This window comes from Equus caballus, chromosome 9 (assembly GCF_041296265.1).
Source record: "Equus caballus isolate H_3958 breed thoroughbred chromosome 9, TB-T2T, whole genome shotgun sequence".
Classification (NCBI taxonomy): Eukaryota; Metazoa; Chordata; class Mammalia; order Perissodactyla; family Equidae; genus Equus; species Equus caballus.
The window spans coordinates 91,868,827-92,445,542 of record NC_091692.1 but is presented as its reverse complement, the minus strand read 5'-3'; positions in this window follow the sequence as shown (position 1 = coordinate 92,445,542).

Genomic DNA, 576,716 nt, shown 5'->3' with positions numbered 1-576,716 from the left:
TTACCTTGAGAAAATGTACTTCATTCATGGGCTTTGAAGTTCTTTGATTCCACAGGCACTAAACATTTTGCGGTAGACTCTTTTGTGATTTTTAACAAATGTTTCATATCAGAGAAAGAGTAGTTGTTAACACTGTTTAATGCTTATCAATGAACCAGGGATTCGACTCATAAATTCTCAGCCCTAAAATTAAAGATGCCTCTCAAACAGATAAGAAGAGAGAATAGAATTCAAATAGAATCCCTCATCCATGTGCTGATTCATTAATTCTAATAGAAGATGCCTCTTTCGATTAGGCAAGCCATTCTTAGACAACCCAGGCGGCGTCACCTGAAAGCTTTGAGGATCCATCTGTAGGGAACTAACATGTGTTATGTTTTGCATGTTTCTTTGGGGCTTGCAGTGACAGAGTTTAAAGTAATAACACATTTTGACAGATGCAGTCTTCCTTTTAGTTGTCCAGCTGTTAATTTCATCTGTTTGATCATTTCCTCCATTCAAATATCCATTCTTTCATTCATCTTTGATAAGGTATGTTCAAATATTATACTGAGTTTTTCGTTTAGAAAACACATAAATATTGCATAATCCCTGTCTGCAAAGACTTAAAGTCTAGTGGGAGTGTTAATAAATGACAGCCCGCTGTGGTACACAACAGCAGTAAGTACAAAATGAGGAAAAAAAAGAGTGAGTGACGGCATGGAAGCACGAATCATTCCTATACATGGATGCTGTGATAGGATTCACATAAGAGCTGGTCTCTGACACACGGTAAAGCATCGTCAAAGTTTTAAAGAAAAACATGGCATATATATGTCTACTTATTTTAAATACAACAGATAATAGGAAATACATTTCATGATAATCTAACTGATGAAAATCAGTTCTTGGGGCTTTGGGGTGGCAGGAAGGAAGAGCTCACTATTCCTGTTTTCAGGGGGCTCACCATCCTGGAATCGTGTCCACACATGTGCTGAGTGCCCCTCTGTCATGACCACCCCATGCCATGATATGTATTGAGCATTTCCTGTATATCAAGTGCTATAAATGCAGGCTTTGGTTTAGCCTCTAATTTTTTAACTGGCACTCTGAAATTTTATTGTTCTTTGCCAGACCTCTTAAGAAAACTTTTTATTTTAGAACAATTTCAGCTTTAGAGATAGTTTTGAGATAGTACAGAAAGCTCCCATATACTCTGCACAGTTTCCCCTATTACGTAATCTTACATTAGGACGGTACAATTGTTGCAATTGGTAAAATGATATGGGTAAATTATTATTATCTAAAGTTCGTAGCTTGTTCAGATTTCCTTAGTTTTTACCTAATGTCTATTTTCTGTTCCAGGATCTCATCCAGGATATCAAATTACATTTAGCCCCCAAGCCTCCTTAGGCTCCCTTGACTATCACAGTTTCTCAGACTTTCCTTATTTTTGACGACCTTGACAGCTTTGAGAAGTACTTATCAAGTATTTTGTAGATTGTCCCTTAGTTGGGATTTGTCTGATGATTTTCTGGTAATTAGTTATGGGTGTTGGGGAGAAAGACCACAGAAGTAAAATGTTGTTTTCTTTACATCATATCAAGGGCACATATTATCAACACGATTTACCAACATGTTGGTGTTCACCGTGATCCCTTGGTGGAGGTATCTTTTATGAGATTTCGCCATATAAAGTTAGTCTTTTTTGTTTCTCTTTCATACTACACTCTTTGGGAGAAAGTCACTAGGCACAGCCTGCATGTAAGGAGTTGGGGGTGATGCTCTCCCTCCTTGAGAGTAAAGTGTCTGCATAAATTATTTGGACTTTGTCTGCACGGGAGACTTGCCAACTCTCCTCCATTTATTTATTTATTGAATCATTTATTTATATCAGCATGGACTCCAGGATATTGATTTTATACTTTGGGTTATAATCTAATAGTACTTTATTTCTTTTGGTGCTGAAACTGTTATTGTTTGGGCCACTGTGAACTCTTTCATTCAGCTCCTACCACTGCCTTCTGAAAGGGCATGCTCAAGTGTTTATGCCAGTCCTTAGAAGCTTCTAGATCAGTGGTTCTCATTTGGAGTCATTTTGCTCCCAGAAGGGACATAAGCAAAATCTGCACACGGTTTTAATTGTCACAACTAGGAGTGCTACTGGCATTTAGTGAAGAGAAAAGGAATGCTGCAAAACATCCTACATTAAACAGGACATCCCAACACAACAGAGAATTATCAAGTCCCAAAGTTAAGGAGTTCCAAGGATGAGAAACACTGATTTAGTCAAGCAGGTAGTGGCAGGAAAAGAGAATAAAATAAAGCTATAATTGTTACGATGGTAGGATGCAGAACTTGCAGAAGGAAAAAAATTATTTGATTGGCCTGAGTAGTAATATTTGAGATGAGATATAAAGGATGTATAAAATTCCTATTAAACCAACTGTGGGAGGATATTACAAAGAAGTGAGGGCAGGTGTGTAAATCTGTCATAGAAGAGCGTGGTGTGTCCTGTGAATCTCCAGGAGCTTGAGTATTGCTTGGGTGTAAACTAAGTGATGGGTGAAAAGTGTTTGAGAGATGTTGTTTTAGATCCAGTGGTTGCTGGACCATGGAGAGTGTGTGCTGTGGTAGACAGTGTCCCAGGGTAGTGGGAAACCTCCGAGGCTTTAATAAATGCAGTGATTTTAAAGTAGAGCTTAGAGTAATGCTTAAAATTATTTCTTCTTTCTTAAGCATAAGCCATATCAAACATTCTGGGTGTATCAATAAATTATTTTTGTAGACAAGTAACTGGATCTTGGAATTTTCCAAGATAGCCTAGAGACTATCTAAGCTAGCGCCCTCAATTTTACAGCTGTCTGACATATTTCAGAAAATAAAGCTATTCTGCATCCTTTACGTCATACTTGTGAGCTATGCAGAGGTGAGATTGTTTCCTCCATTTTACAGAGGGAAAAACAGATTTAGCGCTTATGTGATTTATTGCAATTTGTTACGTTATCCTCTCAGGTGCTATGGAGGCGCCCCCTTTGCACAGTGGTTGTGAATCATTTACAGAATAGTAAGAATGAGTTTCAGAAATCTTGTGGGAAGCAGCTCACAATGAGAGAGGCAGAAAAATACAAGACATGGTAGTCTGTAGTCCTGCCTTCAAGTTTCCATGTGGCTGTTTATTTCCCTGTGGTGTTGGCCAAGGAATAGCTCTCTCTCCTACAAATGAGCTTCTGCAAAAAGTACTGTCTTTACCTCTTCCACACAATATTTGTCATTGTGGAGATTCAATGGAATAACGTAAACTTATTTATTCTTTCGAAATTTCCTGTGCTGTAATGTGCCAAGCAGCATTTTTCCCTTTGGAAATTAAAAACTGAACAAAATCTTGTCCATGCCTTTCAGAGGTCACAATTTAACTGGGGAAACATATTAAAAACCAAGTCATTTTAAACTATTGTCCACCATGGTGACTGTGACCGTTCTGTGCTGGGTTTTGTGGGGACACGGAGGGAGCCCACATAACCCCCAAGGCTTCCTGGAGGAGGGGAGGCTGGGCGGAGTCTTCCAGATGTGAAAACATGCTGTCATATACAACAGCGAGTTATTATTAATGAGGAAATGGGGAATAGGCTCTTTGTAGGGGAAGGGTGTAGAAACTGTATTAGCTTTCTAGGGTTACTATAACAAAATACCATAAACTAGGGCCATCAAGGTGCTGGAAAATCCAGTTTGGGATGAGAGGTCTCTTCCTGGCTTGCAGAGGGACACATTATTGCTGTATCCTCACATGGCCTCTCTTCTGTGTGTGCATGGAGAGAGAGCGATCTGTTGTATCTTCCTCTTCTTATGTGACACCAACCCTATTGGATTAAGGCCCCTCCCTTATGACCTCAGTTAACCTTAATTACCTCCTTAAAGGCCCAATCTCCCAATATAGTCACATTGGGGGTTAGGCTTCAACATATAAGACTTGAGGGCACACAAGTCAGTTCATAACAGACACTTAGGTTTGGAAAATAGACCTAAACTCAGGGCCTGAATAACCAGAGGCCTCAGCTACCTTAGAGTTTTGCAAAGAACCAGAGAAGAGTTGAGTAAAATTGACTTGTCACCAGTTGGAAGTGCAGTTGGGTTGGCTGTTAAGGCCTGAGGAAGCTGTGCCCACAGCCTCCGAGCAGGGCACAGAGCCTGAGAAGTCTACCACAGTTCATCAAAATTCCAATGAAATCAGAGCCCAAACAAATTAGCTTGCTCATACATCCCGCAGGGCGACAGATGATGCCCAAGGCACAGTACGCATGAAACAAACTCTAGGAGAGAAAAAAAAACATGAATACCAACAGCATTTTAATTACCCTTCCTTACACTTAATGCTATAAATGTCTTCTGCTGTGACTGTGTTGGTAATGTGTTATAAGACCTGTCCTTTGAGGAAAGCAATCTGAATATGGCCTAGATTCTTTAGAACAAAGGCTGTATCTTGGAGATGGCATAATTGTCCTTGAATTTAGTCAACTTTCTTCTTTCAGGCAAAATTTTTTTGAAAAATCACCATGAGTAACAAACAGCCTTTTCCAAAATCTTTAATAATACTACCTCCCTGACCCGGTGCCGTGAAGCCATAGGATGGGAGCAGAATAGCATTGGAAACAGCAATATTAAACGAAGTTCAGCAACCTCCTCTGGCTGATTCTCAGGAAAGCTCTTTGAACCTCAGTCTCTTCATCTATAAACTGGAAATAGCAGTGTCCAACTTACCAGTCTGTGCCGGCAATTCTACGAGATTGCGTACACCAAGTTCTTAGCAAAGCTCTAGTCATGTGTAAAGCAAGAATCCCAAAATATCCTTCGAAGACAAACACCACTTTCTTTGAACTTGGCCACGCTGAAGAAGTATAAGGACTCTGAGCCTCGGGACAGAGCTCTCTACTAGGAGAAGTGCAGGATTGCGATCAGACACAGATTTCAGTCTTTAGTCCTTTTTTACTGGCGATATGATTGGCATTTTTCCTAATCTCACTCAGCTTTAATCTATTTAAAATAAATTTTCTTTACATTAGAGTATGAATACATTCTCCTCTGGTTAATATGAGAATTGGATGGGAATATATACAGCACTAGGACATAGTGACTTCAACAAATAGTAGTTTCCTTACTCTGTTTTACATGTGGCTCAGCCATGGCATAAAAGATACCATAACTTTGGGATGATAGATATATTCCTGTTCTCGTCATCAGCTCTTGGTATTCTTTGCACCAGGGCCGGGAACTCAGATGAGCCCAAACCTACGGGTGAGGCCCCATTGGTCTATACAATTAGGGGATCTAGGAAAGTCCAGGGTAGAAGTGAGGCAGGGAATTGCATTTTCTACGTGAAATTTAGATTTGTATTCCCAGGGAGAGTGCTCACATGTGTTATCTTTCACATATCCATGGACAGGCAGACAAAATAAAAGTACCAAGCTCAAGAATAGGCCTTTGGCCAACATGACACAGATTGCAAGGGATCCAGGGTAACCTCCCTGGAGAGCACCTGCCAGCTCTGACATATTGTCTGACTGTGAAAGGCATTTATTTCCAATCTACCGCCGACCTGGCTGTAATTAAAACCCAGCACAGTTTATAAAAGGAATCATTGCATTGGACTGGCCACAGTGATACAAAGAAAAGATTTATTGAGACTGTTTGAGAAGCCCTAAGCTCTGAAGACATGCTCATATTATACTTTCTGACATAAAACTAGCAGAGTAATTGTCCTTTTTTATACTTTTATTATTACTATCTACAAAAATATGGGTAGATCGATGATAGATATTTATGGCTTTAAATTTATTGATTGACTTTATTAGCCATATAAATCCCTGTGGATCTTATTGGAAAATTTGGAATAGCTGATAAGGATAATGGACACCAGATTGATATAAGAGCAAGGGTTTCATCTAGGTCAACTCCAAGTCTCTTTGTAAGCTCCATACATTCTCTCAGGTGGGCGTTGGAAGGGCCTGCTGGAAACAACTTTAAACATCCAAGAGCATGAGTGAACCTATGGTGACTTTCAAATAAAATACAGAATGAGAGAGAAAGGGGGAGAGAGAGACAGAGAGGAAAAGAAAAAGAGAAACAGTCTTAATATATTCCGTTTTGCAATAGATTTTCAAATATCCATGTTTCTCCCCAAATAAAATCTCTTCCTAGTTCCAGAATTGGTATTCATTAGGTGAGAGAACAGAGACATGGCTATGTGGCTTAGGGATCTTGACCAAAAGAAAACTTATCATGGACGCCAGGACTCCAAGGAAGAAAGACCTAGGTCAGAGAGAGAGACACAGGCAGAATTCTAATTCAAGAGACTGGAACCACATGTGATGGAGAGAAAGAGAGAGAGAGGCACATCAAATTCAGGAGTGTTGGATATGGCGTTTAGATATGGATAGGGCTGGAGGCAAAGGGGCTGAGCAGAGGAATCTTCTGGGAATCCTGCCGTTATGACCCATCCAACAGATCCTGGGTCTTAGATGGAGTCCACTTCAAATCTCATCTCGTATTTGCATACTACCTTTTATCTGGACAGGGTTAGGAACCAAAATGGCATGATCCTAACAATGTAGACTACCTGCAGAGCCTGTCACCGGGAAAGCAGCACATTGAAACGAAGTTAGGGCTGGTTTCCAGTTATGTCAGATAGCTCATCATTTTTTCAACAAATCAAACATTATCATCGCCTGTACCTTTTCACATGCTATTATTTCAGTGGGGAATTCTTTTTCTCCCCTTCTCAGGATGAGTAAGACATTTCTTTTATTTCTATCTCCAATATTAATTTCTCTTCCCTGGTCTTTCTTGAACCTCCCCCTTTCACAATTACAGACAGAATGAACTTCTTTCTGCTCTTGGCCTCCATGGCACCTTGCACCTTCCATGAGGACTGAACTTATCTCATGATGCCATAGTTATTTGTTCACTTGAGTTTTCTGAACCAGTCTTTGCATTAACCAAAGGCATCCAGCACAGTTGCAAAGATACTACAAACAATCAAAAGAGATTTGCTTTTTTTATTGGCTTATTGGGAAATCTGGCATGTAGAACCTGAAATTGTTTGGAAATTCAAAAGTTTATTAGTGTAGGGCCGGCCTGGTAGCACAGTGGTTAAGTACGCACTTTCTGCTTCGGTGGTCTGGGGTTCACCAGTTCAGATCCCAGATGCGGACGTGGCACCACTTGGCAAGCCATGCTGTGGCAGGCATCCCACATATAAAGTAGAGGAAGATGGGCATGGATGTTAGCTCAGGGCCAGTCTTCCTCAGCAAAAAGAGGAGGATTGGCAGGGATGTTAGCTCAGGGCTAATCTTCCTCAAAAAATAAATGAATAAATTTAAAAAAATTTATTAGTGTAGCAGCATCTCTCAGCAGGAAGCAGGAGCCATGTCACTGGCTTGTGATTTAATTCCTGAACTTTGATCTCTCATGGGTTCATAGAAGAAGAAGCAGAATGTGGAGAAATGGAAGCAGCATGCTAGTCTTGATGTAAGCAGAGTTCTAGCAGTCTCCGTAATATATGAACATCCACAGGAAACATTCTACCTCAGACTCAAAGTCTTAAATCAAAGGCTTGAAGTACCAAAACCTGGGAATGAAGAGCAAAACTGCAGGCTTATGTTCAAGCTTAATCCTAAAGTACTGTGAGGATCTCGTTTACCCTAATGAGCCATGGGGTGGCACATCGTATCTTTGGGGAGGGTGAGTCTCTCTGTAGCAGATCAAGTGGGCACGGTTGTGGACAAAGCGGGCCTGAACGGTGTGAAGTGAACCATGAAGAAAGGAGAAGAGACAGTTTGGAAAGGTATTGTCAAGAATGGGGTCCACAGACTTATGCACCATCTGCTGTGTACCAGCTTTGAACATTACATGTGTTAGAACACGTTAATTTAGGCAAACCTATTTAATGATTTCATGATCAAGAAATGGGCATCTCAGTTTTGCACCTGAGGGAGTTGAGGCCTGAGATTGCTGAAGTGTCTTGTTCAAAATCGCATATCAGCCGTCCTTGCCATGTGCCTTTCTCTCAGGTCTATTCCATTCTCCTGTTTTGCTCTGCTCTATTTGGCAGGAATCTGATCCCTGCAAACTACATTTCCCAGAAATCCTTGCCCACTAATTTCCCATTGGGTTCAATGAATGGGAGGCATTGAGGTGAGAGTGATAACAGCTAGAGGAGAGGAGAAACCAGGTTCTTCTCTCCTTCTCTCTCTTCTTTCGTGGTTCTTTGAGTAGTTGCTGGGTCTATGTGATTCCAGCTCCTGCTGTTCAACTTCATTCTAGGGTCCCAGCTCCCAGGCAGTGACCCCTTGTGCTGTGTTCCTGTCCCTTCTGTTCGCTCTGGCTCTTGGCTCTGGTAAAACCAACTCTTCCCTTTGTCCCTCTAGTCGTAGGGGTTGTAGCCTGTATTAACATGTTCTGAGTTTTATCATCATATGTATAATGAGCTTTCTCTATTAAATCTCCTCAGATGAACTAGCTGGTATGAGTTCTTATTTCCTGCCTGCACCCTGACTCTTAAGGCGACTAAACTGGATAAGAAAACTCAGGTGTCCTGACTCCCTGGTGGACTGCCAGTCTAATATGAAATGGCAAGAGTGGTAACAAGGTTATAACCCAGGGTGGCAAGCTTTTCCAGTAAAGGGCCAGCTCCACCTTTTATAGCACAAACGCAGCCATAGACAATACATAAAAAGAACACAAGCATGACTGTGTTCCAAGAAAACTTTATTTACAAACATAAGTAGTGAGGCCTATTTGGCCCTTGGCCTTTAGTTTGCTGGCCCTTGTGATAAACAGAACAAGTCACTACGGGAAACCACATGGTAACATTGGATGGGAAAGTATCTGCTGAAGATTCAGGTGACTTGATTCTTTTTCCTTTTTGCCAGAGAGATTCCAAGAAGAATTCTGCATGAACAGTAACAGCTCCTGATTATAAAGCTCTAGGAACCCATCTGGATGGTGGAATGCTAATCACAAACAATGAGAGAAGCTGGGGGCTGAATCAGATGTTTTGCCCCATTTCCTCAAACTTGTCAATGAGAATGGAATCTGGCATTTGCAGTAATTAGATCCTTTTTATTGAGAAGAGAGGAAAAGAGAGGGAGGGAGAAAAAGAGAGAGAGAGTCAATTAGGAATTAATTTCTCTGGCTGGCAAATACCAGTAGCTTTCAGCTTTCTTCGGTGGAACAATCATGGGAGTGTCCAGCTAAATGAGTAGAGAGCTACCTTTTAATTCTTGCCTGAAAGGAAACTGGTTTTTCTACACAAGCATATTTGCAGACTTCAAAAGAAATAACTCCAAAAAGCAGCTTGCTAGCGATTCAGGAATGAGAAGCCCAGGTCCTTGAAATCAATTTAACCATATGAACTTGGGAGTGTTCTCCCCTCTCTAGGCTTTCTCCTGATTCTTTTAAGGTCCTGCCATTCATCACGTCACATTGAACTTCTTTATAGGGCACCTCCTGACCCTTTGGGTGTCTGAGTTCAATTTTCAGGGCCAGAGTGAAGAGGCAAGTATTCAAGTCATGGGGCTTGTGCCAGAGAATAGGATGCTGGAAGTGAGATTGAAGCCAGGTCCCTGAGGCGTACTGTAGATATTACACCAATTTGCTGTTTTTCCTGTTTAACTTGAATGGTGACTCAGGGGTCTCAAGTATTCCTGAGCTCGTTTTGCAGAAGAAAGACAATGCCTCGGGGAGGTTGTGATCACCAAATAGCCAGCCCTCTGCAGCCACTGAAGCCCAGGAATCAGATTGCCCAGGGATTTATCAGGAGTGACTCCTTTGTTTCCCCGAAGCTTCTCCTGCCAAGCCCCTTAGCTCCATAAACCCTCCTGCTTTCTGTTCTCGGGGAGGTGGATTTGAAGGAACCCAGGCTCCCATCTACTCGTTTTGGCCAATTTGAATAAACCTTTCTCCATCTCCAAGCACCCGTGTCTCAGTGTTTGGCTTACTGTACATCGGGCACATGAACTTGAGATTAAGAGGTTTGGTATCAAGGTGAATCAGAAGATGTATTGACCTGGAGAAGCATAATGTAGCTTAATGGAAAATTGAAGTGTGTATCATGTTCAAAAAGGGAAAACTGAAGTTGGACCTAAAAGAGATTAATTTGTGGAACATCCAGAAGTGAAGTGTTAGATAACCTGAAGTGTGGAGGGTAATAGGCAACAAAAAGCCAGGGCCCATTCGCGTGGAAGACTGCCATACCTATATTCCTTGCTCACTGAGAACCGAACTGCATCCCTCTGTGACAAGATACCCAGTGACTTAAGTAGACAAATGTTATAGACTCACACGGCTCTGCACGTTGTATTGGAAACGTCCTGAACTGGGAATTGAAAGCCCTTTATTGAGGCCCTGTCTTGGCACTTACAACCACTCAGACATCAACACAAATATCTCTGCAGGTGAAGCCTGAACATTAATTCAGAGTGAATGATTATTTGTCTGTTCAAAAATTATTTTAACACATCATGTGCTCTTCAATCTAAAAGGATAATGGGCTGTGGATATACGTAAGTGAAGGTCAGATGCCAGCCTGTTGGCTTGTGTGTATGTGAGTGTGTGTGTGTATGTGTGTGTGATTGTGAGTGTGTGTGTGAGCGACAGTGCGCATGCTCAAGTGCATATGCCTTCTAATGCTTTCAGTGTGTGAGCTCTCAATGTTTGATGCATTAATTTCTGTCTTGATTAGAAGCTAAAGTGGCCTATTTAAATAAATAGCAGGGAACAAAGCATACATTTGTCTTTTAAGCATTCATTAATCATTTCTCATGGCTTTCTAAGAAATGTCAGATAGGTATTGAATAAAAGATTTATTGTAACATGGATCGGTTAATCTGGCCTTTTCCTTACCTAACCAGAGATAGACATGCTGGGGAGTTAAATCATTACACATGCACACACACACATACTCACACATGGCTACACTCACACAGAAGCATATCTAAATATAAATATATGTCCATGCATATATTTATATCTATTTATCAAATATTTATTGAGTGGTCATCATGCACAAGGCATTGTGCTAGCTTATGCGTATATGCACGTGTACAGAAATTGACAGAGTGTGAATGACAACTCTTAAACATGAAAGAATGTAATTCAAATATTCATACCAGTGGTTTAAGTGATATATAATTCACACACTAAAACATTCTCTGACAATATGAAGCCAAACATAAGAAACATTTCCAAATCAAGTGTGAATGATTTTGGGGTCATCTGCAATTTATGTAATTAAATTCACTGGGATTCTTTCTTGTATGTTTTGATCACCTGTCACACGATCAGCACTGGGCACACATGGGTGGATGGCCTCATGAGGGCTTACAATCTACTGAGGCATATCTTTAGGCCTAGAACTGACTTCATCTGTGCATTCTAATTTATATTGTAGAACAGAATAGCTGGAAGAAACCATAGAGGTCATACGTAATATGCTTATTCTTAAATGTTAAACTTAGCTTCAGCAAAGTGACTTCATCTGTGAAAAGCGACTCTAGACAGAGTGGAACATAGACTCGCTCTCTCCTAGACCTCAGGCGCCCAGTCTCCTTGCTCTGTCTTCTCCCTATACACACCTGGAATTTGAAGCCCTGGAAGCTTCCTCTTGTGCTTCTCAGAGTTGTAAACACTCCAGAAGATGGCCCCAGCAGCCACCTCAGGGTGTGTGTTGGGGATCAGTTACAACTGGAGGAGCTCCACTTTTATCTGTCTTATTCAAAGATCCTTTTTGAAGGCATAGCTCCACTCTTTGCTAAAATATATCTTCAAAACCCACAGTTCTGAAGAAGGATGAAAAGATGAGTTGGGAGTTCAAACTAACTCAAACTTCTCGTCTAGATTCTCCTGGCCCCATAGATAACCATCTTCCATTCACACAGGATTCTCCTGTGCTCTGAGGTGAAGTAACTTTTCCAAAATAAGAGACAGACCAGAATAGAACCCCGCTTGTCTTGTCTTCATTTCCTGTGTACTTCCAGCTCAAACCTCAGATACTTGTACCTACTATGCACCTGCAATCATGATAGAAACAAATAAGCAAAATGCCACATTTTTTTCTCCTTTAAGGAGCTCAGAGGGTGATAGGAGTGGACTATTTTTACACAAGCTCAAAACTTAGGTGAGAGTATATAATGCAATGCCGGACAGTGGTAAATATAAGACAGGAACAAGCCTAATGAAACAGGGCCATCTGCAAGGCCCCTGGCCTAACAAGATAAGGCCCCTAACCAATTGTCAAGCTAGGAGAATCAGAGAGAAGCCACCAAGATCAACATTCCACAGCCTCTGGACTTTCCCAGGCTTATGCATATACCCTAGCACTCAGGAGTCCACTGAAGTCCACCATTACCGTAGTAAAAATCACAACCAAGAGTAGAGAGGTAGCATGCTAATGATACATGCATCTCACGTAGTAGCATGCTATGTGACGGTGAAGGCACAAGCACAACCCACTTCTACATGCCGCAACAAGGCGCTTCTCTCCAGCCTTAGCCCAACAAGAGTCCCACAGTCCTGTTGCCTAATAAGCCAGTCACCTTCCCCCTTTCTTTCCACACCAACTCTTTTGTTCTTTTCCTGTGTACAAGCTAATAAAGTTTTACTTTTCTACTCCCGTTTGTTGTCTCTCTTGATTTCCATCCTGGAGGACAATAAGAAACCAATGTGCCAGTAACAAATAGAGTTATGAGTCTGGGGAAATTCTTAAGAGAACTGATGGAAGTAGCAAGGATTTCTGAAGCTAGAATCATGCATTTGAATTCTGGAATAGACACTAATCCAACTGCTGACACTACAAAAGGCATTATGGATTTAGTTTCATCATCTATAAACTAGGAGGCAGTAGACAGAGAAATAGGACTGGGGTTAGGAGACACAGCTTTACAGTACAGCTGCGCACTCTTGAGATGTATTTCTCTGGGATTGTCTTTTAACCTCTCAAGTTTCCTTGTACATGAAATATTGGTAAAATGGCCTTGATAAATAAATGACAAGCAATAGGACATACTGGAGTATATGAGGAAGCCATTTGAGTTAAAACTAATTTGGCTTGACCTTCTTTTTCCAAAAGGGACTGACATGGCCCGTTGAGCATACATTTCATGTTTGCTTTAACTATTTACTATGTTCCAAAGACAAGAATGAGACCCTTAAAGATGGGGATGTAACTTCCCCCCACATCGGCATTTCCTTAAGGATAAGCAACTCTTCCTGGGAACTAAGGATCAATTACTGACCTGCTATGCTCACCTTGTGACCACCAACCTCCTGATTACTGATCTGTTGTGCCAGAAAAATGATCTTTTGACTATTGTAAAAGGGACATTCCTGTCATACGTGATGTGTACTCTTTGTTCCAAGAGAACATACAAGAGTATACAACCACTCTGTATATCCCACTCCTTTGGTACCCTTCCTTCCTTGAGGAAGGCAGGCCCCAGGCTAGTCCTCAGATCTGGCTTATAATAAACTCACCCCAATTTTGATTTATAGATTGACTATGGATTGTGTTGACAGTTCTTGTAAGTATCAATTTCAATAAGTGGAGGGAAAAGCAGAATTTCTCTGAATTTGATCTGTGTGGATTTGATTCTTATTCTATTAGAATAACCTCAGCACTTATTACAATGAATGCCCTGGTACTTTTCCTGGGCACAGAACCAGAGTCTTCATTTTTAATAGACACAGAACCTCAGATAAAAATTCAAAAAGGAAATTTTATGTTTTTCTTTATTAGTTGAAGTCTGTTAAGAAAAATAAAGATTGTGATCCTGAATAGCACCAATATTTGGTTCTGAAGAGTACATACCTTATTATGCTAAAATTGAATTACTCAAGTTCTTTTAGGGGCTTTTAGCTCCCATTATAGGCATCCTCCAGAAATGTCACTATAGTTGCTAAAGATCCTCCGTTCTTTTCTCGGTTGCTCCTGCTGCCTTTGACTCTCCTTCTCCTTTATAGAGCTCCTCATGCAGGTTAGGAACCACTAAGATTGCTCTGCTCTGTTTTTTATAGCCCCATGAAATGGTCAATACTGGTTTTACTCGAAATTGCAAGTTCAAAGTTAAGCAAGGGTTCAATGAGATGGGAGGCATGATACTTACTAGAGGAAGGGGATTAAAAACAAGAGCTATTCTCAGAACCCTTGAGACCCTATAGGATGTGTTAGTTTTTTATTGGGCAAAGGAGAAGATTTTAATGAAATTTAAATGCTTCCTGTAGTCTGGCCCAACAGAGATCTGTGTGTTTCTGGTCTTCTCCCACTTCTTATCTAGGCTTGTTGGACTTGGCTTCCAACTCTCTGCTTTGCGCACTTTACCACCATACTCAGATACTCCCAAGCCTCTCTACTGCTTACTGCATACACTCCCGACACCTAGTCCTGTCATTCAAAGCCTCTCATTCTGTGGTCCTTACTCATCATTCAAATTTGGTCTTACAATATTCTTCCATATTCACACTTTATTACAGTGCAGTGGGTCATGTCAACATCTCCATATATACCATGCTCTTTCCTACCACTAGGCCTTTGCTTACCCTTTTTCACAAACCTGTAATATTTTCACTGCTCATATATATAGTTTGGTTATAATCTTATTTCAAGTATAATTTAGTCCTATATGTTTAATCAGATTTTTTCAATTTTTGAAGCCTCAATGATCTCTTGTTACCTCTGTGTTCTCATCAAGGTTATTGTCTGTGCTTCTCATTTGGTACATGTTTCATTTTTCATTATAATATTCACCTTTATTATTACTAATGACCTTTGCCTAGATTTCAGAGCAAGCCCCATAGTATGTCTTCCTAATTCTGTTCTAACCTACCCTTAAACTGTGAAATTAAGATTTCCTAGAGGTTGAGTTGTTATAAAGGGAATTATCATTATGGAGGAAAAGATTATTATTTGAATACAGGATATTTCATAAGAGTTAAGGTTATATCAAGGAAAGGGAGAGAAATGATCACTGCTGGTGGAGTTTCAGACACAACAAAGTACTCAGTGATGGTGGTGCACACAGGTGACTATGCAGAAAACTTTCTCTAGCAAAGACCTCTGATGGGAGAATGCGGCTTCTGGAACACAGCCCAACATGAGCCCAAGCTTGCAGATATTGCATGAGAAATGAATACCCCACTTCCTCCTATTGACCTTGAATGAATATAAAATAAACTACTTGGACTCTCATAGACTGAACCGATAGACATCCTAGTTTAAATGCAAAGAGATTAATTTGACTGGCACCAATTGAAAATACACATCCTTGTCATAAGGGGTTGAACTTGTGAGCCTAGATTGAATGGTTATAAATCAGATGTTCCTGCTAAAAAGCAAATCATTCAAGTTAGGGGACACCAATGCTGTCGCTTATACCAGATGGCATTCATGCTTCTTTCCTGTCATACTCAGTATCTGACTAAACAGTTAACACAAGAAGAGAGACACTTTCTAATTTTTCCATCACTGTCTGCATATCCTAGGGAAAGTCATCCATATTTGAGTTTTACTTTTCTCTTATTATCTTTACCTGTTGATTGGATAAATTGTTACCCACCCTGTCAGCCTCATAAGACTGTGGAGTTCATATAAGATCAAGACTGTGGCCACAGTTTGTAAATATCCTGATGCTACCCCCACCCCCACTCCCATGAGTATATTGTACTTTTGTGGAGATGTTATTGCAGACACTAGTATTTCCATTGTCAAGCCCATCATCACAGTCTGGTCCAAGGGTGGTTAGGTTCTTTCAAGCAGAGGCAGAATAATCTTCATCTCAAGGTTGAGTCATTTGTGCAAAGAGAAGTACATCTTTTACCAGCTAGTGATGCTTTTAGCTACATGTAACGAAGTCTCCTTGTCTGGCCTAGGAGACTGCCTGGCACATAGAAGGCACCCAAAATTTTACCTAAGCAAAGACTTAATCTCCTCACAAGCCAACAAATCTGATGGCAGAGGGATACTGGTAGAGATTCTGTGCTTTGACAAAATCAGGACGTTTGTGTCAGGGACTTTCAGGAGATTTCCGTCACTGACATAAGCTGTTCTGCATATCTCAGTCTTCATGTCTATGTAAAAGCAGAAAGAGGATGGGTTGATTAAGGCTCTAGACATCCCATAGTGAATTCTACTTATGTCTCTTTCCCCAAAGTTGTACCACATGCTACCCCAATCTGACAAAGGAGGATGTGTCTATCTCTACCACTAAAGTGGAGGAGAGAGAGGGAAAAGTCAATCTGAACAGGCACAGGGTTGTAGAGACACCAGTATCAGGCACAGAGTCCTCCTTCAGACAACAAGATCCTGAACTAGGTCATGAGGACTGAGATAAACAAGGTCTAGTCCCAGCTGCAAAGGACTTGTGGGAAGGTATGAAAAGGGCAGCCACAAAAAGAAGATGAGAAGGAGGAAGAGGAGGAGAAGACAGAGCTGCCTGCATTAGTTGCCAACAGTCGGGCAAAATTATCAAGGAGCTGTGTACCAACACTGAGAAATCTTGCAGCTTAGCTGGCAACGCCCTTCAACATCCACATCACCCATTCTCTGGGTTTGTTTCCCATGCCAATTTTCCTTATTTACTGGAAATTAGTATCTGTGCTACCACACCCTTCATATGCACGTATTACCTTTCTATAGAAAATTACCCGTGACCCTTTCTTAGATAAATGCTACTTAAAATCCTAGAGGGTATTTCTTTATTGAAAATCTACTAAAATTTGTTATAGAAAGATCTACAACATACAAGGGAGGGGAACTTAAAAGAAAGAAAGAAATAGCAAAAAAAAAAGAAAAGAAAACAGCAATAATGACAATAAACTAACCAATCACAATACTTGGCAGATGATCTAAAGATTAAGGCAATGCTGTCCACATGCAGGGACAGCGCAGTTTCTGAGTTGTCCTTGGTGGCTGAAAGTAGAGGGGAAGAAAAGGCAGTTTCTGATGTAATCTCACATGGCTGGGGAAATAGAGACGCCTAGAGGATGCTGATAGTTTAGAAAGAAAACTAAATTGAGTGTGGGAGGAACGTCAGCAGAAGTGTTATAAATCCTTCTAGCTCTTCTTTAGAGAGGTAGGTGGTGGGAGGTGGAAATAACCTTGCCAGAAATGAAGATAAGCAATTGATGTCTTCATTTAAGCCTGTGCTCTATGATATATATGTATTGGTGACTAAACATCCAAGTGGGCAGATGTTGTGACAATAAATTCTGGGGACACGCTATTATCTCTACCACCTCTGACCGCCCCTAGAGTCTCTTATGTGAAATAAGAATCTAGAGGGAAATGCATGGAGCTGGCCATCAGGAGCTCTGGCTTAGAGTTCTGCCTTTTTCTGTATGATGTTCTATGTGTCTATGGGGAATTATTTTCTCTTTCTGTGCCTCAGTTTTCTCATCTGTAAAATGAGAGATTGGGATCCAAGAGCCTCTAACGTCCTTTGGAGTTCTCTTCTCCCATTGTTGTAATAGGATATTGACTCCCTGTTGTTTCCATTACCGATATCCAATCAATTCCTTGCTTCAGGGATAAGTTGGTGGCAGAAGTTCCATTTGGGTGCAACCATCCTCAGCTGGCTCAGAGAGATTGGTTTAGAGGTGAAGAAAAAGAATTCAGTTGTGGTCCATCTCAAGCAAGGGAAGTAAGAAAAGAAATGCAGATCAGGATTCAGATTGTCCTGGAGAGATCATTAGCTGTGAGTCTTTCACCCTCTAGGGAGATGGAAAGGTGTTCTAGAAGGAGCAGTCTTCTGTGTGAGAAGACCCGGGTTTGACTCCTTCCTTCACCTGCCAAATATGTAAAGTTATCATGTCCGAAGCTCTGTAAATGGAAATGATAAATGAAATGTGGTATATACATACAATGTGGTATTATTCAGCCTTAAAATGGAAGATCACAAGATCTCTGTTGCAACTTCTCAACTCTACAGTTGTAGCTCAAACACAGCTAGGGACAGTGAGTAGAGGAATGAGGTGGCTGTGTTCAAATAAAACTTGATTTATGGAAAGACACTAAAATTTAAATTTCATATAATTTTCACATCATGAAATATCCTTCTTTTTCTTTTGATGCATTTTTTAACCATTTTAAAATGTAAAAGCCATCCTTAGCTCTCAGGTCATACAAAAACAGGCAGTAGGTCAGATTTGCTCCATGGGCCAAAGTCTGCCTACTCTCTGTATAGAAGGAGTACAGAGTTATTCAAAACCAGGTTCAAATTCTGGTTGTGCTTCACAGACAGCTCTGCGATCTTAGCAAAGAGGGTTTATTTCCCAACTTGATCTTGTTTTTCTCAGCAAATATAGATGCTGAGATGATTAGGGGATTAAAGACGAAAAGGACCTAGAAGTGACTGCAACCTGTTATTTTCTGATTGAAGTGAACATTCTTCCCTCCTTTTTCCACTTTCCTCCCTCCATAGCATTGTATAAAATTGGGGTTAGAACAGTAACTGATTTAAGGTTTGCTCTAAGAATAAGATGTAATTCCTTTGAAAGCTCTAAAATACAATGCAAATTGTAAGATATTTTAAAGAAATCAATGTTTACTAAATGCTTATATATGACTTAGTACATGGTATACTATACTCTGTGCAGACACTGTAGTAAGATTTTAACCTGTATAAACTCCCAGAATCCTCACACCATTTCTAGTAGGCAAGACTGATAAATCCATCTGACGGATTGAGAACTGAGATCTAGGATGTCCGGGAACTTGCACAAGGCCAGTTGTTGGTATGCACTTAGCCAGATTTCAAAACCAGGAAATCTGACTTGAAGACCTTTGTCTTTAACCACTTTGCTCTTTTATTATCTGAACTTAGATGGATATGGATTGGAACTCTGGATCTGCTGGAAAATGGTATATAATGTTATTATGACTATTTAATCTTCCTGATCCTCATTCTCAAAGTGCAAACTAGGAACAATTATCTCCTGTACCTGTTTAGACAGGATCAGGCCCAGAGTCAAATGTCATCATAAAAGGTTGTGCTTTCAACTTTCACCATGGCGATGCATTATGCAGCTAATCTGTTATTATGCACTGCTCCAAGCCAGTTCAGTGAGAAGGAGCAGTAGAGTTAATAAATAAATGTTGTGTGGAAATGGATTTGATCAATACCTCGTAAGGCACCTGGAACTGCACTTTTCTTAGCTTAGCAGAACCAAGCATTGAATGTGTTTAGATCAAGCAACCAGTTGATAAGAACAAAATGGTTACAGGCTCATTACTTGAAGAAACTTGAAAATGTTACACATTGCTATTTATGGATATGGAATGCATATATTCAAAGAGGAAGTTAGGTGAATTCACAGCTAGATAGAGCAAATGACTGAATGAGGCACAGCCAGCTAATCACACATTCAAAGTCTTTTATTTTTGAAATCACACCATTTAGCCACTTCACTTGAGGACATCTGCTAAGTTGGTTCTTTTAAGCCTCAAAGCTGGTTTACATAAGTACTAGGATAAAGCTAAAATGGCTTCCATTCACAAGACAACTCTCCAAAAATAATTGGCTCCTTTAAGTGGACAATTTCATTTCTCCTTTTGTTTATAATAGACATCTCCAGAAGGATAAAATTGGTACTCAGTTGGCTTTAATTCCAACGGTGTTTTCTCGTACATTAATGGGGAGAGATTGTTGAGGATTAGTGACCCTGAATGAAATTGGATTTAATGAAAAAATTTCAGCTCCCTTTTATATTTCTGTACACATGTTTTGTATTTCTTTTACTCTATTGCAAGATATAGCTGCACAAATCCAGAGCATTACTTTGGTCATGCAAGACGACATCATAATCATAAAGAATAGATAAATAATTTATGGATCAAAGTATTCTTTCCCAGAGAAGAAGGAGAGTTGATTTCACTCTAAATTGTTGTGATAATGTCATTATTATTATTTAAGAATTCATGTCTCCCATTTCTAACTGTTGCAAGTTAAAGAAGGGCTGTTCTCTAAGCAACATAACCTACAAGTCTGATCTAGAATCTAAGAATACACTAGTTGTTAGCTTATATGTATGTGTATATATATATATATATATATATATATATGCATTTTTGAAAGATGAAAAGACAATGATTTCTCTTCATCTGAGGCCTCCTGCATCATGAGGCTTTCATTGGCTATTCAGTGATGGGTTTTCAAGCCTTAATCATAGGCACATTCATTCCATTGTTTCCATGTGGTACAGGACAAGGAAACACAATTAGTTGTATATTGTAATTAACCTTCCTGGTCTGCATGCTTTTGTAGATTTGAAGGACTAGCTGGAGACCATGAAATCCTTTGTACTGCAAGGAGCGAGTCCTGGAATTCATCAGCATGAATAATCAAGGTAATTTATTCTGACAAGGAAAGCATATTGCTTTCCACATGCAGATGACCCAGATGGGGAGGAATTTAGATATGAAATATAAACTACAGAGAAATAATATTTATGTATTAATTCACTTCTTTCTTTCTTTATGCCTTTGTTTTTCTTTCTCCATCTTCTTCCTTTGCCCACTCCATCTCTTCTTCCCCACAATGAAACTTTGTGATAGACACCAGATAGCAAGATGACTTCCACTTGGTAGTTCTTGGATTTATTATTTTCAAACTACCAGAGCAAGAGCAACTCACTCTTGAAACACCAGTCACAAAGTTAAACCCAAAAATTATCTTCTCATCCACAAAATTTATTTTAAAAAGAGATTTCTCTTATAGAGAGTTGTGTGTTAATTGCTGACAATCTGAATAAAATTGTGTGTATCTAAGCCACTATGGAGTAGAGTTACAGACTATAGTTGAAATTCTGACTTCACCAGGTCATAAACGTACGAATATGGACGAACTGGATAAAACTGCAGAACTCTTTGTGGAGGCTTTGCTTCTTCAACTGGAAACATGGGTTTACAGACTCATCTCATGGAGTTTAACTAAACGTTAAGCTGCTTATGTAAAAAACCTCAGGCATTGTAGGGATTCAAAACTTATTTGGTACTGCTCATTTTTCCCTTTCCTGACTCCATTCCTGGGCTGAGAACTGAGCTGGGTGTTTGATTGCTGTCCAGGAGAGCAGGGGAGTTAAGCATGAAATTCCATTAGTTAGACTCAAAGCGACATATTCAAACTCATCGTTTTGAGTCAAGGAGGTTTTTATAAATATTTGCTGCTGAACAAAAGAATGTATTGTTGAATAAATAATGAACTATAGTCAGTTCTGTTATAATGAAATATCTGTGTTCCCAAAAACATCACGCTAGAGAAAACTGTACAGTAAATGCCATTAGAACTTATAGGACAAATGGTGTTGGGAGCACAAGACTCAAAAACTTCATCAGAGACTCGTAAAAACAATAAAAAGATAGGAATCTAGTAAAAATGGTAACATAGTTTTACACGTTAAATGGCTAAGAACAACATAAATACCACAATAAATATGGCACTTTCTCTTGAAAAAGACCTGGAGCTTACTTAAGTACTTGGGTTTCAGAACAGTTCTAGCTTGCGACTTATTGTGAAGTGGTGGAAGGAGGACTACCTGAAATCAGACAGAAAATTCTACCACTACCTTTGGACAGGTGTGGCTCACATCAGGGGTGATGAAATGAAGTCGCCCATAGATGTTTGAAGTGTGCACATTTTCTATATTCCTATGGGGCTGAATTCAGCTAATGTTTTTTATGTAAATTGTGTTTAATCAGTAAGGAAGTTAGTGTTAAGATCAATTTTTTTTCCTAAAATAGCAATAGTGTTGGAACAAATTCCGGTTTCACAACGAGGGCCCTAGCTGAACAGATCAAGTCTCATATAAAATATTGGTAATGAAGCTAATAATATTTATCTACAAAAAGAATAATATTGTTAGAATGACTTTGTAATTTATCTTCCAAACTCTATAGTGAAGGGGCACTGTTAATAGTAACCATGAGATAACAAGATAAGGCTATCCCTGGCAAACTAGCAGTTAGGGTCTCCTAACCAAGCGGTATATGAAAAGAGACATTTTCCTAAATGTAAACCACTTTGAGGAAACATCTGCAACGTGCCTTATCCAACCAACTCTCAAAGTACAACCCTATATATCGGAAAATTTGGGAAATACCTTCCCCAAATAATATTATTTACAATACATTATACATCTTTATGATATTCTCTTCCTCCATTAGAATAAAAGTTACATGAGAGTAGGAAACTTGACATTTGTGTTCAATGACACAGAGCCTACAACAGAGCCTGGTATTTTTTTTGACAAATAATAATAATTGTTGAATGATAGAAGAATGAATCAATCTATCGGTTGTTAGCAAAAGTAGAGAATGCTGACGTATGTCCACTTGGCTTGAGTTACACAAGTCAAATTTAGAGAGAAGAGACAGTGTGACGCCATCTAGCAAAGCTACTCAAATTGCTTTATCCTGGTAGCCTAAGCAATACCAAGCAACGCTATGGAATGGGAAAACACAAAGCAACATTCAGTGGCTTCAGTAAAATACCTCTAACAAATATTTTGAAAAAATTTAGATCCAAAATAGCCAATATAATATTAAAGGAGAAGAACAACGTCAGAGGACTGACACCACCTCACTTCAAGACTTACTGTAAAGCTACAGGAATCAAGATAGGGTGGCATTGATGAAAGAACAGGCAAATAGATCAATGGAACAGAACAGAGAGCCCAGAAATAGAACCACATAGATACAGTCAACGAGTCTTTGACAAAGGAGCAAAAACAGTACAATGAAGTACAGGTAGTTTTTCAACAAACAGTGCTGGAACAACTGGGCATTCACATGCAAAAAAAAAAAAAAAAAAAACGAATCTAGGCACAGATCTTACGTCCTTCACAAAAACTAACTCAAAACAGTACACAGACCTAAATGTAAAATGCAAAAGTACAAAATTCCTAGAAGATAACATACAAGAAAATGTAGATGACCTAGGGTACAACGATAACTTTTTAGAAATAACGCCATGAAAAAAATAATGGATAAGCTAGACTTTATTAAAATCAAAAACTTCTGTGAAGGATAATCTTAATAAAAATGGAAGACAAGCCACAGCCTGGGAGAAAATATTTGCCAAAGACACATCTGATAAAGGACTGTTATCTGAGATATAGACAGAACTCTTAAAACTTTACAATAAGAAAGTAAACAATGCAATTTAAAGACAAAGATCTTAGACATCTCAGCAAAAAAGATATACAGATGACAAATAAACATATGAAGAAATGTTCCACATCATATGTCATCAGAGAAATGTAAACTAAAACAACAATGAGATGCCCCTACATACCTATTAGAATGACAAAAATCTGGAACACTGACAACACCAAATGCTGCTGAGGATGTGGAGCAACAGGAACTCTCATTCGTTTCTGGTGGGAATACAAAATGGTACAGCCACTTTGGAAGGCAGTTTGATGGTTTCTTATGAACTAAGAATACTCTTACCATATTATCCATCAATGCATTCCTTGGTATTTACCCAAATAAATTGAAAACATTTCCACACAAAAATCTGCACACAGATGTTTAAGAAACTTTATTCATAATTGCCAAAACTTGGAATCAACCAAGATGTCCTTGAGTATATGAATGGATAAACAAACTGTGGTACATCCAGAGAATGGAATATCATTCAGCACTAAGAAGAAATGAGCTATCAAGCCATGAAAAGACATTGAGGATGCATGTTAATAGTGAAAGAAGACAGTCTGACATGGCTACATCCTGTATGATTTAAACTGTATGACATTCTGGAAAAGAGAAAACTATGGAAACAATAAAAAGATCAGTGACTACCAAAGTTTGGGAGGCAAGAGAGGGGTGGAGTACAGGGAACTTTTAGAGCAGCGAAAATACTCTGCCTACTACTATAATGGTGGATGCATGCCATTATACATTTGCCCAAATCCGTAGAATGTACAACACCAAGAGTGAGCTGTACTGTAAACTATGGACTTTGAATGATTATGATGTGTCAATGCAGGTTCATCAACCATAACAAACATACCACTCTGGAGGGAGATGCTTTTAAGGAAGCAGGCTACGCCCAGATGAGGGCAGATGATATAGGGGGAATCTCTGTACTTTCTGCTCAGTTTTACTGCAAACCTAAAACTTCTCTAAAAGAAATAAAGTCATAATAGAAAATAATAATATACTTGAGGAGATCCTGGACTCCTCAGTGTAGCCAGAATCACCATACTTACCCTTCTATTGATGGTCTTAAGCTAGCTGGGAGAAAGGCACAGGAAAGTGGAGTCCCAACAGTTGTTTGTGAAGACTAAACTAGAAAATATTGATTTGTGATGGTGATCAGGTTGTATCTTGTCATGGTTATAATGATGTTATTTTTCCTCCAAGCTGGAGTTGCTAAGAAGAAACACTGGGGACCTTAATTCCCATTACATTGAACATGTACACACTGTTTAGCATTCGCAAGCATTTGATTTTTTTTTTTCTCTTTTAAGCCCATAGAAAAAGCACACTATGAATTATAATTACCTTCCACAGCTGCCAAAAAAGGCTCAGGTAAACTAAAATATATATTATATATACATAGACATATATCTATATCTCATCACGAAGCCAGTAATTGCAAAAGGTTAGACTTGAAATCCAGCCTCCCGGCTATTGTCGCCATTCATTGTACCAGCTTCCTTTCCAAAAAGAAAATGTTGAGGCAACTTACAATTAGAGTCATAAAGTATTTTCACAGAGATTGAAGCACAGTAAGTGATTACTCTGTGATGCTGGAGCCCACATTTCCGTGGATAATCCAGAGAGCCAGGCCCTCTGCTTCAGAGTCTCTGCTCTTTCTCACAACTTCACTCACTCTGTCCACCTACTGGGCTCTTTGCTGCTCCCCCAAACGCACTAAGTCCTGCTTTTTTCTTTCCTGTGCCTGGAATTCCTTTCCTCCATGTATCTGTAAGACTCCCTTGCTCAATGAAGTCAGGTCTTAGATCAAATATCTCCCGTATAGAGAGGCCTTCCTCGACACCCCGCACACTGATTTAAGGTCATACTCCATACTTTGTGTTTCTCTTTATCATTTTTCTTCAAAACACTTGAAATTTACTTGATATTATTAGCTGATTTGCATATCCATCACCTGAAAGTTTAAAACTGTGTAATCCATTGCTTTCGTCTCTAATAACAAAATCTGTGGTCTGATCCATACAGTTAGGGATGAGCTTCTGGGTTGTCACTATGTGGAATCAGCACCTCCCCATGGAAGACTGTCAAGAAAGAAATTGTTCTGCAAAAGCAACACTTCTCAAGTGGTTGACTCTAAAAATGTCAGCGATTTCCCTCCTCACACACTGTGTTCCAAGTAAGGATGCTAGTTGTTGCTGTACTTTAAAGAGAAGGCAGGGGGAGTGAGTAGGAAAATAATATTTTGGTGGAACATTTGGGATGGGAAGCTTTACGAATGTGATGTCATCCCTACATCCCTATGAGACAGGACCTTACTCTCACGCATGCAGCGTTTATATAGATAAGGGACATTCAGATGCAGAGAAGCTATTGGCCGACGTTTAAGAAAGCCAGAATTCAAAACCAGATCTATATAATTCCAGATTCTTTAAACAGCTCAGTAATTAATTATAAATGAACACTTGTGTAATTACCCCTAAGGTCAAGGCATAGACTATTGCCAGTACTTGTAAAACATTCCATTTCCAAAATTATCCTTCCCTTCCTTTTTCAAAGTTACCATGACATTTATAAGCCCCTCATTTATTTTCTTTATAGATCTATCACCTAAGCACATAACCCATAGAGAGAGAGTTCCTAAACTCTCTCTCAATAGAATTGTAACATATAAGTTCTTGTATGTATGCCTTCTTTTGCTTCCTATTATGCTTGTGAAATTTAGCCATATACTTTTGGGATGGCTGAATTGATTCATTTCCACTGCCACATACAATTTCTTTGTGTAAATTTCCTGAAATATGTGTATATATTCTACTATTGATGGGTATTTAGATTGTTTATAGTATGCAGGTATTACAATTAACATGGCCATGAAACGTCTTGTGCACGTGTTCTAGTGTTTACATTTATGCTTATCTGTTGAGTATATACCTAATAGCAGGTACAAGGACTTTCCCTATGTTTATCTTCTCAGAGTGCACAACCCTACACTAATTTACGAAGCAGTTGTGCCACGTACACTTCCACCAGCACTCTACAAGCATTCTCATTTATCCACATCTCCACCTTCACTTGGTGTTTCCAGTTGTCTTAATTTTAAACATTGAGATTTTAATTTTCATCATCCAGAGTATTAACAAACTGAGCTTCTCTATATTAACCATTGTTAAGTGTCTGTACATGTTTTTTGCCATTTTTACTCTTTTCAAGTCATTTTCTTATTGATTTGTGTTTCTTTTCATATTCTAAAACACTGGTTATGTGTGATAACAATACCTTCTCCCATTCAGTGGCTTGCTTTTTGCCATGGCTAATTCTGTGTGTCCACCTCATTGGGTCATAGTGCCCATATGATTGGTCAAACGTTATCCTGGATGCTTCTGTGAGGGTGTTTTTTGGATGAGATTAATATTTAAATCAGTGGGCTCTGAGTAAAGCAAATTATCTTCCACACTGTGGGTGGTCCTCATTGAATAAGTTAAGGTCTTTATAGACTGAAGACTGATATCCCCTAAACCAGAAGGGATTCTGCCAGCAGATAACCTTTGGAACTGAACTGCCACCCTTCCCTTGGTCTCCATCCTGACAGCCTCCTCCATCAGATTTTGGACTCACCAAGCCTCTACAATCCTGTGAAGTGAGTTCCTTAAAATCTCTCTCTTTCTCTCTGTCTTTATATATATATATAAAGCATACTTTATATATATATATATACATCTATATATATAGATAGATGTATATATATATGTAAACCAACACACCGTTGGTTCTGTTTCTCTGGAGAAGCTTAATACAAATTTCCAGAAGTTCTTAATTTCAATGTGGTCAAATTTATCAATATATATTTCTATTTTTAGTGCTTTATGTGTCTTGTTTATAAATTATTTTGCTACTTTGATGTATTAAAGACATTATTCTATACAATATAGAAATATTATTATTTTGTTTTTAGCATTTTAATTTACAATACACTTGGAAAATAATGTGGCTTATGGAGTGAGGTTGAAGCAAATTTTCAATTGTTTCCCTATATTGATAACCCACTTTCCCAGTAATATTCATTGAAAACAACATTTCTTACCTATTGTTCTCAAGTGACATATTTGCCATAAATCAAGTGTCCAAATATGCCTGAGTTTCTACCTGAGTTCCTACCTGAGTTCTTTCTATGGTCTATTTGTCTTTCATTGCACAGATGGTGTAGTATCTTCATCATGGCTTTTATATTAAGTATTGATATCTGGGAGAGCAAATCTCCATACTATGTTTTCCTCCAAACAGTATTTTACTATTCTTAACCCCTTTTTTCCCATGTAAGTTTTAGGATCAGCTTATTAACGTCCATACAAATATATTGGTATTTGGACAGAAACTGTATCGAAACTATAGATATATTTAGGGAGAAAGACTACATTTACAATATTTGGCCCTCCAATTTTAAAATATAGCATGTCAACATTTATTTGGATATTCTTTAATTTCTCTTAGAAGTGTTTTACAACTATCTGAATAAATGCCAGCAATTTTATTATGTTCATTCCTTTGTATTTGATATTTTCAATATGATGGTAAATGTGGGTTTTTTAAATTCAATTTCTAACTGTTTGGTGCTGGCATAAAAAATATTGATTTTTGTGTATTGGTATTGTATCCAATAATTTTGCAAAATTCACTTATTCGTTCTAATAATTTATGTGTAAATCCATTTAGATTTTCTACGTGTGCAATTCCTCATCTGGGACTAATGTAAGTGTCCTTTCTTTTGCATTTTACATCTTTCTTTTTTTTTTCCCTTACTCTGAACTTCTTGGGACTTTCAGTAAAAATTTGGATGGAAATTGTGATAATGGGCATGCTTGTCTCATTCTCAGTTTTAGAAAGATTTCCAGTTTTTACCATCAAGAGAACTGTTTGCTTAATTTTCAAATTAAGAGAAACTCACTTCTAGTTTTAGTTTATTAATATTACTTTTTATTGCAAACGGTTGCTGAATTTTTATCCAAAAAATTTTATCCAAAAATACTCATTCTAAATCTAGGAATATAATTATATGTTTTTATCCTATATTTTTCTATGTGATGAAAATGAATATCAATTGTTAAGCCAACTCTGCCTTCTCAGAATAAACTCAATTGTAATAGATGTAATTGATAGAGAGAGAGAGGGAGAGAGAGAGAGAGGGAGAGAAATTTTTGACTCTGATTACAGGGAAGATGGGCCTGAAATTTTCCTTTTAAGGTACCTCTGGGTTTTGTTGTTAGCATTATACTGCCTTTATAAAATGAGTTGGGAATTTTTCCTCTAATTCTCTAAACGAGTTTGTGTAAATCTTCCTCAAAGCACTATTTAAACATATACATGTGGTTTATTGTTGCTGCTGCTGTTTGCTTCTTTGCTTTCTAACATAGTGACTGTACCTTGGGGAAAGAAATATGCCCAGGGTTTTGACAGTTTATTAGATACTGGCTCTGATTTTATGGCAGTCAAAGCAGCGAAGCTATATGGTTATCAGGTGATAAATGGAGTTTGGTCCAAGTCCTTCTGTCAGTAGGTGCAGTGTAGCTGAAGACCCAGCCAATAATCTGCAATTGTCATAATCCCCCATAGGCTTCCTGACCTGTTGAGTCAAGGTAATTCTGCAAAAAGAGACAAATGGAAATACTGCGGATTTGCTCTCCTTACCAAGATAGGAAATGGAAAGCAACCCCAAATCCCTGAGGAAATTATGGCCACCATCAGAGCTTTGAAAAATGTAGGGTTGTTTATTTCTGTTATATCCACATTTAATTCTATTTAGCCTGTACATAGGGCAGATGAATCTTGGAGTATGGCTGTAGATTGTCACAAGCTTAATCAGTGGTGACATCAATTACAGTAGCTAATCCAGATGTTGTGTATTACTAGAATGAGTCAACACAGCCCCTGGTACCTGGTATGCTGCTACTGATCCTAAAAATGTATTTTCCTCTAAGTCAATTTGCAAAACTATCCAAAGGAATCACGTTCACCTGGTAGAAAGAAGAGGACCCCATTACTATCTTATCCAGAATTATGCCAATTTTCTTGCTCCTTTTCATAATTGTCTGTAGGAATCTTGGTAACCTTGACATTCTATGAAACATTTCACTGGTATACTGTATTGAATCATTATGATGGTTAGACCGGATGAGTAGGAACTAGTAAGAAACTTATGTGCCTTAGTAAGATGCATGTGATCTGTAAAGAGGGTGATAAACCACATGAAAATTCAATGACCCTCATCTCACTGAAGATCTTGGGAATCCAATGGATTGGAGGATGTTGGCACAAATTTCTCTGAAGTCAAAGAAAACTTATTGCACAACATACTGCCTACCCCTAAAACAAAACCTAGCACACTGCTGAGTGGGTCTCCTTGGATTTTGGAGATAACATACAGCTTGTTGAATCTGCCATTCTAACTCACTTTCTAAGTAATCCACAAGACTGCCAGTTTTTATTAGAATATTGATAAAGAAAAGAATTTGTATCAGGACCAGGCTGCACTTCAAGCAGGTTTTCCACTTGGGCACTATCATACAGTAGGTCCAATGAAACTCAAATTATCTCTGTAAAATTGCCCTTTTGATATGCTCCAATCAGAAGATCATAGAACACACAGAGGTTTTCAGCACGAAGTCATACCCTCTGCTTGAAGATAGCTATTCTCTTTTTGAAAGAAGAATTTTTGACTTGCTATTATATCCTGAAGAGAGAGAATTTCTGACCATGGGATATCAATGGCTGTGTGAACTGATCTGCGCTTAGCTGGATACCACTGGCCCATTAAGTTAGAGCATGCTCGGCAGCAATTCTTTGTCAACTGGTATATAAGAGATCACATTCAAGACAGTTTAGAAGTCAAAAGTAAGTTGCATGGTTGCATGAGCAGTTGGCTCAGCAGCCTACTGACATCCATCCTATTACATTGCTTTCTTTCATTCAATTCACTTTTGAGACATTATGAAAGCTCTTTATGACAAATTAGTTAAAAGAGTTAATTAATGAACAACAAAATATCTCCCAGGTCTACTTTACAGGTGACTCTGCTAGATATGTGGACATCCACCAAAAGAAGAATGCTACAGTCTCAGAGACCCAATCAGGAGTGTTCTTGAAAAACTGGCATGATGAAAAATGCTCACAGTGGGCAGAACTTTGAGCACCATGATTCTCTACTTTGTTGGACTTAAAGTTGGTCTGATATACAGATCTTCATTGGTTCATGTGTAGTTGATAATGATTTGGTCAGATAGTTATGGACTTGGAAGTAACAAATTGGAATTTTGATGCAAGGAGGTCTAAAGAAAAGGTATGTGGATGGACCTATTGGAGGAGACACAGGGATTAAAGACATTTGTATTTGATATGACTTCTCACCAAACTCAGAAGGCTCTCAATGAGCAGGTATACAAGGTGGTCTGTTCTGAGATAGCAAGCAAGCTCTTTCCTAGCCATCATTATGCTTGTTCAGTAGGAACATGTATAAAGAGGCCCTGGTGGCAGACTTACCACCATGGGTTTAACAACATGGACTTTGACCTCCAAGGTCGGTTTGGCTCCATCACAACTGAGTACCTAACCTGCCAACATCATAGACAAATGGTAAGTCCTCTATATGGCAGCATCCCTGTACCAAGCTGATTACTTTGCACCTTTTTTGTCATAATGAAGGCAGCAAATTCTCTCACTGGAAGAAACATAAATTATTTATGTATAGCTGCCTTCTTTGCCTGCAATGCTCCTTCCAGGACTACAGTCTATTTGACTTACTGATAGCCATGAGTGTGCTTGTTATTAAATGCATATAATAATGATAGTCATTTAAAAAGTTATTAATTAAAGATTATCTCATTATTATGTTAATACACTGAGAATTATTTGTTTAAAAATAATTAGAATAAATGAAAATATGATTATGTGTGAATTACGTGTATGTAAAAGTTACTGATTCTTTTCTGTGACCATGAGACTTTCTAAGACCGAAAACCAGCCTGAGGGGATTTTGTTCAGAATCGTCTGATACATTCTGAGAGTGGGAAGCCAATGAGGAACAACCATCATAATGTTGAAGGAAGTCAAGAGAGATCTGGGAATCTTCTAAACTCTGATAAGCAGCACTGAGAAGCATTAGTTGGACAAGAGAGATGATCAGGGCTTATCCTCATAAACTTAGAACCTATGGCTCAGACCCTTTATAAACTACAAGAAATCCATTTTCACCTGACCTAGTCCTCCCTGCCCCCCCATCCCCACACACACACAAAGGACAGTTGTCCCTCTCTAACCTGCACAGTGGAAGAGATGCCCACATAAAGGTTGGAGCTCCCTCTGTTCCACCAATCCACCATCCTCCCGAATTGTTGTGGACCTGTTCAGAGTACTTATCATCAAATTTCAAGGTTTTTTTTTTTTTTCCATTTCTGCAGCAGTTATATTACAACAATTTTATCTCTTGTATAAACTTTCAATCATTCATTTCATCAACCTATCAATATATATATAACTAAATGCTCAAAAAGTGATTTCATCTTTTACATTTTTTAAATCAATAACAAATTTGTAATTCATCTATATAGATTTAATTAATGTGTTAAGCTTTTAAACTATACTGAAAACAACATGTCACATGTCTCAGATCTAGGAGAACCCACAATTGGGAATAGTAAGAGGTTGTGCGTCCAGGTGTAGGGAGGGACCACTATGTTTAGGCATCAAATAATTCCCCTCATTTACGTGAGGCACTTCGCATAGTAAATGCAATTAAATCCCCATCTCTTCACAATATATGAGCTGTTTTTTCACTTTTTGCAGGTGAAGAAGTTGAACCTACAAAAAGTCAATTAATTTTATTCAGATTACAAAGTTTGTACTCTACAAGTACTGTAAGTGTCCAGTATAAACATGGGCTATATGTTAACTTTTGTTGATGATTTTATTCCCAATACTTTGAATATTGCCTAGAGTATGGCACAGAAATAAAAAAAAAAAGGTCAAGTGAATTTCTGGAAAATAAAAAAGATTGTGTAAAAACGCAAACCTACCTGTCTCCAACATCTCAGCATTTCCATTATATAGAAAATTTGATAAACAAAATTAATAGTAAGGTTGAAAGTTTGGCTCTTAGAGGAATTCTCAATTTGTTTCAAACTGAAATTTCTTTTTTGACAAAGATGCTCACTCCAATTCGAGGCATCAATATTAGAATTTCTAGGTCAACGACATGTCTGGATCCCCCATCCTTTGGATCTCACTCATTTTCCCATTAGCAGTAGTGGACCTCTATGTTGTCCTTAGAGTCTCAGTGATGCTCACAATCTGACAGGAAGTTAAAAAAAAAAAAAAGGAAAAGCTTGTACTTGGACTAAAACCTCTGGGGATTCATCCTGCCACCTCAATCTTTTCTGAATTCAGATCCTTGAATTAATTTTCATGTCATAAGGGAAGATTCCTAAATTGGCATTTTTAATTGGGCCATTTGTTATAGTTTAAGGTAGAGTTTGGCAAATTACCACCAGCAGTTCATGTACGTGTATTTCTATTGGAATGCCACTCATTCATTACGTGTGTTGAGCACAACAGCAGACTGGAGGGGCTGCAGCAGAGACTGAATGGCCACAAAGCCTAAAACATTTGCTATCTACTCTTTTATGGGAAAGGTCTGCCAATTCTGATCTAGGGTGTGTAGACACTCTCAGAAACATTAGAGTACCAGCTGAGTGAGAATTCCCAAACTTCTCAGAGAAACATATAGACATAGACCTGGACCGTGTGTCCAGAAAACAGAATTTAATTCCACCTACTTGGCTTGCACACTGGGCACCTGAAATAGAACAGTGGAATATAAGTCTGGAAAATGTGGTCTGGGCACTATTGGAAGACCATGAACACTTGCATTAGCGTTACAAACTTTAGAATTGTTCTAAATATTTTCATGATCAAATCTGTGCCTTAGTAAAGAGATATCTATCAAAAGATAAACGAGCAATTCATCTATGTTAAGGCTATTAAATTGTTTTAGTGACTTTTTTTGTTTAAAAAATAGGTAGCATCTATCAACACCCTCCTACCAATAGGCACCATGTTATGTGATTTGCAGGCTCATTTAATCTTTATAACAATACAAATATGGCAGGTCTTGTTATTATCTCCTTTCTAGAGATGAGACAATCTTGCTGGCATCCTCTAGATTTCTTGCACCTAGGCCTAGTGATCACAAAGGTAGATTTTACAGAGATGCTTAGAGGTTGAATACATAGTGATCAGTGAAATCACAGATATTAAAGTTGGGCACATTTGCTGGGTCAAATACACCAGCCTCATTATTTCATCTTGCTTAGTTGGCCCTCTTAAAAAAATGCAGCCTTGTACAATTCTAGAGCCAATCTTGCCTGAGGCTGACCACAATTTAGGTGTCAGGCCCATCAGCAGGATCTTAATTTACTATTAGGGCCTGGTACTTGTACCGGATTTTTTTTCTTGAGGAATGAGGGTTTATGCCTCCTGTACTCTCCATTACAACTTGCAGGTTCATTTTGGTCCCATGTCCAAAGCTCTAGTTCTACCTTATGGTAAAATATTGTGCTTGAAATAGACTCAAGACTAAATGAGTGGATTTTCCCATGGACATTGCCCATCTGTACCATGTTCGTATGAGCAAACCTAGGATTTGCTTTCCTGAGTATATCTCCATTGCCCCATCTCCATATTTCTTGGATATCCTCTGGAAAACTTGTCTGGTTCTTTCTCGTTTTCTTCACCCCAAAAGCTGAGCCATGTTCCTTACAGCCTCAGCATGCCCAATTTTAACTAAGTGGCTGCCATCCTTCTACCTGTGGTTCCTGACTAGAATCTCCTGTTGGTTTGCCCTGCCCTCCATCTTACCAGGTAGTCTTCTTCATTCATCAGTGTCTGGCCATCCTGAGTCTTCTTGGATATAGCAAAATGCAGTTGGTCACCCTTTGAGGCTCACTGTGTTGACTGTACTCATCCCTGAGTCCTCTATGCTGGTTCCTGGTACTTTCCCCACCCTCGTTAAATCACTGCTGAAGATCCAATATGCCATCTGGAAGAATCTATCCAGGGCCTTTATCCAGACCCATGACTCCTACAGATCATGTGAATAAACATTACACCATTACATCAAGAGAATATGCTTTCTTTTTGTTACCTAGCAAGGCTGTAGATAAGCAAGGAAAATACTTCAAGGAGGCAGATTCTGTGATGATAATGATCACAGATTGATGGTAGCATCTAGAAGTTAATTTGAGCTGTTGCTTGGAGATTCATGATGGATATTTCATTCAATATTCAATGACTCTTTATTGATCACCTATTCTACTCCCTAGTGTAATAATGTTGAAACAAACATAGCTCCTGTGCTCAAGGAGATTACAATATGCCAGGACAGACTGTTGGTGCTGCATGTCTGTGTTTCTATGCAATGTGTCATAGTTTTTTCAAGAACATTCAGGGAGATAGTCTTCCTAACAAAGGGAAAACAGAGGCAAAGACCATCCTAAGAAAGGCAAAAATATAGAGTCCTCTGAGCCAATGGAGATGAAACTGAAACAAATTCAGGCACAACAAATCTTCCCGACCCCAGGACAGAGAGACAAAGGGTTCCAAGTTCTTGTTACCCAGCCCAGAGATTGCCAACAATTTCCAGAGGGTATTTGAGGGGATGAACCCACTTTTAGAAACCTATTGATAAAATACAATTTATAAAGACTTACTTTATATAAGAGTGTAAACAAGACAAATGTCCAGTTAATAGGACCCGAAAGATGTAGATATCACAGAGGGGTCTTCAGGAGGCAAATGAAACCCAGAATTCACATGCAAGGAAGCAGATTGGCACAGAAACATTTTCTTACCATCCTGGTAGTAGAATCTGATGTTAAACTTACCTAGTTTGAATTAGAAAGTATGCTTCCTAGATACAGGTTCAGCTCCATCATTCACCCACCCATGAGGTCACTCTTCTTCCCTGTGCCTCATTTTCCAAATACTTCTAATGAGAAACACAATAACACCTTCCTTGTAGGACCTGTCAGCAGATTTGATGAGAATGTTCTAAAGTCCTTAGAAAAGTAGGCAGCACATGGTAGTCACTCAATTCATGTTAACTCTTATTACTGTATTCTTGATAGTCCATTTTCTATAAGCACATAGACTACAATATACATTTTTAATTTCTTCTATATCATGGGCTTAACAAGACAAAAATATTGTAACGATTATCAGAAGTGATTTTAATAATAGATCCATTTAGGTGTTTTTCAATATAGACTTTGGGGTGATAGTGTTAGAAAGGAACATTTTTTTCCTGATTTATCCAGTGTCTATTTTAAGGGATTTCCCATAACCTCTCTTTACATTTTGAACCATCAAAAGCCTCTCTGTAGAAATGGAGAGAGTTACCTACATGGCTGGTGGTCCACAGCCACTAGTCCATATGTTCTGCCTGGATGGAGCGAAATCTATCACACCTTAATTGCAGGCATTTTATTTGCTATCCTTATCCCCATGCACCTGAACCAGTGGGAGGCATACCTGATTAAGCATGACTTTGTAGATTCAAGTGTTCACTTGGGTGGGCTTTCCCTCATCTAGAAGGATGGTGGGGGAATTGGATGGGGAGAGAGCCAGCTCATCTTAATTTACCAGATATGCTGTACCCTCCAACTTATGCTTTTATTGGTAATAAATGTAGTATGCTAATTTTGTTTGTTGAGTATTTTCTTAGTGTTATCTCTCATTTCAGAATATAGACAGAGAAAAGATATGTTATTTACTGTACCCTTTCAAGCACCCCAACAAATAGAACGGCCCTAAATATATAAATCATGGTTCTGATGGGCAGAAAGTGTACAACCAGGCAAGTAGCAACTGTTTCAAGGTGACATTAAGAAGCTATATTTCTGTCTGCATCGCTGTTCATGGCCAGATAATTTCCAAACATTCTAAATCATTTAGTCAGCATAGATTTTAATATTTTCCAAACCTAAACTCCAAAAGAAGTGTTTTATTCATTGGGAAAAAACTGTTTATGATTGTAGAAGTAATGAGTGTCAATTTAAATTAATCAGGGGCCAGCCCAGTGGCATAGTGGTCAAAGTTCATGCACTCCACTTCAGCAGCCTGAGGTTCGCAGGTTCAGAGCCCATGTGCAGACCGACACACCATTCACCAAGCCATGCTGTGGCAGCATCCCACATACAAAATAGAGGAACATTGGCACAGATGTTAGCTCAGGGACAATCTTTTTCAAGAAAAAATAAAAGGGGAAGATCAGCAACAGGTGTTAGCTCAGGACCAATCTTCCTCACAAAATAAAATAAAATAAAATAAACAAAATAAAATAAAATAAATTAACTGCAACTTTTCCTTCATTGGCTCTATGTAGGAATAACCAGACTGTGACTTCAGAAATAAAGACACGCTTCTTGTTTTGATACTTTATTAATTTCCAGTTATAGCCAGAATTCTATCCCAATAAGATGAAAGCAGATTTTTTTCTGACTTACCTCTGGACTTGAGAAATCTGACACCAGCCTTTTGAAGGCCAGAAGGGACGCAGACTTCATTCTGCATTTAACCAGTGCTCATGTTGTCTGGTGTAGAAATCCAATGAGCCTTTCTCTTTAAAGAGAAGTTATTTACAGTGAGTTTTTTCCCTCAAGGGGACACGTTTACTGATTCTATGTCAATAATTCTGTGGAGAAAACACAGTGATTACATCTGGAAAAAATTGGCAAAAGATGGAATTAAATAAGATTGTGAGTTTGGGTTTTCTTACCCATGCTGGGGGTAAAATTGCCAACCACAGGGTGGATGTGCTTCCATAATTTAGTTGTTGTGAGACACATGTGGAATGGTATACATGACAAAGTTGTGTATAAAATAGAGAAGAATTTGCAAATAAAGTTATTATTATTACTCTTGTTAGATCATATGCAGTCCACAAAGGTAAAGAAAAGGGCAAAACAGATGTAAATATGCCCATTAGGTTAAATTTCAATATACAGTTATATAGATATGGGTATAAATAGATATATAGATGTAGGTGGATATACACACTGGCACAGATATATGGATACTGTCTGGAGATGCCTTTTTTTCCCATTTACAATTGACTAGTATATGGGAGATTTCTTGTAGGTAGAGATCTTCTAAAATCTAAATCCAGTTGCATAGCTTCACATCTTAGAGTAAACTGGATTTAGAGTCTATAAAATCATGTTAGAGTGTTTTAGCCGTGGTATCATTTGGAATTGAACTATCTATTCTCTACTCCACTTTTAGGAATCCACGTCTAAGTGGTCAAAATGGCTCCTAGATTGAGCAATGTTACAGACCTCTTTCATTAGATATTTCTTTATGTCTTAAACAAATTTACTACAAAGCTACAATAATCTAAACAACATGGTGCCAGCATAAGTGTAAACATATAGATCATGGGAATAGAATTGAGTTTCCATGAATAAACATATACATCTATGGTTATGTATGGGAGGGAATATGTGCAAATAACATGTTTTATAGGGGCCTAGTGTCCAGAATACACACATACACACACACATATATATACACAAAAGAAAAACTCATAACTCAGTAACAAAAAGGCAAACAATCCAATTAAAATGAACAAAAGATTTGAATAGATACTTCTCCAAAGAAGACATACAAAGGGCCAACAAGAATTTGCAAACATGCTTTTTGTCGTTAGCAATTAGGGAAATGAAATTAAGAACATATGCAATTGTTAATTAAATTTAAAGCACATTGAAAGTGATGCTGTGTCATACCTACTAGGATGGCTATGGTAAAACAACAAATGTTAGTGGGGATGTGGAGAAATTGTCATTCTGATCATGTGTGGTGGAAAAGTAAAATGGTACAGCAACTGTGGAAAAGAGTTTGGCTCAAATTTCCGATCACAGATTACTATACAACCTATCAATTCCATTCCTTGGTATGTATCCAAATGAATAGAAACAAAAATTCAAATAAATATTGTGCACTTATGTACAAAGCAACAATAATCACAGTAGCAAGAATGTGTCAATATTTCAAATTTATATCTACAAATGAATGGAAAATTGAACTATGCGTATCTACACAGTGGAAAATTATTCAGCCATAAAAAGAAATGGAGTTACAATATACTTTCTGTGGATGAACTTAGAAAACATTCATTATGTTAAGTGAAAGAAATTAGACACAAAAAGTCGCATATTATATGACTCAACTTATATAAAATGCCTGGATTATTTAATTAAATAGTTGATAATTAAATCTATAGAGAGTCAAAGAAGATTAGTGATTACCAGGGGCCAGAGGAGAGATGAGTGGAGAGTGATAGTTTAATGGATATGAGGGTCTCCTTTTCGGGTGAGAGAAATGTGTTGGGACTGGATAGAGGAATTGTTTACATCATATTGTTAATGAATTACATGTTACTGAATTGTACATTTCAAAATAGTTAATTTATGCTATGCAGATTTCACCTCAATAGAAATAAATAGATATGTTCTTTCAAATAAAACAAGCATTGGTCTTACCTCCTGATGAGTGCAAGATAGAATTTTTCTCGTACTGAGTTCTTACATCACATAAATAACTACGTTTTTCAGTTATGCCTAAATGCAATAAATAGTCAGAAACTAAGTTAATCATAAGTCCCAGTTTCACTGAGAAAGTCCCAGTATAATAATTAGTAAAAGCACCACTCTTTCATTCTGAAAATTGTCCTTATTTGGACAACATGTTGTATGGTCAGCCTACTGTTGATAATATAGGCTGAAAATGTCTTCCAAAAATATTACTTTTTGCATTATTTGATAAATGGTCATGTGGAATGGCTCTGCAAAGTGTTGATTTCCAGTTGTAAAATCTTTGCAAGTCTTTAAATTTCAAAAAGAATTTCTGACTTCTTCTAGTTTACCTGTTTTGACGTCATTAAGTACTAAACAGATTCCTCAGCTTCCGCACCCCCCATATCAGGGAAGTCTCTGTCTCTACGTCAGCCTCTTCTATCTCCTGATGGTTCCAACTCTCAGAATGCTCTGAGCTCGGGCTGAATTCAGTATCTCTTTCTCTCTCACACATTGGTCCTGGTTCTACATCTTGAGGGAAGTATTAGTACTGATACTTTTACACATGGACTATTTACCAGACATGTGCTAGATGTTTTACAGGTAGAAATTCATGCAATCCTCACATTAAGAGTATGACATTGATATTAAAATTATTCCCATTATAGACAGGAAAACTAGACTCAGAGAAATTAAATGATTAAGCAAGTAGGAGAAAGAGCTGGTATCCAACCTCAGCCAATTGGGCTCCACAGTCCATGATCATAACCACTAACTGGATTAATGAATTTTAAAACTCCTCCGTCCAAGTATCTTCAGCCCATCTGAAGACAAGTCATCATGTTTCCCATTCTTAGAGTCTTTTCTTCCCTGGCTGAGCAGCCCCAGTTCCTTCTATACTTTTTCATGTTACTTGTTTCCCATCTTATCCTACCTAACCACTCTTGGCAGACTGCAATTCCGTTTTCCTATATTCTTCCATAAGCCTTGCAAGCAATTCAAGGCGTTATAATGCAAACAGGAGTCGACTGGGAGACAAGGACCTGATTCTTCTAACTCTGCTGTAAGTTTATGGGAATCATTCATCATTCTATTAAACATTATCTTGTTTCTTTCTTTAAGAGATTTTTAGAAGAGTTTATGAACTTGTTGGAAAGTATTCAAATCACATTTCTAGTGCCATCCTGTGTGGCTTAGGCATTACTTCCCAACTCTAAGGATCAGTGCTCTCACATGATGAGTTCCAATGATGAGCATTTAGGTAGTTATCACCCTTTCTATCCTTCCAAAAGGATAAGAGTGATTGCCACTGACTTTGGTGTTTTCTTCCCTAAGCAGTTCTGTGCACAAGAACTGAGAGAGGGGAAGCCCAAATATGCTTGCTCTAAATTCAAGCCTTCTTTTCTACCTTCCTGAGATAAAAGAGAATGGTGTCCCATGAAGAAATATAGAAATTTTCCTTTTCATATTTCTGAGCTTTTCTATCACGGTCAATCTTAGGCAATTCTTTTTGGCTGCCTCATTCCTCATTCCTTCCTCAACCCTTTATTGGCCACAAAGATTAAAAAAAATAGGGAAAACCAGGAATCCCAAGGAGCACCCAAGCCTCTCAGGAAACATAAGCTATAGTACAGACCGCTCAAAACATAGCTCCAGAAAAGAAGCAAAGAAACTAAGCTGCGTCACATTACCCCTTCCATATTTATAATGTCTTTACTCATCCACCAAAGGGTTGCATTCTCAACTGTTGTGACTTTCTTACTTTGTCAGCAGTTATGTAGCTCCTTTTAATCTTCTCTAGCTTGGCAATATCTCTTGGCATTTCTGTGTGCTCTGAACCAGAACTCAGAAAACATCAGCTCACCCATGGCTAAGCATTGTCACAGAACATTGGAAATTGCCATTGTCCCAGAAAACCTGATCTTATGGCCGTTGCATCTTGTCCTTGATTCAAATAGACATGTATCATATGTCACACATTGTGGCCACCTGGCTTTGTTCTGTGATTACCTCATGCCCAACCTCCATTAACTGTTTCTGAACTGCTGGGTCACTACCCTGTAACAGGTATCTCCCCTCTCCTCAACCGTCAACTCCGCAAGGAAAGGCAGTTGATCTTTTAGCTCCATACACTTAACATGAAGGACTTTGCACAAAGTAGGTCTAGTGAATGAAGGGAAGCATATCTCACTCTGTTCCTGGAATGTAAACTCCTTATGGATGTTCATCTTCTCTTTTTCTTGGGATCTGCGTGGCAGCCAGCATAGGCAAGAATGTGTCTTTGTGAAGATTCTTACTACATACTTAGTTGTGAATGAGTCACATAATTTTTCTGAGACTTTGAATAATAGTGGTTAATAATAAGCTGTTCTGTAATTTAAAGCAAAAGGTGGATATACTGTGTAAACAGGTGGAAATCTCAGCAGAGAAATGGAAACTATAAAAAAAGAACCAAATGGAAATTGCAAAAAAAAAAAAATAATAATAAGCTCTTCTGTTCTTACAGGTTTATTTTGAGGGTTATATGATAAAATGGGCTTGGCAGAGTATTTCAAACTGTAGAGAGTTGCATTAATAATAATAACATCACAATAACCATTATATGGTGTTTTGTAGTATAAGAGGTATTGGGAATCCAGAGAACAAGCCTTCCCAGCAGTGAATGGTAGAAAGAACATGGGTGGTTGACTTTGAATTAGGGCACTATGTGCCAAGTCATCCTGTACTTACATTATGCCCAAAAGGTAAGATCTGTGAAAACCAATGGGCCAGTCGGACTTTGTACCTACTGCATAACCAATGCTTTACGCCTCATTGAGGTCCCTCCAGTGACCACCTCACTGGAGGTAGTTGGAAATATCAAAACAGTCATTATTGTTGTAATGAGCTTTCAGGTTTAATAGCTCCAAGCATGAAGGATAGCTGGTTTTTCGGAGAGCCATCTATCCAACAATATGGTTCACCACCCCTGAGGTAACCCAAATCCCACAAACTTTGTCACTGCCATGGCCTCAGATTGAATTGGGCACAGTGTGTGGGAGCGATTTTAATCAGAGCAGACATGCTGACCAAACCACTACCTAACAAATGGCTTCTTCTCCTTGATACCTGGAGTCCTTCAGCAAGGGCATCTGAAAGTCACTGGGCTTAGTAGTAACAAAAATAGCAATAATAATAAATAGTAAGAATAGTAAGAAAAACAGAAAGCATTTATGTCTCTCAGGCACTCTGCTAGGTTTTCCATGTTTATTATTTTTAATCCTTAAAACTATGATTTTATTATGCATAGGTTATACATTAAGAAAAAATATGTCATTATTTATAGTTTACAGAGCACAGTCCTATAGTTTAAATCACTGCTTTTGGTGAAAATCTCTGAGTTTGATGGAGGGACCTGTATGTCCCACCATTGAGCAAATAAGGAAATAACCCCTGAGAGAAGAGGTCAGAGTATATGGATGTCAGTTGAGGTAGAGGCAGAGTTGGAAACTTGCTTTCCTTTAGCTCCAGCTCTCTTTATTTTCTCTTTCTTTTTTTAAACTGTTCCATACTCCGTATTTTTTGTTGTTGTTTTTTGTTTTGTTTTGTTTTTTTCTGCGGAAGATTATCCCTGAGCTAACATCTGCTGCCATTCTTCCTCTTTTTGCTTGAGGAAGATTCGTGCTGAGCTAACATCCATGCGAATCTTCTTCTATTTTGTATGTGGGTCGCCACCACAGCTTGGCTGCTGATGAATGATGTAGGTCTGTACCCAAGAATGGAATCCAGGTCGCCAAAGTGGAGTGCGCTGAACTTAACCACTAGCCCACGAGGCCAGTGCCAACATTCCTGTATTTTTAACATTGCTTCTTATTTTCTTTATGAAGCATGATTTTTTTTTCTTTCTAAATGATACATTTGGAATCCTTTAAGTAGATGCTCCGATATTTTTTTTGTATGATGAAGTCTGCTCCCCCATGCCACACCTGCTCTGCAGAATTATCTGCTCTCCCACATTCTAGACTCCAAGGATGCATTCAAGCCTTCTGCACCGGTTTTCTCCATTGATTGCCAAGGCCACCTGGGAGATCCAGTATTCCTTGCAACTCCCTCTCTCTTCTTAAAAAAAAAAAATACCAAGACATATTTTTGTTTCTTCAAGGATTTTACTGCTTTACTACACAGCCTAACAGAAACTTAGAAACATTATAAATATAGAGACGTGACCAGAGACTCAGAAATTTGTGGATTTCTTTCATTGCTTGTCCTGAGTTAGAGTCCTCATTTCTCAGACGAAACTCATCCTCTGCTTGAGAAAGGGGTTCACCAAAAGTCCACAATTCAGCTCAACTGAATGCAAGTTTATTAGTCAAATGCTACATTTGAGGGATGGCACACGAAGTTGCACCTTGTATCACAACTCCTATGGCAGGAGGGGAGTGGCTTTCAATAAAAATGCAATGACAAGATATCATAATGATCACAAGGATGGGAGATTTTAAGGAAGCAATGGAAAGAAAATTCATCTTTGTTCAATGTAGGTAGCCTTCATCACTAGGGGTCTGCAGAAGGATGACCACCTCAGACACCTCTCCACCCAAACGGGAACATTCGTGAGCCATTCTACTAACATGTACTGAAAACAGACAGGTTTATTCTGAGGCCCTTACAAACAGATTTGTGTTAAGAGACATGAAGGGGCATCCAGTATAACAGCAGCAACACGTGTTTCCCATTTGACTTCCCAGGAACGTGTGTGCCTGAGCTCTGGTGACCTAGAGGCGATAAGGAGACATAATAGGAATAGAGAGATTGGCTCTTGTAATTGGTGGGCACTCTCTGCTTGTTCTCTACTCAGAAATGCCTTATCAAACTCCCTCAGAACCTGTAATTGAGGTAATTAATCTTCTTCTCTTTTCAGCACATGATCCCATTTGCAAGCTTTAACAGCATTTTAATAATTGAAGCTTTTTCATAATTATCAGGAGTTAATCACTACATTTTAGGCAAAACATCCCATATCAGACATCATTCAGAGTTGGGAAGAGGTTGAATATATGGGAAAATAATGGCGAGAAAGACTCCTGCTCAGCAGACAAGTAGCTCAGGAATTGCCATGCTGACGAGCACGAATCATACACTAATTTCCCCCAAAGGCCTATTCTAATAATTAACATATGTTGAGGCCAGAGAAGCTTAGTGCTAAAATATCTTAATGTTTGCACAGCATTAACTTTCTTCTCCCATTTATTGCCCACAAAGGACTTCGTATTATCTTAAGGTAGAATAGCCTTAAGGCCTGGTTTCAGTATAAACACTCCCTAACAAATTCTTCCATTTCCTAGCTATCTGTAATAAATTTAAAGACCTTCTCTCCATATTTATTTTATTTTATGGCTCTCCAATAGAAAGTCTCATACTCCTGGTTTATGCATATTGGCTAACTGTGACCTTCCAAAACGAAATGCCTATCTGAATTCTAAAAAGCCAAGGGAATTATGGATTATGTAAAATAAAGATGGCAGTGCTACAGAGACAAAATGGATGCTGGAAAAAATATGAGGTCCTAAAGAAGATAAACATCAAAGGTCTCTGCCCCAATCTGCATTTTGAAGAACAGGTACATGCAATCAACTTTTAAAAGAGTTACAATGTGATTCTTCGAGGCGAACTTTCTATTCTGGTTTATCCTGTGGAGTCCATTGGCTTCTTGAGAATAATGGAATATTTTAATGCAATTTATATTTGTGATCTCCTTTCCAATGTTTCCCCAGGACCTGAGGATGACCACAGCTGCTGGAGAAAGACCCTTGAATCCAATAACAATGAGTGTCATTTGAGTGGCACATGATACTTCTCAGGCCATCTCACAATCATTCATGTCTCTGATGCTCACAACATCCTCCAGGCAACTTCTATTTCCGTATCTGACTGCATCCAGGTAGTCTGAAGGAGTTGCTTTTATACTGGTTATCGGTGGTCGATCATGACCAAACCCTAGATCTTCTAAACTCAGAATCTAGGTGCCTCTAACTTGATTGTCCCTTCAACATGAATAGATTATCTCATCTAAGAGACAGTGAATAATGGTAACTATTCTAAGATACTCGATTACCTCACTAAACAAGTATGAACTAGTGATCCCTTTCATGGGTTTCCCTAGCACCACATACTTCTCATGCCATAGCAGCTATCTCCTCGTCATTGCAGCCTAATTGTACACTTTCCTTGAAAGAATGTGGCACCACTGTGGGCAGAGCCCATGCCTGCCTTGCAGTCCTAGAGCTTACACTCTACTTTGGGCAAACACTCACAAAATAAAAAATATAAAATGGTGATCAATGCTAATGGGAAAATAAAGTGGGAAAGGGAGAGAGAGTGTTGAGAAAGGCAGAAACTCTAAATTGGAGAGTCAAGGGCAGGTTCACTGGGAGTGTGACACTTTGGTCAAAGCCTGAAGGAGGTGAGGGAGCAAGCCCTGAGGGACCTGAAGGAAGAAGAAAGTGCAGGAGCAAAGACCTGGAAGCAGGGGCTGGAACGTGTGAGCCAAGGGGAGTCAGGACACGTGGGAGTGACAGCAAGGGTTCTGTGGGGAGACCTGAGGCACAGCTAGTAGCTCCATGGTGTAGCCCTTTGCAGGGGGCCAGACTCATTTCTGATGGATCGAAAGCCATTGGAGGATTTTCAACAGAAGAAAAATATGGCCTGATGTGATGGTTAATTTTATCTGTCAACTTGACTGGGCCCCATGATTCCCAGATATTTGGTTAAACATTATTCTGGGTACTGCTGTGAGGGTGTTTCCAGATGACATTAGCTTTGAATTGATAGACTGAGTAGAGCAGATGGCCCTCCCCAGTGTCTGTGGGCATCTTCCAACCTGTTTAGAAGGGTCTGAATACAACAGTGAGGTGGAGGAAGGGATAATTTGCTTCCTGCCCAACTTGTTGAGCTGGGACATTGATCTTCTCTTGCCCTCAGACTGGGACTCACACCATCGGGGCTCCTGGTTCTCAGGCCTTTGGACTTGAACTGGAGCTGCAACCACTGGGGCTTTCCAGGGTTTCCAGCTTGCAGACAGCAGATCATGTGACTCCTCAGTCTCCATAGTCCCGTGAGCCATTTCCTCATAATAAATCTCTTTATATGTCAGTTCTATTTCTCCAAAGAATCCTGACTAACACACCTGACTAATGACTTAAAGGATCTTGCTAGCTGTTCTATTGAGAACAGATGAGAGCTAAATGCCTGTTAAACATATGATCCTTCCAAGGGATGATCTGAATATGATTGGGGAGGTTACTTCATATTTTTTGAATGAATGAATCTGATAAACAACTTTAAGCTGATAAAATCTTATTGTTCCCCTTTCCTCACTAAAAAACATTTCATTTGGGTAAAAGTCACACGACTTTCATAACAGGTAGGAGGAATCTAATGGGAGGGTGGACTTTCTAGATAACTTCTAAATATTGCCACATAATAACCACATTTACCATATTTATACATAATTTTACAATGAATACATTTTGAACAAAACTTTTACACGGATTATTCCTAAGATTTTCTGGGTTTACTCTTTTCTACATCTTTCACCTATGTCATAAAGAAATCATTCCAAATATTTGGTTCGGTAAAATAAGGATAAGAAGGCTTACCTCCTGGAACTCTTGGGAGGATTAACTGAGAGGAAGTAAGGAAAAAAGCCAGCACAAATTTTAGCACACAACAAAGGACCCTATAACATTTGAGGGGTTTTGTTTGTTTGTTTGTTTTTTTGTCTTAAGCAGGATCTAGAATGTATACTGGGAAAGCTAAATGGAATTCTGTGCTCAAACAGGAAAGCCTAACTTCCTACATATTAAATTATTTGATTTAAAATATCTTCAATCTTCTGTCACCTCCATCATTGGAAACTGAATAAAAAGAAACTCAAGGTAAATCCAAAGCTTTAAAGAGTCTCAAAATGTCCATAAAGTAGATGAATTATAAAATGTCACCTCTGTGGGAAAAGGGGGAGGGAATCAATATAAAAAAGAGAAATCTGAGAGACTGAGTTTCTTTTTCAAAGACACCGTGGTCACTTTGACCCTGAACAATAGATTTTTTTATTTATATTTTTGAAACAGGGTGGATTTTTCTCTTTCCTTGAGTTGAAATATAAACAACAAAGACAGAAACAAATGAACAGTGTCACTATTTCATCTTTGAAAATTTCAGGTGTTATGTCAGTTTTTCTTATTCCTCTTTTGAAATTTTGAGGTTATTTACCTATGTGGCATTTTATGACTTTTTTCTTCATTTTACTGTACACTGTGAATAATATCTTTCAAGATGTAGCTCCAATGCCACTGCCGTGATTCACAGGATCATAGAATTACAAACAGAGAGAGTATCTGCGAGGTTTACTACCCATGCAATCATTTTCCTTCCAGGTTTTTGTTCTGGTTTGGGGGCAGATTTATATCTAAAATTATGCCTGTGTTTGTTTTCTCAGTCTTTCAGTTCCTGTCTGCTCCTGCTGTCTTTTCACAGGTTCTCTGGGGGCACTGTCTGAGCCCCTTTGAGCAGAAACAAAATTGCAGAGAAATGGGGAGAAAGATGCTGATTTTTGCTTGCTGATCAAATTATATTGATCCCACTGGTTAGATAAAGTTGGAGAGGAGAGTAAGGAAGAGACGAAGCAGGACTGTGGAAGAGAGGAAAATACAGGGAGAGCAGAGACCTCTAGATAGAAGAGATACTAGAAAGGGAAAAAGGGCAGAGACTCAGCATCAAGCTCTTTGCAAACTTGGACCACCCACACCACTGAGCCAAACATAGATAACCCAGAGTCGTGGGCGCTTAGCTCCTGGGAGAGAATCTGAGAATGTGGTCATTGTTTTTAGTGATGGGGCATTAAGGAACAATTCGGACCCTCGATTAGGATTGAACTGTGAGAGGTATCTGGGAATCGTCTCTACATGTGATGTCCTTATACGGTGGATCAGCCATCAGTATTTTTACTTTGTTTGTTTTTAGGTTGTTGTAACTTGCTTTTTACAATGAAATAAATATGTGCTCAATTTAGGAAATTAGAGAAATATATAAAAAACAGAAAGCAGCAAAAAAATATGGATATAGCTCATAAACTTTGCCTGTTAGTCTAAAAATCAAATCCTGTGATTCAATTTTGATAGCCTTATCCAAAATTGTTTTGGCTGCTCCAGATATTTGGAATTGTCATAAACATGTTAAATAAGCTTGTCTTTTCCGCAAGAAGGGCTGCTGGTGTTTTGATTGGGATTGATTTGAATCTATAAATTAATAAGAGAAAATTGGTAGGTTGAACTTTTGGGTCTTCCAATCCATAAACATTGTACACATCTTGACTTAAATTTTCCTTTTTATTTTCTCTCTGTAGTATTTTGTGGTTTTCAGAGTACAGGTCCTGCACTTTTTTTTTTTAAATTTATCCCTACATATTTCACTTCTTCACATACAATTAGACCTGGTGACTTTTTTTTTAATTTCTTTTTAAAATTGCTTGTTACTAATATATAGAAATACAATTGCTTTTTCTTCTTCGAATTTGTATGTCACAACCTGGTGAAATTCTCTTATAAGTTCTATGAGCTTTTTTGTAGTTTCCTTATGATTTTCTATCTATACTGTAATGTTCTGTGAAGATAAAATCAATTTTCTCTCCTTCTTTTGAATATTTATAACCTTTATTTATTTTGCTTGCCTATTGAAATACCTGGAACCTCCAATACAATATTAAATGGAAGTAGTAAAAGCAGAAATCTTGCCTTATTCTCAGTCTTACGGGAAAAGTATCTAAAGTTTTCACCCTTAAATATGATGTCATATATATGTTTTCTATAAATGTATTTACGTATTTCAAGATTTCTTAACTTCAGGGCTATTCATGAGCCAGGCAATTCTTTTATTGTGAGAGAAAGTAGTATGAGGGAACGCTCTGGAATAAAGAAAATATTATCTGTTTTGGGGGGTAGTGGTTTCAACGGTGAATAAAACTGTCAAAATTCAGTGAATTGAATATTTTAGATTTGTGTAATTTATTTTATGTGAAATTGTCCTAAAACATAATAAATCCATGCCAAAACTAAAGAAAAAAATGAAATGAACAGATAAATCTCAGAAATGAAAAAACCATGTTACTACAGATCAATTAGATATCAATAAAAATATTAGATAATATGATGAGTAACTTTATGTAAAGAAATGTGGATATTTAGGTAAAATAGACATTCACAGAAAACATACAAACACTGATAGAAAAAAAGAGAGTTTAAATAGTCTTATACCTCTTAAAGAAATGTTAATCTCTAGTATAAAATCTCTCCACAAAAAAATCCCATGTCCAGATGTCTTTGCTACTAAATTTTAGAATGTATGTGGAAATGCAAAAGCTAAGAACAGCCCAGACAAAATTGAAGAATGACAGAAGGGGAGGTTTTATTCTTCTCAGTATGAAGACTCATGAGGAGGCTATAGTAAATAGGATGGTGTGGTATCAGCACACACATAGAATGCTAAATAAAGGTAACAGATGAGAAAACTGAAAATTAGTCCCACTTAGAATGCGTGGGGTTACAGAAGAGTGGGAAAGGACAGCTCTTTCCACACTTTTTGTGGAACCAACTGCATGTAGACATTGAAAAGTATTACAATAGACCCTACCTCATACTAAAAATAATTATGAATTTTAGCCTGATTCTAGATATAACTGTGAAAGATAATGTAGCATATCTTTTAGACAATAACATCAGAAAAGATTTAAGCCATAGAGAAAATTATTAACCACAAGAAAAACATTAATAAAGTAGCTCTACTAAAATAAAGAACTTCTATTCACCAAATATGTTATTAAAGAAGTGAAGAGTAAAGCCACAAAGTGGGGATGGACACATACAGAAAGCAAAAGTCTCATAACCAGAATGCATATAAGGAACGCCTACAAATTAATAAGAAAAACAACCTTGAACCCAATTAAAAATGGGAAGAAGGTGCAGGGCCAGTCCTGGTGGCCTGGTGGTTAAGTTCGATGTGCTCTGCTTTGGCAGCCTGGGTTCAGTTCCTGGGCGTGGACCTACACTACTCATCTGTCAGTGGCCATCCTTTGGTGTCAGCTCATGTACAAAAAAAGATTGGCAAAAGATGTTTGCTCAGGGTGAATCTTCCTCAGCAAAAAAAGAAAAAAGGGGGGGAAGGTGAAGACATAAACAAGTACTTATCAAAAGAGGATATCCAAAGGGCCAGCAAACATTGCATCTTCAAGAAAATGTAAATTAAAACCACAGAGATTTGCCACAAAACACTCAAAAAATAGCTGAAATTAAAAATATACATATACAATGGCAATACAAAGTGATGTGCAATTCCATTTACATAAAGGTAAAAAAAAACGCAACACTAATTTTGGTGTTAAAATTCAAGATAATGGTTATCTTGAGGAGGAGAGAAAAGCTAGTTATTGGGAGAAAGCATGAGACAATCTCCTGGGTGTTGGTAATGCTCCATTTTTCAATTCAATGCCAGTCACCAGGTGTGTTGACTTTGTGATAATCTTACTGAACACAAATAAAGGTTTATTTACCTGCTGCACAGGAAGGCCAGGAACTGGAACACCAAGCTTGCGGCAAGGAAAGAGATTTATTATCGAAAGGCACCAGACGAGGAGATGGGAGTTAAAACTGAGATCCACCTCCTCGAACGGACAAACATAGGGGTTTTTATCTGGGGTTTTAGGTAGAGGAGGGAGAGTATGTGGCCTTGAGGGCTGAAGTTTTAAAAGTCTTCTGTGCAGGCATGACTGAGTTTCATATTTCTTCAAGGATCACATGTGCAAATTCGGGGGGATTCTATGTGTCTTATGTGATGCATTTTTAGTCTGACTTGTAAAGTTTACAGTCAGTCATTTTAGCTTCTCAGTGCTCCTGCGTGAAGCTTAGTCAGGTGAGGGAGGGGGGTCAGCAAGCTGCTCTCTTATCAGCATCCGCCTGCTGTTCTGCAAGGCGAGCTCAGAAACTTTGGTTACTTCGTTTCCCATATTAAGCTTGTGGGTACAAGGCATGGTTTCACCCTAACCCAGGGAAATTTTAACTCCTTCGTTCTCAATTTCAATAATGCTTTGAGGTCTATATTTGAACATCTTTTTGTTTTCTTTATGTATGTTTCAATAAACCCTTAATAACACATATTAGGAATAAAGAAAAGGAAATAATTATTTGTAGAATTGAAATTTAAACCAATAAAAGAATTCCATGAAAATATCCTGACAATATATTTGACAACTTAGATAGAATAAGAATTATCCTAAAAAGGTAGAAATTTGACTGAAGGAAAAATTAAAATCCTGAGTTAACAAACTACTCATTAAAGAGAGTGAAATTTTAGAAATAGCAAATTCACACAATTCAGACAGTATCCTCAATCCTGATTTACTGACTTGATAGACATTTCTTAAGCATGTTTTTACAGCCGTTAATTTAAAATTCATTTTCTAATTGGCATTCCCTATATCTGTATCTATTTAGCAGATGGTCTAGCGAATGACAGCATCTAGTTGGAGGGGCCTGGCTTCCTGAGGACCCTCCAAGTTTCTGATCTTCTTAAATTTGGAACAGTACAGTTCGTCTAAGCCACACAGCTGAATGCACATTTGGCCTGGTTGTGTTGCTATTTACCCTCCCCATCAAACAACACAACACTGTTGGAAAAGTGCATATATAGTGTTGTAAATAGAATATGAGCACAGGAATGAGATCGACCCGGGTTCAAATCCCAGCTCTGTCACACGTAAACGTTGAGGCCTTTAGCAAGTTTTACGATAACAATAACTGGCATTAGAGTGCTGACTCAGCACCAGGACTCTTCTGAGAAAAGGCGTAAATCTACTCGTCTTGTGCTTGTAGCACTTCCGTGAGTGATGTGTCATTTTTATTGAGATTTAGCCGGTGACATAACTGAAGCACAGGGAAGCCAAAATCCTGCCTAAAGTAATACAGACAAGTTTTGGAGCTAAGATTGTCCTGTTTGTCTCCTCTTTGCAGAGAATGTAATCATAAACACTAAGTTACATTGCTTTCTGTCTAGTTTTAACAACTTAAGATTTAGTCTTCTAAGTTTAGAATGAGGGATAACTTACTTCTAATATTGTCGTGTGGACAACATTAAAAAGGTAACACATGCAAACTCATTTCATCCATGCCAGGCATGTAGACATGTGCAACTAACAGAATTTTTTCAAAAGAAATAATGGCACTGATGAAAATAAACCATTTTACTTTCCAGTTTAAGGGAAAAATATTAGAGAAATTCAAATTGATTAAATATAATACCTCTAGTGTGGTTTTATATTCTCTCATAACAATCATCAAAGTCAGTTATTACATTCTGGTTACCAAAAGCTAATATTCCCTGTGACTGTCATGGTTCCAAGCAATTTTACACACAGTAAATTACCTAGTTCTCCCACAAACCTGGAACAGTGGGTATTATTATTATTATTATTATCCTCATTTTATAGATGGAGAAACTGAGGTAGACAAAGATTAATTAACTTGCTTAGGCCACATAGCTACTAAGTAGACATTTGGTCTGTGCATCCATATTCTGTCTGTTTAACTACTATATGCCATCTCCTCATTGGACTGTGAATTTCTTCAGGGCAGAAGCTTTATTTATTTTTAAAACTCTTGCCCCTGGAATAGTTTGTGGGTCATCATAATGGACGAAATATTGAAATTGTAGACCTCTCCTTTAAGGAGAAATCTCTGGAATCGATATAGAGAATATATTGTCTAGTAAGATCTCATTTTCTGTACTAAATTGTCTAATTTTTAATTAGTAACCAAGTAAATGCATAGAACAAGCCAGGTACAAACTTAGATATGTCAGAAGGTATCTAAGACATGAGCATTTCAAAAGAGAGTCAGAAGGACTTGCTGACAGACTTATGACTTCAGGCAATGGACAGAATGTCAGAGCAGTCTGAGATATCACCTCTGGGTTCTCAATTATGATGTCTGTTTGGACTCTTGGTGCCCGAAGGCATCCTGCCACCTCGTTGGTCACAGCTCATGGTGGCAGGACTTCAGAGCTGGGTAAGACTTACCATGAAAACTTCCTCTAGTCTAGACATCATCTGCAGGTGGAAATCTAAGCAGATGATATAAGCGTGGTGGCTGTATCACCCCAGGTTTTCATGAGGGCTTATCATATGTTTGTTAGAAGGTGTGGTTTTCATTTCCCTCCTTATGCTTTAATTTCTAGAATGCTAAATTAACATAAATGCCTTTTTAAATCCAAAAAAGTCAGTTGGATTTTTTTTATGCCCATTTCCCAACCTTGCTTAGTAGTCATAAAGAGACTGTGGCTTCCAACTTTAAAGTTTCTGACTACATATATGTGTGTTGTGATCATCCCTTCTGGGTAGCAAAGCCACTAACCAGAAAAAGAAAAGCAAATACTTGTGGGCCAAGAATATCTCTACATGGATAAACTGAGACTGGTTTGATTGTGAGGTTTTTCTACCCCAAATATCTTTCTGCTCTGTCACGATAATTGAGAGCTCCCACAGTGCTAGTTTATTGGATGTTGTCAATGTTATGTGTGTCTGTAGGCTAGAAGATGAGTTCCTTCTCTACCAATTACTAGATGAATAACTCTAGGTATGGACATCGGATATGGTCAATTGACATTCAGCATCCACTCTCCCATCTTCCTCTGTGGTTCTTTGTATAACAAGGCTGGAAAGCAAAGGTCAGCATTTCTTGGTTCAATAGTAACTAGGCTTCTGGATGCAAATTTGGTTCTGCCAATTACACGCACTTACGTGATTTAGAAGAGAGGAGGGAGGAGGAGGCCATCTTCCTGCGACTGTTTCTGCTGACCCGTCAAGTCATGGTCATGTGATTGTCAAGAAACAGTTGCAGTAGTGGCAATGGCAGCTGTGTGTCAGCACTCTCCGATTCCCCAGTCCCCCATACCCTGTGATGGAGTGGATGCTAACCTCAGCAGTTGCTAGTCCCTGACTCTTGCTCCTCTAGTCCTTCCAAGATTCCATAAGCATTTAATTCCTTGTATTAATTCACGTTCTGTTTAAAATACTTGAGTGGTTTCTTTCCTGCAGTGAGCCCAAACTACTCAAGCAAGTCTCTCTCGGAGACCTCAGTTAATTTATCTCTTTAGTTAGACTAATGAAATGATTAAATGCAGGGACCTGGAACAAATTATTCCTTGACTTTCAGAGTATTTTTGTTAAAAAGCCAGGTTGGGAAAATCAAAACTTATAGACAAATTATCCCTCAGTATGAAATCCAAATACTGTCAAATTAGAAGTGAAATGTATCATAAAAACATTCAATTAAATACTATCTATTTTTTAATATCCATTATATTCCAAGTAGTATACCAGGTGGTGATTATATAATAATGAGCCAGACAATTTCATTGCCTTCAAGGAGCTCACCCTTTATCAGCAGAAACAGACATAAAATCAGGCAATTTCAGCACAACATCATAAGGGGTACAGTGATGACAAGCACAGAGCATGATGAAAGCAAAGGTGAGTGGCATGAGTCCCACCTGGGAAACGGGGTATCATGGAGAGTTCAGAGGTGATAATATCTGATTAGAACCTTGAGTGACCAGAAAAAGCTTAAGAATATCTGAGATGGCTTTGTTGGCTGACAACTCAACAGGTTTCTCCTATTCCTCCATATCTGCAGTTCTCACCTCCCACCATAGGGTTGAAATGCTATATGTTTGCCTTACTAGCCTCCCTTGCAGCTAGTTCACAGGTATGTGACACATGTCTGACAGACACTTGAGGAAATGCCTGAGGAGTGGTTCTGGAGAATGTTTCTCTCCTAATAAAAAGGAATTAACCTTGTCATCTCTTCTTACACTTAGATGCTGTTGTCTAAGAATGTGATATTTGATGCTGTGGTAACCACCTATTGACAATGAGGGGAAAGAAAAAGGAATTTCAAAGATGTTAACCTACAGTGCTGGCATCATCCCTGAACTGTTGAATTTACTGGTCCTAAAATTTCAGACATCCCTGTCATGTGAGATAAAAATGCACTATTATTTAAACCATGTTAAGTCAAGTATTCTATTTCTTGAACAAAAAGATATACTACCTAATACCATGTGAAGGGTGTGTGGGAATGGATATGTGTTCTAGGATGGGGATTTATATATGCAGTAGACAGGAGGCAAAGATTTTCACATGAGAAGGATTAGAAATTGACCAGGAATTGCCCACAAGGAAAAAGTCGTGACTGAGAAAACTAGAGATACAAAATTTGCTGGATAATAATCCTCTATGCAATCCCTTCTAGAAGTGTGAAAGAAGGTAAAACAGAACAGAGGCCCATCTGGAATGTGCATTTGCTTAGCAAGTGCATTGATGTTTTTGTAACATCTGTTTGGGATGGTTTCGGGTAGAGTTGATGGAGGCCTGGTTGGCAAAGTCTTTTTAATCCTAGAGGCAGGGAGTGTCGTCATTAAGTTCTACTTTCTAACTATAGTGTAGATAGTTGTTCAGAGGAGAACACAAGTATGCACCTGTGCTGTCTAGCAGGACTCATATAACTAGTAGTCTTTTGTGGCCATCGAGTTCTTGAAATGCGTCCAGTCTGAACTGATGTACTGTAAGCATAAAATATATACCAAATTTTAAAGACTTGGTACAAAAATATAAATTGTCTCATGAATATCTTTATATTGATTAAAGATTGAAATAATATTTTATATATAAGGGGTAAAATAAAATATATTATTTAAATTAATTTTACTTTTTTACTTTTTAAAAACTATGAGTACTACAAAATTTAAAATCTATGTGGTTTACATTACATCCTTATCGGACAGTGCTTCTGTGGACAATGATGCCAGTTAGGAGACTATTGAAATAATCTAGAGAAGATATGATAGTAAAATAAATTGATAAGTGAAATGGAAAGAGAAAGTGAATGGATGTTACAGAGCTAAGAGAATTAATTAAATGTCGAGGGTTAAGAAAAGACAGAATCTGAGAGTAACTTTCAATTCTTCAATTGAACATGCAGTTCCCATTTATACTATGTATTAAGTGTGCTAACTGTTGGAACAATGAACTCCTAAAACTGTAGACTTAACAAAAGATAAGCTTCACTTTTTCGCACTACAACATGAAGGATTGGGGGCTGCTTTCCAATACGGTGATTGAGAGTCCAGGTTCACTGCATCGTGTGGCTCCACGGTCCCCAGGGGCCTCGGGATCCTCTGTGAATCTTCTGCATTTTGATCAATGCTTGGTAGAAGAGAGAAGGTAGAGAATTATGCAGTTTTTGCTGTCATTGTTTTTTAATAAGCCGGGCATGGAAGCAGAGTATATCACTTCTGGGCACATTTCACTAGCCAGAATCGTTACATATTCACACGAAACTGTGAGGGAGTTTGGCAATGGTAGTCAAACTGTACTCAGGAAGAAAGAAAAATAGAATTGATGAACAATTAGCCTCTTTCTTCCTATACTGACATGTGATCATACGTGTCATCACTTCAATGGGAATATAGGTGATACCTTAGGCATGACCATGTTGAGATGGAGGGGTGTGTGGCATATAAGTGGACATGTCCATGAGGTGTCTGGCAGGGAAGAATTAAGTTTCAGGAGGGAGATCTCATTGGACATACAGATATAGACATCATCAACTCGTGCATAATCATGAAGACATAGGAGTGCACGAGTTGACCATTTGCCTCAAAAGCCATCTGAGAAATGAACACTGGGGCTTTGGACAGCAGAGGGACTCTGTGCTCCATTTGCATTGCTTTGGGGAAAAGCGACTCCCTGCCACTTGGAAGAGTCCTTGTGTCTCAGCAAGGACACTACCACCTTTGTGTGACCATGGCATGATTTTTCTGGGAAGTTGCTCTGTGCCTGTCTTAAAACAGAAAGACAGACACTTGCTTCAGCCCAATAGTTGGGGCAGATGAGGGAGAAAACAGCTCTGCCACTTTTCTTAGGGCGGTAGAACTTAGGGTGCAATGGTAGCCTAAGTTATGCGATGTTATGAAAGTGACTCCTCATTTTGATTTTCTGGTGATCTTGCAGATCCCTTTGCCTCAATTGCCTCATCTTTTCCTTTAAACCTCAAGACCTCTCAAAAATGTAACCTACACTGTATGGTCCTATTTCTCCAATCCCTTCCATTGATACCTAAGCCTCTGAAGTCTTGCTTTTGTCCCCTCTTCTCTACTGAAAATGTTCTTGCTGGAGTCAAAAATGAGCCAGCTTAGTGGCATGGTTGGGAGGACAGTGAGATGAGGGAGGATCTTGCCTCAGGTGCAAAGTTTAAGGGGAAGCCAAAAACCAGCAGTCAAGATAAATATGCTAGAATGCAATATTTTTAAAAATTAAAATTAATGGAAAAAAATGCATGAGGAACAAAATATCAAAATTTTAAACAAAGATAGAATCAGTCCTGGATATCTCGAATGTCTTTCATTGTAAATCCTTCTGCTCAGGCCTACTCTGCCACCTATGGGCATCCATTTTGCCGTAAAGCGAAAGGATGCAACAGTACAAAAGGAGGTCATATGCAATGTCCCTTTCCCCTACTTCTTTCCAGTTTTGTCCTCAGACTAAATAAAGTGACCAGTAGAAAGTGTTTTACCTACTATAGTAACCTTTTGCCTCTAGCTTTTTCTATCATATACCTCCCAATAACTTTGGTGGAATTTGTCTTTTTCAGGAAATAAATCATTAATTAATTGTGGATTCAAACTCAGGAAATCCTAGGAATTCCAAGAGGAATCATCATGTCAAGACTCTATTCTTTGTGATTTCCAAATAAGGGACTTGGGAAGACATGTTTAGAGCTTCTTGGGGTAGGGGGCAGAAATAATCTTTGCTATGGGGCTTATCAGCTTTTATAAAGTTGTGAGGCGATCAGAGAGTGGGATGGCCGTGTTTTTTCATTGTTGACTTCAGCTGATTCTGGGTGTTATAGGGGAACCACCCTGTAGGGTTGTACCCTGAATTGAGGCTTGACTTGGTCCAATTGCGTGTCATTAACACATTTAAAGAGTTTGTCCTATAGCAAAGAGAAGGGTGGGTAAAAGGAGGCAACACATTGTGAGAATTAAGAGGCAGGAGGCTGATGTATTGGTCTGTCTTTTTTGCATTAAAATAGAAATAGTTTCTCACCAAAATACCTGCCTGGTGTGTGTGTATTTATCATAAAAACCCAGAGGGGGTTTTGATGGCTCCATTTACAATACCTATGCCAGGCAGGTATTTTTTCTTTCTTTCAATTTTTTTTCCTCTTCTATTGACAAGAGAGTTTAGGGAGAAGGTGCTTTTTAGTCATTACTTTTCTTGAGCAGTCAGTAGTGCCCTAAGTAAAAAAAGAGCTGTGAATATAACAAATAAGGTTTCATAGTGGGATTGTGACAGTTCCGGCAGCAGGGACAGAAAGCAGAATTGCATGGGCCTTGAAATAGCTGCTGATGGATTTCCTGCCCTGTAAAATTAGAACAAAGTCAGAGAGGTTGAGCACGATGTGGGAGTCCAACTGGACACACCATTCGGGCCCCTCTTCAGACCTCATTCCAGTTCGGATAAAGCCTTCTACCTCCCTGTCCATCCCTGCTTCTCCACTCACGTTGTAGCTGCGGATCAAGCTGTCTCATGCAATAACAACCTCCTCCAGTTCCTTGTAGCTTCCATATAATTTCCTGGCTTGGCACTCAGGGTTTCCTGCCTCAGATGTGTGTTCCCAGAATTGAACACCTACCTTTCTCTGCTCAAGTAATTCCAACTCTCCTTTTAAAATTCTTTTATCACCACTTCTGGAAACACAACTTGACCCCTCAGCTGGCTTTGGATGACCCTCCTCCATATTTTTGGTGCTTTCTCATCATAGAAAGTGCTAAACATCCCTTTGATTTCTCTCCCCTCTGCCAACTCCTCCAGTGCCCATGCTCCCCCAACACATCTCCAATAGCCTACACCCCTGTAAAGACATCAATGAATTTTGCTTCCTATCCAGTCGTCCCATGTGTAATCTTGTTACTCATCCCCTTTCCTTTTTACAAAAGAACAATGCAATTGTTTTTTAAAAATGTAAGTATGTGTATGGTTGATAATAAATATCTAATAAATGTTAAGTAATATCTTTAGTTGGTGGTCTGGTGGTTAAGATTCAGTACACTCATCGCCACGGCCTGGGTTCATGTCCTGGTCAGGGAACCACACCATCCGTTTGTTGCTTGTCATACTATGGTGGCTGTGTGCTGTGATGCTGAAAGCTGTGCCACCATATTTCAAACACCAGCAGGGTCACCCATGCTGGACAGGTTTCAGCGGAGCTTCCAGATTAAGACAGACTAGAAAGAAGGACCTGGCCACCCTCTTCCGAAAAAATTGGCCATGAAAACCCTGTGAACATCAGTGGAGAGTTGTCTGATATTAGAGCCAAAGGGGAAAGGATGGTGCAAAAAAAGACCAGGCAGGGCTCCACTGTGCTGTACACAGGGGAGCTAGGTGTTGGAACTGACTCTAGAGCACCACCAACAACAACAGTATCTTCAGTATTAAAAGGATCTTTTATGGAGAATGCATTAGGTATGTGTTAGGTATCTCAAATATTTATGCAGAAATTTGTAAACTTCACCAATTAGGTTCACGTACTTTTCCTTTAAGTTTTGCAATGCCATCAGAAAATAGAGGGGATGGGACGCATGCCCATAGTGTATAGGCCAGGAAGTGAAGGTCTAGAAGTCGTGCCCGGGATAGGGTCAGAATGCAGTCACACAAGCCACATGTTCTTTCCCAAAAGACGCGGTAGCCTCCCCAGGCAAAGTATTGCCAATATACTTGTCTAATTGATTTGGCACATGCCATCAGGATGCTTATGCAGTTGAAATATCATTAATGAATGCCCTTGACTTGCTTTTCAGGATAAGCCCACAATTAGCAACTTGAACACGGAAAAGATGTTCACTGGGAATAATTTTCAGAAGTGTACTTAGTATGCTGAGAGAAGTTGACAAGAACCTTGCATGGAAATTGCCAGCTTCCTTAAGCCCCTGATTTCTATGCCAGACCAGGTACTTGTGAAAAGGCAGCGTTAATTTTGTAGATGTTACAAGAGGGGGCAAGTGAATAGCTCTTGTTAGTGACTTCTCATAATCATTCCTTTATCCATCCCTATAACATTGTCCATGTATTACTAGGAAAAGCAAAGGGAAGACAAAACATTCTGTGGACCAGGACTTGTGCTTTATGCAATTCTACAGCAATCTTAAGGGATAGGTATTACTGTAGTGTTGGCATGAAGCTCAGAGAGGTTAAGAACTGCTCAGAGTCACTCAGCTTGGAGGGCTCGAGGGTCTGATTTCATGTAGGTCTATATCACTTCCTTGAAATATATTGAATATTCCATACTCAATGCCGGTCTCTCTTCTGATCCCAGTTCCTTTTCTCCTGTTGCTGTCTGATATACTCTCCTCTGGGGCTGTGTAGAGCCTTCAAACCACCACCAATCCAGATCTTAGCCTTTTCTTCAAAATAACAAGTCTTGCCTCCACCAAAATACTATCCTGATAATGTTGAACCATTCATTTTTTTTTCCAGGTTTCATTTACCCCCCAAAGAGTATAATGATTATATAATTTTTCAAATTCAGCCTGATTAAATTTATTTCCCAAATGTTAGGAGATGTTTTGTTTAGAAAGGAAAAGAAAAAGAAAAATTGACATTTCCCAACCCCAGGGAATAGAGTGATGGGGAAAAGAGACACAGGAGAGCAAGAAATTCAGCGGCTGGGATCTTCACCCCTTCCCTTCCTCCACCTGCTTTCCTTGATGTCCTCTGGGAGAATTCCCAGCTTTACCTGGGCATCGTGCCCAGTGGGGTGTGGGAACAATGGCATGAAGGGGAAGACTGCAGGAATCCAGCTGACGCCACTTGCTGGATATCTGGCATGACTCCAAAATGTGCACATAAATCAGGGTCCTGCACACTGCTGGGAGGAATGGGGAGGTGCCAGAAGGCTGATAGCCAGCAGAGGCCCAAGGTTAAAGTGAAGAGGCTGCAGTGTAAAGCGACTTCAAGACCAGCAAAAGGGTGGTGTCACGGACTCCAGTCCTAGGTGTTAGAACATTGCTGCAAAGGGCCAAGAAGAATAGCTCTCCTACCACCAGTCCAGAAAGAAGATCAGGCCAGGTATTGCCGATGAGACGACAGCTGGATCCAGAGGAGGCATGATGGATGAGAAACCTTCTTCTTTCTTGGATCCATTAGGGCACACAACCATCAGGAGAAGGAGAAAGATGGGCATGGAAATCTGAGAGACTATTACTAAAAGAATGCTTAGATGATTCACTTTGATACATTTTAGCAAAAAAGACACAATCTGAGTTTTTCTCTACCACTAAGAAGGATGAGGATTTTGAAGAAAATCAGATTACAGAAAAGATAAAAAGACTTTGGGGCCGGCCCCGTGGCCAAGTGGTTAAGTTCGTGTGCTCCACTGCGGCCGCCCAGGGTTTCACTGGTTCGGATCCTGGGCGCGGACATGGCACCACTCATCAGGCCACACTGAGGCGGTGTCCCATGTGCCACAACTAGAAGGACCCACAACTAAAATATACAACTATGTACTTGGGGGATTTGGGGAGAAAAAGCAGAAAGGAGAAAAAAAAGATTGGCAACAGTTGTTAGCTCAGGTGTCAATCAAAACAAAAAAAGAAAAAAAAGAAAGAGCAGGAGAGAGATGAAATGATCTTTAAAAAAAAATAAAATAAATAAACTTTGCACATTTGAGTATATTGTGGGTAAATGTGTGACCCTGGTAAATAAATCTAACATTATTTAGCTTTGAAATGTTTTTAAATTATTTATGTGGCAATTGCAGCCTTCGGCCTCCCCCGGCCCTGATCTACCCTGACAGATTGGAAACGTTTTGAGAACAGGGGCCTCTCCCTCAGGGTCCATAGGCCAGCGTGGATTAACCACGTTTCAGGCGCGATACAGACCTAGGGCAGTGCCCATCTCCCTGTAAAGGCTCAGTAATCACACAGAGGCTGATTAGCCTCATCATTGCCCACTCCCACCCAGGGGATGAGAGGAGCCAAGCCGCCAGCTGGGCCGTTCGGGTTAGAGAGAAGGCCCTCCCCTCTGTCTGGAGCAGACTCTGCTGGGGGTAAGGATGGCAGTCAGTACTGATGACCTCTTCCCTAATTACCTGCAGAGTTGAACTGATCCCAGGTTCCCGCAGCACTTTTCCCACAATTAACCTCCCCCTACTCACTCATGCTGCAGCCCCTGAAAATGCACACTTATGCTCATACACTACGTGATTCAGTCCCTCCCCACAGCACCAGCAACTGGGAATTAGATACTACACTATAGAGACAGTCTTCATACTTACATCTGATTTTATCCTTATCATGTCTCTGTAAGATATAAACAGCAGCTAATTTTATCCCTTCTTATCCCATTTTAAAGATAAGGAATCTGTGATACACAGAGGTTAAGTGATTTATATTTATGTGGCTAATTAAACTCAGAGTCCGGTGTAGAATCCTAAGCAAAAGAGCTGGGAGCTCTAAGAGAGCAAGGACTTAATTTTGTTCACCACTGTTAGCAAAGCATTTACTATAATGCACACACTAGGAATTTATATCACTGCCTTATGAGTGAATGCACTGAATGAAGGCAATGCACTGTAAAAAAATTCTTGCTTTTTCATATTAACTTGGCGACTGGAGTTGGTCAACACGTGAAAGAAGCTCCAACTCTGAGCTCCCACAAGAAATACAGTTACATTAGATATTTAATGATATTTGCTGTTTCCTGAAAGTTTGAGATGCCAAAGAGAGAGGTCTTGTGCTCTCTGATTCTCCACCGTAACTCTGCTCTAACACATCTTCCCTGGGAAGTGTCATCTAGCATCCTCTCCTCACTGTTCTGTTTCTTGGGGTTCAATCCCTGAGCCAATCTGCCTTTCCATCCTCCAAGATTCTGTGATAATTATGTTTCCCCACCTTGTTACCAAAACCAAGGGAGACTAGATCACAGGAAACTAAAGCCAAGTAAAGCAGGAGAGCATGCTGGAGTCAGGGGCGGTAGTCATGTCTGTGCACACATGTGAGATGTGTCCATACGACCTGGGGATTGCAGGGGCAGGGGTCCAAGTAGGTCACTAGTTTCATTTTGAGACTCAGCCTGCACTTCAAGCCTTGCCTCTTGGCCCTTTATTCATCCCAATGGCTCTATTGAATCCCAATTAATAATTCTAATTAGAAGTGATACTGTTAGCAAGACTGCACAGCAAAGGAGAGGACTGTCAACATGGCCACTGACAAACTGACACAGGGCATCCTCAAACAGAGGGGGGTCCTCACTCCCCTGGGCAGGTGAAGGACACAGGAACACTCAGAAGTGGACAGGAAAAAGACAGGCAGCGTGGTAGCTTTGTGAGATGGAGAAGTGCCTCTTGTAAGCACAGGGCATCAGTTCCCCGGATCAGAAAGAGCTCAAATGAAAAATGAGAGGGTCTTTTCTCCCCTTTGGTTTAATTTATCTGTGTTATTCTCATTCTATGACAAAAGATATTGATGAAAGTGCTATAAAACTGACTCCCCGTACTTTATTTTAGCATGACAAACCAATGGGTTATGCATATGAAACTGAAAGTGTTGATAAAAATTGGAACAGACAGAGGCGTTTTCTGTCCTAAAGTTGCACTTTCAATGTTGATTTATCAGATAGAATGTAACGTGGACAAGACAGCCGTCTCCTATCTAGGATTTTCACATTGTAAGTGAATTGGCATCATGATTTATCAATTTATTCAGTGTATAGCTTGCACATTGAGTCCCTACTATGTGCCAGGTACTTTGGACACTAGCACATGAGACGCCTTGAAAATTATTTATGTGATGAACAAATAAATGACTACTCCCATGGTTCATGGCACTTCTGTGTGATATGAATCATCAAACAACTTATAGGTACCTCTGTGTGTGTGTCTGCACCCTCCACCAGGGTATATGTTCTTCAAGGGCAGGGACTTTTCCTGTTCATTTCTATATATTATGTTTCTATCGCTGACTCAATGCTATGTACATTGCAGAAAATACATTTAATCATGAGCTTCCTGATAATTAAGGTGAAAGAGAATCAACACAAATAGTGATAGTATTATAACAGTCTAGACATTTATTGAATCCTAACCATGTACCAGGAATTCCTGAAACCACCTTATGTCTATTGTTACCACTATTTCCCACATTAGAAAACTGAGTCTTTGAGTATCCGTGTAACGTGTCTCTGATAACAGAGCTAATAAGTGATAGCACTAGGATCAAATCATGGGGATTCATACACAAGGAATATTCTCTACATAATGAGCCATTTTGACACTGCCATTTTAGGGAAGAAGTTTCACCTTCTGGATGAAACTATGACTTTAAATATGAGGGAAAAACAAACAACACACAAAGCAAAAAGTGCATGCGCAGCAGTAGGTAAACAAAAGGGTCAAAGAATCACCCTTGTCCTAAATTAAACTTTTTTCTGGTACATCCCACTACAGGCATTCAAGGTGAGAGCTTTTTCTTGAGTTATTTCAGTCATCAATCTGGAGAATTCTTTTGTGTCTGTCTGCTCCATCAGTGGCAGCTCTTTGCAAGAAATTTACAGTGATGTCAGTTTGTTTAAATTGATGATTGCAAATGGTAGATGGATCTCAAGTTCCCAGACAATATCTGATGACCTAAATTAACTGTCACCTGATTCTGCATTATGGATGAGAACCTAGTCTGACCCAGAGATGTGGCCGATAGGAGTTGGGTCAAAGTCTGTCTGGGGAGTTGGCGGCCCCTGACCCACACATGTCTAGAAGCTGATGGATGTGGGTACGTCTTTCTTGTGATTTCTCAATCCTGCGTTAGTGTTCACAGAGTTTGTTCCAATGGGAGCAGTTTTTTCCTCTTCCCAAATTCCCACTCACTCCCATTTCTGTATTTCTAAATGTTGTTCAAATTCTCACTTACACCGTTGCTCCCCCAGTCTCCCCAGCTGGAATGTATATCCCCTTCCCACTGCTCATCTGTCTCTTTAGCTACATTTTTCTCTCCGCATGAATTCTTTTGTTGGAGTCAGTCAAGCCTCTGGACTCTGTTCTGACTCTTCTTTTCTTTTATCTTTTCACTATCTTTTAAAGTCAGTATCTTTCAATCATGGCTGTGCATTCAAATCACATTGTGAACTTTAAAAAGACTTGTTCCCAGGCCTCACTGAAAATCAATTAAATAAAAATCTCTAGAGGTGGAGCCTAACATTTGCCATTTTGTATCAGTCCCCTCAGGGGACCCAAAAGTACAGCCCAAGGTGATTTCACTCATTCCCACATCTCCAAATTCCTACTCTGAGCTGATAACTCATCTCTGTATTTCTATTCCTTTTTCCTAAGGTCTAAGAACATATATCCAACTACTTGAAGTTTTCAACTGTACATCCAATAGGCATCTAAAACTCCATATGTCCAAAACTGAACACTTACTGTATCCTCCAATCCTAATGAGGAATCAAAGCAAGGAAAGTGGAAGTCTCCTTTGTCTCCAGACTGTCTTTGAGCAAGTTGCTTACACTTTAGTCTCTTCAACAACAAGATGCACTATCTACCTGATAGTGAGTTGAATATGATAATGCATGTGGAGTTCTTAGCATAAAGCACAGCCTACGTTGACATCCAGAAATGGCTGTTGTTCCTGTTAACAGATTACAAGCCCCACAAGGAAATGCCGAGTATCTATCATCTTCAGCCCTGTATGCCCAGTGATCGGCATCTGGCATGGCACATTATAAGCACTCAATAAATATCTGTTTAATGATTATACCTCTATTTTTAAGGGTGTTAAGAGTTTGAGGAAGGAAACAATGATTACAAGAGCCAAGAAAGAAAGTACAAGAGATAGCATGTCACAGCAGATAAACGGAGCGGAGCCTGGGCTGTTGCTCTCCTTAGCCCTTTCTACTCCTGGCACTATGGCCTCTAAATAAGTTGCTCCTATTATTAGCACATTTTCAGCATGCTTATCAGGTCCAATGTTTACTAGGAAGCTCCTACGGGTATGTGTGTGGATTCAGTGCGAAATCTTTTCCATGCATATTTGATTCATTTTTCCCACCAACATTATAAATTGTACCATTATTGCCATATTTCAGATGAGAAACTAAAGCTCAGAAAGATTAAATAATCTACCTGGAGTGACCATCCGGATTGCAATCAGGAAATGTAACAATTCCAACCCCCTGATCTGAATTACCATAATATAGTAGGTGGAGAATAAGAGCTACTTTTGTGAGACACTCCTGGGGATTAATTGGGAGGACTGAAGTCCAATCTCATTTAAATCTAATCTGTGGTCATAAACGGATTCAAGGTACAGCACTGGCCCATTTTCCATGCCTACAGGGCGCTGATAACAAAGTTATTGAAGGTATATTTTCTCACTATGTTTTGAAGAAAACACACTGAAATGCTTCTTTCCTCCTAGACAATGTTTAATTAGCAGCCAGATCATCTGGACAAAACAGGCAAGGAGGATGGGCACCACTTGTTCTTTAAAGCACAGGCCCTCTTTGTACTGTTGGCAGTCTCTTGAATGCTCTTCATCTTCTGATCAAGTCTTTGTTTGCACAGATGAGATTCAAAATTGGACGTTTTTAAAGCAGTGGCGCGTTAAACCTGAGCAATCATTTGGATACTACTAATGTCCCGAGTTTGCCTTTCTTTGTTTAGGAGACTGTATTATGCACGTGGAATCCCAGTTCAAGGATTTATCTAAATTGGCTGTGTTATACTAGATGACAGCAAAGGGATTTGTTCAAAATTAGCTTATGCCTTCTGAGGTGGAGTAAATTATGCACAACTCCCAGGAAATCATTTACTGCAATCTCCACTACCACTCACGCTGCAGCCATCCACAGCCAGAGTCCATCTATGTAGTCAGAAAGCGGAATGACGGGACCCTGATTTCAACTGATGACCCCATTCCAACCCCTTATCTCCTGAACATCGAGGGAGGAGGCGGCTGTGGCCTTAGATAATTGCACCTCTTTTTATATGATAGTGATCAAGGACTTAACATCTTCCTGGCTCCTTCTTCCCTGCCAAGCCCACCCACCATACCGTACCACTTGCCTGAGTATACCCCGTCTGTCTTCCTGGACTCTTCTCCTCAACCAGTGTGTCCAGCTTTTCTCATCGTAGTTGCCTGGATTACGTCCCACTCAAGATATAAACCCCCTTAGCCTTTGTAACCATGTTCCCCTGGAAGACTCTTTACTGCTCTCGATTGATTGAGGTTTTCAGAATAGCTTTTCAACATCTGAACCAAATGGAGAGCAAGAGCATTTATAAGCATGAAAATACGTGACATTTCAGGATTCATACCTTAAAAGGAATCATCAGAAAAATTCATCCTCTTGTCAATGTAACTGTTATATCTAAAATGACGTGCTCTGATTCTTGAAGCATCCAGTTCAGAAAAGGGGGCTATAAAATGTGTGAGTTCTTCTTCCTTTTTGACTCTTTCTGTTAATGACAAAACCATTTTACTATTTTACCCCAGACTCAAAGCCTTGGAGTCTTTTTTTTTTTTTTTTGTGAGGAAGATTGTCCCTGAGCTAACATCTGTTTCTAATCTTCATCTATTTTGTGTGTTGGATGCCGCCACAGCACGGCTTGATGAGCAGTGTATAGGTCTGTGCTTGGGATCCAAACCTGTGAACCTCAGGCTGCCAAAGTGGAGTGCGAATTTAACCACTACATCACTGGGCCAGACCTGATTGGAATCATTTTTCTTTTTTAATTAGTCAGCATCATTTTCATTTATTTATTTTTGAGGAAGATTAGCCCTGAGCTAACATCTGCTGCCAATCTTCCTCTTTTTGCTGAGGAAGACTGGCCCTGAGCTAACATCCATGCCCGTCTTCCTCTACTTTATATGTGGGACGCCCGCCACATCGTGGCTTGACAACAGTGTGGAAGTTCACACCCAGGATTCAAACTGCCGAACCCAGGGCAGCAGAAGCAGAAGGTGCAAGCTTAACCACTGCACCACCAGGCTGGTCCCAGTTGGCATCATTTTTTTAGAACAGTTTCTGATTTACAGAAAAACTGAACAGATTGTATACAAGCCCCTACAAACAGTTTCACCTGTTAGTAACCGCTTCCATTAGTTACTTTGTTGCTGTCACATGCCGTCAAGTGGGTTCCGTCTCCTGGGGACTTTATGAATGCATGATGTCCACAATGTCCTGTGCTCAACAGTCCTCCTCAGGTCCTGTAGACTCGTGCCTATGGCTTCCTGTCCTGAGCCAATCCATCTCATATTTGATCTTCCTCTTTCTGCTGCCTTCTACTTTTCCCAGAATTGTTGTCTTTTCCAAAGAATCCTGCCTTCTCATGATGTGCCCAAAGGAGAACAGCCTCAGTTTTATTACTTTTGTCTCCAGCAGTAGTTCAGGTTCCATTTGCTCCAGGACCCACTAGTTAGTCTTTCTAGTAGTCCAGGGTATCCATACAGCTCTCCTCCAACACTGTATTTCGAATGAATCAGTTTTTTCTCTGTTAGCCTTCTTCATTGTCCTGCTTTCACACCCGTACATAGTAATCGGGAATGCGAGGGTGTGGATAGTCTTGGCCTTGATCTTGAATGACTCTTCCTTACACTTGATGGTCTTTCCTAATCCTTTCATTGCTGCCCTTTTGAGTCTCAGACTTTTCTCGATTTCTTGGTGGCGGTCTCCATTTAAACTGATGACCGCACAAGGAGACAAAATCTTTCACAATTTCAATGTCTTCATTGTCTATGTTAAAGCTGTGTTATTTCTTCTATAGTCATGATTTTTGTCTTCTTGATGTTTCAGTGCAGTCCTGCTTTGACACTTTCTTCTTTTGCTTTCATCAGAAACCCTTTCAAGTCATTGCTGCTTTCTGCCCGTAAGATGAGGTCATCTGCATGTCCCAGATTATTGATATTTCTCCCATCAATTTTCAGTCCTCCTTCATCTGAATCTAGCCCAGCTTTTCAGTGATATCTTCTGGGTGCATACTAAACAGGGAGATAAAACGCACCCATGTCTGACACCTTTCCCTACAGGAAACCATTCTGTCTCTCCACACTGTCCTGACAGTGGCTTCTTGTCCACAGTACAGGTAACACATCAGGACAGTCAAGTGCTGAGGCATGCCCATTTCTTTCAGAGCAGCCACACATTTTCATGCTCCATGCAGTCAAAGGCTTTACTGTAGTCTATAAAACAGACTTTCTTCTGAAATTCTTTGGAGCACTCCAATAGCCAATGAATAGTGACGATTAGATCTCGTGTAACTCGCCCTTTTCAAAATGCAGCTTGGATGTCAGGCATTTCTTGCTCCATAGGAGGTAAAGGGCTTTACTGCAGCACCTTGAGCATCACTTCACTTGCACAGGAGGTTAGAGCGATGGTGCTATAGTTACTGCCCTGCTCGGCCCCTCCTTTCTTGGCGATTGGGATGTATATTAAATGTTTCCAGTCTGTAGCCCTTTGTTTTGTTTTCCATGCTTTTTGGCATATTCTTGTTAGGATTGTGACAGATTCAATCTCTGGCTTGAAATAATTCTATTGATACCCCATCTAACCCTGGTGACTTATTTCTTTCCAGTACTTTCCGGGCAGCTTTCATTTCACTTTCTAAAATCATAGGTTCTTCCTCATAGGAATCTTCTTCAAAGGAATCTATCACCCCTTTGTCTCTTCTGTGTTGATCTTCAGTGTACTGTTTCCACCTTCCCTTTATTTTCTCCTGATCAGACAGTGCACTTCCCTGTTGGCCATTCAGCATTCCTAATCTACGTTTAAATTTCCCTTTGATTTCTTGAATCTTCTGGAAGAGAAATGTGCTACATTTTTTATACGTAGTGGACCAATGTTGATACATTATTATTAACTAAATTATGTAGTTTACATTAAGGACCACTGTGTGTTGTAAATTTCATGGGTTTTGACAAATGTCTAATGGCATGTATCCTTCATTACACTGTCAAGCACAACAGTTTTCCTGCCTTAGAAATCCTCTGTGCTCTACCTACAGATCCCTCCCTCCCTCCCCCCAAACCACAGGTCTTTTACTTGGCTCTATAGTTTTCCCTTTTCCAGAATGTCATATAGTTGGAATCACAGAGTATGCATCCTTTTCCGACTTGCTTCTTTTACTTAGTAATATGTAATTAAGATTTATTCATATCTCTTTGTGTCTTGATAGCTCATTTCATTCTTATCATTTTGTTGTACGGATTTACCATGGTTTGTATATTTATTCACCTATTGAAAGACATCTTCTTTGTTTCTAGTTTTTAGTGATTATGAATAAAGCTGCTTTAACATTTGTGTGCAGCTGTTTGTGTGGTCATACATTTTCAAAGATCTAGGAGTATAACTGCTGGATCATATAGTAGGATTAAGTTTGGCTTTGAGAAAAACTGCCAGAGAGTTTCCCAAAGTGGCTGTACCATTTTGCATCCCCATCAGCAAGTAATAAGAGTTCCTCATCCTCACTAGCCTATGGTCTTGTCAATTTGGATTTTAGCCATTCTGATAGATGTGTAGTGATGCCTCCTGTTTTAATTTGTAACTTCCTAATGTCAAATAATGTTGAATTCCTTTTCATACACTAATTTGTCATCTGTATATCTTCTTACTGAGATCTCTGTTCAAACCTTTTGACCATTTTTTAATTGGGTTGTTTTCTTATTGTTGAGTTTCAAGTGTTCTTTGTATACTTTGGATACAAATCCTTTATCAGCTACATGTTTTGTAAATATTTTCTTCCAGTCTTTGACTTGTCATTTCACCTTCTTAACAATACCTTTTGTGGATCAGAAGTTTCTAATTTTAATAAAGCAGAATTGATGAATTTTTTTCTTGGATGTAGCATACTTTTGGTATTGTATCCAAAAACATCTCCAAAATCAAGGTCATCTAGATTTTCTCCCATGTTATCTTCTAGGAGTTGTATAATTTTGAAATTACATCTATGACCCATTTTGAGTTCACTTTTGTGAAAAGTTTAAAGTTTGTGTCTAATTTTGTTTTACATATTGATATCCAATTATTCCAACACCATTTATTGAAAGGATTATCCATTCTCCAGTAAATTATCTTTTAAAATTGTACTTTAGTTCTTTGATGTTCTGTTCTCCTCCTTCCTCATCTTTTTTTAAGGTTTATGTTTCAGTTCAAGAAGTGTCTATAGACCTCTCTCCAAGCTCATCGATTCTTTCCTGGGTGGTGTTAATCAACGGCATTCTTCATATCTGTTGCAACGTTTTTGATTTCTAACATTTCCTCTAAATACTTTCTTAGAGTTTCCATCTCTGCTTACACTACTATTCCTGCATGCTGTCTGCTTTTTCCTTTAGAACTCTTAGCACAGTAGTCATAGTTATTTTAAATTCCCTACCTGATAATTACAAAAACATGTGTCATATCTGAGTCTGGTTCTGTCACTTGTGTTGTCTCTTCAGACTCTGTTTTTGGCCTATTAGTATGCCTTGGAATATTTTATTGAAAGCTGGACATAATGTATTGGGTAACAAGAATTAAGTCAATTAGACTTTTAGTGTAAGCGCCATTTTAATTTGGCTAGCGGTTAGGCTGTGTTTAATGTTTGCTGTAGCTACGAGTACCAGAGGCTTCAGTTTCCTTTAGGTTCTTTGGGGTTTACTGTTTGTTTTTTTCTTTCTTCTTTGTCCCCTTTCCCAAGACAGGAGGAGTCTTTTCTCTGATCTTTACCAGGAAAATCTTGTAAAGCTTCTGGAAGTAAAATGTATAAAGACGTGTGGACTTCCGTAAGACTGGGCCCCTGGGAATTTTGAACTCTCAAACTAGACCACACTCAGTTCCAGAAATCCACCAAAATTGCCACTTATGTGTTCCTACCAGTTAGTGGCTCCAGTGGCTTCTGCTTCAGGTGGGCTGACCTTGGCTCTTATTCTCTGTATGCATCTGAAAAATTGTGAGCTACAGGACAATCTATAGGAAGAAGCCTCCAGGAGGAGTCAATCCTAGATATAAGGGCCCCAGAGTTGGAACATGTTTGATGATTTAAAAAAACACAGAAAATAGCATCATGGTTGAAATGTATCGAGCGTAATGGGGTCTGCCATGACATGTATCAGAAAAGGAGACAAGTAGGGTGGAGATTAGGTCAAGCCTTGAAGATCATGACATATTTCAAACTTTATTATAAGTCCTTTGGAATGGCATTGGAGTAGACTGACATTGTAAAATGTGTGTTTCTTTTCGTGTCTAAGATTGGACATTTTAAAGTATGGAGAATAACAAAAAGGCTATGGTAGCAGTTTAGAGGTAATGGCAAGAGGTAATGGTGGCCTGGATCAGGGTTGTAGCCGTGAAAAGTGAGGAGGTGGATGGAGATGCCTAATTGTCATATCTCTGAAGACAGAATATTCAGAACACAGATTTTGATGGGGTGGAGGTAAGGGAGGGAATATAGCATCAAGACAGGTTGTTGCTCAGATGTATTGAATATTGATCATATTCCAGATACATTATGAAAGCAGAAACAAGAGGATTGGTGAAGAATTGAATGGGGGGGGGGGGGGCATCTGACAAAGAGAGGAGGAAAATGACTGGAATGAAGATGTCATCAAGTGAAGTGGGGCAAATTGTTGGTGGCTTTTCCTTTCCTCTTTTAAGATTAAAAATGTTGATAATAATTTGCCAATTCCTTTATACTGTATTTGCATTCAGAAACCTGGAATGCATGGAATATAGTCAAAGTAGAGAATGGGTATGATTTGGAATGGCGACTTGTCTCTATCTAAAAGTCAAAACTATCACATCTTGTGCTGATCTTAGAAATGTTTCATGAATGTTTTGATTAATTAGAGTTCACTACTTGTAGAACAGAGCTCTTCCTGTAGGAATCTTGGCTTGCCAATTGATAAGAAGCTTATCATTCACCAGGCATCCTAAATGAATTCAAAATTATCTATCTGCAAATCTGAGTGTTGTCTGTTTTCTGCCAAAATGTCAAATAATAATATTAATTATTTTTAATTTTTTTCACCTTAATACATTTAAGGGTAAAATTGTATATGAAAACATGGATCATAGAAAGTAATCTTTGACTATACAGTAATCAAGCTCTCAATCCTTCTTCAATAAAACCACAAAAACTTCTCCATATTTATTGCTGTACTTACTACATTATACTGAAAAGAACAGTTTACGTGTCTGCCTCTGACTATAAAAGTGATTCTTAAGCATTTGGAGAAGTAGACCATGACCTGGAGTACCTAATGGAAGTTTTGAATCTAATTTCCAAATATACATGCTTACACTCATAAATATCCAATTTAGCAAATGATTGCATGGCTGGCCATTATGGGCCTCCCAAAGACCATCCATGAAACTCTGATGGGATCATTTGAAACACTGCAGGACTAGGCTGCTTCTTCAAAAGGCTAAAATACTACTTGTGGAGCTTGCATCCATGCTTACTAAACTCTGTTTTGGAGTGTGGGGCATCGACTTCTCTGGGGTAGGGCTATTGTGTCTTCAGGTCCTCTATAGCCTCTGGTCCTAGTAAAGGGTTTAGTGCAGGGTTTCTGAGGCCTGCTGGAAGAAGAAATGTAACACATTGAAAGACTCCTGGCCTATAAAGCTGACTTTTCTCTTAATAGCAAAAAGTTGTGATGGAATTTCCTAAATAGCAGAGACCATAAAGTTCTGCTCTGCTCCTTCTTCCTCTTTCGCAGTCCTGAAAGGATTCTGGTCATGTTCTAACATTTGGATGCTCTTAGTGAAAGGACACACAAATTTTAGTGTATTTGCTATCCAAGGAATTTTTACTATAGTGTACATAGCTTGGACCAAGTTTTTGTATAATATAATGGGGAAAATAGACAGGCAAAGAATGAATTAGGACACTCAGAATGAAATAAGTGCTGAAGAGGAAGCCAGTTAGATTCTTGGGGCACAGAAAAAGAAGGATTAATTCTTATTAAGGAATTAAAGAAGAGTTCATTTGAGTGTTACGTGATATGCCAATTGCCTTACTCTCTGGGTCCAATTCTCACCACATCCTCAGTATTATCCAGGAGAGGGTGAGCTTATGCTGTAGTAACAAACAATACCCCAGTTTCAATGGCTTACCACAAAGAACCACTCAACACCCCTCATGTGAAACCTGCCATAGGCTGGATGACTCTCCATGCAGCTATCTTCCATGTGAGTGATCCAGCAAACCAACCTGCTTGAACCCTTTTGCACCTTATTCTCAAAGGCTCCCATGCTTAGTGCTTCAGGAGAAGAGATGCATTGGACAATCACATACTGAAAAGGGAACCCAAAGCATGGTCCCTGCCACACCACCTGTCATCATCTGAAAGACTTAGCATGCCTCTCAGATTCCTTGAACAGGTCCAGGGCTTATGGTGCTTTGTGAACCACTCTGCACATTTCCTGAGAATTCTCAGAAGATACTTTTGGTGGGTTATCCTGTCCCCTCAGATGGTTGGTCACCCTTTAAGACACTTGCTCCAATGCTACCCTTCGTAAATCCTTCCCTTACTGCCTTGGAAAAGCTGGCTGTTCCCTCTTTTGTGACTCTCCAGCAGTTTCACACAATTGATTAGACCATGTAACCCATGGTATTTGTATTCTTCCCTTCTTGTCTTATGTGGCTTTCTAACTAACCATATTAGTTAATGTGTTTTGGGTGGGTGGGTAGAGACAACTTTTGGTTGTTTTCTTGCTTGTTTGTATTTGCCTGTTTTTTTTTTTTTTTTTCTCAGCACTTGTAGAATATCTCACACATAACAATGCCTAATCAAAGATTGTTCAAAGAGCTGAATTTGTATCTGAAACTTAAAGAATGAGAACATATTTCATTTTTTAAAAATTCCATTCATCTTCTTCTTTAAGAATAGGTCAACAAGGGTCATAATTACCATCATTCCACACATATTGGAAGTGCCTAATCCTCTCCAGAACAAGAAAACATTTATGGTCATTTTCCACTTGACCAATATCTCACTCTAACAGTTATTAATGGGAGTGAGATAGGGAAACTCAATTAGGACAAGAATGAGATGATATCTCTAGCTGGAGAGAAACATCAAGAATAACTCAATTGGGTTAAACTTTTATTCTCACATCTCTAAGCTATAAAGAGCTCCACTCAAGACGTTTTTTCCCCTATTCTTAGCTTGAGAAATTGCACTTAATTTCAATACCTAATTTAGTTTCATTTCAAATTTTCATTAAAACGCTGCAGATTTTCTTCCTCTGCTAATGCAAATAGTAAGTCTGGACCCAAAATTATCCCCACCAGCACCTACTTGCTGCCAGACATTCTTTTAAACTATTTAAATAGGCATTTTATAACAAATCACCTAATAGGAATATATGATTTACGTAGGCAGAACCTAGTGTTTCATTAAAATAAATTAGAAAAGTTTAGACCCTGAGTTCAAACTGGAGTAATTACTTTGTCATTACCTTGCCTACAGTTCTTTCATTTCCAATTGTATATTGATTGGTTAATTCTCTGTTCTGTTTTCTTTGAAGAAATTTATAATGGTTCATAAAATAGGCTTTGTCTCTCTTTTGCATGTGTGTTACATATCCTTCACTTGAATACCATACTGGCACCATTTTGAAAGTGAAAAAGACACTCTTAAGAATTATTCCAGGATAAGAGGCAGAACTGCTCCAAGCGTATTGAGACATATGAGACCCTCTATATAGTCTGCTACTCTGAGCTTTGTATTTTTGTTTTTATTTCTATTTTTCTCTTGTTTCTCTGAATTGGGCATCTGGGTCAATCATCATAGTGACAACCCTTATAATGTGTGGTGGGCAATCAAAGACATTTGCTGCTTCTTTATTTCCCATTTTTCTTGTGAGTGGAGTTTTTACCAAGTCAGGTCAAATCAAACAGCTCTGTTTAAAAGGTAGTCTTAAAAAGGCATCAATAAGAGGCCAATTGCAGTGTTCAGAAAAACAGTTCATGAAAGAAGGTGGTGTGGATTCAGACAATCAGCTTGTGAAGTCAGCTTATCTCACAAAGGATTGTGGCATAGAAATTAAATAAAATAAACCACTGGATTGGATGGTACAGAATCCTGAGAAATTGACAACTTTGCCGAAAGTTAAAGGTCAATACCTTTTGTCTCCGTATCACCCAACATTTTGACACTCAAGATAATCAACTGCTGTTCATTGACAGTTTTTAGATCCTGATTCTTTTACAGGACCATGGCTAATGGAATCAGCACAGGACATGAAGATGGATGAAAGGCATAGGTCAAAGTGCAGCCCCACCTTTTTCTTTCTTGCTATATGACTTGGAAATTTACTTCATTTCTTGTCCTTTTCCCTAAATAGGAATAATAATCTCACTCCTGTCTATCTCATAGGTATAAAGTATGGATTTCTAGTAATAGCAACAACTAGTAAGATAAAACTAATAATTGTTCTCATTCCTTGAGGGTTTACTGTAAGTGGGCTCTGTGCTAAGTACTTTGCTCATTCAGTCCTTACAACAGCCTTGTGAAATAGGTAGCATTTATTTGTGGATTTACAGGCAAGGAAAATCAATCTTAAAAAGTTAATCTAGGTTTTCCAAATCCACCTAGAAATTAAGACAAAGAAGCAGGAATCAAATCCCAATTTTTCAGACTCCAGAGCTCATGTTCTAGCTGTTGATGAAAGGGCTTTAAAAAACATCACCTGGACTATTATTAACAGGGACGTGTTGTTACATTCATTATTTTTCCCAGGGATCTGATGATTCATGGCTAACAAATGTCTATGACATTGCTAGTCCTTAGATGTCCCCTGTACCACTTAAAGAGGTGCCCAGTTCACTCTTATATACAAACAAATGTAAACTTTACATTATTCTGAAGCAGATATTTTCTATATTAACTTATAGTTCAATTAATAGAAACTCAGAGAGTTTGTGATATGCCTGGGGTCTCCAAATCAGTAAAGGACAGTGATGCAGGACAGCCCAACTTGAGTTTCTTCATTTTAGCCGAGTGTTTCCTACATAATGAGCCCTCATTAAATCCTAAATTTTATGATTAGCCTATTAAAAAGTGAAAGGATGAAATCAGCATGAGGGGAAGGGTTAAGGATGATACCAATATTTCTGATGTCCATATATAAAGATATAAGCATTTGGGGACACAGAAGTGCAAATGTTCTCTAGAGAGTTGAAAAAGTAAGACAGAAACAAATTTGTGACACAGAGAAGCTTTGTTAACGGAGATTTAGGTGATATCTGTCACTGAGTGGGTTTCCTGGGGAAGAAAGACAAAGAGACGTGCATTAGTGAGGCTTTTATTAGGGAATTCTTGTGATCATGGAATCAATGGCTGTGAAAGGAAAGGTAAAAAAGTATGGTGAGGCAGAAGGAGAAGTTGAGCCCCAATGTAGTCTCAATGGAGTCCTCAGCTGACTCAATGGGAATTTTAAACCCAGGATGACTCTTCAGAATTTTACCAAGATGGGGTGAGGGTGCTCAGCCTTTACACTCTCATGTCTATGAGTCACTGTCAGCTGGAGGTCAGGTGCTCCAGCTCCAAATCTCATCCCAGCATCAGCTTCCTCAGATCATTTCCAACACCTGGGTTTCCCAGGAAGATGACAGCGACAGATTAACCTGCAGAAGGGTTAATAGAAAGTGGTTCCTGAGATCAACATTCATGGAAGCTAAGTGAGGTAGCAAGATTGGGCAGAGGTATATTGGAGATGTGATGTAAGCTCATTGGAAATCTCAGCAGAAGAGGAATTTTAATGTTTGGATGACCCTTCAGATTTCTTCCAGTTTGTGGTGAGGTGGGCTGCCCATTGTTTTTTCCCCCCATCAGTCATTGGTGTGGACTGCCCAAGGGAGATGACATGACTTTGAGCAATCTTGTATTTCTCAGCTGTGACACTTCCTATAAGGGACTAACAGCAGAGGGCTTTCCACTGACAGCACTCCCAGCAGCTAGGGAACCAATTCAGTCATTCTTGAAAGAGGGATCTGGGTGGCACATCACTGGGTCTATTGCAACATCCCAGCTGAAGTCAAAACTGTAGCTCAGTGCTAGGCCTTTCCTAAGGTTGTACAATGACTAATTTAAAATGACTCTCTTCTTCAGGTAAGAAATCATCAAATGGTGCCAAAAATATTCATTTTGTACTACATAAATAAATTATTTTTTTTGATGAGGAAGATTTGCCCTGAGCTAACATCTGTTGCCAATCTTCCTCTTTTTGCTTGAGGAAGATTAGCCCTGAGCTAACATCTGTGCCAATCTTCCTCTATTTTGTATGTGGGATGCCTCCACAGCATGGCTTGATGAGTGATGTGTAGGTCTTCACCCAGGATCTGAACCTGAGAACCCCAGGCCACCAAAGCAGAGCAAGCGAACTTAACCACTACATCAGAACACCAGCCCCCTATAAATGAACTCTTTTCTTTTTAATTTTCTTTTGTATTTTAGCAAGACATCTGCTCAATTTCCAATTACACGGAATTTTCAACAATGAGCTAATAAAATCCATCATCACACTGTGATGACATTTATGGAAAGATTTTACCTTCTATCACTGCCTCTTCCCCCAACTTTGTTGGTGCATCAGGGAAAACCGTTGAGTCATTATTGTAGGGGCTAAAGCATCTACAGGTTGTATGTTCCCAACTATGTAGATTTAAAAAAACACAAAACTTTTCTTCTTCCTAAAGGATGAAATACTTTCTTAAATAACTGACCCAGATTGATATAATTAAATGCTTTGGGATCACTTATATTTAAATATGCCATCTGATTTTCCTCACAACTTCTTGATGTAAGCATTTTATAGATGAGAATTTGTCTCCGAGAGAGGTGATCTTTTCAAAGGTCACACAGTAACTAAATGGGGATTTGAAGGAGATGGAGATTAAAAGAGAGCAAATGTTTTTAGCGTTTAGTCTGCACGAGACATTATAACACTTTGGAGACACAACATGTCTTCAAGCCTTTTCAACAGCATCGGTGATATCTCACTTTCTCAGAGAAGAGAGATGATGGCTCAGAGTCAGGCTCGGTGGCACAGTGGTTAAGTTAGTGTATTCTGCTTTGGTGGCCTGGGGTTGGCATGTTTGGATCCTGGGAGTGGACCTACAACACTCATCAATCCATGCCGTGGCAGTGACCCACATACAAAATAGAGTAAGATTATCACAGATGTTAGCTCAGGGACAATCTTCCTCACATAAAAATTTTTTAAAATATGGGAGAGCCAAGATTTAAACCATATTCTCTCAGCTTTCAAAACCTATGTGCATCCCACTCTATCATGATCCTTTCATTTTGATAATATTTGAGAAAACGGCTAACTTTCAATTCCTCAAATATAGTTTTACTTATCATCATAACCATAATTACAGCTAAAATCTGTTGTGAGTTTACCATGTGCCATGAGATGTGTGGGTAAGAGAATTCCAGAGAGAATGAATGGGAAGAAGAACATCTCCCTTCCTGTTTCTTGAATGTGGATGGATTAAAAATGTCTTTTCTCTTAGTAATTGATGATTATCCATGGGATAGATTATGTAACACTGCTGTAGCACACCCCAAGAAGTCTAGTTCCTAAACCATTGAATTCCGGCATGTATAGAAGGCCCCTTAACTAACAGCCACATTGCCAAGGGGCAACACGGTGATGAGAGGTTCCAATTAATGTTCATGACCCTCAGCCACCTTTCTTGACTTGTAACCACTAGATGTTTCTCCAAGAACACAGCTACTCTGAAGACTCTTTAATGACCCAGGACTCTCATCCACGAAGGTGGACTTTAAGGACTGTAGGCAGCTGGGAAGGACAAAAGTTTTGTCTTTCTTGTGCCTCATTGTCTTATACAAACTAGAGGTATACATTTCCTGTAATATCCACAGGATGCTCCTTAACTTACTGTGAGAAAAAGCAAAGTCTGTATAATTTTTCTGTAATGTATCATCGTCTTTCAGTTTTTGTGCCTGTGGCGCTGTTTCTGGGGATTTTAACCTAGCTCTTGCTCTATCAGTAGTTACCTGGCATGTCCTGAGATCACTTAGTCAAACTCCTTTCTATTCCTCACCTGCCCTGCTGCCAGGACAGGCCCATGTTGTAGTCACTGCTTTACCTCCAGGGCTGAACTCAATGCCCAGTGAACTGACATGAATCAAGTCATTTCTCTGTTCAAAATTCTTCTGTGGCTTCTGATAACTCACCTTCTAAAATTGTCTCCCTCTCCCATGTATGCTTGACATTGCTGCAGATTCCTTTCATTGATACATAAGCTAGTCATCCCTATCAATTAGTGATCATCCAGAGAAGCAGAACCAGCACACACACACACACACTTATTTGTTATAAGGAATTGGGCTTTACCATCATGGAGCTGGTTAAGCAGTTTCTGTAGGTGTTTTTATTCTTCACCTTGACGTCTACAGGCAGGCAGGAACAGAATATGGCGAGCAGGCTGAGCTCCCTTGAGCACAGACTGGACCCCAAGTGGACAGACTGAAACCTGTGTCCGTTTTTGTTGCCTGTGAGTAGAGGTCGAATGGAAACAAAGCTGGAAGTGAAACCCAGCCTGCTCAGTGATCCTGATAACATTGAGTTTGTTTCATCTTCCGGGAGCTTTCAATATCAGACCGACCACTGCAAGAGGGCAGAAGCCAGATTCAAATCCATGCCTTCCTGCTTGATTTCAAGGCTTGTATTTCCAGAGCCCATAACACACTATTTTATAAATTACCACATGACGTTATTGTCTGTTCTTGCTGCCGCTCTGCTTTCTGTCGCTCTTCCTCCATCTAGCTCCTCTCAACATATCATTGGGTTTTATCTGAGTTTCCTTCAGTGAACAATTTCTCCTATTGGTGCCAAGTCTTCACCTTTGGCACTTTTATTAAAAACAGAATTTCCTCATTCTTAGATTTTTGGCTCAGTGTACAATTTTCCTCTGTCCTTGAGATGATGAATTCTGGGAGAAATTGCTTCCCAAATCCTAAGCCACTCTCCATTCCAAACTGTAGAGTGCCTTTAATCTAATTATCTTATCTTGGCATCATGCCCTCATGGAATACAATACCTTCAGCATCCGTGTTCCCAATATAATTTGTTTTCCAAATAACTCTTTATTTTATTAATTCAAAATAAAGACTGTCAATATTTAATATTCCATTCTTGGTTAACAAAAATATATAAAATACTGTATAAGCATTTCCTCAGCTTGGTAGGTTCTTTATCTCTTACTGTAGCCTATGGTTTCCTATTCCACGTTGGAGCACATGCTATCCAAAACGCCAGCATGTGTGTGCTCTTCCGAGAGCTTGCAGGTGAGATTTTAGTGCACTATGAAGACATTTCTGTCTAGCACCGGGATTTTAAAGGCAAGCTCTGAAAACTGTGTCACTGCTGATGTCTTCTCCCCTCAGGCAAGAGAACAGGGGACTTTAACAGGGGAAAGCAAAGGAGGCCTCAATCTTATTAACCTTATGCTTCCTTGCCCCCGGAAGCTGCCTCCAGGCCTGGCTCCCACTGGATGCCCTAGCAGCTTTGGCAGGCAGGAGACAACACTTCTTTAACACAGGATGAATTACATAACTGCCTTCCGGGATCTGAGGAGGCTAGATGTACAGACTGGGTTAGGCTTGTCCTGGTTTCTGAACAGCTGTTCCCAACGGGCAGGATTTAAGGAGATCTTCCAGGCAGGGTATGTTACAAAGTCAGTCCAACGGGACAGGCCAGTATGGCATGGATGAGGGCTTCCCAAACTTGAGAAATCTGTGTACATTCTTTATGATACCATCTCAATTACATTTTTCCTTATTTAACTCAAATCTTAGTTAAATGTATTTATTAAAAGAGTAAACTTTATGTTGTCACTATAAATGGAAAATCAGCATGACCTGCCATAAAATATTTCACTGTAATATCATTAATAAACATAGTGAAAACAATAACTACTTTCATTTAAAGAGATTCTAATATAGTTGGAATAATATCAACCATATTTGAAACTGTCTTCTATTCATTACTTAAAGAAAGTAGCGTTGTCGAGATATAAGTCATATCCCACACAATTCCAACATATATGGAGCTTGGAACTCATCACTCCTATCCTTACCAAAAAAGCTAAAAACCTGATATTAAGCAATTTTTCTTGAATCTATCTGAGAATGTGGGTTATATGACAATCTGCCACTCTGAAATGTGTAGAGACAGTGAATCCAGAGTCACAGATGAGATTTTCTTACCTGGAGCAGAAGCTGCTGGAACTATAAGTTGTTAGGAACAATTAAATGGAAATTTTGAAGAACTGTTGGAGGCTCCGTTCTGAGTAGTGTGAGAATGAGAAACTCTTGAGGGTCTGTCTTAGTTGGGGACAACCGATTTTCATGAGTTTTAGCAACAGGAACCTTGCCAGGTCCTCATGGTGAAGACACCAGAAAGATTCCCTGGTGACTGTAATGGGAGGAGGGGAAGAATAACCTTTATGAAATCTGCCCAGTGTGTTCTCTGTAACAAATGCCTACTCTCCAGGATAAAAGACTTTACCAGAACCTTATCCTACACGGACAAAGAGCATTTCTCCCACTTCATCCCCTTCAGGAATTTCTGTCTCCTGTAAGGATGGAAAAAAAGGTTAAGAAACACATATGAAGGTCAGAGCCCAGGGACACAGGCCCGCTAAAACAATAAGATTTAATCAAAAGATACAGAGCACTTCCCCTCCTCTGGACCTTATCACCACACCAAGAGGACTTGAGTATATTCACAAGGGCTTGCAAAGAGAAAGAGCTGCAAGACACAGACTCTCCCTGAGGAGGAGTACTTAGGGAAACATGACATCAAAAAGGAATACAGAAACGAGAACACTAGGGTAATTTGGTGCCTCTGACACCACAATTACAATAAAAATTAAATACAGTCCAATTCCTAGCCAGAATAACATAAAACTCACACTAAAGGCCTATGACTTGGGTTCCTAATATCCAATATATCATGTTTGGCTTTCAACAAAAAATAGAAGTGATGCCAAAAGGCAAGAAAAACCACATCTGAAGTGACAAAGTAATCATCAGAACCAGACTCAGGTATGACACAGATGTTGGAATTATCAGATAGGTGATTTAAAATAACTATGATTTATCTGCTAAGTGCTTTAATGGAAAAGATAAACAACATGCAGGGACAGATGGGTAATGTAAGCGGAGATGGAAACTCTAAGATGGTATTCAGAGGAAATGTTAGAATTAAAGAACACTGTAACCTAAATAAAGAATGCCTCTGATGAATTTAAATAAAAAATGACTTTGATGAGCTTGTCAGTAGACTGAACACGGCCAAGGGAAGAATCAGCTTGAAGACAGGTTGATAGAAAATTCCCAAACTAAGAGGCAAAGAATGAAAAGAAAATACGAAAACACAGCATAACATCCAGGACCTGTGGATAAATTTCAAGAGATATAACATATACCTAATTGGAACATCAGAAGGAGAGGAAAGATAATGGAACAGAAGATTTGAAGTAATAATGTCCAAAATCTCTCTAAAATTAATGAAAAAACTAAACCATAGATCCAGGAAGTTGAGAGAATACCATGCATAACAATTATCAGAAAACAAACCCTACACATAGACATATCATATTTAAACTGTAGAAAGGCAAAGACAGAGAGAAAATCTTGAAAAAAGCCAGAGGGGGAGAAATACCTTACTTATAGAGGAACAAGGACAAGCAGTACACATTGATTCTTGTCACAAACTATGCAAAGAGGAAGAGAGTGGATTAAAATATTTAAATTGTTGAAAGACAAACAAAACAAAACATCTATAATTTTATGCCCAGTGAAATTATCCTTGAAAAATGAATGAGAAATAAAGACTTTCTCTGGCAAACAAAAACTAAGAGAACTAACTACTAGCAGATCTCCCCCGCAAGAAAGGCAAGAAGATGTTCTGTAGGGAGAAGGAAAATTATATAGAGCAGAAACTCAGATCCACATAGAGAGACAAACAATGTCAGAGAAGGAAAGAATGAAGGGAAGATATTTTATTTTTTTTATTCTTAGTTGATCTAAAAGATACCTACTTGTGTTTAAAGTAATAACAATAACGTAATTGGTAATTACAGCATATATGTATATGAAATAAATGGCAGCAATGTCATAAGGGACGGGAGGGAGGAACTGAGAATGCTCTGTGATGCGGTAACTGCACTAACGTGAAGTAGAATAGTGATATTTGATGGTAGAGTTGGATTAGCGTAAAACATATATTGAAAATTTCAGGGCAATCCCTAAATTTTTAAAAAAATAATTATTATTAATATGCTAAGAGAGGAGATCAAATGAAATCATATAAAATGCTCAATTAAAACCAGAGAAATCAGAAAAAAGAGAGAGGCAAAGAGAAATACAATAAAGTGAGAATAGTTACAAACATGGTACATAGTAATCCAACTATACCAATAATCATTTTAGTTGAAAATTATACTAATTAAAAATAGAGGTTGTCAGAGTGGATAAAACAAACAAGACTCAACTATATGTTGTCTACAAGAAATCCATGTTAAATATAAAGATGCAGATCAATTAAAAATAAAGAGGTGAATAAAGATATGCCAGGCTAATGCTAATCAAAAGGAATCCAGGGGCTGGCCCAGCGGTGTGGTGGTTAAGTTCCTGCGCTCCGCTTTGGCAGCCTGAGGTTCACAGATTCAGATCCCAGGCGTGGACCTATGGCCCACTCATCACAGCATGCTGTGGCGGCATCCCACATACAAAATAGAGGAAGACTGGCACAGATTTTAGCTCAGTGACAATCTTCCTCAAGCAAAAAGAAGATTGGCAACAGGTGTTGTCTCAAGGATAATCTTCCTCAACAAAAAAAACAAAAAACAAAAAACAGAAAAGGAATCCATAGTAACCATATTAATCTCAAATAAACTTCAGAAGAAGAAAAATGATCAAAAATAAAGAGAGGTATTACATAATGATAATGGAGTCAGTTCTCCAAGAAGAAACAAAAATCTCATTAAGCGTGGGATACCAGGGAAAAAATTACCACCCACGAGCACATTAGTAACACAAATTTCTTTGGTTCACAAAGCATTTTTGCATATATAAACTTGGTTTATTTTCTGTCTGAGTTTTTTTTAAGTATACTCAGTCTGAGTTTATTTACTCTGCAGATTACCTAATATAGGCTCAATGAGTTAAAACACCAGGGCAGGCCTTCCAGCCAGGGCTCCAGTCTCCAAGTCCTCATTTTCCACTCCCACATCTTGGGCTCTTTTTGTTACTTTTTTTACATAAGATGGACAATTCCCCTTCTCTATCCATACAATGACAACAACAACATAAGAATAATAATTATCATCATCATCATATCAATCTTTATTTGGTCTTATCTCTTAGCCCATGCTACTTGGAAGAAGATTGAATGAGCAATGTTTGTACATATTTTCTCTCCGTGAAGTAGTGTTAAATTTATATATTAACTTGTTTTCCAATAAGATATATTTCTTCAGTTAGTTTCTTACTGGAGTCATAAGAAAAATAGGAAGGAATAGTACTGAGAGGTTCTGATGTTTTTTAGGTCCCTTTCCCTTAGGAAAAAAATGTAATAAATCCCAGATGAATAAACAGAACCAGACATGAAATTCCTGCTGTCAATCAGAAAAAGTGGAACTGGGGTTTATTCATATTTTCAGAAATTTTCATTTTCCTTCCAAGAAATGGTGTTAATGGCTCATAATGTGACAGATGAATATGATGAATATTATAATTGCCAGTGCTAACATGAAACCTCTCAAGGTCCTTAAAAAAAGACTAAATTGTACATTGTCTTTAGGGTATCACTGGGGGTATTGAAGTGATTTATTGAAATTATGCATTTTCAAGATTAAGAACAAAATATAGTATCACATATTTATTCGTCAGTATTTATTCAGTGCCTACAATGTGTCAGGAACTGTGCTAAGGGCAGTGGGTGAGGAAATAGTGCATTCAAACCACTATCAGATATTCTCTATCAGGTTGTGGGATGAAAAAAAATAGGTCTGCCTTTGAGGCCACAACAATAATAATTGGCATTGACTTGGCGTCAACGTTAGTCTGAGCTCTTTTGCAATATGTTATTTCATTAAGTCTTTTCATCAATGTGTCACATGAAGACATTAAGATAAAAGGAGTTTGAGTAAACTACTTCAAACCACAGAGCACAAAAAGGACATTTTTGGCCTGTTTTTTTTTTCCCCCTCATGCCAGAGCAAGCAATCGTAAAGAGTATGCCACTCTAGAATAGACGAAAGTAATGCTGCAGACACACCACACACCAACTACCAAGGCCAAAGCCAAACCATGGCTGCCACTATTTCTACCCAGCTCTGCATCTGCGCATCCACAGTCCACCCGACAGACCACCCTCATGAGCAGCAGTGACGGCCTCTGTGCCCACCTGGCAAGCTGGCCAATACCTCAGGCCTTCAAGTAATGGGTTATGTAGCCACAAAAAGAGAAACACAGTGATAGAGTGATCCATTGTGATAGATTCAATGGTCCTACCCCAAAATAGCATTTATTCGGCAGTGTTATACTCAAGGCACTACGTAGAGTGCTTTACGTGCATTGTCCTGAATCTTCACCTGCCGCCCACAGCCTGCAAGCAGTCATCATTGTTTCTGCCTGACAGGTGGTAACACCGAGAATCAGGGAGGATAAATAATTTTAAGTCCACACAGCTAAGGAGCATATATAAGTTTCAGCAAGTTCATACTATTTCTAGAATGATGTTCTTTCCACTTATTCTGGCACCAACTAGTATTTTGCTATTCAATTCTGACACTAGCTATTCAGAGTTGGCATCATATTCCACGGGTTTAAGGGTACGGCACCCAACAAAACTGTCCCCACTTGAGAAGTGAGCCACAGGTGGGATTCCCAGGCCAGCTGCACTTCTGACCAATTGGATATAAACCTGGGAGGCTCCTACAATGCTGCCCATGCTCAATAATTCTCTGGGAGGAAAAAGTAGCAGGGAAAGAAAGAGACGACATATTCTTGATTCAGTATCCTATGTTGGGAGGAAAAAGGACAAGGTCCTGGGCAAATGGTACAAAAGATGCATGTGTGCCCACTGCACTAAGCTGAACAGTCACATTGGGCCAGGTAGTAGACATGATGCCTGAGAGGGAAGCTGCGTGTCAGTGTGGCGAGAGAGGACTGACTTAGGAAGGAGATAACTTTGTCCGCAGGGCACCAACTGAAGGCTGAGAAAATGAATTATTGAATAAAATCATCCAAATTGAAACTGAACCTGTCTCCTGGATGCCTGGGAGCAGCAGTACTGGACATCATAGGTGGAATGCCCAGTGTGAGGTTAGCGGTGTTTTAGATAAGGTTTACAAATTCTTAGGTGGCTAAGATTTCTGGGCCGATCTCAGCAGAGTGAAAGAACACGTGAAAACCCTTTGCTATCATAATAACAACAGCCTTTTTTTCCTGAACAAGAGTATTATGCCAGTCACTGCTGGGCTCCCATATCTAAAAATTCTCGAGAGCACCCTCAAGGTAGTTTTACGCTTCTCATTTTACAAGTAATCTGAGGCTCAGAGAGGTTAAACTAATTTGTCCAATGTCACAGAACTCCTAGCTGCAGAAGGCAGTGTTCTAACCCAGGCCCTGCTGGCTTCTAAGCCCCCACTTTTTCATTTTATCACGCTGCCTCGTCTACGGTATGAATGCTGGATTTTATCATCACACTCCCGACTTCCCAGTCTGCTCCAAACTTATCATCTCCCTCCTAATGATCCCTCTGGAAACCAAGCTGCTCAGCTTAATGAAACACAGGCCACTGTGACAGGAGCCAGACCCAGAGGGGCCCTCAGGATGGGACGAGGCCCAAATCTCTCCAACAGAGGATGTGAAAAATCGGCCTTCCTCGTTAATCACGCGGTGTCAACGATTCCACAACCACGTGTACTTCTCAGCCAAATGAATTCCAAACACAGCCATCTCCACCAAGTGCAATTAGCAAGCCACAGATTTAATACTGGGGAAGTAAGTCAGTGTCAGGGGTGAGCAGTCCGAGTGGCTTTGTTCCTTCCCTGCCCTTGGACATGTGGAGGCGAGGCCTGTCCTCCCACAGCGCCCTGGAAAGATACAGATTTTATTTCTCCCGAGGTTCTGTAGTCTTCCTTTGCAATTGGCCTGCTGCCAGGAACACTAATCTGATTTCTCAGGCAAACTAATCCTATTTCTCCCTCAGGTGCAAATTTCCCCTCTCTAATCATTCCCCTCTTTGCACCTTTAATTAACAAGCTGCTGTGATCAAGCCATCAAACCTTTTAAGCCCACATTATTATTACATTTTAAATATCTGAACTTATACAGTAAGGTGTTAGCATTCTTCTCCCTCTGCACAGGCTTCACTTCGTTAATACGGGGGGTGGGGAAGCAACTTTGCTCAGGGGGGACATGCACATGGCTTTTGTGAATTTTCATGATTTCTTGCCAGTTCAGTCTTTCCTTCTGGTTCCAGTAACTCACTTTCTAAATGACAGAGAGTGAAAAATCCCAATATTCTTTGTAATGCCAGGGAACGATAACCATACATACATTTTATTAGCACTTTGCAGGTTACAAAGCTCTCTCAACTTAATCAACTCCAGATTCTGGTTGATGCCTCTCTCTCCAGGCTGCTCTCCCCATCCCCTACGTTGCTCTCTGTGCATCGACCCAGCCCCACAGACCGTCTTTCAGGTCCTTGAATGAGCCTGCTCTCTCCGCCACAGGACTCATGCTGTTTCTTCCAAGTGGGATGCCCTCTGCCTCTCCCCCCACCCACATTTCTTTCTTCACATCCCACTTCATCCAGGCACCTCCTACTCACTCTACATATTTTTGTTCCAACTTCACTTCCTCCAGGAAGCCTTCCCTGACTCGATTCCAAGTGAAGATACTTTCTCTGTATTGAATCTTGAGCTTGGGGTTTTCCGCCATAGCAATCAGCTCAGCTGCAATCTTGTATGCTATATTTATTCTATACGTACACTTTTTGTGGTTGTTTCATTAACGCCTGCTGCCCCACTAGATTCTAACCTCTGGAGAGAGCGACCTTGGATGTGTATCATTTTATTCCCAGTGGACAGCACAGTGTTCTGCATATTGTGGCTGCTCAATACTTATTTACTGAATGATCTAATCTTATTATATAGAAAACCCATTATGTGCATCTGCAGGTGCAGAAAGTGAGGCTTAGAAAGGTAATGTAACTTGCTAAAATTCTGTTAGTCAGTACTTGATACTATCAACAAATACAAACCCTAGTTTTCTAATTTCCACTCCATTGTTGTATCCACTGCCCCACAGACACACACATACACCCACACACATACACAAGGACACACACCACTTTTCCTGATGTTGAAGGAGGGTGAGGAATGGTCTAACAGTCTGGCACTGTCTCTGGAGAAGAAAGACAGAAATCCAAGTCTATGCTATATACTCTACTGATTGGACGCTTATGGGAAAATTCTAGATGAGCCTCTCTTACCTTCAGTGCTCTGGCGTATAAAATGAGTGTGCCAGTCATAATGCTATTGTTTCTAGGCAGCAAACCCACCCTTTTATACTCTGCTTTCTGGTGCAGAGCTATGACTCAGCCAACAAAATTTCTGCTTTGAAAACTGACTCCGTTTTATCACGGGCCAATAGGGAGTGCTAGAGGAAGACTGGAAAACTGGAGGAGAAAGCAGGAGTGCATTCCTTCCTGCTCCTGTTCCTTCTGTCCTTCTGGTTTTGCTCCGTGTGTTTGTGAGCTTCACGGAAACAATGGTTCATTGAAATAAGTAGTTTATTCCAGTCTGCAGTCTTTGCAACACTGACAGAACCAGCCTCATCATCCCTCCAGATGCCAGCACGAGCTGACCAGCGCTCAGAAGTCTAAATCCCAACTCTGCAGAGTTCCTCCTCTGAACTTTTAAGTTTTAATAATTCCAACTTTTCCTCTTCGTTCCTGTTTTGTCTTTCCAGGTCTTCAAGACCTGGTTAACCATTACTATATTAATTTTTCTCTTTTAAAATAACCAGCATGGTTTCTATCCCCTAATTGAACCCTGACTGGTAATATGGACATGAATAAAATCTATCACATAAAGTTACTGTGGCAATGAGATGATAATATGTGAAAAAAATGTTTCCTGAATTGTAAAGGGTAACATAGTTGTCAATTTTTATCTTGTAGGATAATATATGGTGATTTCATATAACCCCGGCAGAACTACAATCATTTTGTAAATGCTACTGGGAGTTGTACTTTGTTCCAGTGTAAAAAGACCAGTTGCAATGGCTATAGCTATTCATAAATGGGGATGATTTATTATGAGGTGATAATTTTTCTCTCAGTGAAGAAATTCTAACCAAGGCTTCTTATAACTTCTATAACTTCTATACATATGATATGAGAATTGACACACACATATATATTATGCATAGATATTTATATGTATACATTTAATATAATATAGACAAATAATATATGTATACATAAAATATATTTTATATTTACATATCTGTATTCATTAATTAAAACAACAATTCATTTTTTTAATATCGATATGTGTACATTACTTTGTAAAGCACTTAAAACAGTGAACAGAACATACTCTATAAGCAGCTTACATTTTAGTGGTGGAGATAGAACAAAACGCCAGGGAAACACGGTGCAGTGGGATAAGGGACACTGTGGAGATCAACACACATTGTTATGGGACCATGTAGGGTGGACTAGCCCCAGAGATGTGTACAAGTCAGCCAGAGAACTGGCTTAAACATCCCTTAAGAATAAGGGATAATTTGTTGCTGTGGGTGGATTGGAGGAGGTGAGTGGGGCCAAGAGAGGAAATGAGTGATGAGAGATGAGTTTGAATGAGAAATAGAGAAAGAACTGTGCTCTGTACTCTCTATATTTCTCTCCCTCTTTCTGGTGAGCAAGGTTGGGTTCCAACATGCCCGATGGCTAAGCGTGCCCAGGTTGTGCCAATGAGAATAATGTGCATATCAGAGTTTGATTTGCACTTGGGCAGAAAAGAACCAGTCTAATCTTTCTATTTCTGCGTTTTCCTCTTACTGGAGGAATTAGGGAAAAATTACTTAATCAGAGATGCCAAAGCATAAGAACTTGTCTCATACAGTCTCTATTTTGAGAAAAGGTATCTATGATTATTCGAAATTTATAGCTGAGGCAACTGAAGTTTGGAGAGGTTTCTGGATGGCCTTGGGTTAGACAGACGGTGAATTTGTCAAGGAGGAGACCCCCTTTAAATCCTTTCACAATTCCGCACTGCTAGAATTGTATTCTTGTTTTTTGAAACATTTTTAAATTATTTTGTAAGGATTTCAAACTTTCATTTCAATGCAGAGTCTTAGTGTTTCTTATCTTGCTTCTGTTATTATGAATTCATTTTATTTTCTGATTTGGCTATAAAGCCCAGGGGAATTCCAGAGTCGGGAAAAGTGGCTTGGCTATCACTTGAGCTAATCACCAGCAGCACGCGTAGACCCCTGAGAGTAAAATGAAATAGTCACATTTCAGGATCTGGTAGGACTTTCTGAAGCAGGGTAACCCCTTGCAGTGTGGCAGGCTTTTGCAGGTATGGCTGGGAGGAAGCCTTTTAAGCAGTGTAATAAGGAGCCTGAAGGAATATGCGAGCTACAATACAGACATTTCTATAACAACAGAAATGTAAAATCTTTACATATTCAGTATCATTGAGACATCCAAGTATACACATACTCAACACCTTCCGCCTATACTTTGGGCATTCTCCATCTCTGAATCCTACCTAATTTTTCATCCTTTTTCTCTTTTGAGTAACCCAAGAATGACAATGATCTACACAGTGATAACTGCTCACCTCGGTGTACTGTGGGTCAGGGCAGCCACGCCAAAGACAATTTCACGCCTCTTGCTGTGGTTTACCATTTTTAAAATGTCTTAAAATTCCTCCCCGGGAGGCAAACAGATAGTTATGTTTTTGACCATTGTTATCTGAAGGATTAAATAATCGATTACGTCAGTATCAAGAACATTCGGTGTCAAACTGTGAAGTGTTCCAACAGACAGGAGGAGATCGTCAGGAACCCCTGAGCTGGTAATATTCAGCCATAAAGGCAATTGGTGAGGGTGTGGTTCTTATGCAAGGGCTAGCCTCCAGCCACAGGTAGATGTTGGGCTGGCAAGAGTGAAAATTCTGATGTTAGAGAGAATTGAAGATTTAAAAATATGTGGTGAGAAGGCAGAAAGCCGGAGACAGTAAGTGGGGAATGGGATTGCTCAAGTGTCATGAGTAACATCAAATGCTCTGTCTTAGAGCGGAGTACTTTAAAAGTCCTCACGCCCTTCACCAGGACTTGTCTTAGGAACTGGGGCAGCGTTGTGTCTCAGTGTGGGAATCATGCAGTTCCACCTCTGGAAAGAAAAAATATACAGGGAGAAGAACCCAAGAAATGGACAGACATGTTCTAACGTGGGTCAGGGTGAGGTTAAATGGGGATGTAATTATCGTTCAGCAAGGAAAGGTCCAATATGCAGTCAAATTTGTGACATACACATACCCACAAACAAATATAAGCACATGCGCATATAGATATACAAATATGCACATAATCATTTGCATATGCATATATATACATATACATATACAACATATATACATAGTCAAGCATACACACATATGTACATATATATATGCACCCATCCACAGCTATATGCATGTACATGCATGCATACAAGTACTCACATACATAGATTTAGTAAAGTCAGAGCAGGTTTTACAAATGAAATAACACTTAACTAATTCCCTACAGTTCACAAATGTTCTCAGATACATTATCTCATTTACACAGACAATCTGGATTCGCTCCCTCAGTGTTGTAGTCACCAAATCCTCTTTCCTAGGGTTATGGAATACCTGGCGTGAAGCTTGCCAAGCTGAACAGTGCCAGGGGCAATTTCCATTACAAGGTTTAAGCAGTCAGAGTAATTTCCTGTGGTGATTAGGAAAACAAACCTGGGCCCGGGACAAAGACCATACGATCATGCCAGAAAAGCCAGATATGTCCTTGGGTTCAAAGAATGAACGTATTATCTGGGAATGGAGGTCATGAGAGAGATAAACAAAGAATGGAAGAAAGGAATAGGTAAAAAAGGCAGACTGAGGGAAGATCATTCACTCCATATTCTACCCTGAACTGGAGCCCTATTGGCCACATACGACCCCAATTTATCAGTTGCCAGCTACACAATTTGCGTGCACATTGATCTGAGTTAAAGGCCCAGGGTTTGAAATGTAGAGTGTTTGTCATCATTCATCCTAAGTTGGAATGAGGTTTAGTGATCTCAGTTTCACATTGGAAGAAGTTTTATGAGACAAAAGTGGCATACAGTTACAAATACCTCTAATATTGAACCAATTTCTACCAGAATTTGAGAGTTAAGAAATTTTGCTGTAAATGAAAAGTGGTGGACCACCTCATTTTTAAGTGAAGTTAAATTACAGCAGGGTGCTGTCATTGAAGCTATGGAAAGACGAAGATACATCGCCCTTAGAAACAGCCGTGGCTCATTAACTATTGAAACTTATATTGCTGGTAAAATGCATACTCATATCATCGGACTGAAATAAATACTCTTTTTGGGAACTGGTTTGGATAAATCACTTGCTGGGAAAAATGAGTCAGTTTAAAGAAAAAGAAGTCAGTTCTCAGCTAACAGTTAATACAGCTCATTGGCTCAATGCAACAATGGAATCATATAAGTTGAACGTTGAGCAGACAGTGGGAGGGCAGCTCCCCCAATTTATCATTTTTAACAAACAAGAAAACTCAGTTCTAGAAAGTTCAGGTAATTTACCTAAGGTAGGGCATAAGGTTAGTAGAGTGTCTCAGACTAGAGTCAAATTATTCTAAGTTTAAGCCAACTGCTTCCCACAATTAATGTGAGGAAAAGAGAATGTCTTTGCAATTTTTCTCAAAATTCAGTCTATTGACTTACTTCAGTCCTATAAAAATTAATAGTAGAAAATGTCTTCATCAGTAATTTAAACATAGATCAGGTTCTTTTCGAGACCAAAATGTAACAATGGTTGAAAAATATCCTGCGCGAGGCTGCATTATTTTTATTGGTAATAAACCTCCCACTTTCTTCTAGTTACTTCCACGCCTCAGCCGGCTACATTTGTGACATTTTATGTCATTAGACATTGCTTGCCTCCATGCTCACTTCTCACTAGCCATGTGACCATCAGTAAGTTCATCTCTCAGAAATTCTGTTTTCTTCTCTATAAAGTGGAATTTCTCTCCCACCTTCTTCAAAGGATTGTTGTAAAAAGGAAACGTGATGATGAGCAAATGTTATACATTTAAAATTTGCTAACAGGTTGAATCTTATGTTAAGTATTTTCCTCACAGGGTAATAGATGGAGAGAGCTGGAGGAAGCTATTGGAGGTGATAGGTAAGTTTATGGCATATATTGTGGTGATGGTTTCATGGGTACATACTTATCTCCAAATTCTTCAAGTTGTAGATATTAAATATGTACAGCTTTTTATATGTCAAATAAAAAAGAAGCAAACAGGAGAGTTAGAAAAAAGCCAAGAGGAGAGGAGTGTCTTCAGCTGCATCAATGGCTAAAAGTCCGATACTCCAGCCTCTTCCTGCCCCATCTCTCACCACACCAATTCCCCCATTGGAACTGATTTGGTCAAAATGTCTCACTTATGGCCAGCCCGGTGGCACAGCAGTTAAGTGCACACGTTCTGCTTTGGCGGCCAGGGTTTTGCCAGTTCTGATCCCTGGTGCAGACATGGCACCGCTTGGCAAGCCGTGCTGTAATAGGTGTCCCACATAGAAAGTAGAGGAAGATGGGCATGGATGTTAGCTCGGGGCCAGTCTTCCTCAGCAAAAAGAGGAGGATTGGCAGCAGTTAGCTCAGAGCCAACCTTCCTCAAAAAAAAAAGAAGAAGAAGTCTAACTTTAAAAAGTGAGTGCACATAAAATAAATAATTATGCAGAAAAAACCCAAATACCACAAATCTGCTCTGGAAAGCCATTAATTCAGTAAATAGTTATGGAGATTTTACTCTGTGCAAATCTCTAAGATGGGTGCTGCTGAGCTGTGAGAGGAATCCCAGAGAGTTCTTTGTTTTTTGTTCTGTTTTGTCTTTTGCATTTTTTAAAATGCTTGGTTTTCATCTATAAGTTTTTAAATCTAGTAGAACAAAGTCGGTTAAGGCATAGTGAAATAAGAACGTAACCTAAGTATAAGCAAAATACTTGTAAGTGCCCGAAAGGAGTTAATTCTAACAAAAGATCAAAGAAGTCTTCCACGGAAGGTGTCATTTCAAATGTCTTGAAGATGCTGGACAATAAAAAAAGGAAGATCTTTCAAGCCTGTGTGAACAGATGGTATAAAAAGCAGAGAGACATAAAAATTTACTGGCAATCAGTCTGTTATGTCTAGAGTCTCGGATGCTGGAACAGAAGCAGTGCGCAAGGAGACTAAACAGATATGTGGGGTCTTATGCATTGATTTGAATATTACGCCAAGACGCTTAACTTTATTCCTTAGGCAGAATGAAAGAAAGCAATTTCTTCTCTCAACTTGGATCCGATGTGCTTATTAGTGTCTAAGTTTGTATTTATCATTTGGCAGTCAACTCATGACTCATTCCTGAGCATATTGTCCATTAAATAGGACTATGTCCCATTTATCATGTCCTGCGCTATTTCAGCCGTTTAACAAGACTAGGCCCCTCAGTCACACATTCTCTCCATTTCCTGTGCACCTGCTCTGTGACAGGCACGGTTTGGGGTTTTAGGCATATAGGACTAAATATGAAAATGACAGTGTTGCTGCATACATGTCCAGTCATGCAGAGGAGGCAGCTATGGAAACAAATAAACACGGCAAGTATTTGCAATCTAGGAAGGAGGGTTGTCAGTTGTCTTCTCAGGTAGAAGAAGGAAGCCAGATGGGTCAGCAGGGGGAGGAATGCTGGGAGAATCTAAACAGGATAGCAATGATGCTCACTTGAGGTTGAGCCCCTTACCAGGTTAGTGCAGGAAAGGAAAAAAGCTAAGCGGATCAAGTGCCAGAGGCAATGTATGTGAGTAAAATGTCGCAGTGGTAAATGTTTCATAAGTCAAGAAGAAGGTGAATTTTGGAGTTACAGAGGACATGGACTTGATATAAAATGATTCTTGCAGATGTGCTGTGATGAGATCTCCTTTGAAGCCCGGAAGCTGGCTGAGTCTCTGAGCCTCTAGTGTTCTAAAGATATGTTCCTCTGAGTTTGGCATCTGACAAGCACTCTTTATGAAATGTCTTTATAATTAGGTGCCAAGAAAATTTTTAGGTAGGTGTCTTCCTTCCTGATAATCATTTTTAGCTTACTGTGTTTTACTCTTTGCCATGGTAACCGGGAAGTGCAGAGACTAATTTGGTACTTGACTAGTCCTCTTGGTTAGCATATTTCATTCTTTCTGTTTTCCATAATTATGATTTCTGTCAGTACTTGCTTTAAATTGTTTTGTATATCATATTAGAGCATGCCAGCTATTCTTTTTGTCCCCTTTCTGCTGTGTGCACACACACACACATACACACACACCCCTGTAAGGCTCTCCCCCATACCTCCATGCAAGATGCCTTATTAATACTCAATAAAACTTATGAGAAGTGATTGAAATAGAAAAGGGCATTCCATTCATAGCTTTACTTACTCACGCACTCAAATATTTATTGATTGTTTGCTAAATTCCTCAATTTCAGACATTGAATTAGAATGGGTGGGGGGAGCACAAAGATTAATGAGAAAAGTTACTTGCCATCTTAATATGCAGTTGGCCAGACCAGAAAAGAAAAAGACCTGTTAACAGACAATTGAAGCACAATGAGCGAGCACAAAGGGAAGTGTGAAATGTTGCAGAAGAATGCATGATGGGGAAAGGAGCTCGCCATTTTCCAGCGCTAAGAGTTCGCCGTTGTTGCAGTTGTCCTACAACTGATATTTCATACAAGATGCAACCTAAGCTAATTAGGAAAAAACTATTGGCTTCACTTTATATATAAGGGCCCTAAGAGTTTAAGCAAATGGTCCCATAGATAGAAATTGTGTGTGTGTATGATGTGTGTGGTATTTGTGTGTGTGACAGAGAGAGGGATAATATTCCAATTTGAATCTTTTTGACTCCTAAGATGATTTCCTTTATCTGTCTGATTGAGTCAGCCCCCGAGGAGGAAGAGATCACCAACCATTTTTCTGGAGAGAATGATGGCTTTACATGTCAGCAACTGGCTTGTAGAGGGTCTTTGACCTTGGCCAAGTTACGTAAGCTTTCAAATCTTGATTTCCTTGTCTTTACCATGGAAGCAACGCCCAGAGTTTTGTTGGAAGGACGAATGTGGTTATGTATGAAAACGTTGAGTATTGTCCTTAATGCATAGGAAGTGCTGAATATATAATACTGTAAATAATAATTTATGGAATAAAGTGAACTCCATGGGCAAAGGAAGATAAAGTTATCAGAAAAATAACTGCAGAAGAGCTGCAAGAAAGATATGTTCTAGAAACACCTTAAAAAGATACACCAAAATTTTTGAGGAGGTCACATGAATTATAGAGTCAATAATAAGTTTACCATATTTTTTTTCAAGTTAAGCTAAATCAGAAATCAAAATTACGTCTATAAGAAAAGAGATTTTGTAACATATGTTAGGACGCATATTTGACTTCAGGAAGAGGCTATTTTCTTAGGGAGATTGATCTTTTTAAGCTATCTTCATCACTGGCTTCCCTGTCTGTAATCTTTCCAACCACTAATGTATAGCTTCCACACTGAAATAAAACTCATCTCCTGAAATCCTAAGTTATTTCACGACCTTCATTAGAAATATTATTCATTCTCTGTTATTTCCCACATAAAATCCAAAACTCGTTTTATTCATCCAAGGCCTTCAAAATGTGGGATCAATGTACTCTTCCAATCTTGTCTTATCACACTGTTTACCATGGACCATAGCCACCAGACCTCCAGAGGTTAAATGGCATTTTCTGAACTTCAGACACATACTTCAAGGCTAACATTTATATAGTAGGAACGTAAAAGATGACCCATAAATGAGAAAACATTCTTATACTTTGAACCACTGCACATTTGCACATGATGCTCCCAAGACAGTAGTCAGACCCAGTCTCTGACATCACCTCCTCCTCTGTGCAGCCTTGCCCAGGGCACTGTGTACAAGAGGCAACGCGGGCTGTAAGGAAGAGTTGCAGACTCTGTGCTCCCAGGGCATGTTGCAGGTCCTTAGTTTATAGTACTCTTGCATTTCATGATGCTAATTATTTTCATCTCCCTTAACTCCTGTTGACTATCATAGCTTTCTAATACATTTTAATGCACATTTTCTATTGTAATACAAGGCAGATTAAAAAGAATCATACCAAGTTTTGTAAATTAAATTAAGATAAATAAAACGTGAGATTTGAGCTAGAAAAAATTTGAAAACATATTCTAGTCCAATCCTTCCTTCTTTCAGCGGATGAAAAAAAAAAAAAAAACTTAAAGAAACCAAACCAAAATGAAGCAAAAACTGAGTCCGAGAGAGAGAGAGTGATTTTGTCAAGATTATTGGTTGAGTTTTATAATTGAAGATTTTTGACTCAAAACAGTTTCTTCAGTGATTCTCCATGGTGCAGTTGGGACCTGCTTCCAGATACTTCACCTTTTAACTACAGGTTGGTATAGATGCCTTTAGTGCTTGTTTCTCTCCCTCCTTCCCACGTCTTGAATCTGTTCTCCTCTATCCAACACCCCCACACACCCACACCTCCAGGGCCCGCATTGGCTCCCATTGGCCTTTGAAAAAATAGGAGAAATTCACATGCCTCATATTGGCCAAGCAGTGATCCGGAGACTTTCATTCGTGGTGGAGTTTGTGCGTATGTGTGTATTTTGTAATTAGAATAAGTACCTTAGTTCAGGTGAGAAAACTAGAGTTGGACATGGTTAAGTTAACACTATTTTAGCATTCCGTGATGGAGATGAAATGGCTGTTGAGGTAGCCTTAGTCCTGAAAAGATCTCAGGACTTCTAGTCCGCTCATTCACGTCTCATTCCTTCAACAAGTATCCTTTGAGTCTCTAAAAAGTGCGCAGGAGTTGTTCACAGTTCTGAGGATCTCCAGGAGGAAAGACACACAGATATTTAATCATGTTATCCTGAGAAGACACAATGACGATATGCACAGGGAGTGCTTGTCACCAAGAGGAAGAAAGACTGACGTCAATGCATCGTTCTTCAAGGTTCTCTCCTTGAAAAACCTCACAAGGTCCCACATTCTCAAACTGCTCAGCCAGCCCCTCTCATCCTCAGGATGGTCAAGCAGTAGGAATCGATGCCTTCTAAGGCTGGATTTACAAAGTTGTCTGCTTTCCCCACTGATATTATTCAGCTGAAGCATCATCCTATGTGTTTTCTCTATGTCTTCCCAGACAATAGCCGTGCATTTGTAAATTACCGTTCTTTTAATAACAAATCATGACTAGATATTCTTCTCTCTCAGAAATATCGGCTATTTTCATAATGTTTAATGCCACACATCAAGGATTTAATCTATGTCTTTCTCAGAGCATGTCAAACGCAACTAAATTATAATGTCCTCAGAACACCATGTATTGGATTTCAAGATAAAGCAGATTACAGTAAATATTAATCTTTTGAAATTGATAGAATGAAATATTAAACTATTTCAAACAAGAATTTTAATGTGGAAATTCAATCTTTGTTAATATTTCTAGCATTCAAGCAGAGAGGAGCCAGGTGACAGGGTGATTATTCAAAGGTTACAGCTTATCTCATCGAGTTGCTGATATGTTAAATTGTTAGTTTTTTCTGCAGAATTATCTCAAGAGAGCATTTCTCCGTGTGAAACAAGAAAAGCCAATTGATCACCCGAGATGGATGACTCTAGTTCATCAGTCTGCTTATTTTTCTTTTTCTGAAATGGAGTTCTCTTTTTGATTGTTCTGTGATGCTTGCAGCTTCATAGTTGCTCAATCTATGATCTTAGGAAAAACATGGAGGTTATCTAATTAAATAAATGCTACTTTTCAGTAGTTCATTATGGTCACCATGGTTTCTAATGCAAAACTGTAACTTCAAGCATGGATATGCCTAGAAAATTTAAGTAAGAACAGTGACACAGACCACATAAATGTTCTAAAAAGTCTAGAGTACATGCTATGGTGTCACACAAAGTGTAAAGGAGTTAGGGGGGGAATATCCATAGGGTTGTAAGATTAATGCTCTGCCACCTCCATGCTATGTTAACCTTGTATAAGTCAGTTTCTTGTAAAATGAGGGCAAAGATACTTTCTGATCAGCCTCACAAGGTTGTTATAAAAATCAGATAATATCATATATAGAGAAAGATTGCATCAACTCAACAAAAGAACAACATCTAGGAGAATATCAGATACCAGATATTCCTTGTGGGAAGACTGCTTATGAATCGAAATATCCCGGAAGATTTTTTAAAAAGGGGTGTATTTTATGGTCCGGTCCTCTGGGGTAGTGGTTAAGTTTGGCACATTCCGAACTCAGCAGCCCGGGTTCACAGGTTCAGATTCTGGGGGGCAGACCTACACCACTCATCAGCCATGCTGTTGCAGCGACCTACACACAAAATAAAGGAAGACTGGCACAGATGTCAGCTCAAGGCTAATCTTCCCCAAGCAAACAAAGAGGAACATTGGCAACAGATGTTAGCTCAGGGCAAATCTTCTTCAGCAAAAAAAAAAATAAATAAAAAAAGGTGTGTTTTAATAAATTTGTTTCCTGACTGCAAGCTTATATATTTTATCACTAGAAGAGTAATAGCATGTTCCATTTACGTTTTCTATTTAAAATTCAAAGTCATCTTTCTAAAGCCAGTCCATTTTTACACAGATGCACTTGCATTGGTTTTAATTAAAATTAAGTTTGTATTTGTCTGTCTCTGCACTGAGTGACTAATTATTTTTAATTGAAAAATGAAGAAATGCAATGTATTTTAAATGTGTGTTGTCTCTTTCAGATTTGGCTAGTGTGCTGATGCTTAATTAATGCAGATGATAATTTTAGCAGACCCTAAACAACTTATTAAAGCAAATAATAATTTACTCTGTGCTTGTTTTGTACCATGCTGGCCTTTATTTTAGATGCTTCATGGAGGCTCAGAGTTGAGTACCACAAAAATTCTGCCCACAGAAATTTCAGTGCGGACTTTGATTCAGTATTTATCTTCTTGATAAATTATTTGTATGACATTTTTGAAATGAAATAATATAACATTAAAAAAGGAAATACACGGATTAAACATTGCCAGAACCAGTAATAAGTAAATGCATGTATATAAATGTGTTTGTGTGTATTTGACATCTGCATAGAGACAACCTGTAACTACAAAGATAAGACAATATCCGAGGGGACACTGTCAAACTAGTCATGGCTTCAGAGGGTTCCTGAATGCCCGCACATTGGAGGTGGGGGGCCTAGAAACGCTATGGGAGGGCAGGGTTGAAAGCCACCCCACTCAGCAAACTGTGATGCTGACGTCCATGCCTGTTGCTAACCACTCCAAGAGCATGCCAAATGCTGAATCAGCACCAACTATAGGGGGTCAGTGTGGACAGAGGTACTCAAGAGGACTCTTTGCTAGGTACTTATTAGATGATCATGTTTGTGTACAGAAATAGAAAGCAGACTGCAAGTACTGTATTTTTTTTTCTTTTTTGAGGAAGGTTGACCCTGAGCTAACATCCATGCCCATCTTCCTCTACTTTATGTGTAGGATGCCTAAGACAGCATGGCTTGCCAAGCAGTGCATAGGTCTGCACCAGGATCCGAGGCTGTGAACCTCGGCCCACCCAGGCAGAATGTGTGAACTTAACGACTGTGCCACAGGGCCAGCCCCAGACCGTATATTAAATTCAGTGTTTATGTGGTAGACATGAAACTTTGCACAATGTCTCCATGCTGTGACAACGCCTAGCAAACAATAAGCTCTGGAAAAGATTGAATCTCCTTACCCCTTCTCAAAGTCTCTTACATGTGGAAGAGACAAATCAGTGGACATGGGCAAATGGGAAAAAATGCGATCACAGTTCCAAGAGATGGCCATGTCATTCAGCACAGAAAGGTGTGAAGTCCTCAAGAAATGGCTTATAAGAAAAATTGTCACTGCTTTGAGAAACTTGGGATGGGGTTGCACAGACTGTCAGCTGAAAAAGAAATAGGAAGAAATATAAAGGGCTGTGAGTCAAGCACTGCACTATCACCTCTGGACCATCAGCTTTGCAATAAGGCTTGAAGCAAACTGGGGAAGATAGGGGCACGTCTCAGAATGGACAGATTCCTCTTGTGTTGCCTTGGTCAAAACACGGTGGGCTGGGAGACTGAAGTGCTCCCAGTTAGGAGACCTCTGCTTCAGCACGAGCGCACTCTCTGACCATGAGTCTCTCAACTTATGCACATTCTTATTCTTTCCCATGGAAACAACACAGAAAGAAATTAATATCATAGAACTTAAAAACAATGAGACGGCTTCGAGCTCATTGCCCTCAATCTGAAAGGAAAAGATACAAACAACAAGAAAGGAAACGAATGGCTGTAGAGTTCCCTTTACCAGCTCAGGAGGTATGCTGAAGCGTATATATATTTTTGGCATTTAATCCTCAGAATACAATGAGACATATATTCTTATCTGCGTTTTTCAGATAAAAAAGCCAGAGGCTCCAGTCATTTAGGTATAAATCTGCCTGGTGGTAAATTAGACCCACCAGGATTCCAAAACAGGCCTCATAGAACCTAAAAGCCCACAACATATATTACATACTTGAAAGGCATAGTGCCAGGTGCTGAGGGTTCCTCAAAATGATGAAAATCATGGAGAAATAAGGAACCATGGAGAGAGCACTGCACTTAGAGTCAAAAGACCTGGTTTTGAATCTGGTTGTCATTCACTAGTTGCCATTTTGTGTAAATCACAGAACTTCTCTGAGACTACATTCTCATTTCAAAAAAAAATGGAGATAATGGTAGTCTTTCTACAATGTGAGAATCCCACATCCAAAACCAATTGAAGTGTTTTATAAAAGTGAAAAACGTAATATGTAAATAGAGTCTATTTTTAGTGTAAGGAATAAACATTGGCATAATAGTAAATCAATACTTTGTTATGCTTCTCTTGTATTAATGATCTAGCTATATTTGTAATATCTATTTTTAAGTCTTGTTTTCATCCTACCCATGAGGACATGGAGAATCAAAATTTTAATTTTTTTAAGCTAAGATATTAACACAAGGCCCAACAAACCACATATGCTAGTAAATATTTGTTGAATGTATGACAAACATCAGGAAAAAAAAAACTTACAGGGAGCAGAGAGAGGCTAAGAAATCGTTTTTGGGGGTCCTCAAAAGGCTTCATGGAGCAGGTCACCATTCAGTTACAGACAGAAGATTGAAAGCAAAGGTCTGCTAACAGCCAGGTCGCATCAACTTCCAAGCCAACTGTGTTTCCTCCTGCAGAGGGCTTATTGTTTTATTCTTGGCTTGGCCTTGAGATCACTGGGACCATTCCACTTGTCTGAGCACATTGGTCTGGATTCCACTAGATTTGTAAGCTTCAGCAAGAGATTTCTAATAGCAGAGAAATCATGAGAGGGCAGTTTCCAGCTGGGTGCAAAATGGGGACAGATGTAATGTGGACTCTGCTCAAGTCAGTACCAAGCCTGAGTAATGAAGCCAGAGCAAATTACGGGAAGAAGGTCACGTGCTCATTCTTGGGAATTTTGCAAAGTCTAGAGACCCACTGAATCTTGCCCTAACCAAACCTTCTCTCCCAACTATCACAAGAGTGCACCATTTCTTAGAAAAGCTGTTAGTTAATTCAGACACTTTGCTCTTCACCTACTTATCCATCCAACCATCTGTCCATGCATCTATGCACTGATTTATTCATTTAGCAAGTGTGTATTTTGTGCCTGCTGGATTAAGATCTGGAAATAAAAAATGGGAAACAAGCACAAAACCAAACATAGTAGAAGCACGTGGCTCCTTCTCAGTACCCTGAAGTGGCTGCTTTCTCTGTGTTCAACCAAGTGCTTTATATACATTGCCAAATTTAATTCTTACAAAACACCTGAGTGGATTAAGCTTCCGAATGCAAATTTAGATTTCCCAAAAAAGACAAATTTGAAATCTAATGATGTTCCTATAGGATAAATTAGTCTTGATCTGGTGTTGAACACAATTAAATGGCTCTGCTTCTCTTGCAAACTCTATGGTCTGTTCTCAATCCTCTTTTGCCCATGGCTCACAGCTGCCTGTCTTAATCTTACTGTTTTAGGCACCGGAAGAAGCTCAGCGACCTTGTAAACCCTAGTTCATCTGAAGAAACCTTAGACACTCCTAGTCATTTCTTCTAAACCACTGAGAGCCCACTCTACTGCATTTATTCAATCAATCAACATTTATAGATGCCAGCTCTATGGCAGACACTGCTAAGCCCTGAAGAGACGAATAGAGATGAATAGAATGGTTACGGTTTGTGTCCTTACTTAGCTTTATCATTTATTGGGAAAGACATTATTCTAAGTAATTACTTTATTAATCACAAGTGTGCAGAGAGCTGTGATACCAAAGATAGTATGAAGAAACATATGTTGTTATGCTCTGGTTTCTTCCAGACTCTAAATCTTGACTCTGTCACCTATTTATTTAATCCAACTCCTCCACTTTGAGCTTTGACTCTAAACTATTTTTCTAGGATTGAGGCCTACATTACCACTTGGGGATTCCTATTTTTGGAAACTTCTAGAATATCCCAGGCCTAGCCTGCTGGGTCAGCTTCTTCCGGAGACATGGTCCCTCCCACTGGTGGAGGGCTTCAGCACTCCTTGTCACAGAATCTGAGAGCTACTAGAAACTTTACAGTCAAATTGGTCTAATGGTACATAGCCTGGGTGCTCAGATTTCCAGGGATCATAAAAACAGGAAAATTTATATTAAGATCGTTTAAAAAATAATGGCTATAAAAATGATAATAATAACAATAACAACTAACATTGACTTAGCACTTTCTCTTTGCCTGGCACTGTCACATGCTCTTTGCCTGTTTTTCTCGTTTGGCCTTCCTATCAACTTTATGAAGTGGGCACTATTAGAATGCTGCTCCTATGGCTGAGTAAACTGAGGCCCGGGGATGGCAAAGACATGGCAAAGGTCACACAGCCACAGAATAAAACTTAAAAACAAGATATCTGACCCCAGATGCCATAGCTGAACTTTATGCTATATCACGTACCAGATTTATTCTGAACAGGTGACTCAAATACGTAATAATTACGTTTTTTGAATGGAATTAGATCAACATGGCATAGTGGCACACTTATTCAGGCAGAGCAGAGTGCTCACTGGCAGGGATATATATTTTTAGTTAAATTTAGAGAAAATTATTCCTCTGCTTACTAAACTATAGGGCCCCAGGGGGGTAGACATTTGAGAAGAAATAATCATTTCCCTTTTTTGGAGTTAGAAAGTGAGGCTTAAAGAATCTACACAAACTACCCAGCTGATCATGGGAATCCAGAATGAAGTCTCGTTTTTCAGATTCTCATTCCACAGATTAAGTCCATAGTTGGACCTTAAAACAGAATTGAAATGCTGCTTTAAAGGGGATCTAATTCAATAACCATTGGTTTAGTTGCGGGAAACCTCACATTTTTAATTAGGAAAGATTTCATGAAAGAAGTAGTAGTTTAAATGAGTTAAAAATTTTGTAACATTTCACTATGTAATAGATGGGAAGAAGGCATTCTCAGCCCAGGGAGAATGAAGTAAATTGTTGTGGGCTTGTTTTTTTTGAGGAAGATTATCCCTGAGCTAACTACTGCCAGTACTCCTCCTTTTGCTGAGGAAGACTGGCCCTGAGCTAACATCCATGCCCATCTTCCTCCACTTTATATGTGGGATGCCTACGACAGCATGGTGTGCCAAGCTGTGCTATGTCCACACCTAGGATCTGAACCAGCAAACCCCGGGCCACCAAGAAGCAGAACGTGGGCACTTAACTGCTGCAGCCACCGGACTGTGCCACTGGGTCGCCCCCCTGCTCTGGATTTCTAATGCAGATTGCGCAAATTTTGCTTTTTTGAAGCATTCAAAACTTCTCAATGGGTTTCTAACCCTCTCCCTCTATGTCAATTACTGGAAATTAGGTATTTTCTTTCTTCACAGAGCAGAGAGACCATTGGATCCTCTGAAGGCAATTTATTATCATAGACATAACAATTTGTCCTCCAGGTTTCTCTGAGAAGAAAGGCCACACTTACTTGTACAGAGAAATTTCTTTTCAATGTGAACATTACACAGCTATAGACTAATGGTACTAACTGTCCTGAGTCTACCATATGCTCAGGGCCAGACATTGTATCACATATTTTATGTTATTTAATTCTCAAAAAGTACACGGATAAAACAAAACAAAACCAAAAACACATCAACTGCAACAACATCATCAGCAATAAAACACTTTATGTGTGGTCATCATCCTCATTTCAGACAGAAAAATTGAGCCTCTTAAATTAACAAACAATTAAATAAGTGTTCCAAATCTATGTAGATAATAAGCGACTTGACTGTGATTCTCCACTCAAAATCAGGAAAATACACATTCTTCTCAAGAGCACATGAAACATTCTTCAAGATAGACCATGTGCTAGGCCATAAAACAAGTGTTAATAAATTTATAAGGATTGAAGTCAAAATACTTTCTCTGACATGAATGGAATAAAGTCAGAAATCATAATACCATAAAATATTTGGAGTATTTTCAAATCAATTCAATATCATAAAAATATTTGGAAAATTGAAAAATATGTGGAAATTAAACAATACATTCCTAAATAAGCAATGGGTCAAACAAGAAACCACAGGGAAAATTATAAAATACTTTGAAGTTAGTGAAAATGAAGACACCATATACCAAAACTTACAGGATGCACCTAAGCTTCCAGGATGCAATGCTTAAGAGGTAATTTATACCTGTCAATAGCTATATTTAAAAATAAATATCTCTAAACGATAAATGTCCACTTTAAGAAATGAAAACAATAACAATAATAGAAAAAACCAAGCTAAGCTTATAACACCCAGAAGTAATCTCTATCAAAATACCAGGTGACTTTTTTGCAGAAATTGACAAACTAGCCCTAAAATTTACATCGAAATTCAAGAGTCCGGATCCAGCCAGGTGGCGCAGCAAAGTTCGCACGTTCCGCTTCCTGGGCCCAGGGTTCCCATCCTGGGTGCAGACCTCTACACCGCTTGTCAATCCATGCTGAGGTAGGTGTCCTACATATGAAGTAGAGGAAGATGGGCACAGATGTTAGCTCGGAGAGAGTCTTCCTCAGCAAAAGGAAGAGGATTGGTGGCAGATGTTAGCTCGGGGCTAATCTTCCTTAAAATAAAATCAATAAAAATAAAAAATGTGAAAAAAAATTCAAGAGTGCTAGGATAGCTAAAACAATCTTAAAAAGAAGAAATTTGAAGTACTTATACTTCCTGATTTCAAAACTTATTGTAAAGCTACTGTAATCATGACAGTGTAATGTTGTCATAAAGATAGACGTATAGATGAATGGAATCGAGTGTCCAAAAACAAACCCTTACATTGATGGTCAATTGATTTTCAGGAAGAGTACCAAGACAAGTCAATGGGAAAATAATAGTCTTTTCAACAAATCACGCTGGGACAATAGGATATCCACAGGCAAAACAATGATCTTGGGCTCCTACCTCACACTACGCATAACAATTAATTCAAAAGGAGTCATAGACCTAAAACTGTAAGATCTAAAAGTATAAAACTCTTAGAAGGCAACGTAGGAGTAAATCTTCATGACGTTGTATCAGGCAATACAGATCTTTCTTAACTTCCGATGGGATTACACCCAGATAAAATCATCATAATTTGAAAATACCATTAAGTTGAAAGTGTATTTAATACACCTGACCTGCAGACCATCACAACTTAGCTTAGCCTACCTACCTCAGCACACTTACATTAGCCTACAGATGAGCACAATCATCTAACACAAAGCCTATTTTATAATACAGTGTTGGATATCTCATGCAATTTATTGAATACTGTACTGAAAGTGAAAAATATCATGGTTGTCTGGGTACAGGATGGCTGCACATGTACTGGTTGTTTACCCTCGTGATCACGGGGCTCACTGGGAGCTGTGGCTGCTGCTACAGCCTGACTTCAAGAGAGACTATTGTACCTCATATTGTTAGCCTGGGAAAAGATCAAAATTAAAAATTCAAGGTGGGTTTGTACTGAATGCATATTGATTTCACACAATTGTAGAGTTGAAAAGTTGTAAGTCAAACTATCGTAAGTGGAGGACCATCTGTGGTTTCTTAGACATCACACGGAAAGCACAAGCAATTAAGAAAAAATAGATAAATCGAATTTCATAAAATTTAAAAAAAATTTGTCCTTCAAAATAAACCACCAATACAGAAAAAAATCAACCCAAAGATGGGAGAAACATTTTCAAGTTACATGTCTAATAAGGGACTTGTCTCCAGAATATACAAAGAACACTTTCAACTTAATAATAAAAACATAGTCAATCTAATTAAAATGATCAAAGAATTTAAATAGACATTTCTTCAAAGAAGATATACCAATGGTTAATAAAGACATGTAAAGATACTTAAAATCATTATTCATTAGGGAGCTGCATATCAGCATACAATGAGATATGGCTTCACACTGACTAGAGTAGTTAAAATCAAGAAGAGAGACAAGAATATGTTGGGAAGATGTAGAGAAATTGGAACTCTCTTATACTCCTGATGGGAATATAAAATGTTGTAGCCTCCATAGAAATAATTTGGCAGTTTTTTTAAATGTTAAATCTAGAGTTACAATATGATTCAGCAATTTCATTCTTAGGTATACCCAAGAAAATTTAAAATATATGTCCTCACAAAGAGCTTTACACAAATACTTATAGCAGCATTGTTCATAATAATCAAAAGTCAAAACAACCCACCTGTCTATCACCTGGTGAATGAATAAACAAACTGTGACGTTATCTATGCAAGAGAATATTGTTCATCAATAAAACGGGATAAAGTACTGGTACATGCTATAAAGGGATGAATGTTGAAAATGTTACGCTCAGAGAAAGAAGCTAGCTACACAGGCCACATATTGTATAACCCCATTTGTATGAAAATTCCAGAAAAAGCAAACTCATAGAGAGAAAGTATATTAATGTTTTCCAGAGGATGGAAGAAGGGGGCAATGGAGAGTGAGCGCTAGTGGGTATCTTTTTTGGGGTGTTGCAAAAGAATTCTAAAATTAGATAAGGGTGATGCTTACACAACTCTCTAAATATACGAAAAATCACTAAGTGGTACACATTAAAGGTGTGAATTCAGTGTCATCAATTATATATCAATAAAGCTGCTATTAAACGAATGAATCTCATTTAAGACTACACGACTGTACTGTTGCCATCTTGCTGAACTGTGAGATCCCTCCATCCTAAGTCTTACTGGAGCTTATACATCTTTGGGTGCTACTAACCTTGGAGACTTCTTTGCAAGGGCCAGATTCTATACTCCTATCTGTTTCCCCAAACTAGTGGAACCCCCTCTCACTCCAGGTCTTTACTGTTGCCCAGTGTGCTGAGTACACACCCCCTAGAAAGTCCCTGTGATGTCAAGGCCACCTGATCACCAGCGTGGAGGGCAAGAGAGAGCCAACTTGGTAAGGCACTCATAGGTAGAGGTGTTAGCTGAGTTCTGTTGAACTGTACTGCTGAAGAAGATTATAAGATTATAAGATGATTAGGTTTTGAGCGAGAAAATGGAGAAAGTTGCCAAAAATAAATTGAAACCCAGTGAGTTTTATGATCATTTATCAGAGAACTTTTGGTTTGTGTTTGCAACCAGGTGAAACAACAACAAATACTGTGGAATAAAGTTAATGTGTATTCAGAGCAGCTTATTAGATAAAAATGGGAGAAAAAAACAATACTGCAAGCTCTGTTTGTTTTAGTCAAAGTGTGTTTATGATAGCAGTTAATTTTGCAGTGTTATATTAGGAGATACTTTAAAAAAACGAATGAGATAAATTTTTACAGCAGGAAAAACAATGATGCTGTTAAATTTTAAAGGAAACTGAGATTCTGAATGAGAAAGCAGGAGAAACTTTTGCCAAAGTAGTCTGTGATTTTGGCTGTATTCTGAGATCTTTCCTTGATGAAAACACTGAGTTAAGAAGAAAGAAATTCAATTTTATGAGTATGGAAGATCTTCCATGAAAGAATGAACTTCCAGAGAATAATTTACTAATTCATTTTGTTTAACAGCTATTTACTGAGCATTTTTTTATTTGGCCTTGCGCTGTCTTAACCATTAAATTATAGGAAAAAACAAGATACAAATTCAAATTCTCCTTTTGGGTCCCAACAGCCCACCCTCCACTCTGCTGACAGGGTGAACTTTAAAGAACATAAATCCAATCAGATTTAAAATATAATCCAAATTTCTTACTTGGACTCGAAAAGCTCAACTTGGTCTTAGAGGTTTCCCTTACTGGCTTTAAACTAGGAGAATCTGGTCTCTTTGCAAAGAATGTCCTTTCCCCAGATCCTCCATCATTTACGTCTCAGCTACTTCTCGGAGGGCTAACTCAGTCATCCAGTGCCTGGTGGTCCACCAGACACTCCACAATTGTATTCCCTTTCTATGATTACTCACTTTATGAATTTCTCATGTTTATTTTTCATTTTGAAAAACAGGTTCTGTCTCCCGCTGATAAAATGTAGGTGCTCAAACATCTTCTCTGCTTCCTCACTTCTACATCCTTTGTGCCACATTGTACCACATCAAAAGGAACTCAGTAAATATTTGATGTGTGAACGATTTCTGGCCTCAGTGGGGTTTATAAACATTGAAGCAAATTAATGCCATTAAATGTAGGGAGTGTCACATGTAAAGATCTTCAACATCACTAATTATTAGGGAAATGCAAATTAACACCACAGTGAGATAGCACCTTATGCCTGTCAGAATGGTTATCATTAAAAAGACAAGAAATAAGCACTGGAGAAGATGTGGAGAAAAGGGAAACTTCGTATACTGCTGATTCCTCAAAAAATTAAAAATAGAACTACCATCTGATTCAGCTATTCCAAAGAACACAAAAACACCAATTTGAAAAGATATGTGCACCCGTATGTTCATCGCAGCATTATTCATAATAGCTAAGACTTGGAAACAACTTAGGTGTACATCAGTGGTTGAATGGATAAATAAGATGTGGTATATACACATATATATACAATAAAGTACTACTCAGACATAAAAAAAAGGTAACATCTTGCCATTTGCAACAACATGGATGGACCCTGAGTGTACTATGTTAAGTGAAGCAAGTCAGACAGAGGAAGACAGATGCTGTATTATTTCACTCATATGTGGAAGATAAACAAACAAACACACAGATATGGAGGATAAAGTGGTGGTTACCAGAGGGGAAGGAGTGTGGGGAAGGGAAAAAGGGGTAAAGGGGCACATGTGTATGGTGACAGGTGGTAACTAGACCTTTGGGGTGAACTCAATATAATCTACATAGGAGTCAAATTTTAATGATGTACACTTGAAATTTATGTAATGTTATTAACCAATGTTACCTCAAAAAAAAATGTAAGGAGTGCTATGAAGGGATGGTTTACTATAAGATGAGAATATAAAATGGTGGAGTGGGAGACCTACCCTGGAGAGTCCGAAAGTTCCTTGGTTAAACAAAAGCTAAGGAGGTGGCCATAATAAGAGCTGTAGTGCAGAGCTGTGGACCAGGAGTGGTGGAGAGAATGTTGGAGCCTTGTTAATATTTGAAGAAAGCTTATGATTGTTAAATATAAATTTGCTCACTCACTAATTAATTAACGAAACCAGAAATACTTGGGTATCTACTCTAGGTAGCGACGTAACTCAGAAATGAGAATGTCCTGGTAAATAAAAGAGACAGAGACCCAAGCTCTCTAGGAAATCCCTGTCCAGGGTTCTGGGCATTCGGCTTACTTGGTTTCCAGCACCTTCTTATGTAGGACACTGTTCTTCCCTGATCTGACCAACAGCTTCAGCTACCATTCAGCTTGACTCCACTTCAGTCCCCAAAAAGCCTACCAGCTTTGCCTTAGAGACTTTTTGCTTAGGCAGAATACTTCTCAACCTATGAAGGAGAAAGAAAGTGAATTAGGAAGACATATCATGTGATGGCTAATTTTATGTGTTATCGTCTGGGCCATGGCATCTGCAGATATTTGGTCAAATGTTATTCTCGATGTTTTTGTGTGAGTGTTTTTGGATGAGATTAACATTTAAATTAGTAGGCTGAGTAAAGCAGACTGCTCTCCATAATGTAGGTGGACCTCATTTAATCAGTTGAAAGCCTGAAAAGAACAAAGAGACTGACCCCTCCCCCGAGTAAGAGAGAATTCTCCTGCCTAACAGCCTTTGAATCAGGACATCAGCTTTTTTCTTGTCTTCAGACTTGAACCGAAACCTCAGCTCTTCCTGGGTCGCAAGCCTTGGATGAGAACTATACCACTGGCTCTCCTGGTTCTTAGTTCTTCAGAGTTGGACTAGAACTATACCATTGGCTGTCCTGAGTCTCCAGTTTGCTGACTCATTCCACAGATCTTGGGACTTGCCTGGTACCATTATTGCGTGAGCCTATTCCTTATAATAAATCATACATATATATACACATATATGTATTTATACAGATACACATACAGACACATCCTATTGATTTTGTTTCTCTAGAGAACCCTAATATACATAATAAAAATAACATGTAAACATCAAAACTATCTACCAACTCATTAAATAATGAAAACTTATTTTATTGACTACCACATTGGAACAAACTGATAACCCTTAACACTGCCTCTAACATTAGAGTGGTGATTGGCCAGTCAACAGCAGACTCGAGAGGCCTCCTGAAAGCTTTACACACTTGACAGCAAACTTGCAGCTCTCTTTCATCCGATGTCGAATCACAGGGTAAACTCAACATATTTGAGTTATCAATTTCCCTTTGGAACCGCACTTATTTTTCTCCCATCAATGCATCTATTCATCCAACCATCCATTTGTCTGTGTATCCACCTGTCTATTTGTCTATCCATCCACACATATATTCATTGTTTTTATCAATTTATTCCACAAATGCTTCCCGCTTACATTCTGTATGCTGATGCTGATCTAAGCTCTGAAATATCCCAAAAGAAATACATGGAATCCACCCCAAAACAGCTCACAGTTTCTCAGAGAGACACATCAGTGGAAAGTGGAAAAATAGCAATTCTCCCTCAGGAAAAATGACCCCAAAACTCCAAGGACACAGTTATTCATAGACTCTATGATAGAGATCTGAATGGCAAGTTTTTGGAGCAAAAAGAAAAGAAAAGAAGCTAATGAAAGAACCGTGGCGTACAGATGACCCAGCAAAGTAGAAATGCTTGTCTACTGCAGCAAACTGCACACCGTATCCAGGACAGGCAGAGAGCAAAGGGCACGGGCTCCATGTTTGACCCTGCCACTTCCTAGCTCAACCTCAGTAGGAAAGACGGTGATTTGCTCTGAATCTGTTTCCTCATCTGTAACATGGAAACAATAGTCTCTCCCTTACCACGTTGCTATGCTGATTAAATAAGATAAAAATGCATATCGATTTCCTGTTCCAGTGCTGAAAATCAATGGATAGCCCATGGTCTATTCTAGAGCATGGCAGAGGATTCAATGTTATTCTCTGAGTGTGTAAGCCCAGACCTTGCTTGAAACATATCTCCCACTGTTATTTGATTTGGTCTATTACATCTTTATGAAAATGTCACAAGTCATGTTATTGTGATTTTTTGCAAAGGAACAGAGGCTATATTTTAACACACATTGGTTATAGCATAATCAATCTAGCATTGGTAAAAATCAATGTTTTTTTGTGATTCGTGTCATGTTAGATTACTTGCATATGTGCGTACTTTTCCTTCTCAAATCTAATATTTCAATTTATTAATCAAGTCGCAGTGAGCCACATACTAGAAGCCTTGCGTTCAATATGGGACTTTGTTTCTTAGAAACTTGGTAATGTACGACCCATCACTGAAGGCTGAAACACCGCAGCTCTTTCTCTATAAGCGGGGGAGGCCCCCTCCCCAAATCCATTTCTAACAACTCAGGCATAGTTGATTAAATCGCACACCTCCCCTCCCTCTTCCTGTCCAAGAAATGCAAGATGCTGAAACTGAAGAGATGTTGATTAAGATGATGTTGGACAATTAATTATGCACCATGATAACCTCTGACCTGTGCAAGTTCTTTCTATTTTAATCAGTTAAGACTCCCAATTAGCAGATAATTACATTCTTGTGTTTTAATCAAGCCGTGGGCATCAGGGAAAGCTGGTGAAGTACAACTCAAGTAAAGAATTCATTTTGAGGTAACTTTTTTTAACTAAGAGTTTGAAAAGGATAATTATTTCAATTATTTTACTTCTGTTACCTGGAGTTCTCTTCAAACAGGATTTTTTTGTGTTAAAGCACAATCTCTCAGACAGGACATGTGTTTGGGTATAAAAACTACCAAATGTGAATCAGAGAGCAGGAAGTACAGCTTGTGTGTGCAGTCTGATCAAGGGGAAAATGTAAGGTCTGCCAGACACATATCCCCAAGGGGCCAACTCTACTCTTTTGAAGCACAAGCTATAAGAAAAGAGAGAATGACCTGAGAATTTTTTAAATCAACAACCTGGAATAATATTCATATACAAGAAAAGAAAAAAGCCTAGCATAAATATGTTATTTCCAGTATTATTATTAAGAGTAAAAATTAAATAATTAACAAGAAAATTTTGGTGGGAAAAGCTCACATGGAAAATGTTTAATTAACCTGTGATATATCTACTTTATTGAGTAGTATGCACGCATTTTAAAAAAGACAAAAAATGTAATTTATCAGAACACAAAAGTTTGTATATTACCTAATCAAATCTATGCAAATATACATATGCATATTTAAAGCCCATGCAGAAGCTAATGACTAATAGGAAAAATCTACAAAGTCTTTGTTTTTGCATAATGAGATTATAAATATTATGTTTTTCCTTTTGTTTTATGTTCTGCCAATTTATGCTTCTCATAGAATTCATTTTAAAGTAATTTTAGAAACACTTGACTATAGTATTTTTCGAGGAAGACTGACATGTAAGTTTTTGGGCCTAAATAGAAACCATAGCCATGAAAGCATCAGCTTCACATTGCAAACCAAACCTGATGGATCGATGGCCAGTGAATTTCCTGATACTTTGCATTGAGAAGAAATGTGAGTGCATATGCAGGCTGGGCAGGAAACAATGCCGAGTGTGATGTTAATGTGTGCTGTAAACAAGAAGGAACCCTGACAGTCTTCTGCGTGTGTGTTTGCTGCGCCTGATGGTGGTCAATGGGAGTGATCTGGAGTCACAAATGCTGGCCTGGCCTCTGAACTAGCTAGGGGGCTGGAATTTCTCAAAGTCATTGCGCCTCAAAGTGTTCATCATTGGCATCACCTAGGAGCCTGTCGGAAGTGCAGAATCTCGGGCTCTACCCAGGTATATGAGTCAAAATCGGCATTTAATTAAGATCTCAAGGTGACTTGAAGGTATACCAATGTTTAAGAAGCTGTGCTCCAGCTCAGTAGTTTATCATCTGTAAAAGGGATTCATAGCATCAAACTAGTGTGGTTTTTAGAACAAACGTAATAATGCAAGTGAAATGCTTATTTCAATTCCTGATACATACTAAATAGTAAATAATAGCACATATATTATTATCACGTTTCTCCAATATTTTCTGAACCTCAGCTATTTTATAAATATATTGAGATTCTACCAAAATCATACAGGTTCATGGATATTTGCAGTCTAAACTCAGAAGAAAACTAACTCAACCTCCTAGAACATTCATATCAACATCAAATTGCACATAGTGAACACTGATGAGGCCAGGATCTGGAAGAACTCAGAGTCATTGAGCAAAGATGCAATCATTTTAGATCGATGAAGGAAAAGTGGGGGCTTAAATATTTGCAATCATTGTGATAAAAACTGAAATATAAAAGTTCACCCACAGAAAATCCAGTTCTCCAGAGTGCAAATTCCCTGAACATTCCAGTAAATTGAAGTTCTTATTCAAATATGCAGACTTTGCCCCCCACCTTCTCCAGTCACTTCAGTCCCATCCTTTCTTTTTATTCTCAGCCCAAGCCATTTAACCTATAGAATTTTGGCAACTTTTGAATCAGGGCTTTATCAGAGAAACAATACAGGACAAAAATAAAGAGGAGTAGAGTCAGTTATAGCTATGTAATTTATGCATGCACTTCTTAATTTCACTCACATGTATTTCACATATATTATTTCATTATTTACACAATATCTATAATACTCCCCTAAGGTGAGAAAAAATAAATGTTTTCTTTCTCTCTTTCTCTTTTTTTTTTGGTGAGGAAGATTGGCCCTGAGATAACAACATCTGTTGCCAATCTTCCTTCTTTTTTTTTTCCTCCCTGAAGCCCCAGCACATAGTTGTATATTCTAGTTGTAAGTCATTCCTGCCTCGCCATGTGGGATGCCTCCACAGCATGGCTTGATGAGCAGTATGTAAGTCTGCGCCCAGGATCTGAACCGGCGAACCCCAGGCCACCAAAGCAGAGCATGAGAACCCAACCACTTGGCCACAGGGCCCACCCCCTCTCTCCCTTTCTTTCTTTTTTAATTTTTAAGATGAGCTATCTGAGGATGAAGGAGGCTAGGAAACAGAAAAAATAGTCATACGATTTTAGTGCACAAAGAAACTTTAGAGTTGTTCTAGTCATGGAATGTGAACCAGTGATATCAAAATATGCAACTGAATCTTTAAGCCTTTTCTTTATTTTACGTTTTCCATTCATTCATTCCTTCCTCATGTAACAGTTCACGTATGGACTCTCTTTTGCACTGCAAAGACCAAAGTGGAATATGACAGAGCCTTGCTGCCAGAATACTTACAGTTAGTGTCATGTGTGTGTTTGTGTGTGTGTTGGGACAGGGAGGGGCAGTGCCACCAAGTAAGCCAGCACTCATGGTGCACTATCATAAGGGATTCTTCCCTAATTCTTTCCTTCACTCCCTCACCTTCTGCAGTGTACATGCACAAATAGTTTTGAGTGTCGATCCTGAGACACACTATTTTAAAGGAAGCAGTCCCTTCTATAAAGATGAATTATTGCCTCTTGGAATGGGAAGCGAGAGAGGAGAAAAAGTTGGGTTAATTAATTAATAGATCTAGTTGCAATGTAATTAGTGCTTTTATAAAAAGAAGTGACCTCCCAGTACAGTGAATGGAGTAGGTAAGAGCACCCTTTGAAGAGAAAACTTCTGTCATTTGGGAAACATTATGATCATGATTTTAATTTTTGGCAAATTAATTAAAGCTTCAAGGGTATTCACTTGCCGAATTTTCTCTCTCCTTAACATGCCACACAAAATAATCTCTCTCCTCATCTGTGGTCAACTACTGCATCTCCTTCCATGTTGTTCTGTGCATCACTTTCCCCTCTGCAAGTGGGATGCTGACCTAATGCATTCAGAGGGGACAGGAGGGCAGCAGGGAGATGTATTGCTGTCTGTGCCATGATATCCTGGCTGAACACACACTGTTAGGTAGGCAGCCACGCGTTTTGGTTGACAGAGCTGCCTGTGACCCGTGTGACAGGGATTAATGGGCTTCTATTCTTGGCATCTTACCTTACTGAACCTGAGGTCACCTTTGTTGTTTGGAGATACTCCCAGACTTTCCTGCCTGCCCTTGACAACTCCCATCTTTGCCTTTGGATCCACTGATTTAGCCTGACTGTCCTTCCTCTGAAGTGAATAGTCAGAGAGAAGACAGAGCCATAATAAATACAGAGGAGGCCTGACTTTCTGAAAAGCAAGAAATGTCAAGCTTGTGTTAAATTTGAGTTAAGATCTTTATTATGAAAGCTAGTGTTTTTGTATTCCAGGATACAAGAATCACTCTGTCCCTCTGGCCATTGGTTTTTCCTTCCATTAAGAGAGAGAATTGAAATAATCACTCATTTGAATAAATGCATATCCAATCAGACTCAAGAGCCTCTAGTTGACATCTACGTTATAATCCAGAAGGTGTTTTGATTTGATTGTGGTGTGTTTGCTTTTGTTTCTTGAGTACCGAATGATGACTTTAAGATTCCCTATAGCAAATTCAAAAATTTATATTTTGTTTTCTAAACGTAACTTCAAGCTAGCAAGAAACTATCTGTAGAAATTGTCACGCTATCCCTTAATTCCTCAGGTCCTGCAAACTCACTGATGTCATCATTTTCTGGTTGTGCTTCTGTTTCAGGGCTGATTATTCTTATAAGTCCCATTCTTGCCTTTGGCAATCGTTTAACGTGGCACTAAATAATTGGTAGTTATAACAACCGTGACATTTTCTATTACAAGTAAAAGAAGATCTGATAAAAATTGTCTTATATAAAATAAAATAGAATGTATTGGTTCTCATTATTGAGGAGTGACTAAATAGACTTAGTTTCAGGAAAGACTGAAAACAGGTGCTCAATACATGTTATGTAGATTTCATTAATTTTCTCCGTTTTTGTTATGGATTGAATTATGTCCCTCCAAAATCCACATGTTAAAGCCCGACCCTCCAATGTGACTGGATTTGGAGACAGCGTCTTTAAGGAGGTGATTAAGGTTAAATGAAGTCATAAGAGTTGGGTCCTAATCGGATAAGACTGGTGTCCTAAGAAGAGGAAGAGAGATCTCTCATTCTCTCTCCACGCACACACACCAGAGAAAGACCATGCGAGGACACCATGAGAAGGCAGCCATCTGCAAGCAGCAAGAGAGATCTCACCAGAACCTGACCATACTGGCAGTCTGATATCAGACTTCCAGCCTCCAGAACTGTGAAAAAAATAAATTTCTGTTGTTAAAGCCATGCAGGCTATGGTATTTTGTTACAGCAGCCTCAGCTGACTAATACAGTTTTTTGTTGCGTGTTCACTCCTTGTGATAGGTTAAAGATGGCTACACATTCTTTGTTACCACTCCCACTGAAAGTAGGAAAATAGTTTCCAACGACTTGAGCCTGGGCTTGCCGCAGTGACTTGTTTGGCCAACAGAATGCAAGAGAAGTGATATTTTGGGACTTGTCAAGCTGGGTCATAAGAAGCCTTGTAGTCTTCTTCTAGTTTCTTCTAGAATACTCACCCTGGGGGGAACTGGTCACCATGTAATAAAAACACGTGGAATTAGGGGTATAGACAGTAGAGAGAATTAGGTTAGATATTGTGAGAAAGTGTTAAGAATTTTGTGGTACTTAATAAATAATAATAATGGTACTATCTAATATTGAGTGAAGGCTGAATGTGTGTCAGGCCTTGGATTAAGTGATTCATACAGACTTTTTAACAAAATTTACACAGATTTAAAAAACATATATCCTTGTTTAAAATCTATGAGATGAAAAGTTTTACTGTGCCCAGTTCAAAGACAGGGAAACTGAAGCCTAAAGATTAAGTAGCTTGACTGACATCATTCAGCTGTTAACTGGCAAAAGTAAGATTTGACTGACTCAATAATCCTAGCTCTCAACCACCATGCAATTCTCCTTGTTCTTTCCCTGGTTCATGGTTTTGTTGGTACAGCATTGCCCATCATATTGGACTTGGTACCTTGATTTGTCTAATTCAGCCCGAATTGGCACTTTGTTGTGGCTCTCATTATGTAACATAATATAACGCAAATACGTATTACCTAATATAATGATAATGTTATTTACCACTTGTCATCTACAATAATGTTAACTGCAGTTCGTTTATTAAGCTAGACATTTTAAAACAATTATTTCATCTTCTCTCGATGATTCTCAAAGGCAGATATTTGCGTCTTCATTGAGCAGAGGAGGAAGCTGGATCTTAGGAAAGCATTGACTGGTGGACAGCCAGGGTGAGGTGCACAGCTGTGTGGCCAGGCACCACTTGTCTCTTACGGTTGTGGTTCTAAAACACCTTCTTTGGTGAAACTCAGATCCTTCTCCTCTTTCATCACTACATGGAGTTGCTGAGGTTTCAGTAAGGCAAGGATGAGCTACAGCCATCCGTCTTACTACTGCTGCGCAAGCTTGGGCAGGAGTGCCCTCAAAGAGCAAAGTGTTTCATTTGTTCAATTCATCAAAGATCTGCCGTCATTCATATTATGCATTGAGCTACCAATGCCCTGGCCTTTAGTCTCCCAGTGCAGCCTGCAGTTAAATCAAGCTGAGAATTTTTAGGTGAAGGGGCACGTGAAGATAGAAGGCAGACAGAAGGGGAATTTAATGTCAATTTGCTTCATCGCTCTAGCCCAGATCAGTCAGATATATCAGGATTTATTATTACAACCTTCCTTTGGTCTGATAATCTGAGAGCCTATGAGCTGGAAAGTGGGTTGACAGAGTGGATTACATACAAAAAACAATTTTAAAGCCACACTGGAAAATCTCTATTTCTATAGTCATATCTTTCTTTGGGACCAGCTTGACCAAGAGTATTTATTTATAGACTGGTCTCCAAATCACGCTTGGACATTACAAACAACAAGTCTATACCATACGGGGGAAGTTTGACACCTGAGGCCATGGATGCACAGTGATGCCGGCAATGTGTGCATCAAAGTGGAAGCAGCATGTCTTTGAAGTCAGATCCCTGGGTGCAGAGACAATTCTGAAAGTTTTTAACTGTGAGACTTTGGGTAAATGGGTCAACTTTTTGGGACCTCAGTTTCTTTTCCATAAAATGGAGATGAACAGAACTGCTTCATAAGGTAACTTCACAGAGAAACTTCAAATATTACTAAGGAGAATGCATATGAATTATCTCACGCCATACATGATTTTTATGTTTAAGTGAATGATGGCTACTGCAGTTTGTTAATGTGGGAGTATATTTGCTGTAATCCTTTTGTGAGTTTGAAATTGCATTTTTCTACTAAAATTACATGAACAAAAGAGCTGTTAAGACAATATAATTGGCACAATACATAAAATACCAGAAACATTTTCTTAGCTGTGCTAAATTCTAGAATATTTGCCAAAAAAAGCATAGTGTATGTACAAACATGTATATGTACATAGTATGTACATATTTTACACATGTATTCCATCGATGTATAAAATTAAATCATTAAATCATTCTTTATTCATATATTAGATTCTGTCATTTAGCAGGCATTCTAGGCACAAAGAAGGGTGAAATCAGATTCTAGATTTATGGCTAACACCATGGGTTTTAGATTTATACTTGTTCATATCTTGACCCACTTTTACTAGTTTTATGTCAGGGACACTTTTGATGTAACTAAAACACCATAGGATTTACAACAGAATCAATGCAGAATTTTAAACTAACTATTGACTCTTGGGGCTCAGTTTCCTCATCTGTAAAACTGAGAAAGAAATAGAATCATGAGTTTATTTTGACAAACTAAATATAGCAATGTCTATAGCAGTTCTGAGCTTATTGATAAAACACTGGAATAAATAGTAGCCATTATTTGATCATTAAACCTTCAAGGATACTGAGTTACATTGCTTTAACTATAATATAAGACAATATAAAAAGAGAAAATAAAGAATCCTTTAAAAATAAAAAATCCCATTCACTTATCAACATTCTATATGTTTAAAAGTCATCTCATGAAATAAATGAAGTAGGAATTTTGTTTGTATTTTAAAGGCAGAAAAACCAAAGACAAGAAAGCTTGCTAAGAGGTCAATCCTGGTAGCTGCTGGCTCTTTTCTGTTTAGAACTCTGTGGTGGTCGACCTGTGTCCATAGTGCTCCATAGGCAAGACAAAAAGTAGGTAAATGAGGCTGAACCTGGGGTCCAAGGAGGAGATGAACATCCAGAGAGTTTTGATCAATCATAGCAATTCCAACAGTGAGTGAGGATAGAAAGGAATGAATCAGGGCAGGGCTCACAACTTCATCTCATGTTTATTCCATGGGAGATGAGCACTTGGTTCACATGTTGAAATCAGAGAAATATTTCTCATTTCAACAAAGACACATTCAAGATGCTATTTTCTTAAGATACTCAGCATATCCAGAACTTTCTTCCTGCCTCCTCCCCACATTTAATGGAGGAGTTGAGTTCAGAAAGTATTTCACTTAACTTCTAACTCTAAATTAAGAAAATCAACAATACATCAGTGATAATAAATGATGGTTGACACTTGGCCTGAGCACGGAGTTTTCGAGAGAAAGGGAAGGAATTGTGGCAAACCAGAGCACTCATGCTCCATCTAAGTTGGCTGCTCCATATCAGTTCCTACCCACTGTTGCCTTGAAGTGTCTGCTTCCCTTACCATGAGTTTTTCCAAGAGAAGCCTATTATCAGCTTGTGTTAAATCTCCCAACTTGTAAGTGTTGAGAAATGATTTTTAAAAACTATACAGCCAATGAAAATTTGATCCCTTTATTGCAATTTTGTAACCTTTGTATGGAGAGAATTTATTCGTCTTTTTTACTTCTAGTTAGGAGCAGAGTACATTCTGAAGCCCAAGTCTGTGAAACTAGACTCAATTCTCTCAATGATTAGTAATGTACTCAGTACAGTTTCAGTGTGTATGACCATGTTATGGCTGTCCAGTCAGCTAAGTTCAAGCTTGGTCAGGAATGGGCATTTGGCAAAGCTAATTGAACACACATATGAAAATTTTCATTGACCAGGAACCTCGATATTCAGAAAGATCCGTGTTTCTATTAGCTGTACTTAGAAGTACTTAGAAAGATGTTGGATTCATTCTTTCCACATGAAAGTAGAAAATAGGCACAGTTATTCCAAATCTATATATAATTTTAATTCTTCTGTGTGTTGTTCAAATCCTTTTGTGATCTGTACCCTATATACCTCCACAATTATACCACTTGTATATACTCTATACTCATTTCACTTTTTTAGACTTCCAAAAACACACATGCTTTTCTTCTCCTTGGAGGCACAAATATTCATTTCAGTTCTTGGAATGTCCTAGACTCCTTGTACAGCTTTAAAACTACCTCCTGATTCTAAAGTCTCAGCAGTGACATCTCTCTGAAGCCTTGTAACCCCCCTGCCCCTGAGCATAGTTGATGAATGCATTAGTGTGATCCCTGAGTCTCACATAGTTGGCCACCAAAGCTTTTATTCACATTCCTTTGCAATCATTGTTTTAAATATACGTCTTCCCAACTAGCCTATAAGCTCCTCTAAAGTCAAAGTAGTATTCTACTGATCTTGAAATCTTCAGGGTAGCCATTTGCCCAACATTCAATAGATTCTCTTGTTAATAATTTAATGAAAGGTCACGTATTTTCACACACATCTATCCCTTCTATGGCTCCTAATTAAACATTTTATGATTGCCAAAAATGAGAGTTTTAAAATTTTGACAGAGTCAATTGGTGATGCAAAAGCAAGCTAGCCATCATTTGTTTCTTCTATCATTTGTTTCAACAGTATCAATTAAGATGAAGTATCCAGACTTTGCTGGAAATAAAAATTGAAGTTGATGATAAACACTATGAAAGGTAAGCAGATCATCTCCTCTCCATGCTGAATAAGGACTGAAAATTTTAGGAACCAAATCACCACAGTGTTGAAACCCAACCCCATTAGCACTACTTGACGGTCCATGTCTATATTCACGATAACTCTAAATTGTGCCGTTATTTCAGTTTTCTAAAGAGCAGAACAACTTCCTTTCCACAACTTTTGTTTTCCTGATTGAGATAAGGATGCAACATTTGTCCAGCCATATTTCACCCTTTAATTGATAAACAATGATGGGAGTTAGGTGAAATTCTTCTCTTTGAATCTTTGTGAATGAACATGTAAAGGTTATTTCCTGACGATGCTGGAGCGGGGAGTGGAAAGAAGAAAATGTTCAATAATATTGAAGAACTGGACCAATAGCTTTCTCCTATATTTGAAACTGAATGGGAGGAACACGATAAGATAGATTTGTTCACTTATGAAACATATATCATGTAGATATTCTTGGGCAGGCATTGAGATAGTTGATAGAGTTAGAGAATGATTGGGACGCTATCCCTCACCTTGGAAAGCTCACAGTTCCGTGGACAAGGCAGACACATAGCCTGAAACTAAAAATGCAAAGTGGGAAGATGAAAGGAAGAACAGGGTGCTATAAAAACAAGAAGGTTAATTTGCCTACTTAAACAGCAAGTTGAGATTCAAACCCATGACGGTCTGCCTGATTAGGGGCGAAAGCAAAAACTCATATTCATCAAGCTGCTTAAAAATTCTCATTTGATGCCAACACATATCCTAATTGTCTCTCATAATTTTCATAACAATTTCTTATTTTGTCCCTTCTTACACAAAATATTATCAAATCTATTAAAAAGACAGCTTAGAATCAGTCATGAATGCAATCTAATATCCAACAATTAGGGATCCACTTTTCTGAAGAAATAATGATTCAATGCACAAATGTTGTGGCAAGATATTCACTCCTCTCAGAGGCAAACATAACCGCTGACGCAGATGAGTGCTTTGTCAGGGCTGCGGAACACAGATAGAAATATAAACTTGACCAGAGACAGACTGTCGGGGTGAGAGACGGGAGCGCTTGATCAGAGAAAGGCAGTTAGTGCCAAAGAGAACTTGCAACTGTCACTCTCTTAGAATGAGCTTCTAAGATATGACGAACAGAATTGTTCCTACTAGTGCTCTTCCTTTTAACAAAGAGAGTCTTTAGATGCCTGCTGGCTTTCACTTTCAAACCCCGAAATTTCTAGGACTGAGAAAATGATGTCTCATTCTCACGCTTCCACGTTTCTCCCCGTTCCATCCAAGTGCCGCCATTGGATGGTGCACTGGGATTGCTTTGTCCAGAACCCTTTCTGTTAGAGGTTACACTTCAACTTCAGGGTGTTCAGGAAAGGAGTGATTACCACTTGGGTGATGATACAGCCAAATAAAGAAGAAAGCAGAGCCATTAAATATAAAAAATATAAACTGGAGTTTAAAATCAACAGTGTTCAGAACCAAATAAGTTTCTGATTATGTCTGGGCTGTGGAGTAGCAAAGCTATGCTACCAGAAAGATTGCAGAAGCAATTAAAACTAAGAAGAGGTTTCAAAAATAGCTAAAAGCTAAAATGAAGGGGAAAAAAGTTGAAAAGAAAAGAAAATCAGACCCTTGCCAGCCATTTTCACCCATTGGGAACCCCAGCTTATCTGTCCCACTTAACCCTAACTAGCTGTAATCCCAGAACATCACAGGTGCTTCACCAGTGCTCGCCTTTCACACACGCCTCACTCCCACTCAGGCAAGATTTCCTGCCCATCCAGATAATTTCTCTGCACCTTCAAACACACACCCAGAAGTCAGGGCTCCCGAGAATCCTGTCCTGCCTCCTCAGGATAGAGCGCTTTCTCCCTCCCCTGACTGCCTCCACATTCTGCTTCTTGGTTTGTTGCATTTGTTACATTTACCAGAGTGCAACCTCATCCTCGCTTCCTTCCTACATCCTCACCAAACTTTAGGGCAGAATCTATGCCTTTGTGTTCCAAGAAATTCAACTCAGACAGAACTTCCCAAGAGTCAAAGAGGCTTCAATGAAACAGCAGCTGTGAATGGTTGAAAATAAAAGAATTGTTGCTTCTGGTGTTATTTTAGGAAAAGACAAACCAGAGCTTGTAAGCATATGGATCCAAAGATTCAATCGTCTAGTTGCATTTGGCTAAGAAGAGGCATGCCACATGAGCAGTCACTCCTCTAGCACCTTTTCCAGGAGGGACACTTCTTTAACACTTTTAAACTAATGTATTGGCCTGTTCATAAGAGTATGATGCAAAGATATTAGAATCAGGTTGAAAGCAAGATTTTAAGCAAGCTTAACCAAGCACCCCAGCCCCCAGCCCCTCTGGCCCAAGCCCATGTTATGTCTCTCGGCACGCTGGGCTGATGTTAAAAACCTAACAGCACATCTGAATACAGCCATGGAAAACATTTTTTGATTAAACAGCTTGCTCTCTCCCTCCATCCCAACTCTCTCTCTCTTCCTTTTTCTGTGTGTGTATGTGTGTGTGTGTCTTTCCTTCTTTAAAGCATGGCCTCTGGATCCTTTGTTTTTTTTTAAGAAGATTAGCCCTGAGCTAACATCTGCTGCCAATCCTCCTCTTTTTGCTGAGGAAGACTGGCCCTGAGCCAACATCCATGCCCATCTTCCTCTACTTTATACGTGGGACACCTGCCACAGAATGGCTTGTCAAGTGGTGCCATGTCCACACCCTGGATCAGAACCTGGGAACCCCGGGCCTCTGAAGCGGAATGTGCAAACTTAACTACTGCGCCACTGGCTCGGCCCTAGATGCTTGATTCTTTCAGTAACTATTTGTGTGATAGTAGAAATTTTGTAACCTATCTATGAGTTCAGTGTTGACATGCCAAATGGAAGCAATAGCTGTCCATACCGGCCATACAGACCAAGAATTTATTATGTCAAGATAACAAGACCTAATGTTAGGTGAATCAAAAATAGACAATTTTTATATAGAATATTAGAGAAAGATTAGCAACTGCACTGAAAGTATAAAAATAGCTATCCATTAATTTTCTATAGCAATTTATGATGAAGAATGAATAAAAATGTTTACAAGACATGCTCTTGATAACGAAAGATTTTTACCTTCATTTAATCCAACCAGTATTATTAGAAAAAGGTGCTTTTTCTTCTAATATCTCTTTCCCTGGGATTTGTTGCCAAGGAACAAGGCTACACAGGGAGAGAAGAGGATTGTGGAGAAGATTTGCAACAAAATCTTGCAATTTAGAGATAAATGTATTTCTCTCTACACCACAGAGTCATTGTTAAGTTGGAGGCTGAGACTAAGGTAAGTGATTTTATTTTTAAATCAATTTCAAGTCATATTTTGACCAGATAAATTTTATAGGATTGTATCCTAAAGGGAAAAAATGAAAATGGGAAAAAACAATATATTACAAACATTTATTGTTTCTTGACTATCTTATTAAGCGTCAAAAAGACAAAAAACATCCACCAATAAGGGAATGTTTAAGTAAGTGTTGATTTTCAACTGGGTGAAAGATTGTGTAGCTGCTAGAATTATAATTATGATGCTTATGGAATATACTGCCTGTGGATCTTATGATGCTTTGGATGTGTGAACTCTTTAGTGGGTGGGGCCGCTTCTGGAACTAGCATGTGAATACTTTGCTCTAATATGACTTAATAGGAAATAAGGTTGCTATGCCCGTGTCCAGATATACATGTCCTATGTCTGCAAGAGTATGTATAACATACATATTCCACACGCTGGACGTGTTAAGGAAGTAGTGAGAAGTTGACAAAGAGCAATCTTGTGTACAGAGGGCAGCTCTAAGGACCGATGGGATGCAAGAGAAGTAGAAAATACAGTAGAATTCATTACCCACGTTCACCAAGTCCTATCAATTTCTGGATGGTTTGATCACCTCTAAGTATCAGGAGGGTTGAGGCTTTCTCCAAGCTGTTAACTGTCATATTTTCTAGAAACTTTGTGGTGCCTGGAAAGTTACAAGTTCTTCGTAAATATAAGGTGGTGGATTTTGCATTTCAGCAAGAGAGAGACATAAATAATTATGATATATGAGAAAAATTGTACCGCATATAGTCCTATTCAAACGATATTTCTTCCTGAGTTATTTCCCAAAGTAAGATCCATGGACTATTTATACCAGAACCATTTGGAGTGGGTTATATGTTTCTGTTTTTGTTTTTCTATGCAGATACCTGGGGCCCAATGGAAGACTTCCATTGTATTCACATTTTTTGGAATGAGGATTGTCAAACTGCATTTTAAAACTGTTTCTATTAGGAATTCCTAGTAACATAAAAAATTTAAGGACTACTTCCAGAGTATGTCAATATGGGGTAGTTCAAAATAACCACACCCACACACTAGATAAAAGTTTTCTTAACCTCAGCAATATTGATATTTCAGTTCAAATAATTCTTTGTTGGAGGGGCTGTCCTGTGCTTTGTAGAATAATTGTAGAATAGTGTCTCTGACTTCTTTTCAATAGAGTCAAGTAGCAGGCTCTCAGTTTTCACATCAAAAATGTCTCCAGGGCTGGCCCCGTGGCCGAGTGGTTAAGCTCACATGCTCCGCTGCAGGTGGCCTAGTGTTTTGTTGTTCAAATCCTGGGTGCGGACATGGCACTGCTCATCAGGCCATGCTGAGGTGGCGTCCCACATGCCACAACTAGAAGGACCCACAATGAAGAATATACAACTATATACCGGGGGGCTTTGGGGAGAAAAAGGACAAATAAAATCTTTAAAAAAAAAAAATCTCTCCAGACTTTGCCAAGTATCTTGGGGGGGGGGGGGGATCACTCCACTTGAGAACCACTGCTTCAGAAGGACAAATGCACGGTTCATTATGCAGCTATTTTAAACTCTTCATATACACAAAGATATAAATATCTGATGCAATCTGCTAATTCTCATTCTTTCTCACTTAGAAACCTAGTAAAAAAATCTGTAATTATGTGGGGCTTGAGGACGTATGATGCTGAGTATCATGGGCTGAACTGTGTTCCCCCAAAATTCATATGTTGAATTCCTAATCCCCCACTACCTCAGAATGTGATTGTACATGTAGAAAGGGTCTTTAAAGGGATAATTAAGTTAAAAGCAGGTCAGTGGATCCTAATCCAATGTGACTGATGTCCTTATAAGAAGAGGAAATTAGGATACAGACACACAGAAGGAAAACCCTGTGAAGAGACAGCAAGAGGACAGCCAGACTCAGGCAAGGGGAGAGGCCTCAGGAGAAACTAACCCTGCCAGCACCTTGATATTGAACTTCTAGTCTTCAGAATTGTGAGAAAATAAATTTCTGTCTAAGCCACCCAGTCTGTGGTGCTTTGTTGTGGCTGTCCGAGCAAACTGACACAACTAGGTAATACAGATCTCCCTGTTGATGTTCCAATGTCTCCATCTCTTTCAGATGAAGGATAATTGTAATACTACATGCAGTTTTGCTAACAAGGTATTTTGGTGAAGAAGTATAGAAGAAATGACCAGACTAAGGAGTCAGAGAGATCTATTTTCAAATATTGCCTCTTCTACTGACTTCCATATGATATTTGACGTGTTTATTAATTTCTGAGAGACATAGCTTTGGAATCTGTAAAATGGGGATAATAGTCTCCATTTTGGTCAGAGTTCAGGGCAAGAAGGAAAAACTTCTCTAGATCTTTTAAGCAGGAAGTTCTTTAATACAAGGAATTGGGCCAGAAGGAGTGCTTTATAGACTTAGTGTCCAGGAATGATTCCCATGCCAATGCAGAAGTGATCCAACCAGGTACCATTACCTCTGAAGCAATCACTGGACTCATGCCCATAGATTCTATCCACAGTCAAGAAGACATTGGTGCCATTGGAGTCTCCACAATGTCCCCCAACATCCAGAAAGGTGGAGAATAAACGCTAGAGTGAGGACACATAAAATATTTCTGTGTTTTTCCTTGGCATCAGAAAAAAAGCAAATTACATTGAAATGTGGTCTTTGTCCCACAGATGATCAGCTATAATTAATATCTGTAGTAACCAGATAGATCAGACTTATAGGTCATCCCTGAATTAATTTATTCTGTGTTTAATTCAATAATCCACTTGTTCATTTATTCATTCATTTCATTGTTCATCACCCACAATCATAATAATTTGCTCATAAAACATAATCATGATATGAACACTTATCTTTTGATTTCTTTTTATATGATGGCGGTGGCGAAGTTCATTATATATGTTCTTTGAAATACATCTAATAATGCAACAAGGTAACTATCATTATCTTCTTTGTAAAAAATGCAAAAACTGAAGCTTAGTGTGGTCCCTTTATTTATTCTACTGATATTTATTGAGTTCTTATCACGTGTGAGGCAGTGAGCCAGATTCTAGGGACTCAAAGATAAGATACACAGAGTCCCTGCCCTTACAACACTGATGACCTAGTGGCAGATGTAATCAAGTGAACATATGAGCAACGACAGTGGGCTGAGGGCTTGGCAGTTTGGATGTGGAGCTTCACTCACCAAACGTCATGGTGGCGGGGGAGGTGTGTTTTCATCGGTAAAATGCATCCAATTTCCATCCTCTATAGAAGCATCACTGAATCCTTCATTACAGATTCTATGATTTCATTAGTCAGGTCACTCTAAATAGGGCCTACGGCACTTCCCAATTAATAGATCAGCAGTAATCAGCAGCTAATTATTCCCTTGACTATAGCTGATTTCCTCTCGAGGTGGAGAATGGGCAACATGCAGGAGAAGGTTGAAAAGCAGCACAGTCACACTGTCACAGGAGTCTGAGCCCAATGGGACCAGAGACCATGATGGCAAATGTGAATGCGTGGAGGGATAAGGCAGGAGATAGGGTGCCAAGAAGGGCAACAGAGTCACAAATAAGCAATAAAGGATCGAATCACAGACTTAGAGTTGGACTATATGTTAGAGATGATACAGTCCAACGTCCTCATTGAAGAAAATAGAGGCCAAGAAATGCAGATACACCTGACCCTAACTGGGCCCTTGGAGATTTTTAGATTCTCATAAAATTGAGGTTACATATATTTTGATTCTAGCCTCACCACTCACTGGTGTGTGATCCTGGGCGGGTTATAAGGTTTCCTTTGCACCGGATTCTTTTTCTATAAAATGAGGAAAACGTTGTAAATACCTCAGAGCTGCTGTAATGGGGACATGATTAAACGAATATGAAGCCCTTAGAACAGTGGCTGGCAAATTTTGTTTTTAATATTGATTAAATGTTGATTGTTTTAGTTTTATTATCACCAATATAATTTATACTAGTATAACCACAGCTACTGCTATGTGTGTCATTACTGTTTTCAATTGTAATGTACATTCACTTTTTCAATGATTTTTTACCAAGTACCTCCTCTGTGCCAATCTAGAAGATGTAGGCCACCCCTTCTGGGACTTTCCTGCCTGCTGGAGAGATGGAAACAAAATAAAATCCTGTTTTCTACAGAATGCACACTGTTACTTGCAAAGGTATATATAGAGAAGAAGAGTAATGATATATGGAATTTAACCCAAGCTTGGTGTGGGGACAAAAAGGAAGGTTATTTATAAGAACTGCATGTTCCACTAATCAAGATTACAGAAATATTAAGTAGCAATGCTAGAATGTGAACGCAGGAAAGCTAATTTTGGGATCCCTTCTCATGACCACTATACTCAAGAGCCTCCCAATCTGTGATGAATGGACTTGATTAGAACTGAAAAATAAGTACGTAACAACAAGTTCAGGGTTGGGAATCAGGAATCAGCTTACCTTAATGTGTCTCTTCATTAAAATCAGAATTTAATTCCCACTGAAGAAAATGTTTTTATCAACCTTGTGCTGTATCATTCTGAATTGGATTACAATTCATGAAATGCAGGCTCATTTAAAATGGTGTCATTAACAAATTGTTTGGCAAATGTTAAAGGAAGGTATAGATACTTAAAAATTCTTAATTAATCTTTGGAAATGTAGCATCATAAGCTCATGCAAATTAATTGGATCAAAATAAGTGAGAAAATTAGAGAGACAGGTTTTAAGCCTCCTTGTCATTTAGATTTATACACAGCATCCATTTATATAGAAACTACTGTATGCCAGTCACTGTACTACACTCTCAAAGTTAGTCCTCCAGATGAGCTGAAGAAGTATGATATTGTCCTTATTGCACTGATTGAAGAAATCTACTCAGAAGAATTAGGAATTTGTTTAAAGTCGCAAAGACAGGAAATAGAGACCCAGGATGAAAGCTAAGAATATATGATCCCAAAGGTGATGATTGTTATTCTATTCTACTTAAAAGTTTTCAGCATAGAATAATTGGAACATATATTCACAGAAAAAGGAGCTAAAGTGATCTTGATTTGTGTTAGTAGAACAGGGAGCTAGAAGCTAGCCTGGCTGTAGTTTACGCGGCTTTCTCTCTTGGTTGATTCTGGAAGGCCAGAGGTCGTTTCTTATTATTTCTTCTTATGTTATTTGTGATATCTGCAATGGAAAAGGAGCTGGACTATGAATAGAGGTATTTTGATTCCTGAACAGGCGTTCATTGAATTTAGGTTCAGATAGCCTATATTTACTGTGCATCTATGGTATGCTGGCACTAACAATAGCATGTCTTCACTCTGGTTTCTATTTCTCTCTCTGTCTCTCTTTCTTCGTCTGTCTCTTTCTCTTCCTGTCTTTTTTCCTTGCCTTTTATTTATTTTTGTTTCTCAACCAAATTATTCTTTGAAGTCTGCTCCAAGGATCTGACTTAACATAAGGCCAGCTCAAAAGAAATCATAGCAAGCGATGGGAAGAGAAACAAGTTAAATCTTGATAATTTTGCATGAGCTACCATACTCAGTTGTCTATTCCTGGATATATCTGGGTACCCCTTGCCTTGAATTGCTACTTTTTTTCCATCTTGAAATCTACAACAGGAGTTGCCCAAACCTAATGCTTTACCACAATTTGTATCCTGATTCTACTTGGGAACCCAAGAAACACATCAGTGACTTGGAAAATGGAGCAGAGGCTGGACATATTGGAGGTGGGTGTGTTTGGTTATATCATAAAGCAAAGTCTGAAAGAATTTGTAGGAGCCTAATCCCACTACCCACAACCCCTGCTACCCTCTCCCCACACATACAAACACCAGTAGCTCTAAATTCCACCCACGCCCAGGCTTGGGTATATCTGCCGCCTCTCCTACGGGATGTCTAGTAATATCCTATAGTCTCTGACCTTTACAAGTCATTTTTGGAATTTACAATAACCAAGAGAACTCCAAGACTCTTGAGTGCAGTGTGCCTCTTCTTAGGTTCTTAGAACAAAACGGAATGATTGCTTCCACACGCAGAGGAGTAAGAAAGCAAAAAAAATCATAGCTCTAGACTCTGCTCCTAGAATTTGATCATGAATCTCTATTCAGCTTAAGTTAGGGATTTAATTTTCTCATTAGAGACTTTTCTTATGTATTTTTTATGAACAGGGTGGGGGGGTCAAGACTCCCTCAAAAAATTATTCATTCATTATTGACATTTATTTGTGTGTGGGTGTATGTGTGTTATTTATATATGCCTTCTTCACTGGGATATAAGTTTCAAGGGAGCAGGAGCCATTTCTATTCTGTTTGTCACTCACCAACACAGTGCTGTATACTTGCTTTTGACATCACTGAAAAATATCTGTTAAAAAATAATGTTATTTAATAAATAACAGTAAAAAACTAAAATCCTTTCTACCACTAAAAATATGTATTATTTTACTTATATCCCTTTGGTAATAAACATCACTTCTTTCCCATCATTTTATATTTGTAGAACTATCCTGATACACTAGGCTTTTTGCTGCCTTATGTCACCAGATAGCTTAGTGAAGGACTTTCCTTCTAGTCATATTTGATTAATTTGTTCTAGGAATAGAACATAGGACTCATGCCTGATTGTCCCTGTGCAGATTGACTATGCTGCTGTCTTCCAAAGAAGCCCGGGCAGAGATCATCATAAAATGACTTCAAGAGCATGACACATTGAAAGAAGGCCCTCAGAGCGCTGTGGCATTTGTAATGAGATGAAATGGCTGTCGACAAACTTACAAATCTTTTTGGGAAGTCCTGACATCAGTTTCTTTCGTTCAGGTGATGCTGCCTGTCAGCGCCCTTGACAGCTGCATAATAAGTACAAAAGGTCCTCTGCTCCGGGACAGCTGCAGCGCGGGAGAGGGAGCATGGAAGGGGTGTCATCTGCAGCTGACAGCCTTCTCGATGGTGAGAAGACTTGGAGCTGCCATGGGCGTCTCAGTCAGTAACCAGTCTTTCCCTTCATGTCAGTTTCCAGCCTGACCTCAGGTTAAGTGATGTGATGGGATGACCCTTATGAGTCTAACAGATACAGTCACTCAAATGCTGTGAAATCCTTCTCAATGGAACCAAAGGTACCTGGCTCAGAAAGGGTGAATGCAAATAAAGCCAGTCACCCAGAAGACTGCTCCAGGGCGAGATAAATAACCCTGCTTTGACAATTTTCTGGCAGTATATGCAGTCATTTGCAAAGGACTTTCACAGACATTATCCTAGTTATTCCTCAAAATAACCCGTGGCATAAGACAAACAGGTACAATTATCAACATTTTATCAATAAGTCCATTGAGATTAAGAAAGATCCAATGGCTTGCCCAAGGCTGAATAGCTAGCCATTGATTAATGGCAGCTTAAACATAACCTTCTTGTCTTTAGGTCCACAATGATGCAGATTTGCAAAGACAGGTCAAAAGCACTGACTGACAGAGGCTTACTGAAGTGACGCTTCAAATGCTATCTGATGTCATATCTGGCTTCCCTGTCCCCCACCAGTGTTTTCAAAGGTAAGTGCCCAGAATCCATCTACTTTGTCAGTTGATTATATTCACACTCATCAAAGAAAATATACAAAACACTCTACTTGATGCTTATGCATGCTTTCTATTTTTACTTAGTCTTCACAACAGCTCTGTGAATTGGTTCCTATTATCCATATTTACCAAATGAGCAGTTAGAATTCCTGAAAACCTGATGAGATCACACAGTAAAAAATCTTAGAACTAGGCCTTGAACTCCTGTGGTTTGCCCTTGTCTGGATGATCTTCTCTACGCCAAGATTCCCGAAAGTTGAATACGCAAACATTCTCAGGATCTCAAAAGTTCTAATTTTCAAATTTTGATATTAAAAAAAGATTAGTTAGGAGAATATTTTATTCACTTGAGTGATGATGACGTAAATAGATGAGTGCGGCCACATACGTTGGAGACCAATTTTTGAGTTTGTGTTTACACGCTTGCAGGAAATGAAACTCACTCAATGTGGCTGATTATTCTTTAGTGTCACATCTCTTCAACTGAGAATTCACGATTTGTTGAGTAGCACTCTGTCTGTTCTCTGCATTCGGTCCATGTCAGTTTCGTTCAAATCAACACAAACATGCTTCGTAGGATTACATGAAGGTTTTGAGATAAGTGCTGTGCAAAAAGGAGATGGTTAGACTTTCCTGTTTTCAGAGACCATCCGCATAGTCTGTGAGTGTACGAGGGTCATAAAATAGGATAAGAATTCAGGTAAGACTCTTGCTTTCATAGCCGAATTGCAAATCTGTCTCTTGTCCTGTGCCATCTAAAGAATTTGACACTGTTTAAAAACAGCGACATATGTAAAAGTGTTTACCATAATGGCTGGCACACAGTAAGCCAGACAAAAAGAACACATACTCTGTGACTCCATTTATACAAAATTCTAGGAAAAGCAAACTAATCTATAAGGACACAGAGCGGATAAGTGGTCGCCTGATTAGGAGGGAACACAGGGAGGGGTTGGTAGAAGAGAATGCAAAGAGACACGGGAAACTTGGGGGTGATAGACTTGTTCACAGTGGTAATGGTTTCACATGTGTGTGTATATATGTGTCAAAACTTGTCCAATTGTACATTTCAATACAATAAGTGTAGTTTACTATATATAAATTATACCTCAATAAAGTTGTTTCAAAAAGAAAAGAATGGTAATGATTTTTGAAATTTGATCAATAATTTTATATAAGCAATTTAAACTTCTAGTCAATTATATTTAAATTAAATGGACTAGAAAAGAATGAGAACATTATATGTCCTTCTGGTCATTATATGACCAGAACAAGCTAGTCCCTTGATTTCTAGGTTATAATTATTGGGATCTATGCTCCAAAGCTTACTGATACTTTCCTATCTCTGACACTAGGTTTTTCTTAGCTAAGTTCTGCCAGACTGCACCCTTGGCTTCAGACTTTTTCAAGTTGAGTATAAGGTCTTTATCTCCTAATCTTTTTTCCAATTTAAATGGTAAACATCTCTTCAATTCATGTATAAAGTTAAATATACATTTTATTTGTATATATTATAAAGTCTTTGTTCATATGCGCATATTCTTACTTGCAATATTAAATATTACTTTGATTGACAAGAAAATGTGTTTATGGAAAAGGAGTCGAATTCCATTATAAAGATTTTTCAAGAGACGTGAGTAAACCAAATTATGCCTTTAAGCTTTCAGAATTCAAAAAAGACAAAGTAATATCTAATTAAATATTTAATGAATAGTAAAACTGTGGAGATAACTCCAATATACAAAACGGAAATAATATAGCAAATTATGCACGAACTTGACGTACTTTTATGTAGCCATTAAAATGATAACTATGAAGGCTATAAAGCAAAATGAAATGCTTATAATAAAATAGTGAGTGACAAAGGCAGAATGCAAGATCATATCTACGCTGTAATTAGGTTTTGCACAACCGATATTTATGGAGTTCCCATCTCAGTGTCAAGCATTGTTCTAGGTCCTGAAGTTACAGGAATAAATAGAAGACCGCCTACAGCTTCAAGGAGCTCAGTCTAGTTGGAGAGACTGACATGAAGAAAATGAGTAGAATAACCTGTAAGACCTGCTGTAATAATTATATAGAGAGCGTAGAAGTAGGTCAGAAGAAGCAGTAGTAAAATTCATGGAGTAAACTAGAAAAACTTCCCAGAGAAATAGATATCTGTGTATGTCTACTGGCCAGAGAGCAACAATATCTGAGATGAGAATCCCCTTGATATTTCTGAGAGACATGCAGAGGTCAAGTAAACCATTTCCTTAGCAATGGCAACCACTAGGCATATCCCAGATGGCCCAGTTCTCTCTCAACTGCTCCAGTCGTCACCTGTCCACATCCTGATCTAGTGTCTTAGCAAACTGAGAAGTTTACAACGTATAATTGTTGACTATAATCACCATACTGTGCATTAGATCTCTAGAACTTATTTATCTGCTAGTCTCAAGTCTTTACCCTTAAAGAACATTTCACATATAATCTCTGGCTGCTTTTGTGCTACAAGGGCAGAACTGAGTAGTAGTGACAGAGAGCATACAACTGCAAAGCCTAAGAGATCTGGCCTTTGCAAGAAAAGTTTGCTAATCCCTGGAATAGAGAATAGTCTGAACAGTGGTTCTGCCATTTATTGTGTCTGTAATTATTTATTTATTTTACTTTTGGTAATGATTTAATTCAAATAAATCCTTCTAGCAGCAATGAGATGAAACTTTAACAAAAATATCAAGGACTATATTTCTGTTTCTCGATGAAATTGATGGAGAATATGAACCTTGCACAAGATATTTGATGGTATTTATCTTCCACTGCTGGGGTCAACAGTAATAGCACTGATCACTTGAAAACCAAAAAATATCAATCTGCCTCAACATGTACTTAAACTGTTAGAAGTAATTTTAACGAGTCTGTTCCTGAAGACGATAATTTCACCTGTATGATTGTTTTTACTCATCACAGTGTAGAACAGGGCTTTTACTGTGGATTAAATTCCTATTGTGCTAAATTAAGTTGTTTATTTTTCTATTCCAAGTTTCTTTGCGCAGTTAGAAAAGTAAAGTATAATCATTGATGTGTTGGTTGCATTAGCAGAAGAAGATCTTTTCAGACAGTTAAATGATGGTTTTAAATCGGCATCACTACATGTCTCAAACAGGGAATCTATTCATTCCAATACTGGTTCGTTTTTTTTCCATCGAACTCAACTCATAGAATCAAACCAAATCTTTTGGAAGTTCACTATGTTAAGAGTGAACATTAATACGACATTAACATAAGTGCTTTGCAAATTCAGTCCAAAGTTCTAAAAAGGAAAATACAAAACACTTGTTTTTGTGGTATAGAATATAAAAACAATTTTGGTGCAGTACATTGTGTGGTAAAAGCAATGTTCTTACTAAATTAAGAAATCAACAGAGCAGACATATACTTGGAATTGATTGTGTTGCACAACCAAATAATTTCTTGCATAGTGGATAATCATGACTACATTAAACAGACTCCAATAGATCCACCAATGCAGTTAAAGTCATGTTTGTCAAAATCTACAAATATATTTATAAATACACACTTCAAATGAAGGCACTGCAAAATGTTTGCAAATGGGTGGTCTTAATTACAAAAAAGACTTAAAAATGATAACCCATGCTCTGTCTCACTATTATCAAGTATCAATCAAATTTTTGAAATGTTTGACACTTTAGACTACTTTGACTACTTTGTGTAGAATTGGCATTGTTTCTTCCTTAAAGGTTGCTGGACAAGGTCATCACAAGGACATGATTATTAGGTGAACTGTGAGTGGGACCTGGGCAGTTGGAAGCTCCTCATCCACTCCTGTGTACTTGGAATGTATGCTCTGCCCACTGTTCCCACAGTAGGAGCTGTTTCAAGGATGCAGCCTTAAGAGAGCAACGTTTTGTTGAGACCCTCGGGATGGTGTACATGATTAAACACCGTTGAGGCCTCTATATAAACTTTTAAGATTGTGGTGGGCAGGTTCAGAGATCTACCTGTCTTGAGGCCACCCAAGACAAGCCTTGTTTGTAAGTTGCCTTGCTTATTAAAACCACACCTATCTGGGGCTGGCCCCGTGGCCGAGTGGCTAAGTTCACGCGCTCCGCTGCAGGCGGCCCAGTGTTTCGTTGGTTCGAATACTGGGCGTGGACATGGCACTGCTCATCAAACCACGCTGAGGCGGCGTCCCACATGCCACAACTAGAAGGACCCACAACTAAGAATGTGCAGCTATGTACTGGGGGACTTTAGGGAGAAAAAGGAAAAACATAGAATCTTTAAAAAAAAAAAACCCACACCTATCCATCTAGAGTGGCCTGCCTCTTTCTTCAGTCTCTCCTCGTCCTTCATGTACAGGGCTCAGTTTCGGATTCCACCCAGGAAGCTCCCAAGTTTGCAAACCAACAAATATACGGTAAAATTGACAGTAAAACCATCTGGGACTTTCACTGTTGCAAAGCGTTCATTGTTGGAAAATTTTCAACTACAAATTCAGCGTCTTGAATAGATATAAGACTAGTCATATTATTTAGTTCTTCTTCAGTGAAATTTGGCAGTACCTGTCTTTCAAGAAATTTATCCATTCATAAGTTGCCAGATTACGTGCATAATGTTTCCATAACATTTCTATATTAGACTCTTAATGTCTGTGAGTTCTCTGTTATTGCTCTCTCTTTCATTCTGAGATTGGTAACATGGATCTTCTCTCTCTCTATTCTTGATCAGTCTGGCCAGTGGTTTATCAATTTGATCTTTTCCAAAAACCAACTGATTTAATTGATTTTCTGTATTGTTTTTCTGTTTTCAATTGTATGGATTTTTGTTCTCACCTTTATTATTTCCTTTCTTCTGCTTACTTTGGATTTAATTCACTCTTCACTTTGTTTCTTATGGTAGAAGCTTAGATTATTGATTTGAGACTTTATCTCTTTCCTATTGTAAGAATTTAATGTTTTGAAACTCTTTTAAATAGTATGTTAACTACAAGCTACAAATTTTCATGTTGCCACATTCATTTTCTTTACATTCAAAATATATTCTAATTTCCTTAATCATTCCACACTTGTCTCATCAGGTTGTTTAGAAGTGTGGTCTTCAATTTCCAATTTTGACATTTTTCCAGAAATCTTTGTTATTTAATTGTTATTTTTACAGAGCATATATTGTGTGATTACAACTCAATTAAAATAATTGGAATTTGTTCTATGGCCTAGAATATGTTCTACTTTGGTGAGTGTTTCATGTGCACTTGAAAATAACTTTATTCTGCTGTTATTGGGTGAAGCGTTCTGTGAATAACAATTCCTGTTTGTTGATAGTTCTTCAGATATTGTATATCCTTACTGATTTTCTGTGTACTTGTTCTGTAGATTACTAAGAGAGGGGATACACAATCCCCCCCTATAATTATGAGTTTGTCTATTTCTTCTTGCCGTTCTACTAGTTTTTGCTTCATGAATTTTGAATCCCTGTTGGGTTATTTATGTTTTGAGAGGACTTGACTCCTTTAGTATTATGTAAGGTTATTTTTTTAACAGTAACAATCTTTTTCTGGAACCTACCTTTTCTTAAATTAATGCAATCACCTGAGCTTTTATTCTTTTGACTAGTGATTTGATGTTCTATATGTTTTTCCTCTGTTCCTTGCTAACGTATCTGTATCATTATACTTGAAGAAGGTTCTTTTGTAGGTAGAATTTTTATTTGGCCTAAAAATCTTTTCTTTTAATTGCTGCTTTTACACCACTATATTTAATGCAATTATGATTTGATTGAATTAAATCTACCATCTTGTTTGTTGTTTTGCATTTGTTATTTAGATTTTATTTACTTTTTTCTACCAAGTTTTAAATTGTGCATCATGTAAGATCTCATGTTATCTGCTATTGGCTTATTATTTGTATCTCTTTTTTAAAAAAATATTTTTTACCTTAAGTATGTGTGTGTATAGATATATACAAAAACACATATAAGTATTAATTTAATCACAATATATCTTTAAGTAATAGTATATGGCTTCATGTGTAGTATAAGAAATTTTAACCAAAATAATTCTTATTCTTTCCTCCTATTCTGTGTACTATTGTCCTTGTACAATGAGTTTCTACATATGATATTAATCCAAAAGACTATTCTATCACTTTTGATTTAGTCAGTCAATTATCTTTCAGAATGATGTAAAAAAAATTTGGATACTATTCAAGCAGTAACAAACCATTGGAAAATTTCATGAGTCAGAGAAAGAGGTAAGAGTTGACACCATGCCAACCACTGAGGGCAAAAGGATGGATCTGATACAGTTCCACTGTGAAGAAGGCCCTGCCCAATAACAACGACAGACAAGTACACAGGCAATTTCAGCATAATGTTTCAAGTTGTTAGAGATAAAAGTTTGTAAGTTAGATAAGTAAAAAAAGTTGTAAAGAAAGACAAAACAGAGCACTCACTCATTTGTAGGGTTTTGGGAAGGTGGGCATCCAAGGATGCTTCCTGTGGGAGGCAGTCCTGAGTCTTGAGTGAGGACTAGAAAGTATCAGATGAAAAAAGGGGAAAATGACACTTAGTAGTTTTACACTAAACATCTTTAAAGCATATAAGATTGTTTTTACTCTAGTCTTGTGAATAGGAAACATCATATCTGTGATTTAATTAAGAGACTGAGGTCCCCATCAGGTCATAGAGTTACAGAGTTGTGCGAAGATTCCAGTGGAAACTGCAGCAGCTCTTTATACAGCAAGGTCTCATGCACAGTTTATTTAGGTCATCCCTCGAATTCCGTTCCTATAGATTTCATAAAGAATAACATACAACAGATAAGGATGGAATCTGCAAATATGAGAAAGCAAAGTATGCTCAAATGCATCACTACCTATGGGGAGGATACTTAGGCTTTGATTCTGTGGTTCTGATCTACAGCCACAGAGGTGTTTGTTTTATGCTGAGGAAGAGTCACCCTGAGCTCATATCTACTGCCCATCTCCCTCTTTTTGTATGTGAGCTGCTGCCACAGCATGTCCACTGACCTAGTGATGCAGGTCTGTGCCCAGGAACTGAACCTGGGCTGGAGTGTGCTGAACGTAACCAATAGGCCATTGGGGCTAGCCCACAGAGCTGTTTTTTATGTGTTAGAAATCTATGGATATACGATGGAGGTGCAGAGTAAGCTTTAGAGAATGATTCATATGTTCGTTGTTGTGATGACGCTGGTGGTTTCACAAGTGTATACATTTGTCAAAGCTTATCAAATTGTTTAGTTTACATACATGCAGTTTATTATATGTCAATTATACTTGATAAAGCTGTTAAAGAAAAAAAATCTATGCGTGGAGAAGTCACTACTTACCTCATATCCCCTAGATTTTCATTTTGGGTCGCTATTGCAATAGTAAATCAGATTGGCACTGAGATCATCTCACTTCTGATCCGTGCTCCTTGCTTCCATTGGAAACAGGGTTTTCTGACATGAGAGAGAGCACTTATTAAATGTGGGATATCTCTCAGCATAGCTAGATGAGTGGTGCCATGTCTGTGATCAGGACTCGAACTGGCGAAACTCTGGGCCAAGGAAGCAGAGCGCGTGAACTTAACCACTTGGCCATGGGGCTGGCCCATAATGGGAGGTTTTTAAAATCTGTCTGGAACATCTTCACCTGAGACTCTGCATGCCAGCAGAGTCTAATGCTAATGCCAATGGTGAGATAGGTACATTTATGTCATCTATGAATGATGGTTTATTAAGCAAATAACTGAAGAAGTCATATAGAGAGTGAAAAGTTTGATTAATTCAGTATTGCCTGGATGGCCCTTGGACACAGGCACTAAGCTAAGCCCTGGATAAGCAAAAGTAAATAACACACAGGAAGCTCCAGAGGACAGTCAGTTCTACTCACGGAGGAAGGCAGTTTAAAGCAATAGAGTGGGTAAGTGTCACAAGAGAGCCATATGCACGGTGCCATGACACCTGAGCACAGGGAGCCAGCGAAGAATGTGGGGAGAAGGGAATGTCCTCTCATCGGAGGGATTAAGATTTTTATTACATTTCACATTACGATATTATTTTGTTTTGCTGAATGCACCAAGAACATTTAAATCAGGGCCTAAGGTTTGTTATTCACCATCTTTTTATGTGCTATTTCTTTGCTCAGTCTCAATCTGGGATTATGGAAAAGACTGAGCTTTTTGGTAAGACTTGGGTGTGTGTGAGTTTCAATTATTTATTATATTGAACTGGGGGTAAATGGTAGATTAGTTAAACAGAAGTGTACGTATTTGACATAGATTACCTGTGTGAACCTGGGAAGCCCATTTATATAGTATATGATGTTATACACACACACACACACATACACACACACACACATACATATAGAATAGGAAACATAATATATTTTTTTCATTTGGGATTAAGATACCCCAAGATTCAAATTATCTAAATCACAGAAGAATGATTTTCTATTTATATAAATTCATTTCCAATCTTCATTTCTTGGCCATGCTATTAAAAATTGGATAAATTATTTTGTATGAATCTATCAGCTTCATGCTGTCTGAACTCCTTTCACTTTTTCTACCAGCTGGTTTTTAAAAATGTTTTGACATAAAACATGCACACCCATACAGAGATGTTTTAAATTAAAACTCCAGTTGTACAAGAGAATACTGGTGATACTTTAACAATGAGTTTATAAAAAGGTAACAGAGAAAAAAGCAAGAAAGGTGTCACCCATTTTATCAGTCAGGAAAAATATAAATTATTTTTATTTTAACAGGATCTGAGGAAAAAATGCTGTAAGTTTTAGTTCATTGTAAAAATTATAATAAAAGAATTAAAATTTTTGATCAGAAAGAGACCAGCAACCGTGGGATGGGTGGTTACAAAAGAACTTAAGAATTTTGCCTTGCATAATATGTCCCACTCATTTTTCAGCAAAGACCGTTACAAAGTGAAACACTGAAAGAAGATAGAAATATTTTTAAGATTTATAGACAATATCTAAAGCATCAAGAACTTTCTTTCTCTCTCTCTCTCTCCCTGTCTCTCTCTTATTTAATTAATTTATTTATTTGAGGAAACTAGCCCTGAGCTAACATCTGCTGCCAATCCTCCTCTTTTTTTTCCCCCTGAGGAAGGTTGGCCGTGAGCTAACGTTCATGTCCATCTTCCTCTACTTAATATGTGGGACTCCTGCCACAGCATGATTTGATAAGCGGTGCGTAGGTCCGTACCTGGGATCCGAGCCAGGAAACCCTGGGCCGCTGAAGTGGAGCGTGCAAACTAAACTACTGTGCCACTCGGTCGGTCCCTCTCTCTCTTTTATTCTTAATACAATATTAGTAATTTAAGAAATATTCTTTAGGAGACATAATATCTTACCTTACTCCAAAATTTTAGTTTATTTGCCTGAATTATTTGTCTTATGAGTTTTAATTATTTGTTACATTGATGTGGCGATGAATGATTGATCAGTTAAACAGAATTGTCAGTATTTAACAAAGATTTAAAAAAAGATATTTACATATGGCCTCGTTAAAGTATACATATTCAAAGGTGAGGGCTTTCCATATTGAAGCAGCATAGTTGACGCCTAGCAATTATACAGTATAATTACATGAACAATAAATGACCCAAATATTAAATTTTATTTACGTGTTTGCTAAAACATTAGCATGGAAATGTTATAAAAGTGTGATATCACCATATTCATTTTAGTTAATATATATCAATACTATGCAGCTACAAAGCTATTGAAACAATTTCTATAAAAAATTAAAACAGTAGCTACAGTTATTTATTCATTCACAGTTTGTGGTAATTTGCTTTGAGGCCCTAGGAACACAACACATATACTAAAAAAAAAATTATTGTTTATCTAAAATTCAAATTTAACTGGACATCCTGTAGTTTAATTTGCTAAACCTGGCAGCCCTACTTTAGATAAATTCTCTTATTTAATTCTCTCCACAACTATGAGAACTAAGCCTTATTTGTTCTGCTTTTCATTAAGAAACTGAACTCTAAGGCTTTTTACAACTCTCCTAATAACTAAACTGTCAATAAAGCGAGTCAGAATTCAAATTGGGGCTTTCTAACTCATAATCTTCAGCTCTTAATTGCTACACTATAGTATGACGAGTCCAGAGAATTTCAAGATAACCAATATGAGTAGAGCGTAACACACAACGCCTGTGGAAAGATATTTCTATCATCATCATTTTAGTTACCACCACCTCTTGGAGGAGTAGTGACTGGGCTTCCAGTAATGTCCGGTTTCACTCTAACTGAATGTAGTGAAGATTTATGTTGCAAGGCTTTGCAGGTGCTCTTCCCTTTCCATGAATTGAGAGAGTTGTGCTAGGATGTGCCCCACGTCCATCCCAATGCTGATATATGATGATCTACAAGAAGGTAAATAATCCTGGAAAACCATAGGCACTGAAAAACAGCTACTCCAACTTGTGATGAACCTGCCAATAACGTTGACGGTGGAAACACAAGTTTAGATGCGGTGGAAATTATCCTCTGATTTAATGCTATGCTTTAAGACAATTTTTTGACTTCTAAAAAAGTTGATGTTCAGCAGTTTTGGAGATACATGTGCAGTAAGCAATCACATTGCTTTTAAATCTTTAATTGAAAAACAACTCCGGGAAACCTGAACTGATTTTTCTCAAATTCTTACGGAGAGTGATTAAGACATCAGGCTAACACCAACCTCTACACAGTGTAGCAAGAAGAGTGAGTTATTTTCAGAGAGCAATAAGAAGGTAAAAATAGAGTTCAAGTGAAATCTGTGAGCATAGTTGAAACAGGGTGTTCTGGCAAATATTCTCTGGTATAATGTGTATCTCCTTTTATAAGGATTCACAAAATGGTGCAGGGAACATGGTAGCTAGCCTCTGAGTTAGAATAAAATCCGTGTTAGTTTGACAAAGAGAACAGGTTTTTTTTTTTTTTTTTTAATATATGTTTCAGGGTAGGATGAGATATTAGTGAAAGAGATAAACACCACCCATATCTTTTAGGGAGATTTGTAAACAAAAAAATGGCTATATACTTCCAGAACACCTAACAGGAGTCAGTAGAATTATTGGGCAGATTACCTTCAGTGGCCAAGTTACTGCTGTGAGTTCACCAACTCATTTTATTTTCTACCTAAATACACAAAAAGACCACAGCTTCTAGTCCTCTTGTACATCAGTGAGGTCCATTCTGTCCGCGAAATGTAATGGGAGATATTTGCCCTTTTCAGGCCTCCCTCCTAAATTGTTGCACAACATTTTCCATACTCTCTCCCACTCACCCATGAGCTCACACTTGGAGACTCTGAGATGGCTAAGTCACATGATGGAAGGGGCTTTGATCACTACCACCTGGAGGAAAGCCATAGGGGAGATAGGGTCAACTAAGTATATCCACATCAAACTCTGCTTAAGTGAGAAGTAGATATTTGTTATGCTAAAGCCACCCGGTGAGATTTGGGTATTATTTGTTATATCAGCCAGCGTTATTTTTATTTGACAAATAGATGCCATGGTTCTGTAAAATTGCAAGAGACTTTAAAAACCTTTAGTCACAATAACCAAAAGACAGGCTGATAAAAGATATTATAGAAATTAGCTCTAGATCCATGCATTATCTGGGCTTCTTTCTCTCTGTCTTAGAGTTTGACATTCTCTCTGTTGACTTTCTACATGTCTACATACATTTACCCACATTTAATTCTTCATTTTAAACTCTCTATTCATTTTTCTTTTACTTGTAATTAATATTGATTTGAAGTAGTTCTTTTTATCTTATTGGTTATTGGCTAGAGGTTTGTTTTTCATTCTTTATCTAAAAAGTAGATAAGAAGGTCAGTTTTCTTGATTTACAATTTTACTCGTACATTGGTATTGCGAAGCTTGCAAATGATTCTTTTTATTTATTTTCTAAATTTAAATAAAAGATCCTCAAAGCACTTGAACCAGCTTGACAACAATTCTCTCAAAATATTTTTTCTGGTTATGTGATTCTAACGTACTTTCAGTTTTATGTGCAAACTATCCATTCATTCATTGTTCAGCAAATATGTATGAATTCTATCATGTGTGCCGTTATGTATTGAGGGTAGAGCAGCAAAGAAAGCAGGAGCTCACCCCATGAGCTTGAAATATGAAAAGTAAGAATTTGCTGTAGTTACTATAAAATAATTTTTTGTTTGTTTGCTTTCGTGGGATTTACAGAGGGTGTAGGGAGGGAGAAGGAGAAAGAGAAAAACTCCTATACTCTTCTGAGATGATGAGCACCAAAGACCATTAATCTTAGGGTGACGGTGTTTAATTTTGGCAACATGATGAGGAAGCACGTGTTACAGTAAGTCCCAGTTGGGTTTCCCACTCTGAGTTGCTTCAACTGGACTCTTCTCTGGATTCTGTTTAGTTTGGGTTCAGTCAGTGGGAAGCTTTAAGAAATCAGAGGTGGGGTGTTTCTTCCCTGGTACCCACTGATTGGCACACATTCTCTGGCCATGGCGACGTCCCTCTACAATTATTGTCGGACAGTCTGTCTGGCAGCTGTTCCTCCTGGCTTCTGTTCTCACCGGGCTCCAGTAACACTATTTCTTCCCCTTGATCCTTCAGCCCTAGGGATAGCAATGAGTTCCCACTCTGTGCCATCTCTCAGTGCCTCAGCATCTCCTGGGAGAGGTCTTTTTTTAATTCATTTATTTTTTTCTCCTCCTTTACCTTGTCCACATCTCTGGGCAAGGAAGGAAAGATGGCAGAATACGTGGTGGTATCAGAATCTGTAACTGTCTTCTAAATACTTCTGAACATGAATGTGAATGGCTAGGGGTGGGTAAATAACAGTGTCAATGAAACACACAAGATGCTGCAAGCAAATTCCATCAGCCTGGAGTGAAGGGTACTTATATGAGGGTGGAGCACAATCACTTGTACGATTTGATTAACGGTCTAGGGAAGAATTTTAATTACATCATCTCATCTGATTCATGTCAGAAGTTTTGTGAATTAAGAAGCAAATAATTAATAATCCATTGAATGGACGAAAAACTGAACTCTTGGAAGTTGACATTTTTCCAAGTTCTCTTGCTAATATGGGTGGAGTCAGGACCAAGACAAAGCTTAGAGGAGTCTCTTTTATTCTAATTGCATCCATCTTTCAGTTCTAAATTAATAAAAACTTCGGATCAGAAATATTTCCTCAATTTAATAAAAAAAGAAAATCTAAAATACGTAGTTTGAGGAATTGTTAAAACTTTTATAACAAATTTTGCCTAATTGTTTTTGGTAGATAAAATTAAAATTGACAGTATTTTCAATATGTGAGAAATCAATGTCAAATTAATTTTTATTTGATATGTGTATGGAGGAGTCTGTAACATTCAGAAGGGCTGTGTGTCTGTATACATCTAGTTTTTAATTATAAGTAGTTTTAATCATTCACAAAAATAGGAAAGAGTGTATTAATTCACCTCTACGTGACTATCAAAGAGTCCTAGAAATTACCAAGATTTTGGTACATTTGCTTCTTAAATCTCCTACTTTATTTTATTTTATATACTATCTTATATATAGAAAAAAAGAAGATATCACATGATTTTACCCACTCATATTTTAACACAAATCTCTAAGATTTCTGAACATTTTCTTATATAACAACTAGGAAATTAATAATGATTACTTGGTATTATCTAAGATTGAGGCTATATTCAAATTTTCCCACTAGTCTAAAATGTGTCTTGGACACAATTAGGATCCAAATAGCTTATACTGGTTACATATTTTAAAATAAATATTGCCTTTTTTAATATAAATTGTTCTCCCAAATGTTTGTATATTTATTTTCAATCATTGAATTGCTTTTTGGAAAACTTAGAACTTGTCCAATGAACTATTCCGTGTTCTATATTGATAGGATTGTTATTTCAAAGTGATGTATAACTTAGTCCTCTGTCCTCTGTTTCTCTTGTAAAAAAGAAAATTAACATTAAATTGTTAATTTTGATAAAAGTTTAACTTGTTTGGCAAGAATAATTCATATGCTGTGTTAAATATAAACATTAGCAGTCACAAAATCTTTCACTATCCCACTTTTAATTTAGTTATAGTTCATTAGTGGTCTCAGATTCTCAGACGATGACTGACAGATGACTTCATTGAGAAGATATTTGGGGTTTTTTTTTGCTTTTTTTTAATGAATATTTCATTGTATATTTTGGATATTAACCCCTTATCTGATATGTGGTTTGCAAATACCTTCTCCCAATTGTTAGGTTGTCTTTTCGTTTTGTTGATGGTTTCCTTTGCTGTGCAGAAGCTTTTTAGTTTGATGTAGTCCCATTTGTTCATTTTTTCTTTTGTTTCCCTTGCCCAGTCAGACGTGGGACTTGAAAATATGCTGCTCAGACCAATGTCATGGAACGTACTGCCTCTGTTTTCTTCTAGAAATCTCATGGTTTCGGGTCTTACATTCAAGTCTTTAATCCATTTTGAGTTGATTTTTGTGCATGGTGTAAAAAAAAAAAAACACACACATAGCATTGGAGATTGGACTGGTGGTTACCATTGGGGAAGGGGGGAGGGGGGAGGGCAAAAGGGGTGATTAGGGTCACATGTGAGGGGATGCACTATAATTAGTGTTCGGGTGGTGAACATGATGTAATGTATCCAGAATTTGAAATATGATGTACATTCGAAAAAAATAAAGATTTTAAAAAAATGAATATTTCATCTAATGATTTCATCCATTGATATCTGTTGCCTGGAAGGCAAAATGGCAGTAAGGTGATTTTTCTAAGTCTGTAATTCTTTCTGTTTTTATTATCTGTAATTGTTGTATAAAGAACTAACCCTCATCAACCAGAGGTATTTCACTGAAACACATTTATCAAAGGGAAGTAGGATAAATATTTAATGTTTTCCCTTTATTGCCAATTTTATGAGTAAGGAGAGTCTTTTTTCTTCAATGGTAAGTATATATAGCAAGATTTGATTTGTTAATATCTTGTTAAGAATCTGTGTCTGTATAGTCATAAAGGATGTTAGTCTATAATTTTACTTGTGTGTGTGTGTAATTTCTTTGTCAAGCTTTGAAATAAGGATTATACCCACCTCATAAAATAAGATGGAAAGTGCTCTCTCTATTATTTTCTAAAAGAGTTTGTATTAGATTTTTTAAAATTTTATTTTAGTATTTGAAAGTAATCACTAGTGAAACCATGGACCTGGAGATTTTTATGTGGGATGATTTTTAATAAAAAGTTCCATTTTCAAAATTTGACATTGTTAAATGTCTTCATTATTTAAGTTCTGTGTCACTTCTTGCTGCTGCTATCTTTATTAATCCTTTTCTTCCACATATTTTGTGTTTACTCTGCCCATCTTTATCTAGACTCTTAAGAAAAATCTTAAGTCATTGCTTTTATACTACCATTAAAAACCATATTTTCCCTGCTAGGCACTGATTTATCTACATTCTACAAATTTTGATGTTTTATTTTGATTATCATTAAATTTAAAACATTTCAAAATTTCTTTTTTGATCTGTGGATTATTTATAAGCACGTTAAATTGGCAAATATTCAGGAGGCTTCTTCTATGTTCTCCTTTCAATACTTATTTTTAGTTTTTTCAGTATATTTTTAGAATATCATTTTAATTTATCAGCTTTCCTTATGGCTATAACTGCATTTCAAGTGACTGTCCCTGAGAACACAATATCAAAGGTAGAATTTAAACACTACACATAAAGTATAAGAACTATGCAATAAAAAGGTTGACTTACCACCCTCCTTCTCCTTTATCCCAAAGTTGTCATATAAATTACACCAACAAACAATATAAACCCACAAGTGAATGTTATTTGTTTTCAACTTTGTATGCATTTTAAAGAGGTTGAGAAAAAAATCCTTTTATATTTACCCACTTATTTCCCATTTCTAGGGCTCTGTCGTCCTTCTGACGGTTTGAGATTCCTTCTGGTATCGTTTCTCTCCAGGCTCAACTTCCTTGCTGGTAGCGAATTTGCGGTTTTTCACTTATCTGCAATGTCTGTTTCTGGTCTTTATTATTACAGAATATTGACACAATGTTACTGTTGTTGAGAGGATATTTTTCTTTTGTCCTTTTAGACTTGTGCTTGCAGTCTCCCCTGGCTTCCTTTCTGAAGAGAAGTTGGCCATCATTCACATCACCGTCCTTCTGCATGAAATAGTTCGCTCTTCTCCTGACCCTTGTAAAATTTAACTCTGATTTCTAACAACGGGACTCTGTAATTCCTAGCTTTGAATTTATCTTCTTTAGTGTTCATGAAACTTCTTTTTTTTCTAAAGATGTGAAATCTTCTTTTGTGGAAGATTGGCACCTGAAATAACATCTGTCGCCAATCCTCTTCTTCATTTTTTGTTTTTTCTTCCTCTTCTCCCCAAAGCCCCCCAGTACATAGTTGTATATTGTCGTTGTATGTCCTTCTGGCTCTGCTATGTGGGACGCCGCCTCAGCGTGACCTGATGAGCAGTGCCACATCCACACCCAGGATCCAAACTGGAGAACCCTGGGCCACCAAAGTGGAGCATGCAAACTTAACCACTGTGCCACTGGGCCAGCCCCTAATTTGGATAATTTAAAATTGTATCCTAGACTTTGTGAATGATGCATTTTAGAGAATCTTTTATGTTTCTCTCAACCATATTAGCTTTGTTTTTGTTTTGTTTTCCTTTTAAGCAGACAGTAAACTTGGCTGAACTCACATTTCAATGGCTTCCCCACTACAATGGGCAGAAGCAGAAATATTTATTTTACCCTTAGCTGGGATGTTTACAACCTGCCTCACATATGAGTAGTGCAAGAGTCAGCAAGAAATTGGGCAGAGATTGTGTGCAGAATTCAGAGCGCTATCTCTCTTTCTCATTTCTGAAAGATTTCCCCACACTTCACAGCTGTTGTGATTGCCCTGGGGCTTTCTGAAAACAGAAAGACTTCAAATTTCTCTCCACATTCTGGGTATCCCTCATGCCCCCTACAGAGATTATTCTCAGTCCTAAGTAGTGAAAAGAACTGCCTCTCTTTCCAAGTTGAGGGTCTTCTCCAGCGTCTGCTGGCTTTTACTCACTCTGCAGGGCTTTAGACAGCTGTTATTTTGTATTTCAAGAGTGTATAGCTATCTGCAAGGTAATTAATCCATGAGAAGATACTCTGCCATTACTGGATGTGAAACTTGTCTCTCCATGTAGTTTAAATTTGCATTTTTCTTACTATTAACAAAAAAAAACACAAAAATAAAACAAAACAAAAAACAGCTATTTATGTTCAACAGCAAATGTGTCTATTTTTCTGTGAACTATCTGTTCATATATTGCCCATTTTTCTACCTGGTGGTTGGTCTTTTTCATTTTAAGAGCTATTTACACATTAGTGAGGCCGTCCTGAATTTATTGATCTGTTTTTTCTTTTTACCTATTTCAGGATTTTGAGTCACAGATACTTAGTAAATATAAATTAAATGAATGAATGCATAAATAAATAAATTAATCCCATATATAGTACAGATTCTTAAGTTAACAGATATCTTAGTAGGCTTCACAGGAAAGTTAGCAGACCTTTGGTGTTAGTGGATATTTTTAATCCTTACAGTAAAATGCAACAGGATTTATTGTTGAGCCGAAATTCTGGCTTTCTGACTAAATATAACAGCACTACTCTCTCCTAGACTTGGTGACATAGTGGTAAATTGAAACTGCGCCTTTGACTTTCTACTTGGCCGGGAATATGTTGACTACATCTTTCTTGTACATGTTTGTATCTCATCTTCCAACATCTTAAAGCGGGAATCTTGGAGGAAAAAAATCTAATTAATGTCCATAATAACAAGTCCGCAATATGAAGCAACATATACATTCAGCAATAATTCACCAGTCAGGGCTTTGTCCTTTCTTCTGGGTTTGTTTTCATAATTATGCTTCCATCATTCCTAATGAGCTGTCAATTACATATGCAAATTAAAGGGAGCAGACATTAAAGAATTTCTATATTAGTATCATAACAACAGTGTTATGATTTTATGAGAGGACTGTGATTCATGCAAACTATTAATAAGATCTCATACCTGAGCTGTTCTTTATTTTTTATCAACTATGTAAATATGCTCCCAAGGAGAATTTATAAATAGCGTTTTAAATCTTATATAGAAATTTGGAAATTGACCAATTTGGTCTTTTATGAAGCCACACAACTGATGCCACAATTAGACTGCTAAACATCCTAAAATATTGTATATGGTTACTAGTCATAAGTTGAACATTGAATCTTTTTCCTCTTTCCATTCCTAATACATCAACCAGTGATGCTATGGACCTCTTTGACTGCAGCGTTCCCACTTCTTCCTTTTAGTCTGTGACTAGCCTCCCATATTGTTGAAGTTATTTGCCCACCACCTCTTTCCTTTAACTAATACTGACCCGTGACAGCTAACTCACACCTTAGATGGCTCTTTCTCAACTCACTGTAGATTTGCTAGAAGGACCCATCTAATTCAGTCTATTACTTCACTTTCTAAGAAAGGAAACAGGACTTATCTTGTGAATGGAGTACACTGAAATCAAACAGTCAATGTGGGACTTGATTGCAGCTGTCTTACCTTGTAATTCAGCATACTTACCTGGTACACATTTTTGACTCAGTTTTATTAGATTTGACTACAAAAATGTATACTTTAGCTTCTAAGCTTATTCGCATCCTCGAGGAGCTTGGAATATGACTGAGCAAATAAGACACAGAAAAATAACTGTAATGAATTGTTGAATGCCTTCATTTCTTAAAGCAGTCGTTTCTACCTATGTGTTAAGGGAAACATTAAATTTAATTTTTCCCAAATATAACACAAAACTTGACAAATGTGTAAACTTGAATTGCTTTTTGTCTCAAAGTAGGCGATTTTAGTGTTATGCTGAAAATAAAATCAGATTACTTGTAGAGGTTAGCTTGTTTCTAAGTACTATGTAGAAAAGATGGCAACTTCTTAGAGGTTAAAGGTTTAGTGTAACATCTAACAGAACTGAGGAATGATTTGTGTTTATAAAAGGGAGCACTATCAGGGGCCGGCCCGGTGGTGGAGCAGTTAAGTGCGCACGTTCCACTTTGGCGGCCGGGGGTTAGCCGGGTCGGATCCTGGGTGCAGACAGGGCACCGCTTGGCAGGCCCTGCTATGCTGGGCGTCCCACATATAAAGTTGAGGAAGATGGGCACCGATGTTAGCTCAAGGCTGGTCTTCCTCAGCAAAATGAGGAGGATTGGCAGCAGTTAGCTCAGGGCTAATCTTCCTGAAAAAAAAAAAAAAAAAAAGGGGGAGCACTATCAAGGCAGTAAAGAAGTCTGCTGAAAGATTAAAGCAACACGATGGAGCAAACTATCAAATAGCGTGAGCACAACGGTGCATGAGAAAATTATAGATATGAGAGACATTTTTGTACTTAGGCAGAAATTACTATTTTAATAACTTTATTGAGCTATCTTTAACGTATACCAATTGTATATACTTAAAGTGTACAACTTGATGTTTTGATACATGTATACATTGTGAAAAGAGCACCAAAATCAAGCTAAAGAACTTATTTAACACCTCTACATAGTTAGCGCGCGTGTGTGTGTGTGTGTGTGTGTGTGTGTGTGGTAAGCATCTTCAATTTAAGATCTATCCTCTTAAATAAATTTCAAGTATACAATACAGTAATATTAACTATTGTCACCATGCTGTACATCAGATCTTGGGAACTCATTCATCTTGTGTCACTGAAACTTTGTTCCCTTTGTCAACATCTCTTCATTTCCTTCTCCCTCCCCACTGCCACTCCTGTCAATCACCATTCTCCTCTTTGCTTCTATGAGTTTGACAGTTTTAGATTTCACATCTAAGCGAGATCATGCAGTGTTTGTCTTTCATGCGTCTGGCCTATTTCACTTAGAATGATGCCCTCCAGGTTCATCCATGTTTTTGCAAATGACAAGATTTCCTCTATTTTTAAAGGTGAATAATATTCATATTAATTAGTTAACTAATTCAGTTTTTGAGGAACCTCCATACTGTTTCACATAATGGCTCTACCGATTTACATGCCCACAAACAGTAGATAAGTGTTCTCTTTTCTCCGGATCCTTGCCAATACTTGTTATCATTTGATTTTTTGATAATAGCCATTCTAACAGGTGTGATGTATATCTTATTATGGTTTTGATTTGCATTTCCCTGATGATTAGTGATATTGAGTACCTTTTTGTGTACCTATTGGCCATTTATATGTCTTCTTTTGAGAAATGTCTGTTGAGGCCTTTTGTCCATTTTTTAATCAAATTTTTCATTTTTTTTGCTATTGAATCATATGAGTTGCTGATACATTCTGGGTATTACTCCTTATCAGGTATATGGTTTGCAAATATTGTCTTCCATTACGTAGGCTGCTTTTCACTCTGTTGATTATTTGCTTTGCCGTGCAGAAGCTTTTTAGTTTGATGAAATCCCACGTCTCTGTTTTTGCTTTTGTTGCCTGTACTTTTGACGTCATGACAAAATATCACTGCCAAGCTCAGTGTCAAAATTTTCCCTCATTTTTCTTCTAGTAGTTTTACAGTTTCAGGTCTTACATTTAAATATTTAATCCACTTTGGGTTGACTTTTTTGTATGGTATGAGATAAGCTTCCAATTTAATTATTCTGCAGGTGATTATCCAGTTTTCCCAACACTATTTATCGAAAAGCCTATTTTTTCCCCATTGTGTGCTCTTGGAACACTTGTCAAAGATTAGTTCTGTACATGTATGGATGTATTTCTAGATTCTATTATGTTTATTGGCCTATGTGATTGTTTTTATGCCAGTAGTACACTGTTTTGATTACTATAGCTTTGTGATGTATTTTGAAATAAGGAAGAGTGATACCTCTAGCTTTTATTTTTTATATTCAAGATTACTTTGGCTAGTCAGGGTCTTTTGTGGTTCCATATAATGCTAGGATTTCTTATTCTATTTCTGTAAAGAATGTCATTGGACTTGTGATAGAGATTGCATTGAATCCATGGATCACTTTGGGTAGTATACATATTTTAATAAAGAATTTAATAAAGAATTTAATAATTCTTCCAATTCACAAACACAAGATAGCCTTCCATTTATCTGTGTCTTTTTTAATTTCCTTCATCAGTGTTTTATAGTTTTCAGTATATAAGTCTTTCACCTCTTTAGTTAAGTTTTTTCCTAAGTATTTTATTATTTTTTATGCTCTTGTAAATGGGATTGTTTTCTTAAATTCTTTTTTGGATAGCTCATTGTTAGTGTATGGAAATGTCATTGAAAGTTTAGAGCAAAAATAAGTCAAATAGAAAAACAATAGGAAAAAATCACAAAACTAATAGTTGTATTTTTTTAAGATAAGCAACACTGGCAAACCCTTAGCTAGACTAACCCAGAAAAAAGGAGAGAAGATTCAAATAAATAAAATTGGAAATGAAAGAGGAGACATTACAACAAATACCTCAGAAACCAAAAGGATCATAGGAAACCGTTATAAACAACTATATGCCAAGGAATTGGATAACCTAGAAGAAATGGATAAATTCCTACAAACACACAACCTACAAAGACTGAATCGAGAATAGACAGCCTGAGCAGACCAATAACAAATACAGAGATGAAACAATAATCAAAAACCTCCCAACCAAGAAAACTCAGGACCTCATGGCTTCAGAAGTAAATTCTACCAAACATTCAAAGAAAAATTCATATTAAATACATCTTAAACTTTTCCAAAAAATAAAAGAGGGAACACTTTCAAACTCATTTTATGAGGTCAGCATCATCCTGATACCGAACCCACAGAAAGATATCGCAAGAAAAGAAAACTACAGGCCAATATCCTTAATGAGCATAGATGCAAAAATTTTCAATAAAATATAGGCAAACCAAATTTAATAGCACATGAAAGAATTATACACCACAAGTAAGCAAAATTTATTCCAGAGATGCAAGTATGGTTTGACATACACAAGTAATTTGAAGTGATACGTCACGTTAACACAATGAAAGATAGAAACCACATGATCATCTCAACAAGAGCAGAAAAAGCATTTAAGAAAGTTTGGCATTCATTCATGATAAAGATTTCCCAACAAAATAAGTATACAAGAAACTTACCTTGACACACCAAAGGCTGTGTATTAAAATTCCATAGCTAAAATCTTAATTAATGGGGGAAAACAGAAAACTTTTACTCTAATATCTGTTGCAAGCCAAGCATGACCGCTCTCGATACTTCTATTCAACATAGCACTGGAAGTTCCAGCCAGAGCAATTATATAAGAAAAAGAAATAGAGGGCATCCAAATCTGAAAGGAAGAGGCAAATTTTCTCTGTTTACAGATGACATATGATCATAGATATAGAAAACCCTAAAGACTCAACAAAAAAACTGTTAGAACTAATAAATGAATTCAGTAATTACATTTTAAACATTGATAACTTGATTCCTCTAATCACTTCAAAAGTGTTACCAAAAATTGTAAAATTTTAACATGTACCACAAACAAAATTCTGGGAATCATTATTATACAATATGCTTCTCACTTCTGGAAAAATTCCTCATGTGGTTTGATTATTAGAGGTGAATGAGCATGAAACCATGCAGAGATGTTATAGAATGGAATGTTAAAAGAGGGACAGATTAGCATAAACAAAGCATAGATGGGGAAAGCTCAAGTTTGGATGGATCAAAGATGGAGACTATACAAAGAGCAGGTGCAGAACCTTTGATATAGCATCCTACCTTGGAGTTTGGACTTTGGGAGTTGATTTTGATAGTAATGGAAATCCCCACAGATTTAGTACAGATAGATCAGTTGCATGTGGATGTTCGGTTTTTCCAGTACCATTTGTTGAAAACACTATCTTTGGTCCATGGTATCCCCTTTGCTGCTTTATCAAGGATCTACATGTTTATATTGGTTGATTATATTTATGTAAGTCTACTTCTGGGCTCTCCATTCTGTTCCATTGATCTATGTGTATTTCACCAATACCTTACTGTCTTGTTTACTATAGTTTTCTAGTAAGTCTTGATGTTGGGTAGTATCAGGCCTCCGATTTTGTTTTTCTCCTTACTTAGTTGGTTATTCTTGGTCTTTTGCCTCTCCCTACAAACTTTAGAATCAATTTTTCAATATCCACAAAATAACTCCCTGGGATTTTAATTAGTGTTGCATTGAATCTATAGATCAATTTGGGAAGAAATGACATCCTAACGATATTGAATCTTTTTATTCAGGGACATATAATATCTCATTTATTTAGTTCTTATTTGATTTTGTTCACCAGAGTTTTGTAGTTTTCCTCATATAGATCTTGTCCATATTTTGTTATATTTATATCTAAGCATTTCATTTTGTGGGTGCTGATGTAAGTGGTATTTTGTTTTTAATTTCATATTCTGCTTGTTGATTGCTGGTACATAGTAAATCAATTGACTTTTGTATATTAACTTTATATCCTGCAAACTTGCTATAATCACTTATTAGTTCCAGGAGTTTTTTGTTCATTATTTTGGATTTTCTGTATAGAAGATCATGTCATCTATGACCCAAACCAGATTTATTTCTTCCTTCCCAATCTGTATACCTTTATTTTCTTTTCTTGCCATATTACATTGGCTAGATTTTCCACTACAATGTTGAAAATGTGATGAGAGGGACATCCTTGTCTTGTTCCTGACCCCACTGAGAAAGCTTTGAGTTTCTCACCATTAAGTGTGAAGTTAGCTATAGCTTTTTTGTAAGTATTCTTTATGAAGTTGAGGAAGTTCCCCTCTGACATGGTTAGATTTAGATGCTAACTAAAAAAATGGCAAACTGAATATTTTGGGTGGTTGTGGAATACGATTGGTTAAAAAAGACAATAACTCTGGAGTAGGATATATTGATTTTATAGTGTCTGTAATATACAATGAAGTTGTCTAGTATGGTGTTGAGTTTGTTAATTTGGAGTTTAACAGACAATTCTGGGCTAAGTATAGACATATGAGATAACAATAAAACTAACAATAAAAAATAACTACTATTTTCCCAGTCTTGCCTGGAGAGAACTTTAACAGAAAGGGTTTGTTTACTTGTAAGGTTAAAATTCTCAGAATCTTTAAATACTACCTGCTGTAGATAAGCCTAAACAGATTTCAAGAGACTATTTCTTTATCCCTATAGAGGAATCTACATGTAAAGAAAGTATTTTCCCTAAGTAATCTTTCATAGGAAATGAAAAAGCAGCTATAATTTATGATTCACAGAAATGTTCAGTTTCTTAGAATAATATTAATGGCTTTTTCTTGTCGGAGAAATAGGGCGTGGGAATGATGCATCATGAAAACTGGCAATTTACTTTGGACAGGTACATTTTCTTCCAAGCATTGTCATGTAAATGATGTACTTGTTTCATAAATAGTGTCCTAATTGCCAAAAAAAAAAAAGACAGCAGGAGACATAAGGCAAAGTGATTAGACCATGACATAAACGAAAAACTGAGAGACTTATTAGAAACATTTAAAAGCAACAAACCAACTTGATAATTAGAAGCCTTGGCTACGAAATCGCAAAGTCAAGGAAACAAACAAGAAGACATTCAACAAAAAAATTGGATATTTTTGTGAATTATAATAACGTGTAACCTGCTTCTCTGAACAAAAGCAATAATTTTCTTCTTGTTCATGATAAACAACATTGAAACAAAAAGCGAGAGTTTTCTTAAGAATAGTGGTTGGGATTTAGAGTTGGAGAACAAAGGAGAAAGCAAAACATATTAAATAATTGGTCTCCATCTGTTTGTGCAACTGAGGAAAGAGTGAATGGGTAGGTGGCCAAATTAAAGATTGCCCAGGATGACTGAAAGAAGATTGTATGAAATCTAAGAAGACAGTAGAAGCTTTGGAGGATATAATATCAGATTTTATAAAAAAGACTTTTATTCAAATTAGAGAACGAAGTTGCTGTTGGTCAAAATTTCAGCTAAGGCCCGAACTATGGCTAAATTCACCCTTTTCAGGTAAAGAACATTTTGATGGAACTGCTGCTCCAGCCCAAGCAAAGAGTATGAGATCAAAGCCACAGCCTTAATTCACTGCAATTTGGGCTACAACTATGGAAACATTACAAAGGTGCATTTTCCTCTACACATTGTTTCACTTCTTCTTATATATTTTGTCCCTATTTATTTTTGGTAAAGAAAAAGCAAGAGCATTCTTCCTCACAACACAGTCATTGAACCTACTCTAATATCATTTCTAAAGTGTCTACAATAGCCAAAGAACATAAAAAACACTTTCTGAATTAAAAGAAGAATAGAATTTCCTAAAATGGAGAAGAGCCTAAAATAACTAGCCAAGAGCAATTGCTGTTTGTGAAAGTTATTAAAGGAATGAGTGCAGAAATTAGTAAGTGATATAAGAGGGGCCAGCCTGGTGGCATAGCAGTTAAGTGCACATGCTCTGCTTTGCTGGCCCAGGGTTCACAGCTTCAGATCCTGGGCACAGACCTATACATTGTTCAAACCCTGCTGTGGCGGCAACCCCCACACAAAATAGAGGTAAACTGGCACAGATGTCAGCTCAGGGACAATCTTCCTGAAGCAAAAAGAGGAAGATTGGCAATGGATGTTCTGTCAAAGCCAATCTTCCTCACCAAAAAAATAAAAATAAATAAGCTATATAAGTAGAAGGCAAACATGAGAGAGACAACACATACTGTGAGAGACCAATAGTCAGGGAGGTATTTCACCGGTAACAGAGAGGAAGGCAGAAGAACAGGCAAGTCAGAGGGGAGATGGATTTGTGTGCTAAACGTAGAATCTTGGAGAAGCATTTTCCTTGATAGCTGGTCTATCTTACCCAACTTCCTATTATATTCAGTTTTTATTTGCCTTTTATAATCAGACATATTGCTGGGGATATGATCAAGCTGAATAGTGGTGCGTTCTTTCATGTATTAACTAATTGATTTATTCATTCAAATTTTTGAAAATCTACTAGTGAAAATGTACCAGAATATACATACACATATCACACACACACTCACACTTTATTGCTGCCCTCAGGGAGCTTACTCTATTGAAGGAAAAACATGAAAAGAGATGATTTGGGGTGATGAATACTTACCCACAATGGTAAATGCACCAGAAACCAGGGAGGAGGAGCCAGTGCTCCAGCTCCAAATAGTATAAATAAAGAGCAGAGCAAGCCAAAAGGAATGTGTATATGTGCGTGTGTTGGGGGCAGGCATAATGTGCATCAACTAAACAGACACATGTAATTTTAAGGATAATAACTATTTTGAATTTATGGGAGATAGAAAAGAAACAAAAAGGAAAAGCTAGTCAAAGATGGACTGGACTATATTAGGGAGGGTAGTGGACACTGAAAAATGTAAACAAATGGAGAATTAGGTAAAAAAAATTGGTCAAAATATAAAATATTTTTATTATTGCTGGTTTTTTTTTTTTATCTTTAGCCTAGCTGGATTTTATTTAATTTAGTGCCTTCTAGCCATCAAATTTATACGAGACAAAATAATTGTAAAAATAACAAAAAATACGGTGTGTGATATATTCTATTGGTGTTATAAATTTCTTGCATCTGTTAACTTATTTTCATCATCACTCCTCCATGAGACGGTTGTAGACTTATTTCCATTTTATAAATGTATTGTCATAGGATTTGAGTCGCTATTTGTCTTGCCTTTGTTGACGGTCACAGTCTTCCATTGGTACAGATTACTGAATAGAAGAGTATTAAGAGAAATCCAATAAATCCTCTAGATTCTAGACAACAACGGATATTTCTTTAGCAATCAGAGTCAATCATGCTAACTAATATATTAACTCATTTTTTCTCAATATTCCAAGAATGCAAATGGCCAGGGGAAATTCTCAGCTTTCATCTAAGGTACTTGCAATCCATCAAACTCAAAGTTGTGAAGAAAGGATGCAAACAGTTATTATGTGTAATAGTAAAACAGACCCCCTCATACAGACCCTTGCTTCTGGATCCATGTATTTTCGACTAAAAGGTAAATGACACCGTATATTGGCCTGTTCTGCATCCTGCAAGACAGCATCCCAACTTCACTGGTGGCTGTCTCTCAGGTACTGATAGACCATTCTAGTTTCCTCACAAGCCAGGTACTTTTGGATGATGGGATATGTAATAAGACCGGTGGATCCTATGGGCATAAGCACATTGTCAAACTTTGTTATAAAATTATTTCTTTAGTAAGAAGCAATGTTGAGTGGAAGAACATAAATGTGAATAAGGCATTACTTTGGCAGTGATGATGGCAGAAGATTTGAGGGCAGGAAAGGCAAATTCACATCCAGCATACATATCTATTCCTGTGAGGTCAAATCTCTGCTCATGATAGAAGGAGAACCAATGTAATCAGCCTGTCCCAGGTGGCTGGTTAGTCCATTCACGATACATTATCAGGGGCTCAACTTTAGTCTCTGCTATGGGCAGTTTGAGAACTCATTAGTAGCCCAATTGTGGAGTCCATGTATAGCATTCTCCTGTCTCTGTAGTCACCTTGTACGCAGGCTCATGTAACACATACCACAGTACCTGGGGAAAGAGGCCAAGTGGCATTTACAGAATGTGCCATCGTTTCCATCTGCTTCTTTAGATCTCTGTAGTGGAGCTGAGGTGGGGTGTGAATATTACGTCCCCCGTATCTATTCTGAGATGTGCGTAAATATCGCTTTGCATCACACCACCTTACCATCAATGTACTAATCATGTTCTTCACAAGTTCCTGATCACCCAGAGCATCTTTCATACAATGCAAAGTAGACAGTCTGGTACACTTCTAGAAGTTCTGCCACTCATTGAGATTTCATTTACCACGGTTTTCTGGGCCACCCCTGAGTGTGGTGTGCAACAGATTATATTTTCCGAACATGGAAATATACGTTCAGATAGAGTTAATCCTCATTAATCTAAGATTCCATATTTTCTAGTCTACTTGCCAAAATTTATTTGTAGGCTCCAAATCAGTAGTCCTGGTCATTTGTGATCATTCACAGATATGTACAGAGTGGCAAAAATTTGATTATCCAGCATTCACGTTACCAGACGAGGTCAGAAAAGGCATGCTGTGCCTTCTTGTTTCAGCTCTCTGGCTGTAAACAAGTATACTTTTTGTGGTCTATGTATTGCCATATTTTTTGCATTTTTGTGCTTTTTCTAGCTGATTTGCTGTTTTTAATGGGCCTCAAGCATAGTGCTGAAGTGCTGGATCTAGCCTGGGTAAACTCAGTCGCTTCTTAACCACATCTCTGGGAAGGCTCAGAGGAAATTCTCTTTATCCAGCTATTAACAAATTCATCTTTGAGGAAAGTACCAGCATCTTGAAAGCTCTATGGTGATGCTCTCATATGGGCTGAAAATGAGGTGAAATTCTACAAAGGAATTGGACTCTTTGACTTCAATGAGACAAACAAGATCTCATGGTAGCAGGATACAGATGCTGGTGGTATGTAACACCGGAGATAAAGTCGGCACTTTATTATAAAAGACTTCAAGGATGGAGAGACAATCAATGTTTCAATCCATAGGAATCTGTGATGGTGAATAATTAATCTTGTATCCAAAGGAATAGCATGGATGTATGCATCCCACTAAGGGAGTACTTGATCCACATAAACCACATGTCTGATGAGCAGAAACCTGATTTGAAAAGCTAAAGTGCGAGTTCATGCCTGAATCTAATCCCCACAGTTAACTAAGTCACAGAACCAGGGACCCTTGAGTGAACAGGAGGCTGTGTGTGAAGATGGACGATCACAGCAGCTGTATATATCCTCCCTTAAGTGTGTGCTCTGAGTCTTCCTCTAAGCTTTCCCCAAGCACAGCTAGAGTCATTTAACATGGTTATTGTATACTGGGGAAAAGGGAAATACCCAGGCCTGGATATACCCAAAGTGCCTGTATGGTCAGATTGGGAGTGTATGGAGGTCAGGCAATAAATGGAAACTTGGCCTGATTCAATCATACCAGTGGTTGCAGAGAACCCAAGAACTCATTCTGTGGTTATTGCCCTTGTTCCTCAATGTACAGTTGGAATAGAAGTACTTAGCAACTAGCAGCAACTCCATCTTGATTGAGTTAAAAGCCAAGATCGAATGTGAACACTGACTGCGGATTATAGTAAACTTTTTCAGGCGTTAGCACTAATTGCAGGATGCGTTCCAGATTTGGCTTCTTTATGCAAACAAATCAAACAACTTCTGGCAACAGATGTGCAGTTACCAACTGACTGATCAAATAATTTGTCTCTCATTCTTAATTAATGTATTCAATTGGGAATAGTCCAATTTCACCTAGCAAGGACAGCAATACCCCTTCACTGTGTTATTTCAGGATTATGTTAACTTCAATGTGCTCTTTCTTTTTTTTTTTCAAGATTTTATTTTTTTCCTTTTTCTCCCCAAAGACCCCTGGTACATAGTTGTATATTCTTCGTTGTGTGTCCTAGTTGTGGCATGTGGGACGCTGCCTCAGCATGGTTTGATGAGCAGTGCCATGTCCGCGCCCAGGATTCGAACTGACGAAACACTGGGCTGCCTGCAGCGGAGGGCGCGAACTTAACCACTCCGCCACAGGGCCAGCCTCTAGTGTGCTCTTTCTTAATGTAATATGCAAGAATGTAACCCTGTTAATTTCTCCCAGTACATCAAGGTGTTACACAATAGAGATGACATTTTGCACTAGATAGGGAACATAGGAAAACCTTAGATGCTTTACTAGGAGACATTATGCCAGAGAAATTTCAGTGGTATTTATACATTAATGAAATTTCTAGGGGTCTAATAGTCTGGATCAAGTTTGGATACAGCTGCTGAAGTAAATGATACTGTTGTGTAAATAACATTGGTATACCCTGTGCCATCCAAAATGGGAAATAAATAAGTTATAACCCTTGTTGGGAATCTGGATTTTGGAGATAATATACCATAAGTGTGTGTGCCGCTCTGATCCATTTATAGAATAACCCATAAGTAAGTCTGACAATTTTTTAAGTTAATAGATTTTATTTATTTACAATAGGTTTAAGCATCAGAAAAATTGAACATAAAGTACAGAAACTTTCCGTATACTTCCCCTTCTCCTCCACATATTTACTTCTATTATTGACATCTTACATTAATATGAGACTCTGGTTACAATTGATAACTAATATTGATACATTATTATTAACTAAAGTCCATGGTTTGCATTAGGGTTTACTCTTTGTATTGCAACGTTCTATGGGTTTCGACAAATGCTTGCATCCACCATTACAAATGCATGCTTGTCATGTGTCCACCGTTACAGTATCACACAGAATAGTTTCATTGCCCTAAAAATCTACCTATTTGTCCACTTATTTGTCACTTTCTCCCTCCCTCAAACCCTTGGCAATCACTGATTATTTTTTAATTGTGGTAATACAGATAAAATTTACCATCTTAATCATTTTTAAGTGTATAGTTTAATAATGTTAAGTACTTTCATATTATGTAATCAATCTCAAGAACTTTTGTCATCTTGCCAAACTGAAACCCTATAAACAACCCCCCCTTCCTTCTCCCAGCCTCTCACAGCCACCATTCTACTTTCAGTCTCTTTGAATTTGACTGCTCTAAGTACCTCATACAGGTGGAATAATACAGTATTTAGCCATCTGACTGAACAATATACCATTACATATATATACCATATTTTTTAATTCCTTCATCCATTGATGGACACTTGGATTGCTTCCCAATTTGACTATGGTGAATAATGAAACTATGAACATAGGTCTACAAATATCTCTTTAAGACACTGCTTTCAATTCTTTGTATAGATATCCAGAAATGGAAGTGCTGGATCATACGGTAATTCTATTTGAATATTTTAAGAACCACCGCATTATTTTCTATAGAATTACTCATAAGTCTGATGGTTTTGAGGGCTGTGATACAAGGTTCATTATTTGATCCACGCTACCCTGGCACATGGGCCTCATGGTCCAGTAGATTCAACGGTACTTTAAGTCATGTGCCAGATAGGGACGCTCTATAGCACCTCAAGTAAGCCTAAAGTAGTAACCACTACCTAAACTCCTATGGTTTTGGAGTAAAAATTCTGTTCTCCTGTACAGATGTATTTTGTCCTTTTTGATGTTTTATAATTAGAATTTATTCTTACATATGCTTCCCAATTTCTTGATGACAAAAGTTCACAAGATTTTATAATTCCTTTATGAATATTTTACCTCCACCTAACGTAGATCTTGCAATTGTTTCCTTGGACATACTGGAATTTTACTCTTGTTAATGGTCTGAAAGAAAAACTAAGGTGTGTTGAGGGAGAATCTTAAAGAGAGTAGGCATTCCTGTATGAAGGATCTATTCCAGGTGAAGTCTCTGAAAGGCTTTTAATCAAATGGGTGTCTAGTTTACTCAAATTAGGAGGAAAGACTTCTTCTTCTACTAAGCATAATAGTGATTCCAAGCTCCAAGATTCTCAGCCTCTTCTGTGTCCACCCAGCTGTCATTCTACATCCCCTTTCCAATAAGTTCTCACTTTTCTATAAAAGATTGATTGAGGTGGTACATGTGATTGGTGTTGCAGTTCTGCAAGTTCTGAATTCCTTCCAATAATAAAACACACTAAAATTGCACAAGATAATGGATAATTTTATGAATGGCATAGAAACCCTCTGGGACTCCAGCACTTCTTTGGGTAGGGATTTGAAAGACTTAAGCTTATTTCATTTTTTGTAAGCTTTCCACAACAGTCGAAAGCAGCTAGCCTGCCCCACAAACTATAATCACTATTGTTTCTATTGCCATCAAATTCAGTAGCCACTTGCTCACCCAAAGCTTTGACCCTCGGAAAAGCTCCATCCTTCCCCACGTCTGGAGATAATTTGTGTAATAATGAGACCACTATGTCACAGGTTTTCAGAAAGCCATCTCACCTGTAAGGAGATCATTTATGCATTCAAAAAATATGTAGACACAATGTTGAGGACTCTTTCCTTGGTATTAACTACTTTATCAGGCAGGATTCTAGCAGGAAATAAGACCCACCCCATGTAATTCAAATGAAATTACTTTTATAAAGGGACTATGTGACAGAGATGTGAGCAGTGTTAAGGGATGAAATAAGGGATTTTGAAACACTCAGAGACTAGCAACAACATGAAGCCAATACTACCACTGGGGTTAACAGTTTAAAGGAAAGATTAGCAGTATCAGAGCTCAAGGATGGCTGGATCTGTAGAGGACAGAGCACACAGAAGGAGCCACAATCCTTAGAGGACAAATCTAGTGCCAGATTAATGGCTCCAAAGCAGACAGAGCACAGGGAAAAAATATCCTTATAACTTTACCCATGTTTACCTCTACTGATCTTATCTGGTGCCTCCCATTGACTGAATACAATGAAAACCAATCAACAAGCCAGCACAGGCAACACAGACCATTGAGATCGACCATTGGAGGCACACAGCAGAGCAAAGAAGTTCAGAGAATGGATCTGTTAGTGAAATAGAACAATTGCACAGGAAAATAGTGCAACAGTCAAGCCAAGACACGATGGTGGCTTGGACCAGGGCGTGATACTGGTAGAGATAGTAAGAATTCATCAGATTCTGGACATATTTCTAAGAAATATATAAAAAGACTTAGAAGTAGATTAAATATGCACACAGAGAAAGAGAAGAAAGAAATGAATTACAGAGAAATCTATGGGAAAAGCAAGATTGAGACAACAAGTTTAATTTGGACATGAAAACTTTGAGACACCATTGGCCATCAAAACGTGGAAGCCAAATAAGGAGCTGGATATGCAAATCTAGAGATCAGAGTAGAGTCTAGCCTGGAAATATAATTCACAATTGGTATTATTATTTAATAGTTATAACTGCCAAGTAATCAGTATGGTGCTTGGCTGATGAGAGGAATACAATAAATGTGGAGTTCCTATTTCTATGAGTCTTCAAAGAAAGACTAATATGGTTTATGCCCATACACCCTCTTCTATGAGCAGCCTGGGACATGGAGCAAAGTGGAGAAGATTTTAAAAAGGGTAAAACCCACAAGTGTAAAATATACGGTCAATAAAATAAACATTGCAATAGATGTAATTCTGAAAATAAGGCAAACCACCAGGGGCTCTATTTCTTCTGCGTGAAGTCGGGTTTATGTAGCTCCTGGAGAATTCTCTGTAGCCTTTGACAACACCTCACTGAGCCTATAATTGCCAGAGAGGTGGGAAGGAATTAAGCACCGTGAGTAATATCCTGTGTAATGTCTCATAGAGAAAGGTTAAAGAAATTTCATTTGCTATGAGGAGATGGAAATAAATTAGCTGAAGTCACCATGGAAAATCAGGCAGACAGGAACACATAGTGATAAGATCCAGAGGAAGAAATATGATATTTTTTAAAATAGACATTTTAATTCATAGAATAATAAATGTGAGAACAATTTTAAAGAGGAGAACTAATACGAAAAGCATCAAGATGTTTCAGCTTAAGCTAGAAAGGATTGGATGTCTTTATAAGACAAATCAGTTGTTATGAGCTTTTTTATTATTTATTTACATATTTTAATGGGCACAAAACAAATAAATCAAAGCAAGTCTTGGGGCTGGAAATATCTTTAACATTCTCAGAAGACAGAGTAAAGAAGAAAAAAAAAAGTTCAAAGTGGAATTGCCAGGAGTCCTTTCCAGAATTTGACTGTCTTCTTAGTTATAATGAAAGTAGGTGACCTCTGTTCTAAAAGCCCTATAGTAATTGTGAGTTTTAAAATTCCAGCCTTTGAGTTTGCACAATACCCTCAGAACTTCACGGTGAGTGGGTGTGTGCCTCTGCCTCCAAAGTTCCCAGTCTCCATTCTTCCACTGCAGGTCAGGGATATTCTCTAGTGAAATATTTATTCAAGAATTGTTCACCTTGCAGATCTCCTTTTACGAAAATTTGAGTTCCTGTTAACTATTAATGTGCTATTACATTAACTGGATGTAAACCTGATATGGTAGTAATAGGTGGAAAGAAGATCACTTTTATGCAAGGAAAAGAATACAAATGGCAGAGTGGAAGTCAAACTTTTATAATACAACCTGGAGGGTGGGGATAGGGATAAATGAAGTTGAAGTCACAAACGCCCAGGAATTAGAATTGCAAGCCCTCATCTGTTTCAGAGAGAAACCCAAGATTGCAGAAGAAGGATGAATAAGGTCAAAGCTGATTGCTCACACATGTCCCGATATGGAGACTCAGACTGGGGAAGGTCATGGTGGCTGCAGCGGTGGGACATCACCTCTGGATGCTTGAGAGAGCTCTACCCTTGGCTCCACTAAGTCCATTTTCCCAATTTTATGCATCCAAGTTACACTCTAATTCAGTTAGGATGAAACTGAGTGAAAATCCTGGCATATCTCCAACAGCTTCAAACAGAAGTTAGTTACTGGATTTACTGACTTATTTACTATAAAGTCCAGAATTGGAGTGCATCTTGGTATGAGATTGACAGCCACGGACACCCACCCACCCTGAAGCTCTGAGGCTATTGTCTAAGCTCAAAGGCTGGAATTTTATAAGTCGCAATTACTAGAGAGCTTTTAGAACAGAAGTCTCTTACTTTCAGAGTGCACTTAACCTCATTCTAACATTGTTACAAATATTTGTAAAATTATAGAGATAAACCCAAGAGAGTAATGAGATTACTCATTTGACTCCCCTTTTGCCCTCTACTCCCCACTCTAAACTCTAAGTTTTATTCTCCTTTTTTTCTCAACACCAAGCAAAGCCAGTGCAGAAGCATAGGAATAGGAAAGTACTATAGAGCAAACACAGTCTGGGCCCTTGAGACATACTACCTTTTCATCAGCTTTACAAAATGATAAGGTAGGTTCTGTGATTAATTTCATTCTGCCAATGAGGAAGGTGGCATCAGCTTTCCTCTAAATGCTAGCAGCACTGAGATGTAAGCCTTGGCAACTGGCTTCAGATTCTGTAATCTTAACACTCTGCAAATACTTCCTTGAAGGAATAAGTGCACTAATGAATGAATGAATAACGACATTAATGAATGAACAATAAATGGAATGAACGTGTCTCTGTCTGCATACCCTAAACATGTATGTGCTCTCTTTAGAGACAGTGTCTCAAAAATATACTACTATATTTTAAGACATCGGATTTCAAGCTCCAACAATGTCCTTAACTTTCTATCTAATTTGGGGCCATTTTCATACTACTCAGGAACATTGTCAATTCATCCATTAAATAGGGATCAAAATTTTGCCCTTTCTACTTCATAGGGCATTTTCGTGGCTATAAGAAGATAATACATTAGAAGCACTTTGGAAACCATGAGGCATCACACAAATATAAAGTATAATTCTAAGCAATGTAAAACTTTTCAGGTAGTGAAATTCTTTCCCTGTGATTATCAAGATGTTGATGATTAATAGATATCTGAAGGATACAGTCCAGGGTTATTAACTCAGCAATAGAGACCTACCATCATCATCCAAATTTAGAATTTTAGAGCTAGAGAACCTTTAGAGCTCATTTAGTTTGACCCCTCATGTTTCCTATTGAGACTGATTCAAGATCCTCCCACCTATAGGACACAGAATCCTTGATGAAAAGTGGTCCATGTTTGTCCTATCCTTTCTAACCATGAGTGAATAGTGCTAGGGCCTGCTCAAACCCTCAGGAATAGAGATGCCAATGCATCAAAAGGTTAAAATGTCTGGTTGCCATCAGAGGCTCTTTACATTACCCAACACAAATAATTATTTGTACTCAGTAAGTGTTTATTTAAGGAATACATTGTAACTTTTTAGAGATCGGGGAGCAGTACCTCTCTTTTCAAGTGAGTTGAAAGCAACTGCTCCAGGGAGATGGCCTGAGTGAGGACTCTGCTCCCATGTGTGTTTCCAATTCTCTTAACCTGTCCTATGTTGCTGGCTCAAGGGGAACACGGCAGCATTTTAGGTAGCTGCTGAATTAACGAATGAGGAACTAGGGGAATGGACGCCATGTGGGTGAGCTACACCACAACAATGCCGTGTGGTCAACCACCCCAAGCTCAGCACAAAGCACGTGGTACCATCCTCACAGGTCTGCAGGCCAATTAGCACAGCTGTACCTCTGGCCGCAGGACTGTGAGCCAGGAGGGATTTCTCTGTTCTGTGGTTATTTGTCCTCCGGTATCAAAACGGATACCCAGGGCAGGTCTTTTCATGCTAAGGCAGCAGCTCAGAAGAGCAAGTGTAAAGTGTGAGCAACTTTTAAGTCCCTGCCAATGTCACCTTGCTAATATCCCATTTAAGGCAGCTCACATAGCTGAGTCCCTAATCAAGAGATAGGGAAGTATAGTCCACCTCCTATGAATTGGGAGGTAGGAGTTATGGGCTGAATTGTGTTCCTCCAAAATTTATATGTTGAAATCCTAACTTCCAATGTGACTGTATTTAGAGATTAGGGTCTTCGGGAGGTAATTAAGGCTAAACAAAGTCATGAGTGGGCCCCCTAATCCAGAGGATTGATGTCCTTATAAGAAGCAGAAGAGATACTAGGATTGTGCTTACAGAGGAAAAGGCCATGTGAAGACACAGGGAGAAAGTGGGTAACCGCAAGCCAGGAGAATGACCTCACCAGACACCAACCCTGCCAGAATCTTGATTTTGGATTGCCAGCCTCCAGATCTGTGGAAAGTAAATATCTGTTGTTTAAGCCAGTCTGTGGCATTTTGACATGGCAGCCCATGTCAAATACATGAGGGTAAAATTCTACCCACGGGCAGATGGGAGCGGAAGAAGTGAGAATTTGCTGAACAATAATCTGTTTTACCACTGATGTGCAATTTATCTTCCAAACTTAATTTGAGTTTGACCGAAGTAAAGTTTAGAGAATTTTGCCACCTACTTGAGAACTCACAGTCAGTCGGTGACAGAATGGGGTCTTGAAACAAAGACTTCTTAATTCAAGCCCTTTATTCTTTTTATTATATAACCTTTTTTGCCCTCAGTAGAATCCAGACTAATAACATGCATCCAACAGTGGAACAATGAATATATGTGGAATGAATGTCTATATTTCTTAGAGTCTAGCTGGGATGATAAAGCACGAAGAGTGGAACAAGATGCCCAATGGGTAGCAAGCAGGACAACCTGAATTAAGGGAGGCTAACACATGTCTAGGGGTAAGTTGATGAAACCCTAAACGAAATTTTGATTCCATCACTTATAAATAAGAATAGTATATCCTTTGGAGGTTTGTGTGCAAGTAAATGAGAAAATATATGTAGAAAGAAGTGAGTACCTTAAGTGTGCACTCACAATACTAAAACATTCACAGCTATTACTGTTATTTTGTTACAAGGCTTAGACTGGCAAAGCAAACGGAACATTCTTCAATCAGAGAAACCTTTCCACTGGATGGTGTTTGGATGAATTCTCCTCTTTATTTTTAAGATTTATTAATAACAAAGGGAATTAGTCAAACCTTGCTGACCTCAGAATCCTTGTGTGTGTGTGTGTGCATGCATGTGGGTGTATGGGTGTTGGTGTGTATTGGTGACTTTATCTCTGCTTTGATCAGATTGAAATTAAATTTATGGTTTACCTCTCAGGGGCAAGCTGATTTCCAAAGTTTTTGAGGTCTGTTCCCCTCAGGATCCACTCTCCTGAACTGTAACTTATGTAGTTATAGCTGAATCTTCTGTCAACCTCTTCCACATACGTATCAACCCGTAACTACATACACAGAATCCCAGCACACATACCACCAGCCACAGCAACACACACACACACACATTTTCTCTTCTTCTTTCTCTTCTTCTTTACCTATATAACATGTATCATCCTTTAAATCTCATTTTTTTCATCATATTCGTTGAAAGATTTAGTGACCCTCATTATCAACTTGCATTTACTATATGTGGTGGCTAATTTTATGTGTCAAGTTGACTGGGCCACAGGATTCTCAGATATTTTGTTAAAAATTATTTCTAGGTATGTCTATGAGGGTCTTTTATATAAGATTAGCATTTGAGTTGATGGACTGACTAAAGACAATGGCCCTCCCCAATGCAGGTGGGCATCATCCAATCTGTTGAGGGCTTGAATAGAAAATAAGATGGAGGAAAGAAGAATTCACTCTTTCCCTGCTTGATTGCTTGAGCTGGGATGACAATCTTGGCTAGGACTGGAGTGTGTACCATCAGTTCTCTGGCTCTCAGGCCTTCAAACTACAGCACCAACTTTCCTGGGTCTCCAGCTTGCACAGAGCAGATGGTTGAACTTCTCAGCCTCCATAAGCACATGAGCCAATATCTTATAATAGATTTCTTTATGTACAGTCCTATGCCACATAACCACATTTTGGTCAACAATGGACTGTATATAGGATGGTGTGCCCTTAAGATTAGTAACATATATCCTAGGTGTGTAGTAGGCTATACCATCTAGGATTGTGTAAGTACACTCTATGATGGTTGTACAATAACAAATCACCTAATAAGGCGTTTCTCAGAACGTGTCCCCATCATTGTGATATATGACTGTATATATGCTATTGGTTCTGTTTCTCTGGAGAGCCCTGACTAATACACTGTATTGTGTTCACTTTCACTTTTCACACATTTTTAAACTTGACCTTGTCTTTTTTATTGACACAAGTCTAAGGGAAGATACTTGAGGAATCAAGATGGTGACTTTTTACTATTGTTTTCTCTGTACCTCTTCAACTGTACTATGCATCATCAGTAGATGCACATAATAGACACTCACTAAAAGTTTTTAATTAAAAAATATGTTAAGTAATAAATTAACATATTTCCAATTTTCATATGCAATTTTGTAATGTTACTAAGAATTTGTAATATAAGTTTATAACATGTAGATCTCACATCTATATAGTAAAAAAGTTTGAAATTTTCTGTTTGCAAAAGTAATAGGCATTTATTATATGGATTAAAAATAATGCTAATGAATGTAAAAATATTTAAAAATCACATTTAAAGTCAGTCTTTGTTAATATTTAATGCCTTCCCTTCTAGAATGTGATTTATAAATTTACATACAGAGCTGAGATTACACTACATATTTTATGTCCTCCTATTTTCAATTAATATTATATTGTGAATATTTTCCCATCATTAAAAAGTTTGTCAAATGTGTTTACGCTGGCATGCGTAAATCATTAATAAAATGATTTAAGTGTGTTAATGTAATCATGCAATGATAGGATTAAAACGAATACATTAACAGAATCTTTTCTCCCATATGGGTACTTCTCTAAGCCAAAGCTGTTTATTACCAAAATGACTGTGTTTAGTTAGTAAGCTGAGGTTAGATATCCGCAGAGGCAAATATCTTTATCACAGAGATTAATGAGGTAGTATACTGAATACTCTTACACAATACTAGACAGCTGATGTATGCTGTATGATATATATTCCATTCTGTAAAAGTTAAGACACTGTAATATTCACCTCAGAGGATGAAAATGAAGAAGTTAGCATGAGACAAATTTTATGCCCTTGGGTATGAGTATTCTATTCGAAGTACCAGACATATATGCATGAAGTAGTCATAGAACCATCCCAGGGAATGAGACTAGCAATGCACAGAGTAGACAGTCAGTGGTGGTGGAACGTGGGAGTGGAGAGTCAATCTGGATGGCTACAGTCAAGGAAGTCTTCCTGGAGAAGCTGGGCTAAGTTCTGGCTTCTGAATAGTGGAGTATGGCGAAGGAATAACATTTACCCAATGTCTGTTATAAACCGGTTCTCATCTCCAGCCACCTCACAGCACCCCTGTAGAACCAGTGGTGCATTCCCATTTGAAAAATGGGACTAGAACACTGTCTGACTCCATTCTATGTTCTTAAAATGACACTGTTCATAAAATGACACTGTTCATAGGACAATAGGAAGACAAGGGAAGACATCGAAGAAGAGAATAGAGTAAGCAAAGGCCAGAAAAACCTGGGATCTGTGAGAGAGGATGGGCAGGACACAGTCAGATGTGTCAGAAGTGGGGTGGGGTGGGGTGTTTTATAATGAGTTGGGAGCAGGGCTGTGATGAGGTTAAACAGACACAGTGGGTCATATAGTGGGAGATACTAAATGACAAGAGATACCACCCATGAGGATCCCTTGTGACACTGGTTCCCAAGAGTGATCCCATTAGCTACCTGACTTCAATTTTGCATTTAGTTAACTGAAAATGGCTTAGAAAAAAATCTGATTAGCTGAAAAATAATTTTGTAGTGTTTGTGTTTGTGTGTGTGTGAAATCATGAAATCCCATCTTCTCTACTATAGTGGAAATATAATTGAATTTTTTTCAATGAGAGTGAATTGGATGCCCTTTATATGCACATTCATATTTGTAGTAAAAATGAATTGTTTGTATGTTTTACAATGGGGATTAGATATTAAAGGACCTGACCTTTGTCCTCAGAGTGCTTAGAGCCTGGTGGGAGAGATGGATTGCGATAGGTGTTACAAAGGAGAGGTGCAGGCTCCGCAAAAATATACAGAGTGGTAGTTGATAGAGTCAGGGAGTTTCAGGAAGTCTTCCCCTAGGAAATGTTGACTGATTTGAGATCTCTAGGAAATGCTGGATAATCTGGGAAAATGAGGAAGGAAGGAACACTCAGGCAGAGGAGAGAGCATATCAAAGTTGCTATGAGTTGATTACATCAAGACTCATTTTAGAAACAGAAAAAAATCAGTGTGGCTGAAGTGTGGAGAATAAGAGGGAACAGCAAGTCGCATGTGCCTGAAGAGGTCAGCAGGGCTGGACCATGCAGCGCTTGCCAGCCAAAGTAAGGATCTAGTCTTCAATCCAAGCAAAATGAGGAGTCATTTTTCATTTCTCTTTTCAGCAGAATCCTGCTATGATCAGACTTGAATTAAAAGGAAGAGTTAAGATGAAGATAAAGAATAAAAACTAAATGCCAAATGATCAATGACTGAGTAAAGATGAACAAGTCAAGAAATGCTAGCCATATGTGGTGGTAAGGGTCTTGGCATAATGTTAAGATCTGAGTTTTGAGCCAGGGTACAGGACAAAGGAGAAAGAATGCAGCTTCTATGTCACAATCTACAAGGAGCTACAGTATTTTAAATTAATGAATGTAGTGCAAGGGTGGTAGATGAGAGACTGGAGTAATTAGATTAAAGATCAGAGTTTCTAGACTTGACCAATCTAATTCAAACCCAGGCCCTGGCACTCATCAAGGGTGAGATGTGTAGCCAGTTAAACTGCTATGAACCTCATTTTTTGCTTCCACAAAATGTGATTAATCATAACTCCCATTGTATAGAGTTTGGAGAATGATTAAATGATATGATATAGGTAAAGCAATTAGCACAGAGCATATAATCACCAAAGAATGTTAGATACGACTTTTTTCCAAAATTCCTGTTCCTGTTGCTATGCCATTATTAAAATCATTTTAATCACTATTGTTTTAAGAGCTTTAATAGACATATTCTTTGGTATGGTCGAGTATTAATGTGACCCATCTGGGGGACTGACTGAGGAATAGGTCAGGACAATGAAAGATTTTAGACAAGATAAGAGATTTGAAATTGAGTCAACCAGGAATTCTAAGGAGCATACAGCAGTTCAGAAATGAACCTGCTACAGCCAAGATGTGTTGCACTTTGGAAGTAATTTACAATTAATCTTCAAAGCAATCATACGAGATGGGTGTTACTGTGATGCCCTTTTTACGAACGAGGAAACTGACATATAAAGGGATTAAGTAATTTGGCAGGAAGCATTCAGTTGGTAAATCAGGGAGCTGGAATCTGAACCTCAAGAGTGTGGCTCCAGAACAGGCACGCTTAACCACTAGGCGACTCTGTCACAGTTATGTTACAACAGGCAGTGGTGAAGGTGACTGGCATATCACTGCCGTTAAATAAATTTCCAATTTCTGCATAGGGTAGTACCGATAATACCACAAAAAAAGACTATTTCCTGAAAAAAATTACTTGGTAAATTCCTGGAAAAGGACACGATACAAAGACTATATGATCGTTTTTTTTTCTTTTTTTGAGGTTTCAATGTAAAAGATGTATCCTGGATTCCACATATTCTGAAGCTTCGTGTACTATTCAATCATCAGGGCAAGCAAAGGAAAGCTGCATTCACAGATAGATCGTGTCTGCAATCAGCCTTGAACTTCTTGTGTCCAATTGAAGAAATGATTTTCTTTGGTAATGCAACATTTGATGCAGATGGATAGCCAAATTATTCCACAGCATCTGAACACTCCCCAGCAAAATGAGAAAGACTGGAGTCGATTTGATTTGAGCAGAGAACTGCTATTGCTCAAACTAGCCAACCATCACTAATGTTTTTGTATAAAGCTGATGAGTTCAGAGGTCTCTGGCATGAGCAGAGGCTGTGGAATCAGAAGGCACATACTGCCTATATCCTTCAAGGCCAGCTCAGATGTCATCTCCTCCCTGATCACTGGAAGCAGAATAAATGGCTGGCAAAACATTCTTTGTATACTTCTCCCAGTTTAGCGCCCATCATGGCATATTAGACTTGCAACCCTCATGCCTCCTTGGTAACACCAATTTGTGGATGCTGATGAGAATAGTTTTAAGAGTTTTTCCCTACCCAAAGGCCTTGAGTTCACGTGGGAAATTGTTTCCCATACAGCTTGAGCATTACAGCTGGCTGTAGCTGTACTATGGTTGCTCCCAATTCCCCACTTGTTCAACCTTCATCTCCTCACTTACCCCGCTTGCTGCCGCTTCCACTAGAATGATGCACATAGAATCATACCATGTCCAACTCTCCAATTTCTTCTCTGCTTACTGACCCATGCCAGTTCCACTGCAAGTCAACTTATCTTTTCCATAACCTAACCATAGCCTGCCTCTGTCTCTCCCTGGTCCGCCTATCTCCTCTTCAATAGGTGCACATCTTTGCTTTCACCCCATTCTCTCATGCAGGCCTGTGGGAGAGAAGCAAGATTGTAGGTGTTGTAGCAAAGCAGGGTTGCTTATTAATAGAGTTGTTCCAGGTTTACCAAACATATCGCACAAGTCCCTGGGTCCTGTGAGATGTAGCTCCTGGCATGCAGGAGATTAAATGGGATGGGATGGGTTTGGGGCTGGGCACATTAATGTCCACCCTTGCCTCCTACTCATGATTCCCTTTCTACTTCAGGCCCTCCTTTTGATGGTCCTCTGTGCCTAAACTCTAACTCAGTTACAGAGCTCTTTTCTCTCACGGACATGCTGTCTCCCCAGCGCTCTACTCATCACTAGTCATTACCATCCTTGGCTGTCACTCAGATCTTTATAGCTCTGAATATTGGTGGCCAGGATTCACTTCTGCTACACACCATGGAAATAAAGTGATGTGGCCAGTCCTACTGGATCAGAGTGAGGAGACTTGGCAGTCCAAGGAAAATGAAAATTAATGGGAGTGTAAATTTCTCCTTCAATATGCAGGGAGAAGTGTGACCTCCACTTTTACGATCCAAAACCCACACAGTTGATACAAAATTCCTAATATGTTTATATAACCAAGAAAGCCACTCACAGCGGATTTTCCTGAGAAAGGAAGTAGAGACATGGCATCAATTACGTCAGCATGTCCAAATATTACCTCCAAACCAGAGAGATCTGATTACACATTAATTTGCTTGTTTCACATCATTATTTATTTTAACTCCTCTTTCTCTATCCCACCAATTAGACTGTAATTGCCTTGGGCTCAGTGGCAATATCTTACTACATTTGTATTATCACCTCTAACACAGAAGTCACTTGAGGAACATTTTGTCTACCATATGCCTCACTATGTAACATTAAATGCATCATAATTATTTTAGCATTCGATAAAATAACTTATAAAAAGGATAAAGGATATTTTGTTATCCAGCACTGACAGATAAGTAAACTGAAGTGCAGAGCGCTTCCACACTTCAAAGTCAAAGCCACCATAAGTATGTAATACTGTCCACAAAACCTGTAGCAAATGATTACCCAGACTATATGTGGTCCATCTACCCATCCATTCATGCATTTATTTATCACAAACATATTCAGTGCTTATTAGGTACCAGGAAATGTGACAGTCACTGAGGATATGACATGAGCAGAAGGAAATTGATCTCTACCCTCAAGGAGGCTATTGTCTGGTGGAAAAACATTCTCCAAATAACCAAACGCACATATGAAGCAGACACAACATAAGCTGGGTCCATGGTACAAATTCTCATTAAACAATTTCTCATCAAATGGATTTGTCAGGCCCTGACTATGGATCCCGAGGACCTATCACTCTTCTCTCTTGAATCGTGTGTTCCCTTTCCAGCCACCTACATATTTCATCCTATCTCATTCCCTGTACCAGTGCCAGGATCAGCCAGTGTGGAGAGGAGGGCCTTCGGCACAGCGCTGGAACCAAGCACTGACTTTTCTTTGCTACTGTATTGGCCATGATGCTGAGCAAGTGACTGGGTTCCTCCCCAGTTTGTTAAACTTTTTCCATTCCTGGGTCTGGTTTGTTGCAGGAAAAAAAGTAGAAGGAAGAGCAGCCATCAGAACTTCTCAGAAGTCTTGGTGTGATGGAACAAAAGGGCAACCTCACTTTAGCCTTTATGAAAGCCTAAAATGAAAAAGTGCGTGTTTACTAAATTATTAATTTATACACTGAATCTAGAGGGTATCTGTCAAAATCCAAAGTAGAAATACTAACTAACATCAACAGAATGCCCACTCCCCCTTAGCTGCCCTTATCAAGCTTTCCAAAGCTCACGGCCGCAGTCTAGGAGCATAGTCCACGTTGTTGTCATAGCTACTTCAATGCTCTCTATATTTACCGTCTAAAAAGTTTTACTAAATGAATAAAACTTTAAAAAATAACAAACACTTCACAGACGGGCTGTCGTTCACCCTTTATCCATATATGTCTCCTAAGGCTGTTAGGTAACTTACACACACACGTGCACACATGCACACACAAAACAAATTTAGAGTTTTTTTAAGAAGAAAGTCACAAAACTATTAGTGACAACCAATATTGTCAAACAAATGTGACAGTCTGGTCTCTTCCACCAAGGGATGTTTGTTGTAGTTGACCCTTGGAGTCAGAGGGGTTTGGTTTGAGGTTTGTATCTGTACTTCATAACTGCGTGAGCTTGAGAAGCCACCTTGTGTTTTGTGTCTCAGTTCCCCCATCTGTAAAACTAGGATAAAAACCCACATTTTAAATCTTTGATGACGTACTTCAGGTTAGTGTCAAGCAGAGTACATGATAAGTTTTAAGGCTGCAATAAAGTCAGCTTTCTACATGGATCTGTGTTGTTCAGGAAGATGGTACTTAAAGCATTCTGACAGCTCAGAGAACGTAAGCTGATTAATTTATCTTTACTATGACTTTTAAAGAACAAAATACGATTTTCAAAGGTGAACTTTGTATACATCTGCCGTGATCTGATTATATAAGGACTTATCTCTTTTAAATGTGTTGGGATCCTAAAGCTGATTTCATTATTTACTCTGTATGATTCTGTTCTGAAGTTAGTGGATAAAGGCATGGAGAGGCAACATAGTTTGAACAGACAACCAATGTCTCAGGCTTTTCTTTTCTTTTTTTAATGAGGCAGCATGGCATAGTATGAAAAAAAGGTGGACTAGGGGTCATAAAACTGGATTAGAATTCTGGAATTTCTACATCCTTTTGGTGCATTGCACAATATTTCTGAATCTCTGATCTCTTTGGTTAAAAAGGGATCAAATCACCTGTCTCATGTTGTTATGTTGAAACGGAAAATATAGATGAATTGCTTAGAACATAGTCACTGCTCAGTATACAGCTACTAAGCTTATACTTAGATCTATGTGCACAATCTATAGAAAGGAAATTCTTATCACTGTAATTTTCTCTATGCATAAATTAGTAGATATCTATGTCTCCATGAGAAAAAACTGGTTTGGATAAATTTTTTTGAACGTTTATGTCATATATTTTAGTTATAACAAAGAAAGTACTAAAATGATTGCAGAAAGGTATGTATATTGGGAAAACAAAACTAGACCATGCCTCAGAATAAATAAGAAGAGTTTGGGTGATATAATTTCCAATATTAAATTGGTGGCTTGAGAGCAGCCATATTGGTTCACTTTCTTATCTTCTAAATCACTCACTCCTAGAATGAGGGAAAATAAATTGTACTTATCATTCTTCATGATATGCCCGCCTATTACAGCTCTTGTTGTTACATTGTCTTTATGTTTCCTCTACCAAAGTGGGGGCAATTTTGACACAGCAGTCATGTCACATATTATAGCCATGGACATATGGACAGACACCGAAGTCCACAGCCAGGACTGCTCCCAGGTATACAATTCACCCACCACACGGCTCGTGGCAAGTTACCAAAGCTATCTGAACTCCATTTTCATGATCTGTAAGAAGGAAGGTGGATATTTGCGTAGAGCTCATAGGGTTGTTGTGGGGACTAGGTGAATTTTGCTAACTCAGATCTAAGCCTGGCACATGGCCAGTAAACCAGTAAGAGTTAGCTATTATGTCATTTCAAAACGCTCAGCAAATGGTAGGCACTCAATGAGTCTTGAATGGATGAATAAATGAATAATGAAATGAAATAATAAATAAATAAATAAAATAAAAAGAAATGAAATGAATGAATAAATGGATGAACAAATGAATGCATGATAGATACAGAGTATCAAAAGATTGAAAAAAAAACTGGAATTCAAATCTGAGATGGTCATATGCCTACGCTGTTTCATAAGGGCCCTCCCTGTTCCGTTTTCAGAATGGGTTGGCATTGTCTAAATAAATTCAGGTATCTTCCACTTTTGATCTTCTAGGATTCTTAGATGAGTGTGAGGGCTCTTCATTTGAATTCATTCTGAGTCTAAAAAATGCACAATGTCTAAGCAATTGTCTTTATCAATAGAGTGACCTGGGCTTTAGGCCAAATACTCACAGGAAAAATTATGTGGAAAATAAACATTTCTAGAAAATGCTAATTCTGCAAATTCTTATTGAGTGTTGCTTTTGTTCTTCTCTCAAGGCACTTTGATACGAAAAGAGAAGGAGGGAGAGGAGGGAGCTCTTTCTCAAAAACGATCTCTTGGATATTTTCAGTTTCATAAATGCTTTTGTTCCTTCTGGCAACAGCAAAATGAACAAGCACACGGTATGGGGAGTAGCAGCTGCTCCATAAAAACTGCTCAGAGCAAGTGGGTGATGGCCTCCCTCAGATCCCATAAATGTTTCATCAGTAGGTACTGCCTTCCCACAGCTAAGGATGGGCAAGCTGGGTGAGCGCTGTTGAAATGCTGGAAGCTGTGGTCCTGTTTGAAGAAGAGGTCAAGCAAGCAAATCTAACCCTGTTTCACAGATGGAATTTGCCACGTGGAGAGTCCAGTAAGTGGCCCTTCGTAGTAAAATCCTCTGCTTCGCTCTGGGATGCAGATGCCTGCTTTAGTCATTCCTGTTTCCTAAAGAGGAAGAGCCACTGGAATTAGCTTTGTCAAGTAATTAGTCCTGTCATATGATGGAACTGGTGACATTGAAAGAAAAAGAAGAAAGGAAAAGCAAAGCAAAGCAACAGGAGGATGCTTGTGTACAAGGCCATGCTCTAAGGATGAAGAGGTCTTCCCACTGCAGGAGAGGATGGACTTGGGCAATGCTAATCCACTTCCACTTGACCCCTGCACTTAACTGGAGTAAATCTGGCATAAACATAATAACAGGCCACAAGAGAAAGAAAAGGTTCTGTCAACTTAGCATAAATCAGTTTATCATAGTCCATATATGTTTGGGTTTATTGCATTAGCAGCTGGGTAAGGCTAAAGAAAATTTAAATATTTAGCATAATCAATTCCTTATTTTAGAAAAATCCTCTAGTAGTATTATAGATCGTGCTTAGGAGGAAAAGAAGGGTGAAAACTGGAGGCAAAGGATGCAAAGGATTTTGTATTGTAAATGGACTTATTCTGATCATCAATAATCCAGGACCATAAGTAGTTTTGTTGAATGGTACAATGCAAAGGCTTTGTGTCAAATGAAACTGCATTCAAGTTCATGTTTAGTCATTTGCTTGTTACCAAGTTATTTAATCTCTAAAAGCCTCATTTAACACATTTAAGGTGTCTAGCACAGTGCCAGGCATGCAATAAACATCCAGTGAATGACAGCTGCTATGATAACAATACCAATGACCCCGATAACACTATGAGAGTATGGTCAATGTGTTATTATTATCTGAGACGCTCATAGTTGGATGTGATGTCACATTCAGGTGGGATAGATGAAGGACCTACACGGGAGACCAGGATTTAGGAGTAATGATTGTGTAGGATGTAATCAGAATCATGGGAGTAGGAGATCCAGAGATTAAAATAAAAAGAGACACAGAAAAAACCCTAAGGGCACCATATCTCAGGGCAGAATGGAAGAGGAAGAGGCAGAAAGCTTAGATATGTAGGAAGAGACAATAAGAGGAGCAAGAATCACGGAAAATGAAAAGGAGAGTGTTTCATATAGAATCTTAAAGAAAAGCAAATCAGTAATACCTTATTTGTTTTCAGTCCATTCCACCACACTCCATTCCATATTTTCAGTGCATCTGGGGACCTCTGTATTGTAAGTGGAATATTTAGCCTGGCTAATAACAACCATAAAGCAAGCAATTAATCCTTAATATATTGGAAAGGAGCGGCTTCCCAATAGGTAGATATTTCCTTAGATGAGCAGTAGAACAGTTAATCTTTGTTGTAAATCAGCGGCATATTAGAATTATTTATCTTGGAATGGGTTCTTGCAACTCCTGCTGTTTCCTCCTTATATCTGGTAACTGTCATGCTGTGTGACTAGGTGGGTCTGCCCAGGCTTGGGGAAAGACCTGATTCAAAGGGAAGTCAGAGTCCATTTCCAACGAGAGGCACTTCCTAAGAAAGCTCTGTAGGGGATTTCTCCCCAGCATCTTCTGAGAGAAAACCACAAGATGCCACTTTCATTCATCTCTTGTTCAGAAGGCAATCTTTTGCGTGCTATTAGAGATATTCTAATCAGCATGCCTAATTACAAGTCCCTGTGAACCACTTTGAAAGAAAAAAAAAATCTTCCCTACAATAAAGGCAAAAGGAAAGACAAATTGACAATCACTTCCCACACTAGGGTGTGATAAACCTACCAGCTGGATTGAGGCAGAGTGATTCCAGATTTCAATTCCCGGAGTATGAAGATGGATGTTCAAAAGTGGGTGCGTTCAGATTTCTCACTGCATTCTTTTCCCACAAAGATAGGCTGTTGAAAAGGAAAATAAAGTTCGTAGAGTTGGAATTTTATTAAAATATGAAACGTATTAAAAACTGGCTTCTAGCCTAGGATCTGCCTTTGATCTGTGAGATGGTCATTCACAAGTCACTTGAGGAGTCCCTAGACTTGCCTTTGTCTCCTTCGAGGAGGACATATACTTACTCAGAAGCTGTCCATGTTATTACTACTGGGGTCCATTTTTTATTATTCTTCCATAAATTTAGAGTTTAAAATAACTTGAATAAAACCTTGAACAAATTCAATTCATGAGAAAGAGCATGGCGTAGAGGTCAAATGGTGACTTCAGAGCACTTTGATCTAACCTGTGCAAGGTCGTATGTATAGGGAGGTTGGGCTCTGGGATTGAATCCCCACTCTGCTTCATGATGTCTGTGGGATCCCTGTGCCTCAGTTTCTTTATCTGTAAAATGGAAGTGATAATAATGGCACCTTCCTCATAGGGTCATGAGGTTTACACGAATTGACATTTGAAACATCAGAACTGTGTCTGGTACATGAGTAGATATAAGCATTTGTTAAATGAAGCTGTCTTAAGCCCATGATAACATGACCTTAAGTTGGGGCACTCCTGCCAAATTCACTGGAAATAGTTTACGTGCAAAGCACTTCAGGCGTTTATTTTTACCTCTCTCTGCTTCAATTTGCTGCTTGCCCTGCTTGTTGCTAGCCTTGCCCTTATGCTGAAATAAATGTAAACCATCCCACAATTTGGCCTGGGAGAATTTCTCTTGAATTTACTTGCTTAACTCCTTTTATTTCCTAGAAAAAAGCCCCACGTCTTTCCCTTCTTCTATATCATGGCACCCAGAGTGATCAATCCTTCCCGTCCTCCACACGTCACCGCCTTTCTCCCTCCTCAGTGCTCACTCACGTCTCTACTTTTCGTTTTCTCTCCCCTTTGCACCACGGCAAAACCCGAGGGACTAAAGACATCCCCACATCTATATATCCTACATCCGCCTCCAAACACCTCTTCAAAATCGTCCCTTCCCCCACCTCAAAAGGCCTATTTCTCAGGGTCATCTCACTAAGATTTCATGAGTAAAAGAATGTTTGCTATTGATTCCCTATTGCTCCCTTGGTGCGCTCAAGGATAAATGACAGAAATGAGCCAAATTTGGGTTCATTCAGAATTCATTCAGTGAACAAATATTTACTGAGATCTAAGTAATATTGGGGGAAATAAGTGAATATACTTATATATTATTTTCTCCCATTTTCGCATAAATGATAGAACATTAGACACACTGTTTCTGTACTTAATTTTCTCTCATTATTTTATGGTATTTCCATATCAGTCCTTAAAAAGCTTGTGATGGTTTTAAAATATGTCTGTCTATAGACTATACTCCTGCCATCAAGAGGTGAGTCAAATTACCCTCTACAGGAGTACGGGCAAGCCATAGAGACTCAACAAAGAGAAACTAACACATAGAAGGTGATAGAAGTGAAATTGCATCACTTCTGAGGCTAGGTCTTAACAGTCTCACAACATCTTAAAAGTCATACAGCTTCCACTAGCATTCCTCCAGAGCTTGCTTCTCAAAATCCAGCTATCATGCTGTGAGCAAGACAAGGAGAGGCCATCTGTAGGTTGAGGCCTACTTAAGGTCCAAGTAGGCAGCCAATATCCCTCAAAGGATTCCAAACCCATCCTTCCAGACCTCCAGATGATGTCACATGGAGGAGAAAGGAGCCATCCTTGAAGAGCTCTGCCCTAGCTGCAGATCAATGATCTAAATAAAAGGCTTCTGTGGCTTTAAACCGCTATGTTATGCTGTGGTTTGCTGCACAATAGACAGCTGGAGCATCTGTGAAACCATTCCAAATATCAGCCACCTTCCTTGATCTATACTCCAAATCTCCTCTTTCAGGATCCAACTTCTACCGCCAATAAAGAGCCCCTCCTCAGACCAGCATACATATTTTCACCTGCAGATTTTATGTGCATTTGGGTCAGCAGAGATTTCTCTGTAATAATAGTAGTAAAGGTCTTAAAATGTCACACAACTTACGCTGGCACTCTTTGGGATGCTTCCCTGCCCAATATAACCTGACTCTGAGTAATTCCTCCTTTGAAAATCTTTGGCAGGTACGTTCATTCTGCCGTGTAGCGACAAGAGTACCAAGCTTAGAGTCCAAAGAGCTTCCTGCGGATCAGCTCTACCACGCCCTTCCGAGCTTATGATTTCTAAGCCTCAATTTCTAAATTTCTAAAACAATCTTAAGCTAATCTACAAGAAAATATTTTTGAGAGCTTATATGAAAGTGATTTTAAAGGTGAAAAGTGCAATAAAAATTTTAGATACTAATATTATTGTTAAAGATACACTTATCTTAGTGATAGATTAGCAGTCTCAAGGGGATATTTTAGGGCCAGTGATTCACAAGTTGATTAGGCAGAGATTCCAAAATGGCCCCTGTGTGTTTACTGTCCCAATCCAATGTAATAAATGCTACAGGTGCATGTCAACGGATGAAAATAAAGTTTAGTCTGTATTAATATGCTTGCACATTTTACTGGTGGCCTTGAAAATAGATTTCTATTTTGATTTGGAAACAGGTGTTTGGAACGTATTTTGAAATGAGTTGAACAATGCTTATTCATGAGGAGTTTTGCATCTCGTGACAGCTGAAGTTAATACTGACCATGTTGCATTTCCGTACCAGGCCCAAGTGTCTGAAAGCCACAGTGATTCTAAAGGTGTCAGTAATTTAGTTATTATCATTAGCACAAGACTCTATGGGACATTTTAATTGCAGATCTTAATGACAGAACATTTATAACAGTGTTCATTAATACATTATTTAATGCAAACCTATGAAAAATTTAATTGCTGTTAAATGAAGTGTACCAGATAACATTCCAAGAGATTCAATTTGTAATAAAAATAGGGTTGCTTGGTGCTTGATAGTATGGGGTAGTCTGGGGGATGATTAGATATAGGAGAAATTTTTTAAATATGAAAATCATTTAGTACCTAGTAGTTTGAGTCATTTGTATCATAAAAAATAATATCTAGAAATTCAGTATGGCATAATTTTACAAATATAGTTTCTGGAGGACAGTTCCTCCACTATTGATTAGCTATACACAATCGGGCAGATTATTTAACTGTTTGAGCCTAAGTTTTCTCATCTGTAAAGCTGAGTAATTATACCCACCTGTGGCAGAGAATTCTAATTGTTCACATTAAACGCTCTGTCCTTCCCATAGCCTCTAACGGCTTCATGACTCTGGAGTAGTGAACAACTGTCAAACCTCAGGGTCATAAGACAACAAAGTCGTACTTCTTGCTAATGCTTGGCATCCATTGGAAAACTGCCAGGTCTTTGCTCCCAGGCCAGCATCACCCTCACTCTACAACCAAGGTTGACAAGGTAGCATCACCTGGAATATTGGAAGTTGTTATGGCGGTGAGGAAAAGAGGGAGACAAAGCACATGTTTGTGAAAGCCTCCGCCGGGAATGACCACGTATCACTTTTGGTTACATTTAATTGAGGAAAACAAGTCACAAAGCCCAAGATTATGGGGCAGAAAAATACATTCATTATAAAAATATTTTAGAACATCCCTTTTGATTTTAGTATGCCACTTCCGCTTCACTAACATAATTCCATTTCTGTGGAACTTAAATATGCTCAGCTAGAATCAAGAGTTCCTTTATTTCTAAGGGTAGCCACGTGCTTCCCATCTCTGTCACTGGAGAGGAGGGGCATTGTTTTTGCCTCATAGCCTATTTTATCCTTTCATTCTCATGAAAAGATCTACTAACAGCGTTCCTGTTTCCTTTTGGAATAACTACTCTGTGCTCACCACGAGTCATTCAAACAGATTGTTCTATCCTCCCCATAGAAAGGTAAACAAGTGAACTTGTCTATAGTAATTGAACTCTCTCTTCTTATGCTTGAAGTGCTGTTGAATTTAAGAACGAATGAACAACAAAAATCCCTGGAGAGTTCATGTTCATCGATATGGCAGACTAACCAATATTGGAAACTGCCCCTATGAAAATCTTCAACCTCTGGATAAATATCAAAATATTTTGAATGCGTCAGTGAAATTGCAAGAAAAAAATAAAAGTCAGGTGCAAGAAATTGAGATAATTCACAAGCAGAGCATTGAGCGTTACACTTAATGTGAAAGCAGCCCTGAGGGGAGAGGAAGAGGCAGGGTTCTAGACCAGTAATAACCAGGTGTTACTGAGTTCTAACTCGCACATTGCACCCACTCAAAGTATTGGATGATCAAAGCAGGAGCTGAGGCCACTGCGCTAAGCCACAGTACCAATTAAAAATAGTTTGGAGGTATTCCACCTACTTTTCCTGGGCAGTAACAAGAAGTTTGCTGTTGCCTAATGCTTTTGGCAAGGGTAAAGAAGCAGACTTCAGTGGGAAACAGTAGCTCCAAACCCATGCCAGGCAAATACTGATCAAAAGAAAGCTAGTGGTTAAGAAAATAATTCCATTCACAACTGCATCACGAAGAATAAAGTACTTAGGAATAAATTGAACAAAAGAAGTGTGAAGATTGCACACCAAAAACTACAAAACACTTTTGAAAGAAATTAAAGAAGATCAAAATAAATAAAAAGACAGTATGTTCATGGTTCATGGTCCTGAAGACTTACTATATTAAGATGGCGTCACTCTCCAAATCCATCAGCAGGCTCAACCCAATCTCTCTCAGAACTCCAATTGGCTGTTTTTGCAGAAACTGAAAAGATGACCCTTAAAATTCATATAGAAATGGAAGGGAACAAAATAGCTAAAACAATTCTGAAAAGAAAGCACAAGTTTGTAAGACTTACACTTCTCTACTTCAAAACCTATTACAAAACTAGAGTAATCAAGAAAGTGTACACACAAAGTGATAAGCCCCTCACAGGCTGTATGGGCTTATCTCTTGTTGAGGAAGTGTTCCAGGTCCAGGGCTGAGAGGGGGTCAGAGGCTGCACACGAGACTGCCTTTCCCAACAATAACACCGTCTTCCAAAACAAAACAACTTTTATATATTTATGTAGCTTATGGTATCTGTTTCCACACCTAAGTATAGTCCTATAAGGGCACACATTTTTATCTCTTTTGTTTACTGTTGTTTCGGAAAAATGTTTAAGAGTTATTGGCTTGTAGTATGTGCTCAATAAGTATTTGCTGAATTAACCTGAATTGCCAAATAGTAATAAGATTATAGAAAAATTGAACCTCACTTACGTTACTGATGATGTACTAATTGTTACAAGCCCTTTGAAGTGTAATTGGGCAAAATCTGGTAAAGCTGAAGTGGGTGTTCTCGAGAGCTCAGCAATTCTCTGCTAGAGGGGAAGTTATGAATAAAGACAGTCAGAGCGGCCCTGCTGTGTCAGAGAAACTATAGGAACGACTTCCATTTGTCTTCAAAAGGGAATTACCTACATGAATTGATTAATTCAATGAAACACTATGGAAACACTAAAAATGAGATCAGGAAAAATCTACATGGATCAAATTTTTAAAATAATATTAGATGGAAAAAGCTAGCTGAAAAATTATACATACAGTATGGTAACACATAAATGTTAAAAAATGTAAAATATATGTCCTTTATTGATACTTTTTTGATATTAATACATAATAAAAGACAAGCAAGAGTGGAGATGCTTTAGATCAACTTCAGGACAGAAATTATCCCTAGGAAAGACAACAGCGTGAGATTTTAGTTGTTTCTACAATATTTTTTAATAAAATAAATTTGAAGTAAAAAATGTCAAACTATTCATGTTTATTAAATCTGGTAAGTAGGTGAATGCCTGCTTCATTATTTTGTATACTTTTGTACAAGCTTGGAGACTTTGTAACAAAAATTAAAAGAAAAAAAAATTGAAACTGGGACCAAAGACCCCCAATGGCAGTGGCCCAATATCACTGTTTTGTCGTCTTCTGTTCCTCTTCCCCAGATGCCAGATGTATCTTTCCTCCTGATCTTTCTGAGCCTAGTTCTTTAGCTTTCCCTTTGAATTATTTTTATATACTTTTTATATTTTTTCCATAATTTGCTGAATTTAGCCAGCTTTGGTTTCTATTGTATATCCAAATCCCTAACAACCAAAATAACTTTAACACCCTGGAGATACACACAGGGACATCTGGGAAGCCCTATTAGAACGAAGAACAATCAAGATTGCCTTTCAATCAAGCAGTGAAAAGTTGATGTCCCCTCAACATTTATTAAGTGTGTGACACTGGAAGACCCAACTGCTGTCTCTGAATATCAGATTTTTCACTTGTAAAATGGGAAGATAAATCATGCCTGCTTACGTGGTTAATATGTTAAATCAATCAATATATTTAAAGAAACTTACACATAGGAATCATTCAACCAATATTTATTATAAAGGGAAAAATAATAATTAATTTTCAGCTATTTGGCTTATGAAATTTGGTCCCATTGAAAAGAGCGGGTATTAATCTCTACACTCCATTGGGGAGACATTTGACACAGGTTTATTTCCCTGGCAGACTGAGTTGTGGCAGAAGACATAGGTCCAATTTACATTTTCTAGCCATTTCTGCTGGTGTCTCTGCAGTAGGCTCCTGAAGTGTCTATGGAGTGGTCCTTGACATTTACAAGAAAGCTGCAGGAGAGAAGTACAAAGGCAGTCAACAAGTACAAAGACAGTGCGAGACCAGCCCTCTGAAGAAAGAGTTAGCGAACTCATTGGTCCCTGGGGAATTTAAAAGGATGTTAAGCTCTAAACAGAATTAAATTGCTCTCTTCAAAACTGTCACAGACTCTCATCAGTAACATCAAAAAGGTTTGAGACAGGGGTGGTTGGCCTTGCAGTTTTTATTTTTCACAAACTTAACAGATAATTAAAGAAAACTTGATGCAACAGGGAAACACCAGACTTGGAGTGAGAAAACATGTTTTGCAGACTTGGAACTTTCAAATCCAGCTGTCCAAATCAGAGATACTTTTATCCCAATTTCTTTTATAAAATGCAGGGGACAATCATTACTTTATAAGGTTGGTCAGATGAACATAAGATAAAATGGAGATGAAAGAACTTTATGAGGAACACAATTCCCCATCAACAAATTAATATTCCATTCTGGATCTGGGTAAATAGAAATAAGGAAGTTAACATATAAAGAATGTGAGAAAAAAAATAACTCTAAATGAAAAGAATCAAACAAGGTGGTTTTCTGCCTGGAGTCACCTTCTAGACCACAAGGCAGAGAGAATAATACCAAGGAGAGGACAATGGTCTTGCTGAATTGAAAAGACAGAGATCTGAATACAGGGAGGAAGAGGTGACTACAAAGTACCAGAGAGGAGCAAGCTGCACAGAGAAAGAGCTGTTGATAATAGCATAGTGTTATGCTCTTGAGTCTGCTGAGAACATTAAACTACACATGGGTAGGGATCTGTAAGCCAAATGATACCAAGAGATTTCAGGGCTGGGACACGTATGAATTCCAGCAAGTCAGAAGAAAAAGAGTCCTTGTTGAATATCAGCACGTTTGATAGGAATCCCAGAAGTGTCATTCTTTAGTAAAGGGATAAAATAGACCCAGAGAAAAACTACATTAAACTCACTCTAACAAAATTTAAAGTAGTCTCCAAAGGATTAAGCTGATCAATACTAATTTACCTGCCTGCCACAACAAAGTCCAACACAGTATAAAAAAATACGTCAAAATCCAGCATGAAAAAAATTAAGAATTCCAAATGTCTGTAATCAAAAAAAATTACTTGACATGTAAAGAAGTAGGAAAAAGTGGTCCATCACTAGAAAAAATATCAGTAAATAGAAATAGACCTAAAGATAAGAGAGATGATGGATTTAATAGACAAGGATTTTAGAAAAGCCATTATGATTAGATATAATTATGTAAAAGTAAACATATAAAGAGGAGAAATCAAAAGATATAAAGAGAAGAAAGTGCAGTTTTTAATTTTGAAAAATACAGTATCTGAATTAAAAAATGGAATTACAACAGATCAGACTTGCAGAAGAAAATATCAATGAACTTGAAGACATAAAAATAGAAATTACCCAAATTAAAGAACCAAAGAAAAATAAGAAATGATCTAATATATACATACTGGTACACCATAAAAAGAGAGAGTGTTGGGGAGCAGAAAATAAATGGAAGAAATAAGGCAAAAAGATTGACAAAAACTATGTACGTACAGATCCAATAAGCTCAATGAATCTTAAGGAGGATAAAAACAAAGCAAAGCAAACCAAGCTAATCTTAATCAAATGGCTAAAAATCAGTGTAAAGCAATATCTTAAAAATGGGCTAAGGAAAAATGGGCTTGAAGAAGCAAATTGTCATGCTGTGCACCACATGGCAGGGAACTGCAGGCTCCTCTAGGACATTAAGACATTAAGACTTAATGTCTTCTAGGGCATTAAGACAGCCTTCAGCCAACAGCCAGTAAGGAGCCTAGACACTCCACCTTACAGCTGAAAGGAAATTAATTCTGTCATCGAACTGAATAAACTTGGAAGAAGATTCTTCCAGTCTTCCCCTATCTAACCTCCAGATGAGAATGTGGTCTATATAACACCTTAATAGTAGCCAGTGACACCCTGAACATAGGCCCCAGTTGAGCATGCCAAGACTCCTAATACAAAAAAAAATGAGATAATACATGAATATTATTTTAATCCACTAAGTTTGTTGTATTTATTATGTAGTATGGAAATCTAATATCTCTGATACTTGATGCATAAAACTTGGTTAGAATATAAGAAATCAATTGTTTTCTTTTTCTTTCTGCAAAGCTTGGATTTCAAGTCTATTTTTCTCAGTAATGTTTTAAGTTATTTTAAGATGCAAACTTGTTTGTTGATATTTTTGTCTAAGTGATAGTCATTTTTCTGTTCTTGAGATAATAAGAGTTACAACTCACCAAAATGGGTGTACAGGCTTCAGGAGAACATAACATACAGTAGAATAAACAATATACAAGTTTCTCTGCTCACAATGTTTCCCCTTAATATGCTTCTGAAATGTTAGATATTATTATTGTTGTTGTTGTCTCTATTAAGGCAACATCTAAGGAAAGAGATGGAGGCTAACTTTTTTAGCCCACAATCACCAGGCCCAAAATTGGTCCTCTTTTATATTCAAGCAGAAATGCCTTTCTTAAGAACCTGGCATATCTTTGGTTGCCCTGGGGAAACTTAAATAGCTAAATCCTCTGTAATGTTTCTCTCTACACATAATGAGATTATTAAGCAGCCCAGGCAGTCTCTAACCTAGAAAAAATTCCCAAATGATAAAGACTAACCTTTTATTGCTCATTTTGAGTAAGTCATCTCAAATCAGTCACTGAATAAATAAACTTATAATGAGTTCCTACTCTGGGTCAATTACTCTGTTATTAGAGGCACAACAATGACAAGAATATCACAATTCTCAGAGTGCTTACAAACAATTTGGAGTGAAAAAGTATACAGAGATATAACTGGTGAGAAGCATCCAATCAAAGGAGAATCAAGATAGCGTGTTAAAATCAAGAAGGAAGGAAACTCAATCACTGAGTCATTCCCTTGTACCTGAAACCCTCCAGGGAGTCTTTCAACACCAAGTGATTATCATGACACATTTTATGAGTCAAGGCAACAGGTCCAAAGAATGGAAATGACTTTCCCAAGGTCACATAGGTTGTAATGCACAGACTCAGCCCAAGATCCCAGACTTGCTAGCAACCAAATTAATGACTTCTCATCAACCACAATACTAACATTCTACTCTCAGAGACAATGGTAATCCAATTTCATGAAGATTTCAGGGGCCTTTTGTGGTGTTTTTCATGTAATTTTGTCCTTTGAACGTCAACCTTACTTTTTAAAGATGAATCCAATATTCAGAAATTATGGCATTCTTTTTAAATACCCTTTCCATGACAGACCCATAATTCCTAATAATGAAAACATCCAACAACATTTTTCACAGAAATAGAACAAGGAATGCGAAAATTTATAGGGAACAACAAATGACCCCAAATAGCCAAAGGAACCCTGAGAAAACAGAACAAAGCTGGATCTATCACACTCACCGACTGCAAAATATACCACAAAACTATAGTAACCAAAACAGCATGGTACTGGCACCAAAACAGACACACAGATCAATGGAACAGAATAGAGAGCCCAGAAATAAACCCACAGATCTATGGACAGCTAATTTTCTATAAGGGAGCCAAGAAAATACAATGGAGAAAGGAAAGTCTCTTCAATAAATGGTGTTGGGAAAACTGGACAGCCACATTCAAAGGAATGAAAGTAGACTGTTATCTTATACCATACACAAAAATTAACTCAATATAGATTAAAGACTTGAATGTAAGACCTGAAACAATGAAACTTCCAGAAAAAAACATAGGCAGTACACTCTTCGACCTTGGTTTTAGCAGCATGTTTTCAAGTACTATGTCTGCCCGGGCAAGGAAAACGATAGAAAAAATAATGAAACTATGTCAAACTAAAAAGCTTCTGTACAGCAAAGGAAACCATCAACAAAATGAAAAGACAATCTAACAACTGAGGGAAGATATTTGCAAACCATATATCTGATAAAGGGTTAACATCTCAAATACATAAAGGACTCATACATCTCAGCAACAAAAAAACTAACAATCCAATTAAAAAGTGGGTAAAATATCTGAACAGACGTTTCTCCAAAGAAGATATACGGATGGCCAACAGGTACATGAAAGGATGTTCAACATGATTAACTATCAAGGAAATGCAAATTAAAACTACAATGGGATATCACCTCGCTCCCGTCAGAATGGCTATAATTAACAAGACAGGAAATAACAAGTGTTGGAGAGGATGTACAGAGAAGGGAACCCTCATACACTGCTGGTGGGAGTGCAAACTATTGCAGACTCTATGGAAAATAGTATGGAAATTTCTCAAAAAATTAAGAATAGAACTACCATATGATCCAGCTATTCCACTGCTGGGTATTTATCCAAAGAACGTGAAAATATGAATGTGTAAACATACATGCACCACTATGTTCATTGCAGCATTATTCACAATAGCCAAGACTTGGAAGCAACCTAGGTGCCCATCAAGGGACGAATGCATAAAGAAGATGCGGTATATATACACAATGGAATACTACTCAGGCATAAAAAAAACAATGAAATCTGGCCATTTGTGACAACATTGATGGACCTTGAGAGTATTATGCTAAGCGAAATAAGTCAGAGGTAGAAAGTCAAATACTGTATGATCTCACTCACAATTAGAAGATAAAAACTACAACAAACAACCACATAGAGAAAGAAATTGGATTGGTGGTTACCAGACGGGAAGAGGGAGGGAGGGGGACAAAAGGGGTGATTAGGCACGTGTGTGTGCTGATGGATTGTAATTACTTTCTGAGTGATGAACGTATAATCTGTGCAGAAATTGAAATGTAATGATGTACACTTGAAATTCATATAATGTTATAAAGCAATGTTACCACAATTGAAAAAAAGGAATATTTTTAAAGTAGTTTAAGCGATTGTGTACATTCTAATTAAGGATATGACATTCTCATTTTTTTCCATTATGGAAGGCATTTTTGGCATTTTCAGCACATATTTACTATCTGCATATTATTTCTTGCTTTTGTGGGGAAAGATGGGGACTGTAGAGGGGGAATGACGTTATTCTACTGGCACAACTCTGGAAAATCTCTTTGTCACTTTAACTCAGAGGCTTCTCCCAGATTTGTGCCACTAACGGAAGCCTGTGGAGTGCTAACAACAATAGCCATGGTGGCTGAGTACCAAGTCTGCCATGAACAGGTAACAATAGCCCATGGTAGCCAATGTCAAACAAAAAATGAATCTGAATTTAGGAAAGGAGAGACTTTACTTGAATAAACTATTGCAATCAGGAGAGGGGGTCTATTGCAATAGAGTGAATACTCCAACCATAAGATATATAAGGATCTCAAAGTTCAAGCGGAAAGGACTTTTCATTTATAGAGGGAATTAAACAAGGCTAGAAAAAACAAGTGTAGGGGAATTTGATGAACAGGTGACACGATCAGACAGTTGAGCAAGAAATGTCTTTCTTTGCCATCAGCCGATTCTCTGTAGGGACTGTTAAGAGGGAACAGTTACGTCTTCCAATGCCAGTTTACACTTCCAATGTTTGCTTGAATTCAACAGTGAGTCAAAGTTCATGGCCTTGGGGAAGGAGAGAAGCCTGATTAAAGTTTGATCAAGTCAAATTAGTGGACCTTTGGTCCAGGTTGGTCAGTGTGGACAAATAGTGCAGCTAATCATTTATGCCACATGAATGAGAATTTGGAGTGCCTGTGCCTGGCCTTATTATAGGTAAAAAGGGGGCTCATTTTTGAGTCTTATCTAAGTCATATGGGGAGGAATGGTTCTTTGCAGTAAGCTGTTATCCAGCATACAAATGGTAGGGACTCTATTGGCTGTAGTTGTTTTCTAGAAGCACAGGGCTCAGATAAAATTCCACATTGTCAGTGAACGTAAAGAGCCTGCGATAGGCAAGTAACACAAAACTTTGGGGTGAGTACCTGCAACCTCTGGGCAATGAGTAAGAAAAGCTCATGGTGATGAATAATAACAGCCAGCAATGGACCAGTGACAATAGCTCATGGTGGATTGATGCAAAGGAAGTCAAAGGGGCTACAGATGATCTAGATCTGTTTGAAACACGGAAGGGAAGCAGAAGAGTACTTACAGTTCTGTCCAACCTATCTCTTTAGTTTGATCTCCTTCCATGATTCTATAAATCATTCATACAAACTATTTTTTCTCCCATTTTATAACAAGCCACATTCTTACATTATGGTGCATTACATGCATTTTCTTACTAATCAGAAATTACTCCTCCTCTCTTATATCAAAAAGTTCTTTTTTTCTTTATGACTTCAGTCTGTACTGTTGTCTCTCTTAAATCTTCCCATCCTCCCAGCCTGTGTTAGCAGCCACCTCGTTTTTGGTCTCACGGAACTATTCTTTTATGTCTTATATGCATTAATTTCATTATATGGAAGACGTTTGTGAACCATTGTCTTTACAACTAGATTCTGAGATCATTCTGATATGACCATCTACAACTTCCTTGCATATCTAACCCTGCTTTACAAAGTGTGTACATCACAGTGCGCTGAGCAAATGTTTGCTGAAGTGTATTTGCTAAATTGAGACACATATTTTGAGAGCTATAGGTCATAGACACTGTATCTGTTCATTGCTCGTCTTTCCGTGCTAGATGAGTTGATTTACTCTCAGTGATTTTACTGAAACTGTAGAACGCAATTGTTGAATTCTCATTTTTCCATTTATTATCTGTGTAAATTCGATTAAAATATTTAAGCCGCCTAGGATCTAGTTTCCTCATCTGTATGGTAAGAATAATTCCTCTTACATGAAATGATCATATAGATACATAATAAGATGCTTCACGTTATGACAAGCTTAATAAATACCCTTTGTTTTATTAGAGCAGCAGAATGTGTGCTTGCCTGGTGTCTCCACAATAGCCTATAGTGAGTAGTTCTGATTTCCAGGGAAAAATGCTCTCTAGATAATAAAATGTTAAACATAGAAAAGGGGCTAGCCTACCAATCAAAAGATCTGGGTTATTGTCCCTGCTGTACCTAGTCTTTATCATGTGATCCTTAGCTAATCAGGTAGCCTGAGAAATATAAAAGATAAAGCCTAATTTGTTGTGCTTAAACCATTTTTAAGAGGATAAAATACATTGAAAGAAAAAGTTTATCTCATTTAATGTATGCTTACATAAATATGATCAATGTTATTCTGGATTAAAGGGCTTTATTTATTTTACCCCTAAATCGTTTGATTTTTAAACAAATACTCTCTTAAAAGCAGCTAGTAATTTATGCAGGAAAAAAGCATGCTAATATCCCCTTATGACTCTTTCAAAGAAATCATTGATTTTTTTTCCAATTGGCTAATTGATTTTAAGCAATTAGTCAGTGCAAGTAACATGTAGCTAGTTAATTAGGTTACTATCCAAAGCTTCTTGATGTTGCTCCCTGGAGAGTCATTAGAATGTAGATTTACGGCCTTCAGTGTCTTGAGGAAGTAACAGTAGAAGAAGGCCAAGGAATTTATACTTTTAGAGAAAATGAAAATGCAGAAAGGAGAGATTCAGAAAACGAATTCTGAAAACTGGTTCTTTGGAAATAATTTGTTTCACTTATTTTAACTTTCTAATTACACAGTTTAGGAGAAAACTACACATAGCTAACTAAATAATACTCATAATCTTACTACTTACAACCATTGTTAATAATTTAATAATGCATTCTACTCTAAAATTTACACACACACACACACTTCCAAAACCAAAGCGAATTAATCCACACAGATATGTATATTGGGAGTCCACTGTGCATTAGGTGTCATGCTTGGGAACACAAATATCCATTGTATATAATCTCTTGGAAAGGAATGAGAAAGGTGAATATAAATCAAATAATTATCCAGATAGAGGCATAATTATGAAGCAATAATCTGCAAAAATATATGCATTATTCTGAGAGTGAATAACAAAGAAATTTGACTCAGGATGTAAGGAAATTTTCCCTGAGAAAGTAACATTTTGAAACAGTATATGGATGAAGAAAGGGCTTAACCTACAACAAGGATAGAAAGAGCAAAGACAGTTACAGCAGAGTTAGAAGATGCAGCCAGAGCTATAGGAGGAACCAGACCATGCAGGCTCTTGTAGAAATGTTAAGACACTTGGCCTGTGTCCCAAAAGCAATGGGAGCCACTAGGTTGTTTCCAGCAGAGGAAAAACACTCAGTTTTATGGGGCTTCAATGTGGAAAATATATTGAAGGCAATCACGAATGGATAAGGGAGACCAAATTGTAATTGCTGAGAAGCAGCAGTAAGGTATCTTCATCTAGGGCAAATGAAGTTGAGGAACATATAATCAGATGAACTGGAGAGATAACAAATAAAATAAATAGGTCTTCATATACAAGGAATATGAGGAGTAAAGAAGAGGAAAGTGTTACAGATGAACCCTGGGTCATGCAAGTGATGATGTTTAGACAGGGAAACATCAGATGAGGCCTAGATTAGTGCAGAGGAGGGACATAGGAATATCAGTTAGTCTTGGATGTGTTAAGTCTGTGATGCCGCTGAGACATTTATGTGAAGTGGTCAGTTATGGAATTGGATCTGGAACTCAGAAAGCAGTTTGGGCTAGCTATATAAATTTTGGAATTGTCTGAAAAAAGATAGGTTTTGAAAATGTTGGCATTGACGAGATGGCCTAGGAGAGAAAAAAGTAGAAGACAAGCTTACGGGATCAAGGACAAGGAATGAAACCAAGACATTCACAACAGGAGAAAATCGAATGGATAATAAGAATATAATGATATGGTTAACTCCATTGTAGTTAAAAAAATGAAAATTAAAATTGAATAAGTGAGGGAGAGTGACATCAGCAACCTGGTGGAATAAGCTGTTCTCTTTATCTCTCCGCCTTCAAACTACAACAAAATGGGCATTCATTGATCAATGGAGGATATTACACTGCACAACAGACTGCCTGAGAGGTGCAGCTCTACATCTGAAGGTAGATGGGCTGCCCCCCAGGAGGTGGTAGAGATAGGTGAGCACATTCCTGTCCTGGTAGCCCTGTGCACATGTGTGACTGCTCTCCCTGCTGGTGCAAGTGCCCATGGTGACACTGCAGCCCCAAGGGTGTGAGGACACCTTGGCATGACTGTGGGAACAGGCAAGAGCAGCCTTATGCCCATGTGTGATCACTTTTCCATCCAGTGGGAGAGCCCACAGTGCCACTGTGGTCCCAAGGAGTGGTCCAGGCTCCAAATCCTTGAGGAAGCCCCACTCACCAGCACAGTGGCTGGAGTGATCATAAAAAGAGCCAGCAGCAGATCTATGTGCCCAGGTGAATGCTCTCCTGGCTGGTGAAAGCTCCTGAAATACGCTACAACTTACAGCAGAAGGGGTGGGATCAGAAACTCAGCACCTGCTTCCCCCAAGGGATAGCAGCTGGAATCTGTGACCTGATACTACCACAAATGCACTAGCAAAGGATCAATTCAATCAAACACCATGAGAAACTACAGCAACAATTGAGAGCAGAAGGAAAATGATAATTCTCCAGAAACCAATCCTGAAGTCAAAGAAATTTACAACCTAAATGACAGAGAATTTAAAATAGCTGTCGAAAAGAAACTCAATGAGTTATAAGAAAAATCAGAAAGGCAGTTCAATGAGCACAGGAATAAAATTAATGAGAAGAATGAATACTTAGTTAAAGAGATTGAAACTATAAAAAAAGGAGAAAGTCTGGATATGAAAAACACAATTAATGAAATGAAAATAATCTAGAATCCTTAAAAAATGGATCTAATGTTAGAAGGAAAGAATTAGTGATTTAGAGGATAGAAATATAGAATTGCTGTAGGTGGAGGAGAGAGCACTAAGATTTTGAAAAAATGAAGGCATTCTTCCAGAAATATCTGACTCAATTAGGAAAAGGAACATAAGGATTATAGTTATTCACAAGGGAGAAGAGAAGGAGAAAGGAGAAGAGAGTTTGTTCAATGAAATAACAGCTGAGAATTTACCAAACCTGGAGAAGAAGCCAGACTTCCAAATACATGAAGCTAATAAAACTCTTAATTACATCAATGCTAAAAGACATTCTCCAAGGCATATACTAGTAAAACTGGCAAAATTCAACAACAAAGAAAAAATATTAAGGGCAGCAGAGATAAAGAAAATGACCTACAAAGGGTCAAACCCTTATCAGGTTTTCAGTGAATTTCTCAGCAGAAACTTTACAGGCTAGGAGAGAGTGCAATGATATGTTTAAAATACTGAAATACAAAAACTTTCAGTCAAGAATACTCTATCCAGCAAAACTATCCTTCAGATATGTTGGAGAAATAAAAGTTTTCCCAGATAAACAAAATCTGAGGGAGTTTATCACCACTAGAATTCCCCTACAAGAAATGACTAAGGATGCCTTCATACCTGAAAAATAAAAAAAGGCAAAGGTCTACAAAGCTTTGAGCAAGGAGATAAATAGACAAAATCAGAAAATTACAGCTCTCTTTCAGGACAGGGAAGCAAATACTTAATTATAACTTAAAATATAAAGGGAAGAAAAGCATCAAAAGTAACTATAAACACTTCAACTTTGGCATAAACTCACAAAACAAAACAGAATAATTTGTAACCACAATATCTCAGAAGGGGAAGAGGGAAGGGATGGAACCTGCTGAGGATAATGGAGATAAGAGGCTATCAGATAATGGACTATCTCATCTATGAGATCATTTATACAAAACTCAAGGTAAACACCAAACAAGAATCAGAGCAGAGCCACAATTCACAAAAAAAGAGAAAACTGAGAAAACCTCCAAAATGAAATGGTAGTCATAAATACAAAGGAAGAAAAACAGTGGAAATGTATAACAACTGGCAACCAAGAGTTAAAATGGCAGTATTAAGCTCTTATATATCAATGGGTAAAGGGGCACATGTATATGGTGATGGATAAAAATTAGACCATTGGTGGTGAGCATGTGAGAAGGAGAACAGTGGCAGAGAGTTAAAGCTATACAAGCATTGAGATGAAAGATCTCAGTATGCTATGGAGGGAGTTTGACCCACCTTCAAGAGTCCCCTGCACTTTTCACCAAATCCAGTAATAAAGTGGTAATGATTGGTTTTCCATCACCAACATTATCTATGTTTCAATCTTTGTCAATATGTACAGGAAAAGAGGGAGCCTTAATTTCAGTAAAACTGAGTTTAAATTCCATCCCTAACACTCCTTAGTAATGTGGCATTGAGAAAGCTATTTAACTTCTCCTTACATTAGCCTTCTCATCTATAAAATATGACTAATATGGCACCTTGTCCACACGGTGTTTGAGAGAAGTAAATGAAGTGATGAACACTCAGTGTTTAGAAGAGATCTGAAACATAGTACACTCAATAAAGCATAGTTGTATTATAAAGTGCTCATCTGAAGAAGCACCAGTTCCAACCCTGCAAGAAAATCCGCTTGGGTTTGACCTAGTGAAAGTCAAAACTTTATAGGAAGTTAAAGATTTTTCAAAAATAATTTTGATGACACAGTTTTTATTTTGAGTTAGTGACTTCAGAACTTAATGGTGACATACTACTTTACTGGATATTTAACCTACTGGATACTGATGAATAAATAATAGGCAGAGAAGTTAGTGAGTAAACTTTTCTGGATAAGGTTCGTCCTTGCACCACTCATTCAACCAAAAGCTGCTTTTGCTTGATATAATTGGAAAACATGACCAATAGCTCAATTTCCTAGCTTGAAACATTCAATAATTCATTGACTAAGATTAATATTATGATACAGTTTGGACAAAGTCCAAAAGGATCAAAAATCCTGCTGATACACACATGCAAAACACATATGCACACACATGGTGTGTTTTTTGTGAATGTGTATATTTTGGGAAGTAGTGATGTTACATATTTGCAAGTATTCTGGCTTTTAGAAGTTGCATTTTCTCATATCAAGTTTTTATATCACTCCTAGCTTTTTTCTCTTAGCAAAGGCATAAATAAAATGCAGACTAAAGTCTGTGCTCATCGGATATGTATATCAATAACTCTGAGACTTTAGGAAAAGATGGGATTAATTCTGATAAGGGGCACTTATGGTTGAGGAGGCATTAAAAGGGCCTTGAAAGATGAAAAGGGGTTAGATAAGTTGGACAAAGTCTTAAGGCTATACCTATCATGCTTTACATTCTTTATGAGAAACTACTCTTCTTCGTTTCAGAACTATGAAAGTTTCCATGAGATGCACTTCTCGGAAGCTGAATTTTCTGATAACACTTAGCCATCGGGCTGGAAGAAGAAACTGGCCCTGAGATCAGAGGAACACTGGTGTTGAGGAGAGAGGGGCAGACAGATGGCTCTGGGTTGGGAATGTTGCCTGTTGGTCACGACAGGACAGATGGAAGCCTGAGAGTCACTAAACAATCGAGAATGTTTCCAGAGCCAAACCGTCAATAAAAATTGCTTAAAACAAGGAAGCATCCTGAGAAGCATCGAACCTTTGAACTAGAGGTGTAGATTTATGAGACAGAGTTCCAGGAAGTGGGAATAAATTGAGAAAGGCCTTTTATATTCTATTCTACTTGCACTCTTGACTTCACCTCTAGGTCTACAGGCCTGGAGAAACACTGTTATAAATTCCTGATTTGTCAAGCAGAAACAGCACAACTCAGATGCATACCAAATGACTCATAACTGCTGACTGTTATGATTTAAGATTCATTCCATGGTTGAAGACTCCAATTGTAATGAATAATGAAACAAAATAAATAATTACTTCCCGACTACCCTTGAGAAAACATGTTGGCCAAGTACATTTTGAAATCCAATACCCTAATTTTATTACTTATTAATTTGTAGAAAGTCATTAGTTGTGATGGGTTTCTCTAAAATTAGTGTTATTTAATACGCTAATCTGGGTAATTTTATTGTTATTTTGTGAGCTAGCTTTGAAAAGTGCTGAGTTGTAGATATGATTTATTAGCACGTGAAAGTAAAGATGTGTGAGACATGACAGTGTCCACTCTGGGTCCTGTCTCTAAATAATTGGGCATGTGACTGTTTTGTTAATTTCCATCTCTGTCAATGAAATGTAAGATCTGTGAGAAGAAAAACTAATTTTGTTTCTTTGGTCATAATTATGGCTCTCATGCTAGTATAGTATCTGGCAGAAAAAGTATTTTTTTGAAAGAAAAAGTAAAGAAAAGGCAAAAACCAAACTCACTTCATAAAGTTTTGAATTCCTGAGGGGATGGAGACAGCAACAATAGGCGGGTAGGATTTCTCACGTCAAAATACTTGTCTTGCGTTAAAGGTGGAACTATGTCACAGAGGGGGCAGAATATGGGCACAATGGGAATAGGAATGATAAATAGCTTTAAGAGCTACTATGTAAGATTTCAAGCATATTATTTTGTTGAGACTTCTGACATATAAGCTATAATGCAATCAAGTAAACACAGTAGTTCTAATAGTTGATGTATTATTTTTGTTGTATAACAACTTTGATTAAGCACTATATTCATTTCACTAACACTGTTCAGTCAGATAAACTACAGAATGTCAGTAGTTTAAATAATAGAAGTTTATTTTTCTTGTGCATAATTCTACTTTGCTATTTTTTTGGTTTGCAGGTCACTTTCTTCTCTACGGTTCCTCAGGGACCCTGGTCCCTCCATCTTGTGACTCCCATCCTAGGGCCTTGAAGTCTCCATCCAGTAGGGAGATGGAGATAAGAGAGGAAAAGCCCTACTTAGTTTTTAATATCTCTGGCCCAGAAGTGACGCACGTGACTAATGCTGACAGTTTTTGACTAAACACAAACATGGCCACGTATGACTACAAACAGAATTAACAAAATGTTGTTGTTGTTAAGGTAATTGTCTTCTAAAGGCAGCTTTATAGTATGGAATAGGCAACATGACAATTAAATTACTAGTTACCTTCCTTTGCCACATTTTCTCACAATGTTCAAGGCAGGAATCCTGTCTCCTTACACACATTATCTCACTTAATCCAAAAACAATGCTGTGCACTAAGAAGGAGTATAACGATTTTCAGATAAGGAAATTGGCAAATAAAAAGGTCAAGTAACTTGAATATATATATATATAGAGAGAGAGAGACAGAGACAGAGAGAGACAGACAGATACAGAGACAGAAAGGTGTTAAACCTAAGTGTGAAAGTTCCAAGTTTCTTCATATTTCTACTGTACGTCTCTTGCTCTTTTACGTGTTTTAAAGAAAATAATCTATGTAAAGCACTGAGAACACGATGAATAGGTAAATACATGCCACCTGTTATTTTATTATTGCACATAATGCACATCAAGTGACTTTTTTTCTCTAGATTTTCAGCTGCTGGATCTCTGGGTCCATGTCTCTGCCTTTGCAACTTCAATGTGCAACATGGGCCTCTTGTGTCAGAGACCGCTAGCTGTCAACTAGAATCTTACTTCTTTGTTTCTTGGGCAAACAGCCCTATTTGCGTTTTCCAGCTTCCTTTGCAGTTAGGTATAGCCATGTGACTAAGCCCTCTCCAGTGATGAGTAAAGATGCTTTGTGTCATTTGCAGGCCTGGCTCATAAAAAAACTTTCTTGATGCTCCTCCAGGAAACTTCTGGAGAAATTTCCAGATTCCACTTGACTGTAGTGTTGATGCACAGGGTGATCTGGGAAGCTACTTGGTGAAGATAATAAAACAGCTGTTGACTCTGATCTGTGAATGATTAAATAAGGGGCTGAATCCCCTGTACTGGTAAATGAGAAACCAATTAACTTTTTGTTCTTTAAGCATCTGAAATGTTGAGTTTATTTGTTGCTGCCACTTGGCTCATCCTAACTAATACAATCATAACCATGAAAGTATATAAGGGCCTAATTGTTGAGTACCTGGCGTTTGCAAAGAGACATGACTTCACTAATTCGCCCAAAGTTAAACCCTCTCGTAAGCAACAGAGCTGAGAATCAAACCCAGGTCTACCTGTTACCAAATCTGTTGATCCTTCCTTTGTACATCACTGTCTCTCACATGCCTTTAGTTTGTCTAACACTATGGTTTCCCACAGGACACCTTCGGTGCCCTTTGGAATTATCATGGAGAAAAATATGACCTTGTTGCTAATTTAAGCTGTTGTTATGGACAGAACGAATTCTTAGTCTGGCTATCTTGATAGTGAGATTCTCATTCTAAACTCCTTCAAAGGTTCAAAGGTTGAAGTGTGGGCAGCTGGCATATTTTATGTCTTTTCAATTTTATTCACCAATAAAAGATTTTCAGTTCCACTAAGAAAGTCGGAGGGTGTGTGGCTAAGATTTATAGCTTTTGTTAAGCAAGTGCATCCATAGTAATTTTGCTAATAAATTGAACAAGGATGTTAGTTTAAACAGTATCGTCCACCTTGGAATGAATGATGTTTCCCTGATTTGGTCTAACTCCTGAATAACTAACCCACCATGGACAAGTTCTTTTACTAAGTAAATTAGGAGAGAAATTCAATTTAATTCTATTTGATTTAACAAATATTTTTTTAGGGTTCATTAAGTAAGAATATATGGGAGAGAGAGTTGATTAAGGAATGATTTCTGCCTGGAAGAACAGAAATTTTAGGAGGTACTATAAGAACACTTCAAAGCACATACAGCTTAAATTATCTGTGGCATTTATAGGTGGTATAGATTACAGCATTGAGTATTGGAGCGGTGCACAAGAAGAAACCCCTCTTGGAGGAAGAAGCTAAATCTAGATATATGAGCAGGTGACAGTGGCATAGAAGGAAGAGAGAGAGAATTTCAGATTAAGGGAACAGCTAAAGCAAAAGCATGGTGAACAGAGAAGGGCATGAGGTCTCCTTAGGAAAAGACAAGGAGTTTCTTTGGCTTCAGAACTGGGCATGTGAAAGAGTAATAGGGAGCCAAGAGGGTTTTGAAAGTTTGTTTTCAAAAAAAATGAAGGTCCATGTATGCCATCATGAAATCTTTAAAATTATACTGTGGGAAGTCTGAGGGGTTCAGTTAGTGTATTGAAGATGGTACAGATGTAAATTGGGGTGTGTGTACCTTATGGACTAGTTATTTTATTAGTCATCTAATATATAAATACTGGACCTGGAGGAAAGATGATAAAGATATCGAAATATCAAATTGAATGTCATGGAATATAAAAAGATCACACATAAAACACAGGAGATGTACTTTATAAATTAAAGACAAAGTTCATTGTTTTGAAATGGTTCATTAAATCTCTCTAGAAAATATTTACTTTCCGATCCCTCCGTAGATTATGGTCTTTGTATTATCTGGAATGTGAAATGGTGAGAGGTCCTAATTAAGTGGGGATTTTCAAGCTCTAGTTTCCATAGTATGTCTTTTCTAGCCAGTCATTATACCGTCAATGGCATATCAGTCTGGATAAGCTGAATCATGCCATTGTAACAAATGACCCTAATACTCTCCTGGGTTATAGGAAAAACAAGAAGAAAGAAAACAACAATCCTCTCCCCAATCTAAAGCCAAACAAACAAAAACTTGACTCTGAGACTCATTTTCCTTCAGATGTCTCAACTATAGGTATGAGAAGTATGCATTAATTTAGCTCTAGCCTGAGGCCTTACTAGTTTTATATTTTACTGGTCTTGTTAGAAGCAGTAACCTGTTGTAACTCTGCAAGTCCCCAGACATCTGGTATACTTCTATTTTCTTTTTTCTACATTTTTTAAGACAGGCCAATTCTTTTCTCAACTCATCTCTTTCCTGTATTAACTTGTCAAATATGACCAATAGGAAATATCACAGAATATATGTTTTAACTTAATTCCTTTTCCCTGGAGATAAAAGTTCATTTGGGACTAGAAATCATATTAAAATCCTGGTTTCAGACTTCCAGTTCAAACATCATGGCATAGGCCCGTTGTTCCTCCCTTCTCCCTTCTCAGCACAACTATAGATCTTGGAAACGGCACACAAGAAGTCTAAAGGGGAATTTGGAAAGGCGGTAAGAAGAAGGTAAGCTGTTATGAGACTCCAAGAATGGAAGAACAACACAATAGCAGGGTGTCTAAACCCTGTGCCCGACAGAGGAAAGCCACCCAGACCTAGTATTTCCAGATGCCCCAGTCTAGAAACAGAAGGTGGCCCTAGTAGGCTCATTCTTTTCCCAGATTGAACACGAGTCCTTCTGACAAGAACAGGTGAATCTGACACCACCAGCAAGGCAGATGGAGTGGGAGCTCCACTAGAAGGAAGTAGGCAAGGCAGGTACTCTCCTTCCCTGTGGGGTCTAAGACTCCTCTTTTCCAAAAAAGAGACACTTAGGCAGGCTGATGGAAGTGGAAAAAGGGACCCAGTCACAGCAAGTGCCCTGGTACAGCAAGCCTCTTCTTCCCCAGGAGCCTGAGACTCTCCTCCAACACATCACTGGGGTTGTTGGGGCACATCAGTAGGGAAGTCCCACTACAGCCACCAGTCACAGAGAGACGCATGGGGACCTGACCATGACAGCATCAGCAGAGGTCAGCGGGAGTCAAGCAGCACCAGATAAACCAAGCAGATCAAAATAACACTGAAGAGGCTCTGACAATTAAATTGTCATTGAACAGAGGCCCACAGAGTTAGGCCAAGACCAACATGCTAAACCTAAATTGGCTGACCACCAGCTAAAAGAAAATATACAAATAGCCCCAAAGTCTGCTACTATAATGACAAAATGTTCAGAATACAATAAAAACAAATAAGCAATCATGTCAAGAACCAGGAAAATTACAAGTGGAGTCAGAAAATACAACCAACTCATGCAAACACTTAGATAAATCAGATGCTGGATTTATCTGATAAGGCTTGAAAGCAACCATCATAAAAGTGCTTGAAAAGCACATAAAAATGCTCTGATAATTATAAATTCTCTTGAAACAAATGAAAAAGTATAGAAAATCTCAGAGAAGAAATAGAAGTTTAAAAATTAATAAATAGAAATCATTGAACTAAAAAAGAAAATAACTGAAACAATCCTCTGTGGATGGGTTCAGCAGTAGAGTTAAATTGACAGAGGATTCGATCAGAAAAGTAGGAGAGAAAAAAAAGAATGAGTGAAGCTTCTAGGATGTGTGGGACAATAAGACACGATTAGACATTTATATCAGAGTCTCAGAAGGAGAGGAGAGGAAAAACGGGGAGAAAAGGGATTTGAAAAAGTCATGGATGAAAATTTGTCAAATTTGGTGAAATAAACAAGCCTACAAATCCAAGAAGCTGAGCAAACCCCAAATAGTATAAATCCATAGTCCTAAATGTGTGCGCACACACACACACACACACAAAATATGTATTTACAAAACAGAGCACAAAATACATGAAACAAAAACTGAGAGAGCTGAAAAGAGAAATAGACAAATCTACCATTATAGATTGGGACTTCAATACAGCCTAACAACTGATAGAAATATTTGCAAAGATAAAGAAGATCTGAACATAATCCACTAATACTATCTACTTGACACATGTACAACACTCCACCCAACAAGAAGAAAACACTTTCTTTTCAAACAATCATGAAATATTAACCAAGAGAAACCATTATCTGAGCCATAAAACAAAACACAAAAAATTTAAAAGTACTGAAATGATGCAACGTGTATTATCTTACAATAATGGAATCCAATTAGATATATATAACATATAGACAACAGGACAATCTCTAAACATGCGAATGTTGAACAATGCACTGCTATATAATCCACTAGTCAAAAGGTAAGTCTCCAAGGAAATTTAAAAAATACACATAACTGAATGAAATGAAAACACAGCATATCAAAATGTGGAGGGCACAGCTAAAAAATTGCCAGAGGAAAACATAGTACTAAATGCTTACATTGGAAATGAGGAAAGGTCTCAGATAAATAACTTAAATACCTACTTCTTGAAACTTGGTAGAGAATAGACAAATAAACCAAAGCAAGAAGAAGGAAGAAAATAATGATAGGAGTAGAACTCAATGAAATTGAAAATGGAAAACAATGAGGTAATAAATGAAACAAAATCTGGTTTATCAATTTTATTGATAAACCTCTAGTGAGACCAGCAAATAATAAAAGAGAGAAGATGCAGACACTAATGACAGGAACATCATAGGATATATTATTACAGATACAGAAGCTATTGAAACGATTACAAAGGAATATTATGAACAATTTTACACTCCTAAATCTGGCAACTTAGAAGAAATGAGACAACTCCTTAAAGTCTGCAAGCTACTAAATCTCAACCAGGATGAAATAGGCAACCTGAATAGCCCTATAACCAACACAGAAATCGAATTTGTAATTTAAATTTTCCCAAAAAATAAGTCTCTAGGCTAGATGCTTTTACTAGAGAATTCTGCCAAATGTTAAAAAAAAAAAAAAATCACCAATTTTACACATTCTCTTCCAGAAAAAATAAGGAGAAACACTTCCCAAGTCGTTTCATGAGACTACTATTACCCTGATAGCAAAAGCAAACAAAGATAGTACAAAAACCCAAAAACTATATACTGGTACTGCTCATGAATTTAGAGGCAAAAGTCCTAAAAAATATATTAGCAAACTGAATCCAACAATGTATAAAAATAATTATAGACTATAACAAATTGAGGTTTACAAGTAATGCTCAACGTTTGAACATTTATCAATGTAATCAACTATTTAAACATGCTAAAGAAAGAAACGTATAATTATATTAATTGACAAAACCCAACACCCATTCACAATAAACACTCTTAGGAAGTTAAGAATAGAGGAGAATTATCTCATCTTGGTAAAGAGCATATACAAAAAACTGTACAATACGGGGCCAGCCTGGTTGTGTGTAGGGGTTAATTCATGCACTCTGCGTTGGCAGCCCAGGATTTGTGTGTTGGGATCCTGGGTGCCAACATATTCGAGGCTCATCAAGAATCACTGTGGTGGCATCCTACATACGAAATAGAGGAAGATTGTCACAGATGTTAGCTCAGGGACAGCTTCCTCAAGCAAAAAGAGGAAGATTGGCAACAGATGTTAGCTCAGGGCTAATCTTCCTCACCAAAAACTACCCCACAAACACCCTACAATTAACGTTGTACTTAATGGTAAAAGATTGAATGATTTCCCTCAAAGACTGGTGAAAAGGCAAGGTATTCATTCTCATTATTCTTATTCAACTTGGTGCCAGAAGTTATTTCCAGCCATTACCATAAAGCAAGAAAAGGAAAAAAAAGGCATATAGATTGGAAAAGAAGAAATAAATGTGTCCTTATTTGCAGATGAAATAATTGTCTGGAGAAAAATCCCATGGAATCTACAAAAAACTCCTAGAAATAATTAATAAATTCAGCAATATCACATGATACAAGATCACCACAAAAATCAACATTTCTATATACTAACAATGAATATGCTGTGCAGAAAGCAAAATTAATAACACAACAGCACTTAAAATTATTCCAAAAATATTAAATAGTTAAGTATATGCTTACCAAAAATCATGAAATGCTGGTTGAAGATATCGAAGAAGACTTAAATAAATGAGGAGACATTTTTGGATTCATGGATTTCAATTGCAAAATTGATCTACACATTTAATGCAATTCTTAACAAAATCCAGCAAGATTTGTTTTTTGAGGATATACCCAACCTTATTATAAAATTTATATGGAAAGGCACAGATCCTAGAATAGCTAGAACCTTCTTGACAAAGAAAAATAAAGTAGGACAAATTACACTACTTATTAATGAGGCTTACAATGTAGCTAGAGTAATTAAGTTAAGCCAGTGGGATATTGGCAGAGGAATAGACATACTAAGATGCAGCAGAATAGAAGACTCAGTAACACACCCACACAAATATGCTTAATTTATTTTCCACAAAGGTACAAACACAAAACCAATTCAATGAAGGAAAGATAGTCTGAACTAATTGGACTTCTGTAGGCAATTAAAACATAAAAAGAGAGAGAACTTAAACCTCGTAACTTATACAAAAATTAACGAAAGGTAGATTGAAGACTTAATGTGAAATGAAAAATTATAAAACATTTACATATAAACATAGGAGAAAGTCCATAGGATATAACGTTAGGAAAGAATGCTTAAACTTGACGCCAAGTGTACAATTCATTACAGAAAAAAATCAATATATTGGGCTGCATCAAAATTAAAAACTTTTACTCTATAAAACCTCAGGTTAAAAGGATGGAAAAGATAAGCTACAGTTTGGAAGAAAACGTTTACAAAGAATATATCCAAAATGTATAAAGTACTCTCAATCCTCAACAATAAAAAATCAAACACACAGGGGCTGGCCCAGTGGCACAGTGGTCAAGTTCACACATTCCGCTTTGGCAACCCCAGGTTGGCTGGTTTGGATCCTGGGTGCGGACCTATGTACTGCTTGTCAAACCATGCTGTGGCAGGCCTTCCACATAAAATACAGGAAGATGGGCCAGTCTTCCTCAGCAAAAAGAGGAGGATTGGTGGCAGCTGTTAGCTCAGGGCTAATCTTCCTCAAAAAAAAAAAAAATAAATCAAGCAACACAATCAAGAAAAGGGCAAAACATATCGTGAGACTGTGATTTATAATAAGATACATATTTGGCCTTTGTCTCTTTTTTAGCCCAGAGATTTAAAACCCTTGGAATTTCCTAAGTGGTGAGAGAGAGAGAAGGGTATCTCTTGTTATGTTAATGAGATAACTTTTGGAATGCCCCTTGGTCACCTAAGGAGGGGGGATGACTGCCTGGAGAACAAACTCTGTGATTGAGACATTGGAACTTTCAGTCCCACCCCTTGACCTCCCTTTGTGAGGGGACAGGGCCTGGAGGGTGAACAGGTCCCCAGTGACCAGTGTTTTAATCAATCACACCTATGTAATGAAGCCTTCGTAAAAACCTAAAGAACAAGATTCAGAGAGCTTCTGGTTGGTGAACACGTGGAGATTTGGGGAGAGTGGCGCACCTGGAGAGGACATGGAAGCTCATCACCATTTTCCCACACCTTGCCCTAAGCATCTCTATCATCTTGCTGTTTCTCAGTTACATCCTTTCACAATAAACTGGTGATCCAGTGAGTAAAATGTTTCTCAGAGTTCTGCGAGCTGCTCTAGCAAATTAAACACATCCAAGGAGGGGGATTGTTGAAACCTCCAATCTATCAATGGCTGGTGGCAGAAGCAGAGGTGAAAACTTGGGCTTGCAAGTGGCAATCTAAAGTGGGGGCAGTGGGGATGTTGTAGGACCGAGCCCTTAACCTGAGGGGTCTGATGCTATCTCCAGGCAGAGTGTCAGAACTGAGTTGAATTGTAGGACACCCAGCTGGGGTGAAGAGAATTGTTTGGTGGTGTGGTAAATGCCTCCCCCCATGCACTGGAAATTGGGGCTCAGAATAACCATGAGACATGAACAGACATTTCACCAGAGTATATGCAAATGGCAAATAAAGGCATGAAAACATGTCCAACATCATTAGCCGTTAGCAAAAATCAAATTGAAACCCGGATGAGAAAGGAACTATTACTGATACGTGCAACAGATTGGATGAATCTCCGGGGAATTATTTTGGGTGAAAAAAGGTCAATCCTAACAGGTTACCTACTGTATGTTTACATTTGTAATGAGAAAACTGTATTAAAGGAAGACAGATTTGTAGTTGCCAGGGGTTGGGGGAGGAGGGCTGAGAGAGTGGGTGTAGTTATGAAAGAGCAACATAAGGGATGCTCTCGGCACTGTACTGTTCAGAATCTTTACTGTGGTGGTGGCGACAGAAACATGCACAGGTGATAAAATCATACAGGACTTAATACACACACACACACAGAAAGTGAATAAAACAGGGGGAATCTGGATAACACAAGTGAATTGTAGCTATGTCAATATCCTGGTCATGGTATTTTATTATAATTTTGCAAAATGTTATGATTGGGGGAAACTGGGCAAAGCGTGCGAGGGATTTCTCTGTGTTATTTCTTACACCTGTGTGTGAATCTGCAATTATCTCCACTAAAAACAAAAGTTTATCAGGTTTATTATCTGTCTTCTAAGTTGTGGTAAGCAGCAGTTTTACCAAATTTTGCTACTGAATAACATGTGTTCCTTTCCTTCCAGCCTCTGATATTTCCGTCCTTATTGCTTCCTTCCCAGTCCCCCAAATAATGCTACATTGTGTTTGTGTGTGTGTGTGTGGTGGTTGTTGTCACGGCAGCGTGCCACTGGTCATCAGAATTCAACGTCTGCCGTTCCCTCCTGATGCAGCAGCCACCATCTTGGATGTTTCTGTTTGCTAAGAAAAATCGAGCCGTGGCTCCTGAAACTCGCCCATGGGGGCACGTAGCACTTAGGGTCATGTTATGAGTCACATAGTCACATTTAACTCCAGGGAGGCAGAGAAGTCTCATGCTATTTTGCACTTACAACGAGGAGAAGTGAAAATATTTGCTAAGTAGCCTATTAACTACCACAAATAAAACATTTTTCGGTTGTATGACTGTCTTATGATTTTGAATAGACTCCAGAACTTCACTAGGCCAAACTATTTTAATTGAGCATTAAAGTGTGAAAAACACAGAGAATTGCAGTAGATAGTGAAGTCATGGAGAGTCCACATTAGAAAAAATTAACTCTGATCTCTTAAGAAGTTTAGGAGAAATGAGAGAAATTGAGGCAAGGGAATTTTGGGTAATGTAAGTGATGGATCTGACAGCAGAGTGAAATCATGGCAGTGTTTGAATTCTGATGATAATGTCCAATCAGTACAATACTGGGGACTCTCTCTCTGCACACAAACACACACACACACACACATATACAAACACACACATTTTAAGCCACTCTGGGTATTCGTTGAATTGCTACTGAAAACATAGGAACAAGTAGAGTTTCTATTTTGATAGCCAGCCATGCTCATAAATATGCATGAGATCAACTTGATCAGGCCTGTCTCTATTCAACATTATGTACAGAAAATTTACCCCTTTTTCAAAGCACAATTCAACTGTCACTTCCCCCAGTCAAGTATTTGGACTACAGCTCATTGAATCTATCAACGCAGCGTGGTCATTGTATTTGGTTAATGCATTATGACATAATTTCAGTCTACTTTCAAATAAAATAATTGTTATTTTTACTTTATGCCACATGTTAGATGGCAAACTTTAAAAAATCTTTGTCAGTCAATTATTCAAATAACACCTACTCTGAGTATAGCTTTTAATACTTTGTTCCTACAGATTTTATTCCACTGGATGTGTTTTATAGACATCTACCTATCCCACTAAATTAAGATTAGGCCAATGACTTTGGTTTACTGACATTCAATCTATAATTTTTTCAAATGAAGGAAAAAATGGAGACCCAGAGGACAAATGAAAGAAGAGAAAGTGAAAGAATTTGAGAGAGGAAGGGAGGAGAATTGTAGGGAGAGAAGCAAAAAAAATTTGAGAAAATTTATGCCTTGAGATGATATTATAGTATTGTTGGTCTAAACAATTTCAAAATAGGAGAAATAAAAATTTAAAAAATATGAGAGCAAATCCTACTTTTGATAGGAACTCTCTCTGTATATTTAGCCATACTTGTCAGCACTGCACTTTCTGCCCGTGCATTAGTAATTCTAACCACTTTCAGTTCTTCAGATATATTCTCCCTTTCTTCTCCATGCTTTTGCTGAGCTGTTTCACATTTCTCAATGCGCTGACATGGTGTGTCTGTATGTCTGTCACCCTCACCAGATTACACGCTCCTTGCGAGTGGAGATGGTGTCAGACCCTCTCTCCTCCCTTGCAGGGCTGGGCTGCTCTGCAGGTGTGGAATCACTAACTCCAGAGTGTTGAAGCAAAAGTCTTGTCTTACCGGTAATGGAAGATCATGAAGCTAAGCTGTGCCCTACGTTTTCTGGTGGATTTCTTAGTGTCTATTTCTATCAGCATCGTTATGAAGCCTTCTACATTCCCATTTGTCATCCTGTCCCTAGCCTTGTCATTAAATATATTCATTAAGCATACAAACAGGACAGTTAGAGAACACTGTATGTAGAAGAAAGATAATATTTCTTGTTTCAGAAGCATCTAAGTTAAGACAGAAATAGGAAATCACTTTTATGTGACAGATTTATAGTGTAATATTCCCGTTTTCTAAAAAATATTTCCATGCAGAACAAACTTCTTGTCTGTAGATGAAATCCTACTGTTATATTTTCTGTGAAAATAAAATTAATGGCTTATAACAATGTCAGTAGGTGGACAGGAATTGGTGGGGAATGCATTGAGGAATTCTCTTTGGATGAATGTGGAGTAAACATGATGGGATAGCAGGGCTCATGGCTGAGACTGGAAATAGTCCGGCTGGGCTCAGGTTGGATCTGTCACCTGGAATAGCAGAGCGCAGACCTAACTCAGAGTGAAAAGGGAGTCCCATCAAGACAGGCTGCATCCAAGGGACCAGTGAGAAGAAGCAAGCAGGGCATAAGGCAAGAGTCTGAAAATCCACTACCATGTCACAAACCGAGGGCACATCTAGCGAACAGAACTTCCCAGGATACAGCCTGCACTAAACCCTGGCACTTAGCGATCCCACCCCAGGAGCTGGCTCCGTGTCCTTGGGTGTTTCTGGGTGGGGAGGATGCAAGCCTGCTTTAAATGTACGCGGCAAAGTTGAAGAGAAGTCAGCGGAAGTTGCGTTTCAAAATTTAAAGTAATAATAATAGTATTGAGCCCCTACTCTATTTCGAGCACTGTGATCAAGATTGAGATCCCAAAAGATAAAGCACTTTGCCCAAGTTTGCAGAGTAAAATGGAATTAGGAGTCCAATTTAATTAAATCAGGTACCAAAACTATGTTACAAATACTTCCTGAAAGGGCAGACGAGGAACATACGGGGTCTGCGTCCTTGAATTTGGGAAGGAAGAAAAGAATTATGGAGGGATCTGTCAGAGAGAGGTGATGCCAAAGAAACCAGCCCCCGTGTAAGCAAACTTCTTCACTCATTCTTCCCACAGCCAGCCTTCTCTTAGGCTGAAGAGAAAAAGATCAATGACCGAAGACATATGCGATCATATATGAAAACCCCTCAGAAGTTACCCCATCTGGGGATTGACTGACATCTTGTTGAGTTGCCTCCTCAAATAACTGCTAATATGAAAATACATCAAACAGAAAGATTCTCATCAGTCACATTTATAAGGAGAAAAAGTTATAACCAGACAGGTAGAGTATATGAAGCTATATATCTATTAAATAATATAAGATAGGATAAAAATTAATGTAATAAAAAGCTTATGATTTTGTAACAAACAAAAAACGGAATCAAATTACATGTATATAATGTTCACAACTATAAAAAATAAAAAAATTCAAAAAACAAAACAAAACAAAAAATTCAAACGTCAACAGTAAAGAGCAGCGCTGTTCAATAAGACTTTTTGAGATGAAAAATCTTTGCTGCTTGATACAATAGCCACTAGGCATATGTGGCTACCAAGCAAAAGAATATGGCTAATATGATTAATTTAAAAAATGATTTTAAATTTAATTTAATTTTTGGATTTTATTTAATGTGTCCAGTGCCTACAGCATTGGACAACGCACGTATAGAGTATTTTTAAGAATGCAAGATGTCTTTCCCCACACAGTATGTGCAGAAGCAATTTGAGAAGACACATCCACTCATCTGTAGAGTGGGACTCATTATAGAACCAAGGTGATTGATCCATGATGAAGAGTAAATAAAAAAATGCATGAAACAAAGATCACCTAGAAAAAGCTTAGCAAGTAGCAATTATTTCATAAACAGTAGTAGGTATACTTCTGTATATATACACAAATATTATGTATTTGTATTATATGTATTTTTTATATATATGTATTATGTATTATACACTATATATATTTTATATTTGTATAATACATATATACATTATTTGTATATATATCATATGTACAAATATATGTTATACAAGATATTATATATACCATATTATAATATAAATATATATTATATTTGTGTATATAATATGTATTTGTGTATATGTATAAATATATACAGATATATAATACAAATATTATTATTCTGTGAAGATAAAACACCATGTCCTCCAATGAGGAAATATGCAAGCTCACGCTGTCTTTGGAAAATGGCCTGTCTTTTGAATAACTGAAATTTTAGGATTTTAAGATAGTCTTGGAGCAACTTCAACAGATACTTAGGACAGAAAGCAAAGAATGGATCTAATATAAAAATATCCCTCTTCAGGGCTGTATAAAGGAGTCAGACATATTTGGCCACATGTATTAAGATCATCCTTATTTTAGAGATGCAGAGAGTGTAATATAAGACCCCTTGCCTTGTCTCTCTGGAACACAAGGGCACTGCTTTTCTATGGTGAGGAGAGGAGATGCAAGTTGAAGGAAGGAGTCATACAGCCAAGTGAGAAGAAATATACTATAAAATCCCTTCAACTCTTTGTCCTTGGACCCTCTTTTCCCATCACCTAAATTCCACCCAGATGTCCCCCAAAAACTACTTTAATTCCCATCCCTGGCTTCTCTGAAGTTTTTACAGCTCTCTCTAAGAGTTCAGGTATCCATGATCCTCAGCCCAAATTAGATATCTCCTAGAGTGTTATAGGCCTATTAAAGAAAAAAGGAGAAAAAAGACCCAGCAAACTCCTGACCAAAGAAAGGAGTGGGACCGTCAGCTGGCTGTGTTTCCTGCAGTTTTCGCCTGATGTTTTATTAATGTGCTGGGTGCATTTTAAGTAACAGAATCCTTTATGGTACATGTGCCCCAAGGCTGTTTAAGAAAAGGGCATGGTTTTGAAAGTCTACAGAGTAGCGAAATAAGCAAATATTGCCTCAGACAACACATCCCCACACGTACTAGCAATAGGTATTAATTACCCGGCTGGGGTTTTACAGACACAATCAAAGCCATCAGGATTGCTTCAAGGACAGAAATGATCAAACCGGAAAACATTTAAGAGGGAACCATGGAAGCACTGGGGAACTTAATTAACCTGCAATGAGTGAAGTATAGGGAAATTTCAAAAAATTTGTCATTACAATCTTGGTTTGGATTCTCCCAGAAGCAAACTCTGAGATAAGAATTTGAGGGGCAGCAGTTTATTTGAGAATTTACCTGAAGAATTACCTGTAATTGAGTGGGAAACTGAGATAAGGAAAGAAAGATGGCCAATAAAATTTGCAAAATTATCCAGTAGCTACTATGGGCAACTGAGGCAAAATTCCACTGGGATTTACTGGGAGGAAATGCTGGGAGACACTGAAGAACAAACCTCAGAGTTTGGCTAACTTGGGATAAGGATGCTGGTGGATTTATCCATTAGTCCCCATTTGTCCTTGGGTGAAGGCTGCATTTCTTGAGGTCACTGATCCCCTGGCACTTAGAACTTGCCCTGCACATAAATGCAGTATGCCCCCCAGCCAAGATTTTTTAAAAAAGAGCTCTCAGACAGAAAGACACAGGTGTTTTTAGTGTGGGGGACTGGAATTGGCCATCCCAAGATATGTCTCTTTGGTATGAGGATTATTTGGGGCTGGTTACTTAAACTGCAGACAGGAAAGAAACTCTGAAAAGTAGAATTTACTTACACTTTGTTAAGAGATATTTACATTGTAAAGGGAATCTCCATCTGTAAAGGTGTCTCCCTCTCTGTACCAGGAAGGTGAGATGACCTTATTTCTAGAAACTCTTATCAATGCAGAAGGCAAGGACTCAAGTCTGCATAATAACCAGACCCTTATTTACTGTACTTGTGTGGTAATCTCCCATGATCGACTCCCCCACCCCCAACATCCTCCTTTGTCGTTAGCTGAAGATGATATTTAAGGTGGTGGCTTCAGCCATTTTGGTGAGCTGCTCAGGTTGTCTGAGCCTCTCCCATGTATACATCTTATAAAGCTTTGTTTAATTTTCTCCTGTTGTTCTGTCTCACGCAAATTTTATCTGTTCTCCAGCCAGAAGGACCCACAGCGGGTAGAGGAAATGTCTGCCTCCCTCACAATAGCAAGTGCTTTTGCCCTGTGAAGGTGAATGGTGAGGGCATGTGAGCTAGACATCAATAGCATCTGCATCTTTACAATAGATCCTTTTGGAAAAAAACCAAACATTTTTGTATATTTGTCAGTGATAACTTCTGACTGGAAAAAAGTACACACACTCTGGAATTAGAGAAATCTGAATTTGAATCCTCAGTCTGTACCTTTCAATGGGTCACCTTAGAGAGTTTGTAACAGCCTTGTACATCCTTTTCCTCACTGGCAAATGGGGACAATGTATGTAGCAATAAACTAATATTGCAAATACACGAGATAACATATGGAAACTAATCAATACCTTACAGAGACATAACAAATATACATTACACATAAAAGTACATAGTATCTAATAAGTGAATAGAAGATATTATACTTACTACTATTATTAATATTGATATTAATTAATTTTCTGTATCCTTGGAAAGGGACAAAGCTCAAAAACGACAAAAATATGTTGAGTGCAAAGTCTTCAGCTTCTAAATAAGCTTTTGACTGACACCTCTTCACATTGGGATTCTAATCATGAGAGAATTCATAGTATTTGAAAGTATGATTCCATTATTTAATAATTACATTAAACTTATTTTTTTTCTTTAAAGATTGGCACCTGTGCTAACATCTGTTGCCAATCGTTTGTTTTTCTCTCTTCTCCTCAAAGCCCCCAGTACATAGTTGTAGATTCTAGTTGTGAGTGCCTCTCGTTGTGCTATGTGGGATGCTGCCTCAGTGTGGCTTGATGAACGGTGCCATGTCTACACCCAGGATCCGAACCCACAAAACCCTGGGCTGCTGAAGCAGAAACTTAACTGCTTGGCCACAGGGCTGGCCCCACATTAAATTTATTAAATATCAGATAATCTTCTTTGGTTTACCCCAGATTTATTTACTGGAAGTACCTAACTGCCCCCTACTTAAGATTTGATCAGGGGACTCTCCTGCTCAGAGAAATGCAATAGACTGGCTGCATATGAGGTGTCTTTCTGAGATTTCTCAGATCTGGCAAACATTCAGACCAAATTTTGCAAGAGCATAAGAACACTGTCTTACTTCTAGTTCCTGTTACATGGTAGGATCAATTATTGAATGGAAATAAACATACCACTGATCTTGTCAGTAAATGTGCTCAGTTAACATCGATCTTACAATATGCGGAAGTGAGTGAGACCCTCCATAAGTAATGTCTGCCTTGAAAAGTGTGCTTGTCATTACAATCATTCATCATAGATTTATCATGCATCCTTTCATTCGTTGACTCATTTGAGATTAACATTAATTCAGAACTTCTTAGGTCAGGCACTGTGCTAGGCTGAGGGACAAGACAAAACTCATAGTTTCTTCCCTCTAAGAGCACTTCATGATGAGAACAACAGTCAAGTAAAAAGAAAATTAAAATACCTGTGACTACTGCTATGCCCGGTGCTCCCCAGGAGCATATAAGGAGAATGTGCTTGTGGGATCCAAACACCAAGCCTGTAGCTCTAACTCTGCCACATAATTTCTTGCTGAAGAATGCCTTCTGGATTTTCTTCACGGAGAACCTATTTTGAGTCTCCATAACCCACCATGCTGCCTCCTCCAACCCCAGCCCTCTCGAGGACCAGGGACTCCATGGCAGACACAGGAGTGAAACTGAGAACACTAACACCCAGGCCCAGGATCTTTCTACTATTCCATGTAATTTACACTTCATCCAAAAACTTATAAAAGTCATTTTAAAGAACAGTGCTGTCTCTTTTTTGTGGATGGTGGAGTTTTTTTCATCCTCCTCAGAGTCATGGAGAGTTGAAAAAGAATGATGAAATGAAAGTGGGTCATTGCCTCAAGTCAGCCAACTTCTCCAGAATATAAATCTGATATTTTGCAGAATTAAGAAAGAAAGTCAGCATGCCTATGGCCTTCAGTTACCAGGATGCTGGAGTGGGAAAGAAAAGATAATTGAAAGTGGCCAAAAAAAATAACATAGTTGAAATAAGTAGGAATGAGAATTTCCTAGGTTCTGATTTACTCCACTTCCAAAAGATGATCATCAAGTCCAGCCATTATTTTGACTATGGATGGATATTTCAGGACAAGAAGCCAAATGTACAACATGGTTCTGTAGAGTTCAAAGAAAGTATTTTTTTAAAATACCATGACACACTTCAAAACAAGCCACTCAGGATGGGGTTGGGATGACAGGAAAATTTGATTCATGGCCCTATGGGGGATCAGAATTGGCTGCTCCATAATGTGTCTCCTTGGCTTGATTATTTTTAGGAAGAAAGACTCTGAAAGAAACTTTGATCTTCCTCCTAACTGCCTAAAAGAAATTTAAGATAGAAGGCATGTCCCCAGGTCAGACCATCACCATAGATAACTCTGGGTATCCACAGACTGGGAAGGTTCTTACTAAGCCCATTCTTATCAAAGTTCTGTCTACCAAACATTTGCTTTTCCAATTTCATGTGAATTGCCTTCCTCCCCTTTGAAGTCCCAAACCACTACCCCCAACAACCTCCATTGTCCTCAGCTAAGAATGATATTTAAGGTGACAGCTTCAGCCATTCTGGTGAGTTACCCAGTTTTCCTAGGTTTCTCCCATGTATACATGTTACAAAGCCTTGTTTGATTTTCTCCTGTTATTCTGTCTCATGTCAACTTAATTCATAGACCAGCCATAAGGACCTAGACGGGGTAGAGGAATTCTCTTCCTCCCCTACAGCCCTATATGTCTGCCAGCTTAGATACTTAGAATTATAAGAACATTTTGCATTTATTTTTTCACATCTACAGGCTTGTTTGATCTTCAGACTTTTCCCATCTGCAGTCTTGTTTGATCCCCAGAGGAACTTGTGAAGTAGGTATTACGATCACTAGTTCACAGATGGAGAACTGCGGTCTCCATAGCACTTTGTAAACATGGAAAGGAGAATCCACTTGTAGTCACTTACTATGTGCCAAGTGCAGTATTAAGGACCCTTAACATACGGTCTTCAGCTTGATCTTCCAATGATGGGGGGGGGGGTAGGGGAGCAGCTATTTTTATCCTCAATTACAGATGAGAAAAATAAACCAAGATTAAACAAATTGTTCAAATAACATTTCCACTTTGTCTCTCAATGGAACATTTATTTGCACATCACTGTTACTGGGCTTGTAATATTCTGCTTTTGAGTTTATGTGGCATTTGCCTTTATAATGCTGAAAGCACTTTGAAGCCAGTCTCTTTATCTTTGTTTAATCAGCATCCAAACACATTAGTTTTCCACACAGTTGCCTAATATAATGAGCATTTAAAATGCAATTGTGTGCAATGAGTGGGCTAACTATTTCAATCAAAAGTTCTTGAGGTGAGACATTTTGCTTTTTCAAGTTTCTGGAATGATTCTAATGTACAGCCAGGATTAGAACCACTGACCTAGGGCATAGAGAGTGTTCAGCTACATAAACTTAGTCTTAGTCTTGGCTTCAGTCTCTCTGTCTATAAAATTAGTAAAATGATACCTTTGTGATAGGGAAATCTGAAGAATTAAATGCAATGGTGGATATAAAATTACTTAGCAGATCATTTGGCACAGAGTAAATAATAAATAATTAGTAAGCGTTATCACTGTTTGTAGTATCCTTGTTATCATTGTGAGTGGTAATTATTTAATGGTTAACCAGATAAGTTATTTGCTAAGATATAACATCATATCAGTGGCAGATCTGGGATCATATCAAAAATTCCACTACTTTATTTTAGTATTAGTTCCACTGCAAATGTGCCAGTAAATATTATGTCATTCTCAAAAGTCTTCCACTTGGGATCTTTTACTTGTTCTCAAACTAAGGGATTCCATGCAAATGGCAGGTAAAAGGGACTGCAGGATAAAGTCATCCCCAGCACCAGTTGACAGTAGTCATGCAGCCACTTCCCCACTCTTCACGTCTTTTTTTTTTTTTTTTTTTTGAGGAAGACTAGCCCTGAGCTAATATCTGCCAATCCTCCTCTTTTTGCTGAGGAAGACTGGCCCTGAGCTAACATCCATGCCCATCTTCTTCTATTTTATATGTGGGACACCTACCACACCATGGCTTGCCAAGCGGTGCCATGTCCACAGCTGGGATTCGAGCTGGCCAACCCTGGGCCACTGAAGCGGGAACGTGCGCACTTACCCGCTGCACCACCAGGTGGGCCCCTCTTCATGTCTTGAGAATCAAGAAGGCAGGACCATTGATGGTGTGCCAATAGATGCAGCCAAAATTCCTGGTCGAATTTGAAAGTGTTGAAGGATATTTTATAGACTAAATCTGAAAAGGGAAAGGCATGATAGATCATCTGGTTTAGTGTAGATAAATTCCGCTCTTCGATGAAGTCAGAAATGAAGGGTTCTGACCTTTGATGAGGTCAGAAATAAAAGTGGAGAGATATTGGGTGACCGCCCTACCCAAGAATGTTTGGAACTGTTAACCATCAGGCACTGATCTTCTTTGAACCTGGATTCTTTCACTAAGCTGTAAATTGGGGATGGTAACAGCATTCCTCCTGGCCTTGTTTTGAAAATCTAGTAGGAAAGCATTACATGAATCTGGTTTGAAAGCTATAAATCCTTGTGCAAATACAAAGCAGTCATCACTAATGTTTCTAGATGCAGTTTAGCAGATGCTGTATTTAAAAGAAGATTATAAAATGTGCAGAGTGAAACTAAGGAAGTTCTTTAGAGACTATCAAGTCTAGTGCGGTAATTTTCAACACGTGGAAACCAAGGTTGTTTGATCATAATAACCTTGACCAAGGTCAGAGTGCGTTCTGTATCCCAACCTGTGAGCTTCTGTGTGGTCACACTGCCTCTGCTACAGATGTGGCATGGTCTAAGGGGTTTCCTTTAAAACCTCTCACTTTCCTTTTTGATTGACATAGATAGAGACACAAGGCACGTTTTCCAAGGTCACTCTTTGCATAAAGCCATGCTTAAATGTGACTCTATTTAAATGACCACTAAGTTTGATCACATTCTTTTAGCTGAAAAGAAAATTTAAGGTTCCTAGGCAATTATAAACCAGTCACATTTCCACAAAACTGTGATTAACTTATTCAAATATATAACAAGTGATTATATTCTAAGAGCAATTCAGCTAATTACATTGCATTAAAAAATTAGAAATAAATTAATTCTAAAAGCAAAGTATATACTCAAGTTTTCTATGTAACAGCTTGGGCATAAATATTTAATGCATATGAAATCTTTGATGGGGAGTGTTTGGCAAACATTCACTTGGGAAAGAAATCAACAAACTACGTGATAATTGCTTTTGTGAAGCTTGGCTCAAGAATTAGAGGAAATGAAACTTGGGAGTTTTAAGATCGAGGATATTCTCAGACTTACATGCTTTAAAAATTTCATTCACTTCTTTAAAATCTTAATATATGTTATCTACATTTTTCCCCCGTGTATATCTCTTCTACTATATTTTGAAAAATAAAAAGAGTATTAGGTAAAACTCTGTAGTCTAAGGAAGAAGATGTGGGTTCCAGCATTCCCTTCTCATATTTTCCAGTTTAGCTCTCTGAATATCAATTTTCCTTTAGAGTAAATTTGATTGATTCATGATTCATTTATTTATTCTGAAGTACTATTTTACAGCATCTACTGTGTGGCAGGCCCGATGAAAGGTGTTGCAATGGAGTAGAACAAGACAAATGTAGTTCCTGTTTCTGTGTGGTTTGTGTTCTAGAAAGAGAGTTATATTTTTAAGAAAAAAGTTTTCAGGGGTCAGCCGGGTTGCGCAGCGGTTAAGTTTGCACGTTCTGCTTTGGCAGCCCGGGCTTCGCTGGTTCAGATCCCCGGTGTGGACATGGCACCGCTTGACAAGCCATGCTGTAGCAGGCATCCCACATATACAGTACAGGAAGACGGGCACAGATGTTAGCTCAGGGTCAGTCTTCCTCAGCAAAAAGAGGAGGATTGGCAGCAGATGTTAGCTCAGGGCTAATCTTCCTCAAAAAAAAAAAAAAAGTTTTCAGGTTGCAGACGTTTTAAAATTGGAATGAGGTCAATGAGTGAGAAGTTTGAGATGTTATAAAAGCATGTGAGAAGGAATCTCTTGGAGGCCTTAGCTGTCATATGGTGAGGTCAGGGAAGATGGATAGAAGTTGAACCCTGAAACAAAAGCAGTTAGTAGGCATGAAGTTAGAAGAAGATGCAGGGTTAGGGAAGGTAATTTTCTAAGCTGAAAAAAATTAGAATATTGATCTGTTTTTCTCTTAATGAGCTTTCATGAGGCTCAAATTAAATATTTAAAATAGTCAGAAAACTCTGACCAGTTAACCTCTTAGTACCAGATACCTCTCTAGGGAGATGAGGCGTCTATGCGGTCATAAGAGTGGCTGGGAGATGAAGACCTGCGAAGGTGTATTTGGCCCCTATCATCTGTTACTCCCTTTAGCATGGCTGGTGGAATAGGTCATGCTGAGTCAAAACACAGCCCGAACTCTGAGATCTCAAAGCCACCGACGCTTCAGCTTTGGTTGATCTATTTAATCTTTCCTAATTCTACTTAAAAATTTTTGAGAGCAATTTTATTTAAAATAGTGCCCTGCATATCCTCAATCATCTCTTACTATTTCAGAGGTTGGAAGGGGAGGGGGCGAAGAAACCTAGCAACGAGCCACCCATCCCCTTTGCATCTTTCAAGGGGTCTCCCTCCACGCGCTTTATATGAGGTGGTTCAAGTCCAGCTGCTATAATTGCGAGTGATCATCAGTAGCTCTGCTGGCCTTCTTACTGCCACAGTGCTATTTACTTTGTTACCTGTTATCATTTCTTAGCTCCAATAATCCTCCTCTTACATTGGCCAGTCCCCAAACTCTGAGCTTTATTCCGATGCTCAGTCACAGCAAGGTAAGATCTAATCTTCATGACTGGTATTGTTAGCAGGACCTATTCTCTGAAGATACCTTCAGCAGAGGGATGGGCTTCCTCTAAACTCTCCACTTTTGGGGCCCCAGGACCACTCAAAACCATTGACTTTACACTTGGAAGATGAGAGAAGAGACAGAGAATGGTATCATTCCATGGTTAAATCTTCCCTGCCCTTTATATATTTCTGCTCCATTAAAAATTTTCTCATTTCTGTGACTAGAAGTAGCACCTCCTTTCTCTAAATCATCATAGTACTATATCCATGTCTCTTAATTCACTTCTCCCAAGTAATATAAATTGGTAGGTATACCTTTAAAAACCAATATTATATTATCAGTTCCTTGAGAATAGGACTCACTTCTGGTCATCTTTATATCCACTATGACACAAAGTACATAGTTAACACAAAGAAAGAGAGAAGTGAGGACAATATGAGGTGGAGAGAATGGGAGGGAGAGAATAACAAAGTGGAGAGATAAGAAAGAAGATCTTTAAAGAGAAGAAGAATGTCAGTACCAGGAGGTCAGGAACAGAGGTCACACAGCTTAACATACATTTATTTTGTAACAAATATACCAATTTATCTTAAAATGATGAAAGTTGAATATAATGAGGATCTTCATTAGAAATCAGGAGTAATAATAGAAATCAGAAGTGATAGCTATAATCCTGTAAATCTTCACCCTTTAATTCATTTGTTTATTTTTGTTACATGATTTAAAAAACCCTCAAATCACAGAGATTGGTGTTCGCAGATGGGAAGTGTTTTACTAAACCTCAGGAGAAGCCTGAAATTTACCTGTTATTATCTATTATTTTTCTATCCATGTGGGGTCTTGAGAATGCTAACTTATCTAAAATCACTTAGCTAATAAATAGCAAAGACAAAATGCCCACTCCATAGCCTTTTCTCAGGATTGCAATAAAGAGAATGCAGACCAAACGAGCAGGTGAATGATGGATCTGTACTAACAGAGACCAGGTCAAGGGGCAGCGTCTAGCTTTATACAGAATAAGGACACTGCTCTAACAGGGATTAATCCCCTGATCTTTGCCTAATTAACATCCTTTTAATCAGTTGGCATAACTGTAGCCGTATTATCAATAGTATCTCATTGTCTAATTATGCTCATCTTAATATTCTCATCTTAAAGATTCACATAACTAAAGATTGCTCATCTTAATATTCACATAACTGTCCACCCAAGCGATGTGGAGTCATTTAACACCAAGGAATTTTCACGTAATCTGTATGTGATGGGAGATTTTTTTCAAAATAATCCAAATCTCACACATTTCTTTGCTAACCTACTAATCTATTTTTTTGAAAACAGCCATACTAACCTAAAAGCCCATAGAATGCATTTAATTCATTTGTTCATTCATTTGTTTATACTTTTAAATTTCTCTGCTCTTTCATTCATTCTCTCTGTGAACATTTATTGGTGGGTATTGTTTAGCAGATACTGTATTAAACCATAGTCACAGAAAGACAAACGAAAGGGAAAAATAAAAATATTCGAAAAATTTTTTAAAAAATTATTCCTATCGTTAGTAGATACTTTATGTTAACAAAAAAGGAATGTATACCGTTTAAGCAGCAAGTTCAATCTGCGTTTCAGAAGGGAAAGCATTAAGAGCTCTCATTTTTCCACAGCAGAGATTCTCTCTAGAGAATTCTTCAATTTTCAGAACAGTTTGGTAATTCTTTGGACAATAACATTTTGTCCTAGTTTGTGAGTTTACCTACTCCCAGACATCTTGAAGTGAAGACAGACTTATGGTAGTCTTATTTTCTCCCCCTAGATAGAATCTCTCCAAATTATGTCTCTTGTGTGTGTGTGAGGAAGATTGTCACTGAGCTAACATCTGTGCCAACCTTCCCCTATTTTATGTAGGATGCCGCCACAGCATGGTTTGATGAGTGGTGCTAGGTCTGCGCCTGGGATCTGAACCTGTGAATCCCGGGCCGTCAAAGCTGAGCGTGCAAACCCAACCACTACACCACTGGGCTGGCCTCAAAATCATGTTATTTTTTAACATAGAGAATTCCTTACTTGGTATTTTCCAAATACAACTAAAGGTACGTGTGAAGTGGTGCGATCTACTACCCTGGCTTAGGCTGGAATTCTCAGAATGCAGAACTTGCTGTGTTAAAACCAGGATGGTTGTGGGCAAATCTGGACAGGTTGGTTCACCCTAAGCTGTGGAACGAAGCTTCTTTCATCAGGCATCCTGGAGTTCCACATAATGTAAGTTTTCCAAGTAGCTAAAGTTTTCCACTTCAAGTAGCAAAAAATTGTTTTGCAACTTTAAGCATTCTAAGTAAAAAATTTACGTACTTCCATTCCTTCTTAAAGAGAACACAATTGAATCTTGTTTTTTTCATTTTGCAAGCTGAACAATAAAAAAGAAGTGGTCCTATGGTTTCTTAACTTGAATCAGGAATTGTCTCCAAACTTACCAGTCTGAGGTTCTCCATATTTTGAGCCACTACTATCGTGATAATTTTGCTGTCCAATTGCCTGGTTGCACAGTGTCCTCCTGTCTCTCCCTATAATCTGTGAGCTCCTGTTAAGGAGGGTCTTTGTCTCGGTCATCTTTCTACTTCTCCTCATGAATGAACTTTCACCTTCTTAGAAAGGAGAGGAGCTTCCTCTCGGAGCACAGCTCGGAAACAAGGAACAGTGCCATTTATGATGTGACAACTTGCTCTCTGCTCAGTATCGCTCAGCTGGCTGAACACTTCATTTTTTTAATCTATCATCAATAGTTGACCATTAAATAATAATTTAATGCTAAGCATCCTGTATTTCACTTATCATATTACCATAATTTTTTTGAGTTATTCATTTAATTTCTACCTTCTCCTACAGACTTTTAGATGCATAAGGGTGGGTTATCTATCCAATTCCAGTTATATTTCCCAGTGTTGTATCAACAGGTTTATTATAGTGCCTGGTACATATAATTGTTGAGTCAGTAAAAATACTGGTCATGATAGCTAACATTTATCGAGTATCAATATCATCTGAACACATGTTAAGCATTTTACATACATTCCTTTATCCCATTTGATCTTAATCTTTATAGTAACCAAATGTTAACTATTAATAATGTTAAGTAGTATTATCAAGTGAATGCTGAGATAGCATTTTGTTTTGTTGTTTCCTGACATCAATGTCTATTTTCTACAAATGTTTGTGCACAAAGATACAATTCTTTGAGTGCAAAGATACAGTTTCTAAACTCACTCTCACATGGTTCCCGGCAAGCCTCTGATCCTCACTGGCTATCGACTGGAAGATCAGTTCCTTGTGAAGTGGGGCTTTCCACATGGCCACCTACAACATGGGAGCTGCCTCCCCCAGAGCAAGGACTCAGAAGGAGAGGCTGAGAGAGAGCACCCAGGAAGGAAGCCATGGCTTCCTGGTAACCTAGACTCTGCTTCTTCTGCTAGGCTGTTTATTAGAAGTGAGCCAATAAATTGAGCCCAGACTGGAGGAGAGGGAAGTATGTGGGGCAAATGCCAGGAGATAAGGATCATGAGGGTCATCCTAGGGGCTGCCTGCCACACCACAAAATAGTGGATTTTATTCCAAGTATATTAAAGGAAAAATCAACTGGGACTTGGGAGGAGGAATGCAATACAGCCTGGGACAAATGAATCTGCCAATATTACTAAGGAATCACGTAACCTCACTGAAGAGAGAGGGAAAGAAAGGGACTAACCAAAGTAACATTGAAAAATAATTTTTCACTAGAAACTATAAAAGAGCAAAATAACTCCGTATGAACACAGTACTCTAGTTAATAAATTTGTGCCTCACAGGAGTAGAGATTATTGATTCTGAAACTACATGACATGCATACAAGCGATGAACAGATAAGTAAATAAATTGTAAGTAATGGGATCCAGGTTTCTCCCTGTCAGATTAAGAAGTTACAAATAAACAAAGGGAGAAGGAAGAATGAACCCTGTGGTGTTAGATTAGAGTGAGAGATATCAGTACAACCTCATGTTTATTTTGACTGATAGATAGATAGATACAGACATGTATACATACATAGAGAACTAATTATACATGCTTGTGTGTGTGTCTACACAGATAAGTACACAGCTGTGTATTTTCTGGCTCTATCCCAGCTTATATTACCTAATCAAGTGATCAAGGTTGATATCACCAATGATGTCATGTTGTTGTCCTGTACCCACTATGCCTTCAGGGATGAGGTGATGAGAAGAGTACCTCACCTTTCTAGTATTCTTCTCCTAGACCCATAGCCCCAGATAAATCATGCAAAAATAACAGAAAAAGAAAATTAAGGACATCCTACAACAGCCTGTACAATATTCTTCGAAATTGTCAAGACACGAATACAAGGAAAGACTGAGGAACTGTCACAGATTGGAGGAGACTAAGGAGTCATGACAACTAAATGCTCTGTGGGGACCTGGATCAGAAAAAAAGACATTAATGGAAAACTGATGAAACCCTAAAAAAGATCTGTACTTTAGGTAATAGTATAGTACTATGAATTCTTAATTTCGATAGATATTCTATGTTTGGATATATGGTAATGGGTATATGCAAATTATCTATACTATTTCTACAACTCTTCAGTAAGCCTAAAATGATCTCAAAATAAGAAGGTAAAAAAAAAATCTGTGAGAAGGAAACACCCTTCCTAGGTAAGCTGCCTTTCTTTAGCCATTTTAGCCCTGGGGCCATTTGTCAATATTGAGCTCAGATTGAGAATCTGGCTTGGACCACGCTAGGTGATTATAGTGGGACAAAAAGGGCTTTCGGCAGTTGTGCAGGGTTACTGAAACAGATTGTACACTAGAGTAGTCTTTAATGAAAGTCTAAATTTCCCCCGTAGGACATTTGCAGAATTCTTTAGTGATGTAGGAAGCTGGGGGACAGAGCCAGATAGGCAGAGTGCTTAGAAGAGAGAGGGGACCTTCAATAAACAAGACTAATCTCCCTCTCAAGGTACTTGCAAGATTTTGAAACTGTGGGAAATAAGCTAAAGAACTAGACTTAAACCTCCATGAGTCAGAACTTGCAAGGCTCAGGATGCAGAAATAAATCAGAAGCTTAATAAAAAGTTCAGGAGGATACCACTTGGAGAATACAAATGAACAAGAAGACAAAAGTCTGATTAAAATTGAAAATCAGTCCTACCCATCTCAATCCATAATGATATTGTGGGGATCAGCCTCTCATCCTACACACCTAATGAAAAAAAGAAAAGCTCTAGATGGGGAAGATATCATTTAGGTCCTCTGTGACTCTTTTATATACTTGCCCAGAATTAATAAAAATATAACAGAAACTTATTAGACATGTGAGGAAGCAAGTCTATCAGAATGGTAATGAAGAGAAAAAAACAGCAAACGATGGAAGCAAACCCACGAGTAATTCAGATATTCGAGTTATCAGATAAGAACTTTAAAAAATAACTAGGATGATGTGAAACAAGGTAAAGTGGATGAAAAGGTGAAATCTTCAAGGGAAAACTGAAACCATTTAAAAAATCAAATAGATATTCCATATATGAAAGTCATACCATATCTGAAATTTAAAAAATTTTGCATGGGTTTACCAGCTGACTAGCCACAGTAGAAGTCAGGTTTAGTGAACTTGAAGATAGATTAGGAGAAAATATTAAGTTGAAACGCAAAGAGGAAAAAAACCCTGAAATAAAGAACTCAGTGATAGAGCCACAGAGGATACAAATAACTTCGTATATTGAGCCTCCAGGAGGAGAGGCAGAGGATACAGGGATGGGAGCAATAGCTGAAGAAATAATGGGTGTGATTTTCCAAAACTGATGAAAGCCATCAACCCACAGATTCAAGAAACTTAGTGAACATTCATGGAGCCTCAAAAGGTACCTTGTTTTCTAGCCCCAGGTCTTCTCTGATGTTCCATCATAGAATGTGCGGGGGAACTACACTGGCATTTACTAACCTACAACCTGAAAGTAAAGGAATTAATCCCATGGGGCTAATGACCATCGGGGAACCCCATATAAAATAAATAGTAAGATATGCATCTAATATCAATTAGCATAAATGGAACAGAAAGATAAATTTTGAATTCAAATGTATAATTAAGAGTTGAGAGAAATACATCCCAACAGATAGGTATAAGAGATGTGTTACTTCTATCAAAATTGCATCCAGTTAGATGAAAGGGGAGTATATGGATATACCTTGCTTTTGCAATGACTTGAAGAATGGCTAGAATTTGCTAGAGGAGAATTTGAGGATGTGATGTTGAGATGAATTAGTTATTCCAAGCAGAATAACTAAGTGAACTCTATCAACCTTCTCGTAGCAATTGTCATCAACATTCTTCTGCCTTTGTGGTAATTATGGGAGGTGCAAAGATAATGATGAATATGTCACAGTTTCAGCCATCAATTAATTTTCAGATTACTGGAGAATATGAGAACTGTCTATTAGTTCCTAGAAATAAATACAAACACATTAAAGCCTTTAGTTCACATAGCAACTCTATTTTTTTTTTTTTTTGAGGAAGATTAGCCCTGAGCCAACCACTGCCAGTCCTCCTCTTTTTTGCTGAGGAAGACTGGCCCTGAGCTAACATCTGTGCCCATCTTCCTCTACTTTGTATGTGGGATGCCTACCACAGCATGGTGTGCCAAGCGGTGCCATATCTGCACCCAGGATCTGAAGCAGTGAATCCCGGGCCACCGAGAAGCAGAACGTGCGAACTTAACTGCTGCGCCACCGGGCCGGCCACCCAACTCTAATTTCTAAATGAGTCTTTGAATCTACTAAGGTTCGGTAATAACCTCTCTATCCCAAGATCATGCAGACAACATTTGGAAGAGCTGAAATAATTAAAGTTCAAGTCAGCCTTCTCCACATGTTATGAGTTCCTTCCTACACTCTACACAGTCATAGCCATAAGGTAGGGTTGAAAGGGAAGATAGCACAGAAAAGGTACGGGTGAAGTACTATGAGCTCTGAGAAGCAGGAAAGACCTACAGTAGAATGAATCATTCAGGTAATTGGAAATTCTTTATAAAAGGGTTCATCATCCAGTGCCATCTGGCTTATTTGCATATAAGATAGGTGGGCATTAGTTCTCATAAAATGATCTTCAGAAACGGGGACACTTTCTACCTCCTCCAAAGTTTTAAACAGAGACTTGCACTTCACAAATTAAATAGGAAACATTTCACAATTCAAATTGTTGCCCAAGTGGTAAAAGGTCCTGAATTCTCTCTAAGGGAGGGGAATACAAATTGTTTTAAATGGAGAAAAAGACATAAGATTCAAATAACTAGGGGAAAAACTAAACACATCAAGAGCTATGGCTTGTCAGTTTTTAATAAGGTTGAGTTATGATTAAGTTATAATTATGGTATAAAATATTATGCAAAGCAGTAAGACGCACATATGAGACGTGCTTATTGAATTAGACAGTGTAAATGACAAGTACTAGTAATAAAAGAACACTCATTTCATATTCTAATATAATATGTTCATCATCCTGTTATTTATGATTCAAAATATTGGAATGCAATTCTCCCAGTTTTAAGTATAAGATATTAAAAAAAGGGTTTATGAATTATACATTTCTGTCACAGGGAGGCAGTATCAGTGTCTCCTAAAAAGGCAGAGTCTTTGGGAATCACTCAAACCTACGTTCAAATTACACAACATTAAATCTCATTGAACCACATCCGATGTGTTGCATCACCTCTTTTAGTCTCGATTTCCTCAACTATAAAATGAGGAAAACAATTCCTGCCTAACTTGGTTTTCATATGGGTTAGAAATCATGTATGGGGAGTGACTGATACATTTTATCAGATCTTTCTGCAATGAGGGGATGGATAAGGCATTGTTCTGCCTTTGGTCTGTGTCTTTCAGGTGATAATTCTCAAGGTTTCTCACCATCTTTAGGTCCATATCCAGGAGTTAAAAAGCTTCAACCCACTACTCTATACATTTGTGCAAGAAGTAAGAAAAGTATTTGGGAAAATTTTTATCACGATGTCAGTGTCTCATAAACATTAGCTGTAGTTAAAGTAATTATTTTATTCTTGTTGTCAGCCTGACATTACCCAGCCCCGTCCCCACTGTGAGACAACAGATGGGGATCAGGTTTATGAACAAGGTTTATGCAATCACCTAGACACAGTCCTCTATCGAATTCCTCTAGAAACTAGATGCCAAATAAGTGTAAATAAATCTCCACTGGTAATCAAAAGGCAATGAACTCTGGTTTCAGTTAAGCAAGTTCTTTAGGCTTCCAAATTAGTATGTTAACCTGACTTGTAGACAACTGACCGGACTGACGTCAGCCAATTACCATGAGTTTTCTTCTTAGCTCTGTTACTATTTGTATGACCTTTGATTTTAGTTTTTTCATTCACTCATTTATTCTTTCATTTATTTGCTCTTTCATGAAAAAAGAATTATTGTGGATCAAGTACCAACTTAGGCAGTTAGGAAGTGAAAATAAGTAAGTGTCTCTTCTAACAAAGATATGGGAGACCAAGATTTTTGGTACGTTTTTTATTGTAATATAGCATGCAAATTCCCGCAATCAAGAATATAGTGAAGGGACAAAAGGTATGATTCTCAATTCTAATTGCTGAGTTCAGATGGAGAGGTGACACTGGAGCTGAATATGGAAAGAGAGAAGAGTTTTTTTAAAGGAAACGAAAGTGGTAATTATGTGATAAGTAAAGATAAATATCTATTGAGCATCTTGTCTTGCCAGACACATGTCCAGGCACTAGAGATACAACAGTAAACAAAATATATTATTCCCTGCTTTTGGTGAGTTAACATTCTGTGCAAAAGCATAATGAAATAAAACATTAGACAAAGAAGAGATTGACCATCAATTACTGTATTTAGGGTCCAAAGAGAGTCCAAATGGGAGAAGAGGTAGGGAACAGGTGTAAGATCCAGATAGTGATATCTGCTTAGCTAGAATGCAACTGAAATAAGTCATCAACTAGGTGTCAGTTCCCTGAATGCAGTCCTACTGCAATCTGCTACCTCCTTTCCTGGGCTCCTTCAAACTTTCCTCACGTGAAGCATCTCTCCATCCAAACCATGAGCTGGTCAAGAAAAAGGGATATAAATTGCATGTTTCACTATCCCTAGTCCTAGCAATCAGCATAGAACAGTTGTTCAAAACGTTTGCTAATAAAATTGCTGGATGCAAAGTCAACAACTATCTATGTACGTATGTATCTATCACCTACACAAATCTAATAGAAACTGTAATATTAAAAATAATATGACCTAAGATGGGATCAAACTTATCAAGTGCCTAAAGATAAATCTAAAGAAATATGTGAGACCACTGCATTAAAAACCACAGAATAATGCAAGAGTAATTAATTTATAATCTATATATAACTAATATGTATAATCACATGCATACATATGTGTATATATGTATACATATATATAGAGAGAGATCATGTTTATGGATTTGAAGACTCAATATTGTAAAGATATCCATTTTCCCAAATTGACCTATACATTCAATAAGTCCCAAGTGATATCTCAGGCAATTTGTGTGTATTCATGAGTGTGTGCATGTGTGTCTGTGTATGCGTGTGGAGAATGGAAAACTTGTTCTCAATTTTATGGGGAAATGCAAAGAACAAAGAATAACCAAGTTGATCTGGAAGAAAAAAATGCCAGAGGACTCATATCATGAGATGTCCTTATTTGTCAAGTGAATGTGCTAACTACCACACTATGGAAACACCCAAGATGTCATTACTCATCAGGAAGCAATAGCAATTAAGATGATACAGTATTGGTATAAAGATAGATAGAGATATATCCATGAAATAGAGTAGTGAGTTCAGAAACAGACCCACACATATAAGGTCAATTGATTTTTGACAAAGGTGAAACTTCAGTATAGTGGGAAAGGTTGATTATTAAATGGAACTAGGTCACTGTGAGATGAATTGGACTCTTATGTGAAAAGTGAATGAAGAAAACATCGGAGAATATGTTCATGGCCATGGAGAAGGCAACATTTTTTTAGTAAACTTGCCACAAAAAGTACTAACCAGAAAAAAGGGAAAAAATAACAAATTAAATTTTATTAAAGTTAAAAGCTAAAATATAGCCTGAAATTGGGAGAGGAAGGGGAGAGGAAGGGTCTTGCAAATCATAGATCACAGCATGCGCCCTAGCAGCAAAGCAAGAGTATGTCAGAAGCTCAGAATGACTGGAGGTCGATAAATCTCTGTTGGATTAATCAAGGCTTGCATATTAGCACACATACTTACAAAATATAAATGCACAGATAGAATATGGAAGAGCACATCATAGACGTAAAAGTGATGGGGGATTTATAAGGGTGTCATTGTCCGAGATTCGGGAGCCATAGTGACTGAGTTTGAATATTTTTTCAAAAAGTTATTAGCTGTATACAGGACCTTGGAAAAGTCGCTTAATTTTTCTGGCCTTTAGCATTCTCAATCAATAAGAGAGATGCAATGATAGCATATACTTCACATATGTAATGCATTTTCAGCACTGTGCTGGACACTGGAAAACCATTCATAACCTTGAGCTCTTGCTTACATGACGTGCTTTAGCATACTGTGTAGTGTATCACCATAGGCATTTCTTTATTGTATTCGCGCATATCTTACCAGTTTTCTTTTCTACAAAGGATTTAACAATTGAGGGTATGCAATATATTAACTTAAAACCCTTTACTTCTGCCTGTAAATGTATAGACGTATGTAAATTTATCTTTGTTTCTACATAAACGACCAGGACCTTATGAGATAACCTTTATTAAAGACCATATAAGCAGACTATTCAACTCATGATTATCTGTGATTCCTAAAAAGGAAGAAGAAATCTAAACTTCATTGGGCACCTCTGTTGTCTCATGCATTTTACATATATTTTCTCATTTAATCTTTCCAACAATCTATTGTTGAAGGAGATATCATTTTCCCCATTTAACTAAGAAGAAAATTGAGGATGAACATGATTTACTAATTTACTCAACACTACAGAGCCCGTAAGTGGTAGAACCAGCACTCCCACCTGGATTTGTGTGCGTTTTTCAGTGCACCATAGTGTCTCGTGGCCCTGCCACGACTTTGTCTGTTATAGATGCCATAAGGCCTGCATACTAGTGGGTTTAATAATGAGTGAAAGGTTCATAAATGCCATAAAAAAGTATGCTTAAAATGCTCTGGCAAATTAGATAAAGATGGAAGCGTTTTGTAGTTATGAGTCAGTAAAATCTTTTTGTGGTAGTTACTTTTGACCAGGACGTCGTTGAAAAGATTTTAAAATATTCCACAGTCCAATCAGAAATTTCTATTTAGTCACTGTCCCTCAATTTCTAAAGCCTTTTAGCTTATTTATCTGCTTATTTTTGAAATCAGGCGGTTCTAAAAATGTACCCGGACTTGTTTTGAGAAGGTATAGTAAAACACGTAGAGAAAAAAATGATTGTCATCGAGAAGAAGTTTTTATTATAATCAGAGTCACCTAGAAGAGAAGGCCTGGCTCTCCATGCAGAGTCGCACAGTGGGGCATCAGAGAGAAAAGCAGGCAGAGAGAGAAGGGAAGTGAGGGTGGGAGCCTTTGTTGCAGTTTTCCAGGGAAAGGAGTGGGCGAAGCTGGGTAAACAAGCAGAATAAACTTATTGGATAGTCTGAATAATTTCAGCGCGCTGCCCCAGGTTGCCCAGTACCTTGCTTTGCAGTGATTAGAGCAGGGGATAGTGTCCTGGAATATAGAAGCTCCATGATACAAGACCTGTGAGAGGTGTGGACTCTGGATTGGTTGGTTTGCATATTAAAGGTGTCCTAGTCCCTTGGGGGTGCTGTAAAAAAATACATATGGACTGGGTGGCTTATAAGCAGAAGAAACATATTTCTCCAGTTCTAAAGGCTAGGAGTCCAAGATCAAGGGTCCCACAGATTCTGTGTCTGGTGAGAGCCCACGTCCTGATTCACATGGTGGAAGGGGTGGGGGAGCTCTCTGAGGTCTCTGTTATAAGAGCTCTAATCTCATTCATGAGGGCTCCATCCTCATGATCTAGTCAACTCCCAAAGGCTGCACCTTCAAATATCATCCCATTGGAGGTTAGGTTTCCATATATGAATATTGGGGGAACGCAAACATTAAATTATGCTGGCAGGCAAGTCACTATCTCCAGGAATTAGTTAAGCCTGGGAGGGGCAGTTTTCTAGATCTGCGAAGCCCCAAATGCCAGAGCATCAAGAATACGACAATAAGGAAATGTAGTTAATACGAGGCCTTGGACACTTGGTTAGTGTTACTCAGAGACAGGCTCATAAAACTGTAGTAGGCAAGTCTCTGTAGGATAATAGCTGCTCTAGGCATCCAGAAATCCAGCTAAAACATCCAGAGGAACAACACTGCAGTGTCATACATGCTCTGGATAGTCTTCATTTCAGGTTATTCTTCCCTTTGGAGAATTTGTCAGCCACTTACTGAAAACAGCATTGTCTAGATGTGTAGTTAGTGTACTCCTTTTCATTCATTTGTCTTTCCTAATAGTTCCATGACCATATGGTTTTTGGCATTCTTTTTAATTAGTGACAGATGGATGAAGAAACTTTAGATCCTACATCAGACTCCGTGCTTTTCTTGTGCTTTCAAAATGGCAAAAACACGCACCTAGGAACAATTTCTTAAACAACTTTAACTTACCCTAAACTCTACCTAATAAGGGTCATTCCTGAGGTCAGGTGCCAAATCTGAGGAGAGTATAAACTCAAGCTCTCTGCGGATCTCTGCAGCCATACCCTTTCTCCCTTTCAACACTCAGCCTCTCCAAGACTGTGACTGTTAGCCTGACTAGACATTGAGTGTCCTGTGTTTTTAAGTGTGTGGAGGTAGCACGCATTGGAGGGAGAGATAGGAATTCTATTGCATGATATTTCAGCAAAGAGAACAGGGAATACCTAAATCCTACCTTGGCTCAGTCTCAACTGGTTGTCAAGGAAAATACATGAACAAGGGGGAATGGTGATTAAAAATTAAGGCATCGTTGGGGCTGGCCCCGTGGCCGAGTGGTTAAGTTCGCGCGCTCCGCTGCAGGCGGCCCAGTGTTTCGTTGGTTCGAATCCTGGGCGCGGACATGGCACTGCTCATCAGACCACGCTGAGGCAGCGTCCCACATGCCACAACTAGAAGAACCCACAACGAAGAATACACAACTATGTACCGGGGGGCGTTGGGGAGAAAAAGGAAAAAAAAAAAAAAAAAAAAAAAAAATTAAGGCATCGCTTTCTTGTTAGCTAAGCTTGTGAATGGAACGGCAATGGCCAGCTTCCTGTCAACTGTTTCGCAGGACATCATTCAAGGCAAGAACCTAAAAGTCTGCACCAGGGATATCGCTCTCTCCTTCTCTTTCTCCAAACATGTAAGAGGTTACATCCTTCACACTTGCCACCAATCCAGATTTCTTTTTTTTTTTGCTTTTGCTTGAGGAAGATTGTCACTGACCTAATATCTGTGCCAATCTTCCTCTATTTTGTGTGTGGGATGCTGCCACAGCACAGCTTAGTGAGCAGTGTGTAGGTCCACGCCTGGGATCCAACCCATGAATCCTGGGCCACCAAAGCAGATCACGCAAACTTAACCATTTCGCCACCGGGCCAGCCCCCCAATCCAGACTTCTTAGACTTTATCTCTCTACTTTTCAACACAGGAAGAACAAGGAGGCAGAATTATGCAAACTGCAAGGCAGGCTCTTCAAAGGGCCTGAGTGCCTCATCACAAACCCTCCACATTACAAGATTTCTGCACACATCCATTCCAGTCACACTTGGGCACTAAGAAGCACCCAAGGAGATCATTTGGGTTCCCCTCACTCTAATTATGTAAGTGTAACCTGACTTCCTCCTGGTAAGAAAGTCTATTACTCTACCAGAAAGATGACTTCTCTTATCTGCTACTTTCTAGACACAAGGAGGTGAAAGTGCCCAGGCAGAAGCATAGCTTATAATGCAATGGGACTCATGCTTTGGTTCCTATGAAAATGTGTCCAAAGGACATCTAACCCTGCAGAATAGGGGAGCATTAGGTGTGATGGCAAGGGGCACAACTCCTGCTTTCACCTCTTGGTCCTTGGATCCAGGTATTCTTTCCCCTGCAGACACAGAACCATACAACAGTCTTTGATTTAGTGCATGTACTGTGATCTGAGGAATGACACTTCCTCCCACAGAGTGACACCTCCAGGTGGGGGGCAGGTTATCTCAAAGTTCTAGCAGGCCAGCAGGTTCTGGGTAGAGTAGTCTGGATACGACCTGTGAATATTATGGTCATGGGCACACTGCCACACCTCCTTAGTTGTAAAGTGGGTTCCTTGCATGATACTGTTATGTGGGATTTCATGCCACATTCTATTAAACTTCTCAATGACTCTCTGTGTTCTTGCTGCTTATTAAGAAACTGGAAACTTTTCAGTTTTGTAAGCTAATAGGCCCCCAGGCCTTAATTGTTTTGTGTAGTATCATTCCCATTGCTATTAATGAGCTCAATTTTGTAACGGACAGTCCTAATGTCAATCCTGGCCTACAGAGGAGAACCACCACTGAACATTTTATTTTTGGTGTCACACATTGCTACCAACACATTCCTTGTAGCATTTGTACATTATGTTCCCTTGGGATCTTACCATGGAATACAATCAAATGCCCGGTCTCTTGTCATACATACTATGTACTCTCCAGCATGCCCACTTCTCTGAGCCTTTTAATCCCTTCCTCTATCATCTGCCCCAACAATTCTTGCATTTTGCCCACCATGAGACATCACTTTTTCCATGATTCTAGGAACCATCCTTATAGCAAGTTCACACCATCTCCTGGGATCTTTTCCAAGTTTAAATCCTATATTTCAGTAGGGCCTTCCCAAATCAACAAGTTCTTCCTAATCCAATTGTATGCCCTGGATCTTTGATCAAGCACCTTCAGGTTCCAGTCCACAGATACTCATCTGGTTCTTGAAGGTACATGCTGGCAAGATCTTGCAGCTCCTTTAAAGAATAGTGCCTTTTCTCCCTCATCATTTCCAGAACATCCCCAACTAGGTTATGGGCAACTTAGTCCTGGTTATGGACTCAGAGTCAAGGAGAAGAGGTGGGGACATGTGCTGAGCAGGACCTCTCCCCTCAGACTATCTTCCAGTACAGGGGAAGGAAAGCAGGTGGTAGCTCTTAATAGGGAGGGGTGGGTCACATCTACAGGCTCAGAGGATTCAGAGGAATCTAGAGAGTCAAAATCTTGAGAAGTATTAATCCGAGTGTCCCCATTTGTTGTCTTAGGATCCTATATCTTCCCCACCAGGACCCTGCCCATAGCAAAACAGATCTGTTTGATTGGATGATTAACCCTCTGACATTTAGCCACTGTGCTTATTAAGTCCTATTTTACTTTTCTTCCCTTGCCTTCTTCTGCCCTTCCACTACTAAGTATGAGACTCCTTTTTTCTTTTCACTGAGGAAGATTAGCCCTAAGCTAACATCTGTTGCCAATCTTCCTCTAATTTTTATATGTGGGTCACTGTCACAGCATGGCTGACAAGTGATGTAGGTCCACAGCTGGGATCCAAACCCGCAAACCCAGACCACCAAAGCAGAGCGCACAGAACTTAACCACACTAGGCCACGGGGCTGATCCCAAGACTTATTTTAATGCAACCAAAGAGGCTGCTTTCATACCTGGCTTTCATTTCCCTGTTACTCACAGCTTTCTGTAGAGCATCTGTAACTGTGGCATTAAGCAATGGCTACCCAATGACATTATCTTTCTAACCACTATTTTCTCTATATAAGATGGAAGTGTTGGCAAGTACACTGCTGCCTTGTGAGAGATGCTGTCTATATTCACCCTACTGCTAGTGACAGGGTCTTCATTAAGAGTAGGACAGTGATCCAACTCCAAAACTTAATCTTATCATTTCCTTTTTTGAATTGCTTTCTACACTGCGTTTGCAAGTTGAGTTCTCTGGAAGCCAACACTGAGACATAGTTTGGTGTGCAAGACATTCATTAAGGATCCTGAACTGAAGGAAAGTGGGAGGAAGCAGGACTGGACAGAAGAAGTCAAACTGCCATACCAGCTTGCTTGATCGCTTTGGCTGGCAGGCCTGCAGGCAGCTCTGGTGTGGGAATTGCTCATCAGAGACCATGCGTTACTTCTGGTCACGTGATTTTAAATTCCCCAGGAAAGACATGACCTCATGCCTTGAGAGATGGCTTTCAGCAGCTGACATGGAGCCTGAAGAAGCTGATAGCTGGAGGTTGTCTGCTAACCCCACGTTCCATGTCTGGGCAGCAAATCCTTCCTTAAAGAGGAACCTGAGGAGATCCACATCTTGAATAACGCTCTTATATAACTACAGCAGCACTGTCAAAATCAGGAAATTAAGAGAGAGCATTCTGATATCATAAAAGCAGTCTATATGCAAATTTTACCGATTAGTCCATTAATTTCCTTTATAGCATTTTTCCAATCTAATTTCGAACACAGGATTGTACATTGCACTTAACTGTCGTCTTTTTATTCTCCTTTAAATCTGTAAAATTTTATCAGTTTTTTTTTCTTTTATGATATTGAAAAAACTTTTTAAGGCTATAAGTCCATTGTTTTGTAGAATATCTTTTAATTTGAGTTTGATATATGTCTCCTTGTGATTAAAATATGCACTTTAACAAGAAATACTAGACAAATTATGTATCTCTCTTAACACAACACATCTATTGTCCTATGTTTTTCCCTCAAAGCAAAGTAAAAAAGTATTATTTTCCCTACTGGACAGATAAGAAGACTGAGGAAGGGATAGGATAAATAATCTAGCAGTCCATGGAAGAACCAACAAGGTAATCCAATTTAGCCATTCTAAAGTTAATCTTTTTTACAGTACTTCTCGCTTTGGACAACTATGCCTATGAGTTATCTTTGAACTTTCTTGTCTATCAGAAGCAGCCAGGGAGTTGCCTAAAAATATATATGTCCAAACTGTACCTCAAACTGCCCAAATTATAAACTTCAGACTCTAGAGAAAGGCACCTATATTTTTAGCAAGCATCACACCCTGATTCTGATGCATAAAACATCTGAGACATATGAACATAGGCAATTATGTCCGTAGCGGACATTAAATTTTCTTTGGTTTTGGGTAAAGAGACTTTACTCCATTCTGGACACCATTACGGGACATCTGGTGATCACACTCCTACAAGGCTGGCTGCTTCTTCCATTTGCAGACTTATCTTGACTGTCAGACTTGAGATTTCAGGCGAGCAAAAGGGTACAGGCTGTTCAAATCGTGGCTTTGGCTAGTTCCTGACATCTCTGAGCTTGTTTCTTAACTAACTGAGGTTAATGACACCTCTCCTATGGAGTTCTGAATGATAGATTAAAGATTGGCAATCAATAGGCAAATAATGCCAGAGTAATTCTTATTCTTGTTTTAAAACATTTTTTTCTGTTTAAGTTTTCTGTTTTACTCAGCGTGAGAACCTGAACCCACCCTTGCCTCCTGCCTTGTTCACACTCAACCTTGAGCCGGACTGGCCAGACTTTCTCTGACCCTGCACACCCTTCCACTTTGTTTTTGTCCAGTTATATGCACATCAAGTCACGTGTTTAGGACTACAGAGAATTATTATTTTTGTGTGTGTGGAATTAATATTCTTTCTCTTAGAGAACTGATTGATTCTCCCGCCACCTGATTGAATAAAAATGGCTTGGCATCTGTCTTAATCCCAAGAGAGCCACTGTAACAAAAATACTATAGGCTGGGTAGCTTAATGAAAATTTATTTATCACAGCTTTGAGGCTAGCAAGTCCAAGATCAAAGTACCTGCAGTGTCAGTCTCTGGCGAGAGAGCCAGCTTCCTTATAGATGGCTGTCTTTTTGCACGTGGTGGAAGGGGCTAGGGAAATTTCTGGGGTCTCTTTGATAAGAGCACTAATCCTATTCATGAGGACTCTACCCTCAGTACCTAATCACCTCCCAAAGGCCCCACCTCCAAATACCATCATACTGGCAGTTAAGTTTCAACATATAAACTTTGGGAGGAACCTTTCTGTCTATAGTATTTGCAACTTTGGGCAAAAAAGTAGTGTTAGATATATAGATGGATAGGTTTAGCATTTACTCTGAACTCCATGTTCAATCATAAATTCCCTAAAGGGAAAAATAGTCAAAATGCTATTTTCTGAGTATAAAAAGTTTATGGTTTACCCTACAACCCCCAACAGAGCCATAAGCCTGCCTCACAGCATGCCTATCTTTGATGCTCATTTTAATTTTCCTTATAAATATCACGGCTTGGGTGGCATTTCCTTTTGTATTTATCTGATGTTAAGCTTTCACTCAAAGTAATTCAGCATGCACTTCCTGGGTATTTCTTTACCTAATGGACTATGTTAGCTGTTTAAGAAGGAATTCAAAAGAAAAATTAACCCCATCTCTGACTCTTAATAAACCCACATTTATTGAACATTTGGTGGACTCTATATTAGGCAATAGGGGTGCAAAGATGAAGATCAATGTTCTTACCCTTGAGATGCCAAGGACATCACCAAAAAGATAATTGAGACTATATTTGATGAGAACCCAGAACTCGGGCCGAAGAGGGAGGATATTGGTTTCAGGGCTGTCCCTATAGCTCACCAGGTGTGCAATCTCTAATAACTCATTTCTCTGCATTTTGCTTCTTAACTTGAAAGAAAAAAAGGTTAAATAAATAAAGCATTAAGCCACCTTGTCTATATCAAATTAAAAATATCTTTATTGTTTTTGATGGCATAATCATTTTTCCTCGTAAATGTAATTTATTTAACAGTGTTGATCCAATTTTTCCAACTTAAAATTAAAACTTATACATTATAGAAAAATATTTTTTAATTAAATGTTCTTCTGCTTCCAGAGATAAGAACTCTAAATGTTCGGGCATGTTTCCTTCTATTTTTTAAGATGGAAAAAATACCCTATATAATAGGGAAAACTACCTTATATAGCTTTGTGTTCTGTATTTTTCACTTATTTTATATTATATAAATATTCTCGCGACTTTAAAAATTCTTTAGAAATCTCTTTTTAATGTTTCCATTACATGATTCCAGTGTAACTTATGCAGCCATTCTTTACTGCCGGATGTGTAAATTTTATATTGTTTATAAATAAAGCTGTAGTAATTTTTACACATTCCTGATTATTTTCCTCAGTTGTTCTCTTTACTTAATTTTTCCCCTTAAATATTACCTTTGATATGCTAACGAGATTTGAGTTCAAATTCCATTATGATGTGATTTAAAAACAGAAAGAAAGGCAAGATGGAAGGGAGGAAGGAACCAAGCTTGGTTGAGCTTAAATCTGGTCCTAATGAGTGCTGTTTCAGTAGGAAGGCTGGAACTAAGGTAACCCACCTGCCTGGAGCTCCTAAGGCTGGAGTTGGTCTGCAAATGTGGCTGTGGAGAGGGGTTTACTAGAGACAGCACAAGTGGGCATTCAGTTTCCAGGAGTCAGAAAGGAATTATGAGGAGCTCAATGGGCCCCACCAGGGCCCGAATTCAGAGAAGATAAGAGAAGCCCCCTGATTTACCTAGGTCCTAGAAATAAATGTCTGGAAAGCACTAACCTACATAAGACTGAGTTCTTTCACATAGAACCTCTCTAGGGTAGTTTATTCATGTTTAATGAGATTAACACACAGGACTATCTCTATGGTTTGTTGGGAAGATTAAACTTTGATAAACATTGAAATGTTCAGTATAACCTTGGAATTTGATAAACCTTCAAGAAATGTTAATTTAATCCAGCTATACTGTTATTTATTTTCTACAACTAATACTTTTTTCCACAATTCTTATCAATTTGTAATTACATATTTATTTGCTACTTTTTTTTCTTTTTGTCTCCCTGACCAGCCACTAAGCCTCATTAGGGAAAGAACCAAGTCTGTTTTATTCATTAATGTTTTCTTTGTAAATATTTGTTAAATTGATATTAAATGAAAATCTTTGGGGAATTCTTTTGCTCGCCTCAGTGATTTCAGTATAGTTGGCTTAAATACTAGAGCGTTTCATGGACTGTGAAAGACTCCCGCTCCTTCACAATTTCTGCTGATTCTTAGGTTTCAGACATTCATATTTGGTCTCTTCTCTGCAGGCTGCCCCTGTTTACCAAATTGCAAAGCTGAACCTCTTCAGAACTCCGCTCATACCCATAAGCTCACAAGATTATTAACTTTTAAGAAGAGTTCTCATAGTAGCATCTCTCACTCCTCTATCATATTGCCCCCAGACATCTCTCTTTGCTTTCCTTCCCCTCAGGAACAGAGAAATTATTTTCCTATCTAGGCATAGAGCTTTGTCTGCTTTTCTGGAGTTTGCTTCGATGTCCTGGGGTCATAATTTGCATTTTAAATTCCCTAAGAGATTTTCCCTTCTGCAAGCTGAGAAGGAAGTGAGAAATGGAGAAGGAATGGTCATGAAGGTCCTTGTCCCAGGGAGAGAGGGCCGTGTGGAGGAATCAGTGGAGAATCTCTAAGACGACAAGCGCAGCACCAATTGGCAGGGGCATATGTGCAGAACTAGTCATTCCGAATATTTCTGGGCAAAGTAGGATGCCAGTTACCTTCTAGATTCAGTGGCATAATCGCTCAACACTTCAATTACACAGGAGGAAAAAAAAGCCCATGAGACAAAGGACTTGATGGATATGTGTGAATTCAAAGCTAGAGTCCCTCAACTTCTGAGCCGGAACAAAGGACTTCATGTCACTACCTTCTAAGGAATGATCCATGGAGCAACAGCTAGGCAGTTATTTACATCTTTCCTTTTCCTCGGTGCTAGTAAGCCTGGGAAATAGAAAATATAAATATTGTGTTGTATTTGTGGATTTGCTATTCTTCTTTAAACTTTGTGTCTAATAAAATATGTTCTCAAAGCATGGTCATAGGACAACAGTCCGGAAATTTGCCACTCTTCCAGTTAATTAATGTTTTGGTCATTTAAGTTGGCATGGCTCAAGACAGCTACTCCAGAAATGTTAGGTGGATAGACAAATATGAATGAATGACTGTGGTGGATGCTGATTCATCATAATTCTATTTGTTATAATAATATTTGACCTATGAAGTTGCAATCAATACAAACTCCTATGGGTATCATATATAGACCTCTTCTCTTCTTGAATTAATATGTTATAAAACAGGGGTTAGGAAGTTGTATTTATGTAGGCCACTAATTCACAGGGAAAAAAAGTGCACTGAAGGGTGAAATGAGAAAGCAACTTGTTATAGTTAGTTTTTAAAGAGAAATATAGAGTTTCTGACTCACCTGCTTTTTCAAAATAAAATAATTCAACAATTTAACAGACATCTATTGATCAACTCCTGCAAGAGTGGAACTGTGCTATTCAGAGCTACAGAACCAATGAGAGTAGCTAACAGGGACACATTGATGTTTGAAATTCAACCTTGGTCTAATACTCATGTATGTGTCTATATTTATGCATAAATACATATCATAGATGAAAGGACTGATGACTAGGTAAGAACATTCTTAATTTTTCATAGTTCACAATTACATAAAGGAAAAAAGTTCAAATTATTAACAAAATCTTACCTAAATTGTAATTTTTTGCAATTGTCTCCCACTGGAATTGCCTATATTCCAGGCATTAAGAACTACTCCCATTACCTGACAAGACCTGCACCTTATATCTCTATGAAGTCAACTGGATATTGCCATTTAACTCACCACAAAAACAGACCACTCTCCTGGACATATACATGTTCATATCAAGAATTCTGTCTACCTTAATGCATGGTTTCACAATTTTAACGTATCTTTGTTTTTTTTCTTGCCAGACTAAGCTCTTCTAAATGAGGAATGGTATCTAGTTCAGTCTATACCCTCAGACACTTATCAGGTCAATGCACCAAAAGTATAGGCTGGTTAATAATTGACGAATGATTCAGAGCATATATGCAACTTCACACTTACATACCTCTCTCTAGGTAATACTATATGTATATCTGATTTTAAATGTCTAGTCAAACCTCAATATTTATTAATAAGAAATAACATTAAGGGAGGGCTGGCCCAGTGGCATAGTGGTTAAGTTCCCACACTCTGCTTCAGCAGCCCGGGGTTGACTGGTTCCCATCCCAGGTGCAAACCTACACACTGCTCATCAAGCCATGCTGTGGCAGCATCCCATGTAAAAAATAAAGGAAGATTGTCACTGAGCTAACATCTGTGCCAATCTTCCTCAAGCAAAAAGAGTAGGATTGGCAACAGACGTTAGCTCAGGGCCAATCTTCCTCACCAAAATAATAAATAAATAATAATAACATGGAGGGAGATAGTATTATGCATTGGAAGAGCAAGATCTTAAGATGTTAAGTCTGAACATGAAGTGATGTGAGTCAAAGAACCTTAGATTCTCCACTTAATAGTTCCATCCCCCACAACTCCACCAGGACAGACTTCCTAAAACACAAGTCCAACGTCTGTGTAACTGCCAATAGTTTCCACTGTAAAGAGTTTCTGTCACTCCACACTCTTTCCAATATTTTTTCATATAGTGTAAGTGTAAGAAATATATATTTTATCAGTGTCAGGGTATGAATATATTTCTCTATGATATCAAATTTCATTTCCCTAACCATGTAGAAAATTGAAGTATCTTTTATTTTTTCCCACTTTTAAAAATTTATATACACAGGAAGGATGAAAACAAAAATTGCATAATTAAATGAGCAATTATAAAGTGAACACTATGAAACCATCAGCCAGATGGAGGAGTACGTTGCTCATGCGCAGAACCTCTCCATGTGTCTCTTCCTGAGCACATTCTTTCTCCTCTCCCTGTAATACTTGTATGTAGATCTATATCAATATTGATATGAATACCTTAAATATATAAAAGTATGCATTAAATCAGGGTGCTAATTATACATTTATAAATACATGTAATTTTGTTTTTATTCATTTTTAACTTCATGTAAATGAAATAAATTATGCATTCTTTTGAATCTTGCTTCTTTTACTCAAACTTATGTTTGTAAGTTCGTCCATATTGCTTCATTTAGCATCAAGTCATTCTTTGATATCGCTGTATGATATGTTATTTCATGAATAAACCATAGTTTATCTTTCCTACTGGTGAGGGATATTGGGTTGTTTCCAGTTTGAAGTTGTCACATATACTGCTGTTACGCGGGCTGGTGCCAGTGAGCATGGGTCCTAGTGAGTATTTATCTGGTTAGTTAGTTAGTTGGTTGTAGGCCTTCACATTCACTAGATAATGCCAAAAACTTTTCTAAAGTGACTGTAGGAAATTATACTCCCATCAGCATGATATGAGAGTTTCTATTCCTATACATTGTCACCGATACATAGTAGTATAAGACTGTTTAACTTCTGCCAATCTGCCGAGAATATAGTTAACTATATCTCATTATGACTCAATTTGCAGTTTTCTGATTAATAATGAAGCTGAACAGCTTTTCATGTACATTGATTATTTGGACTTTCTTTTTATAAAGTGTCTGCTAAAGATATTTGCACATTTCTCTATTGGTTTTTCTTTCTTTTTATTGATTTGAAGGAATAATTTACATATTCATGAACCCAGTCCTTTGTCATTTGAAAAAATATGCTATCTAACCCAATAGCTTTTCTTTTTATGATCGTTATGGTGTTTTTGATACACAGAAGTTATGGGATAACCTGTTGCTCTAATTCCATTCACTGTAAAGATTGTTCTTTACCCCATTTCTCTGTGGTGACATCAGGGTACATATATACATGCAATGAATCTGTTTCTAGGCTCTTTTTCATCTTTCATTAGTCTGTTTATTTCTACCTATGCAAAACTGCACTGCCCTAATTAAACATAATTTCATAAGCCTTAAGGATATCTTTCTAATTTTTATTCAACAGTGCCTTTGCTATTCTATTCCAATTGTATTTCTACATTGGTTTTAAACATCATCCAACAAATGTTTACAAATTACCTACTATCTGCCAGGCACTACTATTATAGGCATGTGGGCTACATCATGCAACAAAACAGACAAAACTTCGCATCCTTGTGGAGTTTACATTCTAATGTGTATGGGAAGAATAGGCTACAACAGTAATAAGAAGAAATAAGTTATAAGGAATACTGGAAAGCAAAAAGGACTATGGAAATTATAGATCAGAGAACGTGGCATCTAGATTGTCTGGTGGAGGGGTTTGAATTATATATGGAGTGGCTATAGGAGGCTTTTAATCAACTTTTCTGGTTCTTGAAAACCTTGTTGATATTTTAATAGAGAACTGATATTTTTACATGAGGAGAAAAGATATTTTAACACAATTGCATCACCCAATCTAAAAACTTGGCTATTTTGGGGTTTACCTTTATGATTATCAATTGAGAGTCTTATAATTTTGTCTGTGGCAGTCTTACTTATCTTTCATTCCTGGATACTTGATGTTTTTTTTTTTTTTTTTTTTTTTTTATTAATGTTATGATAGATTACAACCTTGTGAGATTTCAGTTGTACATTTTTGTTAGTCATGTTGTGGGTACACCACTTCCCCCTCCGTACCCTCCCCCCACCCCCCCTTTTCCCTGGTAACCACCAATCAGATCTCCTTCTCAATATACTAATTTCCACCTATGAGTGGAGTCATATAGAGTTCGTCTTTCTCTGACTGACTTATTTCGCTTAACATAATACCCTCGAGGTCCATCCACATTGTTGTGAATGGGCCAATTTCGTCTTTTTTTATGGCTGAGTAGTATTCCATTGTGTATATATACCACATCTTCTTTATCCAATCATTAGTTTCTGGGCATGTAGGCTGGTTCCACGTCTTGGCTATTGTAAATAATGCTGCAATGAACATAGGGGTGCAACGGACTCTTGAGATATCTGATATCAGGTTCTTAGGATAGATACCCAGTAATGGGATGGCTGGGTCATAGGGTATTTCTATTTTTAACTTTTTGAGAAATCTCCATACTGTTTTCCATAGTGGCTGTACCAGTTTGCATTCCCACCAACAGTGTATGAGGGTTCCTCTTTCTCCACAACCTCTCCAACATTTGTCGTTCTTGGTTTTGGATGTTTTTGCCAATCTAACGGGGGTAAGGTGATATCTTAGTGTAGTTTTGATTTGCATTTCCCTGATGATTAGCGATGATGAACATCTTTTCATGTGTCTATTGGCCATATTCATATCTTCTTTTGAGAAATGTCTGTTCATGTCCTCTGCCCATTTTTTGATCGGGTTGTTTGTTTTTTTGTTGTTAAGTAGTGTGAGTTCTTTGTATATTATGGAGATTAACCCTTTGTCGGATAAGTGGCTTGTAAATATTTTTTCCCAATTAGTGAGCTGTTTTTTTGTTTCAATCCTGTTTTCCCTTGCCTTGAAGAAGCTCTTTAGTCTGATGAAGTCCCATTTGTTTATTCTTTCTATTGTTTCCCTCAACTGAGGAGTTACAGTGTCCGAAAAGATTCTTTTGAAACTGATGTCAAAGAGTGTACTGCCTATATTCTCTTCCAAAAGACTTATTGTCTCAGGCCTAATCTTTAGGTCTTTGATCCATTTTGAGTTTATTTTGGTGTGTGGTGAAAAAGAATGGTCAATTTTCAATCTTTTGCATGTGGCTGTCCAGTTTTCCCAGCACCATTTGTTGAAGAGACTTTCTTTTCTCCATTGTAGGCCCTCTGCTCCTTTGTCAAAGATTAGCTGTCCATAGATGTGTGGTTTTATCTCTGGGCTTTCAATTCTGTTCCATTGATCTGTGGATACTTGATGTTTTTAATAAAATTTTAACTTTAAAATTTTTTTTATAATTATTGCTTGTATGTGGAAAAATACTCAATTTTTAATTATCTATCAATCTTGTTAAACATTAATTATAATACTAAATATGTAGATTGAAAAACATCTGTGTAAGAAAGTCATATGATCTTTTCTAAGTTTTTTTCCAATCAATTCTGATACCATTGATTCATCCATGCTTTACCATGCTGCCTCAGACCTTCTGCACTGTGTTAAAAGTCAGTGGTGAGAGCATACAACCTGGTCTTATTCCTAAAGGCTGATGGAAAGATTTTAACATTTCACATTTAAATATAATAATTACTGTGGGTTTTTTTTAAGACTAAAATTTAAAAATTGCTTTCTGTATTAGTCAGAATTCTCAGAGAAACAGAACAAATTATATATATAAAGAGAGAGAGAGATTTTTTAATTTGGCTAACATAATTGTGGGGCCTGGCAAGTCTTATAGCTGCAGGGCAAACCAGCCGACTGGAGAACCAGGGGAAAGTTGATAATGCAGTTCAAATCCAACAGCAGAAATGCAGGTAGGATTTTTTTCTCTGAGGAGGGATCTCAGTCTTATCCTCTAAGGCTGTCAACTGATTGGATGAAGCCCACCCACATTATGGTGGGTCATCTGCTTTACTCATAGCCTACTGATTTAAACGTTAACCACATCTAAAAAATACCTTCATAGCAATATCCAGACTGGTTGCACCAATTATTAAGCCATGTTGTGGCAGGAGTCCCACATGCAAAATAGAGGAAGATGGGTACAGATGTTAGCTCAGGGCCAGTCTTCCTCAGTGAAAAAGGAGGAGGATTGGTGGTGGATGTTAGCTCAGGGGTAATCTTCTTCAAAAAAACACAAAAAACAAAACTCAATAATGAGAAAACAATCATTTGAGGAGTTGGTATCATGTGTGGCAGACTCTGAACTCATCTCCTCCCATGAACACAACCAAGCTACAACTATTCTTGGAACAATCATCCCTGAGAGAGAACTGAAAACTGGATAAAAGGAACCCCCTCAACAAGGGACAGTCCTGACTGAGGCATAAGAGGCAGAAATTCCTTCTGGAGAGAAAAAGGCCACCTTCTCAAGGTACAGCACTTCATAGCCAGCCAAGGGTAATCCTAAGGTATGCAGCTTTCCCTGGAGTAGTGAGGGATATGAGCAGAGGAACATTACCAATATAAGCATCCTTCAGACTCAGCACAACTGAGATGAGTGTCATAATGTCTGGCTTTACTGGCTATTAACTACAATGGAGAATATCCCTAGAAAAGCTGTAGGACATAAACAGAAAAAAAGCCAGCTCTTAAAGGGCCCACACACAAATTTACCCATTTCAGAAAGCAACCTAAAATCACCAGAGAGAAAGGTTCACAGTCCTTTGGTGAAAAGAGACTCACTTGATAGACTATGGGTGGATGTTGTTGAGAGGTGAGACCTCTCCAGGGACTGAGACATTAGTGGCAGCCATTTGTGTGACCTAGTAGAGGTGTGCTCACACAGAGGCATGCAGATGCCATTGGAGTTCTTCCCCTGGTTTATTAATCCAGAGTTTGCCCTGCCCACTAGAGCATGATTTAATCCAGCTCAGCTAGGACAGTCAACCCACCCTCGGGACTAGCCCCACCCAACAGAAAGCCCTAGGGCAACTTGTGGGCCTGCACAGACTGAGTGCCTGGATCCTCTGTAACCAGGCATGTGGGTCCACCTCTGTGGAGGTAGAGCCTCCTTGAGAAGCAGGTGGAGGGAGTGAGGCATTGGTGGAGTGTGTGGGGGCCTCTGTAGTGAGGCAACTGGGTCTGCTTCAGGGGGTCAGAATGCATTCAAGGGCCAGGACTGTGTTAACACTGTGTGTGGACATGTGTGCCTTGGGGCTTATCAGCAACAGAAGACCAGTGCTTCAGAAACAGACACATAGGGGATTGACCCTGTCTTCCAAAGCCTGAAATAATTGGATGTTCCTATGCCTAGGGCCAGTCCCACTCAGATACAAGCCTGAGAGAGCAGACAACAGCCTTGCAGCCTGGAGGCCTATAGCAACTGTAAATCCCTGAGCATAGCAACCAGACACATTTGTGGTCTACGCACTTAACAGGAAAATTGCAACAGGAATGTGGCACTAGACCTTGCAGCCAACTGTGCTGGGGTTCCCCAAACCCGATAAAGTGACTGAAAGGTCCATAGCAGCCACATGCAGCTGAGCACTACAAGCAGCCAGCCAGAGGTCAGCCTAGCCTCCCTAGGCATATGCAGCAAGAGCAGCCCTACCACAGCAGAAGGACACATGTGGCCCACACAAGGGTCACTCCTGGAACATTTGGAACTGGTGATGAGAATGAAGCATACTACTGGGCCTCAAAAGGCATCCCTTACATAAGGCCACTTCTTCAAGATCAAGAGATATAGCCGACCCACCTGACACACAGATAATAAGTACAGAGAAAGAGGCCCACACCAAGACACATTATAATTAAAATGTCCAGAGTTAAAGATAAAGAGAGAATCCTAAGAGCCACAAGAGAAAGGCAAGTGACATACAAAGGAAACCCCATAAGGCTTTCAGCTTACTTCTCAGATGAAACCTTACAGGCCAGAAGGGAGTGCCACTATATATTTAAAGTGATGAAAGGAAAAAACCTACAGCCAAGAATAATCTACCTGGCAAGGTCAGCATTGGGAATGGAAGGAGAGACAAAGAGTTTCCCAGACAAGCAAAAATCAAAGGAGTCTAGCACCAAGAAACCAATTTTATAGGAAATGCTAAAAGGACTTATTTAAGTGGGAAAGAGAAGACTACAAATAGGAATAAGAAAATTATTTTTTAAAAAGGCAATAAAAACACTGGTAAAGGCAAAAACACAGTAAAGATAGCAGATCAACCACTGAGGAAGATAATATGGAGGTCAAAAGAAAAAAGTACTAAAATTACTTATTTCAATGATAAGAGGGTAATGGAAAAACATACACAAAGTAAGAGGTTAGATATATGAAAAACATAAAATATGGGACAAGAGGAACAAAAGAGTAGAGCTTTTAGAAAGAGGTCAAACTAAAGAGAATATCAAGTCAATATGGATTGCCATATATGTAAAATCTCATGGTAATCACAAACCAGAAACTTATAATAAATACACAAATAATTAAGAGAAAGGAATCCAAACATGATACTAAAGAAAGCCATCAAACCACAAGGGAAGAGAGTAAGAGAAGAAGAAAGTAACAGAGAAGAACTACTAAAACACCCAGAAAAAAGGTAAGAATAACAATAAGTACATATTTATCAGTAGCTACTGATAATAATGTACATATTATACAGTAGCATTAAATATCAATGGACTAAATGATCCAATCAAAAGGCATAGTGTGGCCAATTGGATTAAAAAAAAAACAAGACCCATATATATGCTGCATACAAGAGACACACTTCAGACCTAAAGACACTCACAAACTGAAAGTGAAGGGATAGAAAAAGATACTCCCCGAAAATGGTAAAGAAAAGAAACCTGGGGTAGCAATACCCACATCAGACAAAATAGACTTTAAAACAAAAACTTAACAAGACACAAAGAAGGGCACTACATAATGATAAAGAGAACAATCCAATAAGAGGATACAACACTTGTAGATATCTATGCACCCAACAAAGGAGTACCTAAATATATAAAGCAATTGTTAACACATATAAAAGGAGAAATAGACAGTAACACAATAATAGTAGGGGACTTTAACACTCCATTTACACCAATAGATAGATCATCCAAACAGAATATCAATAAGGAAATGTTAGCCTCAAATGACACATTAGACCAGATGGACTTAGTGTATATATATATATATACAGAACATTCCATCCAAAAACTGCAGAGTACACATTCTTTTCACATGTACATGGAACATTCTCCAGGACTGGACACATATTAGGCCACAAAACAAGTCTCAATAAATCTAAGATCAAATAATACCAACCATCTTTTCTGAACACAAACAAATGAAACTAAAAATCAACTACAGGAAGAAAATCAGAAAAGCCGCAAATATGTTGAGATTAAACAAAATGCTACTGAAGAACGATTGGGTCAATGAAGAAATCAAAGGAGAAATTAAAAAATACCTAGAAACAGATGAAAATGAAAAGATGACATGCCAAAATCTATGGGATACAGCAAAAGCAGTTCTAAGAGGGAAGTTTATAGCAATTCAGGCCTACCTCAACCAAGGAGAAAAACCCCAAGTAAACAATCCGACAGTGCATCTAAAGGAACTAGAAAAAGAAGATCAAACAAAGCTCCAAATCAACAGGAGGAAGGAAAAAAATCAGAGCAGAAATAATGAAATAGAGACTAAAAAATCAATAGAAAAAAAACAACGAAACCAAGTGCTATTCTTTGAAAAGATAAAGAAAAAAAACACATTAACAAAATGAAGAATAAAAGTGACATGATCATCTCAATAGATACAGAGAAAGCATTTGACAAGATACAGCATCCATTTACGGTAAAAACTCCGAATAAAATGAGTATAGAAGGAAAGTATCTCTACATAATAAAGGCCATCTATGACAAACCCACAGTTAATATTCTTAATGGGGAAAAACTGAAAGCTATCCCTCTAAGAACAGGAACTAGACAAGGATGCCCACTTTCACCACTGTTATTTAACATAGTATTAGAAGTCTTAGCCAGAGAAATCAGGCAAGAAAAAGAAATAAAAGGAATCCAAATTGGAAAGTAAGTAGTGAAATTGTCACTATTTGCAGATTAGATTATTTTATATATAAAAAACTCTAAATAATCCACCAAAAAACTTTTATAAATAATAAATGAATACAGTCAAATTGCAGAATACAAAATCAACGTACAATAATCAGATGGGTTTTTATACACTAACAACGAAGTAGCAAAAAGAGAAATTAAGTACACAATCCCATGCATGATTGCAACAAAAAGAATAAAATACCTAGGTATAAACTTAACCAAATAGGTGAAAGATCTGTGCACCAAAAACTACAAAGCACTTTTGAAAGAAATTGAAGAAGACACAAAGAAATGGAAAGATATTCTGTGGTCTTGCATTTGCAGAATTAACATAGTCAAAATGTCCACACTTCCTAAGGCAATCTACAGATTCAACACAATCCCTATCAAAGTTCCAACAACAATTTTCACAGAAATAGAGCAAAGAATCCTAAAATTTAGGAATCCTGAGAAAAAGGAACAAAGCTAGAAGTATCATACTCTTGGATTGCAAAATATACTACAAAGCTATAGTAACCAAAATAGCATGGCACTGGCACAAAAATAGACACACAGAACAATGGAACAGTCAAGAGCATGGAAATAAACCCACACATTTATGGACAGCTAATTTTCCGCAAGGGAGCCAAGAACATACAATGAAGAAAGGAAAGTCTCTTCATTAAACGGTGTTGGAAAAATGGACAGCCACCTGCAAAAGAATGAAAGAAGGCCATTATCTTACACCATAGACAAAAATTAACTCAAAATGATTAAAGACTTGAATGTAAGATCGAAAATCATTAAACTTCTAGAAGAAAACATAGGCAGTTACATTCTTCAACTTTGGTCTTAGCAGCATATTTTCAAGTACCATGTCTGGATGGGCAAGAGAAACAGTAGAAAAAATAAACACATGGGACTGCAACAAACTAAAAGTCTTCTGCACAGCAAAGGAAACCATCAACAAAATGAATAGACAACCTACCAATTGGGCAAAGATATTTGCAAACTGTATATCTGATAAGGGGTTAATATCCAAAATATACAAAGATCTCATACATCTCAAAACAAAAAACCTAACAACCCAATTAAAAAGTGGGCAAAAGGTCTGAACAGATATTTCTCCAAAGAAGATATACAGATGGCCAACACGCATGTGAAAAGATGCTCAACTTCACTAATTGTCAGGGAAATGCAAATCAAAACTACAATGATATATCACCTCACTCCAATCAGAATGGCTATAATTAACGAGACAGGATATAACGAGTGTTGGAGATGATGTGGAGAAAAGTGAACCCTCATACACTGCTGGCGGGAGTGCAAACTGGCGCAGCCACTATGGAAAACAGTATGGAGATTCCTCAAAAAATTAAGAATAGAACTACCATATGATCCAGCTATTCCACTGCTGGGTATTTTTCCAAAGAACATGAAAACATAGATGTGTAAACATACATGCACCCCTATGTTCATTGCAGTCTTATTCACAATAGCCAAGACTTGGAAGCAACCTAGGTACCCATCAAGAGATGAATGGATAAAGATGTGGCATATGTACACAATGCAATACTACTCAGCCACAAAAAAAGATGAAATCTTGCTATTTGTGACAACATGGATGGACCTTGAGGGTATTACCTTAAGTGAAATAAGTCAGAGGGAGAAAGTCAAATACTTCTACTTATGATCTCACTCATAAGTAGACTATAAAACAATGACAAACAGAGACAGAGATTGGATTGGTGGTTACCAGAGGGGCACAGGGGAGGAAAGAGGGTGAAAGGGGTGATTAGGCACATGTGTATGGTGATGGATTATAATTAGTCTTTGGGTGGTGAACATGACCTAATCTAGACAGAAATCAAAACACATAGCAATGCATTCCTGCAATTTATATAATGTCATAAACCAATGTTACCACAACAACAAAAAAGAAGAAAACATGGAAGGTAAAAAAAAAAAAGGAAATATTTTTGAAGAATGGTTGATGAAATGAATACACTGCAGGCACAACATTTACCATGTATGGGCCCTAGACATCGATTTGAGGATGCTACAGGAAACATATTTTGGTCTTAGATGTAAACCTTATTCTCTAATCCAGATTTGTTAATAATAAAATAAACATAAAGTTTGGATTACTCTCAGTCTCAAGTGTATATTTCCCAAATGATTCAAAATCTATAGAGGAGAGATTGGTTGGTTAATTTGTATTCTCAAATATCAACAAAAAATTCTAGGCTAGGTATGAAAGTCATAAAAAGGAGAGTAATCCGTTAGGCCAGAATATGTGGATATGTGTGGGATGTAGTGCAATAAACAAATGCTAATCTGAAGAAAATCTTTCTCAAATATATCAGTACTTTTCCTATATTGAAACCGAAACCCAGAGATATTAGTGTCACAGTTGATTAAGGTCATAGAGCTATCCAGTATAAGATTTAGGACAAGAAGTTACTACAACTGACTTGTATTTTCTTTACTGTGCATGAACTTTTGCAGGATTTTAAAAATATGTATCTTATTTGTGACACAAAAAATAGAGACTAAGAAGGGTTTCACATTGTTCTCAAGAAACGGAACATAACACTATTCACATAATCCATGAAGCGGCATAAACTGTCATCATAGCAGAAACATTCTCCAAACTGAAGTGCAATTATAAAGATAGATATATAATAATATCTAATGTTAGACACTGTGAGTGTGAACTCTGAATGTCCCATATCTGTAGCATATAACTCAGGAAAAATTCCTTAATCTCTCTGAAGCTCAGTTTTCTTATTGGTAAAATGGTTGCAAGATTGCTCACCTTTCATATGGAACGTGAGGGTTAAAAATAATGCGATAACACATGTGTACATGCTAAATACACAAAGATAGAACTTGATAGATACAATTGCATTGAGGTTGGATCCACGCAAATTAGAAACAGAATTTTGCATCTGATTGTCTCTCTGTTTGCAATAACGGCTAAAAATTGGAGCATTAAGAAGGAGGGACACAGTAGAATGACAGGGAGGAATACAGCATGTTTATATTTTATCCTCTGAGTCAGTATTTTTCTAAATGTTGTCCATGTACCACCTACATCAACTAATGTTGCAGGAGATCATAGCAACTTCTTGCTAGGCTTTAAGCTTAGCAAGAATAAGTTACAAATGGGTGGCTGAGAAATGCATGATCTGCTGATTCTCATAAATTACTATACTAGATTGTGCTTTGGAATCAAAGGCCGGAAGGAGGTAGCTTATCAAGCCTGAAGGCAAGGGGCTTAAGAACGCTGGGCCCTTGCAGGAACTGAATCCCGTCTGCATAACTTGCTGATTCTTCCTAGGATACTACTCCCTAAGGGAATGGCCTTGGGTAGGGCCGGGATACGTTGAAGGGAGGCAGACTAGAACTGCTGAGCTATGACTTGCATATCCCTGCTGCCATGAGTTCCTGCTATGCTTGTACTTCTTTGCCTGCAAATAAATACGTGGCAATCAGAGAGACCTCACCTCAGTCCTTGAGGCTGATGGTCCTGTCCAATTGAATAATATAGATTGTGTCGTGTCTATTATATAGACTGTGTTCTGTCTATTCATTCCATCCGCCCCTTCAGCTGGCTGCCTAATTGGTCTCGGCAGCAAACTAGAACTCTTTTGTGGATGATTAAAGATGAATATTATTTAATTTTCTTTGTATCCCTCAAGCCATCCACATGGAAAAACCTACTATATTCAGGAAAGCGTTCAGTCTGATGGGAGCACAGAATATGATGGGTGCAGGAAAAAGGTACGTAGATTGAGCCTACTGTGTCATAATACGGAGGAAGCTCTTTGTCATACAAGAAAAGAAGAGTTAATATAGAGATTTTTTAAAGTAAGGGAGTACAGGACTATATTTTTAAGATTATTCGTAATTAAGCAAAAGCATATTTAATATTTCTATGCCATCGTGGTAGAGCAATGTTTCACTTAAGCTGCAAAGACAAGAAGCACAAATGCACAGAGACACTGTTGGTAAGTGATGTGCCCAGAGCGCATGCTTTTGTTCTGCATTTGTATCATTTTTAGTTATGGCATGCAGGGCTAATTTACTCAGTTAAACATACAGACCTGTATTGAATTCCAGCACGCAGCAGTTTCTCTTCTTGGCAGCGCAAATTGGAAAATTGAATTTCCCTCTGCATTCTAACCTGACTCAAAATTTATTTTGTATTTAGACCCTTTATATAATTATTGCTATCATCATTATTTAGCAACTTTTCCTCAATCTATTAATAAGAAATGTGTATTTCCAATGTTGGTGAGTTGCAAAGTCTATTAGGGATGATTATTGCTGGAAGCAGGGCGTAGGGGTAATGAGGAAAGCTGGGAACTGCATAATATCACGCTGCAAGTTCTAATCAGCCAGAGCAGAGAGAGGAGCTGGGAAGGAAACACCGCAGAGGAGGGGAAAGATCAGATCAGGGCGTGGACGAGCAGAGGGTTACCTAAGCAGCCGTCTGATTCCGGAAAACAAAAATTCTGAACTTGGTTATTACATCGGCAACATCAACACTTTGAAGAAAGCAAGCATGCTCCTGGACAGTCTCTTCCAGCTTGGATCCTCATAAACTAATGGAACAGAACACAATTTAGACGATAGTGAAATTTCCCTAGCACACAACTCTCGCTCATCCTAATTGGGACTTCTGGAACTCTCAGGACCCAGCTTGACACCTAAATATGCCAACTCCCAGCACTTCAGGGTCCCTGAAGTGGCAGAATCAAAAGACACTGCGGACGTCTTCCTGTCCACTGGTATGAAAAATGGAAGCCTCCGTTAACTTCAGGGTTCCTGGTGCTATCTTTAAATTAAAAAACAAAACAAAACAAAAAAACTATTAAGAAAAATAAACTCAGAGAATCATTTGAAGAAGAGTAAAACTTCTTCAAGTTTTATGAGGGAACAATGAGGAGACAATTAGGGACACTTTTTCTCCACTTAGAGTTGCCAGATTTATTAAATGAGACATAGGAAGTCAAGTGAAATTTCAATTTCAGACAAGTAATTAATACTTTTTTTAGTATAAGCATGCCTTAAATATTGCATGGTCAAGTCTCTTTTATAATATCCCTTCATCTTGTTCTGAAATAGAGGGATACCCGTTAAAATAATGGCTTCTCTTTTCCACTCCACTCATTCCTCCCCAGGAAGAAGGAGGGAATCATCTCACTCATGGCTTTGGGATGAGGAACTGAGGGTGTGCACAGCTCAGCTGTTTCTGGTTTCTCTTCTAGGCTCCTGACCTCTGTGTTTTCTGATCTGCTCCCTACCACGTGGTTATCTCAGTGATGAAGACCCAGACCCTACTGTCAATCAACGCTGCCTGGGACGAGGCAGGTAAGCCTCTAAGTCTTGGATGCAGCATTTGGAAGCTTGATTTTGTACACCTTAGCCACATTCTCCATTTACTTGAAGTCTTTTATTTATTTATGCTTCTTTTTTCACTCTCTCCAATAGTTCAGAGTTTGGGTGGAGAAGATAGGGAGAATCACCCACTATGAGGAAAAGCATAACAATCCTTTAAACCCTGATCACCCAGCCTGACAATAAGTAGTTTAAATGAGGAGGTTGCTATGAAAATACATTTAAACAATTTTCTGAGAATATAAACCAGAAAAGAATTCAAGAATTTGAATCCATTCTTCTTAATGAGTTATTTAGAAACTGAAATTATATGAAGATTCACAAATTGAAATGGACAAGAAGCCAAACACAGTGGGTGTGTCTCTCAGTTTTACTTGCTTTTGAATGTTATGCTTATTCAAGTTAATTCAATGAATACTATTTAATAAAAGATTTCACATAAAACAGCAGAATAAAGTTTTGCGTTTTCATCAGATGTAATCTGTATCACTAAATAAGGGGGTCAAATGAGCTGATATGGTATACTGTGTAGACATTTTAGATGATATCTTCAACAACTAAATAGTTGACTGATACGAAAAGTTGATACCTCTTATAGGCTAGGTGCTCATAAAAATATTTAAAACAAGACATTAATTCTTTTCTTTTGGGGATGCAGCTAATAAAACGATCTCATTTAGCTAAATCACTCTCCAAAAGAAGAGTTACTCAGAAGCTTTATTTGTGGCTATACAAAATCAGGTGAATGAGCTCACTTTGGAAAGTCTGGGTCTCAGTGTTACTATTTTTATTACTCTAGATAGGGGCTTGGGCTGGGGTGTGCCAAGTGAGGCAGCTAGTCCACAGAACTGAAGGAGCTCCTCTTCTCAGGTGTTCACACAACCCTGACAGGGAGGGTCACCCAGCACCTTGCCTGCCCCACCCTAGTCCTGGCCTTGCTCTGGAGAAGGTGTCAACCATACAATGGAATTGTAAATTTTGACTCAAATTTTAACTTAAAATATGTAAAATGGAAAAAAAAATGCAACCAAAAATTTAACTAAAAGTAAATATTTGATAAAGACATATTCAGGTTGATGAGATTTTATTTTAATTACCTTATTCATCTTTTCATAGTATTAAAGACTATCTGGCTATGAAAACCATTCATCAACTTTCTTCAACACTTACACTAATCAATGTTATAGTTTGAACAGCTTTTACGTATTATTGAGCATTCAAATTTGAAATAAAGGCCTACCTCATCTAAGCTCCTGGAGTAATTAATGAAGCAAATTCTTAAAAACAAAAATACCTGAAACACACTTTTTGCAACCACTTATCTACAGGAAAACAAAAACAAATTCTGGAGTGTTTTTAAGATAGAACTTTGAAATATTATGTATTATCTCAAATTGAAATATTTTAATCAAAATAGTACCCTTGCTTTTACTGATTGTTTTAAAAGCAGTTAATATTTGGACCTTACATTTATGAGATACATACATTCTTCACAAAAAGCATTGAGTATGTCTCTCGTCCATTGTGCTTGTCCTGCGACACAGTGGGAACCAGAACGAGTGGCCTCTGCCCCCTAGAGTTCACATTCTAGGGATAGAAAAAATTGAAAGCAAATATATACACGTGCAATTTTATTTGTTTGTGATAAGTGCCAGAATGGGCGTAAACAGGATAATGAGATAGATGATATTTGTGAAAGGTCAAATTTAAAGACCGCTCAGGAAGCCCGCCTGCAGAGGTGTCATTGGGAGGAGACCTGAAGAGGGAGAGTGATTCTACTGTGGGGCCAGCCCTGGGAAGGGTACTCCAGGCAGATGGAAACCAATGCCCAGCGTCAGGTCTGCAAGGGCTTGGTGTGTTCACAACCAGTAAAGCTAGCTTGTGGCTGGGGAGTCAACGAAGCAAATGGAATTGGAGGTGGGTAAGAAACAAGCCATGATATAGTTCGAGGGCATAACAAGCACTTTAGTTTTCATATCACCAATTAAATTGCGAAGGCTTTGCAATGTTTTAAGTAGGGAGAAACGTTACCAAATTTTCATTTTAGAAAAAATATCCAAAATAAATGGGAGGCAATAGAAGATAGCCAGGAGCCTCACACAATACTCCTGGTGAGAAAAGTGGGAACCTGGACCGCATGATGGCAGGAAGAGAAGGATAAAGAGGAGTAGAGAGACTTCCAAAGTCTTGCACTTACGGATGAGTCTCAGAGGGCCAGAGTCTAACTTCAATAGTCAGATTACAACCTGGACCTCTGACTGCCAGACTGGAGCATTTGCAGGATTCTGAATTACAAAGACCAAATTTCACTGTATCTTTTCTAGTTATAATATTTTGTGTCACATGCTTCTAAATACTTTACAAGTATTAATTCATGTATCTTAATAAATACGCTTAGTAAATAGAGAGATGCATGAGAAAATAAAATAAGAGTTTGAAAACTTTACTATGCAACACATATGAGTGGATACCTTTTCCTTTGGCCTAGTATAAAAAGATAATTTAAGGGGCTGGCCTGGTGGTGGAGTGGTTAAGTTTGCACGCTCTGCTTCGGCGGCCCAAGTTCTCCAGTTCGGATCCCAGGTGCAGACCTGCTCATGGCTTGTCAAGCCATGCTGTAGCAGGAGTCCCACATATAAAATAGAGGGTGGTGGGCATGGATGTTAGCTCAGGGCCAATCTTCCTCAGCAAAAAACATAATTTAAGCAAAATATCGTGTTCTACAGATATCCTTTGGTTAAGATTAGGGCTCTTTTTCATCTGAGTTCCTTCTTGATATATGCATATCTCTCAGAGAATGCCTTGTTTTTGTTTTTAGTAGTATATTCACCTTAATATCCTACTATCTTTTTAAATCTAGACTTTGCAACAATAAAATCATTAAGGCTCTGAATTAGAAAATGCCATAGGTATCATTAAACTATCTCGCTCTATATTTTAATGAAAAATGTTGTCAAAGAGAAGTAGACTGACTGGTCCAAGGTCATTCTTAGTTTGTGACAGTAAAAGGGAAATATCAGAATGCGAGGAAAGAAGAATCTGGAAGTTTGTTATCTTAATTCTTTTTCTTTTAGAAGTTATTTAAGCACAATCTGAAAGTTTGTGTTGTAAATACGTTATTTATTATTTCTTGTTTATTGCTCACATTTATGATGATGTTAACATATAATGAGAATGTACATATCTCGTATTCCATAGTAAATGTTCAGTCATTCCCTATTATGTTTTTTATTATTATTATAAAATCTGGAGTTAAAAAACACTACTTCACATGCTGTTCTAGACTGATATCTAGTCTGTGCACATGTCATCTGATTATCTCAGAGGAGCTCTCACGCACAATGGAGGAAACCAAGTAAACAGACTTCTCATCTTATGCTATTTTAACACAGCTTATTTCTTCCTGGGATACATTTTATGCATCCAAAACAGAGTAAAGCAGAAATGGGATAAAAGGATGGGTGCTTAGTTGAACAAGAATTTTTTCAGAGGCTTCAGTCAGTCGGCAGGCTATAAAATAACAGCCACTCACTCACTTTTACATCTTGGCCTAATTCCAAAACAGTGAATCTAAAAGAATCCCAAGACTCCTAAAATTCTATGTAGGAATGGTGTTAGTGGTTTAATTTGGTAACTAGGAATTAGGCTGAAAAAATATGAGGTAATCTTGTTCATTAAATTCTACCAATGAAACTTCAACAGCTTTAGTTTCTCCTGCAGAGTACCTGATATTCAATTTGTATTTATAGGTTTCACACAGAAAAGAGAGAAATTTGGGACAATCTGATATAAAAACTCTAAAAAGATTTCTTCTGGTAAGTCTTAGAATTGTTAGTGCTTCTTAAATCCATCAATCTAGGGAGAGTCAGAACAAAAACTGAAAATGACAGGTAGCATGGTAGATGCTCAGATGCTTTTCCACCACAGGTGTGTCAGACCCCTATTGATGTCACCAAATAGCAGGTACAGATGATGCAGTCATTTTCACAAGAGAAGACAGAATGGGTAGCCAGTAATTTTTTTTAACTGTGATTGCAAATTTGAATCGCTTGGAGAACTTTAAAAAAAAACATGTCAGGATGGCCAGATCTAACACCTAGAGAATCTGATTAAATTTGTCTGCAGGTGAGAACTGAGCGTCCTTTAAAGCAACTAAAGTGATTCTAACACGTAGTTAAACGAGGGACCACTGGTATAGAAAGACACAGATCAGAGAAGACGTGACTTTATCTCCCATTTTAAAGAAACACAAATTAGGGGTTTAAATTAATTGCGAACTCCATGTGAACCACCTGACTGATATGGTGGAAAAAATGTTGACGTGAATTATTATAAGTAATTCAAAGTGTCCAAATTGAAAGGGAAGAACGACAAAGAATGTGTATGATTTTCCCGGCATTTTCACATCCATTGTGATGACTGACTCAGCCCTGGGGTGCTCAGTGGACACTCGGGATTCTGTAATCATTTCTCTCTTAAAGCGTTTGAACAGGATGATTGAAGATGGCTTATAGCAATGTGACTCCTATGTCACCACTTTACCGACTAGCCACAACTTCAGATGACATGTTCCACCATTCCATAGTTTTTAACGCTTCAGATGTTCTAATACTTTAAAAAGTGGCAAAATGTATGGCTGGATATGTAGTAAGATCCAGCATGGGAGCAACCTCTGATGCCAAGAGGAGTGGTCTAGGATTTATGCAGTTGACCATGGAGAATGAATGGCAGTGCTTGAGCAAAAGTGAGGTCTGATAATACAGGGAGCTGTGGGGAATGGAGGAGAAGATAATATGAACACAGGAAAAATGTGTGGGTATCTCTCCTTTCTCTAGGCAAGAGATAATCAGGGCCTGAAGTAGTTAGATCAGGTAAGAATAAGGAGAGAAGACTGTGTTCATGATAGATTTTTAAAGTAGAATTGTTAAAAAATGGAGATATCAGATATGAAGTCCAAAGAAAGAGTTAAGGATAATTCTAAAGTTTTTAGTATAAGGGGCTTGGAGAATGCTGAGGCCTTCCTCTTAAGTTAAAAATAGAGATTGTATTATGAGGTTGTCTGTAAGGCAGAGGTACACAAAAGATGAGGGACAAAGAATCTTAGCCTGTAAGGACGAGGAAGAAGGCAAGTCCACCTATGGTCAAGCAAGGATGAGGAAGCAGACATCACGCTAAGATTTAGGTAGACACCAGAAGGTCAAAGCATCAACAATACAGTCTTAGTGGATACGGATGGCCACGCTGGCCCTAGAGCAGAAATGCTTCACATTCTGAACTGTTATCTGTTATTATCTGAATTGTTTTTGTTGCTTTTAGAGACTGGGATAAGAGAACATGAATTAATACCATAAGCAAAAACAGATTTGTGGTTGCAGTGTACTTTCAGTGTAAACCACGAGGGACCTATGTGGGAAGGGGCTATATGAGTTCCAGTAGGATGCTAAAGCCAAGCTGGACTGAGCAGAGAACCTGTGAAACCTGTGGAGCCGTACAGCAAGAACACGTTACAGAAAGAACAAATGAACAAATGATTAATGGAATGAAAAATTGGAAAAGTTTTTGATAAATTTTAAATTGGGTCCTGATTAAAGAATCTTCTGGAAATCCATAGCAAACATCATTATTAATAATGAAAGAATCTAAATATTTCTAGTAAATTCAGGAACAAACAAGACTGTCCATAGCCAATAAAACTACTCAGAGCTGTACTGGAGAAACAGGAAGCATGAAAATGATCACTTTTGGTTAATGTTACACCTGCTAACATACAAAAATTTCAGAGAATTAATTTAAGAGAGACAGTAAATAAAAATTGTTCAAAATCTGAATTTCCCCATAGAGACTAATGAGCAGGCAGTTTAATTGGTAGATGCTCTCAAGAAGCAGGAGAGAGAGTCCTGGAAGAGGGGCAGAGCAAGAAGAAAAAGCAACCCTAGGGTGTTTGGAAGGTTGATCCTAAGGACCATGAGAACCTCCTGAGGATTGTACAGAATTCTTCTACCTCAAAAGTCCACCCCTCAGACCGGAGTCAGGACTATTTATCCATCCTTGGTTAAGGGTTACTCCTGATGATGTTATCTGCCACATACTTCCAAACTAGGCATGAATCCAGGTTGTCCAAGCTCCCATGGATATCCATGGCATCAGAGGATTCCCAGGAAAGAAGTAAAGATGCTTAGGATGGGTGAAGCCTTGCTATGGCCTGAATGCTTGTGTGCCCCCAAAATTCACAGGTTAAATCTGAATGCCCAAAGTAACGCTGTTAGGGGGTGAGGTCTTTTGAGAGATGATTAGGTCATGCAGTGGAGTACCCTTATAAAAGAGGCCAGAAGGGGTTATCCTGACGCTTCTGCCATGTGAGGACACAATTAGAAGACAGCCATCTTGGGGCCGGCCTGCTGACCCAGTGGTTAAGTTCGCATGTTCTGCTTCGGTGGTCTGGGGTTAACCGGTTCAGATCCCGGATGCAGACACGGCACCTCTTGGCAAGCCATGCTGCAGTAGGCGTCCCACATATAAAGTAGTGGCCCTGTCAGTTCAGGGCCAGCCTTCCTCAGCAAAACGAGGATGATTGGCAGCAGATGTTAGCTCAGGGCTAATCTTCCTCAAGAAAAATAAATAAATAAATAAATAAATAAATAATAAAATAACAAATAAATAAATAGAAAGATAAATAAAAAGAAGGCAGCCATCTGAAGCTGGATGTGGACTCTCACCAGACACTGAATCTGCCTGTACATTGATCTTGGACTCCCAGCCTGGGTGACTGGGAGAAATAAACTTCTGTTGTTTATTAGCCACCCAGTCTATGGTAGTCTGTTGTAGCAGCCCCATCAGACTAAGACGAGCCTGAAGCAGGCAGCACAAAGTGAGGCCATGCCTACACGGAACTGTCCACAGCTGCAGGTGGAATGAGAAGTGGAGCCAAGGGGACAGGCGGCAGAGCGCCAGCAGAGTCTGATACAACCCAGAGCCAAACGTCAGGAATCTTTCTTTACAGCAGCAACACCAACGGAAAGTGTAGAGAAGAAAAGAGAGGCTTCACTGATAATAGCAGACGATCTGTCCAAGAATAAAGGTAGCATTTGTTACTGCGCTTTCCTATAAATATTTTTTTCCTTCTCTTCACTGTGCTTGGATTAATGCAATAGATCCATTTACATGGGGCATTTTTTTTTCCCATCTCCTCCTCCCGACGCCACAACTTTTAACCTGAATAAATCCTAAAATCCTCCTAATGCTTGACAAGTCATCCCAAAGTATGTCTCTTGGACATAAGGATTATTTTAGGCTGGTTTTTTAAAGAAACAACAGACATGGGAGAAGCTCTCAAAACCAAGTGGAAATTATCCTTTCGTAAGAGATATCTACACTTGTAAGAGAAGTCCCCATTTGTCAGGGTGTCTCCCTCACGTGCCAGGGACAAGGGGGTGACTAAATCTCTAGAAATTCTTATCAGTGGAGAAGTCCGAGACTTAAATCTGCATGACAACCTTACCCTTGTTTGTTGTGCTTTGCCTCATAACCTTCTTTATCTGGAGATGGTATTTAGGGTGACAGCTTGGGCCATTTTGGAGAGTTACTCAGTTTTCCTGCCTCTGTACATGTATGTAGGAGGTATACATGTAATTAAACTTCTGTTTTATTTTAATCTATCTTTTATGACAGGGCTATCTCAGCCAAGAACCTAGATGGGTAGAGGCAAAATTATTTTTCCTCTCCTGCATCCCAAGGGACTTCACACACAAAACAGAAGTGCAAAGATAAAATTATTAACAATTTCGATACCACGGCCAAACATTACACCAATCAGGTAGCCCCCTGAGCATCGGGCTTTGGGCTGCTGCATCTGCTGCATGCCCATGAAGCCAACACTGCTTCCAAATTATGAGAACGCAGTAAGATGTGTGGTCCCGTATCAGGGGCTTATTTCTCTAAAGCATCCCCTGTCCTTTAGTACAGGAAGTTGAAGAAATCCACTACATGGCCCAATGTTTTGGAGGGAAGTTTTATCTCTAAGAAGAGGCTAAGAAATAACTAAAGTGGCAGACGTTGACTTCCTGCCCAGCATTTCCCGGAGCTCCCTGGGCTGTGCGCCAATTTGCACTGGAGCACTATGTGACCTGGGGCAACTGTTCCAGTCCCTGGGCTGATTACTGACTGCTTCTCTCTGCTTGTCTCTGATTCACTGAGTCTGAGTATATGCACAGATCATACATCAATCACTGTGTCCAAGGGAGAAAGTTTCTCCTGGGTCGAGGGCCTATCTGACACAGATGCTGGGGGAAGCTAGAGAATCTCCCCATCCCAAGGGGATCCAGACACAGTAAGGAAGAGACTGGTTAGGGGTGACAAGAGGGTCAGAGAGGTGGCTTTTGAATTGAGCTTTAAGATTATGTAAGATTTAGCCATGAGAGCAAGGTGGGGCAGGCGGGGATGGGGTTTAGAAAGAGGTAATAGATTGTACAGAAGTGCTTTGGCAGACACAACTGTAGTAAACTCCAACAACTGGATGTGGGCCAGAAAGAAGAAGATGAAAAATGTGTGCCCCTGGACAAGATAAGTAATACCATAATAAAGTCTAATCGTACATTATTAATGTCTCTCCCAAATAAATGCAGAAAATATAGTATTATTAATGATATGTTTTTTATTTTCATCACTTGAATTATATAAGTTCAAAGAATTTTACTTAGTAAATTTTTCTCATCTTAATTATGTTTAATAGCAAAGCCCTGATCTTGTATATTGAATAGCAAAATTAATAACAAAAGAAAGCTTATTAATATTAATAATGGCTTATTTTAGGCCTTATCTCCATAGATTTGCAAAATTCCATTAGGGATTTTCATCCAAATACCATTCTGACACTCCCCAGTGTCTCTGGATCACATCAGGGTCAGAGCATAGTATTGGCAATAGCGTGTGAAAATACTTGCAACTGCATTGATGCTAGGCAGCACTCAAATAGATATTTAGCTTAGAATCCCTTTCTCTTCTTCCGCTCTGGTAACTCGCCCATTTTTCAGGTTCAGCTCAAATGTTCCTTCTTCTGTGTTTTTTTAATTTCATCTTCTCATCCTTTCTCCAATTCTCAGATAGAATAGATGGCCTTGTGTATTCCTTACTTCCAAAGTAGTACTTAATATAATAGTTTCTAGTCCCTTCCTTGATATATTTTATCACTAGACTAGATATTCCTGGACACTCACGCCATACTTATTTATCTTTGTATCCAGAGTACTTAGGACAGGACCTGGAATACTTTTAATTGATGTATGCATTTTTGCAATAGATTGATGAATAAATAAACAAACAAATGTATAAATTTTATTCTGATTTGAACGCATTAGAAAAAACATACATATTTCTGATTCCGATAGGTTCAGCTCCCCTATGCCCTACCACTAATACTTCCACTGTAGATTGTATGCAGAAGGGTTTTCACAGGGGCAAATGAGAAATAACATTGTATCTCCCAATCTGAAACAATCAGTTAAAAATATCTACATTAGAAGATTGTTTTGAGGGTCATATGAGATAACTTATTTTAAAAGAGATTTTTTAGTGATAAATCTTGATATAAACTTAAGGGCTTATTAGTAAAGCTGCAGGTCAAACCTAAAAACAGTCAAGCGGGTAGAGCTGACTAAATTGTACTCAAACTGACTTTTCATTTAAGGATCAGAACTGTGAGCCCCAGTATCGTGTAAGTTATGCTCTTCCCTTGGCATCTGCTGATAACTCAAATGGACCACTCTTCCCTCTCTGGATTCTCCTTTTCAATCTCTTTGCCCAAAGGATGTAACTAGTGTATGAGGAAATGCTAAAGTCCGGAAAGTCAGGTTCAAGCCTGTGTCATTGAAGCTGACTCTCAGTGGGGTCAATGACCTTCTCCCTCTTGACAAAGTCAGTTAATCTCTGTGAGTCTCAGATTCTTCCAGTATTAAATAGAATCCACCAAAACAAAGTAACAACAAAAAGCTTTGTAGCTCAAATCCAATATTACGTTTAAATTTTCTTTCTCTTTTTTATTTTTTATGAGGAAGATTCACCCTGAGCTAACATCCACTGCCAATCTTCTTCTTTTTTCGCTTGAGGAAGATTTTCCCTGAGCTAACACCTGTGTCAGTCTTCCTCTGTTTTGTATGTGGGATGCTTCCTCAGCATGGCTGATGAGTGGTGTAGGTCTGCACCTGGGTTCCGAACCTGTGAAGGCGGGGCTGCCGAAGCAGATTGTGCCAAACTTAACCACTATGCAATGGAGCCAGGCCACATTTAAATTTTTAAAGGAAAATTTTTAATTGGAGCATATGTACAGAAAGGTGTATGAATCACGATTGTATAGCTAAATGTATTTTCATACATATAGCTATGTAAGGAGCATCCATATAAAGAACCAGAACTTGACTGGTACCTCAGAAGTCTGCCTGGCATCCCATTTCAGTTAGTACTTCCCTCCCTCTTGCCCCTGGCCAAAAACAAGTAACCTGGATTCTTTCACCACCAGTTAATTTGTCCATTTTGAACTTTATATAAATGGAGTATATTTTTTTGGTCTGATTTCCTTTACCAAACAATACGTTTGAGAGATACAACTCATGTTATATGGGTTTGGTTGTAATCTGATTTCCAGTTCACTTTCTTCTCTTCTGATGTATCTAGTATCAATTAAACTTTTTTTTACCAATACTTAATTTTAGTTATTTCTTCTTCTGTTACAAATTTTCTATATTATTATTATTATTAACTTAATATTCAATTTCACTCACAAAGCTGATCTCTTTTCTCTATATTCCTAAACACATTAATTACAGTTTTGTAAAATCTTTGTCAACATCAATAACTATAACCCATGTGAGTCATTTTTCCATGACTTTTATTTTTGTTTTTAGCCATGTGATCTTGTCTATTGCCAATCTATTAATTTTTAAATTAATAGTAATCATTGAGTAAGAAAAAAATGGAGAGAGATGGAGCTTTGAGATAATGAAATCATCAGTAAGCACTCACACTTTCCCATATGGGGCAGACAGAATGGTATATCGGATACTTTCATCCAATCAGAGATTGAGTTGGTAGAAGATGATTTGCAGTTTGGGTATAGCTCTGTCTGTCTCTGGTCTGTCCCTAATCCTGGAGCATAACTTTCCAGGTTATTCAACTGAAAGGGTCACAAGGATCTCCCCTGCTAGAGTGGGAGAAAATGTCTTGAAAGGAAATCAGCCTTGTGTTTTTTCTTGTCAGGCTTTGATGTCATCATATCAGCCCAGAGCTGCTACCAAGCATTTGACTCTCTCCTTTATCTAAAGCTGCAGCCCTTGGCTGGTGGAAGCCTGGATACCTGGTTTCTTGCTTCTTCCACACCCAGCACTGGCAAATGTAAGCAAAGAAAAGTGCCTCTGTTCTCCTGGTCACAACTCTGTCCATAATTTTGGCCCGTTTAGTCATTGCTTATATAGTCCTGTGATATTTTCAAATGAGTGATTTTTATACTCAATCCACTTTTTCTAGGTGTATTCTTCTGGGATATTTCTATGTTGCAAACTGCTCTATCCTACCTTTCAGGAACCTTTCAGGTGATGTTTTATAAGATAAATTTTGTGAATTTTAATGAAAGTAGTGTTTTGTAGGTTAACAAGAAGCGCATGCCGATTTGATTAGACTGAGGAACAGGATAGAGAAGACGAAACTGGAGGAGAGCTTGCCTCCATTGCCCTCATAAGAACTGATCTTCCCTTCCCTCCGCACACTGTGAGCAGTCTGATCCTCAATCAGACGATGTCAGATGTTATTCGCATATTTGTTTCTTATCTTGATGTTGAAACAAGGTCGGGGGTCATTTGGATCGTATCTGTTCCTCCTTTCTCCAGGAACCCTAAGGGATCAGCTTTTAGGACAAGAACTTGCCAACAACAAGTGTTTAACAAATATTGAATGTGTCCATATAGGAGAATCTGTCTTAAAAATTTTAAAATGGCCCTTTAGCAAAAATTTCATAAATTGAATATCTTAAATTTTATTTTAGAAACTTGACTTAGGCTATTTGCTAGAATTTAGGTAATTTTAGATTTTAGATTATTTAGATTTTAGATGAAAGATTTGTGTTTTTCTCGTCACTTTAGCCTGTTTCTCTTTCAACCTCAAGTTTACATGTATACATTTGAGAGAATCTATTCTATAATGTCATCTAAATGCTTTATTTTTTTTCTTTTAGGCTGGATTATCTGCAGCTCACTCTGGCAAGCTAAAATTGGAAGTGCTAATGAACTCAAAACTCGTTCTTTATTCTTGTTTTCAGATGGACATTTCCAACCTGAGATTCTGACACATATAAAATGAAAACTTAAAGCCTCCACGTTATTTGACTTGCTGTTTTTTAATATGTTACTTTTAAAAAGTAATACCACTTAATGTGAGGCTTTTAGAAAGTTTAAACAAATTTAAAAGCAAAATTTTAAAAACTAATTATCCACTAAGAAATTTCCAATAATTATACTTAGTATAGTTGCTGCCATTCTGTCATAAAATATTTTACAAATGTAACAATAGATATTTATCAAAAGGCTGCTGTGTAGGCACTCAGGATATATTAGTAAACAAAACAGACACAAATCCCTGCCTTTTTGGACTTGTATTCTAGTGGGAGAGAGACACAATAAATATTTTGTATATGTAAATTATATAATAAATTAGAATGTGATAAGTGCTGTGGAAACATACAAATACACACAAAAAATGGATAGGCTCAGGCTGTGATTTTAAGTTGCATAGTCTGGGAAAGCCTCACTAAGAAGGAGATATTTAGACAAAGATTGAGGGCAAGGATGAAGTTAACACTGTGGATATTTTGAGGAATGTAACCCAAGCATTAAGAACAACCAGTGCAAATGCCCAAGACACAGCATGTAGGAAGTTCAAGTAAGATCCAGTAGCTCAGTGTGGGTGACGGAAGGTCGATACAAGGAGATAAGAGGATATGAAATGAGAGACAATGGGGCCAGGTAATGTAGGCCTTATGGGACTCAGGCTTTTACTCTGAAGGAAAAGGGGTATTTGGACTTGTAATGGGATCCTTCTGGATGGTGTATTGAGAAAAGACGGTAGAGAAGCCAAGCAGAGGAGACCAGTGAGACCATTGTAGTAATTCACGTGAGAGATGCTGCTGGCAACGATGAGAATGCAAATGCCATTATTCATCATGCTATTCGGTTAGTATTACTCAGCTCACATGATCACAGATCTCTATTTTCATGATGACAGACAGATCTCTACACAAACTTTAACAGCTGTTAAACATTCCACCCTTTAGATTGTATTATGGTTAACTTTAGTAACCCTAGACTCAAAAAATAGAATGCTAGCCAACCTGGGACCTAAAAAGATTATCCAAACTAGTGTCTCTAAACACAGTCCTTTGCTCGCTGAAGACCTGCGGCCTGCTAGCTCCTTTGCAACTATTGTCATTCAGCTCCTCTCTCTTTTTTCCTCCCATAAATTATCTCTCTTCTCCATTTCTGAGGTATGAGATAGATAATTTAGATAATCAAATGATCTAGCCTCCTGGTGTTTTTGACTTTGTAAGATCCCCTTCCCTTCAGTAATTTGCTTCCAACCAACCAAATACCTCGACATTGAGAGGGTGTAACTTTCATGATGAGATTGCAAGACGTGAATCAAGCTGCCATGTTGGGAGCTGTGCCCACATGAAAGGAAGTGAGAGCAGCCTCCATTCAATGGTCAGCAAGAAATTGGGACCTTTGGTCCAACAACTTGAAAGGAACTAAATCTTATGAACAGCCAAATAATCATGGAAGTGGACCCTTCCCCAGTCCAGTATTCACACCAGGTACCATGCTTGATCAACACTTTCTTTACAGCCCTGTGAGAGATCCTGAATTCATGCCTGAATTCTTTATTTTTTTTAAAGATTGGCACCTGAGCTAACAACTGTTGCCAATCTTCTTCTTTTTGTTTTTCCTGCTTTTTCTCCCCAAATCCCCCAAGTACATAGTTGTATATTTTTAGTTGTGGATCCTTCTAGTTGTGGTATGTGGGATGCCACCTCAATGTGGCCTAATGAATGTTGCCATGTCTGCACTGAGGATCTGAACCGGCGAAACCCTGGGCCACCCAAGCAGAGCAGGAGAACTTAACCACTCTGCCACAGGGCCGGCCCAATGCCTGAATTCTTGACCCACAGAAACTGTGAGATGATACCTGTGTGCTGCTTTAAGCTGCTAAGTTTTGTGGTTGCTTTTAATGCACCCGTGGTTAACTAATACATGCACTTTCCATTTCCTTATTTCCATTTCCTTAAGTATTATAACTTAAGAAAATCCTTCAGATACTTTAAGTGTGCATTATATCATTAAACGTTTAAGCAAAAACTATTGAAAAGAGTCTGATATATTCAAGTTCACTTTAAAAAACATAATTATCATTATTAAGAATGAGATTATTTTAGTTTATTTATATAATTTGTATTAAAATCCCTCATGTCATTTATTTTTCAAGAAAAAAGATTAAACTTGTTTTAAATGATGCTGAAATCTGAGATATTTCGCCATTAAAAAAGTAGTAGTCTCTTGTAATCGATAAACTGGTTAGAGTCTGGGGATGTGGCATGCTCTTTGGAGCACAAGTGATGGAAATTGACTCTGGCTAAGTAACAAAGAAAACTTCTGCTATGGAAGAAGTTATTTGGCTCCTAGTATCAAAAGTAGTGCCGAATTGCCCTCTGGAAGGCCAGGAATCAAGACAGAACACAGACATCCTGAGCAAGACCTTTATGGCTCTCCTCTTTTGGAGTTACTATCAAGATGAACAGACATTTCTCCGAAGAAGATATACAGATGGCCAATAGGCACATGAAAAGAAGTGCATCATCACTGATCATCAGGGAAATGCAAATCAAAACTACACTAAGATATCACCTTATGCCCATTAGAATGACAAAAATAACTAAAACAAATAGTAACAAATGTTGGAGAGGTTGTGGAGAAAAAGGAATCCTCATACACTGCTGGTGGGAATGCAAACTGGTGCAGCCACTATGGAAAACAGTGTGGAGATTCCTCAAAAAATTAAAAATAGAACTACCATATGATCCAGCTATTCCACTACTGGGTATCTATCCAGAGAGCTTGAAGTCAGCAATTCCAAAAGTCCTATGCACCCCAATGTTTATTGCAGCATTATTTACAATCTGCAAGATGTGGAAGCAACCTAAGTGCCCATCAACAGATGATTGGATAAAGAAGATGTGATATATATATACAATGGAATACTACTCAGCCATAAAAAAGAACAAAATCGTCCCATTTGCAACAACATGGATGGACCTTGAGGTTTCTTCCCCATGCATTCTCTCCCATAACAGATTACATATGAGTGGAGTCATACAGGACAATCTCTGTATGACTCCACTCATATGAGTAATTTAAACCTGTGGACAAAGAGAACAGATTAGTGGCTACCAGGGGAAGGGGGTTGGGGGATGGGCACAAAGGGTGAAGGGGTGCACCTACAACACCACTGACAGACAATAATGTACAACTGAAATTTCACAAGACTGTAACCTATCATTAACTCAATAAAAAATTAAAAAAAAAAAAATGTCAGCTCCATAAAATCCTAGGACTCTGTCTTTAAGTCACATTTTAAGATCTCCTGGGAGAAAGTCTAATGACAGGGAAGGAAGAGAAGGATATTTAACATAGGCAGAGCTTCTGGAGACTGTTCCTCAGAAGAGGACCTGAACAACAACAGCAACTCCTGGCACACAGTAGTCACTGAATTCATAGCTGCTGAATGAATGAGTCAATCACAGTCATCCATCTAGCTAAAAAAAAAATAGCATTCATCAAATTCCATTTACAAGTTTTGACATTATGGTCAGCAGAATAATGGGCCCCTAAAGATGCCCACGTTCTAATCCTTGGAATTTGTGCGTATGTCCGTTCCATGGCTAAAGGAACTTTGCAGATGTGGTTAAGTTAAAGATCTTGAGGAATAAAGATTATCTTGGAATATCCAGGTGGGCCCACTGTGTTCCAAAGGTTCTTACAAGAGGGAGGCTGGAAGGTCAGATTCAGAGAAGGAGATCTGAGGACAGAAGCAAAGGTCAGAGTGAGGCAGGGCCATGGTGAAACCCTTTATCAGGGGCCAATTCAGGGTAGAAGGAAGAATGACTTTAAGCAAGCTACCAAACCTCTTTCTCTCAGTTTTTGTTCCCTCATCTTTAAAAAGACATGATAGTAGTATCTACTGCAGAGGGAAATTCTGAGAATTAAATGTGGTCACCTTTGGACATGCTTTGAAAAGTATCTGAAATGTGATAAATGTTCAACAAATATCAGTTATTTTTAACAAGCCAATCGGAGGATATAGGGCAATTTAATAATCTTAGAAGGATATCCATGATAACCTGTGTATCCTTAAAGATGTTTTAGAGCACTGCTATCATCCCAGCCCATGAGGAAAGCTGAGTTGCTTCCCTACAATGTGCAAATTCAAGAATTTAATTGCTGTAAGCATGTCGCCCTCTTTTAAACCATTTCTTTAGCTGCCACCTTCTTCTTGCACGACCCCTCTAATATGGAGCCATGGAGATATCCTTATGGTCCCTCAAATGGGCTCCATGAACTCACAGGTGGCTTTTCTTCACTTTTCTGCAATGTTATATATTTTTCATGTGGGTGAAGGCTTCTTTCATCCATTCTTACCTTTTCCAGAGTCCTCAAGTCCTTCCTTCTACCTCTTGCCATGTATGTGGTTTCTTCCCCATGCATTCTCTCCCATAACAGATTACTTACCAGCTTAAGTAAAGAGATAAGATGTGAGGAATCATTTGTGTCCCCTTCCAAAATTAAGTGTCTGGATCCCTGGAAAGCCATGAAATTTATTACAAAACACTTTTTCAGAGCTGGAGTGATACATTGACATACAGTATGTGAAACTCTTGGCACAGTGCCTAGCAGATAGCAAGCACTCAATGAATAATAGATATTGTTATTTATTTTTTTTATTATTACTCCTGCCACCGTTACAACTCTTAAAGCAATCTGTCTGCACAGCTAGACGGATTGTGAGAGAAAGGATTGTGTCTCGTTTATCTTTGGATCTACCCCATCGCTCAGGGCCTGATGCGCACTCAACAGATATTTGCTAAATGTGTACCTTCAAGACAACTCCCTCTGGGCAAGTCTCAACGATCTCCTTTGCACAACATGCCCGCATCTGCCTACAGGGCAACAATCAGCTGAACAACAGCCCAGGTGCAACAGGCTAGTAATGGCCTGTCTCCAAGGAAATACTGCCTGGTAGTAAAATTACTTGCCACCAAAGGTGCATTTTATGGTGTCATTTTTCTCCTGTGATATTTTGTGCCATGTCAAATTTTATTCATAGCAATTGAGATTCTAAATCTAAGCTTAAAGGCAGAAGGCCAGGGAGGGTGCTATCGTTATGGTGATATTGGGAGCAATGATTACATTCAGCAGTGAAACAAGGCTTCTGCTCCGGTGTTAATGCATGGTAATTGACTGGGAGGAAGCTCCTTCCTTGCCTTGGGTCAGACACTTAAATTCTGAGTCAAGTTCCTGGGTTGGAGAGAAGCTAGAACAAATGTGCCCCCAGCTCTCTTACCTGTCACCCTAGTAAGTCACATCTGAGGAAAAGTCAGACCTCATTTTTTTTTTTTGAGGAGGAGGATTAACCCTCAGCTAACTACTGCCAATCCTCCTCTTTTTGCTGAGAAAGGCTGGCCCTGAGCTAACATCCATGCCCATCTTCCTCCACTTTATACATGGGATGCCTACCGCAGCATGGCGTGCCAAGCGGTGCCATGTTGACACCCGGGATGCAAACCGGTGAACCCCAGGCTGCCGAAGCGGAACGTATGCACTTAACCACTGCACCACAGGGCCCGCCCCATGAGCTCATTCTTAGAGGAGCTGGAAGAGGGATTCGCTTATGTTTCCTTGTTGGCTCATTCATTCCGTCAATCCTTTTTCCACATACGATGTACATCTCCCAATTGAATCCATCTCCCACCCCTGCCCAAGTCCCCAAACCTTCCCCTGGAGCCCTCTGGAATGTACCGTACATAACCGGCAAACTCCATGCCATTTACCTTTCTGTTTTTACTGAAGACTTGGGTCGCCTCTCAGGACTCCACTTCTCCTGTAGCTCTGAGCCTGCAGGAGGAATAGGCAAGTTCTTCCCTATTATTGCCAATTCCAGAACATTATCTTCCCCCCAGAAAAAAAAAAAACTCTGAAGTTACAAATCATTTCACTCACTACACTTCTTTGTCCCAGTCATTTATGTATGTGTTGCAAAAATTACAGCTATAGCGATACCTGAGGCATGTTTTCAATTCCTTAGAGATTTTAGCGCCTCTGAGATGTCCCTTCCCCAAGACTGCTCTTATTAATGATTCACAGTGATTTCAGTGTCCCCATCAACAATTATTCCAATACCTTGGCTTCCAAGCTCAAGACCTGTCATGCAATGATTTGGTTCTGCGCCTTACTTGAGCTATCTCTGCCTCTGGTCACTCCTCAGACCTCATTATTATCAGTGACTGCCTCACTTTTATTATCTCAAGCTAGGATTTCCACTTTCCTAGCTCTCCCACTCTTCAAGTCAGACTGAAACAATTATTAGAGCTTGAAGAAACCTTTATTCCATTGATCCCACCACGTTTCCACTGCCCTTAATCTCAGTGTATCCTCACTTTATAATCAGAACTTGGATTTCATCGTCCTTCATTGTAAGCGTACTTTTTTAATACACTTTCAACTCCCGTCCCCTTTCCATTTGTCAGACTCAATATGGGATAATTTTTGACCCTTGTCAAGTCTAACTCTTCCTCCCCTGGACCTCTGCTTGAACAGCTGAATGTGCCTAGTGTCAAAGAAAACCAGAGAGGGACAGTAGTTAAAGGAATTTAAACAGATTTTGTTGAAGAGCAATTGCAATGAGCGAAAAGAGACCTCAGGATAGAACGGGGCTCAATTATGATTATACCAAGAACAAGTAAGGATTTACAGCCAAGGGTAGATTGGGGAGACAGGGTCAGTGGACGGTAAGTTATAAGAGGAGACATCAAGAGAAAGGGCATTCTTGCTACACTGATCGAACAGAATCCTTGCTGAAGGCCAGCCAAGGGATCAGACATCACCTGCAGTATGGTGGGGGATGAAGAATTTGATCAGATATTGATCAGCTATTGAGGATCAGCGATTCTCATCAAGCTAACTGATAAATAAATGGCAAGCAATAAGATATAGTGGAGTATATGAGGAAGCCATTTGGTGTAAAACTAATCCAGCCTGACCTTGTTTTTCCAAAAAGGCCTGACATGGTTGTTGAGCATGTAGTGTATATATGCTTTAAGCATTTGCTATATGTCCCAAAGACAAGAACAATGCCTTTAAGATAAAGATGTGTCTTCTCCCACATTGGCATTTCCTTAAGGATAAGCATCTCTCCCTAGGCTAGGAATTGATTTCTTCACCCACCTGTGACCACGCAGCTCCAGACAGCAGACCTGCTACCTGCTGTGTGAAGCGCTGTGTGGGCTAGGCAGTCTCATGACTGTTGTAAAAGAGACGTTCCAATCATATGATACGTGATCTTTGATGGTATATAACCACTCTGTACACTCTACTTCTTTGATACCCTTCCTTCTTTATGAAAGGAAGACCCCCGGCCTTCAGATCTGGCTCATAATAAACTCACCCCAATTTTGATTTATACATTGGTTGTGGAGTATTTGTATCAACATAACTTAGGATTCTTACTAAAACTGGATGATGCCAGGCTGAGGGACAAGGTCCAAGGTGGAGGCCTAGTGGACAAGAGGGCTTAGGGAAGCCTTACCAAAGTCTGGTTAACAAGGAGTCTTTATCATCAGAAAAACTCAAAATCATACTGAGTGGACTAAAATGAAAATAATGACCACTAATTCAATTAATGAAGATGCAAGATAAAGATAACGAAGAGGTAAATCCATGCAGTGTGAGAAGGACTTATTAACAACCTCTTATCTTGTCGTATTATGTGCCAGGTACTTATTCTAAGTGATTTATACATATTCAGTCTTTTAATTAATATACTCTCTTTGCAGATGAGGAAACTGAGGCAAAGACCTATCTTCTGACAACTCTTAGATGAATCGAGATAAGAGCTCCCAAGGGCAAATACAAATTAAAAAATTAGCCTTAATTCTTCTTGTTGAAAATAAAGGGAGAGACTCCCCTCTCCTCCCTTCTCTTAGAGCATTTACTTTAGAAAATATAAAACTGTAGATTCTGTCTCTTTGAAGTGTATGTAAATCTTTTCAAATCGAATTAAGCCTCTTTCCAGTTTTACAAACCTAGGAATGTCATTCTTCAAGGATACCTGGGGACTCTGTCTTTGAAATGTAATCATCAAGGAATATAACAAGCCCAGGGACCCAGTTCCTGTGAGAGGGTAGGGGCCTAACAACTGCCCAGAGCCTAGCTCCAAGTTGCAAAATTACCTCTTATCATGAAGGTGTGAGAAGTTTTTTTCCCTTGTTAGCTAATTAGTTAACACAATTGTCATCCCAACTACCAAGTGAATTTAGGATCAACTATTGTAACAAATGGTGTTATCAAGTCCTCCTACTTGAGGACTAGTTATTTTTCTTGAGAACATTTATGCAATGGGTTGTATCTACTTGGCTATAGAAAAAGAAGAGATTTCTCTCTATCTTTGCCATCTCTTAGGCAATTGTCTGTTTTGTACATCAAATTCTGGTTTAATGCTTTTTCAATAATAAAACTGTTTTCTTTCTCTTCTACTTTTGTGGAGAGGTTTTCTGGGTAGGGAGTTTTTTTGTTTTTTTTTTTTTCCCCAAAGAAGTGCAAGAATGGTACGTGCTAGGATAAATGAGATTAAATGAGATTAATGGTGAATATTGGAACCTAATTCTATGTATATAATTACCATAATCCCTGAGGAATACAAGGAACTGAGGAGTAATGTAACTTAGACTTTTGACTTCATATATTTGTCAATTGATTAATTCTTTGCAACAAGAATATGTATTACACATCTTACAACATGGTGAGAGAAGCCAGAAACTGGTGCTGCCAAATGCAGCATATTCAGAGCCCTTATAAAGGACCCCACATACTGGTGACTGCATTTTTTTCTCTTTCCTTTCTCACATTTGAAAATACATGTATCCTTTACTGATATATATAAGAACTTTGCTACTATAACAAATGACCACAAATGTGGTGATTTAAAATGACACAAATTCATTATCTTACAGTTCTGGATGTCAGGAGGATAAAACGGGTTGGCAGGGCTACCCTCCTTCTGGAGGCTCTAGGGGAGAAGCCATCTCCTTGCTTTTTCCAGCTTTTAGATGCCACTCACATTCCCTGGCTCCTCATGATCCCTTCCTCCATCTTCAAAGTCAACAGGGTAACATCTTCAGATCTCTCTCTCTCTCGCCCTCCTTCTCTCTGTCTTTGTCTCTCTGTCTTTCTCTCTCTCATCACTTTGCAGAAAGTATGGAAGGAAGATGGTGTCTTAATCTTCTCAAGCTGCTATAACAAAAATACCATAGACTGAGTGGCTTAACAACAAATGTTTATTTCTCACAGTTCTGGAAGCTGGCAAGACCGAGATCAAGGTGCTGGCAGATTCAGTGTCTGGTGAAGGTCACTTCCTGGGTCATAAGTGGCTGTCTTCTTCCTGTACTCTCACTTGGCAGACGGACAAGGAAGCTCTCTGGGGTCTCTCTTATCAGGATATTAATCCCCTCATGAGGTCTCCACCCTCATGACTTTATCACCTCCCAAAGGAAGGCCTTGCCTCCAAATACTATCACATTGGGATTGCAGTTCAACAGATGAATTTTGAGGGGGCACAAACGTTCAGTCTATAGAAGATGGTCTGTGAGTGTGTGTTGTGGGGCATGGGGGGTGTTGGTGAGACTGAAGTCATTCTATTTAGCTCATAACTTTTATCTTCAAAAACTTATCCTATTCAGCATCCGTTGAGTTTTTTCAGCCCAGAGATTATAGGAAGAGGCTTCAGCTGGGCCTTGGTCTCATCCTGGTCACATCCTGGAGTAGTGACTAAAGTTCTAAGCCCTATTTATGTGGACTTTTAGAGAAGATTTGAATCCAGCGCTCAGACATGAACATGTTAAACTTCTCTCCTGCTGAGTCAACCATGAGCTGCGCTTGCTGTGCAGCTAACACTTCATAATAGTTATGTGCTCAATAAACGTCCACCCAGAATATGGATTTCACAAAAACGCAGCACTATAGCCACCCTAAGGGTTTATGATCCATAATTCATTTTGGAAAATGGCTTGATTCACTTGGAGCAGTAAAATCTGAGAACTTCATGGCTCATAATAATGTCAGAGGGAGCAATCTCCCATGCTAACTGTGCATAGAGAATTAAAGTCTGACTGTCTAAACACTGCACCAAGCCCATCCCCACACAAATCAGGTGGGGCCCACCCCTGAACACTCTGATGAGTAAAGATCAAGACCAATTCATATTTTGTCTTCCGCAAACCCGGCAAGGTGTTGATATGGGCATTCCATGGGTACTAAGCATTCCTTATGACCTATGGGAGGTAAAAAATTCCTGATGCTTCCTTAACAAAAGAGTTTCTCATATTTCCCACGCTAAAATGTTTTTTCCTATCTCCAAGCATTTACACAAAAGGGTTTCCCTGCCTAAAGTAGGCCTATTCATTCTTCAAAGCCCAATTTAATGCCACTTCCTCAAGGAACTCTTATCTTATTCTGTTATATATCTGTCCCTAGAGAGCAGGGGCTGTTTATGAAGCTATCTGGCACCTAGTAGTTGCCCATTTACGTTTTTTTTAATGTTGTTTTACTTAATGTGTTCTAAATGTATAGGTTATATAATTTTACCACAATTAGAATTTTAGTCCAACTATACCACCTGATAGATTCAAAAGAGACAAGAGCAATTGAGGAATGTGTGGGACAGGAGTAACCAGAACATCTCCCTCTGCTGGTAGAATACTTGACTCCCAGTCAAGTATTTATCCGTACCATGCCATGCTCGTTGCATCCTTTCAAAAAGATAAAATGTGATAATGTTGCAAAATGCTTGGAATTTTGCTTGGCACATTTTTAAGGAATCCAATAGATGACGCTTATTGTTTGCATGTTGTATTGCTGTCATCACAGTCGCTTATATCTACTTTTCACAAAAATACTACAAAGTAAATATTATTAACCTTAATTTACATATGAGAGAAGTCAGGCTTACAGTTTTAAAAGTTCTTACAAAGATCATCTGTTCCATAGGTAGTGTTCAAACCTCATTAACTTTTATTCCTTTTTATTCAAATATCCTTTTGTCATCCATCCCTGCTCACATACTGCCTTGTTGGTCAGAGGAGAGTTTGGGCTGAGTGTTTGAGCTCTGGGGAGACTTAAAGTCTTGCGTTCTATGATGCGACTGTCTTTCCAAGTAAAGGAATATGGCCCATGAATGACCGGGCATTGTATAGTCTTCAGACAATGGCTGCCTTCAAAGCACCACACTTTTGTTAAGGAGCTCAGTTGCAGAGGCCATTTGTCTGGTTCTGGTTTTGACAAGTCTAATTGTCAAATGTTAATTAGACAAGTCTATTTGTGAAATGATTCCTCGTGGAAATAATGACATTTATTAGGATGGAAACATTCTTAAAACAAAGGAAAACAAAACATCAAGCTTCAGCAACCGCAATTCCCAAGGCTGCCATCTTGGTGGTGCTCCTGCTGTGCCTTTGGATGGGAAGAGAGCTAGTCTCACCATTTAGTCAGATATTTTCCTCACAATGGGAGAGGAATGGGGTGAGCTTTTCCACAAATATTTAGTGAGCACCTGCTAAGTAAAGCACATGGAATGCATGATGGATGATACAAAGGAATATAATGAAAGTCCCCTTGTCCTCAAAGATGTGGAACTCTGGAACTCTCAAACACTGCTGGAAGGAGTGTAATTTGTTACACTCACTTTGGGAAGTTGTCAGTAACTGCTGAATCTAAGCATGCAGCTACCCTCTGGCTCAGCAATTCCACTCTTGTTTACACCCAAGAGCAATGAATACTTATGTCCATCAAAGACACAAACAAGAATATCCACAGCGCATTTATTTATAATACCTAAAAAACAGGGAAAAAATATCCATCAACAGTAGAATGGGTGAATAAATGGTCATTTATTCACATACTGAAATAACATTTAGAAGCTAAAAAAAAGAACATACTACCACATATATCAACGTAGATAAATCTCATAGGCATAATATTGAGCAAAAAGAAGCCAGATACCAAGGAGTAAATATTTTATGATTCCATGTATATGAAGTGCAAGGAAAGGAAGACTAAGATGATGGAAGTCAGGATAATAATTACCTTAGAGTAGTGAGAGATGAACTGAAAAGATGAACAAAGGAGTCTTCAGGGATGCTGCGAATGTTCTGTATCTTTATCCAGGTGTTACTTAAGCAGTATTCAAACCTCAATATATATGTCTACAAATATGTATGTAGATACATTCAGCTGTACACTTAACATTTGTGCCCTTTTCTGTATGTATGCTATAGCTCACTTATAAAAAACAAAAAGGAGAGAAAAAAATATCAAAAAGCAAACAAACAAAAATCAAAGGTTCTCAAAAGCCGAGGGTAGCACAAAACATAGCAGGACCATAAATCAAGTCCTTACCTTTGAGAAGGAAACTACTGATGCTCAGAGACATGGCGTGATTTACTCAGCCGAGCAAGACTGGAAGTAGAAGCTAGTCTTCTCACTATCGAGTGAGTATACTTCTTCTGAAGCTGTGAGCCACTAGACTTTCTTGATCCAAGTATTCTTAATCCTGAGAGGCAGCATGAGGAATGGCAATGTTGGGGCTGGTGGGAGCTTTTGGACTTGTAGGCGTGGTGTCTTTGTTTCAGTCCTGGAATAAACACTTACTGCATGGCCGTGCAAGTGTGGCCTATAACCAGCACTCCAAGCTCCACTTTCTACAGCTGTAGAATGAGAATAAAAACGCTTACAAAATGCTTTCCAAGGCATAAAGATAAAATCTCAAACAGCTTAGTGTGATTTACGTGACTTTTACAAGTTGCTCCCAACTCTTTCCCAGCTTCATTATCTGTCTGTGCTCATCAATTATTTGTTAAGTGTCCCTTGTATAGCAGATATTTTCCAGATGCAAGGGATTGTGAAGAGGAAGAGATGGAGCTATGTTCTGGAGGAAGTTAGGCAATAAATAAGTAAACAAACAAACAAAAATGTCATTCCAGAGAGGACTAAGTGAAATGAAAAAAAATATAGGAGGTGTGATAGAGAGGAGGGGTGGTTGACTCTATTTTAGCTTGGATTGCCGAGGAAGGCATGTCTAAAAAAGTAACATTCCAACTGAACTCTTGTGTGGACATCTTTTGAGCCTCACCTCCCTTTCTCTCAGTCTACTTCTTACTCTAGCTAAAGCTTTAGCCATCAGCTCGAAAGAACTGTAAACTGATGATGCCTTGACTCAGCTACACCTTGTGTCTCTTGCATTTGGCTCAGGGCTTCTTTGAAGTTGCACTGTAGAATGTTTATAGGAAACCATTAGGCTATTAGAGATGCATGAGCCTGGAAGGACAAGGAAATTAATACACTGGGGGGAACCCTTGACCAATGACAGATGGCATCCAGCAGATAAATGCTCCTCCCTTTCAGCTTTTGCATGGGCAATTGTAAGATTTGTTCTACTTGGCTTTTCAAAAGATATAGAGCCCAAATTATCCACAGCAGAAACCAGCTTAATACTGTTCTTCCTTCTTCCCTGTTTCATTCTTACCATCCGCTAATCCTACTCCCTGACAATATATCCCAGGCTAAACTACCTGCATGCAAGCCAGTGTTTCAGGCTCTGCTTTTTTGTGAAAAGTCAAAGATAAGACAGACCAAAATGTTAAGAAGGAGACAGTCATGTGGTGATGAGGTGAGAGTCTTCTAGGAAGAGGAAACAGCAAGTCAAAACTCCTTGAATTTTACTTTGATCAGTACAAACCCAAACTTTTTCAAAGTCCAGGGGATCCATAACCATGGCTGGAAAAAGAATAATACATTTTATGTCTTGAAGGAACCCTAGAGACCACTTGGTTTTATAGGACTCTGACTGCCACAGTAGGGGAATTGGAAATTATCCTAAGTGTAATGGGAAAGTTTTCTAAGGTCCAGGAGAAGGGTGATCCAATTTATACTCTGAAATTCAGGTTTCTGGGTGGAGAATAGGGTGCAGTGGGAAAGACAGGGAAGCAGGAAGTCCAGTTTGGAGGCTGTGACACGAGTTGGTTCTCTAGGTCAAGATGTAATAATGACACCATCTCTGAAAGAGGGAAAAGGAGATAAAGGACAATTGTGTGGATTAAAAGACATTTAGGAGACATATTAGCCAATTTCAATTTGGATGCTGATTTAAATAAACTATATCGCATATATATCTCTCTCTATATATATCTCCATCTATTATCTATCTACCTACCTATCTGGATATAAATATATACACAATAAAGATGTAGATATATCTATCTAGATATAGATAATCACATGCATACATATGTGTATATATATATGCATATATATCTTATTTATGAAAATGTGAACACTGACTATATGATAATATTAAAAAATTCTGTTTTTAAACTGTCAAAATGGCAGTGTAATTATGTTTTACAGGAAAGGTCCTTATCTTTTAGAGACATATTGAAATGTTTAAGAATGGAATAATACAATATCTGGGATTTAATTCAAACTAAAGCTTGAGGGAGGGGAATGGAATGGGTATAGATAAAATAGCATTTGCCATAAAGTGATAATTATTGAAGTTGGGTGATGGATACATAAAGACGTTTTTTAGTTTCATCTACGTTGGCATCTGTTTCAAAACTTCGATAATAGAAATAAACAGAGAAGTGTGAATGTGTATGTGTGTGTGTCAGAAAGAGTTAGAAAGAGTTTGGACTACTTAGGTGGCACCTGAGGTGATGATAAGAAGTGGTTAGAATCTAGAGTATTTCAGAAGAAGAGTGAGCAAGACTTGCTGATGGATATCCAAGTCCCTGTGATATTTGACACTGGTTTTATCCTGTAGTCAGTGCTCAGCCACTGGAGGTTTTTTGATCAAGAGACTGCTAGGATCAGTCGTGTTTGGGACTGTGGCTGATAGTGCAGGATTAAAGCCAAGAGCTCTGGCACTTTTTCAATACAGGATGGGACCTCTGAGAGACACTATGCTTTTATTCTAAGAGTGTGTTTTGATCCCAGTGGGCATAGAGTGTGTCCACCTCTGTATTCAGTGGTGCCCATCGTGTAATGTCTGTGGTCAGTAATCAAGCACAGGACGAAAACTGAGCTTCTTGAATGGATGAATGTCATCAACTGGGAAAGCCATGACCCATCCAGGCATTGTTAAACAAACGCACACTCTGCATGCCTGCTTTTTACTGAAGGCCCAGCATAATCTACTTTTCACATTCACTGATCCAAAGTATATGAAATGTCACATACTGCAAAATACTTCCCAAAGCATTTGAGTATCAGCCTTGTAAATTTGCCTATTTTTGGAGGGACTTTAGCTGTGCTCTGGATAGAAATTCTAGACTCCTAGAAGCCCAGATGTTTTTTTCACTTTCTTGTTGAGTTTTTTGCAGTTTCCCCCAGGTCCATGCATGACAGAATCTACTTACACCTTCTGGAAGAGACAATTTTGATGATGTGTTAAGAAGCACACCTTGCAGAAGTCTATCTGTCTTCCTTTGCTCACAAGACATTTTTGGTCTGAGGTACCATCTGAGTCAAAAATCTCCTCCATGAAAATTACTCCCAATCTCCAGAAACATCTCATCTTTCATTTTGAAGTTATAACACAGCAATGTGTGCCTCTAAATTAGCTCTTTTGATGACCTTCAGTGAAATATAGCTTTAGGCATTCTTGTCTTTCTCTGCAGTCAGGTTGTAAAAACCTTTAGGACTGGCAATTAAACATCCTAGTTAGAAGTTTGCTCCCTAGAGTGAGACAATTATAGGTCTAAAATTCAACTCTGCCACTTCCAATTGGTACAACCTTTCAAAAGACTTACTGTACTCATTTCTCACATGAACATAATAGGACTTTCTCATAGATTATATGATATAAAGCATGTAAAATTGTTAACACGGAATCTGATATTGATGAGTAGCCAATAACTGTTAGCTATAATTATCACTATTATTCTCATCAGCCCACTTCACAATGTCACACATGAGGGCTAACTATTTGTGTAAATTGAAATACATTAGTTAAAAAAAAATCAATACCTGCTTTACATTAATATGAATAAAATCACAGGGAATCTGGATAAAATGCAGATCCATCTGCGTTTCTCACAAGCACCCAGCTGCTGGCCATGTTACTGGCTCTCAGACCACACGCCGTGTAGCAAGAGTTTGGATCTTCAGCACTGTGGAGAATCATTGTAAATATAAAGAAAAGCCACTTTGGGAAGAGTAGAGTTTATGATTTTTATTATGTGCAGGCATTGTGTTAGGAAGCATAGGACCATCAGTTTTGTGTATAGCCTCTATTTATCCAGTTTATACCAGAATACATAAGAGCTAACATTCAAGTTAGGGATTAATATTTCTCTGGCCTAATGAGGGGAGGCAAAAAGGCAGTAAAATCCAGGGGAGGTTACCTGAATTTTAGGAAAAATGAGCTCCCTAGCTCATACACAATCACAGCACTATACTATTTGTGTCATCTTGGTCCATATGTTATCCTTTTCTAATCTGTAAAATGGTGTTGGTAATGCCTTTGTGATGGTTCAATGAGATGATGCCTGGGAAAGGTACCAGCACAGTTCCTGAAAATAGGACTCAATTAACAAATGTTAGCTTTCATTCCTGCCCCCTTACCTAATCCTATCTACCTCTGACTGGAGAATGTCAAGAATTTTGTCAAGCCCCAAACACCTCCAATTATATAAGGCAGTTCACAAAGTGGGGTATAGGTAAGGGGTGGAAAGGGAAGATCACTCATTGCATCCCTAACATGTACTTTGCTCTTGCCAAGCGCCAGATGCTGAAGATACAATCCTCTATCCTTGCCCTCCAGGTGTCTATTGCACGGTCTGTTTCTCATTCCTATATCCCACCCAGGCCGGGTGTATAGCCCTTAGGAGCAGACCCTCTCCAAGTCCTGGGATGATCGTAGTTGCCTGTATTTCCTCTTCTAGAGTCCTGATTCCAGTGTGACCTCCAAGAAAGAGGCAGGGAAAATGGAGATCCCTTGTCTAACTTGCAATATTTTCTACACTGTGTCTCATAAAACCATTCAGTTTCTCACTCTTTGATTTTTTTATTGATGATTATAAAATCAATGCATATTTATTGTAGAAAATAAGAATGTGGAAAGTAAAGATTACCCATAATCCAAACACTTAGGCATATGGAAGTGTGTGTGTGTATATATCCGTGTGTATATATGTGTGTCTATGTGTGTGCGTGTGTGTGCTCTCTTAGTGTAAGAATATAGCTTCATGTCTTGATTATTCTTGTATTTAATACAGAAATAAGTTTATTTTCATTGTTAAAAATGTGTACTTTGAAGTTAGGTAGATCTGAGCTAACATTCTTGCTTCATCAATTTCTGCTTATGCAACTTTGCACAAGTTATTTAATGTATCTAAGCCATGGTTTTGAAGATTAAAGATATATTAAATCAATTTATATGGGTAATTACACATATAAAATTTAAACAAATGCTAAATATTGTTATTTTATTGACTATTCTTCTGTGAATATGTCTCCATATTACTAAGAATCCTTTAAAAATATCATTTTCCTTGGCTATACAATATTCGATGATGAGGATGTATCTGGCACATAGTCAGCATACCACAAATAATTATAGGATAAGTGAATGCACAATAATTTACTTAAACATCATTATTTAAAAAGCTTTGCCAGTTTTACGGCTGAAAATGTTTCATTGTTTTAAATTCTATTCTGGAATTATTTTCATTTATTTTTTTCTCTTTCTTTAGTTGTCTGCTCATGTCCACTGCTCATTTTTATCATAGTGTTAATATTCTATCATGATTTATATACATTTGATATATTAATTTAAAAAATTTCCTGCAAATATTTACCACTTATTATTATTTGTTTACGCTCTTTCTTGACAGTGGCAAGAGCCTATAGGGTGCAGGACAGAAAAAAATCTACTTAAAAATATTTAGCCATTTTACCTAAAACTCACGCTATTTGGTTAAGTCTTATGTATATAGGATCTCTCTTCTCTTGGGGCGATGTTCTTCCTCTAAATCTCACTGGCTTCTCATGCAAAAGAACCTGGTAGGACTTCCCAGCCATGTCTATATGTGGCAGTTGTTTTCTCTTTCTGGTAGATGACAATACATTGTACATGGTGCAAAAGGAGGTTGGTAAAAGCATGCCTGGACCAGAAATAGCATCGTGAATGACAACCATTCTATTATTAATGAATTTCCTATTAATTATATTTATGACACAAATAGTCATATCTAGGACAAGTGTCATAATATCTATGTAATCATATGGTATTATCATCCCTTAAAACACTGAAATATATGACTTCCATGAGGAACAACCATATTTATGCTTTTAATTTATGTATATGATTAGTATCCTGCCAAACCAATACTGAATCGATCACTTAAATATAGTCCAATGCCCTGGCTGGTTTTCAACATGGCAAAAGCAAAAGCTCTAGCCATGGTTGGTGGCCTATTTCTTTCTTTCTCAATAATCACACTTTTTTACTCTCCAATACCTTGGATTGATGCAAATATATCAAGAAGTTGTTATGAAAAGAGAGAGAGAAAAAAAGAGAATCAGAAACAAAGAGTAGGAAATTGTTATTATGACAAAGGAAATGAATGAAATAGATTTGGCCATATCAGAAGTCCATAATAAATACAAAAGAAAAATTACATGTTATGGTGAAAATAAAACAAAGTAAAAAGTCAAAAGAAATAAATGGCTCAGTGAACTTTTACTTTTCCCTTTCTGTTCAACTGAATGCTTCATGATTCATTCCTTCTGAATATGTGTAGCCAAGTTCCGGCCATATATAAAATGTGGCATATCTGCTGTTTACACTTCTTCACATTTCCAAGTGAGTCACCTCTGGAGGTTTTGTTAACTCATTCAGGCCATCAAAGAAGCTTTAACTACATACATATCCAACACAGTTTTTCATAAGCTGACGTTCCATCTTGTGGGTGCCCATAGAGTCTGCATGCACTGATTTTGCAATAATGAATCAGAAATGTGGCATTTAGAACTGACTGTACCACTTACTAATTGTGACCTTCAAGAAACCTCTTCAATTCTTTGAAGGGTCTGTTGCCTGAGTTTTACAGGAGAGGAGAAATGCTTAACTCCTCTGGGGGATTAAAAAGATTTAGTAAAATAATATATGCTAGCATTCTAATTTTTAAAATATAAACTCCTGTATGAGTTTTATGAGTAACATATTACAATTATATATATATAATACATACATATATAATAAATAACATAAAATTATACATGCATAGTTGTATATGTAATGTATAATTACATATAATATATAATATAATTATATGTAATAAATAATGATATAATTCAGCTATTTGTCTGGATTCCATTGAATTTAATCCACTTTTAATTACTGATTACCTTATGAACCATCAAATAAACTATGCCTATAGGTAGAGATACAGTTTAGAGTAACAAGCTCCATGCCACACATCCCTGAATCCCGTAGTGTCTATCAGAGCATTTGCCTTCTGCTAATATTCAATGAATGTTTTCTGAAAGAATATTGAGTCTATGAATAAATGAAATCACTTGCAGGGCCTGAGAAAGAAGGATACCTGCGTGCAAATAAATATAAATATTCCACTAGTTTATAAGCTATTATTTTCTTTTCCCTAGACTTAAGAACTTATTCCGTTCACAACTTACAACTAAAATGTTATCTGATTGTAAGCGATAATTTCAAAACAGAATTCAAATTGACCCTTTATGCAGCTGAAATAACAAATTTGCAATGGAAAAAAAATAGCCAAGAAAGAACAAAAAGTATTGTCTTAATGCTCCTAAACAAAATTCTCAATGATGATACTAAATTAGTACAAAGCCTTACATTTATCCAGAAATCTTGATCTTAAGGAGAAAAAAAATCTGTTAATTTGGGAGTATTAGATATTAAATAGAAATTAATAAAGATGCTTATTTGGCTTAGAGTTAGTCTCAAATATCTTTCAGATTGAGAAAAATAGGACACTTTTGTTTCTTTAAATTTTCTAGGAAACCTTGAATAATAAGGTATATTGTATTGTTTCAAAAATGAAGTAAAGTGAATATGAGAGAAAAAAGGAACATTTGCACTCTGCATATATAAAACAAATAAAAGTTCCCCTGAGGAAAATTTAATTAAACTACACAGATTAAGGTAAAAAGGGAGAAAAACAGAGAAGCAGCACAAAGCATTGCCTCCATGGCATCATTAATAACAAGAAAACATCTCAAACCCACACCCTTGGTAAACTAGTCAGATGAGGGATACCAAAAAATGGATGAGAAGGTACTATTAGTACGTACGGGATTTTTCATACCCAGTTCATAAGACTTGAATATATACTTACATTGTCAAAAAAAGAATATAGACAATAAAGGCTACACATGTCTTTTTAGAAAACTCAACTTTAACTATCACATATCAGAAGCGATTTAACCAAAAAAAAAAAAAAAAATCATTACAAAGAGGTTTGAAAAACTTAAAAATTCTTAGGTCAATGCAGGTGAAGATTTATCCTTTATCGCACTTGAGAGAGGACTCGAAGAGATAAATAAAATCACAGCCTGATAAAACTCGTCTACCCAAATCAGAGTTTCTATTCCTATTGAAAAAAATGGTCTTCAGACCCTGAATAAAAGTTTGAAAGATACTTTTCTCATTCTAAATACAAGTTTCATCATTTATACATTTCAATGGTCAATGGTTAGATTTTCTTTTTCTTAAGATGTGCAGATATTCATACTTTTTCTTAAATGGGAAATTCGCTCAACCAACATTTTCCCCTAATTAAGAGTTTTGGGGTCCTTAGAGACATATAGCCTGATAGGCAGAATGAAATAGGCAGAAAGAGCTCTTTCTTCCTTTCTCCATACTCAGCCCGTTGACTGTTCAACCATTATAACATTTTACATTGCATAGCATCATTTGCTTATACCAATTGTTGACACATAAATGCTCATCAGATGATTTTTTTGTGATTCAAATAAAAAAAATAAGACAAATTGAAACGTAGTATTGGGGAGGTATATCTCACTATTTTTAAGTAGATTTATGTTTTGATACCCGGATGTGTTATATCATGGTGGAATAAAAAACTCTTCATTGTCTTATATATGGTCTATTTTTATTAAAAAAAGTATTAACCAAGAAAAAGTTTCAACAATAATGTGTTTTGATTTGTTATCTTGTAGATCTATGGAGTTTTATAAAAATCATGGTTGTCTAACTCTGCCATTTCTTGTGTCAGTAGTTGGTTATGGGGGGGGCTTTCAGTGCTGGTCATATCGTTTTATCTATGAATCTCCAGTCATGAGAAAATGTGTTTGATACACAGTATATATTCAATAAAATATATCAAATGAATCAAGGTAGTTTATGGCTATCTTTCGGTCTTCTTTATCTTAAGAGGAACTGTTACATTCAAAGGGACTTTCTCTAGATCACCCTTGAAGTTGTTTCAAACATCAATATTTTATGGGTACCACTGTAGATCCCTCATTAACAACATGTGTGATTTGCATAGTTCAGAAAATAGGTCTTGGCCTCAGTTTCTTTATCAGTAAATTAAGAGAATTAGATGTGATAACTGTAAAGTGCTCTCTTGCTCTAAAATTTGATGGTCCTCAGAACAATGGGGAAACATCTGGGACATGAAATATTGCTAGATCTTGACAGCAGCTAGACTGACAAGAAAGTGATAGATTTCTGAAAAATTGCGTTCCCAACAAGGTGAAGCTATGGAGCAGACAAGTGTGACATACAGGAGGTCCATTCAAAACAGATTCTCCCCCAGTGCTGCTCTGAGCTAAGCTATGGCTTTATTAGGCCCGCAGCCTCAATTGCCACAGCCTTCTTCTCACACCTACTGTGCAACTCCAGAGAAACTCAAGAGCTGACACCAGCTGCAGTCATCAGTCAAGCTGTCGTCATCCGCTAAGTCCCTGGATTTACCATATGTCTTTTCAGTGACACTCTCCCCTGCTAATTATCAGGAGACAACCATGAAAAGAAGTTTTGAGCAGGTAACTTGTGGGGAGAGCCGGCCTGCTGGTTATTAAAGCACTGTGGGAGAAAGCACTATTTGGAGGGCTGGACTAAGGGCTCAAGATCTAGGATTTTTATACTGGATCGTAAGTTTATTAGATATGTGATTCTGGATAAGTGACTTCCTCTCTGGACTTCACTGTATTTATCCCTCAAATGAGGATAAAAAGATCTCAGGGAGAATTATAGAGATCAAAAATTATAGTGAATGCATAGCCCTTTGTATAATCCAGATTTGAGTTCATATTAATTCACACACACTATACACACACACACACACACACACACACACACACACACACACAATTACCCAGAAGAGATTTTGTTAAATTTGTTTGCATCTTTCCTCCTGATTCTCTGGTACATATACAATGAGCCTTATAATAGAATACTCAATAGAGTAGGCTTTCTTTACTTCTCAGTTGTTTTCTTATTCTTACAACTAGATATGAAACTTCTTGAGTGACAGCACCATGCATTTAATTTGTCTCTACTCCCTTCAGCTTCTCTGTACTCACTCTCTTTCTCAGTCTCTGCTCCTGAAATGCCCTCCACTCTTTCCTGCTTGTGGAAACCCACTTGCGGCTTCGTTCAACTTTCTGTCCCAGTATTACTCGTTTTTTTCTTCTTTTTTGGGAAGGTTTGTTTGTTTGTTTTCCAGATTCACTCAGGTATAATTGACATAAAATAGTAAAATATTTAAAGCATGCAACATGACGATTAGATACATACATTCATTGTAAAAGGACTCCCCCCATTGAGTTGATTAAATTAACACATCCATCACCTCACATATTTACAGTTTGTTTTGTTTTGTTGTTTTTGATGAGAACATTTAATTTCTACTCTTTTAGTAAATTTCAATTATCCAATACTGGGTTGTCAACTATAGCATTACTTTTAAAATTCATCTACCGTCTCAATGTTCCACTTTGCCCTTTTTCTCTTCTTTTGGGATTTATTTCCGTTTGTATCATATGAGAGTAATTTGCTCGATTATTTGTGAATTTAAATACATTCAGTGAGCAGTGACAACTTGTAGAAAAGTGTGTGAAACACTGAAAAAACACAAAAGAGAAACCGGTCACAGCTCTTGCCCTCCTCCCTGCCTCGTGAATTACAGACTGGTAAGGCAGATAAGCCACACAAGAAACAACTATAATTCAAGGTTAAAATTAAAACTAACATCGTTTTTATTGGCATGTAATTATTGTTGAATATGAAAGAAAGAGACTGCCTCTTACAGAAAAGATTTGAGAGGCCGTCATGGGGTTCCAGCTGTGGCAACTCTGAATTCCTCTTTATATTCTCTTCCTTGACCAACGATTTTTAGCTTCCCAGGAAATGCCCTTGGTCCATAGAGAGATCATCATGCTCACCACCTCCACCCCTAGCACAAATGGATGACTCGCCAGGACATGCCACATTCCTAGCACTGCAACCTGAGACAGATCTATCATGTTTACCAGACTTCCCAGCCAGGTTGTCCCTCAGACTCTTCTGTTTGAGGATGTTCAAAACCCAACTCCTTTTACAGTCCCCCAAATCACACTACTTTCTTTTTATTTATTTTGATTACTATTGTCCCATTAACACTACCAGACATATGAGTGTTGCATTAGACCTCTCCTTCTATTCAACTCCAATTATAACCAGTGTCTTATTAAATTTTTTTCTATTTAATATAATTCCCACTCATTCCCATCCACCCCTATTACCATGGTTTTACCTCAAAATACTCATTATCTTTCTAGATTGTTGCAATATCCCATAATGTTTCTTCCTGTCTCAGTTCTCACCATTCCTGAACCCATCTCCCACACTGATGGGAGAGTGCTACTGCTAAACTGCAAATCTGACCACGTAATTCCAATATTTAATATTTTCCATGGCTCCCATTGCTTTCAGAATCAAGCTCATCAGCAAAGCACACACCGTAGTCCCCCCTTACTGGTAGGGGATACGTTCCAAGACATACAGTGGACGCCTGAAGCTGTAGAGAGTACGAACCCTATATATACTAGGTTTTTCCTTTACATACATATTTGAGATGTGATAGCAAAACTAGCACAAATATTTTTTGCCCTTCTTCCCAATTTCATGGGTGGAAGATTCACTCTTACCATAGATCTTAGTAACCTTGGCATACAATTTTTTTTCTTTCCTTATTAAGTTGAGAACTTTCACCTTTGACTTAAAGGAAGCATTTTATGGCTACTCTTTGGCATATCCAAATTGCCGGCATCATTACTCTTGTGCTTTTGGGCCATTATTAAGTAAAATAAAGGTTATTTGAACACAAGCACTGTAATACCTCGACAATCGACCTGATAACTGAGATGGCTACTAAGTGACCAACAGGCACATAGAGTATACAACATGCATATGCTGGACAAACAGATGATTCATGTCCCAGGCAAGAAAGAGCAGGATGGCACAAGATTTTTATCATGCTACACAAAACAGCTTGCATTTTAAAATTTATGAATTGTTTATTTCTGGAATTTTCCATTTAATATTTTCAGGCTGCAGTTGACTGTGGGTAACTAAAACAGTGGAAAACAAAACTGCAGATAAAGGGGGACTACCGTAGTTTCCACTGTTTGAGCTATTGCTGGTTTCTGACAAAAGCATATGGAGATTTCTAACGCTATAGTATCTTCAAATTATGGAAGTATTTAAATCCTCAATGTGTTTATGTTGTTCTTTTTCTGTCTAAACTCTCATAATTCCCCCATTCATTTAATGAACTCGATTTCCTTCAATATGCAACACCATATTTCTCGTGAAAGCTTAGCCCCATCTCCAAGCAACATTTTAGCACTCTGACATGATTGCTTACATATGTATTCTGAAGTGAGGACATTAATATAAATTTTTATTTTTAAACAAATTTATATTTATTTCATCAACTAGGCTATTCTATGACAAGGAAACCTCCTTACTCATATTTGTTTCTCTAGCACTGAGCACAATGCCTAGTACTTAGCGGAGGCTAAAAAATGTGTTGGCTGCTCCTGTTGAATGACCAAATAAATACCAGAGATGGGAACTCCAGACTACAAAAAACATGAACAAAGGCACAAGCAGACTGTTTCAGGCAGGATGAGGGAAACTGTCTCACCAGATCTTTGAGAGAAAATGATCATATGGTGTTTATCTTGATCATTGATAGAATATTCACAGATAAAAAAATGAATGTCATTTTTTGCATGCTTGCAGTTACTAATATGCTAGTCTAGTAGATGAGTGGAATTGAAATTTGGAACTATTCCCAAAAGATGTTATTCATTATCTTTTATTGTCAACTAAACAAACAGCTAAGTAGCTCAACATCATATCAGTTTTAGAACCTAGTCGTGTAGAACCAGATACTCACTTTGAACCAAATTAAATAATTCCATAAATACATTTATTAGAAATGTCCCCGTGTTAAGTACAACTGAGAGAAAACAAAACAAACAAACAAAACTTACAATAAGCGCGATTTGACGAAAGCCTGGTTGGTGTATCTCAGTTCACTGCAGTGCGTGTAAAGAGGCCTCTAACTCTGTATGAAAGCTAAAGAAACGCTTGAGGCCAACAGGTTAAGTTTTTGCAGTTAATTTACTCTGCTAATTAAGTTTAATCTTCTAAACTGATAGCAATTTAATAAAACTGCAAACTCCATTGAATTATTTGTCTTTGTTACGGTGACATCTCACTAACGACCCATGACTCAGAACGCTTGGGTGAAATATTACCTTTCTGAACCTACTGAACATTGCCATCACTAAAAGGCAGAAACGGGACAAGGCAGAGCTTCTGTTTGTCTCTCCTGATATGCCTGTTATCTGATACAAATTTATATAATATGAGAATTTTTGTCATAATTTTGCACTTACAAGAATTGAAGGTATTTCCTCTCCAACATCTCTTATAGGAAAATATTGTAACCAATATTTCTCCTCAGAACAAGGACTAAAGTGATATGATATGTGGAGGACACAAGGGAGGGAGGAAAGGTAACTGGGATTATTTGTATAAATTCATGATGGATGCATATTCACACGACAGGTCTCAATAAAGGTTTGTTAAATAACTAAGTAAAATTGGTGATAAAATTAATCAATCATGGGGGAAATTATCTGAAATAAGAGAAACAACTAATAACTGAATATAGAAAATAGCTACCATTATTTTATCAAAAGCTGTGCCAGGGACCTCATGCAACTTCTTTAATTAATATGATGTGTAATTTATAGTACTTTCATTCTATAGTTACTTTGTATTTTCCGCTTTTGTATTTTTTCGTTTATATTTACTTCATTGTTAGGATTTGAACTCAAGACTGGAAGAAGGATATCTTTCCATTTTAGCCTGTATCTAGACCCAGGGAATTACAAAAATAATGCCATTTATTTATTTCTAACTTTATCTTAAGCAAATGACTTTAAGGTTTATTATTTTGTTTAATTCCCAACAAAACAGTAAAACAGTTGTTGCTGGACTGGCACATAAAAGACTAAACTGAGATTCAGAAATATTAAATGTCTTCCACTCATACAACGACAGAAAGAGTTGCGATTTGGGTCCAAGTCTCCATGTTCACAGCTGATTCCACAACCAAACAGGCTGAAGCTCAGGAAACTAAATTTCAGATAATAGTGAGATATGTAAAATGTAAAGACAGCATTAGCTAAGCAAGAAGACAAAAATCTGGGGCCGAACTTTGCACATGGGCGTGTTGTTGGTTATGTTTTCTTTCTGTCATAATTACTTCTTAAAAAAGACAGAGAGAATGGTATGCAAACCTCTAAATATCCTTAAGTTTTCGCATAAAATTACACAAATTAAAAATAACATAAGAAACAAACTTCATAGATCCTGAATATCTACCTACTCTTTCATGGGGCAACCATCAGCTTTGAACTGAGTAAGTGCTGCCCACTTTAGAATGACATGTGACCTTCGGTTTATTAGAATCCTCACCTAGACAAGAACAATCATTTGTATCACCTACCTGGCCCTTAGTACTTCATTTTAGTGACACCATACTGAAATCTGCTGAACCATCTTGTGGAAACAACGTCTTCCGGAATAACGAAAAACTGATCTAACGCACACATTGAAAACAACACTAGTGATCCCATCCTTTAATATAAGCAAGAAATTGTCTCTTTAAAGTGTGTGATTTGAGTTTCTCCATTACCGATGATTTACTTTTTAAAAATAGTGAAGAAGCTCCTTCATTCCTATGTCTGCTTATAAACTTCACACCCAACTGCCTTCTCTACCCTTCATTTCTGCTCAAAAACTTGAATATTTCCTCTCCATTTCTCAAGACTGATTGCTTGTCACTATTTTGTGTTACTTTTCCTCTTAGCTTCCCATGAGGCAGAGCCTATGAAAAAGACTTTTGTGTGGGTAGTTTATTTGGGAGGCAAACCCAGGGAGTAGGAGCGTACCAACGAAGACAAGGCGAAAAAGACAATTGAAGAATGTGTCACTGAGATGATCAGCGCTGTTTTAACAGAGGTTTAATCTGAGCACTATCTTCTGAGTAATATATAAAATTCTTCCTCAGATTATCTACCCAGGAAATGATGGGAAGAGACATTTATTTGTTGTCTCCCATGCCCCATTGGTGAGGGTTGCTTCTGTGGCCATTAACTTTTAAGTGCTTTTTGGCTATATGTTTTCATGCCAAAAATATAAGCACTGATGCCCAGTGCTGTGGCAGCAGAGAAGATCAAGAAGTAAGCAACATTAGTGAGACATGGGCTTGAGGTTTAACAGCGTCAGTGCAATGTGGTCCAAAGCCTTTACAGAACCATTTGCTGTAGCCACGAATGGAGTGACTGAAGCCAAGATGAGGATGTGAAGTGGTGCTTAAGAAGTATCTAGGGGCTGGCCCCGGGGCTGAGTGGTTAAGTTCGCATGCTCCACTGCAGGCGGCCCAGTGTTTCGCTGGTTCGAATCCTGGGCGCGGACATGACACTGCTCATCAAACCACGCTGAGGCAGTCTCCCACATGCCACAACTAGAAGGACCCACAACGAAGAATATACAACTATGTACCAGTGGGCTTTGGGGAGAAAGAGGAAAAAATAATAAAAAATCGAAAAGAAAAAAAAAAGAAGAAGTATCTAATATAGTCCACCCTTGCATTGCTCATGTGTGCCCTACCTCAAGTCTAATACATCACTGAGTTGTCAAGGTGGTGACAGCTACAAATTTGTAAAAATGAGTTATTATAAGCAGGTTAACGAAAAAAGCTACAGTCTCTACTAATGAAGGCTATAGTTAAAATTCAGTCTCTTCCTACTACAACATACTTTATATTTCCGTCACCTTTGGCCAGAACTTCAGCTTCTCTGAATTACTTGCCTGATGGTTGACTGATTCCTAATGCGTCTAATACTTTGGTTGCCTTGTTCTTGCTGGTCACAACTGTGGCAATTGCTCACTCACAATTGTCAACAAAGAATACTGCTTGGCTGAAGACATACCCTTTTACATCATCACTGTGTAGCAGCACCCCCAACTCCTCATAGCAATTATTTTCTATGATCCATTTCAGTGCAATGTCTTCTTTACCAGTTGTTTCACAGGCATGAGGAGCCCAAAATGACCTGATACTGAGTGTGACTCCAAATTTAATGGAACCCTTATTGTGTCCACTGGCCGAAACTTACCCACTATGAACAAAGACTACTAAACCAACAGAGTCTAAGGTTGAAGAGAAAAAAAGCAGACTTCCCACAAGTTTATCAGCAAAAGTGTTGGAAGGGAAGCTTAATGCTATTTTGGCCCTTTGGGGACCCCATCCATCTATTCGATCTGTTAGGGAGACAGCATTCTATATGTCAGCTATTAGTTTACAGTATGTACTCCATCTTGTAGGACAGATAGTACTTCTGCCAGAGGTCATTCTCAGGCTGCCATTTAGCTGAGCTTTTCAAAAATCCTTCCACCATTATTAAACAGAAGCTAAGTTTTATTCTAACCACAATTTTGTGCTGTGGCTGCAGGAGATAAGAATCTCTTTATATAAAAATATTCTTTAAATGGTTCCTTATAGACCTGTGCTTTTACAGAGCGCACAAGATGACACTTGTCTGACCTGAGTCTGTCATTTCCTTTTTGCAAGGCTTCCAAAATGGCACATCCAAGCTGGACAACATCAAAGCCTAATGATTATCATTGCTTTATGTAGTTCAAAGGATAGAGCTACCACATAACCCAACTGTTCTCCCTTCCTCCTGAAGCACATCTTAATTCTGCTTCAGATAAGAGTCTTAGTAATTGTGATGCTAAAATGTGCCAGTGATGTTATCATTATGCCACTTATTTAAACAATAAAATCCTTATTGTCATCCACCAGTGACTGATCTAGTCGCAGGATCCTCCCTGGGAATCTTCTTTCCAGTTCCACTCCTTGGACCAATTGTCTTAGCTCAGATTCTCTCGAAAAGCAGAGCCTGGGTCAATATATTTATACATGCAGTTTACTTGAGAGTAGATCCCAGGAAGCAGGGATAAGGTGCTCTATCCAATAGGGAAGGACAATTTATCTATCTGTTCCTGACTCCCTTTCTTTGAGGGTTGCCCCAGGGTGTGTTAACTCCTCTGCAATTCTGCCTGTGTGTGCATGTGTATCTGAGTAGGAGTGTGCCTACTTCCCAAACTATGGTGTCAGAGACACTCACTCTGGGGCAAAAAGTTGGAAAAACACATTGTAGGCTTGAAGTGAGAAGCCTTCTGTGAGAAATGAGCCAACCTAGCATGGATCTGTGTGCCACAGCCATAGCACAGCTAGAACCAGAGCTGAGGCCAAGACAACATGAGTAGGTTCAAAGAGGAAACAGATACCTCTTCTTTATCAGAGAGTGAGATATTCTTCTCTGTAAATTGTCATAGTGCTCTGCACATACTTTGCAAATAATCAGCTAATTTCTTTTGGCTGGTCCCCGAGCTCTTGAGGACAAACACTAAATCTTGTTTTATTTTAAATTCTTAGTGTGCCTTGGCACATGTTAAACACATCATCCATATTTTCTGAAAGATTAAATAAAAGAGAAAAAATTGCATGAGAGAATGCGTCTTTATAGTTATTTGCTATTTTCCAAAATATTTCCCAAAATTTTGCGTTATGTATATTTATTATTCTGGTCTTCTAGAGGGTCACGTTTTATCAGACCATATCTATTTTATAGATATTGAAATGATTTGAAACATCTCCAAGATCATTAAACAGGGTTTGAATCAATCCCTCTAAGATTACTCAAGTAAGTAGTAAATGAATATTCCCTGGAAATAGCAAACATGACTTCAGCTCAAGCAGGATAAGTATCAATCACTTGATATTGTGTCCTTTTTGCAGAGCAAGCTTGATTGAAAAGAGGCTGAAGTTTTAAAGCACAATAAAGTTTGTCAGAGAAGAGAGTATTTAGGTATGGAATCCGGGGCACCAAAAGTAAACTTTTCCTTGTTCAATGATGTTCAAAGTTTATATCAGATGTTAAAACTCTATTTCTCCAGGCTCAGGGAACAATGGTAACAATACGTTCTCTGCTTGACCCCAAATTCCAGTTGCTATAACAACTTGAGACTGTTCTATAAATAAAGATGTGTTTATTGCACAATTTTGCATTGAGAGAAAAAGAGAGAGGAAGAGAGAGATATCCAAATATACATTCTTCCTCAGCGTACCATCTGTAATGTTGAATTCTTTAAAGATTTCTTTAATTAGTCTAAATGTAAATACACTTGCTTTGAAGTACATTGGTTCTAATTGCACTTCAATTTGAAATGGTTTTCTGCTTTTCTAACGATAAAGAAAGGGCTTATACAGCTATCCCAGGGAAGTGTAGTGGAGACATTTCTGCCCAGAATAAGCTAGGTAATAACCTCAACTCACTCATTCATTGTCACAGAAGAGACCTAGCTAGAAGAAGAGTCATATAACAAAGGCTTCAGAGAGCCAAGAAGAGAGAGCTATAAAATCCCATGGGGATCAAGACTGATAGGACATGACATGCTCCTGACTCAGCAACAAAAGAGCTAAGGACCAAAGAGATAATGTGATTTTTTTCTTTTCCTTTTTTATAAATAAGAAAGATGGAGAGAGGTTAGCTTAGACTAAGCTCTTTTGAGCGCTTGGACCATCCATAAAAATCCTATTAGGGAAGGCTGGTCAAGACAGCCACTGTAGTAATGAACCAAGGCAAGACAATGCTTTATAGACAAGTTACAACAGACTTGGTTTCTCTCTGTTCAGATGTGTTACCAAGAAGGAGATCTCTCCACCTGACATGCCAGTACTGTGGTACACTGGTCTTTGAGGGAAGAAGCAGTTTATTACGCAATTGATTGGTAAGGAGGCAGAAGGAGAGGCTCTCAATTCTGTCTCCCGGATCCAGGGCATAGGGCAAGGTTTAAGGGCTCAGGGAGGGCAGGCTGTTATGCAGAAACCCTGGTAAGATGAGTTTTGATTGGCAGATCAAAATTTTCTCTTCTGCACATGCTCATAGCTGGCTCACTGGCCCTGAAAGATAGCTTTAACATTCTGTTGTTAAGATGAAGTCAGCACAGTCAACAAGGGTAAAGCTGTGACTTAGATTGAAGTCTTCTCCTTCTCTGTTGATAAGTTTCTTGAGATGTAGTCACCCTCCGCTTCCTGGCACAGAGAGGAAGGTTCCCTTACAAATGGAGGTTTCTCTTATAAATGTAAATTTCCCTTATAAATGACAACCTTCTACTAGGTTTTCAGAGCTTTCCCTGTGTCTGCTGTTTCCCAAAAGTGATCAGTCTAAAATAATTCTTACGCCAAAGAGGCATATTTTGGGGTGGCAATTTCTCTTCCTGGTCGTGTGGTTGCAGAAGGAGTTCTAAGATTCTGCATGATTGCCGTTGTCAGTTTTCAGTCATGAAGTATTCTACAGTTTATAAAGCAACCGCCCAGATACTGCCTCCTCTGTCTTCACAACAACGCCAATTTACAAGCAAGGAAACAGCATGGGAAACGTGAAATAACAGCAGGAAGACTGAGGAGAAGAAATGAACTTGATCCCCATTTCTGCTGTGTTTCAACTGTGTAAACTCGGACCTGGAGCTCCCTGAGGCTTAGTTGCTTAATATGCAAAGTCAAATGATGGACTCTATTCAAAAGCTCATTGTGAATATGAATGTCCTTCATATACTGGAATGTGCCATATGATGTAAGGCTTTATTTTTAGTTTAGAATTTCAGTTTTTACAGCCTTCCTTGATTAGGAGACAAAGTGTTCTGTTACGAGACTGATCCATTGTCACATTGGATTTCAGATTAGGGCATATGCTTTTTCAAAGCAGTTTATATTTTCTGTAGCAAAAAGAATTGGTTATGTACAATTACACTTGGGAACAATATGCAATCAGATGTGTAGTTGCATGGGTCATATAAATATGTGGGCATTTCAGAGAAACTCTAGTGAGAATTCTAAAGTGGCACAAATGCTTCTGTGGAATTTAAGAAATTTAGGCATGGACTTGAAGAACAGATCCAACCTCAAGTAATGTGGCAGACTGATTTGATGAGAATGATTATTAATATAAGTAAATGCTAAAAATATAAATGGCTATAAATAGACACAGCCAAAAAGAATATGATTGAATTTAAAAGAAAGACATTCTAGATGCCAGGAATTAAATAAGACGTAAAACACATTAATAAATAAGTGATGATACTGAAGGAATCCATTGAATTTTTAAATAAAGATAAAAGCCTTAGGGATGAGGCTTTAGGATTTTAATGGCTACAGGAGGAAAGGAGCTCAGGCTTTTAGACAATATAGTGCCAACAAGAAGTCAGTCATAGCATCAATCCTGCACCGCAAATAGGTAGTGATCTAAATAAACATTAACTACGCTAAGCAAAGTGTGATAATACCACATCCAGAAATAAAAACTGATCTAATAACTTCAAAACCCTTTAGAGACTTGAAAAAACAAGGGACGGCGTTGCTGCCAGCCCTCATATTGGTTCCTCTCCATTAAACCCAGCGTATATGAGGTTGAAACCAAAACCTCATTCCCTGCTCACTCCCTGGCTTCCTGGCTCCAAAATCCACTATCTGCCATGGAGACAAACAACCAAGGTCATCAACCTGAAATTCCCTTATCATCCTCCTCCCTGTAAGCAGCCTCCCAAGGCTGAACACAGGCTGGTGGAAAAGCACCAAAGGCCATAGGCTCATCCCCTCTACAAGCAGCCACATTTCTCACAAACCTTTAAAACCCCTGGCCTCCCGTCTTTCTGGGAGATGAGACAAAACGAGACAAATTTGAGGGCTCACTCTCATCTCTCGACTGATGTTATCTGAAATAAAAACCGTTTCCTTGCCATAAGCCTGGTGTTCCAGTTTTTATTTGGCCCCTCTTGTGTGGCAGGTAAAGAACCTATGTTCCTAGGTGCTAACAGCATTGCTTTGAAAGAACCCACTCACAAAGGACGGCCCAAAAAATCTTTACATATAAAATAAACACTACTGAAAACTGTTACATAATTATAATTGCAAGGAATTTTGAGACAATATCTCGAAAATGGTGAAAATGCAGAAATTCAACAAATAGGAGAATTAGCACTTTGAGATTTAAAATCACAAAAAATAAATGTTACAGTTAATAAATTAACATGCTTGAAATAATTAGAAAGAAACATAGAACATACGGCAAGAATGGAGCTCTACAAAAAAAAACCCACAAACATTTATATTAAAAAACTAAATAAACTTTTCCAGGGGAGTCAAACATCAAGTTTAATATGAAAAACGAGTGTTAGAATGGCATCAGCCTTTTTGACAGCAGCACTAGAAGATGGAAATCATTTGAGTAATGTCTTAAAAATTCAGAAGGAAACTTACATCCAGTATAAAAGTATATACTCAATCAAAATACTAATCAAGAGGAAAAATAGAGAAAAGATATGTAAAGTCACAAGGATTGACTTCTTATCACACAATTTCCATCATTTCTAGGGTATATATTGCACCAAGATGGGTAAGTAAACTAAGAAAGAGAAATCGTGAAGTGTAGGAAAGAGAGACCAAAAACAAGGAGAGGAGAGGAATTCCAGGATGGTGGTGGGGGATGTCCCAGGATGGCAGACGATCAGATCTTGAAAACAGGTCAGAGAGGTCTGCAGGGGTCTTGCCAAGGAATAAGTGGATATTGCTAGAGTCCATCATGTGAATGGCTAGTGAGGAGAGTTTGAAAGTTCTGTCATGGAATTTGAGCACGATTACTTATTGTTACATTTAAAAGAAAACAAGCAAACAAAAAAGCATTAACTCTATGAAATTTTTAAAAATTATGTAAGAAAAAATGCAATCATAGTGTATCATGTGGCACAGCTTATTGTGGTAAGGCTATAAATATATATTGTGAATATTCTTAAAGCCATTCTGACTGTTACTGCGCAAAGGCCTTATCTGCTTGCTGCAAGATGGAGCTGATTTGTCAACAAGCAAGATGGTGGTAGAGAAAGGACTTTAATAAATGATGAGCTAGCTGATCAGAAGATGGTGAACTAGCATCCTAAAGAACCATCTGAAGAGGGTACAGAAACTTGAAGCAGTCATACAGGCCAGTGGGGGTCAGGAAGGTTGACCACCTGGCACTGCAGACTAGGAGTTGCCACACCAAGCCTTTCAGCTGTCATCAATGATGGACACCAGTATAGAATTTCTGTCCAAAGGTCATCACATTCCTAAGGGACTCAAAAGAAAAAAGTTATCTCCTTTTTTCACAGCTGGGAGGTATATACTTAAGCAAAGATCAGATAATCTACAGAGCACACATATTTCCTAGAGGATGGTTAATTCATCTGGACTACGTGCCTATGTGCAGCCTCAAGCAGGAGAAGAGAAGAAAAGGTTATAGAGAATTATAAGATGGCTTCCCTTAGGTCAAGCCTGGTTTGGCCTATAATACTGCAGCAACTCTATGGAATAAAAGCTGCAATGATTCCCATCAGTGAATAGAACAGAACTCAGATTCAAGCTTTCACTGTTGCCTCTTACTCACAAAGGCATGGTTTTCTTTCAACCTCTACCTTCTAGGTTAAGTTGTTGTTGTTGTTGTTGTTATTAATACTAAATTCTTCCCCCTCCTAAAAATTATTTTCACAGATATAGAAGGTAAATCCTCACCTTTCAGAAATTTCTAGTGCAGACTCTCCTTTTTAACTTATTTACTCTGCTAGTCTCAGAAATATCCCTGATGTTCCAACCTCTCCTTGTTAGCACTCCATTTAAAGGTTGAACTCTCAGACACTGAGTGCCACAAGGATGTCTGTCTCTGCTACCCTCTACCCAAATTTTCCACTGCTGTTTTCAGATCATCATTTAAAACCTATATGTTCTACCTTAGCAAGATTCAGACAGCGCATGTTTTCATTGTGGGAGAGCTGCTTGGTAAATACTCTCTTATTGAGATCACCAAACTGATCTTGTCTTTATTTAAAATTTTGATATATTGTTCACCAAAAATTATTTTGCATTAACTTTGCTATTGATCTCAATTGCTGAGATTTTGGCACCTTTTCAATTTTATGCTTGAGCTGACTGTCTCACCCTCACTCAAGTTCCCGCCCTGACCAGACACTATCTTTAGTCAGACCTGTACAGATATAAAGATAATGAATTGAAACTCACTATTAAAATCTGCACATTTAGGGGCCAGGCCCACGTCCGAGTGGTTAAGTTCATACACTCCATTTTGGTGGCCCAGGGTTTGCCGGTTCAGATCCTGGGCACAGACCTACATGCTACTCTTCAAGCCATGTGACATCCCACATAGAAGAACTAGGACTTGCAACTATGCTATTCAAGTACATACTGGGGCTTTGAGGAGGAAAAAAAAAGAGAGGAAGATTGGCAATAGATGTTAGCTCAGGGCCAATCTTCCTCACCAAAAAAAAACCCCTTTCTGTGGAGGAAAAGAAAAAGCATTCTCATTTAAACAGAAAAAAAAATGATTACAATATATTAGTCAAATCTTCCTATTAATATTTGTGATTGAATTTCTAAAGCAGGCGTCTCCATCTGATCTCAGGTTAAGAAAGTGGAGAGAGCAGAGCAGGAGGGGAGGGTACGATGAAGTATGTTTTCTGAATGTCACCTAAGATTTAGAGGCACTAGATGAGACGAGGGATTCAGGTGAGTCAAGCTCCATTAGGCTGCTATCAGCAATGGGCACAAAATCACACATCCAGATATTTGGTATGATCAGTCTTGGGTCACTTACTGAGTCCCTCAGTATTATGCAAGAAATATGCCCTGTAAATCCCTGGTCACCATTCAAGAGAAAAGACTGAATCAGCTGTAATAGGCATTCTCATGTATTTCCAATGTTGTCATTTTAAAAGACAGTAGACTAGTTCATCATAGCTCACAGGGGATGCATGAGGTCCAACCAGTAAATTTGAGTTCAGGATAAAGACAATAATTTTAAACACTGGATATGTTCAATAAGGAGGACGCCCCTACACTTGTGAGTTCCTTGAAGTGAAAGGGGTTAAATTAGAGTCAGGGCCGTCTCTTGCTTAAGGAGTTGGAGATGAGACTAATGGAGAAATTAATATAGATAGTTATAGTGACAATAATGGTAATCACCATTTATGGAAGGCAATAGAACAAAGTAATACTTAAAAGGCTGCCTTAACTCCAACCCTCAAGGATGAAAAGTTAGTTCTGCCATTTGCTGCTATGAGATCATAAGCAAGTTATTTAGCCTAATTCAAAATCCTAATCTTTAATAGAGAGAGAACAATAACTTCTAAATCACTGGAATATTGTATAGATCAAGGCAAGGCAAGTAAACTTGTTAGTAAATTTCCTGGCAGATATACAAACTCGATTATATATATATATATATATATATATGTATATATACATATATATATTCATATATATTTATATATGTGTGTGTGTGTATGTATACATATATATACATACTATTAAAAGATACATATATATATATCATTATTGAGCAACTATTATTTGCCTGATATTGTATATACATTTTCTCTTGCCCTCACAATAGCTGTAGTAAAATCCCATGTTTCATATGAGGAGGTGACACCCTGGAGGTCAGAAGAAATTTGCTCATATCAACACTACCAGAATTAGCCAAACTCAGCTGCATACACAGACATGCCTGTCTCCAAATCTTATAGCCTTTCCATTCAAACACTAAACCACTGAGTTGTAAGCCTAAGAGATTGAAAAATACCAAGGAACACAGAAAAAATGTTTCATAAATGTCTGCAAATATGACAGACAATACACAGATAGGCATAAAATAAATTAATAGAAAACAATCTTGCTAGAGATGCTCCTCTGACAGGGTAATTTTCTTAGTTTTCCATTTTTTTAATTGAGATATGATGTATATACAGTGAAATGCCCAAGAGCTAAGTGTAGAGATAGAAGAGGGGTTTTTTGTTTTTAAGATTGGCACCTGAGCTAACAACTATTGCCAATCTTCTTTTTTTCTGAAAGATTGGCACCTGAGCTAACAACTGTTGCCAATCTATTTTTTTTTTCTTTCTGCTTCTTCTCCCCGAATTCCCCCAGTACATAGTTATATATTTTAGTTGTAGGTCCTTCTAGTTGTGGCATGTGGGATGCCGCCTCAACATGGCCTGATGAGCGGTGCCATGTCTGCGCCCAGGATCCGAACCAGCGAAACCCTGGGCCACCGCAGCAGAGCGGCCGAACTTAACCACTTGGCCACGGGGCTGGCCCTGAGATAGAAGAGTTTTGAAAACCATATACAGTTCTTTAACCTACACCACTATATATATATATATATATATATATATATAAAAAATAGAACATTTTCATCACCTCAGAATTCTTTCCTGCTTCTTCCCAGATCATCTCTACCTTGATACCAGAGGTAATCACTCTTCTGATTTATATCACCACATATTTTATTAAATTGTTTTAAAATGCGTGATATATTGTAAATTTTGCATCTGGCTTCTTTTATTCAGCATAATGATTTTTAAATTCACTTATGTTATATCAAGTATCAGAGGTTGTATTCCTTTTTGTGGTTGAATAGTCTTTAATTATATGTATATAACAATGTGTTAACCAATTCTCCTGTTGATGTATATCTGAGTTGCTTCAATTTATAGTCTATTATGAATAAAGCTACTAAGATTATACTTGTACATATCTTGGTGTGGATATAGCTAAGAGTATAATTGCTCACAAATAAATTAGATATTTAACTTTATAAGAAACTGCTAACAATTTTCCAAAGTGGCCACACCATTTTACATACCTACCAAACGTGTTTATGGATTGCAGTTGTTCCTTACCTCGCCAACACTTAGTGTTGCCCGTACGTATAAGTATATCTATTCTAGTGGAGGCTACAGTAGTGCCACAAGGCTCTGTAACTTTGCATTTCCCTACTGATAAAGATATCAAATGGTTTTACATGTGGTTTTTTGGCCAAAGGTATATCTTTCTTTGTGAAATGTTTGTTCAAATGTTTGCCCATTTAAAAAATTTGGATAGTTTTCCATTTATACTATTTAGATTTTGCAGTTCTTTGTATATTTGGCTTATAAATTGCTTTGTCTATATATGTATTATCAATATTTTATTCCCATCTGTGGCTTGACTATTCTTTTTCTTAGCAGTGACTTTTGATGAACAGAAGTCTTAACTTTGATCAAGTTCAATTTATGTTTATTTCTGTATTTTCTATGATTAGTACAGTCTGTGTCATCTCTAAGAAATCTTGCCAAGTGTCAAGTTTTCGGAGATAATTCCCTATGTTTTCTGCTATAAGCTAACTTTTACCCTTGGTTTATGATATATCTGATATTAACGTGTCTTTTGAAATTGTTTGAGGTACAATAAAGGTTCATGTATTTTTTCCAACATGATATCCAAATGTTCCAGTACCATTTGCTGAAGAGATTTTCCTTTCCCATTGAATTGCTCAAGCGCTCTTTTTGAAAAAATCAATTGGTGGTATAAGTGTAGACTATTTCTGCCCTGTGACAGAAAACCAAATAAGATGTGGAGCTCACCTGTGTCTTTCCTTTCAAAGATCAAAGCTTTACACTGCCCAGAAAGACAGTTAAGTTATACTTATAGCTGGAAACGTTGACATATCTCTATCAGAAAAGGACAGGTCCAGAAGACAGAAAATCAGTAATGACAGAATGGAACTGAACAGCATCATCAGTCATTTGGATATAATTGACATCTATAGACTTCATCCAACAACAGAAGGATACACATTTTTCTCAAGTTCACATGGAACATTCACCAAGATAGACCGCATTCTGGGCAATCAAAAACACATTAACAAATATAAAAGAAGATAAATAATATGATTATTACAATATATGTATGCTGTCAGACCACAAAGAATTAAACTAGAAATCAATAACAGAAAGAAAACTGGAAAATCCCCAAATAGTTGGTTATTGAACAACACACTTCTAAATGATATGTGGGTCAAAGACAACTCTCAAGAGAAACTGAAGAGTACTTTCAACTAAATTACAATGGAAATATAACATCAAAATTTGTGAGATGCAGCAAGAGCAGCACTTAGAGGAAAATTTATAGCATTAAATGCATATATTAGAAAAGAGGAAATATCTAAAATCAATAATCTAAGTTTCCAGCTTAGGAACAAGAAAAAGAAGAGTAAATTTCATCAAAAATAAGCAGAATAAAAGAAATAAAAATTAGAGAAGAGGGGCCGGCCCTGTGGCCGAGTGGTTAAGTCTGTGCGCTCCGCTGCAGGAGGCCCAGTGTTTCGTTGGTTCGAATCCTGGGCGCGGACATGGTACTGCTCATCAAGCCATGCTGAGGCGGCATCCCACATGCCACAACTAGAAGGACCCACAACTAAGAATATACAACTATGTACTGGGGGCTTTGGGGAGAAAAAGGAAAAAATAAAATCTTTTAAAAAAATAATAATAATTAGAGAAGAAAGCAGTGAAATTGAAAATAGGAATTTAATAGAGAAAATCAACAAAACAAAAACTGATTCTTTAAAAAGTTCCAAAAAAAGATAAGCCCCTAGCCAGAGTAACTAAGGAAAAAAGTGAGAAGACTTAATTACTAATGTCAGAAGTAAAAGAGGGGACATCATTAAATATCCCATGAATATTAAAAGGACAATAAAGAAACACTAGGAACAACTCTAAGTTCACAAATTTGATAACCTAGATGAAACAGACCAATTCTCTGAAAGACACAATCTGCCAAAACTTGCACAAAAATAAACAGAATCTGAATAGACCAATATCTATGAAAGAATTAAATCAATAATACATAACTTTTCAGAACAGAAAGAACAAGGCCCAAGTGGGCTCACTGGTAAATTCTACCAAATATTTAATAATGAAATTATACCAATTCTCTATACTCTTTTCCAAAAAATAGAAGCAGAGGAAATTTTTATAACTCATTCTATGAAGTCAGTATTACTCTAATAACAAAAATAGACAAAGACACTAAAATATACTGAAAATAAAACAAAGTATAGACAATTATCTATATGAGAGATGCAAAAATCCTCAAGAAAGTATTAGCAAATCAAATTCAACAATGTATAAAAAGAGTTATACACCATGACCAAGTGGGATTTATTTCAGGCAGACAAGGCTAGCTCAACATTCAGAAATCAATCAGTGTAATCCTTCACATCAACAGCCTACAGAAGAAAAATCAGATGATCATAGCGATAGATTCAGAAAAAGCATTTGAGAAAATTCAACATCCATTCACAATAAAAACTGTCAGAAAACTAGGAATGGAGGGGACTTCCTCAACCTAGTTAAAGAACACCTGCCAAAAACCTAAAGCTAACATCGCACATAATGGTGAGAAATTCTAAGCTTTCACACCAAGATCAGCAACAAGCCAAAGATGTCTCCTCTCACTATTCCTTTTCAACATTGTACTGGAAGTCCTGGTTAACACAACAAGATAAGAAAAGCAAAAAAAAAAAAAAAAAAAAAAAATATATATATATATATATATATGGGTTGGAAAAGAAGAAATAAAACTGTTCTTGGTAATTACATAAATGTCTATGTAAACAAAAAATCCAAAACAATCAACAAAATAAAACAAAATTTAAAAAACCCTCCTGAAACTGACAAGTGATTACAGAAACGTTTAGGATACAAGTTTGATATACAAAAATTGATCACTTTCTTATATATCAGTAATAAAAAAGGTAGAATTTGAAATTAAATGTACAATACAATTTGCATTAGCACCCCCAAAAACAAAATACTTAGGTACAATTCTAATAAAATATGTACAAGATACATATGGAAGAAAACTAGAAAACTTTGGTGAAGAAATCAAAGAACCAAATAAATGGAGACATAATCCATATTCATGGATAGGAAGACTCAATAGTGTTCAAGATATCAGTTCTTCTCAAGTTGATCTACAGATTCAATGCAATCCCAATCAAAATCATAGTAAGTTATTTTGTGGATGTCAACAAACTGATTCCAAAGTTTATATGGAGAGGCGAAAGACCCAGAAAAGCCAACTCAATATTGAAGGAGAAAAACTAAGTCAGAAGACTGACACTACCTGGCTTTAAGACTTACTGTAAAGCTACAGTAATCAAGACAGTCTTGCACCAGTGAAAGAATAGAGAAAATAAATCAGTGGAACAGAATAAAGAGCCCAGAAATAGACCCACACAAATACAGTCAACTGATCTTTGACAGAGAGCAAACACACAATATAATGGAGCAAAGATAGTCTTTTCAACAAATGGTGCTGGAACAACAGGCATCCACATGAAAATAAATGAATTTAGATACATTGATCTTACACTCTTCATAAAAATTAACTCAAAATGGATCACAGATCTAAAAGTTAAATGCAAAACTATAAAACATTTAGAAGATAACATACGAGAAAATTTAGAGGATCTTGGGTATGGCTATGACTTTTTAGATACAACACCAAAGGCATGATCCATGAAAGAAAGAATTGAAAACCTGGACTTAATTAAAATTAGAAACTTCTGCTCTGCAATTACATTGTCAAGAGAATGAGAGGACAAGCCACAGACTGGGAGAAAATCAAGGCATATATGATAAAGAACTGTTATCCAAAATATACAAAGAGTACTTAAAACTCGACAATGAGAAAATGAACCACCTGATTGAAAAAGAGGCAAAGGCCATGAACAGACACTTCATTAAAGAAGATATACAGATGACAAAATAAACCTATCAAAAGATGTTCCACATCATGTTATGTAATTGCAAATTAAAACTACAATAAGATACCACTACACATCTATTTGAATGACCAAAATGCAAAATACTGACATCATCAAATGCTGGCGAGGATGTAGAGTAATCAGAATTGTCATTCATTGCTTATAAGATGCAAAATGGTATAGGCCCTTTGGAAGACAGTTTGGCAGTTTTTAAAAAGAAACAACTAAACATATTCTTACCATATGATCCAGCAACCATAGTCCTTGCTATTTTTCCCATATAAGTTGAAATTTATGTCCTCATAAAAACCTGCACATGGATGTTTAGAGCAGCTTTATTCATAATTGCCAAAACTTAGAAGCAACCAAGATGTCCTTCAATATGTGAATGGATAAAAAAACAATGTGGTACATCCAGATAATGGAATATTATTCAGCACTAAAAAGGAATGAACTACCAAGCTATGAAAAAACATGGAGAAATCTTAGATGTATATTACTAAATGAAGGAAGCTGATCTGAAAAGGCTATATACTATATGACATACTGGAAAAACAAAACTATGAAGACAGCAAAGAAATCAGTGGTTGTCAGGAGTTTATGGGAGGGAAGGATGAATTGGTAAAGCCTAGAGAATTTTTAGGACAGTGAAACTATTCTATATGAGACTATAATAGTGGATATAGGTCATTATACATTTGTCACAACCCATAGAAGGTACAGCACCAAGAGTGAACCTTAATGTAAACTATGCACTTTGATTGATAATGATGTGTCCACGTAGATTTATCAGTGGGAAAAAAGGTACTACTCTGTTGCTGGATGTTGATAGTGAAACAGGCTGTATATGTGCAGGAGTAGGCGGTATATGGGAAATCTCTGTACATTGGGCTCAATTTTTCTATGAACCTAAAAGTACTCTAAAAAATAAAATCTGTTAAACAAAGAGATCCTTAACATCACTTGTCCAATTTTATGGGAATATGGGAAGTTTATGAGACTACAGGAAGATATTTGTTAGTCCATCATGTCCAGAACTGGAATTCTCTCATGTCAGATTTTATAAACAGGACAACATGATAGAGAAGTGGGAGGGCAAGTATTTCAGAGACAGACAGTCCTTGTGTAAAGCACTTTGAAGTGAGTAAGAACAAGGGGGCTTTAATAAATAAGTTTAGGCAAGTATGGTTATAGCAAAAAGAATTAGTGAGAAAGAAACACATGATGAGTTTGGAAAGCAGGTTACTGTCAGACCAAGTAAGGCCTTCATTTATATTCCAGAAGCAAATAAATGAGAGTGCTTAGATGGGTGAGATGCTTTTAAGCAAGGTAATGACATAATGAAATGTGTTGAAATTAATTACCTTCCAGAAATATGAATAATGGATTAATGAAGAGCAAGTTGGATGAGGATTAACAAAGAGCAAGTTCCCAATGAAGAAGCTAACTCTTAAACTAGACTAGGATAATAAGGTTGTGGATAGAAAGAATCATCCCATTGAGACACATTACAAAGGTAACCTCAACATGACTTAGAGATTAATTGGTTAAGATCAGTTAATTGGACATTAATTGGGTATGGCCCAGAGACAGAGGGGCAAAATCTCCCCAAATTTCAAAAGCTTTTATGATCAGTTATGTGTATGGTTTTACCACTAGCTAAAAATAAAACAACAACAAAAAACGAATGGAGAAGGATAGTGTGTCATTGGAATTTAGATATGAGCTTGCTGAGCTTTTATACATAATTTTGAGAGTCATCCAGATGAGGATGTAATTGCAGTTGTGACTAAGAATATGGCCAGCTCTAAAGAGAGGATGGGGTGAGAACAGAAAGCGGACCCAGAAAAAATCTTGAAGAACCGCAGCAATTAAAGTGCATTAGAGAAGAATAAACAGCCAGAGCAGGTGGTGAAAGACTTAGCATACGTGACGTTACTAAAACTAGGGAAACGGTGCTTCAATAATGTAGGAATATTTGGCAGTATTTAATGTTTCTCAGAATTCAGATAAGAAGAACTTCAAAATAAGATTTTCCAATTTGCCTCCTCTGAAAAATGTAATAAATAAATATGTTTTCTAAACATAAAAAGATGAAAAACCAACCAGGATAGGACTTACTATTTCAAGCTATTATAGGATAGTCAAACTTTATACTGTTTTTTTTTTTTCTTAGTACTAGTAAATCTGAATGAGGTTTATTCAGATTTCACGATTCTTTTAGAATTTCTTTGATCTAGCAATGGAAAAAAAATCAAAAATGTTTTATGAAATTCAAGAAGACATGCATTTTGTAGAGACCTAGTCTGTTTCTTGAGTTGGCATCAGTTTTCTGTACTCCAAAATTAACTTGTGGGGGTCACTCCCATCCTGAGGTTTAAAAGCAAGTTGGCCTCAGAGTCCATGTAGATTGGCAACATTTATCATTATTGGGTTTGTCTAGATGTAAAAGTCAAATAAGGTCTTTTCATTGCTACAACCTTCTGCCAAATGGAAGTAATCAACCTGAAAAGAGATTTATATCATAATTTTTAATATGTAGTTTTTCCTGTGACTAGGTCACACCATCTATAATGTATTTTTCCATTTCTGCACCCATTTAAGAGACATTTACCAAGTGCTGATTCCCCAGAGACTCCATCTTGGGTGACAGGGACATAAGCATGAGTGAATCCAACTCTTGATTCCCAAGGAGTTCAGAGTCTGCTCAAGAATCAAGCAAAGTACACAAAACACTTTTGAAGAATCATATATTTCAGGTTTAATTATAATCCTTTTCTGTAATAGAGTGCTATTCTTTTCAGAGCCTGACCTATTGTATTCTGTGTCAAATCAAGAATTCGGCTGAGCAGTTCCAGGCCTGCTCCTCTGATTTTAACAAAAGCATCAGCTGAAAAGGGAGTTCCATTTCTTAGAAATGTCTCCTCAGAGTTGTATATAAAGTTTTTTTGTAACCTTAAGATTACAAGAATTACTAAATTATCACATACACCTCCATAAATAACGAGAATGTCTGTTTTCTGACCTGACATCATCTTCTCCAAGGGAGATAGAAGATAGGTATTTGAAATACTGCAGAGAACAGAGACCATTGTAGTCAATAGGCCACACCAACCTTCTGGATTATGCTGTGGTTACTTGTTTTAATTGTTGTTTTAATCAAATTTGAAGGGTAATAAGGAAGTAAATATCTGCTTATCAGAAACATTAACTTACAAGAATGTGAAAAGAAGGTAAATAAAAACCAATAATCCTTGGATGAAATCTAGAACAGGTCAAAATTTGGGAACGGATTCTCAAGAAAGGTCAACTCCTAAAAAAGGCAACTCCTAAAAAAACCTCCTAAATGCTTGGTACTCTTTTCAGAAAATCAAAGTAAGCACTCTATCCTAATAATACACTGCATATCCTAAAGTACATTACCAAAATCTTTCAAACACATTACTTCTATATAAAAATCCAACTGTTGACTAATAAGTTCACAAAATATATAGAAGTTTTTCTTGCTAACGGCAACACGCATTTGTTCTCTAAGTCTATTGCTTGGGCAGCTGTAAATGAGTGTCATTCATTCAAGACCCAAAACCTAGGGTTTTCATTCAAGAACTTCAGCTTAGATTAGCAGAGTTCTTGCTTGGGTTTATTTATCAGAATATCCTGAGAAGATTTCAAAAAATATTGCTGGAATGTAAGCCTAGAACCTCAGATTTATTAGGGATTTACCAGAGTCAGGTACATTCGTATTTTAAAAGTTCCCCCATTGATTCTGATATGTACTGCCATTTGGAACCACTCAGTATTAAGAGAAGCTAGTGGAATATTTTTTAATACATTCACCTGCTTCATCATTAGGCTTTTAATAATTCTATGAATTTGGTAATGTGGGTATTTTTTAGCTGAGAAAAACTTATTTTGAGGAACACCATGCTGTGTTCACTTTTACTTACTTAGACAAGGAGGAAACTAGGACCCAAATCCAAGTAAACACGTCTTTTTATTCCACTAGGTATCCATTATGGTGATAGATAGATAGATAGATAGATAGACAGATAGGTAGATAGATTGATGAATTAAGTTGTCCAAAAGAGTTCAGTTCTATAGGAAATTGTTGAAAACTTACTTGGGTCACATACTGTGTCTGGCAAAGGAAATGCACACACAAAACAGGCTTTTTATCACCAAAAACCTCACAGAAAGCGTAAGGTCAGAAACATTAATCAATAATTGTAATATGGTATAATGGACCATAAATATAGTGTAACAAAATTTGATAGCATAATAATTTGAAGATGGAATTATAAGGTGATATAGAAGAACAAAAAAGCAATATTTATCATTGAATATTTATATGACATTAACCTGAGGCTTATTGTCCCCTTTTCAGTGGGAGGAAAAGATGATACAAGATTTGCTATATTATTTTCCCTTTCCTTACAGGCTTGTGCATTTTCTGGGAGAGACCTTGTATATCTCAAGATGCTGAGGAGATTGCTATTTAGACAATCATTAGGACGTCAGTAATGGACCTCATAGTCACAAACACAAAATATGAACTGTTTTTTAAGTCGCCTAAGCTTAGTTCACCATGCACTTTTTATGGCCAATCTGGATGTTCACACACTACTGTTAAAAAAAAAAAGAAACAGGCCCAAAATGGCGTCACTTATGCTAAGCCCACATCAGTAAACCAAGACTTAAAACCTAACCTAATTTCAGTTTCAGCCTCTCCCAGAAATGTAACCTTTAACTAGTCAATCTGGAATTACCTAGTTAGCCCTAGTGAGGTAATCTGCCTGGTAGATCCCCGCCTTCCCCCAAAGGAAGGCGACCTTGCCTGAAATAATCCATTCTTTGCTAGAATAACTTCCATGTCCCACCTCCTTCTGCCTATGGAAGCCTTCCGTTTTGTACAGATCTTTGGAGACCCTTTTTTTGCTAGATGAGATGCTGCCTGATTCATGAATCATTGAATAAAGCCAACTAGATCTTCAAATTTACTCAGCTGAATCTTGTAACACCCCTTTCCCCCTCCTATAGCTTGAAAAAGTACCTTGTATTAAAATGCATGGACTCTGAGTCAGGCAGCAGTGGCTTTGATTCTGGGCTCCACTACTTATCTTAGGAGTTACCTTGGGTAAATTACTTAATTACTTAACATCTGTGAACTTCAGTTTCCTTATTCACAAAATGGGAAGAATAGTGCCTAGAGTGTTCGGGTCACCAGTTCCTACGTGTGGGAGGGAGAGGTTTCCATACACATCCAACAATCAATGTTCTGCTACCAGCTAGTTGTCCTGCAATTCAACTCAATTCTGACTTTACCAAGATCTGTCTTTACCCAAAGATAGATTTACCCCACGTGAAGCCAGGTACCTGAGGGTTACTATAAATATTCAATAAGATTACCTTTTGACCTCCTTATGAAAAGAAGCTAATCTTGTCAATTTGCTGTTTTCCTGTTTAACCTAAGGGAAACTCTAAGATCACAAGGATTTATGAGCCTGTTTTACAGAAGAAAGAGAATTCCTTCAAGGATCACTGGGTAACCAGACCTCAGCTGCTGTTCACCCCAGAAGTCAGATTGCTCAGGGGTTCATGGGGAGTGAAAGAAATGTGGATTACCCCTTTGTTTCTCTGAAACTCCTCCTGCCATACCCCTTAACTGCATAAATCCCCCTTCTTCTTTTTCTTGTTAAGGTGGATTTGAGAGAACCTATGCTCCCACCTTGTTTTGACCAATTAAATAAACTTTTCTCCATCTCCAAGCACTGATGTCTCAGTGATTGGCTTACTGTACATGGGCACATGAATTTGAGATTAAGAGGTTCAGTACCACACAGGCCTACCATATGCACCCCACCCCCAACTCCATCAACTTCAGATGCCAGTTGCAAGTCCAGGTTGTTACCTGTACTTCTGACCAACTGGGTATAAATCAGAGGTTCCCATGACCCCCTCTCTGTGTTCAATTAATTTGCTAGAGTGGCTCACAGAACTCAGAGAAACGTTTTACTTACTAGATTACTAGTTTACTATAAAAGGATATAACTCAGGAACAGCCAGATGGAAGAGATGCGTAGGGAAAAGAAGGGAAAGGATGCAGAGCTTCCATACCCTCTCAGAGTGTGCCATTCTCCCCAAATCTCCACTTGTTCCCAACCTGGAAGCTCTCTGAACCCTGCCCTTTTGGGGTTTTATGGAGGCTTCATTACATAGGCATGATTGATTAAATTATTGGCCACTGGCGACTGATTCAACCTCCAGCCCCTCACTCCTCTCCTGATATAGGGTGGGAGAGGGGGCTAAAGGTTCCAACCCTCTAATCACAATGTTGATTCCCCTGGTAAAGAGTCCCCCATGCTCAGGTTACCTCAGGGCTTTCCAAAAGTCACCTTATTGACGTAACAAAAGACACCTTTATTGCTCTTGCCACAAGAAATCCCAAGGTTTTTAGGAGCTGTGAGCCATGGACAAAGACCAAATATATATGAGAAATGACCTGAATGACCAAATATATATTTCTTTTATACAATATCACAGTGCCTGACTTACTGCGTTCTTATGGGTTAAATAAAATACAAAATTTTTCAAGCAAAATGTCTGACTAATACATATTTAGTAGAGGTTTCACACTTTTTATTTTATTTCCTCTCTGAAGAGATCATCGTTGGTTGATCAGGATAGTGGCCATTGGAAGAACTATGCACTCCAATGTCATTAGCAATTAGATAAAGCAGACCAATTGGATAAGCAGACCATTGATGGGTGTGAGGGATACACTAAGAATCTTTCCTTGATCCAGAGGGTTATGTTCTGTGGATGTGCAAAGCCAAAGACCACTTTAGCTACCATTTGCATTTTATTTTCCACCACTTGATATTTTTCCTTCTTTTGGGTTTGGCCTGGGAAACTAAAGGTTGAATTAAAGAGTTGGCAAAAAAAAAAATGTTTCTAAAGTTTGACACATTGCATTACAGGAAGAAAATCTTTCACATTTATCAAATTGTCTCATTGGGATAATTTTAGTTTCCTAGGATGAGTTAGCTGGCGCAAGAAATACACCACCAGCTGCATTGTTTTCTTCACTGATGCTCATCATAAAGTAGCAGAGGAGCCACCTGTCTGATTGCTCAGCTCAGCTGCCCTTGACTCAAGCAAAAAAAGGTATGATGCAGAAAAGGAAACTGGTTTTGCAGAAGCCATTAAAATGATGACCATCAATTGTCCAAGCTTCTGAGCCAACTAGTCTAAAAAGATAAAACAAAACAAAAAACCCTTCTTGGTACAAGATGGGATCTCTATTTCTGTGTGTGGAATTTGACTGATTTAAGGGAAAAAGGTATTTTTCAAAACTCACCCAAGATGCCAATATGATTTTTATTTTTTAATAGATGTCTCATGAGAATAAAGTTGAAAGAGACCAGGGGCCATGCTCATTTTGTTTCTACTGTATCTTTAGTACCTAGAACAATAACTAACACGTTGTAAGTACCCACTAATATATATTGAACAAATAAATGAGGCAAATGATTTCTCTTATACAGCAAGCTTATTATAGTTACTTTTTATTACCCCAATGCTGTAATACATATGACTGAATTTTAAAAGAAAAATGGCAGTGCCCAATCCAAGAATAGACAGAATGGAGCCAGTAGTCTCATACATTGCTGTGATACTATGTGAAGATGCAACAAATGCGGCAATATTTCAACAGAGCCTTTTAAAATTGAATGCCTTCTGCCCTAGTAAACCCACTTTCACTGATGTATCCTAATAAGATAATCTTAAATTTGGGGGGAAATTTGTCACATACATTTCTCATAGCTTCACGTATAAAGATGTTTTTATTTTATATAGAGCTAGCACAAGCTCAAAAAGCCAAGAATGGGAAATGATCAAAATATGGAATATAGTGCAACTATTAAAAATGATGTGGTCCTAATCTGCGCTATCCTGGGATTTTGAAATTCCATATATTAGAACCAGTAATGTAAGCCTTTCATTTTCTTATTAACTAATATAGACAAAAGGGGGGCAGAGAGAGTGGTAAATATTAGGCAGTACCTGAACTGCCTTCCTGGACAAGGTTGAACTGGGATATGACTCCAAATTCCACATCCCAAAAAGTGAAACTGGGTATCTGAACGAGGGCAGGACTGATCCCTGGATGGCAAACTACTGTTATAAGTATCAAATTAATATCCAAGAAGTATCCATGGAGGACAACAGAGTTGGACAAATCCTCAATGCAGGGACTAGGCAAGAGAAGAGAAATCATATCGCAGGCAAAGGTTAGCAACAAGATCAAATAGTCAGACTCCCTATTGGGTATAAGTTGGAGGGTAATGCAGAGAATAGGTCAATATAGTTATCTGGAAATGTCTTGGCTCAAGAGTCAAGAGAAATAAGTCACTGAGGTGTGCTGAGAACAGAGCTGCAAGAAAAGTACCAAGGAGAAAGCTTCCTTCCTTCCTTCCTTCCTCATTTCTTTCTCTCTTTCCATAAGTATTATTAGGCACTATTTAAGGCACTGTGTATACAGTGATAAAAAAAGAAAAAGAAAATGTCTTTGTATTCCTTCTCAAAGAGCTTCATTCTCCTTATAATAGGAACACTACTGCCCAAAACTAGTGCTTCAAGAGAAGACTTGAGTGAAAACTTTCTGGAAAAATCCACAACCCAAGCTGATGAGGAGGGAAAGAAATTTGGGTTCAGCTGGATAACATTTGGAGAAATAAATCATATTACAGAAAAAACAAAAGTCCCCACAAGTTTATCCTGACATACAATTTCCAAGTGGAGAGAGTACGGCACTATCGATTTTGTGGTCTAAGTTTTCTTACACTGTTTTTGTACATAAATGCTTTGTATTTAATTGGAGGGTAAATATCTCATGGATCAAAATCCCGTCTTGTACTAAGAGTCTGTGGTGTACTATATACAACCATACTGTAGTTTTAACTATGTTGATAATGATGATGACTATAAGGACCGTGATCATGGCTTGTACTTTATAGGTATTTTTCATTTAATTCTTATAGCACATTAAGAAATATTTATTAGTCATGGTTGCATATGAAGAACAATGAATAACTATTTTAATGGCTATAATAGCACCTTATTTTGCTGGTACTTTCCACTTTAAAGAGTGATTTTACGTTGACTGGAATGTCATGATAATTATATAAATATCCTTTTATTAGTATCTCAGAAGGACCCATCTGATAGGGGCAGTGAAAAGGATAATCTAGGATGGTGGCAGTCTGAAGTTTACATAATAATCCTGTCCAGTTTGAGGGCAGTCACTCTATGGTGGGATGTAAGTGAATGAGAAACAAACTTTATCCACGTGGACAGCAATAGGGACATCCAACATTAGTAGGAACGTTCTAGCAAGTTGAATCATAGGAGCTACATTTCCAATGGAAAAGCTTGAGGGTTTTGTAGAAAAACACATCCAGAAACCTATTTCTATGGATGGAGCCAAGGTATAAATAGAGTCAAGGAGAAGGTGACTGTTGCGTGCTGTGGCCCGGTAGTTTCAGTGGTGCCCTGCGTATGAGTACATGACAAGCGTGCAAGTGACAAGTCAGCTTGATTCCAGACCACCAGGGTCTGGGGCTCAGTAATTGGGCAAAGATATTCCCAAGGATGGTGAAGAGCATCAGATAATTCATGTGAGAGGGGTCAAGATAAGCAGGGTCTGATGGTAAGTAATCTTACGTGATTATGTGCGGACCAGACACCAAGAGACCACAAATGCAAAAGTTGTCAATTAAAAATGCTAACCATCCACTCTTTTTCTTTTTTTCATCTATAAAATTATTCCACTTTTACAACACTCTAATTTGAGAAGCTGTCCTAACTGAATAAGAAGGAAATGATTAAAGTCCTTTCTGTATTAAACATTGAAGTCCTGTTCAAAAACAAATGACCGCGTCAACTTATTTCACCCCTTGCAATTTATAGCAACAGGAACCTTGTCAATTATGTTAGAGAGAATTGCAATACACCAATTGGAACAAACATAACAGGCACTGACACACTAAGGGCTGTAGGAGCATGCCATGAATGTTGCAGCATAGACCATTTGCAAAATTGACTGTCACATTCTCATTTATTAATAAAATGCATGCTATCCAGGTCAGATAGGCTATACCTATGGAGGAACTAATCACTTCAAATAGTCAATGGATTTAATGGCTGAGAAAGTCCTCAATAACTCTTCTTGTAAGACACAATTTCAGAGATAAAATCTTGCAACTCGTTATAGTGCCAGGCTCTAGAGGACTGAGGTTTTGGGTGATTGGAGATGTTTATGGGCCACTGCTCGGTAGTCTCCTTTAATGAGAATGCTCCTGCCTCTTAATGTGTCAGCAGTTATTTTTTATGACCTGCTTGGATAATATTCTAATTGTTAATGCTCATTACTCCAGGGCAACATTGCTGATTTTTTCTGTCTTACTGGGAGATCAATCTGGCTTGGTTTGTGAACACGTTTTAGTAGAAAGAAAAGGTATGGCTGAAACCTGGGAAGACAACAGGACTTGGCATTTGTGAAAGGTATGAGTGTATGTGATTCTTCTCCATAATGGTTATATGACCTTGGGCAGGCTATTCACCTTTCCAAGACTCGCCTTATCTATCTGAAGGCTGGTAATAGCCCCTGTTCTTCCTCTCTTATGGCATCATCTATAATCCATCCTTCCTCTAGTCTTTGATCTGTCAGTATTTCAACAACATACATGCCATGGATGGCACAAGTATTCCATCCAGGGAAAAAAAAAAGAATATATATATATATATATACATATATATATATAAAATATCTTACATTACACTTCTTTGGAAATAAATCTAGAAATCTGAGTTTATTTTCTACTGAAACAAAACCCATTCCCTTATTATTTGGTATTCCTGACTTTAGAGACTATAGCTTTTTTTCTGGTCCCTTGATCTCAGTAAGATGCACAAACACTACTTGGTCTCATACAACTTACCTTCTCACTTGGCTGTACAGTACTATCTCTCGCTGAGCTCCCCAAATATGGGCAAACCCATCAGCTCAGATGACAATCACACAATTCCAAATCCACAACCACCACTTCCATCCTCCCTCTATACCCCAAAGGGAGGTAGATTTGATCATCTTAATAGTCGAACAAGACAATGGTTATTAAAGCACTTTGGAGATAAAGGCCAGGCCCATAGCACAGAAGTGAAGGGAGATGATCAATTTGGCAATATGTGTTGAAGGTCTCCCATGTAAAGAGGTTTTGTGTGTATGCGTGTTTCACAAACTTAAAATAGATTTACCAATTAAAGTAGATTATTTGGAAGGTACAAGCCATGGATTCTCCCTTGATGCAAGGCAGAAAGAGAGGACAAAAAGGAAATGATGGCTACTGTTACAAAGAATTTCAGGCACAGAAGGAGAGCACAGCTTGTCCAAAACCCCTCAGCTATATAGAGTGACAACAGGAAATAGAGGTGAATTATCCAGGCCCTTGACTCTGGGTCTTACCCCTTTGTGAGAGGAAGGAATGAGCCTTTAAGGTGCTGCTAGAATGAAACTAGCCTCTTAGCACAACCATGTGTCCAAACACATGATAGTCCACATCATTTCCTGCACTTATCTTTGAAGTCCGAATAAATTACACATTCCTTGACCTACTCCTTCTTTGTTTTTGCTCTAATTATATCTCTTAATCCAAGAATAGTTCTCATACTCACCATGTGACTAAAATAAACAAATAAAAGTCCTACTGAATGCATGACTTAAGATGCTCTCAACTGCCAGCAACTGAGACTTGACCCAAAGAAGCCCAACCAGTAAAGCACTTTGATACATTCACAACAGGGATTCTAAGTAGTTCATTAACACAGCCATGATCCCAGCTTCTTTCTCTATCTTTGATGTGCTATCTTGAACATCAGTTTCCTCCTGAATCTGGTTCCCAGCATCATAATAGGGTGACCAAAAAATCTCGTTTTCTGGAAGAGACTCAGTTTATATCTTTTCCCTGTTCACTCTCAGTAGTGTCCTAATTTGATAGATAATAAATTATATGGTCAACTGTATCATAGTTTTGCTGCCAGTTATGAATGGGGGTACATTGTTCCTCTTATCTAGTGGGAGAAGGAGAGACGCTCCTCTAGAAAAGTGAGAACCAACTCAGAGGCCTCCAAAAATTCTCTTGTCTCATCTATTTGTCCAAAATTATGATGTAAAGGATGCAGTGTTTATTATAAGGAGACCCTTCCTGGAGCTGGGATTAAATCCTAAATTACATGGGATGAAGTAAAGAGGGAAGGATATTTGGATAGCATTAGAGTTCTGTTAGGAAAGAGGAATGGGGAATAGAGAGTGGAGCCACCACAAGCCCAGCCCTTTATGATGAATCTGCATCCTACTCTTGATAATTTCTCAAAAATCTTAATGAAATCACATGCCGGAATAATAATGAGACTAGACAGAACTACAAGCAGACTATAAGAGATTTTAATGCAGAGCAAGGATGGTAACTTAGTACCTTAGTGTTCCTATGTGTAGCTCAGGAAGGTAAAGCATTAGCTGCTTAATGTATGTTTGTTGATTGACTAACTAAAGGAACAAATCACATACCCTTCACTCAGTCTGCTCATTTTACCCCAGGGACATAATAAAGTTAATATGAAAACTTCAAATGAAAAATATTGATGCCCTCATGCAAACCACGTTAGAAGTCTCTGTTCTATCAAAATAATCAAAACCTTACCCTTCCTTCATGGGCTCTGAGCATTCCTCAAGTAAAAACGTGATTCCCACTGAACTACAGCTCTGAATGTGTTCCATTCTCTTTTCCCTAAGCCTGTGTATGATTTCAGTCATCTGTGTTTCCACTACCTGTGGCAATATTTTTTTAAATGACATCTATCCCTTTGCATTGTGCTTATGTTTTTAAATTTCTGCATCATCCAATTATCTATTGCATATTATTGAGTACCCACGGTGTTGTGGGAATAACTTAGGTACAAGAGAAACAACAGTTATAGCAGGAAAAATCCTTGCTTTCATGAAGCTTATATTCTTATAGAAAAGAGTGGTTAACTTAATAAATACATAATGTGTTAGAAGGTGGTAAGAACTCTGGGGAAAGGGAAAAAGGTAAGCAGGGCTGGGAGTGCAGAGGAGGGTCAGGGAGAGGGGTGCTGTGTTAAAAGGGTGGTCAAGAAAAGGTCACAAAAGGGGCCGGCCTGGTGGTGCAGCCGTTAAGTTCGCACATTCTGCTTCCAAGGCCCAGGGTTCACCGGTTCGGATCCCGGGTGTGGATCTACACACTGCTTGGCAAGCCATGCTGTGGTAGGCATCCCACATATAAAGTAGAGGAAGATGGGCACAAATGTTATCTCAGGACCAGTCTTCCTCAGCAAAAAGAGGAGGATTGGCAGCAGTTGTTAGCTCAGGGCTAGTCTTCCTCAGGAAAGAAAAGAAAAAAGAAAAGGTCACCAAAAACACTTGGGCAGAATCCAAAGACTCTGTCTGAAGGAAGTAAAAGACCAAGCCATACAGCTGTCTGCAGAGTTTAGTTCCTGAGGTTCAGACCAGAATTTACTCGTCTACTTCTTCCCAGTGCCCAGCACGAAGACTGCAAGGAGCAATGCCATAAATGTTTGCTGAACACATCCGGCTCTTATAATTATTTTTTATAGTATTATATTTAATGTTCTGATCCCAATGATTAGATTGATTTTAGTTCCATCAGGACAAAAGGAAAACAAAAGCTTCTAATCTCCCTTCATACCTTATACATGACACACCTTCTGGGTTTAACCTGACCTTCATTGAGAGAAACAAAACTATAGAAGGCACGTCACTAGCTGATGGCTTTCTCTGATGATTAATTCAAAGAAACTCCGAACACACATGACCCCATTTTAATTTCTCTTACCCTGTCTGCCTCCGTGCTTTATGGCATGAAGGAAGCAGCTGTGGAAGCGATCATCTTACGCTGGCTCCAGGAATTACCAGTCGTATGATGCACTCATTTGAGAGTAAGTAATAAATATCCCTGCAATTTTGTAGTAGCTACATAAATGTGACTAGATAATGTTTCTCTACGATGTTCTTAGAATCTCTGTATCAAGTGTGTGGGAACCCACCTGCCCTGAAATCGCCCTTTACTGGATGAAGAGGCAACCTGAACTATTATGCAAATGTGACCTTCTGGGAAGTGGAGGAACAGAAAAAAAGATATCATCAGCTGTCCGAGAGTATTTTGCCTACACTTCTTTTTTGAATAAAGAAGTGAATCTGAGCTACTGAGCTCCAGTATAATAATCAAAATCATCATTTTCATTGTGTGCAGGACTATTTGCATGAAATCTATTTTTCTATCATTTCGTTTTCAGTCGTTTTGTATCTTTATATTTCAGATGTCTTTTCTAAAAAACACGTCATTGAATTCTGTGCATTTGTTGTTCTTCTCCTATCTAACGTGGCGATCTCTGTATTTCTGAATGGAGCATTTAATCCTCTTTGATTTAAAATGATTATGTATATATTCCAATCTCAATTTGTCAACTTCTTCTGTTCTATTTGTCCTTTAAGTTCCATGGCTCTTTTCTCTTTTCTCCTTTGTACTCATTTTTTCTTTATCATTTTACTTTTCCCTCTAGTAGTGTTTAAGTTCTGTGCTCTATTTTGAACATTTAGTGTTGTCTAAGAAATCATAACGTGCATAGCTCATTTGGAACAATTACACCTCCCCAAACCACGCAAAGTTCAGAACACCCCTCCATTTCTGCCCCTTAAGACTTTTGTTATTATAATTGTGTTATTTAATTTCACTGTATTTATTTCACTCTCACAAATATAATGATTTTCTACCATAGTTTTGTTGTCGTGGATGGTCCCTGAGCATCTTTTGTCATCCCTACTCCCTTCTCTGCCTCCTTTATTTGTGCTGGAGCTGGAAGCCTTAAACTGCATTTCTCAGGCTCATTTATCAGCAAGGTTGCCGTTTAAATTCCACCATTGGGAGGAAATGGTTTTACTGTGCACTGATTAATTTTTCTTAAAAATCATAGGCAGGAATTCTTAGAAGTCTAGAATGAAAGTGACTTTCTGACAAAGGATATGAGTTTGCCTTTGCAGTTATAAGGGAGACATGGTGTGCAACTACTTTGTTAAAAATTTGGGCTAATCATCATTAGGATTTCCTAGACCACCTTGTGTTACTTCGAGTTGCAAATCCATATGAGAATTTAGCTGGAATGACAGTCTCTCAGAGGCTGGGTTTCCTCCCTTCCATTCCTCACCCTGCTTTGCTTGACTCCTGGTGAGTAACTGCCCCTGAAGTCCATTCTGGGCACCATCAGTGGGAAAAGGGGACAGATGTCCTTCTGAGTCAGTATGGTTTCGAATGTGTAGCCTTTCGTGGTCTCAACATAATGCGTTCAAGTTACCCAATCTTAATTAATTACCACCTTGACCATGACATGGACTTTAAGACTACCCTCTTTGCCCATGAAACTGTCAAGCTACTGTTTAATTTTGTAGTAACTGGCAAAAATACCTTTTGGGTCAAAGTTGAATTCTGCATTCTATTTATAATTCTGAGTTCTAATTTTTTTTAGATTTTTTTAAATCATAATTCTTTACTAGGGTGTATATTTTTTTCATGCTTTTAAATGGTTTAAAGTGTGTGTGTGGGTGGGTGCGTGGATGTGTATAGTCAGTACTTTCTAGTTTTTTTTCAGGAGGAGAGTTGGTCCAAAAACTTATTCCACTATTAATAGAAGTGCAACTCCCACTTCGCTGTCTTGGTAACTGGTGAATTTCAAATGATGCTGATCTCCTCATTGGATTAGATTCCTCTTGCTGCTGTAACAAATTACCACAAACTGAGTGACTAAAGACAATACAAATTTATTATCTTATAGTTTTGGAGGCAAAAAATTCCAAAATAAGTCTTAGAGCTAAAAACCAAGGTGTTGACAGAACCAGTTCTTTCAGGAGGCTCTAGGGAAGAATCCACAGTCTGCCTTCCCACCTTCTGCAGGATGCCCACACTCCTTGGGTATGGCTGCATCATTCTGACCTCTGCTTCCATTGCCACATCTCTTTCTCTGCTTTTCACCTTCCTGCTTTGCTCTTATAAGGACCCATGTGATTATGTTGGGCCCACACAGATAGTATAGGATAATGTTCCCATCTCAAGATTTTTAATTTAATCACATCTGCAAAGTGTCTTTTGCCATGTATGGTAACATTTATAGAGTAGCATATGGCAGAGATTAGGATGTGGACATCTTTGAGGGGTCATGATTCCATGTATCAGATAAGACCTAGTTTCAAAAGGAATAAAAATGCCCATTGACTCGTGTGTTCATTTTTCCACTATGTTTTGGATACCTACTACTATCATGACAGTGAAACCCCAAAATTATCAACCCTCCAGCAATTTATTCATTCCCATTTCCAAAGTCTTAAAGCAATAAACACATAAATACCTTTTTTATGTAGTAACACTATAATTATTATTAATTATTATTACTGCCATACTTGAAGCATAGGTGTTCCCCTTAATTCTTCACCTTCAAAAATTCAACTTTCCCTTGAAGATTTAACTTAAAAGTGACTTTCACTGCAAAATATCCCTGATATCACCTTTTCCTTCTTATATTTATTCTTCATCCAACTAGTTCATAACTGCTGCTTGTTTTGTGCTCGTAAGTGATACTGCTTAGACCTCTATTATGGCACATATTTAAGTTTTCCTGGTGTTAAAATTCATATCTCTTCTATCGCCTTTCTCCTTTGTAAGCAAATGCAGGAAAAAGGGAGGAAGATGCCATAAGAAAGCACAGGTTTTGTCGCTATAAGCCATTGTTCTAATTCACACATAAAAATCTGGTGCAAACCCCATTCTTGATTCAGAAGAAATGAGCTATCATCCTGTTTCTGACACTGATTCATTTTATGATCTTGAAAAATCTGCTTAAACTCTCTGAGCCTCAATTTTCTCATGTAAAGCTAAGTAATACTATCTAAAGGTATTGTTTACAGTGATGGACATAAGTTACAGCAGCCTGAAAACAAACCCATAGACCAATGTAGCAGAGTAGAGACCCCGGAAATAAACCCACATATATGCAGTCAATTAATGTTTGACTAGGGCATTAAGAATGCACAATGGGAAAAGGACAGTCCCTTCAACAAACAGTGTTGGGGAGACTGGATATCTACATTCAGAAGAATAAAATTGGACTCCTATTTTCCACTACTCACAAAAATTAAATTGAAATGGATTAAATTGAAATTGATTAAAGACCTAAAGCCGTAAAACTCCTCAAAGAAAACATAGGAAGAAAGCTCCTTGACGCTGATCTTGGCAATGATTTTTTGGATATGACACCAAAGCATAGAAAACAAAAGCAAAAATAAACAAGTGAGACTACATTAAACTAAAAAGCTTCTTTGCAGCAAAGAAAACAATGAACAAAATGAAAATACAAACTATGGAAGGAGATACAATATTTGCAAATTATCTATCTGATAAGGGATTAATATCCAAAATATATAAGGAATTCATACAACTCGATAGCAAAAATGAATAATCTAATTAAAAGGTGAGTAAAGCACCTGCATAGATATTTTTCCAGAGAAGATATACAAATGGCCAACAGTTATAGTAAAAGGTACTCAACATCACTGATCATCAGGGAAATGGAAATCAAAAGCACAATGAGATATCATCTCACATCTTCTGGGATGGCTATTATCAAATTAAACACTGGCAAGGGTACAGAGAAAAGGGCACCCTTGTGCACTGTTGGTGGGAATGTAAATTGGTGCAGTCACTATGAAAAACGTTATGGTGGTTCCTCAAAAACTTAAAAATAGAGCTATCATATGATCCAGCAATCCCATTTCTGGGTATATATCTGAAGAAAAGGAAATCACTATCTGGAGATATGTGCACTCCCATGTTCATTGTGGCATTATTCACAATAGCCAAGATATGGAAACAACTTAAATGTCAGCTGGTAAATGAATGGATAAAGAAAATGTGATATATACATACACATATATATTTAATAAGATATATATAATTTATATATACACATATATAATGGAATGTTATTCAGTCATGAAAAAGAAAGAAATTCTGCCATTTATTACAACATAGATGAATCTGGAGGACATTATTTTAAGTGAAATAAGCCAGACTTAAAAAGAAAAATACTGTATGATGTCACTTTTACATGATATCTAAAAGACTCGAAATCACAGAACCAGAGAATAGAGTGGTGGTCAACATGCGCTGGAGATGGGGGAAACAGTGCGATGTGGTTCAAATGGGTACAAACTTCCATTATGAGTAAGCTCTGGGGATCTAATGTACAGAACTGTGACTATAGTTAGTAAAACTATATTTTATATATTTGAACTTTGCTAACAAAGTACATCTTAGTTGTTTTCACCACATACACACAAAAAGTTAAATATGTGAAATAATGGATGTGTTAATTAAGTTGATTGTGGTTATCATTTAACAATGTTTGTGTATGTTAAATCACCATGTTGTATACCCTGAAAACAAACAAACAAGACAAACCAACAAGCAAAAATAACTCATGCCCCTGCAAAGAATATCCTTTCTTACCTTCCTTGCCAAGCTAATATCTACGCTTTCTTCAAATGTCATTCCTTCCAGAACCTTATACCTGAATATCAAGAGTGAGCTATACTCTTCTATTTGGTGCCTCTCTGGCCCCCATCACACCACTCTCAATCTTACATCATCATCTTCTGTCTCTCCCATGAAACAGCGATCTTCTCTGAGTACGGAGCATCGTGCTTCAGGACATAGCACTGTTGCAGGGGGTCTTCGAAAGCAAGCGAGATTTTTTGTTTTTATTTTTGTCCTGAACTTGTGTCTAGTCCCAAAGCTGAGACCAAACAATTCTAATTACACCACATTTTAAATTGAGAAAACAGCAAGCTGTCTATGAAATCTGTGTCCTGGTAGTGTCCCCAGAGCATTCCCTAAGCAGCTCAAAGGAAGTTGACAGGTACTGAACAATCCCTCAAGGTTGTTTTTCTGAGCCAAGTCGGGAAGAGATACCAGCGTCAACCGCCCTGAACCAGATGAAGCCCATGCTGTAAGCGCAGCGCCTGCGCAGATGACTTGAAGAGGACCAGAAATGCCCTTTTCCTCATCTTAATACTAGAATCTCCACCCTAGAAAGAGCTTAGGCCTTATTAGCATAGCATGCGAGGCATGTGAGAGCATGTTTTCAGACTGCACGAATGCCAGCTAATACCCGCCTCTATATGTGATGACAAAAGTTCCCTTTTAAATATTCATTTCCCATCAGAGATAAAAACACCTGCTTCCCTTTGTTCAGGGAACGCCACGACTTTGGAAATGATTCTGCATGGTGTCCTATTTGCTGCAAATATACTTTACTTTGTGTGACAACACAAGGTGATTCTGGTGGAGAGTCTGATTTTAACTCGCCAGGAAGCAAACTCATTTTGGTTGAGTAGCAGTAGGGCCAACCTAGAGTTACCATTTTGGCAGAACTGATCCTACCACTTCTATCACACTCCCTCTCCTAATCAATAGAAGAAGGGCTCTGGCAAGAGAGGAGGAACCTAAGTGCTACCCACCAAGCCAAAGGCAAGAGGCCACAAAGTGGGGAATGTTGAAACCAAGCTCCATCTCCCTTGATGTGGTTCTAGTTAGCATTTTCTTGCCTATAAAAGCCCTGCCACTCATATGGAATCCACGTGGCAACAAAGTGAGAAAAGGACAGCAACCAACAGAAAGAGGACTGGAACTCAGGAATCCACAAGGAAGTATGCAGATGTCTTAGCATCTCCTATCCCTTGTTTATGCTCCAAAACTAGAACGGCAAGGACCGGGAAGAAGGAATTGGAGGGCTCTTTGAAAGTCATCTTCAGAGCCCCTACAAGGCATGCTTTCAAGGAGAGGAACAGGAGGGCTTTGAAGGGCTTATGAATCTGAAACTTGGAAATAATAGTACTAAGTCTTAAAAAAAAAAAAAAAAACCAGAATGAGACTATTTCAATAAGTGAAATAGCTTAACAATTATGGAAAGAAGCTGAGATATTATTAATAGACCCTCTTCCAAACTATCTAGGAAGGAAAAGAAGTATTCATAGAAGTAGTTACGGGGGGCATAAAACTGCTCATGTTTATACTTCTCAAGGATTGAGAGATCACAATGTATCAGTAACAGTATTTTGTGAATGAGTTACTTAGTTTAATGTAGCTGAACTGAGTTGGGCGGGACTAAAAGGCTGGGCAGTGTGCCAGGCATTTGGTTAATGCAGGAATAGAAGCAAAAATGAGAGTGAAATATTCCCCGGACAGCCTATCTTAACCTCCCTGGCTTTCTCTGTGCCCATGGAGAGTTTTATACTGGATCCTGATTTACAAGCAAGATAATCCCAGGACTGAGAATGAACTTGGACCATTTTGTGTGCCAGGATCTCAACAAATGGACAAATAATGATTCTTGGTTCCAGATAGCAGTTTTGTGTTTTAATGATTACAAACAAAATGTTCTGATGCCGAAGCTCATACAGTTGTATTTGTTAAAATAAAACACGCAGCACTGGGACTGAGGTACAAATTATGGCCACTTTAGCAAAGTCTGCAGGCAGGAAGAAGAACAGTAGAATCATGATGCCCTTTCTTTTATAATCCATGTGAAATAAATCATAGTAAAGAGGAAAATAATATACTACTATTTACATCAAATTTTAAGGAAGCAGGAGGTTTAAGCTAAGTAAATTTCTTAAATAAACAAAGCATGTCTTTTCAGTTATATTTTAGAAACAATGTTTAGAAGGAAATCCTTTTAAAGTGATTGTAGCTGCTACCCCTCCCCTATTTAAACTAAATAGTCTGATCATAATATAATTTCTCTTTATTCATACAGGGGCATTTTGATATATAAGGAATTTGTTTTTGATGATTCTTCTTTCTTTTGCCCTTCTCATAGTCAGCTCCATAAGCCATGGTCTTTGACCCCAAAGCCTCATATTACTACTTCCAATGGGCATTGGTTCATAATTTGATATCAACTGCAAAGTGCCATATAAATTTGATAATGTTTATAGAAAAGAGTGCTGATAATAACAATCACTGTTAATATTTGCTTATTCAATTTGGTTCAATATTCAAATTTCCATGGATGATGTTATTTGATTGAAGAAAAATTAACAACTTTGGGGAGGTGTCTCCAACCCAAATTTTCTGTCTATTCTATGATCCCTAATACTTTCCTTATTTCCAGCCACAATGCATTTTTTGCCATTTCATTAGGGTCACACCATTTCCTCGGGCTAGAAGGCATGACTCCACATTCCCTACATTTCTATATTCCATTCACCATTCATGGCCAGATCAGGGAGAGTAGACTGCTTTCTTGACTGTTTCCCATAACATCTTGATTATACCCTGTATTTGGAATCTTCCACACTGAATTATGGCAAATTAAGCACATCTGCCTCCCACGCAAAAGATTGTGCCCTCCTTGAGAACAGGGACTTGGGTCATTCAGAAGTCAGCGTAATTCTTTGTCCCATCTTGATTGACCGTCTCAATAGACACTATGTGATTGGGGTGAGGAGGAGGAGGCTTCAAGACAGAAGGGTGGGTAATATCAAGGCATTCTGGGGGAGCTCCACCCTTAGAAGTAAGAGAAGGAATGGAGGAGCCCTCTAGTTTCTCTCTCTCTCTTTTTTTTTTTCAGGATCGTCTAAAAAGGGATGACAGGAAACAGAAAGCACTGTACTCCAGAAACACCAGCTTCATCCAGTCTCTCAAATGCTTTAGCATTTGTATTTTTTTTTAGGTTTTCCCACGTCAGGGAGATCTCATCATGACTTTCATGGGTCTGAAGCACTTTTGCCTTGGTGGGCCCCTCCCCCATAGAAATATTAAAAATCATATTTTATGACGGCATCGGTATGAAAATGAATATTATCCAGGCTGGATCGCATTTAGTTTATTCTTCTGGTTTCTAAAGATATTAAAGCATTTTGATGGCCTCTCAAAGCCTTGTGGACCACAGGCATTGTACCTGATGCAGAAGATACCGGGTCCCAGAGCCTCCCTTCCCATGTGTTCTTCCTGCTGAAATGCTCTTCTCTTTCCTTGTCTAGCTCTTAATTATCCTTCAGGCATCAGCTTAAATCCAGCTGCTTAGGCAGTATTTTCTGGGACCTCTGCAAGCATCCCCCAACAGCTTCCCAGACAAACACCCTTGGTCGCGTTGTTCTCTTCTTTAGCAACTACCCACCCCTCGTGTGCAGTCATTTCAAATTGCTTATCTACATAAATGATTATTTAATTAAAAGCTGTCTCCTCCAATAGACTGTGAGGTCTCCTGGAAGGCAAGAGATGCACCTGGCCTCTCAGGTGTGGCCATGCCTTTGTTGCATTCTCAAATCCTTTTCCAGAAAGTGTTAAGTTGCAGATTTTTTTCTTTATCGTATGGAGCAATCGACTGTTCCTTTGAGAACACAGATCTCTCTAAGTTGTTCTAACAACATGACAAGAGCCAAATGGGATAGTCTGAGGAAAAAATATCTGTGGGCTCTGATAGAGACAATCACTTAGAATTGCTATCCTGCCCTTGCTTTGTTATGCAAATATAAGCCAGGCCCTGCCTGTCTCTGAATTTTACTTTTGTTTCTGTTTTAATTTATAAAATAGAGATCATATAGCCACATAAGGCTGTTGTAAGAATCAAATAAGGTACAGAAAAAGACAACAATCTCTGGACAGTGCTTTCATCTGGAAGACAGGAGAGAAATCACTGTAGACCTGTTCTGGGAATGCATGGGGCCTGACCTCGTTACATACAGCTATATGTATTTACATATATATGCATTATATATATGGTTCTTCTTATGGTAATGAGTGGAACTGCGTTGTACAATTGTAAAGAGTTGTAAAAGCAGTAACTATCTTTATTATCATAGTCACTATGTATTATGAATTTGTGGATTTGTACGTTTTCCCTTTTTTATAATCATCTCTGCCAGTGTGCCCATTTGACTTCCTTTGCCCTTTGAGATTGATGATGCTTCTCACCGATCATGAGGCAGTGACGCTCCTGGAAAGACCACCAGGATGGCCCTGTGGTTATCTGTTGCCTCTTTCAATTACTGAAGTAGTGCCTGAAGAGCTGGCACTCTGAGCATGACGCCATCACAAAGAAGAAAGGAAATGAGTTGGAAAGAGTAATAAATCTTGAAAACAACCTTTTGGAATGCATTTGATCTGACATTTGAGTGGAGAACGGAGTACTATTGGGGAATGAACAAACAGGAGCATGGTGGATAATTCAAGGGAAAGCAAATTCAATGCTACAACACAAGAGGTCTGGAGAACTGGTTATTAGATCTCTGCATCTGACAGAGATAAATACATCGACAGATTGCAGGAAGAATGTTTGCTAAGAGCAAGAATAATCTGTCCACAGTGAAGATTCAAAAACTAGAAATCTGGAGAAAAAGGGGTTTTGGCTATAAGATTGGTTTCCTGTTTTAGAAAGGAAGAGGCAAACAATTTTCTTGAAAGGGAAAGGAAAATATAACGGAAGAACAATTATGTTTCTGGCCATGGCACATGGAACACAGTAAAATATTTTGCTGAGACAATTATTTCAAATGCTAGTGTTTCTGTTGCCTGGAAAAACTGAAGCAATATCTCCTAATCTTAAAGCACTAGTCAGTCCAAACCTAAAATAACCCCAAGTTTATGTAGAGTCTTTTAGAATTCTTAACCGGGACAACAAAGGCATTGTATCCTCAACCACAGACAGTCAGGGGCTTTCTTTAGCATCCTGATCACTCAGTCAATCCTCCAAACAATCACGAAGGTTATATTCAGAATATAACGAATACTTTCATTTATTCCTTCATTGATTCTTCCGATGTTTACTGAGACACAAACATTGTGTTCGATGTTTAAAATATAACAGTTAACAAGGAAAACAAAGCCTCTGTATTTTTTGCAGCTTCCATCGCAGTTCGGGGAGACATCAGTTTACATGTAAGCTGACAAATAAGATAAGTTTAGGGGGTGAGAAAATGGAACAGCATGATGACTTTGAGTGACTGTTGGCGCCTTTGACTAGGATGGTCAAGGAAGATCATCTGAGGAGCTGATATTTTAGTGGAGACCTGAAGGGAAATGACATGGAAATATTTAGGAGTGGAAGGGGAACAGAATGACATGTAAAGAAGGAAGAACAAGTGTAAAGAATCCAGAAAGGACACTCTGCTGATGCAACAAGGGCAAAACAAGGCAGGGTCAGTGCAGCGAGGTTGGGGCAGGCCAGGTCCTGTGCGCTCAGTCCACTGTGGGATCTGACATTTTTTCTGCATACTCCCACTGCTAAAACCAACCCTGCTTTACCTTTGCATCACACTGTTTACAAAACGCTTTCCCATCTGTTATTTCATTTAATACCATAATGACCTGGGCAGGGGTGTTACTCCTATGTTACAATGAGTACACTATGGTACAAATGAGTACTCTGTGCTTAAGGGCTAATATTACTTCTCAGCCGGTACAAAGAGCCTTAAGGTTGCCAGGTCCTTCTCATGAATAACTTCATTAAATCTTTTCAGCACTCACGAACATGCACCTTCCTGTGTCAAGAATATCCTTTTTTCCTCCTTAAATTGGCCAGTTTCTTTGCCAATTTGTACCTTCTTTCCTGACATCATTACCAGCCTAAGGCATCCTCTGCCCTGTGTCCCCATAATAGCTTTTGGTAGAACATGTATTATTATATTGCATTATAATCATCATCCTTCCCTCACTGGACTACAAACTCAACCCAGTGACTGTCTTTCTCTCTCCAGTGACTGGTGCAGTATCTGTCTACTATACCATTGTGAACATGCCACAAAGGAAGTGCTTTTTGAAAGTCAGAGTAGGCTTTTTCCTATTTCAGTTTCTTTTAAGCCATTTTCTCACCCCAGTTTTGCAGTTTTGTCTAACATTTCCTGAGGGCCCTTCTCCATTACTTCCTTAAGTAGCTCCTCTAAGACACTAATGTTTAGTTTCTAATGACTTCACACAAAAGCCCAGCAAGGTAACACATTTGTATGTTAAGCAGTGGTCTCCTGGAGAGAGATTGCCTTAACCCAAGATTCTAGCCTCTGGGGAAGACAGGGTGATAACATCACTTGTTATCACTTGTCTAATTTCCTCTTGACTCAAGAGATCTTGGACTCATTCAATATCATGTTTATTGAGCCTATAAAAGGGCAAGGCAGTGGGTTAGGTGCTAGAGTTAGGGGGGGAAACAAAAAAGACACAGCCTTCCCCCCTAAATGATGTCAAGTAAACATTCAGCTATGTAGTGTCTTCTACGAAAGCAGTAAGCACAAAGTATGTGACAGCATATAAAAGGGACAGGACTTTCTGTCTTAAAGGACAAGGGAAGACTTATCAGAGAATGTTTGCACTTAAATTTGGCCAAATACCTGTCACATAGTAAGTAGTCAATAATATCTGAAGTTTTGCTTAAAGTAGTGTCTAAAGGCGGTCCTGAAAGATAAGAATTATTAAATGGGAATATGTGTCTATGATTATGTACTGATATTTGGGGTAGAGGGCTAGTGGTTTAAAAGGAGCAGGTTTAAATTTATTCAAAACCCATAGCACTATTTCTGCCAATATGGTCAATGTGTTTTAACAGCCCGGACTCTTAGTGACATTCTCAGGAAAAATACCAGTAAAAACAGGGACTCTTATGACAGAAATCCAGGTAGGCAGCTATTGCAGCTATCCAGACAAGAAGTTGTGAGTACTGTAGGGGAGGAAGACATTTCCTCTACCCACTGTGGGTTCTTCTGGCTGGAGAATGAGTTAGATTCACATGAGACAGAATAACAGGAGAAAATTAAACAAAGTTGTATAACATGTATACATGGGAGAGGCTCAGGCAACCTGAGGAACTCACCAAAATGGCTGAAGCCCCCACCTTAAATATCATCTTCAGCTAATGACAAAGGAGGATATTGGGGGTGGAGGGGGGGGTCAATCATGGGAGATTACTATACAAGTTCAGTAGACAAATGCAGATTTAAGTGTTTGCCTTTCGTATTGATTAAGAGTTTCTAGAGACAAGGTCACCTCCCTTCTTCCTGGTACAGAGAGGGAGACACCTTTACAGACGGAGATTTCCTTTACAATGTAAATGTCTCTTAACAAAGGGTAAGCAAATTCTACTTTTCAGTTGCTTTCCTGTCTGCAGTTTATTAAAAGTAACCAGCCCCAAATAATCCTCATGGCAAAGAGACGTATCTTGGGGTGGTCAATTCCAGGCCCCCACAGTACCTGACTAAGGAACTGTACTTGGCATTGAGAGAACAAAATGACTTGGAGACAGAGAAAATAGTGAGTGCCTGGTTGAATTGGGAGTAGTGGGATTAAATAAATTAAATTGGAGAAAAGAGTTGTATTGGGTTACACTGTTGGAATGGAAAGACTGGAGAAGACAGGATTTTAGGACTAAAAGTAGAGCAGTGGTGTCCTGGTAACCACCTTTCCAGGGAAAAATATATATGTTTATCATAAACTATACAGATATGAAAAATGTATAGCACACAGTTTAAAAATAATAAAATATACAATAATATATAAATTCAAGACACCTATAATTTCAGCATGACCTGTTATTTGTTGCAAAATCTACAATAAGTTTTTATAATTCTACTGCCAACAACAGTGTCATAAAACCAAACTCATGAATAAATGTTTGTTTACTATCTACTTAAGCAAATAAGTTCCTCATATCATTGACAAAAGAATGTAGTTCCAACAAGAATGTTGCTTAATGTTGTCGTTTATATTAACAAGTAAAATGAAAGTGAAACAACAAAGGTGTACATCATAACTTCACTTGTTCATCAGTTAATGACGTGAGGAACTTTGCTGAATTAAGGGTTGTCTATTACTGGATGAATACTTCCTCAATATTCTGTGCTATTCGCAATCTAATGCTTACAAACATGACACACTTTTAAGTTTAATATGCATTATTCACATTTTATTCAGTATTTTCTTAAGTCCACACAATCAACACAACACTAAACCAAGCCCTGATCGGTAACATTTTCTAGTTTTTGTGGTGTAAATACCCTCGCCATGACCTATTTCAAGCCACCAATATGACATCACGAATATGGAGTTGGTATAGTAGTTACTATCACATAGAATTTCCACCATACAGATACTCAATAGTATAGATAATATTGAAATGCAGTAAAATATTTAGGAATGATGAGTTTCAGTACTGATCTCTGTTTTTAACATAATGTTTTAAGGTTTATATAATTGTAAGCGTATCTAATTTAATTTTTAATAATAGCTATGTTTAATGACCAGTTTGCAAAATTCCAGAAAAGCTAACAGTTGACTTTCACGAGCCAATAAGATGGCTCCAGCATACCACTCAAGGAAAGAAAGATGAATGCTGAACAATCAAAAGTGATTGTTGAGGAATTTTTTAAAAAGAAAGAATAGATAAAACGTCAAAATCTACAGTCTCAGGAATATTTTGGAAGTCTGCTAGGATTGGTATTTTGGATTGGAAGAGCTACAGAAATGTGTCCCTGGGGGTAATATTAACATCTAAGTTTATGCACTATTTTAAAACTGCACAGTGTTCTCACATCTTTACCTCAAGAGTACTTCAGGGTGGGTAGGGCAATCCTGCATTGTCTGCATATGAGGAAACTGAGCCTGACGGGAGGTGCCAGTGGCAAGGTCCAATTGGCAAGCAGGAGAAGCTAATGGGAAAGTCTGAGCCATGGGGCAAAATTGAAACAGCGTGTTTGTTATAAGAGCAACTGATAACAGGACTTGCAGTAAGAAAAACTACTTGAAGAGTTTATGCTAATAACTAGGTGGGACATTTTTCTCCTCTCTTTGTAGTCCCATTTTGGCCCATTAAACAGAAGCATCTAAACTTTTGAAAGTGTTGGGAAGTTAAGCTTTAAACTTTTTTTCTGTGCTCCCATATACTCCTGTTAAAGAAAAACAAAATTGTTCATGACACTTGTTAAAGACATTAAGGCAGACTTTATTCAAAGGGCTTCTGTGAAGAGAAAAAGAAGAATATGGAATAATCAGGGAAACTCAGATTTGAGGCAGTATTACAAATGTTCATTTTCTTTCTGGGTATGGGTGTGTCTGTATGTGAGTGTGTGCTGGGGGAAGGGTGAATTCTTAAAACATAAAGATTTTCACTGAACGGGTCTTGTGCTGTTCTCTGGTCTCACGCTGTTATGGCCTATGATTCTTTGACTGCATCAGACTCTGTTTCCTCACTCAACCAGGGTATCCACCTCTTAAACCCCTGCCAAAGGAATGCTCCCTCGTGTGCTAGATAGAAGGCTGTGATCAAAAAACACGAGGGTGATTTTTCAGGACCGTGTCACCTTGGTAGTGTATCTCACAAATCACACAAACTCATGGTCAGTTTAGATGCTTTTCTCCTCGTTTCCACCACATAGAGGACTGGCTTTCCCTTGAACTTTCAGATTTGAGCATCTGTCAATGCTGGGAAAATCTGTTATTTTCTAAACCAGTTTATTCCTTCTATCGAGAAAATTAGCTTTTCTAAGAAGGCAAATGTTGAAGACTAAATTGGAATGAACTCTTATTACTGATTTCAAATATAGGAGTAAATGATTCCCAAGGCCAGAGGAAGGTCATTTTTATCCTTATGGGCGTTGCAGGCACCTTGATCCAATTTTATCCCTGAAGCTTGTCCCTGTGCACTCTGGCTGCCCCAGAGTCTACGGCTCTCTTGGGAAAGAATTAGCCACTGAGGAGGGTTTGATGATCCTGACAGTCTTCCATGACTCCTGTGTGCCTCTTGACCGCTGGGTGTGAAAAGCTCCCCGAAGGCTAGGAGGACAGTGAAATCTCAGAGTTGAAAGGCAGCTCAGAGAGTATCTCATCCAACTTTCTCGCTTCACTCGTGGGACTAGCAAGATTCTTAGATGTGAACTAGCATTCCCGGAGATGAGGCTGGAAAGGTTGCAGAGCTGGAGCTGGAACCCAGGAGTCTGTATCTCTATCCGGGTACACTTTTTCCTATCACACAGGTCCCTTCTAGAGGCCGTAAGAGACTGCACAGCATTTAATTTAGACAGTGCTGTCAAGCTCCAAATGCCATAGTATTTTAGCAGAAGGGAATTCAAAGAGGAGAAATATTAGTGTAAATATTAATATAAACGGGGACTCTAACAGGGACTGAGACTCTAATACTAATAAATACTAGTATAAACTGGGACTCTAATAGAGAGGACTACTTGGGGGAGAAGATGCTGAGATGGGCCTTGAACAATTAGTAGAGACTTCTTATTCTCAAGCACAGTATTTGCAATTCCATGGTCATTGCATCTTAATGCAGCATTGTATAGAGAAGCATAGTATAGTGGCTTTCAGTTATAATGCTTGATACTATTCTTACGTGACCATATGACTCCTCACAGTTTTTGCCCAATTTACAGAGTGAGAAATTTATGGCTCAGAGAGATGAACAAATTGGAAAAAAAATTACTCTTCTATTATATAGAGCAAACAGGCTTGTATCAAAATTTTATGAAATTAAGGAGAGTGTTCATTCTACCATGAAAAGACAATCCTAAATACTAAAGAATATATAACATTGTATATTGGTGAACAGGTCTGATTATTAAAGTGTAATTTATATATGGTGAATGCATAGGTCTTAAGTATAGAGATCAATGAGTTTTCCAAAATGCATACATCCATGTAATCCATATATTTAGTAAAATGTAGAACATTTTCATCATTCCAGAAGGACTTTTATGACTCTTCTAAGTCAAATCTTAATCTCACCCCACGTCTTCAGGCAACCGTTGTTCTATCTGCTATCACTACGGGTTAGTTTTGCCAGCTGTAAAATTTCATATAAATACAGTACTAATAATGTGCTCTTTGGTGTCCCCTTTTCCACTTAGCCTAGTATTTTCGAGAATCATCCATATTGTTGCATGAATCAGTAGTCTGTTCTTTTTAATTGATGAGTTCTATTCCACTCTGTGAATAGATTATCAACTATTTACCCATTCCCCTTTGATGAATAGTTGGAGGTGATTTCAGTTTTTAACTATTATAAATAAAGCTGCTATAAACACTCTTGTATAGGTCTTTTTTGTGTACCTATTTCATTTCTCATGGGGAAATACCAAGTGGAATTGCTGGGCCATAGAGTAGGTGAATGATTAAATATATAAGAAACTGCTAAACCTTTCTCCATTTCTGGTTTTATCATTAACACTCCTGCCAATGTATGAGTGTTCTGGTTGCCCTATACCTTTACTAATTAACAGTGTTAGCCATTCTAATAGGTGTGTGATGATATCTCATGCTGGTTTTCATTTGCCTCTCTTCCATAACTAATGATACTGAGTATTTTTTCATGTCTTTTTGGCCTTTCATATAGTTTCCTCTGTGAAATGCCTGTTTAAGTCTTGTAAAAAGCAAATAGTAGGTTTTACTTTTTTCTCCAGTCTTCTCTCTTCTTTTCAATTGGGAATGTTAAGTCCATTTACATCTAATGTATGTATTTATATGGTTGGTGTTAAGTCGATCATACTGTTATTCATCAGTTTGTTAAATTTGTTTTTTCTCTCCTCTCCTGCCTTATTTTGAATTAATCAAGCTTTTATTTATTTATTTTTCAGTATTTTTTATCTCTCCCTTCAGTTTTTTATGAATACTGATTTTTATATTTTTCCTTATTTAACAGGCGTTACATAGGTTAGCATAGGCATTCTTAGCTTATCGTCATCTGCCATGGACTAATATGCCACTTTATGTATGATACAAAGAGCTTAGAAAAGTACACATCTATTTACATACCTTCTATATTTTTCTATCGTTCTCATACATTTATTTCTACTTATGTAATGAACATTATAATGCATTGATTCTGTTTTTGTTTTAAAAAATCAATTGTCTTTTAAAGAAATTGAGAAAGATGAATTATAATTTCACACATATTTTTCATTCCCTGTAGTCTTCATTCCATTGCATATAACCAAGATTCTGTTTGGTATCATTTCCTTTCAGCCTAAAGAACTTTTTTAGGGTGCAAGATACTGAAAACAAAAAGGAAAACAAAAGCCTTTCCTTCTCAATCTTTACTTTATTGTTCCATCTCAAGGCTTATTAGAAACCCAAAAGATGAAATTGATTAAAATTTTAGTTTTAAAAATCAATTGAATTATTTTCAATATATATTTATTGAGGATTCTGCTACAACTAGCACATAATGTAATCAAAATTAGGCTCCTGACTAGAAAAAATGAAAATATTACAAACTCCTTATAAAAATAGGAGCATTATTAAGGAATATATTAATTTATTTAAAGACAATGACACTTAAATTTTACAAAAATAGTTACTAATTTTTTATGCTCCATTTGTGCCTGATCCTATGCTAAAAATGTTAAATATTTTCTTTGCATCCTGAAAGATAAACATTATTATCCTCACTTTTAAAACGAAGGAACTGAGAATCAAAGAATTCAAGTAATTCACCCCAAGTTTTATAGCTTGAAAAAGTCACACCAGAATTTGAACATAAGAATTGACTCAAAGTCAATTCATTGTATTCTGTCCACAAAATATTAGCAAGGAGTTTCTCCAGTAGAAAGTTTATTGAGAAAACATTTTATAATTCACAAGCAATTCAGAGTGCTAATGACTTAGAGTTAAAAGACCAGGATTCGAATGCCCTCAGGCAAGTCATTTAGTTTTCTGAGTGTGAGTTTCCTTGGAGTTACTGAGAATGTCAAGCCGCTGGAATAGTGTGAGTGCTCCCAAGATTTTTTTTTATGAATACAACTATAAATAAATATAACCTTTCCACTATTGATAATTATATAAATATAAGGGTTCAGTTAGAATAATAGAAGAGAAAGACATGTTTGAATTATTTTTAATCAAGAATTTTGATATTGTGGTGATCATTTCACAATATATACAAATATTGAATTATTGTGTTGTGTACCTGAAACTACTATAATGTATGTCAATTATACCTCAATTAAAAAAATAATTTTGAAAGAAATTCTTATATATTTGATGTAGGGTCCAATAGATTACTAAGACAAGGGATCTTTTTCAACCTATTTTAATGCAAAAATTTTAATGATAATACAAGTTGTTTTTATTTTAATAAACTCCACTTGGTTTCTTAGAACTAATGACTCATTTGTGGTGATGTTTACTAGATATAATAATTTGTTCATATTATGCCTCCCGATTCCATAAAATGCAGAGAGATTCAATAGTTTCTGAAATGTGATTAGAATTTTTTTTATATAGAATCAAAAAGGCTTTAGTCAGATGCAAAATTTAAGACATTAAAAATCAGAAGCAAGATAGCTTTGACGCAGAATGATGTAGTAATTAAGAGAATGATATTTGAAATCATTGAAAAATTCATCTGAATTCTTGACTCTAACACATGATCTATGGTATTAATTGACATGTTTGCCTCAGTTTCTTGATCTGTAAAATTAAGACAATGATATCTATATCATAGTCTTGCTGTAGGAATTAAGGGAGACAAGGCATATATTGCATTGCTAATCACATGGTCTTTAATAGATTATAGATAGAATAAATTATAATACCAATTGGAGATGGAATATTTATACTCAACTGTTTTGATTCGAGTCTCGGTTTTGCCACGTGTTAACTGTGAGATCTTGGGTGAGGTATTTAACGATTTTATGTTTTCTCATCTGTAAAGCAGAGATATCAATACTAATTGAATCATAGCCATGCTGGGATGTTTAAGTGAGGAGATAATAAAGCTAACATTAACTGAAAATCTACAATGTGTGAGACAATGTTCTCATCCTTTGCATGGATCACGTTGTATTGAAGAGAGTGTGAAGCATGGGTGAAGAGCGTCAACCTGGACCCTCTTCCCAGGTTCATATCTGCGTTCTGCCACTCATCAACTGTCAACGTTCTCGAGTTGCTCAACCTTTCTGTCGTCAGTTTCCCTATATGCAAAAGGGATGATAATAATATCTAACAAATAATATCTGAAAAATAGGGTTGCCATGAGGATTGTTAGTCACTATTATCCCGTTAATTACTATTATCGTCCTTACTAGACTACAAAAAATTTTTCTCTGAGCTTCGAAATTGGCTTTCATTTCATTGTCAGGACCCCCAATAAGCTAACTGCTGAATATTGGACTTACTGCTTAGGCTTTCTGTACCTCATCACTCTCTCGTCAAATGCAAATACCAACACCTTCTCTGGCCACCTAAATGTGTAAGTACTGAAAGTGTGAATGCCTTTAAAGGGATCACGGCCTTAGACCAGGAAGGAGATTCAACTGCTTAACCCTACATTTTCTGTGTTGGGAACCTCATGGTCCCTGACCTGCCCAAGTTCATACATAGGGACTAGTACTTCCCAACCTTAACATGAGGACTCATGGTTTTCCATGTCCACTTTTTTCACCACATCTCCCAGCAAGGTCTTTGGATCTTGAAGTAGGGGACCCAGTGGTCAACTTCTCTAACTAAAAAGCACCGAGAACACACCTGTTATTGAACCAGTTGGATTTGTTACCTGTTGCGTAGAGGAAGAGCACACATCATCGGGAAGCCATGAAGTGCCTCAGTAAGAGAGAGTTAGAAAGGCTTTGGTCTTCGGGTGGGTGATTTGGGAGAGGGCGGAAGGAAGTAGGAGTTCACTCTAGACTGGATACTGTCAGAAAACAGGAAGAATTGTATGATTAGATACCTCAATAAATATTATCTATAGGGAGGGCAGACTAGAAGGATGACAAAGCTATTTATAGGGAAAGAAACAGTAATCACTCATTTTAGCCTATAGACGGAGTATATGGTATTTTGTGGCTGGCACATTGACATTGTTTTTATTTGTGCTTACACAAAATTACGAAGTGACCTTACTTTGCTCATTGTATCATGACATCAGAGTAGCCTTGTCTGAGACTGAAATTCTGTGAGATGATATATGTCCAATAGAAGAATAATAGGGCCAGGCTGGGAGTGTTCAGCCAGATTCTAGCTATCAAGGGGTACTCTTTGTTCTCTTTTAGAGTTGAACCTGGATTCAACTATGTCATCTATGATCAGAGTGACCTCAGGCAAGAAACTCAACTTCTCTGACACCCAGGCTTCTCACCTGTGAATTGAGGATGTTGCGGTAAAGATTGAATTAGGGCATCTATTTAGGTGACTTGCACTGTGACTGGACCTTCAAAATGGCTCAGTGACCACGAGCGTGTGCTCTCTCACTCCTAGGGTGACACTACACGTAATTTTGTGTTTTCCAGGGTTTCACACATAGACATTCCTGTAGTTCTCAGATTCTACTGTTTAATTAAAGCATCCAAGCGCTTGGCTCGCTTCTCAGCCTGCCTCATCTGCTCTGGAGAAAACGCTAGGAGAGACTCACAACCAGGCAATCCAGCTGTTCTCCCAGAAGGGAAACAGCTCAAACATAATATTTCTGCCAGCATGAGGCTCCCTGTGGGATCACTGCGCGTCCCGGCTTCTTTGCTTCTTTCGTGCTGGTGGTTCATGTGTGACAACTGCTCCCCTCTGTGTTGCTGTCTAGGAAGGTGGTATGCTGATATAGACCTTCTCCCAGCTGCGGGGGCCTGCAGAGGAGGCGAAAACCATGCCAGTCTGGGCCTGTTCCTAGATCCTGGGTTGTCACAGTCCACTGAATATACAGTGCTCTAGTATATTCAGAATTAGGAGAGCCCGTGGCTCATCAGGTAGGCTGTGCTGTGAGTTTTTACAAACTGGCACACCTCTCTTAGTTCAAAAGGAGGAGGGGAACCAAGAGAGGTATCACATTTGGACTTTTCTATTCTTTATGCACAGTCACAAGTAATCTTGTGAAAGTTAAAGCATCAGCCTTGTTTCTCAAAGGAAAACAACAGGTGACAAATTTAGGGGATAAGCCGCATCTCTTGCAGCTGGTGCTAGAAGTGACAGACACACAGAAAAACATTGCCAAATTATCAATAAATAATTACCAATAAATAAAATGAGTAATAGTGTTAGAGAAAATGTCTCAATTAGTGGTTCTTCTATTTTCTCCACAAAAGATTATATTATAAAATCACTGTTAAATGAAGAGACAGTCCAAAATATGCAACGAAAAATAATGAGATAAGTAACTACAGAATTTTGTCAGGCAGTTAATTAATACAAATATTATGTTATTTTTTATGGATGTTGTGATATTTGTTAGAATCTTAATTTGTTATTTTTGAGTGATTTCTTTAATCATTCTAATTAAATATTCAGTTTTATATCATTTTGTATCTTTCCTTTAAACAAGGCTCCCACCCCAACTTTCAAACTTAAAAATCTAAATCTATTACTGGATTAGAGGATTTTTACATATCTTCTTTCTCAGCAGAGGATGACTCAAGTGTCACACATCTTGCTACATATTTGCTAAATATACTCATGTGGAAATAGCAACCGCTGGTAAGAATCCTAACAGAAAATGAAGTAAAGAAAGGGCATTAACACTCATGTTAAACCCAGAAGAATTAATCAAAAATTGTAGGCTGTTATGAGTGAAGACTGTGATAAAGACACTTGGAAAATATGCCCCTCTCATCTGTTTCCACTGGACAATTTATCACAGTTTGTCTGTTATGTGTTCCCTCTGCTTCTAGTGTCTTTCCCTCTATCCCACGCTTCACTCAGCTACCAAAATCTTCTTTCTAAAATGCATACATATTTCTAAAATGCATACACCATATTCTTTACACATTGCTGAGGTTTCTACTGGCTCCCACAGTACCTTTGTCCTTTGTACAGATTACGAAAAGACACGCCTCCAGGAGGACACACACAACCCCACAGACGCATGGCTTAACAAACACGTGGAAGCTTTGTACAAATTTTTTTTTAAGTGCCAGACTTAGGACACATGGCTTGACTTATAAAACTGGAATGAAATTTTGGTCTCAGCTGCCCCTTCATCTGGGTGATGCATGCGTTTATCACCCTGAAGAGGCACCAGAGACCACCTGGCCTGCCTAGTTGGCAGGCGATGCCAAGCTCCTCAACATATTGCATAAGACCTTTGGCAGCCTACCATTCTCTTTTTAGTATTGTGAAGTCTAGTCAAACAAAACTAACTACTAGTCTTCCATTGCACCTTGATTTCTCCATATTTCTTTGCTGTGGCACATGCATACAAGCTTGCTTTGGCAGATACCCAAGCCTTTCTTGGCTGAGTAATTTCTAACCAACTTCAAGACTCAGGTCAATCATCTCACTCTTCAAGAAATCTTCATTGTCCCCACATCTACATGTGTCATCCTCATCTAAACATGGTGTAGTCAGTCTTGCTGTACTTATCATACAGAATCATGATTTGGGGTTGATTTACTTACTGCACCAATGAAGTGAAGCCAGGGATTATGTCCTTGAACTCTGTATCCTGTTCCTTCTAATGTACCTTAAATATCTTCTTTTGCACCATTATCACTATCATCCTCAAAACTGTGATTTATTGTGGACGTGTACAGTGACTTTCCTACTCACATCAGACAAGGATATGGGCACATTTTCTTATTCAATGCAGACTTTTCTCACAGTAGTTCCAAACACCACTCAATAATTTGTCTAGACTTTAAGTATAATATCGTTAATTGATAGAGGTAATTTTGGTGCTTTTTAATATAGCAAATCTCTAGTGAGCAGTAAAGTCACTGGAGAGCATAAAATATGCAGACCCTTTTAATTTAACAGTAAGTTCAGAGCTAATTTAAATGTGGAGCTGCAGGGAAGGGAGCCTAGTAGAACTTTGGGTGCATTACGGCTTATTCCATCATCTTATGTAACTTCACGAGGCGCGTAGATTCTCTCACTAAAGGAGAGGGTGATGCCTTCTAATACTCTTAGAACTTAATACCTTTTCGTGAGTTCTCATCACCCATAACCATGATCAGCAAACAGGTTCTGGATACCCCTGTGGAGATGGAGAAGTGTTAGAGGGAGACTAAGTAAGCAGCTGCTAAACATGGACCAAACGCCTGGGGTATCAATTCTACCTAAAGATTTGGGGGGAATGGGTCATATCAAAATGAGCACCAAGGTATCATTGGCCACAAAATTCACTTACATTTTAAAGATGAAACATCAGAGTTCAAAGAAGTTTTCAATATGTGTCAGGCTGCTTTGTGCTGGGTCACCAGACTCCCAAATGCTCCCTTTTCTCTCTGTCTCTAGAGGCACTTTAGTGGAAAAGATTGAGCAATTCAGACCTATTCCTTACAATGCCAACTTCTCATCACAGGATACAAAATTTTTCAAGATCTGGCCTCAGACTACTTTCCCAGTCTCAACTTTTGCCACCCATTTCTTCATATGTTAGCTTGCCTACTCTCTGAGACTTCTATCAGACGCTCACCTACGAGACACTCTGCGTGTTCATCCTCAAAACAATCCAGCCACATGCACACGTGGATTTATATGACAATGCCCCCAGATCTTTCCCAGCTTGCTCCTGGGTGTTTTATTCTGATTCTAGACAGCTTGTAACTGTTTGGCTCTGTAGTGAATATATGCACCCCAAAAAAATCCACATCCCTAGTATTTGAAGCTGCATTTTCACCTAATTATATTTTTCCATTTTCGGACCTACTATTCTGTAGCCTTGTCAAATTACTTAGAGTCTCTGAAACACTTCCCAATGTTTCCTGCCTTTATGCTTGCTTCCATGTCTTTCACTTCCTTGAATCTGCTGGAAATTCCTCCTCCACTCCATCCCTTTCCACCTGACATGATACTCCTACACATTAAGGCAAGATTCCACATCAATGCCTGCTCCGTCCTCAGCCATCCTAGAATTTAGGTTAGATACCACAGTCGAACATAACTCAGCCTTGCAATGTGGCTCTTTTCCTGTGTCTCTCATCCAGTAGACTGTGAGTTCTTAGAGAATGGAGAGAGTATATTATTATTTTTTGTGTCCTCAGGGACAAGAACAATGGTAAGCACACAAATATGCATATATAGACTTACTGACTGAAGAAAGAATGAGTGATTGGGTAATGTAAGAATACCAAAATATGTATATTGAGCAGAAGGTAAATCATCATTGCTTGTAATTGTAGGATGAACTTTTTTTTTTAATTTTACCCCTGCTAAAATGCATTCCACTATCTCCCTCTTGTGTTCAAGATAAAATCTAAGCCCTTTACAGGATCCACCCTTGACATGTCTGCTAATCCAAGGTTTCTGAGAGCTGGCTTCCTCCTGCTTCAACTACCTGAAATCTTGCCAGTGGAGATTTATGCTCTGATAAGATTCAACTACTTGTTATTTTAACTCTCCCAAAATGCCATTTTCCTCAGTGCTTTTCGGTCTTTACACAGACTGCCTCGTCTTCTGGAAATGTCCTAGTCCTTTCCTTGATGAGGCTTAATTCTACTCATTCATTGAGGTTCAGAGTGCGGGCGTATTCTCTAGGAAACATTTTCTGACTCTTTCTCCTCTTGCCATGCTGCATTGAGGTGCACACAGTGCTCTCGGCATCCTTTTGCTATAGCACTTATCATACCATATTATGATAATGTATTTACTTTCCTGCAACTTCCCCCAATATACCAGTAACATGCACAAACAATAAATGAGAATTAATTAATTTTAATAGTGTTTTAGTCAGCTTTACTGAAGTATAATTTATGTACAATAAGATTTACCAATTTTAGTGTACAGTTTTATGAGTTTTGACAAATGTATATAATAATATAACCATCACCACAGTCATTATACAGAACATTTCCATTACCCTCCAAATTCCTGGCAAATATTGATTTATTTTCTGTCAATAGAGTGTTGCCTTTTCTAGAATTTCACATACATGGAATCACACAGTACATCCTTTTTTGTGTCTGGCTTCTTTCATTTAGCATAATGCTTGTGAGATTCATCCATGTTGTTATGTGTATCAGGAGTTTGTTCTCTTTTATGACTGAGTAGTATACTGTTGTATACGTGTATCACAATTTGTTAATCCAATCACTAGTTGACGGACATTTGGATTGTTTCCCGTCTTTGGCAATTATGAATAAAGCCGCTATAATCATTTGAGTACACGTCCTGGTGTGAACACAGGCATGCGTTTATCTTCACAAAATACGTAGAAGCAGGATTGTGGAGTCGTGTGGCAAAGGTATATTTCATTATACAAGAAACTGTCAAACTATCTTCCAAACAGGTGTGCCATTTTGCATTGCCACCTTCAATATATTAGAGCTCCAATTAATCAACATCCTCACCAACACTGGAACTAAAAATCTTGTTTAGCTTTAGCCATTCTAATAGGTGTATGCTACTATCTCATTGTGGTTTTAATTTTCTTTTCCCAATTACTAATGACATCAGGTGATTTTTTTTTGTTTTTAAAGATTGGCGCCTGAGCTAACAACTGTTGCCAATCTTTTTTCTTCTTCTTCTTCTCCCCAAAGCCTCCTGGTACATAGTTGTAAATTCTAGTTGTAGGTCCTTCTGGTTGTGGTATGTGGGATGTCACCTCAGCATGGCCTGATGATCAGTGCCATATCCATGCCCAGGAGCCCAACCAGTGAAACCTTGTGTCACCAAAGCAGAGCAAGAGAACTTAACCGCTTGGCCATGGGGCCAGCTCCAATATCAAGTAATTTTTATTTGCACATTTACCACTTGTATATTTTCTTTGGTGAAATGTCTATTCAAATATTTTGCCTAATTTTTAAACTGAAGTTTTTGTCATTATTATTGAGTTGTAAGAGTTTATTATATATTCTAGATACAAGTCCTTTATCAGATAAATGCTTTACAAATACTTTCTGCCAATCATTCTCTTTATTTTTTTCACAGTATCTTTTGAAGAGCAAATGTTTCTAATTTTAATAAACTCAGTAGTGGCTCCATCATTTTAGTTTTGGTTTGTTTTTTTTTCCCCAGGACAGAGAGAATTGTTTGCTACATAGTAGATGAGCAATAAATGATCCAAATACTTTGGATGAAAAAGTTGATATATTCAGGCTCACTAGTGCTCATATATATATATATATACCATAGGTGTGCTTTTCTATAGGAATAAACTCTGAATTTTGTCCAAAGGAGAGAATTCATGTCCCTTTGAGACCCCGCAGATTCACACCATTAACCATTGGTTGAAATAACTTTGATCTGGGAAGATTTCAAAACAGGTGTTGAGAGCTACTGTCTGTAGCTACAGGACTCCTTGAATGTTCTCCCAGGACTCATTTGATTCTGAACAAGATTAATTTCTGGTGAGTCTTTCACTAGGAATAGTGCACCAAAGCACCAAAGAGTACTTCCTAATACGTGTCAAAATCGCAAATACTTCGCATGGCCTACAAGGCCCTAGAAGAGCTCAAACTTACCTACTTCCTTGACTTCATCTGCTACCATAGTCAGCCTCACCACCATCCTATGGCCACACTGGCTTCCTCTCAGTTTATCCAAGGTTCCACACTTTTGGATGGCTGGGTTTTGCACTTATCCTTAGAAAGATCTTACTGCTACTTCTGACTAATCGTGATTCTTCCTTCAGATCTCATCCCAAATGGCATTGACTAAAAATGGCCTATCCTAATTAAACCCACTCCCATTTAAATTAAGTATTTCTTACACATTTCTCATACTACCTTATAATTCCTCCAGAGCATTTATGAAGTGTGCAATTACATAGCTGTGCCGTGAAGGTGAGGATCATGTCTGTTTGCTTCTCCATATCTCCAGAACCTAGCTTAGGGCTTGGAACATGATAAAAGATCAGGAAATATATATGATATGTATAAATATCATACATATTATCACATATATATGATATTTTATATGCACATATATATATATGATTTAAGAGAAAAAGAGTACAGGTATTTTTTATTTCATTTTTTAAAAAATTAAACACAGAAATTTTAGAAAACATCTACTAGAGACAGCGGTTGGCTTTTAGAACAAATCAGCAAACAAGCAACACAATTAGACTCTCTTTCTGGCAGTAATTAATTATCAGGCCAAATTTGTCTTTTGAGACCACTCCTCATTCACACAATTGAAATCTAGGTGTCACAGATGCTATTTATTTGTACTACTTCTTACAGCAGGAAAATGATGCAAATGGCAATCAGAGATATGCTCAGATGGGTGGAAGGAATTCTAAACAGGGGAATATCCAATGATCAAGGATAGGAAAAGTTGCAGCAAGGGCAAAAAAATGTGAGAAATGGAGTATGGCAATTAAAATGATTAAATGATCGATTAGAGCGTTTGTAGACTGAGTTAAATCTGACAGTCCCATGGATAATGTAGTGGAGAACACTGGCTGGTGTTGAAACACATTTTTCATGTATACTTCTTAAAAGGGGCTCTGAATTCCACTTCCAAAAAGGAAGTCCAAAAACAGTTGAAGTGGCTCCATCCTTAAGGCATGTATAGCATCTACAAGGTAACTAGTGGAAAGGACATGTTAAGTCTGAGGTTCGAGCATTCATCTAAAAATGTATGATTAATATACAGTCACCTCTGCATATAATTTGCATAATTCTAAATAGAAGGCATCTTCTGTCTGTTAAGAAGTTCAGGTTGACATCCCCACAGTGAAACATGAAGACTCTCATACATATATTTTTCTTATTGCCAATTCCTTTTCAGTTCCCCTCTCTATTTACCCAGATCCCCTGTGGGACAGGCACTCATAGGAGGACAGCGCTATGAGCAATGTGGAGATTCAAGTGAATAGTGTTTACAGGGGGGACACATCAATAACAATTGTGCCAGTGTGGAATTTGGACTTGTACAATTTACACTCATTTCTTTTCTTGTCTTTTGAATACAGAATTTACTTAACCCTTACAAAAGGATTATCATCTCTGACATCATAAAATTTTATTGCAATAAAGGGTCTTTAGCCAATATCAATAATAATAATAATTCACATTTATTAAATGACAACATGATAGATAATTATAATTGCATTAATTGGATGATTCTATTAAATTACTACCACCCAACCATGAGCAGGCACTTCCTTTTTTAATCTGTCCAGTGAGATAGATATTTGAGGTCAAATGGCTAGTACAAGTAGTAGGTCAAATGGCTGAGCTGGGGCTTTCATCTGCCCCTGTCTGACTTAGAACCCATGCTCTTAGCTTCTATGTCTCAGTTTTCTGGATATCATTTTGTCCAAGACCATTAGCTTTTTCAGATGGGGAATGGGGAATCTAGGAAAGAGGGCAAATGGTGAAGATCCTATGGCTTAACAATGGCAGAACTAGAATTAGTGTCTAGTCTCCTGAGTCCCATTGTCTTTCAACTACCTTTTCCAATTTACTTTACATCATAAAATCAGAATTTCAGAGTTTCCTTAAAATGAGGAGTCACTCTTTATTTAACACACACATAACATTGTACTAATTATGTACCAATCCTCTAAACCTTTACATGGATTAACTCATTTAATCTCCACAACAACCCTTTAAGTAAATACTATTATCCCCTCCATTTCATGGGTGGAGATCTGAGCACAGCTTGGTTAAACAATCTAAGAGCACATAACTAGTGAGTGATAGATTTGGGATTGAATCCAGGCAGTCTGGCTATAGACTTTGCACTATTGATCACATAGGTGGGTTGCTTCTCTTTCAATCATAGCTAATAGTGGCAGGGCTGTCATCTTCACACAAAAGTGTGAGGAAAAACAGGAGTCTGTCTAAATGTCCTTTTCCCATAAATTTGCCATGTCTGAAATACCTACCTTAGAGTTATTCAAATTCTCAAGTAGAACAATCTTTTAACTAGAAGGACAAAAAAGAAAAGTGCTGTAGATTGCAACCTACTTCTGCTACATTGATGTAGTCTACCAGCACTGATGACCTTAAGAAACTGACTCGGTGAATCTCAGTTCCACAGAAGCAAGGTTCCTGCTCTGCCTACATGCCAGTGTTTGGAAGAGCAAATGAAAATTTAAAAATATACAAATATGTAAAAATACTTTAAATAGAGTTTATAAATATGAAAGAAAATGTTTTCATTTTTAATATAGGACTACAGTCATTTAGTAGTATCAGTACCAATGTCAGTTTGCTCAAAATACTAAGTATCCCTTTCAAAATACAGCATGATCTACGGGGTATCATGTTCCAACAGGATAATCAGTTAAATGTCTGTTAAATACTTTTATATTTCATGTTTGTTCTTTCTTTCAATGGATGTTTTTGGGGGACTTTAAGCATAAGATGCTCACTTCTCCAGACCACCTCATGATCCTCTAACCAATTGAGAACTCCAACTATGACATTGAAATTAAAATGGATGGAAGAGAGGCCTTCTTTTTCAAAGGGAAGACCTTGTTTGTTTTTGAACATTGTGCTTATGTACTGAGTACAATATACAGCACGTGGTAGAAGTTCAATGCATGCTTCTTGAATCAAAAGGAATAGAAAATCCTCCAAAACAGACAGCTTTTCTCCATGTGTTTATTATAGGAGCATTTTGCTAGTGCTGGAGAGGAAACTGGACATTTAGTTTAATACTGTGTCCTAATTCCTAGAAACAAATTTGTGTCCAATTACTACTTAAATTAAATTTCAGTATGTATGCCTCATGCTCTTCATGCTGATGGGACTATTGGATATGACTTGAATAAGACATGAATGATGCCATTCTGTACTCTGCTATGTTATTAGAGATTTAAAGGACAGTTGCCTGGAGTGATTTGAAAATACTTCCCATCACTGGGTAGCATTCTACAACAACAGTGTCTTTCTGAAGTCAACTTCAGCATTTTTCATGAGTTGTTATGGTGGCAAGAGGGTTTTCTGAAAAATACTGACAGTTTTATCGGGCCACATTTGATTCCCTGTTCTTCATTCTCTTAGCCTTGCTTTCCCAGCAGTCTTGAGATTTCACTGGAGTTTTATTAGTTTGCTTATGATACAGAATAACTTTCTATTGCATTGAATAGAATAGTAATACTTAGAAGAAATCACATATGTGATTTGGCCTGGTCCATCATGTTTAAAAATATGGAAAATGTGGCCTTTTAGAAGGTTGTGATTTCTCCTAAATCATACAGGTAGACGGTAGCAGAGCTTAAACTGAAGTTCGCATTTCCTGGTTCCCAGTTCAGGGCCATTTTACTACAAGTAAGCTTATTTAGGATGCCATGTCCATGTTTTTATCTACTATAGAAATAACCCAAACATCTGCATCAAATTAATTCAGAAAATAATCCCTTCCATACACACACACACTCACTCACACACAATTTTAAATAACTCTAACTTTGGAAGACATCTGTAAAGGTTTGTGCCAGGAATTGTACAAAGCAAATCACGTCTCCTTCAATCTGCACAAACGTTTTTCGATCTTTATGAATGAGAATGAAATTTTCTGGTTTTATAGTTGAATAAGAAAATATCTTCTGAGTATCATGACCGGTAACGACATTTTCAGGTTTCATTCACCATGAGCTTTGTATCACTGTGTGTTCTCAATGCTGACTCTCCTTTCTATGATTTCTCATATCTCAGTGTGTTCCAGAAAAAAAACCAGTTCATGAATAGTGTGCCTTTTTCATCTGGGAGAGTGTTAAAGAATTTGGAGGTGTAGGAGTTGGCTTATGGAAGGAAAAATTCAGAAAGCCAACCATTGTTTTTTCAATATCTGTGTTAAATGGTTATAAGAGCTCTAACCAGAACCAAAGTGTCTACTCGTCAGGGAGACAAATTCTGGCTCAAATTAAGAAGGGATCTCTGTCAAAGTATCAAGGGAATCAGCTGCTGGGACATGCATTGCCCGCTATCTTAGGTTTTATGCTCTCATTCTGTGATTTCTTTTCCCATTTGTTCCCTTTTTCTTTCCTTTTCTCCCTTCCACAGTGTTTCCATAATATCTAATGTGTGCTGAGCACCATGATTATCATTGAGGAAAAGGCAAGAATAGGTCCACCCTTCTTAAGAATTCTCAATCTAGAGGTGAATACAAACTCAGATAATTATAGCATAATGTGGCAAATGTAAAGAAAAAGATGTGAAGAGAAATTCAAGGAGAGGTGGAGACCCAAATCAGCTAAGGAGAAGCTAGAAAATGCTTTATGGAAGGATAAAGTCAAAGCTAAGACTATTCAAAGCCAAACGGACGAACAAGGATTATTAAGATAATGGAGAAGAGGCACCAGAGAAACGTGAGCATTCTGAGCAGAAGTGAACAGTGTAAAGGCCACACAGGATGCATGATGTTGTGTGAGCCATAGTGCCGAAAGTGGTGCTGTCAAGGGGAGTTAACATAAAAGATGATGCTAGATTGAAATAATTTCCCTATTTCTGTATGAATTTCTTTGCCTTTGCTGAGTTTGTTCACCTTCCTTGTTAGCATCCATGAGCTTCTCCTCAGGACTTCTTTAGAATTAAATTACCCTCAGTTGGTAAGAAGGCTAAATTTTCCCGGGAGATATAAAGACAGCCTGACGTGAGGAAAAAAAAAAATCCTTTTCCAAAATAAAAACATGATATGGATATATAACATTTCAAATTATTGATTATTTGTGCCAATCCTGCCAGGTAGAAGCTGGTGCTGTTCATATCACTGGAGTATCAGGAATTGCCTTGCAAAATAGCTCCACAAACTACAAACCGAAAAGAATGTTCCACCCTTACTAGAAGCATGGAAGAGCCGAAAGAGCATGTGTGTTGAAGGCAGGTAGACCTTCCGAAACTCTGACCTTGTGTCAGTAATTTGTCTTTTCTCAGCTTTGCATTACTCATAGGCACCATGAAAATTGCATTACCTAATTCTTCAGGTTAGAAGGAAATTCAACCAGATTTTGTCCTATATACTGTCCCTCAGTGAATGTTGATTAGTTCACCTTGATATTTTATAAGTATATCCAAATAGGGTAAAGTAGAATTATAAAATATTAGAGTTTGAAATTTCTTTAGAGAGTATTTCATGGCTGTTAATGCATTTTTTCATCAATTCATTTTTACTCATTCATTTAATAAGCGTAATTGGTCTCCTACTACAAGTTGGACACTGCATGGGCCTGAAGATAAGCCATACCCTTTGAGTAGAGGAGGTCACAGTGTAGTAGAAGACAGGGACACAAAACAAATATTATTCAGCCTAGTAGGATCTGTAATAGAACAAGGCGTGACACAGAAAGGAATGAGTGAGTTCCTGTGTTATCAGGTCAACTGCCAGGTTTGGGGAAGGTGGGTTAGGGTGTGTATCATCTTCCAGACAACAGAGGACTGCCAACGTCTCCAGTAAGGAGGACTCACACAGCATTAGAAAGCTTAATGAGCTTGAGGTGACAGTGTTAATCAAGGTGATGAAAGTAGGAACCAAGGACAGAGGCTGGAGTAGCGGTTCCTTCCCTTCCTCCTGGAGGCCTGCTACTCTCTCCGATGCCTGAATACTTGGCTTTTGTCCCATCTTGGCCCTGGATCTGCTTAATTTGAGGTGGCAGTGCCAATATAGTAAAACTGAAAGATTCTAGATGAATGGCCAGGATTGCTGTGTCTCCGTCCTTGATCTGACATTGCTTAGTTGTTGTCACCCATCTCTCTGGATTCTAGCTGTATTTACTCATTAGAATTTTTTTTTTCCATAATTTGGTGTTCATGGAATACCTTATCTTATCCATTCCATTCAAATAAACAAATTAAAGAATAAACAAAAATTGCTCTGATTTTTGTTATTCTAGTCCATGTTGGCACATGCATAAGGTAAAGCATTTATTGATAATATCGTTTTTATTGCTGGGGAATTTAATTACCAATATGTTTCTAGGGAAACATGGATTTTAAAGGGGAGAATGTCTGTGAGTGGCAACTGTGTGCCAGCTGATGTGATAAATGCATTCTGTCAGTCTCTCATTTCATTTTTCACAATAAATCTCTGTGGTGGGTATTAGAATCCTCATTTTATAGATGTGGACAATGAAGACTAAAGATAGTTGAAATTGTCCTAAGGTTAACTGAATTAGTAAAGAATTGAAAGGTGATTTAAATTTCTGGTTAAGTGACTCCAAAAGTCTTTTCTTTTTAAAAAAATGGCCATCAAAATACAACTGTGATAGGCGATTGACTGGTTTCAAAATGATCACCACAGTCAGAAAATAAGCAAAGTCTGCTTATTTAAAGGTATCTCTTTAAATTTACAAAGCTCACCTTGAAAGATAAACACTAACACATGTTCTATGTGGTCCCCAAATTTTCATAAAATATCAGATATCAGAAGGAGATGAGCAACAGAGGCAGTAATTGCCACAAGCTGTCTGAAACAGCATATCTCTCAATTAGCCACAATTCAGGATAACAAAGTTATGTGCCAGTCAAAGTTAGAAGTAAGTTATTAGAAGCTTTTTCTAAGCATATTTTTACATGGGAAAAGGAAAGAACAAAAGAGAATTAGCCAAAAAGAGAGCATTATAATTAGTGTGTTATGTCTCACAAACTTCACATTAATCATTTTCTGAAACTGTTTCATGGAGCCTCAAAGATGACAATTTCTCCCTGTATAAGAGTCACCTCTACACACCCGAGTCTGGTAGATATTTTGGTCTTCTCCAGTTGTTTTTCCTTTAGTACTCTCACATAGAAATATTAATAACTTTAATATATCAAATGAGGTTAGGAGTTGTGTGCATATGGGCTTAAAGAACAGGTTGCATGATGTCTCACTTACAGGATCACTGATTTTGAGGATAGAGAGCTCACTATTTCAACCTCTCTCCCTTCATGGTTGACAAAGAATGAGGTTCAGAGTAGACATCTGGTTCAACAAGATCTCACAGCCAACACTGGCACTTAGTGCCATCTGTGCACTGGTGTGTGGGTGTGCATGTCAGGGTACTTGTCTGAATGTGTGTGTGTGTCAGGGGGTTCACCTACAGTGTCCCACACTCTTCACTAGAACAGGTTCCATACAATGTGATAATATAACTACACGTGTACATGTAGAGGTATAGAGTGAGAAGTGAGATGTGGGTAACTTCCTGGAGAACCAGAGAAATATTTATGGAACAAAATTAAGTTTGGACAGAGTTTTGAAGAATAAGACTACTTAGTGCAGAAAAGAGCAAAGATCATCTCCAATAGAACTGCCTGTGCAGAGGTAGGAAGATTGGAAAAATCTGGCTTGATCTGGAAGAACAGAGCCCAAGATGCACATGAAGAAGTTGTATTTAGCAGTTCATAGTGTGGTGCCTGAATTCAATAAATATTTGTAAGAAGGAAAGAAGTGAGAGAGAGGGGGTCATGGGAAGGGTACAAAGGAATACAAGAGAAAGAGGGAAAAGAAAATGAGTGTATTAAACACAAAATTCATTATATCATAATTTCCAGGGGAACGTCCATGTTTTTATTAGGATTAGTGAAAATGCTGATCTTTGCTTGGCTTCATGAAATATATTGATAAAGAGTTTCACTAGGTGAGGGGAAACTTAAAACTCTCATTTCAAGATGAAATCCAGGTGCTTTAGTGGGCGTTCAGTCATATGGCTCATGCTTTCTCTTCTAGACTCTGCTCTCACAGCTTTCTATTCCCACTTCAAACCATCAGTTCCTTATACTGCAGCCACTGCACAGTCATGGCTTCTCATATGGCTGTTTTCTTGCACTTACTGCTGTCTAGGATGATCTTACCCAAATTCCTTTTTCCTTGCCTAACTAAATTCCACCAATACTCAATCCAAGTGTCACTTCCTTTGGGATGGATCAAGACTGTCATGTTTGGAATAAACACATGCATTCTTCTGTTATACCCCGTGTCACCCTCTGTTACCATTTTTTACCATTTCCCTGCCTCCATGTCTAAGACCAAGCTCTTCTTTAGGTCAATGACTGTATTTGACTTGTGTTTCTATCCTCAGCCTCTTGCACAATAGCACCAAGTGTGTGCTTAGCAAATGTTTGCTAGGAAAAGAAGTGAGAAAATGAATGAATAATAAATGAATAATACTATGAAAGACAGTACACTCGTTGAAAAGATCTGATTGCATCGAATTATGAACTTAATCACAGACATATATTAGAAATTAAACTAATAAAACAAGCAACAGGAAGACATTGACTTCATGAGCATTTTGCTAATTTTACATCTTTTTCCATGTCATTTACCAGTGAATGATATTTGAATGTCAATCTCTTCACCTAAGAGAGTCTTAAGGAAAAGGATCATACTTTCTTCATCCTTGTATTCCTCATAGATACACAATAGTTTCTCAGTAAATGGAAGTGGGTTGGGAGAGTGTTATTTCACCTTTTGAGTATAAACTATCTATTAGATATTTTGCATCCTTTGCATCATCTGATCATAATAAGCATCTTGAGAAGTAGGTGTTATTTCTTCATGCTATAGATTAGTAAGTCAAAGTGCCGAATGCACTCCACTTTGGCGGCCTGGGTTTGGTTCCAGGGCATGAACCTATGCTACCTGTCAGCAGCCATGCTGTGGCAGTGACCCACATACAAAATAGAGGATGACTGGCACAGATGTTAGTTCAGGACAAATCTTCCTCAAGCAAAAAGAAGAAGACTGGTAACAGATATTAGCTTAGGGTAACTCTTCCTCAGCAAAAAAAAAGAAAAAAAAAAAGTGGAATCTATATCCCCGCTGCTTGAAATTGGACCAAGTTTGTAACTTGCTTTGTGCAGTATAAAGAAGCAGAAGTGGTGTCATCTTACTTACATATGTAATGTTATGCTTATGTGTCACCTCCATCTGCCAGGTGTGAGTTTACCTGGGATTCTCCAGTCTAAGTCTGAGCTGCTAGACACTTACAATCTCATCAATGACCCCAAACGAAGTCAGAAAGAGAACTGCCTAACTGAGCTCAGGCCTAATTGCTGATCCAAATAATCATGAACAAATAAATTGTTGCCATTTTAAATCACCACATTTTGTGGTGTTTTTCTAATGCAACAAGCGATAGAAACAACCAGTACCTGGCAGAATTAAAATTACTCTCCACTGCTCCAAGCAGCCTTATGGTAACTGTGTTAAGTTCCATTGAATTTGTTCTATTTCTAGGTATACTATGCTTTGTTTTAGAAACGTTTTCATATCACTTTTAACACAATATTAATTTTTTGTCATTATTATTATTGTTGTTATTTATTTTGACATATCTATTCCACCAGAATAAAATCTCCTTGATGACAGGGACGTTGTCTAACTTATGCATGGATGCATCACTAAGCTCAACTACAGTGTCTGGCACTTAATACATTCTTGGAATAGTTTTTTGAATTAGGTGTTGAATGAATTATATCTATAAAATTGTGAAGCCTTTGAAAGATTTTGATACAAGGAAGAAAAAGATATGATTCAAACATGGTCTTTGGGAATGCCTTGAGGAAGCTATGTAAGGGATGGTTTAACTGGGCCCAGGGGATTAGGGACAGGTCTGAGTCTAGAGTCTCCAGGCCTTCAGTAATAGCTCAAACACTGAATCGTAGCGGCTCTGAGGACAGATAACACTCAGGTCGTACAGTATGCCTCAGGGACTTAGAGTTTAATTCTTCCTAATCCTAGGATCAATACCTGCAACAATAACAAAAAATGAAATGCTTAGCACCATTGAACAAATAATCTTCAGATTTACAAAGTAATGTATATCCCTTTCCCCCAGTACAAACCTGACAGCAATTCGCACCCCTAAGTACTCATATTTGGGCAAGATGGAACACCGGGGACTCCCAGGTTATTGACTAAAGGAATGTCCTAGTAAAAGTTCTCAGTGCTGTGCCATTTCACTTTAGGTTCCAACTATTTAGGATGCAATTGATTAGTAACTGACAAATTCATGTGCTAATTACATTTTTTCACATGTGCATTAAGGAGTTCTTTGAAGGACTATACATTGATCGTGTATGTTAACCCAGCGTTCTCAGGAGCCTGGTTTTGAGAATTTGATATTCCAGCAGGGGATTATGCCCAAGCTGGCCTTCACTCTATTCTTCTGATACTCTATATTCTCTAATGAAACTTTTCTGTTGCTATTCTCTATGCGTGGAATTACCCCTATCCGATCTTCTCATGGTTGGCACTTCTCATTATCAAAGTTTAGGCAAAATTACGACCACTTCAGAGAGTTCTTCTCATCCAACCTAACTAAAGCAGATTCCTTAAACCCCCAACCATGGCCTAATCATTTTCAAATCACCTTATTTTATCTTCTGCATAGTTGGTAACACAAATTTATCTTGACTTCTTATTTTTTAACTGGTTCATTTTTTGCACAATACCACTAGAATCTTGCCATCTTTCTCGCATGTTTACCTTTGTATCTTAGGGATGAGAATGGTGACTGTCACATTAAGGGTGCTCAATAAATATATGACGTGTGATGAACAAGTGAGAAAACTGAGGGTTAGAAAAGCTAATTCACACAGTTAATAATTTGCAGATCTAAGCACAGACTTATGCTTTCTAATTCAAAGTCCAATCTGCCTCTCACTGCATCACGAGTGACTTCTGTACAATTAGTAGATTGTGCTTTTAGGTTAGTAGATTGTCTCATACACTGTTACTATATATTTACATGTATATGTAATATATGTAAATATATATATATTTATGAAAATGCCTAGGTCACATCTTTTTTTTTGGAGGTTTTAACTACCTTCACCCCTTTTCCCCACCCCATGCCCCCCACCTTTGGCAACCACCAATCTATTCTCTGTTTCTATGAGTTTGTTTTTTTAAGATTCCACATACAAGTGAGATCAAATAGTATTTGTCTTTCTCTGAATGATTTATTTCACTTAGCATAATGTTCTCAAGCTCTATCCATGTTGTCGCAAATGGTAAGATTTCCTTCTTTATGGATGAATAATATCCCATTATATATATACCGAATATTCTTTATCCATTCATCCATCGATGAACACTTAGGTTGTTTCCACGTCTCGACTATTGTAAATAGTGCTGCAATGAACCCGAGAGTGTGGATCTCTCTTTGATTTAGTAATTTCATTTCCTTTGGCTGTATAACCAGAAGCGGAATTGCTGGATCATATGTTAGTTCTATTTTTAATTTTTTGAGAACTCTTCATTCTGTTTTCCAAAGTGACTGCAGCAGTTTACATTCCCACCAACAGTGCAGGGGCCCCCTTTCTTCACATCCTCACCTTCATTTGTTATCTCTTGTCTTCTTGATGACAGCCATTTTAACAAGCATGAGGTGTCATCTCAGTATGATTTTAACTTGCATTCCCCTGATGATTAGTGATGTTGAGCACTTTTTCATGCACTTGCTGGCCATTTGCATGTCTTCTTTGGAGAAATGTCTATTTAGTTCCTCTGTCCATGTTTTAATCACATCATTTGTTTTTTGGCTATTGAGTTGTATGAGATCTTTATGTATTTTAGATATATATTTATATACAATTTATATGTATTTGTTTTTATATCTATATATAATATATGTTATATATTATTTACTTATATATGTAAATATGTATACGTTTACAAAAATGTCTAAGTCAAGTCTTAACCTCTTGATGATCAGGTTTTAGCTCAGGTCACAACTTTAATGACTCACTCTCCCGGCATTCTTTGTTTCTGTGATTTTAAGCAAAGGATCAACTGAATGCACGTCTGAATTACGGCGCCTTAGAATGGTGAAAAATGAGAATCTTAAAATAAAGCAAGAGTCACCGTTTTGCAATTCTGGCTCTCTGTCTTTGTCACTGCCTCTGACTCTCCTTTATCTCTGCTTCCATCTCCTATCACCCAATTTTGACTGTTGGGTGTTTTGTGTTCTGTGATTTTTTAAAATATCTCTGTGATGGATGAAAGTTCATGCAGTGAGGGATGCTGTCAGATTTGAGCTATTTGTCACCAAATGTTGGCACTCATCTCTGCCAAGTTGCTGGGTCTGAGTCATGTCTTTGCTTCTGACAAAATGTCAGTGTTATTTGTCACCATCTAATATTTATGCCACATTAGATTGCCACTTACCATGGGTCAAAAACACTGGATAGACAGCAGTCTTCAATGATTCTTTCACATTTTCCCCCCAGGACAGCCCTCTCAGCTTGGCTCCACCCAGCAGGTGAAAGTGGGATCTTTATTATATGTACGTGTCCAGCATATCAAAATTGATGACAAGATTTGATTCACTCAATGTCACTTTCAAGAAATCATTAGTCTATCTCTTTCCCAATACTGTTTCTAACCACAACAGCTCTAATTGACATGTCATTCCATTAAATTCTCATGACACAAAGTTGTCTGTTTAAGAATGTTAGATACATTTCTACAAGGATTCAGTAATGATTGGGAAATACAAAATAAAGGGTCAGCCCACTAAACGGTTTCTATAAAAGACTGAGGTCAACTTCCCTGGGAAAATCTCACCCAAAAGAAAGACAGGACTTACCACAAAGACAATGGGATCAGATGAAGTGATTTTGAGTACTGCCAATTGTGAAGTGATATAGGCTTCCTTAGTTCCCAACCTTTGTTACAAGAACCTGTACCAAAAAGCTGAGATGAGAAAGTGGTAAAAATAAAAGGGGAAGAAAAAGTTCTTGGTGTTGGTGATACATACCATAGTATTCACAAATGAATATTGTGACGTCTATGATTTGCTTTTAAAATACTCTGAGGGGGTGGGTAGGGAAGTGGGGAGGGTATAGATAAAGCAAGATTGACAAAACGTTGATGATTGTTGGGACTGTGTGATGGGGATATGGGAATTTGTTGTGTTGTTTTCTCTATTTTGTGCTTAGGTCACTAGTGCACTAGATAGTCAGTGTATTCTGATGTTAGAAACTAGGTAGGCAAGTCAAGGTAAATTTAGGAAAGGCAAAGGGATCTAAGGGCTTATCCAAGAGGTAGAAACCTTTGTCCATAAATGAAACAAAGCTAGAAACAGTGTGAAGACGAGCAGAAAGCAAGGCATAAGTGCGCTGAAAAAAATCAGAAGGAATTCTGATGACTGGTTGGGCTCTCTCCTTTGATATTCTTTCGTCTCCCTCATCTTAAGGATACTGATCACTGTTTCTGACACAGGTGTCATTTTACTGAGGTGTTTTCCAAGTTCGCCCTTCTCACCCAAAACGTCAGCCGTTTCTGTTATGTCCATATTGCCTATCACAGTCTTCTGCACATTATAGGTAATCAATAAAAGTTTGTTGAATTTATTAAATAATACCACCATCTAGATATAAGCTCAATCCACCTGCAGCAGGATGGGGCTCAGGGAAAAAAAGGCAGGTAAGGAAGTGGTTGGTTGTACTTTCCTGTCTCTGAGTGGGTTTTGGCAAGAAGGTGAAAAGGGGTGTCTGAGAGGTTTTTAAGAGGGCCAATGCAGCTTTGTAGGGCACTGTCTAGGGAGATTGTTGACACATTTGTTCATTCATTTACAACACAAATATTTATAAGGCCTCTACTCTGTATTGGACACTGTCTTAAATTTTGGGTAAATAATGGACAACAAAATAGAGACAAGGATTGTGTTCTCAGTTTCACAGTGAAGACACATAAACGGTAACTAGACAATTACAGTTCATCACTCAACTCTGCCAGGTAATAACAATCTGTGACCTGAGCTATGTAATTTACCCCAAGTTCCAGTTTTCTATTGATTCTGTTATTTCTGGAAATAATGAAAATACCTACCTCAAAGAGGTATTTTTTGTTCTTACTAACACATTTCAAGGATTACTATGTGCCTGCCCCTAACTCTCATGGTGATAATTAGGCACACTACCATGTTCTCCTATATTATTCCTTTCATATCTCATTACAGCCGATACCCGTGGTGTCTGTGTTCCCATCCATCTCCAGGGCAGGGGCCATGCCTTACTCATGTTTGCATAGTTGGATTGGTGGTTGACAAAACACATTAGGCACTCAGGATGTGCCTTTTCAAAGAACTCTAGGGAACAGAGCATCTTAAAAATCCAAATGCTTGTTTCAGAGCAGCTGAGAAATAATGCTAAAAGAAGCTAGTTGCTGCTATTGTAGAATGCTGATTAAACCAAAGAGCAAAAAGAGCAAATTATGATGACCTATGGCCCCAAACTGGGGCAAAACTGGCAAGAACAAACAAAGTCTTTTTTCACATTTGATTTCAAAATTGCCACCCGAAATGCAGGTCATTATCTCTTCATTAAACCCAGCAGTGCAACTCATTCTTTCAGCAATTGTGCATAAGCTCCACTAATTTGAACCAGAATATTCTGACACCAGCACCACTGTTGAAGATTGAAACTGAGCAAATCTCCAATTGCCTACTTAGCTTCATAATATCACTCTTTTCTTTTTGAATATTCACACATTTCCCCTTCTGATCCAACACATATTAATATAATTAGCAAGTGCAGTAGAATTTTTAACACCGTTAATTTGTTCTTCTCAATTCTACATGAAGTTAGTAAATCCTTGTAAGCGTATAATGAACATATAGTTTAAATCTAAGGAGAAAAATCAATTCATGGAGAATATGAAAAGGTGGAAAGAAGTGTATGTGAGCTCTTGTCCAGCTCAACTGCTAATGTCTACAAGTTTACTTAACCTGCCTGGACTTCAGTGTTCCCATCTTTCAAATGAGGTCAAGGTCACGCATACTTTCCCTCTCCTGGGGGACTTAGGTTAAATACGAAAGTTATGTTTGAGAATTTGATAAACTGGAAAATATCGCCAAAGGGGCTATAATCAGGCAGTCCTAGATCTTCAGCTGAATAACAAACTGTTGTTTCTCTCTACAGTTTCAAAACACAGAAAATAAAATTATCTGGGTGTTTGACCCTCATAGGTATGCAGAACAAAGTTTACACCCAAGGCTATAGTTCTGAAAATTATTTTTCCTATAAAACCAGAATACTATTTAAAGTTTTATTTTTTTCCATAAAATTGCTGGAGGAAGACATTATTCTAGTAAACTTAATATTTTCATTTCTCCTTTTCTTTTTCCATCTTTACCTCCCTTCTTCCCTTTCATCTTATTTCCTTTCCTCATTACCCTTCCTCCTTCTCGCCCTCTCTCCTCCCCTCTCTCCTTCCCTTCCTAATACTCGGATATTTAATTTTAGTGATATTTTCCTCATCTTTAAAATGTAAATAAATATACCTTCCTCACAATGGTGAAATGAGGATTAAATAAAGCAAGTAAAAGCTTGCAACACAATGCCTGGCATATTAGATCTTTGACGTCTTCATTTTCTTCCTGCTTCCTCTTTGAGTTTCTTCCTTTCCTTCTTTCACGCAATCTTTTCTTCCTTCCCTTCCTCTGTCCTCCTCTCTATGTCATCCCCACTCTTGTGCCTCCTCTTTGTCTTTTTCTGACTTTCTTTCTTCCTGACTAGAACCGATTCTAATCTTGGTCACCAACTTATTACACAAATACTTACCACTCAATCATCAAATTGGAAGTATGCAGTCAGCACCAAGCATTTAGTGAACACATCTATAGTTTGTATTTTTCCATGTCATTCCTCTTTTTTATTGTCATATTAAGTATTTATTACATATTGAGCATATATAGAAGGAAGGTTTGTAAAAATGTGTAATGTGTAAAGAATGATACAGAATGCCTAAGTATCCAGACCCTCAATATTTAGAAAACAGAATATTATACTGAACTCTGGATCTTGTATTTGCCTTCCCAAACTTCACGTGCCTCATCTGCTAGAGCAGCGTTTCTGTTTTCTATTTTTTTATAGTATTTACAATATGTGCAAAATTTTTCTTTAGTTGTTTATATTTTTGAATTCTATACAAAAGAAGCATAAATGCATTTACAACATGCAACATCATGGACAATTCTCGTGAACAAAATATTGAGTGAAACAATTGTTTATTCTTTCTCTTTTACTTCTGAGTAGTATTCTAGTGCATGAATTTCTCCACATTTCTCTGCAGTGGAGTTGCTAGTCATAGGGTGTACATCTTCTAAGTTACTAGACAATGCAAATGTCTATAAAAAAGACGTTTGTATCAGCACTAAATGGTTTCTTGCTCTGCATCCTAAAAAGCACTTGAAATTATGAATTCTTGCCTATCAATGGGGTGTAAATTATGTCTCAATGTAGTTAAAAGACTAATAATGAGGCTTATCCTTTTGATCCTTTTTTGTTCTCACATGTTTAGTGCTATTCTTTTTTCTTTTATTTATAAGACCTGGTCAATTTATTTTTTTCATGTTGAAAATTAGGGTTTTTGTCTTTTTCTTTTTGAATTTTAGTGACTCCTTGTGTATCCTGGATATTAATAGTTTTCCATTATATTTGCAACAAGTGTCTTCTCCTAGTCTATGTTTTGTCTATTAGACTTCACCCAAATACCGTCTCAACATTCAAGCTTCTCAATATTTTAGGACATATTAGATCAGAATGCTTCCTCACACATGAGGAGGTCTGAAGCCTTTCAGTTTCCTCTAAGACTTAAAGCTGGGCAGTGGTGACCTAATCATAGATGACATGCAAGTTCCCACATGCTTTCCTTTCATGACCCTCTGCCTAACTTTGGCCTATATAACCTTGATCAAATACTCTCCCTTCTAAGAAATAAAAATCAGGAGGAAAACAAATGGTAAGAATAAAAAAGTATAAAGGAAGGATAGAGAGTAAGGCTTTGGGAGATGTTGATCGTTTCCATCTGAAGTGGGGAGTCTAATCAATTGGAAGCTGCCGAGAGCACTGGAAGGGTTGGGAAGGACCTGCGGTGGTATCCTGAAGGAAAGAGCACTAGTCAATTGATGGCAGCTGCCTTGGGCATTGAGTGAAAGTGACAACACATGTAGGTAGTGTTTTCTAAGCCCAATGATGGGAAATGCGTGCTAGAAAGAAGTGTGGAAAGATTTGGAATGGCCTTTTTAAATAAAATGGATAATTTTTGTCTAATTCTTTCCTTCAGCAAATATTTATTGAGTAACTACTGTGTTCTAGTTGCTGGGGATAAAGCAGTAGAAGAAAGTTAAAAAGCAAAATGCCGTCTCTTCATACAGTCTCATGAGGGGAAAAGAGAGAGAGAGGTAAATTATTTAGTATGGTAGCAAGCAATAAGTGCTGTGGTAAATTAAGCAGGCAAAGGTGATAAAGAGTAGGAGAAAGTGTGTTTGCAAATGAGAGGGTGTGTGTATATGGCAAACAGATGGTTTAGATGAATACAAATTATAAAATTAACTGGCATGGTTACATAATCCATGCCATTTTAGTATACTGAAAAAGACAATTGTCTGTACCCTGATTATTAAGAAAATTCATTGCTTAGGGTAATTTATAGCTGTTTTCCTTTTTAGGCATAGGGAGAAACTAGCATTTGAAGAGATCATTATGTGCCAGTTGGTACCTATATATTGTCTTATTTAATATTTCTACAGATTAAGAAATATTTGAATTCCTATCTTGTGCCACATTCCGGAGGTTACAGCAGTGAAAGAGCAAGGATGCTTACAAATCTTAGTCTTCACAGCAGTCAGTGGATTAAGATTGGTTTTAGTACCATCTCTTTGCAAATCAGAAATGACAGGCCCAAAAGTATTTAAGTATCTTTCCCAAGCTTGCACAGATACTGAATTACGTATCTAGAATTCATATTCTTGCCAGCTTGTATCCAAAACCCATTCTTATACTATACCACACTATATTTGTGTGATCTCAATCTTTGGTGTTAAAAAGACACATGTATCTGCACCCCAACTAAAGCAAAAGTTAGAACTAAAACATGAATTAAAAAAATATTCAGTTGTTCATTTTTTTCTTGTTGAGTTGTATGAGTTCTTCATATATTTTGGAAATTAAGCCCTTATTGGATATGCAATTTGCAAATATTTTCTCCCAGTTGGTGAGCTGTCTTTCCATTTTGTTGATGTTTCCTTTGCCATGCATGAATGGATAAAGAAGATGTGGTAAATATATACAATGGAATACTACTCACCCATAAAAAAGACAAAATCTTGCCATTTATGACAATACGGATGGACCATGAGGGTGTTATGCTAAGCAAAATAAGTCAGATTGAGAAAAGCAAATACAGTATGATTTCACTCATATGTAGAAGATAAACAAACAAATACATAGATAAGGAGAATAGATTGTTGGTTATGAGATAAAAAGAGGGTTGGGGGAGGGCAAAAATGGTAAAGGGGCACATGTGTGTGGTGATGGATGGAAACTAGACTTTTGGTGGTGAACAAGATACAGTCTATACAGAAGCTGAAATATAATGATGTATACCTGAAATTTACACAATGTTATAAACCAGTGTGACCTCAATAAAAAAAATATCCAAGAGTTTGCTAAATGTCTTTTTCTACTATGCTAGACACATAGGTAAATACCTAAATACTTTTTTTAAACATCAATTGACTTCTTTATTGCCACATAAAACATAATAGTTGGAAGGCATCTTAGAGAAAATTTGATTTACAGAACTTACGTAGCTTTCCTAGGATCATATAAGCAAAAAGTAGCTAAACTAGAATTTAAACATCTTAAGATGGCATAAAACTATACTCTTTTCACTACGCTATATTCCCCTTCTGGCAATTCTATAAATTCACATATCAAGTTACTATAAATCTATACTTGGAAAGTAAATCTACATTTCATTTGTTCTCAACTGGCATAAAATCTCAATTATGCAAGATGAATTAGTTCTAGCGATCTGCTCTACAAAACTTAAGTATTTTCATGCAGAGAGAATATAAGCATCCATCCAAAAAAGTCAAGAAGGTGTACAGTGGAGACTATCATGGAAATCTGCTTTGGTATTCAAAGTGACTTCCAAGAAAAAAATTCAACTTTAGGAAGTTTGTTAAGCCTAAGAAGTGAGTCAAGAATTGGAACTTCTCTTGGATCTGGCTACAAGGCCTTTAGGAGACATATCTGAGTTCTCTGAACATTACTCCAATCATCTTGCACTTAAAGAGAGTAGTTTTTGAGTCTGGTGTTGAAGGTGCAACATTTCGAAAGAAAAAAAAAAAAAATTCTCATTTCTTGTGGTTCTAACAGACCTAAGGAGCTGCTGTTCTCAGCGAGAAACAGATGGACGGGAACAACATCTATGAACAGAACAATGGGTTAATGCAAATGTTTATTACATTTTGGAGCTATGACCATCCACATAGAGGCCCTTCCTCACAGCCTGCAAATCCCTGTGTGAGGCTCTGACACAGGCCTTGTCAATTTTTGTACCTTTGGGATCGGATGAATAACAATGACCTAGAATAGGTTCCAGCAAACCAGATGGAGTTTTATTGAGAAATATCCATTTTTCCTAAGAGGATCTATATATTTCCTGGCATATGTCACTTGATTGATTGTGGCTTTGCAACCCTTTTAGGTAATTTTCTTGTCCCTGTGTGGTTTAGTGACTACGTAGTCTTGCTTTGTCATTTAAAGGTCAACATATTCAATATGTATCCAATTTGTGTTCATTTACTTCAGCTTCATAAATACTCCTTTGTTCATTTGTACATGAGCCGTATTTCTCTTAGGAAGAACTTTAAGCTCTAAAACAATAAAGTTATTGGCTGCTACACAGAAACTTCTAATAAGATTTGTGCTACACCAGTAAGTGACTTACGCTACACTGTTAATATTACTATGTATGAGATTTCCAAGGTAATTATTGGGACTCCCCACCCCACCTCCAGGGGGATGTATAACCATGGGGGCAATATAGTCTTTAAAAAAAAGGAGGAGGAATAAATGGGAGAAAACCATTTGCATCTCTGTTCAAGAATGATGGAAGATGAAATAATATGACAGAATGACACTGAGTTGAAGTAGAAAACACACATGGGGTCCAATTCTCATGTATCTTCTAGAGATGGGAAAGAGTTATGATAGATTAAAAACAGCATGAAATGGGGGCCAGCCCCATGGCCAAGTGGTTAAAGTTCCATATGCTCTGCTTCCGTAGCCCCGGTTTACAGGTTTGGATCCCAGGCATGGACCTACTCCACTCATCAGCCATGCTGTGGAGGCATCTCATATGCAAAGTAGAGGAAGACTGGCACAGATGTTAGCTCAAAGTGAATCTTCCTCACCAAAAAAAAAAAAAAAAAAAACACGTGAAATGTGACCCACAGTATATTACAAACATAAGAACTTCCAATTGTAGGTTCCATGCAATCATTTATTCATTCATATATTTTTTAACACACACAGTTATTCTGGGAAACAAAGGAAAACATCCTGCTAAGGTGGAGAGGATAGTGTATTTGAACTCAGACAATTCTAGGTTCAAATCCTTACTCTACGATTACTAACCCTGACCTTGGGAAAAGTACCTAGTGATTACTCTTCTAAGTTAATCAATTTTCAAAACATATTTATTAGAATTTTTGTGATAAGTGAAAGAGTGGATAAAAGACACTGAACATAGTGGATAGTGCTTAAGAAAAGTTAGTTCCATGTCTTTTTTGCAGGGAGCATTTTTTTTGTTGGGTCTGAGTTTTGAAGAGAAAGGCAGAGAAAAGCAAATAAATATTCTACCCAGAGGGTGTGCACAGTCTGAAAGTTAAAATAAGCCACACATATGTGGCATATGTGTGTTAGTGTGCATGAGTGTGTGTGTGTGTGTGTTTGTGTGTGTGAGAAAAGTTATATGGACTACAGAGAGGTGAAGATAAAGAACCATAGGAGTTTATAATAAGGAGGGAATTATATGCCAACAAATTTGGTAACCTAGAAGAAATAGATAAATTCTTAGACTCATACAACCTTTTCAGACTGAATCAGTAAGAGACAGAGAATCTGAATGGACCAATCACAAGTAAAGAGATTGAAACAGTAATCAAAAACCTCCCCCCAAAAACAGGCCAGGACCAGATGGCTTCTTTGGATAATTCTACCAAACATTTAAAGAAGCCTTAATACCCATCCTTCTCAAACTATTCCAAAGAATTGAGGAAGATGGAATGCTTCCTAACTCATTTTATGAGGCCAACATCACCCTGATCCCAAAGCCAGATGAGGACAACACAAAGAAGGAAAATCACAGGCCAATATCACTGATAAACATTGATGCAAAAATCCTCCACAAAATATTGGCAAACTGAGTACAACAATACATTAAAAGGATCATACACCACAATCAAGTGGGATTTATACCAGGCACTCAGGGATGGTTCAACATCTGTACATCAATCAATATGATACACCACATTAACAAAATGAGGAATAAAAACAACATGATCATCTCGACAGATGCAGAGAAAGCATTTGACAAGATCTAACATCCATTCATGATAAAACTCTCAATAAAATGGGTATAGAAGCAAAGTACCTTAACATAATAAAGGCCATATCTGACAAACCCACAGCCAGCATCATACTTAATGGTGAAAAACTGAAAGCCATCTCTTTGAGAGCAGGAACAAGAGAATTGTGCCCACTCTCACCACTCTTGTTCAACACAGTACTGGAAGTTTTGGCCAGAGCAGTTAGGCAAGAAAAAGAAATAAAGGCATTCAGATTGGAAAGAGAGAAATGAAATTCTCACTGTTTGCAGATGACATGATTCTCTATATAGAAAACCTTAAAGAACCCATTGGAAACCTATGAGAAGTAACCAACAACTACAGCAGGTTTGTAGGGTACAAAATCAATTTACAAAAATCAGGTGCATTTCTATACTCTAATAATGAACTAACAGAAAGAGAACTCAAAATACAATCCCATTTACAATTGCAACAAAAGAATAAAATATCTAGGAATAAATTTAACCAAGAAGGTGAAAGTCCTATACACTGAAAACTGTAAGACATTTTTGAGAGAAAACCTAGATGACATCAAGAAATGGAAAGACATTCCATGCACATGGATTGAAAGAATAAACATACTTAAAATGTCCATATTTCCTAAAGAAATATACAGATTCAACACAATCCCAATATGAGTCTTCATGGAACCAGAACAAAGAATCCTAAAATTTATATGGAATAACAAAAGACCCCAAATAGTGAAAGCAATCCTGAGAAAAAAGAACAAAGCTGGAGGCATCACAATCCCTGACTTCAAAATGTGCTGCAAAGCTAGAGTAATCAAAACAGCATGGTATTGGCACAAAAACAGACACAGAGATCAATGGAACAAAATTGAAAGCCCAGAAATAAAACTACACATCTATGGAGAGTAAATCTTTGACAAAGGAGCCAAGAATATACACTGGAGAAAGGAAAGTCTCTTCAATAACTGGTGCCGGGAAAGCTGGACAGCCACATGCAAAAGAATGAAAATAGACTGTTATCTTACACCATACACAAAAATTAACTAAAAATGGATGAAAGATTTGAAGGTAAGATGTGAAACCTTAAACTCCTAGAAGAAAACATAGGCAGTACACTTGTTGACATTGGTCTTAGCAGCATATTTACAAATACCATATCTACTCAGGCATGGGAAACAAAAGAAAAAATAAAGAAATGTGACTACATCAGACTAAAGAGCTTCTACAAGGCAAAGGAAGCCAGGGACAAAAAGAAAAGACAACCCAGCAGCTGGGAGAAAATATTTGCAAACCATATATCCAAGAAGGGGTTGATTTCCAAAATATATAAAGAACTCAGACAACTCAACATCAACAACAAAAAATAACCTGATCAGAAAATGGGCAGAGGATAGAAAAAGCTACATTTTTCCCAAGAAGATATACAGATGGCCAACAGACACATGAAAAGATGTTCAACATCACTAATCATTAAGGAAATGCAAATCCAAACTACAATGAGATATCACCTTACTCCTGTTAGAATGGCTATAATAATCAAGGCAAAAAATAACAAACGTTGAAGATATGGAGAAAAGCAAACACTCTTACACTGCTGGTGGGAATGCAAACTGGAGCAGACACTATGGAAAACATTTGGAGATTCCTCAACAAATTAAAAATAGGAATACCATACGATCCAGCTATCCCACTATTGGGTATTTATCCAAAGAATTTGAAATCAAGAATTCAAAGAGACTTATGCACCCCTATGTTCATTGCAGCATTATTCACAATAGCCAAGATGTGAAAGCAAGCCAAGTGCCCATTAACTGATGACTGGATAAAGAAGATGTGATATGTATACAATGGAATACTACTCAGCCATAAGAGAAGAAAAAAATCACCCCATTTGCAACAACATGGATGGATCTTGAGGGTATTATGTCAAGCGAAATAAATCAGACTGAGAAAGAAAAACACCACATGATTTCACTCATATGTGGAAGATAAACAGACACGTGGACAAAGAGAACAGATTAGTGGTTGCTAGAGGGTATGGGGGTTGGGAAGGGGGTGAAAGGGGTAAAGGAACACATATGTATGGGGACAGGTAAAAATCAGACTATTGGTGGTGAGTACCATGCAGTCTATACAGAAACTGATAAATGATAATGTACACCAGAAATTTCACAATTGCATAAATCATTACGACCTCAATAAAATAATTTAAAAAATCAAGAAGGAGGGAATTAGAAGTTAAAAATATACAATTCAGTTCAAATTTATTAACTTGCAAATTCAGAGCCACCCTAGGTTCTCCCTTTTTCTTTGCAACTGTTTCTCCATCTCAAGTCTAATGAATCCATGACTTCTGTTGAGCACAGCTAGGAGGTGCCCTGCTCTCTGTTTCCACTGTTCCTCCATCCAGACATTCTCCTCACGTTGAGATTGTCTAATGTTTCTACCTGGTCTGCCCATCTAAAACCTACCCTTGGCTCCTTCAGTCCACTCTGCATATATGGCTAGAGAGCTGATCTTACTCCCTTGCCTAAGTAACAAAAATAATAAAATCTATTAAGAAGGACCTAGGAGGCAAAAGACAGAACAGACAATTTTTTTAAAAGCCTAGAAGTTTATTCCTGTACAAATGAGATGTTATACTCAATTGAATTAGGAATCACAGTGAGTTATATGACCTGGGTGCAGTAATTGCATTAAGCAACCATATTATTTCAATAATAAAATAAACCCATTGAAACAGATTATCTTCTAGGGTAATTATTTAACTAATTTAAAAGTGGCAGTACGATGGATGTCACAATCTTCGCATTTTATTATCTCCTCACTGTATTCAGCCAGAAAAATACTGTCTTTGGCAATTGCACTGCTTTACATTTTCAGAGACGTCTCACTTGTTTTCCCAAAGTCAAAGGTTTAACATATGTGTCCTTATTTCATGTGTATACGAAGATCTCATTCTGAAGCGTTCTTATCGAAATTCCTTCTTCGATTGGCCTTTCCTGGATCCCTAAGTTAGATCTAATGACCTTCTGTATCTCCCAGAGCAGCTGCACACAGCCATTCAGGACTCTCATTGAACCTGTATCATTTGTCGAATGCCTGTGAGACGAGTGGGTCAGGGGCTGCATCTGTCTTGCTCGCTGCTGGGTCTGCAGCAGCAAGGCCAGTGCGTGGCCCACCGTCGGTGCTCACAGAGTATCTGCTGAGTAGATAATGAAATGAGTGGAAAAGGGTGTTGCTTTATCTGCATTTTGCAGTTCAGAACAATGTGCCCAGTTGAGGCTATTAATGAATCCAGTTTCCTCATTTAGGAAATAACAAGTGCTAGTTTTAAACACATCTGATAATTGACCCAGCAAATCCCCGACTTGCTGCATCTTTGGACATGTGAGATAGCCTGCCCAGAGCTCAGTTTCTTCAAGGTTCCAGGTGCTGATTAAGAGTATGCACTTTGATCCACCCTGTTTGTTTCCAAAACCCATCTCTGCAACTTACTAGTTGTGTGACCTTGGGCAAGTCACTCAACCTCTCTGTGTCTTGGTTTTCCATTCATAAACTGTGGATAATAAACTGCCTACTGACAGGGTTCTTGAGAGGATTTTGTGAGCTAGTATTATACAAAATACTATAAGAGAAGTATTAGCTAAGTCCTTGCAGTTGTTGTCAATCATGTTATTGTTTACATTTTTATTGTTAGTATTTAAATGAGATGTTATACTATACTATATATTGTATAATAAAATGAGACAATACAAGTAAAATGCACAGCACAGTGCCTGGAATGAGTAAGCAAATAACAGCAGACATTATCATTTTTAGTTGTAGTAACAGTGTTGGCAGCAGCGATATCAACATTTAACCTTATTATTTGCTAGATCACCGTCAATCACCAGTAAGATAGAAAAAATGTATAGAAATATTAATGGTTGACACTGACTGGACACTTACTCACCACTTTACACGTATGGAATCCTCAGAGAGAAAGAGCTGAGAAGCAGTTAAGGTAACAGACCTTGCAGCCTCATTACTGGGGTCTGCATCCCATCTCTGCCCCTTGCTCACTATGGGTTCTTGGATGCATCCTTCTGCGTCTATTTTTGGATGGATAATAATAGTAACTACTCCAAGTTTTGTTGTGAGGAATAAAGGAGATATACACACACAAAAGACAGAACATACCTTGCATTTAATAAGCATTCAATAAATGTTGGGCAGTATTATTTTATTTTCATAAAAACCTTAAGTTTTATATACCGATATTATCTCCATTATAGAGCTAGGCAAGCTAAAATACAGAGGGTAAATTACCTTCTCAAGCTTACACAGCAGTTTAGTGTCAGAATTGGTCTTTGATCCAAGTCAGTCTGATTCTAGAGCCTGTGCTCTTAGTCAGTATCTGACAGAGCCCTCCTAGAGAGACAGATGGGGTTTCAGACGCATGGGGAGGTATCTCCCCATCTCCATAGGATGTTGACGCCCTGCTTACCCCAACTTCTCTAGAGCAGAGTCTGTAATTATAATGCTCTTATTACACGAGCTTCTCAGATTAGCTCTCATATAGGCAATTTCTTTGTAAATCTTTCCAGATAATTATGAAATAACATTTTGTCAGAAAATGGATGGTAATTTCTTTTCTAATCTTGACAATGTAGCCCCTAATTTTTACTGCTTACACATTTAGTATGACCCCACTTTCATTAATAACTCCCTCTTTTCCCCATCCTATCCCCCAGTGCAAGGTGGTCACTCAAATATTCCTTATTCATTCACTCAGCTGTGTTTTTACTACATATCAGGCACTGTTGTACATGCTGGAGATAAAAAGATATGAATAAGATACAGTCTTGGTCCCTTGGAGTGACGCCTACTAGTGTGGTTTATTTTTAAACATGAGACATTTTTAGCCTTTGCTTACCCAACTACCATCCCGATTTCCAGTATTACATTGGACACTCTTCTTCACTAGCAATTTGGGGCTACTCACATTCTTGGGATTTCAGTACAGCGTGCCTAGGAAACACAGGTCCTATTGTCTTTCTCGGCATCTGGCATCTATCAACTTCCTCAGTCCCGAAACTTGCAGTCAGTCCATTCGACTATCTTTCTTCCTTGATTCTAGCTTCTGTTCCATTTTCCAGCAGGATAGAAAATTGGTACTATATCACAAAGTCATTGCTTAAAACTTGGATTCTCCTTTTTTTAGACTCCAGAGGCTTCTCTTATCGACAGGCCAGCCAAGACTGCTAGTAATATGTTTTCTCCTGGTGAATCATTTTCTACACTGGATCCTGTCTTCCACGGAAAAGCTGAAGTGTCTGTAAGTCTTTATCTGAGAATCCATCTTCACCATCCCACTCCCCCTAAACTAACGCTGTTGGTCTGGGTGGGATATGATCACCCTACCCTTCTGAAGTAGGTAATTTTACTGTAGGCTTCAATATTACAAGGGTTCATCATTAGGACTGGCTAATTTCTTACTGATTCTACCATTATCAAGACTGATATCCCCTCTATACTCCTTTACCCTGCTCTGAAGTTACCATATTTCAGAAAATACACATTAATAAATGTTGGCCTTAGAAAAGCTTTAAAGAATAAAAGAGATTTCACTTCACATATCCCACCGAGAGAGTCACACGAATTCAGATCAAGAATTCCTTACATGGATGTTACTAATCCCTTTCATTTTTCCATCTTCTTTACATTTCCATTTTTATTCCAAACCATTGACAACTTCCATTGACAACAGATCCCAGTTTGTGCAAAAATAGGGAAAAAAGATACTGCGAAATGCTTTCCCATGGGTTGTGTAAATATTGCTTTCTGAGTGCGGCCATAGAGCCCCTTTTTCCCGCCAGGCACATGCAGAGATGCTTCTCTCCAATGGTCATAAACAAAACACCAACAGATGTGAGGAACAAGTGAATATCAAGAAGGCAGTCACCATGGCAACAATAACCATGGAAAGTCTTCCTAACATCCACCCCTGCACCAGTGTCTGCTCAGAAATGCAGAGCATTCCGCTCACAGAAATGCAGAAAAAAGAGCCAAGAGAATCTCAATGCAGTGGGTAGAAATGAGCTCAAAGTTGAAAAATTGGGACTCGCATCAGAAATTTCACTTCTCTGCCCATGCTGAGGGCTTGCTCAAGGCAGAAATTATGAAGGGAAATATTTTCTGTGGCTTCCCTTTGCCTACAGGATAGAGAGTATAAGCTTTAGTCTGATATTTGAGGAGTTTTATAGACTACAATTTTTGGATTATTTGTCACTTGTCTAGCTGATAGAGCTGCTTAAGTCAAAGTAGTGTAACTCGTTCTCCCCTGGATATAAAACACACATTTCTAATGCCAACTCACATTGCACAGATTATTCCCCTTTTGTGAAAACCTAGTTCTTCTCATATTCACCTATCAAAGCCCTGGACAACTGCTCTTGAGTCTTTGAAGTTTCATTTCATCCATGAAGTCTTCTTCAGCCACCATAGTTAACAGTTATTTCTTGAAATACGAAGATAAAAATTCCTGGGTTCATCCCTCAATTTGGATATTTAAAGTTGGGTGACTTTAGACTTAACTTCTCACACACAAAATGTTATTAATAAAATACTTTCTTTCAAAGATCAAATGAGATTATGTAGGTAAATGATACAGGGCTGCAAACCTTATGTCATTAATATTTTGATGCTAATATTATTTCTTCTTTCTCTAACTTGATATCTCCATACCATCTTTACGGAAGAATATCAATTGGCATATTGTGAAAACTCAGTAAAGTCTTGATGAATATACATGTGTGAAGACAGTCGAATATAGAATACTCAGGTAGAGTAAATTATTCAACATATATTAAAATAATGGAATGATATGGAAGGTAGACTTGGAGGAATATACATATATATTTTTCTCCCCATCATAAATCAACTTAAGTTTTATCTTCTTTCACTCAAGCTGTGTCTTCCTCATAATTAAAGACTCAGTTGGGGTATTTTAGGCAACCAATGAGTCAGTTCAAAGAAATTCATGAGACATTTTTTTCAGGATTGTCAAAACTGTAAAAAACCGTAATCACAAATGAACACTGTCTGAGTGAACTAAAGAAATGAAGTAAACCATCTTTATTTTCAGGGCTGATGCCTACTCATTCCTCAAAATTCTCTTAATTGTCACCTATTCCTAGAAACTTCCTGTCCCTTCCCAGACACTGTGGGTACCCTCTTTGACTGTCCCATAGCATCTTTGCAAACCGTACAATATTATTTATCACACTATTAAAATACTGTTCACTTGTTACCCCATGTCTTCTCCATTAGTTTAATTATTTGTTATCTTATGTCTCCTTATTGCTCTGTGTCCATCATAGTGCCATCCACAGTGTCACTACTTGTTGCATTAGTGAATAAGCGTATGGATGAATGATAGAATCAGTGGATGAATAAAAGAATGAATAAAATTAAAGAGATGTCACATATATGCAAATATCTGGATAACAATTTCTTCAAATTATTTGGAAAATTTATTTGAGTTTTAGAATCATCTTAATTGCATGATGGCATATAATATTTTACTATCTCATATGTATTTTTGCAAGCTTTATTTAAATTACTTTACAAACAACCAGCAGTATGACTCCTGTGTCACAGCTGGGGTAACCAAGCCTTGTACATCTCTGCAGATCGTCTAGTTAGGTGCTTCTCAATCTATGGTTGTCAAACTTAATAATGAGCTATTTTGTATATATCAAAGATCCCAAAGTGAAATATATAAATGTCCACCAGAAAGCTGCAGAAGCTATTAGTTAATGCAATTTGATTGGCGCATAGTAGCTTTAGAACATTGATTTTGAACACATAGAAATAAATATATAATCACATAATTTTTAAATGAGGGAAAGATTGGGGACAGCTAGTCTACTCTATAACTGTCCCTGGGGAAGAGAAATTGAGCTCCAAAGAGGCCAAATTATTTTGTGCTTAGTGGCAGAATCAGGAGAATGAATTGTTCCCTAATCCCGGAATAATTGTCCTTTCAATTAGCCTATGAAGGGATTTCCATCATGCTTTTGAAACACGTAGATAATTTCTTCATTCTCTACTTTCTGTTGCAGGTGTAGCTGTAAGCCAAATATCACAAGAAGAATCATGGTATATTCTTGTCTCCCAAAGATTGTTTTTGGCTAATTTACTAGTAATTCATACAAAGCACAGGACTTCTGAAGGAGTTCGTTGGGCTTGGGAAAAGATCGTAGGTGACAAATTTAATGTTGTTTTTAAAATGATATAATTCCCAAGATGACCTAGTGATTTAATAAACTCATATTAAAAAATATGGAACTGGGAGTTGGAACCAGTGATGTCCACTTGTTTTTAATTAAATTTCTGAATGCAATGGGCCTTGGTCACTGGATGGGCTGTTATCTGTAATGCATGGGTCTTAAATAAGGGGCTTTTAGTATCTAATTTTATATTAATAGAATAAAACTTGGCAATTTTTCTACAGCAGTAATTGCATAAATACATATTTTATCTAGCATTAAAAAGACATCATTGATGCAGTACTCCTTATTAAGGAGAATGGACTACTTTTAGATAAGAAGTAGTGCAGAGGTACCATCACATTCATCATCCAAACATAATTAGTCATATAATGTAATAGAGTCTGAATTGTATTAATGCAGTAAGACTGGAAAACACATGTCCAGAAAAAAATGGCAATGTAAATTTTTGGTTGATGCAATTTGACTTACATTTCTATTAAATTGCAGAAGTTAAGAAAAGGCCAAAGAGTAGAGAAAAACCTAATGTGCATTTATTCACTAAGTAATAAGCACTCACTTACTATGTTCCACATACTATACTAGGCACTGACAATAAGCCCAGACATGGTCTTTACTCTGAATTTATAAATTATTGCTAGAGATCTGCAGTGATAAAACTATACCATACAAACTGGAATTATTTGTTGGCAAATATCAGGAAAAGATTTGCTGACTTTCTAGATAGAGTAGGAAATATACATATATATAACGATATATATGTACATATACATATATATAACATAAATATACATATATATATACACACACACATAAGCATAGATAGGTAGATAGACAGACAGACAGACAGATAGATAGATATGTCAAAGAGGGGGACTTGGCTGCAGAAACTGCTCAACAATGTCATTATGGTACTGCTGGACTGAATAAACTCCAGTAGTTCTTTTTTTGTATTTGTGTCACTCCTTTCACAATACACCTTGTGATGCAAAGATAGGACTCTCCAGCAATGACCTTGGTGTTCACTCTGGATTGCTTGGATCACCCCTGCTCTCTCAGTCAGAGGCACTGTGCTCAGGCACAGTTTCCCTCAGCTTAGGCGGCTTCCTCCCCACTCTCTAAATCCCATTGGTCCCAAGATTTCCAGGTACTGGGCATCTGACATCCACCAGTAATTCCTACAGCCAGCCTTCTTAGCTTCCCAGAAGTTTGGTTGTATCTTCACTGATAAGGTTGCTCTCACATTTGCTTGTAAGGAGTTTTGGTGTATTGTGGGAAGTTGGGGGTCATCCCTCCTCAAAGAAAATTCATACAGCATATTCAGCAGATCAACTTGGCCCAAGTACACTTCTTCCAGGGAAAGCGGAAGAATAGACCTCTCTTCTCCACTCACCTGACCTTGACCTCTGTCATAGATTTATTGCCAAAAATTATATTCCTTAACCTTCCAAGGGAAGTTGCGTTTGGACATGTGCCTTAAGGAATTAATAGGGCTTCTTTCACTTAGTTAATATGGTTACATTTTATTTTTTTACAAGAGTTTAAAGTAGTATTATAGAACATTCACAACCCAGAGCAAAGACCAAAAGGATCGTTTGAAATTTCACTATTCTACTACATCTTTGTTTTTCCATTCATCTTGTTTGTTACATGCTTGCAGTCATAGTTTACAATCTGACTTTCCCCCCTACTGTCTTTAATGGGAATGTTTAAATGAATGGGGGCTTTGCTGTGCAGCTTTATGAACTTGGAAAAGTTATGTCACTTCCTTGTCACTGTCCCTCAGTGTTTCAGGTATGGTGTTGATCTTTGTGTGTGTATTCAGATGTTTCCTGTTTGTGGGTGGAAAGCTAGAACAAATGACATTGGAATTCTTTTCAAATCTAAGTTTTATGATAATTGAGGATTGATGACCTTGCCTCTTAGCTTTATTGTGGAATACATCACAGTAGCATTTTCTTTTAAAGATTTTTTTTTTAAAGATTGGCACCTGACCTAACAACTGTTGCCAATCTTCTTTTTTTTTTTCTGCTTTATCTTCGCAAACCCCCCATACATAGTTGTATATCTTAGTTGCAGGTCCTCCCAGTTGCGGGATGTGGGACACCACCTCAACGTGGCCTGACGAGCGGTGCCATGTCCGCGCCCAGGATCTGGACCCTGAGCTGCCGCAGCGGAGCGTGCGAACTTAACCACTCCGCCACAGAGCCGGCCCCCACAGTAGCATTTTAAGTAAGCTCTACATATGTGGGAGTATAAGTACACAGAGAAAACTATTTTCATTTTAACCAATATTGGTTAGGGGGTTAGAAAGAGGAAAAGTGGCAAAGGGATGAAGGAAGAAAGGAAGGAGAGAAAATGACTTGAGGCTCCAGGGCATGAGAGAGCAATACCACCATTTCACATAGGCTATGGATCAATTTAACAAAAAGTCAAGTGTGTGAATGGAAACCTTGTTAAATAACTAACTTACTTATTTTATCAAAATATTGACTTATCAAACATTTATTAATGTTAAATATTTATAAAGCTTATAAGAAATTATTATTTATCAGGATGATTTCAACAACTTTTGATTGGTTTTGTTTTTGGTAAAATTCTTAATTGTAGTTTCTCTTCAGATAGGAAGTTTAAGCAATAGATGATCTCTTCAAAGCCAAGAGTCACTGGTGAGCTTGCACTTTTTTTTAATAAAATATTTACTATTTAGAAAATAATATTTAATTAGTAAACAAAATATCAGGCTGAGAATAGGATCCTATATCTGAAATACTTTCAAATGAATACAATATGTTTGAGAAGAATTCTGAAAAAATATGTAACATTAATATTTTTGTTACCAATAGCTAAGAATCCAGGATTAAGCTTGATTTGGAATTAAGTTATCGGTAAATCAATAGTAAAACTCACCTAAAGATTAGCGATATTTAACATTTAAAGAACTTGGAAGAATACACAGAGACTGAAGCAATTCTCTAACCAAAAAGTTTGAAATGCAAGGGGGCCGGCCCAGTGGCACAGTGGTTAAGCTCATCTGCTTCCCTTCGGTGGCCCTGAGTTCACTGGTTCAGATCAGAGCAGATCTACACACTGCTCATCAAGCCATGCTGTGGCAGCATCCCACATATAAAGTAGAGGAAGATGGGCAGGATATTAGCTCAGGGCTAATCTGTCTCAAAAAAATTTTTCGAAATATAAAAACATAAATGACAGGCAAAATTAAAGTTAATATGACTTTTGTGAAAACTGGTGAAAGTTTATTAAAAACAGAAGAATTTTAGAGAAAAGAAAATTCATAAAAAAGAAATTTATTTACGTAACCTAAATAATCCAAACAGTAATAAAATTTTGAAATTTTGGTATCTAACAAGAAACAATTGGAATGCATCAACTTAGTAGCAGTTTATTGAAAGAGTCAATATGTGAAATAAAACCATGCAATACATCAGGAAGGAAGGATGTCCAGAATGAATTGCTATAATGGACATCATGGATGAGTCAGGCATTAATCTTAAATATGAAATTATAATAGAATGATTAGAAATATTTTAAAAATCATAGATATGAAGCAAGAAATAATAGCAGCAATGCCATAGTTTCCAAAATCTAAGCTTAATAAACTAACATCAACTTTATACGTTAGTGAAAGAACTTTAAAAATGTTGAGAAAACTTGAAATGATTTTTTAAAAAAGGCATCAATATGAACTGAAAAACTGCATGTTAAATGCTGACATTTGGGTGCTGGTAACGAAGTACTATTTTTTCAATTTTAGTACATGCATAAACAGCTAGTCACTGTAGGGCCTCTTAACTTCTGCCAATTAAATATTTTAAAAACATTCCACTGACAGCAAAATGAAATCTACTCAACTAAGTGTGTGCAGAAATTCTTAGAGATACCAAAATCACTCCCATCCAATTGGTACAAACTTTATAATTTAATATTTATGATATATTTTTAAATTTTGTCTGTGCAGTAAGCTGGTCACTTGTGATTTGGTCGTCAATGAAATGTGCATTACGTGGATGAACTGTCAGTGTTTGCTTTTCGGAGAAATACATGCCTTCCTGTAGAGCTCTTTCTCCATGTATAGGGTATACGCAAGACAAATCGGCACAGCCCACTAGTTACAAATCACAACTTCATCCCTTCTGCAGATGGCAGGGAAGTTTTCTAAGAAGAAGGTATCAGCATGAATATCTTCTGAGTCTGAGATCAAGAGAGACCTACTGACTGAAATGAATGTTAACTAACGTATAGCAGGGAATAGAATACAGACAAAAAGATTCCAGGAACTTTCCAATAAAGGATGCCAGCAACTATAAAAGAAAACCTCTGTGGGACCAACCGGTGGCCAAGTGGTTAAGTTTGCGTGCTCCACTTGGCAGCCCTGGTTTTCGCTGGTTTGAATCCTGGGCACCAACATGGCACCATTCATCAAGCCATGCTGAGGCAGCATCCCACATAGCACAACCAGAAGGACCTACAACCAGAATACACAACTATGTACTTGGGGGCTTTGGGGAGAAGAAGAAGAAGAAAAAAAAGAAGATTGGCAGCAGATGTTAGTTCAGGTGCCAATATTTAAAAAAAAAAAAAACCCAGACTAAGAGTCCTTTATATGACTTCTTAAGATTTTCAAGCTTCCTCAGGGGCCATATTTTTAAAACATTGCCTTTTCTTCTTTAATGATAATAAATGTACAACATAAAGTGGCAAAGATTCTGAAAGCTGGTGAGTTACTGGAGAGAAAGGACTATATTTCCTTTATATGGAAATCCAAGAACCAAGAACAGTGTCTTAAATTTAATAGGTGAAAAAAAAGTTCATTTATTTAATTAGAGCATGCATGAATTAACTGTACAACCAAAATGAGTGAATGATCAAATAAATGCTTGCCTTCTGGTATATGACAGGTGGAGGGTTACATAGAGATATCACATCCTATTTTGAAGCCAGATTTTGGACTAAAGAAACCCCAAAGAACAGATGGGGGTACATTGACTCAGAGAAAAAGAGAATAGAATGCTACATATATGGAGTCTGAAATGAGGAAGAAAGAAGGGCATTGGGAGGTAGTCTGGGTTATAAAAAGAGTCCCAAGTGAATCCTAGAGTATTCCCAACAAAACTTTGAAAAATGAAGAATTAAATTCCCCAAGAATCAGGTGAGACCATAGATAAAAATATCCTTTTCGACAAGGGAGCTCTGGAAAATTGATTCTTGATTTTGATAGTAAAGCAATTTTTATTTGATTCAAAGGCATCTTCGGAGGGCAAGAAAAGTTTAATGCGTATACAGTGTGTTTGAAGACTGTTCTAGGGTACAAGAAGCTCTCCGTTGGGTACCATAAGCTGGTTTATTATCCATTATCTGTAACACAAAGATAATGAAAGCGGTACAACTGTCTGTTCAGAAAGCTCACAGGAATACCAGGATTTGACAGCCATGATATATCTCAGTTTTTCCTGTGTAAAACCATCACAAATCATAGAGCAGACAGTGTGTTGGTTAAAGAGACTACACATTGAGATGATGGAGTTATTCATTTATCTTCATTGAAAGAACTCAGACTGCACTATGGTTAATAACATAAATCTCATTCTATACAACATCCTCTTCTCTAATGACTTCCCTTAGCAGTTTTATTAAAATTGTCTTTGTTTTCTAGTACATAACAGTGATCTAACTTTCCTGATTAGTCACTGAAACTTGCAACCCAATTCTTGGTGGTAAAATCTAGAGGATGACTAGATTTGAATAAAATGAATGGTTAAAAATGCCCTTGAAAAAGCGGGTTGGTGATTAAAATATGTAAGCATAAAAAATTTAAGTCGACTTGTAATTCACCTTACTGTTTCTGATACTTCGTTCAAGTGAAATATCATTTCTTCAGAGACCATTCCTACATGCACAGATACTCTGATTGATTTGACTTAATCATCGATAACTTAATGTTATTTGAAAAAATGTCGAATTGTGTAGAGTGAGGAGAAGAGAAGTTTACACCATCAAATTGATAAGATAATCAAAGTTTTAAAATATAATTATGTCCAGACCATCAAAATATTGAAAACAAAACAAGAATATAGATATTCTTCAGTATAGACACAGGAAGAGGAGATTTTAAAAAAGCCAACTTAGAGAAAAGCATGTTAGAAGGAAAAAATGAAGGAAGGAAGGAAGGAAGAAAAGAAGGAAGGGAAAAGAGAAAAGGAGAGAAAGTGGTGGTAGGAAAAAGGGAGGAGGGGGAAGAAAAGAGATTAGCTCCCCAACATTTACTCTGTATTTACTATACGCCAAGGACTATTCCAGGTGACTTCTTATACATTACCTAGTTTAATCTTTGAAATTAACCTTGCCAGGAAGAGGTTTTATCTCTTTAATTTCTGCATTACATTCAAGAAAGAGGAAAAAAAATGATTTCTCTCTTAGAAAATAAGCGAAAAGACATTTCAAATTCTGCATATGTGAAAATCACTTCCTGTCATTCCATTTATCCTCTCTTTTCTTTCTTTCTTTTCCTCCTATGTCCACTCCTGCAGAAGAAACCAATCCAAATGGGATGGGCAGCCCCTAAATTACTATCTGAATTTCATCTTGAGACAAACCCTCTTCCTAAACATTTGGCCTTTCAGCCATTCCTTATGGACTCTCCCATTCTGCTGTCCTCAAGTTGCCAACTGTCACCACCATACACTTAGATGAGAATATTCTCCCTCCTTCAGACAATAAATATTGATATGAGAGAGAGGCTTACTTTATTTTGTTCTTCTCTACCTCCATTGTTTACTATTTCCAACCTTCCTTAACTCATCCATGCTAGGTCAGAAGATAAGAGGCTTTCTCCTTCCTAAAACTAAGTATTCCATCTATGACTTTGACCATCTCTTCCATACAAATATCACTTTTTAGTAATTTTAATCTCTCTCTCTTAAATTCTACCTGTCAGGGAAACCAGCAAAACTAAAAACTAAAAACTAAAATTTCATCGCAAGATCTCTGAAGTCTCATTCAGTCATGTCCTTGAGAAGCAGCTTTTTTCTAGATCAGAACATTAGCTTGACTTTACCTTAGCACGTCAAGAGGTCTTAATAAGGGTCTTACAGCCACACTGTTCTTTGGAATTCAGCCTCAAATTCCAGGATCTTGTTGTGTACCTCAGACGTGACATGACTCCACAACCTGGAAACAGAAAAGTCAAGTTACCTCCCTCTACACTCTCAAGCTAAAAATGGTGAGGCAGAGACAGAATAATTGCAATTATCATTTCCCTTCCCCAAAGGGAAAAATAGAGGCACAGCAGGTACCAGTTAGTAGAAAATTTAAAATTCATCTAGGCAAACGTTATAAAGCTCCCTATTTCAGGGTGAAAAAATTACCTGACTGGGCATTGATTATGCTTCCAGAGTGTCTTTCTAGCGTGTTCCTCAAGACCCATAACCCTGCCCTCTGGAAGATCTTCCCTTTTCCATTTTCCTCCATATTGACTGCTGAAGGAGACGTTGGAAATATGCCATTGAACAAAGCTTTTAGTTTGCTTCCTCCCTGTAGAAAGTTGGAGACAGAGATTCCTTTAAAAAATTAACCCCTCTCAGTCATTCTTGTCCAGCGTACGGCACCTTCATCTGTACAATTCTCTTAAAAATTTTGTGGGCTTCCTGTAAACTTGCTTAGACACTCTTCAGACACTTAGATACTCTGTTTGACAAATGCCACACCACAGAAATATCTATCTAAATTGAATCACTTCTATTTGGGGAATATCTTGTTTGGGGGAAATTCCCATGAGATTCCTTGAAGTTTTTTTTGTCTAGAAGGGAGAATTTATTAGATACTATCTCAATTCATTCAGAAGCCTTAAGAAAGGATCTTAAAGCTATACCACTGATTTGACTTTTATGCTGAGCCAATGTCTTTCTGATAGCATCCTGTCTTTTGTATTTTAACAGCTTGAGAAGCCAGAGACGATAATCAGTTTTAATTTTTATATCAGTGGGTTTTTTACCCCAAATATATTCACTCTAAATTCCACTTGTAAATGTGCCAATTTTTTCTCTAACTTATCTCTTTCTTATAATCCCTTATCATATAAAATCTAGGCAACTTGCTGATTCTTTTAAAATTGTGCTTGGAATCTTGTTGCTTGAGTCCAAAAATCCATTTGGTAAGCTGTTCTCATTTCCCCACTAATTACTGCAGACATTTTTATCAAATGTTTTATATCATGCAACATGAATTGCCATTTTTCTACTCTTCTGTAATTTCTGAGCTGTTTTCTCAAAATCCACAAATAATTTCCTGTTTCTTGATCCTCTACTAACAGTTTCTTTTCTATCTTTCTATCCTCTGCCCACTACTCAATCCCGAAGCCAATGCTACTTTTTTTTGTGGCGAGTACTCTTTTTTTGGTACAGCTATTTGCTGTGTAACAAAACATACCAAAACAAAATCTATTTATCATTTCCTTTAAGTGTATAGGCTGGCTGAGGGCTTCTGCCGATGAGGCCCAAGATCAGCTGACCTCAGTGGGGCTTGCTCATGTATCTATGATCAGCTGGCTGTTCAGCTGGGGGTTGTCTATTCTAGGATGGGTTTGGATTTTACAGCTTGGCTCTCCTCCACATTTACATCAATGATCTTCTTCTATGTAATAAAGCATCCTAAAACTTAGGAGCTTAAAACAACATCCGTCTGATGTCATCCTGATTTTGTGGATCATTAATGTAGGCTATGCTCAGCCAGTCTTATTTGAGTTTACCCAAGGGCTCAGTTTGGGCCAGATAGTCTAAGAACATCTTATTCCCATGTCTTGCAGTTAGTCCTGGCTATAATGATTCTTCTTCTCTTACCAAATGCTCTCTCAACCTCTGAGAGGCTACTTTTGTTTTTTTCAGATAGAAGACATTACATTGCAAGAAAATGAGAGTGAAGGCTGCCTGGTCTCTTGAAGTCTGGGTTTGGAAGTCATAAGTTACCCTTCCAGTATTTTCTATTGGTGAAAGCAAATCATAAGTCCCAGTCACATTCAAGAGATGGTGAAATAGACTACCTTTTGATGGAAAGAGCAAAAAAGGAATTATAGGCATTTTGAATCTACCAGAACATGTCGTTCAAATCCCTTCTGTATGCTGGCAATTGAGGAGAAGCAAGAGAGAGCTAATTCAATGGCACAGGAGTGAAAGCAGAAATGAACCCACATCTTTCAAGATTCTGCTTATGTCCCATTTGCTAACATCGCATTTGCTAAAATAAGTGACCTGGCAGATCCTCATGCCAGGATGGAAAAAAACTATAAGCTCATAGGGAAAACAACAGACATATAAGAAGGTTATTAATCAGAATAATTAACACAATCAATCCACAATAGCTAATAACTGGTGAAGATAAACTTAAACGTTGGCTTAACTTTACTGCAAAGCTGAATTCAGATAGATTCACTTTAACGGAATAATTTAAATACTTTTTTCCTTAAGAATAGTTTCTTCAATTTAAAATTCTTTCCATAGATAGAAGAATTTAAACTACAGTTTTCAAAGACAGATAAAGTATACAGGATCAAATACCAATTCTACAATAACTATTTGATCTCAGGCAAGTTTATCTAACTCTCTTGACACTCAGTTTTCTCATCTGTAAGAAGTGTTATCAATACCTACCTCAATGATAGGTAGTGAAGTTTAAATTAAATAATGATGGATCATGAGGTCAAATATTTTCATATCTTTTGTTTCAGTATTCTATCCCAGAACCTAGACGATTCTTGGAGCATTGCTATTCCCATGCCATTTACATAATTCTTCTCTTATATACCAGCCCTAATTACCCTCCAGCCGTATTTGTTCTACATTTATCTCATTAAATATTCCAGGCATTTCTCAAAGCCTCTCTTTGTCTCTTTTTCAAAGAACTGTCTCTCTTATTCTGCCCAGTGCTCACTCATCATATAAGAGGCACTTCTTCATCGAAGTGTTTTCTGATTCATTTCCCCTGTAAAATTCGCTGCATCTGTATTTTATGTTTCACTAGATGCCAGGGATTTCTAGCACAACTTCTCTTAAACTTTACAGTATTTATTTATTCATATGACTTGCTTCCCCATCCAGGCTCTAAACTTCCCTAGAAAGTGTCAGTGTAACCAGTTTTATTAAGAGTTAAAACTTGGCGATGTTCCATTATGGAATTATTTTATTCTATGTTAAGACACTGCCTTCAACCATGTTCTTTAGAATTTCCCATTCCCACATCATAACATTCCTTTTCAGTCCAATTCTTTTGGATGGTTTTCAGTAATTAGTTACATTCAGTTCAATTTCACCTTTTTGGTTTCTGGGCCCAATTCCAAAGTGTGTGTGGGGGGATCCCCAGACCAACAAGCAATTCTTGGGACACCAGTTGGGTGTCATGTAATTAAACTCCATTCTGACACTATCTACACACAGATAGCATCAGATCCCACAGGTTAAGTCTTCAGTCTACATGGCTGCTCCCCACCCCAACTTCAGGTGTTGGTCAAAAGCCCAGGTTGTTACCTGTGCTTCTGACCAACTGGCTGCAGACTGGAGGTTCCAACAACCTCTTCCTTGGACTTCAGACTCCAGTCGCAAGTCCAGTTTGTTACCTATACTTCTGACCAACTGGTTAAAATCAGAGGTTCCCATGACCCCTTCCTTAGATTCAATTAATTTGCTAGAGCCACTCCCAGAATTAAGACAAACATTTTATTTACTGGATTACAAGTTTATTATAATAGGATACAACTCAGGAACAGCCAGATGGAAGAGTTGCTTAGGGTGTGGCATGGGAAAAGGGTGTGGAGCTTCCATGGCCTCTCAGAGTGAGCCATTCTCCCAACATCTCCACTTGCTCACTAGCCTGGAATCTCTCTGAATCCAGTCCTTTGGGTTTTTGTGGGGGCTTTGTAACAGTTTGCCCTGTATGGTCAGTTCAACAGACACCACCTTATCAACAGAGTAATTAAGGGTTGTCTTTCAGGAAGTGAGAACTCTTGCCCAGTTGAGACCACCAACCCATCAAGTGGGTGTATGCAAGTGCTCAATAAGCGACCTTTTTGATGTCGAGGAGCTAAAAATTCCCCCTTTAGATCATGGTAATGCTGCCATCTTGTGAACACGTGTCCTGTGAAGAGGCGTGAAGCTTGACTGTGCTCGGGCAGATCATCAATTACCTCTCTTCTGCTCACCTCCAATCATCCGTCTCCACACTTCAGACTGCCCTGCCCTTCATCCCATAAATTGTGTCCCAAGCTCTGGGTCGAGGAGATAGATCTGAGGGCACGTGCCCCATCTCCTTGCAGATCCATCTCGCAAAATAAATGTACGTTTCTTTTCCCAAAAGCTGATGCTGTAATAATTGGCTTTTTTATGTGCATTAGGCAAGAGAACCCCAATTTTGTGTGGTAACAGCTTCATTACATAAGCATGGTTCATTAAATCATTGACCATTGGTGATTGAATTCCATCTCCACCCCTTGTCCGCTCCTGGGAGGTGGGAGTGGGTGGGTGGGACTGAAAGTTCCAACCCTCTGATCACAAAGTGGGCTGCCCTGGCAATCAGCTCCCAAAATTAGCTGACATAGGGGCATCCCAAAAGTAACCTCCTTAACATAATAAAAGACTCCTTTATCACACTCTTAATACAAAGAAAATTCCAAGAGTTTTAGGAGCTGTGAGCCAGAAACCACGGAAAAAGACCAAATATACATGAGAAATGTATTTTGGTCATCTGAATGACCAAATGCATATTTTTCTTATAAATCTATCGCAACCCTCTTGCCTCATTTCCTGCTCTCCTGCCCATTGTGCTAAGGCTGTTTAGAGTGTATTCAGCTCATTCTCTCATCCTCACCTTCCTCTTTTGGTCTTGATTCCTCCAATGTGGAAGAGAATAGGACATACGTTTCTCTGAAAGTGCTTCTCCTGAAGTAACCTCTTGTGGAGAGAGATGGTCATATAAAGAGAAGGAAAAAGTCAGAAAGCCCACAGGGCAAATAACTGCCCTCTGTCCCACCCCAATCTTGATTACAGGAAAGTGGGGGAGGTGAGGGTTTGATGAAGCATCAGTGGGAGGAACTGAAGCCAAATTAGCCAACTTTTATTAAGCCCTGGAGGGAGGATGTCAATGGCAGTTAATTGCAGGCTGTTTTAGAACAATGGTTCTCCAGCTTTGCCTGTTGGAATCACCTGGGGGATATTAAGAAGCATTCCAGATATTCTGATTTAATTTATCTGTAGCACAGCCTGGGTATCAGAATTTTTCGAAGCTCCTCATTTTATTCTAATGTGCTGCCTGGGTGGAGAGCTACTGCTGAAGAATGCAATGCACTGCTTAACTTCCTTTGACTGTTTGCCCTTATAGGAAATGGTAGGGACACAAAAATCATCCTCCTAAACATTCCATCATCCTTCTATCCCTTTAAATCTACACTGTACTTGCTCCCAATTAAGCCCTTGATAGCTGCTTATAGAAAGAAGCAGTGCATTGTCGTTGCTTCTATTACTTTGTGAGTTTGGGATAGAGCTTTGTTTGGCTGACTTGTTTAAATTCTCCATCTTCTATACTTCCCACTACAGGGGTTTGCACATAGAAGGGACTTAATAAACATTTATAGAATTGAAACAAAACGTGGGCATAGTCACTGCTTTGATTTCGGTGGTACTATTCACACTGGAGGAAATATCGCTGTGAACACTTACGTGTATAGCTCTTTACAATTTACAAAGCTTTTTTCAGTTTCAGCATGTCTTCTGATTGTTGCATCTTTCTATGTGTGGGTTTTATTCTTCCTTTTAAAACATACACAGGAATCAAGGCCGGGAAAATTTAATGACTAGTCATCCAGTGGTTCAGAGTTAGCAGGTGCGATACAGAAACTTGAACCCTGACCTTTGACTCCCAATTATATGTAACTCCCAGGATGCTTAGCCATTAATTCCAGCGGCTTCTACAAGTGTTAACTTATTTTTTAACGAAACTTCCATGAAAGCTCCACAGGGAAAGAACTTGCTTCCTTTAGTGAGACTGTGACACATTTAGCAGGTAAAATGAGCAGCAACCAATATGTAACAAATAGAAATAATAATTTTAAAAAAGACAATTATATGATAACTACCCACAAGGTGTTACAATCAAGCAAGTATGGTTAATAAGAGCCCTTTGCAAATGTAACATTTCTCATTAGAAAAACCCAAAGGAAGAAAGAGGAAATTAATTCAAAATTAGATGCAAATTAGGAATGTATGATAAATTGCATGATGCAGATGTATAGAGATTAAAAAGAAAATATGGATGTTACACAAGTTATTGAGGAAAATATATGCCTTTTATTATATTTGAAGAAAGGAGGAAAAGATGATGCATTAATTATAACTCATTTAAGATTTTATCTTCAATGAAAGCTAAAATAGTCACAATGAAGAAGTTTACTCAAACTGCTTCTGTTCAACAGGAAGAAATGAGCTTTTCCAGAAATGTGAAGTAATCAGTAGAGGAGACCTTACAGTCAATATTTTGAAATGGGATTGGCTAGCCAGATTCAGCAAATAAAAATAAAGAACTCCAAGTTAAATTTGAGTTTCAGATGAACAACAATTTTTTTATAAGTATATCCCATATGATATTTAGGACATACTTATACTTAACAAAATCAATTGTTTATCTTATATTCAATTTTAACTATACAACCTCTATTTTATCTGGTAATTTTAAAATGGGGTCAAGGATAATGAACTTAGTACAAACCCAGTTGATTTCATCTTAGTTACACATTGTTCCTGTTTGAGGGTTATATAATCTGGACTAAGAAATATCTGTAGAAGAAGAATTCAAGTAGACTTATGTGGAGGGCATTGGTCCCATTTTGAAAACTTTCCTTTTCCCTTGTGAGGAAGATTGTCCCTGAGCTAACATCTGTGCCAATCTTCCTGTTTTATATGGGATGCTGCCACAGCATGGCTTGACAAGCAGTGCTAGGTTTGTGCCCAGGATCCTAACTTGCAAACCCCAGGCTGCCCAAGCAGAGTGCACAAACTTAACCACTATGCCACTGGTGGGTCCCTGAAAACTTTTTTTCTAATTAACTAATGCAAAACTTAATTATTGCATTAACTATATTTCCTTGCTTTCTGCAGTTTTGATGCTCTGGCCCCTGGGGGGAGACTTCGCCTCCAAGGTAATTCTTAGAAATTGCAAATAATGGGCCTGTGCATGCACCTTTCACATGCAAACCGACACATCCAGAGCTCACATCCCCAAACTACCTCCTTTATGAGCTCTCACATGTCACTCCCTGCACACCAGGGCAGGTACCAGACAACTCAGGACAATCCTTGTCCTCCAAAACTCACTGAAATCATTCAAACTAGCCAGTCCAAGCCTACTTACCCTGACTCAACCATTCTTTCTCACAGGAACTATAATAAAGGCTCTTGCCTACATTTTCCGGTCACTCTGCCTTCTGACTGACCCTGGTGGACCTCTACACAGTGGGCAGTGCCTCTTGTCTCTAGGAACCTATGGGTATAAAACTTCTTCCTTCTTGACAGTCATTTCCATGTCTGAGTGTCTTACCTTACTTGATTAAAACAAAACCTAGGTACATTTTTAAACAATTATATTACTATGAGAAAACTAAAATCCTTTTTCAGAGTGCTAAAAATGTTAATTCAGATAGAAAATATCTTTTTATTCATTCAGAGAAGGGCTACCTATGTATAGTAACCATGTTCTGAAGACAATGCGGGTGAGCTAACATTTATCCTTGGCCTGATCATAGGCTGTGTGTTTTTATCACAGCACATTGATACCAGCTCAACACAAGATCAACATAAGGGAAGCCATATTGTAGAAAAGAAACCATATTGTAACTTTGAATGACTTCTGATTAACTAGCCCAGACATGCTCTGTAGATTTTGTGGCCCCTCCCAGCTTCTTTAAGATGATAACTTTGTTCTTTATTTTTTAATTTTTTTTTTTTGAGGAAGATTAGTCCTGAGCTAACATCTGCTGCCAACTCCCCTCTTTTTGCTGAGGAAGACTGGCCCTGAGACAACATCTGTCCCCATCTTCCTCTACTTATGTGTGGGATGCCTGCCACAACATAGCTTGACAATTGGTGTGTAGGTCCACACCCAGGATCTGAACTGGGGAACTCAGGGCCAAAGAATCATAATGTGAGAACTTAACCACTATGCCACTGGGCAGGCCCCATAACTTTGTCTTTTTGTGTTCTCTATGAATATGATGACCCCCAGGCAGAGAGCCTATGCTGATAGCCATCATCAACGACAACTGAAAGATCAGGGTGTAGGGCATTGCTTCATTCTCTGATGCATATCCAGTAAAACAAAGGAGTCAGGAACTGGGACCAGATGTGTGACCCCACCCAGAGACAAGATGGAGGCTCCATCCAGAGACCAGCCACCTCCCCCACCTGAAGACCAGCCCTGAATATAACTGGTCTGTAGTCTTTGTTCCGTAAGATGGTTCTTTCAGACATTATTTGGCCATCTTCCCTCTTGCTAGAAAGCTGTAGTAAAGGAACCCTTTCTCTCCTACCACCTTGCCTCATGACTATTGGCATGTCTTGAAGCAAGAAGAGGACGCCCCTTGGGTGGTAACAACATTTCTTACCTCTATAATTCAAATAAAGCACAACACAAAGCAAGAAAACATAAAATAGCATTAAACAGAGCACACCACCCATATAAAAAGATACAGGAAGACACTTCCTCTCTCACTTTTACAATTCTGGACCTTCACATCTGGTGGTCACGCTACCTGGAATCATCTTCTCCCATCCTACTATAGCTTCCCACTACTACATAGCCTTAATATTCAAGTGCTGCTTGACTATTCATTTCTATATTAGATATCCTTTCAATATGTTCTCTTAATGCCTGGAATTCCCTCATCACTGTTTTAACTAAGGTTGTTATAATTTTATCCGTAAGAATATGTCTTTAAGGTACATTATTGGAATGAAATTAAAAGCACTTTTATTTTCCTTCTACTATTCCCTTAAAATTCATTCAGAGAGGAAAGCTTTTTTTCTTGTATTAATTGAAAAAATAAATGGACAGACTTCAAGATGTTTCTGCTCACTCTTGGTTAATTCATTGTCTTAAATTTACTCTAAGTCATAAAACACTCATTCCAGTAATGACAATGTTCAATTCTTTGTAAGAAAATCTAGACTGGTTTTAAACATCAATATTTTCTGCATCCCCATTCCGTACCATGACAGCCTTGCACTGTGCAGATGACAGTGGGAGGTAGAGAGTATCTTTCTTCCTTCTCACTCTCTCTCTTGCTGCAGTAACTGATGGTTTTGGGATGGAAGCATAGGCAAGTGGGAGGAGAAAGAGGGAGAGCTAGTTCTGACTGGATGATAGGTTTGTACTTTTTCTGGGGAGATGTGAAAGATTTTTCTCTGATAGGCCTTTGCTGAAAATTGCTCCCTCTCTGACAGAAAGTTCCTCTGCCTTGGACAGATGCATCATTACTCCAAGGGGTCTCTTGCAAATCTATCCAGAGCCTCTAAGAAATTAGCATTCACCTTTAGCTTCTTTGATCCACTTGGCAATTCTGTTGGACAGGACACAGATGACTCTCTGTTGGATCTCTAATGCCTAATCCTTGATGAATCCTTACAAATCCCATAAGGAGCACACTCTGGGAATGAAGGTAGATCTGGAGACAAATACAACTCTACGGGGTGACCCATCAAGGCAGTTAGTCCTGCTCCTACCCTGAGGATTTCATGGGCAGAAATTTGCCTCCCATGCACCAAGCCTCCCAACTGCTTAGGTGTAAAGGTTTCCTGGACCCAATTCCTGTGTGTGTGCGTGTTTAGGCTTCCCCACCCCAACAGGCAGTTCTCAGATGCCAGCAGCGTGTCTGAGAATTCAACTCAATTCTCACGCTATATACCCAGATATAGAATCAGATTCCACAGGTAAAGGGTTCAGTTCCAGAAGAACACCCTCTACTTCAGATGCCAGTTGCAAGCCCAGGTTATTACCTCTGCTTCTGACATACTGGCTACAGACTGGAGGTTCCAATGACATGTTCCTCTGGTTCAATTAACTTGCTTGAAATTCTCACAGAACTCAAGAAAACCCACTTACTCATTAGACTACTGATTTATTACAAAGGATATTAAAAGATACAAATCAGGAGCCAGATGAAGAGATATTTAGGGTGAGGTCCTGAACAAAGGAGCTTCTGTACTCTTTGAGCTTGGGGCCCAGCATGGTGGCACATGGAAGTGTTCTGATTCCCCAACATGGAAGCACTCAAAAAAAGGACCCATCGACAAGCTGTCCTTTTGGGTTTTTATGGAGGCTTCATTAGATAGTCATGCTTGACTAAGTTATTGGTCATTGGCAATTGCTTTAACTCAAGCCCCCCTCATTCCCCTCCCTAGAAATTAGGGGGTGGGACTGAAAGTTCCAATCCCCAGACCACATGACTGGTCCTCCTGGCAACCAGCCCCCACCCTGGGTGAGGTCCAAAAGTTACCTTCATTAATATAAACAAGACACCCATTTCACCTGCATGGCCCTGAAATGTTTTCAAGGACTGAGGACAAGAGGACAAATATTATAATAAAAGATGCTCCCATTTCTCTTTTCACTAAAAAAATTCCAAGGGTTTTGTAAGCTGTGAGCCAGGAACTGTGGATGAAGACCAAATGTATCTGAGAAATATGTTTCAGTCATCTGAATGACCAAATACATATGTATCTCATAAATTACAATATCACAAATAGTCAGATATTTATCTCTCTATGAAGTCCTCTTGAACCTGAAGTGAAGGGTCAGTCTTCTCCTTAAAAGGTGGGAATCAGAGCACTTGATTGGCTCTGCTGAATCTCCCTCCCAAATCCTCTATTTTATCTTCATATTGCTTATATATCTCACTGGACATAACTCTGTGAAGGGATTGTACATATTCTGTAGCTTTCCTATTCATTATAGAGGATTGGTGTGTGTAATATATTGCCATGTACTTTGAAAATGTCTGACATGTATTTTTAAATTAATTAACTAATTAACTATCTTTGTTTATAACGACTCATTGAAACATGATAACTATCCAAGCAAAAACAAATAGGCATAAAAATGGTTTACTTACAAAGTGTCAAAATCAGCATCTCAGATGTTGGGGTTCCATACTATTATTGTATTACTTTTAGTATCTTCCTTTAGGTTTGTTAATAGTTGCTTTATGTACTTTGGTGCTCCTGTGTTGGGTGCATAGATGTTTATAAGCATTATTTCTTCTTGATGGAATGTCCCTTTGATCATTGTATACTGCCCCTCTTTGTGTCTCTTTACCTGCCTTATCTTGAAGTCTACTTTGTCTGATATAAATATTGTGGCACCTGCTTTCTTTTGTTTGCCATTAGCTTGAAATATCATCTTCCGTCTCTTCACTCTGAGCCTGTGTTTGTCATTGGATCTGAGATGTGTTTCCTGGAGGCAGCAAATTGTTGGATCTTGTTTTTAAATTCATCTCACCACTCTGTGTCTTTTTATTGGAGAATTCAATTCATTCACGATTAGGGTGATTATTGATGTATTAGGGCTTAATGCTGTCATTATGTCACTTGTTTTCCAGTTTTTCGGCATTTCCTTTGTTTCTCATCCTGTGTGTTTTGCTCTACACATTGAATTACGTAGTTTTTATGGTATGTTTCTTTGTTTGTTCCTTATTTATTTTTTGTGTCTCTGTTCTGCTTTTTTGTTTAGTGGCTACCCTGAGGTTTGTATTCAGAATCTCGTGTATAAGATAGTCCATTTTCTGATGGCCTCTTATTTCCTTAGTCTAAATCAATTCAGTCCCTTTCCTAATCCCCTCCTAAGTTGTTTTTCTCATATCTTATTCCAGCTTACGTTGTGGGTTTGTGGTTAAAGTGACAAGATTGTCTTTTTTGGTGTTTTCTTCCCTTTAGCCTAATGCTATAGCTGAATATTTGCTATCCTATTCTGATTCTGTCTATTTCTCTCATGACTCTGTGTTTTGAGACCCCTTTCTCCCTTTTTTTCTTTTTTCAGGTAAGAGGGCCTTCTTGAGCATTTCTTATGTTGGGGGGGTCTTGTGGCTACTAACCCCTTTAGCATTTGTTTGTCTGAGAAAGATTTAATTTCTCCCTCACATCTGAAGCATAGTTTTGCTGGATAGATTATTCTTGGCTGAAGATTCCTGTTTTTTAAAGTTTTGAATATGTCATTCCATTCTCTCCTAGATTGTAAGGTTTCTGCAGAGAAATCTGCTGAAAGCTTGATAGGCGTTCATTTGTATGTTATTTTCTTCTGCCTTGCTGCCCTGAGTATTCTTTCCTTGTCATTCATTTTTGCCAGTTTCACTACTTTGTGCCTTGTAGTAGGCCTTTTTACATTGACAAATCTAGGAGATCTGGAAGCTTCTTTCACACATATTTCCCTCTCTTTTGATAGATTTTGGAAGTTCTCTGATATTATTTCTTTGATCTCGCTTTCTGCTCCATTCTCCTTCTCTTCACCTTCTTGGATACCTATAATTCTTATGTTGCATTTCCTCATTGAGTCAGATAATTCTTGGAGACTTTCGTCATTTCTTTTTAGTCTTAGTTCTCTCTCCTTCTCTGTCTGGAGCATTTTAACATGTCTATCTTTGATTATGCTGATTTGCTCCTCTGTGATGTCTGCACGAGTATTCAGGGAATCCATATTTTGTTTTATCTCTTCCATTGTGTCTTTCATCTCTAATATTTCTGATTGATTCTTCTTTACAGTTTCAATCTCTTTTGTGAAATAGCTCCTGAACTCATTTAATTGTTTCTCTACATTCTCTTTTACCTCATTGAGTTTGTTGATGACAGCTATTTTGAATTCATTGTCATTTAGCTTACATATTTCTGTGTCCTCAGGACTGAGTTCTGGATGCTTGTTGTTTTCTTTCTGGTCTGGAGACTTGGTGTAGTGTCTGATGTTGGAAGGTTGGCTCTTTTTCATACTGATATTATTTGGTTGCAGTTACAGCCTGTCACCACTGGGTGGGGGTTGAGAGCCACATATTCTGAGCTCTCGACCTTCAGCCAAGATGGGGTGGGGTGGGTGGGTGGAGGGAGGGGTGCTTTCTCCTGCATGCAGTCTGGGATTTCTTAATCAACTTTCACTATCTGGTCTCCTGGGGTCTTGCATTGATGAGGTCACCCCATGTGAAAGCTTTTGCCCATTATAGGGTTTCCCTCTAGGCTGCGAGGGCCCATGGGAGTCCTGGGTGATCCCATGAATGAGCAACCCCTCCCCTGCTCCTTCCCTTACAGATCTCTCTGTGGCAGCGATTGCAGTCTTTAGGGGAGGGGCTAAAGTTCTCTCTTACCCCATCCCAGCTCCTCTGAGGGAGACTCCAGCCTCTCTACCCTCTGTTGTGTGGCTGCATGTCTCTCTGAGGTTTTTGTGTTCTTAGGATGTCTCCTTCTGGAGTATGGTTGCCCCTTTTTCTTGTATGTTGGAGGAGAGAGAGTCCAGGGCCAGTTCACTCCACCATAATGCTCTAATCACCTACAGGAGGGATTTTTTTCACCAACTAACTGATCTAAGTAACTCGAGGGAGCTTTTAAAAGCACTTAACTGTTTCTAAAAGTTGTTTTTCAGTTATGTTAAGAGACAATCACCAACTTCCCTGAACCGGTCCAAACCCCACTGCAATACAGCACCACTGATATTCTTTGTTAGTGAAAGAGTGGATCACTGCAAACTATCTGGAAACTATATTAATAACATAAATAGACTCCTATCTTTAACCTCATAGTTCTATTTCTTAGAACCCAAACCAAAGAACTCAGTAAACACATTTTTAAAACAAAGATTCATATATAAGTATCTTGATTGCAGCATATTTCATAATAGATAATATTGAAAAACAATAATAAAATGTTTAAACATACTATGCTGAATCTATACAATGAGATATTATATAACTTTTAAAAATGTTGACCATACCAGCACTAAAATCCTGCTCCTATGACTCCCAGTTTATATTTTATTTTAGTGAATGCATGTATGTGGAGTGGTGTGAGCTTTGGAGAGTGTTGATTGTAGAAGGGATCATAGATATAGTCTATATACTGGTGTCTCCTCCTTAGTGTGTTGTATTATATTATATTATGTCGTATAACGTTATGTTATCTTGTGTTGTATTGCATTTCACAATTCTTGCAATATCCTATGGGTCAGGCATTAGACTCATTGTATAGCTTAAGGAATCACATAACAATTAAGATCTAGAAATTAGACTATAACTTAAGTCTCAATCTCCAAGTAAATTTACCCATGTTGTTATTCTATGGGTTTTGGAATTAAATCAATGTTTGCTGATTCCCACTGTGCTAAGTTTATAATTAAGAAATCAAAAGATAAAACACAGTCTCTGACCTCAGATAGTTCTATTAGCAAACAAAGATACTTTGCCAGTGACTGCAGTGGAGTGAAGTAAAGACAACATTAAATACCTGAAATAAGGTAGAATGATGTGTCAAAGAAAAGAAGTCAAGAAATAAGTATATTCTTTCCCTTGGAGTTATATAACTTTGGGCTAGCTACTGGATGATATGGTTAGTGATTTTGTTGTTGTTGTTGTTAAGGATGATTGACCCTTAACTAATATCTGTGCTCATTTTCCTCTATTTCATACGTGAGACACCTGCCACAGCATGGCTTGATGAGTGGTGCCATGTCTGTGCCCAGGATCAGAACTTGCAAACCCTGGGCTGCCAAAGCAGAGCACACAAAATCAACCACTATACCACCAGGCTAGTCCTTGTTTGTGATTTATAAACTGGAACAATACCAATCTCCTTAGGTGTTATGATTATTAATAGAGGTCATCTCTGCAATTAAACTAGCACCTAGTCTAATCATAAGTGGTCAGTACATGAAAGCGTTTCCCCCTTTGTTCTGGACTACAGATGCACATACCAGTTCCTGGATCCACAAATCAGCTGAAGAGTGTGAAGAAAAAAAGGTCAAAATGAAGCATATTGGTTAAAGAAAATGGCAGAAAAAATTACAAGATATTATTCCAGAGAAAATTTAGTCTACACTTATTTGACAGATTGACACCTTGAAAACATGTTGCTTATCGTAATTGGGCTGTCAGAACCACAACTTGGCCTCACACAAATGGCTGCTCGAATACAGATACCTGCTGGCACTTTCCTTCTGCACAGATATGGACTAGCTTTATATCCAGTGTTCTAGTGTGTCATGGATATTGGGGGATTCTATGTAGTCCAGAAGAATAGCTCCATCCTTTGGATTTATTTTGCAGTAGTTTCCTTGATCTTTCACTGGACTGGATAATGAATTTTCACGTAAGTGCATAGAACACCAAGTTTACATTCAGTAAGATTCCCTTTACTTCCTGGGTAAGACAGCAATGTGCTCAGCTACCTGTGTTTGTTTCTCCCATCCCAGTTTCAATTAAGAGAACAAAAAAGGATATAAAGATGGGAATTAAGTGTGTGTGTTGAGGGAGTTAGCTGCATTTAAATCTTGGGAATGTTATCAAAGCAACAAAAACTACAACTGATTTCTAAGCTAAATAGGTGATTACATTGCTTAGGAGGAGGTTGTAACACTCCAACTGATTATTGTTTTTAAGAAAGGATAATATGCCAAAGAGGTAAGTGGAAGTGACCCAGTACAAACGATTTTGCAACTGTCACTTAGAGAAAAGGTGTGAAGTAAAACATTTGGAGAACAAATTAACTCCCACCTGCCTAGAGCAAGTTCCAGGGATCATGCTTGGCGTGTGTGTATGAGTCCAGGAGGAAAGTGGGATGGTACTGAAAGACAACAAATGGAAAACAAGAAAAGCAAACGAGAGTACTCAGTAGATGGAACACATTTTATACTTCTCTTGGGCATGGATGACTAGTATTCATTAAGTACAGCAAAGGAAAAGCATAGGCAAATTGTAGTGCAGAGTATGTCTGTGATTCTGAGTATTTCTCAATTTTCATAGGCTGATGCAATTCTGAACTTCTATTTCATATTAACAATATGTCCAAGCAACCCAATCATAAAGAGAATAGCACCTAATCCCATATTAAAAGTTGGAAAAACCTACTTTAAAAATTTTAGACTAAGTACCAAATTCGGAAAATAAAGAAAATTAACAAAATCTAGGAATATACTTCTTTAGAACTCCAATTCTATTGAAGAGAAGGCTTTCAAAACTTTGAAAGTCAAAGCAATGTTTCATTCCCCCAAATTAAAATATGTACAGAAACTGATTTTAAAAGCAAAGTAGAGTTCTCAATAGAAATGATGAGGACATTGCTTAAATGAAAATAGAGAAAAATGTTTTTAAAATCAAGAAAGACATAAAAGCTTCAAAACTAGGTGAAATATTACTAGAGACTAGAGAAAAAAAAAATATTGCATGCTGAAACCTTTAAAAATTTACCAAAGTGAGAAGTGAAACTTCTAATTTTCTCCCAAACAAATGTGTAAAAACGGCTAAGGAATTGAAAAAATTATAAGAAGGAATATGAGATATTAATAAAAGAATTAGGGTATGACATAACAGAGACAAGGGAATAAACAAAACAGAAAAACTGATTGAAACTCATAGAATAAAATTTTACCAAGGTTTTGACAAAGTAACTGGTACCAGAATGTCTTTCCTGCTGTAAATAGCTGTAAAACTTGGGGAAAAATAGATGAGGCAACAGTTTATAGGCATTCGAAGACAGCTGCAGTTCTTAAGATTAGGGACTCTCATGAGGTGATGCCCATAACCAGTCCAACCTTCCTCTACAGTAAGCTTTTGTCCAAGGAAAACACGACAGTTCCCTTGAGCTGAGAAGGAAAAAATCAGAATTTGTGGCAGCTAATGTGGTTGGAAGTTGCAACTCAGAACACTTGAGGCAAAGGAGTTGTGCCTGTTTGATCCCCCATGAGCCTTTGGCTTCAAGATTGGCTGAAGATGTGCTGGGAAAGAATATATACGTTTATCTAGAGAGTAGCTGTAGAGTTGAGAGCAGAACAGTGATACTAGGGTTTCAGCAGCACTAAAGATGCTCAGCTTCTGACTGAGGTGAGTGTAGGACTTCTTTAATGTCTACTGCCACTGTACACATCCAAGTGAGACCAGAAATTCCATGCTTAAAGCAAGGCCTTCTCTATAAATGCCCTGCTAAAGCCAAAAACTAAGCCTGGATAAGATCTAAGAAAAATAGAAAATGAAAGTGCAGCTTGGGAACCACCTTGGGTTTCTACAGATCTTCCCCAACAAAACATAAAACTAAACCTTCACAAGTTTGAGGTGATCATCAATAATTAAACTGCCTCCTAGAAAAGAATATAAAAGCCTGCAGTAGACAATAATAAAATCTGGAGTATCTATAGTGTGTCACCAATGTCCTACTTACAATCAGTTACTCCTAAACAGCCAAAGAAAATGAAAGTTGACCATATACTAGAAAAAACGTGGAGTAGGAAACAATCCTGAGATGTCCAGGAGTTGAATTTAGCATAGACTTTGAAGAGATATTCTGAATACGCTCAAAGAATTAAAAGAAAATTTACTTATATTAGTTATTTTTTTCTGTGAAACAAATTACTCCAAAACTTAGCAGCTAAAAGACTTTTATTATTACTTCACAGTTTTGATGGACGACTAATTTGGACACAGCTTAACTTGTTTCTCTGCTTCAGGGTACTTTGCAAGATTGCAAAATATTGGCCAGAGCTAGAGACTCATCTCAAGACTCAACTAGGGAAAGATATGCCTCCAAGCTAAAAGGGTTTTGGTAGCATTCAGTTCCATGTGAACTGTTGGACTGAGGACCTGGGTTCCCTGCTGGCCGTCTTCAGTTGCTTGCTGTGTGTACCTCTTAAACATGGCAGCTTCGTTTATCAGAGCCAGCAAGAGACAGTGTATGCTAGCAAGATAGAAATCACAATCTTTTGTAACCTAACCTCAGAAATGGTGTTAAATAACCTTTTCTATATTCCATTAATTATAAACAAGTCATAAAGCCAGCCCACACTCAAAGGGAGCACACTATGACAAGGATATAAATGATGCATAATGAAAAGTGAAGATCACTCTTTGTGTGCCATCTTAGAAGTCTCTATATAATATTAGCCATTAGAGAACACAAATTAAAATTACAGTGAGATACCAGTTCACAACCACTGAATGGGTAAAATTAAAAATACTTTAAACACCAAATGTTTATGGGTATGTGGAGCAGCTGTTCCTTTCATACATTGTTGGTGGATGCGGGAAATGGTACAATGCTTTGGCAAAACAGGTTAGTAGTTTCTTATAAAGTTAGGCAAACATTTATATTATAATCCAGGGATTGGATTTTATGTACTTACCTAAAAGAATTGAAATTCAATATGCATGTCCACACAAAGAACTGTACACAGATATTTATAGAGGTTTTATGTATAATATCAGAAAACTGAAAACAATCCAAAGGTCCATCAATGGAAAAAATGATAAACACAATGGAACACTAGTAAGAAATAAAAAGAATACAATCCTGAAATATGCAATAGCATGTATAAACCACAAAAGTATTATGCTGAGTGAAAGAATCCAGATGCAAAAGGGCATATATTTCATGACTTTATATTAATGAAATTTAAGAATAGGTAAAATTCAGCTTTAGTGAGGGAGTTAGATTGTTGGATGATTTGACTGGAAAGGAGAATAAAGTGACTTTTTAGAGTATGGAAGTGTTCTATATTTTGATTGCAGTGATGTTAAATGGGTGTTTATATTTTCCAAACTCAGAAAACTGTACATACTTAAATGGAATCTTTTTAATACAAATATACAAATTATATCTCCAAAAGTTACCCTAAAAACTATATAGACGATTCTAAAGACCTAAAACTGAAAGAGTAAAAATGTCTTAATCTAACATAAATTAAACAAATAAGATCTTAGATATAATTCTGTAAAATATTTGAATTAAAAATTGTCAGAGTGATGTCAGAACCATGGCTGAGTGAGTTGACCCCTTTGTCTCTCCCTTCTAAGTTACAACTAAATGAACATTCATTAACCAGCAGAGGATTTCCTGCACAGCACAACACGATGTCTGAGAGATCCATGCAGCTGTGCATCTGAAGGTGGGTGGACTGTATCTCCAGGAGACAGTGGAACTAGGTGAGTGCATCCTTCTCCCTCCCCAGGAGTGAGGCAGGTCACAGATTTTGTAGTGGCTGGTGTGACTGTGAGAGGTAGAGGGGGCAGCACAGTCTACACAAACACTTTTGGAGTTGTAGCCCAGCCCATGGGAATATCCACCATGCTGTGGTGGCCCCACCAGTGGGAATGCTATACACCAAGTAGCAGTGGCTCAGCCTCCAAAAAAAGTGCCCACCTGCCAAGTGCAGCATAGGCAAGAAGATGCCCCCCTCACTCAGAAAGCACCCCGCCTGCAGAGCACAGCAGCCCCCAGGACCCACTGAGTGGTAGCTCAGCCCCTGCATAGGCAACTCTCCAGCCTAGCACAACAGCTCAGCCAGTCCCTGGCCAAGAGCAGTGGCCATACCTGTGTGAGAATGACCCATCTGCTGAGCACAGAGGTCCTGACTACAGTGCACAACCTGCCCACCCAGCACAGAGGCCCTGCCCACATGAGTGCAACTTGCAGAGCAGCTGCAGCCAGCTCACACAAATGCAGAGCAGCCCTACCTGCACTAGTTCCAGCAGAAAACACAGCACCTACTCCCCCCCAGCAGTACCATGTGGAATCTGTGACCTGATACTACCACAAATGAGTTAATAGAGGATCAATTCATCAAACACCATCAAGTACTATCTTGACACTTCAGACCAGAAGGAAAATGACAAGTTTTCAGAAACCAATCCCCAAGTCACAGAAATTTATAATCTAAATGCCAGAGATTTCAAAGCAGTTGTCATAAAGAAACTCAATGTGGTGCCAGAAAACAAAGAAAGACAGTTCCATGAGCTCATGAATAAAATTAATCATCAGAAGAAATACTTCACCAAAGAGATTGAAACTATAAAGAAAAATCAAATAGAAATTCTGGATGTGAAGAACATAATTAGAAAGTAATCTAGAAACCACAAAAAGTATAGCTGACATTATGGAGGACAGCATTAGTGAATTAGAGGACAGAAATATAGAAATTCTTCAGATGGAGGAGGAGAGAGAACTAAGCTTTTAAAAAATGAAGAAATTCTTCAAGAAATATCTGACTCAATTATGAAAAGCAATATAAGGATTACAGGTACCCAAGAGGGAAAAGAGAGGGAGAAAAGAGCAGAAAGCTTGTTCATAGAAATAATAGTTGAGAAGTTCCCAAACCTGGGGGCATGACTTGACTTACAAATATGAAGTCAATAGAACTTCTAATTACATCAGTGCCAAAAGACCTTCTCGAAGGCATGTAATATTAAAACTGTTAAAAATTCAAGGCAAAAAAAAATATTAAGGGCAGCAAGCCAGAAGGAAATTACCTACAAAGGAACACTTAACAGGTTTTCAGTGAATTTCTTGGCAGAAACCTTAGAAGCTAGGAGAGAAAGAATGATATATTCAAAATACTGAAAGACAAAATCTTTCAGCCAAGAATAATCTATCAAGTGAAACCATCCTTCAGATATGGTGGGGAAATAAAAGCTTTCCCAGATAAACAAAAGCTGAGAGACCCCTAGACCTCCCTTAGAAGAAATGATGAAGGAACCCTTCATACCTGTAACAAAAAGGCAAGTGTCTATAAAATTTTGAGCAAGGAGATAAATAGATGGATAAAATCAGAAAATTGCAACTCTCTTGCAGAACAGGTTAGCAAAGAAAACATAAAAGATAAAGGGAAGGAAAGTATCAAAAACAATTATAAACACTTCAATTTAGTCACAAACTCACAATACGAAAAAAGAACAATTTGTGATAACAATAACTCAGAAGGGGAAGAGAAGGCAGATGGAACTTGCTCAGGCTAATGGAGATAAGAGGCTATCAGAAAACTGGCTATTTCTTCTATGAGATCTTTTATACAAAAATCATGATAACCACTATACCAAAAATCAGAGCAGAGTCACAAATCATAAATAAAGAGAAAAATGAAAAACCATCACAGAAACCCACCAAACTGAAATGGCATTTAGAAATACAAGGGGAAAGAAACAATGGAAATATATAACACCCAGAAAACAAGAGATAAAATGGCTGTATTAAGCCATTATATATCAATAATCACTCTAAGTGTAAATGGATTGAATTCTCCAATCAAAAGACACAGAGTGGCTAGATAGATTCAGTAATAAGACCCAACAATATCCTGCCTCCAGGAATTATATCTCAGCTCTAAAGACAAACACATACTCAGAGTTTTGGGATGGAAGATGATACCCCAAGCAAATGGCAAGAAAAGAAAGCAGATGTTGCTATACTTGCATTAGACAAAGCAGACTTCAAGATAAAAAAGACAATGAGAGACAAAGAGGGGCAGTATATAATGATAAAAAGGGAAGTCTAACCAAGAGGAAATGACACTTATGAATATATATACAACTAACACAGGAGCACCAAAATATATAAAGCAACTATTAACAGAGCTACAGGGAGAAATTGACTGCAACACAATAATAGTAGGGGACCTCAACATCCCAATTACATCAATGGATAGATCATCCAGACAGAAAGTCAACAAGGAAACAGTGGCCTTAAGTGAAACAGTAGACCAGATGGACTTAATAGATATACATAGAACATTCCATCCCAAAACAGCAGGATACGCATTCTTCTCAAGTGCACACAGAACATTCTCAAAGATAGACCATACATTGGGAAACAAGGCAAGGCATAATAAATTTAAGAAGATTGAAATCATATCAAACATCTTTTTTGAACACAATGTTACAAAACTAGAAATCAACTGGAAGGAAACAGCTGCAAAAGGTACAAATATGTGGAGACTAAACAACATGCTACTGAACAACCATTGGATAAATGAAGAATTCAAAGGAGAAATTAAAAAATACCTGGAGACAAATGAAAATAAAAACACAACATACCAACTCTTATGGGATGCAGCAAAAGCAGTGCTAAGAGGGAAGTTTACAGTAATATAGGCCTACCTCACTCAAAAAATAAGAAAAATCTCAAATAAATAAACAACTCCTAACAGAACTTGAAAAAGAAGAAAAATGTCCAACATCAGCATAAGGAGGGAAATAATAAAAATCAGAGCAGAAATAAATGAAATAGAGAATAAAGAAACAATAGAAAAGAGCAATGAAACTAAGAGCTGGTTCTTTGAGAAGATAAAGAAAAGTGACAAACTCTTAGCCAGACTGCCTAAGAAAAGAAGAGAGAATTGGCAAATAAATAAAATTGAAAATGAAAGATGAGAAATTACAATGGATACCACAGAAATGCAAAGGATTAAAAGATAACACTATGAAAAATGATATACCAACAAATTGGATAATCTAGAAGAAATGAATAAGTTCTTAGACTCATAACTTCTCAAAACTGAATCAAGAAGAAATAGAGAATCTGAATAGACCAATCACATGTAAAGACATGGAAACAACAATCAAAAATCTCCCAAAAGATAAAAGTCCAGGACGAGGTGGTTTCTCTGGATAATTCTGCCAAACATTAAAAGAAGAGCGAATACCTATCCTTCTCAAACTATTCTGAAAAATTGAAGAAGATAGAACGCTTCCTAACTCATTCTATGAGGCCAATATTACCCTGACACCAAAACCAGAAAAGGACAACACAAAGAAGGAAAACTACAGGTCCATATCGCTGATGAATTTAGATTAAAAAATCCTCAATAAAATATTGGCAAGGTGAATACAGCACAACATTAAAAGTATCATACACCATGACCAAGCAGTATTTGTACGAGGGGTGCAAGTTTGGTTCGACAGCTGCAAATCAATCAATATGATACACTACATTAACAAAATTAGAAATAAAAGTCACATCATCATCTCAATACAGGCAGAGAATGCATTTGACAAGACAACATTCAACTATGATAAAAACCCTCAAAAAAATGGGCATAAAGGGAAATCCCTCAACATAATAGCTTTTTTTCCAAAGAAGATATACAGATGACCAACAGGCACGTCAGTAATCATTAGGAAAACACAAATCAAAACTACAATAAGATATCACCTTACACCTTTCAGAATGGTTATAATTAACAAGACAAAAAATAAGTGTTGGAGAGGATGTGGAGAAAAGGGAATCCTCATACACTGCTGGTGGGAATGTAACCTGGTGCAGCCACAAAGGAAAACATGCAGATTTCTCAAAAAATTAAAAATAGAAATACCATATGATCCAGCTATCCCACTACTGGGTATTTATTGAAAGAACATGAAATAAAAAATACAAAGAGGTTTATGCACCTCTATGTTCATTTCAGCATTATTCAAAATAGCCAAGATGTGGGAGCAACCCAAGTGCCTATCAAGTGATGAATGAACAAAAAAGATATATATTTATATAGTGGAATACTACTCAGTCATCAAAAAGACAAAATCATCCCATTTGTAACAACATGGAGGGACCTTGACGGTACAATGTTTAGCAAAGTAAGTCAAACAGAGAAAGACAAACACCACATGATGTTACTCGTATGTGCAAGATAAACAAACGTAGGGATAAACAAAATGGATTAGTGGTTACCAGAGGGGAATAAGTTACAGGATTGGCAAAAGGCGTAAAGGGGCACATATGTATTGTGATGGACAAAAACTGGTAAAGTTATAAATCATTATGACCTCAATAAAATAATTTAAAAATAAATAAAAATAAATCAATTGTCAATATTATCTTAGCAGTGATACCCGGGTTAACAATGGGGAGGGTGGAGGGTGACAGATAGACTGGCTTTATGCCAGCATTAGTTTTAACAGTAAACACCAGAAGATAAGGTACAGCATATAACAGGAAACACCATCAGATAATAACTAACAGTGTATGGGACAGTTCAATATGTTTTTAGACAAGTGGTCATTACTGTGTCAATGAAATATTTTCAGATAAATAAGGCTTTAAAAGTGTACTACCAGTGTTTTCTGCACGCATCATTAACTTCAGGCAGAACAGTTAATATAGAATATACTATAGATGGTTCCCTGGAGCCGTGTAATACAGCTGCTCTGGATCATTCACATGCATTTCCTCAAGAGAAATATATGTATTTCTTTTATATATATGTATATATATATATATTTCAAGCTTTATATATATATATATATGTGTGTGTATATTCTGTATATATAGAGAAAGCATGTATGTGTATGTACATATGTTCAAGTTACTAAGATATTAGACTCTTCAAGAAAGGGGAAATACTTTGTAAAAGCACTATAAAATGTGTAATGAAATAGTTTTATATAAAATTCTTTGTGTATGGATATATATGTGTATGTGTATAAAATAAAAGAAAAACAGGGACTAAAGGACTTTAATATATTGATAAGATTTATAAGCTACAATCAGTACATAATTGCCCTAAACTGTGAAAACCCAATAAAGAATATTGAAATGTTTAAGTATTAAATCATGTCAAAAGATTTAGAAAGTCATAGCTATCATTGATTTTATAGAAAGTCATAGATTTTAGTTCACTTTCATCGTAAGGAGAAAAGAATATTTAATTCTGGAAATATTATATTCAGGAAGGTGTACAGATATGTAGTTAAAAATATTAACTGTTATTATTTTGATAGTCAAAATATAAGCAATGAAAATATACAAATATTAAAAATACTTAAATATATTATAGCATAGTCCTATAAATAATTATGACAATATATAAAATATATTTAAGAAAAAACACACAAGGCTTGCTTATAATATAATAGTAAATAGAAAATTAAAAATTAAAATTGAATTGTATTTTATAAAAATAGATTTTGAAAATTTTTAAAATTTAGTGAAATAGAGCAGCAGTTTGATTTTTTGTAGTTTTATACAATTACTAGTGAGCATTGATAATGTATTTTTATGTCTTATTTGCTATCTGTTTTTATATTTGAATTATCTATATGTTCTTTGCCTATTTTATACAGTTATTAATTTATGAGTTACCATGTATTTAACTGTTTAAATTTGGAATAAAATAAGTACTCAATAGGTACTCCATTAATCTCATATTACAGTAGTCATAAATATATGTTAAATAAAAAATTAAGCAACATCATCATAAATCAATTAGACCAGAAGCTGACAGGAATTTTGCCATTGCGTATAAACATATTTTACACAAATTTATTCAATATCTCCATTCAACAATTTATCTTAGGAAAAACCAGAAAAGTAGAATCAGACAGCATATAATCAATAAAAGTATCTTTACGTAATTTTTAATATTATCAGAAATTCTTGTGATAGAACGTCAACAGAAAAAGTGGACAAAATAATTATAGAATATGAACTCCATGCAGTTAAGAAAATGTTTGTGAAGACACTCTGGAAGTGAAATGTTTTCATGCATTATGTTAAAGATCTGGTCATGGGTGATTTCATTTCATCTTCTGTCAGTTTTGGGTAATTCCTGTATATTCTACATTGAGCAGTATCACCTTGATGCACAAAAATATAATAAGATAAGATTGTGAAAACTTATTGAAAAAGATTTGGTAAGTAAAAAATAAGAAACTATAACTTGAGACGCTTCTTAAATGACAATAAAGATACCTGTGATTATTAAGTAGGAACTTAAGTAGCACAAGAAGAGATATTCCACTGTAGAGAAATTGGGACGAGTGGCTTTGGTCGCAAATGATCACTTCTGAGTCCTAGAGGAACACATTAGGTTACAATTCCTTTAGGCATAGAATTATTGTGAGTTATTATCTTCCTCCTTAGGGAAGAGAAATTGAATACAACCTTGATAATGTATTTAATTATCAGATTGCCAAATAACTCTATCTGGTTATCACCGTAGAACATATACTGTGTGCTCAACAAACGCTGCTGTGAGCTCCATCTGGCGCAAGGAAGCCTGAGTTAAAGAGTTTCTCTCTAGATGGATCTTGTCTTGCTTGAACAGCTGACACATAAGCAGAGTTTTGGTACCACATGAGTAGGCCTCCTTAAAGAATATTGCCTTGGGATGTCTTATTTCTTCCCAGCCTTGGGATGCACCACATGGGCACTGTTCAAAAGCCAGATTGCCCTGCTTATCCAGCATCGCATCCTCGGTATTCTCTTTCCTGCAAGCTGCTCTGATAGATCGCTTCCTTCCCATTCTGTACAATACGCTTTATGCTTAGAGACCCCAGGCTTCCTACCATTTCCTAAAACACCTCAAATCCTCCCATTATCTTTTTTTGCTTGTCCCTGCTATCAAAACCCATTAAAAAAATTAAACACAGACTGATCCAATTCCTCCTTTCCCTATGTATACTTTTCAAATTCTTTCCAGCTGCATTTAGTATCTCCTTTCAGTGGTTGCTGTATAACTTTACTTTTGTCATAGCAGTAATCACAGGAATTTTCATAATAGGCTTCTTTTTAGGTAAGCACTTTTTGGCTGCTAACTATAAGCTGTTGGAAAAGAAGCTCTCTCATTAATCTTTGCATCCCTCGCAATGCCTAATCTAATGCCTTGAAAGCAAAAACGCTCAATAATGAGTTTTTTTGGATTTTAATTTTAAAAAATCTGTATAAAAACATTCCATTCAGGCATTTGTATATTTAATTCAATAAACATTTGTTGCATCCAATTATATGTCAAGCTCTGAATTAGATATAAAAGATATATAGATAAATAAGGAGAGAACTTAAGTTTACAGAGTATAATAGCTATGCATAGTTTTTTGTACAAAAGCAGAAATACAATGTTTTTTACTGTTAATAGACAAAAATATTTCTATAATTTCATGGTTTTCTGTGTAACATAGATCCCAATTGTCAATGATGAAATTAAACTTGACTATGATTGAACTTCCGTAAGAGTCTGGAAGATCTGTGTTTGAATGGTTTATCTTGAGGGCTCTTTGAACTCTGTCTTCCAATCAGAAAAATATATATATCTATGTATATATAGTTCCCAGTCTTGTGAACATGTTGTTACAGAGAAGGTCAGAAGGAAAGAAATCAATAGAATTTTGTCATCTCTAAACCAGACAGGATTATTTCTTAGAGCATATCCCTTGTGCGTAAGTGTGTGCATTTTGTTTGATTGTATCACTTGTGACAAGAGAATCTGTTGAACAGACACTCGATTTAGATGTAAGCTAATGGAAAGGAAAGGAAAGGAAAGGAAGATAAATCATCAATAATTAAGCATTATTTGTTGGGAACAGCGTTAGACATGCTCATATCTTAGGTTCTATCAGTACCATTTCACAAATAAACTACAGCTCAGACAAATAAACCAACTTAAACACGCTCACTAATTTTAAATCATTTAACAACTATTAATTCATAGGGACATTTTGTTCAGGAATAGCTGCCTAACAGATTTCTTTCTCCCACTCTCCTCCCAGTCTTCTTTCCAATGTCTATTTATTTACCAAATAATTACTAATGGGAATCCCTGTGGCCCTTGAATAGCTATTCTGTATTAAAATATTCAAATGCATCAAAATGTTTTCTCACCTTTCTCAGGCAAATTGGAACCCCTCAGCTCTCCCTCCTATCACTTCCTGACTACAGACAGACGGATCTGCAGTGGAAGAAAGCTGAGCATACTCTTTTCCTACCAGTAAGAGCATAGCATCTTCTGTTGTCCTCCACAGACGGCACACCAGGCTTGCGGTGGTTCAGCACCTGCGAGTCTTCTGCACTCAACTGAGTGCATCAATAGCAAGGGCTTCAGCCTTCCCCCAGCACAACGTGCCGTCTCATCTAAACCTCACGACAACCCGGCGACTCTCAGCTTATCATCCATCCATCTTTAAGTTCAGAAACTAGAGTCTCAGAGTAATTAATAAAATTAAACTATATCTTTTTTTTTTTTTTTTTTTGCCATTATTCACTGTTTATCTTAGAGCTGGTGGGCTCCCATAAATTAACATCTATTAGCAGGAAGCAGATGGAAAATGGGAAAGTGTTTGAAAATTCTCACCATGCAATTTTAAAGTATAATTTAATCATAGATTTGGGGTATCAAGGATTATTTAGTTAATGTCTTTCACATTCAAATGAGGACATTGAAAATAATCATTTATCCCATTCATTCATTCAATTATTCAACGAATAAAACTATTGATAGAAATGACATTAATGGCTGATATTTATGTAGTGCTCACCGTGTGTCAGGCATTGGTCTGAGAATTTTATATGCATTAACTTATTTAAATATATATTGAACACCTAATAGGTACCAAGTACTCCTGTATCCTGGTGATAAAGTGGTTAATATAGAGATGATCTTATCTTCATAGAACTGACACTGTAGTGGAATAGATGGACAATAAACAGGCAAGCTGTAAATTGCTATTGAACATCTTAATCTCAAGTTTGTGCACATGATGTGCAGGAATCCAGACACTGAGACATTGGTGCTTGGAGATTGAGAAAGTTCTTATTTGAATTCAGCAAAATGAGAAGGTGGGGGCATGGGTTCACTCAAATCCACCTTAACAAGAACAGAAAACAGGGGGCCGGCCACGTGGCAGAGTGGTTACGTCTGTGCACTCCACCTCAGTGGCCTGGGGTTTCATAGGTTCAGATCCTGGACATGGACATGGTCCTGCTCATCAGGCCATGCTGAGGTGGTGTCACACACAGCACAACCAGAGGGACCTACTGATAAAATATACAATTATGTTCTGGGGGGCTTGGAGGAGGAGAAGAAGAAGAAAAGAAGACTGGCAACAGACGTTAGCTCAGGTGCCAATCTTTAAAAAAATAAAAGAACAGAAAACAGGGGGTTTTATAGAACTAAGGGGCTTGGCCGGAGGAGCTTTGGAAAAACAATGGGGTCACTTGATAATCTCATGGGCAATCTGATTTCTGGGCTTCAATGACTACTTGGGGCCATCCGTGATCACAACCCCACAAGACCCCTGAGTCACCCCTCAAGTTAAATAAGAAAACAGCAAATTGACGAGAGTCATATATGTCGGTGTTGGGAACAAGGGCAAAAGGCAATCATATTCTTGTTGAATACAAACAGTAACTCTCAGGTTCCTGGCTTCAGAAATAAGATCATTAAAGATTGTTCTAGGTGTAATGACAGAATTAAACAGGATTGTAATTTAGAGATTAACCAAGGTTGGCTGTTTTAATTAGGGTTGTCAACACAGTCCCCTCTGAGCTGCCATATAAAATGAGTCAGTCCTGTAAAGAGAGAATTGTAAGATCAAATGTGAGATAAATGATTAGGGACCAGATCATTCCTCCTCATTGTCCATGGTTAGACGTTTGAGTTTTAGTTCAGACTTAATGGAAATATTTAAGAGTTTTAAGCAGGAAAATGAAACCATATAATTTACATTTTGAAAGACCACTCTTACTGCTTAGTGGAAAATGATCTGGGGAGGGAAAAGCTTGAAATCCAAGGAGACCAATTAGATACCTATGTAGTAATACAAGTTAGGAATAACACTGCCTTGGGCCAAGGTAAAAAACAAACAAACAAACAAACAAAAAATTTTGAAAAGGAAAATAAGTCATGGACTGACTATATTTTGTAACTGAATGAATGGATTTGGAAATAAAATATGTGGAGGTGGTGAGGAGAAAAGTAAATATTAAGATGACTCCTATGACTTTTTGCTTGAGCAGCTGAATAGTTTATAATGCAACTTATATAAATGGGTAAAGACTAGGAGAGAATCAGGTATAATGGGCAATCAGGAGCTCTCTTTTGATTTGTTAATTCTGAGGTCCCTTTAGACATGCAAATCACACTGCCAAACAGGTTTGGATGTGTGGGCTGTGAGTTCAGGAAAGCATATGAAGCCTAAGCTAAAGATTTGGAGTCATTAATGCATAGATGTACTAAAACTATAGGGGTTGATGAAATCACCTGGGGAAAGAATATAACAGAGGAGAGAAGTGGGGTAGGCTCCAGAACAAACCCCAAAGACATGCCAACATTTAGAGGTCAGGTTGAATAGGAGGTCTGAATGAAGAGTCTGAGGAGTAATCAGTAAGGAGGAGGGCATTATGGTTAGTGTGGGGCTGCAGAATCCCTGAATGGAGAGATTTTCAAGGAGGGAGTGGTCAAGGGCAGAAGGCAGACAAGTGGCTATTGGATTCTGAAGCAGGATAATTTTAGCGTGAAAAATTTTGTGGAGTTTTGGATTTGAAAACAGATTGGAATTGATTGAAAAGAGAATCTGAGTTGAGAAAGCGTACACAGAATATGTTGGAGAATATTGTTGCGAAAGGGAATAGAGAGATAAGGCCAGATATGGGGTAATATAACGTGTATGCATGTATTATGTATTTGGGTGGGCAAGCATTCTCACTGTTATTATTTATATGTAACACACTTGAACATGTTCACATAGGAATGGGCCTTAACCATGATTTAGAAATTGGGAGACTGTTGTGACATGAATGAGAGAAGAGTTAACAAAGTAGCATATTCTTGAAATATAACAAGAGATTTAGAAGCAAGAGTGTGTGTTTCAAATCACAAAGCTAAAAAGGGAATGTACGGACTGGCTCCCTGGCATAGCAGTTAAGTTCTCACTCTCCACTTCAGTGGCCCAGGGTTCACTGGTTCAGATCCCAGGGGCAGACCTACACACCGCTTATCAAGCCATGTTGTGGCAGGTGTCCCACATATAGAGTACAAGAAGATGGGCACAGATTGTTATCTTAGGGCCAATCTTCCTGAGCAAAAAGAGGAGGATTGGCAGCGGATTTCAGCTCACAGCTAATCTTCCTCAAAATAAAATAAAATAAATAAAAAAATAAAAAGGGAATGTAAGTGAGACAAGAGTACAAGCCTCCTGATCTGCAGAAGGAAATACATTATATTGGAAAGAGCATCGGCCTTGAGAGTTAAAACCTTACTTGGTTTGTTATCCCTGACACTTGGGAAGTTATTTGATTTCTCTTAGTTTTAGTTTCTTTACTACAAAAGGAGTAATGGTAATATAAAAGGTAATATAATATAATAATATAATGGTAATATAAAAGGAGATGTTTTCACAATACTTCTAGCTGTCTGCATATGGCTTGACCTATGATTATAATATTATTTGGAAATGAACCATGTATGTGAATATCTCTAAACCACTTCATAAATTTCATGGTCCCTTTTTATCTCCCACAGTGCCTATCACAGTAGAGGCTCAAAAATCTGGAAATGATGTCAACTTGGTAAATATTATATTCCTTGTTTTCCGTTTTCTCCTTCTTGACTCCACGTTCTATACAAATAGCTTCACATAAAAATGACATTTTTAATTGAACTAGCAATTATTTTCTAACTCGGAGCTCCTGGATGACATCTTTTTATTCTATGCTTGTTAGGACACAGAATTGGATTAATTAATAAATAACACAAAGTAGAATAAAAGAGAGAGATTCTGATTATATCACTCCAGTGTTTAAATATTGAATAGATTTTCCATTAATTTCCAACACCTTAATAAACTGCCCAGAACCCTCTGTGATTTGGCTTCTGCCTTTTCTTCCAGTCTTCTCTCCCATTTGTTCTCTGACTCACCCCCATTAGCCTTTATTTCAGCTGTGTCCAGCCCTGACAGTTCCATACAACACGCTACTTTACGCATCCTTGAGGTCTTTTCACATGAGATTGCTTGTGCCAAAATGCCCCTTTATTTCTCTGCTTGTTTAGCTAAAATTAGTTACCTCATTCAAACAGCATAAGAATCACTTACTCTGAAAGACTCCTGAAATCTTGGTCAGATCTAAATGTTCCAGTATCATCCTATTGGTCATAAAGATGAAATTATCGCAACCTTCCTAAATCTCTGAATCCTGTTATCTTTGTGTATGGAACAACATAATATACACGAATTGAGGAGAATTCTCTACTTAAAAGAAAACTGTTTATTAAAATTAGAGCTGAGGCTGAGGGTAGGAGAAGGATGATGGTTTAACTATAAAGAACAGTGAGGGACTTTTGGGGGACGATGGAATGATTTTGACCTTGATTTTGGTGATAGTTAAACAACTCTATGCATTTGTCAAATCTTCTAGAAATGTACAATAAAAAGAGTGTTTGTTAGATATCATAAAGTTGTACAATCAAAAAGGGTACATTTTATAGTAGTAAATTATATCTCAGTAAGTTTGCCTATAAAAACAGCCATATGTGAAGTTTTCAGGCCAAGTATGAATTGTAAAGATGCTTTCTACATTCTAACTGTGTGGGGTAGTAGAAAGAGTTTCCTTGATCCCTTTCACCCCAAGTCTGCAATTTGACCCAGGCATTATGGATTGCTGCATTCAACTTATAAGAGAGGAGAGAATTCTTGTAATTCACTTTAATCTTCCTAGAATAGTCACGAATGTGGGACCTCTCCAAAGAGGAGACAGTTCAGGTCTCTGAAGGGTACAATGGACAAGGGAGAAAAGAAAAGGCAAAAAGAAAAGAAATAAAAAGAAAAGCAAATTGGTTAATTAGAAATTGCAGATTGAATAAATATGCTTATGTTCCCTCTCCTCCAAAATAAACACTACTAAGTATCCTAACCAAAATTACATTAAAGGAAAAAAGAAGTATTAGTCTTTAAAGACAAAGAGAATTGAAAATGCCACAGAAGATAAAATATGGACTTTTCTGCATAAGGTAACTATAAAGAAACTAAAATTCCTTATCCAGACAAATTATCAATTAATACGAAGGTTAAAATCAAAGGCATTCCAAAATTTACTGCCTTTTCACCTATTGTTAGGAATCTAATAGAGGCTTGTCCTTCACCAAAATGAGAGATTAAAACAAGAAAGGAAGGTTTGGGACTTTACAGGGGCTCTAAGACAAGTGGAAGCCAGGGGAATTCCTACAATCTGAGTGAAGGAAAACCCGAGAGAGATAGGAGGCAATTACTAAGTCTAGGAAAAACACAAAGTTGTATAGAAAAGACATCAAAGCATAGAATAATACATGTCAATGCTGAGTGACATAATTATATAATTAGAATAATAGGGAAAAGAAAAGAAAGAAATAATAGTATAAGCTTATTGATTGAAAATATAACAGGAAATACTAGAATTAACAGCCCTAAGTACTGAAAGTGGTTCCTCTGTGAAACAAAATTTGAGGATAAAGTAGAGGGGGCTGTAGATTGCTATTTGATTTCCCATAATTCTGGTACAATTTGAATTTTGAAACTATGTACATATCTATTGCATGACATTTTTTTGAAAATCACTAAAAACCGTATGGGTGATTATACAAATGAGGTAGCAGGAGTTCCTAATACTTACCGCACCATGCAGTGCTTGTCAATTTGTTTCTCCATCTCTCCTTTCAAGAGCCCTTTACAGTAGCGACTCTGTCACACTGACCTTCTGTGCCCATACAGCTTGCACACAACTAACATGGCCTATGCTTAGATACTTCTCTTTGTTTTTTAACGCAAATAACACGTGAAAGAATGCACAATTTGTGCCTATTGAGAATCCACAAAATAGCAATGAATGCATAAAAGCAAGGCCAGTAATTGAGGGGACTGAACACAGGTGACAGTGACTGACTTGAATCTTCTCACTAAATTACAGCTTTCAGCATCTCCTGGGTTGAAAGCATAAGGCTTTACGTCCAGATCGTTCTAAATTCGCAAGGGTCCACCTCTCTGTCAAAAAACAACTGCCCTCTTGATGTTGTCTCTAGAAGTGTTGACAAACTTCAGAAGTCATCCACAAATTATCCACCTGCTTTCATCCTCTACAATTTCATTAATGGAACCATGACACACTTGGTGATGGCTCGCCCTCTATTATTCACAGTTCTTGTCTCTGACCTTCTATTTATAGATGATCATAAGTTAGTATAGTAGTTAATGCAGTTCTAAGATTCTCTTTTTTAAAACTTTTTTTCAGGATGATTTTAGATTCACATGCAGTTGAACAGAAACAATAAGAAATAACCAGAGAGTACACGCACTCATCCGTGTTTCCCCAGATTCCTTTTTTTGGCAGTAGTTTATTCATTCCATGAAAGAATGTCCAATTGTGTGATCACATACCCACATGAGATTCTCACCAGATCAGTAGCCTTGGAAACATTTCCTCATCCAAGAGTCTATATTTAAATAAAGTGTGGTTGAATTGCTACTATGTTCCAGATGTTTTGTTTGGAATAACATTCTTTTCCTCACATTATTATCTTCAACAACCGTATAAAAGCATGAATTATTATTATTTTGCAGATGGGAATGCTGAAATTCAGAGAGATACACTCACCTGCACAGTGCTACATGTTATTAAGTGGCATGTATAGTATTTACAGTTGTTAAAAACAAGACAACATGTCCAAAATGGAGTCACTTATGCCAAGCCCCACATCACCAAACCGAGACGAGACTTAATTACAGTTTTGGTTCCTCCAGAAACGGCATCTTCAACCAGTCAGTCAGGAGTCACCTGTCAGCATAAGCTATGTAATCTGGCTGATGGATCTCCAACAGCCCCTAAAGGAAAGTAGCACTGCAGTAACCAATCCGCTTTTTTGCCGAATATAACGTCTTTGTTCCTGCTTCCTTCTGCCTGTAAAAGCCTTTTATTTTGTACAGCTTCTCACAACTCCTTTTTATCTGCTAGATTGGATGCTGCTCGGTTTGAATTGATTTCTGCTCAAATAAACTCTTAATTTTTTAAATATATCTCAGTTTATCTTTTGTCACAGTCAAAGCTCAAAAAAAGCTCAAATTTTCTACAGTCTGAGGAAAATTCTTAACTTATTTCCTTCTTAATAACTCATTGTGAATTGTCTAAACAGATAGTGGGAGGGAAAAATGAGTAGAAATGGATTTTATACTGTTAAGTTTCATTTATTATCCATTTGCTAGCCTCCTCCCACACATCTATCCACCAATTTTGGGCAAATTTCCTTCAATAGATGTTTGAACTCTCTTGTGGGTCTCAAAACACATGAAGCATGACCTTCAAAGGATCTGGAGCTCATCTCTGGTGTATCATGGTTTTTATTTCTGAGTTTTACTAGCCAAAAAAAGGAATCTTGATATAAAAATAAGCACTTAGGGTCATTGAAACCCTCCTCCTATGATTAGCTATAAAAATATGCCCATTTCAAACATACCCTGAAATAGTAACAGAATCAGCATGTAGTTCAATTCCAAGAATTCCAAGGGTGTTTTTCCACTTTCATTAAAATGCACTGCAATGAAGAAATTATGTGATATCTTTTAAAGCTTTACAAGGAAACTCTTTAAAATTGCTAGTTATAAGTGTTTACAATACAAATTCAAGGTGATTACATGATGATTAGCACTTGCTTATAGGTCTCTTAAGAAACCACACGATCTGATTCCAAACAGCAATCTCTCTCAATACTTCACCTTGATGAGCTTGATGCTGATTTTAGTGATAGAATTTTTAAAATTAAGATTTTATTATCATGCCATGGCTTGGCACTTTCTAATATTTAGGTGCCAGGGCAGCAGTAGAATACCTACCTGCCAGTAGCCTAATTTTGGTTCCAGGTCTTGAGCTGGTAATTTCAGGGATAACAACAACAATAACATCTAATATTTGTTGAGTGCTTAGTATGTGCCAGACAATGTTACAAGCACTTTTCTTGGCATTAATTCTATTAAATTCTTCACTCCTTTCAATGGAAGAAATTATACTGTTCCTTAAAGGAAACCTGGGATCTAATTCTAGCTTATCAACCTTGTGATATCAATGCTTATCAATGGTGATTCCTTGATTTCTGCATAATTCCTTGCATATAAGTTCTTCACTCCAGCCTTTAGATGGAGCTCAAGTCCTCTTTACCTCAAGGGATGTGGAAGTAGGATATGGATCAATAATTGATGTCTAGATCATTGAGGATGCTCTCCTGTGGGCCACCATATCGCAAATGGTACCTGTTGAGATGAATGAAAATCTCCTTTTATCCTTTCACATTGAAGGTTCTCTCTATTTATCCTTTTTTGGCCTAACTATTAGAATCAAGTGAGACCAGGGTGAGGCCCAGAGAGACTGGGGCAAAAGGAAAGTCCATGGGGATAGTTTTAGTGTGAAATGTAAGCTGATGGGGTAAAAAAAGGCTTTGGATTTTAATATGGTCCAGTTTACCTAATGATATGTTAGATATAGACATAGGTGCTATTCTAGTCATCAAATATTTGGCTCACTTTCCTTCCCAACACAAAATACACTCACACATCCCCTATTCACCAATAGAGGTAATCAGAGATCATATCAACTTTGACTTCAAGCTTCCCTATCAGAAGGTAGTCTCTATATCAGGTGCAATTGTTACTTCTTGTGTTTTGGAGACCTATAAACTAGAGGGACCAGTTACCTCCACCATGAAAACGCAATATGCGATAAGGGAGCAGTAGCAGGATAGCAATCCCATCTGAAGGGAAAACTATGGGAAACACAGATCGGATATTACTTTGTAGAAATTCTGATATCCCTTCTACCTACTTTGGTTGTGAGGAATCCACTTACTGTCTGGTAATAAACTCCTTTTTTGTTGTTCTTTGGGGTCCCTGGCCACTTGGGAAAATTAGTCATTTCTTGTTATCTTATTTGTTAGCCACATCTGAAATGGGCATCAGGGAGTATGCCCTCCCTGCTTGCTGATAAGCTTTTTCAGCTTGGGTTCTGCTTCAAAAAGGTTAAAGATATAGAGTGGTTTCAATCTCAGACAATTTCAGTCCAGGCTGGTGGTTATTTGGGCAGGACAACTATCTCAGTAACTTAGTATCCTTTTTTTCCCCAATGTATTTGAATCCATTTGAATCTATTCAGTTCATGTAGTGATGATCACATACTCAATTCTTTTGAGACTTAATTTTGATATCAGTTATATTTATTTGACTGTTTGTTCCACTACTTGCCTCTAATTTTCTATTCAACTACAGACATATTCTTGAGCCTATCCACTTTAGTGGGAAAGCCACTCCTTTAAGCTCTTCTCCATGAGCTATTTTTTCCCAATTAAAAAGACCTTCTGGGTTCTATAATCTTAACTGAGTCTTCACACTCCCATAAGGATATAGGTTCCAGTTTAAGTAGCAGATTTATTGAGCCCAGAAATGAGAGTGGCATTAACAGTTTTGAGGGCTCATTTAATAGTAATATGGCCGATGAATGAAAGTGAGAATAGACTAGAGGAAGGAAAGCCAGTTGAAAGACAACTTCCATTCACTGAATAAATAATTATGGTTTACCCACCATATTACAGTCTTTATTCTTGCTTTTGGCAATACAAAAGTGAAAAAAAGAAATGATAATTTCTGTCATCTTCGAGCTTATATTTAGTGAAGAATGAAGCAGTATTTAGAATGTAAATTTGAAAAGGTTTTTCTGGCCTAGCCAATGGAAGATATTCTAAGACCAATGGGTTTCTTTTCCTCATTTGGGGCTCCCATCTTTGGTGCCATCCTATCCCATCTCCTCGAGGATGCTGGGTTCCTCTGTCTGATTCTCTCTCTCAAGTACAGAATGAGATTCAGTAAGATGAGGCTCTCTGGGATTCTTCTAAATTAGGGGAAATTCTCCCATAGCTCAATTTGCTCATAGTCCCTTTGACATCGCTCTATCCTTCTCAGAATGTCTGAAGATTCCAATTTCCTTGCTAATCAGAAGGAGATCCTTCGATGAAATGACTCTTTGTGAACTTCTTGAATTGCACGTAAACTTTTAACAGGCTACTCTTGTTTAGACTTTTCTTCTAATCACAAGGTCTTTGCCATTTGAACACTATGTGTTCTTTTTCCTTTTGAAAATAGAATGTTTTCTATATTTCTGGATATTCAAAATGCTCAAAGATAAATTAACGATACTTAAATGAAAAGAAAAACAAAATTAAAGAGAACAATGGAAAGATGGCTATGATTATAGAATTTTAACACTTTCTGTAAACTGACATAAAGAATCCCCTATAGAGTTTACTAGAAAGTAACAGCCTTTTTCTCTTCTTTTTATAAGACTATTAAAGCTTAGGCATAACATGACTTTTAAATTATTCTGCAATAATAATTCCTTTTTTTTGTGTGTGTATGTGGAAGATTGGCCCTGAGCTAACATCCGTTGTCAGTCTTCCTCTTTTTGCTTGAGAAGATTGTCTGTGCCAATCTTCCTCTATTTTATGTGAGATGTTGCCACAGCATGGCTTGATGAGCAGTGCTAGGTCCATGCCCAGGATTAGAACCTGTGAACTCCAGGCAGCTGAAGCAGAACCCACAAACCTAACCACTATGCCACTGGGCCAGCCCTGCTGTGATAATAATTCTTGAGGAATTTTTCTAGAATCATATAGATATTGATTGATACCAGTAGAATATGCTATTTTCTAGGACAAAAGTATATAGAGTTCTAGAACAAAATCTATATTTTTGTTAGTTTGTTGCTTTCTGGAACAAAATTTAAGAATACTGTCTAATTATGGTATAATTTTTATTGATCCTCTTCAAAATCCCCAAATACCAATGGGATTACCTCTTCCTAAATAAAAAAATATCCATTTATTTGACATGGGGAAAGAAGCAACTCTGGAGACCAGTGACATAGCTGCTTGGAATTGAAGTCGGCTCACTGACTCAAAGAGTAATGGATGGTTAGAATACAGAGGACATCACTAAGTCAGTGTGGGGAAATATATATTGCCTTTGAGGGGGATTGGATGTCCAAAGTTTACACAGCCATTTGGTCTGCAATAACCAAACTGTTGACCAAGTTTGCTGAGAATGCACCATCTACTCTCTCCTCCTCTCTCTCTTCCCCTCACTCTATTCAAGTTATCTCTGGATTAAATTAAAAAAACAAATTGTGAGACTTCCTTTAAATATGCCTTTCTTTCAAGAGACTACTTTATCTCTCTCCTTTTTGTAGCCACATCTCTAGGAAAAAATAGTCTATTCTTTTTGATTCTATTTCCTTCTAAAGTTTCCTTAATAATAATTACTATTCTTGCTATTATTATTAATATCATAGAAAGTTAGATATGCTGAATTGACAATCAGTACCCATTCTATTCTCTTCCCTTTAGTGTGCCTAATGGTCAAATGGTATGCCGAATCTTCAAATGGTAGGAGAGGTGCCAGATCTTCTGGTAGCCTAGTTCTAAATTGGAGCTTAAGGAGCTGTTTCTAGAGGTTGAATCTAAAGTCAATTTTTTTAGCCCTGAAAATGACTTTGTAATCCATTTAATATCCTGCAATAAATCACTTTATACTTAAAATAGCCAGAGCAGATTCTTTCTCTGCAACTGAACTTTGACAAATTCAGTATCACTTTTTACTTATTTCATAACTTGCCCTTTTTCCCTAACTTGGGTTTGAGGGCAAATTCTTACCTGCTTAATTTCATTATCATTTCTTCTTCCACAGCCTCACAAGTATTTAGTGGTATCTTAGTCACAGAAGATGCTCAGTTAAAATGTAGGTGACACAGGGAAGATGCTCCAAAATAACATGCTAAATATTATAGGCTTTTTAACAACAAGAACAAAACAATATACCCATAATCCCGACAACTTCAACTATAAAAGCAAGATAACTCTTCTCCAAATACTATGTGGTCGAACATGCTGTTTTCATTCTTTAATTCTTTACCAAATGTTTCTACCCCCTTCCCTAGAACTGCATTTTGATTAGAATAAAAGTGAAGAAAACGATTCACCTTTAAAATAGAGACACAATTCACCGGGCTGTTAGGTGGTTTAAATGCATTACACGGACAGGATTTTGAAACTAAATTTCCATCTTGATCTCTTATATCTCTTACTTCCATTTTAGGGGAACAGAGGAACATCCTACCTTGGCAAGTTTAGAACCCTCCAAGATCATCAAATGCCGTGATAGGACTTGACCTCTTGCTTCACTGCAGCTGAAGAATTCAGAAACTTAGAAAGATTATCTGCATATTTTTTGTAATGAGTATTACAAGCAAAATCAAAATTTAATTCCAATTTCTCATCAAACGAATGTATAATTAGTGAATAACTAGTATATTATTTGTTTTACTATATATTTACTTATATATAATAAATTCATTTAAATTCATATTTATATATGTACATATTCACATATATATTTATAAATATATTTTATATAAATACATTTTATATATAAGTAAATTTATTTATATATAATAAATATTCATTTATGTAATTTTTATTATATTATATATATTTTATTTTATTCTGTCTGTCTATATATTATCTATCTGATTCTTATACATTTTTGGAAATATTTTGAATTTTTGGTGGAAATATTTGGCATTACTTTCAGGGTTTTTTTTCAGCTTTATTGAAGTATAATTGACCTATAAAATTGTAAGATATTTAAAGTGAACATAGTGCACTTTCAGTTTCAAATAACAAGCAGTATTATTAAACACACATCAGGCACTTCTCCAAATCAAATTTATTTTTATATTTGTTTATAGATAGTATTTTCATTTCACTGTAATGCCTCTGATCAGATTTACTCTGTAATGATTATGAAAATCTGCCTAAAAATCATCCTTTAAAAACATTACCTGTAAAACTTCTAATGTTAAGTGGAAAACTAAGGTCAGAATTAGTAACTATTGTATAATCCTAAATTGTTTTAAAAGTTCTGAAAATAAATTCTCAAAATATAAATGAATAAATTATACATAACAGAATTATGGATATTTACATATAATTCTTCCTTATAATGTTTTGTGTTTCCAAATACTACATAACTAATGGTCCTATTATTTTTTGTCTCTGTCTTGAGCACCTATCACACGGCCTGGGATATAATTGCCAATTAATACGTATTTGGTAAATAGTTGAATAAAGGAATGAAATTTCTCCCATGTATGATTTGCCATGATATTATCCCTCATGGAGTATCATCACCTGAGGTCACATTATACATCTGTAGATTTGCACTCCAACAATTCCTAGACCATGGCAGAGAGAGCGGTCTTAGTGATCTTTATGTATTATTTGAGTGGCAATGCTAATCATGATAATAAAATGAAAATTTTGTATCTATGTGGCAATTTATAATTTTCCAAGAACTTTCATATATGTCATTTCTCATATTACAACAGCTTCATGAAGATCCTGTAATGGGAAATTGCTAAGAAATGGCTAGAATTCCCAAGGTTCCAATATTAAGCTAACAGCTATCAAAGCTACAAATTCAAGAGTGAATTCTGCAAAGAGGACCCCCAGCCTAAAAAAGTGAGGGTTGCAACCTCAACGCAGAAGTCTGGTCCAGGTCATCCCTGGTGACCTAAGCTAAATCATACGGGACAACAAGGATTAGCTTTGCCTCAACTGTACAGAAGAGGGTAGAATGTAATCTGTAGACCAGCAGCCTGAGTATCATCAGTGAGTTCATTAGAAAGCCAGATTCTCAGGCTTTACTCCAGACCTACTGAAACGCAACCTACCTTTTAAAGTTTGAGAAACATTATTCCCCCTAGACAAGTGTTTCTCCACTCTGGCTACACTTGAGAAACATCTGGGGAATTCTTATATTACATTGATGACTGGGCCTCACCCTGGACCTATTAAATCAGAAGCTAAAGGAGTAGGGACCAGGGATCCACCTTTGGTTGAAGCATTCCAGGTAATTCTTACAGATGTGATACACATGAGTATAAATCAATACTTCTCAAAATTTAGGGTCTCAGCTTCCCTTTAAATTAATAAAAATTATTGAAGACTTCAAGGAGCTTTTGGTCATGTGGGTTATATCTACAAATTATCATAGTGGAAATTAAAATTCAGAAATTATTAAATATTTATTTACTAATTTACTTAAATAAATATAATTACATGCTAACACAAATAACACATCTTTATGAAACCTAACTATATTTTACAAAACAAACAAAAAACTAACGAGAAGAATAGCATCATTTTACATTTTTGTATATCCCTATAGTATTTCGCTTAACAGAAGACACCTGGATTCTTACATCTGTGTCTTTGTTCAACCTGTTGTCACATGTTTTTTGTTGCAGTATGGAAAGGTAATCCAACCAAGCACAGATAAGTAGTGAGAAAATCAAGCTGCATTTAATTGAAGATATTCTTTAATACTACACCAAAATTTGACAAGTGATATGTTCTTACGGGTTAATTGAATGTGGAATCTGAAACCATCAGTAAACCTTTTGTACATTAAAATCCGTTGGATATTTTATCAAACATGATTTTGAAACTTCACGTGATGGTCAACTGGGAAAACACTAGTGTGTTGAATTACACATTATTCCAAATGTTAACCCACATTCACTATACAATCAAAAAATTATATTATTAATATCACCCCATTCTCTTCAGAAAACTTTATAAGTATCAGGAAGAATTTTATTTTACAAAATTCTAAGTTTTACTTGAACACTCAAGTCTTTGACTACAGATACTGACCATTGTTTCCTTGAAATGAGAGGCTTATTTCATTCATTTTTGAGAAAATGTCTCCCAAATACATGTCTGATAACCATAGTTTCCATTAGTTATTATTTTAAACAAAACTGGTATTTCAGATAAAACAAAAACAAAACAAAAAAACATAAACAAATGATGACAGCGTCACAAGTGCTTTTTCTGGAGACCTCCATTTTAGAAGTGCTTTATCCATACTTCCTATTCTGTCCCACAGAGTATTGGAAAGCTGTATATTCACCACTTGAGGTTTAATTAGTGTTTCTGCTGCTACTGCTTCATCGAATACGATGACTGCGAGTAACTTTTGGTGCCACCGTTTTGGTTCGTGCTGAAGTGCTGGTTGTTTCAGCCTCAATGCTCTTGTGTAATCATCACTGCAGACATCAACACAGTAGAAAGTAATTAACATGCTAACATTGTTATAGAAAGAGTTTTCACCTGAAAGGACACCCTGAAAGCACGCTGAGGACATTCAGAGGTCCCCAGACCACACTTTGAGTACCACTTATCTACTTTACATCAAGCTGAGTCCACCCTGAGGAATGTGTACAATTTAGGGAATTTTTGGTAGAACTCAAATAATTCCATTATTTGTTTATGATGCACAGCTGAGTTTCACAACTATTTTCAATCAAAAGTACCTTTATTTATTTTCATTCTTCTGACATCTGATCTTACCCCCACTATATGAAGGGTCACCAAAACTTAAACAAGAAGCCCTTAAAAGAGCAAATATGGTTAATTCACAAAGGGAAACTTTGTCTAACTAGAGCAGCCATTCCCAAGGTCTCTTCCTAATAAATACATTTTGTATAAAATAGCCCCAATTTATAATTATTAAACAGATTTTTTGTTCTCATATGTATTATTTTTATTGAAAATTACACAATCAAAGTGGAACTGGAATTATCACAACTCCAATAGCAAGAAAAGGCAATAAACAAAAAACGGAACATTTTACCAAGCATTTTTTCCCTAAAGTTATGAGTTCTGCTTCACCTTGGCCATAACTTGACTTCCACTTGGCCATTTATCAGATTTGTAAGGGAACTCCCTTCTAAAGAGAAGGAAGCCTTGGGTTTCTCTTACCTCACTCATTTCATTAGAGAAAAGATATTATAAAGAGGGTACGTTTTAAGACTATAGTTAATGAAACAAGAATCTTTAAACTCTATGCTTACTAAATCAAGAAATCTTAGCCCAAGGAATCCAGAAATTTGTGTTCCTTTTCTTCAATCTTAATTATGATTTTTTTTTCTCTTTTCTCAGGTAGGATGTCAGAGGCCTGGAATTCTCTATAAAATTGGATTATTCTATTAATAGATTTTTTTCTCCATTTGGCATATCAGGAAACTAAGATGCTTAAATCCTAAATGACTTTCATAATTAAGACAATACCTTTAGTATGGGTCAGGGCTGTTCTTAAGTTATCAATCCCTTTTCATAGATATTATTTCTGGATCTTTTTTAATGGCCTGCTAAGGAAATGAATGAATGAGTAAATGAATGCGTGTACAGTCCAGTTACACTTTGGCAGAACTCAAGCTACTGGATTTATTATTTTTTTTCTGATGTATAGCCAAACTATTTTAGGCCAAATACCATCTTTATTCAATTTCAATCTTCTGACATCTGATATTTTTCACCCCCACTGGAAGGGTTATTAAAACTTTACTCCCTAAGCATCCATTGAAAGAGAAAAGGTAGTTAATTCTCAAAGTCAAATTTAGTTTAACTACAGGAGCAGTTACCAAGGGCTTTTAGTAATTGATGTGTTTTACATAAAAGCAGCATTTCACCCATTCATGGGCTCTTAACATAAAAGGCATTGCATTTGTGTGGAGACTACAGTTTGCCTGGTAATTTTTCATCACAACTGGAGTCCTTTATCTTCTGTCAATCAACACTGGGAAACAGAGGACGGCTTTATCCACTCTACTTTAAGGAACAGAGAAGGAGGTCTGGAGCAGCCAGAAGACAAAGTTAAAAATGTTTGTATCTTCCTTTGTGTACGCTGTCTAAACTAAATATTTTTCTCAATGGTGGACAACCTGGTACTATTATGAATAACATGCATTTTAAGTCATAGAGGGTGAGATATCAAAATGTAGAAACTCAAAATTAATTGTACATATTTATTCTCTAGTCTAGCTTCATGCTGGAATGCAATGGCAATTTAATTACTTAATCTTCTCTCAATAACCTTTGTCTCTTGTATATATTCTTTCTTCTGCAACATTCATAGAAAAAAGTGTGCAGTTTTTTATTTTCCTTATCCTATAAAATGTATTGTGAGAGCTCTTAACAACCATAAAATGCAATGCCTACACTATAAGAATAAAAACTAATCATTGACCCTTACATCTTTAGTTGTACAAAATGACATTTCTATGCTTCAGAATTAGTTCTTACACTTGTTTGCTGAGTGTGTGATGAGATCAAAATGAGTTACTCAACTCTCATTAAAATGGGAGTTTTACAAAGAAAGAAGGGTTACCATTCCTTGAATTGAAAACATTTTATAGATAAGTAGATGGAAATATGGAGAAGCTAGGTAACATTCTCAATTCTCCTTAGAATTATAATGGAAAAGCAGAAAATGGGATGTTGGCACAAAGATCATTTGTATAGTGCTTTGTCCACCCTGCCTTACCACATTCTAAATCGACTCGGTTCTATAGATACTCATTGTTCCCTTCTACAATCTTGTAGCTAAGCAGGAATTAACCAGGAAGACGAGAGGGAGAAGAACAATTAAGTCAGAGGTGAGAGCATATGCAAATCCATGGGAGTATAAAACAACATAGCATATTGAATCCATCATAGTATATTGAGTTGCTTCAGCAGGTCTAATCGAGGAGCAATAGGAGTTGATCCTGGAGAGAAAAGTGGAGGACAGTCCCTGGAGAGCACCATATGCTGTGCTAATGGAGTAAAACCTCACCCTGAAAGCTGTAGAAAGACACTTGGGGATTTTAAACAAGAAGGTGACATAATCATGTATGGTCCATATGTGCATGTGTATGCTTTGTAACATTTTTTTAAGAACACCATGGCAAATGTGTGGCAGATGTATTTTAGAGTGATGCGATAAAGAAAGAGTTGTTACAGCAACTTCGAAGAGTGTTTCTAGAGGTTAGAGTCAAGTCAGCAGCAGTGAACTAGACGAGACGGGGTGCTTTTGCATGATATTTAAAGCATAGCATTAGATTGACGTGTATAGAATGTCAGGGGAGAAAGAGGAAAATTTAGAAAGAATCCAAGATTTCTCACTTGGACAACGGGGTCACATTTCATTAACTTGGAGAGAGAACATATGCATAAGAAACTTTTTTTGGTAAAAATTATTTGTTCAATTTGAACATGTCAATTTGTGGTATAATCAGAGGACAGTGCCCAGCACATGGAAAGTACTCAAAAATATTTGTTTAGTGAATTATGGCCATAGAGTCTTGGCGAAAATACAAATGTAAGAAATATTGGAATAAGGAGGCTAGTAATGAGATTGTCTCAGACATATTGTATGAAAGAAGAAGGAAAGAGAACAAATTGTTCCCAAGAAATGACAACTTGTAAAGAAAAGAACAAGCTTCAAGATTAAGGCTGGGGTCATAGAAATTAAGGAGAGAGACTTCTGGAAGTAGTCAAGGTCACACAGATAAAGAATGGCAGAGCTAGGAATAGAACTCATGCATCTTGATACCTGGGCTATGGTATTTTCCTTCACAACAAATAACCTTTTACTTTCTGTCTCTCAGAAATATAATTTGTTCAGTTATTCATTCATTTGTTTATTTAATCAACATCTATCCCATATACCTGATATTTTCCAAGACTTTGAGATCATAGGAGCCACTATTAGCAAATGTGCTGTGACAAACCACTGGATTTGATGAATGATATAAAATGAAAATAAAGATTAATAACACTAGTGCCTTTTTTCTGTTTGTCATCAAGAAATGTTAGTATGGAAACCTGAATCAATCTACTCCCAGGATTCCCCATCTCCCATAACAGGCGGACACAAAAAAGCTGTTCTTAGGTCAAAAGTATTTTCCCACAGCTAGGTGCACTGAAAATGTATACTGATTCCTTTCCTTCCACTGAAAAAAAAACCCCAAAAAACTAAAATAGGAACACCCCAATACTTCCTTGCTTACCTGGATACATCTTACATTTTGTCAATGTATTATTGATCTATTTCACTGGTTCATTTATCTATTTTATCATTCAAAAGATATATACTGGGGGCTCGGCCCCATGGCCGAGTGATTAAGTTCACACGCTCCGCTTTGGCCCCCCAGGGTTTCGCCGGTTCGGATCCTGGGCGCAGGCATGGCACCACTCATCAAGCCATGTTGAGGCAGCATGGCACATGCCACAGCTAGAAGGACCCACAACTAAAAGTATACCATTATCTACTAGGGGGATTTGTGGAGAAAAAGCAAAAAAAAGATTGGCAAGTTGTTAGCTCAGGTACCAATCTTTAAAAAAAAAATACATAGACTGAATTTCTTTTGCACACCATTGACTAAATTAGTCTCTTTGAAATCAATCTGAGCAATGAAGAAGGACAAAATTTTGGGAGAAAGTGATACTTGATGTTGGCCTTTTAGCATGAGCCAGATTTTAGACTGAGGAAAGAGGTCTGCTGGGCAGTGAACAAATCCATGCACAAATGATTGAATGGCCTGATGTCAGGAAGGTGGCAACATAGAGCAAAGAGCACCTGTAAGTAATTGAGGGAAGATGAACTTACAAAGAAAGTTTAAAAAAACAGATAATGAATAGGCCTAAATACTAAATTAAGGATGTGGCATTTTATTACAAATCTGTAGAGGTCTCTTAGAGGAGTTTAAGCCTGAAGAGACAATTGATTGGCATCTTAGGACCTTCTCTGGCAGTGCAGGAGACGCTGGCCTAGAGGCAGCACAGACTGAGGGCAGAGAGACCAGTTAAGATGCCACTTATAATTTTGATACCTTGTCATTTAGCTGGAGGGATAAATTACTTTGGGTTATTATCATAAAGATCTTTGTGAGTTTTGACAATGACATTCCAATCAATTATGATTAAAGAAATGACTATTATTCTGGGATCCTGGGAGATTTCTCTTGGATCTTGAGCTTACTTCTGATATTTTCTTCCGCGTGATCCACTTTGCCTCACAATAAACACACACAATAAACATAGCAGTTTAGACTTTTTGTGAGTAGAGAATAACAAAACATGCACACGATAAAATAATAGGGAAGAGGCATTAAATGTTGGCTCCAGGGGCAGAATTAGGATATATCACTGTGTTGATATCAATATATTTTATAGAAAGATGTCATTGTGTGTTCATAGCAACCATGGCAAAATTAATTAATTATCATTCAACTCTAAAGAACATGTAATATTATGTACAGCAAAGAAAATAGAATTTGAAGGATTGTATGCCTGTTCAAATGGCATACAACATCACTTACTGCATTAGAGATCCAGCTCTAACAACTGACTTGGTCTATTTTACTCTTATCTGAGGGTTCCCTCAGGCCCTTTCATAGTTTAGCATTTGTTGTTCCCAGTTTATTGCTAGTTGGTAAGTTGCTAAGCTATTAAACATAACATTGATACAGCTTTGTTAAACATAGCCTGGTGACACTGACAGCTCTCTTAACTTCATCAGATCTGCCCTTTTTTCTAGCCTTTCGACAAGCCTGACTTTTCATGAGTCTTACGTCCCAGTTTTATATTCTCACTGTCACACTTTTTCAGCTTCTATCTGTCATTGTCGCTTCTCATGAGTCTATCGCTTGCTCCTGAGTTCTTCCTTTGGTTCTTATTATAGACAGCCTAGCTGGCGAAGCCAGTTAATGGGCCTTCTTCTTTACAACCAGACAGCTTTAAATCAAAGCAGTAATTATGAACAAACTTTATTATTTTGCAGTTAAAAAAAAGCTATGGAAATAATCTCAACCGATTCTTCTAATAATCCTATAAAGAAATCATTATTGTGACCTTTGTATAAATAAGGAATGTGTGACTCAGAGAAGTAAAGCCACTCATTTTAAGAGTTATATCTATTCAGGGGATTGGGGTAGAGGACAGGGGTTCGAGTCCTCGATCTTCTGGCTTAGCTAGTTGTGGGACCTAGAGTAACTCTTTTTCCTTCCTTGAACCTTGTGTCAAGCAAGTTTATTGGCACCTTTTTCCCAACAGCATTTTTTCACTTTGTGTCTCTGTGTCACATTTTGGTAATTTTTCAATATTTCAAACCCTTTAATTACTATTGTATTTGTTATGGTGATCTCTGATCAGCGATCTTTGATGGTGCTATTGTAATTGCTTTGGGGTGCCACAAACCACACCCATGTAAGACAGCAGACTTACTTGATAAATGTTGTGTGTGTTCTGACTGCTCAATCCACTAGCCACACTGCCATCTCTCTCCTTTTACTCAGGCCTCCCTATTTCCTCAGACACAACTATATTGAAATTAGGCTAATTAATAACTTTACAATGAAATGATTAAACTTAGTGAGGAAGGCATGTCAAAAGCCAAGATAGGCTGAAAGCTAGGCCTCTTGTGCCAAACATTTAGCCAAGTTATGCATGCAAAGGAAAAGCTCTTGAAGGAAATTAAAAGTGCTGCTCCAGTGAACACACGAATGGTAAGAAAGTGAAACAGCCTTATTATTGATATGGAGAAAGTTATAGCAGTCTAGATAGAAGATCAATCCAGCCACAACATTCTGTTAAGCCGAAGCCCAATCTAGAGCAACGCCCTACACCTCTTCAATTCTATGAAGGCTGAGAGAGGGGAGAAAGCTGCAGAAGAAAAGTCTGAAGCTACCAGAGGTTGGTTCATGAGGTTTAAGGAAAGAATCTGTCTCCATACCATAAAAGTACAAGGTGAAGCGGTCAGTGAGTGTTGCTGTAGAAGCTGCAGCAAGTTTTCCAGAAGATCCAGCTAAGATCATTAATGAAGGGACTACACTAAACGACAGATTTTCAATGTAGACAAAACAGCCTTCCATTGGAAGAAGATGTCATCTAGGACTTTCACAGCTAGAGAGGAGAAGTCAATGCCTGGCTTCAAAGGACAGGCTGATTTTCTTGTTAGGGACTAATGCAGCTGTGACTTTAAGTTGAAGCCAATTCTCATTTACCATTCTGAAAATCCTAGGGCCCTTAAGAATTATGCTAAATCTACTGTGCCTGGGCTCTATCAATGAAACAACAAAGCCTGAATGGCAGTACAGCTATTTATAACATGGTTTACTAAATATTTTAAGCCCACTGTTGAGAACTACTGCTCAGAAAAAAAGATTCCTTTCAAAATCTTACTGCTCTCTGACAATGCACCTGGTCACCTCAGAGCTCTGATGGAGATGGACAAGGAGATTCTTGCTGTTTTCACCCCTGCTAACACAACATCCATTCTGCAGCCCATGGGGCAAGGAGTAATTTTGACTTTCAAGTCTTATTATTTAAGAAGTGCATTTTGTAAGACTATAGCTGCCATAGATAGTGATTCCTCTGACGGATCTGGGCAAAGTAAATTAAAATCCTTCTGGAAAGGATTCACCATTCCAGATGTCATTAAGAACATTCTTGATTCAGAGGAAGAGGTCAAAATAACAAAATTAACAGAAGTTTGAAAGAAGTTGATTGCAACCATCATGAATGACTTTGAGGGGTTCAAGATGCTAGTGGAGAAGTAACTGCAGATGTGCTGGAAAGAGCAAGAGGACTAGAATTAGAAGCGGGGCCTGAAGATATACCTGAATTGCTGCGATCTCACGATAAAACTTTAACAGATGAAGAGTTTCTTCTCATGGATGAGCAAAGAAAGTAATTTCTTTTTTTTTTTTTTTTTAAAGATTGGCACCTGAGCTAACAACTGTTGCCACTCTTTTTTTTTTTTTTTCTGCTTTTACTCCCCCAAAGCCCCCAGTACATAGTTGTATATTTTTTAGTTGTGGGCCCTTCTAGTTGTGGCATATGGGATGCCGCCTCACCATGGTCTGATGAGCGGTGTCATGTCTGCACCCAGGATCCGAACTGGCAAAACCCTGGGCCGCCACAGCGGAGCGTGCAAACTTAACCACTCAACCGTGGGGCCGGCCCTGAAAGTAATTTCTTGAGATGGAATCGACTCCTGGTGAAGATGCTGTGAAGGCTGTTGAAATGACAACAACGGATTTAGAATATTACATAACTTAGTTGATAAAGCAGTGGCAGAGTTTGAGACCATTGACTCCAATTTTTTTTATTCTTCCTTATTTTATTAGGTTTTTTAAAAAGTTATTTTATTGAGGCCACCCTGGTTTATAACATTGAGTAAATCTCAGGTTTATGTTATTATATTTCAGCTTCTGTGTAGACTGCATTGCATTCAGTACCAAAAGTCTAGTTGTCATCTATCACCATACATATTTTGAAAGATGTTCTGCTGTGGGTAAAATTTTACCAAATAGCAAATTTCCCTGCTTGCAACAGAGAAATCATTCATGAAATGAAGAATAAATCTATGTGGCAAACTTCATTGTTATATTATTTTAAGAAATTGCCACAGCCAACCCAGGCTTCAGCAACCAACACCCTAATCAGTCAGCAGCCATTATCATCGAAGCAAGACCTTTCACCAGAAAAAAGATATGACTTGCTGAAGGCTCAGATGATGGTTAGCACTTTTTAGCAATAAATTATTTTTAAATTAAGGTAGTACATTGGGTTTTTTAGACAAGGCTATTGCACACTTATTAGACTACAGTATAGTGGAAATATAACTTACAGGTACTGGGGAACCAAAAAATTTGTATGACTTGCTTTATTGTGATCTTTGATTAATTGCAGTGCTCTGGAACTGAACCCTCAACATCTCTGAGGTATGCCTGTACAACAGTATTGACTACCTGTAGGAATCTTGAAACTTCATCATTTCGGTGCAACGAAGTCATCACTTCTCTTTATATAATATTAGGTTTTATCTCTAAATATGACTTTAGATAGTATGCTGACCCCCTTTTCTTTGTCTCAAGAAAATATAAATGGATTTCATTTTTCAAAGCTACTCTGGAGGACTTACAAGGCTGGACAGGATAAGAAACTATGACATTATACAAGTACTTTTCTCCTCACAAATTAGGATTTTTTGTTGAGACAACTAAGGGAAGAGAAGATTAACCACAGTTAAGCCTTCATGCCTCATAATTTCTTAGTTCCAAACAAGCAAACAACCAAATAAATAAGACTAATAGAAATAAAGAGATGTTTTTGCCAGACCGTCTTGGTGGCTGATATCCAATCTATATAGGTGAAAATTCTGAAATAAGGTCTAAAATGTTAATTTTTCATTCTGGTTGCCACATTCCTTCTGCACAAGACAGTAGGAAATATTCTTAAAAATGCAAATGCTGGTGCCAGATGGCCTGCATTTGAATTCTAGCTCTATCATTTATTATTTGTATAAACTGGGGCATCATCAATAAAGCATGAAAAAGAATCCCGCCATGCCTCAGTTTCCTCATCTGTAAAATGGGATGATCAAACAGTATCTCATTTTAGACTTCTTTTTAGAATTATATGCATCTAGTAGACTGACTCATCAATATTAAAATCTCATATTGGAGTTTAATGCATATAGCATTTTCTAGGTTCTAAATATAATATGTATGTTATCTTAGTTATCTTCAAAACAACTCAATTAAGAAGAGGACATTATTACCCCTAGTGCATGGGTGAGAAAACTGAGGCATATAAAAGTTGAGGGATTTTCCCAATGGCATAAAACAAGTAATTGGCAGAGGTGAGATTTATATGCAAGTCTATCTGGTTCCAAAGTATTTATTTTTTTCTTTAAGCAATACTACTTTCAACTTAACACAAAATATACCATTTTCTTGTTAATATTCAAATATTCTGAATACTTAAAGCAATTGTCTATTAGTGTCTTCTGTATAAAACATGTTTTTAATCACTAGCAAAATCTCTTATGTGTATCAAAGTAAGTTATGATAATGATTGTTACAAAACATGCATTTGTTAATAAACATCAAGTAATGCAGAGAATGTTTTGCGCAGTCAAACAAAACCAATTAAAATATGATTTTTCCTTGCAAAATTATTTTCCTTCATTATTAAAATTATTTTTCCTTAAAGCAATTATTTTATTATGAGGCACTTAAGAAAATTTAGACTTTGAGAATTAATGGATTTGGGGGAAAAAGAGAACCATCTCCATTAAAGGGTAAAGCACTATTAATTACTAAATACCTACTAAATGTTAAGCATTGCGTACCTATTGTCTTATTTAATTATCCTAATTACATTCAGAGGTACATATTTTTCTCCCCATTTTTCAAATGAGGAAGCTAAGTTACAAATAGGGTTCATGATTACCTCAGTGCCATATATTTGGTAAATAGAGATTCAATTCCAAGATTACATTAACTCATACTTATACTGGGTTATACCATCTACCAATATTCAAAGAAGACTTACTACCTATTCTTCTCAAACTCTTCCAAAAAAACTGAAGAGGAGGGGACATCTCTTAATTCATTCTATGAGGCCAACATAACCCTGATGCCAAAACCAGACAAAGACAACACAAAAAGATAAAATTACAAGAGTGATGTCAGCATCATGGCAGAATGAGGTCTCTCAGAAAGCTTTCCCCTCCAATATACAACAAAAAAAAATCCATAATCCAACAGAAGACATCTAAACACAATACAAAAAAATGTTGGAGAGACCCATGCAGCCATACGACGGAGGGTGGAGAGACTGGAGCCCCCCTTGGAGGAGGTGGAAGGGGGAAGAGAAATCATTACTCTGTTCCCTTAAAGACTGTGATCCAGGACCCTGCAGTCCCCCAAGAGGGAAGGAATGGAGGAGGGGACATTCACTCATGGGAATATCGATTCCCAAGGTCCCTTGTAGCCTAGAGGGAAGGCCCCTACCAGAGAGAAAGCTTTTATGGAGGGGTGACTTTATCAAGCCAATACTCCAGGAGAGCAGAGGGAGAAAACCCCAGCAGCATGAAGGAGAAAGCACCCCTCCCTGCACCTGCTCAGCCCAGTTTCAGCCCCTGGGATTTTGGCTGAAAGCAGAGAGCTCAGAATACGTGGCTCCTGACCCCCAGCCAGTGGTGAAAGGTGGTAACTGCAACTAATAATGCCAGGATGTGAAAAAACAGAGCCACTCACTCTCGCAATATCAAACATTTAACTAGATCTCCAGTCCAGAGAGAAAATGACAAGCACCAAGAAATCAGTCCTGAGGACACAGAAGTATGTAATGTAAATTACAAAGAATTCAAAATAGCTAAAATCAAAAGACTCAACAAAGTAAAAGAGAATGTAGAGAAACAACTCAATGAGTTAAGGAGCTACTTCACAAAAGAGATTGAAACTATAAAGAAGAATCAATCAGAAATATTAGAGATGAAAGACACAATGGAAGAAATAAAACAAAATATGGATTCCCTTAATGCTTAAGTGAACACCATAGAGGAGCGTATCAGCATAATCGAAGAGAGACGTGTTGAAATGCTCCAGATAGGGAGGAGAGAGAACTAAGACAAAAGAAATGAAGAAAGTCTCCGAGAAATATCTGACTCAATTAGGAAATGCAATATAAGAATTATAGGTATTCAAGAAGGAGAAGACAAAGAGAATGGAGTAGAACACTTGTTCAAAGAAATAATAGCAGAGAACTTCCCAAACCTGGGGAAGGAAATCCATGTGGAAGATGCTGCCAGATCTCCTAAATATGTCAATGTAAAAAGACCTACTGCAAGGCATATAGTAGTGAAACTGGCAAAAGTGAATGATAAAGAAAGAATACTAATGGCAGCAAGGTGAAGAAAATAACCTACAAAGGAACCCCCATCAGGCTTTCAGCAGATTTCTCTGCAGAAACCTTACAGGCTAGGAGAGACTGGAATAACATATTCAAATTGTTGAAGGAAAAAGCTTTCAGCCAAGAATACTCTATGCAGTGAAAATATCCTTCAGATATGATGGAGAAATAAAAACATTCCCAGACAAAGATAAGCTAAAAGAGTTTGTAGCCATGAGACTCCTCCCATAAGAAATCCTCAAGAAGGCCCTCATACCTGAAAAAAAAGGGGGAGGGAAGAAAGGGGTTACAAAGCATAGAGTAAGAAGTTAAATAAGTAGACAGAATCAGAGCAGGATAGAAAATACTCAAATACAGCATTAAAGACAAAGGGAAGGAAAACACCAAAAACAAAGATAATCTTGTCATTTTAACCACAAACTCATAACACAAGACGGAAACAGATGTGAGAATAACAACTTAGGAGGGGAAGAGGGAAGGGAGAGAATTGTTCTAGTCTAAGGAAATTAGAGGGCATCAGAAAACGGACTATCTTATCCACAAGATCTTGAATACAAACCTTAGGGTAACCACTAAACAAAAAAGCAGAACAGAGACAGAAATAATAAATAAGGAGGAAACAAAGAAACACAACATAAAATACTATATAAATTGATTGGTAGACCAAAATACACAGGAAGAGAAACAAAGGAAATGCAGAACTGGAAAATGAGTGATAATATGGCAGCATTAAGCCCTTATGTATTGATAACCACCCTAAAGGTAAATGGATTGAATTCTCCAATAAAAAGACACAGAGTGGCAAGATGAATTAAAAAACAAGACCCAACATTATGCTGCCTCCAGGAAACACTTCTCAGCTCCAATGACAAACACAGGCTCAGAGTGATGGGATGGAAGACGATACTTCAAGCCAATGGCAAACAAAAGAAAGCAAATGTTGCGTTACTTATATAAGACAAAATAGACTTCATGATAAGACAGGCAAAGAGAGACAAAGAGGAGAAGTATATAATGATCAAAGGGACATTCCATCAAGAAGAAATAACACTTATAAATATCGATGCACCCAACACAGGAGCACCAAAGTACATAAAGCAACTATTAACAAACCTAAAAGAAGACATTAATAATAACACAATAAACACTCCATCCCAAAATAGCAGAATACACATTCTTCTCAAGTGTGTATGGGACATTCTCAAGAATAGAGCATATGTTGGGAAACAAGGCAAGCCTCAATAAATTTAAGATGATTGAAATAATAGCAAGCATCTGTTCCTATCACAATGCTATAAAATTAGAAATTACCAGAAAAAAAGCTGAGAAAGGGCAAAAGATGTGGAGACTAAACAACAGTATATGAAAATATGTTTGATATCTTTTATTAGGGAAATGCAAATCAAAACTACAATGGGCTATCACATCACACGCATCAAAATGGCTGTAATTAACAAGTCAAGAAGTAACGAGTGCTGGAGAGGATGTGAAGTAAAGGGAACTCTCATACACTGCTGGTGGGAATATAGACTGGTGCAGCGACTATGGAAAACAACATGGAGATTCCTCAAAAAATTAAGAATAGAATTACCATCTGATCCCACTATTCTACTGCTGGGTATTTATTCAAAGAACATAAAATCATGGATGGGAAAAGATGTTTGCACTCCTATGTTCATTGTAGTATTATTTACAATAGTCAAGACTTGGAAACAACCTAAGTATCCGACAAGGGATGAATGGATAAAGAAGATGTGATATATATACACAATGGAATACTAATTAGCCACAAAAAAACAGATGAAATCTTGCCATTTGGGACAACATGGATGGATCTTGAAAATAATATGCTAAGTGAAACAAGTCAGACAGAGAAAGTCAAATTTGTATGATCACTTGTTAAATGAAAGATAACAACAACAAACAAACAAACAAACACATAGACACAGATAATAGATTGGTGGTTACTAGAAAGGGGGTGGGAAAGGGAGGGCATAAGGGGCAATAGGGCACAAGCATACAGTTTCGGTGGTAATTTGTCTTTGTTTCATGAATATAATGTAGTCTACACAGAAATCAAAATATCGTGATGTACACCTGAAATATATATAATGTTATAAACCAACATTACCTCAATTTAAAAAAAAAGCTAAGGAAACTTGTACCACAGGTGTAGTAGCAAAGCTATATCTCAAAGTGGTCAGACCCAGAGTATGTTTTGAAGGCAGTGAACAGGATTACTGATGGATTGAATGTGTAATATGAAACAGGGGAGTTAGAGATAACTCCTAGATTATTTTTGGGGTCTGAAAAACTGGAGGAATTCCTGCCATTCACTGTCATGGAAAATACTAAGTTGGAAACAAATTTAGTGGTGAAGAGATACAAGCAAAGTTAAGAGTCCTGTTTGAGTGGCCAAGTTTGAGATGAATCTAAGTGAAGATATAGAAAAAGTGGTATATTTGTTACTTACAGCTGCTGTAATAAATTTCCATAATGGCTCAGAGGCTGAGAGATCCACTGTGGCCCAGGAGGTGCAGCCTTCACAGGCCCAGAGGGCAGAACGTGAAGCCAGAGAATAATTTCCAAGCCTTGAAATCTAACAGAATTTGCCCTAGTTGATTTCGAACTTACTTTTAACCAGCAACCCTGTTATTCTTTTCATTCCCTGCCTTTTGGAATGGAAATCTCTATCCTGTGCCTGTACCACTTTGTATTTTAGAAGTAGAAAACATGCTTTCTAGCTTGATGGGTACTTTGATGGACAGAAATTTTGGTCAAGATAAATTCTACCCAGAATATTACTCATGCTGGATTTAAATGGTTTTGATGAATACATCTGGAACTCTTCAGTTGACAATATCTAGATGAGACTTTGGACTTAAAGTTGATAATCTAATGAACTGTGACTTTTGGATGTTAGGATGGGGTGACGTAGTCTGCATATGAGATAGACATTAATTTGGGGAGTCATCGGGCAGACTGTAATGGATTGAAGGGTGGCCCACAAAAGGATATGTCCACTTCCCAGAAACTATGAATGTGACTTTACTTTTTAAAAAGCTTTTGAAGATGTAATTAAGTTAAGGAACTCGAGATGAGATCTCCTTGAATTATCTGGGTGGGCACTAAATCCAATGACATGCATCCTTGGAGTTATGCAGCCAAAAGGCAAGGAACACCTGGAGCCACTACAAGCTGGAAGGAGCAAAGAAGGATCCTCCCTTAGGGACTCCAGAGGAAGTATAGGCCTGCTGACATGGTGATGTTAGACATTTGGTCTCCAGAACTGTGGGAGAATAAATGTGTATTGTTCAAAGCCACTTAGTTTATGGCAATTTGTTGTGGCAGCCATGGGAAAACAATAGATGTAATTAGAACTATGGGACTGGAATCCAGAAGAGAAATCAGAACTGGAGATATGACTTTAGCAGTCATCATTGAATACACAATATTTAAAGCCATAATACTGCATAGGATTCCACAGAGGAAAAAAATATATATATATATATAGTAAGAAGAGATAAGATCAAAGAGCTGAGCTCTGAGGAAAAAAAATGCTTTGAGAAGTGAGGAAACTGAGCAAAATCCAGATACTTAAAATAATTAAGCAGGAGAAAGTAGAAGAACCAAAAGGGAAAACGAACCTTGAAACCACATAAAGAAAGAATTTCAAAGCGTAGAGGCTTAGCAATGTGTCAAACGCTGCTGTGTCAAGTAATATGATGGCTAAGAATTTAACACTAGATTTGGCCAGTAGCAGTACTTGATAACCTGAACAATGATCATTTCAAACGTAAAGAACCAGCTGGATGAAGCTTAAGAGAGATTACAGAGAAAGGTTATGGAATTGCAAAGACAGAGAATATACTTGGAAGTTTTCCTATGAAATAGAAGCTGAGAAAGTATGCAAAAAAGTACACACCATGTTTCACGCTACTATTGCACAATTTCTCTGCTCCCATTTCACAGGAAATATTTCAAGTACGTCTATATTTGTAGTAATAAAGAAAAAAACTCACATTTTGATCCTATTAAACAGATCAAATGAAGCAAATAGATGAGACAGGAGAGAAAGGAGGCAATTAACCGTCTCGTAATGGGCAGAGAGGGGACACTGTGGAAAAATATGAAGGTTTATAAACGGGAGCGGAGAAAGTCCCTGCATTGCATTTCCCTTCGTTAGTGAGGAGACAAGTCTATGCACATCTGGAGGCTTTGACAGGAGAAATCAACTTCCAAGTTGATAAACACTGACTAAGTTTTCTCCAATGTGCTGAAGTTATAGATGCCTAAAATGTAAATGCAATTGTTTTGCTTTATAACAATTAGCATACCAATTATTGGACATGACGTGGTCCTTAAATTTAAAGCAAAATTATTTTCAGAGTTCAGCCACATCACTACATAAGAGATCTGAAACAAGTTACTTAGCATCTTTCTTAACCTACCAAATATAAGCAATAATAGCTGTCTTGTCCATTTGCGGAGATAGTGAGGGTTATCAGTGGTACTGAAACATCATGTCTGATTCTGAGCAGGGAAAATAGTTTTGTATGAACTGGTCTGGAGACAAACGACCTCCCTTCAAATCTTACTCTTATATTTTACTAACCATGAGACTGATTGAGGCATACAGATTCTTCAAACGTCAGTTTCCTCATTTCAATATGAAGATACTTATATTAACTTCAAATCGTTTCTGCGAACAATTCAAATAAGGTAACAAATTCAAAGTGTGTGACATATATTGTGTCAAATAAATATCAGCCATCATCATTTAAAATTAGTCACTTTATTATTTTGACTACTCTCTTCATCCCTGCCCTCAAGTGGCTCAGAGTCTACTGGGAGAGAATTTTGGGTAAAAATAAGCAAATATCTGGCAGCACAGCATAAGTAGTCTAATGAAGGCAGAAGTTCAATGTTCAAGTGTGCACTAAGCTCAACCAGCTGTCGCACTTCATTGGTGCTCAATTAAACATGCCCGCAGCGTCACATGGGGAACCGCATCAAGTTTGCTCAAGAGCGCAGAATGATTTATGGAGTAATGCTCTGCTGCTCCAACAGGCCTTCATTTGCATGAGAAAAGGACATGTTGATCCTTCAGTATATAATTTTCAGAGAACTGCCTTCCATGAGCCTTATTCTTGGTTTGTTTTCACTTGGGAAGAAATTTGAACTTTAGAAATACATGTTGTAATCATGTGGCAACCTATACAGGATGGAAAGTTTGGAGAAAACAATATCTGGCCTTGAATTACTTCATGTTTGGGTAAGAAGATTAAGTTGCAGGTGGTATTTAAATAAGGGTATCTGAATAAGAATCTTCCATACAAACCTCATTCATTCCGTAAATTCCCATAATCTGAGGAAATGTTCTCAGATCTGAAAGCCTACACCAGAGAGAGCAGTGTATGCAGGTCATTCAATGATTAGCTTCAGACTTATTCTCAAGGGCATCAGTGGACATCTTGGCCCAGATGTCCACATGAGGGCGATACTCCAGAATCTACACTTTATTATCATATCGCAACTAACCTTGGTCCATCTTCACCTCATTCAATCCGTTCTTCCTGCTGTATAGGACTATGTTATTGATTGACATATAATTCTTAAATGGACCCCCACTGGCTTCACTATCTAACATAACATGCAAGGTTCTCCGTCATCCGTCCTCTCATCTCCTGTTAAACTCCCTACCTTTTTCATTTTTATTTATATCCTTGTTAAAAGGAAACGCTTGTACCTCACCACAGATATGCCACCGTATCATGTACTTTGCTTCAGCTGTCTCTTTTGAGAGTCATTTTCCTTGCCTTGCCTGACTTCCTCCTAGTCAGGCAGGTGGCTGCTCCTGCATTTAGCCTTTTCCTGATCTCCATTTTAAAGTTTTTCTGGGTACCCAAATCTGTGCTCTCAAAGTACTCTGTTCTCATATCCAACTCCACAACTCAATCAGTCTTTGTCACTATTTGGTGAGTCAAAGATACTTTTGAGTATCTGTTGAGATTTGTAAAGGTTCATTCTTGAAAAAAATGCAACGTCACACATATACACGTTTCATCCAGCTTCAGAGTCATACCCCGAGGCTTATCTTTGGATGTATTCTGGGGAATTCTCCGCTCTAGATTATGAGCTTCTCAGGGGCAGGGGCTGTGACTTGCTATTCTTGGGTACAGAACAGTACTACACCTATAACAACCTCACCATAAATATGTGCCGAAGTGAAGCAAATTAATAAACTAAGCAATAATCACGAAGTACCTACCTCATATATTCCAGTCACTGGATGCCAAGGAGTCAGAGCCCAGCATGCTGGGATGCATAACTCTGTTTGCTCTACTGAGATACTGCTAATAATTAAAGTTGAAGGTGAGGGTATACGTGGGACTACTTTGTCCTGTGGAATGGAGGGGAAAGTCAAGCTCTTCTCTTCTCACTTTATAGGTTGACCCTAAACTGTACAATAAATCAGAATGGTTCAATTACTCTGTTTATTCCAACGTCACTTGCATTTCTGTCTTTACCCTTGATTGCTACTCTGCACTCCTGATCACCTATAATTTCCTCTTAGATGTTTGGAAGGCACCTCAAACTGGCATGTACAAAAATAAAATGTATTTTTATTTCCATGTAGTTTTCTAACAGCTCCGGCTATTCACATGGTTGACTATATACAGCAGAAATCAAGACTCTTTGGTATTTCCTTCTGCCTCATACCCAATATTTAATCTATTAAACATATATATACTCATATATCTGGATGTGAATGTATATAAATCCTCACCACTTCCTACCATATAGAATCGGTTCATGTGGAGGCAATTTTTCTCATTCTTATGAGAACCTAACACAGTCCTGGAACTGGAACTCAGTAGCTATGCGTGCACACACACACTAAATAAACAAACATACAAACACACTGTGTGTGTCTTCCTCCTGTCCCTTTGTCTTTCTGCTAGTTAGGATTCAGATTTGATGGTTAGGATAGGATAGGCATCTTGGCCTAGGAGCTGAAAGCTGTGAATTGAGGATAATGAATCAGTAATATGGCAGAATTGTGAGCAGCTCTGAACTGCTTATCCATACTAGAGCAAGGAAGAAACTTCTACACTATTTAGGTCACTCCTATTTTGAGTGTTCTATTATTCAGAATCAGGACTAATTGTAACCAATACAGATAACCTGTTCACCCATCAAGATGCTTTCCAATCTGCCTTACTTTTAATTTTTATTTAATAAATATTCATAATTGCTCGAGATAAATGTTCTAGTTTCTTTAAGAAGCATTATGTTTACTCGGAAGCCTTCCTGGGTTTCTTATGAAGGTTTGACCCATCCTGCTGTTCTGCTCATTCAGCCCATGATGCATGCACCCAACATCCCCATGCCTTTGTTCATGCTCTATTTTTTATTACGAATGCATTTCCCTGCTTCCTTTTTTATCTAACTCTTCTGGCATAAAGTAGGCATGATCAACAATGTTTATTGAATAAATAAATTTGTTGACAATGAATAAATGAATACTAAATTTTGATTCTGAGTATCAATGCAGGAATTCTTCCATGAAAAAAAATAGATTCCTGTCAGCTCTAATATTCAGGAAAGCCTCTTGGTGAGTATTAAAACTGATATGGTCCCTGAATATAGAGAAAATTTAGATTAAAAAAGCTAAAGAAGAAGGCAGAAGTTCTTCTTTTATCCTCCTTTTTGAAGAAAAACTCCATAAACCAAGAAACAATGTTGGAAACAAACAGAGATTTGCTGGAACTTACCCCAGAGTTGTCATCATCATCCTTATCAAGACGTGTTATACATGAGCTCTAGCTCTTTTTGTGTGTGTGTGAGGAAGATTGGGCCTGAGCTAACATCTGTGCCAATCTTCCTCTATTTTATGTGGGATGCCTCCACAATGTGGCTTGATGAGCAGTGCTACGTCCATGCCCAGGATCCGAACCTGTGAATCCTGGGCTGCCAAAGCAGGGTGTGCGAACTTAACCACTACAGCACTAGGCCAGCCCCAACACCAGCTCTAGTTCTTCATGAATCATTACTAATCTTAACCAACCTATCTTCATCCAACCCTTTCACTTGGGGATCACCATCTTGAATACCTGGTGTTGCTATTTATTTACACATAACAATCCTAATATTGCAAATATTATGCAGGTAAACAATATGTATCAGACAAATCTATACTTCCTGTTTCTTCCCAATAACCACTCAAGTCATCTATTGATTGAATACAATTTATTAGCACAATCATTGTGCTCTAAATTTTAATACAACCTAAGTTCACTTAAATTCTTAATTTGCATTTTAAATGTAAATTTTCTCAAATCATTTCCAAACAAATCATTTCCAAACTTTGGTATAAATATGCAGAAAATATAAGAGCATTTAACAATGGCAACCACACAAAACTAACATCACAATCCTTAAATGTGGCCAGCTCTGTCAATTTTAAAGAAGAAGACCTAGGTTAAAAATCAAAGTTCTGCTACATTTTTTGTTATTTTAGACAAGTTACATGAGCTCCCAGGGCCTCAGATTCTGTAAGGGATAATGGTAAATATCCCGTGGTTTGGTTCTTTATCAGATTTCCCCAACTGAATGCTAAACTCCTTGAAAGCAGAGTCTGTGGCTTATTTTATCTTATCCTCAATTACAAGAAAGGTATTAAGTTTATAGTGGGCCCTCCATTTATATTGATTAAATAAATTTTCACTAGATAGATGAATTCATATAAAATAAATTAATAAAGAATATTGACGGCGCAAGATAGGTAAACAGACAGGAAATAAAAAAGAAAATAATAATACATCTGAGATGTTCCCAACCATGACATGCCTAAGGCCCTTCAGTATTTATTGATCATACTTCCACTTCTAGTAGCAGCACTTTATCAATCATAGAAGCCCCATGGTTCCACTGTTTCTCCAGTATAATATTGTCTTTCAAAACCAGCCATAGAGATTGCTACCCACAGTTTCTACTTCAGCAAAACCATTTTCTAAAATCATGTTTCCTGTGAGAAGTTTGCCCCCTTTCTATATATATAAATATATACACACACACTCATATATATATATATTTAAACAACGTATCATGATCATATCTTACGAACATTTAAAGCCTCAATTTTAAGACTCCCTTGCAATTTTACACAGAAAAGAAAGCAAAAATGGCCAACATTAAGAGAACTTTACATATTTTTGTAGAGCCAGAGCTGAATTAAATATAGGAATAAGGAGACAATATTAACATTTTGCATTGCTCATAAAAGCCATTGACTCAGCTTGAAATCCAATTCTTTTGCAGAAATTGTTGTCTGATAACAAAAAAGGGGAGTCAGTAGAAAATGTCCTATCAGTGATGGTACATAGCACAGCAAATGCCAGTGCTTCCATGTGAGACACTAATATTATTCTGTCCATTCAAGAATTTTCAAAAATTGCTTGCTTGCCTTGACCCTATACTTTCAAGAAATCCCAACACACCCATGTCCTCCATGATTACTATAACAAGTTAGCCACAATTGCTCAACCGTCTGTGAGATCAAGACAGGAGGAAAGGAACAGTAGGAACAGTATCTATATCAAAGATAAGGCAAATTCTACATCTGCTCTTTTAAAAATTCTGTTTCCTAAATGGCGATGTTATTTTATTGAACCTCTATGGAGCCTTCTTATTGGTTTCTGGTTTATCCTAATTCTTCACTTCTGTCTTGGCTCCTGTTCTTTAGAAATTATTTACAGCTTATTTCTATGGCTTCTGCTTCCTCAGTTCCCTCATAAATACTTTGCCTAGTTCTTTCTCTATTGTTTCTCTATCTACTTTTGTTTTCCTATCCTAATATGACTCCTAGGACCAAACTACTTAGTATTGATTTGTTAAGTCCTCATGAGAATAGAACTGAGGCAAAAATGGATCAACATTATCAAAGCAAAAATTGCACTGGGCAAAGTTTGACAGTGAAGGAAGACCTTATTCAAAGCTATTGCAATAGGAGCAAGAGACCAGAACTAAGTCTGAGCTCGACTCTGCTGAAACAAAGGGCAGGAGGGTTTTTAAGAGCTAGAGTGAGCTAACAGAAAAGTACCAGAGGACGTTAGGCAGGAAGTTGATCAATGAGATATGTTGGACACACTGAGTTATTTCCTGATAGTGTAGATATTTTGTATCTGTGATTAGATGATCTATGTTTGTTAATTGGCACTCACCAAAGTTCAGCGTCTATCCTCCAGCATAAACTATAAGATAGGAGTAATATTTTCTTTGATGATTACATTTCAAAGGGATGGCTCCCAGGTCCTTGAGAAAGACATCCCTGGGTTATAAAACTGTCAATGTACTTTTTTAAAAGATTTACCTATATCTCAAAGGGGCAGAGAAAGAATTTACAATTGCAAGTTTTCTAAAGGAAATAAGAAAAGGGAAACTAGTGCCTAGAGTCAGGAAGAAGCCTTTTTAAACTTTAGTCAAACTCAGAGAAACATTAAGGCATCAAGGTCAACAGAAAACTTCATACAGGAGGAGTTCCTATTCTTCTCCAAGGTTCTTTGCTTATTTGTTTGCTTGTTTTTGTTTTTCTTCCCAATTCTCTATTTCTGATCCCCCTTAGGTATTAGTAGATGTTACACTTTAAAAAAAACAAAACACTGTTTAGTGATAAAATGTGTTTTGGAAATACATAATTAAACATAAAATTAAATAAACTTCTCTTTTGAAAGACTTCTTAGACTCTCACTTATGCTGATAAACAGTATGAAGCTTAAAAGAAATTATATTGTAGAGTGTTTACAGTGGATTTTTAAAAATAGAGACGGCTTCAGGTTTAATTTTCCATAGAGTCATTGTGAGAAGAATCACTCTAGAACATACTGTCTTCTAAAATAAGTTTCGGTAAGTTACATCATTTCTTTGTCAGGATAAAAGGCAAGAAATAGTGAAGAAAGTAAGCCAAATTCTTAAATACACTTTTATGAAAATTTCATTTGCTAAAAGTAGTAATTGTATGATTAAGTCATGTCTGACATCATTTCTCAGAAGTCTTGTACTAATCATTCTATATACGATATAAAATGTCAAAACTAAAAGTGTATAAATAACCAGAGTAATATATCTCATTGTTTTTTGATTTTTCTGCTTTTCAGCAGGCATCAATCAACAACTTGATTTTACCCTAAGTATACATACAAGATGAAAAGACATTTGTAATTTATCCCGTGGCTCTTCTCAGCTAAATTGACTGAAGGAAAATCAACTTCTTTTTCAGTAGTCAACACCAACCAAATAGTCAAAAATAGCTTATGCAAGTTTAACTTCACTAAAAGGTCTAGATAATGCCCATATTTGCGTCATCCATTCCACTGCTGTATGGATACATTGCAATTACCTATATCTGAAGAGCAGACTACCATTTGCCCTCCAGATAATCATCTTGTGGAAACACTGAATTTAATATATGAAACAGTGTCCACAGAAAATTTGCAAAAATGACTCCCCTTCCCCAACAAGAGATACCAAGTTGAGCAGTTGGAACTGGAAAGAGAGACATAGAGACACAGCCACAACTAGCAGGCCAGTCGGGGGAGACTCCTTGTCACTGTGGGCCTGAGACTCCCCTCCCCAAACCAGAGACACCTGGCAGCCCAGCTTGGGAATAGCCTTTCTTCCCCAATAGACAGAACCAGCAGGGACTAATAGGGTGCCCAGAAACACTAGATTTTTAGAAAATAGGCGAAAATAACAGTGCAAAGTCTTGAAAATCACTGAAATCACAACCAACAAAAGTAGACCAGCATCTGCTTTGAAGTAGAGAAAACATTCGATAAAATCCAATACCCATTTATGGTACAGTTAACAAAATCCAATACCTATTTGTGGTATAAATTCTCAACAAGTCAGGAATAGTAGGGAATTGCCTCAACTTGATAAAATAGCATCTACAAAAACCCTGCAACTAACATCATATTTAATGACGAAAGACTGAATGCTTTGCCCCTAAGATCAAGAACCAGGCAAAGACATCCATTCTCACCAATCTTAATTCAAAATAGTACTAAAGTTCTAGTCTCTTCAATAAGGCAATAACAGAGAGATAAAAGGTCTAAGGACAGGAAAGGAAGAAATAAAATAGTCTTATTTTCAGACGACGTAATTGTTCACATAAAAATCTTAAAGAATCTACAAAAACATTTTATAACTGATAAACGCATTCAGCAAACGACAGGATACAAGATCACTACACAAAAAGTAATCACAATTCTATATGCTAACAAACATGAAGAAACTGAAATTCAGCACACAGTATGATTTATAATTGACCAAGAGAAAATGAAATACATAGAGGAACAGTTAAAAAGACACGTACAGGATTTGTACGTTGAACATTATACAAAGCTGGTGAAAGAAATCACCAAAGACCTAAATAAATTGAGAGAAATACTATTTCCCTGGATTGGAAGATGCCAGATAATATGGATAGCTACTGTCCCCAAATTTATCTTCAGGTTCAGCACAATTCCTAACAAAATCCCAGTAAGGAATTTTGTAAATGCAAACAATATTATTATAAAATTTATATGGAAAGGTACTGACCTAGAATGCCCTAAACAGACTTGATAAAGAAGAATAAAGTAGGGATATCACTCTACCCAGTATTAAGGCTTACTATTCAGCTACTGTAATCAAGACAATGTGGTATTGGTGGGGACAGAAACACATAGATCAGTGGAACAAAACAGAGGACACAGAAATAGAACCATATAAATATGCTGAACTAATTTTTGACAGAGGAGTAAAACCAATCCAATTCAACAAATGGTGCTGGGGCAACTGGACATCCGTAGGCAAAAAAAATGAACTTCATCCTAAACCTCATGCTTTATATCAAATGGATTACAGATTTACATGTAAAATACAAAATTAAGCTCTTTAGAAAAAAATGGGAGAAGTCTTCAGGCTCTTTGGTTAGGTGATGGGTTCTTAGACTTGACACCAAAAGCACAATTCATAAAATAAAAGAATAGAAAAACTGGATCTCATAAAATTTTTTTTTTAACATTACACTGTGAAAGTCCATGAGAAAAGGATGAAAAGAAAAGCTACAGAATGGTTATAAAATGGCAAAATCAGAGATCCTTATGGTGATGGAACTGTTCAATATCTTAACTTGGCTGGTGGATCCACAAATCTACAAATATGATAAGATTTGTAGTACTAAGTACATGCATATGCATATAAATGAGCATAAGTGATACTGGAGAAATCTGAATAAGATCAGTGCATTGTATCAAGTGTATGAATTGACACAATATTGTATCCAGATCAATATCCCAATCCTGATCAAAGAAAAGCCTAAGGTTGCAATTAGTAGCTGGCAGGACTCAGATCTGAACCAGGCAGCCTGGCTTCAAACTTGCTCTCAACCAGCACATCTACTGGCCCTTAATGAAGGGAGAGTAGGGATGGAGCCCATCTGGAAGTCAGGACACAGCTTGGATTTCTGTTCTGGTCACTGATTCTCTGAATAACTAGTGCAAGTCGTTATTTCTTCTCTAGGTGGCATTTTCTATTTTTTACATAAATTCAGGAGTACAGTTTCTGCTGTTAGATAGACTCGAGTTTAATTTTTGTCTCTATGACTTTGGGCAAATTAATGAACCCTTCTCAGATTCCTTACTTTTTAAGTTTATCTTCCTTAAGGAATATTATATGTATTAGATGAGCTCACACTTGAAAAGTGTTTTGTTCATCACTTGGGACATAAATAATCAGTAAACTATGTTCTTCATTTACCCCAAAGTACAATAATGGAATTACAAGTGAACAATATATCTTTGAGAGTTGATGAGACAAATACATATCTTTAAAATTCATATTTGAATCATTTCCAAAGTATTTATCATTGAGAAGATTTTATAAAATTTGTATGATTATGATTTGTTAGTACTAAATATGTCAGTGGGAGTCACTAATTTTATTATCTTATGGTAAACTTATTTTAACTGAAAATACATTTAATGAGGATCTAATATGGGCCAGACATTTGAAAACAAAGTAAACGAACCTGTGGATCCTAGAGAAAGTTCTAGACTAGTAAAAGCAAACTCTGCAACAGTTCTATCTAGAGTAGCGTTCCCAGTAGAACTTTCTGTGATAGTGACAATGTTTTATATCTGCTGTGCTGCCAATACCATAGTTCCGACCACATGCAGCTCTTGAGCACTTGAAATGTGGCTACTCCAACTAGGCGATAGACTTTTAATTTGACTTACCTAATTTGCATTAAGTAGCCACGTGTGCCTAGTGTTTTCTGTTGAACAGCACAGGTCTAGGGAGAGGGAGCGAATAATAAAGAATTATTGTCGAGAAGGCCAAGTAGGGAGAGGTGCAAAAGCAGAGGAGTGGAGCCTTTCTTTTCTTTCTTGTTTTTGCTTGCATGTGTGCCAAAATAAATTCTGACACAGGATGTACAACCTCACATATTTTAGGATAAACTATAAAATCTTTTGTTTTGGATTAAAGTACTTGAAAAGAATACTCTAAGTATGAATCAAATGAAAGTTAAATACCAAAATAATTTACTACCCTTCAACATCCATTTAGAGCAACCAATAAATAAGCTTTTAATAGTCTAGAATATTATAATATTCTTTTTGTTCTCCTAAAATGTATATTTCAATTCAAATTCTCCCTCAGAGTTTCATTGTCATTAATGTTTTATATTTAAAGTACTACAGGGCCAGCCCAGTGGCGCAGCGGTTAAGTTCACATGTTCCGTTCCAGCAGCCTGGGGTTTGCTGGTTCCTATCCCAGGTGCGGACATGGCACCGCTTGACAAGCCATGCTGTGATAGGCGTCCCACATATAAAGTAGAGGAAGATGGGCACAAATGTTAGCTCAGGGCCAGTCTTCCTTGGCAAAAAAGAGGAGGATTGGCAGCAGATGTTAGCTAGAGGATAATCTTCCTCAAAAAGAAAAAAAACAATAAATAAAAAATAAAGTACTACATCAATCAATACCCATAGTCCTCTGAAAAAAAATTATTTTTATTTTTGTTGATCTGTCTCTAATACTAACAAAATTAAAAAACAAATTCTTATTGATTGTATTTATCATTATTATTAGAATTATTTTTATTACAAAAATATTATATACAACACAAATATATTACATAATTTGATAATTAAATAATTATAAAACACAAATATATTATTTTTCATGAATTAAAATATCTCATTCTCAGAGTAAGATAGAGCTTAGTTTTAGTCCAATTTCTATTTTTCATCTTTATGCATCTAAGTACTGAGAAATTTTGTACACAAGAATAAATATATGGAAATAGAAGGGGTTTTGCTCTAGTCACATCTTTTAATTATTTAAACTCCTATCAAGTTATATGTCACAAATCACAAATTTCTCCCTCATCATTTTTTAAATTTCTTAGCTAACAACTCAACTCAAACCTTCCTTTATTATATTCAAAGGGAAGAATTGAAATCTACCTGTCTTGCTAAATGATTAGTTACTATTAGAGTTATAACCTTGCCAACATTAACACTAACATTATTACTTAATTAATGTCCTTTTTGATGAATTTAAGATTTTGTTTTTATTTTCAGATCAGGAAAATACACACATATCAAAGAATCTGTCAAACTAAAAAGTTTCTGCAAAGCAAAAGAAACAATCAACAAAATGAAAAAACAATCTACGCAATGGGAGAAAATATTTGCAAATCATATATCTGATAAGGAGTTAATATCCAAAAGATATAAAGCATTCGAACAACTCAATAGCAAAAATCAAACACTCCAATTAAAAATGGGCTGAGTAACTTAATAGACCATTTTCCATAGATGACATACAAGCAGACAATAGGTACATGAAAAGATGCTCAACATCACCAATCATCAGGAAAATGAAAATCAAAACCACAATGAGATATCACCTCATAACTGTTAGAATGACTATCATCAAACAGACAAGAGATAGCAAGTGTTGGCAAGGATGTGGGAAAAAGGGAACCCTTGTACACTGTTGGTGGGAATGTAAATTGATAGAGCTTATAGAAAATAGCATGGAAGTTCCTCAAAAAGTTAAAAATAGAACACCATATAATCTAGCAATTCCACTTATCAGTCTATATTCAAAGGAAATGAAATGAGGATCTTGAAGAGACATCTGCACTCCTGTGTCCACTGCAGCATTATTCACAACAGCCAAGATATGGAAACAACCTAAGTGCTCATCAAAAGATGAATGGATAAAGAAGATGTATATACATATATATCACAGAATATTATTCTGCTGTGAGAAAGAAGGAAATCCTTCCATTTGAGATAACATGGAGAGAACTTGAAGACGTTATGCTAAGTGAAAAAAGACAGAGAAAGACGAATTCTGTATATCACTTATATGTAGTATCTAAGAAAACTGAACTCATAGAAACAGAGTCGAATGCTGGTTACCTGGGGCTGGGGGTTGGAGGAAATGGAAAGATGTTGGTCAAAGCATACGAACTTTCAGTTGTAAGGTTAATAAAGTTCTGAGGATCTAATGTGTAGCACTGTGATTATAGTTGACAACACTGTATTATACACTTGAAAGTTGCTGAGAAAGTAGATCTTAAATGTTCTCACCACAAAAAAGAAATGGGAACTATGTGAGGTGATGTAGATGTCAGGTAATGCTATGGTGGTAATCATTTTGCAATATATAAATGTATCAAATCACCACATTGTTTACCTTAAAATTATACAATGTTGCATGTCAATTATATCTCAATAGAGCTGGGAAAAAAAGAAAATGCAGATATCCCAAATAATGTGTTAAAAATCATCCAGCCAGTAAGCTGCGGGACCAAGTTGACAACAAGTTTCTTTTAAAAGAAATTTATTTTAAATTTATAAAGAACATTTTAATATGCAGACAGGAAGAGCAAACTATGTAGAGAAGTGTAATAGGAATACAATCAATGGACAGTCCCAGGCAAGAGGCACTCACAGCTAAAGGAAGGAGAGAGACATCAGTGTAACAAGGCACAGGGGGAGCTGTAGGGGCTTACACAAGGGCCACAGGGCCACGCAGCTGCATGCTGTGCTCCACACTTTCTGCCCTATCTTCGGTTTCCCCGACCCTCTTCGGGACTTCATACATGACATGGGGAGTGGCAGGGTTGGCACAGACAGAGCACATTTAATGAAAAGATGTAAATACGCACTTTCATAATGCTGGCAGCATCTCTGTACAGTTCAATTGAATCCCAGGAAGATTACTCCTGACCCAAATTGCTTTAGATACAGCTATATTTATTGTGTATTATATTCTAAATTACTTTTCCTATTTCATTTTCCTTTGTCTTTAATCATCAGGCGCCTCGTCACAGTCAGCGGCAATTTGAAGGAAGATTTTCCATTTTGCGCGTAGGTATTAAATTGAGATTCTCTTAGGGTCTGATCTTGAGGAGATGCACTGATTCATTTACTTTTTCATCACTCACTCACTCGATATATCTCCCTTGTGATCCCGAGCTGGATGATGCACTGAGCTGGGAGTTGAGGAATAAAGAGAAGACCCACAAACACCCCCTGTGTAGGCTAAAAGCCCAATCATGCATAAAGTTTAACTTCTCCTGTTATAAGAAATCTGAGGTTTAGAGAGGCGCAGCAACTTTATCAAAGTTACATAGCTTATTGATGGCTAAGTAATGATAAAAATATTTATGTGTCTCTACGACACATATTTATGTTAGGGGCCATGCATGCCTATTAATAAGGCAGAAGACACCTGATGACAGAGTTCCATAAATTTGCCCACATCTCCTGGAACTATGGGTTGCCAGATTTCTACCTCAAAATGATCTTGCCTTTCTATTGCTTGGAAACCATGCAGGGCACACATTTGATTCCTTGCTTCACATGGAAATCCTGTGACTATCATACCCTAACCTTCCATGGGCTTTTCTTCCACTATATGTTGCCCACTTGTAGTTCTGAAATTAGAAATTTCATGGATATCTGATGAACCATGCACTGCCATGTCACATGCTTTTGTAAATATTGTTCCACTTACCTAGACTCCTGTATTTGCCATGTTACCACATGGGAAAGACCAGTATTCCTTCAAATTCTCTTCAATAATCGTCTCTGAACCTTCTCTGAGTAACCTCTGAGAGGGTAAGCCTCCACTCTTATGGAGTGCATACCCCTTTAATATTGGGGAACATGCCTCTGTCCCCCACTCACCACTTCAGCTCTCCACTATTATTTCTATTTTTCATGAGCTAGTCAAAGAAGAGAAATTCTCAGTTTTCTCCACCTCTTTGTTAGTTATTAGTAACTAACCTAAATGTTATAAATAACTTCCCAGATTTTGTGTATGTGTAAAATATATACAAAAATATATAATGGTAAAAACAATAGAAGTTTATTTTTTCTCATGTCAAAATACCATGTGGGTGAAAAACAGGTCAGCGTGGTAGGGTACCCAACCAGGCTGATGGGGAGCTGACCTCTTTGTCACATGGCTTTGGGGTCACACTTTGGGTTGTCTACAGATAAAATCATGCAGGAGTAGGCATGAGGGCTCTAGAGATAAATCTCATCACTACTGTTCAACTTTCATGGCAGGAATTTGGTCATAAAGCCACACCTGAATCCAGGAGGCTGGGCTATGCAGTCTAGCTGTGTGCACAGAAGAATAAATGGGTTTTTGTCAAAAGCTGGCAATCTCTGTTACAATACAGACCTCTGCTCACCAAATATTCATTTACATCTTTCTTCCTAAACATATGACACTGTCGTACAGGGTCTGGCTGCCCTTCCCTTCCCATACTGTAATTGTCTTCATATCACCAATGTACAGGGTTTTTTGACTGAGACAGAATCAGAGCTCTTGGCTTTGCACTCTTTGCTGATCCCTGCACACTAGATCTTTCCTCTCCCTGTAATTATCCTCCCCGTCTCTGCTGGCTCCTCCTTGCCATTGTCTAAACTTAAACGTCACCTTCTCTGGGCACGAAGTCCTAGGTCATATGGCATTAACTGGTAACACAACACCACATTTACCTTCAAAGAATGCATCAGCATCTCATATCCTCTCTGTCAGCTATTTGTTTATGGTCTCCCTCCAGCTGAAGCCAGCTCCGTGACAGTAGGACTCTGTCTTATTCATTGTTTTCGTGCCCATTACCAGGATAGTATCTGGTATATGTTTGTAACTCAATAAATATTTGCTTAATGAATCAATTAAGTAATGAATAAGTCGGTTCCTCTATTTTGACCCTCAGCAGCTTCGTTGTGACTTTGTTCATCATACCGTAAAGTCTGAATGCTGAGTTCTCAGAAGCAGTCTAGAGGACTGGTTAAGGGATGCTCTTTATTGTCGGCTACCCATGGGTTATAGTGCCAGCTGTCACTTACTATGAATGACCACAGGACAATTATTTTATTTTTCTAATTCTCATTTTCCTTATTTATAAAATTGGAATAATCCAAAAATATAACCCACAGTGGGTTGTTACATGGAATAAATGTTATAATACACAGAAAATAGTTATTGAATAAAGATTAACTATGATGCTATTCATATTTTTAATTTCAGTATCTCTTGGTAGCCAGGATTATTTTGTGTGTGTGTGAGGAAGATTGGCCCTGAGCTAACATTTGTTTTCAATCTTCGTCTTTTTGCTGGAGGAAGATGGGGTCCATGAGCTAACATCCATGCCAATCTTCCTCTACTTATCTATTTTGTATATGGGATGCTGTCACAGTATGTATTGAGCGGTGTGTAAGTCAGCACTGGAATCTTAACCTGTGAACCCCGGGCTGCCAAAGCAGAGCCTGCAAACTTAACCACTATGCCACCAGGCCCGCCCCCACTCAAGGACATTTTTTACTGAAAACATGGTTGGTCGAATCTGCAAACAATAGGCTAGCTGATGAAGGCAGGGGCCAGCCATGAATTTGTCAGGAAATATAGTGTCCATTGATCTTCCCTCTTGCTGGTCATTGGCCGTCCATGAGATTCTGCATTTTTAATGACTTTGGGGATGCTTTCCTCCCGCAAGGCAGCCAGATGCTCTTCTAACTTTGGGTACCATAGATGCCTTTAGGTTGTAAACAGAGGGTGTTCTGTCTCATTAATTATGGGTTTAATAATCACTTCCTATTGAAGTAATAGACGACTAATTGTGCTAATAAGTTTAAATTGGATGTGTGCTTATGAACTTCAATGTTTTACTGCTGGCACGGTTTCAAGCCCCAATTTAGCTCCTGGGGAGAAGAAAAGCAGCTGGTTTTGTTTCCGTTTGTCTATTTTCATTCTTTTTAATTTTATAGTGGCCAGAAGCCTGTTAGATCCAGCCCAGACCTTGGCTCATCCACTTTTACTACTACCACCATGACTTCAGGCTACCTACAACTCCTCTTTGCAACTCAGTTTCTCTGTCTTTCAAAAAGCACTAACAGTTTTAATAGCAAAACTGTTTGCACTTACTATTTGCTAGGCACTGTCCGATGCACTTTACATACATTTACTCATTTAAATGACATAACAATTCTATTAGATGGGTTAATATCACCACATCTTACAGATGAGGAAATTGAATTACAGTGAGAATGAGTAACTTGTCTAAGATTGCACGGCTGCTGAAAGGTAATGGCAGCATTCAAAGCCAGACTGTCTGGTTCTGACATTTGTCTTATTGACCACTGTGGCATGGTGCCTGTGAACTGAAGCACCTCCTGAAAGAGACATGAATCCTTGAAACTCTGATTAAAACTTCTCTATTGTACCAGCTTAGCTAACTTTTTTGTAAGGTTATTATAAGGCTTTAAGTGAGAAGGCATATATAAAAAAGATTAGAGTAATACCTTGTTCACCATAGACTATAAATATATTTTTGTTTCCTTCTGTTTGCTCTGTAAGTGAAGTGATAGACTGGAAAACCAGAGGACTCTGTGCGAAGCATTTGATTCCAGCCCAACATCTTAGCTAGAGAGTGATAACGGAATCAGACAGCTCCTCACACACATCAAAGAGAATCACTGTGGCACTTGTGTATTATGTAGTCACAAAAAGATATCTTCGTTTTTAGAGGTCTTCCCCACCATGCTTTAGGGTGGTCAATGGGGAACTTACTTAACTCTGACATTATCATGTCATGGAGATAAAGGATATGGGACATCAAAGTCTAGCTGTGCCCTCTGTGATCTAGAGGCCTTCATTTGAAAAGACTGCCAATATTTCTTGATTCACTGGAACCAGGATAGTCTAGTCAAGAGATGTGGGATCACTGTATCTGTGACATATCATGTGGGTATTTCCTGCCAAATTTACACTTGGTGTCTTTGATGTATAGCCCACTCTTTCTCTGGTGTCTGCTCATCAGCCCCATCATCAATACACCAGGAGAAACCTTCCAGTACGTGCCTGTGATTTTGTCATAACTCTCATTTATGGGATTCCTTGTCACAAATTTATAGCAATCCTTAGGTTTTCACTTCTCCTTTCCCATCAAAAAATGGAGATGTCCAAAACACAAAGAAATTTATGGACTAAAGAGAAGACATTAACTAAGAAATGAGACGAGAGAATTTGATTCTATCATGGGGCAGTTTCTTAGTAACACATCAATGAAAAATATCCTGAGAGTTATCAGTGTGAGGCCTCCCAGTGAGAAAGAGCCCAATTGGAAGATGCTGGTTTACATGAGAAAGGCATAACCAAAAAAATATGAAACAACAAAATAACAGAAAGAGAAATTAAGAATACAATCTCATTACAATCACAACAAACAGAATAAAATGCCTAGGAATAAATTTAACCGAAGAAGTGAAAGACCTGTACACTGAAAACTATAAAATGATGTTGAAAGAAATCAAAGAAGACACAGAGAAATGGAAAGATATTCACGCTCATGAGTTGGAAGAATTAACAAAGTTAAAATGTCCACACTTCCTAAAGCAATCTACAGATTCAATGCAATCCCTATCAAAGTTCCAACAACGTTGTACACAGAAATAGAATTCTAATTTAAAATAGACTCCTAAAAGAATCCTAAAATTTATATTAAACTACAAAAACCCTGAATAGACAAAGAGATTGTGAGAAAAAAGAACAAAGTTGGAGGTATCACACCCTCTGATTTCAAAATATACTACAAAGCTGTAGTAATTAAAACAGCATGGTACTGACACAAAAAAAAGACATACAGATCAATGGAAGAGAATTGAAAGCCCAGAAATAAATCCACACATCCATAGACAGGTAATTTTTTACAAGGGAGCCAAGAACATACAATGGAGAAAGAACTCTTCAATAAATTGTGCTAGGAAAACTGGACAGCCACATGAAAAAGAATAAAAGTAGACCATTATCTTACACCATATACAAAAATTAACTCAAAATTGATTAAAGACTTGAATGTAAGACCTGAAAACATAAAACTTCTAGGAGAAAACTTAGGCAGTATGCTTTTCAACATCTGTCTTAACAGCATCTTTTTGAATACCATGTCTCACCAGGCAAGGGAAACAAAATAAAAAATAAACAAATGGGACTACATTGAACTAAAAGCTTCTTCACAGCAAAGGAAACCTTCAACTAAATGAAAAAAAAAAAACTTAACAATTGGGAGAAGATATTTGTGAATCATATATCTTACAAGAGGTTAATATTCAAAATATATAAAGAACTCATATAACTCAACAACAAAGAAACAAACAACCCAATTAAAAAATGAGCAAAGGATCTGAACAGACATTTTTCCAAAGAAGATATACAGATGGCCAACAGCACATGAAAAGATGTTCAACATCACTAATTATGAGGGAAATGGAAATCAAAACTACAGAGATAGCACCTCATACCCATCAGAATGTCTATAATTAACAATTCAAGAAATAAAAAGTATTAGAGAGGGCGTGGAGGAAAGGGAACCCTCATACACTGCTAGTGGGATGTAAACTGGTGCAGCCACTACAGAAAACAGTACGGAGATTCCTCAAAAACTTAATAGAACTACCATATGATACAGCGACTCCACTTCTGGCTATTTATCCAAGGAACTTGAAAACATGAATGTGTAAAGATATATGCACCCCTATGTTCATTGTAGCATTATAGCATTATTCATAATAACTAAGACATGGAAACAATCTAAGTGCCCATCAGTGGATGAATGGATAAAGAAGACATGGTGTGTGTGTATATACACACCACACCATGTGGTATGGTATATATTTAAATATAAATAAAATAGAATACAACTTGTTATAATGAATGATGAAATCTTGCCTTTCGCGACAACATAGATGGACATTGAGGGTATTATGCTAAGTGCAATAAGTCAGACAAAGAAAGTCAAATACCTTAAGATTTCACTCATTAGTAGAAGATAGAAACAACAACAACAACAACAAGCAAACACATAGACACAGAAATTAGATTCGTGGTTACCAGGAGAAGTGGGGAGGGTGGTGGGCAAAGAGGGTGACAGAGCACATGTGTATGGTGATGAAAGGTATTTAGTGTTTGGGTGGTGAACCTGATGCAGTCTACACAGAAATCAAAATATAATGATGTACATCTGAAATTTATATAATGTTATAAACCCACATTACCTCAATAAAAAAAGAGATATGAAGAAAGCTAACAGACTGTTCTTTTTGTTATGTCTCATAAAACAATCTAAAGGGATTTTCAAAGAGGAAACAGAGATGTCTTCAATGATAATAACCTTAACAGCATATGCATGCAGCTACCTGTAAAACACTCATTCAGAAGGAGCTGTTACATTCTGTTCATTCTAAATCAAAATTCCACACTTTGTGGTACAATTACATATTCAGGAAAATGCAAATAAAAAGGACATAAAAAACTAGGACTCCCTATTGAAAAGTAAAGCATGATAAATTAGTTAATTTGAGTTAAAAATTTTGAAGGAATTGTAGGATAATAGACTACAAGGGGCCTGAGTTTGCTCATAACTTTATCATTGCCTACTAGCTTATGCTGATGTTTTGAGTAATACATTAAAAACATATTTAAAAATCTGTTTTATGCATTGAAATTTTACATATATGAACTATTCTCTTTCTCCTCTTCCCTCTTCTCCTTTGTCTTCTTCTATTCCTAATTAAAACTATCATCTTCTATAATATCTTGAGTTTCTTTTATTTTTATTGAGAACTCTGTTTGCCAGAAAAATATATCACCCTATAACTTACGTATGTCATAAAATTAATCTTTGCATTTCAGTATTTCAAGAAAGAATAAATTCATTAAACACAAGAATAAAAGTATTTTGAAAGCAAAAATATGACCACCTGTAATATTAACTCATTTATTATTTTATAATATTCAAACTATAAATACACATGAATTTCATTCATATATTTATTTATATATACTTATATATATATTTATACCTATCTATCTATCTGTTTGCCTGTCTGCCTATCCATTTGTGGTGGTGTCTCTTGGGATTCGATGTGGAGCAAAAGATAGAGAGAGGGGAATTAAGGATTGCTCCGGAGTTTGAGATTGTAGTCAGCCCAAAATTCTCTCTGAACGTCCTTGACGTCCTTCCATGGCCCTACTCCATCCTCTGAGCCAAACAGCACATGGTATGTGTTGAATATATGATAGATACTCTGCAGTGTTTTAGGCTCAATACACATTAGTGTTGACTGCCATACATTTATCATCAGCAGCCCGTTGGGCCACATGGTTGGATTGCACTTCTAGATCTGCTTTGGTTTGGGTTTGGCCAATTTCCCCATTGAATATTTCAGTTAGTAATTCAAACTCTTGATTTCTCTTTTCCTCTGTGATGGGACATGCAGCATTTTTCAAAGGTCTGTGGGCCACCATATTGAAAGGATACATGGGACCGTGGTCCACCCTACTTAGGTGAACACGAAATGCAAGCAAGAAATAATCTCGATGTAAGATAACATCTGTTCTCCTTATTCATGGTAACTATGTTCTAAAAAGTCACTGCAAACACTGACTTAGTGAACACTGAACCATTGGTCCTTGAGGAAATACAAGGTTAGGTGCCTGGGAACCTCTGATCACAATATTTCCATCAGCTGATCAATACATAACCTTATTTTATGTGTGCTTTGGTTTAAAGATACTGTATTTAATATATATATATTGTTGATTTGTTAACATTGAACTCATATCTAACAACACCATAACTCAGGCTTAAACAAAGCTTATCTAACACAAATGTTTTCTCCATAAGGCATACCATAGCCATCTTGCACCTAGGACACACTAGACAACACTACAGTCCTGTGCTTGGTCATTACTTTAAACAAAAAAATTGCCAATAAAAAGCACAAAAATGTGGCACTAAATGGACAGTGAAAATGGCACTTGTTTACAATATAAGAGCTGAAACAAGAAGACAGAGCATTGCCTTGTTCAACTTCGGTTTGGAATGTACACATTGGACAATTCAATTTTTTTTTTTTTTGCTGTTCTGCACATGTCTACAAATGCTCTCAAAAGAACCAGGGGTATTGATTTGGGGTTACAGATAAATTTTAGCAAGTAGGCAAATTGTGAAATATGGGCTCTACAAATAATGATTAATGGTATTTAGATTTGGGATTGTTTGTTAAGTGCAGCACAACCTATGTTACCATGACTTGTTATACCCTATTGAATTCTCACAACAACACTGTAAGATGGAGGAGGAAACATGCTCAGGAGATTAATTAATATGTGCATGTTTACAGAATTCATAAAAGTCTGAGTAGCATTCCATTGTAAGGCTGTCTGACTCAGAAATCTGTGTTTTCAACAATACCTCATTTGTGCTTCCATGCTGGACCATCTTTCTCTATGCTGACCCCAAACTGGAGATCCTATGCTACTTGTTTCCATTACAAATATTCTCTATATATTGCAAAACTCAAGAGTGAGTGACCTGATGACGTAGGAAGACTGTAGCCACAAGAAGAAATAGATTGTCAAGAGAGTTCAGTGAATAGTTAGTCATAATTGACAATTCTTAACAAAAATTTATGAGGCAAGTACAGTGGTCTTCCTGCTATATCACAAATATCCTTAAGGTCATTCCTTGGAGACTGTCCATCCAGCAATTCCTAAAGTGTTCTCCAGTGGAGTCAAGTGTCATAAAATACTCTCAAGGGGAAAAAAAAGAGAATTACGTGATTAAATATATTGAGGAATGCCACATAATAGATATTTCTCCTGAAGAGTAAGGGAATGTATTAGTGCATTTTAAAGACTTAAATAAGTCCTGCACAAATAAAATTTTTAATTTAATATTCTCCAAAAGTATTTAAACAGAGAAAATTTTATTTTATATTAAAACAACAAAACCTGTTGATATATTCACCAAAGACAGAGAAAAAAGTCATGCAGCAGTCTTTGACAAGCTTCGTGGGAAATACTGTTGTAATTTAATACCCTCATTTGATAGATAAGAATCTGAGAATCATAAAGATGGGATGACTTACCTATGGCACCAAATGGTTTAGCAGAAGATCCAAGACCTAAACCCAGACTTCTGAATGACAAGCCAGTGTGAATTTCTATTACACAAGTTTGCCTCTCTACACAGCATTTAATCATCTCCATATTTGTATCACAAGGGATTAAAAAAAGGGGTTTTGACCAAGAGAGTATTCATGAGGAACCATGAGGGCACTGCATTGGATGGTCAGCATAAACCATCAACTGTGGGACACAGCAGTGGGAAGAGAATCAAACAAATGTCTTAAGCCCAAACTATACACATCACATGTTTTTGGTCATTGCCTTATATATACTATTTCAGATAAGCTACAAATCAAGTCCATAACATACACTTAACCAGCCCCAATTTACATGTGAGGATGCTAAGTTTCCAGTAGGTAAATAATAACACCATTTCTCCCTGTAGTTAAATTGTGAATCTGGTTCTCAACCTTGAATCCATATGGAGATTCTGTAGACATAAGACAGAATCAATCTGCTTTTGAAAAGCAGAAGTTTCTTTAGAAGTTGATTTTCTATTGTCCCCTCCCCCTTTTATAAACTTCCTTCTCCAATTCTCTTATCTGGACCCCTGCATATTGCTGACAGATGTTTCTTTCTCAGTTCTCAGAGGAGACATCAATATCTTTACTACTGTAAAAAAGCAACTCAAGGTAAGTCTGTGTATGTTACTTCAACTGTGTGAAAATGTGCATGTGGTGGCGAGCCCAGTTGTTTCATGCAATTGCATTACTACTGGGAAGAAAACGCAACGGGAGCCTTCTGGCTCTCTCAGAAGCTGCAAAACGCCATGGGATACAAATGCATCGACCTTATGTTTCACTCAATACCTTGTATCAGAGAATACTGAGCTCTCAGGTCAAGACACAAAGACGATGTCGGGAAATATAGCCAACTGTCCATATGATTTACTTCAGGAGTCAAAGAGAGCCCCTCCCTGCCTTTACTGATTTTGTATCCTTAGCAACGCTCACTTCAGTTCTTGAAGAAGTAGTCTTTGCTAAGTACCTTGTGATAATGTCTTGCCACATCCCTTCATTTATACTATGCTCCAGTCACATGAAGCTACTTGTGGACATTGGCACACTCCGTTCATCTTCCTATCTTTGTGCCATCCCTTATGCTGGCTCCCAGCCTCTCTTTTCTGCCTAGTGATCTCTTACTTGTCCATTAAATAGCAGTATAAACATTTTCAGTCTTTGCTGTCTGCCCACACTGAGTTGATTCCTTCATTGTCTGAGTTCCTGTAGTACTCATAGAGATCTCATACCATTTGCCTAGGTTTATAGTAAGTTCTGGTTTGCTGAGGACCAACTTGGTATATGTTTTTTGTCCTAGAAGAATTATTGATAGTGACCAGCCTACACACGCACCTGGTTAGGATGACAAATTACATGATCCCTCTACTCTTATCTTGCCATGGATATTGGCCTATTTCTTTCCCTAGACTGAGTCCCAGGTAGGTCGTGAATCACATTCTGTTCACTGTGGTGCCCCCTGTGGCTACCACAGTGTTTGACTCAATGAGGATCTGTAGGATGAATGAAAACAAATACTTCCCAAGGTCACCCAGGTTTGTCTGAATCCCTATGTCATGTTCTTTACAAAATTCCACATTGGAAACAAGATTTATTCATACAGAGACATTGGCTAAAGCCTTCCTCTTCCTTTAATGCCCATCTGCAATGTTAATTCACTAAGAGGCTTCTCTGATCCTCCACTCAGAATCACCATTTCCCTCATCCACCAACCTATAGCCCCTCACGTGTGTAATATACCACATCACATCTGTGATACATTTGATGATCTGACCTCTCACTCTAGCATACTCTAGTCTGAAATTTCCTTAAAGACAAAGGATACTTCTTTAATCATCAGTGCTCACAATACTGCAAACATTTTCACTATTAATAATCACTAACAGGGGCTTCCGGTTTTCTACGTGCTGGTTGTGGTGCCAGGCCATTCATGTATATTACCTCATTTAATCTTCACAACAACCTGTGAGTGGTTAATATTATTTTAACCAATTTTACACCCAAAGAAACTGAGATTCAAAAAGTTAAATAATTTATCCAAAGTCCTAATGCTAGTAAATAGTAGATTTGAGATTCAGACTCAGGTTTCTCTAACTCCAGATCCTATTATTATATTATTTTTACATAATGAGAATCCTTAATTTCTTTATGTCATAATTTTTCTATATCCACATCTAAATATCTAACTCTTTAGATATGTTTTCTCCCAGAAAGGTAAGCCTTGCTTCAGTTGTTTTCTGAAAAAAAAAAAAAAAAATCAGACTATACAGCATTAGTCTCCCTTCTCTTCCCAGCTGACGTGTATGAAACAGAGGCATCTGGATAGAATTGACAGTTATTGAATGATGGGTGATTTCTTCACTGTTCTCTATAGACATACCCATTATCCCTTGATCCAAACAAAATGGGAGCCTAATACCAAATTCTGCCCTGCTTTCAGCCTCAGTGGAAGGAATTTAATTCTTGGGCTTATTCCACAAAATCCACCAACATATCTTTCAATACTTTAAGCCAGAGAGATTACTAAAGAAATTGTTCACCACGGGTATCCCGTCCACGTGGGAAGTAAGGTCCTGTATCCACTTATGAGCTGTGTTCCACATCTTGTTCTATTAATGATGCTGCCTAACTGCAAATAACTGTTCGGTGCATTGTCCCAATAGACACCTATTATCTTTGGCCACATAGAGAACACTTAGCAACTCACAGTTTTTGTGCGTTATCTCCACTGACTCTGATGAAATACGCAAGGTGGAGAATAAGGAACCCATTTTCCAGAAAAGGAAATTTAGGCTAAGAAAGTTAAATGCAGTGATCATAAACTAATAAAGAGCAAAGATGGCCCTCTAACTTATGTATTCTAACTCCAATTTCAGCTTGCTTTCCACTCCTTTTACTCTGTCATGCTCATTTATAGAACTATGAATTATCTGGAAGTGCAGCCATTTTGCAATCAGATTATGGGGTATCCTGAAAAACTAAAGTTCACGAACCATTTATTTAAAAAATATAACTTATGGCTGCATACTAAAATATCTCCAGGCACCAACCCATAATTGTAATAAATAAAAAGTCCAGAGTTCAACAACCATAGGAGTGAGGGCCGTTGGTATCTTCACAAAGCAAGCCAGGGAAAAGGCATTCATATGAAGTAAGATTGATAAGCTAGATTGCAAATTGTCTTCAAATTCAGGATTGTCTCATACTCAAACCAGAATTTCTCAAACTTTTAAAATAAGTCTCCTCCGAAAAATAAGTTTCCAGAGTCAAATACATTTTATAAACTCTGGGACCTATATTGTGTTCATGAAAATTTAAAGTGCCACTAAAATAATAAAAGCTCTGAGAAGTCTTTCACTTAAAAACTAAACTTTAAAATGTTTATCTTTACTGTAGAATTTATTATGGAATAATTCAGATGAGATTTTTCAATCCATTTTGATACATATTATTATCTTTGGTGTACAGTTTGAGATAACTTGCCTAAGATAGTATATCGGTTACTGAAGCATGCTTAAGGTTTAAGAGTTTATATTTCTCTTCATGTTATTTTAGTTTTCCTTAAATTTCATTGACAGAATCCAGAGTAGTAAATCTAGGATCTACAAACACAAATTTACAGAGAGAACAGCGCCAGATTTCTTTCTGTTGCACCAGCTGTTAGGGTAAAGGAAAGCTTTTCTATGAACCCTTGATAGGCACTTTTCAATCGATTTTGTTATTTCTTTTCAACAGCACACCAAAACAAAGGTAATCCCACTCAGGGTGAGGTAGATATCTTCTAGTGACGCTCTTCTTCGCAGTGGAAACACCTAGACCACAAGTCCAAAGATCTGAAACATCACTTTAGATGTTATACTCTGGTTTGTGTGATAGTTTTAAAATGTGCTCACAGCTCTTTGACAATCCAGCTCTCAAAAGGCGAAGACTCTTTCCCTCTGCTGGAGTTGTTCCAACAGGCATATTAAATTCTGACACATACAGAACGCTTAACGGCTCACAGCTGAGTATTTGTATGTTATCTTTAGTTATTCTGATGAAATAGAGACTTACTTCTAAGGAATAGAATGTGGCTGACCCTATGGTGGTGAAGGTGTCAGCAGTGGGAAAAGATACTGAAAGGAGCTCGTGGCAAATCCCAGTGGAGCAATCACATCACAGGTCCCTGGGATTCTGGATGAAAGTCTTTAAATCAACAGCAAAAGAATTTTATGTCCTTTTAGAAACAGCTCTTGCTGTGTTTCTAGACCTTGGTATGGATGGAACACTTGATCCCGAGACACCATAAAACAGGGTAGTTCTGTTCTCCTGGTGGCTTAGATAAAAGTTGATCAGACTGCTAGGTCCTGTCTTTGTGAATCCCCACATATTAGCATCTCAGCAAATTTTCGCTGGACCATTTCAATTTTTCGAGAAAAGCATCTCCAACATCATTCTTGAGAATGCAGTGTAGAATTACTGAGCTACGTGCTGGCTGTGAAGAGTGGGTTTGGAACCTGGGCGTTTAAGCAATCTGTACAGAGAATCACTACTGATAACCACTTCTACCCACCCCAGTTTTCAACCACGTGTTTCAAAACCACCTCATATTACAGGGTACTTAGCTTTCTTGGGAGTATTTTCAGGGGAAATTGGTTCATATTTTAAGAGAATACACCAATGAAGGATCTATGTTATAACTTCCTCTCCAGCTTTTGTTTTTGAAATTTGCTGTAATTTCTTGTGTCTTATTCTCTCCTTCCATACTACCTTGGATCTTATGAGATATCACTTTTTAAAAATTGAGTTTTTCTGTTATTTTATAGGGGCCCAAAGCGGGGGGGACCAAATGCCTGTTATTAATCAAGTATTTTAAATTATGAAGACAAAAATATTTTCTTTATGTTGAATTGCCTAATATTAGGCAGTGGCACCATTTACATCAGTCTTTAAGATTCAAAAGTTAATAACAAATATGAAAAGAACGAGATGACAGAGAATAATTTTCTGAACTTCCATCTCTCTAACAAGCCATATATATGATTTTTGATACTGTTAAATGTCAGTCTTTACTGAACATCTAGTTTGTGCCACTTTATTAAGTGTCTTATGATGCTATATCTGATGACAGGGTGACACACCAGGGTATAAAGTTTCAGTTATGCAAGAGGAACAAGTTCTAGTAACTTGTCCTTATACCACTGATAAAATCTGGTTACTTGCCATTTAACCTCAGTTTAAAGGTGTTTTCACACTTTAAAACAATATTTTTTGATAAAATGAGTAATTATTAGTGAATTCATAAAATATTCATTCCAGGCTGTACATTTTTTTAATTTGCTGGTGATTAGGAAGTGAATAAGAAACAGCCCCATCCTTTAAAAATTTACATTTTAATGGAGGGAAAGACATCTAAATAAGTAATTATAATATGACTAAAATTACAAAAACTATAATTTCACTAGTTGCAATATTTACTCTAAAAGATATTTATTACATGAATGAGGATCGAGCATCTAACCTTTCCTAAGAGAAATCAGAGATGCCCCCCACCCCTTCAGACCCAGAGTTGCAAGGGAAGTTAACACCTGTAAATGGTCCACATATAACTCCATGAAGGCAACTGAGGAAATGTGAAATAATGGAAAGTGCAGCCTATGGAGGCAGGCAAATATGGATATGAATCCTATAATCCTCATTTGTCAAAAGCAAAGCTTGGAGTATAACACTTAGATTCTCTAGTCTTTACTGTACTCATCAGTACAATGGGGGCGTTAATATCTATCTTTCAATGTTGTCATGAGTATCAGATATAACATCATAACTGAAATGGCCAGCTCTAGACTTTGTGTCCAGACCCTGGTTGCTGGGAGATTGGGGGGTAAGAGTTTATTTCCCAACAGTATAGCACCCAACAAGAAATTTTCCCATGGGGAAGGGAAGTTACATTCAGAAAATCCAACAATGGAGATATGTACTAGAAGTATTATCATCATTAGGATTCTTGGCATGTTTCAGAAGTGGAGGTTCACTTACCCCAAATCTTTCTGAGAAATTGCAAGGGTGGGATTCTAATGCAGATATATTTGACTGGAGAGTCAGGATTTGTAACCACTTCACTATTCTCCCTCCTCACATAATCCCTGACAGAGGCAGCAGGTAATGAAAACTTTATTCAATGAGAAATGCTGTCCAAACCCAACAGATTCTTGTTCCTAACTACATTTCTTAGCTTCAGTCTTATGGTCACTTGGAACAGTGTATTGTAACAGTTAGGAGTAGGGACGCTAACATTGCTACCTGGGTTTAGATCCTGGCTCTGTCACTTACTAGCTGTGTGATTTTGAACAAGTTATTCAAGTGAATGTGTTTCAATTTTCGTATCTGTAACATGGGACATAATAGAACCTACCTCATATGATTGCTGGGAAGATTAAATAATTTAATATCTATCAAGTGCTAATGCAACATACATGTGAGATGTCATTAATAGTAAGGTTAGGGTTTGAAGCATTCAAGTTTGAGCCGTGCCAGTCACAGGCAGAAGTAACACACCGAGAAGCAATGTATGGAGAAAAGACAGCTGTTTTGACGAGTGCGGAAGGATAACCAGGGAATACAAGGCAAAGAGTAGTCCTGATAAATGCAAGTGTGAAATGAATTCATGTTCACAGTCTCGCTCCAGGATGAGAAACTTCCCACTGGCTCTAATAGTTTGTAAGAGCCATCACTTTCCTCTAAAGTGAAATCAAACAAATAAAAACGATAATTACTCTGCACTGGAAGAATTTCTCAAAGATCGTTTTCTTTTGTGATTCCAGTCACTAAAGACACATGCATTTATATAATTGCGTTTCAGTCCCCAGCAGTGGCGGAAATGAGGCTATTTCAGGATAAAAACATGAAATAGACTAATTTGAAGGGGAATTGTACAATTTTATTCTCTTTTCAGCTTGGACACTTGGTGTGTGGAACCATCGGACTGAAAGCAAATTAGTGTATTAAGGAAGCAAAAAACAGGTTCCACTGGTTAAACATGAGAGTTACCTTAAATTTCAGACATCCTAGGATACTCCTGGGACAAATAATAACAATGATGCCTAGAGAGATGGCCAGGCATAATGCAACAATTCTGAAGATCTAAACTGTGGTAAGCATTCAGTCACCAGCCAGATCTGAGAGCTTGGGCAAACCCATCCACCTCTCTGGTCAGCAGCAGCGTCATCTATTGAGTAAGGGAGTTGATGTAAGTCATCTCAAGTTCCTTTCAGGATAGTGCATACTCAAGAGAAATATTTATCTGTGAGGCATTTCCTGGTTTTTTCAATTGTTTCTTTTCTTTTCTTTTTCCAGGGGCTTGTTGTTATAGTCTTATCAGCTCTTTTTTGTTCTGAGAATTGTACCAACTCCTCCCCACTCCCTGTAAGACTTTTAATTAATCGGTTCCTCAACTCTGTCATAAAGCTACATGCGTAATCTAAATTAGTTAGACTATGAAATTTTACTGGCCACAGAGCCTTAGGGGGGCCAATCACAAGTAGCCCTAGAAATTTTGCTGGTACTATAAAAACAAAAACCTCTTTTGTTCTGCTTCTCAGAATTTTTACTGTAAGAAGGGTATTACTCCTAGGACCTCCTGTGGCCCTCTCTGCCACCAATTTGGAAAGGTCTTACCTAAGAATAAAGATACAGTCTTCAAATTATATTGTTTGCACACCTGGATTAAGCCATGCCTGAAGCTATTTGTGGCTGTCAGTTGCACGAGCTAATATATGTACCTATTTCATGTTACAGCTGTTTAAACTGACTCTCTGATACTTGCAACCAAAATTACTCTGGCTAATACAGTTAAACAAGAGAAAGAACGTATCTTTGAAAGTTGAAATCTAGCCTTCTGACAACACCATTAATGCACAAATGACTTATATAATATCTTGGACAAGTAATTCACTATAGTGAGATTTGGTTTCTATATTTACAAAATGATTCCCTATATCTCTCTGAATTGTTTAAAAAATGATGACTACATTTTGTTAGATCTCTATTATTTAGTTTATACCTTATCTCCTTCATGAAACTGTAATTTCCTAAGGATATAAATTTTTTCAATTTTTGATCTCTACAATGCCAGCACAATGCTTATCGTTTAGCAGAGAGTGAATGTAGAATGAATTAATACATTGAAAATTAGCCTACGTCACATTTCAGGAATTTTTCATGGACTCTATTATCAGGTGACATAGCAACTGCCTGAATTAAAATAATTTTATCATTTTCCCCTTTGTTTTCCTGACTATTTCATGGTCAGAGACCAGGATGACAGGTTTTCTCCATTGCAGTGCAAAATATTGCTGCAGCATGTTTTATTTGGACAAAGTTTATTGTCAGTGCAGAAAAAACATCACATAATAACTCTCAACATCCTTCCATTCAGAAAACTTCAAATGAACCAATTCATTAATTTAAAAAATTCAACTTCTCAGCCCTTCCACCTAATGAACAACCTGGAGAAGATGGAGCTTTCCAAAGTTTCTCTGTATGACTCAGCTAAGTAGCCTGGAATGATGGAGAAGGATCAAGTGCCTCGCCTTCTCCCAGCTGCTCACGCCTTGAAACAATATTGCTGAACTCATCTGTAGATACAGACTGCCATTTACTATGATTTCCCCTAAACTTTGATGGAAACAGAGCCATACCTGACACTCATTGATATGTTCTTAACTACAAGCACCTCTCAAATAAGCCAGTCAGCAGCTTGATGAAGTTGTTCATAGCGGCCGGTGGCAAGGTAAGAGAGTTCCCACATATGGTACCAACCTCCAGTTCAGAAAAGAAACAGTGGAAATGTCTTTTATTCACTTAATTGTATGTAACCCTTGAAACCATGCAGGATGGCATGTGGCCTGAGAGCTGGGGAAGGCATGTGGAACAAGCAGAGATGAAGGGGTGCTGGAATTATAGAGAGGAGCAGCCAGGATGTAGAATGTCTGAATTTTGGACTGGGTTTTGTTCTAGAACTGGTCACTTGAGTCACTGCTGCAAACGCTAAGCTGAGCAAATCAATGACAAAGTGGTTTACATCAGATTGCTGTTGGATTCCTGCTGGTGGTTCTCAAACTTGACTCCTTGGAAAGGCGAGATTTCATGATGAGCTCTTGAGGAAAGAGCGTGTGTAGTGAGATGTAGTTGAAGGAAGGGAGCAATCATTCTGCAGTAGGAGTTAGAAAGAATACGGTGAATTTCAGGCTTCCTTCCCCCATTTCAACAAAGGAATCTGTTAAATATTTTATACATTGAGGCTTCTTGTCAGGTTTTATTTGGATTAAAAAAAAGGGGAAAGAGTGGTGCCGATAAATGAAAGTCACTCTTCTAAGTGAGTTTGGGGACCAAGGGGCAATGTACTTTCTCATCATGGCACTGCACAGAAAATGGAATGGTGTGAAAAACACCTATTATAGGAGATTTCCACATCCAAGAATGTAGGAAGATGTGTGTGCCATTGAGGGGATGTTCTCTAAAGAGACGTTAAAAAGCTGTGATAACTGAGGGGCGGGGGGGGGGGGGGGGGGGGGCAGACTGCAGCCCTCCAGGGTAATAGGCTGAATGATGTGTGGTGTTCCTTCTCACTGGCAGATGGAGGAGTTGTTTGCCCATCTCCCCTGGTTGAGTGTACGCCAAAAAAGAATTTCTAAAAAGTTTTTGTGCGGTTGCTTCTGAGACTCAAGTATTATTGAGCCATGTCTTTTTGGTTCATTTGACCATGATAAGCCGAAATGTGTGTGGAAATTTGCCGAGGCAGTCAATGGACAGATTTCCATCTGGTCTTATTTCTGGGAAAGTTTCTGGCTCATCACCCTTTTCTAAAACAAACAAAAATCACAGAATTTTGTTTAGGTGTTATTTTTGCTCTGTTTCCCTCCTCTTTTTGCTTCTCATCTTTTTTACCCTACCTTGCCCACTGATTGAGAAATGTATCCCTACCACAGAGCATATGTATAAGGCACGGTCCCTCTCCTTTAGCAGCTTGGAAGAAAAAGACAAACATATGGAACATCAACTGAAAGCATTAAGGCACAATGGTTAAAAGTCCAGGCGTCAGAATCAGAGTAACCAGGTTGGATCTTGCTCCTGCAGATTAATGTCTAGACAATCTTAGAAGATTTATTAATATCTCTATGTCTCAGTCTCCTGATAGGCACAATGGAGAAAGTAAACATACCAACCTCGCGGGGTTGGTGTGAGGATTAGATGAGGTAATACATGTGCGTTGGACAGAAAAATGGCTCCCTCAATAGATGTCCACACCTTAATCGCTGGAACCTGGGGCTACGTTACTTTACATAGCGAAAGGGACTTTACATATAGATTCAGTTAAGGATTTTGAGACAGGAAGGCATTCTATATTATATGAGTGTGTCAAATGTGGTCACAAAGGTCATTATAAGAGGGAGGAAGTAATTTCAGAGTCACAGAAGGATGTGAGATGATGAAAGCAAAGATCAGAGAGAGTTAGGAAGATGCTACACTCATAACCTCGAAAATGGACAAAGGAACCATGAGCCACAGTATGCAGGCCACTTTTCAAGATGGAAAAGGGAGTGAATTCTCTCCTAGAGTGTTCACAAAGAATGCAGTCCTTCCAGTACTTAAATTTTAGCCCAGTGAGACACATTTTGGGCTTCTGAACTCCAGAGCATGAGATAATAAAACTGTGCTATTTTAAGCCCCTAACTGGTAATTTGTTATAGCAGCAATAGAAAACTAATACAACATGAACAGTATTCAGAAAAAAGCTTAGAACATAGAAAGAACATAGTAAGTTCAAGTCACAGTAAGCAATAGAAAGGAAGAATGTGTGCAAAGAAGAAACGTTATATATCTGACATACATCTTGGAGGATGCAGATGAATCAAGATCTAGCAGCGGAACAGGCCACCATTATGGAAAGCACATGGGGTGTGCACTCGCATAGACCTGGGTTTGAGTTCTGATCCACCAGTTTACTACTAGCCTGTCCTTTGGCAATTTACTTCACCTTCTGGAGCCTCAAGGCCCTCATCTCTAAATGAAGGTAATGATGCAGCTCTCACTGGCCTGTTGCGTGACTGTGCATTGCTGTAATTACATAAGTGTTGAGCTCCTTCTCTTGACTCCCAGCTACTCAGGAGGAGGGTCTATTTTGTATGCCTCATATCTGGTGTCATTATGACCTAATAGCATTTCTATCAATAAGTATAAGTGTTTGCAAAGAAGTATGAAAGCAAAGAGAATGGAAAGACTCACTGCTTGCAAGAAGATGAGGCTTTGGGAATGGTTCGGAGAGACGGCTTCTGAGCTAGTTCAAAATAAGACAAAGCACAGGTTTCTATTTCAATTTACTATCTATTATGAGGCAGTGTTAAGGCAAATAGCTCTCATTTACTGGGCATCTATTATGTCCCCTTTGTTAATGCATTATTTCTGACCCTCAAAATCCTCACAATTTATTAAGCTCATTTTACATGAAAGGCAAGTGATGCTTAGGGAGGAAAAATAGCATATGCACAGTCACACCACTAGTAAGGAGTCAAGTCAGAATTCTAAGTGACCCTTGTCTTATTCCAAAGGATTTTGCCCAGATCCCTCTGACATGAACTCTTGGGAAGGGGACAGGACAGAAAGGTCCTGGTGCTGAGTTGTGACAAGTTTATTGTGAGGAAGGCTTTGTCCCCAAAGATGATGAAGTTATGAACTGGAGAGAAAGACTGGACAGACATGTTCTCAGGTTACGTGGATGTTTGTAAAGCTCTCCACTCTGCCACGGTCATTTTTGACCTCTCCTGCCAGGCGCCCAGTTGAGCCGTTACTGACTGAGAAGGAACTTGCAATGTCTCCAGGCCCCAGCTCCTTCTCTGTCTCACCACAGTGCTGAGAAGGACACTTCTGATCTCAGAGATGGCCTGGCTGTTTCCTCATCTCTCCTGTGGCCTCAGTGTCCTACTCAAACATGAGGAAATGAGTCCCTGGTGGGGTCCCATTCGATAAATTATTAAGACCTTCCATGGTTTGCCACCAGGGTAGTATTTTGGAAAAAGATGTATCTGGGTGGATTTGCTCTGCTTTTTGCTTTTCAGGAGAAACTGAACCACAGGATTATCTTTGTCATCAATCACATATGCTGTGCCCCACGCAGGGATGACATGAATTTTAAGCTTCTGGAAGAAATAAGCCTGGTTGTGATACTTTTTCAAAGTGACATATTATTTCTGGGGCAAAAAGCTTTCTTTGTTGATTCATTAGTTAGTATTTTTTGTAAAAGTCCTACGCATCTTCTCTATGTCTATTCTCCTCCAAAGGGAAAAAAAATAGAGTAGAGTTGTTCACCCAGAGAACCAAAGCCAGGATCACAAACAATATAGCGGTTACCAGAATGGACACAAAGCTAAGATGGGAAGATATTTCACTGTCCTGTTTCATTCTGAGTAAAATGGTGGCCTTGGGCTAGCAAAAGGGTCCAGGGAGATATTAGAAACCTCAAACCTATTAACATTTTGTCTTTACATGCTTTCTTTAAGAAGAAACAGTCCATAACTCATATCATATTCTTAACTGGACCTATGACTGCAAAATGGCAGAAAACCACTTCTCCAGCTGATAACTCAAATTGTTTCCAATCACAATATTATTTTTCTACAACATCACTATTCACACTGTGTTGCAGGCCCAGAAGAGATGAATAGGCGGAGCACAGAGGATGTTTATGGCAGTGAAAATACTCATTATAATACCATTCTGATTGACACACGTCATTAAGCATTTGTCCAGACCCATGGAAAGTACAACACCAAGAACGAACCCTAATGTAAGCTATGATCTTTGGGTGATTATGATGTGTCAATGTAGGTTCATCAACTGTAACAAATGTGCCATTCTGGTGGGGGATGTTGATAAAAGGAGAAGATATGCATGTATGGGGGCAAGAGTTACATGGGAAATCTCTGTACTTTCCCTTCAATTTTGTTGTGAACCTAAAACTGCTTTAAAAAATGTCTTAATAAAAATCTCTATATACGCATTTATTAAACACACACTATGTGGCAAGCAACAGTGAGAACAACAGAGTAAGCAAGGTCGTCAAGTACCTTGTTTGCAGGCACTTAAAATCTGAAGGGAGATAGGCAATTAAATACAAAGAAAGGAAACTGGATGATGTTATGATAGAAGTGTTGGTGGGAGCCTTAGGAACACTGTAGCCAGCCAAGCACCTGGCTGGGTCCAGGTAGATTAGAAATGTTCTTCACGGCAATTTTAAGACTGGCCAATGGTATCTAGTTGTGCAGGCTGAGAACTACACCATGAGAGGTACCATTCACCAAGTTATGATGGGATCGACCTTCCCTGGAGGAGATATATTGGAGTTGCCTTTTCCTATGTATAAATGATTGAGTGTCTACCATATACCTGCACTTTTCTAGTCTTGAGGGGAAAAGATAGAACAAGAGAGCACCCCTCCTATGCTGGAGCTTAAGTTCTAATGAGGAACAAAAGCCTACAGGGAAAATACATCACAATAAAAGTTATGGCTTGTGACTAAGATGATCATATGATTTATCATCGAAATAGAGGTACTTTTCAGAGAATAAGAGATGCTTGTTCTGCAAGAATTTAGGTGTTATGCCAAAAAAATAGGAATAAGCAATTCTCTGTCCCTGGGAAACCTAGATAATCAGCTCGTTTTGATGGACTGTGAGGACATCAGGGAGCAGAAGTCAATGAGGGAATCCTTGGAGTTCATCTTTCAGAAGGAGTTATAGCTCCAGAAGTACCAGTTAGCAGAGAAAACAGGGGCCGGATAGGGCTCCATCCCACAACAGCAACTTTCTCACCTTTGGTAAAAGAGTACAGCAACCAGAGGCAAGAGGATGAACAGTCCTGCTGAAGGCGCTGGGTCCACGAAAGCTTCGCTGAAGTGTGTGAATGAATGTGGCGCTGAGAGGAGGAGTCCAAAAAGGACAGATCCTCTGGTCTCCATTAGGCCAATTACATAGTGTGGATTTTTTCCCGAGGCAACAGGAAGTCATTTAAGTATATTAATCAAGGATGTGACACGATCTGCTTTGTTCTTAAAAATATCTCTGGCTGTGATCGGGGAATGAATTAGAGGAGGCCAGGAAGGAGGAAGGGAGGACAGTTTGAAGGCACCTGATGGCCGTGGGGTGGACAGGGTAAACAGAGCTGCAGGCTCTTTAGGAGGGAGAAGCACTAAGGTTTATTGATTGAATGTGAGTAACTGAGAGGGGTTAGGGGAATTAGAAATGCAATTTATTAAGAAAGGTAACCTGAGAGAAGGAGGGACATGTATGATTTCACTTTGCTTAGTTTTAAGTGTCCTGGGAATGTCCAAGTAGAGATATTAATAAGCATTATGTATACGAGGATAGGATTTTAACTAGAGATAGATCTTCAAGATCAATTATGATTTCAATGTAAATTAACATGTATGAATGAAAAAGTCCTCCCAATTTAATGGTTGAGAAAGAGAGAGAAATAGGACCCTCAGGATTACCAGTATTTCAGAGGTGAAAGAGCAGAACCTCAGGAAGTTTCTGAGAATGTCCAGAGAGGCAGGAGGACATCCAGAAGAAAATAAGACTACATCTCCTCCCCCAAGACAGACAGACATGGAAAGAGAGAGGTTCAGAAAGGAAATATTGGTAACAATAGTCACTTATTAGAATCACATATTGGATGATGATTGAGTATTTAAACTACATTTAATTAAAAGTAAGACATCAGTTGGGCCGGCCCAGTGACATAGTGGTTAAGTTTACACACTTTGCTTTGGTGGGCTTGGGTTCTCAGGTTTGGATCCTGGTTCCAGACCTGGCGCTGCTCATCAGGCCACATTGTGGTGGCATCCCACATAAAATAGAGGAAGACTGGCACAGATGTTAACTCAGCAACAATCTTCCTCAAGCACAAAGAGGAAGATTGGCAACACATGTTAGCTCTGGGCCAATCTTCCTCACATCACAAAAAAATAAGACATCAGTGACCCAGGATAGTATAATTTTATTTACCCCTATTTCTCTGCTTCCTTGGTATGCATACATTTACTAGAAGACAATTCCTTAAGGACAGAAGTTGCACGTTATCCATCTCTGTGTATCCAGTACAGGGAAGAACGTTCAGCTCATGGGTGATGCTCAATAAGTGGTTGCTATTAGATTCAAGGAAAACAAAGAAGAAAACCAGAACTGCGGAAAACGTTTTTCTAGAAATCTGGATTTCCAATGCAGACGCAGCCTGAGGGTGTGCTTGTCTCAATTAATTTTAAGACAAAATTAATTTTGAAAAGGTACAGGGATGAACTGAAAATAGCAAGCCCTAAATAAGGAAGTTTCTACCCAGCCTAGCTTTGATGAGTTGGGAAAGAAAGCGAACATGATAAAGCATTTTCAACTCTCAGCCAGAATATGCCAAAATCCGTCTCTGAACCAGGTCTTAATCACAGTCAAATTTCTCCTGGAAGTACATTAAGGTTATTTTAGCCTTTGGGCTCTATTCAACTGAACAGGAGAAAACTCTGTCTCTTCTGAGTCTCTTCTCAATCATCACCATCATTGAGTTATCAAGGCAACAAATCATATTTAAGTATGTTCTTGACAAGTTCTCATCGATTTAATATAAAGGTGGGAAATGATCATTTCAGGAGAACAACCAGAAAAACTTTCCTAAGGAAGAAATAAAGATCTCCCACGTTGCAGAAGACTACACAGAAATTGTGTGCCCTGGTAAAATCAGAGCTTTTTGTTTTCTTTTTTTTCCATTTGACTTTTTGTTCTCCCACAAAATTTATATGAAAGCCTCAGAATATGTAAAAGTAAACTGGCAGGTCAGGGGACTTTATCTATCAAGCACTGTTATCAATACCTTTTTTATTTCTTATAGGGAAAAGAACTCCAAATTAGGTTCAATCTTTGATTCCACTTCATAATAGTTACAAGGATTTGACCTCTTTGTTTTTGTATCTTTAAATACTACATATCTTTCAATGTTACTTTGAAAATTTATGATTAACCAGAGATAGCTTTCCCATGAAGTTAATGCAGCTTAAGCAGCAGCGTCCCTCACTTGCAGGAGCCCTTTCTAAAAGGTTTGGAGAGGTCCAAACAACATGTTAACATGGTCTTATTTTCTTGTAAAATTTGGTAAAGTAAGATCTTTTAATTTCAATTTTGGTTAAAGCTACTGTCTCTTTGCCCCCTGACTTCCTCGCCCACCCTTCCTTTGGGCTAAGTTGGTGTTAGAGTGGCTGGAGGCATTCGGAGATCCAAGGAAGAGGAGGTTGAGTACAGTTTGGTGGAATAGGTTTTTGTGATATGCAGTCACTTTGTGCAGAGGAAGTTATTCTCCCAATCTTGGGGAAGGAATGACTTCCAGGAATGCTACTGCCGTATCATATGCAAATTCCCTGACACCATGGGATAGAGTCAGGGGTTCTATCACAATATAAATATGTCCTGCAGTGCCTGGCACTGCAAATACAGTCTCCACTACAGCATCATAAACAGTTCATTGCACCACGCAGATCTCTTAGGTAATTAATTAAAATCTTATTTTAGCAGAATTTTTGATGTTTGCGGTACTTGTTATGTTTGATATTTGTCATTCAAAACTCTGTATTTTGCTGTGATTCTATGTCTCATTTTAAATAAATATTCACTTTTGCATCTAATATTTACTTATTGCAGTGTATTCTTTTTCTTAGGGAAGGATGCCTAAATTATAAAAACTTTAGACACCAAAAGTATGGATCTTTCCCTGAATATAATTTAGAACAAAGTTCCAAGTAGAGTTTTGTCACAGAGCAGTGACATGGTGAATTGTGCTGATGATGGTAATGATCATGAGGAGGATGATGAATACCCAACAAGAAGTCCCTGCTTCACGCCAGGAAGTATAATTGTGAGAGACAATAATTTCAGAATTATTGTTTCTGTTCCCAATTCCCTTTTTAGTATCCATACTACCCAGGCTCTAATCCATTGTCTCACCACTGATGTGGTCTGTGTTCTTAAATATTTTCCTTTCCTTGTAGGGTCTGTGGCAGACACTTTTGGTTTTCTAATTCAACACCCATTTAGCACCACTCGACAGGTTCCACCATAGAGATGGAAAATATATTATCGAAAGCTAAGAACGTTTTTCCTAACCTCCCTTGAAGCTAGAAGTAATCCCATGAAGCATATGTCTCCAATGAGCTATAAGCGTAGGGTCACAAGGATGCTTTGGGGAAAGTGTTTCTTTCCCAATAAGAATGACACGTGTCCCTGGTGCCATGCCTTCCTCTCTCATTCCTGCCTTGCTATGCCTGAGGCATAACATCAGATTTTGGAAAGTCAACAGAATCATAGTACTGCTGACATCATTGAGCTGCAGCAAAAAATCAGAATTTGCTTCTCTCCAGTTTCTTATTACATGAAAAATGTAAACCCTTACCTGCTTAACCTATTGTTGTTGTTTGGTCACTTGCTGATAAAAAATACTCTCAAGAGAGCATATCGTTCAATTTGGGTTCACATCTCCTTCTTTCTACACATACTGGAACTCTTCACTCATTCCAAGATCCAGCTAAATATAACTTCTTTCATCAAACATTTCCCTATGCCTTAAATTGACATTAAATCTCTTCCTAAATTCTTTTGCCATATCCCTCCACATATCTCACTTCTGAATCTCTTTTTATATGTATACATAATTATTTGCATGCCTGTCTCTTGAACATGGAAGAAGGTCATTATTTTTGGTATCTTGTATAGCATGGGTCAGCAAACAAATTGTTTAAAGGGCCAGGGAGTAATTTTTCAGGGTTGGAGACCATATGGTATTTCTTGTAACTAATCAATTTGCCATTGTAGCAAATTGAAAGCTATCATAGACAATATGTAAATAGATGGGCATAACTAAGTCCCTATAAAACTTTATTTACAAAAACAGATGGCAGGCCGGATTTGGCCCATGGACCATAATTTGCCAATCCCTGTAACAGAGAATCTATAATATCCCTTTGACTATTCTGAAAAAAATATTCACTAAATGAATGTAAAGATGCATGAATGGGCCATAACAGACAACTTCTTTCCGATGTTTTCATCAGGGTTACACTACATAGTAATCCTGGAATAAATATGTTTCAGGAGATGGGAGGCAGTAATGTGAATTACAGTATTTCAAAAAATGTGGGATAAAAATCATCTACAGTCCACAAGATGAATTTAGGTGGTAGGAAACTTTCCATTTTATAGCATAAATCACATAGTTTTAAGGAAGGTCTTGGTTCAGTGCTAACCTCTCTCAAACACTTGATAATCTTCCTGTTTGAAAAGAAATAAACACTCAACAGACAAACAACAATAGAGCAAGTTTTCATCAAAGCATACTAATATTCATACTGTTTAGTATCTATATTTAAAATTATCTTATTAATGCTATTTAAAAATATCTTATAAATATCAACCCATATCTATATAGATTTGTTTTAAAAAAATTATTTAACTCAAAAGAATTAATATCAAGTCATGGAAAGATGTGGAGGAACCGTTAATGTATATTACTAAGTGAAAGGAGGCAACCTAAATACATATTATGTACGTATTGTATGATTCCATCTATATGACATTCTGGAAAAGGCAAAACTATGAATATAATAAAAATATCAGTGGTGCCACAGGTTGGGGGTGAGGAAATGAACAGGTGAAACACAGAGGAATTTCAGAGCACTAAACATACCCTCTGTGATACTATAATGATAGATTTATGTCATTATACATTTGTTCAAATACATAGAAAGCACAACATCAAGAGTGAATCCTAATGTAAACTATGGGCTTTGGGATGTGTTAATGTAGGTTCATCATTTGTAGCAAATGTACCCCACTTGATATTGAAGGAGGCTATGCGTATGTGGGGGCAGGGGGCAAATGGGAAATCTCTGTACCTTCCTCTCAATTTCATTGTGAACCTAAAACTCCTTTAAAAAAAGTCTTAATATATGTATTAAGCACACACTATGTGGAAGGTGTTAGAAACAACAGGGTGAGCAAAATAGCTGAGGTTCTTGTCTGCAGTACTTAAGATCTCAAGGGAAATACACAATTAAAAACAATAGAAATGGATGATGTTGCAGTAATAGTTGTTATAGAGAGCTCTAGGAACATAGTAGCCAGCCAAGCCAATCCAAAAAAAGAATTAATGAATGTACTTTTTTAAAAATCATAATTAAGTGGCATACAGACCAAGAAAAAAATTCTGGAGATATGTGAATGACTGAAGTTAGAGAAATATTGTGGTTTAAGGGTGGTTTTATTACTTTGTAATCAAAATAACGCACTTTAAATCATGGTCTTGCCATCAACAAGCTTTAAGAAAATCTTATGACTTACCTAAAACTAAATTTCCTCATCTGTAGAAAAGGTCATTGAGAGGGTCAACTTACATAACGCATGTAAAAGTCCTGTATAAAACACATACACATTTCAGTTATTAATGACGAACCTAGCTTATTCTGAATCTGACAAGCTTTCAGCAGGTTTTTCTAAACCATTAATATTTCTTTGCCTCCACTGCCTGAAACCAAAACAATCAAGTGTTTTTTTTTTTTTTTTTTTTTTTTTTTTTTAAAGATTTTATTTTTTCCTTTTTCTCCCCAAAGCCCCCCGGTACATAGTTGTATATTCTTCGTTGTGGGTCCTTCTAGTTGTGGCATGTGAGACGCTGCCTCAGCGTGGTCTGATGAGCAGTGCCATGTCCGCGCCCAGGATTCGAACCAACGAAACACTGGGCCGCCTGTAGCAGAGCGCGCGAACTTAACCACTCGGCCACGGGGCCAGCCCCTCAAGTGTTTTATTAAACATGAAGATATCAATATTCTGTTTCAGAATCAATGTGCAGACATACTTGACTACCTATTAGCTTAAAGAAAAATGTAGGCATTAGCGACTCATTGTGGTTGTAAAATTGGTTATTTAACATGTAACCACATTCTAATTTGTAACATGTTTATCAAAATTTAGTGCCTTGTCGAAAATTGCCTCCTTGTAGGGAATTTATCGCTCAATTTTACTCTAGCCCTATAATATTAGCAATAAATCCGAGAGTGGTATTAGGGCTTTTTTCAATCGATTTAACTGAAATCATGGATACAAATTAAATGTTAGTGATTATACTTCATTGCTGATCTATAATACATAATTCATGTAGGATACATTTAAAATGGTCAAAGTGTTCAGAATATTCAGAAAGAATTAATCCACAACATATCTCAGAATATTATTTCCTCTTTACATTTTAGACAGTTTCTATCTGAAATATCACTTAAAGTAGATGAAAAGCTTTAGAATAACTAAGTGATCTTCGTAAGAACAGAAAGTAATTGTATTAATGGTGCCTGGCACCTAGCAGGAATTCAATCATTGGTAAGAGTTTCGCATCAGTTTCTTATTGCTGCTGTAAGAAATTATGTAAAATCTTAGTGGCTTAAAGCAACACACATGTATTATATCACAATTCTAGAGGTCAGGTGTCCAAAATGGGTCTCACTCAACTAAGATCAAGAGGAGATTTTAAAATCAATGCATTGCTGCATTCTTTCTGGAGGTTCAAGGGGAAAATCTATTCCTTACCATTTCCAGCTTCTAGAAGTCACCTACATTTCTTGCTTGGCACATAGCCCCATTCCATTTTCAAACCAACAACATACATCCTCAAATCTCAGACCTTGGCTTCCATAATTACATCTCCTTCTTTCATTTTGACCCTCCTGCATCCTTCTTATGAGGACCTTTGTGATAACATCAGGCCTACTCTGATAATTTGGAATTATATTCCCAACTCAAATCCTTAGGGTAATCACATCTTCAAAATTATTTTTTGTCACCGAAGGCAAAATATTCCCTGTTTCAGGGATCAGGACATGGATATTTTTGGTGAGGGGAGAGGTCATTATTCTACCCTCCCCAGTACTGCAGGATCAAATTTTTAATTCTTAAAGGTATTATGATTTTATCCTGCACTACTCTTCCTAGATTAGGACAACTGTAGAGCTGTTAAATAAATATATAAAAAATATAAGTATCTGATAATAATAGCTAGCCTTTTGAAAACACTGAATTGAGTGATTTTCATGCATTATTTCACTTAATTCAAGAAACTGAAAAGATGATGGAATTATTGATGTCTAGAAATTATAGGATGCATGGATATATTTTATTTAAGAGCAAAACTCATTCAAAGATAAAATATGTACCAAGTATGCAGAGATCTACTTTAATGCACTGATAAGAAGTTTGAGATTAGCATGAAATTTGTATTTAAAATTAATTATTCTCATGGGCTAGTAATTTGTACTCTAAAAATAATAAAATTCTCACAGAATATTGTTTATAATGTCAATTTACTTTTTAGAGCACTTATTCTATTGTATTTTAAGACAAAAACATATACTCAGTCTGCAAAAATGATAAATACATTCTACAAAGTACAAGAAATTTTTTCTATCAATTCTTATTTATTCTCTGCAGCATCTTGTGATGGAAGCCTAGAAGATGTAATGATCTCCTTTTATAGAACAGAATCTGAAGTCCACAGGTGTTAAGAGATGGTCAAAGTTGTACAGGTAGTAAGGTTGGAGACAACTCAGACACAGATCTCCATGCTCTCACTCTGTTAATTTCCACCTCTTTTATTGTATTATAAACATAAACTATTATTATAATTACTTACATTGTTTTATTTGCTAATCCCAAACAATTTGGTGTCAAAGACAAAATGACAAAATAACAGCATAGACTTTCTCTCACTGAGACTGATCTATGTTCTTCCACTGCTGTGTGCTCATTCTGCTATTACTAAAACAGAACAATGAGAACTCAATATAGCACCATCCATGGGGGAGCCCAGCTACATCATAGCAGACTCCTTCCATTCTGGATGGGGCACAGATTTATCATTACTATATTTGATACCTACACTGTGTATGTGTCTGTCTTCCCTCCTGTGATAGGCAGAATTCTAAGATGAGTCCCAAGATGGCCCACCCCTGGTATGCATATCCTGAATAAACCCTAGGACTGTGAATATGACGGGTTTTATTCATGTGATTAGGTTACATGCTATAGCTGACTTTAAAAAGGGAGATTATATGGATGAGCCTGACTTAATATATGAGCTCTTTATGAGCAGACATTTTATCTACATGGTCACAGAATAGACAATCTGAGATTCAAAGCATAAGAATAAGATATACTACTGTGGGCTTGAAGATGGAGGAAGTCATGTGGGAAGGAATATGGCAGCCTCTAGGACCTGAGAGTGGCCCCTAGCTAACAGCCAGTAGGACAATAGGCACCTCAATCCTTTAATGGGAAAAGAATTGAATTTTATTAACAATAAGTGTAAGAACAAAATTTTTCTCAGAGCCTCTAGACATAAATGACTGATTTAGTGAGTGGGCTCTTGTACCACATTCTTCCTGAACAAGTGAGGCATCTCTTGGAAAAGCAGTTTTGACAATGGGTGCATGACCACAGCACCCACTTGGGCTACCATTGACCAAGTTGCCTAGAGCACTTGACCTGATAGATAGTGGAATGGTCAATTAAAGGCTCAGCTAAGGTACTGGCTCAGCACACCAGCTTGTGTGTGGAGTTGGCAAGCTCTCCTCCAGGATATAGTATATGCATAGAACCAACAGGAAATACACAGTACCGTGTCCCCAAAAGTGAGAACCAATGTGTGTGGGAACTGAAGGGTGAGAGATGGATTGGCCCAGCTCTAGTGATTCAACTGGGGAATTTTTACTTCCTCTCCCCTCAACTTTAGTCTCTGTTCTGGTTACAAAGTTGGCTGGATTTTCATCAGAGGACACGGTACTTTGTTTAATTCCATTGACTTTAACTACATAACTATCACTTGGTCACTTTTTCGCTTTTCATGTCGTTACACACAATTGAATCTCATTACCATGTGTAGCCGGAAGAAGTAGAGTTGAAACTCAGATGACTAGTTTAGGAATTTTTTGGTACTTCCATGTCCTATAAATAAGTAATTGCCGCAAACAGCATAAAAGTGCAAGTTCGCTAATGTCCTATGGGACAACCATTGCATCGGTGGATGCAGGGGTAGGTGGGAGCTGGTGGATAAATGCTCCCTCCTGTTGTTATGAGGGGCATTCAGTTCTGAGGTGCACTGTGCATGGCTTCTCAGAGGGTCCAAGCAGGATGGAGCTTTAATCAAATATGGAGAATGAAGTAAAAATTCTATATAACCTATGCAGTTTAGTCTTTTTATACTTAGAAAGGAGAGAAAAATGACATTTACACACTTGTTTCCTAACATACTCTGGCCAGGAAATTCTAATTAGGCAGGAGTAGCCAACAATATAAAGATAAAAATAGGATTAGATATAGAGCACCATCTCAACGCCATCCCTTGGTATCTTGGGTTACATCCCTTCCATGATATTGCTCTCAGAATCTTTTCTTACACTCTCCTTGCAATCATATTATTTTCCACAATTTAGTTCTCTAATCCTTTGGCTGAAAGTTTTTCTGTCTCATCATATGGTATGTATAATTGTGCCGATTTCACTCAATACCTTACATTGAACATGAAGGTAGAGATTGGGGTAATATGTCTTCAAGCCAAGGAATGTCAAAGATTGCCAGCAAATCACCAGAAGCTAGCAGAGAAGTGAGTAACAGACTTTTTTTTCTCATAGTCCTCCAAAGGAATCAATCCTGCCAACACCTTGATCTTGGACTTCTAGCTTCCAGAATTGTGGAGTTACCAACTTTGTGGTACTCTGTTAGAGCAGCCCCAGCAAAATAACACAGTGACCAACTTTAATTTGCCACAGTTTACCCCCGGTCATAGAATAGTTGCATTGCTATCTCAAACAAAACACGCTCACACCCTCCGCACCTCCCAAGAAACTCAAAAGTCTCATCTCATTACTGCTTCAGACTCAAATTGGAGGTCCAGGATCTTGCCACCTAAATTACATCCAGATGTGGAGGATGCTCCTTGATTGTGGTTCCTCTTAAGCTTAAAACCCACCGCCCCCCACCACACACACAATATTCAGTGGTGAGCCAGGCATAGAGAAACTGTAATAGATCGTTCTCTTCAAATAAGGGTAAAAAGAAGTCATGCAATAGTCAATGATCCATATCAATTTTGAATCCAGATGGGCATGTGTTTCCAGCTCCTTAATTAGGAAATGATCCCTGCCATTGTTTCCTGTACCTTTTGGGCTCTGGGCTGTTCCCTCTGAGTCATCTTTCCTTTTCTGTACGAATTTTCTTTGCTTGCAGCTAAATAGTTTTCTCAGCCAGCTTCTTGCCCATACTTAGAGATCTAAAGGCTTATTTTAATTATTCATTTTTCTTACCATCTCTTTCCTTTTCAATCCATGCTGGTATAATTTCTTTAAAAACTTATGGCATTTCAGTATATCAAATCAAACTCTACTTCACTAGCCATACCCATATTTAGATCTCAAAACTTTGAAAAACCTGTAAAGCTACTGTGAGACAATACCCTTAAGATTTTAGGGGCCCTCTTGATTGAATGAGTGGGCCTAAAAGTCATTCCTGTGAGATCCTTGGAGATTATTTTGTTTAATTAAGAGTGTCTTTGAAATAATCCCTTAAATCTTTCTGAGGTCCTATCAAGTGATTTTACAGAATATCCTTGATTTGAATTTTACCATGAGACCACATGTCAAATTAGTGGCAATACTCTATCAATCAAAAGTGAATTTGATCTTGTCCCTTGGGCCATGTCTTACTGAGATCATTTGCTGGTTGGAAAGAGTGTGGATGAGGAAGAGTTTTATGTTTCAAGAGGGTAAATACTGAATCATTTATATTCCCTATAAATTCTGTTAAAAAATCAAACAGGTTCCTTAACTTATCTATCTCTACCACACCTTTTTACATACATCTAAAAGGAACCAGTTGGGACTTTCAACATTCTACCTAAAAAAATCTCTTTAGCCAGATCCACCAGTTTCTTTGATATATTACTATATACATATGTGTGTGTCCGTGTATATATATACACATATGCATATATATATGAAGGCACAGGTGACAATTTCGCTGAACTTTCCACTGCTACAGAACATGTCATCTTTTCTCCTGCCTCCAATGATACTCTTCTTGCTGCCCTTCGAGCCCTCACCAACAGTGTCCTCAAGCCCATTCCAGATTCAGTGTATTGACCAGACCCAAAGCCATTACCACTTGCTTAAAGTAGCATCCTGATTCCAGGGACCAAATTACGTTCCAGTTGTCTAATGCTATACCATTTATAAAAAAAACTCAAAATATATTGGCTTAAAATAAATTTTAATTTTTTGCATGATGCTATATTCTTCTATTCAAAAAGAGATCAGCTAGGTTATCTCTGATTCACAAAGGATCACTTAGGATCATGGGATCACATAGGGCTTCTGAGGTGGAGGATCTACTTCCAAGATGGCTTCTTGTCTCGCATATCTAGTGCCTTGAAGCTCCTTGTCCTCTCTCTTTCCTCCTGCTCTTTCATCTTCCTGGAACTCCTCTCATGGCTTGACTTTCTAACAGCAGAGTGGCCTCAGGATAGACAGACGTACTGTCTTCTCCCACAGCAAGTCATCCAAAAGTGAGTATTCCAAAAGGCAGCTTTCCAAGAGACAGGAAGTGAAAGCCACCAGTCTCTAAAATACCTAGGCACTGATGCTGACAGTATCACTTCCTCACACACACAGAGACCCCTTAGATTCAAGGGAAAAAAATACCCAGCTCTTAAGAGGAAGAAGGTCAAAATTTTTAATCTATCACACTTACTTTGTGCCTTATGACTTTGTACAAGTTATTTAACCTCTCTGAGTCTCAGTTTTCTCTTCTATTAAATGTAGGTGAAATAGATAATAACTATACCATGCTGCTAAGGCTATAATGAGGATTAAATGAGAGATCCACTGTGCAGTGACTATTACAGTGTACCTGGCATGGAGTAAACCATCAATATTATCTGTTATGATAATGAGTATACTGTATAAAGAATATTTCAATTTGCTTATATCATCTTACCAGTAGTTGACTTCACAGTATCCATTTTTACCAATTTAGACACAGTTATTTTTCTGGTACATGTTTTCAGCAGACAAGAAAATCCCATATGAAAGCGACTAAAGGTCTATGGAACTGTGGGTGAGCTACAAATCTCAATTTCACTGGGGATGTAAGTGTATGCTTTGTATTCATTTTTCTGTTTCTTTTTCATTAATATTAACATGGTTTGTAAAATCTCGGCTGGGGTTTATTACGATATTGTTCATAGAGATATGCTGCTTAAATATGCCCCAAATTCCTAACCTAAGAAGAAAAGCAAATCAGAAGACATGAATTTCAAAAGATATCAACAAATCTGTCAAATGTGTCTGGAAATGCACACATACACCCCTCACAGATTTAGGAGAATAACACAATGGAAAATCACCTACAATGGTCGTTTAAAACAAGTATATAAAATGGCACACTTCTGGGAGGAGGGTGTGCCCTTGTGTTGAACTACATCATGCCCAACTTTGTCAACTTTCTACCTCCATCTTCATCTTGAGAACACACTTTCCTCCTCTGGACGTTGAATGACACTCTCCTAGCATCTGTTGCTTGAATTAGCGTGAAAGACTTTCTCTGCTCTTTGTAACCACAATTATGAGTGCAGATGTAGCATAATAAAATTAATAACTGAATGCATTATAAGAAAAAATGGGATCAAAACCAAAGTCTTAGCTAAGCCACTTGCTTGCTGTTTGCCCTTAATGACATCATTTAAATAGTGTATCAGTCACTGTAAACATGGGGGTTTATTAGATCATGACTCTATGTTTACAGAGGTTGTGTGGGCTTCAAGCCATCTAATTCAGTATCTCAGTGAATTTAATCAAGGACCTTGTCTCTTTCTTTCTCCCTTTAGGGTTATTTTTATCCTAATGCTGGTTCCCCTTCAAGCAATGGAATGCTAGCGGCAACTGAGACTATGTTGAGAGCCAGCAAAAGAGAATGTGCCTTGCTGCAGCATTAACAGCAAGAGTTTTAACAGTTACTCTTATTTGACCATGTAGCTCATTCATCAACCCCTAGTAACAATAAAGATGGCTACATTTTAATGAGCTCTTACTCTGTGTCATTCACTGTTCTAAGCACTTAATAAGATTCCACTTATTCTTCTCTGTAAACATGTAAAGAGATGACTATAATTATTCCCATTTCATAAATAAGGAAAATGAAGCATATGGTTATTAAAAACGTTAGGCCATGGTTGTACATTTGGGCTGTGAGGGAGCTCAGCTTTGACCCACTCAGCAGATTGGCTCTATCACTTTTATGTAACCCTGAGCTAGCATTCCTTGCTGAGCCAGTAATCTTGCCACTGAAGAAAGTGCTGGTTTCCCTTAAGACAATCATGGTCCCCCTTCCAGAAACACATTGTCCACATGTAGGAGGAACGCTCAACTAAATTAAAATATTGGTTTGATAGGAGAACAAGACCACTAGGCATAGAAAAACTTTTTTTCAGCAGATTTACTAAACATGCTATTGAATGAACGATGAAATTCAACGATGAAAAACAGCCTTCCTGGAGGCTTTAAATGGTGGATGAAGAATCTTGAGATTGGTGAATCTTGAGATAGGGTTTACACACTGCATGAATGAGATTTCTGTTCACTATGTTCTGTTCACTCTGTTCATTTATTTCTATCCTCTGACTCACTTGTTCTAAGTTGTAATGATCTCATTGACTTTTTAAAAAATTAAAACTATTTTACAAATAGGAACGACTATTTCTAGTTGCAAAATAGTTTTAATTTAAAAATAAATGGATTACTGATGCATGATAAAACACTGATGAATATTAAGATAATCATTCTAACGAAAAGAAGCCAGACCAAAAAAAGAGTACTACTGTGTAATTCCATTTATACAAAATTCTAGAAACTGCAAACTATCTATAATGTGTGAAAACAGATCAGCTATTGCTGATGGATGAAGAGGGAGTGGGTAGGCATGGAGGGATCAAAGGTAAGGGAATATAAAGGGACATGAAACTTTTGATGTGATGGATATGTTTGTTATATTGATAATTGTTGGTTTCACATGTCTATCATAGTGTACATTTTAAGTACGTGCAGTTTGTTGAATGTCAATTAATACCCAATAAACTGTTGAAAATAATGTTGAATTTAAAAAAATATGCTTATCAAACATCCATATGGAATATGTATAGACATTTAGCTATAGGAATCTAAACTTGACGGAAGAGGGTGAGGATAGATATTATTTTGGCAGTGGTCTCTCATTTGGGAATATTATAGCCAGGAAACTAGACGAGACCACCTCAAGAATGATGGTATAGAAAGGAGGTGTCTGAGACTGAGTGCTGTGGCAATACGAAATTAGAAAGACAAGAAGAAGCCTTCAAAGGAGACTGGGGAAATCAGCAACTAGGGATAAAAGGGTAGTGTAATATGCAGAAATCCTAGTGAAAAGATTATTTAAAGAAGGGAGTCAGCAACTCTGTGAAATGATGCTGAAGTTCTAGTAAAATGAACCCTGAAAACTGACCATAGATACGGCAATGTGGCGCTTATTGCCCAGCGTAACAAAATGATTTCCCTGGAATGATGGCTACAAGTATCTGGCTTGCGCAAGTTTAAAGAGAATGGAATGCAAGGAAGGGAGACAGACTGAATAGAAAACTCTGTTGAGTTTTACTGTAAAGAAGGGGAAAGAAAAGGAGCAGAAGCTGGAAAGAAACAAGGTATTCTTTACTTGCTTTGTTTTATTTTGCCTAAGGTGGGAGATATTTCATCCTGTTTATATGCTGGTTTATGTGAGTTAATAAGAAGGTATATTTATAAATTTGGTGGAAAATTTCTTAATATTAGTTTCTGGAAAAAGAAAGTAAGTACAAATACAGCATGGTCATCAATAGAATGTGTGGAAAGGATGGACAAAATTTAGAAGTTACTGACTTAAGTAGAAAATATCTTGGGTAATGTAAGATCACAGGACAGTGCTCAGGGTTCATGGGAAACTTGTGAACTGGTATTAAACAAGGTACCATTCAGCATAGTTGTCTCTTTCCTTTAACCAAGTTGAGCACGTGTGAAAAGGACAGTACAAGTCGATCAATTTAGTGTTTCTATTTTCCAGGGAGAAAGGAGCAAGTAATTGGCACTAGGCGCAAGGGGGAGGTTACGATGAAGGCCTAAATTAGAGAGAACTCAAGACAGGGTGCAGGACGGTGGAAAGGTGGTATAATCAATGGTTTCTGTGTCCCTGGGTGTTCAACACGTTCTTGAGAATGGTGTGGGGCAGTGAAGCCTCATAAGCTTTTCATAGGTTGCTTGTTACCCTTATCGTTCACTTTTTACATGATACTCTTAAAGTTGTTCCAAACGCTTCTCTGGCCTCTTTTTTTTTTAAGTTGGATATATAGCTTAAACATTTAGTGTACTCTATTAGTTCTAAGATCTCCACTTCAAGGGAAGAATGCTGTCCAACACAGAGTAAACACAGTTAAGCCCACAGACTTGTTTTGACACCACTGCAATTCCAACACAGTAAATGAAAGTGATAAATTCTGTGCTCCAGGCAAGGCTCATGTGTGTGTGAGCGTGTGCGTGTGTGTGTGTGTATCTTTTTCTTAATGGAAAAGCCTTCACATTAAGCCACTCTCCTTTTTAATCATAGCAAGTCAATATAAGAAACTACAGTAACAAGCAGTTTATTCTAGGTTTTCAAGATTCAATACACACTCCATTTTCAATAATTCACATTTTCCCAGGTATGCTGGACATTTATTGGAGCTTAATCATTTTCTCTCTTTTATGAAATTAATTTTCTAACACATTTATGGCATAAATTAGGTGGTGAGAAAGAAGTGGTCATTACTCCCTGTCAAAATGAAAGAGGACTTTTAAAGATGCATGATTGCAAAGAAGTGGGAACTAGGCATTTGCTACCACGAACAGTTTATTTCAGTAACTATTTATCTTAAGAGAGAAATAATTACAGTTATATTTTAACAAATATATTTAACCTCTATTTTTTCCAGTTACTGCACTAGAAATCCAGGACTCTAAGGTATGGAAACAATAGTCCTGCTTTTCAAAATAGTAGTAATTTCAAGAATAAGTTATTTAAAAATAAATATTAACTATCTTATGTTTATAATAGTGATCAGAAATAAAGTTTTGAATTATTAGTATTATCTTCTTTTCTTTTAATATACATTGACAGATAAGAGAAAAGGACCCAAAGGCTGTATTTTGAGGAACATAAATGGGGATGAAGATATATCCATAAAAGAGAAAACAATATAAGCTCTCTCCTTTGTGGTAGGGTTGAGAACAGGGGAAAGAGTTTATTTTAAATGTTTCCTTATAATCCTCCTTCTAGACATCCATTACCCATTTGAAAACCTACCAGCATCTTCCTCTGTAGATGATCCATAGCAGAACTACTCCTTCTCAAAAGGTTCTGGGAGGTGTGATTGCATTCTTCCAACACCACAGCCTGGCGGAAGGAGTTACATCAACTTAGTGCTAAATGGCTGCTGATGTGATAAAAGCCATAAAAGAATTACCTAATCCCATAAAGAATCGGTGGGAGGAGAAATCTTTGCAGCAATATATATTTGTTGAAGTAAAACCATAAAATTACAATTGTTGCTCTCAATATACGACAGAGAGCCTTTGTTTTCTAAACTTCTTTACCCTCTCTTAGTGGATAATTCATATTAAACAAATGGCTAGAAAGCATTTAATTCTCACTAGCATTTGCCACTTAACTATAATGACCTCATTATTGGAACACCTGAACAGTAACCCGGAGTGCTAATTTAGTAGCCGGATAGCTTCCCAGAGGCCACAGCTAAAGTGTTCAGGTTTTAGGTAGGCATGCAATTGCAGCAAAACTTTTTAAAATAAGCATGGTTCAGAGTATTAAGATGCTTAACACATCATGTTAAGATTGCCTTGTTCTTTATTCTTAAAAAGTCAGGGAGACAGCTTACAGGAAACAAATTATTCAGATCTAGGAAGTATACGCTGAGAGATTTCTCCACATGGAATTCTCAGGAATATCATGAGGGAAAGGGCCATAGGAAAGGCCACTGAGTCCAATGCAGCATCCTGAGAAATACTGAACCAGATCAGTTCCCTTTGTTAGTTCAAGAGTCCTTGGATAGTTCTAGTTTTGTTAGGAAAAAAAATAATAATTGGAAGAAAAAAGAAAAATTTGGGAATACAATAGCCACCATTTACTGAGGATTTCATATATGCAGGGGTTAAGGATTAAAGATAAGATTAGGATAATCTAATTTTACAGCAGTCCAGCATGAGAAGCATTATTTTCTCCAATGTTTTGCCTCAGAGGAAGAATGTGTGGTTAAAATATTTTAATATCTTATTTTAAATATCTGATACTTAAATATTTTAAGTCGATAAGTATTTTTGTGCTTTTTCAATGACGTAATCTCTATTTAAGGAGTTAGCAGTTTTGAAATACATGCGTTGGATTTGAGGGAATAGAGATCGGTAGTTGGGAGACCAGTTATTCGGCTACTGAAAAAGCATAGGGAACAACAGATGACAGATTCAACTAGAGCAAGAGAGGGATAAGAAGAGATTAGACATGAAAGGAATTTCCAAAGAAAATCCAGAATTCAGATACTGGCTGGAGAACTGAGATGGAGAAGTAGTGTGAGTGAATGGTTAAATAGTGATGTCATTGGTTAACAGTGAACTTGGGAGGAGAAGCACATTTGAGAGAAAGTTGGTGAATGCCTTGTTTCGGGTATACAGATTTTGAGATGCTTATAAGGTAAGGCAACTAATTTTAACATTGCCTCCTTAAGGTCATCCCAACAGATGGTAGAAATCATCACCTAGAGCCATTCCATCACAAATCTACCTTCAGACCATCCCTCGTCTGGGAGCCAGACCTTATATATGACTGCCTACTCAACTCTACTGCTCAAAAATATTTAGTGCCTTTTGAATCATGTAAAACTTGATTCAAGTTCAAACTTCTGAATCAAGTTAAAATCGACATGGGCAAATGTTTCAGTAGTATCATGTCTGCGCCTAAACCTCCAGCCTATTTTGTAACATTACTCTTCACTCTACTATTCTCATGTCCCTTTTACGGTGGCTAGCTCTGGTTGGTTGCTTACTTATGTGTCTTCCCTTAAACCAAATAGAATCTGCTTAGCTACTCCAACCTTCCCTTCATCCCTCTTTTATCTCATTCTCTCCTAAGTATTCCTCCAGTCTCAAAAATAAAATGTTTGTGCAACCTTAGATTAGTTGCCTAAACTTGGTTAGCTGCTTCCATCACTAATACTCTCAAGAGCACACTATAATTTTAGCATTTTCAAATTTTAGTACTGTGTGTTAAATTGTAAGCTCCATAAAAGCAGACAATATATTTTGTTTTCCTTTGAATTCCCGATTTTTAGCAAAATATCTGACGTTTAAAATGTATTGAATAAATACTTGTTGAATGATAAAAATAAGCCCACAGACCAATTTTATTTATGATCTTAGATGTAAAAAAATTAATAATGGTATATTATCAAATCATATCTAGCAGAATCATAAAAGAATTATTCAACATAATAAAAGAAAAATATATAAATATTAATACCCACCTTAAGATGGAAAGCTTTGTGAATTATGTAAGTAGTAAGAAGTGTATCTAAGTGTGATAATTATTTACAAAAAATAACAGTAAACAGGATTAAATAGTGAAATATTAAAGCCTTTGATTGTGAAGAATCAAGAAAACGTGTACCATCATCATTTCATTCAACACTGTCTTGGAAAGTCTAGCTAATATCATGAGATAAGAAAACAAAATTTGCAATATAAATATTGTAAAAGAAGAGACAAACATATCTTCATTTGCAGTTGATATGATTGCATATGTAGAAAGTTCAGGAACCTTAATGAAAACAACTTAAATCAAAGGAGAATTTGGTGAGACAAATAGAGATAAGAAAATTGAAAAATATATAAATAATTTAAATTATAATTATAAATATATTAAGCTTCCGTCCTGTCCTAGTGTGTTAGGAGAGCCACTCTGTGTTATTTGAATTTAGGGTGCATTTTCAGGGCCATAGAGATGAGGTTAAATAAATCATCATCGTGGAGATCATTTATTGGGTGCTGACTGTGAGTCATGCACATTGCTAACTGCTTTGTAACTATTAGCTTGTTCAATCAACATAACACTTTTTGACAGGAATTATCTACCTGTTCAAATAAAGACACAAAGCCCTAAAATGTTTAAGCAAGTCAACTTTGATCACAAAATCTATAAGGCAGAGAGCAGGGATGCAGAGGTGCCATCGAATGCACTGTGTGTAATAAAATGAGATCCTGTAGGCAGAGACACATTGCGACGGGAAATGATGGCTTTGGAGGCTGCCAGTTTCCCAGGGTTTAGTGTCATGTTCCTAACTAGGATGGGGGCCAACGGGGTTCCAATTACTTCCATCAGACATATATCTCACCCAACTGGCCTTCCTTGGGGTTCCATCAATGGTTGACAGGAAAACAGGAGGGCAGTGGTGAGAAAATAGAATCTCACAGAGGAATGTTAAGCAAACTAATGCGCTGGCTAGGATTGCAGCCTGTTAAGTAGACGAGCAACATCAGAAACTGCTTGCCTCCCAGAGAAGAAGGAGAGAGATGTAAAAAGCAACAACATACTACCTTGTTTGTTTTAATTTTTTGTTTTCTTCTTTTCCCTGAAGTTCCTTTAGGCTGAGGACACCTCCTAAGCTTATCCATGTGTCAGGGGTTCAGGTGTTCTCGGGTGGTCTTTGCTGAGCTGGCCTGCTATGCTAAAGTCTAGGCCTTGACTCAGAGTCAGATCAGCACCCCAGAGCTTTATTATTCTGGGAACATCAGCAACATAGCTCATGCTCTTCTCATGGTAGAAAGGCTAATGGGCAAGGAGAGCAAGCCAAACTATGTTGGTGAACATTCTATTAGTAAAAGCTAGTCACCTGGACAAGCCCAAAATCCAGGAGAGGAGGACATACAACCTACTTGGAGGCACTGTGAAGTTCTATGGCAAAGGAAGGGATCGAAGAAGCAAGAAGAGTAACGCCATCTACCACTCCTTATTCAGACCTCTGTTGCACAAATGGAAAAGTGTCCTTTTGTTCTGTCCTTCCCCAAATTCAGGCATATCAATTTTGCCTGCAAGATGTTCTTCCGTATCTATATACCACTCATATGATTACTTGCTTTCTGTTTTTACTTGCATTGATTGTTTTGCAAATTTATAGAAATCTATGCAAAAAAGGAGCTTTGCACGGCAACTATAGTTAATAATACTGAATTGCATGTTTGAAAATCACTGAGAGTAAATCTTAAAAGTCCCCTTCACAAGAAAAATATTTGTAACTACATATGGTGACCAATTTTAACTAGACTTATTATAGTGGTCATTTTGCAATATATATATATATTGAACCATTATGTTGTACACCTGAAACCAATATAATGTATGTCAATTACACCTCCATAAATTTTTTTTTAAAAAAGCTTTGTTGCACTATCTTAAATGAAAAACCTGTTTTACTCACCATTAATGAAGGATCATTATAAAAATAAATTATTTCCTTTAAATTACAGTAAGACAACTATGGCTACCATAGGTGCTAAAACTCTCTTTGTTAAATATGTAATTAGCAAGTGCTACAGAAACATAACAAACCTTTCCCCTTGAAATTGCTAGGAGAATTCAAAATAAATAAATGATAATAGTGTCATAATTTATTTAATAATATCTTGGCACCACCAAAAATCAACTCCTACACTGATAAGGCCATCTCACACGTCCTATATTGGGAAGCACTTTCCTAGTAATAAGTTCCGTATTTCTCATTACATACACGGGGAAGATGGGGCTCAAACACTTTGAGAGACAAGGCTAAGTTCTCACAAACATCATCAGAAACAAAACTAAAGTGTCATCTTTGTCCCAACGTCCCAGAACACAGCTGATTGCGGCAGATTTCCTCAAAGCACTTCAGGGGCGAGTTACCGCTACTTAATGAGGCAAGATTTAGAAAGAAAAGAGAAACATGATGAGAGTTGGTATGGGGAAGTCATTGAGGCCAGGTTTTGTTTGTGGCTCTGGCACTGATTCATTGTTTATCCTTGAGCAGTTCAATTAATTGTCCTGTGCCTCTTGTTCCCATTTGTAAATGAGCGGTAATGAATGGGCCTTACAGAAATGATAGGAGAGATTAATAGTAAGGTAATACCTGTGCAGTGCTCTGAGTTCATCAAGGAAATGGCTCTGTGTATAAGAGCAGCATGTTGCTGAAATCAGGAAGGCAACAGATTGAGAGAGAAAAGGGGAAGAAGAGAGAGAGAAAAAGAAGAGGGTAGAAAAACGCAAGTAAAATAAAATCAAACAGAGAGCAGCGTATGAAAAAAGAGAGAAAGAAGAAAAGCATATGTAAGAGCGGAGGAAAGATAGACTTAGGAAAATTAAGATTAAATTCACCCAGATCTGGGGGAAAAGTCTAGGCTCTAGGTACCAGCTGGTGGAAATAAGTAGACAAGGAAATCAAATAGTAGAAAATCATGACAGAGATGATCTGAGTTGTGGGTTAAGCTGGTAGTGAGCAGATCTTTTTTCCACCAGTTCCATGGCTATGGGAAAGTCTCTAAAAGGACTTTATCTGTAAAAGGGTGATGCTGGAAAGTTTTGGGGCATCTTTCAGCTCTGATATTGCATGAGTCCAGGATGCTAAGAAAAGCTAAAAAGCAAATACTGGTAAAATAAACATTAGGAGGAAAAGTAAGGAAGACAAATTGCCAAACATGAAGAAGTTATTTACTTTCTTCAGATTGTGAATAAGAACTCTAACCACCTTCAGTGCAGGAAAAATAGTACCGTTTTTGAACTCTAGAGAAACTCAGTCTTTGTCAATTCACTATCAAAAAACTCTGTGTTAAATAAGATAGGCAAAATTATCAGCTCACTCTCTTCTTCTTTCTCTTCTCTTTCTAGCCAATCTATATAAAAATTGGATATTTTATCTTTCTAAAACTGATTTATTTTTAATAAAAATATTTCAATAGCACAACAAACCAATGCATCAGGGACCTATAGAAAGAAAAAAGGAAGAAAAAAGATAAAGAAACAAAGAAAGGAAAGGAGGAATAAGGAGGAAAAAGGAGAAAAGTACTCACTTGGATATCGTTCATAAAGATGATGTTCTCTTTTGAGAAACGGTACAAGCATGTTTGGCCTTGTCTGGAAGAAAATTCTTTCCAAAGGAGTTAATTTAGGTAAAGGGAGTAAAAGAAAGAAATGATTCTATTTACCACAGTTTCCAGGACTGACTGGTGTCTCTTATTCCTCTCCACCCAAAAATTTTGCACCATTTCTCATAATTACACTAGGGTTTTCTCTCTTTTCTGCTGTCATCTTACAGTTGTAGAGATGAGGCCCACTTTTCATCCTGTGTACTGACCTGTGAACCAGTTCCAATGCAAATCTGGAGCTTTCCGTGTGGCTGAAGTCCTGCTCCCAAGCTCAGGTTTACGGGGAAGCCCAGCTCTGCCCTTGTTACCTGCTGACAGGTAACACCTGTTACTTGTTGGCCTTTACTTCCTGCCAGGCCATCTGGGAATGTCAGCCCTTAACATCCCCTATTCTCTTTGATAACATGTGCCCACCACTTGGACACCTTGGCTATTTGGCATCAAACTCCTCAACCCTGATCCCGATTCCAATTACTTGCCAATTAGACATAGTCTATCTTTCTATACTTTAGTTATCATGTTTTTCTTGCCAAACTGCTTGAAGACCAAGCAATAGCTCACTTCATAACTCTGGGGAAATTGTAGGTATTCATGGAAGTATGCAGCTTGGCTAGCCCTTCAAAGAGAACTAGTCATGTGGCAGTGAGGGTGCAGTTAGCTGAGCCTCCAGCAGCCTATCCATTGGGACTGCCTGCGATGTTTGAGCTGAGGCTAGGGTATCAGAATAGACAAGGAAGGGTTCATAGACATAAGGACATTCCCTTAGGATATCTCCCTTAACACACAGACAAGGACTCCGGCCGGGGCTTAGTGGAAACTATCTGTTAGGGTTGTTCCTTGAAACCAGGGAAAATGATAACCCATGCTAAATGAAGTTGGAATCCCTGAATTTCCATAGCAGATGGTTCAGGAAGGGATTAAATGGCTTAGAAACTTGAGCCTTCTCAGGTGGGTGTTATGCAATAGAAGACACATCAACTGCTCCACCCTCCCTCTCCCCACCTCCTGAAGTGGGGAAGCCCAGAGAACTCATCCAAAATGTGTTGGTGAGAGAGGTCCTAAAGTCACTGAGAAATGCAGTGGTGGCTTCCTCTGTAGGTCAGAGCTGATGGTGGGAGGGGTAGTCACAGAGCTGGATTCATTGACAGAAATGAGGATGATGGGGCCATGACGCAATAGAGGTCAGCTGGAAGCAGTAAACGACTAGAAGACCAGGGGAGGCAATTATGCTAAGAACCAGGGAGACCACAGTGGCAGCCAAGTGGGTTTGATCCGCTGAGTGTTGTGGAGATAATTAATAACAGATGGCATCCTTAGGAAAAAACAGGCAGACAATGAGAGTTCTGCTTATTATATACACTAATAATTTTTTAAAAGAATAGAAGAGCAAGAAGTCGAAGAAAGTTACCCTAATAAAAAGTAAAGATCTATTGCCTAAGTCCCAGACCTGAAAACATACAAATAGACAATCAACAAACTAAAATTTTTCATTGAAAATCTAATAATTTGTCTGTACCCTGGCAAGACTAAGCAAAAGAAAAACAGCATCAATATCCAGAATGCAAAACGATATATCACTACAGATCCTACACATATTAAATGTAATTAGAATATTGTTGAAGAATAATTTCATGCCAAAAAGTGTAAGTTCAAATAAATCCACAAATTCCTGAATAAAACAACATAAAATCGACACAAAAATTAACAGAATATTATCTAAATAGTCTTAAATCTATTAACAACAGTAAATCTTAACTACTCTCCCCAAAAACAAAATCACTCCATTCCCAGATGTTGTTCAGTAATAAATATTTCCTAACATTTAAGGAAGAAAGAGTCAATCTTACACAATGATTTGAGAAAAGTGGAACACATCCAAATTCACTGTATCATGTGCCATAACTTTGAAACCCAAATATGACAAGGATACTAAAAAGTAGAAACTTATCGGCCAATCTCTTTTATGAAAATAGATAAAATATTCTTTAATAAAACATTAGCAAGCTGAATTCAGAGATATACAAAAAATAATAATAAACCACAATCCAGTTGCATTTATTGCAGTAATTAAGTTTGTCTATAAGGAATCACAAGGTAATTTCCTATATTATAAAATAAAGGAGAAAAATTATTTGATCCTCTCAACATAAATGCAAGTAATCTATGTTAAAATTTAACATCCATTCTTGGCAGTATCATCTGCCCAGATATTCCTATTACTTCTTTAGCGAATAATAAACGTTAAGTCTCAAGGTCTATTTACTGAAAAGTATAAAGTATAGAGAAGTGTTCTCAAAGTATAGAGAAGGCATGATAATCAACGTGTTGAAAATGCAGACGTGTTCGTTCATTTGTGTGTAGTGTTACCCAGTTTAGATGTCATAGTGGACTTGCTGTCCACAGCAACTACAATTTATCCTAGTGGCTATAGCTATTTGTGACTCAGTTTTCCATGCCCCTCATCTCAGTAGAGTACCTAATTTCAGGATCTGGATCCTTCCCGTAGGTATCCTATGATAATTAAAAAGATTATTGATTTCAAAGTATTCGAACATATTGCTTATTTTTGTCACCTGTAACTTAGATATTATATCTGTGTCTATCCCCACAACCTTTCCACACCAGAGAACAGAACCGTGATTTTTGAAGTCCTTAGTGGACTGGAAGCAAAGCAATGACAGTATTTGGAAAGTGAATTATTGTCCTATTGAGGAATTTCTGCTCTCAGAGAACTGTAATCCAGTTTTTGAATCACTCCATTTTAATTATGGGCTATTCCTTAGAGATTTTCCAGTGAAACTTTCTTATTTTATAGAGGAGAAAATTGAAGTTAGGTGATATTATGAAGCAAGATTAATTAAGACTGAGCCTGGACAAAGATTTAGAAAACCTTGGCTGCTTCTAATGATGTTTTCTCTATGAAACAGATGATCTTCTCTATTTATCACTGAATTAGCAGAAGAGGTAATCATAAGATAAATCACACCTTTAAAACCTCAAATGAAATAAGAGTAAATTAAAATACATGAAAACATTCTAAGACTTCTTCTATTTGCTTAGTATTTAATAATTCCCTAATTAATGATATACAGAATAATTGCTTCTTGTCAAAAGGTGGAAGTAGTAAAGGGTGCTCTAGAGATTAAAAAAAATTAAAATTGGAGCTAGGCTACGTAGGATGTATAGGATGTGTATACTCTAGGAGGAAAACTGATGTTTTAGGATGAAAGAAGATATATAATCTTGCTTGACTGAGATCATCTTTTGACACATGATTACTCAACCAAGAATTAAAATGTGAGCCATGAAAAACAAAGAAGTTTGGTTTATGAAAATGCAATTTTCTCTTTCAGCTATTCGAAACTTATTCAAAAACATTTCTTGGCAAAAGCAGAGGAAAAACATAAGCAAATACATACTGGAATGAGAGAGAATAAAAAGTGGGGGAAATATCAAGATAACTGGAGTGTGGAAGCAGCATTTAACGTAGTTAGAAGTAATAAGACTAGAGGTGTAGTTGGAGATTTGGTGAAGGGGGTCTCCGTGGTAGTCATTAGGCTGCCCACTGTCCACCAGTTCCTCTCTTCAGAGCACACAGTAGGATTGCATTTTCTGGCTCTACGAGATGAGATCTAACCAATGTTGGTGAACAGAAGTGACATTTAGAGATTTCTGGCCAGAGTATTTCATTTCTGGTTTGTGAACCTCCAGAACTCTCTTTAGTCTGGTTTGGTAACCAACAACATTCAAGATAGTGGCTGTTCAGTGAGCCACATTTCCTGACTATGCATATTAAGGAAAGATTCCCTAGTGAGCCAGGATGGATAAGTTACACTGGTGAAAAATGAAACTTTGCCGTCTTAAAGTTTTTATTTTGGCAGTGGTGGCTATTACCATGGTGTCACCTAGCCTGCCTGATATAGTCTCATAAGACATTTAGAATCTGGGTCTAAATGCTGTCCATGGATATGGCAGGCATGGTTATGTGCCACTCAGATCCCCCTTCAGGAAGAACTTGTTGGTATAGCAACAGACTGCATCTATCAGCTGCTTCAAAAGATTGCTTCAGCTGCAGATAAACACCCTATGCAGGGTCTCACCTTTCTGTATGCCACTCACATCTAATGGCTCATTGTGATGGCGCTTAAAGACTTGAATATTTTAGGCTAATTCTAAACAACTGTGATGAGTCAGTTTTGCTCTGTCTGTGGAGCACTGTCTGTGGAGTTGGCTAAGGCTGTTCTGGGGCTTATATCACAGGTCAACTTCTCCCCCTGACCAAACCTGCTTCCTCCGTCTTCCACAGGTGGACACCAAAATGACCAATGGATTTCTCCGGAAACCAGCAGTGGTCAATGCCAACCCCGGTCCAGGGGGCGTGAGACAAGCCTGTGAAGATGGTCGTTGCCGCCGGCGTGGATCCCTCAAGCTCTCCCCAGACCCTGGGAAGTCTTGAAAACCAAGTGGCATCTCCAGGACGAAGGTCTGGCAGCCCTGAGCAAGCCTTGGAGGAAAACGTTAGTTCTTATTCCTTGGAGAAAAGCGTGACATCCACCTCCAAAATTCCAGAAGACCTTCCCGGGGGAAGGCGTCCCAGGACAGAAGGGAGGCCCTCACGGGGCCCGGGAGGAAACTCGCTGTGGTCGCTGCTTCCAGAGCCTGGCCTCTGCCTCCCAGACCTCACACAGGAGTCCGCTGGGAGACGCCCCTCGCAGAGCTGCCTGGGGGCCGCCGGCCCGAGGACGCTTCCGGCCCTGGGAGCGCTGCCCTGCGGCGGCCGTCCGGGGCTCAGCGGGAAGGCTCCGATGGAGCGCCCAGGAGGCCCGAACCCGGCTCTCCGCCGAGGCCGCCCGCAAAAGGCCACCCCACCGAGGACACCTGGATGGTGGTCGGAGGGGAGACAGGATGAGGCCCTGTGGAGGTGGGGACAGCCGTGTCCCTGCCCGGGGCTCCTACAGCCTGGGCGGGGACCATCTAGACCACCCAAACCTCAACCTGTCTCGGAGCGGGAAGGCGCGGCCCCAGGACGTCCCCCGGCAGCCCGCCCGCCTCCACGGTGGCATCCCTGTGGCGCAGAGCCCTGGGTCGCAGCTTCCCGGGCCATCAGCCCGGCAGCCAGCGGTGAGCACGGATGGCCTGCGGGGCCTGAGCCCGCTGCCCACTGGAGTGAGGGCGCTTCCCAGAGTGGCAGGGGTTCCCGCACCCGTGAGGCGGGTTATCTGGAGCAGGGTGGTTCTCCTTGGCTACAGGGTCGGCCCTGAGGAACAGGCCTTCCAGCTTAGGTTACCTCCTCTGGAAGGACAGCCTCAGAGACTGGCACCGGCTGAGAGGAGCTGCGCGTGGTGCAGTCGCTCTTCATTCCGCCTGAGATGATGCCGGTGGCACTCGGTTTCCTAGGAGCTCACAGGGTTCTCCTGCCCTCGTCTGTCCTGGCCTTGGGGTCCCCCAGTGGACGAGCTGCAGGGCAGCCCGAAGGACCTGGAGGGGCAGTGGAAGTGACACAAAAGGAGAAGCTGGGCTGAAAACCTGGTGTGAGGAGCTCCACGTGAAGGAGCTGGGGATGGGGAAGGTCGTGGAGCGGTTTGAGAGCGTGGTGTTCTGGGCATGAGAGAGGCTCAGAAACAGAAGGAACTTGCCAAAGCTGAGATCCAGAAGGTTCTGAAAGCAAAAGACCAACTCACTGCAGACGTGAACTCCACGGAAAAATCTTTCTTTGACCTCTTCAAGCCATTTAAGAAACACAAGGTGAGCAAAGGCTACCACACAAGTGAGGAATGGCTGAAGAGGTGAGTGGAGGCTGCAGAGTGTAGGGGAGGAGGACATTTCCTCTCCCCAAATGGGGGTTCGTCTGGCTGGAGAACGAATTAAATTCACATGAGACAGGCTAGCAAGAGAAAATTAAACAAAGCTTTGTGAGGAACCATGGCCCGGGGCCTTTCTTCCCGAAGGAAGAAAGGGCACCGAAGAAGTGGGGTGCAGACAGTGGTTATATACCCCCAAACGGGGTGTTTCACATGTGATTGAAATGTCCCTCCCACAATAGTCACAAGATTGCCCTGTCAGCACAGTGCTTGATGGACACAGCAGGTAGTGGTCGCTATCTCGGTGGGCGTAGCAGGAGGCAAGTGGATTGTCTGGAGCTGGGCTGGGCGGTCACAGGTGAGCTCTGGAGCTGGGCGGTCACAGGTGAGCTCGGCAATCAGTTCCTAGCCTAAGGAAAGATGCTTAATCCTTAAGAAATGCCAGCGTTGGGAGGGGGAGGGAAATTAGTTACAGGAGGTTACCAGACTAGCACAATAAAATGCAGATTTAAGTCTTTGCCTTTGGCATTGATTAAGAGCTTCCAGAGAGAAGTCATCTCCTTTCTTCTTCCTGGTACAGAGAGGGAGGCATCCCCTACAGATAGAGATTTACCCTACAAATGTAAAGGTGTCCCAACAAAGGGCAAATTCCATTCCTCAGAGCCTCCTTCCCTGTCCCAGTTTATCAAAAGCAATCAGCCTCAAATAATCCTGATTCCAAAGAGACATATCTTGGGGTGGCCAATTCCAGGTCCCCACAAGAGTAAGACGTGAAAAAGAAGGCCAGAGCCACCAAGTGCTGGAGGCCCACATAGGAGAGAAACTCAAGTCGACCAACAACGAGATTACTGGGGCCCAAGCAGGACCCTTGGCCTCCCAGGTGAGCCTGAGGGAGGAACAGATGCTCAAGCATGTGCTGGAGAATGATGAGGATTTTTAGGCTGGTTACTTTTAAAACTGCAGATGAGAAGTGGGCTGGTTACTTTTAATAAAAGCAACTCTGAGGAGCAGAGTTTGCTTGCCCTTTGTTGGGAAACATTTACATTTGTGAGGGAAATCTCCATCTGTAAAGATGCCTCCCTGTCTGTGCCAGGAGGAAGGGGGGATGGCCTTATCTCTGGAAACTCTTAATGGGAAAGGCAAGGACTTAAGTTGTTTACTGTCTGTCAACATCATGTAACTGACCCCCCCCCCCCAACATCCTCCTTTGTCTTTAGCTGAAGATAATATTTAAGTGGTGGCTTCTGCCATTTACTTAATCCGATTTGATTCTTATCTAAAAGTTATAGGACCACCCAATAACCAGAACCTACAGGCACTGATATCATTTTAACAACTTTTTTACATATTCTTTCCTTTGTCTTGTAAAGAGATAACTCACATACCAAGCCTTAAATTTAGCCTTACTTTCCACCCATGTTTGCAGCGGCAGCGTCGGGGGCAGCCACAGCTCCTCCTGCCCATGGGTCCTGTCCCCATGCAGCAGCTCTGACTGCCCGTGGGTCCTGTCCCCATGCTATTCCACACTATTCTCTAAATAAAAGAGCACTACTGCCAGATCTTGAGGGTCCAAGAAATCTTTCTTTTGACTCCTCGGCTCACCGACCCCGCATCAGAGAAGACCATTGAGCAGAAGACTAAAGAAAATGATGAACTGACAAGAATTTGTGACAACCTCATTTCCAAGGTGGAGAAGATCTCAGTGGAAGTCCCTGACCTGTTCCCATGTGCCCATCCTCCCTCCTTTCTGTCTGGCTGGCTGACTCCGTCTGTTAGAAGCTTTCATGTTCTTTCTTCTCTTAACCTCAACTCGCTTTTAATCTTGATTCCTTTAAAAAGTAGACTAAATAAAGTTTACCTTAAGTTAAGAAAAAAAAAAAAGAACACTACCTAATGTGCTACGTGTTTATCTCTGCCTCTGAGAGAACAAAGCCAGTGAAAATTAGTTCTAGGAGTCTGAGATGGCATACTGTGGATGGATCGATCATTCATCACTTGGCTGGCAGGGAGGACTACACCAGTGGTGGTAGGCGGAACACATTCCATCTCTGTGTACGGTGGTGATCCAGTTGCTCCAACTCACTGGTAGTGAATTTAGATATTGAATCTGTGGGAGCAAATGTACTACCTGATACAGTGAGAATTATGGGAGAAATGGTAGCCAGGAAAATAGAATTAGATGGCTGTTTTGACTCAATTGATGGTCTAGGGAAAAAAAAAGAAAAGAAAAGCTGAAAGCCCTGTGTGAAAGCCATTAGGTTTCTTTGTAGCATGTGAATAGACTCTTGTCTTCTGCATTGGAAGTTTAGAGAAAGCCAAGGACAAGTACCAGAACTTGATCAGCAGATAGCCAAGCACCAAAGAATGTTATATTACCAGTCAAGGCACTTCTGCTACACCAAGGTCAGGATCCTTTTGAGAAAGAATGACACCCTAATATTTGAGAAGGGGACATTTCGATTCTGTGTCCTTAGGATCTTGAATACTCAGATTCACCTGAAGCCTATGAACCTCCAGAAGTTCTATTATGAGTGAGTATCTCACTACTATTTAAGCATAATTAAGATGTTACTGTCCTTTAATACAACCCTCTACATGGGAGAGGCCCCCACTTTCCCTACAGGACACTAAATTTCTACTTAGTTTTAAGCCACTGAATAATCCAGCTGGAAGCATGTTGGATCTGATATAAGAAGCAAAAAGACTTGTACTCCCAAGGGATAGCAAGGCTTAGCCAGCACGAACTGACAGAACTACAAGGCAAATGCATGAAACTGGATTCTGAGGGTGGTTATCATAGGGGACTAGGAAGCAAGATTACATAACTGAGAGTTTTTTGATTTTGTAATATTCTTCCAAGACACAAGTTTTAATACCCTGGCAAAGAACCTAGGAGATGGTTCAAAAGTGATACCAGGATGGTTACTAGAAGCATTTGTAAAACTATGGCCTATGCTATGTTAAATGTAAATATCCAGGTTGCCATGGCAGACAGTAGAAAAAAGACTTTAAAAGTCTAAGGGAGATGGTCATACCCTACCTGGAGTGCCCTGCATCATTGGATGGCATGGACATAAAATGCCCAGCCTTTATGGTACAATATGCATAGAACACATTTGCTGAACCATTTTACTCCAGAGCTCCTCATGGGGTGAGCTAATGCTGTTGTTGGAACCTCACAGAAGCTCAGCTTTTCACTTTGCTTTATCCTGCTTCTTTCATTTCCTTTCTATGGGGATTGATCCCAATTGCATTTCATCATAAACATCTTGTCTGCTAATCTCTATCTCAGTGTATGCTTCCTGCAGAATCCAATTTGTGATGTATGATTGCAAGCATCTGGAGACAAATTCTTGGGTAAGTGAGTTGCTGAGCGCTACTTGTCACTCACCATACCAACACTCATTTTATTAAATTAATTATCATCATCCCGATTTTACAAATGAAAATATTGAGAGTTTCAGATTATATGACTTGTTCAAAGTTAACTGATAAATAAGTTATTCAGTTAATTCTCATATTTCCATTGCAGAAGGTTTTTCTGCCACACTGTTCTCTATATAATGTTTTCTCCAGAAAAGATCTTCATAAACATGATGGTTACACAGAAGTTCAATGAGATTAAGAGTCAAGAGAACAACGCTTAGGCACATTCACCCTAGTTAAGCCAAAACAATGCCACCTTTATCCAATTTCATACTGTTTCAAATAAGGTTTTGTTCAAAAGAGATGTTGCTGCTACCAAAAAAAGAAAATCACTGTTCTACTATGAAAAAATACAATTCACTGAGCTTAGCAGAAACTTGAAAACTGAAAGTGAATTATCATCCTGAATATTTTACACACACATGCAAACACCCACTGTGGCTTTTAGGACACCTAGAATTTCAGATCACAAACTGAAATTTCCTCATATCTTTATTTATCTGTCTTTTAGTTAATTTTATCAATGTTATTTTTCCCATGACTAATTTTACCAAGATTATTGTACCACATGATCTTGGTAATTACAATCTACATAATAATAAAATCATTAATTTTTCTATGTTTATGGGTATAAACATACTATAACAAATAATTTTGAAATCCAGAGTGTTTCGAAATTGAACTAGAATATAAATAGTGAACTAGAATATAAAATGTCTAAAATAATTTCAGTTTTTTGGGTTACATTTAAGGCCAATATTACTAAGATAATTATGCACACATAATATTTCTAGGATGCCCGACCATCAGTTATTTTATGAAGAAGAATAATCGTATCTTAAAATTATATCGTGTGACTCAAAATATTCCAAATTTTATTTTCAGTTAACTTGATTTCCCACCTTATCAATATAAAACTCTTTAAGATGTTTAATTTTATGTATCATAGAGTATATGTTTTTATATATTACTCAATATTTTAATATCATAGTCCAAAATGAAATCAACCAAAATGGAACAAAACAAGAAAATGTAGAAAGATAGGTCCACTCAATGACCAAAGATAATATTAAACATTTGAACAACCAGATGCCCACATGAGCACTTTTTATTTTCTTCAAAAAATAGGAATAACAGTCAATCTTTAATGTGACAACTGAAGTACTATATTCATGGCGAAGAAATTGCATTTTTAATATTTCAAAAATACTAAATTTGTTTATCTTTATTTATTTGAAAAGCTTCTTTTGAAAAAACAATCAGAATATCATAAAAACAGTCCTATTGTGTGTGAAGTCCAAAAACTTCAATTTCAGCCAGACCTCAAGATTTCATGTTTCTGAATTAGAAGTCCAAATATTTAAGAAAGATATCTCTCAAGTTCAACTTCAGGGAGGTATCTGTCTCTGATCCAGTAACTGTGACCAGCAAGATTATATTACAAGTATAGCTAATAGGTAGCCAATTATGTGAGTGATATTGAGAGTAGACTTTTCAGAGAAAGGGAATCAATGTGAGCTTGCGAAATAATTTATAAGAGATGTGTCTTAGGGAATAAAGAACAAGGCATAGAGCTAAAGATGGAAAAAGAGATGGAGATGGAGAGAGAGAACGAGAGAGGGATCAGAAATTTCTCCCTACTACCCAGAGAGGTCTAAAATCCACACTACGTCATGACCATTACCTTCTCTTCCATGTCTCTTTGGTTAATTACTTCAATTGTTTCCTAACTTTCCCCAGGATCCACTCTTAATTTTCTCTATTTCATTCTCAACAACAGAGGGAGAGTGATCTTTCAAAAATGCAAACATAGTTGTGACATTTTTTTCCTTAAAACCTTTCGAGAACTTCCCACTGCTCTTTAGAACAATGACCACAATCTTTAGTTTAGCCTTTTGAGTAACGCTGTGGACTTCTCAGGCTCATCTGCTTATACATTCCTCCTTGCTCACTATGTTCTGTCAGGCTGACTTTCCTCAGTTTCTAGAAGCTGGGCGGGCAATTCCCTCTGCCTGGCTCTCTGAATTTGTGAATTCTTACTCATCTTCATAGCTCAACTCAACTCTTAAATTCTTTTGGAAGAACTTTCATGATACCTACAGATCAGATCTGCTTCCTGATATACAATTTCAACTCTCAATTTTAAAAAATTTGTACTATATCTTTTATTATTACAAAGTTTTGTATACCCAAGTAATATGACTCTACCAATACACTGTAGGCTCTGTGAGGGCAGATCGTATGTCTATTTTATTTCCTTTTTGGTTTCTACATCAACACAGCAGATTTCAGTAAATGTTTGGGTGATTTATATGAATGATTAAATAAATAAAAATAATTGATTCTTGTTGGATATCTATTGGACTCAATCCAATCCTGGTTCATATGAGAGTTCTTGGGTTATTCTAATTATGAACTTACTTTTTGTTCCCAGAAATAAAACTCAAAGTAGAGGATCTCAAAAAAATGAACCAGAGAGAGGAGCTCTTGACCCAGGGAACAAGCCAGAGCCGCACCTCATTTGGTTCCATGGTAGATCACACATGCTCTATGTAAATAGTGTCCCTTGGAATGGAGGAGCCACACCCAAACCTCCTTGAGAACACAGCCCTATCAGTGAGTAAAATGCTGGTAATGCCACTTCCTGACTTCTCTGGGCCAAATTTTAAAAAACTAAAAGCAGAGGTGGGGAGAAGAAGAGAACACCTAGCTAAAGAGGAAGAGTTAAATTTTACAGCATCTTCCAGTCCAGATGGGGGTAGTGCAGCTTGTAGTAGAGAAAGGGGGGAGTCTTTTTCTACTAGCCTGCAGGTCCTTATAAATTCAAGCTGTGTGGTTATAATCACATTTTGCCATCTGGATTTATAGTTAAGGCACTCAGACTACAACTAAATTAGGGGGATGTCTAGTGGCCAAGGAAAGAAAATTTTGTTATAAATTGGTGTTTTCCTTGGGAGCCCCAACCCACAAATGGAGTTTCAGGGACCTCTATCAGGCTAACGGTGGCACACGTTGCTGTACCAATAAGAGATTAATAGCCTGAGGTACAGAAAGGATTCATCTAGATCGAAGTGTTTATACATACTTCACAGTTTTCATTTTCTTAAGACATTAGAAGGATAAGCTAATACCTTAAAATGGAAGCAATTCCATATTAATATGCTTATCATCACCATCATCATTTCACCTAAAACGTATTTCAGTTATTTAGAACAGAATGTATTTCCATTTAGTAGTTTTGTGACTGTAAAGGGTCCCCTTGATAAACAGCTGAAAGCAAGACAATCCTGATTTAAAAGTTTGGGAGAACATTTCTGTTCCCTGGGCTTCTGCCAGAATCATAGGTGTAGGCAATTCAGCATATCAAAACCATATCCACACGTGACAGCCCCAAGAAAATTAGTATAGGATTTGGGCCATTCTCAATTAAATATCTCCCTCCTAACTTTTCCATCCAACAGTCAGGAAAAAAAAAAAAAATCCCTGAATTCCAAAACAACTCTCAGGGCTGTTGGTTGCAACATTTCTGAAATATTATCTTTCAGAGAAAAAAATACAAAAACCTTGGTATAACTTAAGGACTATAGTCAAAAGTCACAAATGGTTATATTCATTTTTATTTTTCCCCTAAGGGAGTGAGGAAAGTCATTAACTGTTTGGTAGGTGTTAGGGAGGCTTTGGGGTGATAATGAGGCGTTTGAAGAGGGTATCCTGGAATAACTCTACGTAAAATATTGCATTTAATCCTCTTATGTATAGTCTGTCTCTATTCTATAAATAAGGACACTTGGTCACTCATTAAGTGAGGGAATCAGGATTCAAAAACAAGTGCTCACGTTCTTAGCCGCTATTTCAAGAATAACCTCTCCTATTACCAGGAATATTAATTAATAGAAATTAAATGTATTATGCTAGTAACAAGGCCAGGGTTTCAAGATAAACAAATAGAATAAATAAAAGAGATTGTAACCACAAGAATGAGGTGAGGGAGGGACCCCAGATTTGGACCCAAAACCAGTGGGGGTGAGACTGCATAGGACTGAACTGTGAAGGCTTCACTCTCAGGAATCCCAGTGTGAACAGGGCCCATCTCTGGTTAATTATATTGTAATTAGAGAAGTTACATACATATTTGGAGAAGAGGAAATAAATAGTGAAGAGTGGAAGAAGAAGGATTTGGGAGGAGTTGGGGAGAGGTTCTGTTTGGGGTGGGATACAGCATGAGATCAGAAGCCATGCACGTGAGTAATAGTTGAAATAATAATATAAATAATTTTATTGAACATTTATTGAAATAATAATTGAAAGGCAACACATGGATTTAAGAAAAATAAAAGGTGGTCTGTCGAGGTCGACTGCTGAGAACTTCGTGGGGACCATGGAATTTTAAATTCCTCTTATTCTCATATTAGAATTTCTTTACCTGCTCTATTAATTCATGAGTGGAAACCCCATTCCAGGGAGACAATAAGGCAAAAAGAGTTTATGCCTCTCAAGAGATTGAAATGAATGAAATATGCAGTTACCAATCCTTACAGCTGTGTTTAGGATCATCTGTAAACTCACCAGCTGGTATTTTTAATGCCCCAATTAAAAATTCCCATGTCCTTTGACTCTCAGTTTAGTTTTAATGGATATGTGGAATTTATTTAATTTATTGAGGTCTTATGAAATCTTGGCACTCTGATAAGTGTTTTTACAGAACTGATTCCTGCTTTCTTTCATTCATTTAAAAATTTGATTAGTTTCAATACTATGGGCATTGTGTATGATTACAAGGATATAGAAAAGAGTGGTCAGATGTTTTGTCCCTTGATATTTTTTTGTCTTGCTGCTCTTTTTGTGAGAACTATTTCTCTTCTCTTTCAAATAAGCAAACACCTACATATCTTTCAGGACACAGCTCAAACATTACTACGCAATTATGTGACTGGATCTTTCTAATGTACTACAAGTACATGAGGTCAGATTGGTATTCTCATCTGATTTATTTTGTATTCCTAACACTAAGAAAACTATCTTAGTGTATAGAAATGTTACTTGAATGACATGTAAATTAGGAATGAATGAATGAATGAATGAATGAGAGAGGTAGATAATGATTTGGAGGTTAATTGCTTAGCATAGAAGGCAGATGGTTTCATCATAATGTAGTATGTGCACAAATTGACAAGAAAGAACAAAGAGATGAGCAGAAATTAATATAATACAATGGAAGACAAATCACCTCAAATGGAGTGGTTAGGGAAAGATTCTCAGAGGTTATTTTGCCCATGACGTGATGGAAAATTAGGAGTTAATTGAGGAAATAAGAAGGAAGGAATAACTGAGCAGAGAAGTAGGTTTTAAAGGTTTTTCTTGCTAATGTATTGGGTAGTCAAAGGCTCCTATGACTGTAAGTCTGTTTTTCTATGCTGTCATTCTGCCCTACCTCCAAATAAATTACCCCTAGGTTAGATGAAGAATAACCACATTTATTGAGATCCTCAACTATATGCCAGATAGAACATGTTTATAGAGGTTATTTAAATAAATAATTGACAGATGATAGATGATTAGATAGATATACAGATGATAGAGAGATAGGTAGATGTATATATACATACATAGATTCTAGATATATAGACAGACAATTTATTTTAATCCATATACCAATTTCATTTAGGAGTCAGAGGCTCAGAAAGGATAAGGTCCTTGACCAGACTTCTACAGCTGGTATATGATCTCCCTGAAGGTTTTTGTCTTTGTGTTACCTACAACAAATCTTAGAAATAGATACAGTTATACATTTTAAAATCTAAATTGAATTCATACTCTGAAAAATATATTTTATTAACTGCCAACCCTAGCAGCTTATAAAAATAAATAACTTTATTTCCACCTCACCAATCCTTTATCTGCATCATTAAAAAGCATGAGGTAGTCTTAGAATATTTCTTAGATAGTGCAATAAACTCTCAAATTACTTGTTATTGAGGCTCAAGGAGTAAATATTTTCTAACATCCACCAGGAAAGTGATCTGAGCCGACTACAAAAGTTATGTAAATGCCACATGACTTCTTTAACCTCTTACATGTTGTGGACTCAAATCAAAATAAGAAGGCATCGAGAGGACGTTCTTGTTGACCTATGTCAAGATGTAATATAATAAAGAAGAGACTTAGTTTGTCCATGCAAGTGGTAAATGCATCTCTTTAGTGCTTTGGAAACTGAGAAGAATAAATTAACACCCAATAAGACTGATATTAATGATAAGGAACAATAAAGAATGGCATTTTATAAGAACACCATGTCCCTAAGATGAAAAGCAATATGAAAACGCCAAGTCCAATTTTGATTAGGGTACAATTTCTGATTTTGAGATGAACAGTTTTGAAGAAAATAATCTATAATTAGAGTTTTCAGAAATATGCAAATAAAACAATTGCACTAGATAAAAAGACGAAGTCTCGTAATAAAAAAGATTCAACTATGCATTTAGAAGGGATAATTGCAGAGGATGAACAAAAGATCGAGAAAAATGTTTAAGGAGACATACTGTAGTGGAAAAACTGACAGTATGTTGGCCTTATCAGACAGTATTGACCCTATCAAGTAACATAAATCGGGAATTAAGAATTGAGATCTACTGCTATGGCCACTGCACTTCACGAGAAAATAGATTTCCTTCTAGTTAGATATATTGTCATGTGGTAACTCAATTTCTCTTGGGAAAATAGTTGAGGAAAAATGTGGAGGAGTTCTTTTTTTTTATACCCTTGATAAGTCAGTTGAAAATAATCAAGTTTTCAAGCTGTAATGAGATACTGACATGGTTCTGAATCACAATCATGTAAAGTTATAACTGGGATTTGAGCCCATTTGTAGGCGTTATAGAAGAACTATAATTCATAGCTTACTCTGTGATCTGTTGAATTCATCTTATTTGTTTATTTTCTTTAGCAACTATTTTCATAATAACCCCAAACATGAAATAATTCAGATGTCCATCATCAGGAGAATGGCTAAATCAACTGTGATATATATGTATATTAGAGTACTATTAAAGGCGCTCAGCAACTTGTCTGAGCAGGGATATGAATGTGGGTTATTTACTCCACTTCTTATTTTCGTCAGTCGCACAAGATGAGTTTTCCAAATTGCTATACGCTTTTCTGTATTGACAGCCCTGTGACTGAGACGTGGGATCTCCAGAGCTTCTTCTGTCAAAATTCTTCCTTCCTTTTCTCAAAGCGAAGTCTCCACCATTTTACGCACGATAGCCTCTAAGAACCTATCACCTTGCATCTGGTCCATGAGATTTGGGTCCAACCATTTCAGGATTGATGGAGGAACCATCCCCACTCTCAGCTGGAGAGAATTTGAGCATGCACGTGTGCTGGCAGTCCTGGGTCCTACTTTACTCAAGTATTTTTTTTCTTTTTTGGTGCTTTTATAAACAGTATTTTGTAAAAAAAAATTCACATACCAGTTATTCACTTGTGATATATAAGAATGGAATCTGCTTTTGTTACATTAACCTTGAACTCTGTGACTTTGCTACATTGGCTTTTTAGTTCCAGGAGTTGTTGTTGTTCTTGTTCTTGACTCTGGGGTTTTCTACTAGACAATCGTATTATCTATGAGCAAAGACAGTTTTATTTCTTCCTTCCAAGTGTGTATACCTTTTATTTCCTTTTATTTTCCGATTGTAGTAGCTGGGACTTCTTTTATGATACTCAATGGAAATGGTGAGAGGGGACACCCTTGTCTTGATTCCAGCTTTAGGGTAAGAGTATCCAGTTTCTCACCATTTAGTGTGATGTTAGATACAGGTTTTTTGTATATATTACTTATCAATTTGAGGAAATTCCCATTTCTAGTTTGCAAAGAGCTTTTATTATGACTAGGATTTGGATTATGTTAAATGCTCTTTCTGAATCTATTGATATGATTATATGATTTTTTTCATTTAGCTTGTTGATATGATGGATTACATTAATTGGTTTTCAAATGTTGAACTATTCTTGCAAAGCTAGAACAAATTCCACTTGGTCATAGCATATAATACTTTTCATACATTGTTTAATTCAATTTGCTATTATTTGTTGAGGATTTTTAATTTATGTTCACAAGCAATATTGGTCTATAATTTTCTTTACTTGTATAGACTTTTTTTAGTTTTGGTATTAGAGTAATTCTGGATTTATTGAATAAGTTAGGAAGTGTTCCCTCTGCTTCAATTTTCTGGAAGAGATTGTGGAAAATTGGGATAATTTTTTCCTTAGCCTTTTTAGTGTCATCTACATGTCAAAGAATCTTATAAACTTCTTCCCGTAGTGAAATTTCCAAAAGCACGTAGTATTCTTGTAATTGGTGGTACAGGAAGAGGACTCATCGCCTCTGTAAGCCTGCAGCCAAGTGCCTCTTGGTTGCCCTGAGACTGTTAGTTCCAGCAGGTGCAGCTTCTGGAAAGATGAGCTGGACATGGAGTAGAGGAAAGCAACAGTCAGCTGGGAGCCATGAGGCACATCTGTGTGTTTCTGTTGCTATGTCTGATCTTTACGACCTTGGAGAGTAATGATGTCTGCTTCATATCTACCTTCCAAAGCCTAAGTTACATTCTTCTTTTGGCCAAACTAGACTCCTACTGCCTACAGAGGAGAGGAATCAACCAAACACAGCTCCCAGTCTTCCACAAGTTGACGTCACACAATCCAGCCCAAGGAGTGAAATAAGGTGTGTGAGTTTCCCTTAGTTAACATTTAACATTTCTTTTACTTTCCTGAATAATAAGCCTTTCCCTCTATGTTTATGATCTTGCCATCCACTCACTCAGAGACGGAGGAGGGCTACTGTTATGAGTGAAGATTAATGCAATATTTGGCCATGTATTAGAGAGTGTAAATGTCACTTTAAGGTGAATATTTTATTTGCCTTTTCTGTCTTGTGTCACCTTGTCATATTTGTTTGTAGTACTTAATATCCATGTATTTCCTGTCATAAAATTGGCCTGTGAGGTTGCAGGGTAGAGAATGGTAAAAAGGGAAAATTTTCCAATAAAACATTTAGTTATATCAAGTATACACCTTAAGGACTCTATCCCTCTAGAATTTAAGGGAAAATAAATGTTTTCTTTAACTCGTTGCACGTCTTAGATTTGATCTGTGCCTTTTTTCTTTTTCTTTAATCTTACAAATGAGAAGAACACTAGAAAAAATCAGGTTTTGAACTTGGGAGAATTCCAAGTTCCAAGTTTCATACTGTTTTATTTCTGTCTAGTCTGCTCAAGGCTGTTGGTCACTTGGCAGAGAAGATAGAGCAGATGAGCAGTGCCCAAATCTTACCTCTTCTTTGATATTGCACAAGGCGTAGCTAAAAATATCAAACCTCCACCTCAAGTTCAAAGAGACATATTAGGTCACTTTTTGTAGAAATGGTATGTTTAGAGGGAATGCATATCATAGCATATAGTGGAAAAGGTCCTTCACTCTCTTTTCCCATTGTTGCAGTCACAGTGATAAGGGCCAGCGAATGAGTGTAACAGAAGAGGCCAGACATTTTCACTTTGAAGTCTCATACAGCCCCCCAGGCCACAGGGCAGCTGTCCTGGCCTGATAGGATGTAAGAAGGCAAGTAACTTTCTGTCTTTCCTGAACTTCTGTTCCCTGATGCATGTGTATGTGTGTTTCCTTTCATTGGAGTGAAAAGTTCATGCTGTCTGAATTGGGTTGTGAGAAACCTGCAGAGCAAGACTTCCAGCTCTTTTGTTCCAAGCCGTTCATGCTCATCTGGCTTAGGATGAACAAGTGAGCTTCAATTTTTAGAGCTCTCAAGGGAGTCTGGGGTCACAGACTTGCAAATAATAACTATTAATATAGTGTGCTTTCTTTCTTATCTGTTTCTTTTCTTCTTGAGATGATTTTGGATGGAATTCTGACATTTTTGAGGTCCTTTAACAAAAATTTCATCACTAGTTTTGTTAGGGTCCTACATAGGGTTAGGAAGCCAAACTTTATAGTAGTAAAAAGTGTGATTTTTTCCCAGGGTTTGTTTCTTTGTATGAGCTCTCCAAAGATGTTGCAGAAGTAGTGCATTGGGATCAGAAGCTGGTCACCTCCTCACAGTTATTAGCAGAAGTCTTTTCAACTTTAAAAATTAGAAACTTGAGTCTGCAAGAAAAAGTCAATTCTCTTTTGCCACAGCCAGGAAGTGGTTAAACCAGGATTCAAATGCAGGTCTCTCTGTCTGTAAAGACTATGAACTTTCAAATTTTTATCATTGCCTCCTACAATTTAATTGATGTCTCAGGAACCTCAAATTTCTCTATCCAGATGGAAGTTCTGGTAAACGTAGTCATCTGCAAAGTGGAGATCTTAATAAAATTATGGATTTTAATCTAGTCATAGTTATCATAACTCGAATTTTTTATATAGGAATGAATGTATAATTTAAGCAAATCTATCCTCTCAAGTGAAATATGATAGAAAAACCAGGCATTTCTATCCCCGTGTTTTTCCTCTGTTAAGATATTAAAGATCTAAGAGTTGAGTATATGGAAATTTTAGGAAATACTGTTATTTAAGCCTTGTTTTTAAAGCAAGGATGAAAATCTCTTCCCCATGTTTTGCTTTTAGAAACTTTTTGGCATTTTAGAGGCATTTTCTTGCTTTATTTGGAATCCACACAAGGGCTCTAAACCTCAAAGTCATGTGAGGATGAAAGGTTGAGTGCTTTGATTTGAATTATAATTTTTGGTGACGCAGCACCTTTCATCTGAGAATTCAAAGCCATCCCCAAGAAAATGCATTCATTATTCCAAACCCCTTTGAGGCTCCTGGAACCTACTTAGAGCTGGAGAAGCAGAGGCATAAACAGGGAAACAGAAATACTCAAGATGTATTTAAAAAGCAGAGACACGATCCCATTAGACACCCCAGCTTTCCATTCTGCTCTTCTCCTGCAATTGGAACTCGCTCTGCTTAGAAAGAGAAGGTTAATAATGAAGGCATTTTTTTCTCCAGGAACTTCCTATTTAAAGGCTCAGTTTCTGCACATGCCAAACTCCACTGTGAAATGATGCTAGATGGAACATGAGGAGGGAGGAAGTGAGAAAGAGAGCCAGACCTTGTAGAGAGATGACAATATGGTTTATCAAAGAAAAAATATATTAACAATAAGGAAATCTCTTTCCAATGAACCCAACTCCTTGTATCCAATATTCAAGTGAAACCTGATGATTGTACTTAAGCTCTATCTTAGGAACCCTTTCATTCCTCTCCATCATCAAAGAGAAACATGTGCCTTTCTCCTGGCCAGTGGCAACAGGTTTCTGTCTGATTTCTCTGCCCCAGTCTCTCTCCTCTCCAATCCAATCTTCATCTACAGCCAAAGAGACTTTTTTAAAACATGTCTCTTTCTCCTTAAAGGCATTTCCCTTTTTTGAAAATAAAATTCACCTTGCTGAACTATTTGAAGGTAAATTGCAGACATCACAGTATTTGACTCATAGGTAACTCAGCATGCATCTCCTAGGAGTAAGGATATTTTCCTATATACCCACAATACCGCTTTCACACCTAAGAAAATTAACAATAATGACATGTTATGTAATATCCATCCCATAGTCAAATGTCTTCAGTTGCCCGCCCAATGCCTTTTCCCCCCAGCTTTATTGAGGTATAATTGGTATACAACAAACTACACATAATTAATGTATACAACTTGGTGAGTTTTGACATATGCATATCATCACCACATCATTTCTTGACCTCTTTAAAAGCCCGTAGGTGGCAAATACTTTTGCTTGGGACAGAGCCGCCCTAACTTAAGTGGCCTTAGCATAAATTTCTGTCTACATCAATTGACATTCCTTCTCTCCAATGTCCCTAACCCCACTTAAACTTGTGTCTGTTATTTACTGCAAACACTACTTCATAGATTGCTATCATATTAGACATTTCTTTCTTCTCCAGACACCAGGAGAACCTTTTGCTTCTCTCTAGTTTTGTGGCCATCATTTCCTCAGCCTGGTACATTCTTTTCACATTTCTGCTCCTTTGTCCAGCAAGCCGCTGTTCAGACATAATACCCTTTGTTCGTAGATCATCTCATTAGTGCAGAAGACTTTGTTGCTGGTGTTTGTGTGTTTCTATCCAAGCCTTTAACTTCTTCTATTACTTATAGTCTTACATGATAGCCCTCCCTCTTAAGCTTGTAGAGGAGGAAAGCATTTTCCTCAACCCTCTTAGGGCCCCTGGATTGGTCTGAAAATTAAGCTGACAAAGATAGATTAACAGGAGAAAAGCATAAAGATTTATTTAATATGTTTTACCTGTTACAAGAGCCTTAATAAAGAAATGAATACCCCAAAAAAGGGTTAAACCTGAATATTTCTATGCTAAGTTAGATGACAAGTGGACAGCCATAGAGAAATATGATAGGTCAAAGAGTATGAGCTAAGGGTAGTAAACTGAGGGAAACTCAGCAAGACCTGTTCGCTTGGATTCTTCTCACGTCCCTTTGTCTCAGCTAAGGATGCTTGTTTTCTCTGGTATAGAAGGGCATCTCTCACATGAGGGTTTCACGACCTGTTTCAGGGGAAAGGGCTGGGGGAAAGGTCAGAGTGACCTTCCTGCTTCTGCCATTTTCTCAAATTCCTTTAGCTTAAAATATTCAGTATGCCAAGGTGCCATGTTTTGGGGTAGTGTGTTCTGAACCCCGTCAAGTTCTAATGTCCTTTATGGCAACAACACTTCTTATTCACTTTTGTATCTTCTGTATGAGTCTCATGCCTGGCTCAGAATTGGGCTGGAATTAGTATGTGAATTCACATATGAATTTATGAATGTGATTATTCAATAAATATCTGTAACTAACTCTTTATCTTGAGAAGCACCCAATTCAATCCTTTGTGTCTGTGTAACAAATGCCATTTGTATCCATTCATATCTCAACATTCCCTGTTTCTATATACATCTATGGCTTCCTACTGCAAGTACCTACAACTCTCTGCCACATGTCTTTCTTGCGTCCTAACTACCTGCTTAGGCAGTGTTTAAAGTAGCCGTGACAAAGAGATGAGGAGTTGCTGTATAAATACTCCAGCCTCTTCTGCCTTTAGTGGGAACAATGCTGAAGAGCATTTCATGCTGTCTCCAGGAGGTTGGCAGAGGGATTGAGCCCCTGTTTTCCAAAGCAGTGACTTGCCCACTAGTGTACTTTGCATCAGTTCACATCCCTTCTCTGTATCACTCCCTACTAGAACTTTCTAAGCTCTACCTAATAACTGCTTCCACTGAAATCCTTGCCTGAGGACTCATCTGGGAGGACTCTCCCTAAGACAACTTGTTATTCTTGCCCACATGGCCCTCATCATGAACTGATAAATATCAGTTACGCTGACCTGACTTTCCAGGGTATTTGTTATGGAGTTCAGTAGGAAGGTGCTGTGTGATGGGGAATCTGTTTTGAATTCAAACTCCAAGCAGGAAATGACTCTTCTAATCAAAAGGATTCTAAAATACCTCTCTTATTGCCATAATGTGCAAAATGTCATCCAGGAAATAATCCAGTGATGCAAGAGAATGCTGACAGGGCAGAGCACATGCTCAGATTAAAGAGAGATGTGTAGAATTAAGCCAAAGGTGTTTCTGGCCTTAATAAGGAAAGCAGGTAGCTAGCACTTTACAGAGCAAATTGGAGGAAAGTGAAACATCAATAGAAGTCAATTGGTAAAGGATGTTCTTTGTACAAGTTCTTCAGTTAACATGGAGAGTAGGCATTCTGAAGCAAGGAAGGAACAACTTCAGTCCAGGAAAGGTCAGGACAGACCACCAAGTTGTGTCTGTGAAGTGGCACACAAGCACACAAAGACAAAAGCACGAACAGACATACCTCAGAGCCTGGCATGGTATCTGGCATACAGTTGGAATGAAATAAATGCCAGAGTAAATGAAATTCGTGTTGAACTAAGAAAGAGTTTTTCCATTATAGGCTATGCTAACTAATGCTGGTTAATGCTTTTCTGTCAAAATGCAAGCTTTGTGGCACGTGCAACAGCACCATCAGAAAATCTTGTTTGTAAAACTGTTATTAATCTCACCCAGAATCACTGAATCTGAATTTCTCAGCAGTGGCCTTGATAAAATAATGGTTTAATCATTACAGAAAGTGAATAGCTAATATTTATTGAGTGTGTATTGATTGCTAGGCAGTGTTCTAACCACGTTACATATATTAATTATTTTAAATTCCATACAATCTCCATGAAATAAGTAATAGTATTAACCCCATTTTACCAGTGAAGTGCCTGATGCAAGGAGAGTTTAAAGATCTTTTCAAAGGTTATGCTGTTAATAGTGAAAAACCTGGGATTTGAACCTAAGATTCTAGATTTCATAGTACTTGCTCTAAACCAAAATATGACATGTCTCTCCCTTCCGTTATTCACTACAGTAGCTAGTCTGCTGATGCTTCTTGGTGGGTGTGAGGGGACTCAAGATATACCTGTTAAAATGCACATTTAAGGGAAAGGTGTTCCATTAGGCACTAATAATCATTAACTCCATAGTGAGATTTATTTATCAGGGCATGAGAAACAAAAGCCAAGTAGAAGGGATAGTGTCTGAATATGACAATGATAATGATCACAATAACCGCAACCTATGCTCATATGTATTTTTATGACCATAAAAGACACTTTTCTCTAATTCTCTAATGTTTACCACATCTTGATCTCTTGTATAGCCTTGAAAACCATATAGAGCGGGTACCATTATCATTCCCATGGTACAGATGTGAAAACTGAGTCTCAATGAAGTGACCTCTCCCAGCTATACAGCTACTATGGGGTGGATTCGGAATTTAAATTCAGCTCTGATATCTAGTTATTTGCCCACCATAGGGTAAAAGGAAGATATGAGTGAATCAGAGAATGGGATAGAATGGGAATATTGAACACCTTTGGTAATTTGAGCTCAGTGTTTCTTATCTCTCTATCACCAGTAGAAAGGAAACTTGATGAGCTCTTAGGCATGCTTGCAAAGTGCAAGATGGCTAAATGACAGAGCTTTTGAAGTGTTGAGCTGGTCATTTATAAAACTGAGTAGGCTCCTCTGTAGTTTAGTCTACCAACAGTCATCCCTACTTTAGGATCTGAGCACATTTTCAAAGTTGAAATTTTTTAAATTTGCAGGCATTGTGCCTTGGCATACTCAAAGTATTAATTTTTCAATTAAAGCTAAAAAAGGCTTGACATTTTCACTCAAATTTAGCTCTTACTAACTACGATATTTAAAGGTGGTAAGCGAATTTTAAACGTTTGCAGAAAGATGTACGAAAACCAACATATATCATGTTAAAATGTCCCAGTGTGTTTTCCTCCATGTATTTTTAAAATGTACTATTCTCCTCTTAGTCTTACATCCTCTTACATCATCCATTCGTACACTCCTATCTGCCTAAATCCTTCTGGCACCCAAACTTAACATCTATGATCATTATTCTGTATCTGCTCCTCCTATTTCTTTAGCCATGAAGGATCCCCCTCCTTCCCTACTTTGTCAATCTTAACGTGTCCCTCAGCTGTTTGCCCTTACCTTGCATTTGGAAGATTCTCTCTCTCTCTCTCTCTCTCCGCCCCCTCTCTCTGTGTCTATCTCTCTCTCCCTCTCTCTCTTTATCTCTCTCTTTCTCTCTCTCTCTCTCATCTCTAACAGGTTCCACAAAGGATTTGAATCAGCTTCCAAACCAAAATGGTTGAGTTCTCTGTGATCCTGATGCGATATTTTACCGATCTCTATTAGTGCTTCTCACACAAGTACAATTGTGAGTAAGCATTTGCCTTTCTCATTTCATCCTCTGCTCTCTGAGGGCAGGAGCTAATTCTTGTTCCTCATGGAGCCCTGGTGAAAGCTGATCAAGGTGGTGAGTATCTAACATGTACTTAATATTGATACTCTGTTTTTTCCCCCGCCTCTTTAATGGAACCATTTGAGCCATGGTAATGAGGAGTTAGAAGTAGCTGTCAGTTCCCCTCTTCACTGACAAGTATCAGGCCAATGTGTGATTTCCTCAGAGGATATTGTCCAAATGTGACTAATGTGCAACAAATTGCTCTCAAGCAAACCTTGCCCCCGTTTCCATTATGAATTCTATAATGTGTTTGCAGCTGGCTCTGCCAACCCTGAAAGATGTGGGCTCAAACAACCTGCGCAAACTCATGCCTCATTGCTAATTCCAGAGAGGCAGCCTAAAGCCCTTATTCACATTCTCTGAATCTTTAATTTCTGCTCCCATTCCTGTTGCCTCAGCTCATTTGATACACCTCTTCCCTTCAAACTCTCGTGCCAGATGTTGCTGGGCTCAAGAGGAATTGTAAAGTATAGTTAACTCGTATAGAATCATGTTTTCTGAAAGTGGAGGTGGGAAGTAAGTAAGGACTATTAAAAACTAATGCGCTGGTGTGGTACAGGTGTGAGGCATACTAAGTTGAAGCCGCTTATTTTATTTTGAGGCAGGGGGTCTTGCCTCTTCACAGCACTGAACTACTGCCTCCTAACCTTCATGTTTGTTTAAAGTAGAGTGACAGTCACCAATGTCTTATAACCACCAGAACAGTAAAGTAAATGAGGGAAGCCAACTGAAGCAAGACAATAGGGTATGTGTGGGTTCCTGGCTAACTGTAGGGTGTATCCTGATGGCACCCCCGTTCAATTTTTAAACACTGTATGGGCTAAACCAAGCATATTAATTGTCAAGTGCCTCCCCTGAATCATTGTTTTGTAACCGAAATCTGGTTGATCTACCTAAAATATTCCATAAACTCTAAAATCAGAAAGAAAAGACTACATTGTAGCAGTATAAAGTCATGAAAATAAGTTAAAGAAGGGTTTTTATAGATAAATAAATTCAAATTCATAGTAGGTCAGCAAAGGAAAATAAACAGGACAATATAACAAATAAGCGTAAGTGCAAATTCTATAATTTTTCCTACTACTTCTTTTTGCCGTTAATTATATTTTTATTAATTACCAGGGGTATATAAAGGAAAGTGTATAAAATGAATTTAAGATTTATAAAATTATTATAAAACAAGCCATTCAGTTTGAAAACAATATACCATTGACTTTAAAGTCCTATTTAAACCTCTTAAATTCAATTGTCTTTTGCCCCCTCAGAAAGAACCACTGTCCTAAGGTTTGTGTTTATCATGCTCTTTGCATCGATATGAATGTGATGTGAGTACTTTGCATTCATAAGCGTATCTTGTTTGGTTTTTAATGTTTTTAAACTTTCCACAAATGGCAGCATACTCTGTGTGTTATTTTACAATATTCTTTGTTTGCTTAACCTTATGCTTCTGATAATCATCCATGCTTTTAGTGTGCCTGTATTCATTCTTTTTTTATTGCTCTATAGACCACTATTTATCCATCTCCTTGTACTACTGAGAAAACTACAGCCTAAAGCATCTTGCACTTGACCTCTGGTACATTGATGCAAGAGTTTCTCTGCAGTAGCTTTCTGGGGGTGGGGGAGGATGGTAGGGTCACAAGTATATTGGACACCTTGGGCAATGCTGTACAAACTCTTGGTCTCAGTTATGACTCCAAAAATGGCTTTGATAAACAGTCTCCTGAAAGTTGGCCTGCTTTGTTTTGCCAACACCATATCTTAAAGATGTATCGTGCATCTCTTGTTTCCTGCCACAGGGTTTTTCTGAAGAGTCAAAGAGAGGCACCTGCAGGAACCTGCTCAATACTCACTGTATCTTCTTGCATGTATGCCTTTGTGTTGGGCCAGCATACCCACCTTGTATGCATAAATCTACCAGACAAGGGCAAACAGTTTTCAGAAGTTATTGTCCCAGTGTATACTCTCACCAGCAGTGTGTAGGATGTTTCATCCTTGCCAGACCATCAGACTTTGTGCTTTAGCAATCTGGGAGCTGCAACATGGTATCTCAGTGTGATGTCATCATTCATTTCCACCAATGAGACCGACCACCTTTGCGCACCTTTGGTGGCCATTTAGGATGCTTCCTATGTGAAAGGTCTGTTGAAGGTGTTTATCTGTTTATCTACTTGGTCTATTTTTTCTGATGGAATTGGAGTCATTCCTTATAAATTTTAGAAACATATGTTTTCAGATTTATATTTTACAGAACTATCCTCTCACAGTTTGCACTTATTTTTTCTCCTTTGATGTTTTTTGATGAGCAAGTGTATTTAATTTATTATCATGAGAATTACTAATATTTTCCTTTACTTTTAGAATTTTTTTGGTCTTGATTAAAAAGTTCCTTCTTAGCCTGAGGTAAAAAATAGTTTCTATATTACTTTTCTACAAGTTGAATAATTTTGCTCTCACCTTTAGAGAGCTAGTCTACCTAGAATTAATTATTTCGCATCATGGAAAGCAGGGCTTTTATTTTATTTTATTTTATTTTAATATGGAATACTGACTTTCCCAGAACCATTTGTACAAATGTCCTTCTCCCACTAGTCTGATATGCCACCTATTATAAATGAAGCTTACAAATAATCAGGATCTGTACCTCCAGCTTTTATTCTATCCTGTGAATCTTTATCTCTATTATATGTCAAAGACATAATGTTTTAATTAATCTAGGTTTACAATAATATTTATTATCTGGTAAGGCAAGTCCTTATAGTCTTCATTTTCTACAAAAATGTCTTTATTGTTGTTGACTCTGCATTTCTATAAATATGTTTTAGTCATCTTTTCAACTTCCGAAGTATTCCTTTGGGAGTTGTTTGCATCTTTTTGAAATTATGATTTGATTTGGGAAAGATTAATTACTTTTTATATTAAATTTTCCAATCTAAGAATATTATCATTTCTGTCTCTATTAAGGGTTGCTTTTATTTAATAATGTTTTATCATTTTCTTGATAAACATGCAAACGTTTTGTTATATTTATTTCAAAATTCTGTGTATTTAATGTTACATAATAGTTACCATTTTAAATTAAATTTTAACATATTTTTGCTGGTGAGAAGACATGTGATTAATTTTTGCATATTATTTTTTTTTACCCAGTGAGTTGACAATCTCTCTGTTAATTCTAGTTGTATATCTGTGGATTATATTGTTTTAAGCAATCATACCAATATTTAGGAATGTTTCTCTTCTTATTTTATATATATTGTATTTATTTTATTTCCCAAAAAAATCTTGATATGATATCCAATGCAATGATAATTAGAGGTGGGGATGGCATGCATCCATGTTTTTCTTCCAGTCTTAAAGGGAGTGTGTTTAATATTTGGCCATTAAATATGATGTTTGCACTTATTTTTGTAGATATTTTTATCGGAATATTGAAGCTGCATTTTATTCCTAAAATAGCCAGAATTTTGTCTTGCTTTTTAATTTTTGTTTTCAATCAGTGGTGGCTGAATTTTATCAAATGCTTTTACTGTATCTATTGAGTTAATCCTATGATTTTGTTGTTGTTGTGAATATGGTGTTGGAGAATCTTCTATCTCTCCGCTTCCCAGCCCCCCTTTCAGTTGCCTGTGGCCAGGTTGTTGGGTTTTAGCTAACAGAATTTGAGGAGAGGTGAAACAGCAGTGTCAGGCCTGGCCTCTAGAAAACCCTCTGCCTGTCCCTCATCATCGCTCTCATTTCCAGTGGGTGCGGATGCACTAACCGTGGCATCCCTGAAGCAAAACCGGCAAAGCCTCCCTCAAGTCCAGTCCCTGAAAGTGGCCTATATTTTTAATTATTACGAGACTATTCACATGTTCTTTTTCCACTTGAATCGGTTTTCCTGTGATCTGCTTTTCTAAACAATTGTTGCTTTCATGTAAGTTTTCCCGATTTTGGCATAATTTTTATAACTTTCTTTTATTAAATAAATCGTGTCTGTAGTGTCTGCACTTCGATCTCCTTTTAAAATTAGAATATCGTTTATTTTGCCTTCTTTATTCCTAGTCAAATTTTCAACACGTTTGTCCCTTAAAAGAAACAACTTTGGTGTTTGTGCCTTCTCTCAATTTTATGTTTGTTTAATGTTTTATTAATTTTTGTTCTTACCTTCATTATTTCATTTTACCTACCTGGGTTTGGTTTATTCTATTCTTTTTTAGGTAAATTCCTTAAACCGGATGCATAGATCATTAATTTAAAACTGCTTTCTCTAATATAAATATGAAAACTATAAATTTTCTTGAAAATACTGCTTTAACTCCAACTCAGATGTTTTTAAGATGATATGTTTTAGTTGAATTCTCAATACTTTTCAATTTAAATCATAATTGATTCTTTGATGAATGGGTTATTCATAAGTGTACTTTTAAACTTATTTTTGTGTTATCGCTTTTTACCAAAATTACATATGCTCGGAAAATGTATTATGTAAGATACCAATTATTTCACATTGTTAAGACTAACTGTATGGCTAGTATGTCATCAGTTTATGCTAATTGTCTTTGTGTGCTTGAAAAGAATGTGTGTTATGCAATTGTTAGATGTTCTACGTATGATCTTTAGAAATAGGGTTTCCAGGTGAAATATAGGATGCTGTGCTAATTTGAATTTTAGGTAAACAGCAAATATTTTTATGTTCCAAAATATTTGTTGTTTATCTGAATTCAAATTTAAAGTCATTCCATTTTTTTCTCTTGCTAAATCTAGCATCCCTAATTAGATCAATCCTATTAATTTTTTTGTTTTAATCTTCCATATTATTATTTTAGTCTGATCTGTTAGCGAGAGAGTAATGTTAAAAGCTTCACTGTGATTTTGGGCTTGTCAAAGTCTGCTTGTATTTATGTCAAGTTTCGTTTTATACTATTTGAAATTATACATATCATTGCATACATACAAATGCATCTATTTTATATGTTTCAGATAAATTTGATTTGTTTTGAAATTATTGACTGATCCTCGTGAGATCTAGTAATGATTTTTGCCTTGCATTCTATTTTCCTGGGTGTCAATATAGCTACAGCAAGTTTCTATTTGTTTGCATTTCATTTATTCACTCAATACATGTTTATTGTCTATTATATGCTATGCACATATCAAAGAAAAGTGAAAAATAAGCAAAAAAATAAGTCCCTGAACTCACAAAGCTTGTGTTGTAGTGGCACAAGATAAACAAATTAGTAAAATATATACTGCATCATATGATGATATATGCTATAACGAAAAATCATCAGAGAAGGGAGATAGGGAGTGCCAAGTTACGCCTCACTGCCCTCACAGAAATATGAAGATTAGACTCTGAGAGATGAGATTTGACCTGGATATCCTTAGTTTATTTCAGTGACTCATGGAAACAAGCAACAAGAACTTAAAGAGTTTAGTTCTGATGATCTCAAGGACAACAGATATAGCGAGGTTGTCACTGTTGGGGGATATAGTGAATAGGTACTTGCTAGAATGGTTCAAAGTTCTAGGGCCTCCTATTCACTTCCACTAATAATGATTCTTTACTGGGGAATGGGCGGGTCATTTCAGAACACAAGAGATGCCTAGCTTCTCCTTCATTCCTGACTGGGGAGGTAAGGAAGGACATAGGTGCACACGTAATAGAGAGGGCAGTATAACTCTAGCATAGGGAAATCCATAAAGGTAAAAATTTCCTTCGTTAATCCAAGTGTCACTGATCTTTACCCTGTGCTCTCTGCATTTTAAGTATTTAACGCTTAAAAAGATGAGCAATGTTTAACACTCTGAAAATAACTGTTTCCTTTTTTTAAATTAGTTTAAACCTCTTCCTCATAGATACTACAAATGCAAAAAAAGTGTTCACAACACAAATAGACAACTTATTAAATTATTATAGCTTGAGGATTAACATAATACCACTCAAGTCCAGAAATCTCATATTGTCAATATTAAGTGTCCTTTTCTTTGGGACTCGCTGGGTCTTCCCCAGTCCCAGCACTCTAACCATCTAGTATGCCTTATTTTCTTTCTTTGACTCAATGTTATGTTTGCAAGATAACATATAACATGTTATATGGAACTGTGAACTGGTGATTTGTTTTATTTGAAATGTTAGTTGTGTGAATATATCGCACTTTTACTGTTAATGGCCATCTGAGTTGTTTTCAGTTTTGAGCTAATATGAATCACCGGTGATGCTATAACCAGTTTTTGCACGTCTCCTGGGATACACGTGCACTTTTTCCTATTGGTTACATAGAGGTGTTGGAATGGCAGAACCATTTGGTACATGTATCTGCAGGTTTATCAGATGGTGCTGTTTTTTTCCTAAAATACTTCTATGAAATTGGCTTCCCATCAGCAGTCTCTGGGCATTGTGTCGTTACTACACATCTCTACAGCTCTTGACAGTGGTGGATTTACTTATTTACGTATTCATTCATTTTAGCCAGCTTGCTGAGTATGTAGTGTTATCTAATTGTATTTCTCTGATTGCTAATAACTTTGACGGCTTTCTCACAGGTTTATTTACATTTTGTATTTTCTGTTTTGTACAGTGCCCCTTTTTTGGATAGGCTGTCTATTGTTTCATTATTTTGTAAAAATCAATTCTATAATCTGTCTAAGAGCTGTTGTTACTCTTAATGGTATCTTTTGATGTGCATGAGCTCTTAATTTGATGAAGGCAGGCTTATTGATCTTTTCTTCTATGGATGGGTAGCACACATTGTAGGTTGTGTAACATGTCTTTCCTGAGATCATGAAGATGTTGTCTTGAGGTCACACTGTGAAAGAGTGGCTAAGCCAGGGGCAAATCTGAGTTTGAGGAGCTCCAAAGGCTGACCTTCCCTCACTGCCAGCAAGACGCTCGTCCCATCTGAAAACACAGCCAAAAAAAAGAAACAAAAACTTCCACCAAACAAAAAAGTACGCACTTGAAATATGGAGCGGTCATTATTAGAATTATACAATACAGAGAGTATGAATGAATCATTTGCCATTTTTATTAATGGGTAGACCCAGCCTTGGATGAAGAGGAAGGAATAAACAAGTATTTCGGAGAAGTGTGCTTAGTTGAATGGAACGAATTCTGCAGCCTCGGGCACTGGGTAGTGTTCAGTAAATTATCTTTGCCCATGAACTAAATGGCACCCCTTAAAGAGTTCATTCACCTCACATGGATGAGCAGTTTACATCAGATAACAGATTCTTCACCTCCATGATCCCGCCTGCTGCTATTATCTCAAAGATTTGTCACTGTCCTTTCACTTACGTCTCTGGATCAGGCTGGGGAATTGGGCGGCTTTGAAAGCATAGACAGTTTTTCCTCTGCCAGCCTTCCAGACACGAATGTGCATGTGCTGAACTGCTTTATGGGAGGGAAAAAAGATGGTTTGGAAATGATTTGAGAGATGGAAAGAGACATCATGTTCTTATTTCAATGTAGCATATCACTATGATGTGCTGTGATCTGGAGTTACTGAAAAAATGATTAAACAAAACGTTTATAATTAGTATATTAATATAGCAAGTTAACTTTAGTGACATTTATTTTTAATATCCTGCACTATGTATTTTATATACCTGTGTGCAATAGGATGCTTTAGACTTAAAGTACTCTTCTTTCATGTAAACACACACAGATACATACAGATGCATATATGTTAATTTGCTTCATCTTCAGTGAACAGATGGTGGGTATCATTATCCCAATTTTAAATAGGTAGAAACTGAGCTTTAGAGGAGTTAATCATGCCTGAATTTTCACAACTGATAAGCAGTGGAAATGGCGTTATTAAGTTCGTGCTCTTAAACTCTATGCTGAGGGATTGGAACTTAGTACTTAAGGGACTAAGACCTGAAATGTGGCAGATTAAAAAGATTCAGGAAGTGGAAGTTGATTTAATGCTTGGAAATACATCGCAGGTAATGAAATTCAAGAATAGCAGCAAAATGAGAAGAAATGTTAATAAACCCATTTCAACAAATGAAAAGTGGGAGGCGATTAATAAGCTGAACTGTTCACGGGTCAACTTAAAATTAAGGCAAATGAACACTGAAATAGTTTATGTCTAGGCATAGCACTATTCTTGTTCGGTTTCACAATGGCACTGTAAGTGTGTGTGTGTCTCTGTGTGTGTGTGTGTCTGTGTGTGTATAAAAGCACTTTATGAGACGTTTTGGGTTTGATCTTCACAACAAAACTAGCAAGGTAGTAGTTATGCTCCTCAATTTACATGTGAGTAAACTGAGGCAGAGACTAAGTTAACTTCTGAAGGTTATAAAGTCAATATATAGTCAAGCCAGAATTTAAAACTAGGTCCATTTGGTGTTAATTTCAGTGATTTTTTTTGTTTCCTCTGTAACTTCGTATATCTTTGTCAAGGTGTGGAGATGCTTACTAGTTATTTCTGAGACTCTCAGTGAAAGATTTGTGTATTAGTGAAGCTTAGAAGTGAAGCTGGATGGGAAGGTGACTTCTACAGGTTATGCTTTGGTAAGAAGTGATGAATTTGAAATTCTTTTCATCAGTTTCAAATTGATTAGCAAGTAGATAGGAAAGATGTGAGAGACTAGCTGTAAAGTCAATGCTGTGCCTGTGCAATGGTCAAAATTACACAGGCAGGCTCCTGTAGTGGAGCTCTCTCTCTTGTTTCAAATCACCTTAATTCCACACCTGTGTGTCAACTTCTATTGTCTTTGCAATTCAATTTGAATTTTCAATGGAAAACAGGCTTTCAAACATTTTAAAATGAAAGCTAAGCTTTTCCTTGCCCTTTCTGGGGAGCGTTTGAATCTTTCCTGGACTGGATAAAATGTTCTCCCCTTCCAGGAATGGATACCTGCCCATTGAATTTCTGAAAAAAAAAATCCTCTCTGACCTTGAAAAATAGGGAAGGAGACCAGCTTTTGTGTTTGAAATGAAGTGGGCTCTAGCTTTTGTATATAATCACAACTCTTCCTGAGCAGACAACCAGGACTATTATGGACTAAAAGAAGAAAACAGGGGTTTTTAAGGAGGAATAAAGGGGATTTGGTTCTAAAAGTTGAGAGGCAGAGGAGGAAGGGAATGTAGGTTTGGTGGATGCCAAAAGTCTCAGAGCTGGATTTGTGCCTGAAGGGTATGAGTGTCTACTGGTAGGTGCTTTGTGATGGGTTGGCAGGAGAACCCACGTGAGGAGCATCACTCAGGTGTTTGGAGTTATGATGGATTGGAATCATATCTTTAAGAGGATGAGAACTCCACATTCATCTGAGGCCAGGTCTGCACTAGTTGACATCACTTTTCAAGTGACAGAATAATTCTTGCTACTGATAGTGCAAGTGCCCTCACCAACCACAGACCAGTCACTTTAGGAATGGGAGTGAGGTCCAAATGATGCTGCAGTGCTTGCCTTGACCCTCCAGGCACTCTCTGAGCATGCCTCTGCACAGCTTGCCCCCTCCCAATGCTAAGGACATCTTTAAGAATGAAAGGAGACCCCTGAACCCCCTCAGAAAGGGGAAGAAGTGATTCTTTGTATCTGGCATTGAACTGGGCAAGCACTCAGAGCTGGGACAGTGCAGTTAAATTCTAGAGATCATGGTGAGTCATAATGGGTGACACCAGGATGGAACGCAAACAATTGGAATTACTGTAAACTACTCTGTTCCAGGCATTGCTACCATAACTGTGTATCTTTTATACTTTCAATTCTCAAGAGTTTACAGTGGGGTAGATATTTTCATTTTCACTTTAAAAATAGAATAAGTTCAAGCTTAGAAAGCTTACAGAACTTGCTTATGATCACTTACATTGCAAGGCAAGAAGCAGGATCAGAGAGTGTGTTGGTCTAATGTCAAAGCCCTCCTCTTTTGTGATGTAACGTTGCTTCTTTGTGTTAATTCTCTGTGTGGCTTTAAGCAAATCATTTAAAGGCTTTGGACATCAAACCACATATCTGGGGATGGAGATCAAAATAGTTGTGCTACAATTTTTTGCAGGCTTGCATTGAGGTGAGGAGGAATGGACCACTTTTGCAAATGCTTTCCCCTTGAATAACACATGCTAGCATATATTGCAATAACCAACCAAGTATATCAAAATTGTTTCTTATCTCTCATTCCTGCTTTGCTGTATGTACTTTTCGTGGAGATTCTTGGAGGAGGTGGGAATGCAGAAGAGTTATTACTGCCTTAAGTTTGCTCCTTGGATTAAAAGGAATTTGCTCTTGTCCTTGGCAAGTAATGGAACTGCGGTGCTTTCAAATCTATCCTTCTTTCACCATCATCATCAAGAAACAGACAAATTATAAATGTATTTAGCGGATGCCCGATTGCTTCCTCTCCATTCTAAGTGAGTTGGCTTAAGGGTCATGGTTGACGTGGGAACAACAAATGGACGGAGCTTCTCAGCGTGTTCCTCACAGTGAGTTATGCCAACTATCTCTGTCACCCCCAAGTTTCCTAGTTGGATTGATACGGAAGGCTTTATGAGTTGGAAAAAGATAACCAAAGATAAATTCCACAGCATTGATAATGAGGCAGGAGAGGTTAAAAGACCAACAAACTCGAAAGCCATTCCAGAATCCTTCATCTGAGTCAGATCCTGGAAATGAAGGTCACACAATGGTCAAGGAAAAATAATAACAGGCTCTGAGCAAAAATGTCCCTGAGATTTAACTAGTGAAGAGGGAAAGAAAAATGTGGGGCAAGCAAACATCCTTCACAATTCAAAATCCCTCTCCTCTAGTGTGTTGCTAATCCTTTTCAGCTGTCACACTGAGAGGGCGAGTGCAATGGACCCTTTGGAAGAAGTGCAGTGGCACACTCATGATTTGTGTGTTTGTGGAGATGTCCCCAGAGGACCTGTTTTGTGTAAATTGTTACATCCCCATCTGGCACCATCTGGCTACTCTCCTCCCATGTGAGAAGGTCAGACAAAAAAAACAAAGCCAACGCCTTGGCTTCAAGATAGATTCAGATGAGGGAGAGAGAAAGAGAATATATATGAATGCAGCTCCATTTTGGGTCCCTCCACACATCTTTGAAAGTGTTCTTTATATCATGTAATTTATCAGCTGATCATATGCTGGCATTGATTGTACTTGTGTTTGCACTGTTTTCCCTATGCCATCATGAGCCACCCCAGTATTCTCTTATGGAATGCGTGTTCCACAGTGTGTACTGGAATGGTCAACAGTAAGTTGCAAAAGGATAAAATGAAATAATATTAAGGCTCAAGTCTTAGCATACCATTTACTTTACTAATTGTGAAGCTGAAAATCTCTTAGCAGGTGCATGTACACTGGATAGAGTGGTACTAGTTTTTCCCTGGTAAATAGAGACATCAATAACCCAGGAGTACATATGGACCATGTACTCCCGGGGAGAAGGGATAAAGTGAAGCATTTTGTCCGAGGTGCAGTTGTTGCCTAGAAGACCAGAAATGAGTTCATGAATAAGAGTGTCTGAGGACAGGTGGGCAGTAGAGGACAAAGCTTATGGCCCAATTTGGAGCCCACATTTTCTCCCCATGGAGACCGGTGCTCTAGACTAGGCTGGTGTCCTGGCACTAGAGCTCAGCCAGGAATTGTTGGGGGGAGCTCGAGAGGAATTGAAGGGCATGGGGCAAATGGTTATGGAAAATTGCCTCCTGAGGACAGTTGGGCATAGTGATCACAGAGACTGTCCAGAATGTCAGACATGGAGAGCCAGGTTAGGGAGACACAGACAGGTTTGAAGCAAAGAGCCTAAAGCCAAAGTTAACAGAATCTGAAGCACTGAGCATTTCAGAAAGGGGAGATATCCAAAGAGAGGGAGAGAGCTTCACAGGGTACCCATGTGAGAAGAAAAATATTAAGAACAAAGTTTTATGGATTTTGGGTATGGACCATTGTTCCAGTTTAGTGCAACTATTTAAAGGCAAACAGAGAGGATGAACCCTGCATAACTGTTGGGAAACAATTCATTCCCTTGAACCACAGCTTTCTCATACATAAAATGAAAAAGAAATGATACTCTCCCACCTAAATTATAAGTATCAAATGAACTAATATATGTGAACAATTGTATTACTAGTCTTAAAAAAGTTAATATTAAGTATTTTATTATATGCCAAGCAGTGTGTTTTACACATTTATCTCATGTATTTCTGCCAAATCATAGTGCAGGTGTATTCTTGCTACAGCCCTGTGAAGTACAAATGATTTTTATCCCCAGGAAACTAGGCTCAGAGAGAATCTGGGTACTTTGTGACCAGTCACATAGTTAGTAAGTAGCAGAGCCAATATTTGAACCCAGGAATTTATGCCAAAGCCCAAGGTCATGGCTCCTAAGCTGTGTGGCGACTCAAGTTCTAACCCATGGGACAATCTAGCAGAAGGATCTATGCAGGAGGGTGGTCCAGATGAAAGCTGTTAACATTTAAATACCTGCTGCCAAACAAGGTTAATAAAATATCCGAACAAACCTATCCTTCCTGGTTGATTTAACCTCCTGCCCTTTGACTCTCTTCCTTAGAGTCTAGAGGCATCAGCACTGACACGTATTTATGATAGAAGCAAGACCTGGATGTGATTACACTGTGGTATTACTTTCCATTGTGTCAAATGGAACATTGGAAGGTTCTTTTCCTCTCTTGCATCATCTTCTTCATGGAATAGATATTGAGTAGGCTGGAACAGCTACTGCTGAGAATGATTCACATCTATTTGACGAACCCCTTTAGCTGTTAAAGAGTCAAAAACTCTGTAAGTGACTCCTAAGACCACATCACACGCTGAAAGTATATGACCTGTGATTTCTCGGGCTGTTCCTATCAGTTCCCTCAAATGTGCAAGGCAAAAAGAATGTTTACAAGTTTCATTCATCCACATGATTACAAACTTTAAGATACTGACGTGAAATATAATCCAATGTTTATCCTTGTCCCCCGCAATTGTTACCTGCACAAGTTAGATGCTAAAGCATAATACTTCCATTCTCTTTATTTTCTTTCTTTCTTTTTTTTGGTGAGGAAGATTGTCCCTGAGCTAAAAATCTGTGCCAATCTTCTTCCATTTTGCATGTGGGGCACTGCTACAGCGTGGCTTGATGAGTGGTGTGTAGGTCTGTACCCAGGATCTGAACCCGTGAACCCTCAGCCACTGAAGTGGAGCATGTGAACCCAACCACTATGCCACTGGGCCAGCCCCATCCCATTTGTCTTGATAGTAGAAACTAAATAGCATTCGTTTTGACACACGTAAACAAACACCCAGACACAGTCAGACACATGATGGTTGTCTTATCACACATAGTTCATTGCATGCTAGTTCCTCTATACACACACACACACACACGTGACTCTTCAACAGAGGACACCGCTTTGTCCTCATTCTTCTCCTGTCTCTGTGACCACTCTTCTTACTGTTCTTCAATGGCTTCCGTATCTTTATACACTGGTTGTTTTGGGTTTGTTTTTTTTTTTTTTTTTTTTTGCTTTTTTTACTTTCTGCAGGGTGCAATGTTCATTCATGTATTTGTTGAGCATATATTTATTAAGCACCCACTGCCTGCCAGTCATTGTGCTGGACGCTGTGGCTAAAAGTATGAACAAGTCAGACAAGTTTCTATTCTTGTGGAGGATGCCTTCTATTGCCAGGAGATAGAAAAGAAAAAACTCAGTAAATGAATATTTCAGAGCATGAAAAATGAAAATGAAAGGAAATTATGCCCTTCAGAATGTGGTTTTCACTCCACTCTTCATTCATTCATTCCACTTCTGTCAGGCACTTATTATCTGCCAGAAAGCACACGAGGGGCTGGGAATAAACTGGTGAGAAAATATAGAATCTAGCAGGGCAAACTGTAACTGTGGGCCCTCCTGAACCAGTTCGACTGACCCCATCTTATCAACAGAGTAATTAGAGTGGTTTTTCAGGAACTGAGACCCCTTGTCCAGTTCAGGCCAGTTGAGACCACCAACCCATCAACCGGACCTGCACAAATGCTTGATAAGTGACCTTTTTGACATCAAGGAGCTAAAAACTCCACCCTCAAATCATGGTAATGCCACCATTTTGTGAACATGCATCCTATGAAGAGGCATGAAGCTTGACTACACTTGGGAAGATCACCAATTACCTCACTTCTCCTTACCTCCAATCATCTATCTCCACACTCCGGACCACATTGCCCCTCCTCCCATCAATTGTGCCCTAAGCCCTGGATTGGGAAGACAGATCTAAGAGCATGTGCACCTGTTTCCTTGCCAATCAATCTCACAAAATAAAGCTGTTTTCTTCCCCCAAAAGCTGATGCCATAATTAATTGGCTTTTCTACACGCATTGGGCAAGAGAATCCCAATTTTGTCTGGTAACAAACTCACAATAGTTCAGGAAATGGAGGGAGAGTAGGAAACAGGTATGTCCTGTATGTGAAGAGAGTGGATCATTTCCAGAACATAGAAGATTACATTAAAATTCAATGAGCAGAGGACCGTCAATGAGTCCACGGGGATGATAAAGGGAGGGGCTTCTACGGCATTGTAAGCTGACATGTGAGTAGCAGGTAAAGTGGAGAAAGCAAACAGGGGTTACTCTTATATGACATTGATGTGGAATAAGATAGGTTGGTAGATTTATGGAGAGGCAGTGTCAAAGAAGGTATCTCAATGAGGAAAATCTTATGTTTGTAAACTAAGAGAATGTGCACAAAGAAAGGAGGTCAGTTGAATATAAAGGAAACAGAAAGGGAACAGGGTCCCAAAGGAGCAGACCATGAAAGTGTTCAGAATTTGAATAGGTGAAGTGGTTCCTTTAATAAAGATGTGCATCGTTTTGGATATGTTTAAGGTCAAGAGGGAAGAAATTGAGGGAGAATGAGCAATTAGCACCCTTTGTCTCTGAAAATGATCAGATAATTAAGAGTCTATGTCCTGGAGCAGACTTCTCAGATAGGAATCCGTTCCTGTCACCTAATGGTTTGGTTCGAAGTCTCTGTGTGTCTTGGTTCCTCATCTCTGAAACAGACATATCGTATCTCATAGGTAATATTGTATCTCATAGAATGACCCTCACCGAGCTGACGTGAGGATGTGATGAGGTAATACATAAAAGCGTTATGACAGTGCTGGGCACATAGCAAGCACACACTACTACTACTATATTATTATTTATTATTTATGTATTTGTAGATTTATTATGACTTTTATTATAAAACTAAAAATTTTACTGAGGAGCTCATGATTACCCCTTAACTCTATGTTCAATATTTATCTCCAAACTCCAAACTCGGCCTGTATAACGCATCTCACAGTGGCTGGTACTTCCTCTATCATAGGCATGACTTCGAAATTTAGCTCTTCTCCCAGGCCTCTGTCCTTGAAACCAAAGCAAGCTGTGCTTTTGGCATTGCTACAGCTCAGCATTATTAAAAGGACATGGATAAGAGATTCACAACACCCTTCTGGTTTGATTTTTGGCAACTTACTATTTCATATGGTACAAATAATCATAAAATTAAACAGCGTCCGCTTATAGCAATTGCTCACATAACCTTTGCCAGGTTTCCCATAACTTCATATATAATTAGTATGTAATCTTCAGGCATAAATAACACTCTAATTACTGTGTAATCTGTAATTATACTCACAGGCAAGGTGTGTATATGTGTGAGTGTATGTATGAGTGAACTGAGGCAGTCTAAAAAAATATAGCCTTTTTAATAAAGAAAATAAAAGGGATTATGTGGATTTCATGTATAAGCTATTTTCAGTGCTACTAAAAAATAAGTGAAATTAGATAAAAACTGTTCATTGAATTCCTATGTCCTCATATTATACATGACAATAGCTATATTTATGAAATGACCATAACAAATATATGTATTACTCATCATGACTGAGCAAGCATATCAATACACCAGATATGCAAAGAAGATATGGTCTTAAGCTATATAACATTCATATTCAATTTGGAAAGCAGAAATGACATCATTATATAATTTAAATATTTTGTGAAACCTTTTTCCCAGATGAAGAGATTTTAGTGACCAGTAAGTAAATTAATCACAAGTCATAAAAGTTGAACTTAAATTTGAACCCTAAGTTTTCAGAGCAAAATTGCATATTCTTGTGACACCATCATTTTAAAACATGAATCCAATTACTTGGAAAGAAAATGATTAGGAAATACTGGCCCACACAGCCAAGAAGTTAGCCTCTTGTGTCTAAAGCTAAGTGTACAAGAGGGAAAAAGAGTTTGGCAGCTTAGCAAGTGAGAGGAGAGAGGGGGAAGTGAGGGGTGGGTACAGAGTTTTCTTCTATCTAAGTTGCTTACCAGAAACATTAATGAAGGAAATACAGGAGAAAACAATTTTTCTCATTTATTAAAAAAAGCCATCCTGTTGTCAATTAACAAAATCTCGGATATGAAAGTCTACAGATAAAAAGGCTTAAGGAGGAATTACATGTGCCTGAGTACAGCTAAGCTTCCCCAAAAGAGCCAGAGAATGACATCAAAAGAGGACAATGTGATTAAGGCTGGGACAATATTAGGTTAATTCTAGACTGTGTTTAATTCCCAGTAGGATTTGGTCAGAAAGACGTTTCTATTCCAGAACCAGCATCTGTTCAACCTAAAGGATGATTCTAGGGGAGGATATATTTTCTGCAGCTTCTTAGTGGTTTGCCTTTCATATGCCTGGGACCATAATTGGATGGAATCATTTATTTGTTTGCAATTTTCTGGTTGTCATGATCACTTGTGACCTTATGATATGAATTTTGTTTATTAGGAAGTTTAAATTTCAGCAGTAGCTTTAGCTGTGCAAGCCATGAACATAGGCAGTGATCAATAAATTTTAATAAAATTCACATTACTGAAGTTTAGCCCCAAAGACCCCTGGTATTCTTTGTATAGTATCATATGAATGTGTCAAATGTAAGAAAAAATAGATGTTTTCCTCTTTTTGGATGATTGAAATATGCCAGAATATGAGTAAAATTAATCTAAGCAATCATTCAGTCAATAAGACATTTTTTAGTACCTTTGACATACTTGGGAGTTAAAGCTCATGGTGACACTGTAAACTTCTGTCATGACCATCAATATGGAATTCCACACTTAAGATAGGAGTGCAGCCTGGGTGTAGCCATGGCTCAGGTGAGAGTGGCCAGTAATACACAGCAAGAGGATTTAAAGAATGTAGGACATTGACATCCAGGCACTGCTTGTGGGAATTTCTAAGCAGAGTCAGAGGACTCAGGTCAAAAAAGTCTGGGTGCCAGGGAAGGGAATCTGAAACAAGAATTTAAGAAATCAGGAGTGTGGGGGTTGTGGTCATCTGGGAGCTCTTTTCTGAGAACTCTCAAGATGGCCTTCATAACCAATGTGTAGACCCTTAAAAAGGAAATTGAAAAGAGCAAGAGGAGGCAGATGGGACCTGGTGAGAAGCCTGGTTTAGAAGAGTGGTTCTCTTAGAACCAGTGAGGGCGTTGAATGGGAAGCTGGCAGGTAGATTCAGATGTACAGACAGTGTTTGATAGCAAGTGACAGAATTCTACTCAACTGACTTAAGTTAGAGTCTCACTCGATGAAAGGATCACAGTTAGGATTTGTTTCAGTCTTAGCAGAATCGAGGAACGCCAGTGATACCTCTCTCTCAGTTTTTCTTTTATTCTCCTCAGTAGTGACTTGATTCCCAGGAGACCTTTCCTTGAGGAAAAAGAATGACACCATGAGTTCCAAGACTATGTTGAACTGGCTTAAATGTTCCAGAGTAAGGAGAAGATCTCTTTCCCAAGAGTTTCAGCAAAATTTCTGGGCTGGTCTTCCGTTGACCCCATCTTGAATTTGGTTCCCAGATCTTAGCCCATTACTACTGCTAGGAAGATGCAGGATCCAATGCTGGTGGCACCTAAACCATACAGACTTAGTGTGGAAGGATCACAGTTCCTAAATGCAAAGCAGGTGCTGTGACCAGAAGAGGGGAGAATGGATGCTGAGCAGGCAAATGCATCCTCCGACGGGGGTCATCAAACTTTACTCTCTCATGCATGCATCCACAAACACACACATATGCACAAACACACACGTACATGCACATGCAACTCTGTGACTATAAATATAGTTAGAAATTCTCTACATATGCTTAAGAAAAGCATTAGGACTCCAATAGGCAAGCGGTAAAGGACTAATGCAGACGAGAGAAAATACAAATGCTTAGTTGCATATGGAAAAAATGTGCTCAAAGGAATGAAAAATAGAACAATAATGAGGTACCATGTTTCACCCTAATCTAGCAATTGTTCTGTGAAATGAATAGCTGCTACAGGAGTAAATCATTGCTGGTTACTTTGGAGAATTGTATTCTTCAACCAATGTCAATAGACAAAAAGTATATTTATATATGTATTGACCTAGTAGTATTGATTTTTGGAAACTAACCTAAGGAAATAATACAAAAGAAGAAAAAAAACCCAATATATGAAGATTATTTGAGTATTACTTATAGTAGCAAAAAATAAAGAACACGTGAAAATTAACATCAGGAAGAATCGGTTTCTTTTATAGCACAAAATTACTAAGTTATCTTGAGCAAGTTATTCAATCTCTCTGAAACCTAATTTTCTGCTTTGTAAAACAAGAAAAATGTTACCTGTTTAATAGTATTTGTTAAGTAAGAATGAATTGATACTGTGTGTAAAGCACCTAGTATAGGGAATATAGTTGGTTTGGAAAGTATAGCTTTTATTAAAACTAGAATAATAATTAAAGTTAAGTTTACATAGCACCGAAAAGGAATTCCAATATATAATGTTAAATAAAAATAAATCAATAGTGTAAATGCACATGAATTAAAAAATTAGGGATTTCTCATTATCATCACTGCTGTGGTAGGGTAGCTGTTTATAATTAGTTTTTTCTTCCCCCTATTTTTCAAATTTTCTGTGGCCCTATATCTCATGGGGTGTTTGTGACTTAGAATAATGTGTGTGAAAGCGGTTTACAGAAGGAATAGTGTCATACTAAAATAAAGAGTGATGATAGTGATTAGTTCAATGCAGTGGGAAAGACAGGGGACTTTTGATACTCAATTAGTATATCTGAGTAAAACACAAAAGCGGTTGATACATAAAGTGAATGTTTCAAGAGTTTGGACATATCCCCTACCCTGTCGCTGGAGGAGAAGCGTTTGAAGGCAACAAGTGCTGGCTGGGTGGTGTACCAGGGTCTTTAGCAGGGCAAAGCAATAAAGTTACTGATCCTTCTCTTGTCAAAGCCAGGTTCAAGGCAGATTACTGAGTCCAAATGATAACCAGACTTCTGGGTTATAAATCTAAATATGCTAGGGACCAAATGAGGCCAGTGTGGGACAAGTTCAAAATAAACAGGAGAAGGAGAAAGTGGGAATTTGTGCATAGCGGCCAAAGCTACCGCTGGTTTTATTTGAAGCACCTGCAGCCATGGACATAGAGATGTCTCAGGTCACTAGAGGAATAGGCTGGAGAGTGGGTTTCGAGCAGACGGTGTCTGGACTTTGGAAAGAGGTGCATTCAGGGGATCTGGATTCTGACTGGGACTACGAGTGGTTGGCAATATGGCCTCAGGTAAAAATTTCATCTCTCTGAACCTCAGTGTCCTCAGATGTAAAATATGGCAGATATGTGCCTTCCATACATGGTCGCTGTGGAGAACAGAGGTGATCAACGTGGAATACTTAGCTGTCATCATGTGGTTCTATTATGCCCAGAGAAGTATTTTGGTTAATAAAACACAATCCATGCAAATAAAGGTGATTTCTCAATAACCTGAGATCTTTACTTCCTTTTCTATGTATTATATTTCAGACTCCATGAAGGGAACCCATAGTTCCCTCAAAATTCTTAAAGCCTTTCTTCTTCCCTTTAATACCTGTTTCTCTCACCTCTAAGCCCTGACATCCCTGTGCCTCCTTTTGCCTTCTACAATTCTAATATTTCTCCTGACTTTCCTTCTCAAAATTCCAAGAATAATTCTTAACAAGCAGGACTCTCCTTAGAATATAATATCAGGGAAAAGACAGATAATATTTACAGACAGAGGCATATATGTGTAAGGTAAATGTGCTAACACTTGATGTATGCTAGAGCCTCAATAAATAGTAAAATTATTATTATTATTATTTGATTTTTGGTAACCCCATCTAGACCCTTGGGTTGCACTGCCCTTCTCTGATTTTCTCTGATTAGTGGGGTAATAATATATTTTTCAATGAGTTTTAATGAGGATTATATGAAATGACCATTTTCACAAATTGGCATATATTAAGAATTCTATAGGATATCTATCTAATAAGAAGAATGAAGTGACATTTGGACTAGGAAATCATTGGCTTCTTGTTATTCAAGGCTCTTAATCAAATATTTATATTTTTGCTTTAAGTACCTGATAAGCTTTTCTTTCTTCAGGGTTGTTCAATTCGTTTTTGTTCAGTTGAGCATATAGGAATTAGTCACCTACAATGTACCAAAAACAGTGGTAAACCTTAGCAGATATGGAGCTGAATATGGCATAGTTGCTGTGGATTTCCAGTACTCTATATGGAACCTATGGGGCAGAGAGCTAATATGAGGGATATTGATGCCTCCTTGCTTCCATTGATCCTCACTCACTCCATCTCTCACATACAATAATTGCAAGGGAGTACGACAGAAATACAGTCTACACTACCTATAGTATTAGGCTCACCATACTCTGAGCCTAATGGCCATCTTCCCATGGACACAATAAAGCAAGAACATTCTTCCTCACAGCTATGCTTTGATCGGCCCTCCATGAACAACTGCCATCTGTAACTAACGGTTCCCTCCGAGAATCCACAGCAAGCTCTCAGACACATGGTGAAAGGCAGGGATTCCAGAAACGGACTGCTTGGGTTTGTTTCAAGCAATGCGATTTTCTCACTGTACGTTCCTGAACAGGTTAGTTCTTCTTTCTGAGTCTCAGTTTCCTCACCTGTAAAATGATGATAGTTATATTTTCTGCCTTGGAGTTGTTGTGAAGATTAAGGGAGCTGTTACATGTGAAGTTGTCAGACCAGTCGTTGTCCATAAATAAGAGTTGTTAATGTTATTATTATCTTACCAATGAAACCTGGTGTTCAACTCTCTCTCTCTCTTGATTTCTCTTATTCTCTTTCTCACTTCTATATCTTGAGTATATCTAGTAATTTGTCTCTTGTTTCCTACTATCAGTGGAAATACCTCAATAGCTATAATATTGATAATAATGATTATTTTGTTGAAAATTTACTATGAACCAGACACTGTGATGAATGAATTATATCATTTGGGTCTCACTACATTTTTCTTAGGTGAGTAATACCATTATCCACATTTTATAGATGAGGCTTGGAGACGGGAAGAAACTCAGCCAAATCACATTTTTGTAAGAGGCAAGTAATAACTCAAGCCCATGTATTTACTACCAAAGTCTTCCATTCACTATTTGTCAATGTTCACCACCTGCCTGAGTTAGGCCCTGACATTTCCAGCCTGAACAATCATGAGAATCTCCCATGTGGTCTCTCTGCCTCCACTTTGTCCTGTACTATGTGGATGAGTGAGATTGTCTTAAGCAAATTAACCATGTCACTCCTAGCTTAAAATACTTTGATGAGTATATCAACAGAATAAGGTATAAACTCCAACGTGTGACCTAATGAAAGCTCAGATCTGGCCCTGGCCAGTTTGTGTATTCCCATCCATTCCCCCTAGCCCTATTCTCTAGTTATTGTAATCCATAGCCCTTCTGAAATATCCCTTAATATTATATCCCTCTGTGTCTTTATGTATTGATTATCTTTGCTGAATTTGTTCTACTGTTCTACCTGACTCCCTTCCCCACCTAGAAAATTCCTACTTAGTCTTTGAGGCTTGATTCATCAGCCAGCTGTGAAGCTTTTGTGACCTTCCTTCGATGAACTGAGTGCTTGTTTATTAAAACCTCTAGTGCACCTTTCATTTTCTTTTATAAAATCTCGGCATCATGGCATGTGGTGTCCTCCAAATGTCTGAGTAGTTGCTTGATACACTGCTTTATTTTTCCTGATAGTATAGAGTTTGGCACATAGTGAGTGTTTAATAAATATTGCCTTATTGAATTATGTAGATGTAGCAGGATGAGCTGAAACTGTCACGGCTGCTCTCAGGGGCTGCTAAGTTATGTGAGCTTCAGAAACAGATTGTTTGGACATAGCACCATTAACACCAGATGATTGAGAACAAGAAGAAACATGCCATCGGTCAAGTTATAATTCTGTGAGGAATAAGTTCAGTCGATTTAATGGGAAGGCTGTGGATCCTCTGTGTAGACTGCCTGAAAATTTACTAGATTCAATTAATTGTTTCCGCTAAAAAATAATAATTTTAATAGTTGGAAATTGTGTTTCCTTTCATATTTTTAGGAAGAAATTTGCTTCTCTGTCACTAGAAGAGAGAAATAAGTTGGTCGCCATGAAATCAGGAAAAGTTTAAACAGAGAAAGGCTCCCTTGGTCTGAGGGGAAGAATTTGTAAGATCTAAGAAGAGACTCAATCCAGGTTTCCATTACCTGGTGGAGAGACATTGGCAGGGTCTTAGAAGGAAAAATAACTTCCAGGAGGCCGAGGGAAGGACTAATTGCTGGGCCGTAGCTCAGTAAAGTGGTGGCGTTCAATTAGTCTACTTTCTAAATACTTATAACCAAGAGGGCAGATTAGTTAAAGAAAAGTTACTGTACCCTTTAAATTAAACAAAATTACTCAAACGCCACATTGTATTTAGACTAGAGAATGTAAGCAAGGAGCTCTTCAGAAAGAGGATCATTCTGTGGTCATCTGATAAGCACTACCTGATAAATTATAAAGCAAGAGAAATATTTAGGCAGTGATTCCAAAGTCTAAGAGACAGAAAGATTAATTCCCTTAATTCTTGGCCCATTATCCTAGGAGAGCATTGAAAGACAAACCCTACAGGCCAGAGAGACGTGCATTTGCATATGAAGACCTCTTCCCTTTGGGTCACTCATAGCACCAAGAGCAGTAGCTCTGCATTTCATTTCTTGTCCAGAAATACATGGTATCATCTAGTAGTTCCATGGATTTCATAAAGTTGCACAGGATAGCAATTAAATAATAAGGATAAGAACATCTTCCATTTATTTATTGTCTCATATGCCTGACATCATGACAACCTCTTCACTTTAATACCTTCTCTCTTTCTAAGATAGTTTAAATATAAATTTTAGTATTCCTATTTTATCGGTTGACAGATTATGTCAGAGCATATTATAGAACTTGCTCAAGGCTAATTTTCTATAAAGTAGTAGAATCAATATTTAAATCGTAGTCTATTTGGCTCCAAAGTCCATAGTTTTGTTTTTTTAATAGAGCATCCTTTTAATACTAATCGATTCTCTGGTGGTAATCATAAATACATACATGTCTGCCAATAAAGCGGGAAAAATCATCGCTAGATAGATGAAGGAAGTGAGGAAAGGAAGTAAGTTTGTCTGGAATCATAAAAAAGGAAAGGAAGAAAGAGGATGCAAAGAAAAGAAACAGGATAAATTTAAAGTTTCCAGCTAAGAACCTAGGTTTCTCACCAGATGGTTCCTAAGAATAAAAGGCCTAAAATGACTTAGAGAGGATTTTCTGTAAGGCAAAGTTAGGTCTCCTAAAAATTCTCAGCTCGGTAAGTGCAAATTAAATGTAAAAATAGACATTTTTCATGACATTCCGTATGTAATCTTGTACATTTCCAACTTCAGAAGAAAATTGGATAAAATTGAGTGGAACTGTCAAAATGTAGGGCCCTAATCTGATGCAGCCATCGCTAAGACAGGGGATTTGCTGGTTGGAGCTCAAACACGTTTTTCCCTTTAAAAACATCTTTTAGAGCATTCCTCACACACCTTCTCTGTTCCTAGAGTCAGAGTGCCTTGCTGTTAGGGACTATGATTGCTTCTTAACCTCTACCATCCCAGGCTAGTGCCCAGTACACAACTTTGGGTCACTGAATTTCCAATTTTTCTTCAAACCCAGCCTCTGACACTTACTTAGTGTCAGTACAGAATCTAGAAGAGGTTATCTAACCAGTCTACTCCTCTTTGTCTCGTTTCCATACCTGACTTCAAATAACAATGATGATAACACCCATCTTAGAGAGTTATTGCTAGCAGTGTTTGAAATAAGATTAAAAACGCATAGCCCAGTGGCTAGCTCTGTGTTGAAAAACAGACCCAAAGATAGGGCTTGGAGGATAGGCGGTGTTGAATAAGATGCTTTCCCTGAATTCAAAGAATTTATAATCTAGCAAGAGGAGGAAGTAAATTTGAAACAAGCTGGGACAATGGAATGAAATTTAAAGTCAGAAACCTGCTTTTTCCACTTACTAACTGTGTGGTCTTAGAATGTTACTCAAAATTTCTTTACCTCACGATCATCTTAAGTGAATGGAGCTCACACTACTTATCTCAGAGAGGTATTGTACAAGTTTGAGATATTGTGGATTGTAAACTTTGAAAACTATGTGGCACATTGTAGATACTCAAAAATAGTATGCATTATCATCATCATTAATTCAAATAGCATGAAGTCATGACAGCAGTAATTTAAGAATATATATAACAAATGTCATTGGGGGAGCATAAATATAATGACGCTATGATAATTCAAGAGAAGAGAGGTGCATTTTGTTGGAGAGGGGAGGGCATGAAAAATAGGAGGATAACCTTTTAAGAAACAGAACGTGGAGAAAGTTTCAAGCAGAAAGAATAGCTTGAACAAAACAATGGGTTCAGGAAAGTTGGCATGGACTTCTGTAAGAATAGTTTGTTCGTTTTTTAAAGACAGAGTGTACAAATCAGAATACTGGAAAAGATTGAAGTTTCGATTTGGAAGCTAAGGTGATTGTGTTTATTCCATGGGTAGAGAGGAACCACTAAAGTTTTAAGAAGAACCGTTGATATTCCAGATATTCTGGAAGGATAGGTACAAGCGGTCAAGCCATTTCACATGTTGGGGAATACACTGGAGATAAGAAGAAAAATTAGAAGCAGACATCAATAGTCCAGCTACTAACAATTATGGAAGTAATGATAATAGCTAACATTCTGTGTATTTACTATGTGCCTGATATTTGCTCAATGCTTTAAATGCATTATTTTTTTACGCCTTCACAATTATGTACTATTTTAATCTGTACTTCGCAAATGAGGAAACTAAGGCTTCCCCGGGATTCAAATGAGTATATTCCACATCAAAACCCATCTTCTCAGCTGTTTTCACACACTGGGTTGTATTTTTTAAATTCCTGATGAAGAGACAAATGGAAACAAAGGCATAGCCATGGGGACAATATCTAGGCTTTTAAAAGAAGTAAACTGTTTTGTGCTTGTGTTTGTCTCCCTGCTTTGGAGTATAAAGTCCAAAAGCTTAAGTACACGCTAATATACTGCATAGTATAGATATAATGTGTTTGTTGAATGACTCAGTGAATGCAAATGCATATTTTCTGCCAGATCTGTTATGCACAAGGGATACTGACACCAATAGTCAGGGTCTCTAGGAGTTTTCCTATGCCAGTATGCAGGAGAGGCATGTTCTTGGAGAGTGACATGACAAATCTTCCCATGTCTATCCCTCTCTTAAAATCCTGCAACAACTCCTCATTGTTCCCAAGATTAAGTTGGACCTCAGGAACACGGCAGAAGAGGCTGTGTGGCACGGACCTTGGTTAGCTTTCAAGACTTAACTTCCTCTAATTTTCCCTTCCACCTGAGGCCAATACACTGACTTTCTAGAGGTCACTGTTGTGTCGTGTGATTTCATGTTTCCTTAGCTTTTTACTAGTCATTTCTTTACCAGTCATTTGCTAGACATTTCTTTTCTAGTCACTTTACTAGTACTTTACATGTTTTCATGCCATTTTGGTCTGACAGATAAAGCACTCTTTCTCTGCTGTCTCCCATATGAACTCTTCCTAGGACCCTTAGTTCACCGCACACGGTTGGTAGCTGTCCCTTTCCCAGCACATGTTGCCTTTTCCCTCTGCTCATCTTTCCCACTGTGCCATGAGCACCTCTTTTCTGTTTTCTCAGCCTTAGCATTGTGCACAGCCCATGAAAGTCATAAAAATATTCACTGAATTGAAATACTTATATAGCACTGAACACTAATTATTTTAAATATATTTGTTTACCTAAATATGTTTTCTCCATCAGATCATAAACTAATTGAAGATAGGAAAAATGTGTCGTTTAACTTAGTAGCCGTAGTTTGCAGTTGCTGAGAACTGTTTATTCTTTGAATGCATGATACCTATCCTGTCCTAAAGTATAGCCCTGCTCTGGATGTCCTGCTCATTCATCGTACCGCCACTGTAATAATCGTCACCATAACACCGCCATCAGCCTTTCACCATCAACACCACCAAATCACCATCACCAGACCGTTTTATTTGGAGGCCAAATTGCTAATGTTTTGCAATAAGATATAAAGTTGAAATTGTGGCTCACCAGTTACTAGCTGCATGGTCCTGAGCAAGTCCTTTCTCTGTAAAATAAACATAATAATGCTAATTTTGTAGATGTATAATGATTAAATTAGAAAAGGCTATGAGTACCTAGTACAATGCTAAGATAGAGTAAGGGGCAAATGCATGGTGTTTATCTCCTTCTTCCTGTTTCAGTCCATGCTCCCTGTCAAATGGATGTCTCAGTTCCCTTCTCAAACTAACAGAGTATGAGAGTAGATGTGCCTTTGCTGGTCACTGCGCCCCGGCACTCGAGATGTAAGAGGGTATACATGAAAGATACTGTGGAGGTCTAAGTGACAGGGAGCAAGCTCTGCTCAGCACTTGGTAAGACAATGAACTCATCATGTTTTAGCCTTCTAGTTGGAAGAGCAGAGGCTAGAAGTGATGTGTAAGAGGTTCCTGGTGATTGCATCTCACTAAAGGCTTTCTTTAACCTGAAAGTTTTTCTCCTTTGTCACCACAGAAGCGTTTGTACCTGAAATCCCCTTTATCATTGTAAAACGGCGATTGCAAGACTTTCTGGCAGATTACAGAAATAATCTGGTGGCACATCAGCAATCACAGAATGTAGAACATAAACTCAAAGGGTCAGTGAGCCTTAGCGTACCCACATATGAGTAAGACCCTGCATTTTCTCAAACGAGTACTTCTTAAGAAACGTAGATACTAGTTTTGCAACAATACTTTGAAAACTCTCATTTTATTGAAACTACAGGCAGCTGAGTCTGACGTTTCAAAGTTCAAATATCCAAGCACGAAAATATGTTCAAGGAGAAGGGGAAGAGGAAAGGAATGTGCATTTCTTAATCCCTAAGTACAAGTTCTCTGTTTATCCCTTCACACACGCTGTCCCCTTTACTCTTTCTAATCCACCTCCATGTCCTGGCTCTTCCCATTTTCCAGGTGGGACTTTGAGATTCTGAGAGGTCAAACAGCTTGTTTAATAAAAGAGATTCAGAACTGGGGTCCCAAACCAAGTGTGTCTGACCAAATTCTGTGCGTTTTTCTCTTCACCATGAAAAATTATAAATATTTTAATGGCTTAATCACAAACAATGAAGCTTTGACCCTTCATTAGTATGACAGTCCCAGCTATGACAATTACTGATATTTTGACTTTGGCCATGCAATTTAATTACCCAGGACATTAGTTTAAACATCTACAAAGTGAGAATACAATTAGTTCTTCCTCAAAGTATTACTAGGAGGATAAAATGGAATAATACACAGGAAACTTGATTTGTTCATTGTCTCACATTTAGGAAATAATCAATAAATGTTAATTATTATTTTTAAAAAGTACTTGAGTAGAATGGGTGGGTCATGGAATAGGTATCTGGTTAACTCTTTAAGAGGCCACCAAGCATTTTTCCAAGGTGTGTGCACACATTACTGTCAGCTCCACATTCTCATCAACATTTGGTATGGCTAGCCTTTTTGATTTTAGCCCTTCCAGTCAATGGGAAAAGGCGTCTCATTGTAGTGTCAGTTGGCAATTTCCTGGTGACTAATGATGCTTAGCATCTCTTCATATACTTATTAACCATTCACTGATCTTCTTTGTATGGTATCTATTTAAACTTTTGCCCATTTTTATTAGTTGTATGGTATCTATTTAAACTTTTGCCCATTTTTATTAGTTTTATACAGTTAAATTGTATGAGTTCTTCACATATGTGTATACACACATATCCTCAGTTTGTGTTATCCCCTTAATTTTCTTAACAATGATTTTTGATAACCAAAAGTTTTATGTTAATGAAGGCAAATTTATATATTTTAATGGCTAGAGTTTTTTAATGTCCTCACATAGTATTGTCTACCCTAAGCTAATAAAGGTATTCTTTAGTATTTTCATCTAAAAACTTTTTGGTTCTCGCTCTGAAGTTTAAGTTACAGTAAATTTTGAATTAATTTTTCTGTACAGACTAAGGTTGGATTTAAAGTATTTCTCTAGATAAATGAAAATATATGCCCACAAAAAGATTTGTTCAAGAATATTCATAGCATCATTATTTAAAATAGCTAATAGCCTGTGAAATAATAAATGTCCACCAACACAGAAATGAATAAATGCACTGTGGCATATTCATAGAGTGGAATACTACTCAGTCATACAAAGGGATGAGCTACTGAAATATGCAACAGCATGCATGAATCTCAAAAACATTATGTTGAATAAAAGAAGCCAGGCACAAAAATAAATTAATGTATGATTCCACTCATGTGAAGTTCAAGTGCGTACAAAACCAGCCTGAAGTGCTGGATATCAGAAAATACTTAACTGAGGAGGTAGGGTTAGTTGACTGGGAAGGATCATGAGGGGACTAACTTTATGTGTCCTATTTTGGGTGGTGGTGCATGGGTGTACACAATTGTGGAAATCAATGCACAATATAAAATCTATACATCCCATCTCAAAAAATAAGATAAAAAAGACAAGAAAGGAGAGGAGTGATTGGTTACCATGGTTTCCTGCATCAACCAACCAGTTAATAGAGGGACTTATGCTAAGACTTCTACTAGTTCCAGAAACTGCTGCTTCGTCTCCTCTGTTTCTGACTCAGGATAACCTTCCTTTTGGCCACTTCCAAGTCAAACATTCCCCTCCTTTGGGTATGAGGTCACTGCTCTGCTGCTGGACGTCTTTCACCGACCTTGAAAAGCCACACGTTGCTAACTGTCAGATCCCAGGAAATCTACCTCATTCTTGCCCTCCCCTTGTAAATTTGCATTGCTCCCTGGTCCATTTAGCATCTAAAAAGATAAAATTATGACTTTATTTATTTCTGAATTTGTCATTGGGGAAACTGAAGCTCAGAGAAGTTAAATAAAGTTTCGAGGTCACAGAAGTGACATTTTTTAAGCGCTAAGATTTGGTCTGTGTGACTACACAGTCTGCTTATTGCCTTCTGACGCATGACCTGAAAACAAGCAGATCTGCATTCCAGAGGAAGTGGTCTGACAGACCTGCCTGTTTAAAAATACAACATTTCTAGCCCTTCAGAAATGTATCAGTACTGGAAGCTAATTAAGTCCTATCAATTAGAGGAAAATTATGTTAACTTATTGTATATAAAATATATTTTGGGGGGCCGGCCCTGTGGCCGAGGGATTAAGTTCGCGCAGTCTGCTTTGGCAGCCCAGGGTTTCGCTGGTTCGGATCCTGGGCGCGGACATGGCACTGCTCATCAGGCCATCGCTGAGGTGGCATCCTACATGCCACAACTAGAAGGACCCACAACTAAAATATACAACTATGTACTGGGGGGACTCGGGCAGAAAAAGCAGAAAAAAAAAAAAAAGATTGGCAACAGTTGTTAGCTCAGGTGTCAATCTTTAAGAGAAAAACAAAATATATGTTTTTGTCTCTGTGTCCCAAAGTAATAGTGAATTCTGTATGTCTCATTTTACTTCCCTCTCACTTAATTTATGTATTATTGCTCAATAAATATTGGTTAATTCATTTGCATTCATCAAACACCTAATATGGGAAAATCTCAGTTATTGTACAGAAAATAATACATAAAAGAGAAAATTCTATATTTAACACATTTTGTTTAAAGTGCTTTCTTCTTGCCTACATTTATGCAAAATGTATATGGCAGGTTCTCATTCTTTGAGGATTTGCAATTGAATTTGGGGAGATAAAAATATTTCCTTTCTATTTGGCTCATCACTTTTATACTGCTTTCTCAACATTTTTAAAGATTTTTAAGTAACTGACCAAATAACAACAACAAACAAACGAAATGATCCCTATGCTATTCGAGAGAAATCCTAAAAATATCTGAAGAAATTAAGAAAAAAATAACAGTAGAAAAACAAAACCAAAGGTAGTCTAGTCCTCAAAATAGTCAAAGTTTCATGAAAGCTTGCTATCGTTTGGCAGCAGATTTCCTTCTGATCATAGTAGGAGTCCGTTCAAAGAGGGAAAGGCTACAGTTTTCATTTTTATTAAGAAAAACAATTGCTCAGTAGAAAACAGTTATTACCAGGAGACTATCTCCTAAGAAACAGAAGACTGCAATGCAATGGAAAATATTGTCAATTATATTGGGAAGAGGAATATTTTTTAATTAAAATCAAAGGCAGACCATTCAAGAAGGTAGACAAAATGGCACCAAAGCATAAAGCGTGAATGCTACTTCCAAAGCATTTTAGCTATGACTCACATCAATTCTGAATATTAATAGAAGGATATTTCATCTACTTGTAGAGGAACAGACACACTACAAAACTTTCTTTAAATTGTCTGAAAAATAGCAGCCTTTATGATCACTGGATACCTATATGCCAGAATTGGTGACAGATGTGAAGAGATTTCTCTTTGTAACCACAGAGTCTTAAATTCCACCATGACAGAAGATAACTCTGGAACAATTATAAGGAGTTAAAATAAAAGAGAGGAAAAGACTTCTGCTTCTGGTTATGGAGAACTAGATTGTATCAGATTAATATTCCCAAGGAGACCAACTTGATGAAGTGGATAACATTTTTACGAAGCGTGTGAGTTTGAAGCCACCACAGAGCTACCACACTTGCAGGACTTGAAGGGGAAAAGTCCTGAAAAGAAAGGAAAAAAGAACAAAGCTGGAGGCATCACACTCCCTGATTTCAAAGTATACTGCAAAGCTATAGTAATCAAAACAGCATGCTAGTTTTTAGTTGAATACCATGAAATACTTCAGAAATTATTTAAGTTTCTAGATGGTGGTGTGTTCCTGCACTTAGCGTTGACTTTCTCTTCTATGAAACTTTTAGGCTTGAGAAGATCATCTTAATCCAGTCTGAGATTAATTTTACTTGAAACTGGGGTTCAATCTTTATTAGAGCTTCTTCGTTTCCATTTCATCCTTTCTTCCCTTATTTAGCCCTTTAGGAGGCAACACATTTATTAGGCACCCTCTTCCTGGTGGATCCTGTCATCCAAAGTATATCCTCCCAGGCCTGTTCAAAAACAGAATTATCTTAGCTTTTCAGCCCTTTCCATAATTCTGCTCTGTTTTTTAACTTCTCAGGCACTGCTAATTGATTTCTAAATTTCCTGTGTGGAAAATTAGCACACATTTTGGATTATGTCTTTATGTTTCCTTTCTTTTTAGGATTTAGAAGAGATGTTCACCATCACTAATTATTAGGGAAATGTAAAGCAAAAGCACAGTGAGATACCTCACACCCATCAAAAGGCTATTATTAAAAAGGCAAGAAATAACAAGTGTTGGAGAGGATCTGGTAAAAAAGGAAACTCTCGTACACCGCTGGTGGGAATGTAAACTGCTGCAGCCACTTTGAAAAACAGTATGGAGATTCCTCAAAACTTAAAAATAGATCTACTATATGATCCAGCTATTCAGCTTTTGGTATTTATCTAAAGAACAGGAAAACACTAATTTGAAAAGATATATGCATCCTTATGTTCATTGCAGGATTATTCACAATAGCCAAGACTTGGAAACAATCTAAGTGCCCATCAATGGATGGATGGATAAAGAAGATTTTAGATATGCATATATATATATACACACACGCAGACACATATATGTATATATGATATCTATACACACACATTTTTTCCTCTTAACTTTACATAATTTTATTTTTGTCTCTGATCTGCATGCTAATTTTAGTTTTCATAGTTTTCAGTGCAAAGGTCTTTCACCTCCTGGTTAAATTTATTCCTAGGTATTTTATTCTTTTTGTTGCAATCATAAATATTCTTTATTTGTAGTCATCCTTAATTTCTCTTTCTGCTGTTTTATTGTTAGTGTATAGAATTTCAACTTATTTTCTTATGTTAATTTTGCACCCTGCAAATTTACTGTATTTGTTTATTATTTCTAATAGCTTTTTTGGTGGGTTTCTTAGATGTTCTATGTATAAAATCATGTAATCTGCAAATAGTGATGATTTTAATTCTTCCTTTCCAATTTGGATCCCTTTTATTTCTTTTACCTGCCTAATTGCTCTGGCTAGGACTTTCAATACTAATGTTGAATAATGGGGCAAAAGTGGGCATCCTTGTCTTGTTCCTGTTCTTAGAGGTATAGCATTCAATTTTTCACCATTGCACATGATACTAGCTGTGAGTTTGTCACATATGGCCTGTATTATGTTGAGATACTCGCCGTCTATATGCATGTTATTCAGAATTTTTATCATAAATGGATGCTGTGTTTCGTCAAATGATTTCTCTGTATCTATTGAGATGATCATGTGATTTTTATTCTTCATTTGTTAATGTGGTGTATCATGTTGATTGATTTGCAGATGTGAACCATCCTTGCATCCCTGAGATAAATCCCACTTGATTGTGGTGTGTGATCCTTTTAATGTATTATTGTGCTTGATTTGCTAATATTTTGTTGAGAACTTTTGCATCTATGTTCATCAGCAATATTGGCCTGTAGTTTGTGTTTGTGTGTGTTGTCTTTGTCTGGTTTTACTATCAGGGTAATGTTGGCCTCTTAACACGAGTTAGGAAGTGTCTTTTTACTTTAGTTTTCTGGAAAGGTTTGAGAAAGACAGATATTAAATCTTCTTTAAATATTTGGTAGAATTAACTGAGGAAGCCACCTGGTCCTGGATTTTTGTTTTTGGGAGGTATTTTATTACTGTTTCAATCTCCTTTCTAGTGATTGGTCTATTCAGATTCTCTGTTTCTTCTTGATTCAGTTTTGAAAGGTTGTATAATTCTAAGAACTTATCCATTTCTTCTAGATTATCCAATTTTAAGTGTATAGGTTTTTATCATATTCTCTTATAATCCTTGTATTTCTTTGGTATCCATTGTAATTTCTCCTCTTTTGTTTCTGATTTTATTTATTTGAGCCTTCTCTCTTTTTTCCTTAGTGAGTCCAACTGATAGTTTGTCAATTTTGTCTATCTCTTCAAAGAACCAGCTCTTAGTCTTGTTGATCTTTTCTATTGTCTTTTTAGTTTCTATTTCATTTATTTCCTCTCTGATTTTTATTATTTCCTTCCTTTTACTGATTTTGGGTTTTCTTGTTCTTTTTCTAGTTCCTTTAGTTGTAATGTCATATTGCTTATTTGAGATTTTTCTTGTTTCTTAAGGTAGATCTGTATTGCTATAAAATTCCCTTTTAATAACACATTGCTGTATCCTATAAATTTTGGTATGTTGTATTTTCATTTTTGTTTGTCTCCAGATATTTTTTGATTTCTCCTTTGGTTTCTTCATTGACTCAGTAGTTGTTCAGTAGCATTTTGTTTAATCTTCACGTATTAGAGATTTTCCATGTTCCTCCTTATAGTTTCATACCATTGTGGTTTGGAAAATGTGCTTGATATTATTTCAATCTTCTTAAATTTATTGAGACTTTTTTGTGTCCTAATATGTGATCTATCCTGAAGAATGTTGTATGAGCATTGAAAAGAATGTGTATTCTGCAGTTTTAAGATGGAGCGTTCTATATATATCTATTATGTCCTTGTGGTCTAATGTGTCACCTAAAGCCAATGTTTTCTTATCAACCTTCTGTCTGGATGATCTATCCATTGATGTAAAGAGGAGTGAAGGTCCCCAACTATTATTGTGTTACTGTCAATTTCTCCTTTTACGTCTTTATGTAGTTAGGTGCTCCTATGTTGGGTGTATAGATATTTACAAGTGTTATATCTTCTTATTGGATTGTTCCTTTTATACTTATGTAATGCCCTTCTTTGTCTCTTGTTAGTTTTAGTTTTAAAGTCTATTTTGTCTGATGTAAGCAGTGTCATTTGAGTTTTCTTTTTGTTTCCACTTACATGGAATGTCTTTTTTCATTCCTTCACTTTCAGACTGTGAGTACCTTTAGATCTGAAGTGTGTCTCTTGTATGCAGCATATATATGGGTGTTATCTTTTATCCATTCAGCCACCCTATGTCTTTTGATTGGGGTATTTAGTCCATCTACATTCAAGTAATTATTGATAGCTATGTACTTATTGCAATTTTGTAACTTTTGTCTTGATGTTTTTGTAGTTCCTCTCCATTTCTTTCTTCTTCTCTTGCTCCCTTCCCTTGTTTTTTGATGACTTTCTTTACTGTTGTGTTTGAGTTCATTTCCCTTTATTTTTCTGTGTATGTTTTATAGGTTTTTGTTTTATGATTATCATAAGGTTCATTTATAATAATCTATGTGTATAGCAATCTATGCTAAGTTCATGGTCTTTGAAGTTGACCTCATACTAAAAGCCCGCTCTTATTACCCTCCCATGTTTTATGTTTTTGCCATTGTATTCTACCTTTTTAAATTTTGTGTATCTCTTACTCCCTCATTTTAGATATTGATGATTTCAGTACTTTTGTCTTTTGACCTTCATACTAGCTTTATAGTGATTGATCCACTAAACTTACCATATATTTGCCTTTACCTGTGATATTTTTTCTTTGATAATTTTCTCATTTCTAGACTTTTCATTTGCCCTTAAAGCAGTCCTTTTTACATTTCCTATAGGGCCAGTTTAGTGGTGATTAATTCCTTTAGTTTTTGCTTGTCTGGCAAACTCTTTATCTCTCCTTCCATTCTGAATGATAACTTTACTGGATATAGATTTTTTGGTTGTAGGTTTTATTCCTTTCAGCACTTTGAATATATCATGCCACTCCCTTTTAGACTGTAAGGTTTCTGCTGAAGTCAGCTGATAGCCTTATGAAGTTTCCCTTGTATATAATGTTGCTTTCCTCTTGAGGATTTTAAGATTGTCTTTATCTTTAATTCTTGACATTTTAATCATAATGCCTCTTGGTGTGAGCCTCTTTGGGTTCATCTTGTTGGTACTCTCTGTACTTCCTGTACCTGGATGTCTGCTTCATTCCCCAGCTTGGGGAAATTTTCAGCTATTGTTTCCTCAAATAAACTCTCTGCCCCTTTGGCTCTCTCTTCTCCTTCTGAGACACCTAAAATGCAAATGTTAGTACACTTTATGTTGTTCCAGAGGTCCCTTAAACTGTCCTTGACCTTTTAAATTCTTTGTTTTCTTTTTTTCTGTTCAGCTTGGGTTATTTCCTCTACTCTGTTGTTAGATTGCTGATCTTTCTTCTGTGTCACCTACTCTGCTATTGATCCCCTCTAATGAATTTTTAATTTCAATTATTATATTCCTAAACTCTGATTGGTTGTTTTTTGTATTTTCTAATTCTTTGTTGAAGTTTTCATACTGTTCATCTATTTTTCTCCCAAGTTCAGTGAGCATCCTTATGACCATTAGTTTGTACTCTTTGTCAGGTTGAACGGTTATCTTTGTTTTGTTTAGTTCTTTTTTCTGAGGATTTGTCCTGTTCTTTTATTTAGAGCATATTCTTTTGTATCCTTTGTATTTATTTATATGTATTAGGTAGATCAGATGTGTGTCCTAATCTTGGAAATGTGGCCTTATGTAAGAGATGTCTTATGGGACAGATCCAGAGGCACTCTCCCCACTTGTCACCTGTGCCTGGTACTCCAGGGGCATCCCCTATGTGGGCTACTTGTGTCGTTCTGTTGTGGTAGAGCTCCTATTGCTGAGGCATGCAGGTAGGCTGGGCTGTTCCCTTGACTGACTGGTTGAAGGCCTGGAAATAGGAAACTGCTATGGGCACGTTATTGGGTGTGGTGAGCCCGCAGCATAGCTGGCTGCGAAGCCTGGTGGTTCACAACTACTGTAGGTTTACTGGTAAGTGGGTCAGGCCCTTGATGTGGCTGGTTCAGGGTCCAGCATTGTACAACTGCTGAAAGCTTCCTGGTGGGTGGGGCAGGCCCCTGGTGTGTCTGGTTTCTAGGCCCGGGAGCATACAACTACTGCAGACCCCCATTGTGGCTGGCTGCATGGCCCAGCAGCTCTCAACTGTCTAGGTGTGCTGGTGGGCACAGCAGGCCCCTGGTGCAGCTGTGTTTGTGGCCCAGTGGCACAGCTGTTGTTAGTTCATGCTTGGGTATGGCAAGCCTCAGGCGTTGGCTGGCTATGTGGTCAGATGGTATACAAATTTCTCAGGCATGTTGGTGGGCAGGGAAGGCCCCCAGTGTGACTGGGTTGGCACCTGAGGATGCAGCTATTGCCATCTTTTTCTTAAGCAGGACAGGTCACTGGTATTGGCTGCCTCTACTGCCTAGCTGCATTTGATTTCCCAGGTGCTCTAATGGACAAGGTAGACCCCTGTGCTAACAGACTAGAAGGAAGATTCCAAAATAGTACCTGTTGCAACCGTGTCAGCGCAGCTGAACTAGGTCACAAAAATGGCTGCCACCAGTATCTCAGTCCCTGAGAGGGAGCCCAAGATGCGTCCTGCCTTTATGGGATGTGATCTGAGCTTAATAATTGAGTCTATTTTACCAATAGACTATGCACTTTTCTATCTCATGTTTTTGTGCTGGTTTCTGGGTCAAGTGAGTCTTTGCATGCACCTTTTAAGAGCAGGTTTTCCTTCCCAGAAGTTCTATAGTTTTCCTGGGTATATTTCCCATTGGTTTTCAAAGCCAAGTGTTTTGGGGTCTTATCTCTCTTGTGTTGGATCTAATGACTGGGATGCCTACTGTGAAGGTTGAACCCATGCTCTTCTGGGAAAAGCTTTGTGCCTTTGAGACCACTCCTGGCCGTGAAGCACAATGGGTAGTGTGTGTTTTATTTTACTCAGCAAGACTGTATCTCTGCCTCTTCTGCCCCTGTCTTTGTTGTCCTTTGTTGTGGAGGTTCTCTCTTTTTCTTTTTTTGTGGAAGCTTAGCCCTGAGCTAACATCTCTGCCAATCACCCTCTACTTTATACATGGGATGCCTGCCACAACAATGGTTTGATATCTGTGCGTATGTTGATGTCTGGGATCCAAACCAGTGAACCCTGGGCCACTGAAGCAGAGCGTGCAAACTTAACCACTACACCACCAGGCTGGTCCCATGTGGAGGTTCTTTTCATCCAGTTTCCAGATTTTTCTCAGAGGAAGTTGTTTCACAGATAGTTGTAGGTTTGTTGTATCTGTGTGAGGAGGCAAGCTCGGCATCCGCCTATGCCACCATCTTCCAACCCCATTGATGTTTATATGGAAATAAAAAGGATCTTGGCATCCACCTCATACTTTAAGTAAAAACGCATTCCAAATGGATTTTAAATATAAATATGAAAGATGAGACAAAAATTGTGTACAATGCAAAGCCTATCAAAATAGAATAGATAAATAAGTGTTTATATAAAGGAATATTATACAAGAGTATAAATAAGTCAACTGTTGCTACATTTGACAATATCAGTGACTATACTCAATAGCATATTGTTAAAAATGCCAGTTACAGAAAGACAGAGAGTAAAAACATTTTTATGTCAAAACTAATCTATGATGTTAAAAGTCAAGATAATAGTTACATTTGGGAAAGTGGTGAAATAGTGACTGGAAGGGGTATTAAAGATATTTCTGAGTTGCTGATAATATCCTATTTCTTGATGGTTAGACAGGTGTGTTTGCTTTGGGAAAGTCATCCATTTTTACGCCTAGGATTTATGCACACACTTCTTTCTCTTGCTCCTTCTCATTCTCTGGGGAAGACATGATTAGCTCCTTTTGAACCGTATAGAACAGGGTTACACACAAAGGAAAAGATTAAAAATATTCTCTTAGCTAAACATGAAATGATATTATCTGCATTCATTAACGCAGAATGAAACCCGAGAGAATCACATCAAGAGAGAATATTCAGAGGTCGTGGGGCTGTGGGAAGGTAAAGAGGGGGACTGTGGGAAGAAAGAGAAATGTTAAATTAAAGAAACAAAATGAACTACCCATGTATCTTTTAACTGGAGTATTCTTCCAAGTCCTGCCACTGCCATCTTATCCTAAAGATATGCAATCAGGTAATTGAAAATTAGGAAGCATCATGTTACTCTCCAACACTCACAACAAATCATGGCCATAAGATTATTTTTAAAAATAATCTTAAATGGTATACATTTTATTATACCCTTTAAATACAAAAAAGTTTGTATTTCCTTGAATTTTTAAGAGACAATTTTAAGAATGCATCATAAAAATCTGGGGATAAGACTTCTCCTTCTTGGAAGACAGAAGAGATATACTGTTCTCCATTCCTCCTGCTAAGCACAACTAAAAACCCTAGACGTTATACATAAAACAAACATCAAAAACTCTGAAAAGTGGAGAAAAGAAGTTATACCAGCTAAGGGATATCAGGACCCAAGGAATGGCACAGAGGAGTGTTCAGTGAGTTTGCTTTTTACCTCATATATCCAGACTGGGAGCTGAAGAAGCTGGCAACCCAGAAACACCAAAAGGTACAGGAAAAAAAAAAAAAAGAGAGAGAGAGAGAGAGGAAGAAGGAAGGAAGGAAAGAAAGGAAGAAATAAAAGCCTACTTTTTTTAGCCAAAGGACCAGGAAGGGGCAGCCTCATAAGGTAGAAAACCTTTTGACAATGACCTCTCTACTTCAGCCAAACAACACTGAAAAACCTGTGCCCAACCTTGACTCATGCCACAAAGGCCCAGTGGGGTACCTAGACTTCTACACTAGCCAGGCAAAAGAGAGCATCAACCCAGCAGTAAAACCTATATAACAATTAGCTCAAAATAGATCACAGAGTTAAATTTGAAATGTGAAACCAAAATCTTTAGAAAAACACATAGAAGAAAATTCTCAGGATATAGAAAGACAAAAGTTCTCAGACTTAACACCAAAATCATGATCCATAAAAGGAAAAATTGATAAATTGAACTTCATCAAAATAAAAAATGTGTAAACTGTGAAAAATACTGTTTAGAAGATGAAAAGACAAGCTACAGTCTGGGAAA